General features: G+C 37.6%; 28 protein-coding genes, 1 long non-coding RNA gene and 1 pseudogene across 43 annotated transcripts in view; 17 read left to right on the top strand and 13 right to left on the bottom strand.

The window, feature by feature from the left end:
• Positions 1-46,909, bottom strand: part of efl1 (elongation factor like GTPase 1) — an 82,991-nt gene extending 36,082 nt beyond the window's left edge. The window contains 15 exon segments of the mRNA XM_056735320.1: positions 22,917-23,052; positions 25,015-25,181; positions 25,508-25,662; positions 35,287-35,386; positions 37,398-37,520; positions 39,034-39,170; positions 40,961-41,040; positions 43,534-43,657; positions 44,060-44,277; positions 44,861-44,998; positions 45,182-45,315; positions 45,397-45,481; positions 46,006-46,073; positions 46,159-46,258; positions 46,876-46,909. Coding sequence (XP_056591298.1) covers positions 22,917-23,052; positions 25,015-25,181; positions 25,508-25,662; positions 35,287-35,386; positions 37,398-37,520; positions 39,034-39,170; positions 40,961-41,040; positions 43,534-43,657; positions 44,060-44,277; positions 44,861-44,998; positions 45,182-45,315; positions 45,397-45,481; positions 46,006-46,073; positions 46,159-46,249 — 1,756 coding nt within the window. The 5' untranslated portion in view covers positions 46,250-46,258; positions 46,876-46,909.
• A 40-nt stretch (positions 46,910-46,949) lies between these two features.
• saxo2 (stabilizer of axonemal microtubules 2) lies at positions 46,950-50,807 on the top strand. Of its 2 annotated transcripts, none has more exons than XM_056735120.1 (4): positions 46,950-47,103; positions 47,907-48,086; positions 48,368-48,570; positions 49,792-50,807. In XM_056735120.1, the coding sequence occupies exons 1-4, from the start codon at positions 47,066-47,068 to the stop codon at positions 50,760-50,762; spliced, it is 1,392 nt and encodes a 463-aa protein (XP_056591098.1). In that variant the 5' UTR covers positions 46,950-47,065; the 3' UTR covers positions 50,763-50,807. The 2 variants fall into 2 exon arrangements, with proteins under 2 accessions (XP_056591098.1, XP_056591176.1); XM_056735198.1 differs by having other exon boundaries at positions 46,969-47,099.
• A 482-nt stretch (positions 50,808-51,289) lies between these two features.
• Positions 51,290-181,445, bottom strand: adamtsl3 (ADAMTS-like 3). Of its 5 annotated transcripts, XM_056735000.1 has the most exons (32): positions 181,149-181,445; positions 180,541-180,660; positions 159,431-159,550; positions 112,007-112,134; positions 105,327-105,372; positions 103,961-104,197; positions 97,238-97,364; positions 94,833-94,907; positions 92,251-92,408; positions 90,403-90,514; positions 89,877-90,015; positions 89,677-89,727; positions 87,263-87,467; positions 85,997-86,144; positions 82,646-82,730; positions 79,535-79,824; positions 79,155-79,284; positions 77,649-77,853; positions 74,889-75,071; positions 74,375-74,528; positions 72,573-73,551; positions 64,936-65,063; positions 64,727-64,855; positions 60,892-61,077; positions 60,156-60,275; positions 58,861-59,073; positions 56,322-56,505; positions 53,933-54,137; positions 53,419-53,522; positions 53,114-53,328; positions 52,684-52,765; positions 51,290-52,240 (listed from the first exon to the last, which is right to left on the bottom strand). In XM_056735000.1, exons 2-31 carry the CDS (start codon positions 180,607-180,609, stop codon positions 52,725-52,727), a joined length of 5,166 nt encoding a protein of 1,721 aa, XP_056590978.1. In that variant the 5' UTR covers positions 180,610-180,660; positions 181,149-181,445; the 3' UTR covers positions 51,290-52,240; positions 52,684-52,724. The 5 variants fall into 5 exon arrangements, with proteins under 5 accessions (XP_056590978.1, XP_056590820.1, XP_056590654.1 ...); XM_056734842.1 differs by lacking the exon at positions 52,684-52,765 and having other exon boundaries at positions 60,156-60,272; positions 181,149-181,444; XM_056734676.1 differs by lacking the exon at positions 52,684-52,765 and having other exon boundaries at positions 181,149-181,443.
• Positions 181,446-186,273: 4,828 nt separating this feature from the next.
• On the bottom strand, positions 186,274-191,372 carry zgc:158785 (uncharacterized protein LOC791214 homolog). The gene is made up of 4 exons (XM_056743252.1): positions 191,218-191,372; positions 189,597-189,801; positions 186,571-186,777; positions 186,274-186,432 (listed from the first exon to the last, which is right to left on the bottom strand). The coding sequence occupies exons 1-4, from the start codon at positions 191,370-191,372 to the stop codon at positions 186,274-186,276; spliced, it is 726 nt and encodes a 241-aa protein (XP_056599230.1).
• A 5,874-nt stretch (positions 191,373-197,246) lies between these two features.
• Positions 197,247-198,419, top strand: gjd6 (gap junction protein delta 6). Its single transcript, XM_056743241.1, has one exon. The coding sequence runs from the start codon at positions 197,247-197,249 to the stop codon at positions 198,417-198,419; it is 1,173 nt and encodes a 390-aa protein (XP_056599219.1).
• A 169-nt stretch (positions 198,420-198,588) lies between these two features.
• On the bottom strand, positions 198,589-224,947 carry sh3gl3a (SH3-domain GRB2-like 3a). 2 transcript variants are annotated; one of them, XM_056749402.1, is made up of 11 exons: positions 224,735-224,947; positions 207,857-207,925; positions 207,704-207,776; positions 206,948-207,091; positions 203,919-204,052; positions 203,413-203,571; positions 202,932-203,035; positions 202,608-202,732; positions 202,398-202,430; positions 202,190-202,258; positions 198,589-202,031 (listed from the first exon to the last, which is right to left on the bottom strand). In XM_056749402.1, the coding sequence occupies exons 1-11, from the start codon at positions 224,777-224,779 to the stop codon at positions 201,826-201,828; spliced, it is 1,161 nt and encodes a 386-aa protein (XP_056605380.1). In that variant the 5' UTR covers positions 224,780-224,947; the 3' UTR covers positions 198,589-201,825. The 2 variants fall into 2 exon arrangements, with proteins under 2 accessions (XP_056605380.1, XP_056605389.1); XM_056749411.1 differs by lacking the exons at positions 202,190-202,258; positions 202,398-202,430.
• Positions 224,948-227,602: 2,655 nt separating this feature from the next.
• Positions 227,603-229,940, top strand: fth1a (ferritin, heavy polypeptide 1a). Its single transcript, XM_056750545.1, has 5 exons — positions 227,603-227,833; positions 228,551-228,656; positions 228,761-228,907; positions 229,282-229,407; positions 229,493-229,940. Exons 2-5 carry the CDS (start codon positions 228,555-228,557, stop codon positions 229,649-229,651), a joined length of 534 nt encoding a protein of 177 aa, XP_056606523.1. The 5' UTR covers positions 227,603-227,833; positions 228,551-228,554; the 3' UTR covers positions 229,652-229,940.
• A 5,782-nt stretch (positions 229,941-235,722) lies between these two features.
• Positions 235,723-237,287, top strand: saa (serum amyloid A). Of its 2 annotated transcripts, none has more exons than XM_056757684.1 (4): positions 235,723-235,815; positions 235,972-236,080; positions 236,184-236,322; positions 236,478-237,287. In XM_056757684.1, exons 1-4 carry the CDS (start codon positions 235,738-235,740, stop codon positions 236,611-236,613), a joined length of 462 nt encoding a protein of 153 aa, XP_056613662.1. In that variant the 5' UTR covers positions 235,723-235,737; the 3' UTR covers positions 236,614-237,287. The 2 variants fall into 2 exon arrangements, with proteins under 2 accessions (XP_056613662.1, XP_056613732.1); XM_056757754.1 differs by having other exon boundaries at positions 235,802-235,897.
• A 630-nt stretch (positions 237,288-237,917) lies between these two features.
• On the top strand, positions 237,918-242,699 carry LOC130429472 (E3 ubiquitin-protein ligase TRIM39-like; annotated as a pseudogene).
• A 5,132-nt stretch (positions 242,700-247,831) lies between these two features.
• LOC130429090 (meprin A subunit beta-like) lies at positions 247,832-254,764 on the bottom strand. 2 transcript variants are annotated; one of them, XM_056757495.1, is made up of 15 exons: positions 254,723-254,764; positions 254,538-254,599; positions 254,390-254,408; positions 253,661-253,711; positions 252,643-252,674; positions 252,480-252,558; positions 252,283-252,400; positions 251,974-252,152; positions 251,672-251,890; positions 250,657-250,812; positions 250,333-250,557; positions 249,505-249,948; positions 249,205-249,390; positions 248,997-249,105; positions 247,832-248,361 (listed from the first exon to the last, which is right to left on the bottom strand). In XM_056757495.1, the coding sequence occupies exons 2-15, from the start codon at positions 254,592-254,594 to the stop codon at positions 248,295-248,297; spliced, it is 1,941 nt and encodes a 646-aa protein (XP_056613473.1). In that variant the 5' UTR covers positions 254,595-254,599; positions 254,723-254,764; the 3' UTR covers positions 247,832-248,294. The 2 variants fall into 2 exon arrangements, with proteins under 2 accessions (XP_056613473.1, XP_056613548.1); XM_056757570.1 differs by having other exon boundaries at positions 253,661-253,702; positions 254,723-254,740.
• Positions 254,765-270,737: 15,973 nt separating this feature from the next.
• LOC130429336 (amyloid protein A-like) lies at positions 270,738-272,124 on the top strand. The gene is made up of 4 exons (XM_056757870.1): positions 270,738-270,798; positions 270,892-270,989; positions 271,076-271,214; positions 271,647-272,124. The coding sequence occupies exons 2-4, from the start codon at positions 270,902-270,904 to the stop codon at positions 271,783-271,785; spliced, it is 366 nt and encodes a 121-aa protein (XP_056613848.1). The 5' UTR covers positions 270,738-270,798; positions 270,892-270,901; the 3' UTR covers positions 271,786-272,124.
• Positions 272,125-272,608: 484 nt separating this feature from the next.
• Positions 272,609-276,700, bottom strand: rplp2l (ribosomal protein, large P2, like). The gene is made up of 5 exons (XM_056757970.1): positions 276,582-276,700; positions 275,814-275,937; positions 275,690-275,738; positions 273,551-273,643; positions 272,609-272,723 (listed from the first exon to the last, which is right to left on the bottom strand). Exons 2-5 carry the CDS (start codon positions 275,934-275,936, stop codon positions 272,647-272,649), a joined length of 342 nt encoding a protein of 113 aa, XP_056613948.1. The 5' UTR covers position 275,937; positions 276,582-276,700; the 3' UTR covers positions 272,609-272,646.
• A 259-nt stretch (positions 276,701-276,959) lies between these two features.
• On the top strand, positions 276,960-284,925 carry slc25a22b (solute carrier family 25 member 22b). 3 transcript variants are annotated; one of them, XM_056751019.1, is made up of 11 exons: positions 276,960-277,025; positions 279,712-279,789; positions 279,930-280,055; positions 280,150-280,205; positions 280,319-280,409; positions 280,954-281,011; positions 281,869-281,929; positions 282,208-282,367; positions 282,464-282,618; positions 283,642-283,717; positions 284,123-284,925. In XM_056751019.1, exons 2-11 carry the CDS (start codon positions 279,770-279,772, stop codon positions 284,274-284,276), a joined length of 957 nt encoding a protein of 318 aa, XP_056606997.1. In that variant the 5' UTR covers positions 276,960-277,025; positions 279,712-279,769; the 3' UTR covers positions 284,277-284,925. The 3 variants fall into 3 exon arrangements, with proteins under 3 accessions (XP_056606997.1, XP_056607004.1, XP_056607012.1); XM_056751026.1 differs by having other exon boundaries at positions 276,984-277,025; positions 279,529-279,789; XM_056751034.1 differs by having other exon boundaries at positions 276,984-277,025; positions 279,529-279,789; positions 279,902-280,055.
• Positions 284,926-289,769: 4,844 nt separating this feature from the next.
• syt7b (synaptotagmin VIIb) lies at positions 289,770-407,042 on the top strand. Its single transcript, XM_056752449.1, has 14 exons — positions 289,770-289,979; positions 332,883-332,986; positions 340,996-341,087; positions 348,317-348,457; positions 353,854-354,000; positions 360,633-360,989; positions 370,273-370,392; positions 389,385-389,508; positions 390,795-391,062; positions 391,794-391,963; positions 401,319-401,433; positions 402,650-402,849; positions 403,411-403,533; positions 403,653-407,042. Exons 1-13 carry the CDS (start codon positions 289,946-289,948, stop codon positions 403,513-403,515), a joined length of 1,977 nt encoding a protein of 658 aa, XP_056608427.1. The 5' UTR covers positions 289,770-289,945; the 3' UTR covers positions 403,516-403,533; positions 403,653-407,042.
• A 5,107-nt stretch (positions 407,043-412,149) lies between these two features.
• sdhaf2 (succinate dehydrogenase complex assembly factor 2) lies at positions 412,150-414,742 on the bottom strand. The gene is made up of 4 exons (XM_056750592.1): positions 414,607-414,742; positions 413,371-413,582; positions 413,129-413,238; positions 412,150-412,914 (listed from the first exon to the last, which is right to left on the bottom strand). Exons 1-4 carry the CDS (start codon positions 414,631-414,633, stop codon positions 412,787-412,789), a joined length of 477 nt encoding a protein of 158 aa, XP_056606570.1. The 5' UTR covers positions 414,634-414,742; the 3' UTR covers positions 412,150-412,786.
• A 1,438-nt stretch (positions 414,743-416,180) lies between these two features.
• polr2l (RNA polymerase II, I and III subunit L) lies at positions 416,181-417,097 on the bottom strand. Its single transcript, XM_056751690.1, has 3 exons — positions 416,990-417,097; positions 416,608-416,724; positions 416,181-416,490 (listed from the first exon to the last, which is right to left on the bottom strand). The coding sequence occupies exons 2-3, from the start codon at positions 416,700-416,702 to the stop codon at positions 416,382-416,384; spliced, it is 204 nt and encodes a 67-aa protein (XP_056607668.1). The 5' UTR covers positions 416,703-416,724; positions 416,990-417,097; the 3' UTR covers positions 416,181-416,381.
• Positions 417,098-417,872: 775 nt separating this feature from the next.
• LOC130418918 (uncharacterized) lies at positions 417,873-420,481 on the bottom strand. The gene is made up of 2 exons (XR_008906442.1): positions 420,343-420,481; positions 417,873-419,476 (listed from the first exon to the last, which is right to left on the bottom strand). It is a non-coding gene; the product is annotated as an uncharacterized LOC130418918 (long non-coding RNA).
• dagla (diacylglycerol lipase, alpha) lies at positions 420,452-457,531 on the top strand. The gene is given in 24 exon segments (XM_056745122.1): positions 420,452-420,531; positions 420,954-421,740; positions 436,470-436,571; positions 437,345-437,556; positions 438,209-438,310; positions 439,331-439,469; positions 439,545-439,632; positions 439,741-439,875; positions 440,629-440,706; positions 440,796-440,920; positions 442,763-442,878; positions 442,881-442,915; positions 443,109-443,192; positions 445,437-445,514; positions 445,613-445,693; positions 446,011-446,153; positions 447,908-447,976; positions 448,059-448,131; positions 448,632-448,840; positions 448,939-449,065; positions 453,837-454,000; positions 454,746-454,888; positions 454,891-455,199; positions 455,202-457,531. Coding segments are annotated over 22 exon segments (3,273 nt in total). The 5' UTR covers positions 420,452-420,531; positions 420,954-421,740; positions 436,470-436,476; the 3' UTR covers positions 455,870-457,531.
• A 635-nt stretch (positions 457,532-458,166) lies between these two features.
• On the top strand, positions 458,167-468,326 carry arih1l (ariadne homolog, ubiquitin-conjugating enzyme E2 binding protein, 1 like). Its single transcript, XM_056751670.1, has 14 exons — positions 458,167-458,594; positions 462,102-462,169; positions 462,314-462,458; positions 462,532-462,624; positions 462,698-462,753; positions 462,834-462,900; positions 463,159-463,265; positions 463,403-463,445; positions 463,524-463,595; positions 463,935-464,065; positions 464,159-464,216; positions 464,404-464,664; positions 466,018-466,130; positions 466,514-468,326. The coding sequence occupies exons 1-14, from the start codon at positions 458,292-458,294 to the stop codon at positions 466,596-466,598; spliced, it is 1,602 nt and encodes a 533-aa protein (XP_056607648.1). The 5' UTR covers positions 458,167-458,291; the 3' UTR covers positions 466,599-468,326.
• An 11,277-nt stretch (positions 468,327-479,603) lies between these two features.
• plekho2 (pleckstrin homology domain containing, family O member 2) lies at positions 479,604-500,565 on the top strand. The gene is made up of 6 exons (XM_056754078.1): positions 479,604-479,872; positions 488,821-488,970; positions 490,351-490,473; positions 492,971-493,075; positions 496,143-496,241; positions 496,347-500,565. Exons 1-6 carry the CDS (start codon positions 479,864-479,866, stop codon positions 497,892-497,894), a joined length of 2,034 nt encoding a protein of 677 aa, XP_056610056.1. The 5' UTR covers positions 479,604-479,863; the 3' UTR covers positions 497,895-500,565.
• Positions 500,566-503,050: 2,485 nt separating this feature from the next.
• ankdd1a (ankyrin repeat and death domain containing 1A) lies at positions 503,051-512,306 on the top strand. Its single transcript, XM_056752888.1, has 15 exons — positions 503,051-503,189; positions 503,654-503,757; positions 504,135-504,233; positions 505,547-505,645; positions 505,876-505,980; positions 506,918-507,016; positions 507,414-507,512; positions 508,160-508,258; positions 508,501-508,599; positions 509,523-509,621; positions 509,789-509,887; positions 509,971-510,066; positions 510,169-510,370; positions 511,077-511,208; positions 511,539-512,306. The coding sequence occupies exons 1-15, from the start codon at positions 503,156-503,158 to the stop codon at positions 511,598-511,600; spliced, it is 1,527 nt and encodes a 508-aa protein (XP_056608866.1). The 5' UTR covers positions 503,051-503,155; the 3' UTR covers positions 511,601-512,306.
• Positions 512,307-512,520: 214 nt separating this feature from the next.
• spg21 (SPG21 abhydrolase domain containing, maspardin) lies at positions 512,521-518,386 on the bottom strand. The gene is made up of 9 exons (XM_056752902.1): positions 518,293-518,386; positions 517,676-517,740; positions 517,334-517,495; positions 516,223-516,303; positions 516,005-516,150; positions 515,821-515,929; positions 513,626-513,733; positions 513,291-513,431; positions 512,521-513,160 (listed from the first exon to the last, which is right to left on the bottom strand). Exons 2-9 carry the CDS (start codon positions 517,736-517,738, stop codon positions 513,032-513,034), a joined length of 939 nt encoding a protein of 312 aa, XP_056608880.1. The 5' UTR covers positions 517,739-517,740; positions 518,293-518,386; the 3' UTR covers positions 512,521-513,031.
• An 811-nt stretch (positions 518,387-519,197) lies between these two features.
• clpxa (caseinolytic mitochondrial matrix peptidase chaperone subunit Xa) lies at positions 519,198-527,609 on the top strand. 2 transcript variants are annotated; one of them, XM_056754056.1, is made up of 14 exons: positions 519,198-519,541; positions 520,097-520,248; positions 520,387-520,504; positions 521,079-521,233; positions 521,320-521,482; positions 522,394-522,435; positions 523,140-523,316; positions 523,552-523,716; positions 523,848-523,936; positions 524,222-524,386; positions 525,540-525,842; positions 526,078-526,170; positions 526,257-526,363; positions 526,505-527,609. In XM_056754056.1, the coding sequence occupies exons 1-14, from the start codon at positions 519,487-519,489 to the stop codon at positions 526,590-526,592; spliced, it is 1,872 nt and encodes a 623-aa protein (XP_056610034.1). In that variant the 5' UTR covers positions 519,198-519,486; the 3' UTR covers positions 526,593-527,609. The 2 variants fall into 2 exon arrangements, with proteins under 2 accessions (XP_056610034.1, XP_056610044.1); XM_056754066.1 differs by lacking the exon at positions 522,394-522,435.
• Positions 527,610-528,584: 975 nt separating this feature from the next.
• Positions 528,585-532,928, top strand: pdcd7 (programmed cell death 7). The gene is made up of 5 exons (XM_056757141.1): positions 528,585-529,681; positions 529,776-529,914; positions 530,019-530,249; positions 532,378-532,465; positions 532,554-532,928. The coding sequence occupies exons 1-5, from the start codon at positions 528,740-528,742 to the stop codon at positions 532,672-532,674; spliced, it is 1,521 nt and encodes a 506-aa protein (XP_056613119.1). The 5' UTR covers positions 528,585-528,739; the 3' UTR covers positions 532,675-532,928.
• A 129-nt stretch (positions 532,929-533,057) lies between these two features.
• Positions 533,058-545,508, top strand: ubap1lb (ubiquitin associated protein 1-like b). 2 transcript variants are annotated; one of them, XM_056757151.1, is made up of 6 exons: positions 533,058-533,162; positions 534,425-534,555; positions 536,021-536,593; positions 538,099-538,302; positions 542,114-542,215; positions 544,219-545,508. In XM_056757151.1, exons 2-6 carry the CDS (start codon positions 534,436-534,438, stop codon positions 544,351-544,353), a joined length of 1,134 nt encoding a protein of 377 aa, XP_056613129.1. In that variant the 5' UTR covers positions 533,058-533,162; positions 534,425-534,435; the 3' UTR covers positions 544,354-545,508. The 2 variants fall into 2 exon arrangements, with proteins under 2 accessions (XP_056613129.1, XP_056613137.1); XM_056757159.1 differs by lacking the exon at positions 538,099-538,302.
• Positions 545,509-546,627: 1,119 nt separating this feature from the next.
• kbtbd13a (kelch repeat and BTB domain containing 13a) lies at positions 546,628-548,034 on the bottom strand. The gene has a single exon (XM_056743227.1). The coding sequence runs from the start codon at positions 548,032-548,034 to the stop codon at positions 546,628-546,630; it is 1,407 nt and encodes a 468-aa protein (XP_056599205.1).
• Positions 548,035-549,174: 1,140 nt separating this feature from the next.
• On the top strand, positions 549,175-553,582 carry rasl12 (RAS-like, family 12). Of its 2 annotated transcripts, none has more exons than XM_056758014.1 (6): positions 549,175-549,363; positions 549,457-549,569; positions 549,736-549,792; positions 550,832-550,902; positions 551,148-551,338; positions 552,707-553,582. In XM_056758014.1, exons 2-6 carry the CDS (start codon positions 549,458-549,460, stop codon positions 553,023-553,025), a joined length of 750 nt encoding a protein of 249 aa, XP_056613992.1. In that variant the 5' UTR covers positions 549,175-549,363; position 549,457; the 3' UTR covers positions 553,026-553,582. The 2 variants fall into 2 exon arrangements, with proteins under 2 accessions (XP_056613992.1, XP_056613982.1); XM_056758004.1 differs by having other exon boundaries at positions 550,829-550,902.
• Positions 553,583-553,720: 138 nt separating this feature from the next.
• Positions 553,721-558,017, bottom strand: si:cabz01068815.1 (solute carrier family 51 subunit beta). The gene is made up of 6 exons (XM_056757991.1): positions 557,915-558,017; positions 557,263-557,330; positions 556,026-556,382; positions 555,408-555,518; positions 554,963-555,053; positions 553,721-554,626 (listed from the first exon to the last, which is right to left on the bottom strand). Exons 2-6 carry the CDS (start codon positions 557,300-557,302, stop codon positions 554,296-554,298), a joined length of 930 nt encoding a protein of 309 aa, XP_056613969.1. The 5' UTR covers positions 557,303-557,330; positions 557,915-558,017; the 3' UTR covers positions 553,721-554,295.
• Positions 558,018-561,139: 3,122 nt separating this feature from the next.
• Positions 561,140-574,380, top strand: abhd2a (abhydrolase domain containing 2, acylglycerol lipase a). 2 transcript variants are annotated; one of them, XM_056753800.1, is made up of 12 exons: positions 561,140-561,232; positions 562,627-562,693; positions 563,034-563,116; positions 563,620-563,835; positions 566,465-566,640; positions 567,463-567,630; positions 567,742-567,925; positions 569,167-569,259; positions 569,508-569,609; positions 570,718-570,787; positions 570,872-570,956; positions 571,103-574,380. In XM_056753800.1, the coding sequence occupies exons 4-12, from the start codon at positions 563,627-563,629 to the stop codon at positions 571,315-571,317; spliced, it is 1,302 nt and encodes a 433-aa protein (XP_056609778.1). In that variant the 5' UTR covers positions 561,140-561,232; positions 562,627-562,693; positions 563,034-563,116; positions 563,620-563,626; the 3' UTR covers positions 571,318-574,380. The 2 variants fall into 2 exon arrangements, with proteins under 2 accessions (XP_056609778.1, XP_056609769.1); XM_056753791.1 differs by having other exon boundaries at positions 561,155-561,319.
• Positions 574,381-574,670: 290 nt separating this feature from the next.
• Positions 574,671-576,716, bottom strand: part of rlbp1a (retinaldehyde binding protein 1a) — a 5,842-nt gene continuing 3,796 nt past the window's right edge. The window contains exons 6-7 of the mRNA XM_056755025.1: positions 576,329-576,439; positions 574,671-574,817 (exon numbers count right to left, since the gene is read on the bottom strand). Coding sequence (XP_056611003.1) covers positions 574,671-574,817; positions 576,329-576,439 — 258 coding nt within the window. The remainder of the gene's footprint in view (positions 574,818-576,328; positions 576,440-576,716) is intronic.

Genomic DNA, 576,716 nt, shown 5'->3' with positions numbered 1-576,716 from the left:
TAACAAAATGCAAGACAGACAGTGGATGAATTCTGATCTTTCTTGCTTTGACATTCTTCCTTTAAGGGTTTGCATGTGTTTGGATCCGGCACAGATGATGAGAAGTGTGGGAAACAAAGACGACTTAAACTCTCAAAGTGTAGAGTAAACTATAAAAATGTAATTCCTAAATTGATTCTCCAGAAAAGTGTGGTGCATTCAAGACAGAATGTTTCAGCATCCTAACCTACATGTCAAAGTTTCATTGGATTAAAGGAATAGTTCAAACATGTTTGACTTTCTTCATTCAGAAGAACACAAAACCAAATATTTATTTATATACATATATTCAAATGTTTGTAACCGAACAATGGCGGCACTTATTGACTTGCATTGGTTTTGTGTCCATACAATAGAAGTGAATTGGTACCTGTTCGGTTACCAACATTCCTTAAAATATCTTCTTTTGTGTTCAGCAGAAAAAGATAGTCATACAGGTATGAAATGACACGAAGGTGAATAAATGATGACAGAATTTTCATTTTTAGGTGAACAAGCCCTTTAACCAAGGGTTTGAGTTCGGGGCGGGACATTTTATGACTGACCAATAATAAACCAGGTGTGCTGAATATTGCTACAAACTATAACCAACAATGTAATGGTGGATCGATGCATAGATGTAAATGTAATTGATATATCAGACGATATTTGGGATTTTTTTTATTTATCCATTTATGGATTTCTCTGGTGCAGAAATGACAAACTTAAAGGAGTTCATTCAAACCTAAAATTCCTTAAAACATCCTTGAAATTGAAATTACCATTTTTCAGTTGAACACAGACAAATATATTTTTTTATCAAAATGTGTTGTGATTTCCTTTGTCTTATGACAAAACAAGCATGTGACAACTAGTCACAAGAACCAATGAGATTAGACGTTGCCATTACAATGCAACATATAGATTGCTAAACATATTCATTTATTTTCTCACAAATGTATCGTTTTTACAACGTTATTAAGCAATAAATGTCATTACTACGATGATGGATAATTGTACTTTTTAAAACTTTAACATTTTAGGATCCGTGTATTAACATAAATTATCATTATTCAAATTATAATAAATTTGTGTTCGACTAAAGAAAGGAATAATAGTCCAGTTGTTTCTTTTTTGAACCTGTATGACAAGCATAACCCAAATCTAGGATTGCATTGAGTTTTTATACAAGTTTTAAACAGTATTTGTTTTCTTTAATCTTTAAATAATACAGGATGAAAAAAGAAATGACTGGACTATTATTGACTATTGTTACAAATTGCAATTGCTTAGATGGAAATGATGGAAGTGTTTATACGCTGTAGTTTGGCACATGGCTCATATCACCAGACCTAGTCGATTCAGTCGCCCCCCCGCAGACACTCTTTTAACCTTCGAGTCACTCGTTCATCACTGAAAGTCGAGCCAGATGCGGCGGTCAGTCCAGACACAGGAACCCTTTGTGCGTGTGACTCTAATACGTCCAGCCGGGCCCGAGGCACACTGCCATATTTATCCACAGCGCTGATGATTTCCTGTTCATGTCGACCCCTCTCACCCCCTCCTTCAAAAACGCTGGTTCAGGGCCAGCTCTCTCCCCCCGTCTAACCCGTTACACAAATAACGGCAGAACTGATCTCAGACCAGAGGCCGGTGATTAATTCAGACCCTTTAGAAAATAAGCAAATCGAGCACTCATCTCACTCGCATGGTGTTTTAATGTTGGCTACATAAATCCGGCCTCCTCTAAACTCTTCACCTCACACGTGCTTCTGGTTTCGGAGCAAAAACCCTTGGAGCCCATTGACTTCCACTGTATGGACACAAAGCCACTGACACGTTTCTCAAAATATCTTCTTTTGTGTTCTACTGAAAAAGTCACATACAGTACAGGTTTAGAAAGACACGAGAGTGATGAATGACGATTAAACTGCAGAGAAAAAGCAGATTTCAGTTCTGTGGTGGCCTTGCACCGCACCGGTGAATGGGTGTAAATACAGAGAGAGAGAAAGAGCAAAAGGTTAAATCTACATAAAGTGAGAAATCCAAAAGAGACGTCCCCCGATACGAGCAGATCTCAGAGAACGTGCTCGCTCTCTTCTTTTAAATGGTAAAACAGAGACGCTCTTTCGACATGAAACATGAGAAGGTAATTGCTCAAAGGTGACTGCGTCTCGGAGGCATTTCTCAACAAAAGCACAGAGAAAAAAAAACACGCCGGCTGCAGGAATAACCCGAGGAGAGGAGCGTTCAGCTTACATACAGTGAGTTACATTAGGAGGCTTTGAGAACGGGCCCGCTGGAGAAATCTGGGCCACACATGGAAGGTATAAAAGCACTTGAAAAAACGAAAGCCGAATCGAAGCTGAAGGGTTGCGAAAATGAAGAACAATTTCACGTTGGCAGAAATAATGGAGGGGTTTGTGGCAAAGCACTTCGGCTTAACGCTGGACTATTTTTAATCTTCTGTCAACCTTCTGATAAATCATGCTGACATGGGCTTACAAGTGTTATTAGGCTCAAAATGAGTTTTAAAGCCACTCAAGGTAGAGTCACATTACATTTGATTTACTCTGGACCCCACAAACATGAAGGAAGGACATGTCAAAGCCATGAATGATAATAGACTACATTTACATTCTAAACAACAATTAAGTTGACAAAGATTGTGTTTTTTTTCCTATCAATATATTCGGTCTGTTGTGCAGGGAAAGAGAAATGAGAGAAGAACAAATTATATTTAAAGCTGCAATCTGTAACTTTCTACAAAAATTGTTACATAAACAATGAGTGTTAAACATTAGAAAATGTCAGATGTTTTTTCAGAAGATGTAAATATAAATATAAAAATGAATTCTTATTAATGAACGGTCAGCTAGTTAAAAAACGAGTTGGAGTACTTGACACACTCTGCCCAGCACTCCAACTTGTTTCGGAAAGTTTTTTATAAGTCTTTATCTCTGTTTCGTAACAGCGATCCTTTTAAGGGGCAATTCTCCAGGAAAAGCAGGCCCACAGTATGGCAAAAGAAAGAGCCCACCCACGCACCAACCAACGAGCGATAGGAATGGATGTTATATAAACGTTGGATATAACGCTGGATTTGGAGATTGTTTGAAATGGATAGATTGCGCTGTCACAGTGCTAAAAGGTGCCGGACATTAACCGCACACGGTAAGTCAAACAAAGTCATATGTTTGTTCCTTGTCGGCCATCAGTGAGTGCGTGCATAATGTAAAAAAAACACAAAGAGATTAATGCGATGATGTGTTGTGTGCTCGTGCTGTAGTTCCGTCCCCCTGCACAACTCCAGCAGCTCGTCTTTTTCCACAAATAATCGTACAGCTGTATCTCTCTTTAAAACATTTTATCAAACTAAATACTCTTCGAAGATACGACGTATGCAATTCTACTGTATATGAACTCAAGATTATTATGCGATTGGCAGAAAAGGCGTGTGTTACCCCTTCTTTAAATTATTTAAGCTGCAAGCCACAACCTTTAACTCTCTATAGCCATCTCTGTTGCCATCTCTACCTGAAAGAGGTTGTCTAGTATGGTTGTGCTTGAACTATGTAGTCAAACAGAACATAAAGTCTATGAAGGTTTTAGGGTTTCAGGAGTCACAGAAACAACACAAGCTGTCGAGTGCAGATGACAACCACTTCTGAGTCACATCTGTCATATGCACTGACTCTCAAGCACATAATACATCAACCAGCAGCCCAATTGTGTTTGTGTTTGCTTGGACTTGTCTGGTCTAGATGCCAATTTTTTTGAGAGCGTGGAGTTGTAAGTGTAAGGATGGAAAGTGTGATCAAAAAATGGATAACTGAATGTACTATTATAAAGCAAACTTCGAAATTCAATGGAGATGTTTTCATAACCATGCAAGAAAATTGATGAATAATGTTCACATTTAACATTTCTCATCTCATTCCTCAGCTTCCACACCCATTAAAACACGTAAAAAAAAATGAGATTTATAAATAGTTTAAATAAATTATAAAACTATAGACTATTTATCATTATTTTTAATAAATGAATGAAATTTTAATAATTTATATTTATATTTTAAGGGATTTTTGGCCAAAAATGTTTGCCAAATGCAAAAATATAAAAGTTAAAAAGTTAAAATAAAAAAATTAAAAGTCAGTGTTTCTATTACACAAATGCATTGCTGAACACCATCTTTCCCAAAAAAATGTTTAGTCAATTTAAACAAACTACTGAATTACAAAACAGATATAATATATTGTTCATTTATAGTATATTTTCTCATCATGGTTTATAGCGGTGATGTACAATGAGAGATAATGATTCCGTCAAACAGCTTTAAGCAAAAGCCAAACCTTCTGTTCCACAAACAGACAAAAGAGTAAAGTATCCAGCGCTGCTTCTCTTGGCAAGCACAGAAGGCAAGGTCCAAACCAACATTCACAGGCCCTTAAAGTCCTCTGAGGACAGCCAGAGGTCAAATGTGAAACGTTATCGCCCGGCCTGACTGTTTCCGCTTGCGCACAGCTTCGGTTGGGCAATGAGGCCCGTGGAGGCCATGTTTGGATTTTTTGCCTGATTGCGGTGCTCGTGCGGGTCAGAAAAGAGAACTTTACATCTGTCTGAGTGGTTTGAGGCAATGTAGGAGCGGAAAGAAGGATACAAAGGGCACAAGGGCAAACAACCTAGAGCGAGTGATCTCCATGACTCAAATGAGGAGAAATCTTCACCAACCACAAATAAAGTTGGCCCGGGTGTGAGTTATATAAAGAACTTGTTTTTTTTCTCCTCGCTGTGCCTTTGGCAGCCGTCTCTGCTCTCAGCTGTGGTTCTCTGGGTCTCTTTAAAGCTGAGAAAGCCTGAACAATAATAACAATGGCTAATGTTCTCTACAGATTTTGGTCTTGCACATAACGTTGTGCTTAATAGCTACAGCTGGTGCGATTTAGCCCGCAGTAAAGTAAAATTATTTAAAAAAATAAATTGAAAGATATTTTGAACAATTACAATCATGATCTTAGCTAGAAGCGGTGAGAGATTGTACGATACGTGGTTGAGATATTGCGTGAATTTTTAAGGTTTTGAACTTACTTATGCACAGTTTTTATTTAAGAGAAAGAGAAGATTAGAATTGGTTCATGACCATTCAGAGATCAGTTTGATTCATCAGAATATACGTTAAATAATTTGAAAAACAGGCGTGGAACTTTAATGTTCCAGTTTAAAGTGGCAGTCGGCAACTTGGCTCTCTTTTGCCATCTGTGTTTGAAACATAAAACTGCAGGTTACTTTAAATACAAACGAACATTTCCCCCAAACATTTTAAGAGACAGCACATATCATAAGTCTTTATTATAATCTTAACATTGTTGGACTGGTTTTTATTTACTTTCTTAATAACTGATTTTGTATTTTTTAACAACAACTATTTAAAGATTGCATCTTAAAGGTGTTTGGCAGGAATACTGTTTTAATTTGTGTTAGAACAGACCAATCACAACCCACTTCACCATCTCCCGCTCTCTCGGCCCTTATCTTTGGCTGCTCATCCTAGATTCCGTCTTGTTAAAGCTCAACGCTGCTGGACTCCGACAGCTGCGTCTGAATCACGGGTCTTTCCCTCAAATCCTTCCCTTTTTTTTCCTTCTTACGAGACTGCTTTCAATCTCGACGTGCAGATCAGTTGCAATAGCACAAGTTTGTGATTAACGCCTCACTGTAAACGTATTGTATGTTTGTTTGCCTCGCAGACACAGGAGCTTTGTGTTTTCTGTCCAGTGCAAAACCTGTTTAGTTGTTTTACTCAAAGAATGGACAAATTTTGGTCACAAATCTTGAGCAGGTTTTAGTTTGTAACTCACACGAAGCTACATACAGCCCACGACTCATTCTCTTTCATTATATGTTTAAGAGCAGTCTGGATATTTTTCAAAAATGGATATTTTGCGCTGAGTAAATCATGGCAGAATTTCATGTTTGGTGAAATATTCCTTCAGTGGTTATGAAAGCCAATTTTTGGTAGCCAGATGCTCAAAGACGTACAACATTTATCACAAATGTCAATCTTGTGAGAGAATGAAAGTAGCTGTTGACAAAGATTAATGATCTTTAGCCTCAGTAGAAGAGCAATTACAACATCCTGTAACGTCATTTGGAAGCCATTAAATTGTGTTGAAACAGCCAAACCAGCAGAAAAAGCCTCTGTCGTATTTCACATCCCAATGTGTTAACATTATAACAGAATTAAGGAAAACATCAGCTTCTGACTATCAGTATGAGATATTTGCAACATTTTATTATTGAGATTTATTCAGATGTGTATAAACATGTATTTGTCTCAACAGCTAAAAAAATCTGAGTAAAAACTGTCAAATAACAGAGAAAAACACGTTAAAACAGTAATTTTACTGGTGCCCCAGCAGCTGGATTTATATTTCTTAGGTTTTGTTTTTGAAAGACAACTATCACTGCTTTCCTTCCGAAACCTTTTATATCCATATTTTGTGATTTATACTTTTTGTCTGTGACTGGGTTTTGCAAATATCTTACCAATAAAAAAGGTTAAAAACTGCTTGTCAACTTCGACTTAACATTTTTTAATCATTTAAAACGTGCAGTGTTATTTCATTTGCTGAAAGACACGGTTATGGACATCCAAGGTTAAGGAAGGACAGCAGCAATATGTTGCTTTGTCAAGGAGAATAAACGCTACTGAACAGATTTCTTGATATTGCTCAAGAAAAATAAAAAATGTATTTGTGATCCACAACAGTTTTGAAATAGGTATTTTAAAACCAGATAACACTGCCAGAGAAAAGAAGATTCAACATAACTGGAACTTTGACTTAACACCTTAAATTAACACAGAAACTGCTTTTTTACATGTGACAACCTGCCCCGGTCACTTTGTACCATTGTACTGAATTACATATACTTCAAGACACTAAATAAAATCATGTCAAAAAACTATCATACCATAATGATGATATTTTAAATCCTAATTTTTTGGGGAAAATGAACATTGTTATAGCAATATGATTTCTGTAAAAGTCCATAAACATCACAAACATTAAAAAGTGAGTAACTTTTATCTGTTATACAAAAGCGGCATTCATCAAAGCTAGTGATATTCCCATAGACTTGAGTCTTACTGCTCCACAGAGACTTCAGTTAGTTGATTAAGAGCGAGATGAAGACTCAGTTCTTGTGGTTTCAGTGCTGCCAGTAGGATGTGATGCCAGCGCTCCTCTCATAAACTAATAGTGTGGTTTAGTTGGCCACAGAAGGATGAGGATTTTTTCCTCTTCGAGTGCCTTAACAGATTTTGTTGAAGAAACAGTAAGGAGATACAAAATCTCCAGTTAAATCTCATTAAGCGTACTAACGTTTTCACAACATAACACTAAACACGTTCTCATCCCCTGCGTGATTTTATTCTGTGGAAACAGTAGTTTGTGTTTCTGGCTGTTACCCGACTACACACATTTCAACTTGACTTTCTTTCTTCTGCAGAAGACAAAAGTAGATTTTTTAAAGAACGGTGATACCAAACTAGACTGAACCCTATTGACTTACAATGGACACAAAACCACTGAGAGATTTCTCAAAACATCTTCTTTCATATCTTCGTTCATTTTAATCAATCATTTTCAAACTCGATTCAGCAAAAACAATTCACACCAAAGCATCTCTAAATGAAAAAGTGTACGGGCATCAATAGAGACCATCGTGTCAACAGCAGCATCCATCTGCGAACGATGCTCCACGGGGAATCTCACGGAGCCATTGAAAAAAAATCTGGCTTTGTTCGGAGCAGCGCGGAAAGTCCCTTCGGTGGAAAGTCCCTCTCTTAAAACTTGACAGATTGTGGATGTGTAGGATCATGAGGGGCCGAGACAGACTTGCCCTTTGGCCAAGAAACACATAGAGAATATTACATTACATTAGTCTCCTGCTCCATGTCTCTTACACACACACTTTCCTCATCTCCCTACAGATCATAACTAATTGCACCACAAAACATGTGTATCCCCAAAAAAGATATAGCATGCAACAAAAAGGGGATAAAGTCACGTCGCTTTGTACAAAGTGAAGCTTTTTCCTAAAGTTCATCTTGCATCATGACGATGGCAGGCAGCATGTGGCGGCGTCAATGCAGGAAGCGGCTACGACAGGAAGTAAGAGCTTCTGTAGAGCATTGTGTAAGACGAGGTGGAAGTGAGGTGAAGAGGTTGGCCTCTCAAAACACCTGGACATACTGCAGCATTTTGGCTGAAATGTTTTGCAATGCTGTTTACACTACCGATGGAATATGAAGTAACACAAATGTAACTTTCCATAAATTTGAAAAATCACAGATGAGATGCTCCTCCTATGTATCGATGAGATTAAATGGAAACTTTGAAGTCTCAACTGCGTCTCAGATATTTCTCCTGAGAAAAAGAGTCCTACATCTCACAAATGTCTCTATCATTAGAGTTTCAGAAGAGATGTCGACAATGTCAAGATCAGATTCATCAAGCCTGCAAACAAAACTCAATATTATTGAAGATCTCAATATGAACTCAAACATTTCTCATCAAATTTTACGCAAATTTTTACTACATTCATGTCACACCTCCATCTTCAGTGCTTTACCCTTTGTGTAGAATTTGCATCGTTTCTTCTATCAAGTGGTATCTTGAGATCTCCCTCTGAGATGCTTTTCATTATTTAAGGAGTTCACATCTATTCTAACCTCATATTGGCTGCCTTTTGTTCATTATTGGATTCAGGTCATGCATTTTAACATTGCAAACAACTTTTTAGTTTTGAATTGAAAGAAATTGATACATGAGCAATTTGTATCTATAAAAATAAAAACCTTAAAAAAACAAAACAAATTGTAAGATGCAAAACCAATTAAAATCATAACATGTACCTGTCCAGAAGTTACAATGCTATCATCTTTGAAACCCTTGACTCCCGTAGTTGCTCCCAGCGTGGAAAAGCAAAAACCTCTGTGCGGATTAGACGTTTTTAGTCGTGGCAGTTTTTAAGATGGTCTTTTTTTTGTTCGTCCGCCTCGAGGAGAATGATTGGGCAAATTTTTTTGGTCATGGGCATTTAAGGGCATTTAAAGCAAAAATAATATTCGAAGATCGATGAGAACTATTCGAAGATTATTAGAAATTCGCACCCCTTCCCCCCATTTAAACTTTAAATCCATGACGACACACTGCTTTATTTATTATGGAATAGGCAATCGTACATAAAGCCATGCATTAAGATAACTTGATGAAACATTAATATATTAACAACCGAATGACGGCACTTATTAACAGTACGTCATACCTCATAATGCCAGAACATTTCCTTGTAAAATATGAGAGCATTTATACCAACTAAAAAACAGCAATGTGGTTGATTAAGGAAAATATAATAAAGCCATAAAGATTTTAGACCAGACTTAAAACGTGTTAAAATATATTAGCGGAATAACGGCATTTATTAACTGTCCGGAACGATTTCATGAATTAACAGATCTAAAGGCTTCAGTTTCTATTGTCATGAAAAAGTTTCTCCAGTCTGGCAGTGATCGTTTTTCTAGACGAACAGTAAACTCGGGCTTTACAAACTCCATAAGATTTTTAAAGCCCTCTCCTTCGACAAAGCCGATCGGAAGCATATCCTTTGCGATCATCTTAGTAATTGAAGCCGTTATTTGCTCCGCCCGTTTGGCATCCAAATTGGTTGGTAACAGCGCCACCCTTTGGTTACTTGAACAAGTTACGCGTGAAAACACGGCAAATTTTTTAAGATCTACACACTTTTCGAAATTCTATAATTAAAAAATCAAATCGAATATTCGAAATTCGTGCCTCGTCCCTAATCGCTATCAGGATGTTAAGCAACTTCCAACCAGCCTGACGAAAAATTTCTACAGTAAAGGCCATAAAAAGGGAAACGTGGATATGATGCCAATGACAGGCGACTAACAGCCCCGGTCCACTGTTTAGAATGGAGATTTTCTCAGGAATTAAAAGCAGTTGGAAACATTTGAGATATTGTAAGTACTCAGCTGAAAAAATATATTACATTGGCTGGGTGGTTTTTGGTCTTACTGCAAAATTCGTACAAACTCTACCTTTAATGCAAACTTAAAAAATTTGCCGAAATTAACTTTCAACATATGATCGTAAACTCAGTCTTTGTCTTCTGGGAAAATGAACCTCAAGTGTTGATGATTCATCTTGTACTCACTGGCATATCCACATCATGTTTGTTCAATAAAATGCTTTGTAAAATGTCCATAAACTAACTCTACCGCCACCTAAAAAAAGCAAATCGTGATTCATACCTGTGGCTTAAACAAAAGGCTACTGGTGATTTAACATCACTGTCTCAACTCAACATCCAGTTATGTCAAATTACACAACTCTGTTTTACAAGCCATTTCACTTGTTTTTTAAAGAAAGATCCAAACAAACTGAAGACGGCGTGCATCCATTAGATTGGAGAGCAGTTATCTTTCTGAAAAGCTCTGCTGAAGTGTTCTGCTCTCCTTCAACAACTCACATGAAAGGTTTTATAAACACATCCAGAGAGCTTGAGGACTAAAGCAATATGAACCAGAGATAAACCTACGGGCTCTCCGTGACACCACCCCTGTCCAGAGGGCACATAGACGGTTCTGCTGAGCGAGCATGTGTCACACATACCACACACACCTACACATGGCAATAAAAACATACATTCATCTGAATTAACATACAAGTACAGTCCAGGTGCTGTGAGAGACATCATTTGTTTTTTGAGTCATTTCCATCATGTTGGTCTTAAAGGTGCTTGAAAGTGGTTTTCATAAGTGGGAGTCAGGACACGCAATGATTTTGATATCCATAAGGTGCTTGTGTATTGCAATTAAACTTAATATTTAATTCATACAATGAGAAGGAAAACAGAATGAAAGAAAAATTAAATGAAAAATATTACTACAATATTTTTTGGTGGATCTTGGGATAGTTTAAGTGTGTCGTGGAATGAAAGGGTTCATTTTTAACCACTATGTTCAGTACACGTCGACAAAATGCTTGTGTGTCATTTTTGTTCTTTTGACAGCGAGGTGATGTCATATGGTATTGGCCAATGAGAAGCGAGGTTAGTCACAGAGAGATCCGTAGGGTAAGAGATGGCAACTGGTGGGCACTAAACAAACAGTATTCACCTTGGCACTTCCAACCTCGACACACAAAACTCCTTCTGCTGTTTGCTTTTTCCAATCGGTTCCAACATCTGCTTCCTCACAATAACCCAATTTTATTCTCATAGACCCAGATAAAAAAATCACACCTCTTTGACTTGGGTCAGAAAAACAACGACACAAAAAGATACCGTCACACACATACCCGGGCAAATTTTTTGACACAAATCCCATTACAAATGTCTAGGGGTGCCCTTTCACAAACAGGGCTGAAACTGCACGCCGCTAATAAAATCATGTTTCATATCTTAATCTGACTGTGCATTGCTTTAAACACGCCATCTGTGAGACCCAAAGCCTTCCGCGGAAACATGAACCTGGCGAGCCGTTCTGATTTCACGAGGCCAGACGGTTTTGAAACGACACCAGGAGATTAAGAGGGGGTACGATTTACGGATAATCGCAGAAAGAAAGGCTTATCCTAGACGCGGCGGAGGGGGGGAGCGACCGTGACAGCGCGCCTCTGCATCTTTGCTGAGCTGGTCGTCACGGTAGCCCGCCTTTGAAGACTCTGATTTCAGCTAACAGTCATTTTTTTACTGAAAGATGGATGGAATGACACTGACAGGAAAATATAAAGGAAGAGGGGGGGAGTTTGGGGTAACTGTAGGATTAATTATAAATTATTAGTTGTTTATTGTTGAAAAGATTCAAGTAAACCGATAAAGGTCTGTTCAAAAAAGAATGCTAACTAAACTAGCGTCAACACCAATAGATGACAACGTTGCGTTTACGCTAAACTCACGCACCATAATTTCACATTTTAAATGTGAGGGCTCTTTAAATTTAAAATGAATTTAATTGGCTATCAAATCAAAGCTATCATAGATACATGTTAGATTTTGCGAATCTAACGTGATGTGCCTTAATAAAATCTCAATCAAACCAGATAATCATGCTATGTTAAATTAAATGCATATATGGGCAATGCAAACAAGTGAGAATGGGTTGGTGTAATGATACAGCTTCGAGTAAAAAGTGTAGGAGGGACTGAAGATGGAAAGAGAAAGAATGATACCATTGATTCCTACATATTTGTCTGACCTCTGGCTGGAGAAAAACAGCTTCTTCGGTTTCGTGTAACTGTGTGTGTAAAAAAGAAAACAGTTTCCTCGTGTTGGCACTGGCATCTGATTGACTGGGGTCCACGCTGCCCCCTGCAAGCTGGCACGGCTCCTAGAAAAGCATTCTGGCTTGGGTAAACAGAGCAGTCTGCTCGCAGCTGCACTTTTGCCTATTAAAACCACCAGCTATTATGGGAAACCCAGAGAGTTCGCGTCACTTATTAGCCGCCCCGCCATGTTTCTGAGCTATGGTCCCATCTCGCCCAATGTCGACCTGTAACGAAGGGCTAAATTTACCTTCCTTCAGACTCATACAACAAAGCCACAGTTTCAGAAAGTCTAAACGCTAAGTCGCAGTAAATTACTGTAACTTTACCAGCATGCGAAGTTATTTTCTTCATAACGTAAAAAAATCTTATCGTTAGAGGAAACTGGCTCCCTGACGTCAACAACAGGCCATTATGAGGGTTATAAGTGAATTTGCCGTCTGATTTTGAATGACAACTTAGCACATTAGCGCCTCGCTAATGAGCCAATTAACAGCTATCGAAGAGTTCATTACTGATGTCGCCAGACAGAGACAGAAAAATAACCTGCTATTAGTCTTGCACTGTTCATTCAGTTGGACAATGGGAAGTCAGCAGAGCTCCAGGCAACTGTAGACAACCGCACGGGCATGAACATTCTGCAAGGACCACAAGGTCAAACTCGGCATAGAGCTGGAGTAGTTATCATAAAAACGTGAAATTAGCTTTATATGGTGTGCACACTGTTTGAGTGATTCAAAATGAATACTCAGAGGAAATAGTCTGAGCCTTAGAAATCGTGGTGAAATTTTGATAGTAGATGGAAAATGTTAAAAGATGAAATAAAAAATCTATTACAAAATCGTATGAAGTGGAAAAATATCTAAAACATGTTTAAACCCTTAAAACAACAAAGGCAGAACTTTACAATACTCCTGTATGGGAAGAGTTTGTTTCCAAAATGAGATAACTGCATTTTTAAAACTTAATTCATATTAATTTCATCATTTATTAAAACATTTGTACAATAAATGAGAAAAGTGCTATCATTCTTCTATCATGACAACCAAATGTACCAACCAAAAGTAGTTACAAGCTCCTTAGGCGTGTAATGAATACGTGATCCAACATGATGTTTTTTATGATCTAATATGATCAAATCAATTCATGACAAAATGCAATTAATAAAACAGTCAAAAAATCATTGTATCAACCAATACAATTATTCAGTTTGGTTGGTTTTAGGTTTTTTATATGATCTGAAAAAATCAGTTATAAAGTAACTACAAGAAATGCATAAAATTGTCTCCTTACATCTATTTCCATTGGTAAGCTCATAATAATGATTTGTTAAGTTGATTTGCTGTTAACGACTGTATAGATGTCAGATTGACACCTTTTGACTTAAAAACACTTAAAGATAAGTGTTAAGTAACTATAATTGTATCCCTTTAACAGAGATGTCGATATAGTGGCAAACGTCAGGGAGTTCAGCTTTAAAGCCACAATATGGAATAATTTTGTTATGAAATATCCAATAATCACTTGCACAGTGTGATATATTTCATGGAGTTAAGTACTTATATTATCCCAAATGCTTCCAAAAACGCACATTACTTGCAGTAGCAATTACATTTACATTACATTACATTTAGTCATTTAGCAGACGCTTTTATCTAAAGGGACTTACAGGTGGGGTAACCAAGGGAAGCAATTGGGACAGCATTAGTGCATTAAAAAAGAAGACTAGTCTGATATAACTTAAAACAGTATACAGAGCTAGGTTAGAATTTTTTTAGAAGTCAGAACTGATCAGTCAGATGTTGATGGAAGAGATGTGTTTTCAGCCGATTCTTAACGATGGCAACAGATCTGCAGATCTTGTACCAGCGGGCAGATGATTCCACAAGTGTGGAACAGATCCAGAGAAGGTACATGACAGTGATATTTTCCCTTTATGAGACTATTTCCTATAAGCTTACATGAACTGTATAACATGGTTAGTCAGTGGCCATTCATAAATAGCTGTGAATTCTGCATTTTTTTTGTAAGTGTATTTTGTCCCTCGACAGCTGACATGGCAACTATCTCTATGGTCACCAAATTCAGTTTTTATACCATTTTTGCTTTTCACTGCACAAGTGTCATTCGCAACAGACATTTAAAGGCAAATAAGCCTCTCAAGCGCCTGAGAGGTACTTATACACAACACAGGCTATAAAGACTCTGAGGGTGACTGGGTAATTAACAGCAACAACACGGATGAGCTGAGCATCTAATGACCTCTGAATTCCACAGACCACATGACCAGTAAATTAAAGTTGTTTTCCCTGGTGTTAGTGTGAAATAAAGGCAAAGACATGTGTCTTGAGGAGCGTTTTCAATGACTCCAAATTGTTTGGTTTTTAGTCAATAAATAGAAGGCCTGACATTCCCAGATATCTCTTGGCTGAAGAAGAACATCTTATAGTTGTGATGCGCTTGGAAAATGTTGCACTGTCAAGTACTTAAACATGTGAAGCCAGTCATGTTTATAAGAAATACAAAATGATCCCCATAAATGCTGAATAATGTAACCAATCGGATGCCGATTCGATTGTACAATATGACGTCAACTTACATCACAAAGACCGTGTGTCAGATTTGCACCAAATTTGGTATTTAACATGTAGAGACAGTGCGGGCAAAAAGTTTAAAATATTTTTGATTGGCCAACCAGTTCTCAAATGACGTGTCGACAAGTCTGACAAGGAGTGCGGCAAAGCTGTTTTAAGGCTGTATCCTCAACAAACTTTCATGTATCAATACAAAACTTGGTATATGTCCTCAAGATCTGGACCTGAGGTGACAAGCTTCAGCACACCCCCACTTACTGGTCATAAGATATAAATAATTGCTTTTTTGCTTATAACTTCTGAACTACTTTTATCTCAAATCATGAGAGTGGACTCGTTTGATTCCTCGGGTCGTGTCGAGTCAAACCATACTAAATGTTTGCCAGCCAGCCATTTGGGGCACCACATTTTTTAAATGTTGTCATAAAATGCCATATTTTACGAACGCAATGGTATATCACTACAAAACTTGGTATGGTTCGTAATGATAAAGCCAGATAAAACACAATAAGTTTAATTGCTTATAGCATATTAATAACTTACAATATTTACTAGTATATTTGTTGGCTCAAGCCGAATGCGTTGATTTCAAACTTGCCATATTCCACCATTCTCCTGTGCGCCATATCGAATTATATAAAAAGCATACTTTTCAAACATTTGCCAGATTTGCACAAGCGTTTGTACACAGCATTTAACGACACTCCTGACAAAAAACTATTAAAAGCTTTTTGATTGATCGAACAATTCTCGTATACTGTACCTCGTCAATGAATCTGAGGGTAAGCATGCCAAAGGGTCATTTGGCTGTATCTTTGCGATAGTTTGGAATATTGACACAAAACTTTTTGTTAAACATCAGTAGCACATCTTATTTGCCTCATATTCATTTTACGATGGCATCGCCTAGTGGTCAAAATTTATCAGCAATTTCCTTGTGCTTCTTGTGATTAAACATATGATTTTAAGTCTGCTTTTCAAAAACTCACGATAAGACACGACCACTAGATTTTCCCTTTGTGCCCTTGTATGGCTTGACCCTGTAATTGCTGCTTGCAGCTATATTCTTAGTTTATATTAGTTTCAGAATTTACAAATAAATTTACTGTTAACATTAGTTTATGCAAAATAAACAAACAGGAATAAGTATATTGACATTAACGAAAAATAACACATTCTGAAAAATTAAACTGCTAATTGTTAGTTCACATTAACTAATACATTTAGTAACGTTAACAAAATGAACCTTAATGTAAAGTGTGAGACTGTAGATGTGTGTGCACGTCTGAGCGATGTTGGTTCCTCTTTTTCCCCGTATGACTGATACAGATATTGAGTCATCTGTCTCCTCACTTTGGCAGAAAGAGAGTTTTTAGACGATAAAGCGGGGGAAAAGGCCAGAACTTTATTTACGGACGTTTAAGACTAATACTTCACTGCTCTGTCGGTTTTCAATTCTGCACAATTGTTTCTAAATGTAGGTAAGCACGTATTTCTCATGCGTTTCTTCGTAAGTCATTTGTTTCTATGAACAGTCTGATATTGTTTCCGTAAAGCCAGTGGAACGTATGAGGTGTGTGTGTGTGAACCGATTGCCCTGTGACTTTCTTTTAAGTGTTGTAAGACATGTGGTGAAGTGGAGTTTGAAATCACTGCACTCAGCAATCCAGCGCACTTAATAACATTCACATCTGTGACGCGTGTGCAGCTTCCAGAACCTTCTCCCTGTAGCTCTCCCTTTATCCTCAATGCGTCCTTAAAAACACCGGCAAACAAACTGAAGCTCAAAGTCGACGCTCACCCAATAAAACGTAACGGAGATGATTTGGTTACAAAAATTGAGTCTGTTTTTTAGAAACATAAGATTGTGTGCACTGTGAGATCGTTTTCAATTTTAATTTTTCCCAAAAATTGTGAGTCATATCAGACAAGTGTGTGTCTCCCGAATCACCCAAGCTGAACTCCATGAGCTCTTCTCGCATGAACGACCATGATTTGCCCTCTATCTGATGGGATATGGGGATGGGGGTGGACAGACTATCTTGTGTCCGGCACTTTGCCTCTTTAACGCCATCTATTGGGATGAGCTGGGAGAAAACAGAACCAGGAGAACAAAGGAAAGACCTCCAGGCTGAACTCAGTTGACCTCACCGTAGGACAATGGTTCTGAACTGGTTTTGGTTGAAGAGTCAGGCGTTACTTGACATTTGAAGGGAAACTTCATTGAAAAATAAAAAATCTGTCATGTTTTTTCCACCCTCATGTTGTTTAAGATCTGTATTGGGGCTTTCTGTGGAACACAAAGGAATTTTAAGAAATGTCTCGTGGTTTTGTGTTCATACATTGTAAGTCAATGGGAGTCGGTGTTGTTTAGTTATCAACATTCTTCAAAATATTTTCCTTCATGCTCTGCAGAAGAAATAAACTCCTATACATGTTTGAAACGACATGAAGGTGAATTAAATGGTTTTAGATTTTTCATTTTTGGGTGAACTAAGGACAACGTTCACCTGAATATGCACTACAGAGACTTGTAGATTGGGCATTAGGATGTTGTTTTGTTCCCGTTGGAGTGCAAACTGCCAAAGAAAAGACATTTGTGGAAAGCAAGGGTGATGGGGGCTTGAAAACAGACATTCCTTTCGTCAAATTCACGGGCAGCTGCAGAAAGGGATGCAAATCCAACTTTCTTCCCAACGAAAACTCATTTTCAAAAACACAAGTGTTGATGGTAACAACACAATCTGGAGAGATCTCTCCAAGTAAAAAATCTGGGTCACGCTGGAGGGGAAGACGGAAAAAGAGAGTGTGGGCGAGGACATGAGCAGCAGTGAAAAATCGTCAATAAATCCGAGCAGTGTGACGGGTGGGTGATTTTGTGAGTGTATGTGGTGTTCCTGTAGCTCTATTTGTATTTAGTAGACTTAAGGTTATAGGCTTGATCCACATGGAACAGACTGCGAATATAAATTAATACTTTGTAATGCGAGTCTCTTTGAATGAAAGCATCTGCCTAATGCATAAATGTACATTTTTATGTATGACAACATAGAAGCCACAAAACACTTATTTATAAAAGTTCAAAGAACTGTGTGATACTTGAAAGGGTCTTTAAACGATGACGCTAGATGCGACACAGTGCCCAAAAACATTTGTTTTTTTCGTTTGCACTTCAGCTCCTGATTCAACAGATTAAAAAGAAAATCAACATTCGCATGTGCCAATTCATCTAAACCCTCGTAGATGCCACATCTGAGACGCCTTTGATTGCAGTTTGTATATAACCAGCGAAGATCACGCAGTTCTGCCGTCCAGATGCGAGTAAACACGCAGGTGCGACGCAAAACAAACGTTTTCCTTATACTCACCACCGTGAATCAGCATTATGCTTCCCGGACGGTCTTCAGCTCAAACAGAACAGCCTTTAAACCAGAGAGTGATGCAGTTGGTTCCCACCCGCAATCTTAAAACTAGCCATCTCTCACTGTACACACATCAAACCGTTTGCCGGACCACGCGGACAATCATTGCCCCACCACAGGCCTGTAATTCACATCTGCCCGTTCTTCAGATCTCACATATGTATCAGTTCTTCAGCTGAAAGAGACATCCCTGCGGTGGGTGAATGTCAGCGTGCAGTGGACCGTTGGTGTTTTTTCCTTTGGAAGCCAATTTTTGCAGAAGTACTGCTATAGATTGAACGGTGTCTGACTGTGTTTCTCCATTACTTTTGTATTTCCATTACTTTATCTCGGCCACTGCTTTGACACATATTAAAGCAATAAAACCCTTCATGTTACAGTGATTTGACCATTGTTACAGGGTTAAAAATATCACAATGGTTTAAAAACAGCACTCATCAGTAATTATCTTAAGTTTGATAACTAAACAACCTACTTAGAAACAGCTGCGAATGCGGCATCTATGTATATATATCTAGGCTTACAACTGCAGAGCAACCAAATGAAATAGAACTGGCAGCAGACTGACAGTTGAAGGGGAGGAGTTAACAGGTGCTCCGCCCAATCCGTCTAACATATGTCATTTGAGATGGATAGTCATTGCAGGAAGGAAGTGCGTTTTCAGATTTTAATTGAAGATAATGAGGGCACATGATTTTTAAGAAGAGAATGCACCACGTTGGTAAGCTATTAAAAATAAACGCAGCAATATTTCATGGAAGAAAAAGGAATTGCTATTTTTTTATTTCACTGGGACTTTAAGTGTGATTTGTTGGCCAAAAAAAATATGAATTGAATTAACAAAAAAATCCTAAGGAGATATTGTGATAGTACAATTACAGTGAATGGTTTTGGCTACGATAATGGTTACAAGCCATGGCAATCAGACACGGCACCCTAAAATTTTGGTGACTCACACATGGATAAAATAATCCGATTTTGCAGATGAACCGATCCGTTACAGAGGTTACAAATAAGCATAACTTGGAAGGCCAGTGCCGGTGTGAGACATAGAATCAGATAAGAACAGAAAACATTTTTTTGATGGTAAATCATTTTGTGGGAGGACATGTTCGGCATCAGTGGGCTTTGAGACTCGGGTCAGAAGATTTGACCTGGGTTCAGGGTCCTACTAGTGACATTTACTGAATAGATGCTTGATTATTGAAAGTATCTGCTCACAATCCCATCAGACCGCTCTGTGAGTTTGAGACTTAGAGCGGCTTAGAGGGAGAAAAAGAAACACACTCATTCAACAGGGTGACCTGCGGATACTGGGCACCGGGAAGGTTTGGAGATCATTGAATTGAAAAGAAAATGACTTTGACGTGAACATTTTGAAATCGGCAACGTTGTGGGACTTTCCTTTTCCAATGGATCTTTAAAATGTCATCATTATGTGAAATTTTAGACTGATCCAAAGAGAAAAGACATCTCAAACCCGTGAGAAACAGATGTATGAAATATAAGCGAAATAATATGGCCAAAGACTTTTCGGAAAAGTTTGTAGCTCGGTCAACATTCTCCAAACAAACTCAACTATAATGTGTAGATAGTGACCAGGAAACCTGAAACCACAGAAAATGTATGTCTTAAAAATATATATATATCTGCGCACCAGATCAAACGGGGCGAAATGATAAATGATAACGTTACCACAGGCATCCGTAAAATCCCATTGAAATATCAAATATCACAAGGAGCTTGGTGAGAAAGTGAAAATAAATGTGGGAGTTAGAGCCATCGCTTTATAATTAATGACCTAATCTCCATTACAGAAATCCAATTCTTCTCGTTAGGTTGCTCTTACGTTATTAATAACCTTAATGTCATTTTAGGCAGGTTTGAATGTGTGGGACACTAGCCCATATTTTACGAGTAATTTATGAGAGGATTTTCGAGTTCAGAAGGGAACAAAGGGCGACCGGTGGCTTTCAAGTCGGAAAATGACGGTTGACCAGACAAGCCCAACTGCATGTGTACAGTGTTATGATTTAGAGAAAAGGGAATAACACAAAAAATGTATCACATTGAGAGAGAAAGAGAGAGAGAGAGGGTTTGCAGGCATGTAGCTTCTACTTAGAGGCTGTCTGAATCAAGCGATTTAATGTCTTCTGTTTCTTACAGCTAAACTACTGTATGTAAACTGCACATGAGAAATTAACCATAGTTTTAAAATGACAAAAATGTTACACATATAAAAATAGAGAACAATTTTCAAGGAAAAAAATATTTGCAGATGCTGACCCGCGGATATTTACTCTTACAAGCTGTTAAACAAACAACAAGTATATACTATATAACACAAATAAATAAGATTAACTATTAAAAAATCCCTAACAAAAGAGCAGAAATCGATCATTTTGCTTTCATTATTTAACTTTTTTTTTTACAAACAATTGCACTATTTTTCACAATTTTACTGTGTTTTTAATTATTTGTATTGCGCTATCAACGCCATATCAATGAAGTCTGAAAATTTACTTAACCAAGGCTAAATTTCGCGATTTGTCTGTTAAATGTATACCGTGAAATATAAATATGCAGCGCTAGCTGAGGTGTGTGAAGAAACATGGAGAAAGATAAATACAAGAACAGAATGTACTTATACAAATATTAGTTGCGATTTAACAATTTGTTGCGATGTAATATTAGTTAATATTATGATCTATTAATCGTAATATCTATTATTATAATTATTAGTTAGCTATTAGTCAAACTTTTTAGTCAAAAATATTGTCTAAATTCTCATACCGTAAAACAGAACTACTGGTGTGTATGTGAAATGGACCTAAACAGCACATCAACAGATCAGAAGAGTATTTTGTTGTGGGCCGTACGATCTTAAGTGATTTAGTTCTTCAATTTCTGTTTCTGTGCAGATAAAGAGAAGCTTCTGTATATCAGAGCACAAACAGAGAGGGAGATTGTTTGTTCCTGCCCACACTCTTCATTTCTTTTCATCTGTGCTGTATTTCATCCCCTCCTCAGTTTGGCTTTGGTTGTGTGACACGGCTGAAGTCGTGTTATGCCATGTTTTCAGACCGTGTCTGGTTTGAGTTTTGTCTTTGGGGGGGGTCTGGTTAGCCAAGCGGCGGGCCAAGTGCGGCTTTTAACCTGTCATGCGGTAAAAATACACATTTTTCATCCACATCTAAAGAGCTTCTCTTTCTGCTTTCGCATGTGAAATCCTCCACACTTTGTTTTACAACAAGAGGGCAATAGAGCAGAAATGTGGGGTAGCGTACAATCGACGTACCCTCGCTGACCGTGACTAAAAACAGTAAAACAACAATTTCCGTCCTGGCTCTTTGTTCCCTAACCCGACCCATCTCCAGGACTTCTGCTCATGCATTGACTCTTCACCTCTGACATATGAGTGCTCGCTAAGGACACATAAATCTGGTTCAGGCCGCATGGAAGCCTGACGCTCAAATTGAATTATGACATAATGCTCGCTAATGTCCACTCAGTGCTGTTATATTTATTGACATGTGCCTGTCAGGCTTGCATTAGATGAAAATGGTGATACATTAATGCACAGGTCCTTTAATAATTTAGCAAACCCTCATGAAATAAACAACAACTGCGTGGTCGGTCAATCTACAGTATTCATGATTTGTGATCCGAGCACTGTTATCTCCAGTCGATATTGAGAAAAACTGAAAATGTGAGCTGACATTTTAATATAATTATAAGATGCTTCTGTGTCAATAAAATCTGACACCGAACGTGAATAATTTGCGGCTGCTAATGAAAAGAACCGTCCTTTTTACAACTACAATATGTTCTAGCAAATCTGCTTGTAAAGTTAATTCTTGTAAAACGAGTCCTCTATTACCATAACAAAACATGAACTATCATATAAAAAAACACTTTAGCACCATTGGCACCGTCAGTCGACAAAACACATCTGCCATCTGCATGACCACTGTACTGCCTATACAGACTGCTGACACCAGATGTGGTTCTTATGTGCAAAGCAGCATTACTCTAAAACAATTTTGTAGAAATATATACAAACTTTTGCATATACGTATTCTACTTTATGCATACCAAAGTATATCAATACACTGATTAAGAATTAGGAGTCAAGATTCAAGAGTGATGCAATACATACGGGTGTATTATGCATTGAAGAGCTTCTGGACACCGGAAACAGAGAGAGAGACACACAGATCTCTGACGTTCAGAACGCTGGGAATTGTAAATGAAATGTAATTGGTGTTTCATCTACCCGAACACTGACTCAGATCTCAGGAAGCATGGTATTAATTGTTCACTGTTGGGAGTGAAGAAGACGATGAACACAATTGATATAACGCTGCTGTCTGACACTGCTGTTGAGGAATGTAACATGGACCGAGAAATATTCTGTGTCGCACAATGATTAGCGGGTAATCTATCATATATCATAATACCACATTCCCTTCATCTTTGACACTGGATCAGTAAAGGGTTGAAAAAGAATCAAAGGAAACAACAAGACGTACCGAGAACATTTCCTGAAGGAACTTCATCCAGTTCTTCCAGCTCACGACCCATCATTAGGTAAAGTTTGTCCACCGTACAGCAGGCCATGTGAGGAACAGCGGACAAAACATCTGATGCGGAACAATCTTCCGGCAGCTAAAGCAAAAAAGTGATTTACACTATAAGTATTATTAACCCAGCAAACACAGAATGTTCCCCTAAAGTCAGTTTCTGGTTCCCTTTTGGTTATTTTGGGGGGAAAATGTTTAAAGAACGATAGGGGAACGTTAGTTCAGAAGGATTTTTTAAGGTTTGTTTTCGTTTATATTTACGGAAATAAAACAATGGTTTTCTAATGTTAGGAGAACGTTCCGGGAACCAGAAACAAACCTTAAAGGGAACATCCGCCCAAAAGTGATAAAAGTATCCATAAAAATAATTTCCCCATAACACAAATTAAGTTAGTTTTGGAAGCTTTCTGACTCCTACATAGATTGCAACGGAACCGAATTTCAAAGTGCGGAAAGACATTGTAAAATAGTCCACACGAGTTCAGTATTAATTAAAGAGCACGTTCCCCCGATCCCATTTTTCAACCATAAGTAAGTGTGTAATGTTGCTGTTAGAGCATAAATAATACCTGCAAAATGATAAAGCTCAAAGTTCAGTGCCAAGTGAGATATTGTCTTTAACAGAATATGCTTTCAAGGACTAGAGAACGCGCTAAACTACTTTCACTTTCATCACAGTCCTACAGCTGGTAATAATAATTCAGCTACACACATTCTAAGATAACCAACAGTCAAATAACAACTTCCATGACTTTAACATCGGCTATTAAAACTGTTCTGTGTAATACACTGATATTGTGTGTTCATGCGCAGTCCTCTTAAACACTATGAAACGTCCTTTGAAGTCCTGCTTGCAAATGACTTTATCATCCAACTCGGCTCCAATTTAAAAAAGCAAAACTAACCCTCCTGTAATTAGTGTTAATTAATATAACTGGTCTGACGTCATTTCCCCTCGACATAGTAGGAAAAACATTTGCGATTCCGAACAAAGATTGACGTTTGCTCAAGCGCTAATAGACCTCCGTTACACTCGATCGATCTGCATGTTTTTAACTGATACAGTGAAGTTGACGCTATTGTTACTGTTTATTGCTAAAAGCAGAAGTTCATGAATACACGTGAGAGGGGCACCGACCAATCACAACAGCCTGAGAAGCGGAAGCCAATCAGCTTTACCAATCAGAGCGTTTCGAAAGGAAGGACTTTATATAGACCGGAAGGGAATTTAGTCGTTTTGTTAGAAGTGGGAGAGCGATGAAATAAATATGTGAAATATAAAGCGTATTTTGAAATTAAAAACATGAACATCCATTGTTAAACACCCCAAAAACATAATAAAAGTCTCACAAACAACAAAAGACAGGGTCCTTTAATATAATGCGATGAGGATACTTTTTGTGTGCAAACAAACAAAAATAATGACTATATTAAAAAACTTCCTGATTTGAGTGTTTCCAGCGGGCGTTTTCAACAGCCACACGGCACATGCGTGTTCCAATGACAGTGTGTCCGGTTTCAGCATAGCTCGATGCATGTGGTACCGACCCCGGATTCTGAGTTCTGACTTAGAGCCTGAAGCGTAGCTCTGTGATTACAAACCAGAGGAAGACGCTTTCAGTTTTTCTAAATGCCGTGACATCCGATTAAATAAAAAATATCATGTCATCTTCCTGTGATTCGCTGACTCTCCTGCTAAATTGAAATGTTCTTCAAGAGCGATGAAGGCTGAGCGTTATGCGGATGAGCCTCTGAGTCTTCATTGAGTCTTTTAATAGTTTGGAGGTAATGATGTAATAATTAGCTCCAGACAGCTTCAAACACGAGGAAATTAATTGGAAATGAACCCGAACACAGCAGTTCATTTTCCGGAGCTCGAGTTCATCGAGGTTAAGGATTATTAATTGTGCGATTATTTCGTTATGAATTGCATTAATTCTTGGATAATGATTTGTGAGCTTGTGTCACCGCTGTGATGGTGTATTAAGCCACAAAGCGTGAGATGATGAAAACGTCTGCAGTTGTGAAGACAGAGGCATCCGCTCACCGTTCTGAGAGCCAGCGACGGGTCGTATTTGGGTCCGAGCACGAACACCTTTTGACCTTTTCTGATGACTCCGCTGTAAACCCGCGCGAAGGCCACGAAATGTTCTCTGCTCTCATCTTCGACTGCGGCTTTAACAGAAAGAGTCTCCGTCTGTGCACACAAAGAATCTGCAGATAAAAGCATGAGTATTAATAGATAAATCATATATTTGCTTTCCTGTAGCTCAGTGATAAGAGCATGGTGTTAACAACGCAAGGTCGTGGGTTCGATCCCAGGGGATTGCACATACTTGGAAACAAATGTATAGGATAATGCAATGTAAGTCGCTTTGGATAAAACCGTCTGCCAAATGACACATCACATATCTTTTATTAATGCTATTATGATTATGGGATATTTGTATATGTTTGGCAGAAGCACACATTCACCTCAAACACATTCCATCTGCTCATTCACACATACAAACACACAAGTTAGCTGACTGCATGCTTGCCTGTGACACTGCTGTTGGCAGGGGCTGATGGGATTGAAGCCCTTCCCTTATCAGTTGACTTGGGGGCTTCTGCGTTCTGATTGGCCACTTGTCTCTCGGCGTGCCGCTGCCTGGCTAGTTCCCTTCTCTGGCCGATCTCTTCATGAGTCAAAGGCCTGCGGGTACAAACAAATGCAACATTATAACCGCACAATTACACCAAACCAGGTGCACATTAACAACTTGCCATAAGAAATAATATTGGGGCAAAAATGTATTGTGCGGACTGCAGTACAATCTCATGTGATATTTTGATAACTGTCAGCCTTTACATTTTCACATTTTACAGCTTTTGGAGACGCTTGTATCCAAAGCAAGTTACAGTGCATTAAAAGTGATAGTTCACCCAAAAATGAAAATTCTGTCATCAGTTATTCACCCTTGTGTCATTTCAAACCTGTATGACTTTGTTTCTTCTGCAGAACACAAAAGAAGATATTTTGAAGGATGTTTTTGTACTGGACCCCGTAAGGGTTGTACTAGAATATTCAAATATTCGTTCGGTGGGTTGGAATCCGATTTAAAATTTTGAGATTCTATAATCATTTTTTTTCTCCGAACACGTGGCATCCCCGCGAAACCGTTCTCATTTGCGCTTTCATATGAATCGCCCATGAGTGAACGTCATAAATGTCATAAACGTCCCCTATACTATATTGTAATAGTTGCCTTATTACTAATTAAAACATTTCTGATTTGGGAGTGATTTGTTTGTTAGAAAAAATGAAGGCTACTTTTATTAAAAGTTTAAAAAGTATTCTTCTTAACAGACCTGTGTGTTTTGTATCACTAGTGCAGTGTCCGTTCTTAGAGCATACAAACCCCTTCGTGCTGGCGCTATTCTGTAGATTATTAAAAGTTTAAATAATTGTCAACGTGTCGCTACTTGTGTGTCCATATGGCAACAAGATGCGACACTTCACTCTCTTGGGTCCGCAGCTACACACACGCGGCCATGTGTGAAGTCGATTGGATGGTCGGTTCTCGACATAATAATAATGCAAACAGACACACATTCCTCCCTTGATAACTGAGAAGAATATGTTCAGCGCCCTCCTTTGGATGCTTCGAATATTTGGTGTTGATTACTACCGAAGCTTCGAAGCTCAAATAAACGGTATTCGATTCAGCCCTTGACCCCATTCACTTGCATTGGTTTTGTGTAAATTGGTGTCAGCACTGTTCGGTTATCAACTTTCTTCACAACATCTTATTTTGTGTTTTGCAGAAGAAAGAACGTTGTGCAGTTTTGAAATAATAAAAGTGTATGTAAATGATGACAGCATTTTCATTTTCGGGTTAACTATCACTTTAAGTGGCCTTACACTTGTTGAACCCATAATCTACCCATCAATGTACAGAGAACCTACATAAAATGCTCAAAAAATTAAAGGACCGAGTTTAAAGAAAATAAGATGCCCTCTCCGAAAGAAGAATAAAACAAAAAGCGTGCCAAAGCTTTTCTTCCAGTGCTTCCACTGCGCAAATAAACTCAAACAAAATGGCAAAAATGTACTTTAACACTCCTACACACACCAGGAGATACAACACAAGACTTGCACCAAATTTTCCTCCAAAGGGCTGTCACATAAATTTAAGACTCATTCCTAAGCGAAGTGAAGGCTCATTCAGAGGAGACGACAGAAGAACGCTGGTTATAGACTATAAACAAATCATAAAGAGGGTTGGGACAGCCTCCAACTTCGACTTCAAATGCTTTATAGCTAAACAAAGCTCCACAGCTGCAGTCGACCTGCACGGACGCTCTGATTGGCCCGTTAGCAGCAAAACGACTATAGAGATCATCATGGCCATCAACGTTGATTTTCTTACATCATACATAAACATTTGCCAAACAAGCTGTAACTACTAACCAACACTTTTGACTCAATATTGTCAGAAGCAACTGTAGCAGAATTCTCACAGTCCATTCACACCCGAGCATCATTTGAGGGGTCCCACCACCAAAAGCTCCAGTAATGAAGAAAAACAAGTCTATTTTTGACTGACCTCAGGCCAGGGCTAGTCTGAATTAGAAGTACATTTTCCTGAATCATACGGAGGCTGGAAGAGCCTTAACTAAACAGATTCTAAATATATCCACAACTTCAGAGCTGCTTCAAAACGCAGATCAAGTCCTGTTGAAAACACACTTCTGGGAGGCATAAAAACAGGATACAGTACAGAGACAAACCCTAAGTCCTCTTTCTATTTTAGTAATAACCAATAAATTAATTCATTTAATGTACTTTTCTCTTTCCCTCCATTTGGGCTTTAAACATGTCACAGGCCTTAAGTGTTTCATTTCAGACCAGCTCAGAATCGCTATGTTTCTCCTTTCACAAGTCTGAATGTGTCGCTTATTGACGACAATGGAAACAGCGTGAAGCTCTTTGGCAAGCTTGACCACTGTTACAATGAAGAAAAAGGTTTTGAAACTTTTGCCAAACCACAAGAGGGGTTGTTTTCAATACTCCGAATAGGAAACCTGTATGCAAATCTCTTTGTAAATTATATTTTGTCCGGTTTTCAACACGCAAGGTGGCAAACTGCAGATGCCATAACATCATTTTATTGTTACAATTTGTTGCATTATAAACATTTAAAGAGTAACTATTATAATGTCCTTTAAATTAAATTTCTCACGCAGTGTGTAATGTTGTTGTGTGTGAATTTTTAGCAGTCTGCCAAGTTGTAAAGTTGAAAGTGAATGAATGGAAAAGAAGAATCATGAGTCATCTGTTGTTCGAATTTCAGTAACGTTTCAGATTTGCGTCACTCCATGTATTACCTGCGTACATTCCATTTCCAATCACAGCAGACTAGAGATCATTGTAGGCTGACAGAAAGGAAGGGATTGGTCAGATGTACATACGTACATAAACGGGTTGTTGGACACTCCATAAACCAAAGTAGGACCTTAAAAATGAAAAAATATATACTCTTTAAAATGAGTATAGAAATGAAATGTTAATGTAAATAAAATCTTTTCGTTAACAGTGAACAAAAATCTGTATTGCAGTAATTTTTCTTAGTCCCTTATTGGACAATTCTCCAGGAAAAGCCTGCAGGACGCTCACACGTCAGTATAGAGAGCAGGAGAAGGAGCATTCACAGACGTCACTTTCACTTGTAAGTAGGAGAGAGAGAGCATTCCTGAAGTTCAGATGTTTGTTTGTTTAACGGTGCATATAACGATGAATTTTGAGATCGTTTGAAACTGATATATGGAGCCGTCCCACCGATAGAAGATGAAGGACATGAACCGAATGCGGAAACTGATGACTATAGTTTGTTGACAATGTGCTTTAGTTCACCCTCCCCCTCCACCCCACACATGCCATATGATTTCGGAAGTAATCGTAAAGCACTATCTATCTTTTATAAATGTGATCAAACTAAATTCTCTTCAAAGATACGATGTATGTAATACTATTCAATAGGTGCTCAAGATTAATATGGGATTGTCAGAAACCCTGTCTGTTTGGGCCGCATTAAACAAAGTACGTAAAGTAACCTGCAATTTTACATTTTAAACAGAGATGGCGATAGAGAGGGAAATGTTATGTATTGAATCTTTAAAGGTAGAGTATGTAAGAATTTTGCAGTAAAATATCCAATAACCACTAGGCCAATGTTATATATATTTTTCAGCTGAGTACTTACAATATCTCATATGTTTCCAACTGCTTTAAAATCACAAGAAAATCTCCTTTCTAAAGAGTGGACCTGGGCCGTTTAGTCGCCTGTCCATGGCATCATATCCTCGTTACCCTTTGTTACCACCTTTAGTGATGAAGCAACCGGGTGACACCGTCGTAGACAGATGCGGAAGTAGTTTGTACTGTCGGTCCTTCTAGCATTATTGCAAAATGATGTGTGTACAGTCAAGATAACCTTTACTGTAACATCTATGACTAAAAATTTAGTTTTAAACCTTACATTACTCGGGTCCGATTCTATTCGGGTCTAATGATTTCTCGTTCCCGTCTAATTGATGTATCACAGGTACCATCAGCGGTGGAGTTGAAGACAACATATCCCATCATTCCACGCTTCTACAGTGTCATCAAGCTACGCGATTGTTGTTGTTTTGATCGTGCGTCCTCTAGCAGCGATATCTACAAACTGTATCTTTAATAAAAATGTTTAAAAAAAAAATCATTTTGTATGTTGCTTGAGATAAATCGTAAATTTATTTAAATAATAAATAATTTATTACAATTATTTATTTTCAGCTTAATTCGAAGAATGAGTAACAAAATTATAGTATTTTTATATATTATATTATACTCCACAAAACATAACTTCTTTAAAGTCAGCATGAAATTGAAAAAATGAAGTTGTGGTGGCGTTTTGTTTTTCCGAATTGCTTTGTATATCTGGAAATGAAAAAAACGTAGGTATTGGATCATTGAAAGTTGGAAGCCTGGCCATTGGACAATCAGTATAGTCCCAATTCTCGAGACATATGTCAAGTACTGATGTTGCTACTTTAAAATGTGAGGGTGTTTATTGATTGACGCTTATGAAGGCACATTCATTTTGATTTTAAATCAATATAATCAACACCAAAATATCCCATAAAAAAACAAAAGCCTGTTTTAAGTCATGGTGACTCTAAATTGTGTAGTCTTGACCCTCTTCTAACAATTACACTCCAGAAATAAACTATACATAATAAATAGAAAAGAATAGTGCCACGTTTTGGGCACTGAACAGCCAAACCAATTTTCTGCCTACCAACTGCCTTATGCCATTAATGAAAGGCCCCGGCACCAGCAGCCAATCAGGAGAGAAGTCATGTTAGCGCTGCATGCAGGGCATGTGTAAGAGCGGCTGACAACACTCCCACACGTCAAATCACATACATGCACACACAAACGCTGACCCAAATTGATCATCGTTATGGCAACCCCAATGGTGGAGGAATGTGGTTGTGTTCACAGGTTCCTTCAAGCTGTTCGTGTAATTGGTAAAAAACATATGAGTGCAAAATATCAGACTTAATCCTCTTATGTGGAATACATAATTGGAATTCTGTTCAATAAACCATTTTCAGACATTTAAATCTGTCCAACAGGTTTACCGGCCGAGGTTTTAACGTTCAATAGATGCTTCATGACTACAAAACTCTCATTAATTAAAAGCACATCTTGTTCCTCCATCCAAACTGTACACACTGACAGGCTTTTAGAAAACAGACTCCTCCTGGCTCACAATATGCGGCCTCGCTTAAGAACGAGTAACAAAACTCACAAAATGATGCTCAGCACTAGAACAAACGAATGAATAATGATGAAACTGTTTTTTTTTCTCAAGATCTCCGTCAAGCAGAGGTTACCAAGGTTTGTTTTAGTATTTCGGTTGTGATATGTAAAGGTTGGAAATGTTGGTCGAAGGTGGGCAGTCATCACAACAGTACACTCATCCCTGGTCTAAACCTTTTTCCTCAAGTATCCTGATCCTTACAAGGGTCAAAGGTCATCTGATGTGGGATTGTCTGCATGCATCTTGCACACATCACTACGCGCGTATCGGCGATCAGATATGAAATGTAAGGCAGCTTTCTTTCACGTTTTCTTTCAAGAAGCTGAAAGCATTGCTCGCATGATGTCATCATTCAGACCCCGCCCCCAACTTCGATTAAAGTGTCTCAGGAGATAAAACTCTCTGTGGACTTGAATAAATTGAACCTCCTCATTATAAAAACTAATGAGTTGAATGTGTCTACTACCAGTCTTTAATAATAAACATGCATGTAGATCCAACACACTGCAAATCTTTCTTTTTCCTCCGTAAACCAAACAAATCTTCCCGTCTACGCACAACTTGATAATGCATTCATGCTTCGTGCATAATTTGACACAATAACAGCTTGTAATTGGAAACGACGCACAACAAATCTTCTGTTCGCAAGTGACATTTGCTGCTAGCGAAGGACATCATTCGGGAATGAAAAATCTTGACTGTAAATATAAACAGTAAAGTACTTGAACAGATCAGACAGCGTATGCAATAATTCAAGTTCATGCTGGGATAAAGGTTAAACATCAAATTATATAAACGAAAAGGTAAAAAAATACAATAAGAAAATAGTTCAACGTCTATGTTTAATGTAACTCAATCCAGTGACATGTGAGGAAACACCCGCACCCGCGTGTGTGGGGGACTCAGGAGTCGAGACAGAAAGGGATCATCTCAGGTCATGAAGAACTTCATGCCTGGATACCCTGATGGTTACTGCTTAAAAACACAAGAGCGAGAGGAAATAGTTCAACAGAGAAAATGAACCTCAAACAGTCAAAACACCCACTGGGGCAATAAAATCCCAATTCGCACATCATCTCTTCAGCTTGCAGAACCTTCCTCACACCCTTGCCAGGGTGGATTAGCGGGAAGCTGGCGGTCAGGGCCCAAGCACGATGCCATTTTAACCACAACATTCTTGATTGAGTTAGACTGAAGTAAATTACTCTTTTTCCATTCCTAATCGAGTCGCAATCGTCTCTCGATGACTCTTACATCTGTACCTTACATCCCTCAGCTAACACTAAACTGAAGCCCGTGAGGCCAACGAAACACGTCTGTGAGCATTTACACGAGTTCCACATCCCCCAATCAAAACAATCATTAAAGCCAAAAGTGCCGCCAAGCATCAGCCTGCTTCGCCCTGCCATCTGCTTTTAATGATCCGGCCGTCTCTTCATACGATAAGGTTCAGACAGTTCGTGTTGACATCAGCGTCCTGTCCAGTGTCACGACTACCTGTCGACATCAGTGAGCGTGAGGTCAGAGAACAAAGAGAGTGCTTGTGTGATGAAAGGATCTGTTCTGGACAAACGCCCTAAAAAATCACTCCGGGAGACAGGGAGGACAGTATATACTACTCAGAGTTATAGTCTTCTTTTATTAATATTTTAAATGAGCTTTTAATTTGATATTATTAGTTTTCATGATAAAATGTGTCTATTTATGTGTGACTACTATGTTTTTGTCATATATGTTTTTACTTATTTATTTTTTATTGCTATGTGGGTTTGTTTCATTTTTTTTCATTTACATGTTATTTATTACATTTATTTGAGTTTATTGCTTAGCCGGCATTTCTTATTTTTGTCTTGTGTTATTTGATTTCAATTTGAACTTATATGTATTCATAGTTTTAGTTTTAAGTGTGACAGAACAAACGTGAAAAATCTGATCCGATCTCACCATAAGATCATTTCATTTAGTATTACCTTTTGCATAGCAAGAAACATTTATTTTTGATGATGATGATCATGGTTTGGTTAGTTTTGGTGAAATGTGCAAATTATTTAATGTAGTGACTCTAAACATAAGATTTTTTTTCCAATTTAAAGCACATATTTCTAGCAAAAGCATTATATTGTGATTGTATATTGATACCACAATGTGAGATTTTGGTGCCACCGCCCACCCCTGCTACAGACTGTCACCTCAAAGGTGAGAACAAAGGCAATAAAACACAACACAAGCACGAGAACAAAAGAGCTGAAGAGCGGACAGACATGGCATGTAAGTGTAAAACTGCATGGGTGGGAGGAAATTTTGAGAAGAGACAGACGAAAACAAAGATCCACTCGAGTGAATTATTCACAACGCTGCTTAATTTCATTCTGTAGCTCCATTGAACCAATCCAATGAACGGAAAATTTCTGATCCGGGGTCAGTCTTGAATGGGCCGCCCGCCACGGCTGCCGTCTGTAAGCTCGCCTGACACACTGACTTCGGAACAAAGAGTCTGGACGACTCGTGTCCTCAAATACAAGGTCAGGCGATGCGTCTTCCGAGGCTTCGGCTTACTGAGAGCACCATCTAGTGTCGGCTCTCAGTCCTGCGACAAGCACAGATCTATGGGCACAAGATCACCTGGCTGATGATAAAAACTGAAAAACATTTAGTTTTGTTGAGCTCAGGCACACGGGACACCGACAGGAACATGATCTAAGTGAGGAACATTACCATAGGGGGGTCAATTTTCACAGTCCGGAAACCAAGAAACACACAGGGGCACGCACAAAGCAGGCGGTGTGCCGCATCGATCAAGCACTACATCACTGTTTGGACAAGGTCCATTAAGTTTGTAAAACCCAGGGGCTATTGCAAACCTACTCACAAACAAGCACATATACACACACAGATCTATTATTCAGGGTCCTAGAGCTCTCGCGCTAGAAACATGAAAGGAATGTGTACAGTTTTCCTACAATTCTGTAGAATCAATTCAATAAGAATCAAAGAAGATTATACTGTGTAGAGCAGGGTTATTGTGTAACTAAAACTCAATCTGTTTAAACATTTCTGCTCATAGAAATCAAATCAAGGCGTAAATTTGATCTGAAAAATGTAAACGAAATTACATAAGAAATCTTGCCTTAGCAACACACGGAAATCAATTGAGGCTGTAAAAATATTAACTGGAAATAAATAAAAAGTCAAATGAAACTAAAATTGAAAAACATACATTGATCAGGCATATGATCAGCCAAGGACAAGAAAGAAGGAAGACCACGCAACAAGCAACACGAGCTTGGACACTGACACCTAGTGGTCATTGCCAGACGACGCGGACAACAACATAGAAGTATAAATGAAAACCGACACGTAGGCGTAGAGGTTATTTAAATGTATGCATTCAGTAGAGACGCGTTTATTTTACACAATGACTAGTTCGGCCATTTGAATTCAAGCTTTAAATTGCGGAATGGCCTATTTTAGTCTCTGTATACAGATAATGTATACTATAATGTACAGACGACTCAACTTCCAGATTCGGGATATTCTGTATAAATTACAAAACATTGTTCAGGTCCCCACTTTATTAAAAATGACAGAAACAAGAAGATAACAACCAAAATTATGTTCTGAATGTGCATTTCTAACAAGCATGTGCATGACATGGAGAGCGTAGAAAGGATCCTGTTTGTCGGCTGTATGATGACTACTCGCGCATCCCCAAACCCCCAATCCCGTAACGAAGGAAAATAAATTGAATCTATGCATCTATGAATCTATTTATGCGGGTGATCCCAGCGAGGTTAAAAAATACGGAAATTCGTATTTATACGGAAAAATCACATCCCTGATTAGTTATTTAAATTATTATTATTTTTTATAAAAAATTAAGAAACAGTTAAATGACAAAAGCACACTAAACAACACAACTGCTTTAAAGTGATTTTAAAATGATTTTTTATTCCAACAATTTTTTTTATTGTTCTACTGCGGTAGTTTTTATTTTGATTACATTCCGATTCATTTTATAGGAATTTTTATATATTATAAATAATTTAAAACGACAAATATAGGGAACTGATATCCTGATAGATTTTCTGAAAATTCCCTTTTATTTGCCACCCGGGAGTTTTGTCTCGTAAATTTCAAAGGATCAAGAGCATTATTATAGAAAGAGGTACGTCTCAAGTGCACTTCTATGTGCTATATGTCCTGTGTGTATTGTGGAAAATTGTAAGATGTGTGCACTTTTGTAAAAGTTGACAAATGTACTTGTGCAAAGTGTTAATGACAGAATCTGTTTATGTTCCCCATTGATTCCAAACTGAATTTAACTTCAATATGGCTTGTTATAATGCAGCACCACATTTAAAAGTGACACTATCAGACTTATTTAAGTCTGAAAACTCTCCAGATGTCATCATGGCAAACCGACCGAGGCTTAAATACATACAGTGAGAAACACTCATACGGTTCAATACCTCTGTTTGTTCTGTGGAAGAGCTTTGGGGTCCACAGCAAACATCTTCGACACAAAGACGATTACCGGCGCCATCCCATCAGCCGAACAATCCAGAAATGCTAGCGGGAACAAACACAAATACAGATTAAACTCTCATTAAATTACTGTAACACAGATTTTATACTTTCATTGCAGAGTTCTGCCTTTAAACACATAACAGACGGGACACGGTGTGCAGGTTCCTATGAATATAAAACTAAACTAAAGTTCAAACATTTGAAATGTCTATTAGAAAATGTAGGGCTGAGCAGCGCTTTTCTGTTAAAGGCAGGAGTTCAACCACAGCCCGAGGGCCCGTTGTATTAAAAGCTTCCCGTTTTGACACAAACTCTTATCAGAAATGTGTACCAAGACTTCTGAAAGCTGGAGAAACAAAACAGCCTCAAGCAAGTCTCAGCAGATACGACAAACAAAAGTTGTTGGCGGATCGTGTTTATAAAAAAACCATTATGGGTGTGTAGGGTGTTTGAGTTGACTACATGACCAGTGAGGGATATCAAATGTTCTTGACCTGGAAAAACATTCAAAGCGTTCATAAATAAAGCGGTGACATTTCGTTTTTTATTTAAACTATCCCTTAAAATTTTTCATTTAATCAGCATTTCTAAATGTATTGTGGTCATTCCAGTCCAGTGTCTGCTGAATTTCAACAAAATCAAACCTCAGGAGTGACATGAAGTCATCCAACAGTAATGTGAAAGACTATTTTGAATTATAGAATTTTGACTTTTGTATTGCTTAATATGTGAATATGAACTCGCTTTCTTCACAGTATTTGAGGTCTGAAAAAATAATGAGCATCATTTCTGTCATTTTCACCTGTTTCTCACGTTTTACTGTTCTGCAATAAACAATATTTTTATTGTAAATTTGGGAGAACTATTGTTAGTACTTCACAGAATGAAACAAAAATAATAATTTTACCTAAACACATACCTACTGATAAAATAAATGATATATTATAAAGTTATCCCATATGGAAATCAACATTTTAGGTTTCAAAAAGTACATCCATCTATAATATATGTAATCACAGTAAACCCAGTTGGTTTAAAAAATGTGTTCTGAAACAGACATACTGTCACAAATACTGTCACAAGACACATCATTTGAAGATTTTAGATGTCATATTTAACCACACTGTATTCAACAATATTCAAAGGCCGCCCTCCAGCTTTCAAAAACTCGAAATTTCTACACAATAAAATATTTCAGAGCTTGATATTAACTGGTCAAGTGTTTATTCATTATAAAAATGGACAAATAATAAGAAATATCCATAAAAGTTTGCAATAAGGTGCTATTTGTTAACTATTAGTTAATGCATTAGCTAAAATGAACTAACAATGAACAATACTTAATGGCTTTATACAGCATTTATTAATAGGAATTCATGTTAATTTCAGCATGTACTAATACATTATTAAAAACAAACATTGTCAATGTTAAAATTTGTTAATTTATCATGAACTAACATGAACAACTGTGTTGACTGGAACTAACATTGACAAGGATGAATAAATGCTGAAAAACGAAACTGTTAATTGTTCATCTAATGTTTGCAGATGTATTTGATAATGTTTACTAAAAGCACCTTATTGTGAAGTGTTACCGAAATATCTTGTTTTTTAGTTGCTTTAAAATATAATTGATTTGCTAATTTTGCCTGTTTTAGCCACTGCTTTAGAGGACAAAAACTCATTCACTTCAATTAAAAATTTTCCTAAATTTTTCCACAGAAGAAGAGAAGTCATCATGAGTTGGAACTTTAAAGGAACTTTTACTTTCTTCAGAACTGTTCAAATGTAATATCCTACAGTAGCAGGTGGCATAAAGATGTCTTGGGAAATTATAAACAATAAAAGGACTCTGCCATACAAGTAATAAAGTACAGACAGTGAACACACACACGCACGTGATTCCTGGGAGCAGAAGATGAGAAGAAGATCTGCAGGTAAGTAAAGAGCACATACGAGTGACAATGAAGTCACAGATGGAGTCTGGAGTCGGTGGGAAACATGTGAATGACTTCATCTGCTAACAGGTTCCCTTGTGTTTACATGCGCTCACCTTTTTTTAGCTCCTGCGTTTTCTCATGCAGAGAATCGAAGCTGCGCACTCCTACGCACATCAGCTTCTCCGCTCTCTCAGACGACATCTCGGCCGGGCTGGGCAGCTTTTCACACACCATCGCTGAGTCACACGGTTAAAGAAAACACAGCTGGCAATTTCCATGAATCGAAAGTCCTAGTCCTTCTTATTTCTTTACAAGCGGTCAGTGAACGAAAGTGCTTAAAGGAGTAGTTCACCTTCAAAATGAAAATTCTGTAACGATTTACACACACGCATGTCATTTCAAACCTGTATGAATGTGTTTCTTCTGCAGAACACAAAAGAGATATTTTGAAAAATGTTTACGTGTAAATGTAACAGCCCAGTCCCCCATTCACTTCTATTGTAACCAATGCAAATGAACGGGGGGCTGTAAACAACAAAACTTCAAAATATCGGCAAACCCAGAATACCAGATTATATAGACTCATTTTCATTATATATTATAAAGAAATTTATATTACATCGTAAATATGCTGTTTTAATTCATATTCATTTTATGTGAGGTCTTCAATTTTTGTGAAAATCAGTACAAGGGTTTCAAACGTAACCTCGGAAGCAATAAACCGTTTTTGGCAATAACCATGATTTAAAATGTTCAACGAAAAATCACGATTAATCGTATCCAGATAAAAAGTTTGTGTTTAAAATAATATCTCTGTGCACTGTGAATATATTTTTTTTACTTATAAACATACAAACATGTCGATATATAAAGAAAATCTAAAATACAAAAATGAATACGTGTTAATATCAATTTTTTATTATATATAAATATATACATGTATGAGAACGTGTTAATAAATAAAAAATGAATATGCAGCGTGCACAGACATATATTATATAAACATAACACTTTTATTCTGGATGTGATTAATCGCGATTCATTGTTGAACAGCCCTAAACATGATATTAATAGCTTGATAAATATTGATTTGTGTCAATACTTAACATGATAATACTGGAAATAATCCAAAGTCTAAATAAACTAAATCAAATATGAATTTGACATGTTACGTAAATGTTCAATTATCTCATTTCAATATATATCTATTCATGTCAAGCACATTCAATTCACAAACAAGCGACACCTGCATGGCAGGCCACAACTGCACATTTGTGAAGTATTTCGAGAACCGTTCGATTACATGTTAAAGGGAGTGAGTGACATTTTACCAAAACGGTTAATTGTAAAGAGGCGTCACCGCGAGCACCTGCCGTCTCAGTAATTGTGCTGCACGTCAATCATATTGCCGAGGAAGGAGCTTCTAATAGCCATGGGCTCTGTGTTTCCTCCCTATACAGCTGGTGAGATCACGGCGGGACGGGTGACGGCTGAGGAGGTGGACAACGCCACTCAACCCATCTCAATAACACTGTCACTGGAGCTCTTGTGTAATTAACATTCACAACACTACACAGAGGCCGGGAAAGACAGCCGACATACTGAAGATGGCATTGTTCCTGCCTTGGTTTCCCAATCTAGTTACATGTGACCTCTTCAAGCTTTAGAGGCCAAGCGCGTTTGACGCATATGACACAAGTATATGAAGTGATATGAATGAGGTCTTGATGTTTGTGTGGTGAAGGATACAGAGAACCGCCTGAGACACCGGCAGCCACTGGCTACAAATGGCACACAGCAGCACTTTGGGGTCCGAGTGTCTTAGGTCACGAGGCATGACCTTTAACCCCAGAGAGGTCACCATCTTCTCCACTTTTTCTTTGTCCCTAGAGGTGTCAGAGAACAGGCATTACTCGTTCAAAGGTGAAGTGGGTCATTTATGGACCGTTAACAGCATTGCCATCTATTATAAGCGACCTTGCGGGTCAGATAAAAGTTTGACTGTTTGTTTGACTGACAGCCGGGATGTTTTCAGTGTCTGTAATGGTACAGAAACAACACACTTCACCAACCAACTTTTGACCTGTTTTTGTTTTGATCATATTTATGTTTTACAAATGACAAAATTAGACCATTTGGAAAGACGATGTTCAATTTTAAGTAGATCTTTTAAAAGAAGTCTCTTTAAAATATATTACATCAACAATTTGTGACTTTTTTTAAATCAAGCAACAACATAGATCTCCTGCTACTGTTTACATGGGTGACACTCACGAAATCTTGGTTTCAAGATGTCAAATGTGATTTACTTAAAAACAGTCGCTTTAACACATTTCCTTTTGTTTTGATTTTTACAAAAAAGGCCTTAAAAATTCTCAGTACCTTAACCAAAACTGTCAATCCCAAAAGTGTAGCCATGATTTTTGAAGTTTTGAAGGTTTTATTAATCATAGATAATAAGAGATACACATATTTTAATAGAAAATTAAACATGTTTAACTAGAGAAATATGAATTAATCTGTTAATCTGTTGGCCATTTGAAAGGTACTGGTAGATGTGTTTATAATATATAACATAAAATCAAACTTAAATATATTTGCGTTTCTAAACAGTCTTTTCAAAATGATAAGGAGCATATGAATATGAGTCATTGACATTCTTCATTTACAGTATTTCTATATTTCTATTATACATGAATATTCTTTTTTGCCATTCGACAACATCTAGAAGAACATCAAATTGTTTTTTGAGAATGTTTTTGTAAATTACAATATATAAAGGATATTTATACTACCGAAATATGTTTTCTGATTAAAATCTTTACTGCCATGATGTTTCACTCGTTTTGTGAGAATGACCCACATACAGTATAAATACACAGACGCTGCATTGAATATTTTGGCATTGATGCGATGGGTCAAGCGTGCTGCCATATTGGGTAGTGCAGGACTGCCCTAAATACCATTTTGTCGTAAACACTGATTCAGAAGCAGTTTTAAATACGGGAGATACCCATAAATAAGTCTTAAAGATTTATGTTTAACATTTCAATTAAGTTCTAAATGTTTTATTTTGTTCCATCGTTTCTGTAGTGTTAACAGGCAGAACTAGGAAACGCTATAGACCGGCGTTGTGTATGTCTTGCCAAATGGTCAAATAAACAGTTTAAGTGAAATAAAGAGCTGTTGTTTTTTCGGATAAACATCACAACACCGTCTATATTTTTCCAAAGGTTTACGATATACAGCTTACGGTAAAGTACATCAACGTTTTCCCTCCAGTTACTTAGAGTGTCACTGTTGTAAGTACTCAAGTATATTTCAGTCAATATATTTTCAGTCATATTTCAGTATTTCAGTTTTATCAATTTATCGTGCATAATTAATTATCCAGGTCAGGTGATGTTGGCCCAAGATTCAGACGTCCAATGCTGCATCTATTTACACTAAGACTGTACTGAACATAAAAGACCATGTAGATCCTGATGTTTAGAATATTTGGTAACCAAACATATTCCTGTCAAATCAATATATCACTTCATCTGTCATTGTTAAGGCAAAACATGTCAATATTTTGTATTTAATTATTTATAAATCGTATGGTGTTGACACAATCTGAGTAACACATGCGGTCAAACAGAAAACACGTGTACAAACAGCTCATAATGTAAGTTACCTTCTAGTGACCACAGCATCATAAAGACTCCAGATATTATCCAGTACGAGCTGGACAAACAGGGGCTTCTTTCCTTTAGACTGAAAAAGAAAGACAGTGAGCTTGTAAGTTTCCTAAATCATTTTCCTAAATCACAACTAATAAGCTCTCCCTATTTTCATTAAAAACTACTCAGTAACTTTAAATCAAAGTCACTGAGTGCAGCTGTGACAAGTCAGAGGGGATCTGGCCCTCCCGACTGAGACCGAGGTTTTTTTCTCCCTCTATCTATCATAGGAGTTTGGGTTCCTTGCTACAGGGATGTGTTGGCTTGCTCACCGTGAGACTGCATTTATTAGATATTATTTATTATAATTAATCGGATCCATAATAAAAGTTTGGGTTTACATAATGTACTGTATGTCTGTTTACTGTGCATATATATTTTTTTAACATACACATTTATTTAAAAAAAAAATTAAATATTAATATGAATGAACATTCACTTATAATTTAAATTATTGATAAATAAATAAAACATTTCTAAATATATACATGTTTGAATACATTTATGTGTTTATAAACACAAAATGAATATGCACAGAACACAGGCATTCTTTTATTAAGCAAAGACTTTTATTCTGGATGCGATTACTCGAGATAAATTGTTTGACAGCCCTATTTAATATTTATAAGAATCATCTTCTTGCTTGTTTCTTGTTCTAACAACAAAGCACACTGTCAAAAGCGCTATATAAATAAACTTGAATATGTTACAACAGAGACCGTGAACAAACGCAAACTAAGCCATGTCATGTACTCTTCATATTCGATAGGTCCCTTTTAAAACTCATCATCTACCGTATCTCTGTTTATCTGAAAACACAATGAAAAAAACACTAATGTGACTGAACGGGGTCAAACTTGCTCAAGTCGAGTAACTCACTGAAATTAGTTTTAAGGCTTAAACTCGAATGCGACTGTTGTCTGAAAATCAATGAAGCCGTCTGGAGGTCACGTCGCCCGCGAGTCGTACTTCTGTGAATGAGATCTGTCTGCTGGAGCGGAATGATGGGTGTGATGGGTGTGATGGATTGCTCTGGGATGATAATACCATGTCCTCTGAACGCCATACGGCCGACGGGACGATTTATCTGGTAGATGCAGATCAAGGGAGATATCTTTAAATTACTTATTATTCAGTTTCGTCTTTCTGCGTATTGTAAACATCTGATGGCTTTTATCATGGAGTGACTGGTTTTGGTCACATGGTTAGGCCTGCGGTAGATAAAATGTCAAACTGTTTAGGTTTATGAGAATAAAGACAAATTGTGCGAATTTATGTCAACTTAACAAAAGACTTCAATTCTGTATTTCTTGTTAACAGTGTTTTTAAATATGATTTTAGTATATTATTTTACAGCAACAGCGCTTCAGTTTTTTTTCAGAAAATAATTAAGTATTACGTATTTTTTACAAACCAAATAATCTATACTTATTACCAGATAATTAGAGATAAATTTTTAATTACAAATTAAAAGCATACTTATATATCAGTATTCCAGTCACTCTCTGTATGAATTTCATTTTAATTTAATCAACAATCCCAGACAAACAAATAAGCACTAACCCCTAAAAACACTGAATTCGGATCTGTTGTGTTTGTTCATATGGTCATGGGAAGGTGTGTATTAAAGTGTGTGTGTACTCTCTAGTCTTTAGCGTGAGGTTTCAGATGAGAAAGTGATGTCCATTAGCACGACTGAAGCTGCATGTCAAGGTCTAAAATGGCACTTAAAAACCCAGAGAATATAATGAAGGCTGTCTGCTGTCACAATACCCTCAGTAACACTGTCCGCTCACTTTCTGTCTGTCACCCACTGCAGAACGGAGCAGACGGATGTAAATAATACTGCAAACAATCCATATGCATTTAAAGAAATTTCTCATCTAAGCATTCTGTCAAGATTTACTTACTTAAAGGATTCACTAGACATATAAGGAATGTGAATGAGGATTTCTGTCAAATCATACATTTATAATGAATCATTGATCTAGGAACAGGTGTGTATGAATGCTTTACAAACCGAACCGAAAGAACCAGCTCGCTGATCATGATTGTCATTAAAAAACTAAAAAAAATTACATGATTTTACTTGTTTTTAGCTTACTAAGCATAATGGGAGTAAAACAGTGCATGTAAACACACTCAATGTATTGCTATGTGCACAACCTACTATACCCAACCAACCTACTATAAGAATGTAAAATAGTATTTTCATAATTTAATAAGGGTTGCAATTTATTAATTACACGGTTGCCATAGATGATATGTATTTTTCCTACAGTTTTTTTATGTACCTGTAAATGGTTTGTTCCCCTTCCACCCTGTTGTCATGAAATGTGAAATGTCATTGTACCTAGTACACACGGCAACAAAGATCTTGAATCTTGAATGGCCCTATTGTGTTAACAACACTAATCTCGTGATATTCATGTGGCGTCTCATTATAATATCATATTCATCTATAATGACATTTTATGTTTACCATTGTCTTTTTTGATGCATTTTTGAAAAGTTTAGTGTGCACTACCTGCGCTCCCTTCATGATTCTTTTGGATTTAGTGTTGAGGTAGAAATCTCCCCACAGGGTCTTGAGCAGAACCCAGGAGCGGATGCCCATCTTCTGACTGTACATCTCTGCAAACTGATGGATCCTGTCTCAAAAAACATTGATTTTCAATTCAGTATTTGTTATATAATTTAATTTCCAATTACACTATGGATGAGCAAATAATGCATGGAAAAATGTTTTATGTTGGGGTGTACTGTGATTTAAATCCACTATGTGGATTTAACACAACATCCATATTTCCTTCCGAAACCACTGTACTGTTTTATAACAGGTCAGACTGTTCAGAAATCCACCTACAATCATATCAGCACTCTCCAGCACTTATTTCAAGTATCTGAAACAGCCATTATTTAACATGACAAACATGTCAATGACGATTCAATCTTGCATAGCATGGATTGAACCACCATCTTGTGGTTAAACATAGGTACTACAACCACCTACAGGACCAAGTGTGCCGTTTGAGAGAGAATTCAAAATATACCTGAAACCCCATCCATCCATAGCGCTGGCAAACACCACATTACCCCGGTCAGGGCTGAAGTAGAGATCAGAGTCATCGGTTTCTTCCAGACCAGCGCTCCAGTCGTACACCTGATCTCCGGCGCTGTTCTCCGTTGTGATGCTCTGAGCTCCTGCGTCTTTCTCTGCACGCTCCTCCAGAACTTTAGATGTGAATAATGAACCCGTTACCGCATTCACCTAGAGAACACACATCATTTAAAGGGACAGCTCACTCAAAAATGAAAATTCTGTCATCATGTACTCACGCTCAAGTTGTTACAAACCTTTGTGAATTTTGTGTATAATAACAATATTTGAAAGAATTTGTCACCAGCAGATCTGGGGCACTATAGACTCCCACATCAGGGAAATAATTACTATGCTAGTTAATGGTGCCCCAGAATTGTTTGGTTCCACATATGTTTCGAAATATATCATTTGTGTTCAACAGAACAAAGATTTTTTTTATAAAGTTTTGAAACAACTTGAGGGTGAGTAAACGATGATACTTTTTTATTTTGGGGTGAAATGTCCCTTTAAGTGTAATTGGGAGCTATATTGAAATAAATTATTATTAATTTTTCATTGATCCTTTGGGATGAAAAGCTGAAATAAAAACTGAACTTATGTTTTAAATGGAGGGTAAAAAATTGTGTCGTAAATATGCTTTGAGCACACAAAATCCTTCAATGACATAAATTGCACCACAGAAAATAATTATAATCGTCAAAGCACGTGACAGCCTTTTAACACGAAATAACATTCAAAACGAAAGCGTCACCTGCTCCAGTATCTTCTGCAGGTGTATGAACGCCTCTTGTGGTGTGAGTTTCAGCTCCACGATCAGACGGTCGATTTTGTTGATGACGAGCACAGGACGGATGTTCTCCAGCCAAGCCTGACGTAAAACGACTTGCGTCTAAAGCAGAAATAAAATTATAGTCATGTATGATGATAACAGACATTCTGACATGACGTAAGAAGATAATAAAGTATACCTAAGTATGTAGGTATATGCAAAAGTTTAATTTAACAAGACATACAGGAAATTTCTAGAGGAACACAATCGTAGAAACTTTTCAAGCTTGAATCATAGACATACCTGCGGACAAACCCCCTCGACGGCGTCGACAATGACGATAGCTCCATCACACAGTCTGACAGCAGTGGACACTTCAGAAGAGAAGTCCACATGACCGGGAGAGTCGATGAGATTTATGAGGTATTCGTTCTCTCCTGCAATGACAAAGGCACTGTTTTGAGCACAACAGTGCGTTGTGATAAAACAGTAGAGCTACATAGGGTGGACACCATCACCTGTTGTGTAATGTAATGTTATGGCGCTGGACTTCATAGTGATTCCTCTGATCTGCTCATCTTCCCTGCTGTCCAGGTATCTCAACTGCATAAAGAATATTAAGTATATTGATAAGAGTATGGGATTTTTTATTTTAATATGAACACATTTTTTTGTCTTATTTGTAATACAAAATAGTTTTTATAGCAAATTAGCATAAATTCTGGATAAAATATTAAACCATTATGGACTAATACTTTATGTTCATAAATGTTTTTTGTATAAAAGTAAAAAAATAATGTCAAAATGTATTTATATAAAAGTCTTAATTCCAGTCTTAAAACACGTGTTTTAAGGAGTGACAGGAAAGCAAAAAAAGCAAACTGTCAATAATGTATTAATTTATTCTATTGCTATATATATATATATATATAGCATACGAGAGATTTATCTTCATTGTTAGTTTTTTCAGATTTTTTCTGTCACACCACAGGACACATTTAGCGCTTTTTTGTGAACTACCCTTGAGTTCTTGAATAATTTCTTAAAATGACATTCTAATCTGCCAAATGCTTTTATTTAATATAACAATACCGTAAGTACAAGATTTGTGACTGATGGCTGCTTACCTTTCCTGCTAAGCGGCTGGATATAATGCCATTCGTGGCAACCAAGCAATCTGCTAATGTTGTCTTTCCTATGAGGAACACACATTTATAAAGATGTTTGGTAAACATGAATGCTCTTCAGATGAAATCAAAGACACTTCTCTATAAACATACCGTGATCCACATGAGCAAGAATACACATATTCCTAATGCTTGATGTTTTCTTCTGTAGGGCAATGATCTTCTCCAAACTTGTGTGTCCCATTTTAAATATCTACACCAAGAAGACAAATAACAAAATAATCTTTATATCAAAACAGTGCATATACATTGATCCTAAAAAATGAACTTCATGGAATTATATGGGAGTTTCAAGAAGAAAGTTGAACCAACACGTGTCAAGTAACCATTGATAATTCATCACATTGACAGCCAAAAAATGTCCAAAATGCATTTGTTGATTTTCTAAACATACACAGTGCATAAATTATTTTATCATTCCAAAGTTCATAAATTGAAGTTTGTTTATAAAATGTTAAAATGTCTCTTTATTTATTTAAACAAATAACAGATGGTTTATTTTGCAACGTAATGCAGTGACGTATAAAAACAGCAAATCATATCGTTCATCCTTCTTGACAAAATCGTGTTATAAGAGAACACACAACATTCACATTAATTTACTCACAAACGTGCAACTTCAATACAACGCACATTTAGATCACTAAAGGCTAACAAGCTAACTAAAAACATCACGTATTTATCACAAACAACCGAATGTTGTTTACGTATAACGTACGTAATATCACGTTAAACACAACTGCTCACAACAACCCGTTTATTAATGAAACGTTGAATTCATTACTATTAGAAATGACAACAGACACTCACATGTTCCTCCCGGTCCCGGAAGTGTGCTCGTACAGCGTCGTCGTACGTATCGCGTCACGCGGCGGCGTCGTCGTCAAGACGCTGTGATCGTTGCCGGGGAAACAGGACGCTCATTGAAAAGTAGAGCAGACCGTTTGAAGTGCAGACAGAACGGAAGAAATACGGTTTTTCACGGCGGTAAACCGAGGAAATGACACGACTGTGTGTCTGTGAGATGTGCAGCTGTGGGTGAGATGATATTTAGGTGTTTTAATATCGTTACGAACGAGAATTTTGAATCATTTCTATTGACATGGTTGAATTTAAGGTAACACATCCTGAAACCTAATCCTGAGAACGTGCAAAATCTTTAATTAAATAATTAAATACTTTAAATAATCTTTATTTATTGTAAAACATTTAATAATCTAAAATATATGATACAACAAGTAAATAATTGAAAGCATTTTTATTTATTTTTAAACTTTTAATCATTTAATAATTTCTGGGGACTGAAAGTGCACTTTATATTGAAACTTATTTCCTTCGTTTTTATTTTTAACACATCTTAAATTGTTTTGCATTACACAATTAGAAATGCAAAAAATCTGCGTGTTAGGATCTACTTTTGGGACAAATGTGCGCCTAATTTTGGGGGCTTTTACATTTGTAAACTCAAAATCTAGTTAATAATCTTGTATTGTAAATAAATGAATAAATATATAATGGAAATATTAAAAGGACTCATTTAGTTTCACTTTAAATCTAATGATGGCCAGAAGCTCATGGGTTTAAGAATAGAAAATGTCATAAAAAAATAGAAGTCTAAGACCTCCTCCATATAGGCCTTGCTTAACAAATGTACTGCATAGGCTTTAGAAACAAAGTTGTGTAGTTGTTGCCCTGGACAACACAAACATGTGTGGGAGTTGCAGGTACTGATAAGTGTTTGTTGAAGGATCTGAATGAGAGTAATGGCTTATCTGTGGCCTTCTTGAGCACATCCATTGTTTCCAAATAAGTGGCCCTTAAACGTGTCTTTATTTTTTTAGCCGTCATCGCTGCACGCATCCGACCACGGCACTGTACAGTAAAGGAGGTCACAATAATGTGGTAACGGAGTATTCTGAGAAATATCCTGCTTATAAAGGTCACATCCGTCCCAAAAGCCTCAAACCCCAACAGGAGTACAAAGCTCACCAGAATGGCATGGATGGAACCACCACCTTCAGGTACAGTCTGTTACTGACATACAGGATTCATTCAACACCTGATGGAGATTGTTCAAACGATTCATTAAAAAAAAACATATCCTTGAGTGAGCTTTTGATCATCATAAACTGTATGCAACTTTGTAAAACGTGCCAATTAAAAGTCCCACTTTTATTTCAAAAACAGTCGTTTTTTGATAAACTGTTGCAATGTTGATTGAAGAAAGATTTCATAATGACTAAAGTTTTGTGCAATTGTGTAGGATGAAATGTAAAGCTTTTCTCTATCTCTCTATCTTCAGATCAGACTATGTCCCATATAAGGTCATGCGACGTCCCGAGAAACCGCAGGCCGAGTATAAGCCTAAACCTGGACAGATTGATTTAGGGACCACCTATAAACAAGACTTCAATCAGTATGAAGTGCAGCCATTCGTTTCCTCGCGCCCTAAAGAGAGAGCACATACTATAAATGCAAAGCTGGACACTGTACCCACCTACAAAGGTAATGACATTATGTCAGTTAGGTCATGTGGTATTTACTGAGCATCTAGTTTCACAAAACTACAGGAGCATGAAATGTACAACAACTTGAAAATTTGTTTTTTCAAGTGTGCATACTTTCAGTTTGCTTTTTATGTCAGTTAAATTTTCTCGAAAGACACTACTTGACTTATTGACAGAAAAGCATATTTTATTGACCAAAGCAAAACATTTTTTTAAATAAAACCTAAACCCACACCAAACCCCAACCCTAACCATAACACGCCCCTAAAATCAGAGAGACGAGTGAAAACCAATGGTCTAGAAGCATCTAATCCTGGGTGATAAGATTAAACAGTAAACTGTAAATTTCGTCCTGAAATCTGATTGGATGATTTAAATGTTGTCCCAGGGTCAACAACAGGACAAAAACTGTTGGTGGTGGCATAAACAGGAGAGCCGGACACTTGACTTGTTGTTTGCATTTTTTTACAAACTTAACGTTCACATGTTCAAGTTAATTCAGTAACACTATTATATAAATAATATATATTTAGTATGCTTAAGTATGTGAAGTTCACTTAGCTTAAAGAACTTGCATATACTTGCAGTATGAAAACTACTAAACTAATGCTTTACCGAAAGTCTACTTCAAGCTCTCTTTCATAAATAAGAACGCTACAAATACTGTAAGTTCAGTATATTTATACGTTTGAAGCACGGTTGCAGTAATAAAAAATGAAATGGTAATGAAACTTTACTGTTGTTACACTTAAAGCATACTTTTACAACCCAAAAAGGGAGCCAGTTCCCAACTACTAATGTAGCTACGTAAAGTATACTTAAAAATATAGGTTACTTGAACTTTACTTAAGTATACTGTATTTGTACAACAATGAACTTGAAATATACTTATCCTTGTAAGGGCAGTTACACACCAGCGAACAGTAAATGTTCACAGAACTTTCTCTAAACGTTTTCAAGAACATTCTTGCAGTAGCGTCTTTGCTAAATGTTCTAAAAACGTTGGTACAAAAATATTCTAACATTGTTAGTGGAGATTTTTATTAAACTCCATAGCTTAACGGCAAAACGTCATTATTATTTTGTTAACTAGGATTCTGTTAGTTTGTTAAAGTTGTTATAATTATAAAATATTGATCATGAACCAGGTATTTCACTTCTACGTTGTACAACAAATGACTTCTTTTAACAATATACACGTTTGTATCGTGTTTCTCAGAGGATTTTCGTCAGTGGGAAATCAGCCGCCGGGAAATAACCAAGCCTGATGAGACGTATCATCCTCCCACTACAAAATTTGGAAATTCCACAACATTCCAGGATGATTTCATCGTCAAGGCTCTCAAGCCACGTAAGAGCTACAAGCCTCCAAACGCCGCCAAGCTCTCCGACGCTCCCTTTGAAAATGTGACCAGTAGCCAGCTTTCATACGTACCACACCCTGTGGAGGCCCGTTACGTAAAACAGGTGGAAGAATACAAACCTAGTAACCAACCGTTCCAAGATCTCACCACACACCGCAAAGACTACCAAGGCCTGCCGGGTCAACATCCCAAAAGCTGCAAACCAGAGGCGCTCAAGGTGGCCTCCGACATGCCCTTCCAGAGCAACACGGAATTCCGGGACCGTTTCCAGCATTGGCCTGTCTTCCTCCCCGAAGTCCACAAGTCCGTGGAGTACACGAGCCCCACAGCCCACATGGACCTGAGCACCACTTCGCACTCCGATTATATCAAGCACCAAGTCCAACCCTTCGTGTCCGCCAAACCCTTCTTGCTCCCGAAGAAGTCTTCCGTGCCCTTTCAGGGCAACACCACGATGAGGGACGACTTCCAGCCGTGGGATTCGCATCGTCGAACCCCGTTCCGGAAGCAAGAGGAAATGCACCGATCTAGCGGGAAAATGGAAGATCTTACCACCTTCAAGGCCCATTACATCCCTCACCAAACCAAGCCCAGTCAGAGCTTCAAGCCCCATAATGCACCTCTGCGGTCCGACGCTCCCCTAGACCATGACACCATGTATCGCACCGAGTTCACACCCAAGAAAATCAGCATGTGCCCGGCCAGTTTCGAGTCTCCGCCGGGGTTTGTTTTCGATAACTACGACGATCAAGGCCACCGGTTCTTCCGCAAGTTGACGTCAGTTGACGTGAAGGATACTCCTAAGGAAATGGCATTGATAGCTTGAGAAAGTCATCGTGTTGTGCTTATATAAAGATGACAGCATACAGTATGATCTCTCAGATTTGTTCTTATCCTGCTGGATATCCTAATGAATTAAGACAAGGGAGCGGGTGAATCAAACAACGCATCTGTCTTTCATAAATTATTAATTACGTTTTAGCTTGCGTAGGTTTACTATTTAATACTTATACAATATTTAAGAGATATTATGTGAGGTACAGAACTGAGTTACTGAAATCTGAATCTGACACATGTGCTAATAAAAACAAACATATTCCAAACTGCAATTCGTAACGTTCGCCTCTATATCGCCATCTGTGTTTGAAACATAAAATTGCAGGTTACTTTGGGTACTTTTATTAACACAGGTTCTTCTAAACTTCTTTAAATTATAAATCATTATAATTTTTGCAAGATTTTTGTTTATTGTTAACAAACAAAGAATTGCATCTTTAATTAATGAAAACATTACAGAATGTTGTGTGCATTATTATTCACTGTATCAAATGAAATTATAAAAACAAATGAATATTATGAAAATGATTGGTAAACCGTATTTATTGTATTTGTCCACATAAAATGTTTCTGATATATTGACATGAATAGAAGCAAACTGGTGATGCAACGTAGCAATGCTTCCTCTACTCCCAAACAAAAATGCAATCGACTAATTCACAAATAAATTCAGTGAGTGGTTTATGTACCTATTACAACTTTTCTTTATGTAATTCAAATCCATGCATTAAAAAGCCAGTAGGAAACATAATATTGGATACAATATGCAGTTTTCGCTCATAAATATGGATTATAAAGATAAACTAAACCGAGAGGTATGAAAATAAAATCAACATTTTCCTCACTCAATGTACAATATTGCACTCGAAAACACATTATATACATGACGTATTTACAATGCAGCACATATAACACAAAAAGTACATCTAAAGACTTCTGCAGAACATCAACAGGTCTTCCGTCATACATTCTTCTGGTAGAAACATAATAAAACATCACTGATATTAAAGTAGGGCCTTCTGATAAAATAACAGATCATGGTGAAATGTCAATCAAGTTCATTTTAAACCTCCGTCCTGGTCCAACAGGATTCGTCTTCTAAAATCCACAACAAAACTTCATGTCTCTTCAATTAACATACATGGAATATCAGGTTTGGGCCAGATAAATCAAAGGTGAGTCTTTGGACATCCAGTGAGCATCCAGTGGTCTAGAATACACTCATCTGCCACTGGTAGACTTCTTTTATTTCTAAGCACTTCAAGTGTCTGAGGGTCTCGATGACGGATTTCTGTATGAATGAAGACAATCAGTATGTCTGGGCCTGGTGCAGTTCTTCTGATGGTCGCTAGGTGGTGCTGGTATCCTGTGAGCAAGTCTGACAGCAGCGTTGTCGATACAGATCCACCTGGCAAAGCCGGAGACGTTTCACCACTGGACAGTAATGTGTTCTGTCCTGACACTCACCTAGAAAGATAAAGTAAAATATGAAAAACATTAATGTATACAGACAACAACAACTTAACAATAATCAAATCAATAAAATCATCATTTATTCACCCTCATGTTATTAAAAGCTGTATATAACTCTTTCTTCTGTGAATCACATAAGAAGATATATTGAGAAATGTCATAGTGGTTTTTTATACATACAATGGAAGTCAATATAAATGTAAAACGTGTGAGGACTGTGCGTGACAAAATCCACCGTACAGCTCAGCTTCACAAACCTTATTACATTATTTCATGAGGGAAATATCACAGCTACATCTTTAATAAATCCAAAACACCATCTCACTCTAAAAATAATAACTCATTTATTGGCATCATTTTATTAAATATTTCTGCACCCAGAAACAATCGTGATGACTCAAAATGACATTTCAATTAAATTACAAAGAGCAACGTACAATACACGAGGTAGACGTTTGGACGTTAATGTTCGGCGATATTAATGCAGCTGCCAGATGGGATTCCTGAAATGAACCGTAGCTGAAAAAGTGGAAAAAGCATGAGAACATGAGAATATTCTCTCAGGAGTTTGTGATAACTTGTAAAAAGCGGACAAACAGCAGGTATTAAGAGTGACGAAATGGGCCAATTCATTGTGTCCTCCGGGTCGGTAATATTTTCCCTAATAAAACACGAGTACTGAAAGAGGCTGCCGTGGCCCAAAAAAGATTCTTTTCACACTTAATTCACGCCTTATAATGTTGAAATGTCAATGCATTAGATATCAATAACTATCACAGCGAGTCTTCTGCAAACAAGCTGATAACAGATCATTAGTCAGAACTTTTTATTATTTGAAAAAAGATGATATGAAGGCGAAAGACTCACTGCCGCAATAAGTGATGTTGCAGTGTTGCCAGGTAACGGGTCGCGGTTGCCAGGCGCATTGCTGGTCGGGGAGAGTCTTCTTTTTCTGCCGATGGACGCATTCCACTCGACGCGACTGGAAGCCGCTGCCGCACGCTGCCGTACACGTTCTCCACGGCAGGACCTTCCAGTGCACGTCACACAGCTCGGACGAACAGTTCCTTGTGGTCGGAGGCCTGAGAGGGGTTTCAAAATAAGGTTAACATGGTTACTATTAAAAATGAAGTAAATTCAGCTGTGAATGTTAACAATTATCAAGTCTGCACCTTTCTTTTGCGTCACATGTTTTGGATGTAGAGTTGGTGAAATGGTGACACGATACAGTCCTGCTCTGTGTTGCCAGTGCCGGTCCCAAACAACGACCTGTGCACTGTTAAACACATTTATGTAACACTGGATGGAGATTCTTTAAGGGATGATCAGGTATAAAAATACATTTTCGATTGGAATAGTACTACAGAAATTTAAAGTATTAAGAATTTATAAATGTCTGTCATCATTAACATGTTGTTCCTAACCTGAGCTCAACAAAAAAACAATTTCTGGATTAACGCAATTGAACGGTCCTGGACCACTATTGACTAACATAGTAGTTTGTTCAGCTTTTATGATAGTCAATAGTGCCCCAGAACTGTTTTGTTACAGACATTCTTCCATACATATTTCTTTTTGTTCAACAGAACAACACATTTTATACAGGTCATGGTGAGTAAATGCTGACAGAAATTTCATTTTTGGGTGAACTATCCCTTCAAGTTCAAATGCATATAAATAACAAACCTTGCCCCAGGAGCCGGTGATCCACTCCACGCAGGCTTGCGAGCTGCACGCATCCCGGTCTTTAGGCCGAGGGGTCCCGTCACACGCTGCGCTGGGCAGGACCCTCACGCTACCGGAGGCCTCCACCTGCTGACAGGAGACCCGCCTCTCTTTGAAGCCCCGCCCACATGCACTGGAGCATCTGGACCACACCGTGGACACCCAGCTGACAAACAAAAGAGTTCAGATTGTTACAGTGCTTTGTAACTGTGATTGTATTCTTTTGAACTAAAAAAATTTATTGGTTGAGATGGGCCGAACAGTAAAGGTTTAGCATCATATAGAGGTGAGGGGTTTCTTCTGCAGTTCTTGAAGAGTGCGAGCTGAGTGTGCGACACTGTGATCCACAAACACACACACACAGAGTCGGTTTAATTGGTGATCCAAACAGCTGGATATATTTGGGCTTTGAAAAGCACAGCTTGTCTCCGTGTCACCGGGGACGGCGGAGCCTCGGCAGGGCGTTCGGGGTTGTGTTCGAGCGAAAGTGCAGTAACAAAGACGAGCTTTGTGCAGGGATCTCCTGTTGATGGCTCCGATCTGACGCTAAGCGCTTTCACAGAGCCGTATGATTCATGGGCTAAGCCCGGCCGCATGGCAATAGTCAGATGATGTTTTTGGCATAACCGTACATATAGAAATCATCTGTCCGGTGTGAAAGCCTCATTCAATGGGTTTATGCTATAAAACATGGACTGTGATAATGAGGCGGGCTGAAATGGTTTTCAAAACAGCGTCTACACAAAATTTCACGTTGTATGTATAATATTTAGTTAATTTTTAGTTTTTTTATCTTCTTAAATGCAAATGAATCTCACGGAAATTCGTAGCTATGTAACGATGTGGCTTTTTTGTGTGAATTTGCTAATTTGTGCAATTTGTGAAATAGTACGATTTGCTTTTGCAGCAGGTTTTGGAGTGGGGCTTCGGTATTATTTTAGTTCTACACTGTAAAAAAAATGATTTTGGCAGACTTTTACACTTTTTCAGATATAATGTCATAATTATATACTGTTTACTGTTTTATTAATTTATACAAAACTACAGAAAAGACTGCAAATCTACAAGAAAAACTGAGAAAAACATGTAATTATTATAATTATTTTATGGAATATTTCTGGCGCCCCACCTCATTTTTTACAGGATTTTTTACAGTGTACTAATTGTACGTTTTACGAATTAGCCAACTCGTCAAATATTTTTTCTTGAGAGATTAGATTGTAAATCTGCAAAATTTTTCAATAGGCAATAGAAATAATTGATAAACTAAGATTTAGACATTTTTAATAATGATTGTTTCTTCTATAATGCAAGTAGGCCTATATGTGATTTGCGCAAAAAATCACTCAGAAATAATGCAAAAGCAATAATCGGTATTAATATTAAAATATTCACCCTTCATAAAATGACTAGTCATGCTAATATAAGGACTGTTCAACATTTAATCGCAATGAATTGCATCCAGAATGAAAGTTTATGTTTACATAACATAATAATACATAATAATGTCTGTGCACGATGCATATTTGCTTTTTGTTTATCAACACATACAGGTACAAATACATATAACCTGTATTTTTAGGAAATATCTGGATTTAGTTATGAATAATGATATATAATTTAAATTTTAGACATTTATTGATTTGATATTGTTCTTAAATATATACATGTATGTACAGTTCGTGTTTACGAAACAAAATACAAAATGAATATGCACAGTGAACAGACATATAGTATTTGAACACAAACATTTATTCTGGATGTGATTAATCGTTGAACTGACCTGGTTAATATATACTATTAAACCCTGTTGGATAGAAAAAAAATCTTTCTTTCCAGCAGAATATTCTGTGTTCCAGTAAAAAACATCACATTACAAAAGTTGTACTACTAACGCCCTTCTAAATATCTGATTTAACCTATGTTGATATGGTAGAAAACCCCATGGATTTGTGTAGACCTGCCAATTCATTGACAGAGAGAAGATGTGAATATCCGATAGCTGTTCCTCGCAGGCCCCATTGGGCTCATCGAGTCAGATTCATGCGCTTCGCTGATGGTCTTTTCGGTTTTGGAGAAGACTGATGTGAAAAAGGGAATGATAAATGAGCTGTTTGATGGGAAGAGACACTTTGGCTGTGAATCAGAAGTCCGGAGTGCTGCTCGCAGTCAAACGGATCACAGCTCAGAAAATTCTTAAGGGGTTCTGCTCACTATTTACTGAAGCCTATAGAGAGTTCCTTCATCACATGCTCATTTATCAAAGAGAGAGAGACTGTCGCTAACTTCTGAACCAGTTAGTACGCCAGTTTTCCGTGAGACTGGTAGAGGGCGATGATGTGAAGCTCACCTGGGAGGGCAGTCCAGCAGGTTGCACGGCTGTGGTTGGCTGATCGGTTTGGGAAGGCGATGGCAGTCTGAAGGGGGCATCTCCTTGCCGTCTGTTGTCACACATCGTACCTTCCTCACCTGAGCCCCTCGGTTACCACAGGACGCACTGCATGTGCTCCAGCTGCCTAGACGCCAATCAAAATCTACAGCCAGAAAAAATCACTATCCTTATCATTTGTAATGTGTGGAACACATGAATGAAACATCTGCGTGGCCGGCAAAAATGAAACAATACATTCTCTCTATTTACATAGTAACCAGTCATTCAATGTAGACAAGGAAATAAACCTGTAGCTGTCAGATATGTGCATTTCTTGTGCAGATAGTATAAAGATAATAGAGATAATCTGCAGATAATGAAAATATACACAGAATGGCCCTGTTGATTTTTATGAACAACGAATATACGTATAAGATTTTATTTTAATTGAACGATTTTCTACTGTTTACTGTACATGAATGACATGGCGTGTGGCTCCGGTCATAAGTTATGAGAACATGACTTCATAAAGATACCAAATCGATCCTTAAAACAATTCCAAGCATTAATTGCCAATTAATTTAATGAAAAAGTTCATTTCCAACCAGCGTTGCCAAGTCTGTGGTTTTCCCATTGAATTGGATACTTTTGTACTGTGGGGGAAGGTTGTTTTCATTCGGCAGGTTGACGATTTTAAAGTTATTTTTAAAGTTATTATGTGTCGTTATGATTACGGTAAAATGACTTTCGATATTTTGGGGTGGATTTGATTGGCAATTCGGCTAGTTTTGTTATGCAAATCTGGCAACTCTGTTTCCGACTCTGATTCCGATTCGATGTTATTGACAGGGATGTGTGCAGGAAGAGAACCCAAATTCTGGCAGCGGTGAAGGGGTAAATAAAGATTTATTAACACAAAACAAAGACCCACGATGGGTTAACAAGGACAGGACTAAATAATAAAATTGAACAAAACACTACCCACGTCTGGGCAAAAACAGAAGAACGATAGACTGAACAAACTTTTCACGACTAGGAATAGACTAAATAAATACAGGAACAGGACAGGGTATTATTCCAACAAGACAGGGTATAGTTCCAACAGGTAACGCAAGAGGCAAAACAACAAGGCATGAAGCAAAATGAACGAACAATAGACACAAGGGCATTTTAAAGGGGACCAAATCAAGAGGGAACAGGTGCGGGGCATGAAATAATTAACAATTACTAATGAGGAAACGAGAGGGCGGGAACAGAGACGAGACCGGTGAGAGATTATGCAAGGCCAAAAGGGCCAAAATGCCTCTCTCCACATAATACAAAAGGCACTGCCGTGATTCTGCCACAAGAACAAGAAAGACATGACACGATGAGGCAGAATCAAGACAGTTGTGTTTTCACTATACAACACATAAAAATTGATGTCAAATTCTTCAATGAAACTAGAATGTTCTAAATCAATGTCCTCATATAAGGGACATTTTCGGAGGTAAGTGGCTGATTCAAAATGAGAGTTTGAAGAGACTATTTATAAGTCCACAAAGGTTTCAAAAATCAGTCACTCTCTGGCTTTTAAAATTCCTGGCTTTGTGTAGGAGCTGAAAGGAATACAGAGCTTTAACAAGACATGGTGGAGGTCTCGAAAGCAATTGCTTTTCCCTAAGTCAAATTCATGTATTGCCTTGATGTAGATGTCTTTGTCTTTCATTATTGGAGTGTGTGGGCTTCATTTTGTAAATGTGTAAATGTAGGTAGTTGTGTGCTAGCAGATATGACTAGCATGTTGCTAAGCAAACAACGCAAATCATTTTCTGTTCAAGTATAAAAATATACAGCAAACACAAATATTTCTGAATTGACTGCACTTTAATTTACAATTTTACAGCACTTATAAACACAGTGCTGTGTGTTATTTTAACCTTTGTAGGATCTATTGACAGAAATGCAATATAATACAAATATCAATGTCTTTAAAGGTGTATAAAGACCTCACATAAATGAAGCGTTAAGTTTCTATTATCTTAGAATGAGCTATTTCTATCTACATACACTGAGGATCCCCTTACATGGAATTCCCCATGTTGTTTCAACAGTAGCTCTAAACGGACAAACGGCTCTATAGAGCACGTTTCGTAAACAAGTTATCTCCTTCGATAAAGAAGCAAAAACATGACGACATCTTAATCCTGTGTCAGCCACTGTAGTGTTTTGAAAGGCAGGAAGAGGGTTGGAGTGAGCCGTTGGTTGCCATTCTCAATCTCACCGCTAGGTGCCGCTTAATTTCATACATTGTATCTCATAAAAGCATTAAAATCTTCTTTAATCAAGCCTGTTGCAATACATTATGGATTTTTTTTCACAGTGTAAAAGACTGAACATTATTAAACTTAGCCTCTCTTTTATATTTTGATGACTTTCTCTGTACTCCTCTCTTTTTTTTACTTTCATTGTCAAATGATCAAAATATTAAATATGACATATACCAGAAGTTTTCTCTCGTTCAGAAAATCACGCCTACCTTGCGACAGCACGTGAACCCAAGCTGTGAGCTGTTGGTTGCCGGTTTGCGTCTGGCACTCGTAGCGGCCGTCAAATTTTCCTCCAAGCGTGTTCATTTCTAGAACACGACCTCCCACAAGAATGCGGTAGCTCCTGCCTGGACTCTGCTTCAGGGTCTTGTTCTGATAGGACCATGTGATGGGCTTTCTGTGGCTTGGGACCACTGGACAACCTGAGGGGGTTAAAGATGAGATTGGGAGAAAATGGTGTTGAGGTTTCCCAGTTTTGAGGCGCATGTATTCACTAAAGTGTGGAGAAACTCAACATAATAAAGTAGCAAGTTTCTTTTCAAATGTATTGTTAGCTGACGCAAGTGTTTGTGACTTTTATAATGAAATCTAGGGGCGTGGATGCAGAATCACTTAAAAGTGTCAGAAGGTACATAAAAGTCATTCAAAGGCATATTTGTATCACTCACAATTAATTAGCAAAAGTGTTTTTTTAATGCAAAACCCAGAAGCGAGTTAACATTTTAGGACTTCCGTTTCCATTGCTCCAAAGTTTTTTTTATGGATGCATAGGCTTTTGGTCGAGGGAACTAGCATGCAATTTACTTCCAGTTTAGCGTACAAAGAAATCTGTCATCTCTGAGGTACTGGATTAAGGGCAACCAATAAAGGTCATCTGACCTCAACATGGCAACCATCCTTGGGGGAGAAAACCTTATGATGGATGTTGTCAGATTTAATTTCAGTAATCTTTTAAACATAATATATAACAAGAATTAATGTTATATTGAACTTGATTTTATCAATCAAGATTTTTAACGCCGTAAAAAATGGAACAAGATGGTTGGTGGGGAGGGGCTAAAAAGTACCTTTGATGTCAACCAAAAACAAGATGTTTCTAGGGCTGTCAAACGATTAATCGCCATGAATTGCATGCATAATAAAAGTTTATTTTTAGATAATCTATGACTGTGTACTGTGCATATTAATTTTGTATTTGTATTTATAAACACATACATATGCATATATTTTAGAAAAATGTCAAATATATAAAAATCATTTATATATGGTTCAAATGATTGCTAAATGTAAATATTTATACATGTATGTGTATGTGATTACAAAAACATAATTCATGTGCACAGTTATGTAAACACAAACGTTTTTTACAGATGCGATTAATCGCGATTAATCGTTTGACAGCCCTTGTTGTTTCTGATGAAAGCAGTCCCTCACATGGATTTTCACGAAAGACAGTAATACTTTCCTTCGGAATAATGAACAAATAAGAGAAAAGGTGCCAAACCTATCCTTAAAATATCTCCAGGTTTGACGGTGATGCTGGTGCCGATGGGTGAGGCCATTAGAACTCTCTTTCTGTTCATCTCATTTAAACTTTGATGCTCGGATTCACCCGCAGATCCTTCTGCCATTAAGAGGAATACAAGATATATCATCACATATTTGACAATTTAACACAATCAGCCTAATCACGATAAACTTCAAATATCTCTCTTGGTAAATTATTCATTGATGGTTGAGTGATCACTAATATTTATCTAATTGTTCCATCATTTGAACGATTTTTGCTGGATTTAACTGTGGCAAAGACAAAAAATGACCTCAATGATTGAAATAATCGAGGAAACCTGAGAAGCTCTGTCATGTTTAGATATAGCAAAGAAAACGAAACGCGTCCAACTTCTGTTTCTGTTCTATCACACTTCAGTTCAGCCTACATACGATCTCCAGGGACAGACGCTCTGAATGATTATTTTGTTTTTTATTATTTTTGAGTTTATTTTGTTACACAGATGGACTTTACCACCCGTAGGCCCTAAAAAGTCAGTCTTTAACAGTTATTTAACAGAACGCGCCAAATGATGCCAATATCAATACCCAGATCTCCCGCAGAGTTCGAAAACCAAGCCAACCCACAACGTGCGGTTCAGTTGGCACTAAAGTGCTGTCACGAGAAGATTTCCCTGTCACCGGGCAAACTGTGGACTGACATAAGGGCGCCCCGGAGAAACGCTACTCACCCGCCACACGTAGTAGGCTTAACGCCACCGATTTTCCAATATCGTTGGCAGCCACACAAGAGTAGATTCCAGAGTCTTGAAGCGTGACGTTCCTCAGGAGTAAAGAGCCATTCAGGAGAGTACTAGCGCTGGTGGTCAGCGGACCCTCCTTACGTTGCCAGCTCACTGTTGGCTGAGGGACACCTGCTTGAAGAGAGAAGTAACACTTTATCCATCAATTCACGCTCAATTTTAAGGGAGACGCTAATCGATGGAAGCGTTATGGTTTTATTATTTTAGAACGAGCTATTTCTATCTACGTGCGCTCCGGGTCTCTCCTTACATAGAATTCACCATGTTGTTTCTACAGCAGCCCCAAACCAAAAAAACTGCGTTTCGTAAATACGTTATCTCTTAGTAAAGACATCTTAGTACTGTGTCAGCAACCATACTGCTTTGAAAGGGAGGTTACAAAATTAATTTTGTTTTAATTTACAAATTAATATGAATTATATTTTTTTAACACTACCCATTTCTAATCATTTGTCCATTTGTTAGAAAGGGGTAATATAAAAATATATACACTAAATATATGACAATAATCTGTATTTCAGAGCGTAATTTATACAGCACCCTGAAGCTTTTACAGTAAGTGTCACTTGTGCTGATTCAGGGTTATCTTTTCCAAAACCAATACCAATTTCAACACTCCCAGCTTTTGACAAATCGCCAAACAATGTTCAGTATTTTGTGGCGACTTCTAACGTACCCCTCAAACACTCAAATGTCAACATCAAAGCTCACACAGGACCGTTCAAAACCGCAGAAAACGTTGATTCAAAGAGCAGTTCAGTGAAGCCTGTAGATTGCCACAAATGACTTGTACAAATGGCCATAATGAATGCAAATTGTCTCCTTCCAGCCGCTTCCCCCGGGACGCCCCGGCCCAAATAATGAGCAGCACATGGATTGGAGTCTGAATTTTATGATTCTGCCGAGTGGAGAAATTAGTTCAGAGGCACGGCCGGTAGGCGGAGAGCTGATGAATGGACATGCTCTTAGGAATGGAAAATAACATAGCAAGCCTCGAGAGACGTGTGTATTTTATATTATACATATTTTGGTACACGTAAAGCATCGAGCACGCCTACGAAGTAGGCAGGAATGGATGTTTATACGATGTAGGATTAATATATTACTTCATACAAACAAACATGGTGTTTTCACGAGGCGAATAACAAATATATACATATGTGAGATAAACTGAATTACACTTGCTATCAGATGACTCTGAGTTTTTGGATCAGATGCTTGTGTGCATTCATTTAAGTCTCCCAACAGGAGGTCTATCCACACCGTCAGTTTAACAACTAAATTACAGTATCTCCTTACATCGCTTCCCATATGTCATTGCAGCATGCCTGCCTATTTTATCGGTACAGCGCAGCCGACCGGACAAGTTCCTCAGATTCCACATTTCTCTCTTACTCATCTCAGGGAAACAGATGGCGATGAGAGAAAGAGAGAACAGCTGATATTTACAGGACGGGTCTTTGGTTAACAGCGGGTGTCCTTTACATCGACTGAATCACTGAGCAAACATATTTGTATAAACTGCGGTGGGAGTGAAGAGAAACACAATGGGATTTGTGGTTACATGCCTCTGAGAGGCTTTTGTTTATTTAAAAATGCTAATATAAAGGAAGTCAAAGGGAGACGAATTTTCAGGTTTGGATATAAAGTTCGAGGGACGTAAAACACGAAAATGGGCGGTCTCTCAGAGGTGAAGGATGAAGTTAGGGTTGATGCTGCCAGGACTAGTTATTAGATATTTTCATATAATTGTTGTTTTAATAATATTTTAAATTGCTAAGATTTGACTTATTATTTTAATTTAAGCTGATTGTTTATCAATTTTGTTATGTGATTTTTTGTAATCTAATATTGCTAAATTTATTTATTTTACTATTATTTATTTCAGTTAGATTGTTTTTTACGTTTTTTATTTATTGCAAACTAATAATTTTAAAGCACAGCGTTTGTCAACATTTTCTATCTTTCGTAATCTTTCAGATAATATTTGATGAGTTTAATTCCCATAACAAATCATGTTTTTTACAATATTTCTATTGCGTTTTATTGTGTCAGGTAGCTGGATTTTCTTAGTTACTATATCTTTATCACTCTAAAAGGTTTAACTGTGATTAACTATTTTGTTTGGTTAAACAATTTACACTAAAAACAAACTGTTAAAAATGTAAATGAAACAATCTGAAATATACTGTTCAAATTAAGTAAATGTGAGTAAAAAATTAAGTAACTCAATTATTTATTTTAGAATTCACCACAAATATTAAGTGTATATTAAAAATATAATTTGTATAATATAATAGTACGTTTTAGAGGAATTAATTATGGAATTTTATATACTTTTTAATATGTCAAACTGAAATAATTTATATTTTTGACACTGGATAATTTGTTCTGGTGAAGCCAACTTGATATTACTTGGAATCATGCTTTTTAAATATTTCTTAAAAGCAGAGTGTGTTTCTGTTTTTGCAAATAAACTCTTTATTCTTATCTTTATTCTAATATATATTTTTTCATTTCGACCAAAATGAACAAACGTCAAATCTTGATTTTACACAGAACAGCATTTCAAATGTGTCATAATGTGATTCAAGTTCACATTGAATTCTCATCATTATTCCTATTAGGATTCATACATCTTTGAATTTCCAGTTACTTCTCCAAGATTTTTCCACTGTTTGTTATAACTGCCTACTTTTTAATAACTGTAAAGAGAGAGCAATCTCTAAACTCATAAAAATTTTGAGCTGAACGTAAACAGAATAAAAAAACTTTTCCAAACTAGGATTTTATAGATTCCCATGACTTCTCCATATCTAAAAAACACAATTTAAAAATGTAACTTTATGATTTCAGTTTTTCTGTGATTGTTCACTTCTGCACTCAGGTTTCCTGCTTTTCTGTAGCTCAGTAAGGGCATTGCGTTAACAACACAAGGTTGTGGGTTCGATCCCAGGGGATTATATAAGCCTAAGTATAAATGTATAGGATAATGTAATGTAAGTCGCTTTGTATAAAAGCGTCTGCCAAATGCATAAATGTAAATGTAATATAAAATGTTTCTAGGACATGTCTACTACAAAAAAACTAACAAAATTATAGATACAGTTCACATTAAAATCTTTCATGATTTACTCACATGCATGTCTTACAAAACCAATATGACTTATCTGCAGAACACAAAAGAAAAATGTTGGTAACCAAAAACTGTAAGAGCCCAGTGACTTTAAATGGGGTCCAGCGGTTTCCTGTTCTCCACATTTTTCAAAATATCTTCTTTTGTGTTCACACAGGTTTGAAATAACAAGAGGGCGTGTAAAAATGACAGAATTATAACTTTCATGGTGAATTATTCCTTTAAGACAAACCACAAACCTCAAATGGTCCAAGATATCATTGAATAAAACGTCCGTTAAGATCCATAACTAGAAGTTAACGACTCTGATTGACACGCTTGTGTTAAATTTCACTTTCACAAGACACGGTAGAAATCTATAGACAGCTGTAAAAAACTCAATTGTACAGTAGGCGGTCAGGAGCCGTATTTTGCTACAGTAGATTAGTGTTTGTAAATGATGCAGCACAACCTGGGATCCTGACAAACCTGTTGACTTTACACAACATTTCTCCCCAATGAGTCAAATCATTCATCAAACCACATGGACAAGAGCTATTAAGCATGGGACATGCATCATACGTGTTAACTTATTCACAGAGTTTAACCAGGGCCAAAACACAACATTCAAAACCAATCCTCCCAGACCTTTGACAGGGCATTCCAGTGTGACGTTGGCACCGACTCGGACATGGACAGAACCCCCAACCACCACTTTCACGCTCCTGCTGTTAAGATCCGATGTGTTTCTCCGTGAGACAGCGATCTTGGGAGATTCTGTTTGAAAAGTAAAAAATAAACATGTTTATGACTAAAACAAACAACCGTCACATGTTAAAAAAATGTGTGTGTCTCACCAGCCATTAGAACATGTGACCTCTCTGAATCGGCACCAAAGTCATTGGAGGCTGTGCATCCGTAGACTCCCACGTCTCTAAGATCAGGACTTGAGAGGTGAAGTTCTCCACTGCCGTCCCATGAGATCCTGAGGTGGGCAAGATAGACACGACCAGTCAGTTCATTTAAATCTGGGCACGGCTGCACATCAGGGTTGGTCTGAATTATATCATTGGTTGGATTAAATGGAGAACGAACTGGCTAAGAGGGGGAAATTCCGACGAGTAATGTTTGAGTTCATATTGAGATATTTTATAATATTGACTATTGATTGCAGCCCTGACAAATCTGAGCTCAGTTTAAGACATTGTTGACATCTCTTCTGAAACTCGAATGAAGCTGCCTAGACAGTAATGCAACTGACTACGGTTCTGAAGAGGCACGAGTGATTCAGACAAAAGTTAAGAAAATAAAACCTCTAGGGTTTAGCGAGTTCATAGCACACTCCCACCCAAACCCACAAAGCGACAGCGGCACAAAATGTACATTGTATCCAGTCCAGCATATGCGTCATGAAAGCCCACTCATTTAGACCCGCTGATACAAAAACTCCAGCTGAGTCATTTCCAAAGTATCAAACTCATCGAAAAGATATCATCTGAAGCCTGATGGCACATCGGGTGGACTCGGAGGTAGACGTGTGTGATGAAAATCAACTTTCTTAAGACAACGGCGGCTTTGTTTCCACAATCACAAACATTATCCTACACGGCACATCTGTCTGAAAAAAACAGACTAAATGATGTCTTTGAAAAATGTTAGTAGAATCATATAATTCATTAGGGATAATAGTTCATAAGTGCATTCACAATACAAACAAACGGACATTTTAATAGGCTGTGGTGTGGCTTAGTGGTTATAAATGTAGTTATTCAAAGGTTGAAGGTTTAAACCCCAGATGTTACGATACATGAGTCCACCACTGTGTCCTTGAGCAAAACGCCTAAAGACCCAATGAAAATATTTTATGTAACTATAAAGTATTAAAAATGGCAGTAAATTTAAGTGAGCAGCAGCGTCCACGCCACAACTTTACTAATAATAATAACGACACTGAGATCAAGGAGAGATGGGGTCATTATAAGAATTTGTTTTCCAGCAGATGAATTCAACTTGACAGATCAAATTGAATTCAAAGGGGTCACGTATTCAAAATGTAAAACCATAACAGTCTGGTCGGTTGTTGTGGACGTTAATATAGTTATATAAGCTAACTATTGTGAATCTTTTTGAGGTAAGGAGATCATTTTGTGTACTTGCTTAATGATTTTAGTTTATTATTGATAAAAAAATATGGATTGCAGGTTTACGTGACTTCACATAAATATATGTCCATTAAATTGTTACCTACAAATATGCAAATATTAATTTGAACAGCAAATATATAAATAGCTTTAGACTGACAGACAAACCTTATGATTTATAATATAACACTATTTGGTATAAATGCACAGTACCACATCTTCAATAATAATAATACAGAGACTGGCGATGAAACATTGATAGTAGGGATGCACCGATATGTACATTCGGATAATTCTTTAAGATTGGACGCTGCTAACCGATAAATTGGGCAATATATACTATCTCAATATTATTATAAAATTCCCTACGAATTTCTACAGTACTGTACTGTATTCTAACTGCGAGCAGCGTGCAGCTGAAGAAGTTTAACCAAAGGGAATGATTTAAGGTTAATCGGCTTAAATATATCGGCGTGTATTTGATTATCGGCCGATACCGATAACATTAATAATGACCATTTATCAGCCGATACCGATATGGCTGATGATTTATGTGCATCCCTAATTGATAGCCAATCAAAATCCATTCTAATTTAAAGAGCTCACAAAGGCCTACTGAAGTGAAAGTTACAGACCAAAGTTTATTTCTCAAAGTTACGAGTTTCTTCAGATCCCTAACTCTAAATGCGAGCAAACGCTTTCAAAAACCCACCGTACATTCTTCATTTAAATGAGAGCTGTGATGTAAACCTCATCAGCTCATAACATCAATCACACCGTTAGCAACTTCAGCCAGAACTGTGTGTGTGTGTGTGTCATATTTAACTCACAACCGCAGGAGTAAAGCAACATCACCTTGTTAGTGCCTGATTTAGTGAATCGCTGTTGTGCCAAGACACATTCGAATGGAAGGGCTTTAAAAGGTGAGGCTTCACGCAGCTTCAGAGTCTGTGAACGTCAATCACCTCGCCTGTGTTTTGCTTCACATCTGGCCAAAAATAAGAAGCGCTATGTAAGCGCCACAGCAGAGGCGGACCCTGGGGCTGTAAGCGTTATGGGAGATGCTTCGGCTGCATTTGTTTGTTTCTTTATGGAGATTGATGTCGTATAATAAGTTTGATGTGATAAAGACTACTGTGAGAGGAAAAGAGTTAATGTGTTAGTTTATTTAAAGCTGCAAACAATTGCCTCTCTAGCGCCAACTCTGTTTGAAACATGTAACTGCAGGTTATTTAACATGCTCGTTTTTGTCAAATGACATCAAACTTTCCTTTAAATAAATACATTTCAAATTGTTACTTAATAAAATACACATTGCATTAGAAAGACAGACAGATCCTCCATTGTTTGTTCAAATAATATTTGGAATGACTAGCGAATAATTTAAAGAATTTAGGGCAATTTTCATGCAGCAAGGCAATTTTTAAGTATTCCCAATCCTTGCAGCAGAGAAGAATAACATGACCTAATTGTAAATATTAGTCTGTAGGAATGGAATGCATTTATTCTGGGTTGGCACTGGGCTGGCATACAGTAGACTGGTAGTGATGTTATATTTGGTTTTGGAGTAGAGAAGAGTTCTATAATGGGAATAAGCAGCATCGCTCTGATGGTAACACAGCTGAGACTGCGGCTGAAACAGCCCTGACAACAGAGAGTGGGAGGCAAATGATTTGGCAGCTCGGTGTAATACTGTGGTTGAAATAACTTGAGAATAATAAATAAATAAAGGATTATAAAAAGAACTGCATAGGATCCCGAAAAAACACAGAAATGAAAGACGATAAATGTAATAGCCAAAAATGAGATCCCCAGTTGACCTAAGTTGAACTTTTTAGATTTTATTGGCTGTTGAGTGTTCTGATTTTGATGTATTGAGTTCTGATTGGCTGTTGTGAATTTTGATTGTTTTTTGTGAGTTCTGATTGCCTGTTGTGAGCTCGGATTGGCTCCATTGTGTCTAATTGGCTCCCGTTAGTTCTGGCTGGCTGGTGTGAGTTCTGATTGGCTTTTGTGAGTTCTGGTTGCCTGTTGTGAGCTCGGATTGGCTCCTTTGTGTCTAAATGGCTCCCGTTAGTTCTGGCTGGCTGGTGTGAGTTCTGATTGGCTTTTGTGAGTTCTGGTTGCCTGTTGCGAGCTCGGATTGGCTCCTTTGTGTCTAATTGGCTCCCGTTAGTTCTGGCAGGCTGGTGTGAGTTCCGATTGGCTTTTGTGAGTTCTGGTTGCCTGTTGTGAGCTCGGATTGGCTCCTTTGTGTCTAATTGGCTCCCGTTAGTTCTGGCTGGCTGGTGTGAGTTCTGATTGGCTTTTGTGAGTTCTGGTTGCCTGTTGTGAGCTCGGATTGGCTCCTTTGTGTCTGAATGGCTCCCGTTAGTTCTGGCTGGCTGCTGCGAGTTCTGATTGGCTTTTGTGAGTTCTGGTTGCCTGTTGTGAGCTCGGATTGGCTCCTTTGTGTCTGAATGGCTCCCGTTAGTTCTTGCTGGCTGGTGTGAGTTCCGATTGGCTTTTGTGAGTTCTGGTTGCCTGTTGTGAGCTCGGATTGGCTCCTTTGTGTCTGAATGGCTCCCGTTAGTTCTGGCTGGCTGGTGTGAGTTCTGATTGGCTTTTGTGAGTTCTGGTTGCCTGTTGTGAGCTCGGATTGGCTCCTTTGTGTCTAATTGGCTCCCGTTAGTTCTGGCTGGCTGGTGTGAGTTCTGATTGGCTTTTGTGAGTTCTGGTTGCCTGTTGTGAGCTCGGATTGGCTCCTTTGTGTCTGAATGGCTCCCGTTAGTTCTGGCTGGCTGGTGTGAGTTCTGATTGGCTTTTGTGAGTTCTGGTTGCCTGTTGCGAGCTTGGATTGGCTCCTTTGTGTGTAATTGGCTCGCGTAGTTCTGGCTGGATTGTTTTTTGTGAGTTCTGGAACTCTTAAGGGATGTTCTGATTGCTTGTCGTCAGTTCTTAGGGGCTGTTGCTAGATTTGATTGGCTTTTTGTCATGATTAGTCTCCTGTGTTCTGACAGGTTGTTGTCAGTCAAAAGGCGCGTCCCAAATCACACGCTATTCTACACCATTTTGTAGTATAAATAGTGTTATCACATTGAAATTCCTCCAAAAAGAAGTTTGCTTTGAGTACACGGATGATGCACTCTTTCAACCGAAAATATGAAGCCTGGAACTGTGGACACTTCAAGCAGTCAACGGTCACAGTTTTGCTTATGAAGCGGAAGGGAGGCGGGGCAATCGTATGCTGCTTGAGCAAAACACTCCTGCAGTGATAACGCTTCAATCTCATGATGGCTAATGTAATGCAACCCAGTCTCATGGGAATTCGTGAAATTGTCACGAATTGTAACCTATTGATACGTGTTCATCAACATGAATTTCCCCTTTTTTCTTGTCACTTAGCTCAACTTTTCTGACCGTCACCAGCAGGAAATTTTAATAAAATGATCGCCTGTGTATGTACATTTATATATTTCTAACCTGATATCAGAAGAAGTCTCAAATCCTCTAGGAGTTGGCAAACCAACACCTTACCAAAACCCTGAAATCACAGCCGCAAAGGTTAATTTAGCTAAAAATGCTAGTTTCACGAGGTGGCAAAGCAATGACAAATGGCTACCCTAACCCCGCCCCTAAACCTAAAGTCACAGGGGAAAAAACATATCATAACAAAACATACAAATAAGATCGTAGGAAATAGGAATTCACACGACTGAGCCACCTTGTGAAATAGGTGTGAATTCCCATCAGTTTGCGTTGATATATTTATACTTATGAAATATAGCTTATTCAAATACTTTTGATGGAAAAATCGTGTTGACTGACACGAAAAAAGGGGGAAATTCGTGTTGATGAACACAAATTAATAGATTACGGGTTCCCATAAAACTGTGTTGAGTAATGCTGGGCAAAGCAGATGAAACTACATTAAAATTATAATGTATAAATAGATTTATATTTACACGCATTGTGCTGTGTGAGAGTAATTTGCCCTCGTCTGGAAAACAGATATACTTCCGGTTAGTATAAATCGTTTAGTATTCCATTTGGGACGATACTACCCTTCTAAAAAGTGCATAGTATGTAATTTGGGACACGGCTAAAGCCACTAGATGGAAAGCATACAACCTTTAGCCAAAAAAGCGTTATGGCTAATGCTAACACCCTGGCTTCAGGCTGCTAGTGTTTTTTAATGGATGTCAAGAAAATGGGTTTTGTTAGCCGTTACATTCTCTCCAACTGGAAGCATTGCAGACCTTGCGTTCTCCCTTTAATAAGAAAATCTCTGTGTCAGTTCCGAGTTCTAATTGGCTGCCTGTTTTCTGATAAGCTACCGTGTGTTCTTATTGGCTGCTGTGTGTTGTGATTGGCTGTTGTGAGTTCTGATGCTTGTTGTAAGTTTTGATTGGCTTTGTGTATTGTTATAATTTTTTTTTTGTGATTGGATGCTATGCTCTGACTGGCTATTATGTGTTCTGATTGGCTGTTTTTAAAACAATGTAGTATACTCTAATTTGGTGTATCAAGTATTCTTATATGTGGATTTCATATGCACTTATATGCACAGCATAAAATCACTGGCTGTCAAGACAACCAACATCACAGCATGCCTAAATTGACAACTGAAAGTTTAAGCACTTCAGTATTTCACATTTCACACCAAAGTTACAGGGTTTCCAAACACAACTTGCAAGAGGAGGTCCGGACAATGTTTGTACAGCCATGGCTGTCTCAGGTCACCCAGCGTTTGGCAGGAATGGGGGCAGACAATGTTTGGCGACTGTCTGTGTGGAGACCACATTAGGCTCTGAGCTGGACAAATCTGAAATACTAAATCAATGTTTTCAATGATTGTATTTAATAACCAACATTGTAGACCAGACTATTAGACCACAATGCGACCCTGGAGAGACTAAAACAAGCACAGCCAGAGTTTCTGACGCTAACGAACAGTATAACGGGAGAGTTGGGGTGTTCTTGATGTGAATATTTGAGTGGGTTGGTGATTAACAAGCCTTTGGAATATGTGGCGGCTCAATCGAGATCACGCTGGACTCAGAGGTACAAAGGGAGTCTTGTTTTCATAAAGAGAAAAAATAGCTTGTTGTGTTAAAGCTGAACTCCACACATTTTTAAAACCATGTTCATCCTTGGATAAGAATCAAGGTGTGCTATGGACTGTGGTTGAAAATGTATTTTAGTCAACAGAACACATGTGTCATTTTATTGCCCTTACTGAAAGTTCAGCTAAAAAAAAAAAACTCTGCCATTATTTACTCAAGGCCTCATGTTCTTCCACACCTGTACGCTGTTTTTTTATGAAACATAAAGGAGAGAAATAGTGGCCATGGCTGTTATACAGAATAATGTGAGGAATAGATAAGGGAAGAATAAAAAAACCTGAGAATAAGCATATGTGTTTGATACAGTATCAGCGTGATTAAAACATTTTGGGCCGTTCAGTATCAGTGACTGACGTCACAAACCAAAAATCGTGATTTTGATAATTTTTCTGGAGAAATAAATCAAATGACATGCCATGGATTAATATTTGGTGTGTTGGAGAATCAGAATACTTATTGAAGTGACAACACTGGCATATAATGTAACAAGGATTGCTAAAGTCAACGGAATTTATCGACATATCATTATCTACTGTACCAATATTTGTGTAAAATAAAATAATAATGATGTCATTAGTTTAAAGTCCTTTTCCATCGCCTTAAATTTGCGTCCAAACCTCGCAAAGTAAAAAGCTGTTATTTTTTGATGAATCCCAAAAGTGGTTTACTTTATTAATATTCATCCATGGCATTTAATGTTTTGGTCTTCAATGCTATTACAGTTTGTCTTTCTACCAAAATGTTTTTTTTAATAGCTACTAATTATTAATACATTTATTAATAACTATTAATGACTACCTCAATCAAAAGTAAATGTTATATATTTATATCATATATAATACATACTAAATTGTGTAATCAATTAATTTATTATAAACAATTATAAATGACTAAAAACCATTATATATGACTAAAACCTATTTAGATTAGAACTAAATTATTTATAGGCATAAATTAGTTATAAACAAAAAAGGGTTTCCAAAATGTGGTTGAAGTGACAAAGAATAAATAATTAAATGTATTTTACATTATATATAATAAATACAATTATAAATATACAAACAAAATTACGTAACAATACACTATAAGTACGTATATATAAATAAATCCCAAATATGGTGACGTTTTCACAGAATATTACATATATTACAAACAAAAAATCATAAATTATTATCAAACAAATACATCAAGCATCACCATCAATGACGCCATATTTGACCCATTAAACTACATATAATTGTGCTTTACCTTTCGCTGTTCTGTAGCGGAGCTCCATCTTTGCTCCAGGACAGGGTTGGGTGAGGTGATCCCCGTGTGGGACACATCAGCGTGAGGCTGTGTGTAGCATTGGTTAGATAAGCAGTCCTTCCCACATGAATCCTGAGATCCCTCTGGAAGCTCATTGCATTCCCATGAAGCTTTTGACGAACGATTTTGGCTCGGCTGCCTTTCTTAATCCCCTTCCCCAAAGAAGGTGTCGAAGAGTTTGGGGTTTTATTTGAATAATTATCCACCGTAGTGCTCAATTCTTTATTAGCTGTCCCGTGCTCAGTGATGGCCAAATCCTCCATGATCTTGCTGATTAGAAGCGACGCCATTTCATCCGTCACATCTCCACTTTCGGCAAGTTGAGTGATGTTCCTCACAAGCTCCTCAAACTGTGCCGGTTCAAGGACAAAAGCCGCCGAGTGTTTTCCCAAAGCAAGAGTGTCCTTTGGCTGACCGTTGTCATCTCGGTAAAACTCGTTCTTTTGCATCCAGCCCAGGTCAGATTTTGAAGTTTTCTTTGCAGATCCCTTCTGTTCATGGCACTTGACACCCTCTTTGTTTAGGTACGAATGAAATCCATCATCCTTCTCCAAACCGTCAGGATGCTCCAGGAGTCTATTATTGTGACCAATGAGCTTCAGGACGAATTTCTCTGAATCTTGGTTGGCCCAGCAACGGTACACTCCGATGTCCCCAGCATCCAGGTTATAGATCCTCAACGCTCCAGACTTGGTGATGCTCAGACGTTTTGAGCTTTTTAGCTCGTTCCCATTATTCTCCCAACGGATCTGTGCTTTGGGGAAATGACGCACAGGACACTTGACGGTGATGGAGGTTTTGGGTAGAAGGTAGGCGCGTCCTCCAACGGTAAAAGTGAGACGTTTTTCCTGTCTGGTCTGGATGTAGATGCGATTCAGGCCCATGACTTGAGGGCAACGTTTTTTGGAGTATCTGTGCCCTGCGGAGAGAGGAACAAGACGTTTTAATTGTCCTAGTTTTGAGTTCGCCAAACTAAAAAACAGTCTGCCGGTTATTTTCTTGAGCCTTAAGAAATCAAATCATACAAAACAAACTTTAAAAAGTAGAAGGAAAGCATGAATATATTTGACACTTAAGAAAATGAAAATACGCTGCATGACTGTTCCACCATAGAACAGATTTACAAAATGATAAACCCAGAAATTTGGTTGGAACCCAAACTAAGTTCTTAATTTGTTCTCACAGAGCTCTTATATGTGGCCATGGAGAGTTCACGGGTTTCGCAATGACAACATATGAAATGTTACCTACAAAAGCCTGCTTTTTATAGGACAGAAATCCAAACCTGAAACTCAAGTAGGATATTGCTCTTGCCACAAGCTGCTACAAAAACTTTTAAAGGAGTTTCCCGAACAAAGTCCACTTGTTGGTGTCAAAATACCTGGAGACTGCGGTGAGCACAAGGTCAAACACAGGTCAGCTCACGGTAATAGTTTATATAATCTGATTTGATCTCATTACAGATAAATGTAAAGTCTGTCCATGATTCAAATGTTAAAATCTGTTCTAAGCCATTTTAAAAACACAGACAACTAAAAGCAGGCTATAGACCGAGTTCAGAAGTATTAATACTGCGGCACTGTTTCTTTAAGGTTCGAAAGGGTCTGGGTGAGATGGGGGTCGGGAAAACTTGTCTATTCATTTTTGTTTCTGAAACATCAATATTTTTGCAATTCTGTTTGGTCAAAGTCAAAGCTTCAGTTTCGCGCAGATGAGAAACTTTAAATGGATGAAGATCTTACGGCTGCAGGGGCTCATGCGACAGCTCCGGACTAAAGGAGGGAGAGAAAGGCCACCACAGGCCGACCGGTCCAGGGTGACCAGTTGACCAGATGCAGTCTGTCTCCGGCACACGGGTTCCCGACGCTGAATGCCTTTACCGCAAGTCACAGAGCACTGCAGACACACATACACCAATTAAAATTAACACATTTTTTCCAACATGAGAGCATACAACTTGGCATCTTTAACTATGTCACTTTTTATCTATTTCTATATTATATTACATGATTTTCATACAATTATTTAGATTTTCCATGGCACACACAATTTTAAATTTTCAGTTTTTTCCTTATTTTTTTTCTTCCTTGCAAACTTATCACCGAACCACACCATCGGACTATTATGAAATAACAGTATTTACTGTATAAATTACTACACTAAATCTAACCTAAACAGTTAGTAATTTATTTTCATATTTTTTATATCAATGCATACGGTATTTATATATATATATATATATTAAGTAATTCACACCTTGGACCACTCTCCTCCTTCCAGACGTGGCAGGAGACAGTCGGAGTTGAAGCACGTTCTGTGTGCCGCAGGTTTGTTTCCGGGACACTCCTCGTCTCTCAATCTTCGGTAGCTTCCTGTAGCCAACCTCTGTTTACAGTAAACTTTACGCCACTGTGATCCTCTGCCGCATGAATGAGAGCACTGACACGCAAAACAAACAAATACCAAACAAACACAAATAAACCATTGTCAGCATCAGCCAAACACACCACAAACACTCAAAGTGCAGCACACGAGTGAATATAAACATCAACCCTTAATGTGAAGATGTTTCTTAACTGTAGTACAGCAGAAATGCCAAATAGTGATGGTCGGTTCGTGAACGAATTGTTCTTTTGAGCCGGTTATTTTCAATGAACCGGTCGATCCGGTTGTAAATGGTTCGCGTCTCCACTAAGCACTTAATCACAAATTACTTGAATAAGTCACTCTGACTCGAAATAAACCATTTTATTATTCAGCCAGTGTCACAATACTGAACTGATGTGGGTGAAGAGGGAACTTCGCAGGGGTGATTCGCAGGAAATACGTGTTTTTCTTTGTCTTTGGTGCCCATGCATGTATTAGACACGTGAAATTGCAAAAATGTAAGTGTCGAAACAAAATATTTATTTTATCTAGAAGCGAATGCTCACCCAGGCCTGCCTGAAATGCCTCGTGTCACCACACCCCCACAAATCTATGTCAGTTCGTACACGATTTGACTAAGACCGCCCAAATCTAAACGCAAGTAAGGTGGGCAGTTTGTGAATCTCATTTGTACATTCGCTGGTGCAGCCTGATGTTTTCAATATGGTAAGAGACGTTACATTTCCGTGCAGTATTCGACCAATCACTACGCACTTGTGACCTGGCCAATCATAGCACACATCGCTTTCAGAGCGATGAGCTTTGTAAAATATCAGTGCGTTTTAGAGAGGCGGAGCAAAGAGGAGATACATGTACTGTATGTGGAAAATACACCGTTGTTTAACCTTAAATCGTGCATACACATTATATTACATCTAAAGCAAACAATAATATTTGTTTTGCTTTGAGAGCAAAAGCACCAGACCCTCCAGACAGCTGGACTTCCCATCACTATTGCCAAATACTGATTTGTTTTATTTTTTACAAACAATTGAACTTTAGCCACGGGAAGAAGGGGTGTGGGGGGGCTGCAGCACCTGTCGTCAAGCAAAAAATATTAAACTGTCAAAAATAAATTAATAATAAATAAAAAACATTTTAATTTGTCTATTCACTACTATTCATTAAAGATATGAAAGAGAAAGGCCACGTTTGGAGTTTTGCATGCAGGCCAGCAGTAAGAGAATTTTATATTTCTTTATTTGAGATACGCCTGTTTTCACAATATGGCGACAGAGACCGGAAGTAGGGGGAAACTTTTCCCGGCTGCAATGGTACCATAACTGACCACACTGAACGTGAGAAGCACGGAGATGCTCAACAGGGCTCAGCGAAAGATTCAAATGAATCTACTTATTTTGTAGACATGGTCAGATGGGGCCGGTGTAGGGCTGACTGTGGAATTAAATTCTAGAAAAAGACATACTGTTTTGTGTTTTGATTTCATTTTGTTTGCGTCAGTGGGTTCATTTCATTATTTGATAATGCAAAGACAAACGATGTGGAAATGTCCTGCATTTTAAAGCTAGATTTATGGGGATTAAATAAATTATGCGCAAAACCGCGCTAGCATTCATACTTTGCTTCAGCCTAGGCTAAAAAAACATACTGAACGCCTTACATAAAATACGTTCCCGCAGCAATGAATTTAACTATAAAAGAATAAGATTCTGCATTATGTTTTGTTGCCAAATATTATCAGGAACATGTGTTCAATAATAAAAATAAAATATTTACTGTGTGTGGATCTGTGAATGTTTATAAGACTCCAGGTTATCGGCCTGGTTTTCTTTCATTTATTTTTCATCTTCCCCTTCTCTGCCAACTAAAAATATTAGCCTTTAATATGGGAACTAATTATTACAACCTGGTCTCAGATATTCCTCTCACAAATTCTCAGAAAAAAATAAATAGATACTGTACAAATAACAGTATATGGTTAAATAATAATAATAATAATAATAATGTGCATTCATATAAATATATTTTGGTATGCCAGCAAAAATATATATATTTAAGTAAACTGTGGTCATTTAAACTTTTCTTACCCTATTTCCAAATAGTATTTTACATGGTTTTCATTTACAGCATAATCTTAAAAGTGATAGTTCACCCCAAAATGAAAACTCTGTCAACATTAACACACTCTCAAATTGTTCCAAATCTGTATACATTTTGTTGTTCTGTTGAACACAAAAGAAGATATTTTGAAGAATGTAGGAAAGCAAACCGTTCTGGGGCACTTTTGACCACCATTGTAATTTTTCCTAATATGGCAGTCAATGGTGCAAGAACTGTTTGGTTATAAGCATTCTTCCAAATATCTTTATCTGTGTTCATCAGAACAAAACATTTATACAGATTTGGTAAATCATGACAGGATTAAGATTTTTGGGTGAACTATCCCTTTAACATTTCAACATTCTGCATAAAAACAGAAAATTGATTTATTATGGAATGGAATCGCATTTTGCTTTAGTGTTATTCTGTGTGGTTCCATCCATTTTGAGTGAACTTTTCCTTTAATCAACTACTATTATTGCATTTATTTACAGTGTGAAGTTATATTTCATGAAGCGGGTCACTAACCTGCTGCCAGCTCTCAGTCACCCAGGCGGGTGGGCACGCCACCTGATTGCAGGCCTGTATTTCAGGAGGTCTGCTTTCCACGCAGTCTATACTGGATGCTGGTTCTGTGCGGTTTCCAGCCACAGGCCTCACACACGACACACTGCGTGTTTGCAGTCCCACACCACATGACCCGGAACACGGGTTCCACACGCTCACCTCCCATCTAAACACAACACATATCAGGAGATTTGTAGTATAACTGTTCCAGACAATCACAACGCATTTATCTTTCCTATAATGTGACATATAAGTATAATAATCTTTTTTTAAAGTAATTTTAAATTCTATCAAATTCAAGATGAAACAAAGACACTGTTGATGTTTATAATCTAGCTAAATATTCCTAGGGAATATTGAAAAAAACATGAAGTTACGTTCCCCTGGTCTTTAAGTTTTACGAACCCTGGCATTTCATGACATACAATACTGTAGGTTGAAATGACTGGAGATCATATAGCCAAAATTCTTCGCATTTCGAATTACAACTAGCACTTCTGAGATAACAATCTCGCTTCATTTCCAGAAAATTCTGAACTACTGTAATGTTCTGTGCGGCTAAAAAGCGGCACATCAAACGTCTAAGAAAAGAAAATCGTTTCGCTCCAAGAAATTTATCCCATAATGCATCGCTTTAAAAAGCCAGCTGCCCTGCTTTTCTTGGCCAACGGTCAGTTAACAGAAAAACACATTATTTTCATGACATGTTTTTATTGTAAGCAGTCTGACAAGCTATTTAGATTCATTCTGAAATTGGTACTTTAATGTGATTTAGCCCAGCGAGTTCAATTTTAGACCCTTGTAAAAGAGCCGGATGATTCCTGTTGTATTTATTTTTCATTTCTTTTGCACGCAACATGTTTCAATGTAAAATATGTTTGTTGTTAAATAAATCAGTTAGTGGTGTCAATTTTGCCAGGTAAAACTGACATCTAAGGACAGACCCAGGAACATTTAAAATGTGAAAGTGAAGCACTCAAAATATTACCTGAAAATAAAATCTCATAAAATATTTATATTTTATTATTATTATTTATATATTTATTTTTGTTCATTATAGATTTGCTTAATTTGGACATGTTTTCATTTATTTTTTTTGTGTTTTATTTGATATATTTAAAAAATATATAACTGAAATTAAATAAATAAAACGTATATAATAAAATATATATATATACATAAATTACAAATATATAGAAAAAATTAAATTACCAAATTAAACAAATTTAAACAAAAATATAATACAACAAAACTTTAATAAACTCTGGTATAGCATCAGTGGAAAAATCATAGTTTATATGCCATAATACGGAAATTCAAGTACCACGGTATTAACAGAAGATATGGGTCGTCAATCTTCCAAGAATCCCACAGTAGCACCTTGGCACTTAATTTGGTAGATTTCAGTTAAATTTTAAGATTGAAATGTTTTTTCCCATTTCCTACTAAGTGGTGTGTGTATGGTACCTTGCAGGACATGGCTGAGGGTTACAGATGCGAAACGAGGAGAGCGGTGCTCTGGAGCTGCTACAGAGAGCATCATCAACAATTTCCCTTCCTGAGGTGCTCACGCACCTGACGAAAGCCATCTGCTTGCCTTCAAACAAAACACAGTGAGGAAAAACAATTCTGGCATACGAGGTTCTTAAATATCTACAGCCTATATCTATACATCTTCTCTCCCAGCAAATTTAGATTTCATGCCAATTTCATTTAATTTGGAAAGCTGGACATAATACACAATAACAGACCTTAATCTGTACACAATAATGACGTGTTTGAAATCTGTGTGATCACTGAATACATTACAGAGTTTGTTTTGTGTGATGGGTTTTTTGGAGACTCACCAGCAGCACAAGAAGCGGAGCAGGCTGTAAAGCCCATGTATTCCCAATCGTAGCCATGCTGCTCCGGGATCTCCTGGGACCCCAGGGGCCACGTCAGTGAGTCTGGAGACTCTGAACACGGGCCCGAATCACAGGCCCTTTGTGAGGGAGGCTTCTCCTCATCACATTCTTCAATAGGGAGTTCGACTTCAGTTTGAGTAAAAGACAGTAGCACTTTACACTTCACCAGACGTCTCTGAATTCCCAGACCACAGGACACGCTGCAGGCCGTCCACGGACCCGGAATGAACCTACATGCACAACACACACATTTACCATCAATCATTTTTGTAGTAGCTCTCTGTACATAAACACATTGCTGATTTATTGCATTTTGTAAAAAAATGCATAATTTTTTATAATGTATCGCCCCACAAATAACAACAACTGTAATACTGTATCGTAATATTATTTTATTAGTAACAAAAACTAAACAACAACAAAAAATATTATAACATTAATATTACCAACAACCATATTAATTTAGTAATTTTGTTATTGTTTTTATTAATATTAATAAATTATTTGGTGCATGAACATTCTGTGAAAGCTGTAAACTTCTTGGGGCTATGTAGTAAAATTATTTTACAGTTTAAAGGGTTTTACATCATTCAAGGTTTATAGCTTTAAATAAAAGTTTATCGTGTCTTTACTATACGTTTTACCACCTTTAGTGTACATATTTACATTTAATCATTTGCCAGACACTTTTATCTAGTGCTATAAATATATTTAATATATCCAATACAATACATTTGATCAGCATACTGTATGTGCCTGGGATTGAAATCCATTGACAGATTCTTTACTGATCCATTGCTATTACGCCAGATGAACTAAAGGAACATTACAATGAAGAATTCATTAGAAGGTCTTAAAACTACATCACCCTACCTATTTTTCTAAATTCCTATGAGATTACCCACAATGCCGTGTGGAAAGGGTAGGGTTCAGCCAGCTGAGCTTTAACCACTGGCTCTGATTATGTCTATGACAATAAAACCAGAAACTATTATAACATCAAAACAAAAAACGTCTTAAAATAATACCGAGTTACAGTGATAAACATAGCATTAACATGGACCAGAAGACTTTGATATTTAGGAGGCGACCGCACTCGGGATAAACGTGATAATAAAAATAAATGTGGTGAGGTCTCCTAATGAACCACAGAATGGTTTTACCATATTTCGGGCGAGTGGAAAATGACTTTTCGAAATTCTTAGCTCGCGTGATCCGTGCGTAATTAGATTTAGCACAGCAAGAGAGACAGGAGAAGAGAGAGAGAAACTGAAAGTAAGACATAATCCTTAAAACAAATGTAATAAAGCAGAGAACACATAGGAGCGGGAGCTTTGCTGAATCATGGTCGTCTGTTTTTTGCGTACATTTCATCTTGTGGTGTTGTCATTAAACTCGGCTAAAACACATATGGCGCACCACTGTAGGGCAGATCTGTAAAACTATTTAAGTATTGTGGAAATGCGCTGGCCTAGAGAGGGTGTCAATGCACACCTCACATCGCCCGCTGTCTAAACGCTTTCCAGGCTTATGGGATTAAAGTTTATGAGATCTGTAATTCCCAATAAGCCCCAAACATGTCATGTTTGGACTAATGTAGGGTTGTCATTCAGGGAATATTATGATGTCAGAACTCCTCATGTGATTGAGAAAACAGGTTCAGTTCAGAGAGTCGGTAAGCGTGTGAGTGCATACGTTTGTTAGCCTTCCGGTGAGGTTGCGTCTTTTTCCTCAATGACATGAAGAATAGTCTACAAATGCTTGGCTAAAGCATAGCTAAGTGTGTGGTCCCGTTGAGTTACTAAAGCAGTACGAAACCACAGTCCACAAGGGGGAAATAGAGTTACCTTTCATTCGGGAAGGTAGCTCCAAACATGTTTACCCAACTTTTTCAACAATCTCTTCAAAGTGTTGCTTCGCTATTATGGAGACTTGAGTAAGCGTGGGTGTGCATATCAGTAACCAGCACTCAAGACAGGGAGGTTCTAATCTCAGGATTAGAGTTCAGGAAGAAGACGGTTTTGAGTAGAAAGTCCTTCCATAGTGAGTCTCCTCCACTTTTATCACAGGGATAAGACCTGGCATGAGACTCGGCAGCTACATCCATCCCACAAAATCCCCCCACCCGCCTGAATCGTGGAGGCATCCAGCCGTAAATTCCACAGCGAAGTGGATTGGGGTCACTCTGTGATAGGGCCGAGTACACGGGCCTGATGCACACCACCTCACACGGCCCCAAATTTAGTTACTTGAGCAGCGAAGCAGAACACAAAGGAAGTTCTCCTATCGTGGAGTGATATGAGCCGCTCAAGGGTGTAATTCAAAAACAGTTTCCAGGCAAATGGTAGATCTTGAATCACCCCCCCCCCCATCAAACGCAAATATATGAAGCAAGAGGTTCTCGCATGCCTCTTCTGTAAACTCTTAAACACTTTCACCCCTCATTCTTTTCGTTTTACGATTCTCTGTGATAGATGCTTTTGGTAGACCACAGGGACTGGCGGCTGTCTAGGTGCTGGCAGGCCAGAGTTTGCGGCTTTCAGTGGGGACGGCGGGGGTTCCTGGAGCTCCTCTGCCAGCTATTAACAGGGGTATCATTTCAGAGATGGGGGGGATAACTCTAATAATACCACAACACAGGGGGTGAGAGTGGGCCGCCGGGCCTTGTTGAAATAATGAAAGGAAATTTGACACATGCAGGTCAGAATGCATGCACACTCAACTCTCTGTCCATTTTATTTGGGTGAGAAACCAGCTAATGAAGCTTCTTATAAAGTTCTGGTTGAACAGAGATGGGAGTACAAAGGATTTCCCTGGTGTTGGGTCACCAACTATCTTGAGGAACAGTTGAACGGTCTACAGTATTATGGAACATCTGAATATTCATGGTTCAGTGGATTATTGGTTATAGAAGCACATATTTTCAGTCACATTTAACACTGTGAACCAAGAAAACAGTAAATTACGAGGATAATTTTCTTCATGTTCTCATTGAAAAAGACATAATAATGCAGCAATAGATCTAAAGTGAAACATTAAAAATGGGCTCACGTTGGATCTTCCAAGGCTACTTTGGTTTCTTCCAGCCCTTGAGCTTGTTTTAACCAGGGCAGCTTGGCCTCAACAGGTTGGTTCTCTAAGAAAACAACAAAAACAAACAAAACACTTTATTAATCTAAATGCAACTCCAATCTTTTAAGCATGGAACCGGTCTTGATACTGAATTTTAAATCGCATTCCAACAAACATTTCTGAGGTTTATACAATTGCAAAGAGATCTTGGCAATCCCAGTCTTTGGGTTGAGTGTGGCTGGGTCGTACGTCCAGAGAATGCAAGTGGCAATTCATGTACTACAACCATTGTATTCTGGGGTAAGAGACTTAACCTCAGGTGACTCCAAAGTGTCTTGTTAATTACTTTGAATAAAAGTGTCAAATAAAAACGACAAGCAAACAAAACTAGCCAACTGGCTAGATCCTCGCTGAGGGACACTTGGAATTCACCAGAACATCTGTAATACCATCGCTGCGTCATGTCTTACTGAAGGTTAAAGAGCCATTTTGAGCCCCCTCCAAACCAAACACAGCTAATAAAGCTGAGCATAAATCTTCATGTGACAACCAAATATTTATATAAGCGACCATTTATTGATCTGGAAGGGGATTATCGCAGCAGTCTGTGGTTGGCTGTAGAACGGCAGTAAACTCTGTTCGTCATGACTCGCAGCAGAACATGCAGAGAGCTCGAGGTTTGGCTCTTCGCTCAGGGTTTTGGGGGTTTCTGGGTTTCTCTGATGGCAGGCATCCTTACGGTTGGCAAGTCTAGATGATACAGCAGGGGAGGGAGCCACTATCATTGAAGATGTTGAGTTTTCAGTTGACTCAAGCTTTTTTGAATATTCATATTTTCCTTATAATGTAATCCCATAAGAACTGAAAAACAGTGATATTTCTGTTATTTTTCCTAGACATCAATGAGATTAAATGGAGAGCAAACAGACACTTTCCTTTCATCTTTGTTTCAGATGTTTCTCTTGAGTTAAAGAGTCAGAAATCTCACAAATATCTCTGTCATTAGAGTATCAGATGAGACGACGTCTTAAACTGAGTTCAGACCTGTCAAATCTGCAATCAAAAAAGTCGATATTAGTGAAGATCTCAATATGAACTCCATTACCCAATTCCAGATTATTTTATCTCAACCATCTACATTCATTTCACACCTCCAGACACTTCATCCATTATTTTGTTTCTGTTTTTATTGTTCCTAAGCAATAAGGAGAAACATCTGAGGCAAACTGATACTTTAATAAAACACAACTGAGAACAACTGAGGATTTTTATCTGTAATAATGGTTGAAATTGATCACGGCTGTCAATTTTTTAAAGGACATCATGATTTAATTCCTTTGTGTTCTATTAAAAAAATATGACATGACACCCACATGAGATGAGGGTTAGAAAGAATGAGTATAATTTTTGGGGGGTGAATTATTATTTTAATGTCAAATGCAGAGGATTTAAGAAAAGCGTCACGTGTAAAACATCTGTGAGAAGGATCTAGTTTTAAACTGAAGGGTCAGGTTTGTTAAATGAGGAAAACCTCCTAATAAGTGACATAAATAAATAAAGCACGATTAACTCACTTCTTCTGTCTCTCAAACACACATGACTATATTTTACATGACTTGGCCTTAAAAAGTCGATTAATATAAACACAGTTAAATCCCTTTTCTCCTTTCAATTACAGCCTCTTCTGCAAAGTAAACATTACGTTATGACAGGATCAGTAATCGACAGTCTGGATTAAAATATGCACAAAGTGCTGACGACCAAAATAAACTTCAGCCGCCCTATGAAAAATCTGGATATTTATGAAGACCCGCAGGAACAGAATTAATAGTGTATGTATCATCTGTGTATTGCTTCACCTCCCCAGATGTCGGATCTCTGAAATAACGCTATTGACGTGAATGTGTGTTCAAATGTAGTGCTTTCATCTGTTTTGATGTTTTGGAAGTTCGTTTTCACAGTATTGTTCAAATAAATGCTTGTTTTGACCTGGTTTTGGTTTGTAAATGTATTTTATCAGACTGTCTCAAAAGATTCAGGAAACCAGGCTACTTTCTCAGACATGCTTCACTTAATAGCAAATTTATCTTGGATGTTTCATTAAAACTTCTTGAAAGAACTAGAGGTTTAAAATGGACAGTTGTTGTCGTACATTAAAAAAATAGTAAATGTTTGCGTTCGATCTATAAGAAAGAAAAATCTCGATTATTTTTCCAACTCTGTTGAGGTATGTTTTGATGCTGGTTTGACCATCTTAAACCAGCTAAGGACCAGCACACGACCAGCTAAGGACCAATTAAAATCAGCAGAGGATCACTTTAAACCAGAAATTGACTAGCACACAAACAAGCATATGAACAGCTGAGGACCAGCACATGACCATCTAAAACCAGCACAAACCAGCATCAAAACATACCAAACCATCACATGACCAGCTAAGCACCACCACATGAGTTAAAAACAACACATGACCATCTTAAACCGGCACAAACCAGCAAAGCAGCATCATAACATACCAAACCAGCATATGAAAACATCTCAGATATTTCTCCTGAAAAAAGTCAGAAATCTCATGTCATTACAGTTTGAGAAGAGATTTCAACAACGTCTTTAACTGAGCTCAGATATGCAAGTCTGCAATCGAAAGTCAATATTATTAAAAATCTCAAAATTAACTCAAACATTTCTCCGACTCAAATCCAGATTATTTTTTATATCCAGATTATCTCCAGCAACATGTGACCATTTTAATGGCTAAATTTAAAAAAACAAAAGTGATTTGTGATAGGTTTCTTCTTTATTATGGCAAAGACAAAGAAAGAGAGAAAATAATACTGAAAGAGAATCAAAATGACAAAGGCAGCAGAAATCTGACAGGAATATAAAGAATGAGGGAGAGCGAGGCAGGGAGATCTCAGGTGTATAAGGTAGAGAGAAACGCTTTTAAAACCCCATGACTGACTCTCAATGAGCTCAGAGGGGACTTCTTCACTTCTGCATCATTTCACATTCAGAACACACTTCACTTTCCTCTCTGACAGCTGCAGACTCTTTAGCTCTGTTCAACATTCACTCTTTACTACCCTCCCTGGCCGCTAAGCAGCATACAGCCATCTAATGCGTGTGCCATACAAACACTGAACTAATACATTTGGACAAATATAACCTTGAAAAGGACAATACCACAATGCTTTGCAGTAAACTGAAAAATCAATGCAAGAGAAGTGTCAGTCATCTACATATTTCGTCTAAAAAGTAGTGATATGAAAGACAAAAGTCATATAAAACTGATATTAGAATGAAGCTCTGCAAGTGATACGTTGTGTGTACCTTGTGGTTTGTGACAGGCGACAGGTACTAGGCAGTCCTCTTTGATATGGGGTTTGTGGTGAGGGTCACAGCCGCCTGTATGTTGCCCCCTGTGATCCACACACAACACGACTCTGTACCTCAAACCCGGGCCGCAGGTAACTGTGCACTGCAGGAAACACACAGAAATGATAAAACCTTCTTTTCAAGTCCCAGGCCTATAATTTTCTCATTTAAAATCCTGGAATATGACAAGTTAGATGTAAACAAGTAAAGGCACTGCATCTTTTGCGTAAAGAAAATATTTTTTCGCTATATATTATTGAAAATTATATTTATTTATTATTTTCAATATGCTAAATAATACAGAAGGTATTGCCACTCTTCATGTTCAGACGAATATAAGCACTTTTAATATAACATCGCTGTGCTTACAAAATTGTGCATGTCCAAATTCACTGTTTTATTAGGAAATAAAAATTAAATAAATAAACTTTTTTAATAATTAAATACTGTCAAAGCTGACACAGATTTGTAATACTTTTTATTGGTTAGATTTTTACAAAACCCATTGACAAACATAAAAACAAAATCATGAAATACAGCTTTGAGGTTTTCGACGGACAGCAGTGTTATGGAAATGTATATTTAATAAACTGCAACATATTTTCTAGTATATTTCCATATGTTTTAAAGAACATAAAGAAAAAATATATAAATATAAATACTCCTAAATGGTAAATATATATTGACACACATATATTTATTTATTTGCACACACACACACACACACACACACATATATATATATATATTAATTTAAGTTTAGTATTTGCCTAATAGAGGGCTAAACTACAGTATTTTTTCTCTTTCTGAAAAAAAAGAAATGACGACTCCTAAACAACTCTAATTTACAATCCACTATAAATCCCTCCAAAACAAATCATTTCACAAACTCCGATATAAATCCCCCAAAATGTAACATTCAGAAAAATGCTTTTATCAGGCACTGAACTACTCAAATTGAAAAGCCCAAGAAATGACATAATCTAACCTGAAATTAAAGCACAATGTAAACTAAGTCAAAAATAAAAAGCAATATATTCTGAATTAAATCGTAAATATTTATTAACAAGAAAACTGCAGTTTGAGAGAACATAGACTCCACGTCTTTCTTTCTGTTGCTATGGCAACTGTAATGCTACTGTTGCACTTTATCAGAATGAGGACAGACTGTCAAGTAATGGGCAGAAAAGAGTGAGAAGAAGGCAATAAAATGTCCTTCACCTGAGACCACTCCATGGCCATCCACTTCGGACACACGAATGTGTTGCAGTCCTGTTTGCTGATTGGTTGTGGAGAATGCGTGCACTTCCATTCCTCAACATGCGAGACCTGACCGTGCACGTCCTCCTCCACGCACATTACACTTCTCTCCTGAGTGCCCCCTCCGCATGATACAGAACATGACGTCCACGGGTTCTGCTCCCACCTGGATCATACCAATAAAATACCCACATATATAATTACAAATACAACTTTCTTTGTGTTCAACAGAACAAAGAAAGTATACAAAAATATTCTATTTATGGTAGTCAATGGTGCCCCAGAAACGTTGGTTGCACACATTCTTCCAAATATCTTTTCAACACAGATTTACCATACAGATTTGGAACAACTAGAAGGCGAGTAATTTTAAAACAGAATCTTTTATTTTGGGTGAACTATCCCTTTAAAATAGTAAAAACAACTTAATTTTTAGTGAATGAGCACAAAATTCGTAAAATATGTTCCTCCCATCCCATAGGTAGAAAACAATATACTTTTTGGGAGACTGTAAACTTAAAAAAACCGAATATATTATATTATATTATTATATATTTATATATATTTTATATTTATACCACCATGTCCTTTCAGAAGTTTCATGAAATTTCTTTATGCTCTTCAAAGTTATCAGTACATGTTACTGTATATGGAAAATATGTATCTATGTAGTAAATCACATAAACATACAGTAAGAGCTTTCCTTATGTCAAGTTTTCCTATAGCTCAGGTGTTTAAGCATGACAAAACGACGCCAAGGTCATGGGTTTGAATCTCAAAGGACACACCTACTGATAAAATGTAAGGCTTGCCTGCACTGTCTAGCCGTTTGTATAAAAGTTTCTGCCAAACATAGTTTAACGTTGAATGTGTATGTTGAATTGAGAACCCATTCAGATCTCGACTGCCAGAGCTGCAGTGCTTGTGTTGTCATAAACGTTATATAAAACAGTCACGTCGCACTCACTTAACGTTTCTGTCAGCCTCCGGTCGGCACAAGATTAGTTTCAGGGCGGTTTGCACGAAGTTTGGCTTGTATGCAGTGCACAACGCATGCAGATCGTTGACTCGTATAAACATAAAACGGTGCGGTGTAGGTTAACTTTCATTTCAGTATAAATACCCATACAAAAAAAGTAATAATTGTATTAAGTCTACTTAAAGTGGGCCACTTTTAAGTTTGTAAAAGTATCCTTTTTAACAGTAGCTTAGTATGAGCACACCCAACTTGCATTTGTTCCACAGCCATAAAACAAATTAACTTGCAAGTATACTAATTTTAGTTGATGAATGTACACTTTGAAGTATACTCTAAACTACTAGTTTAGTAGTTTTTATACCACAAGTATACTTAAAAGTTTTCTTTAAGTGTACTTAAAGGGATAGTTCAGCCAAAAACTCCAATTTGCTGTTTATTTACTCACCCTCAGGCCATCCGAGATGTAGGTGACGTTGAACAATAGACGTTTGTTTGGTAAATCCGCACTCTCTGCTTCATATAATGGGAGTATATAGGGTCCGCCGTTCTAAGAGTTCCTAAAGCACATAATTCCAAAAAGCAGCTCCTGGCGACGTGTTGACATTTCGTGAAGTGACTCGCTCGATATTTTCATAAATTTGAACGTCTTTTTTAATAATATTAGCCATACTGTACAGCCTCAACACTCCCTTTCTGCAGGTGGCGCTAAACGTACCAGACGCTGGTATTGCATCCGCCACCAAATACTACAAGATGAAGATTGTGTGCAGAGGTTCAGTTTTATGAAAATATCAAACGATTCGCTTCACAAAATGTCAACAGGTTGCCAGGAGCAGCTTTTTGGAAATATGTGCTTCAGAAACTCTTAGACAGGTGGACCCCATATACTCACATTATATGAAGCAGAGAGGGCTGCAGATTTACCAAACAAACGTCTTTATGGTTCTACTCAAGAAAAAATGGCCTGAGGGTGAGTAAATAAACGGCAAATTTGAGTTTTAGGCTGAACTATCCCTTTAACATCTTTATTTTAGTTTACTATTTCAAAATTATTTTTGCACCTTCCGTACACCACTATGTTATTATTTAGGTAATATATTTCTATACCGGTATCTGTATAAGGAGACTGTAACCAGATTAGTATACGTAGTGATTTAAGAGTCAAATATATTTCATAAAGAAAGAAAAAAAAGAGACTAAAGTATAATTTCGTATTTTACGAATTTAAGCACGCTTCAATACATTTCTTTCTGAAAATGGTATAGTTTTCCCTTACAGGTCAATATACAAAACTAATGTTCTTTACAGATGCAGTTCAACTTGTTGTCTTAAGAATCCTTAAAGGAATCAAAACCCAAATGGTGGAAGTTTACAGTAGAAGTAAATGAGCGCACACCGTGGAAGAGGCTGGAAATGGTCATACGGCATCACCTCCTTGAATCCGTCACTGCAGAAAAATCAACATTATTAGTCCTTCAAGCGATTACGAAAGCATGTAAATAATGACACCATGAGGTCATGGAATGAAAATCATCTACTCTCTGCTTCACTTTATAAATCTCATTGTGTTATATCACGCTATGTTGCAGGAACAACCTCTCGAGGCAGGGATCCATGTTGCATTCCTTGAGTTTGGGTTTGGGTTTGTTGTTCTCTGGATAGCTGTGGCAGTACTGTTCCCCGACTGTTTTGTTGGACCGGATGTCTATGCAGTCGGCTGAATTGAGCTGATAACCTTCAGGGGATGAGACAAAAGACATCAACAGTATCAGCAATATTGTCAAATATTAAACACTTTTATTTGATGACCTACAATACAGTATACAGAAAAACTCAAAGACTAGCGTGGCCTGTGGGGGCAACATTTTAAGGATGTCAAATTGAAATGCCAATTATTGCTAAATATTGCGTTGCTGCAGATTGACGTTGCATGGTAACCATAGCAACAGAAGACAATTGAAGTGCATTTTGTTGACATCAATACACTGAGAAAAACATAAGGACTGTGATTATTTTCCTTCTATTACACTTTTACAAATCACAATTGCCGTAAATGCTTGGCAACCTGTGCTGAAGACACCAATACACTATTTTCGATACATCAAAATAGACAAAGTCTCACCTCCTCCACACGTAACAGAGCAGGGAAAGAAGTCTGTCTCTCTCCACTGATAGCGAATGGGCTGGTAGAACATAAACTGCATTACCGTGTCTTTCGGGCCAGCGTACTTCACCTGAGGAGAGATGTAATTCAGTCATTATCTGTCTGACATTCAGGTTTCATTTGAATGGAAGCATTCACAAAATAAAGAGAACCATAATCAAATAAAAGCCATTCGTTTTAAATGTTGAATACCTTTGACATTTATAATAAGCACCAAAGGGGGCGACATTCCAAATCAAAAACACCGTGACATTGTGGCTTTCATCATTGGCCACTGAATATCTTCTGGAGGATCTCTGGAGCTGTGATGATTAGTTAAACAGCGTTTACATGCTGCTTCAATTACCTACAGTAATGAGTCATGATGAATTACTGTAAGACTGTAGTGTCAATGCAAATCGTGAGACTTCATGTTGTGAGCTCACAAGAGAAACGTTGAACGCGATAACAATCAAATTCTGCTCTGTTTACATTTCCACTCCAACCGTAAACACCTTCTATGGCTTCAACTGGTTCCTCGCCAATGACGAGTTATCTTGTGAATTAAGACACAACGCTTCCCTGCCCAAGACGCCATTTTACACCAATCTGTGTTTCCGCTGTTATGAGGTAGGTGGCGCTGTTACCCACCTTCTTAAACCGCTGGCTGGGAATGAGTTAGCATGAAGAGTTTTCTTTTAGAAATATACTCTATTTACAAGGGGTCAGCAAGTAAGTTTGGCATCAAGCCAAAGACTAATTCGCCCGCTAGTTGGTGGGCCACAACATAGTTAAAGGATAATTTAAGAAATGAATTGATAAAAATGCAACTAGAATAGCCTGCTTCAAAAAACATAGTTATTATAAGATTATATATATTAACATAATAGTCATATAATTATTTATCGTAGCCTATGTAACGTAACGTATTTGACGTAACTGCTCTGGGGGGACGCTATTAGGCCTATGTCGTGTGATGTTAACATTTAAACTAGCTAGATGGTGAGAGAAAATGCCACTATCCTGACTTAAACTGAGACATTTATTCAAGATGTTTATTATAAACTGAAAACAATTAGGCCTACTAGACACATTTGATGACACATTGAGTTCTGAGGGGGTTTGGTTTACCGCTGAGCCTAATGTGAGCGGAGAGTTTGCTTGTTCCGTGAGCGACTGAGATAAGCACACAGTCATTGAACGAATTATTAAGAGTAGGCTGAAAAAGAGCAGCTATGTTTCAGTCCGACATTCTGTGACATAACAGCCAATATTTTTTGTGCCTAAAGAGTAACTGTATAATATCTGATCAAGTATATTTGAATTCCGTTACTTTATTTCCATGAACATATAGCTGCCATAGTACAACATTCAAAATAAACGCACAAAAATGAAATGCACTATGAACACGTTTATTATTTTGGGGTTAGTAAAAGAACCAGGCTCTAAAGTAAAATAGACCAAAACAAGGGGAAATGCGGTCTTGAAATGTCAAACCTCAATCTTTACAGCATTTTAGAAACTTAGCCAAAGTAGCTGCGTCTTCGAAGACTGCATGCGTCCTCCGGAGATCACATTTGATCACAATTCATCCCAACATGTTGGACAAAGTGAGTTTATATTTGTGCTACATATTTTCACACATTGCAGGTTCAGCACAGAAATATTTTTGATATAGTTTTATTACAAATTTTCAAATTTGTATTATTATAAACACAAATATTTATATGAAACAAAATGACTCAAGCAAGCAAGCAAAACATCCCACTAGGTTTTGGAATGAAATCTTTTTATTGCTTTTTAGTAATGTCATAAGTAGTAACTCACTTTAATGGAGAAGTTGGCATAAAGCGGCCCAGGGCATCGAAAGGTCTGTCGCTCTGCTCCTCTCTGATACTCCACCGTGTTGTTAGCCACACTGTGAGAACCAGGAGAACTGAAAACAATCTCTTCTCTCCTGTTGTTTGGTGCGTGGGCTTCAATGACTGAAAGGTGACATTTAATCATTACAATTTCTACTTATGTGAATACTTGAATGATGATATAAACTTACAGTTGCAGGTTGTAAAAATATATGTACTGCCTCCATAACTTTTATTTATTTAATTTTTTTACATTTGCAGATTTTAGCTTTAAATGTACTGTACATAAAGCAAAAAACAACAATTTTTAATGCACACTCCTGGTCTTATTGCTCACAGAAACATGCTATTATAAAGAAAAAGTTGAACATGTAAAAACCTGAACATGTAACATGACACGTTTATACTTATTTTATTTATTTTCTTTTGTACTATTTCAATGCAAGAAAAAAGCATTTAAGCAAAATCATTTTCAAAGTCAATTTTGCTCAATATAAATTGAATTACCTCAAAACTGATTCATTTAGAAACGTGTCAGATTGCATAGTTATCAAGGTTGCAAAATGGTCTTTCTCGCTGACTTTAATTAATAAAAAGAAATGATTTCGAGGGAAGGGAAACTAAGGTCTCTCAATGCAACATGAAGATCTAAAGTTTTTCAATCTGTATCTTCCCACATCACAGATGAATCAGCATGTGAACGGTTTATTTGAGTAAATTGATGTTAACTGTAATTGACTGCCAAATTTTATTAGAAGTCGCCCGCGAGAAGAGAAGAACGAGTGGAAAATAAACCTCTCGGCGAACTGTTTAGAGAAGAAGATGTAATTATATTCATCTGGCGCTTGATGTTCTTTTATTTTGACCAGTTGTTTGATTTCTCAACACCGCTAACACATGTGGCGTGTCCGCGCTGTAAATCTACGGTATTTAAACAAAGAATCCACGATTAATCCGTCTATCAGTTTGAAACCAATGGAAGAGATTAGTTTTAATCTAAATTTAATCTAAATTTTAATCACAAATTTCCAACATTGAATGCGATTTGATATTTCATGACTTAAAACGATTAACATCGCAATTATCGCTATATAACAAAAGACCAGTTCATTACCTAAATATCTCAACGCATGAATTCTTTCTGAGACTCTGTTTAGAGAGGAAACTGAACTATACAGATATAAATAATAACTTTTCCTCGTTTAACTTTTCTCTACGCCGGACATTTTTTCTGATTCATTGTACGAGCTTTGGGATAGTTGATGGATTACAGGTCAAAGTAATCTTCAGGTCACTCAAACCCCATTTCTGAGACATCCGACAGGAGAAAGATCTCTTAAATGCCCTGCAGTTTTTGACGGGAATGTACGGTACGGTAAGAGCTATGAAAACAGAGCAGGGAAGGTTACGAGGATTAGATATCGCCGTGCGTTGAGAGAGCGAATCAAAGGATTTCTGAGGTATGGAAACATGTATATGTGTGGAAGTGTGCGTCTGTCGGATGTGGATTGGCTCGCTGGGATTTGGTGGATTTCTGGCTCCGTCTCTTTAGTGCTGGGCTCCGAGCCACAGCAAATTAGGCTGCATGAACACTCCATTCTTCTGCTGTATCCCAGTGTGACCTCAAACCTCTTAGCATCTGCCAGTCCCACTCAGGTAATAGGAAATCTCTTTTTTTGGTCTTTCAAGTAAGATAAAGATATGAAATCCATATGCATTCTCATACTGTGCATAGTAGGCCACTTTGTTTTATACGGTTCATAGTGTATTTCAAACATCTTTGACCTTTTCGAAAACCTGCTCACTCATGACCATCACACTATACTGTACTAAAATCACAGACAATTGATTCCTATTTTCACTTTCTGTATTTTCTTTTTTTGTGATAACATAGTTTTTATGCAACAATGTAAATTGTAAAAAGCAATATATATTTAAAAAAAATCTTAAAATAAAAGGATGCAAAAAATGACCTTTAGGTGTGGGGACGGAACGTTACAGTTGCTTGAATCGTCCAGAGATTGCAATGATGGAGGAGAAACTTGGTAAGAGCAAGCGCCATCTGCTCGTACCTTTTTCAAGTTTATGGTACATTTCTGATAATGTGACAGTTAACAGCAACTAGAGAGATCGCGCTATAATCGTTGACTGACAACAACACATGACTGTGGACAAATTATGGACAAATTGTGTTTTGAAGTATTTGCTTGTTTTTAGTTCTAACTCTTTTAGAAATTGCATAACAGCGCCCCCTACCTTATAACAAAATGGCGGAAAAGCGCTGTGTTACAAATGACTTAAAATCTTGTCAATGTCAAATCCTCAAGAAAATACCCCATTGCAAACTGCCTTTGCAAAATTATCATGACAAGGATCCATGCTTTTTTGAGAGATCACCCTGATTAATGTTAAAATGGAAATCTCCAAATAAATTTTTGATCTGCCAGATTAAACCAACACATTTACTGTGTGATTGTTTTATGAAAGTCGAGGATTAGATTTCAACCCATAATGATGTTAATATAGGATTAATATGCATAAACTCACCAATCACATCTGGTCCTTTGGCTGTAATTCGGAGTCCTCTGCTTCCCATCGGCACTTCAAACACGGTTTTCACGGCTGCAGAAAAACAGACACAAAACGGGATGTTTTAGTGATTACATCACTTGATTTTGGGATCATTCGTGTTTTTCCTGTAGCTCAGTGTTAGCAACGCCAAGGTCATGGGTTCGATCCCAGGGATTGCACAAACTCAGATACAAATGTATAGTAGTCTGTAAACAGACACAAGCGCATGTAAATACTTCGGACAGTCATTACACTTGAGAATAAGTGAATTACAAACACACACACCGCAAATCTAACACTATTAATATGTTCGTTAGTCCTATATAATAAACATCTGTGGTTTCCCAGTGTACGGGTGAAATAAGAAAGCTGCAAATTTCCAGTTCAGTAAACAGAAAACCACAATAGAGAAAAGAGTGCTTTTAGTCACGGTCAGATCTCATTCATAGTGTTCCTGTTGCTGTTTAGCAGACATTGAATGTGAATGTTAGTGGAGTTTCGTTCACTGGCAGCAAGAAAAAACTTTTTTTACACTTTGTTGAGCAATGCATTCAGCAATTAAAGACATTGGGACTGTGCCAACCGCTCGGGAGCCCCAAAATATTTACTTTTGGAAACATATTCAGAAAGTCCTGGAATTTATGACTAAATGAAATAAAGTTTCAGAGACCGGTCAATTATAAACAGGCTGCAAAAAACAATGCCGCATTTCAAAATTACCAATAAAAACTATCCAAGACGTAATTGCCTGGGTATAAAAGTAAACCAACCATGCAAGTGTGACTTAAAAGTTGTTTATAGCCACAGAGTAAAAGGCAGTGTGGTGAAACGTCCCGCAAAAAATATGTACTGACCCTCAAGTGAAATTAAAATCGCACATATAAAACAATACAATGCATCTGTGTTCCTCACACTTCTCTCAAAAGTCAGCCACAGAAGAGAGAAATAATTTCGTACATTTTAAAGACAACAGATTGAAAATCTGTTTCAAAAGCTCCCCACATAGACGTTCGGATTATCAGTAAAGATTCGTTAATTGATATTAACAATTTTTTGAGAGTAATCTGGGCGGAATCTTTGACAGAAAACGTTAATTATCTCAGATGTTTAATCAAAGTGATGCATTTTTGAAGGTCACTCAAACCCCATTTCTGAGACATCCGACAGGAGAAAGATCTCTTAAATGCCCTGCAGTTTTTGACGGGAATGTACGGTACGGTAAGAGCTATGAAAACAGAGCAGGGAAGGTTACGGGGATTAGATATCGCGGATTGATAAAAAACGAACAAAAGAAGATAGAAGAATACGGTTTCTTTTGTTAAAGCTGAGACTCTGTTCTTTCATTTGACATATTGTTTGTCCATATATTCTTTACAGAAAATTTATTGTTAGCCATTAAATTTCGGTGAAATTGTTAAAAAACGCTGGCGTAGGCTGGCAACTTTTTTTTTAAAAGGCTAGTTAATGGTCACCCTTTATGTTTGTCACTGGGTTTAGCAAATATCTTACCAATTAAAAGTATTAAAAGTGCTTGTTTTATCAATCATGTAAAAGTGCTGTGCTCTTTAAATTTTCTGAAAAACAGCTAAATTTGGACCTACGAGATCTCAGACGGAAATATCAAGAAAGAATGCCAGAAATAAAGCATTCAAGTCGTAGGCAGTGTGAAAAAGTAAACATTGTAATTGGTTGTTTTAATTCAATCGGGGTGTAGCCCTGATATAAATCCTCTTTTATTTGATATTTGAATGATTTCAGATGTGGCTGTATGCCTTAATGCTCAATGCCTCATACACATAACCAGAACCTGAACGCATAATATCAAGTATATGACAACTAGATATTTACAAGCAAGAAACACAGCACGAAACGTGTCATTTCTCACAGAAAGATTCCCTCACTGGATAGAAACACGAACAGTATACTGGCAATCATATAAATAATTCTGCCAATACTTTCACCATCCAAAGACTGCACTAAAAACACAGCGGTTTATGACTTCAGTGTGTCTGAACCGTGTGGATTATTCCATTTGATGCAGAAATAAACATAAAACTTCTGACTCACACTGACAGTGATAGAATTAAGATGTAAGTATAAAACACTTTTGAAATGATGTAACATCACCAACGCTCAATTCTAACCGTGAAATTCTAAACAGGCTTTACATTCATTGTCAAGTTAAATTCTCTCTGTCCCTCACCGTCACGTCATTCCATCTCTGATCATCTCTGATGCCCCCAAACCAAAAATATTCCTTTTCCACTTAAATTAAAAAATGTCAAACACATGTTCAAAAAAATCAGGACGTTGGGTGTCACCGATGTTGATGTCAATACCCACCACTGTTCCACAATGTTCTTATGCATGTGTGCACTTACGTTCTTCAGGTGACAGGTGAGGCAGCCCCTGACCTCGGACCAGTCGGCACGTGGAGCTGTCTCCGGCGCACATCCCACAGTTGTCTTCTTTGGCTTTGCTTCCCAGTTGTCTGTCGCAGCCCACCTCCTGTAAAAAAAATGAGAAAGATGTGACTTGGAGAAGAGTGGAAGGGATTGAAACGGCGCGTTTGAGACCAAGAAGGTTTCCAGATGACAGAGAGGAAGACCGAAAAATGGGAATTCAGCTTTCATGTGCAACGTTGAGTTTCCAGCACAATCTCATGGCAATGAATAAAGACATCACAAGGGGGCTCTTTTGTATGAATTTGTATGTTGTAGTACGAAGAGTGATGTTAGGTTAAGAGGAGTGTCTTTATTACGTTTCTTTTCCTTATAATTTGTAAGGTTCTCTTTTTACCAATTTGTATAATCTTGTTGTATTCTCTGAGATTAGGCTGGAGTTTCCGACACATCTCATGGCAATTCATTCGATGACTTTATATATATTTTTAAGTGGGATCTCCTTTCCTGTCAGTGACATCATTTAAAGGGATTCATTTTTGTTTATTTTGAAAGATTTGCAATGTACATATATTAAAAAAATTAGGTTACTGACGTGCTGCATTAACGTGAGACTCTTATCGCGCGATAAGAAAAATGTCGCCATTAATTTATTCTCAAAGCTCGGTTGGGAGCTGGGTCTATACTACACAAGCTAAAATGACTTTCACCTTGATATTTCAGCGCGGATGTATACCTAGATGAATTGCACTGTACCGGGCGAGAACGAGATTCGCAATTCGCGTCATTCGCGCCGCCTCATCATCTCATGACCAGGGCTTCATTCGCGCGATTCACGCCGCAAGTAGGTCTATCGCGTCTTTGCATTAACTAAACATGTAAATAGCTTGCGCTTGACGCGCCATTCGCGTTTGGTCTGAACACAACATAACGTTACTGTGAAATGACCACATCAAACGTGACGTGCTAACATGGATGCAGCTTTGAAGCCGCCGGGTTGCTTCAGGGAATATTAATTTTTAAGAAGCTTCCCAATAGAAACATCGACAAGACTAAGGTTGTTTGCACCTTGTGCAATGCGGAATTGGTTTAAAAAAAACACTTTCTCTCAACAGGTAGTGTTCTAGCTTTAGTTGAAACCAGTAACTTTGCATTGAGATCTAATGTATTATGGCTCCTGTATGACATATCGCTTGTTGCTCCCTAACTCTTTGTAAATTGCTTTGGATAAAAGCGTCTGCTAAATGACTAAATGTAAATGTACTCTAGGAGCTCTTCCAGTCTCAAGTACCACCTAAACGCAAATCATCCCTTAGTTAATGCGGAAGTAAACACCAGTACATCTTTCCATTCCATTCCATTTTCTACCGCTTATCTGAACTACCTCGGGTCACAGGGAGCCTGTGCCTATCTCAGGAGTCATCGGGCTTCAAGGCAGGATACACCCTGGATGGAGTGCCAACCCATCGCAGGGCCCAGTACATTTTATTGAACATAATTTAATTTTCATCACCAATTATCATAGTAGAACAGCTTTCTCAAGCAGTTTGTGATGCATTTTGGAAACAGGAGATGAGCCCCTGGTCTAATGCGCCACCTGGCTTGAGAAACCCGTTCTCAAAGACTTACTTTTAGTCATTATTTGGGTAGCACACATATTCTGAATGCCTTCGGCAGAATTCAAATGAGCCATTTTAATCTAGATTAATCTAGATTAATTCCAGATTAAAAAAAAAAATCTATACCCACCACTAAAAAAAATATATATATCAAAGTGGAGTTTTCTAGCATGCTTGCTTGCCTAACTGTGCGTTCACACCGTCAACAACTCTGTCACTAGTCTCTTGGTACGAGGTAGTTAGAAGGCGTTCGTAGCTTTGGATGCTCTAGTGATATAAACAAACTCTGCCTTAACTGACGGATGTCATGAGCTCAACAGCTCTACTCCTATTGGTAGTTACTCCCGAAAGTCACTCATCATTTGCATAAAGTTGAGCAAATCTCAACTTTGCCGTGTCGGTAGACATGCCCACCTCCTATCGCCGGCGGTCACTGTCGCTTGTGTCGGCGGAAGTTGCTCCATTGAAATGAATGACGTTGCCTCGCTTTGTCACTGGTAATGGAACCAAGTGCCCGCTTAACATTTATACAGACGGGGTGCAGACGCGGGTTGAGGGTTGTTGCGCAGCTAGACCCAAAAATTTTGGGGGGAAACGCCATCGATGTCCAACCATCCTCGGGGCTCCACCGGGGTGCTTGAAAGCAGCAGCCAGTCACGGTAAATTGACGGTGGGCTGGTCAGACTGCTGCCCCCAATTAAAATCACACAAATGTCCCCCGCATGACAACCACATCCTCCCTGCCCATGAACCCAATATTCTTCCCCTACTCACTATTTTTCTATACTGCGTGCAGTAGCCCATAGAAATCACCCCACCCCCCCAGCACCCACTATTCTTGTTTTTAACTCACTATTTTGTCAGACTCCGCCCAGGGAACAGCCCACTTACCTACTATTTTGCTCCGTACCCAGTACTTTTACCAGACATCATGAAATAGGCTCAATATAATTCCAGGTGGCTGCTCTCTGAACTCAAAATGACATCACCCACTAAGACACTACATTATATTTTTCATGGATTTTACAGTACTAAAATCTACAGCTTTCTTAGAAATAGCAACTCTTTAACCTATTTTATTCTTGAGGTATTATATCCACAGCACAAATGGTCACACGATTATGTGGTGAACTATTTCGGTATTTAGGGTAAAACGTGTGTTTAAACAGCAAATCAAAGTAACCCTTGCCTTAGCAAGCACCACTTATTTGACCAAAATTTTCTTGGTTCACCCCAAGACCTGAAAATTATTTTGAGACCAGGCAACCAATTTCACAAATGTTTCCTCTGAAAGAGAATAGAAACTGACAGAAAAATGACTTTTAGAAACTAGCTTAAGAAAATGGCTGATGCACGATGCCTAACAGGCACATTAAGCTCTAGCCTGATAAAAATACACTGACAACCAATGTCTCAAACACAAGACCAAAAAAGATCACTCATATCCAAACGTATTTCATCAAACCAAGTTTCTTTTAGCATTCACCCAGAGAACTGCTTAAAAATATTCCATCTGGACCAGAAAAGTTGCCCAGTTTCAATTCAACATTCTGTTTGCAGGAACAACAGGAACGGCAGCCGGAGACGTTGAACCCTGCGACATCATCCAGCTCCTCTGGAAAACAAGCACAAGTAAACAGACAAGCTTCATTTACAGCAATTCTCCTAATCCTCACGGGGGCTGAGGTCAAATTAGGTGCACTGCCACGCAAGAGAAGTCTGATCAATTCAGTTCACCACGAAGCATCGCACTGAATTTAAATTGGACTGGATTTCATTGGATTTGAGTGCCGTGTTTCTCTCCTGTGGGCCAAATGGAAAGCCACCTGAATAACTGAGTCTACTGACAACACTGTGAGAATGTAGAATAGTTTACCCACAAATAACACATCTCATAATTTACTCATCCAGATGTATTCGACTTTCATTCTTTAATCTAACACAAAGAACGTTTTTATAAAAAATACGACATGATTTTCTCTCTGTATATAGGACCAAACTTGTTAAAGTGCTTGAATTATATATAAATATAATAAATATATTATATATAACTTCTACATGTATTTAGGGAAAGTTTGAAAGTTTCATTGAGGTACCACTAAGCGGTGCACTTTAGAAAATGTTAAAATATAAAATTGAAGTTTCCCTGAGTGCTTCCATGCCTAAAGGAACCACGTGCTCACTGAGCATTTATACGTACGGTGCGTGTTGCGGGACGAAAATTTGGGGAAAGGGGACGTCGATGTCCAAGCATCCTCGGGGCTCCACCGGGATGCCATAAAGAAGTGTTGAGCGGCTCGGGAGGGGACGCTTTCTTAATTACCGCCCACGTCAGGTTTATCTGAATGGCATGGCAGACGGCTGCCCCCAATTTACATCACACAAATGGCCCTGCATTACAACCACATCCAACACCCCAGGCCAACGGACCCACTATTCTTCCCCAAACTCGCTATTTTGATTGACTCCACCCAGGGACCCGCCCACTATTTATATATATATATATATATATATATATATATATATATATATATATATATATATATATATATACATATATATGTATATATATATATATATATATGTATGTAAGTCCTGCTTTGTACCTTTCAAACTTCCTAAACTGGAGCCACGGTCAAATAGAAATTAAATTCCTTTCTTGGAGTTGATTCGTCTCTCTCTCTCTCTCTCTCTCTCTCTCTTTCACTCTCTTTCACCGAAGTGAATCTGGCAGAAATATGACCTTAATGCATCCCAAATCCTTACATATGTAACATTTAACAAAAGAGACAGCTTTCCTATGTTTATGATCATTATTTCATTATCTTTCCATTTTAGTAGCAATTTTTTGTTACAATTTACAGAAACTTGAGCCGCTCCGGTTGGAATATCCAGAATGGAAAACCCGTCGGCGTCAACACTGCCAAACAATAACACAAAGCAATAAAAAACGGATGCTATTGCAGAAGCAGCTGGTTTGTTAACTTCGGTGGACGGAGACTCTGTCGCTCTGTATATATTCTGCGAGAGAATTGGATAAAACCGTAAAGCTTATTCTGGTCGTGCTAATGTTAAAGTAATGGACGTCAGAGCTGGACTGAGGAGGTCAAGAATTCTCCCTCGTAAATGTTGAATGACTTTGGCTTCACAAGAGAGTTTTTCACCTCATCAGCAGAAGCGAGGTATTAACTTAAACGCCATAAATGCTAACTTAACTAGGCTTTTGAACAGACTTTTTTTCTGGGGGTTTGCCATCTCATGCTGCTCTCAAGTGATGCTGGTAATCTTCTATTTCCGAATTATGACATTTAAAGAGATGGTTCACCCAAAAACAATTATCGTGTCAGTATTTATTCACCCTAATGTGATTCGAAGCAAGTCTGACTCTTATTCTGTGGAACACAAAAGAAGATATTTTGAGAAATTGGTTTTGTATTAATACAATGGAAGTCAATGGGGTTTAGTTTTGTTTTGGTTACCCGCATTCTTCAAAATATCTTCTTTTGTGTTCTTCAGAAGAAATAAACTCGTACTGGTTTGAAATGAAATGAGAGTGAGTAAATTGTAAGAAAATCATTTTTGGATGACTGGACACCCATGACTTGTGGAGTTCCACAGGGCTCAATTCTTGCTCCTCTTCAATTTGTATATGCTCCCACTTGGCCAAATAATGAAAAAGTACCAAATTGCCTACCACAGCTATGCAGATGACCCTCAAATCTACCTATCCCTCTCACCCAATGACTACAGGCCTATTGACTCTCTTTGCCAATGCATTGATGAAATTAACAGCTGGATCTCTCAAAACTTCCTTCAGTTAAATAAAAACAAAACTGAAGTCATTGTTTTTGGTAACAAGGATGAAACTAACAAGGTAAACACATACCTTGACTTAAGAGGTCTAAAGACACAAAGCAAGGTAAAAAATCTGGGTCAGATTTTGACCTTAGTTTCAGCAGTCATGTCAAAGCAATAAGCAGAGTACTACCATCTCAGAAACATAGCCAGAATCAGATGTTTTGTCTCAAGCCAAGATTTAGTGAAACTAGTCCATGCTTTCATCACCAGCAGGTTGGATTACTGTAATGGACTCCTTACAGGTCTTCCCAAAAAGACCATCAGACAGCTGCAGCTCATACAGAACGCTGCTGCCAGGATTCTGACCAGAACCAAAAATCTGAGCATATCACTCCAATCCTCAGGTCCTTACACTGGTTACCAGTTACTTTTAGAATCAACTTCAAAGTATTATTAGTTGTCTATAAATCACTCAATGGTCTAGGACCTAAATACATCTCAGATATGCTCATTGAATATAAACCAAACAGACTTCTCAGATCATCAGGATCAAGTCAGTTAGAGATAACAAGGGTTCACTCAAAACAGGGCGAGTCAGCGTTTAGTCATTACGCCACCCGTAGCTAGAATCTGCTTCCAGAAGACATCAGACGTTCACCAACAGCAGCTACTTTAAATCCAGATTAAAAACACACTTGTTTAGCTGTGCATTCACAACCTGAGCACTGTGCTGGTTTACATCAACAGCACTTCTATTTATAATTTATTTTTATTTTGCTCTTATTCTTTTTATATATACATTCACATTTTAATCAAGTTTATTGCTGTTTTATTGTTTCTTAAAATCTAAAGTATTTGTGATCTTAAATCATTTGCATTTTAAAGATACGTTTTATTTCTTTCTGTTAATCATTTTATGTAAAGCACTTTAAATTGCCCTTGTGTATGAAATGTGCTATATAAAAAACTTGCCTTGCCTTGCCTAAAGACGGGTTTTAAACCTGTGACACCCGGAATGAGCAGCAGAGCTCAGTTTATTATGGCTGCATAACTATTAATCACAACTAATAATTTGCAGAATAAAAGTTTTTGTTTACGTAATATATGTTGCTGTACTGTGTATAACAATTATGTTAATATGAAAACACACACGTGCATGTATAATTTTAAGAAAATATATAAATTTATACATATACATACGTATATATATATGTAAAAACTTTTATTCTGAAAACGATTAGTCTGTTTATCATGACATTTTAATGAAGCGTTCAATGGAGCTCACCTGACAGACGCCGTTGATGCACATGTCCAGAGAGTCGGCTTTACATCGAGTGCCGTCCAGCACTTTGGGCGCCAGTTCCACCACCAGACTTCTGGCCTGAGCTTGACATCTTAGAGCGCAGGGGGAAACTGGGTCGGACGTCACGGGTATCCACTCGTAGGTTTGACCATGGTACTTGATGTCATTGTGGGCGGAGCATTGCTGAGCCCTGAAGTCACCTGACTCTGGAGGACAGTCCTGAATGGATGCAAAAAGAGCGGGTGACAAATCTGGCAACCAGAAAAGATGTTTCACCTCTGTGACAGTAATGCCTAGATTTATACTAAAGTAATACAGTTCTCAAATACATTTTTTTTTTATGGTGACAAAGTCAAATTAGTTTGATTGTTTGTAAAATATTACAGAAAGATTACTGAATGACATACAGATGCATTTCATCAACAATTTTTCTTTTCTATATAATGGTAGTGAATTGGGACCAAGGCTGACATTTTATTTTTGGAGGATCTTATATCTAAAGAGACTGTGTCATTGAATGGCAAACCTCCAATTTAAAAAAACAGCAATATTTCCTATGTCATCCCCACATGCATAAAAGAAACCTTTTAAGAAAGTTTTTCCTTTCCAGCTCAGGAATCATTCGATCGTCTCAGAAACCCTACGTGTGTAAAGATCATCAATGCTTATATGCAAGCGAATGAGGCGCTTCCATCAGATAAAGATTTCAAATAACACATCTTCAATGACAGGATCTGAAGTATGAACTATAAAAATAACTATTAACCTAAACCGCATCGACCATCATAATGTCTTCGAGGAGAGACCAGACATCAGTTCTCACCGTCCTGACGGAAATGGAATAAATATTATACTGAGATTCGTTCCCAGCTGGCACTGATTAAAATCATGGTTGAAGGGGCCTGTGATTCCAGATAAAACCACTTCAATGGGAGAAAAACATGAGATTTTGATTAAAACGTTCCTTCAGACACGGACATCTAATAGCTCTAAAAATGAGTTTGTCCAGTAGTTCGGGGACTATTGACTACGGAATTGAAAAATATTGAACTACCATCTCCTGAAGGTACATAAAGACAAATCAAATTACATCTATAAAGTATAATTTCTACACCGCGCTCTCAGTGTGGGTTTAGGGATTTGAAGTGTCATAAATATTAAAAAAGTGCCTAATTTTGTGTAAAAATAAAAAGTCCTAGTTTTTTGTATCTTACACTTGTTTCATTATCCAGGGCCAATGTAAACATACTTGAATGACAATGATTTGAAATGAGCAGTAAAAATGTAAAGCAATAAAGTAATAAAAAAAATCAACATTATCAACACATCACACATGAGTTTGACTTACTGTGTTGCTGCACGTTCTGTAGCGGATATTTCTGCCTTCACAGTTACTGTAGAGAAAACACAAAACACCAAGAATCATGAAGTGTCATAGCTTCTGTTCTTCTACTGCAAAAGCACATCCTGACGGACATGTGAACATAAATCTGTCTGCTTCTGCGATTATGAAAATTCTAACTTTAAGCAACTTTAAGTTTTTTGGGCCAACAGCTTAATTTTATTAAAAGCTTATTTTTTTAATTGGAAAATATACATATTGCAGATTATTCTGCACCATTGCAGGAGAACTGCGTGTTTATATGAAACGATTTGTAAATAAATGAATTATCTCAGTTGTGCCTGTCTAACAAAAATAATTGTGAAAAAAAACATGAATCCCCTGTCAGCCGTACACGCAATGATGTGTTGCAGAGTTGATTTTGAAGGACAGTAACAAGAAAATTAGACATGAGAACACTGTTTTTTTAATAAATAAATAAAAACATGAGTCTTGTTATATTTCACAGTAATATAAAACAACACTTTCATAATGCTGTGTTCACACCAAACGCGAAGCATCGCACTCCTCTTAATTTCTTGTGAGAATAGTTCGTTATTTTCATGCCAGTGAACTGAAAAACATTGCAGGACGTGGTGTGTCTTTCTGCAAACAGTAGGTGTCAATGAGCTCTTTGCAAAAACGTCACAATTGACACAAGTTCACAGCACTCGCGCCGCCCAATTCGCATCACTGTGCGAGTATATGTCTATTTGCGTCTTTGCATTGACTATGTACAGTTTGTAATCTTCTTGCGTGAATAGCTTAATTCATGTTTGGTGTGAACGCACCATAACACCGCATCCTAAACAAGCGCAATGTGATGAACGCGGAAAAGGTGCGGGACGCAACAATCAATCACAAAACACAGCCTATCAGAACAGCTTTTCTCTGTCCATGCCCCACTCTTACGCTGCAGCTGAAGACTGCCAATATAAAGATGCGTTATCCGCACCATACGCTATGCTAAAATGCCAGAATCTAAACGTATTTAATCAAATGTATATAGTCTGTCCTCATCCATGTTTGCCGAATAATATTCATGAGGTCAAGAACTAATATCGAATGAGATCGTTGTGTGGGTGGAGCTGTCAGCCGCGAAGTTGCATAAATAGCGCAATGCACACGGTGTAATGCAATCGCAATAAATGAATGCTGAGTATTCTTCCAAACAATGACCGTGTTCATAGCAGAGTCTGTTTGTGACACACACTGCGGTACATTTACATTTATGATTTAGCGGATGCTTTAGCAGCACATTTATCCCCCCAAACAATGTTTTTAATCATAAAGGGATTACAATGTAAAAACAAACATTTTAAACTAATGACTTGTCACATGCTGTACATAGGTGTGCAGACAGCATTTGCGTGCTTGAGTGTAGGGAACAACATACAGTACTAGCAAGCAACCAAACAAGTCTTTTATCTATTTGGCAAAAGCATAGATGCCTCATATTTCCACATCAGTGCTCTAACAGGTGCCCTGCCCCGCGTGCAAGCGAAACCGCTTGGATGCTCCGATTCATAATGAGCGTCTTTGTTCTCTGACCGTATAATCAACTGTGGAATCACTTCCAGGTCTTCCCGTAATCAGCAGAACGCCATCACAACACAACCTGGCATCAACCGTTGCATCAAGCACTCTTCTGAAGCTCCTCACACACTAAACAAATGAATAAAACTCATCACCGTCTGATGTCATGTGCTGCTGCACACATTTTTCAACACAACAACCATAGAAATGGATGTTATTAATTAAACCAAAAGTCCTTTGATTGAGGAACACCAGATTTTTATTTGTATAAACACGCAAAACCATGTGTCAAACAAACTCAAGCTCACTATTCACAGAAGAGCTACTACGGTTATGCTATACTTAAAAAAAGGCAAGGATGGAAATCTGTTTCACATTTATTCATTTGGTAGATGCTTTCATCCAAAAGCAACAGCATCCCGTTAGAAATGTTGAATGTTCTCTAAAAGAACGACGGCTTATGCAGGCAGCATTTAATTGTAAATCAATGAGACTTATTTTACGTTGAGGGTCAGCAGAAGCGTTCGCAATGAGACCTAAAGCTCAATGTAATCGCCCTTTCTCTCATTCTCATTTGGAACTGAACGCTCAATTAGCTCTAAATGACTATTAAACAGTGCACGACTCCCATTTTCTACATATATTGCTTTAACTTTTGGCATCTGGCCTCAAGCAATGAAGTAAAGTGCAGTGAACTACACAAACACAATTGGGCCAATAATATTCATCCTGAGGCCTGTGGCACAAAGGGTTTTAAAGTATGTTTTGGATTGAAAAGAAGATCATTTTGAATAATATGAAGATTTTAAACAGTGTTGACATGGCCTTGTATTTAGTATTTATAAGAAAGTATGTTTGGATATCAGCTTTTTTGTTTGCCATAAGCACACAAGCGTTCACATTTCTAAGCCAATTTCAATGCTTGACAATTCTTTTAATGCTTGAGTTTTCACACTTCTCGAATATAAAGCTTTCCTGTAGCTAAGTGGTTAGAGCATGGTTATAGCAATACAAAGGTCATGGGTTCGATCCCAGGGGATTGCGATGTAAGTCACTTTGGATAAAATCATCTGCCAAATGCATTAATGTAAATAATTTTCTGACAAAGTAAACAGATACAGGTACTCAACATAGACAAACCATTAAGAAGAGTTGAGAGGTTACTGTGCTTTTTATAGACAAAATTTGCAGCTTCCCCATTAACTTGTATGTGTTTATGGCCGCACTGTTGTTTTACGAGTCAGGGCTCAATGTGACATGTATGGTAGAACTCACACACCACACCAATCATTTTAAATACAGTTTGAGAGCAAAAAACACGGAAGTGAAATTCTGAATGTGTCTAAGAGTTGACCAATGATAATAAACTGACCATTAGGGATGTTGCGGTGATGGAATTTTCCCACCTGTTAATCAACATGTTATAACACCGGTTGTACCTGTGACACGGGGGGGGGGGCATGGTGGGGGATTGGGTCAAAGATGTGGCCCTCCGCATGACGTATTCTACTTTCAGCGGCAATTTGGGAACAGCAATTGCTTGAACTAATGGTGGGTTTAATACCTTTCTTAATAAAAACACACAAATCTATAAAAAAGTACAGTACTTTTCAAGCAAAATATAAATAAGAAACGAAAATAAAAAACATTTACGTTAGATAAGTTGCAAATACAAAATGAGTTATCAGGGCACACATTGTGCCAAAAAAAATTGAGTTATTAAAGAATAAATTGCAAAGCACTGGCTTTTGAAAATTAGAACAAAATAAAAATAAACTTTAACCAGGTCTTGACAAAAGTGCTTACATATTTTCTACTATGTTCTTTGTTAGAAAAGCCTCCGCCATCGTCTTGTCAGTCAGCACTTCACTCTCCTCAGATGATGAATAAAATCTGACTCTTGCTAATGATCTTTGCTGAATGCAGCAGCCGCGCAACTGTAGTTTGGTCTTTGACTAAACTAAGTGATTTATTACTATAAAAAAAATTACAGTGGAGGTCGGTGCCGTGGTAGACAAGTGATGACACCGTGTATGACTGGTGACACCAACTATCGCAACAAGCCTACCGACAATACACATAAATCTAAAATGTCTGAATCATTAATTTCCCTTATAATTTGTACTATATTCAAATTAAGGGCATGGTATTTTTACGCATCATACAGCAGTGAAATGATTATGAGTTTATGATAAAGAAAGATGCATAAGGAACTAAAATTCAAATCACATTATTAAAATACCCTCAAAAATGTTAACACAATATATAGTTTTCTAAATACTAATTTCTGTTCTTATTCTGGTCAGACAGGAGCTCTTGACTGAAGACACTAAAAGCAGTGCACAAGCTGTGACATCAAAGGCTTGGACAATATCTATTTTCAAAGACTATTTCACGCTTTTAAGAGGCCCCCGAAAATAGTCCACAGCATGGTGCAGCTACAGCATCAAGCAGCATGGGCTTACTGGACCACTTAAATCAACATCTGACCAAGGTTGCCAGATCTGCAAAACAAAACCAGCCCAGTGACAAATTAAAACTACAAAACTAGTCCATCAACCCCAGCTCAAATAACAAACATCTTAATCTCCACTCCTATACTTAAACACATATTTAACAGTCACTGTTATGCATTTCACACAATTTCTTCTTGAAAATCACTGTATGGTAGTAATCATGAACACAATCCGTTTTCAATAAGACCCTTTTTATGCTGGGTTCACACCAAACGCGAATTAAGCGTTTTGCGCAAGTAAATTATATATAAATGAAATGCAAAGAGATGCGAACTTGCAGCAAGCGATGCTAATGATGCTAACTGGGCAGCGCGATTCCCACGAACGTTTGTCAGTCTAGTCTTCCGTGAAGGTTGAAAATATTTGTCAGATCGCGTCTGTAGTAGAGTAGGCGGGGCCAGACCGTGGTTCGAGTCCGGTGAGTAATTGTGAATGAGCGCCAGCTGTGCGCACACCAGGCTCGAATCACGTAGGAGATTGGGAGCATATAAGAGAACGAGAGACCGGAGCGTCGAAGAGAGAGGACCGGGCCCGAACATGTTTTACGTTTGTATTTATATTTATATTTGTATTTATGTTATTTCGCCGGCAGTCGTCCGTGAGGGGCCACCGTCTGTTATTATTTATATTAAAGCTTTGTGTTAAATGTCTTCCGGTTCCCGACTCCTTCCTTCCTTTTAATGAATCTTTGTTACATTGGTGCCGAAACCCGGGAGGAAGGAGAGACATGCTGTAGGAGAGTCCTCGCCGCCGAGTGGCCTCCCGGTGCCGGAGAGTTCGGGCAGCGCGGACGAAGGACGTGCACTTTCTGGGGAAACCGATCCCCTGGATCGAGGTGGGGTGGCTTTCGTCCAAGCGGGAGCAGGGGAGTTGCCGCCGTCCGCCAGAGGCCGGAGCCTGCGTCCATCCCCCGAGGGGGAGGAGCAGGGGGCGGAAGTGGCGGGTGTGGCCACCGCCTGCCAGAGGCCGGAGCCTTCGTCCGTCCGTCCAAGGGGGAGGAGCAGGGGACGGGGAACCCACCCCGACTCCCAGATAAAGGAGGAGCCACCGCAGGCCGCCAGGGGGCAGACGGTCGAGCCATCCACCGAAGACCAAGGGCCACCGCAAGGCACCGCGAAGGAGAGTACCCCGGCTGGTTGAGGACCGAGCGGCAGCATGTCAGGGAACCGGACTATCATTTTTTTTTCTCCTCTCTCCCCTCTCTCTTTCGGGTGGCTCCGAGGGCTCCCGTCTCCGTTGTCTCGTGGGAGGGGGAGGGAGCTTGCACAGTCGTGGGGGTACCACCCGGCCTGTGAGGGGTGATGGGGGTATGTAGTAGAGTAGGCGGGGCGAGACACAACACAGCGTTATACCAGGAAGTTTTAGACACTTAATGCATCCTGCTGCTGACCATACCTTATCCCCATAGAAAATCTATTGTGTATTGTGAAGAGGAAGATGCGATATGCCAGACCCAACAATGCAGAAGAGCTGAAGGCCACTATCAGAGCAACCTGGGCTCTCATAACACCTGAGCAGTGCCACAGACTGATCGGCTCCATGCCACGCCGCATTGCTGCAGTAATTCAGGCAAAAGGAGCCCCAACTTAGTATTGAGTGCTGTACATCCTCATACTTTTCAGTTGGCCAAGATTTCTAAAAATCCTTTCTTTGTATTGGTCTTAAGTAATATTCTAATTTTCTGAGATATTGAATTTGGGCTTTTCATTAGTTGTCAGTTATAATCATCAAAATTAAATAAATAAACAATAGAAATATATCAGTCTGTGTGGAATGAATGTATACATTATACATTTCACTTTTTGAATGGAATTAGTGAAATAAATCAACTTTTTGATGATATTCTAATTATATGACCAGCACCTGTATATTTTAAATGTGTGCAAGCGTTTGGGATTTGACCACAGGCCTCAATATACATACAATTTGTGAGCTATCTCATGACAGAATTGGAGAGCAACGTGAATTGCTGTGTTGAATTGTGTCACTCCTGTACCACTAGCGTTACCGTTGGCTGTGCTGGGCTTGTGGGGAATCTCAAATAAACAGTGCAATGTTTTTATCACCACAAAGCCACAGAACAAAAGTTTCTTAACACACAAAACACCTAAGGTTATGTTTTAGAAAGTTCAAAGAGGATAAAATTATGTTAGAAAAGTTAAACAAACTTTTGCAATTAACATTTCAAGAGAACATTATACCCAGAAAGCACATTTGCTTACTTTGTCCATGAATCATAAAATTCTCTTTGATTCATTTTTAAGAGACCTCTGTAATATATTCAAAATCATGTAAATTATGCACATGCATAATGTATCAAAATATGTACTAACGTTATTAAAACTCAAATGTTCGATTAACTGCACATAAAAGACAAATAAACCTTTTTTCTCTACGGAAAGAGACAGAAACAGAAAACTTGTCTTTTTCAACGTATTGCTTCAAAACTTGCGTGTGCTATTTCTCTCTGAAATACCACATGATTTGATTTTTGTTCAATGCCTTGAGATGTTTTTTGGAGCCACTGTACATTTAATAAAGAAGATTAGGGATTAATGCATGCGAGTACTTATGCGTGTGTATGTACTCGCTCACCCTCCATTGAGACACCTGCGTAGAGAATAAGAGGCTCCGCCACCACAGGTACGAGAGCAGTCGCTCCACGCGCCCCAGGCATCCCAGCCTGTGTCCCTGTCCTCATCGGAGCGTGTCGTTCTTGAGGACTGTAGGACAAACACACAAAAAACAACATATAAAATAATGTATGTAAGTGATAATGTACAGGCAGCCGGTTATCGCAGAAATAAGCCCTGACGGTGTGATCAGGACCCTATGCAAAGCAGCCCCCTCCTAGTTCATTTTCCAGATTATTACACGGCTACTTGCCACAAAAAAATAGTCATGAAATGTGAATTTGAAATATTTTATTAGCTCATTTTTACCGAATGCAGGCCTTCCGTGAGGAAAAGCCGTTCACTTTCGGTTTTGAGGTAAGAAAGGACGTTCAAATGTCACAAACAGGCAATTTAGATAATGTCATATTTATAGACATATTTATATTTAATTTGTCCAAAAAACATGTCAAAATGGTTTGCAGCCTCCGGGATACCATGTGTTATTCGTTTTGAGAGGCTGTTATCTGGGAATAACGAACCTGCAAATGTCGTGACTGATCAATCAGAATAAAGCATCGTTGCAATAAAGCAACGAGCCGTGTAATAATTTTAAACAAATATCATGCAAATCTGAACAACCAAATCACCTGCCATGAAATATACAGATTGTTAATTTCCTTCTTCTAGAGTTGCTAGAAAGAAAACTAGTGCAGAAAGCTGCATGAATTACCTCATGAATACACAATGAATACAGAATAAATCAATAAGCTTTTAAACATCGCCCTTTAGCCTGAGGTCCTAGTTTCTGTCAGGTATTAGGTATTTATTGTAAATCGTAATGCTGAATTTACATTTTATTCAAGGAAAAAACTCATTAATTTTCTTGTATTATTTATGTTTGGTCCACCCACCCGTCCCATTGAGGCTTACACCCTTCCAGACCAGTAAATCCCTCTTTGACGCCACAGTAGCTGTGACCTTGAACATTAGCCGGCCACCCAGATTTACCCAAAATATTGTACCCACTCAAACTCCAGTCAGTTGAAACCATTTCTAGAGGACAGCAAGGCCTTTTTATTTAGTGTCAGCTACTGTTTCTCAATGTAGCCAAGACTTTCATTTAGTATTAAATTCATAATTTACTTCTCAATATATTACATAATGCTTCCTAGTTTCTTGTCTATACATCCACAAGCTCAAAATCAGGAAGTCATTTGAGGTTCCGTCTGAAGTTTCCAGAACTGAAACAGAAAAGGGACAGTTCAACTAAAAATGTTAATTCTGTCATCACTTATTCAGCCTCATGCCATTTAACACCTGTATACGACTCTTTCCTCTGTGGAACACAAAAAAAGATATTTTGAGAAATGTCACTGTGGTTTTGTGTTCACCCAACGGAAGTCTATGGGATACAGTGTTCTTTGGATATCAAAGTTCTTCTTAATATCTTTTTTGTGTCCTACAAAATAAAGAAAGACATAATGGCCTGGAATGACACGAGGGTGAGTGAATGATAAATTCATTTTCATTTTTGGATGAACTGTGCCTTTAACATATCACGATGTAACACATTTTGTTTGCCCGATCTTTTTATAGTTCTTGTACAATTTTGTGGTGTTAATTATTGTGATAATATTTATTTTCATACAGCAGCACTAATTAATTATTAAGCATTATTTATGATATATCGTATGTTGCAAAAAAAATGCACAAATTTTATCATTTTAAAAATCATTTTCCAATCGTCAGTGTCAGAAAATTCTAGAAATGTTTGTAGCACAAGGAAGGTGAAGCAATGAGGGACGACTATCTCTGGAACTTGGTTTGTGTGGACAGTATTAGTCATAAAAGACCAAAACCATCAAATCCGCACTTCTGAAGTTTAGGACGACAATTGTTTTGTAACTGTTACGTTAAACTGTTGTTTTGAGCTCAGTGTTATGCCAGTACCTTCTCATTTCTGCGTACGAGAAATAAGCTGTATAAAATAATGATTTGTATTAAAAGACATCTTAGTATCATTTTAATTGAATTAATTCATTTTAATTAGGAATATGTAACATCTCCTCAGCCTGTGCAGTGCTATTTCCATGAATGTGTGTAGGTGCTTTCTTAATTTGAAATGTTTTACGGCGGTCCTGGTTAAGCAGCCCACCAATCGCTGCCAATGAAAACACACCAGCAGCGGTGGGCTCCCAAAAAGCTGGGACGTCAGATTTAATAGTGATTCGCTTCCTAAAGAATAAACCTTACATCGCACGATACGCCTTAAATGGGTCTCAAATCTGTATTGTTCTTCCTGTCTACGGCATCCTCAATGCCGGTAAACCTCATTATTGTTTTGGGAGCCAGCCAGGCAGATCGCCACACAGCTAATGCCCATCCCTGTTCACCAAACCTCACAGCGATGGAGAAAAGGAGATTGGCTCATGCAGGAGGTAAGCGTACGTTCACGGTTCATTAGCTATGGTTGTCAAAATCCCGCTTATAAACATTATAGACATTACTCAGGGTGGGAAAATTAATTTTTTGCAGCAATTTATGACAAAATATTTTTTTTATAGCAATGAATATGAGCAGTATGTCAATATTCCCTTCAACACAGATGTCCAAACAAAATGTTTTAATTAAATGAGAAATCCACAGTGAAAACATGAGCGGAACGAGGGGAAATATAATCTCACACTATGATTATAGCACCCCACAGCCCAGCGTGAGAAAACAACACTCGCTCCTAACCAGATGCAATGAGACACATTTATCTGTTCACACTCCAAAATAAAACAGAAACACAATCACGGCTGTTCAGAAAAGATTTGGTGTTATTTCAAGGGAAATTTTACACCTATGAGGTTTCAATGTGGGCGGGGCTGCGCAGTGTAAATAATCGAAAAAAAAACAAACGTCCTGGGTTTTGATGTATAAACGTTGCATAGTCACAGAAATATGCGCACCGTACGCAGTTCTTCATGAACATATCAGGATTTATAAAAAATAAAAGTAATATGTAAATATTTATTATGCGCACATCTTACGGATACTGTTGACTGCGTATGCACCTGGGAAAGTCTATCTTCGTTTTGCAAAGATTTAAAACTATTTATTACTATTTATATATATATATATATATATATATATATATATATTTTAGGTTCAAGCTGTTGCAAAATCAGAGGTGGAATGTAATGAATTACATTTGCTCGCATTACTGTATTGAGTAGGTTTCTTGTATACTTGTACTTTTAGAAATAGCTTTTAAAATCTGTAATTTTACTTGTACTTAAGTGTGATTTGTGTGATGTACTGCACTTCGTTATATTTAAAATTAAAAGAAATTAAAATGTTTCAGGGAAAAAAACATTCCTGCAAATTACTCCAGTGAATGATGGGCGCGAGAGTTTTTACATCAATAAGCGAGATGGAGCAGTAATACATCTGTATTGCACCTGTCCTAAAGGTGAAACCCCTTTAAACTCTGACTGCTGAAGAAAAAGAAGTAATCCCTATTTAAGAAACCATTTCAGCTTCTAGGCAGGATTAAGGATTCTGTGCAAAAATCCGTATGTGCAAGAATGTAGAGGTAAAGAAAAACAATATTTGTTTAAATAATGCTCGTACCCTTGTTGTATTGGTAACTATTAAGAAGTTTGGACAGTTAAGTAAAAGTCAAAACAACATTGGTGCACAATGCTTAATTTTAGGTGTTTAATCTGGTTTTGTAGACACACGGTTCATTAATGTCTCTGCACCACATTTGCGCAGCGTTAATGGAACCGAACTGAACAATTAATGTTTAAATGACATATTTAAAAGTGCATCAAATGTCTCTCTTCAGTAATCGTGAGGCAAGAAAGTCATATGAATATGCTTTCTATTTCATGCATTTTGAAAAGCCTCACCAGGCAGATGGTGTTGCCAGATCATATTGGGGAAAAGAACAGCAAACAATAACAAGCCCAAAATAAACCTTCACATCGACATATTTAATAAGGCAAAAACACTACGGGCAACTGTTCACTTTATTGCTATATAATGTATCTGCAGCTTCATAAGAAAAGACAACAAATGCAAAGCTCTTAAAATATGTTTACATGGCAACACCGAGAGAGCACGCTGTGAAGCTATGAACATGAACAAAACATAGCGTCTCTGTTAAATTTGCCTCACTTCACCATTCTTTTGCCGAAAACTGCAAATACGTATCAAATTCAAGATTCATGTTTCTTGCTCACTGCGATCAACGGCAAAAATGTTGCCATGGTAACGACTGGGTCACAACTGTCAATCATCACATGGAAGCCTGCGTGGAACCATTTATACAAGGTTTCACTACTGAAACTTAGTAGTGTGTGTACCACTGATAATTTGTTTAGAGGCTAAGGCTTCAAGCGACAATATGTGATAATTTTGTCATGAAATATCCAAAAATCACTTACACAGTGTGATATATTTCATGCAGTTGTGTACTTTCATTTTCCCAAATGTTCCAAAGAATGTGCAAATCAGTGACTTAATATGCACCCTCAGTTTCTGGTTGTGGAGTGATGTGTGAGGCCAATTTTATAGGTGCAATATGTGATCTGCATTAAGCCCATCCAAGTGCACACACAGCAGTGATTAACACACACACCCAGAGCAGTGAGCAGCCATTGCTGCGGGACCCGGGGAGCAGTTGGGGGCTGCGGGGCCTTCGTCAAGGGTCTCACCTCAGCCATGGTAATAAAGGTGGAGGAGAGAGCTGATAAATACACTCTCCCCACCTACAATCCCTGCTCGTACTGAGGCTCGAACCGGCAACATTTGGGTTATAAGTCCAAGTCTCTAACCATTAGGCCACGGCAACATGCAGAAGTTGTTATACAGCATCTGGGAGGCAGCATCTGTTATTCTGTTATTATGGATCACGATTACTCTTTGGCGAGTAAAGGAAACCCCAAAAAGCGTAAAGGTAGCCCAAATGAGGTAAGCAGGCTTATGGACAAACAAAGAAATAAAACAAGGATTAATAGTTTTAATTGACAGGTAAGCGAAACATTTTTTATTGTACACGAAATACTCATCCACAGATTATTTGATTAGTTATGAATGCAGCTACCCTATGAAATACAGTATATGGCACACATAAATAGCCATTGACCTTTCGTTCAAATTAACTTTTTTTAAAAACACTGTTTGACTGTTTGAAACGGGTAAAACTGTGTAACATTATGCTACCAAATCAATTGACAAAGTCAAATATTAGTAGCGGGCTAATGTAGCATTTCATTCCACGTTTCTTGCTAAATAAATAATTAGGATGACATAAAATTCCATACGTCTCTGGATGGTGAAAACGACGTGTCCCATAATTCCACTCTACATAACGTCATTTAACTTCGCCTTTGGTTCCATATTCCATATTGTGGCTTTAAATGTTTTTTACGGCCTTATTGTGGTTCTGAAGAAAATGTATATTGATTTGATAATTGTTTAGTTAAAATTTCTGCTATATGATTTCTGCAAAACAAGACAAACAATTCTTAATTTGTCGCACTGCACTTGTAACCCGTTTTAATATATAAAATTATGATGACTATTGTTGGTGTTGCACAAAACAGGAGAAGTCTCCCCCGCTTTTAAACTTTAAGTACATTTTAAACAAGCTACTTTTACTTAGATTTCTTGTCTGGGAATTTTACTTGTGCTCAAGCACAATTTCAACAAAGTGATAGTACTTGATATTGATTATAATATTTTATTACTTTTTCCACCTCTGTGCAAAATACACATAAAAAAACATATAGCCAATAAGTGACTGTCTTCAGGTAGTCAATAAACTCTTCGTAAATCTATCAGTTTGTTTCCTTAACACAACGAATTGTTACACCAGGGACAGCGATCGTGATCCGAGCTGGGACTTCGACTTCAGGTCTGTGTGATTTCCTAGCAACGGTGAAAGCAATGTTTGTATATTAAATTTTACGGTTGTCTCTGAGATAAATAATATTGACTTTCCTAAGAGACAGGGCTCTCGGTCCACTAGAAATGATATTTCCAATATTCTGGCCACTGTACTGCTACCTCCTGCCAAAATGTTTTGATTTTACTTCATTTCCTTGCAGGACACAGGAATGTACTTTCTTTAAGACCACATCTCAAGCATTTCTCTGCTTCCGATCATAACTGTATAGGTTTTATGGCTTGTAATTCGCTTAATAAACAATTTAGATAGTGAGCCTGATTATACTCTTGACTGTGAAACATTGGCTATATTCATAAAATTCAATGAGCGACCTATGATATTTTATTAGGAGTGAAGTGAGGAGTCGGTGTGAGGAATAGTTCACCTAAAAAAAATCTGGCATAATTCATTCAAAGTCATGTCATCCCGACCTGAATGACTGTCTTACTTCTGCAGAGAAAAAAGTTGATAATTTGCATTGCATTGAGCCCAATTGACTTCCATTGTATGAACACAAAACCACTGACACATTTCTCAAAATATCTTCTCTTGTGTGCAATATTAGACCAACATTCCCATGTCAGTCTTGCTTTATCAAGTTTCAACATTGCGACAACAAGTAGATATTGGACAAGAGTCATGAGTGGGTGTCCTTAAACTAATGTCATTTAAGGTGAGTCCTGTGACTTCCAAGTCTTTCGAGAAAGCTAAACCGTATTTGTTTGTTACTTGTGGTCAACCAACACTCTCAAAAAGGAGGCAACATATTAAAGTTTGCATACTTAAAGTAAATTATAAGTGTAATAGCAGTTTATTGAATTTGTGAAACATGATTACAGAATACATTTTTTTTACGGATTGAAATTTCAAACATGAAATGTCAGGACGGTGTTTTATGCTTTCCATTGATGGTTCAATGACAAACAAACTCTACAACTGTAAGCTTCTCTAATTTTTAATAATATAAATTTATCCAACATTATTGTTACAAAGTTTAGGTTGTGGTTTATTTCATTTGTCAGACAAACATATAGTTCTGTTCCAAATGAATGTCAATGGTCAAGCCAATGTTGCTGCCTGGAGGCTCAAATAAACCAATTACAATCCCGTCTGATGTTGCTAGCGTGTCAAAAAAAGACACACTTGACCTTTGAAAAGAGTCTAGCCTGTCCCAGAGGATTTAAGCATCCAGAACCTTTAACTATGACCGTCTCAGAATCATGACAGATTGGTCAGTTTGGTCTGTACATAAACATTTTTGGAGTCATATGATCACTCTGTTACCCGACTTCAGGAAGGACATAATCCAAAAATATTAGCACTGAAGCGTGTTTTTTTTTCCGTGAACGTCTCATTACAGTAATGCAAAAGGAATCCAGTGGATTTAAGATGCTAAAAACTTCAGTCAGCTCCGATTTCTCTCGAAACGGAGTTGAATGTCACAATTAAACTGCGTTATTAACTACATTTATGCATAACGTTTTTTGTCCTCTTTAGTGTACATTGCAAATAGTAATAGAAAAGATTGATTAAAAACAGAACGTGATGGTAGTTCCAGGAAGCTTTTCATTTGTCTCTCTTTTTTCTTTTCAATTGACCGGCCTGTTAAAACGAGCAGCATATCTGATCACAAGCACATGTTGTGTTTTGGATGCTGTTGTGCTGGCATCCCACCAGGCTAATAATTCCCCTCTGTGTAAGCTTTCACATATCATTTGTGTTTTTTCGAACTTTCTGTGTGGAGATTCGAGACGCAACAATTTGATTTTGCTCCGGAACAGTACGACCAGCATAGAAATTGATGCTGTAGCCTGACTGGGTCAATATGTCCTATTGACAATGTATGTTTGTGGGGATTAATCTCACATTATTCTTTGTAAATTTCTGTTCTGGTTGTCACTATTCTCTTACATTTTCTTTAATTATATGGTATATAATTTATAATATCTCTCGATATGGTTAGCATCCTTGGTGTAAACAGGATTTAAGTCATACATTTATAAAAACTATTGACCAATCGCAATTATTCTTAAGAATTATAAATAATTCTTTAATTGTCACCCCCCCAAATTGGAACGCTATGGGCTGAGTTTCTCATTCACAATTGCAGCATGTGCTGACATTTATATGCTCTCATCTCATAAACACGAGCATTGCCACATGACTGAAGGCAGTATAACTTGTCTATCTTCATCAAGATTCTTCCAACATAAACATCTTCAATGTAAACATAACAAATAAGGCTGATTTGAAAAATGGAACCACATTTGTCTAAATGATATTGTTGTCTCAGATTAAAACAAATTGCTTAAAAAAATCTAACTTCAGTTTGTTTCAATTTGTCCTGCCAAAACAGTTCACAGGAATACGACCAAACACATGCTAACAGACAGTAGCTTTTCTCAAATGTCTATTATCATCAATTATGTTTATTTAAAATGAGAAAGTTGTTTGTGGTAGACTGCTGTCATGTCGTTGACGGGTCCCTGTCATGACGCCCGGGAATCTTAATTATTATTAATTATAGTTTTGATTTGAATCTTTGATTTCGTTTTTATTAATATTTTAAATTAGTTTTAATTTTTAGACTTATGTTAATTTTAGTTAAATATTTAGCAACTTACAGTATGCTTTTGTCATTTATTATTTATTTGTATTTTTTTGTTGCTACGGTATATAAGTATAACTATATTTTAGTTTTGTTTATTATTATCATTTTAGCGCTTTAAACTAATTTCAATATTATTTCAACATTTACATTTTTTGTTAGTTTCTTTTTTCAAAGAATATTTAGGACAATATTTTAGTTGATTTTAATAAACAAAATGCTTTCTAAGTTTTAATTTGAGTAAACTAAAATAACCTTGACCTCAACATAGTACATGTAGATGGAATTTGAAAAGTGTGAAATTGAAAGTCAATATTTAATATGTATGTTATTATTATCTAAATATCTTTCTTCGTACTTTATATATAACTTCGTACTTTTAGTGTATTTGTTATTTGTAGGGTTCTTGTAGTTTTTTAATTATAGTTTATCTTTATTTATTTATTCATTTTTTAATTATTTAACCTAATCTAATATATTTATATCATTTTTAATGATAGTTTATTTAATAGTTTAAGTTATATTTTAAATTGGCTTTTAGTTTTAGTTTTCGTGTTTATTCAAGTTTAGTATATAGTAATAAAGTATATTTTTATATTGTTGTTTAATTATGCTTCATTTTTATTTCCTTTTTATTCATTTACACTGTATAGTTATTTGAGTGCCTACAAATCAAATACACTTTTATTTCTTGCAGTTTCTCCTTATCAATTTTGGGAAAAGTGTCACGGCATCTTTAAAGTGATTCCAGCTAAACGTGAAATACATAAAATATGACACATCCGGTTTAATGGCAATGAAGTCTCAAAGTAACTTAATGCCCTCTTGAGGTTACTCCTGAGGTTTGTTGCCACCACAATAACTCAAGAGCCTAAGCAAGTATGTTCCATGGGACCACGCGTTTGCAAAGCAACTATGACCGAGCGTTCGTGTCTGCGTTCTTACAGCCACAGTCGCACAAACACACACAATCAAACACACAGTGGCTGGACCGGTCGGACAGTGAGTGGGTGTGAGAAGGTGATAAGCATCCCATCAGCTACACATTCTCCGGCGGGATGTGGCCTCCTCCAAGTCTCCCACAGACCACCAGCGGAACTGCCATCAATCATATCTCTCCCGGCTCCAGATGTGGGTGGGTGGTGGAGAGATCAACAGGTCCATGAGATTCTCGTCAAACTCTGGACGGAAAACGGTGGCGTCCAGGGACTCGGCTAAAAAACACTAACATCTGCGTGACCTGGCTGCTGTACACAAACTACGTGAGTGCAGAAATAAGAGGAATGGGAAATTGAATGAATTATAATTCTGTCATTATTTGTACATCGTCATGTCATTCAAAACACAAAAGATTCCTTCTTTTTAGGGCACCTAAATGTGATTGTCACTCGGTCGACCTCTAATGACTCTCCTGAGGCTTAAGTTATACAGCGCTTTGTTTTTCTACCAGTTCTTGACTGTTATGGTATTACGTTTTGCTAGCGAAAGAAGATCTGAAAGTGGTTTTGTGTCTTTGTGGTTTTCAAATAAACAAGGAAAATATGTTTTGGAGAATGCTCAAGCCGTCTTTCATGTATGAAATCGGCTGACAAGCTCCAAACAAGCGTAATGACATCCCAGAGATCAGGTGAAGAGAAAACCTGTTAATTCAGTTGGTTTTATTGTTGTAATGATGTTGATCCTTTAGCCAAAATACATTTTCCATGAATCACAGAGAAAAAGTGAAAATGTGGTCACTGTCTTCACTAACTGAATGAAAAAACAAAGCATCGCCTTTTGTGTTGATAAAAGAGTACATACAGATGACTTGTGTCAGGGGGAGTAAGTCACAAAATGTTCATTTTTGGTTGAACTAAATGTAAAGGTACAAAAGTGAGACATGTTTTCAAGAAAACTAACTTAATGACCCAGTGTCATTCATTTCTTCATCTGTGGGAGTGATCACTCTGACAAGGCACTGTAATTTTTTTTCTGAAAACAGACGTTTCTTTGCCATTTCATCCAGAGCGCTGGTCACTCTAACAAGATGTGACAGACACAATTGCATTCTGTTAGTGATGTGGAGATGAAAGTTGTCATACTGTAGAAGTGAGCCATATGGCCAACACGCATCTGACTCCAGAACTTGAACATAACCAGCCGACTGTCTGACCTGACGGAATTAAAGCCAAATGTTTAGAGGTGTTCAGGGTAAAATAATCCTAATTCACCTTTGCATGTGTGTGTTATAGTGATTCCAGGAAATGCTCAGAGAATGTCTTACAACAAAATTCTACTTGTTGTGCTGTATACAATCTTTGGGTTCAGATATGTATTTTGTGAGACGAGAGAGAGGATACATTTTGAGTCGTCTGCAGGATTGCTGAAATCTGAAATATCAGACACACAGAAAAAAATGCAGATGGAGAGGAGATAACAACTCTGTACAACACCGTAGAACGCAAAAGATTCACTTTCCGTTTTTTTAATTATCAAAACATTAGTAAAACAACAAACATTGATTTGAAAAAAAATATACTAAAGACTAAATGTTGACATGTTTTAGGGGGGTAACAGAGTGTGGCACTAAATTTAATGATAAAAAAACATTCAATATGTAATTCTGTTTATGCTATTGGTTGAGCTTTTTGTACTGTTTTTTAGCCTCCTAAATTTTGAATTTTTAAATTTGAAATAGTTTTCTTTATTTTAATTTAGTTAAAATTTTCAGTGACAGATTTATTCAGCTTTTATTACTTTACATAGAGAAGGTTCCATTAAACCTTGAATGTTGTCAATTATATAATGCGTAATAAAACAATTATTGAAAGTTGTTAGAAATATTTTTTATATTTTTGTTAACAATATTGTCATATAATTAAATCGTATACCCAGTATGTAGATAAGTGTTTTGATACAGTTTACTTATCAAAGGTTACGTTTCCTTTTTTGAGCTTTGTGTGTGCTCAAAAAACTAAATTTGCAATAAAAATGTAAATATTCTACATGTTTTCACATGTTTGTATAAGCTACTCCACAAGATGTAAACACTGGTCCAGAAGCACTTCCGCAGATGTGTAGACAACCTAACACTGACAATGATCTCTTAACACATAATAAAGAATAACATAGGTGCTATTTATTGACACTTCATGCAAGTGAGAAGAACCATCTTTGTCTATCTGCAGCCGATATCTACAGACCAGACGGCGCAATAGAGACATAGTCTGCGTACTGTGAAGGGCGTCTCATATTTTTAGAGCAAAACCAAAGAACTCTTCGTGTGAGAACTGGCACATTTATTTATTGCTGTGTCATCACCCAGCTACCACCAGCGCCTGTACTGAAAAGTGATTTAACATCATCTTGCTCTTAATATGAACTGGCTGATTAATACTACACTAGGCCTGCATTAAGTTTCACTACATATTGCATCAAAACCATACCATACTTAATGTGTGACATTATTGGAGAGAGTATTATTGGAAATACATTTAAAAGTAGCCCGAAGCACACAGCAAATTCTGCTATCTTGAGCCAAACACAACAGACACAACAGAAATAGACTAGGCATGACTATGTTGATACAGCAGTACTCTGGGTGGTTGCCAAGGTGTTGCTATGTAACTGGTAATGTAATATGATTGTTTGCATGCTACCATGGAGTTGCTAGGCTCTTCTAAATGGTTACTATTGTGTCATGGGTGGTTGCCAGGGCATGGCTATGTGGTTGCGATGGCGGTCTGGGTGGTTGCCAAGGTGTTGCTATGTAACTGCAAAGGTTTTCTGATTGTTAGTTTGCTGATATTTACATTTAGTCATTTAGCAGACGCTTTTTCCAAAGCGACTTACAAAGAGTTTAAGGAGCAATAAGTGATATGTCATACAGGAGCAATAGTGCCATAGGTGCAAATACAAAGTTACTTGATTCAACAAAAGCTACACCACTACCTGTTGACAGAAAGAGAGAGGGTTCGTTTTTTTTTCATTTGACTGTCAAGTATTCACAGAAGAGATGGGTTTGAAGTAGTTTTTTGAATGTTGGGAGAGATGTGGTTGCCCGGACCGAGTTAGGAAGAATGTTCCACACCCTACTAATAATAACTGTGCAGATGCTACATTGTTCTAAATGGTTACTAGGCTGTTATGGTTGGTTGCATGACTGTGTGGTCACAACGGTGTTCTAATTGGTGCTCTGGGTGGTTGTCAACGTGTCTAATTGTAAAAGGCATTTCGATTGTTGGCATGCAGCGATGCAGTTGCTAAGTTGTTCTAAAATATTAGTCGGGTGTTGTGGATGGTTGCCATGGTATGGATTGTACACTATCTGGCTGGTTTTCAATCTGTTGCTTTGTAACTGCAAACATGTTTTGATTCTTTGCATATTACCAAGCAGTTGCAAGGTTGTTCTAAATGGTTACTTTGAGGTCCTGGGGGTTGCCAGGACTATGCGGTTCGATAGTTCTCTGGGCGGTTGTTAAGGTGCTCAGGGTGGTTGTCAAGGTGTTTCTATGTAATGTTAAAGGTGTTCTGATTGTTAGACTGGTGCTATGCTGTCACTAGGTTGATCTAAATGGTTACTAGGGTTTTCTGTCTGGTTGCTAAGGCACGGCTTTGAGGGTACGGTGCTCTTGGTGGTTTCCAAAGTGTTGCTATGTAATTACAAAGGTTTGTTCAAATTGTTAGAAAGTAGCTTTTGCAGTTGCTAGAAGTTGTTCTAAATGATTCAAAATAAAAAAATCTGCACATCTGTGATAGAAAAAAACTATTGCTTTGAGGCACCGAACATTCCCTAAAGTTTTAATGTCTATTGTGTTTAATGTAAACAGCTTTAGACTTTGATTTGGCACTAAACCATGTGTGTTGCGTATGTTTTCATTAATAATAAAAAAAATGCTTTAAAATTGTATCTGCCTGGAGTCTACCGATGGGCAACAACTGAATAAAAAAATGACAGAAAACGCAGAATGTAAATCTAAATGTTTTGGGATGTTCTTTCATTCCACGCTTTCATGAATCCCCTGACAAAAGCAGGAATTCTCATTAAGATCTGTATATAGTAAGACCTCCTAATGGTGGAATTTACGTCTTCTCCAAAATGACTGGGTTTTACCATCAAGCTAATAAGCGTGATCCATGACAGCTCTGGGATTTGAGGTCTGTTAAAAACGAGATTTACAGATTAGATGAATTCTTCTGACCTATTTGGCTCCGAACGCTGCGATTCGAGACAGCTGTGACGTACACTGCGAAGGAAAGAATTCCAATACGATGTGAATTTCCTGGAGCGTTAGTATCCATTAGCAGGTGCTAACTGTCCTATAAACCTCGAGGCGGCCGAAAAACCGCAGAGATCTGCGTTTATCAAAATGTGAGAACAGACATAAACCAATCGCAGCGTCGGGTGAAACCGGATCCACAAGAAAGCTTGACTCCCGCCGTAATGAAATGCTAAAAATGAGAAAACCTCCCCACCTCTTGGTCTGTCGGAATATGAGGACCGCTCCAAGAACGCTCATCGAACAATTCAGACTGGGAGGTCTGTTTTGATTTAAAGATCTCTTCCTATCCTACGCAAGGTTAAATAAAGCTAGAGCCGTTTCCAAACTAATAACTCTTTATCATGGACAAGATCAGTATGATGGGGAGAAAACGAAACATAAAGGAACTCATTTATTTTTCTATTCGACATTCACTCCGGGATTTCAGTTACAGCCACATACTCGCGTTTAGGAAAAAGAAGACATGCTTTAAGGGACAGCGTGTAATAAGTCTGTTATATGAAAATACTGCACCAGAGTGTCTTGTGCCGCCCTGCTGGTGCCAACACAAAAGGACATTTTGTGTGAAAGCTGTAGCAAAACACAAGTAAAACAGCTTTTAAACCGATATTTTTCCTCCCAAATGCATCTCCACAGGTCCCAAGGTACAGTAACATTACAAGGTAACAACATTCAGAACACACACAAAGGGTCATAGAATGACCCTGAACATTTTCTGCTGGTGTAAATCTGTCAGGAGGAAATGTTCAGGGTCAACATCATTTGATGATTATGGAACATCATTCCTAGCAATGAATAACTTAGATTTAAGGTTGAGTGCTGTATGGATGTAGTCCCACGGACCACCTACAGTTCAGTTCATTCATTGACTGAAAAGGCTAGAAAAAATCTAGTATGCGCAGTAAAATAATCTGGATTTGGGTAAATGGATGAGAAATGTTTGAGTTCATGTTGAGATCTTTAATAATATTGACTTTTGATTGCAGACTTGACAAATCTGAGATTTCTTCTGAAACTCTAATGGAGACATTTGTGAGATCTATGACTCTTTCTCGGGAGAAAATATCTGAGACTCAAATGAGACTTAAGCAAAAGTTTCACAAAATAAGAGATTTCGAAGAATGTTGGTAACCAAACATTAACCAAATGTTTGAAGAATGTTGGTAACCAAACTTGGTTGGTTAACCAAGAAAGTCATGCCTGGTTGAAATCGCCAACAGAACTTTTCAACAGGACAGTCGTAGGATTATTAAATAGTATTGAGAATTTTCAACTGCACCAACACCTGGAGTTTCACTGTCTCCATCTGTTTATGGAAATTCTTCACAAATGTATTTTCTTAGTCAATGATCCATTGATTCTTGAACGTGATGATACAGGTTAAGTAAGAGGGACAGCCCAGAACCAGCTGTTATTGTCATCGGATTACCTCGCATTGCTTTGAATAGAGCGAGTGACCCGTGCGCAGTGTCGATATCAATTTCACCCAGAGCGAAGTTCATTTGGCTCCAAGTGGACTTTCCTGCTGGAAGAGGGTCATGCGAGGAAAAGGAGGCCGTTAAACATCAGCGAAAGGCAAAAATGTAACAATATTTGTCGCTAAATGCCTTCGCATACACGAATACAAGTCATTTAGCGGCCAGTTTTTTCAAACAAATCCCTGTCTGTGAGGAAAGCTGCACTCACACAACCATAGAGCCTAATTTTCCTAAATCAAGCGGAAACACATCAACGATCATTAATCCCGCAGATCCAAACGTTTGCTCAGCTCTTGGCTCTTCCTCCGCCCGTTGTGAAAGACTTCAGCGATACTAATTCCCATGTGCCTAATTAATCCTCTTGTAATTTTGGAAGGGAGAGAAAAAATGTAAACGAGGGGAGATGAATGTCTCTCTTGCCGAGAAAAATGAACCTAAAACTCGATGCTTGGAAAATTCATTAAGAACGATATTTTTCAAAGCCTGAAGAACAGTCGCAAAAATGTCGATTTGGCAAAGATGGATGTGGCCATTTTATCTTTTTTGTTTCATATTATATCCATTTTATATATATTTCATTTTTATTTTATATATTTCCTTTATTTATGTATGTATATATATATGTCTATGTACAGTTTATACAAAATTCTTTATTATTTTATGGTATAGCAATAACGTTTGTTTTGATGGAATTAACCTGTTTATTAGAAGGGGGCGTCCAAATACTTTTGTCCATATAGACGGCTTCATCTTAACAACATAAACACACGTTACTTTTTTGACCCAAAGTGAATTTTCGGAATATATATTCACAAACAATAGAGTGCCTTGAGATTATTTCTGATAACAATCAAAAGAAATTGAGAAGAACCGTTACTTGGCTAAACTTGTCTCTTCAATATTTTAAATGTAGAATATACATACATCAAAATTCAACAAATCACTTATATAATACAAAAAAACTAACAATAAAGATAAATCTCTCTTATGCTTTATAATATTATAAATACTAATACTATAAAAAATATTTTATTAATTTTCAAAATTATTGCAAGGTAATCCGATATATATATATATATAATCATTAGAAAATAATATATTTTGTTTTTTGTCATTTTCTGTGCCACACCATAGGACACAAGGCACATTTTTTTGTCTGCATTTGAAAATATATACAATAATCCATTGTTAAAATAACAATATTAAAGTATGTTGAAAAATACTTTAGTACTTGCAGCTTTTCATATACTGGAAGCACTTAGCTGCAATATATCATAATTTTTTACTTCATATATTGCATTATATTATTGTTCCGTATGAGTTGTTTGTATGCATGCCTTTTCGTGTGGATGTTTCCTTCGTCAGGATTTTTTGTTAGTTTATGTTCATATTACACGTTTGAAATCAAATTGAAAGGTACATTTCATGTCCATAGCACAAATTGTGCATGACTACTAGTGTATTAAACCTAATATTGCTAAGAATCTAGATTATTTGATGTAAAGCGCTTTTGGAAGTAACATTGAAAGGCGCCATATAAAATAAAGTTAATTGTTATAAGTTCTCGTAAACTCATTAATATTCATTTTTGGACTGCCTGTAATGATTCTATATTTGAACACAATCCATCATTGACTCATTACTGAATCTAAATGGAACTGGCAGCGGCTATTAATGTAAAATAATTTTCTACGCCTCACAGTTGCTAAATAAGGTGGATGGGATCAGTCAGAGATTGTCAGAGAAACGCGAGCACACCGTGTTGAAAATCTTCTCAGTTATAACAACGAATAGTCAACACATGCGGTTATTCATTGTGTCTGAACCTCAACGCTGAGCTGATGACAGAGGTGAGAGGATAATCAGCCGTAATTAATGCAAGCCTATCTTAATTGTTAACACAGATGGTAACAACCATCGAGAAAAGATTTATGCTTAATATAATCTCGGCACTGAACCATCACCTGATAAATTGAGCTATAGCTCATGATTTTCAATAGTTGTTTTAGAAATGATTAATTTGACTTACTGTGCCAAATTTGAGGATGTACGCAAATCTTTTGGTGCTCTGCTTGGGCATTTCTTGAGGCTTTAGGTGGCACCAAAATATTCCGGTCCCTAGACATATTCCAGGTCCCACCTTCGATGTGGTTTCTCACCCGTTTTAAACATTCATCTGGGCCTGACCATCTAAACCAGAACTCTAATTCAAAGCGATGGTCTGACCGAAGCTCACTCTTGAACTTCCCTTGTAGTCACTTCTCTAAAACAACGCAATGAGAAACAAATGTTGCGCTCTGGTTATTTTCTGTCAGAGCGTGCTCGCAGCTGTTTGTTACTTTGTCAGGTTGGCCACTGCGACTCTTTTACAAAGCGAACATAATATCTCCAATTATCACATGTCACCCAGAATCACATTCAGCAGGGTTGGGAGGGTCACCTTTAGTACCCTGCTGGCCTCATCCTATGGGCCAAATCCATTAGCTTCTCACCCATTGTATTTTACATTTCTGTGTGCCAAAAGCTCAATCCCATGCAAACTCCAGCCAAGAACAGCTTAACGGCAGCAGCGAGCTATGATATGACCTCAACTGGCGCATGTCCGCGGCTTTGTTGCCATTTATTGAATATAACAGAAAATTGGGCTACATTTCCCAAGTGATGTGATATCCTGATGTCATTTAGAGTTACTCTTCAAGGACATTGGGCCTGTTATTTTTCCTCTAAAATGAGCGAAGCAGGAGATTTTTGGGTAAAAAGGGTCTTTTGCAGCTGGTTTGTAAAGTGACAATTGCAACAGTCTTAAATTCATAGACAACATAGAGACAGGTGACTACAGTTTATACGTTGTATCATCAAAAGGTCTCTCCAGATAAGAGCAGATACATCACATCCTTGGAAGATTTTGAATTATTAGCATTATTTTAAACGAGAAATAATTATAGTTTTTCAATTATACAATTTTTTATTACCCTAAAAGAGTACACAGTCGTATCCTTAATGTGCATAAATAACACATAGGTCTAAATAGTAAGCTGAAATATGATGTGTAGCCTACTTCAAAGTGTAATTTCATGGCGTGAACTATTGGACTTACTATCAGTGTACATGTATGTTCACTAAGAGTAAAGTTGCAGTACAAACGAAAAATGTCATTGTAAACTGTGCTAAGATTCTACTACTGATACACTTAAAGTATACCTTTTTAAAGTACGCTTTTATAAACTAAAAATTTGCTAATTTATTCCCAGTAGTATACTATTAGTAAATTAATATCAGTATAGTTACAAGATAAGATATACTTAAAACTAAAACATAACTTAAGTATGCTTGATAAAATGAACTCACTTACTTTTGTACATTTAAAGAAAATAGTATACTTTAAAAACTTGGTAAAGTGTGTAATTCCAAGTCTTTAGCTAGTATAGTACTAGTACATTGATATTAGTCTAGGCATACTTTCTACATGATGTATACTTAAAACTATGCCTGAAAACTACATAAGTAAAATAAACATACTTGTTGTACACTTAAAAACACTTCATTCTTAAAAGTATACTTTAATAAACAACATATTTTTTTTTAATTCCATCCACATTGAACTGGTATGCTACTAGTCCATTGATATTATAATACATGCTTAAAAATATAAAAAATATTACTTAAGTATACTAACTAAAACGAACTTCAAGTATGCATGTTTTTGCATACCTGTATATGTGATCATATTTGAACAAACCCCAAGTCTTAAACTTCAGTGTGTAATTCATCCTCCCACATTTGTGTTATGGAGCATAAACAAAACTCACAAATCTAGTATCTAGAGATCAGAATATCATAGAGACTTTAAGGTGTGCTGTTTTATCACCCACCTATCAACACCCTAGCAACCACACAGAACACCCTAGCAACACCAAAAATCAAGATCACGTGCTCACATTTGCTCCAGAAAAGAAAAATGTAGTAGACTGCCATCCCAGAGTTCCATAGTCCTTTGACAACTTTGGCTCAAGCCCCAAGAACAACAGTGGAGCGGGGCTACAATTGTTTTTCTGGACACAGGCTGTTTAAAAGACTTCAGGCTTTGCCTCAGTTATGAGGCCTTCACTTGTTTCTGCACCTTAGCGACGGTCAATGGCAACCGCAGCCGAGCTTTGATGGGGATAATAAGGTGTAGACAGTCGTTGGTGGATGGTCTTTGGCTACGGCTCAAGGGCTGATATAAGGGCCAGTAAGTCCTCTTTTGTTAGTAATGCTGTTGGCTTTGGAACTCAAACTGCATCTGGTCAAGGGGGAAGTTACTGCCTGACAACATCTGCCTGCTCTCAAAGACACTCTCTGTGCACACGGTTTCATTCTCACTCACTCTCCTTCCCACACAGGGAAGCGCAAGTTAATTATTTCAAAGGTTATTCACAGCAAATTAAGTTCAGTCTTCTAATTAAGAGCCATTGTATCCTTTTTTCCCGGTACATGAGTTTGATGAGCTTGAACTCATGCTTGATGTTATATTAAAGTTTTATTGTTTCAGATTTGTGCATTGGGTTTAGGTATTATCAACTAACAGCAGAAAAGTGAGGCCTTCCTGGGTGATGTGTAAGGACATAGTTTGCCTTCTAAAGAACCACAGAATTTAAAAAATATCATATAATAGGAAACAAGCAAACAAACAATCTCCTACAATGTTATTAGATTTTAAAAGGTTTTTCTATTGAATATTATAGGAAATGGGTTTTTACATAAGGTTTGAATATGGCAAAATCGGTCAAGTTCAAAGAAACTAAACAAATGTCACTCTAAGTCATCATACACAAAAAATGCTGGTTTATTTTAAAAGAAGGCATGAATTAAAATCACAATTTTATCCCAAGCTTTTGTTTTATAAGAGGGAATCGTATTTACACGAACATCATGTAAGTGTCAGAACTGAAAACGCAGTTGTACATCTGTTATTGACACCAGGCCCAGCAAACGCCAGGATCTGGAATGCACCTATCTATGACAACATTGATAGGTTTCCACAGAAAACTACTTCTCTACTTCCCCCGCCCACTGGTTCAAGGATGACAATTCTGAAGTAACACAGGTGGTTAAACCACATAGAGCAAGCAAGCAATGAACAAACATGCTGTTAAAGATATTGTGGTCTTCCACAACCGCCCCTGGTTGTAGAAGAACACAGTCGCTGCATAACCTTCCTTCAGATTCCAAAATTATAAATGCGGGGTTAAAGTTTATATTTAAAGACGGACCAGCTCATGTGGGGAAAAACATGAAGCGTTTGTTCGTTTAATTTCTCTGAGGATACCTTTGTGAACAAGGTAGAGATCGACACTGGATTTGTGGAATGACTAAAATTTAAAAGCTGTGCTGTGTTGTGAATATTGGATCCGATTGGAATGGCGCAGCAATCTTATGTGAGTGAAACATTTTTGTACTATGCGTCACTATGCTTTGTTAGAGATCGCTTGATGTGCCCTGAGCACTATTCACACGAGATTATTATAACCTGATTAGTAGGATCTCTAGTCATTTGTATTAATTGCAGAGGTTGTCTGTGATCTTAAGCTCGTGCGAATCACCATCTCTGTGATATGGTGGGCTCATATATAATTTTTCAAGGTTTTATCCACCGTTTGCGAATAATGGAGGCTGTTTAGAAGTGTTTTGGTATTATTTTGGGTGCTGGGTGATATTAATAAGTTAGCGGGAGTCTCCCGTTTTGTTTATTTGTCATGGAAACTCTGGAAATCGCGGAGATCTTTTGTCCGGTTCGCGATCATGGGTCTCAAATGCTGACAGGTACGGTCATAAATCATTACACAACATACAACTATAGGCTATACAAACTATACGCAAAGCCTTGACATCACATCCGGGAAATAAGTCAGTAAATTTGAGTAAAATCATCTGTTGCGAATGCGTCACATGAAATACTGATGTGGGGAGGTCATTTATAAATCACAGGAGGTCTCCAGATAATACTGATGCTGTGCGAAAACTGTGAATGGTGCTTATTTGTAACCTAGCATTATGTCTCGAACCAAATTCACAGTAGGCTCCAACTACGCAAACTGCTATCCAATCAAAGCAGTGGGCGTTTACTTATAAAGTCTTCAATGCAGCATGCCCATTAATCACCAATTGTTTTCATATCGGATTCAGAATGAGTATTTCAGAGCATGCGTAAGAGTGCCCCCTAGCAGATAACAGGGAAAACATGGAAAACCATTCAAAGTTGTTAATGACAGGTGGTGTTGTGTCATTTAAAATGGAAAATCTTTTCGAAAGTGAGGAAAGAGAAAATAAATACCAACAGTAGTTTTTTACAACAAAAAAGCACAAAACTCTGGCCCTAAATGTAAAGAGAAGACATGATTAATTTTCCATGAAAGTCTGGACTACAGATAAAGCAAAAAATACCACAGAGAACAAACGCTGAACGGAAGATAACACTGACACAAGAAGATAGTCGATGCGGCTGAAATTTCTGACAAGTTCTGCTCGTGGGTTTTGAGGGGAAAATTACCAGTTGCTGGCACAACCCAATACATGTGTCAAAAATTTAGAAAGACGGCTCTGTTTAAAGAGGAGGCGGTTTTGAGAATACACAGAATCTGATGAAAGCTGGCTCACTGTTACAGCGGTCGAACGAGAAGCTTATAGAACTGTTTACATGGACCTGAACATGTTTCCTGCATTACAGCTTTTCCAGCACGTATCATTACGAGGAACTGATATCATAAATAAAATATGGTAACGTGCTGTCAGAGCACACGCAAGTTCTGTTTGATACGTGATTAAATACTTTTCTCTCAATGTTTTAAACATTAAACTGTCGTTTTCTATTTACGCACACTTCATGATTTACATACACTTCAGAGCAAGACATCTGCTTTTTGATTTCCTACCAACGAGTTGTTTTTTATAGTGAAAACATACATCAGGCTACACGCTACTGCCGATCATAAAGGCTCTACACACAAACAGATAACGTTACTCGCAATAAATCCAATGACTTCTTCAACAGAAGCGAGAAATAAGAGAGCTAAGATGGTTTATGTACAACCGTATGTTAGAAACATATTTATGGGGTAGGAGCACACTTTATAATTATACTGTATGAGAAGATAATATATACTGCAGAAAATATCATTAATCGATATGTATATGAAGCATGGAAAGCACTCTACTTGCAGGACCGTATGCAATTACATTTCAATTCTAAGGTCGTGTTCAATCTTGACTTCTTTTTTTGACAAGAAGTTGACGATGGTGCTTTTCTTGTTAAAAAAATAGCAGCCGGAAATGCTCAAAGATAGCATTTGTGCACAAAGGCAGCTTAGGGAGACAGGCTTCATTGACAGCGTAACAGAAGTCTACTTGAATTATAAACAGAGAGCCTCTTTGCAATAACCAATCACATACTTAAAAACTACAATACTAATTTCTCGCTAGAAATCAATCAAAGTTATTGAAAGTGAAAATTAAACTTACATTTATACAAAACTATGCTCCAAAGAAAGTTTCGCCGGCATTTTTTATTTTTTCAAGCTTGAGGCTTCTCGACCAATCACATTCCTGCCACGTTGTCATGTAAACAACAGGTCTTGACGTAGGTGTTGACGTAGGGTGGAATTTTTTTCAGAAAAGTTGCACTTTTTTCAACCTCAAAAGACACTGAGCTGCAGACAAAGACGCTGGGGTTTAAAAAAACATGGTTAATTCTTTAGGATTATAATGTAAAACAGACGCTAGCAGCTTCAAAAATGTAAAGTAAAGTGTGAACATGGCCTAAAATGATATAAAAGTCTTAAGGTACATTCATTTGCGCATAAATATGTGTGTTTCACTGAAAGAATGACTAGATTATATAAGTGAAACAGGAAGACACGGATGCACAGCCAAATGTCTCCAGCCATATTTCGTACTAATACAGATGTGCAAGGCTCTGCCTGTAAATCTTTCTGAATCTAGAAATACAAAACAACTGGAAATCTTAGCAGAATGTATTATCTGTTTGCACAGTAATGGCTGAGACGTCTCAACGGTCCGGTCTGGGAACAGATAAACAAGTCCTAGTATACCCCCAAGGATAGAAGGCCATCTTTCAGTTTTTGGTTCAGATGTGAACAGTATGTAGTGCTGAAACCGACAATCATATTTGGGAAAACTTTGCAATAAGGTTGTATGTGTTATTGCATTAACAATAACATTGGTAACATAAACTAACAATGAACAGTACATCTACAGCACTTATTTTGCTTCGTTCATGTTCATTTTAGCCTTTGGGCAATTCCATTCAAATGTTAAGATGAAGTAATCTTGAACTCTTAACCAAATAGTTTTTTTCTATCATTCTGATAGGTCGGATGTCAATATTTGGTGGTTTAAAAACACATGTGAAGTCTCTCTTAAAGTTCAAGTTCAAGTTGTTTTATTATAAGCAAGATTTTTCATAGTCGGGTAAATTAATTGTCACATCCATAACAATCTATATTCCTCATAAATGGACACATGAATAAAATGAATATTTTATGGCTTATGAGCCGTCCTTCCCCATTTTCTTGAATATCTGATTCATACATTTTAATTCACAAAAATCCTACAAAGTATGTTGTCTCTCAAAATCAAGCGTCGTTACTTGTCACATCCATAAACATTACTTTTTTTTCTATTTTAAAATAGAAAACTCGTACGCAGACTGACATTTTTCTGATGTCTGGACTATCAGGGGATAATCAGGGGTTTAGTCAAATATAAACATGGTTCAATAAAGTGGAAATAAAATATATATTATGTTTTGACTGAAAATATCACATCCATAACGATGATTGTGTTGGAATTACACAATAGCACTTGAAACCTGAAACATTTTTATAAGAAACAAATACTGTCTGAGAAGGCAGCGATCTGTGTGGGGTATAGACAGCAAGTCAGCGCAGCGGATTTAAGAACACAACCCGTCCTGTATATTCCTCAGCTCACTGAATGGCTTTCGTTAACAGACCATTATTTGTACATCCACTTAAGGTCACAGTTTCCCACTACTTCACAACAGGCCTGTGCTGATTTATTGGCACCCCTCTTTGCCAAATAAAAGGAGGACTGTAAGTGCAGATGGGACATGTCTCAGGCTGGATTATTTGTACACTAGCCCTATTTAACAGGGAAAACATTGCAGCCTTTAGAAAGAGTCTTAGAAACTAATCACAGCGCATGCCAAGAGGCACGTCACAGAGCGGGCCAATGCACCACAGATCAAGATAAAACAGACAGGAAGAAATGAGCTCTCTCGCTCTCAGACCAAACACACGTTAACCTGTCTGGAGCAACGTGTCCAATTGGAGGAAGATGTTATTGCTCAGATGTGGCTCTTTTAGAGCTCAGGAGATCCGATGGAGTTCGGCTGTGTCTCATTTAAGTGATATCTTAGACGTTTCTGAGCTAAAATTGCTTAGAAGAAATAAATGGGACGATTGTTGAAATCCATGAAATGTGCGGAGGTGTAAATGAATGTAGACTGTAGATGTAAAATAATTTAGATTTGGGAAGTTTTGTAGGAAATGTTTGACTTCATATTGAGATCTTCAATAATATTGAAGGATAATATAATTTTCAACAATCCGGAGTTGAAAACCTGAGGTCAGTTTAAGACATTGTTGACATCGTAGGGCTGGGCGGTTTGACCAAAAAAGAATATAACAATGTTTTAGAGAGGAACTAGTGCTGTTGATTGACTTAAAATGGCCTTTTATACTTTCATGGTGACAGTATCCCCTATAATAACTGCAAAGTTTAGACTTCTTTAACAACTGAATAGCATGCGAAGGTAACTTGCATACATTATATTAAAGCAAATAAATAGAGAACAGGGCTCGAAATTAACTTTTATTTATTAAATTTTTCTTGGAAGCACTGGTACCCCAACTTCAAGAGTCAGGAGCATCCACCCAGAAATGAATAGTTGAGAAGAGCTTTATTTCAGAAGAGCAGAATAGTAACAATTGTACCATTAAAACATACATGTGATGTCTGTTGTGTTTTACATACTCACAATGGCTTCATGATTTCCTGAAATCATATTTTTAATCATAAAACAAAGGCTTAAATTAGATATTTGGGAGGAAAGTGATCGCATCACGCTGTCAATCCTCCTCACTGACCCTTATTTCTCATCATAGCATATAGGAAAACTAAAAACAATATTTATCAAAAAAATAAATAAAAAATGATTTTTTGTGAGTATATTTAATATAACAATGCGAACTTGCAATTGCTACACTTGTGCTGCTGTTCAGCCGCGAGGTGCTTGCTCCCATTGCGACGGGAAAGAAATATTTAATGTTACCACTCATGCGCGAGATGCACACAATCATCCAAACGCTTCAGTTAAGGGCGTTTATATATATAAAATGATGATAAAGTAGAGCCGCGGCATGCAAAGACACATTCTGTGTGAATGGCCGGTCACAGTGCAACAGTGAAAATGGACCCCACTGAAACAGTGTCACGCTGCGCCGCATTCCACAAGTTGTTTAAGCGACATTAACTGGTAATGCAGTATATCATAACAAAAATACACACCGGTATTCTGTATGAACCGGTATATTGCACAGCCCTATGATTACGCTTCTGAAATTTATGGAGACATGGTTTAATGTAATCTCTAAGCATGTTTCTCTTATTTTAATTTCCTTGAACGGCGTAAACATTGCTTTGTTTATTTGAGTTTGCCGACCGGCGGAACACAGAAAGACTGATGTGAGTTTGGGAAACGTCATTATTTTTGCAAAAGCGCTACTGCTAATGTTGCAGAAATGACATTCATCATTTAATGTCATGAAGTTGTTATAGGTAGTTGATGGATCACCTGCCGGTGGGCCGAAGGTCAACATGGTCAAACTAGCAAACAACGTACCACCACTTACTTTCTAAGTTGATGGGGACTCAGTTAAGAAGAGCCGATGAGTTCCAAAACCCAGCAACCTTGGACTGCCGTGACCTGCTTTTGCTGGCAGGGACGGGGGAAATAATTATGTGCTTTGAAGTTTGCTTTGATCATGTGAGCTGTTAGCTGAAAAAAATGCAAAAGAGTCGCTCAGTAAAAATAAACGCGAGGAAAAGACGGTCGCTTTTTCTGATTAAAGAGCTTTCCACTCAGAACGGGAGAAGAGGAAGCCTGAGCGAGAGGGAAGGAGTGTTTGCTGAAGGTAGAGTAAAAGATCAAGAGAGACGAAAACGAGACCGAATAAACAAATGCATGAATAAACTTTCCAGCTACATTTGGCTTGTGATAAATATCCCAGACATCTCAGATTATACCAGCATACATACCAGGATACAAATCCATCTTACTTTGTTTTGTTAAACTCCTGAGGTTTGGTTGGAGTTATTATCAGGCCAAAAAAAATTAAAAATAAAAAAAAAACTGTATCTTTAACCATTGCTTTAAAGGAACACAATAATGTACCAAGAAATACATTTATTATGTTTTTTATACCTGTCCAGTAGAGGTACAAAATAGGAACCCTTAAGGGTACCAAAACTCAAAGGGAATAAAAGCCGTTTTTGTTCCAGTTTTCACCGTGTGGGGTTTTCAATGTCTTTGATACCACATACACCCAAGTATTTTCATCTTCACAAAAATGGATATTATACTCTTAAATTTAGTTTTTTTTCTGCTCACTAATATAAGATTAAGATTACAGTTACATGTACTAATATTTATGCACAGAAATTTCATTAAATTAATACTTAAATAATAAAGTTTTAGAATTCAATTTAATCTATTTAATGTATTAATAACCTGTTATTTAAATCCACTTAATTTGATTATTTATCTTTAATTTAATCGATCTTTAATCTTATTTTTCAAATGCTTAACATTTTTCATTCTTTCACTTTCTACCACTGGGATGTTACCCAATGTCAGACACCTGACAGTTTGATCATCCCTGAATTGAAAAGAATCATATTGTTGTTATTTTTTTGTAAACTTTTGCTTGTTTTTAATCGCACATGAATATGTTACCAATTACCTAGCAATATAAATGCCAATACTACATTAATACATACATAATATGAGTAAAGATAAAGTGAAAACTAAACTGAAACATATGGTATAAAGACCTGTAAAGCTTTCTTTCATTCATTCATTCTTTTTATTTAACCAGGTAAAAACTCAGTTCGAACCCGAGGTAAGATTTAAAAAATTGTGTGAACCAAACCGTAGCTTGAATTTCTATCTGAAAGACAAAGAAACAAGTAAAATGGTGTTAAGTCAAAGAATTTAATGGTGTTAAGTCAAAGATTTAAAAATAAAACAATACCAATGAAAACTTCTACGAATATACAAAGGTGTTAAATCTGCCTTATCATATAAGAAACAGTGATGTGTCGTAGTACTACAACTAGTAATAAAACGTAAAGCACTATGAAATACAATGTCAAGTTTGTTAAAATAATGCGCAGGAGCATTCATATAAAGCAAATCTCCATAATCCAACACTGATAGAAAACGTAGCAGATACCAAATATTTCCTTTCACTTAAAGAAAATAAAGACCTATTTCTGTAATAAAAAACAAATTGAAGCCTTTAAGATTCAAAAGTAATTTGTCAGTATATAACTTTTCAAATAAAATGCCCAAATATTTGTAACTCTCAATACATTAAACTTTGGTTCCTTGGGAGGACATCATTTCCGGGAGATTCTTTGGCACGGCTTTAGAGTTTGAAAAAAGCATTAATTTATTTTTTTCAATACATAACCCCAACTGTAATCCACACAAACGCAGCTGTACAATATCAAATGCTGCCTGTAGATTTTGGAGAGTTTGTAAAACTGATGCTGCACAACAGTATATAATTGTGTCGTCCACATAAAGATTGTACTTAGAATTTGGGACATTATCACAAATATTATTCATGTACAAATAAAATTAGCCTCAAAATAGATCCTTGGGGGACTCCTTTAGAGACTGGTAAAAATGATGACGCAACATTTTCATAAGTATACACTATGTTCTCCCTAAAAGATCATTTGCAACCCATTTTATGGCATTATTTGAAAGACCAGTTGCAAGTCTTTTTAAAGGAATGCTTTGATCAAATGTGTCAAAAGCTTTTGAAAGATCAAGGAAAACGGCAATCAGGAATAAACCTGATGATATAAAATGTTCATTTAAATGGTCCAAAATAGCTCTGAGATCAAATGACCATTTTTAGTCATAAGACTGGTAAACTCCGAACTTTCAACTCGATACAATGACTTAATAGTTTTCCAAAATTTGGCCGGGTTATTTTATGGTTCAGAAGTTTCGATTAGATAAAAATCAGATTTGGGCCTTTTTTCATATGGGTAACACAGAGGTTTCTCAGTTTCCTTAAGCGTAGCCAGTCTGCTTCAGCCTTTGTTTAAGGCTAAGTTTAAGCATGCTAAACTATAGTGTAATAAAATAAAGTGTAATAAAGATTAAAATATCTAATTTTCATAATTCTGAAATTTCCATGTTATACCATCTCAGGGATAGCATTTCAACCCTTGCCTGACATGGAGGTCTCTTAAAAACTTTCTTGAGGATTTAAAGGCGATCACTGATATATTTGAGCCTCTAAAACTAAACCAGTCTTAAGGGTCAATTTTTCTAAATTTAGATTTTTAAAATCATCTGAAAGCTGAAAAAAAGGTTTTTCTACTGATGTATGGTTTGTATGGTGATGTATCAAACAGTACAGTATTTGGCAGAGATACAACCATTGAAAACACTGGAATCTGAGGGTACAAAAATCTAAATATTGGGAAAATGGCCTTTAAAGTTATCGTTCAGAGGCGCTGTACCAGGTTGTTGCTAAGAAGGAACAGGTGTGTCTCTCAAACGCTCTCAATTTGCTTATCACTGTTATGAGGTTTTAGAGAGTAGATTAACCCGAAAGTTTAACATATTACAAAATATCTTCATGGAACATGATCGTTACCCAATATCTGAATGACTTTTGCATAAAAGAAAAATTGATAATTTTGACCCATACAATGTTTTATTGGCTATTTATACAAACATTCTCGTGCTTCTCAAGACAGGGTCACATATTTGTAAGGATGATGTATAATATTATAAACATTATTTGAGTAAACAGCCTTGGTTTAAATCATACAACATAAAAACTGATTATGCAAATGACCCAAGTGTAATTGAAACTTGAATTGTTGCACTTTGCTATGCTTAGTCTGTGAAATATTTATATATATATATATATATATATATATATATATAAATATATGTCTTTATTTATTGGACCTGTAAGAGAAAAATCAGCCGAAAGCACCAGGTTCTTTGTCTTCCACCCAATCTACTCAAAGTTTAATTTACGTCTACTGCTTTATAATATTACTTCTATAATCTCTGGTGTTGAGAAATCTGAAAATGAATTCATTTATGTTTATACATTTGGCAAATGCTTCTAGTCAAAGTGATTCACAATACATTCAAGCAATACATTTGATAAATTGTTATTGCAGCGCAATCCTAAAGTAAAATATTTTAAAATGATCTTTTAATGTCTATGGAATTTTATACTTATCCCTGGGGGGGGACACAGGGGGATCCGCCCAATCAAAATCAAATGTATTTTGGCAGAAACCGGGTCCTAAAGAAAACACTATTTGCTACTCCCACTCCTTTGGACCTGTTTGGAGACTTCTGTTAAAATCTTCACAGGTTACACTGACACCAGCCTCCGCTTTTCACTTTGCTAAAACACATCGTTGCTATGGAAACCTTGCATCAGAGCAGTGCACTGATGCATCGGGCTGCTTTACCACGAGCGCCGACTTATGGGAAACTAATCAAGGTGTAATTCCTAGAGGAATAATGATCTCAGGTCCATGTCGGTAATGAAGTGCTCTGGACAAGCGCCACGCCTTTTATGTGGAGAGCTCGGTCAAACGAATGCCTGGCCGGTGCTAAAACACACTGGCCCTTTTATTTCTGAAGAGCAGAGAGAGCAGGAGGGAACTTTGTAGTCCTAGTAGTGTAAGAACTGTCTTCAACTAGCAAACCAGGTTAGACTTCGAGACTCCTAAAAAACCTCCTTCGTTTGTTGTGACATCCTTTGTCTAGGTTACATGGTGTAATGACGCTCTTATTTGTGTACAGGCTTTTAAACCACTTATGCACGTTTAGAAACAGTTGCTTTGTTCAGTGAAGATAGGCAGCTTCTAGCAGTGAGACGCAGCAAAACGCAAAGCAAGGTCCAGTCTGGTGTGTACAGTCACGAGCTAAAGGCTGCGTCAGTGAATCTCTGTCAGTTCTCTTTCGTGCTTAAATGTATAAAACCAAACAAGACTATGCCAGAAAGCCCGGTTTGTCTAGCATTTCGTAAGCACAGATTTCAAAGTGTTAAATAAAATCTTAAATGAATGTATGGAGTTGTGAGGATAGGAGTGGTGTCAAATCTGTGTAGAGCAGCACCTCTAAAGGGAGCAACGTTCTTAAACCTGCCGCTATGACTCCTGTAACTAATATTAATAAAAGAACAAAGGAAAAGAGGAATTCAATGTGTTTTGTAGCTTTAGTGAGAATTCTAATTTATTTAATTTACAATTTAGCATTGAAGACTGTTTTTGTGTTGGAGAACTTCTATTCAATTTGTGTATATTTCCTACCTGTTAGACATTATGGCTCTCAATTATACTTTTGAATGGCTATAATTAATATTCTTAATCAATTTAGTAGAGACATCAGTAACAGTATTAATATCAGAATGTTGGCTTTCATTCATAAAATGATGCTGTTGAAGAAATCTGTTGTTTTTTTACACTAATTTGTAGATTAAAATAAATTATTAGATTGTAAAATATATTTGTGATTAATCAGATTCATTTTTTAATCGATTGGCAGCACTAGTATATATATACATTTCCTTCGCTGAACAAGTATCATTTTGTTTTAGTAATTGACTGGGTTGCCTAAGGCGAAACAAGCTTGGATGCTGCAAAGCATCATTGGAGAATTCATGCTTGCTTTGTTTTGTCAAGTTAGGCTGATATATATCCCAGATTTCTCCATCACCAATACCACAGAGACATCGAAGACTGTCTGTCCATTATCAAGTAACACATCAGTGGAAACAGATGCAGGCATCATGAAAGAATCCCCAAAAGCGTGTGGAGGAGAGACTCTGTCAAGCAAACAAGGCCATTCTGCTTCCCGGCCCCCTCACTGATGTGTGTGTCTATCCCCACTCGACCGTCTCACGTCATCCATCAGTTACCGCCCAACGGCAGGTCGGTTCTCTTACACACACCTCAACTCCAGATGAAAACCATCAGTCTCAATAACAGGTTGCTAACGGTGGAAGCAACATCATTAGCTGAGTTATGATCTCAAAAAGCTCACAGCACACATCATGTGAGCTGTCAAAGCCGAAGCATTAAAATAACTATATTATTTTAAGTACATAATGTTATGCAATATATTTTTCTAAGATTTTTTTTTGTAACTCATAGACATGATATCTTACGATATCTTAAGAAAAGGCTTCTGTTATATGAGGCGATAAAAACAACTTTGTGAATTAAACCCACTCCTTCTGTTAACAGGGGACAGTTCAATGTAAAGTTTTGTATGAGCAATCATTTTGTGAGCCACAAAATAAACCTAATTACGTAAAATTTGTATAATAATCTACGAAAAAAGCATTTGAACGTCTGTTCTATTTCGTACAATTACAGTTTTTATATTATATGTGAAAAAAAAGACTTCATTGTAGTCCACTCCTTATGTACTCTATGACGTCCGTCAGTTGGTTAAGAACTAAAAGCATTAAAATTACAATGGCTATGAAATAATCTGTTTTCAAGATCATTTCAAGATCAGCGCAGTACACAGACTTTTATTCTGGATTCGATTATTCGCGATTTATCGTTTGACAGCCCTACTTGGCACCTTCAAGGCTCCCTAAAACGTATCAGGGATACCTTTATTATACTTTATACGTAACGTGTCACAAGATTACAATGAAAACTAACTATAGAAGATTATGCAACTCAATATGGGTGACCTTAACAACAAATTCCACAACTAATGCATGTAGAGCTACTGTCGTGAAAGATCCACATTAAAATAAAAAAGTCTTTGAGCGTTCACCTCTGGCTCACCTCTCCCCTGGTTGAAAGAGCTCAACATCCAAGCCGATCTTTCCTTTAATATCATCAGGTCGTGGAGGTCGTCCCGCAAATCCATCAGAGGGCTTCTGTCATTTAGCAGGCCGGATGGAATGCCAGGTGGCCTTTTTAGCAGTTTTATATCAGGCAGAAGTTAAATAAGGAAAGGCGCTTGGAAGCGCAGAGGCTCTGTGTCGTGTGTACCTGCGGGGCTCCGGCAGCTGTGAAGCGGCCTTTTCATCTAAAAATGTCCCCTAATTAAGTTAAGTCCAACCAAACCTTCCGTGACATTCGGTTATTCTTAACCTCCCGAGGGCCGACTGACCTATTCAACAAGCGGCACGCTGTGGATGTGAGCTGGCAGGATGCCGAGACCTACCCGGGTAATGCTGGGGGGATTTTCACTCTTAGACTTCACACGGTGTCCACAAACTGTACGACACATGGATATTGTACTGTTTCTGAACACCACAGAAGATCTTTTGAGTCTCAATGGTGTTGTTTCCATACTATGAAATTCAATAGGGTCCAATGATGCTTGGTTCTCAATATCTTTTAAATATACTCCAAGTAAATCAAGGTACCAGCAAATGTGGCACACATTTTATTCAGAGATCCAACAAATCTAGTTATTTGGTAAATCTGATCAGTGTTAAAGGTTTATCTAAACAACAGTTTGTGAATAAGTGTCAGTGTTTGTAGATCTCCTGGAATGTTCTCCTAGTTTGCCAAATAACACACAAATCCACCCACCCCGACGAACACAAACGTCCCGAGTGTGGGTTTCCCAGGTAACATTACAGCTACATAGTTATCAGATTTACGATATCGCAAACCAGTCCAAAGACACGAGTACACACACAGGATGAGAAAGAGAGGTAGAAGGGTTAGGAGAGAGAATGAAAGAGAGACAGAACCCCTGTGGAGCATCTGGGCTTGATGCCCAAATCTGAACACAGGAAAAAAGTCCAATTGAGCTCTGTAATGATCATCTATAAGCTGCTGCTGTGCTCTATTCAACAGCTCTGAGAATCGCGTACACTGGAACACCAATCGTCTGTGTAGAACACCTGGAGAAATCTACCCATGGCCACTGAACCACAATGTCATGTAACTAACCACACTGTATATGTATATGTATACGCAGATGCCACAGTCGAATGCTCAAAACACATCACCGTTTCAGTTGAATTTATCATATACTGCATGTTGGTGCTACCGCAACAGTTTGCAGTAACAAAATGGTTTTATTACTTCAACATTAGGTTTATTCAAATGGGGTGTATTGGATATATCATTTTCAGTTTTAAAGGGGTCATATTGCGCGAAAATGTGTTTTCTGTGTCTTTGGTGTGTTAAAAGTTGCCCATGCATGTATTAGACGCGTAAAATAGCAAAAATTTAAGTGTCGCAACAAAAGATGAATTTTATCTAAAAGCGAATGCTCACCCAGACCTGCCTGAAACCCCTCGAGTAACCACAACCCCTCAAATCTACGTCAGTTCATTATATGATTGGACTAAGATCGCCCAAATGTATATGCAAGTAACCCGGGCGTACCTTTCAGTACAATTGCTTGGAATCTAATGTTCCACATATGGTAAGAGGCGTAACATTTCCGTCACAGGTTTATAGTATTCGACCAATCACTACGCACCGGTTAACTGGACAATCATAGCACACCACGCTTTTCAGAGCGATAAGCTTTGTAAAGATCTGCACATTTCAGAGAGGCGGGATACAAACATGCACGGTATGTGGAAAATACAGCGTTTTTGAACCTTAAATCATGTATACACGATGCATCTAAAACAAAAGATAATATTCATTTTTTTGATATTCTATCCCAAATCATATACAGAATACCTCAGAGATATCGTATTTTTGTACTTTTGGAGGATGGGAAAAAAACAAGCTCTGTGATTAACAAATGCTCATGATGTTTACACCTTTTTTACATTTAAGCCTAATGACTTTCTTGTAGCTCAGTGGTAAGAGCATTGCGTTAACAACACAAGGGTGTGGGTTCGATTCCAGCGGATTGCAGATATCTATGTATAAATGTATAGGATAAAGCAATGTTAGTCGCTTTGGATAAAAGCATCTGCCAAATGCATAAATATAAATGTTAATACAATTGGCAGGTGTAAAAAGCTAACACAAGACTACTCTATTGTTGCTCAATATGAACGTCGCCAAGCCTTCGACAACTTTTCAAACTTTATTAAAAACGTGTTCCCTGGTAAGTATTTACTCTGTGAACGAATCCCCAACAATGATTTTAGAGATTTGTGCCCATTTTGCATTATTTGTGAGATTTATATGCCAGATGATGTCTAACGTCCCCGCCAAAGGAAGTATTCGCTTTTAACAACTTGTTGGCAAACGCCGTTTTAAAGACACAATAAAGGTTTAAAAAATCTTGAGCTGCTTATAACTGGTGTGTTGTATGTCATAGATTAAAACAAAGATTTGTTAACCACAGATCATATTTAGGCGATTTACCAAAAAAACGTAAAAAAAAAAACGTAAGACTTTAGGGCGCTAACCTACCTAGAAGTGCTACCTCGCTTCCGGGGTTTGCATACAAAAATACGTCATCTCTTAGGTACTTTATTGCATTATTTATAGCATAACATGATTTATTTGCATTGCAGTAGGTCACCTGGGTGTTTAATGCATACTTTACTGCAGAGGCAGTAAGATGAAAATGCCGGTGTGTTTACCTAAACACAGCCCAAGCGAGCTGAAAAGAATCGGTTTGCTGTCTTGTATTTATCAGAGACTCTAGGGAGGTCGTTTGTGAACTTCTTTTTAAAAATGAAGCGAAAAATCGAGAGGTCCCCCACTGTCACCCAGTACATTGCACTAACAACTATTATTATGCAAAGTTGAAAGGAAAAAGAAAATAAGCATCTGAAGAAAAGCACTTCAAATGTAGCTTTAATTGGTACTGAATAACAAAAACAAGAGATAGGCAGACTACTTATTTAAAGCCTTTTGATCAGTGCGACATCAGAACAAACGAAAAAAACTCCCGTCAACAGAAAGAATCAAAATTGTAATCAAAATATTATTTGTACGATTCTTTTTTCAGTTGAACACAAAAGAAGATATTTTGAGAAAAGCTTCGGTGGCTTTGTGTCCATACAATTGAAGTCAATGGGGACCAGACATTCTTCAAAATTTCTTCTTTTGTGACTTCTAAAGAAAGTCATACGGGTTTGGAATGACATGATGGTGAGTACAGTAGAAGATTTTTCATCCCATTAAATACACTTCCAGAAAATGACCTTAATATTATTTTACATATTTTGTTCTTGTTAAACATCTTTTGGAGGTAAATGATATACCATAAGTAACATGTATTGTGAATGGTATAAAGTTTTATGTGCTTTTGTTCTTATTCTGTAAAAACAAATTTCACTCAGAGAAGGTGTATACACGCCACGGCTCTTAAACAAAGCCAGCGCCGGGCAGTTCCAGGGAAAGTGCTAATGTGGCGTAAAATCTATGCACAGTTTTTCTTTGTTGAGATTCAGGCCTAATTCATCTGAGCTCTCTGTAATAAAAGTTAGCAACTGATGTTTGGAACTGGGACCGGGCGAGCGTCCCGCGGATAAGCTTGGACACTAAATGCAGCCGCTATGGTTACCAAATACTGTCCATGTCCCCGCTCATTGAGCAGTGTGCAAACGGAGAAGTGGAGGAATATTGGAGTATTTATCAAATTTAGTCCGTTCCAAGACTTAAGATAACAGTCAAATTTGTTTAATTTATATACAGACCTCTATATTTCATTGCATGCGTAGATCACAACTATCAGGAATATGTTATTTATTTTTTATAAATCCCAATCTGTGTTGACAATTGCTTACACACATTTCAATGCCAATTTTGTGCACATGCACCATTTACACATCATGGTTATTGCGCACAAGAATGAAATGTTGTTATAGGATCTCGGATGATTTACCATCTACAGTAATTGCTTTCGACTTGCACGTTTTTTCGGTTTAATACGTTAATTTACTCAAGCGTTTCAAGTAAAGTCCTAATTTGAGGCCTATAAAGCACCAAGGGAGGACATGATCTGATCCTCGCAGCATGTTAAGAATGTCATACAAAGCCTCTGTTCAAATCAAACCCAACCTAAGCACCCCGACCCGAGAGACCACTCCGCTGGCATCATCCACCCTTTTGTTATCTGTTCTTGTTTCTCAAACACTCTCGTTCTATTGGAATTCCTCGCAGAGCAATAAATTCTTCCAGGTCCAACCTTCTCCTAAGGCAAAGTAAACCTAACCTCTGCCCAAATTCAATATGTAACCTTCAATATTTTAGAGATGTTTTTCAACCCGTCATTGATACCGTGAAAGCAAACGTTCTCCTAAGCTCGGCTCTGGCCTTCGGTGTAATTCTGTAGCCACGGTCCTGTTATAGACGGTTTCATCTTAACAACATAAATAAACGTTACTGCGCATGCGCGCATTTGTGACCGCAGCTTAACTTCTGGTACACTTTCACAAACAATAGTGTGCCTGTAGATTATTTCTTATAACAATCAAAAGAAACCGAGAAGAACCGTTACTAGGCCAAACTTGTCTCTTCAATATTTAAAAAATTAGACTGCAATAACAAGCACAACCACTAGTTGTCAATGTACCATACGGTTTCTTTAAATGCGTCAAAACTCCAGGACCCATTCAACAAATTGTTATTTAATAAAATGATCATACAACAAAATTCAACAAATCGTTTCTTTAATATGTTAATTATACAATAAAATAATAATATTAAGCATAAATTAAATTAAATTAAATAGATATGTTATAAGCAATAGCCAATGACAAACCGCTATTTAATTGGGGATCCGAAATTGCTTACTTCGATACGATATAGTTGGCGATGAGGATGAGTAGATGAATAGTATGTCCGAAACCGCAGTATGCTCAAAACAGTAGGCGAGGAATATCCGGCTTGTCTACTACTTAAGCCAAGATTTGTATTTTGAGTGTGGTTCGCATGGACACTTCTCCATGTCGTGATGCCATGTGAGCTTAACAACGGTCAAATTTACAAAGTAAATCAAACAAATAAATACAAATTGTTAAGATGGACGTCCGTTTTTAATGTAAGTGCCAAGAAATGAATTTCACGAGACAAATTATGTTAATGTTTTTTTGGGGTTGTTGTTAATGCGTCAAAGGTCAAAGACCATATGTATGTCCCAAATGTATTCATAATACTCCCACGCATACTATATAGAACATACTGTTTAAAGCCCAATAACCAGGTACTTTTTAAATTCAGTATGTACTGTAACAGTATGGGACGGTCTATGAGGCGACTCTGTTGTAATGTGACACACGTTCGGCTGCGACTAAAGTAGGAGTATGTGAAATACGGCCATTGCTAAATCTACATTTTTCGAAAGACAAGGCAAACGAGGTCCAGATGGCTTGGCTGTTCCAGGAGCCACACCTGTTGTCCAGGGGGGTTTGAGATGGGAGATGTGCACACACACACACGCAACAGAGTACACATATGTGTTGAAACGAGGCCACTGTGTTGAAAATATGACCCTGGGTGAACCTGAGCGCAGGGAATTGACACAACAGGTGTGTGGCCGTGGCCGGGTCTTCTAAGAAACCAAAACAACCTGATCTGAGAACAGCTACAGGACACTATGTCGAAAGTAAAGAAAAACTCACATATTGAAGAATTTGTGAGACAAAAAAAGCTTTTTTCCAAGATAAATCTTGACAGCATTCCAAGACGGCATTTTAAGGCAATGTAGGTTTGTTAAATGATATCCTAGCTAGCTCCGTGTTTCCATTTTAGCTAGAAATAATCTAGTATGCATTGACATATTGATATAATCGGGGGTCATCTGTATACGTTTGTGTGACACAATCTAACTTCCCGAGCAAATGCGTGACCCCTGCAATCGCATCCAGCCATTCAGGTTACATTTCAGAAATTTTGAAAGGAAAGGTTGATAGGACACACACAGTTCTTGGATATCACACACAGCAGGTGTTATGCAATGCTTTTATACATAATGGGTGTCGGACATGAATGAGGGTGAAGATTTGATTGCCATACCATGAAATGCCTTGTTCAAGTTCACCCCAAAATAAAATGTATTTATTCATTCATGTGTTTCAAACCACTCATCTGGTTCAAAACGTTTATATGACTCATACAATGGAAGTCAATGGGAGCCAATTTTGTTTGGTTCTCAACGTAATGGCCGGCTCCAGGCATGGGCAGGCTGAGCCCACCTAAACGTCTGTCTTGCCCACCCAATGAAAAAAAAATTGGCTGGAAGTAACGTCACTCTTCACTCACATAGCGGGTTTAGCTTACATTTACATTGAGGCATTCGGCAGGCGCTTTTATCCAAAGCGACTTACATTGCATTTTCCTATAAATTTGTTGATCAAACCCACGACCTTGCGTTATTGACGCAATGTTCTTACCACTGAGCTACAGGAAAGCTGTTACAGTCTAGTTAAGTGTAACAGAGAAGCATGCTACATGCTATGGTGGAAGCAAAATACCGTGCAAAGGGATTTTAGGCGCACTTTACGCTTGCTTTGAGTTAAACAGCATGTCAAAATAACTGTGCAGTAAAGTCTGATTCATTTATTATAACGGGAGTTTTTGCAGTCTTATTTTGTGCTGTTCACAAACAACTATTATTTGCTTGAACAAGGCTTGATTTTTACCTGTTGACTCTAATGACTGAAAGCTCCATCTTCCGATGCTACCGCTTCAGAAATAAATCTGTCTCCCTCCATCTCAAACACCCCAATTCATGCTATGGGTGGTAGCGAAACACTGTGCAAATAGTGTAGTTTAGGCGTGCTGCGCGCTCACGGAACACATAAACAAACAGCAAAAATGATGTTAAGTTCCCTGTGCAATGTAATTAGATTCATTCATTAAAATGGGAGTTTTTTGAGAAATTAAACAGAAGTGATTGTTCAGCCACGGGGATTGTTCTTAGCTCGCTTAATAGGCTTTTATGTCCAGTTTACATTTAATGCCTTTTATTAATGCGTAAAACATCAGTAAAATCAAACGCACATTTTAACTATATAAAAGGCAATATAAAAGGCAATAATTTAATCTCTCTCTCTCTTCTGTAATGAATGCTTGTTTTTTATATTTATAACATCATAAATCATTTAAATCCTGCATGTATTGCAGTAATATATTGCAGTGTTTGATTAATTTCACTTAAGAGTTACAGTCAGCAATAAAAAAATTAGGCTATTTCATAACACTTTTTTACTTTTTCAAACTTAGTTTTGTGCTGCTTAAAACTAATTATGAACTTGTTTAGTTTTTGTTTTAAAAACGCAGATCGTTCCTGTTGTTTTGACCAGTTTTTTCTCAAGTAAATTTTTTTATAGGGGAGAAATGTTCTCAGATATCCACAGAAACAGCCTGTACAAAAATAATAATAAATATTATTTATTAATTATAATAAAAACGTTAAAAAATGGTCGGCTATATTAAAAAATGTGTGCGGCTATATACTTTGTGTGGTAAATGCCCAACAGGATATCTGCTAGACCACCCTTTTGCAGGAGTTGGTCCTGCTCAACGTTCTTATAAATATCTTCTTTAGTGTTGGTAGACTAGGTCTGTGCAAAAGCGGAAACATACAAGTTGCCTTTTACATCTGAAACAATATAAAAAAGATAAAAGAAAGAAAGAAACTTACTTTTTAAGTGATCAGGACAAGACATATTTTAAAAACAGAGTTCTTGGCATGTTTCTTCCACCAAAATCAGCACGTTTAAATTCCTCTCTGTCTTGATTCTAGTCTTATCAACAACATGATAAGTTGAGGTTTGAGAATAATTTATCGTCAAGTGACCATGAAGGTGGCTTGGCAACACTGAATGCAATGAGTCATTTTATTTCAATTCAGAGATTTTTTTTCAAAAGCCCATGTTAGGCTTTATGAAGTTTGTTGATCTTTTCATGTTCATTTATTTGATATTTCAAAGAACACATGCGAGAATTGCATTTTGTTGCACATCACACGTTACTTGCTGTGTGCATAAAAATGGCGATTTTGAACATGCATGTGACTGTAAAAAAGCCAAGTCAAACCCTGATGTAATATTCAGGGTTTCTTAAAGGTCCTCACCTTTGGGTTGTTCCAAATCTGCATACCTGTCTTTGTTCTGATGAACATAGAGAAAGATATTTATAAAAAATGCTTGTAACCAAATAGTTCTTGGCCACCATTGACTCCCATAGTAGGAATAATGACAATGGCAGTCAAAAGTGCCCCAGAACTCTTTGCTGTCCTTCATTTTTCAAAATATCTTCTTTTTAATAACTGTAATAACAGTTACCATTTTTCCTACCATGATAGTCAACAGTGACCAGAAACTATTTTCCAAATATCCTGTTAATCAGAACAAAGAAGTTTATACAGATTTGATACTCAAGCGTGAGTCAATTATGACAGACTTTTCAATTTGGGGTGAACTCTCCCTTTATGCCAAAATAAGTGAAATCTTGGTACAAAAGTTTCCATTTCAAGTAGAAGGGTCATATTGATTAGCATCTTTGTAACTTTGGTTTTAACAGCATCTAGTCTGGCAGTATGTTGTGAGAGAGTTATTCAGAGATGTGAATTTATAAAAAAATAGCGCATTAAAAATAGATCAAGCCTGTCATTGAGTAAAAAAAGGTGTTATGAGCATTCAGCATTCGGAAGGTAGCAGTGTGATGAAATGTGTTTCGAGCATTCAGAAAGAATTCAGCCTTAAAGTAGAGACAATTAACAGGCGCACACACACGCGCACACACACACACAAACACGCAAGCACTCTATTCAATAGTGCTGTGCAATCATTTACATTTTAATAACATTAAAAAATATAATACAAAAATAATTATTAATTTCAAATGTACAAAAAGCAAGTCAAACGGGTCACTGACAATTATAACTTGTGATCTGGAACAACACACAAAACAGGACAAGTATACATCCTCATTGTAAGTAAGCTAGTGTCCCAGAGCAGGTCTATTGTACATGCAACAGAAAATCTCAAGTCCGTAATAAATTGGTCAAAACAGAGATCCAGCACACCTAAAATATCACCCACTCTTAAAATTAAGGTGCTAAAAAGGTTCTTCACACCGATGCCATAGAGGAACCATTTTCTGTTCCACAAAGAACCATTCAGTCAAAGGTTCTTTAAAGAAACATCTCTATCTTACTTTTAATAACAATATAATATAACCTGAAGAATCTTTTTTCACCACAAAGAACCTTCAGTGAAACAGAAAGGTTCTTCAGAGAGTAAAGGTTCTTTATGGAACCAAAAGGTTCTTCTTTGGCATCAAAGAATCTTTTGAAGCACCTTTTTTAAAAGTGTAGTCCAACATTGTTTTTAGATGGGGGCGTCCCAATACGCTTGTCAATATACAGTAGTCCATGTAGTGATGCGGTGTAGTGAAACCTTCACGTTACAACATATAATGACATTCTAGAGAGTTGTGTGATTGCACTTTTATAGCAACAGGTTGGACATGACTCTTTCAACATAGCAATACCCCTATGCACAAAGCAAGATTCAAAAACAAATGACTAATTCAGAAGAGAAAAAGGGCCCTTCAAAACTAATCCATGAAAGATGGAAACCAAATTCTGATATATTTCTTTGTTTGAAAAAGCATTCGTATTTGTTTTGATTGAATTACTGAATTAGATAAAAATGTTTCTTAAAAGGGGGTCCCAATACTTTTGTCCACATAGTGTACAGTATATCTGTTATGAAGATAGGGGTGTCCCTGACTAAGGGTTTACATAGTCCAATTAGAATTGTCACGTCTTGCCTATAGTCGACTGATAGTCGAATCAGACGTGTGTGTGTGTATGTAAAAAACGAAATAAACCAGAATAACGTCACAATGTGCAAAATAAATGTGTTTAGGCAAAATGTCTGAAATGCAGGCGAACATCATTTTCAAAACACAAGTCACAAAGAGAAAAATTAATGGACATTTTCCTTAAATATTACATAACAATGCTGTGCCATACAATACTAGACTAGATCTCAACTCAATTTTTTTTTATAACAAATCAATAATAATGAATAACTTTTTACAAACGGCAGCACCTTCAATGAACTACCAATAAACGTACTTTATTTACCACATGTGATGGAGGAATGCAATAAAGCATCTCACCATTTAAACAGTCAAAAAGTACCTTTCCCCTTTTTTCCCTGTAAGCTCTTTCGACTACTGACAAGCACACATGCTTTCAATGCAGAGAATGAAAAGTTCCTAAAGTCTGCGCCGTGCTTGCTATATGTGGGGATTTTTGTTATTTTACTTAATCTTTTGTATCATGTTCAGTTTAAGTAAAGGATTAAGTGCATTTAAAGAGAAGGTGTCAATTCATATATATATTAAGTAGGTGACAAGTCGAATCAGGCTCCTCCTATCGAAGCATCCGATCGATTCTGGGTCAACCCTATAGTTGAAGATTAGTGTGCCATCTTCTAAATAGCCAAATAAATACCCAAACTAAAGCACACACCTCATATTTGGCTTTTCCAAGGTGCACACTGTTTTCTCACAACCAGAAGGTTGAATCTCTTGACCCGAATTAATCAGCACCTTCCAAACCCATCCATTACAAATGAGTCTGCAAAGGATCACGTATTTCCAACTGAGCACTTCTTTAAGAAAGCGCTGGACTCGCTCTAAGTGGAAACGCTGGCATTCGCGGGCTGCCCCGAGCCAAAGAGCTCCAGATGGCTAAACTCAAAATCTCAAGCAGGTAGCAAAATGCAAAAAAAAAAACTTTACGGGTTCTAATATTATGAGGCGTTGTCCGTCAGGCATTACAGCAGGCCGGGGAGATGCCCAGAGGGAACATGTGCTTTATCTATTAGTTTAAGCCCCGTGTCTGTAGGGGAAAGCCGCCCGTCTGTGGCTAACCTCACCAGGCAGATCCCTGGACGGTATCCACCTTCCTTTTGGCATGGGAGCCGAGAAATAGCACGCAGACAGCGAGGCCCTTGGCATTTTCTTTTAAAAGACGAGGCCTCCACCTTTCCGACATCCTTTGACGCTAAATATGAAACGTCAGTCGGCGTAAAGGTTAGAAAGACATGAAAAGATTCTCTGTTGAAATCATCGGCAACCGCACGCATACATAGTCAAGGGTGCGTCAGGGATGTTTTGGCAACCGTGCACGTTTATCGGAGCTGATATACAACAGCGGTGCATTAGTATGAGCGGAGATGCTTGGACGTCTGTCATAACAACAGGAAGCAGCGCGTGTTTGCACGGTTGCTGAGCCACCGCAACGTTCCCGTATTAAATCACCATAATAAAAGCGATCTCGGTCACGAATGCCAACACGTCACAAACATAATAACGGGCCTGGAAACAGCCAGCAGTGCTAGACCGGACAGGTTTCCATAACAGGCCCCAAAACTGTTTGGTGACACACAGTGTCTTGGTTAATGGCTCCAATGGCAGGCATTCAGAAACAAACAGTCAGAGCTTTACAATAAACTTTGGGTGTACCTGGACTTTCTGTTAGAGAGGCTCTGCTGTGACAGCCTGGTCTAAATTCCACCCTGATCGTACTGTGTGGAAACAATCCAAAAGCCCCAGAACCACTCTTAACAGTCTGTCATTCATATTACTTGAGCGAATTATTAACATCCAAGACGTGACAATCGATATTCCTAAACTACCAGCAGGTATTCTGCTTTAATATTTAATAACATTTCGGATTCCGGATAGATTGGTTAATGGGTGTTCCCTATTGGCCTGTAACCTTACTCTACATTTCAGACATAATAACTTATTGTACATAAAAAATCTGATTACCATAATGTTTTAATAAGGAATTGCATCTTTAAGCAGCAATTTATGGTTAGAAATAAACAAAATAATTCCATTATTAAGCAAGTACGTCAAAAATCTGTGTTTGAAACTGTGTCTTTACTTTACATGATTTAATGATTTAAAAGCTGTCTGGTTAAATTTATACATGTCAGTACGATCACACTTAACCTACGAAAAGGAAAAATAACCTGCAATTTCATGTTTCAAACATAGATGGCGACATAGAAAATACGGATTGCGGCTTCAATAAATTAATTATTTAGTAATTATTTAGCAAAAGCAATGAAGCACTTGAAGCCATGTTGTTTTTGAAACACTTGGCTACGCCTGACAATGGTTTTTACCGTATTTTTACGTCAAAAAAACTTGGACTTTGATTCACCTCTGAATGTCATATCGACTATTGCTTTCTTTGCAATAAAACTGTAAAATGAAATAACAAAAACGTATAGAGACACACAGTCAAGCCTAATTAATTACTCATAACTGACTACTGCCAAACCAGTCTGCTTGGACGACTTATTATCGAGGTCACTTTTTGTTGTAGAAAACTAATGCTCTAAAAATGACAAATAGCTATTTACGTTCCAAAACCTAGTGAGCTGCCTACAGAATTTTAAGACATCATAGGAATAGGCTGTTCTAAACAGTAAGGCTATAAATAATGCTGCCTTTTTAGCCAAATCCTGCCTTTTGCATTCGTTCCAGATAATGCAATCCCAAAATTACTGCAGCACTGCAACTCGGTGAAATTCATCCAATATATAAAGTGGTGAATGTTGTTTTGAGCATATTACTTGTCAAAAGGTTCTGGCTAAGTAGTGTTCTGGGGTCTCATTTATAAAACTTTGAATAGATTTCACCCTTAAAGAAGACAGTCTTTGCTGTTTTTGAGGCTTTGATTATGTTTTTCGGGTGTTTATCAATGGATGTTCATGTTTCTAATAAAAATAAAACGCTTTATGTTTTACATATTTCAAGTCTAATTTTCACCGCTGTCTCCACTTCTCACTAAACGACTGGATTTCTTCAGGTCTATATAAAGTCCCTCCTTCCGAAACGCTCTGCTTGGTAAAGCTGACCTGTTCTGTCATGATAGGTTCCCCACCTAGTGTGTGTGTGAAGATGTCCCACCCATACCATATCAGCCTCTCAGTGAACGAGTATTCATAAACTTTGGCTTTGAGCAATAAACAGTAACAATGGCGTCAAAGAGATCGCAATTTTTTTGCGTACTATGGCGAGGGGAAATGACACCGGACCGAATGGCGTCAGACAGGTTATATTAATTAACACTAATACCAGAAGCGTTAGTTTTGCCTTTATATATTGGATCCGAGTTGGATAATAAAACAAGCAGATTGACCAGGAGACATTTGCAAGCATGACTAAGTGTTTAAGAGGTAAGCGCACACACACACACAATATCAGTGTATTACACAAAACAGCTTTCACAGCCGATGTTAAAGTCATGGAAGCTGTTATTTGACCGTTGGTTTTCCTAGAATGTGTGTAGCTGAATTATTATTACCAGCTGTAGGACTGTGATGAAAGTGAAAGTAGTTTAGCTTGTAGGTCAGTCAAATGTTTAAGATCTCTGATAACTGACCACTACTCCAGTGGCTCTCCCTCTTCTCTAGGAAGACCTCGCCCATTTTTTGGGCTTAATCCTGTGGGCGGAGGTTATTAAAAACACTCGGAATAGTGACATCATGTACCCGGGAAGTACAGGGCTGCAGTCCGATCCAGCCGTTCCCTGTAGTCCTTGAAAAGCAAATTCTGTTAAAGACAATATCTCGCTTGGCACTGAACTTTGAGCTTTACCATTTTGCAGGAATTATTTATGCTCTAACAGCAACATTACACACTAACTTAAGGTTGAAAAATGGGATCGCGGGGAACTTGCTCTTTAAAGTGTACGCACGCACAAAAGGACCTGCACAAAATTCCCATTATAGATCCAAGTCAGGGGAAGACTGTGCGTATGTGAATCTCCACCCAATCTCCTACCCGATTCAACCATATATGGAGCTTACAACGCCAAGTTCAACGATGCATAACGTTATTTCCATATTATTTACATATGCATATTTCCAGTCACATTACAGTACGAGACATGTGGAAAATAAGAGCCAATGGACAATATAATCCAAAATAATCATATAAATTAATATTCACATAAATTAAATTAAATATAAATAGTTTTATTATTAGACTATAGCCAAACACCAACCGGAAGTTAACTCGGGGTCAGGCGCGCGCGTCCAATGAAACGGTCTATACATTAAATATGTTTTAGAACACAAGTTCTGCAATTTAGTTAAAAAAATATATCTGTACTTTTTGTTTAACTTAAAGACGTCACTTGAGTGCTTAACTCCATTAATAAGAGTGAAACATTTAATCAAATGTGTGTAAAACAGTTAAGGAGTTCAATTATTCTGCCTGTATCACTCACACCAGTAAAAGAATGTGTACGCATGGTCCTGTCGTGAACAATGTGATGATGAGACAGCCCTGATTAAATATTTAGAAATACATTTTGATTTAAGATGAGTTGGATTTTAAAAGAAGGTGTTTTGTGAAACAATTACAACGCAGTACAAGCGCAAATAACCCTGCTGGATTTAATCTTTGTGATAAAGAGTGAAATGAAATGTGTGTGAGGCATTAATACTTATATTCATCTCACATTTGAATTCACCAACATGCCATCTATGTCTCCAGAATCTGCGCAAGGGTCACAGTTTGCTTACCGGTGCGCACATTCTCCGTCAAGTTTGTTTTTAATAGATCACAACCTTTGTGTGGAAAGTGCCGTACGCATGTTTATAGCCATATACGCAACGTTTATAAATGAGAACCCTGGTAATTTATGAATGTCACTTCGGTTTTAAATTCAATCTTACAAGGCAACATACAATGTAGCCAGTATTAGAATTAAACTTCTTTCTTTTAGAAGCTGTACCTCATAACCACCATTTCTCAGAACAGCACGTTTATAATGTGCTATTAAATCCCCACATGATTTTGCATCTCTGACCTGGTCGTCGTAGCGATACGTGAGGTATTGCTCTTCGGTCGTGTCTTCCAGAAAGCTGCCTTGTGGCGAAAGTGCAAATTCAGGCAGGAAATAAGCGCTCTGCGTTCGGTCTGCTACCCCCTGTAAAACAAGACCACAGAAGCCATGTTAAACCTATTAAAGTACCATGGACATTAGCGGCCCAACAATGCAGACATGTCAACAAACTAGAAATCAAACACAAATGTTTATAATCAAACTATGGATTGATCCAGATACAAGAATTGTGTGCGAATTTGGCCTTTTAGGTTCCAGTGCATAAACTCCATCTTCCAACAGCCTGACACACGCTTTCAGTTTCCAAACATTTTAAGAGATCTCAGTGAATTTCGTGCAGATGTTAAGTAAATATATCTAAATTTCTGACATTACATTGTGGAAAATCATGAATATCAATACACACATAAGAAATATATTAAAATAGCAGCCACAATGTTACCCTACATTTGCGAAATAGACCAATGTAATATGTTAATGTAAATATGTTACAAGGTGGCTATTCGCATGAATTTGTATAGAAAAATCTATGAATTTATTTAAAAAAAGCAAAAACGAAGCCACGCCCCAAACCTAACCATCACTGGTAAAAAAGCAAACGAATGAGATCAAACACATTCATATGAAATAGCCATCTCATTAACTGGACACAAAATATTTGATCAATTAATTTGTTACTTATTCAAACTTGGCATGCAAAGAGACAGCGTAGTAAAACAATAAACATGTAAGTAGTACCAGCTAAGATGACAGTTTCAATGGTTATTATGGGGGAAAACAAACATTGTAATGACACGACTGACCATGGGCGCCGTAAAGGGGTGGAAGGTTAGGACGATTCTAAGGGCCCAGCCTGATTTAGGGCCCAGAAGAGCAGACCCCCTTTTTATTTTCCTATTTCTTTTCTCTTTTTTTAATACATACATTAAATATGCTAGGGCCCCTCGTGCACTTAATGTGTATTTTGTCCGTTTTGACCATAGATTTAATATTTAAAAAACAAATAATGTATTTACTGTTTCGGTCCCAACCCTCCCTGCTCCCTCTCACAATGGTTCATTCCACCTGCGCTCGCTAGTGTAGCGTCTCTTGCTTATTGGACTTGCCGCAGACAGTGACACACGCAGACACGTCACATCAATAGTCAGGGAAACAAAAACGGAAGGAAAAGAAGTCAAGAGAAGACAGAGAACGCCAAAGTCGACAGTATGTCACACAGTTTTTCAAAAAGAAAGGTAGCTTGCCATATTCCTGTATTCCAAAACTTATTTTTGTTGCTACATGACCTGCTTTTATCTAGCTAGCTTAGTAAAATAATTACTGAATTATGATTTACATCCAACAATAATAACATCTCTGCTGTCTCCGGGACGGGTTATCATGTCTCGTAGACACAGATTCAGCGGCTGCTGCACACCCACGTCCCCCACCCCCCGTCCCCGTCTCAGCCGAACAAGGTGAGCCTGAGCGCGAAACTTCGCGAAGATTGAAGCCTCTAAACACGTCTTATCTACTGTGTTCGCCACATGATGATAACTTCGCAAAACAAAAAGTAATCTACACGCTTCAAAAATTACAAAATTAGTTTGCCGTGTCGTGTGTTCTGTGAAGTGACAGTGCGGCTGCTAAGATCGATACTGTCAAACTTGACGTTCTTAATATGAATAAAATGCCCCAGAAAAATATAATATAAAATTGAATAAAACGTGTCTCTACTGTAGCTGATGTTTCCTGAATGAGCAGTTTGACCCAGCTAAAGCTTGTTCATGTTAAGTATATGTCAATACATAATGTTCTCTTGTGCTTGCAATTGCAATTGAGATAATAAATGTTCTCCCTTTTATGTAAACAAGTACATATTTCTAAAAAAAATTCTTGTTTTTGTAGGCTTTGTACTCATCTTTAGACATTTTAACTATGCAATGTGCTAAGTATCTTTTTTTAAGTATACAGGGCATGTTTATTGGGTTAAATTTTATCTGTAAAAAATGTAGGGGGCCCAGAAATTTTGGTTTCCATAGGGCCCAGAATTTCTGGCGGCACCCCTGCGACTGACCAATCAGAATAGAGGACTCCAAAGAGCTGGGTAAAAATGTTGTAAAGCATGGACCACCAGAAACTCACATAGTTAGAGAGCGGTTCAGCTGTTGGCATGTCAACACTGCATTGTACGGTTGTGATAAACCCACAGCAGAGAAAATATCTCCAGGTCTGTAGTTGAGATTCTCTGTAGCTTGGAGGAATTATCAAGGAAAATTTGTCATAGCAAGTTAACCAAATCCTGAACCAATGCAAGAAATTTAGAAGTAAAATGTGTTAGCTGCACTAATGCACATGTTTATAAAAAACTACATGGAAGCCACAGTAAACTTCAGAAATAATGTGGAATGAGTTTTTTCTTCCTTCTTTCATTAAATTGGGGGTTTTAAAAAGGCTTGTTAAACTTCATAACACATGAAAATGTAACCTGCACACTAGGAGTGTCTGCTCAAGTGTGTATGGAAAAACGTCAATGTTTGCCGTCGTTAGTGATGGGTACCGTAAAGTTTGTATCGATACCGCTTATCGTTACCGGTACTTATCAATACTGTTATCGATACCATGCTCTATAATTTCATGCAAAAACACATGAAGTGAAAAGATGTTAATCCTTATAAAAATGAACCATGTTTTTTTGTGGTACAATTGTAGTAACCGTGGTTTTTTGGTGCATTGATTACTTAAAACCATAGTTTTACTACAGCAATCATCTATTTACTATGGTTTTTAACATATTTTGTGATAACCATTGTTTTACTACAGTAACCATGTTTTCTTTGTTTTAACTGTAGTAAAACCGTGGCTTTTCAATTTTACCTGAGTACATTTTCGTAAGGGTAACATTTTTTTAATTTCTTTATCACAGCTGAGCTTTAGAACTGCAGTTTACAAATGCTTCTGAGCAAACAAAAAATTCCACATGTGTGTGTGTGTTCCTTAGCATACCATGTAACTCACTTAGCATGTGGATAAGCATATGTGCAACATATTTACTTTACATCACTATGGTTATTTATCTGTTAAATATAGTTATCTAAATTTAACTATTTTCTAAGCAAGTAATATTTTTTTTCATTATATGTACAATTTTTTTATAGTTTTACTGCACATTAACTAAAGTAAATATACTCTGTGGCCGAATTATTAAAAACGATGTTATAACTTGTTCTCAAATAAAGGACTTTTATTTTGATGGGTTGCCGCAAACAGTTGTTTGACGGAAGCTTCCTCGTTGTGAAACGCGGACGCTGAAATCTCAACAAGCCACTCTTTCACTCATAAACACGCAACACAAGCAGATTACATATTTACTTTTCACAATGCATAGAGAATCTCAACACAGTCTACATGCAGAATAAAAACTATTACATTAGTAGTGTTGAGATGATAGGACCTTGTTTCACTGGGGGCCCATCAGAACCTGCGAGTGTATGTCCGTGTCCCCTTAAGACGTATGTGGTGTGTGTTTCCCTTGTAAAAAAAGACGTAAGCGGATCATTCAGTGAAGCGGTACTATTGCTGCAGCGCTTCACAGTTCTGTACGTGTATCAACATGGCGCAGCTTTAGACAAAATCTGGATATCAGAAGAGACATAAGAGAGAGAAGAGAGGTTGAGACGAGAAAGAAAGAAACCAGTTTTTAAAAAAACATGGTGATTTACGTTCCCTGTTTTGTGTTATGGTTTTAATTAACATAATCTATACATTCTATCAGTTACACACCCCAATGTTTTGTAACACAATAGGCCAAGAAAGTATTTTTATGCATTCGAGAATCGAGGTGATTAAGATGAGCTTTAGAAAAGAGAGAAACGCAATACAGGCTTAACTAGTCCATTTATGTATATTAAAGCTTCTCACCTTGCAACAGCTTTAAGAATCAATCAAAATGTATACTGTAATCTGCTATAGTTATCCTCTTCGTTTCATTTAAGTCATTGTAGAATCCTGTTGATGAAAACAGGAATAACTTAAGAGTATAGCTGCTTTCTAGAGTTTAATGATCTGTCGCTATTTTTGCTTTACTGAAGCTACTGGTGTGTGAAACCTGTTATGAATATGATGATAATAATAAAACAAGCTTTGGTCAAGCATTTCTTGATCGAGTAAAGTAAACTTCTAGCAAAGATGTAGCCTATTGTTGTTGTTGGCCATCTTTAAATGTAACAATTTTATTGGTGTGTGTAACAGCTCAAGTTTGTGAGCAAAAGTATTTGTAATTCATATTTTTTTATTTTTTATTTATAGACTAAGATTTAGAGACTCATTTAATTAATATAACCGTTAAAATGTATTTATTTTTGTCTCTTATTGAAAGCGATATGCGATTACTCTTTTGGGACCTGGAGTACAAATTAGCCAGATGGCCCAGAAACCCTAGCGGCACCCCTGCCTAGAAGTATACATTTATAAATGAAAAAAGGTGCCAGCTTAGTCCCAAGTAGTATTGAAATAGCACATTTCTAATTATACCACTAGTGCTTTGATATTAGTATACTTACTACACTAATTATACTTACAATATACTTTTTATTGTTAGTTACTGTAAGTAAACTCCATCTATTTAACTAAACTATACTAATCTAAGGAATGGTTATTACAAATGTAACCTAGACAGCAGCTGTTCATATTATTAACCTTCCAATTAAAATTCTGCATCCTGTTTTTATCCTAGTTTACATGTCCTTTTCATTGGAACCCAAAAGAAAATATTTTGAAAAATGTTTTAGTGGTTTTATGTCCATACAATGGAAATAAATGTACATTTCTAAGTCTGTATTGAATCACACAAAATTCTCTGTACATTTAAGCTTCAACTCAGACTGCTTCCAGACGAAACAAGTCTCATCTGCCACCTGTCCTGTCCCTCCGGACCACGTAAACACCCCACCATCTGTGTCCCCCTCAAACACACACAGACATCCTTGAGCTACTGACTAAGTTAGCAGGGGACATCTCCTATAAATTCCCTGTGAGGCCCCGAAGCACCTCCAGGGGCCCACACAGATTTCCTATAAAAAACTCTGATCTGCTCGACTTCATTCGTTTCTCACACATCAAAGATTGAAGCTTGGCCATCTCTCACCAACAGCCACAGTAGAAACAAGGGCAACTCTGCACTCAACTCCACGTGAAACCACCCTGACAGACCAACAATAATATCATTTATATGGGTAACAGGGATGACATTTATTTTGTAACCAAGAATAGAAACAGTGGGAGGTTCTCAGAGCTGTAAAGCTCTGTGATGATGTTCATTGTCTGACATTTGACCCCCCTAAGTGCCCAAACCAAGAGAGAAATGTTGGAATGGCAGCGGGTCTCAAATGTCCGTTTGAAGAAACATTACAAGCACCACCTCTGCTTCGATAAACAAATCTTAAAGCGATAGATAGTTCACCAAAAATCATCCGGTCATCATTTATCCACCCTAATATCATTTAAACTTGTATGACTTCTTTCTTCTGTGGAACACAAACCAAGATATTTTGAGACAATCGAAGTCAAAGGGGCTCAGTGTTGTTTGGTTGCTGACGTTCTTCAAAATATATTTTTGTGCTCTGCAGAAGAAAGAAAGTCATACAGGTTTGGAACGACATGAGGATTAATCATTTTTGGGCAAACTATACCTTTTACACACTATTTCTGCATAGGTCGCATCTCTGTTTTCGACGGAAGGTACGTCACCGAATTTCATCTTATCGCCATGTATGAATTCATTACGAGCTCATTCGCACTGGCACTTTCAAGAGCCGGCACAGGTGTGCTTTATATGTGCCAAGGGATGTTTCATCAGACGCTCTTTTAGGGAACTGTAGATACATTGTCTCAGCCGGGCAAGCCGGCCAAATAAATAAAGGACTAAGTCCACATCCACGAAATGAATTCTAGCTCTGAAGATTAAAAGCGCAAGGCTCTGCTTTGGCTGGAGGAATGCTTCGATTCTGTCAGAATGAGTCTACTCAACAGTCTGCGGAAACCAGATTATTATGGAACCAGACCTCAGACCAAACCAACCTTAGATAAGCATTTATGCCAAAGATCAGTATAGTCAAGAGAAGATCTAAATCTACATTGAAACATCCAGTGAGCGTTCTTTGTAAAAGCAAAGTCAGGTTAACATCTGGTCGGTCGAACATTCCATGACTCTGAAGTCAGTGGGACAATAAAGATTCATCATTTACTTTAAGGGTACACGTCTTGTCTGTATGGGTGGTACAAGCTATCGCTTCATCTGTATCATTGTGAAATCGCAACAACTCCCGGAACACGTTTGCCATTATCTTATTAACAGTCGCAGGCTCCAAACATAGCTCAATCCAGAATGAATATGTCATGGCGAGCGTGTTAGTAGTGTTAATTCGTAGCAGTCAATTAGCTATTAGTCTATTTCCGCCTCCAAAAGCAATTTAATCGGTAAGGCGAGGCATCACCTCCATTGACTTCCATTTAAACACAAGAATCTCTGGTCTCTCTGTTGAGGCTTTAGTAAAGCCCCTGTCTGGAGGACCGGGTGTTTTCCTTCTCAGATCTCAGTGTAATTCTGACCGCACTGAAGAGTAAAGTTTACTGCCGTTCTGCTCAATAGAGATTAAGTAATAGAAAACAAACTAAAAATAGTTTAAACATTAAACGGAGGCGGTTGGCTTTGCATGTCAAAGTAAACTAGTAAAACAAAGTTTTGGTGAGGTGTAAATAGAAACAGTACAGTACAGTTTGGTACGGCAAACCCTGATTTGTTAAAGACAGCTGGAAGATGTTTCCACTAATAATCGCACTCTTAATTGATAGACGAAAAGTATACGACGTCGTTAAAAAAAAAAACTGACGAATCTCTGTCAAACAACCACGTTCTGCATTGAGTCTAGCTCCACCCTTTTGGTTCTGATCCAAGAGGGTCTCCAAAAGGTGGTAAGGTACGATTCGCTATTTTGGTACCAGTCACAACTTCTATGAAAAGGCAAATAACTGCGTTTCATACTGTACTGTACTGCCCTGAAACGTACTTAGACATACAGTAGATGGTACTTCATATGACACTTTATGATAATCTTAATGATATGACAAGCTATGTAGATCTATATGACACTCTACTGTATTTGACAATCTATATGACACTTTATGATCCTTAATTAAACAATTTACATGACGCTCTTTGTGATTCAATTGGTAAAGCATTGCGTTGACCACAGAGGTCATGGATTTGATTTTATAGGGAACACATACTGCAAAATGCATAAATATATAAACACTTTAACTTTATATGATACTCTATTTAACACTATGAAACACTATATGACACTATGTGATACTGTATTTGACGCTCAGATACTTAATATCACTTTTTGTGACACTCTTTTATACTCTATATGACCCTTTGATACACAGAATGATACTCTTTACTACACTTAGAAGACTTATAATAAATACTAACACACTATATTACGATATATGACACATTATACATTACATGATACGCTTTACATTATATGACACTATATGATACTGTATATCACACTGTATATGAGGCTATGAGGCTTATACTAAATACTTAATCACTACATGATACTCTATATTACATTATACGTTATATGGCACTATATGACATACTATACGATAATCTACATGACACTATATTCTATTCTATACAACGCTCTGATACGTAATGTCACTTTTTATGATACTCTATATGACACTTTGTACGATACTTTATATGATGCTACATGACACCATATGTTTCTCTCTGACACAACCGCAGGTACAAAATATTATGTATGTTTCGCACAAGTTTTTCAGAACACCCACCACACACCAGCTTATTGGTGGAGAGGAGACAGAGTTATGAAGCCAGTTAGTACATATGGGGATGATTTGGAGGCCAAGAGGCGAATGGGTGAATTTTGGATTTTTAATGACCACATAGAATCAGGACCTCAGTATAACGTCTCATCCGCGGGACGGTGCTTTTTCTCCAGTATAGTGTCCCCATCACTATTCTGGGGCATCAGGACCCATAGATACCACAGGGTGAGCACCCCCTGCTGTCCTCACGAACACCTCTTCCAGCAGTAACCTTGTTTTTCCAAGGAGGTATCCCATCCAGGTACTGCCCAGGCTCAACCCTGCTAAGCTCCAGTGTGCAGCCTGTCTTGGGCTACAGGGGATATGGCTGCCTGAGAGCCTGATATAATTCATAGTACCTGTGTAACTCAGCATGCCGCAGCCTCTTTGAAAACGTTCCTATCAGCATGATCAAAACAGCCCTGCAGTGTTGAGCTTGCTGCCTCCGGCCATACTTCCTCAAAACAGAAGAGGCTTGCATGCCACGTAAGGATTAATACTTCTCTTAGGAGTTCTTGTCATCAAACCGACAACCTTTGCATGACTAACCCGCATCTTACATTAATGTGATGACACTTTCTATGATCCCTAAGAATCTAAGTTGCAAAGCTGTTGATGATACATACTAAATACACAAGTTACTGCCCAACAGAGAAAAACCTCAAAGCTAAAATACCCAAACCTAAAACATACCGGAACTTGACGTATTCTTCATCAAATGGATTTAAAGTATACTTATTTTTGAAAGTGTAGTAGAACCTTCGCTGTCATAAGTCTTTTTGTCATAAGTTATGATGTTATATTCTCTAGTGCACTTTTATAAGCAGGAGCTCAAGAAGTGGGAGGTGTGTGTCATGGTAACAATGTTAACACCTGTGACGAATGGGCCTGCTGCATGCCAGCATGTGTTTCTGAGCAACTGAGGAAAAACTCAGCAGCTGCGAAACAAACAGTGGCATTCATGACTCTAAACCTAACATACTTAAAAATCAATGAAACTTTCAATAAAACGTTACTAAATTACACATGGTTGTCAATAACAGCCCAGATTACCAAAATGCAATAACAAATGTGTACATCACTTGGGGGCGGGACTAAACTTGTTGGGCACCAATCAGAGTGAAACATAGTGAGTCTATAACAAAACAATGAGGCTTGTATATTATTGAGGTTCTGAATAGAAAACTATAAAAGGAGGTTAGATAACATATATCCTTAGTCGTGATTTCCTAAAGACACCGATGACCACTGATGAGAGGTCAGGTGATGCGTTTAGAGAAAATCCTGTTGAGGAATTTTGTTAGGCGTCTAGCTGACCTTGAGGATGGGATCTGCTTACAGCTGTCCCTGTCCTATTTAGGTACCTGGCCATAGCGTACAATAATAACAACCATAATACAGAATGATTTCTGTATCAATTTTTTGCAAGTTTTAAGAATTTTACCCATCACAGCCACACTAGTATCAAAAAAGCTGTTCCAGAAAGTAAAAAAACATGTGTATCTTTTTGAAAAATGCAATCCCATTATGCATTGTGACAAAATCAGGTAAACAACTCTTGAAGCAAGAGATGAATGAAATAAGCATAATTAAATCAACACCAAAAAACACTGATAACAACATTTTTTCTAATGAACTATTTTTAAAAAAATGTTGCTCGGAAACAAAATATTTAAGCCAATCACCTATACAAGACAGTCCAATGATGTCAAGCCACTGGCAACTATTTTTATAGAGAAAGGCATTTTAAGGTCCACAATCATTTGTGGCATCTAACAACACAAGCTAACTTGGCTAATAAACTAAGTGTTGACTCTGAAAATGAGTCATATTCTAGAAAATTCACCTTTATAAGCCGTTTGAACACCAATATATGTGACCATAGTGTTATAAAAACCAGCCTATGATTGTAAACATCCACTCGCTCCTTTTTTTTAAATCCACATAAACCATAACTCGTTTCTTCCAACAAGCGTTTTCTGATTCTCCCTGCGATGACGTCATCGTAGGGAAAACTACATGCAACGACCTGCCCAGAGTTAGAGAAGAACACTTCTATGTCCATTCTACTGCTTGCAAATGTCTCCTGGTCCATCTGCTTGTTTTATTATTAGTGGTGGGCCGTTAACGGCGTTGCGAGACTCTTATCGTGCGCTAAAAAAAATGTCGCCGTTAATCTATTCTCAAAGTTGGGTTGGGAGCTGGGTCTATACTACGCAAGCTATGATGACTTTCACCTTGATATTTTAGCGCGGATGTATACCAGCTTAACTGCACTGTACGGGGCGAGAACGAGATTTTTCAACTCGCGTGATTCGCGTCATTCGCGGAAGCAGAAGCCGCCTCATCATCTCATAACCAGGGCTTCATTCGCGCGATTCGCGCAGCAAGTAGGTCTATTGGCTCTTTGTATTAACACATAAATCACTCGCGCTTGACACGCCATTCGCGTTTGGTCTGAACACAACATAACGTTACTGTGAAATTACCGCATCAAACGTGACGTGCTAACATGGATGCAGCAATGAAGCCGCCGGGTTTGCTTCAGGGAATATTAATTTTAAAGAAGCTTCCCAATAGAAACATCGACAAGACTAAGGTTGTTTGCACCTTGTGCAATGAGGAATTGGTTTGAAAAAAAAACTTTCTCTCAACAGGTACTGGTCTAGCTTTAGTTGAAACCAGTAACTTTGTATTGAGATCTAATGTATTATGGCTCCTGTATGACATATCGCTTGTTGCTCCCTCACTCTTTGTAAGTCGCTTTGGATAAAAGCGTCTGCTAAATGACTAAATGTAAATGTACTGTAGGAGCTCTTCCAGTCTCAAGTACCACCTAAACGCAAAGCATCCCTTAGCTAATGCGGAAGTAAACACAAGTTCATTTTATTGAACATAATTTAATTTTCATCACCAATTATCATAGTAGAACAGCTTTCTCAAGCAGTTTGTGATGCATTTTGGAAACAGGAGATGAGCCCCTGGTCTAATGCGCCACCTGGCTTGAGACACCCGTTCTCAAAGACTTACTTTTAGTCATTATTTGGGTAGCACACATATTCTGAATGCCTTCGGCAGAATTCAAATGAGCCATTTTAATCTAGATTAATCTAGATTAATCTTGGAATTAATCTAGATTAAAAAAATTAATCTATGCCCACCACTATTTATTATCCATTTCAGTTCTGAACTGATAAAGCATAACTAACGCGACTGTTATTGCTATTTGTGGAAACGGTCTGACGCGCAAGTGGATCCGCTCAGTGTTGCGTTCCTCGCCATAGCAGATGGTGCAAAGCAACCTCATCGTAGGATCAAAATCACGATCGCAATCTCTAACATGGATTGATGTTTACACATTCACAAAGATCTCGAAATATCGTAAAATATGTCACCTTTAAAACCCCATTGAAATGCCTTGAAATCTGCAGTTTTTATAAATGGGTTAAATGATACTATCATAAATTAACATTTCGTTATAAAATTCAAATTAAGAGTTTGGTTTCATAACGGAAAATGAGTTTCCGCCAAAATCTGAATTGTATCAGGTCTGTATTGTAATGGCACTTTTTAATTTTACGCAAAATGCGATATCCGCCGTGTTATTCAGTCATGTTTTCTCCCTTTCATTCCAAACCGCAATATAAGCCAGTCTGACTTTTCTGCAGAATGTGATATATCCGCCTAACAAATCACAGCACACCATTCCACGCATCCTAAACAGTAATGGCGGTGCTCTGAATACGGTCGGCTTTCGGGCACTCACTAAATCCTTGGTGTTTCGAGTCAGATTAGTGGGCGTGGCTTGTTGGCTTTGACTTAAAACGTGTTTCAAGTCTTAACGAAACCTTAAGCCTAACCCTAACCTTACTCTAGCCAACTAAACTACCTATGATTGTTAGAAATGCCAAAAAACACTGTACAATGTACAGCATCTGCTAAATTGAACTATTTTCTCATTTCACTCTGGTTTAAGTCTCTCAAAAATGCAGAGAGCCCACTATTTTTACCGCACTTCTACTGAAACAAGAAATTAGGGCAGTCGTAATGTATTAAATTGCACCTCCTATTTTTTTAATAGCCAGTAGTGTTTAGTTTACCTTAGATATTAGATTCTGATGAGAAGCAGAAGTGCAAGTTGATGTCATGGAAATTGTTGATAGTATATAGAGACTATACATTTTTCATGCTAATATTGTTCAAAATGTAAATTTTGTCAATGTTTTGTAGCAAACAAGTTTATAGATATCTTTTGTAGATAATTTTTTCAATGTGAATTCTGTCTGTCTAGGCAGTAGAGAGCAAGTGCAGCTCACTAGGTTTTGGAATCGAGCAATAGTATTTAACAGATAATAATCTTGTTGCTGAAAACCTCGGTGAAGGTTTCTACAACTGACATGGTTTTTATTTAGCACCACTATACTGTTGCAATGCAGCTAATCACATATGAACTTTTCCATCTGAAAGAGTCTGGAACAAGCCAAGATAACCACACATATACCCCATGACCCAACAGCCTCCTCTTAACCTCCTTAACAGTTAATGCTTCTTAACAGTTCTTATCACCCTGGCCTAAAAGCACACAGCACCCCACATCTGACTCGAACCCTCGGCCAAACCTCTTCTGTCTCTAATCATCGTCCTTAACACGTCACCTTAACGCCACTCCACGTTCACTAACCTTTAACCCGGCCTCCTCCACCTCTAATAACAACAAAACGCTGCTGTCCTCCCTAAAGGACCCAAATCCTGTTTCCAGGGATAGTGGGAAAAGTCCAGCCTTGGCTCAGCAGGAAGTTATGGATTTACCACTAAGCGTTTAATGGTCCTTACATCCATAATTCACAGTTGTCCTTACCACCCAGATGAAAGGGGAGGGGTCAAAGGCTCGAGACATAGTTTCTCTAAAGTCCGCAAGCAATAGCAACACCGTTCTCAGGTTCTGGCAACAGATACACATGTGCGCTTTATTTCAAAGTGATACCAGACTAAAATCCCAGTTTGGAAAGTGAAAAATCTTGTGTGCTAGCTGTTTGACACAAGTCCCTGAGGATCTGGACGTGTAATATATTATAACACAAATGATTTCCCATAAATCCCAACAGTCACAATCTCCCACTCCACGATGTAATTGCATTTTGATTGCATCATTTCATTTTGGCTGTAAAGCGCTGTTTGTTGAGAGCAGGAGATAACAGACGGCGTGAGGTCGACAAACGCTGAGCTGAACTGTTTCGGGATGTCATCCATATGTAAATTCAGAAGGTTTCACTGCTGTGGAGACTGGAATACTTATTAACCGAGAATAACAAATAGCAAAGGTGATAGCATACGGTTTACACTATTTACAAAGCTTGTAAATAAAGTTGTATCCGTTAGCACTTTTATTAACACAGACCACTTTCTTATTGTTTGTTCATGTTTGATAATGTATTAACTCATGACAGTGAATAGAGCCTTATTGTAAAGCTTAACAAAAGACATACATATTCTGCCACTACAATGAATGGGGATGGAATGCAACGCTCAATATTGAAAAGATTATGATTCTCTGGGTCGGGGTTCTCGCATGTGGACCCTTATGGAACAAAAACATATGGGAATGCACTATAAAATATAATGCGATATATTACATAATACATTTCCATATATTGGAAGCTGGTGTTATTTAAAAAATTGTAAATGTAGGCGTTATTTCCTGTCTTTTTGTTGAATATTAATAAAGAGGAGATCTATATAGGGGGAGATTTGTAAGTGTTTAATGTTGTATTACTTTGAATAAGAAGGGTTTCTAGTATGTGTAACTTTGTGGGGTTACCATGGTGTTGAAGAGTAGAGCCTGTGGTTAGGATAACAATTGGCCAAACAGCATTAAGATTATATATTACTTTATTTAAGAAGTCATGGCTGTGCGCTTTTCAGTGCAGTAAATGTGCTTTATTATGAGCAGGTGTACTTATGGTATTGTAAACTAGCTATGTTGTAAAATATGAAACATATATTGTAAATGATTGTTAGACGTAAGAAATATACATTTTGTGTATATATGGCATGAGTAAATATATTATGGTCAATGTATTTTTAAACATCCAGCAACATATCTTATCACATGTATATCAGTGTATTATAAAGTATATTTCTGAATATAAAATGACATATATTGTGATATACTTTTCAATATATGAAAAGAGGCAATTCCTTCTGTATTATTCAATATATTATTCTGTATATTTTCTCATATGTCAATGTATTTTGAATTCATATAATAGGAAATATATTTTCTTTCCGTAAGGGCAGTAACTGAAGCGGCAGCTGGCTATACCCCTTTTCATAATCCAATTGATTTTTGGAAGTCCCATCCTACATGTTTTCTCATTAAACACGTGGAAATCCGTCACGTTAAAAAAGTAAATTGCGAGTCGCCCACAGCATTACGTGTTGACTTATGTCAGACATCAGTTTATTCAGCAGCTGAAATGTGTCAAATATCTTTAACGTCCAAGATACTTTAAAATGTCAACGTTTTAGCTGTAAAACCTTGTTATACAGATGCCACTGTCTCCATCGAAAGCTGCAAGAATCGTGACTGACTAGACTCATGAATGGCCTCGTAAAATAAGTGCCAGGCCTTGGTGTCAAGAGTCTTATTGCCATGTCTCGGGGGCCGCGCGCGGTGGGGGTGGTCCATCCAAATGATTCAGTGATTCAGTGGGTGCAGAAAAGTCAGCGTGTCTGTTTACCGCTACTTAGTGTGAATGGCCACACAGTAACTGTCAATGAAAGAGCCTTTCAGCTCAACTCACCGGAGACTCTGAGGGAAAGAGCTAGAGAGAGGGAAGTACAAACAGAGAGAGAGAGAATTCATCAAGAGTAATATATGTCAAAAGATAAAGAACTATTCACCATACGTAATGAGGCACCGTTTAAAACAACATACAACAACAAGACCGTTTTGCACTTCATTTGTGCATAAGAAGCCAGCACCTGGTGTTCACAGAAAATTCCACAGACATTTTTTGTTTCGCACATTTTTTCATTAAGTGTATATGTTTATTGTCTTACTAACAATGTGGTTATCAAGCTTGACAAGGCACATTGTAAAAGCGAACTGCAGAAATGACAAATTAGCATTTTAGTACTTCGCCTTAAAGTCTATGGGTTTTTGGTAAATGGCCTGAAACAAGGTCTTTGGTTAGGAAAACCTCTGAATATTTTCACTTTTTAATCTACAACATAAAACAAACCAGTTGTAACCCGCTCTTGATTCTTTTTAATCACTTTGTGTCGGTGGTTGCTAACAAGTTGCTAAAAGTGACCACTTCCTTTGGCTCGGACGTTAGACGTCATCGTCTCACAAATAATGCAACATGGACACAAATCTGACACAAATCACAAACACGTTTTTAATGAAGTTTGAAGATGTTGTCAGAGGCTCGTTGGTGGTGACGTTGATATTGAGCGACCTTAAGTGTAGTCTGTTTATAACCTTGTGTTAGCTTTTTACTTCCGGTGATTGTATTCCGGCTTCAAAAGTAACAAAATTTGTCATCTCTGCACCACTCCATTCTGTTCATTAGATGTTGTTTTGGTGGCTTAATGACAGGAGTACACATATATCCCCCAAAAAATCTGCATTGAAAAACGATTTGTACATTTATTTTACAATGCCATGCTACTAGGAGGATTAAAGATGGAGTAAGGAAAGGAGAGAATGGACAACAAGATCTCTCTCTCTCTATATATATATATATTAAAAAAAGACGGACAGTTATTGCTTAGTCAAATAAATGCGAAGCAGATGTTTCATTTGCATTTGCTTTGTTTCTAGGTCGGCCTTCATTGACGGTCGGTACCAATTAATCGTATTTAGTGACTAGTAAACATCTATTTTGGCTCAAAAACGTTACTTCAAGTACCACTTTAAAACAATGTTTGAAGTTCAAAAAGGTTACCGTTTACTTTTTTTGAAAAATATCCAAAATAAATAATAAAAGAAGATGCATTATGGTAGATGTCTTTACAATTACAGGTTCAACATAATAACTGTAAAGCAAGGAGACTTTGCCTCTCTCTCTCTCTCTCTCTCTCTCTCAATGCCACTTGGGCGCATCTATATTTATATCTTCTATTAAATTCACATGTTTTTAAAGGGATAATTCAAGGTTATTTTGGGGTGTCCAAATGCTTTGGGGCCACTGTAGGCTTCTGTTGATCCTCAATGACCGAATATACAGATGTAAGAGGCCACTAAAAGGCACACACAACCGTTCCTGGGGTTTCCAGCGGTAAGGAAGCCTGGAGTCGTTTTCTTTGTCCCCGTTTTAAGTGTCAGCTGTTCAAACAGACTGAAGCTCAGCCGCGCAAGGCAGTCACAGTACAGCGACACAGATGGAGAAAACCTTTCAAGGCCCTTTCAGACATCTCCACGGAAAACACAGAGCGTCCACTTACACAATAACACATGATCCGCTGAGCTCAATCTGAATAAAGTTTCAATATCATAATAAAAAGATCAGCTGAAGAGAAAAACGAACGCCAAGTGAAACTTTCAATCTGGCTACATTTGCCATCAGATTAAAATATCGGCTGTGTGACTCCGCTGAGTGATTTTTGCTGTGGACTCTCTCTCATCCAGGCACGGCGAGCTGTTGCTGCAATACATTCACGCGAGGTAGAATTTCACGACACTGCTTCTAATTCTCGTTTCATGTTTTGTTAAGTTAGCAGTGTGAGATGAAAGCTTTCTTGGCATATTTTTAGATCCGTTAGAAAGGCAAACAGGCCGGTTACGGGGCGAGCTGACGTGCTGAGAGGCCCGCTGCGTCTGTGCTGGAAGCGACCCGTGTTAGCACAGCTACGACAGCGTGAATGGATGGAAACAAAAGAAACGGAATGAAAAGTCCTGTCATCATTTACTCGACCTCATGCGGGAAAACTTCACGTATTTTTCTTTCTTTGCAAAAATGGTGCTGGTCAGTTTCATATCTGACACTTTTAAGAGGACACACAAAGTCCAATTTAAATCAAGAATAATAATGAAAATGATAATGATAAATATATTAGCGTCCACACTGTTATTTTGTTTCTTTCCTTGCAGTTTCACATTTTAAAATGCATAGGCCCTTTAAATTCATGAGGATTTTTGTTAGCTTTTTAAAGTAATCCAAACTCTTTCATTCCTCTGTATTGTTATGGCTAGAGGGGACTCTAGGGTTCTCTTAAAATGTGGACATTTTTAAAACGTTTATATGGCGTAGTTGTCAAAATCCAGTCTCTTTTAACTGCTATTGCACCAGAATGCAACAGTTTTCTTTCTCCCCCTTATGGTTTACTCTACACCCCAAAAAATTACTGAAACTCTTCACAAAGTTATATAAATACTATATTGTTATGTCTTTTCTGTCTGTTAGGAGAAAGCCAGAACAATAGGCTCATTTACAAGTCCGCCTACAGCGTGATCCTTAACCGCATTGTTTCTGAATCTATAAATTGGAAAAAGCGTAAAAAAATGGAAAGGGAACGCAGCTTTAAGTGAGAAGAGGGTGACATTGAAAGAAAGGGCACAAATGGCTTCAATTGAGCACTTGAGATTATCGATACTGCTGAAAACACAATACAATAAAAAGCAATCAGGCATGAGGTTAATATAACATCTGCTTGTCATAATCTATGGTATAAGCCAAGCAAGAATTACAGTTTCAAAATCCACTCCGGCCTGTGATGGTTGACTATGCACTCAGTTAACCTCTGCGCTTCTCTTCAAATGTTGCTTTTGGGACAAAAAACAACCCTGGATTTCAGAAAAGAGGGACTGTGTGCTTTCCCACCATGCAGAATTAGAGTGCTTGCATAAATATTGCTACAAAGAAATCTACTTATCGGGACCAACAGTTTTCTGTAACCAACATTTTTCAAAATATCTTCTTTTGTATTTTGCAGAAGAAGAAAAAAAAATCACACAGGTTTAAAATGAAAACAATGTGAGAAAATGATGACAGAATTTTATTTTTAAAGGCGAAATTTTCCTTTAAGAGATTGATATTAACAACATAGGGATGAAAGGTTGAAATAATTACATACTCTACATTCACAACCACACGTTTCTGCAACCTCAATTTCAAACTTCGAAGAATTCGATTCATAGCACTATTCTTTTATGTCAATAGATAGCAACATATTTTAATTAACGTGATTTTTTTGGAAGCGATCATCCTAAGAAATAAACTAATACTGTGACGACAGTATGAACACGATTCAAAATCCAACAGAAATGTGCAAGCGTGCATTCTTAGTTTGGCCACAGGGGGCGTCACAGTAGAAATTCACGCAAACTGCATTTCAGTAAAATTTTACTTTTAGGTAAAATCTTGTCATAATGAAACAGCAATTTGAAGAAAATCTTACTGATCAAATAAGCTGCAGTGTGTTAATCTGTTAAAGTGTTTATTGCTAGCTACGTAAATAATTACACATGCCGTTAAATGGTGAGGATGTTTGACAGTCAACCTCCTCTTTCTAATTAATCAGATAACTCTGGTTTATTCTATGTGATAAAACATGATACACATTTAAACCATCTCCAAATAAACGCTTTTCACACATCTCTACTTTGTAGGTGTCCGTCACTCTTTGAAACCTATCCTAACATCTGAGGTCATGTACAAGTGTGCCATTCTCTAAACCACACACAACGAACACAACAATCACCTTTTATACATATTTCAACTGCATTTTAACACGGAACCAGATGGAAATGTAACACACATTTTGTTAACTTACAGCGTTGTAGATATTCAATTTCTAATGGTTATATAAACAAAATTTGGCTTAGCATGTTTTAAACATGCACTCTGCGAATAATGTATTATAACTATATATATAACGAAGTGCAACTTAATGATGAATCACTATTTCTGTGTGAAAACGTTCCTATTTTCAGGCATGCACACAAATGAGCACAGATTCGATGAGATTCACACTCAGGCTCCTTCAGCCATTTATGCAAGCAAATAATAATTTCATCACAATGAACAAAGTGAAGTTTTAAGGACAAAACCCACATTACAACAACCGGGGGAAATTATTTAATGTAAAAGCAATTGCGTCAAGAAGACTGTTTGTGTGTGTCCGTGCACGTGTGTGTGTATGCGTGGAGTCCAGAGGAGCGTTCTGCCAGCGAGAGGTTAAAGAGCAGAACCGCTCTCTAATAGAAAAAGCAGAAAACAGGAGATGTGGGAAAAGCGTAGTGAAAACACCTGTTTGACTTGACTTTCTGAGCTGAAACTCACGGCTTCTTAAGGAGTCCCAGCGGCAGCTCCCACACGCGCATAAATCAAGCCAAAGTGTTTAGCCCGTAGAACAAATATTATTCTGAGAGATTACTGCAAAGAGCTTTAATGGGGACTCGGGATAAATGCACATCAAATTTCAATTTAGACTAAATGATGGATGTCTGGAATCACCTGTCTGCATGAATATGTTAAATTGTGAAGCGTATCGCGAGTGTGTCACTTTGAATTTAAACTACTTTTTGTGGGGGGAGATTTTCATCTTTTAAAAACTTTAATCTAAAATGTACTTCTTTTCTGTATTTATTTGTCATTTTATCAATATTTCAGTGTATATTTTTAGTTCATTCCAAGTTACCCAAAGGAGTTTTGCACGTTAAAAGAGCTTTTCTTATTTATACAGCATTGCTAAATATTCTATAAATGCTATAAAAACACTGGCATGAAAACATTATTCTTACATTATTTCTGAATGTGTTAATGTACACTAATGTTTTCATAACTTAAAGGGATTGTTAGTGAAACCTTCTGCAAGCATGTTTTTGCATAGTTTGCTTTCTCGCAGACTTTGTTTGGTGGTTTGTTTATATTTGCCACAATGTATTTATGTAAAAATTGCAACTAAAAATATTGATTCTTGGTGTAAGAAAGTCAATACAGTAGTTTTTAATACATTTAATACACTATTATACCACCATTAGCTTGCACAGACTACAGGAGTGACAAATGGCATATGAATGGAAAAGGCGCTCGGCGTGGCCATTTGTAACCCTATCCCAGAGTGCACTGCTGCTATGCTCTCTCCTCCGTACTTTAATCTCTATTTCATTCGGCCTCGGCAGAATCCCACAAAGAAAGGACTTGGGTTTCGCCTGTCGTTATTCATGTACTGGCACACGGGACAAAGAGATTTGGCCACTTCAGGTGAAAATTGCTGTTATCGAGTGGCTCTATTGTAATGGATTAGGCTGGCATCCATGCCCATGCCAGCTCTTCCATTAAGATCCACGCAGCCCTCTATATATAACTATCCTGCTGTCTTCAGTTTCTAACTAAGAAGGAACATTCAACGGCTCTGGGTGGACCTATGATGGAGCGTGTGACTATGAACAGAATTGAGAGGATGGATGATAATACAAACTAGAAAGATGCCAACTCGTCTGTTCTGAATACTTCTTGATCTGAAAAAAGTTCACCCAAAAATACAAATTCTTTCATCATTTATTCACCCTCATGTCATTCCAAACATGTATGACTTTCTTCTGCAGAACACAAAAGATGATATTTTAAAGAACGTTGGCAAACAAACAACATTGGACGCAATTAACTTCTATAGAAAATAGTAAGACAAAACCACCAAGACGTTTCTCAAAATATCTTCTTTTGCGTTCCACCACAGAAAGAGTCTTACACTACACGAGGGTGAATAAACAATGAAAGAATTTAAATTTTCGGGTGAACAGAACCCAAACTGGACCGTCTGACTCTATATTGCAACAACGTCTAGCAACAAATCTAGTCAATACGAACAGCCGTAGCCAGGCAGGGTTCAACTGAAACAAATTCAGTTACACTATATTGGATTTGAGAACAAGTCAAACAAAGAGCCATTCTCTTTCACATTTACATTTCGACGCTGTAAAATATGGCCAGGATTGGAAACACAAATGAAATGAAGCATTCATAAACAATGATGTACCAATGAATATTTACAAATTAAACTAAAAACGTTCAGTCTGAGATTGACATGAACATACATAGTCCACTGTAAAAACATCCCAAAGCATAGCATATCAGAGAGTGAAATAAACTACAGCATACATTTTTTAAGTGCAGACATACTGTGATTGATTGTATTGATGCGAGCGATAACTTGCGCCACAAAAAACAACGCTTGACATTTACCTGAACAGTGGATGATATAAGCATCACCATCACGGTGATCCGGCACGCGGGCAAAATCCAAAACTCCATCTTTAAGATCCTGTTCCAGACCTGTCTAAATGATGTTAGTCAGATGCCAGCCTGGAGACAGACAGGAATGCACTTTAAACGTGAAATATCATGTAAGAAGTCTGATTATTACAGGTAGACTCTCAGTTTTCAATTTTCAATTTTAAGCACATGTTAATCTTCTAATTTATTTAATAACAGTGCTCAAACACTGAGAGAAAGGTGCTAGTGTCCTGACTGTGAATGGCATGAAAACACTGCCTCTTTCTCAGGTATTCTGCATGCATAATGCATCAGCTGTAAGAATGCAGAGTAATCGCTGGTATGGATCATTTCTGGGCAGCAGTGCGTGTCATAAATGCCCATATTGACTTAAGGATTCAACCGAGCAACCTGGATACTGAGATGCTGTATGGATCACAGATGCACACGCGCTGTCAGAGCAGACAAATCAAAGTTGCGATATAAAGAGCCTTAAAAATAATAAAACTAAACATTAGTGTGCTGATGTTATTCTTAACAAACTCAGATTTATAAACAGTCAATGCAGACGGCCTTACCTTGCTGCGAAGTAAACTCATAGATTCACATTGTAATCCGTGAAACGCGCGCGTCGCATCAGTGGTCCTTAATAATGTATCGCGTCGTTACGCGGCGCTCGCACGAATGTCACAGGCGGTGAATCCGGTATAAACGTCCGTGAAATAACTATGAGTTTTATTCTTCGTCCTCAGCGCGGGGCTGCGCGTCCTCAGGCTGCGCGTCCTCGGGCTGCGTACCTCGCACTGAAGTTCATGTGATGAGCGCTCGCGCTCCACCAGGCGTCCCTGCACGAGACGTGTCTTCAGCTGGACCGTCTCATCAAAGCCAGACTGGGATGTTCAGATGAAGGCGTTTTTACGGCTAACACGTGCATGGCAGAAATAATGCACTGTAAAAATAAATAAGCAATAAACAATAAAAGCGTGTCTTTGACACGAAATGATCAAAATTGAATGGCACTTGTAGTTCTTTTTTCAGTCGGTTAAATCTAATTAAAATTCAAGATTTTAATTCAAGTATTTTGATGAAATAATACAGAAAATGTTTATTATTAATAGAATTATGCACACATTGTTGACAGTTTGGTTATTCCAAAAAATATTTCACACGATTCTGCTTTGACATAGGCCTACAAAATGTGTCAGACCTCGATTTGTCTATGAAAGAAGATGATGAGAGACGTTTCATTGTATGTTATAAGTATACTATTTTGAGCTCTTCTCTTAATTTTTTCATTTAATTCTATAAATTGAAGTGTTACAGTGTATTTGCTCGCAGCAAACCTTTAGTTCCACCATTAAGTCACAGTTTACTGAATATCATGAGTCTTTGGATTATTTCCAGATAGCAGCATAGTAACTCATGTCAGTTTTTATCATTCATATGCTCTTGTAAGTGATCAAAGCGATTCCTGTGACAGAGTTTATCTGTTTATTATAAAGTGTGGAGTAGTGTTTGGCAGCGAGAGGCTTTGATATGTTTTCACCTGCTATAGTCAAAGAGTAAAGGGATGGGTGCGCTTTTCATTATTTTAAAGCAAATGTTAAAATGTAAATGTAATAATGAACTGTTGGAAATCTAATAGGAATAATAAGAAAATTCTTGTGCTGATTCTTTTTTAAATACACAATTAGCAAACCATAATTGATCTATATGGGTAATTTATTCAAATGGATTATCTCTCTTTCATTTGTAACCCGTTTTTATTAACATGAAATCAAATCTAATCAAATTAAATTCTTAAAATTATTCAATTTAAAATAAGACATCCAAATTTAGACTTTATCTATTTCATATTTTTTTCCAATGCATGTCTGGCTATGTGATTTATTCGTGTTATCACTACAGACAATAAGTAATGACAAACAGCAACACTAAGCAAATTCATGGACTTTTATCCCCATCTGCTGTTAAAGAAATTCATGCAATAGTTTTCATTTTTACAAATAGTTTTTTAAATATCACGAGATATTTCTCTTACCTAGCAGACATTTAAAAGACAGATTTTCTAGAGATTATTTCGACAAATGATCTCATGAGTATTTGACAGTAGATGTCTATCATTCTCCTGGTGTCATTCTCCAAAGCTTTCCTGTAGCTCAGTGGTAAGAGCAAGGTTGTGGGTTCGATCCCAGGGGACTGAAAATACCTATGTAAAATGTATAGGATAATGCAATGTAAGTCGCTTTGGATAAAAGCGTCTGCCAAATGCCTAAATGTTAATGTAATGGTGTGATTTAAACAGTTTATAAGAGGTTGCAATTACTTTACAATCCACCGGGGGGCGTTGTGCGACACTGAGCAAAAATGCACATTAATTACTTGTTTATTTACAAATGAAAACATTTAAAGTCCATTGTTTTTGTGTTGTGTTTCTAACTAACAATATATTCACTGTTTTGTGGTGGCGTTGTGAGGCATTACTATCTAAAGCCTCGCTAAAATGATTTGATTTTAAGAGCAATATCTGAGATTGTTGATAAAAACAAATGTTCCTAAAGCTAAATCCTAAATTGTGTGGTTTCATAAAGGACCACAGAACCTTTCTGTAGCACAATATAACTTTGTCAAGTCTCCTCATTTATAAAAGAGTGTGGCCTTTACGGAAGAAAAAACTAAAAATTCTCATGGGTCATTTATAAAGTTGTTTAAAACGTCAAACAATCTGTCATTTTTTACTCACCATCATATCGTTATAAAGCTGTTCGCAGTTAGTTGTCTTGTAAATACAAAAAATGACATTTTAATAATATCTCAGGATTCTGCAGACGCTTTTATTTTCAAATCTTTTATTCTGAAGGTTTCGTCATTTCCTGTTGTGATCATGTCTATGGTCTTTGTAGTTCCTTTTGATTGTGTCCAGCAAAAAAAGCATTTCCAACGACGAATTACTTTTTTTATTGAACAGAATAGGGTAGAACTTTATTGTGTATTAGAAAACATGTTGTGCAGCTCTACGGAAAGTGTAATATATAGACAACAACACAAAACAAGCAGTATATGAAAAACCCAAACATTATGAAGGCAAGACATGTACGTTCAAGGACATAGACAATAAATACATGAGGTTTAAAATAAGTTAGAATTTAAAATTATTTGATTCAATAGTATGTATTTTATTATAGATTTATGTAAAATATGAACTACTTTTTTTACTAAATTATTTATTGTCAGGAAAATTTGCACAACAAATTACTTAGCCCTACCTATGAGTACAAATATGGGATGATGACGTCACTAATAATTATGTTTAACCTTTTTAGCGACATTTATCAACTTCTCAAGCAGGCTTCTTGAGCTATATTATTATTGGTAATAGCTGGCAACGCTGCATATGGCCACTTTGTGATCAGAATGTTAGACAGTAGGAGTATTAGATTCGATTGATAGCATTCAGTGAGGAAATTGTATTCTTGTTACATTAATATCTGAAATGAGGTGAGGATTAGCCTGATAAAAAAACATTGAGTCAACTGAAATATGTGATACAAAAAATATTTGGGGATCATTCAGATCACAAAATAAGAGTCATCTGATTTCTGATAGTTGTGTCTGCTATGAATAGACCTATTTCACAGCGTGACGTCTACAAACCGGAAGTAGGGTAAACGCTTGTCCGGCTAATGCACAGAACAGAAGCGGAGGCCAGAAGTTAGGCGTGTAGCGCTCCCTTTATGCTGATTTGTCTAATTTAGACCTTGATAATAAATAAAAAGTTTTTGTAATGTTTGTTTTCCATATACTCCCAGTAAACCATGAATTAATCGGACAAAATATGCTAATTGTTTTTGGTAAATAAAATGAAAACCTGTGAGAAAACAAGCTGAATAAATGAATGACTGGCTAGCAGCAGTGCGGCCGGAAAAAGTTTTCCCCTCATTCTGTTCTCTGTCGCCACTTAGGCGTATTGACGTAGAAAATCTGTGTTAAGATTTTTGTGAAAATATTCTTTTGTAGTGTATGGAAATTGAAATAGAGTTAGTAAATCATGACACAAGTTTAACTGTTGGCTGAAGTGCTTTTGCCAACACTTTGTTGAACAACTTTTTCTTCATGTTAAAGTTTTGCAGAGTTGACACTTGGAGAGAACTCCGTGTATGAAACACTTTGTTTCTCAAATAATTAAGCTATTGATACATCTGTAAAAAATCACGACAGGGACGGATTAGTCATAAGCTTGCAAAGTACTTCGATAATACGGGCATAGGCTATATGAACTTGTTTTTTGCTAAAAGGCCTCTGTGTTGAAACTTCTTGATGCAGAATTGGTGCTTTCTCAAACATGTGGGTGACTCAACCACATTCACAGCTGTGCCACCGATTCCAGGAAGAGATGGAGAGGCGGTGCTTTGGGGAAATCATCTGCAGATCAATTAAAGATTTTCTGGATGTTGTGGTAGATCACATCTGGATCGTTTGTATGAATCATGACACTAATAACAGTGGTGTCATCTGTCTATTTTATCAGGTTGGTGATGATTGTGTTGTGCCAGTTTTTGATTGTTACTGTGGAAAAGTCGTTTCAATGATTCATTTCATATTAAGTTTTATGTATAAGTGAAGGAGCTATTCAGTTTTTATAACAGAAATAAACAGGAATAAATTTGAGTTTAAGTCACTTGTTTATATCAGGTTGTTGTGATCATATCGTGCACAGATTTGTGGAAGAATTACACTTGATATAATTTTATTCTTGATAACTGGTCTAAAGAGTATTGATCTAACCTGCACTCGCTACCACATTAATCCAATCCATACGCTTAAATACATGTCAGACCTGAATTACAAGTGATGTATTATGGTGACTTTTAATATAAAACACCAAAGAAAGCCTTCACAGTTCACATTTTTGCTTTTAATGGTTTTGAATTGTAATCCAAGTGTTTCTGGTGGTTTGCATAATTCGTGATTGTCTATTAATGGCATCCATACTGTTCAGTTGAGGGATTAGCAGTGAGACAACTTAAAGTGGATGCAATGCATTAAAATATGAGTTTTTAAGTTGTAGGTAAATTTCAAATGGTTTAAGCAAGTGTAAATGTCATAACGCTCATCCTGCTCCCAAGCATCCCTTAAAATATCCTTAAAAATATGCAAGGATAATTCATCTCTATTCACTTTGTATTTTTGCTGTCAGTTCCATTATGAACAATGACCTTTCTTTCAAAGTCAATGCTTTTCTAACTAATTTCTTCTCTAAATCTTCCATTACTTCAAAAGGATACATTTACAAAAATAGAGCAAGTGTAAGACTGACATGACCAACTATCTACTTGGGTACACTGAATGCATTTGGTACAAATATACAAATACTAATATGCACTCTTTAGGTTCAAAAGTGTACTTTTTGAAGGGGTACTGACCCAGTGACATATTTTTTTTCCTGCTTTCTAAGAGTTAGGGATTTAGGGCTCAAGCACATCACCATAATTCAACATCTTATTTTTATAAAAATCAGCACGATGCTTCAAATTAGGGTGTCAATCCAAATCTGAGTGTCATTCACATTCATGTTGCTTCAAATCCGGGCTTTGGTCAAAATCAGGTTGTTGCTACAAATCAGGATATCGCTGTGAATCGAGGTTTCAGCACCCATTTAGGGTCTGAAAGGATAACCATCAAGTCACCGTCTTGTTACAGGCACTACACCACCGTCTCTTTTTTCTTGTTTTTGCACAAAATGTGCATTGCGAAATGTGTTTGTCTCTGAGGAGTCTTTCCGGGACAGGGAATCTGGAGTCGGACGCTTGGATTCGTTGCGTTCCATGTCCTGAAAAGATGAATGTGGTAACGCAAGGACACCTGTGGTAAGGATAATATAAGTGTATAAGTTAGATTAGCCAACAAAAGATATTTGATCGTGCTTACGTTGACTTCTACGAAACGACAAGTAAAGCTAGTCCAAAAGTCTGATAGGGAACACTATCCAGCAACACTCACAATGGTCCAGAAGAGGTAGATGGTGAACAGGGTCATTGTGAGGACGATAAGTCCTATAGCCTCCATGCCGTTGCTGTAGTAGAGATCCATGGCCCCCTGCACACACAGCCAGCCGGATAAACTGGCTAATGGTGTGATTAACAGAAAACAAATCATGTCTCCACACAGCGCTCGTCGCTGGTGTCGCATGGCAGGTGCCGTGAACCACTGCAGACATGAAAAAAAAGATAACAGGGTTATTCAATTTAAGAATGGTAATTTTGAGCATAAAATGTGAGAAGAGCTTAAGTACAGAAAGTATTTGGGGAGTATCTACTTTTCTTGAGTCTTTATATCTATGTAGACTTGTCCTTTTACGCCACTACATTTCCTGAACAAAATGTATATTTTTACTCCATAACATTTTCCAGTAGCATGTTCATTGCTTCAAAATAAATCATAGAAACATAACTGACAATCCTCAACCAATCATTGGTTTAAATGTGCAAGTACAAAAAGGTCTTCTAGCTCTGCGGTTAATTTTATAATAAAGTTTTAATATGCTGCTTCTTTTAAAGATAAACAGCACATTTGATTGGGTGATTACTGTAAGGGAAGTGCAAGGAAAGGAAGTAAGGGCCAGACAGAAATACAGTTTGATATGACTGGTTTTGGTCTCAGAACTATTCTTTTATAAAGTTATAAAGACAAGGTTTCTGAACTTGTATTTTGATAGTTTGCAATTTGGCAGCAAAACTACTGAGCTTGAGACGGAGATCAAAGTTGTAAGTACCTTTTTTAAATGTAGCCAAAATTAACTTTTTAATTTACGTTTGCTGCAACTTTACTTTTAATACTTAAGGAGATCTAATACAAAACGTATATTTGATACTTACAATACAAGTATCAAGTACAATATTTATCTGTTACTTTAAGTCATATTCTAAAAGGTTACTTTCATTTACAGCTAAGTAATTTTCTGGCAAGCTATTTGTACTTTGTACTTTTATTGCTTTTAGGTATAAATTACTGATTATACTTATTTAAAAAGAGTATTTTTTAATGAACAGTCTTATTTTTTTTTAATTAAGTATTTAAAAAATGTAAAAGTCATACAATATCTTTCATAACTACTCTTCAAAACAAATTTTCTAAATTTAATCAATTCGCTATTGAAAACACAGTCCACAGCCTCTACTTTTTATTTTCCTTTTCCCTCTGAATTGCATCAGAACACAGATGTAAATACGACCACAACTTCCGTTTCACAGCGACTTTAATAAGTAAACATATGTTTTAAAGTATCATTTGTCACCCTGGACAACAAAACCAGTAAATTTTTCGAAATTGAGCTGAATAAGCTTTCCATGTGTGATTTTGTTGCATCCACTCACCAATATAAAGTTTTGATATGTTTACAGTTGGAAATGTACAAAATCTTCATGGAACATGATCTTTACTTAATATAAGGATTTTTGCAGAAAAGAAAATCTGATCATTTTGACCCATACAATGTATTTTTGGCTATTGTAACAACCGTTCTCATGCTACATAAGACTGGTTTTGTGATCCAGAGTCACATTTATTTAATTATGTGTAAATCTCTTATAATGAGGATAAAATGCACATTAAGGACAGATTCTGTCATTTTGCACTCTTAACATGATATTTGCTGTGAGTCATTGGGTCGTGTCTTGCTGTTGTGCAGGCCGAACATGAGATAAGAACGTTAATGAAGAGGAATGCCATTGCAGGAAAGCGTTTCCCATCTAATCTTATTTTCCTGCTGAGAGGATTATAGTGTTTAAAAGAAGCTGAGGTAAAACAGAGCAATGTCAATAGTGTGCTTTAAAATGACCCAAGACTCAAGAGTAAGTGATTTCACATGAGGCCGCAGTTCCTGAGGAATAGTGACATGTGTTAAACAGCTGGATATGTACGAGGTCTTAAAACCTCAGTATGAGATTTGGCAAACAGCTCGAATCCCATCAAAAATTCACACGTCAAGGTCAGTTCAAATATGCAGTTCCGCGTAAACATAATAAATGAGTCCCAATTGTAAAGTATTACCAAACTCAAGCATATTAATGTTGCATTGGATTTGAACTTGGTGAACTTTGACACATGAATTAGCATCTTTGCTAGGTTTGATCTTTGAGGAGACAGTGTTGCAGCTAATAATTACTCAAAGCGGACAAGTTATTGATAGCTATTCATCCAAGTCGACTTTTAGCTGTGCGAAATGTGGCGAAGTATTTCACACAACCTCTGAAATCACCCTGACAGATTCACAGTGCAGTGCACGTCAGTTACCATTTGATGATATCCTTGTTTCCATAGCAACATGCTAGCACGTATGAGAATTACAGAAAGTGCAAATCTTCTAAATGAAAGCATCCTCTCAAAAAAAATCATATGGCAAATGGAACAAAATAATGTGCTAAAGAAAGGGTTACTCTAGTAGTGTGATGTCATCTTCCTCGAAAAACAAAGCTTTGGGAGGTACATACTGAACATATATGGCTTAAGGTCTTCACACACTGCGTCTGAAAATTTTGTCAGAAATGTTTGCAGGTTAAAAAATAAATACAACATCACATTATGTCAATGGCATTTTTGTACGTCATTCCAAATAATTCAAAAAAGATTTTCTGTGTTTTCACGCATCCGTAGCAAGCATTTTGAGTCCGGCGTACAAGCTAACATCAAAATCAAGGATCGCGCTCCGGGGCTGTTCTTGAAAACAGACTACATTAAACACAGGTGCACTTGATAAAAGAATAAACATGGTTTGTGCTAACGTTAATTTACATGTAAAGGGTGTTTTTGTTGACTTTGTGCAGTGAGCTATGTTTAGAGTTGTAATGAGTCTGAATAATAATGATAATGTATTTTATTTATAATGCACTTTTCTTGCTCCCAAAGTGCTGAAACCCATCTGGGAACCATCAGTTTACTTTCAACTACACAACTTATATGGGGGTTGGCTATTTTGAAAATCAGTAAATCTGTTGCTGTTAAGAAAATATTTTAAATCATTTTCATACCTCAGTTATTGGTTTAGGACGTTTCTCCAGAGCGTACTGATAGTGGCACAGCTCACAGTGGCTGGTGCCAGAGGACATGAGCCAGTGCTCCAGACAGATGCGGTGCACCATCGCCAGCGACCCAGCACACTCACAGGGAGATAACAGATCCCCCGCACAGCTGCCCTCATGACAGATACGACAGAAAAGCTCATCCCCCTGAAGGCTGAAGACAGAGTGACAAAGGCTTAACATTATCATGATATTTACTAATTGGTTGGTTAGTTTGATGGTAACACCACTTACAGACACTGATAGTATATCGTAATACCAGCTAAAATTGAATTGGGCTGGTGTAAATTTAATGGTTTAAATGGTTGAAAGCTGTAGTAATGTTACTTTCATGCAATTGAACGGCACCTTAGGGGCACATGATGATGATAAGGGTAAGGGTCAACTTTATTTGTCCCCGAAGGGAAAGAAGGGCACGTCAAGAAAGTTGTTTTGTCCCCTACAGCCTTCAACACTTTGAAGCTCACTCTGGAGGGTAAACTCTGCAAAGGGGTCAGGACATAGGGATAAGCCCTATAGAAGGCAACGCAGGATCTGAGAGATGAACATCCAGGTAGGAAACTCCAACAGGATAATGTGTCTTAACCTTAAACCACGGGCCTGGCAGGACCTAGATCTTCTGATCCGAAGTCAGACATCTTATCATCAGGCCACGAAGTGTTCAGTAAACCCGTTCCTCATTGAACAGTGAGTGTGTGGCCATTTAAATGACCCAAACAGCTGTTTTTTAGTTCTATTTCTGTTATCATTAAAAAACAATGCACATCATGGAAACGTCATGTAGTGTCAACATCCAGGACGGTACCTTCAGTTGAGTTTAATACAACTGCTATAACCACTTGCCCAGACCATCGGTGTGATATGACTGGTTTTGATAAAGCCCTTAAAACCACAACCCTGACAGTACTCAAACCTGGAATCTCTGATCCAATATCATACATCTTATCCATTAGGCCACAAGGACGAGACTAGCAAATTGTAAAAAAATGAGAAAACTTTGAAGCTTATTGTTCCAAAGACAGTCCCCAAGAAGCCCACACATTTCTATGACCTCGTTCCTTTACAATGGCCAAACAACATGCATTTAAATACAGGTTATGGGACTTTAAAGATGTTAATTAGTGTACCTTACCGTACCGATCAACATCTGTTTGGTTGCTCTTGGTTGTGGAATACATTAACAAAGAACTACTCTTGTTTGTTTTTAAGAGTTAGAACTTGCAACCTTCTGATCCAAAGTCCATAATAGCTGTGTGAGGACAAATCCGCCTATGGAGATGAAATAAATTTTGATGCTTGGCACTTGGGCTAATGGAGGGGATCTGACTTTGGATCAGAAGATTGCAGGTGCAAGTCATGCCGGGGTCGTGGTCTTAAAAGTTTCTTGAGTGTGGTTTACAGGTCAACCAGCTTGTGTTCACAGCCTATGCAGTCTGTCTACTCTGTCTACTATGGTTTCTTAAATTGTACATCCACATTTAAAAACAGCATGGTTTCTTTGTCTGAATGCACCAAATTTGTTTTTTTTAATTTTCCCAAATTTTATTAGAGGCAAATGGGTTTGACTTACCTGTTGACCCCTTGTGGAGAAACCACAGAGCAGCTGTACGAATTGCTCTGAACAACCTCCTGTGCTGGATCTATGGAGGTGTCAGCATCCGGTTTTACCAGAACCACAGGAGCCTGATCCCCATCGATCCCAACAGCTGACTCCTCACATCGCATGACTGCTGCACATCGGGCTCACTCATACCTGGAGCTCAAATGCAACCTGAAAGAGAGCGAGGGCATGAAATGAAGAGAGAGTGATGGAAGCCTGGGTTTGAGACAGCTCTTCCAAAACTGACGTATTTTATCATTTATTCAGCCTCATGTTTCTTTATTTAATACAAATACAATTCAATGTGACCAAAACACCAAAATAGCAACATGAAAAAGCACATAATGTAATGTAAAAGATCTCTTTCAAAGTCAATTGACCATCCTACAATGTAGACCTCGTGGCCTAATGGATAAGGCATCTGACTTTGGATCAAAAGGTTGCAAATTCGAAGTCTGCCAGAGTTGTAATTTTAAGAGGTTACTTCATGACTTTAAATCTAATATTTTTGGGTTCCATATAGAGCGTCCATTTTTACAAACCCTCTGAAGCATCTTTCTATTGAATTCCCAACACTATCATAAACTGTAGGGCCCAATAACAACAGTCAGCATCCACGCACCCACCGACAACATTTTATCAAAACATCTCATGTCATGCTGTGAAGACACCATTAAATGAAAGAAAAAATTGTTTTTAGTTAAGTTGGCAACTTACCGTCGAACAGACACTGTACATCCAACACTCCCCATAACATAGACAGTCTGAGAAGTGGATGTAGTCTCTCTCTTCTCTCTCTCTCTCTCTCTAGTCAGATTAGCACTGAGCTGAAGGTCGTCGGTGAGAATAGCCGGGGATTAGCTGTAAGGAAAGGAAAGCACAGAGCAGATAATGGGAAATCCCTCTCACAACACCGTTGGTTACACACCAGCCACCACCTTATTCAAGCTTTTTTAATCCAGTTAGGTGCCGCTTTTCATTCTCCTGAGGTTATGCTAATCGAATGCTGTCTGAGCTTTGACTGTAAACTGTTGCAAACATAACAACAACAGCAACAAAAGTGTTGCCAGGTGTACCTTCTACACCACATCAAACTTTAGTCCAAATGGCTACTAGATCTTCTGCAAAAGACGGTTTCACCTTGTTTGCAGGTTGACATTAAAAATGAAGCATGTTTAATATTTCTCTTTCTTGATCCATTCGTTCCCCTCAGTTGTTGTCAATTGTTTATTCATGCAAAGATGGTTTCATACATTTGGGGTGTGCATTTGAACCCTTTACCCATAAATGGGACAGATCATAATTCTCATAAAAGTTTGGAAAGATCTTGGCCCGTATTCTTAAAGCTTCTAATAATCCTCTAAGAAAGCTGATTCAGAATCAACCTGAGAGCAACTCTGAGCATGGAAAAGACAAAAAGTTTTGTCTTAGTAAGGAGGCGGGGCTGACCCCGTTGCTATGTCTTTTGAAGACTGTGATTGGTTGGTTGGCCAAGATGGATAAAAGAGCGCTTTTAAGCAAGGGTCATTTGTTTGAAATTGCACAGGTCATTTTTTCTGTTTACCATACTCACACACGCACACATATCTATTCTTGATTTACCATGCATGTCAACGTATTTGATAGAAAATGAACAGTGAACCTGATTCTTTATGACCTCTCTTATGATCTGATCTCTCTTCATACATCAACTTTAGCTTAGACGAAAGTCCAGCACTATAGACTTGGGGTCTATATGAGAGACTTGAATCTCTCTCTCTTTCTATCCTCTGTCTGGCTGTTCTCTTTTCATTCTGTGTTATGGGCTCTAATCCTGTCTACTATTCATGGCTCAGCAGCTGTTTACAATGGCCGTCGGGGCCGGGCATCAATGTGGATTCCTACATGAATCTCGTGAAGGGGTGAATAACTCCTTTGACACTTTTCAGACGTTCAGACAAGAGAGACCCAGACGGCAGGCCAGGGATTATCACAGGAATAAAACGAGCGGCTTCTGTTTTAATGTTTTGCAATGTGAAGCGAGTATAAGGACGGATTCATTAAAGAGTTGCATCGCATTTGTGAGAGTATTCAATTTAATTGAATTACAAAGTTGAATTACAGTCCAAATTAAATTATTTTTTCCAGATTCAATGCATTAATTAGATTGACTTAATTATTTTGGTTTAAATGTCTGCAATAATTGATTCTAATGGTTTTAATGGTTATAAGGCAATTGTATTGATCTTAACGACAACTAATGGTCTCTGATGGCTTCTGCTGGTACAGTATGTGTTGGGTTTTATTGGTGGAATGTTATCTGGGGGATTGGAACCAATAGAATACTATTACATCCTCCTGGAATAAGATTAAAGACCAAAAACACACTACACAGAGGAATTTTGGAATGGTTCATAATGGTTTTATTATGGTTTCATTTGTATTAAATCCATTAGAATTTCTGTCATGTTTCTACCATTTTTTTTTTCTGGACTGGCCTACAAAGAACATCACCCCCGTGGCACTATATTTACAGCTGGAAGAGGACTTTCGGACAACACATGAGTTTGATTAAACCTCCTGCGCAAGAGCTTTAAAAATGTCACATGAGGATTTAAAACAAGCTTGCGAGCTGTCAGAGACCAACCTAGAGACAAATTGCACATCTGACATGTGAGCAAACCAGTTGCTTTTCTATGCTCCAAAATCACTGTTCTCTTTATAAGACACAATATATTTATCTACAAAAACTCTCTCATCTTTTACTCACCATCACGCCATCCCAGATGTATGACTTTCTTTAGCTTAATACAAGCAGTTTTTCAGCTCTAAAAAAGGCCCATATGCCATAATACAAAAATAAAATCCACTTGGTCATAAGCAAACTGGATTAACTGCATTTATAGTTACTGTACATTAAAGTGAATAACTGTACTTTAAGCATAAATGTGTTTTTAGATTTAGACTTTTCTGTCTTCTGTATAGTCTTGTATACTTAACTGTCAGGGCAAAATTTAATTTCATAAAAAGTGACTGAAAGTATACTCTGCTATTTTAGTTTTAAAAAAGTGCATTAGGAATGGCACAATAAAATAAAAAATATATCGATTTTTTCGCAAGCTGCTTGGAATTTCTAATTGAAATATTAATTTGTATTCTTGAATTCTGCCTGTAATCATTCAAAAATCTTATACCAAATTTCAGAAAGTGTCCTGTGACAGAAATTGGCACAGACACCCATGAAAGCTCATCAAGTTCAAAGAGGAAACACTCGCTGCAAGCAAGCCTTCCTGGAACAAACACACATGCACGCACACACAGATCTGCTCCTCTTAGTCTGGGTGTTCTTTTTGAGAGCTCAGACCTGGATATCTGTTTGATAGCTAGGGGCAAATTCTCTGATAAAACCATTAGTCATGGTGGGTTTCGTCATTACCAAATGTATGAGCCAGACCATCAGTGTAGAATAAAATGTTTTTTTTAAACTGGATTATCTCAGTTAAAATATTTATATTAAAAAAAGCAGTTCAGTCAGCAAGGTTTGGATCCCTCTTTTCTAGATTGATTTTCTCCTGGTCAGCATGTTTGGCAATTTAAATTACGACTACAGAGAACAAGAATCTAGTCCTTGGTAAAGACATTTTGGTAAAACTTTCCTTGAAGCAAGTATGTATAATGCATTAAAAGAGTTATTAAAGTGTAAAAATGCATTATAATTATTCATAATGTGTGTTGTGATGCATTGTATGTAGTATAACCAGTTTAAAATGTATAGTGTAACAATGAATTGCTAAGTGTTATAATGTATTAACTGTTATAACAATTATTTGTAAGACATTGCAATGCATGAAAAGGTGCATTATAACAATGCTTTAAAACTACTTTTATAATGCATGATATATACATGCTTCAAGGAAAGTGTTTTTTTCCAAGGCACCTTATAGTGCATTGAAGCTATACATTTAATCAGCACATCTTCTCCGTGAAGCTTTGAACCTGCATTGTCTTGCCCCGCATTAAGGAAACAAAACCCCTTTGACACTGACTATGATTTGTGAATGAGAAACACAAAAAATTAAATCAGATTTTTTTCTGAGATTCACCTTGAATCTTCCTGAAAATTAAATCGTCCACCAGGAGTACTTAAATTCAGACTAGGAAGCATGGATGGATGTAGAGACAAGTCATTGGGGTCAAGACATTGAGAGACTTCACAACTTTTGTCATCTCTGTTTCAAACATAAAATTGCTTATGTGTTAAAGTCAAATGATTTCAAATTGACGTCAAATGACATTTCCCGCAAAATAGCACCGGACAGCTCAATTTATAAATCAATATTATAGACTTACGGTTGCTGTGACTTATGTACTTTCATTAATAACTAATTTGAGTTTTTTCTTACCAAAAAAGTTACATATGGCTTACACTTTCATCTTTAATGAATTTTTTTATTTATTTTTTATTACATTCATTCCACACTAGTGAGGAAGGCTTGATCTACCAAGATGCCTTTGCAACAAAAGCCGTACGGGAATGGACACAGGAAGTGGGGTTAAGAGGACGGTCCAGTGGAGGATAATCAAGAACTGGTCAGTGGTGCAGAAAGAAGAAGCCAATGGCTGTAGTTGAGGCAGATGGACACAGCATGGGCTGCCAAATGACCATATAACAATACGACACATACCCAGGTCTGATCAACCTGAGGTGGGCCTCCCTTGGCTGAGGGTCTCTTGTGATAATGGGGCGAAACAACCAATAGGGCTGAGGTGCACAACTGACGATGTATACATAAGCATTATCAGCAGCACCTCACCAAAAGGCATCTTTCACCCAGGATAATGGATGTCATGAAAGTGGGATCAGACACACAACTGATGAGATGTCTCTCTGATAATAGGAAGGAAAGGTAAGTATGCTTTGTATTGCTATAATCATTGATACCCCAAACACAGAGGATGCTTCCCCGACGAACCCAGTGAAACCTCAGACCTCCTTTCATCTATTCATTCTGTCTGGACTGCTCCCCCTGTCATGCATAAAGTGTGGTACATGACCAATTGGGCAACTCAACTGTACTGAAATAGTGGGATTATTACACCTGGTCCTATTAAGCGAATATACACATAACTCATTATATTCATGTTCCATCAATACTTTGCCTTGATGTGGTTGTAAAAATGTATTTAAACCCCCCAAAACATATTTTTGTTAAATATTTATCTGACTTTGTACGTTGCCTTAAAAGAAACACTTATTTCTGAGTATTTTTGTCAAGCACGTATCACTTCATAAACTATGTTTATCATGACTTTATCCTTGAAGGCCCAATGGTCATTTAGCTCTTTCTTAAGCATCCACGGTGTCAGACCTTTTAAGGGAACAAATTAATCACCTGTCCTGTTAGTAGATAACGTGTAGATAACAGCTATCATGCCTATTTTTGTTTAAGATTTAAAATTACAAGCCTTGACAAATGACAGAACGTTTGTTACAAGTTATTTTCTTATAGTCTAAGATGAGTTATTATTAAATGTGCAAAATTAAATAGATCTGAATTCGACAGTCAGTCATTTTATTTGCTTGTTTTTGCCGTTTTTATACAATTTCTCGAAATAGTATTTTAAATATATTAGTACTACTACCAATGTTTACGTAGTTCCATTGGAAACGTAGCTGGCGCAATCCAGCCTGCACGTGAATGCTGCTACTGCAAAAAATCTCTTTCAAAATTACAGATATGAGCGACAACAGGGAGTTTACAAGTACATCCGTGTCGTATTTTTAAAAGCGTGGCCTTCCGAAGGAACCAGCCCTATCACTTTGGCGGTAATCTGAAAAGTATGTAATCTGCCGGCACTATCAGAAGCTCTCTTGAGTAAGAAGAGTGCCTTCTCTCCAGCGGTTTGTAAATGGACTCTAAAGACAAGCGGCAGCACCATGTGACCGCTGTGAAGTGGCCGGCAGCGCTCCCGAGCGGAGGCCTTATCTCTGAAGGAGAAAGCGATGGCTGGGAGCAGTGATGGCACCTTCGCTCTCTGGCCAGAGCTGTAACATGAAAACGTCTGTCCTGGCTGGCAACAGAGCTAAAGTGGATCTATTTCAGGTGCTGCACTTCGGAAGGCTGGTGCGCAGAGACATGACAGAATGGACGTTGCTCAAGAGGCTGCTGGACGCCGTGCACCAGCACTCCACCATGATCGGACGCCTGTGGCTCACAGTCATGGTCATCTTCCGTCTGCTCATTGTGGCCGTGGCGACCGAGGATGTCTACACGGACGAGCAGGAGATGTTCGTCTGCAATACTTTGCAACCGGGGTGTCCCAACGTCTGCTACGACGCTTTCGCCCCCATCTCGCAACCTCGATTCTGGGTCTTCCAGATCATCACCGTTTCTACGCCTTCGCTTTGCTTCATCATCTACACTTGGCACAATCTGTCCAAGCAGCCGGATGGCGAGCAGCCCAGGGAGGCGTACGACCGCAGCTGCGACTCGGACAGTTGTTCCATCAAGTCACACAGACACCTAGGTCACAGTCTCGCTGACGTCCTTGAGGGAATCACCAACCAGAGCGCCCAGAAGAGCTCAGCGGTCTTACGGGAGACCAGTGCTCCAACCAGAATCTCCTTGGGGGTTCTATCCAAGTACTACATCTTCCACGTATGCTTCCGTGCTGTCTTGGAGGTCACCTTCGTTGTAGCTCAGTGGCTCCTCTTTGGTTTCTATGTCCCGGCTCACTTCGTGTGCACAGCATCTCCTTGCATGCAAAGGGTGGACTGTTATGTCTCCCGCCCCACTGAGAAAACCATCTTCTTGATCTTCATGTTCTGCGTCGGGGTCTTCTGCATCTTCCTCAACTTCTTGGAGCTTAATCATCTGGGCTGGAAGATGATCAAGAAGTCCATGCTCATCAAAGAAGGCTCTTGGAAAGGTGGATATGGGGCTATCAACCAAGACTCCCAATCCATTGCCTCGTTGACCTACAGAGACGTGACCAGCACTGCGTCTCTCCCTACCTTGGATCTAGTAGTGGAGCATCAGCCGGATTGGACCTGCGCTGGGAACTGTTCAACGAACAAAGAAAAGGATTCCAGGCAAGCGAACATCCACCGTGGAACACTGCCGTCGAAGAGTAAATCGCAGACAAACAAAGGAAGAGGGACAAAGCAAAGGAGCGCTGAAGTTTGGATATAAACTGAAGTAAATGTTATATGGGACTTGCGGACAAAGTCTTAAATTCTTCATAGATTTCTAATTTGATGGATTAATTGTTTATTGATGATCGCTGCTTTCCATTGGTTCAAATGTATTTCTACATGATTGTTTAAAAGAATAAATTGAAAATGTACAGCCACACTGTGTCTTCAATATTTAGACATTATTTATTCATGAGATAATATATTCATTTACAACATTTATAAACAACTTTCTGTATAAATTACGCCAGAGAGCAAAAAGAAAAAATTGCTGGCTTTCTTTACAGTCAGTGATGTACAGCAGTTTTGTGTCAATTTGTATGAACGCTGTTTGTTTCTTTGTTAGTCAAATATCCTACATCTAAGTCATCGAACAAACAACGAAAATACATTTCGTTTCTTTGTCATAATTGGAAATGCTACAAAATTGTATCAAGTAAACACCCAATTTTTGTGCAATGTCAAATGTAAAGTGTAACAAAAACTGGAAGTGGCTTGCTTTAAAGCGGCTTTGTGTAATTTATCTCATGTTTTCTGAAAACTTTCTTCCACACCAGTTTAATGCAGTCAACTATTGTTAAGTAATTTGTAAGATGGTAAGTTTCCCAAAAGTGTAAACACAGTGTCCTGTTAGTTTGAGAAGCCAAACATCTTAAATTCTGTCTCGAAGCATTGTGCAAAGTTGAGGTACTTTAGGACTATCGTGACAGATGCGGGAGTATGTAGAAAAACTATTTCAAAACATGCCCTTACAAAAAAAGAAGTATACAGTATTGCAGTTCATTTGATCACTTAGGTTAAGTTTAAGTATATTTTTATATTTGTGAGTAAGTATACTAATATCAATGGACTAGTAGTATACTTTTAAGTGTACTGTTTCAATAGTACTTGGAACTAAATTCTCACTTTTCCGATTATAAAAGCATACTTATACTTTAAACCTACCAGTATTAAACTTTACACTTTACCACCACCTTTTAACTACGGTTTTCATGCAATGTTACTACAAGTGAACTTACAGGTATACTACTGGTGTGCTAGTTCAATACTTGTAAAACATTTAGGTTTATTAAAGTACATTAATTAGGCAGTACTTAAACCTATGTGAAAACGTAACTCTATCAAAAGAGCAAAGCATACTTTTTATAACAAGAAGACTCGTAATTATAATAATAGTTTTAAAGTATATATCCATCAAACAGGTACAAGTATAGAACAAATAAGACATCTTAACTATAGTCAAATAAATACTTAAAATATACTTAAATATAGTGCGTGAAATACACTTTCACACTATTAGTTATTATAAAATAAAGGAAACTTTAACTTCTTTTTGTAAGGGCAATTTTTGTTTTTTTTCTGGAAAATCATACTCCTTTCTTGATAGATAGTAGGTGTATAGTATGCACATTTTCTGTAATGCATAATGACATACTACAGTGTACATGTGAGCGGAACACTGTATCCCACAATGCAAAGAACCCAACATGACTTTTCCAATGAAATAAAGTCAAACCAAGAACATATGATACTATTGTTTTTTGATGCTTTGTCTAAATACAGTATCTATAATGAAAGTTAAATAAAGGTAGTTAACAATTATACCATCCATGTGTCCTGTATTGTGACAGCAGAAAAATGAAAAATTTGAAAACAAATGATTTATAATATAATATTTTATATAATTACAAACTTATATCACAAAATAGCAAGACAAATTATCTAAATAAATTAAAAAATATCTTTTTTTCTGTCACACCATAGGACACAGGTGCGGTTGTGTCCTGTATATTTATAAACAGTATACAGTGTTGAATGAACAGTAATCATCAGGTTCAGTCCACTACTTCAGTACATAGCCGACAATTTGCAGTTCCATTAGCGATAGAAATCATACTCTACGGCTTTACTGGAATCAAAATAACAATTTTCTCTTTGCTCTCCGACAGCTTTGTTTGGCCTGAAGAATACGAGGAAAATAAAAGACAGAGAAACCGAACAGGGAATGATTTACAATGGTTTTTAGATTAGTAATGGTCAACGGCAGCCAATACAAACAAAAAAGTCATTCAAAGTTCCATGTCATGCATGAGAAACATACTTCGGTGAGTAACAAAAATAATATTTGACATTGTTGAAATACACTGGTGTATTTCTGGTGGACAGACACATGGAAACGATAATAATTTTGTCAGTTTAAACATAATTGGTCCAGATATTAAGATTCCAAAGCCGTCTTATGCAATCGCTAAGCACATGATGGTTCGACTGAGGACAGAATTAACATCTGAAATATTCAAAATGTCATTCTTTATACTGTAGGGCAAACCATTACAAGGCAAGCAAAAAGGTTCCCCAACATACAGTACAAGTTCATATCAATATATATATATATATATATTTATAATGTATATATATTTATACAAGCATAAAGTCCAGCCCATACGATAAGACGGATCAAATTTGTATTCCCCAAAATGGCAGAAAAAACACAATAGAAAGTGCAATGTTCCAAAACAAAAAGAGTCTTAAATGCAAAAGTAAAATGTGCACATCAATGGGTACAATTCTTCTAAAGCTTTAGTGCAATACAGCCACCGTTCAAAAAAAGCACTTGAAGGCCCATTAAAACTCTCGCGACACTTATGATTCCTAAGATCCCAATAAGTAAAATGTAAACAAAGACGGAGAGAGAGAAAGGACATTCATACGAGTAGCAGTCAAGATAGTCACAGTCTATAGAAAAAGTGTGTTTCAAAAAACACGTAAGACCACAGCAGGCAGGTAAACCCAATATTACAGCGAGACGACGTACGGAAACAGCAGGAAAATACAGACACCCCATTGGATGCATCACATTTCAATAAACAAATAAATTGAAAACATTTAAACAAATAAATTGAAGGCTGTGTTGAAACTAAATTCAAAAAGGTGTAAAACATATGTTGACATTACGCCTAAAAAAAAACCACATCCTTTTTTTCAGTTAAAACGTAAAAACATCCTTAAAATGTATTTATATTTAGTGTTATCATAGTGTTGTTTACATCTGTTTATCTATTTTTTACATTACCTTTTTAGTATTTATTCTCATCACTTTCCCATTTTTTCTTGTTTAAATATAAAAAGTATATAAATCTAACAATAAGAAAACAACCTTAATTCAAGACTTCCCAGTCACTTAACTGAATCTTATTTTAAGGATGTTTTGTCATTTGTTTTAACTGGAAAACAACAATTTACGATGATGTTGCACCATGAGGACTGTAAAACGGCACAAAATAAATACTGAAGGTTTTAAAAAAGTCTGTGGCGAAACACAAGGCTTTCATTGGTGAGAATGCAGCAGGGGATGTTGGGTGATACAGGGGATGCTCCGGTTTGGCGTCCTGGTTCTGATTGGCTCATTGAGGGAGCGGCACCAGGACGTCTACGTAGTTTATGGGGAAGAAGCCTGATTCGCCGTTAATCATGCCTTCGTACCAGTTCTCATCAATCCGATTGGTGAGGATGATGATGTCACCTTCTTTGAAGCCCAGCTCGCCCTCGTTCTCCGGCTCGAAGTCGTACAGAGATCGACAGCAGGGCTGGTCCATGTGTGTCTCTATTTCTGCAATGAGTAAATACGGTGAGTTGAAAAGCGTACAGGTTCGTAGATAACGAAACGTGCTGAATTGCAAAAAAAGTTACACAATAGAGTTAAAAATCTCAGCACTTTCCATATAATAGATTCAATATGGGTTATGGTGACGTATGCAGGATACTCACCTGTGCTACAGGTATTACCATTGGGGCTTTCAGGCCATGTTTGATTTATGGTGTGGGTGAAATAATCAGCTGACAGCAAAAAAATAAAACATGAGATGAAACATGAGAGAAAGACACACACAAACTGATGGTAATGAATGCAACGTGATTCAATATTAGTCACAGAAATCAGAAAAAAGTCCTACTTAAAATCTACTTGAACACCTACTTTTTCCATTTACAGTGTGGTTCACTTGAATATCTGCAAAGAATATTGAGGAATTATGTATGACAACATGATGAGGGCGGAACGTGTGGAAGTAACACACAATGGAAATCATTTCAGAAACTCACTCAAACGATAGAAACAAAAAAGTAGACACAACTAAATGAAAACACTCATTTTTTATAGGGCATTATACAGTGTCAGCACTGATACCTGTGTTTTTGACAGATGAGGTGAGGGACAGTCCATTGTTTTGATTGTTCTCGAGCGTCTCAAGACTGGACATGATCGACTTTGCCTTGAATTCTTTCTTGGGCCGACAGCTTGTCGTAGCTATACTGTGAGACGAGATATGTGTGTTCAAATACATATCAGCTAGGATCACTTTATTTTGGTAAAAAAAAATCAGATTTCAGATCCCCCACAATTTCACTCACTTGATGAAACATTTAACAGTTGAATAAATGTGGGGAAATCGATTTTTATTTAATATTCGTGTTTATCAACTGTTCTGTAGTCAGAAGTCTATAAATGTACCTGTTTTGTAATTTGCCGTTAAGTTCTTCCAGGATCTCTAAGGACTGTCGATGGTAATCTAGTGCTGCCTCGATGAGAGCTGATAACTGACTCACTTGCTCCACCTATAGGTGGGTGAAAGACATGACATGTTAAAACTATCCAGCAGCATTTGTTTGCAAATACCATGTTTTGCAATAAAATTCATACATGTTAAGTGTCACACACATAAGTGTCCACACACTGTATATTTGACTGATCTGAATTGTAAATGTATAGAATAAAGTGTTTCTAGGGACATTTGAGCAAGGTTTGTTAAGCAACCCCACTGCTTTTTATGTATTCCAAAACTAATTTTGTGTCATTTTAAAATAGTAGTCATCTTGTGGCCCCCTCGGAAGTCAGTTGGGGCTCCGTGTTGGCCACGGCCCCCCAGGTAAGAATCGCAGATTTTAGACAAATCATTAAAACATTTGTTCTTATCAGCAGTTTCGGTTCTCACATCGTTCTCCAAAAAGTTGAACATGCTCCTCTCTGCGAGTTCTTTGGACTCCTCAAACTTCTCCACAGCCTGTTTGATCTCCTCATCTGGAATCTTGCCCTGACGCTTCTTCTTATAGTCGAAATCTAACCGTCGACCCTCCAGCTTCTTCAGGTGATGCTAAAAAAACACACATTGTGGTAACTGTTATATTCTGATATATCACAACATATATTCTTTGTAATAATGTAAAAACATACAACAATGATAAATTATTCAAAGAAAAGAATTGAAACGGGCATAAATGTAAAACCGTTCAAGACAGCTGACAGGAAAGGGCTTGGGACCATGTGTGTGTCTGAGATGTCATCAGCTTATCAGCTTTAACATGACATCACTGTCTAAAGAACAAGTGAAAAACACTGATACAGATTCTGAGTGCCCGTCAATCTTATTGCACCTTTAATAATCATTCTTTAAGGTGACAGTACATTCGTGCAATGTTGAAACGATCTTGAGTTACATACCACAATCTCTTTAAGATCTTTGTCCTGAAGGGTTTGTAGTGGATCAATGAAGTTCTGTTTCACGTTGATATCAAGGGCGTCTTTAATCTCGGCCATCTGCTTCATGGCTTCACCGATTTCCACCAGTGCACAGCCTGTGAAGATCGTGCATACACAACAGCAACATGTAAGAGAAGCTCACAGTAAAAGGGCTTTCAGACGGTATGCGGTGGAATTGCTGCGCGGCAGCCACCTTTCTCTCTAGTTGAAGCGCTTTGTGCAGTCTAGGCCAATTGTTCCCAAAGTGGGGGCCTTGACAACTGGCTACCCAGATAGCACAATCCATCTGGCATACGTCTATTTGACGTCTGCATTTACATCTGCAAGACACCAGCAAAACAAGTTTGCTCATGTGCAATACGTCTTGGAGATGTCTAAAAGTCTGTAATATGTCTGCTAAAGATCTGGAGATCTGCTGTGTAGAAACTCTCCTATGAAGCGCCTGTCATTGCAAAGTTTTAATGGTTGGAATGGGCCCACTTTTTAACCAAAGCTTTCGTGCATTGGCGGTCTTGATATCTTCCAGGTTCGTGAAGCAATCTGCGCTGAAATGCGCCGCACAAACTTGAATATTCGGATTGTACTTTTCTGGTTCCTACACATTTTCCATTTCGACATTTGTCAAATGAAATAACTGTAAACCTTCAACCCAGAGCAACAGATTGGTGAAATATAAATCATTCTGTGTAATGTGACCAATTCCGATTTTTTGCTCTTATGTGACACAGATTAGATGTGTTCTATGACCGTGTACACAGGAAAAAAACGCATGCATTCAGATATTTCGAGATCGGTTTCAGGCCTCATTAATATGTGGAAATAAATCAGATAAAAATCAGATATGTGCCAATGTGACTGTCATGTAAACATGCAGATCAGATATACACCGTCAATGCGAGTCGTACATCATTAATGCCTTTCACACAGAGACGATCCAGAAATATTGCCATATTGTTGCCAGTAAACAGTTAAGCCAGTTAGCCAGTTATTCTAAACTAAGAAATATTTGTATTATGCATGCATGCAAGATACGTCCTAATCACCAAACAGAAACTCGAGAAACTGCTAAAAAGCAGTTTTAAAGTTTGACTTGATTAATCAAAATCTAAATTCATCACAATATAAAAATCATCAACATAAAAATACAAATCACCTCAATAAACATTATCACTCAGCCACCTAAAACACTTTGCTGTTCCATGTAGCAGAGAAGCTTGAGTTTCTCAGCAGATACCTGATTAAAGGAGAAGTTCCCTTTCAAATTAAATTTTCATGATAATTTACACACCCCCATGCCATCCAAGATGGTTATGGATTTGTATCTCTAGTCGAAAAGAAATGAAGGTTTTTGATGAAAACATTCCAGGATTTTTCTCCATACAGTGGACTTCGATGGACTCCAAATGGTTGAAGGTCAAATTACAGTTTCAGTGCAGCTTCGAGGGCTTTAAATAATACCAGACGATGAATAAGGGTCTTACGTAATGAAATGATCCGGTACTCTCTTGTGCACGTTGACATATGCAAACTATTACATTGCTGGTACAACATATTTATTAACTAAAGGAACCATTTGCCAAAGAACTGATTTTATAATGTTTAAAACAAAATCAGTCATTTCATTACCCGTGATAGTTCTGCAGTCTATTTAAAAAATAGGTGAAGGTGGTAAATGAAGTTTCTTCTTTTTCTGTTCAGTAAATGCAGATATTGGATACGTATCACTTTTAAAGCGGCCCTGCAACGTTGTGTCATATATTCTGACTTCTTTACAATGTTAAACGTCTATTCATGTTTAACATGGTCAACATGTCAAAAAACGTTGGGCAAAGTTGGGCGTATGACATATTATTTCTGTGCTCGATACACTCCCCCTGCGATCGTACAGGTCTGAAAGGCCGTTTAGTCAGGTTCGTTATTTAAATGTTGACGGTCGTCAAGCACACTCAAATTGGGAGCGCAAACTCCTGAGCAATCTGGAAAGCAACACAGCCAGTGTTATGCACGTGTCTTTGGACGTGACATGTGAATGACCCCCTAACATTTCTATGGTAAAACATTAAACGTTTAGCTACGCGCTCTTTCACAATAAGCTGTCCTTGAGCTTCTGGCCTCTTTCATTTGATTGGTCAGTTATCTCAGGCTTCCTTCATTTGATTGGTCAGTTATCTCAGGCTTCCTTCATTTGATTGAAGAACTTAATCAGAGAGCGCTGTTAGACAGCTGAGGTACACCAGATCTGAGATCAATTATCTAGGCGTTTTGTACTATATTGGCGGCACTAATTACAGTTTTGTCCTATTTTTTCCATGACTTGTATTGCATACCAAGGAAAAATACCCAGACCTAAATGGTGGGCACGGCCATGTCTAGTCAAACAGTAGGGGGAGCCCTAACTGCGTAACATCTAATTGCAGCAAACTGTCCACCAGCAGATTTAGTCTAGCGCCAATCTTTTGGCAACATGCTCCAAACTTCATAAAAATACTTTTGTTATCAGAAATTCGTAATTTTATATTTTAGAAAACCGAATAGGGCAATAGTCTAAAAACTTTCTCCATACTCCATTTTCGTTTTTTCCATACTAATCCAGACCTGGAGAACAATAAAAGGGAAATCCATACTTTTCCAAAACACGTAGGAACCCTGGAATACAGTAATGCATCCACATTATAAGAGGTACTGAAAAATGTTGCGTCAAACTACAGGTCGTACATGATGTCATATTAAAAAAACGAGAAACATCTCTTGTCGAAATATCCGAAGTCTCATCGACTGCGCTTACAAAAACACCACAAGGTGTCAGAGTTGTGTTCTTCTGTGAGAAGGGGCCGACACATTACAGGAAACACATTTCACAAAGCTCAGTGTGTGAGGTTGAGCGACTCGATGAGTGAGAGAGGTTAAGAGACAGTGACAGCATTCCTCTGCATTGCTGCAGTATTTCCGTTACTGTGGTTCGTGTCTGTGCATGTGTGCACGATGTTTACCGAAAGACGACTCCTCCCCCAGCTCTCGGCCGTATCGCAGCATGCAGTCTCCTAAGAGCCCTTCGGTCTGAGGATAGCCCGTCGACTTCACCTGCCCTCTGATTTTAGACACCGTGTTCAGCATTCCCAGTTTGGCTCTCGATGCTGTGTAGAAATACACGCTCGCTCATGTACGAATCATAAATCACAACACTTCACTCTGATTCACTGGCTGTGAAACCACAAAAACTTAGAAGAGACAAACATGTGATTCTTATCATTAGAGACATATTTAATTCTCATGAATTCAAAGCTAAAAATGAATTCATAAGTATGAAGTATATACATAAGTATTATTCATTTAAAGGGATAGTTCCCCAAAAATAAATATTCTGTCATCATTTACTCAACCTCAGGTTGTTTTAGAAACACAAAGAAAGATATTTGTAAGAATGTTAGCAATTTTCAGTTCTGTGATATCATCTACTACCGTAGTAGGGAGCAGTAGTAGTGGTTCTGTTGAACACAAAGTTAAATATTTTGAAGAATTTAGGAACACAAAAAGCTCTGCGGCACCTTTGACTACCATTTAATTTTTCCTACCACAGCAGTCAATGATGTCACAGACTTGAAAATTGTTAACATTCTTTCAAATATCTTTCTCTGGGTTCATCAGAACAAAGTCATTTATACAGGTATGAAGTGACATGAGGGGGAGCAAATTAATTTCATTTTTGGGTGAACTATCCCTTTAAGCTTTTGGGGACGTCTACATACCTGGGTTTGGTTGGAGGTATTCTGTGGTTTTGGTTATAAGCTCAAAAACGGACTTGTTGGTGACATCTATTTTCTGTGAAGGTGGGAAAACCAGGTTAGATCAAGAAAGTAAATGTGTCTGTCACATAAATCAAGTTACACAAAGGTTCGTACCCGCTCCATTTCCATAAAGTCTTCATCGAGCTTGGTCCCCTCAGCGCCGCTTATCTTCTCGCTCAGCAACTGCATGAGAAAAAAGAGAAATTAGATCAGAGAGAGGAAACGGTACCATTAGGCGTTTTGAAAATGGTTCTCTGAGCAGACAGTAGGGTGGGCGGCGGAAATAATCAATTAAGATGCCTCTGTCATAGTTGTCTGTCATAGGAATGTTGCCTGACATTACAGGCCTTGATCTATTGTGTGTTTCCTTACTTTAGTTACAATACGCTGGAATTTAATGAAGTTATTTATATTAGAGATACACCGATATATCGGCCAATAAAAGCTAATTTTTCCCCGTAAAGATAAGTGCCATGTAATTTTATGTTTCAAACAGACAAAAGTTACAGACTGAAGCTTCAAACTGGTCCTGCAGTGTGACAAATACATTTTTCAAGCACCACTATTGCATGCAGCATTTCAATTCATTTGAAAATTTTGTGAAAAAATCTAAAATAACAGGCAAAATGATAGGTCCCAAAAATAAATGCAGATAGCACGGTGAAGTGAATGCCCATAGCTAACATTATGTAACAGCGAAGAGTGGGAAATGCAGTTATGTCAGTTTATGTATAAGCCTCAGGCTACAGTGTCGCAGGCAAACTGTACAAGGATGAAGAGTTAAATACAAACCACCACTTATAATCACTAAGGGGATTAACATATCTCACATAGCAGGACACAAATGAGGTTCAAGTTATTGTAGGTCAGTGTGAATAGACTGGTGGAGGTTCACAAAATCAAGACGTTTCAAATCACACAAAAGTTGAGATGCACTGATACTAAATTTGTCCACTGATACCCATAGCTGATTATTCAGATTGATATCGGCCTGCACCAGTTCTGATGATTAAATTAATATATCTTTAGATTATTTATTCATGTCATGACTATTAATAATAAACATCAAACTGATGATGCTTCTTGACATCTTCTATATACAGAGCACACATTTATAACATTTTCCTGTCCTCTTATGATTGACAGGATATATCGGTCCTGATCATCAGCTGTTTTTAAACAATTGGCCGATAGTGTGAAAAATAGCTTTTACCGAACGATACCGATTATTAGCCGATATATCGGTGCATCTCAACACAAGACAAAAACAGATTTATTAAGATTATTAAGCAAACTGCTTAATAATTTCCTTAGATATGAAGATGAAAGCTAGAATTTTCAGCATCTGGTTTGATATCAGTTGATTAGTTACCTAATTTTTGCCAATTTTTTGAGATACATCTAAAGATGCTGAAAGGTAGTGTACTTCTCTTTAGCGTATTTACAGCCAAACACAATCTCGCGGCAAAAACGCAACTATTTTACGATGTGACATCAATTTGTATGAATTCGTACGATCTCAATCATATATTTTTGTCCGACTTGGTTTTGCGCCAGTGATGTTAGGGTTAGGGGCGGGTCCTCAGTAACCTTAACTGGGATTTTCTCCAACACATAACGTTACGACTCCATAGTTAGAAAGTGTTACTATTTTGGAACAAATCCACCACGTTCAATTTCATATCAATTTTAGGCATCCAACTGGTTTGTTGGCTACATTAGCTACTCATCTAAAGGAAATAAATGATCATCCGTTTATCAGTATAATAAGACAAACCATTCAATGTGGATCTAAAAAATATGTAGTTTAGCACATAACCAAGCTCACAAGTTCATCTATTTCCTAAAAAGTAATAACACGGCTGCTTTATGAAGTGCCCTACATATATACTAACACACTTGTAAAAGTACTCTGGGTATTGACCTAATTCTGTCTCTTGTTCACCAACACCATCACCAGCCCTTCCTGATGTTATAGTTAGTTTCTTCATCACACTGCTACACTGCTACGATCAGAAGGTACCAAACCGTCATCTAACCACCGTCTAAATTACAAAAAAATCATATTCAATTAAAAGTACTTCTACTCGGATGTAGGGGTGTGCGATATGACGATATTTGATCGCGAATGATTAAAATGACTGCACGATCAGGTACAACCAAATATTCAGAAACTACAAGGCTTAAACAAACAACTTTAATGACAGAACGAGCAAGCGCTGGAAAGAAATAACTGACACAGTGACATTTTACCTGGCCAAAGACATGATTCCCGTAAAGACTGTGGAAAATATGGGCTTTAAAAGACAGCTCAAAGTCGAAGATCCACGTTACGAAATACCCAGCCGCAAATATTTTTCCTCCACGGCCATTCCACAGCTTTACTCCGAGTGCCACAACAAGATGCAAAACAAAATTCAAAATGTAAAGTTTTTTGCTACAACAGCTGTTTTATGTAATTGTACTTGCATTAAATATTACCTTGATTAAAATATTCTAGAGTATATTTTTATATGGGGACATTAGTTTGGCTGTATTTTAGCACTGTAATTTGCAAAATAGTCTTAAAACCAACTTGAAAAAAAAGAACCGGGATAAAATCGTGAATCGTGATCTATCTAGAAAAAAATTGTTATTCGATTTTTTTTCTAGATCGGCCGCACCTACTCTGATGACATTGTACTTGAGTACAAGTAAAATTCCCAGTCAAAAAAAATTCTCAAGTAAAAGTAAAATGTAGCTTGATTAAAATGTCCTCAAGTTAAAGTTACTTAGTTACTTTTTAAAAGGAACATGAGGATCATCATCAGACCGGAGAAAGAGTATAGCAAGCCGATAGGATCACTATCTATCCCTCCACGCATAGCCTAAGGCTATGCCATGACTCCGCCCCAAGACCAAGAATAGACATGACATGATGTGAGAAACATGACAATTTAGGGTCATTCAGTGTTGTCTGACCCAGCATGTAGCCCTGTCCGTTTCGCTTTTACTTCACTACAAAAATTGAGTGTGTGTGTGTGAAGCTGCTTTGCAAAAAGGCAAAATTGTGAGAAGCACAACAGAAGTGAAACTTTCTCAAGCCAACATAATAAATAGTAGATTGACTCTCCTAAAAAATAAAACACTTCAAATAATACAACCCTTCAAATGTAAATTCTGTACGCCACCTTCCTTTTTCTCATTAGCAAACACCGACAGAGCCATAGTGCCTAATTTTATATATTAAAATGAGTTACAAGTGTTACAAGTTATAATTTTTTGTCTTGTTTTGCAGAAATATCACACAATCATGTAGCAGAAAAACAATAACTAATGTAACTCAGACAATTTCTGTATATCTCATGTTAATCTTGAGTAGTTACAGAATAGTATCTGACCCTTCAATCTCTAGTTTGATCACATTTATAAAAGACAGATACAGCTGTACGATTATATCCGAAAACATGTGACGCGTTTGGGGGGAGGAACTAAAGCAGGTACGCACACAAACACAGACATCAGTTTCACTTACTGCGTGCGTTTCATGTCAGGCGTCTTTTAACGCTGGGACGGCTCCATATATCAGTATCAAACGATCTCCAAATCCAGCGTTATATCCACAGTTTATATAACATTCATCACCCAAATGCAGCTAACAAACAACACAGCTGAACTTCTCGATAATAGTGCTCTCTCTCTCTCCTGCACAAAGACAGTGACTTGTGCGCATGCTCCTTCTCCCGCTTTCCATGGTTGATGCGTCGGAGTGCTGCATGCTTTTTCAGGAGAATTGTCTAATAAGGGACTAAAAAAAAGTTGTTGCGTAACGATATTTCATGTTCGAAAAAACTTTCTGAAACATGTATGAACACTGTGGGAGTGTATCAGCAAAGAAATAATACGAAATACGTCCAACTCCTTTTTTGATAAGTTGACCATGTTAAGCATGAGAAGACAGCTCGTTTAACACTGCAAAGAAGTCAGAATGCATGAGACACCATTGCACCACCCCTTTAACTAAACCCTTTTTAAATCAATATACATTTTCTTCAGAAGCCCTGAAAAAGATATTAAACCTTATTTTCTTGATAAATTGTCAACGGTACACACTCCTAAGTTTCAGTAGTGAAACCTTGTATAAATGGTTCCACGCAGGGTTCCACGTTTGTATGGAATGTAAATGAGTAAATGTGATGATTGACAGTAGTAATCCTGTCGCTACCATGGCAAAAAATTGCCGTTGATCGCAGTGAGCAAGAAACATGAATCCCAAGAGCTTAAACCGTTTGATACCTATCTGCTGTTTTCGGCCAAAACTTTTGAGAGCTTCGCATTTGTTTTTTAGTCTTTTCTTATGAAGCTGCAGATACATTATATAGTTAATAGAGTGAACAGTAGCCCATAGTGTTTTTGCCTTATTCAAATGAGTCGATTTGTAGGTTTATTTTAGGCTTGTCATCATTTCTGTTCTTTTCAACAGATCTGGCAACACAGTCCTTTTTACGGCAGGGCTGGTGAGGCTTTTAAAAATGCATGAAATAGCAAGCACATTTTCATATATATTTCTTGCCTCGCGCTTACAGAAGAGACATATGATGCACGTTTAAATATGTCATTTAAACAAAAGTTGTTCAGTTCGGTCCCATTCAAACTGCATAAATGCAGTTAAGACACATTGATGAACCGTGCGTCTACAAAACAGGATTAAACACTTAAAATATAACATTGTGCATCAATGTTGTTTCGACTTTTGTCTAAACTGTTCAAACTTCTTATTAGTTACCAATACAACAAGGACATTATTTAAACAAATAGTCTTTATCTTATTTTTAGAGTTCGATGGGGTTTCATCTTCAGGACAGGTGCACTACCGAAGTCTAACTTCTCCATCTCCATAGCTCTTATGGTATAGGCTCAAATATTTCTCACACCCATCATTCACTGGAATCATTTTCGGTCACGTTTTTTTCCTTCCAATGTTTTCATTCTTGATTTTAAATAAAACAAAGTAAAAAACTTCACGCAAATCATACTTGAGTAAAGGTAAAATTACAGATTTCAAAAGCTGTGAAGCGAGTAAATATATATATATTTTTTTTAAAGCAGACAGGGCCGAGACTCACAAAACGTCTCCTGGCAACATTCAGCTGAAAGAGACTCATTTCTCGTTTCCTCTTCATGGACAAAAGTGTTATTTACAGAGGAAGGAGCAAAACTGAAATAAGGAAGGAAATTGTAATGTTAAGTCCAGACAAGGATTACACCCACACCGACTTCACTTTCTCTCACATACAAACATTGCGCTGTTCGACAAAGAGCCAACTAAATCTAGGTTGAATATGCTATAGAATCGACAAGCAGAACAAAAACTACAAAAGTTTCCTTCTACGAAGTTAAATGCCATATAAAGTCAAAATAAACTGATAGTTTCAGGGAAAAAAACCCTGCAGGGCATGAACCAATTAACACTAACAGATCTATGTGTCATCTTGTCAAAGTTTATAAATAGAGTGACAACATCTTTTAAAGCAGCGTATACTTTAATGAATGTGTTCTCAGCTGTACATATCGACTGTCGGCGAGGTGACGTCACCCTGATGCAGTCACTCAAACATAAATAAACGTAAAAACATATAGCTTTTAAATGTATTCATTTGGCAGCCGCTTTTATGCAAGGCGACTTACAAGTAGGAGAGCATATAACATTTTGTCAACATGCTAAACTGTACCGCACCGATAGTTTACAACTCAAGGCCATTTTAGAAGGAGGATTAAAGCTTTCTCCAAAATTAAAATAGTGTACTTATATTATTATCAGCAATTTGATTTAATAAGAATATAAAATAATGTAAAACAGAGCATGTGGATTAGCAGTCAATGCTAATAGTCATCTGTTAAACAGCCATGTGATGTAATGAGATGATATAAGAAGGGACATTGAGGCTGATGCATTAAACAGACCAATAAAATGATTGTAAACATGCAATTAGTAATATTAAACCGATCAAGTAATAACATGAAACATAACATAATTCTCCTGTGTGCCGCGCGCAACAATTCTCAAGCCCTCCTGCACACGAACATGGTATAACGCATAAAAAACCTAGTAGTAGTTGCAACAAGGGCTGCAACCAACGATTATTTTGATAGTCGATTAATCTAACGATTATTAGACCGATTAATCGACTAATATCTGCTATTATTTCACTGACGAATCGGTAAGTTTTTAATGATTGTTCAGCTTTTGCATCTATTTGAAACATTGAGTTATATATAATTTACATAATGGATAAAATTAATTCAGCTTTAGAAATTTGTTTTAATGAACTTGAACCAACTGGTTACTCTGATTCTGTCCAACTCGAATCACACAAATACTCTCTACAAACTTTTAAATACAAATACAAATAAATAAATCCGGTACATTAAAGACCAATTTTTGTATGTTATTTTTTAAAGAAATGTTAACAAATCTCTTGACAGAAGCATTAAGCAGCATGTCTACGACACCAGTTCAGTTTAACTCATTCCCCATCAGCGTTTTTTTTTCAAAGTTGCAAACCTACGCCAGCGTTTTTTAAATTTTCACCAAACTTTAATGGCTCACAGTACATTTCTGTAAAGAATATATGGAGAAACAATATGTCCAATGAAAGAACGGAGTCTCTGCTTTTAAACAGAGGAAACCGTATTCTTCAATCTGGATTTGTGCTTTTTTTATCACTCCTTAGATGTGGTTAGGTTTCTTCAAAAATGCACGTTGATTAAAAGATAATTTTGAGATAATTAACGTTTTTTGTCAAAGATTCCACCCAGATTACACGCAGAACAATCATTAAAAAAAACGATAAGAAATATAGGTTCTAAATCCTTGGATTCTGTACTTTTTCCCAAAGGCGTGTAACCGCGACACGTGCTGTACAACAGATTGCCGTAATAACTCGTTTGGATGGGAACCTTTTCTATTTAAATGACGAGATAAATCATCATTGTCGGTGAAGAGTTAATGAAAAAGAGCAAGTAAAAGAAGAAAATATTTAAAAAATAAAGTCAAGATATAAGACTCCTATCACTTAACATCGCTCTCTTATAATCATTTTCCTCTCAAGTAATACCTAATAGTGTTATAATAATCAAAACTGGCTTGACTATTAAGATCGATCAAAGCTTTTTACTTTTCAAAACAAATAATAACATTAATGTAATCATATGATTATTGTTATTATTGTCATTGCTATTATTATTGCATTCTCTCATAAAAAAAATTACTGCTAAGTTAGTTAGTTAGCTCTAGATTGAGAACAGTCACCTCTCTCCCGCTCCGGGATGTTTCCTTTTTAAATGCTCCAGCATGCAGGTTGTGCTGCCGTGAAAGGCAAGTTCCGACCTTGCATGGATTGCACACAACCGCATTTTTATGTTTTCAATTTGGTAAAGCTTTCCCACTCTTTACTTGTTCGTATTCGTTTGTACTCTGCCATAATTCTCGCTGTGTGTCCTTCTACTGCGATAGCATTCGGGAAGGCTGCATTACACTCTAGTGCTACAGTGCCGTAGCGGTCAAATTGTGATATTGCAGGCCCTTAAATTAAGTCACGTAATCAAACGACTACTCGACAACAAGAATATTTGTCGACTAATCGTTTCAGCCCTACGTACAACCTATGTCAAGCTGGACATTTAACATGATGATCCAGATAATATGACCAAAAATAAATAATCAGCAATAAAGTACGTTAAAAAACATAAAATGTCATATAATGCTTGTTTAACACAAAACAGAAACACAAAAGACAGATATTTATATATATATATATACATTAAATCATTTAGTTCATTTTATGCAAAAAGCTACTTACAGAGAGTTATGGGAGCAATGCAGCGAAATGTCATACAGGAGCAATAATAAAAAATATATAAATATTAATATACGATATATACTGTATATATTTTTTTGCAAATAAATAGCTTTTTTTATTTTATCGGGAAAAAACTCAAAATACCAAAAAAGATGCAACGTTGACAAAGTATATTCAAGTATTTGGATTAGTTCAAAAATGAATATATGAATGAATTAGTCTGCTTTTTTTAACAACTTTTATGCATCTTTGTGTTCTCTCACATTGCTATTGGGTGCCTTTATGTAGTTCGTTCATGAGCTTTGTTTCTGTTGAAATTCCTCAGACATTAAAACTGAATTGCTACCATACATGCAGAAATGTTTATTAAAGTAAGTAAACCGACATCACACCAACAATACAAACAGCACTAGTCTAATGACACAGGGGTCTCGAGGAAATATAATTGCCAAATAAAAAACACATTTAAATAATAACAAATGCAATGTGATATCGATGTGCTCTATCCATCCATCCCTCTGCGCTGCAAAATACATTAGGCGGCAAATGTCAGCACTAAAATGTCATTGTGGAATTTAGTGTGCAGTTACTGACATTAGCTCAGTCAAATATTCATGATCCGGTCATTATATGATAATTGCAATAGCCCCACTTGAGACTCATCAAAGAAAATGTTGTTCTTAAACTATCTTCTGGTCACAGATATCAAATATGAGATGCTGAACTTTAGAAAATGCTAAACAAAGCTTAATTTCCGATCCAGGCTGTCTGGTTTACTGATTTACCTCGATTTTGGTGACCCGAGAGAGCAGAAAGCAAACAGATAAAACTGATGATGTTTGTTTTAGACATACCGCTGTGTAAGGTCATTACACACAAAGAGCAAAAGATTAAAGAGAAACAGACATCTATGAAAGGCAGTGAAAAAACACAGCACATTTTAGGCTCTATTTTCAGACCTGCGCTACATCTTCTTCAAATTTGGACGATTTTTGTGTCTGTGCAACACACATCTGTACCGGGAGCGTTTATGTTTACTTTGGATATCAGAACTCACCTCTGAACCATTATTGGATTATAGCTCACCTGTTAAGACCCAATGTTCCATGTTTTTTGTAGTTAAAGGGTGGTCTCACATTTGGTTCGATTGCTCCCTTTTCCCCCTGCTGGACTGCGTTCATATTATTTTATTTAACCGCGGTTCGTTTGCATCATCAAGCCTGCAGCTGTTTACCCTGTCGCTTGTAACGGCGTCGCAGGAGGATGCGGAAAAATGCATAACATTGCTCACTTAACTTTTCTACATTTATGTTTTTGAATCCAAAAACCATTTTGTTTCCAAATCTTCAGTACGTAAAGCGTCATCGTCTGTTGGCCCAATCCTAGTTCACATCATCCAAACAAACTGAACTATGATGTTAATCGAACCGGGTGCGCACCAAAACTTGTAATGTGAAATCACCCAAAGTCTTCATTAAAAAAAGTGAAAGAAACCACAGCTGAGCTGATGACTTACTAAAAGAAGGTTCTTACTAAAGATTCCAACTCTCTTTGTGGCTTCCTTGAATTCACTTGCTAACTAACTAGGTCAGAACAAATTTAGCCATAACAGGAAACAATTGGCCTGATATGGCAGTATGTCTTTTGACCTGCTCAATGACAACATTTTAAGAACCTTGAAGAAGTAAGACTCTGTATTATGCTTCAGATCTAAAGAGACATAAATGCAAGGTTACGGTCACAAATCACAACTGACCCTTTTTTATTAAACACATCACTGGTCTTTCTGTCCACGATTCATCCTCAGACCCACACAGAATCTTTGCCCGCAGTAATCTAAATCTGAATCTCCATGGATTCCTACAGACTCTTAACACCAATCATTCTTATGTAAAGCATAATGCAGACCCAGCTGGCTGTTATCGCAAAATAAACCCAGACGACAACCCAGATGAGCATTGTGTAATCAGCTGTAGTGGTTGTTATCAGGGCATAACAAATCTCAGAAAAGACACGACTGACCAATCAGAATCAAGTTATCCACCCTTGTAATGATAAAGTTCTACAATCCCCACTTATTACGTGTTGTGTTATAATTAGGGCTGCACGATAAATCGCAATTCCCATTCAAATCGTGATCAAACCGATCTGGATGCGCATCTTCTTCATGAAGCACGGCTCTGTGAACTATGGGAAATGCTGTTCCATCTGAAAGCACTGCGTGTTTGAGTCGCTTAAAACGTGCGTTTAAAAAAAGCAACACCCGTCACACATCATCATTAAATACTTTCTACAGTAATACCCTTTTATCAGACATTTTATGACAGTGACAGTATCCCCTATAATAACTGCAAAGTTTAGACTTCTTTAACAACTGAATAGCATGCGAAGTTAACTTGCATGCATTATATTTATGCATATAAATAGAGAACAGGGCTCGAAATTAACTTTTTTTTGTGGACGCACTGGTGCCCCCAACTTCAAGAGTTAGGAGCATGCACCCAGAAATTAATAGTAGAAGGTCTTTATTTCAGAAGAGCAGAATAGTAACAATTAAAACATGCATGTAATGTCTGTTGTGTTTTACATAGTCACAATGGCTTCATGATTTCCTGAAATCATATTTTTAATCATAAAACAAAGGCTTAAATTAGATTTTTGTGAGGAAAGTGATCGCATCACGTTTTCAGTTCTCCTCACTGACCCTTATTTCTCATCATTGCACATAGAGAAAATGTTTAAACTAAAAACACATACTATTATATGCTTAAATTGAGCAGATATGAGGGGAACACGATGAAAATGTTTGTTTGTGAGTATATTTAATATGATGTAAAGCCGCAAGGTGCGCGCTTTCATTGAGAGGGGAAAGAAATATGTAACGTTACCGCTCATGCGCGAGACGCTCCAAACGCCACAGAAATAGTATGATAAAGTAGTGCCGCGGCATGCAAAGACACATTCTGTGTGAATGGCCGGTCACAGTGCAACAGTGAAAATGGACCCCAGTGAAACAGTGTCGCGCTGCGCCGCGTTCCGTACGTTGTTTAAGCGACATACACCGGTATTCTGTATAATCCGGTATATCGCAAGCCCTAGAGAGCGCCCTCTGGCTTTCGGGTTCTGCTGCATTTAAAAGTATTTCACTGAAAAACTCGCATGCGGTTTCTTTTCGCTTAATCGTGCCGCTCTAGTTATTATGTATTTTTTTAAGAACTATGGTCAAGAAAGTTATAGACTAGTTGTTAGCTCCATCAGTTTAAATGTTGATCCTGGTCAATTTAGTGAACGCGACTTGGGGACAATGTTGCTAGTTTACTTCCATGACAACAGAACATCACTGAAGAAAAAGTAATTTGGATGATGTAATGACGACAGAACTATATCTTCCTGTGAACATTTGCTTGACCAACAAACATTTCTATACTGCTTGTTTCCCTACACGTTGCATGCCAACCAAGTTGTAATTTCTCTTTGTAGATACCTACATTCAGGGCTGAACAGAAACAACAGCCTTCTGAGAGTCAAGCGTTGATAATGACTACTGAACACAGCTGTGTCTGTGTTAATAACAGTCGGGAAATCACGACTCCATTAAAAACACCACTACTTTATTATCGCTAAACATAAAGTGACGGCTTTATGGGCCTTAAATTGACTTGGCTCAACTATTCACCCATTTTACTTACATAAAGAAGGACAAAAAGGATTCCAGAAAGATGAGAAATATTCAACCAATTCTTTAGATAATAATATATTATTCAAAAAAAGACAAGGCCTATTTATTACGAAAACAAATCAAAAGGAGAGGCCGAATGAAGGAAATGAGCATCCATCACAGTACGGATTTCACAGTCTGAGAAAAACAGATACAGGCTCAAAGTTCTTTCAGAAGCGTCATTTCCTGCAGGGCACTGGAGTATAAATCCAAAGGATTGTAAAAGAGTTTCACAGCACGAGCGTTCTGACCTTTTACCTCCCCAGAGAACAAAGACAATACCACGGCAAGATCAATGGAGCTACCGTGACCGATAAGCATTGTTCTTTTACAGCTAAAAGCCAACAAAACAATACGATATCAACAATTGTGTTATTTCTTCATGGGTGTGTGCGATTTCCTCGTCTAAATTTTCAAGAACCGATTCATCAATGGAATTTTAATAAAAGGTCATGGAAACGCTAAATGTCTAAACTGCTAAATGTCAAAGTATGTCCAAAGTAACAAAGTATAGTAGACACGGTCACAAGTACTGAATTAAAGTGACAGCATATTAAGATACCAAAGACCACATGCCAATATGGCCTAATCATTTTTGGTATTACTGAATGTTTCAAAAACAATTAGATGTAAAGCACTGAATCGGAACACAGATGTCATGAGATCTGTTTTCAAAGCTAAACTATTTATAATCATTTTAGTATCACAAATAAGTTGGTTGCTCTTTATTTTACAGAACGTGTTCCTAAAGTGTACTTACAGTATAATTCCCTATGAAAGTTCTGGGTAGTATATATTTACTGTAATTTCTCCAGCAAAACACAGATTTAGTACCAATATGCAATGCAACAGCAAACCATTTGGAAAATCGACAATTAAATATTATTTTCATTTTACTCCTGGAATCGTTGGTTACAACTTGCATACCAAAATTACATATCTGGCCATTATTTTTTTTTACAGAATTGTATATATTATTGGAAAATCTGCTTTTTCCTCACCTTAGTTAACGATATCAGCAATCTCAGCAAAATTGAAATTTAAAAAAAGTTATAAAACTACATTTTCAAACATACATTAGCTGAAAATAATGTTATCTTGATTCTGGTTGGCCCAAGGACCAAAAAAAGGTGATGCTGTTATCTTGATTCTGGTTGGCCCAAGGACCAAAAAAAGGTGATGCTGTTATCTTGATTCTGGTTGGCCCAAGGACCAAAAATAAGATGATGCTGTGTCTTGTTGGCCCAAGGACCAAAGACGACCCTCTTAGCTGTTAACTTGATTCTGGTTGGCCCAAGGACCAAAAAAAAAGACAATGCTGAGTATGGTTGGCCTGAGGACAAAAAAAAGACGAGCTATTATCTTGATTCTTGTTGGCCAAAAGAATCAAGGTGCTGGACCAAAGATGTCTTAAACGGTCGAGAGTAGACGCTTAAGACCACCCCCACGAAAAAAAACCCTCTTCGGATTAACACGATTCACATAAATTACCTATTTTTGATGCAAAACAGTGAATTTCTCAGAAACGCTACTAGTTTGCAGGTATGAATAAAGATGTTGACATTTATTTTTTTCAATCTAATGCCATAACATTTTATTCTTCTAGGCTTGTGAGACAGAAACACCTATAATAAGACCATCCATCAAGTGCGTCCCCTAGGGAAAGGAGGATCATTTATAAACATCTCATTTAAGAGTCACTTAAGAGTCTGGCAGAGCGAAATGTTGACAGAGCCACGTTCTGCCACAAGCTATGGGTGGTTAATAAGAAATGTTTATCAAATAGTGCTTTACTAAGCTGTCTGTTTCAACGAATCCATTCATAAATACACTCACTTGCATATTCACACAAATCTTTGCATGACATTATATATTTTCAAAAATTCAAATGTTTATATACTGTAATTTGAACAAAAATGACCAATGGTGCTACTGTCAGTGGATGGCACTGTATCCTTTTAATAGGTTTTTTGCTGTTGTAGTGTTTAATTAGCAATATTTAATCATAAACAGTAAGGCCTGGTCTCAAATCCACAATGCTGCAGTATTCATCAAGAGCTTAAAGATTTACTGTATGCTCTTGAGAAAAACAGAACAATGCTGCAGACCCTATAGATGGTTTACATTCCATTGTGTGCTAGAATAACTCCAGCAGCTCCTGGTGACGACCATCTGTCGCCAAACAATTACTTTGCCAAAAAACTGTGGGAGCACATTGCTAATATGAGACAGATCAGTGGGGTTAGAGTGATGTTTCTCAACAGGAGTGAGTTCTCTGATCAATAAACCATAATCAATAATGAGTTGTGTTAACACGTCTACAGGTTTGTCTGAGAGTGATTTCACGTGAATCACACGTTCTGTGGCAGCCAGAGGACTCTGTGTTCTCTGCATAGCATGAAGCCCACATTTCACAGTTGGTTCCTGATATTCATTTGTGCTGAATGAAACACATTGCATTAACACTTCTTGTTGTAATTTGCAGTACAAATCCCTGCTGTTGCATATGGAGGAAGGATAACAGAACTGAAACTCTAAAATGGACGCCCTTCGTGCTCTTATGGTGAGAATATTGTTTATTTATCTTTGGGGTTATGAGGGGTTTATGCCTGACAACAGATTTAACAACAGATATGTAGTGATATTCTTCTACTACAGTATATAGTGTGTAATTTAAATGAATACAAATATGAATTTAAAACCATTTGTGGAAATTAGAATAAACTGGACTGCGGTTGCCTATAAATCATGTACAGTGTACACAGAAAAATAAATGTCCTTTAAACAGAGAGAAACCTCCAAGTTATAAGTCATAATAATGGTATTTAAATAATTACTAATTTTGTTGGGTAAACTGGTTTATTCATTTAACAGCGACAAACATTTGTTGAATATGATGAGAATGCAGCCGACAGCTTGAGCTAACATTAAAACAATTATAAACAAAATCTTTGCTACCCAGAAATTAACTAAAGTACAAGAAACTATCAACAATAATGAAATACAGCCAACCAATGCGGTAAGAGACACAAAACAGTATACTCCAGAGAAATATGGAGACGTGGGTGCGCTTCAGACCCATAGTCTGTTCCAAAGGGCAGGTCCATGACTACAGAATCTCACGCAACATGTCCTTTGTGGGGAAGATAATCCCATAATGTATTGTGGAATGGAGTCCAAGATGGTGGAAGAAGCAAGTATTCAGTGAAACATATTAAATGCATAAAAATGTAAATAAAATATACTTTAAAATATAAGTGTTTGTAACATAAAAACATGCAAACAAAATAATATAATTGAATATATATTTTTTATACTTGAAAATGACTCTCCAGTGCACTTCACATGAGGAACACTTTTAGCATGACGTATGACAGATTGTCTACCTACTGTATGTGAGTGTGCTATTTAATCATTTGTCATTTTAATAGGATGTAATGTTGAGAAAATAATTAAGTTACAATCTGAATTCAATAAATATTTATGTGCAAAAGTTGTGTTCTGTAATTTCAGTATACCTTTCATTAGTCTACAGTCCCAAAAGCACCAGCAGAAACTGTCGCTCGCTCAAACACCTAAAAAATAGCCATTAAAAGCCCTTATTTTTTTAAACAATGAACAACATAGCTGCTGGTGGCCACAGTGTGGGGTTCAAAAACACACACACCAATGAAAACAGGTTACACCCTGCAATAATATTCATTAACTGTTTTTGTGAGATCCAATTTGTAGATTACCATGAAATAATGAACTAGCTTGTGGCTTACCATAGATAGTTAATCAACATTATTAACATTCAGGATCTTCATCACAATACTTAAATTGAGCAGAATGTTGGAAAAGCTTAAAAGTGATCCTGATATTCTTTACTGAGAATATCAAACTACCCAAATGGTATAATTTAGAACTTCTAAAATTGCAGATGTGCACAAAGGAATTCACACTATTCCACACTACAAATGCAAAGCTAACAAAATGTCGTGTTTATGTATGCATAATGCATGCGAAAACATGGAAGGTGGGAAGAAAGTCATATCTGGGCTGGGAATGAGATTATTGTACAGAATTGGGCTATTTTGTTTTGTGACTACCCACAGTAGATAAGAAACAACATACCAACATGTCAAAACCACTCAGAACACTTTATCAAGCACATTGCAATACGCCAGCGACCACAACACCTCAGCATCATAGCAGCCAGGATTACATGGACTTCCTTAAAAATTCAAGTAACTATTCATCACATGTTTGAGCTTCACAAGGTACAATTTTTAAAACACATATTATCAGGTCCACGAAACAAGTAATTATAATGTTATGCATTCAAGCTTATGTTGCAGTATTTTGTAGATGGTTATTATAAATCACAGTACGGAAAGACTTTTTATCCAGGATTAGAGTGATTTGACGTGTCTCCCATACCTAGACATTAACAGTATCCTCCATTTACAGTAAACATCTCAAAATTCAGCATGGCCACACAGAATGGCCAACATTTATAAAAGTGCTGCTGTTAAATTCAGACGTGTTTGACATATCAGTTGAACATCTTTAATTGACAATTGACCATCTAGAACTCTCTAGAAATCACGTGACTTACTGTGGGTTCCCACGCTGCTGGACAAATCATTTTTCATGTTTTTACTTAATGTCGTGGTAAATAAATCCAAGACCAAAGGAATATAGTAGAAAAGACTTTGCAATCATTTCTGTGTATATGAAAACGTTTAAAAAAAAAGTACAATTCACAGACGTCTCCAGAAAAAATACCGTGGGAACCTCAAGCCTGACGTCATGATAACAATCCGTTATTTTGACCAACATCCTCATCACGCAACAGGAATCTTGATAAAGATCAACATAGTTTATTCTTCCGATTACTAGACAGTAACTGACAGTTATAATGATATAATAATGAGCACAAATAACTAAATTGATAACATGATTTAAACTGAAGCGTTTCACTTCTGCAGGCCTGGCAACATCCGTGCTGATGTTTGTCTTCATGCTGCTACGCAGACCGATCGGTGTATGACATCAAGTACCGCGAGATAAAACTCGAAAGCACTAGTTTCCACTCGCTCTCGCGATACATATCTGTCATATGACGATTAGTCTGCGCAGCGCCTCATAAAGTCGAACACACCTATTGTTACACCAACGGACTTAGGAGCGGTACAAAAAGCGGCGCAAATTTAAAAACACATACACAGTAACAATAGCACTGTATCGAAGTGAAGAAATACACCTCAGTGAATAACATTTCTGCCATGAGGGGCCTGTCGCAACCACTGATGTACACGCGGCTGCAATACAGGAAATCAGTCAGAACCACATCAACGATAAAGGTGTTTTTATCAACATCTCTCAATTTATACTCGCATAGATTGAGGGGCTTATCACAAAAACATGGTATTCCAGGCGAATTCTTACCTGACTGGCTTTGTGCAGCTGTTTCTTAAACCCCGCCACAGACATCCTCAAAACAAGATGAAAATCACTGAGGAGGCGGAGAATGAAATCTTAAGCGAGGTGACGGTTAATCTTTAACGGAGCATAAAGATATAATTCACAGTTAGACGCTTTTACAATATTCAACCGCCGCCTGAAGATGGATCTGCATTTCGCGGTGGGTTTCTACCCTCAACTGACACGACCGGTGGGCGGATTTGTCCCATCTGGAGATCGTGATTGGTGTAGAGCCGCATACGTCACGGCAGCATCTCGGAGAAACCCCTTTTTATAAAAAAATCTACAATAAATCAATTCTTGTATTTTAAATTAAATCTGGACGGGATACTTTAATCTATAAAGTAGAGCAGCAGTCTAAACAACTGTGATGGCAACCCTCATAATTACAAGGTTCTTGTTTATTTGTTTGTTTTGCAGTGGTAGTTTTAAGGTCCAGCTACCTTTATGAAAATATACAATTTCTTTGGAACAGAGAAAAATCAGCAGTGTAGGTGTAAGATGCTGTTACGTTGTGATTTTCTTACTTCAGGAACCTTCATGCCATGAACAGCTATATGCGGCCCCCTGGTGGCAATTCATGAACAGTATCAATCTGTCCATTTCTGCATAACAGTGTGTCGTAATGAACTTTTTCACATGTAACACACCAGTATCAGTATCCATGTAACATGGCGTATTAGCTCCCTATACGCTGTCTGCCAACAGCTACCAGACACTAATGTATTTAAAAAAAATGGCCTTATGTGGAACCAGTGCCACAATGCCCCCTGCCTTCAACCCATTGTGGTTCCACATGGTAGAGTGTACTGTAACTTTAGACTATCAAGCTCACTCATTTCTCTACAAATGATCAGAATGTCCAATTTATCAAACTTTTATATATATATAAAACACCAAACACATTCTAAAGGTCTTAAGACCTTTTTTTATTAATGACACAATATGTATTTGACCCATATACTGCAATACGTATTGACTTAATTCATCATTCTACCTTGAATAAAGGCTGTATCGCCCATGTTGGTATTAGTACATTTGTCATTGTTGAGAACTGTCATTCTCAACACTTATAGGCTAAACTATTCAAAAGTATCTTATACATATATTTGATAATATAAACAAAATAATAAATTAAGTGTGCTTAAAATGACTCGAAATCATCTGGAAAGAATATCGGTTACTTTTATGGACTCCAATATGCAGTTCAGCTACATGTCATCACAATTCACCACTGGAATAAGAAATCATGTCTTAAAGGATCATGAGACTGCATAACGCTCAATGTTAATCCTTGTTTATGGTATAACAATGAAACTTTATTTTTTATAAATTCACAATGAACAGAACTATTATATTAAGACGAGTTAATACGGCCAAATAAGAGAATAAGAAAATGTTTTCCACTGTTCCAGCTATTACATAACAAAACAGAGCCTTCCTTCTAATTTTGTAACGATTTAATCACTTAACCTCAATTTTGTAATTTCGAAAGCCATTTGTTTTGACATCATGGTTTTTGTCTTCATCCTGTTTAAATGGAAAAGTTTCAGAATTCATTTCACAACCATTAGTTGCATTATTTAGATATAAATCTGTGTTTAATAAATACTATGATTTTCGGAACACCTATCATTTCTTGGGTTATTGAAAAGGCAATTGTTTTAAAAAAAAGGGGGTTTATAAATCAATATAAGACCAATTTTGCTTGCTCAGAGATAACACCTTAACAGTAATTATTGTAGAATCGACAAAGAATACAATATTCAGATATACAAATACACAGTTTAGATTAGCACAACCTGACCAATTTGTTTCGCTAATGAGTTTTTCCAGGTAGGCCTATTTTGGATAAATCTCAAATAGTTTGTCAATTTATTTTTCATATTATGTAGCTTCTTTGTATTTTGCATGTATGAACAAGATTGAGTATGTATTCAGTGGTATTTGTCTTTAGTAGACATCATAGATTAGATTTTTTTGGATTGGAAACGATGAATAAATGAACTGACCAAAATATAATGAATATGCTATAAATGTAATATGATTTGAGATTGAAGTTTGTATTATATTCATGTTTTTTCTAAGTTCGGAAACAGTGCTACTACTGGTTACTGCACATCTCTGACTCAGACACTGTTACTCAACAACAGAATGTTCCAAAACATTTACAAATTCTGGTAAATGTTAAAAGTATTCATCATTCGCTACAGTGTTTATTGTACAGACAAATGGATTGCCCAATATAAAACTTGAAAAATTTAGATGACAGTGTAACTTTGGTCATATGATACATAGTCCACATGATAGACCTGAATGAGAATTAGCATTTTTTGGTTAAAAGGATATTACAAACATGTAATGACGTAAGAAAAACCTAATGCTTAACAATTAAAATTCAAGGAAAATGTGAATTACATAAAGAGAAAAAAAACAATAAACACATTCAATAAACAAAATAACATCTTATACAAAATACTATAATTTAATAAACACGAGTGATGTGTCAGCATGATGTTGACATTCTGGGAGTATCACTCAACAGAATTTAACCCGCTTATTACAGAAACACATTCGTCTAGACGTTCATTCTTTCTCTCTGCGATATATTTTTAATAAAGACTACAATTTTAAGTCATTCTAAGCCCGAAACAACTCAAGTATATCATTAATACTCCTCAACTATGGGCTGCGCCTACGCATGTCTCTCGTAAACCTCTTATTTTTGTGTAGAAACTGTAGTAGGGGATCGACGTAAAGGGGTGCGGCCTGTGATCGTGCGAGTTACGTCACGCGTACAAGCGTCAGTCAAATATACAGCTACGGTGCGTGCAAGGTTTCATAATCGATTCAGCCATCAACGAGGACGGAGTGAAGGTTACCTGCTTCAACAGTGCTTGAACGGCAACCGATCTTCTGTCTTTATCATCCACCCTGTTTGATTCCAATCAGTAGCGTAAGTTAGATTTAGACGCTTGCTTTAACAAAAGATATCAACGCGGACCAGCGTCGACGACTATCTGTACCAAAAACAACGGACGATCAGTAAAAATCTAACTGAAGGTAGGTTTCCCATCACATAACACTAGAGATGTAATTCGTTACGCATTTAAATACGTTCCTCGCGCAGGGGACGTGCTAGCTGTCTCCAGTGCGTGATTACAACGGCGCCATCTTTCTGTTGTTTTATAATCTATAAATTCGTTACATAACGGAAAAAAATCGTCGATGCTGCCTTAACATTATTTCAATAGAACGGTATATTGCATTCAAAAACGACCGAAATATATGTTTTTATATCTGTAGATCTTGGGCTCATCCATTATTTATTAAGCACGTAAGGGAATTACGACGTATCACATTTCACATCCGTTGTCTGTGCGTCAGCGTGCCGTAATCCTCATGTGATGTAGATTCGCACTTTGGCCTGATCTTTGAAATAAAGACTCGTTTTAGTGTGCAATGCGACTTCTCTTCTATTAAACACATGTTTATGCGGAAGTGACGTTTAATATCAGCGCTCAGGTTTACGACCTGTCCGGAGATATCGTCTTAGAAATGGTTGTCTAGTGTAAACAAACATATGCTTAAATGTCTGGGTCTGTGTCAGACACTATGATTAGTGGGATTGAAGGCTACACACACAATGTTTCCATTAATAACAGATAAGGGGCGAAACCTCAGAGAATGTCCATACTTTGTGTCCTTTTTCTGAACTTAATTTCAAATAAGTTCATGGTAGGTGGTTGTTACATATCTAAATTTACACATCTGTTACAGAAACATGACCTCTCAGGTGAGACAGAACTACGAAGAGGCCTGTGAGGCGGCCATCAACCGCCAGGTCAACATGGAGCTGTACGCGTCCTACGTCTACCTATCCATGGTAGGAGTCTTGAGACCCTCAATGTGTTTTACACAGACTTGTTTGTTTAGCCTTCAAATGATCTTTGCTTTCTTATAAAATGTCTCTGTTTATTTTTTATACAGTCTTACTACTTCGACAGAGATGACCAGGCCCTGGCCAACTTCGCAAAGTTTTTCCGCCACCAGTCCCAGGAAGAGCGAGAACACGCAGAGAAACTGATGAAATTCCAGAACCAGAGGGGAGGGAGGATCTTTCTGCAGGACGTGAAGGCACGTGTGCATGATTGTGTAATCGACACGCGCGCTGTTGTGTGAAGGCTGGTGATAGCGTTTCAGTTTAGTTTAGCGACAAAAGGCCTCGGAGATAAAGTTCAGGGTTGGGGTGGGGTTCTTATCATTTACGTCCACTAACGATAATTTCAACGGACACCGAGTGTGTTTAGGAGACTCCTTTTTGTCTTGCTTCAAAATGAAAACCGCATAGCTAGAAACTTGCGCATTTTAATTTTTGTAAAGCAATTCTCTATTTAAATGTATCTACTACCGACATTGTTTTAAATGCAATCTACATTTTTCTTATTTGTGCAATTCCAGTACTGTTATATTTGCTTTTAAAGCTTTTAACAAGCATGTTCGATTGACAGAAACCAGAGAAGGATGAGTGGGGAAGCGCCGTGGAAGCCCTTGAATGCGCCCTGCAGCTGGAGAAAAGCGTCAATCACTCTCTCTTGGAGTTGCATAAGGTCGCCTCTCAACACACCGACCCTCACGTGAGTGCATATATCTGCTTATGCGACTAAAGAGCTCATTTACACACGACACAAGCTCTAAATGCTCTCATGACGTTTCTTACAGATGTGCGATTTCATTGAGACACACTACTTGGACGAGCAGGTGAAGTCCATCAAGGAACTGGGAGACTGGGTGACCAACCTGCGCCGCATGGGCGCCCCCCAGAACGGCATGGCCGAGTACTTGTTCGATAAGCTCACGCTTGGCAAGGAGAGCGACTAAAGCATGAGTCAGTCATTTCCAATGCGACTAGAGTTCTTTAGGTGTTTATTAGGCTTCAAGCCATCATACACTATTTCCTCTTGTTTAATTGACAGGTAAACTCTTGTGTCCAGTTTTTTTGTTAGCAAAAACATCTGTTAGCTTTCTCGCTTTGCTATTTAAAATGGCACTTTTTTAACAGCCATTACACTCTCTCCAACTCCTTCTTGAATGACATAACCTGCATGTGCTTGTGTGACGTCAATGCTTGTACTCCAAATCAATTAAACCGAGGCCTCTGGGATCTGAACATGACTCTGCATTTATTTTGTTGTTCAACACTGTGCGTATAAAATAACTTTCTTTATGGGAGTTTTTTAATAAAAAGATTGCTAGTAAAAGTAACAGGGTTCACATGGTTTTAAGACATTGAAAATAAGCAGAACTGAATGATCCTGAAAGTGTCTGCAATCACGGTTATGTTCTGCTTTAAAAATATCTTCTACAAATTTAAATAATCTCTTATGAAATGTATTTAAAGATGTTATGCTGTTTTTATTTGGGGATAACAGTTGAAATGTTTTATTTATGCATAGTGTACAATAACATCTAGAATGTTTAGTTTCAAACCATGGTTGAATCAAATATGGACCAAATACCATAACATTTTTCTAGGTTATTATGATTCATCGGTCGTGTCATATTTGACCCAACTGAGTTGAAATTATAGGGATGCACTGATGTATCGGCCACCGAAATTAATCTGCAGATATTGGATTAATTTAACACCATCTGCAATAGCATGAAAAGGCAGATAAGTAGGAACTGTAGGCAGTTTTTTACACTGCATGGAGGCAATGAGTTGCATGTCTGAATAATCTAAGGTTTTTCTGTGAGCAAAATAATTAAAAGCAACAGCACAGACTTAGTTTTTTTAAGAAATTTTCAAGGTTAAGTCAAAGTTAATGTTGTTAATAAAGGAAATATTGGATGGCAAATATCGCCTTTGATGATTGTAATGTTGTTTTATGATATTTTAATCTTTACTTGTGCCTCTCTTAAAATGTTATATGGATCCAACTCATAAATTTTAAGCAGAAAAAAACAAGGTAGTTTTGTGAAGTACTATGCGATTTACCAATATCGGAAACGGACGATAGTCTTTTGTTAAAACGTTTGGTATTGGCGAACAAAATCCTATCGGTGCATCCCTAGTTAAAACCATTTTTTTTGTGCAGGTCTGCTCTGCATATAGTCTGATAAGTCATAACTGAACATTCAGGCAAAGAAAAAGACACCTGAGGGGAGAAAGTGTTATTTTAAGTATAAGAACTAATAATGAAGAGGAAGAGAGCAATTCACATTTCCTCATTTCATAAGAAACAGCTGCTCATAACCTGAGATTATGTCTACTTGCTCTTTTCCCAAACATCTCTGTGTCATTTACAATAGTGTCCAAATGTGTTGTACCAAATTTCCTTTTAATGTCACCTCAGGACGAAATAATGAACTTAGTGGTGAAAAGTTTATCAGACATTAATTGGCAAATTGTGCACTAGGGAATATTGTAATTTATTGTAATACAGGAAAGTATAAAAAAGCTCACAGGATATAAAGCAAACACTGACTACAATTCTATCCGATATTTAATATTTTGTTGATCCTCTCGTTTTGGACTCTAGTCTTGGACTCAAACTTTACTTATGTGTTGCAAATACCAAATATTAATTTGTGGAGCATAAAGATTATTTTCAAATCTTCAATTTACACACACATGAAATTCAACTACACATCATAAATACAAAATCTTTAAAAATATATTTGACTAACGGGCAAAAACATCAATTTCCAAAGTGTGTCTAAATATCTATTTACCACATACAGTATACACTGAATAACTTGTATGCATCAGGTTTGCCAGTAACTTACTGTAGATTTAATTCCTACTCAATGTTTTCCTATAAGGTTTATACAGTTTTCAATTTTAGTTAAACTTTACTTTAATCAAAATTACAACACATTGACTTTTGACATTCAAAATAAGCAAGAAAAGAACAGTTCTCATTACTGGCATTAGCACAGCAACACTGCAAAAAATGACTTCTTCCTAACCATTTTTGTTTAGTTTTCTATGAACTTCTTAAATGGCGATACATCTACTTAACAATAATGTTACATAATGAATCTTGGTATATGAAAGACAATATAATAACTAGGTAAGTTTATGTTCAAAACAAAATTGTAAATTGAATCTACAGTAAATTACAGGCAAACCTGATGCAAAACTAGTTTTACAGTGTATGTGTGTGTACATTGAAATATCTGCTGTATTATTTAGGGTACAAGTACAACAACCAAAAAACACAAGCAGTTAAAGTGATGACACAAATTCTGTTTTCTGTTCCGTTCACACACACCTGTGAGATTAACCACAAACACACCTGCTGCTCTGTCTTTAGTGCCATATATAAAACATGTAAAATGGTTTTAGTTCTCATTTAGTACATTAACTTTGTAGGCAACATTGTAGAGAGACAGACAGCATGTTCAGTTCTGATGTTTGTAAAACAATTCTGCGGATCACTCCAAATTTCTAGATTGTTACTCAATGAAATTGTTCTGAATCAGAAATCAGAGGCTCATCACACGATGAATCACATTCAGTCCTGAGAACATGATGAGCACAGCAAAATGCATAGTGACTTAAAAACTATTGCAACAGTTGTTATAGCAACAAAACATATATGAGGATGTGGTGAAACAGAAAGACATCACATATTATGTGCACAAAGAGACATTGTTTGTGTGTTACAATATGAGAGAGATGTCTGTGTATCTCGGATGTGTGGAAGTGGATCATTGAAGAGTTCTGATTTATTTTCATTCTGACAAAAATCTATCTCTACAAAGTTTCATCTCTCTACCTTTGATAGTCTTTGATGGTTCATGTTTTTTTTTTATTGATTTACAGTCTGATCTAGTCTTATTAGGTCATAAACCACTTCACCGACTTGACCCAGTTATCAAATGGTTCAGTAATGTTTAAGTTACCATTTGTTTTAGTTTATGAAAATTAAGGTTTGTTCGATGCCATAGAAAATACAGTTTTGGTTCCACAAAGAACCATTCAGTCAAAGGTTCTTTACAGATCCATCTCTTGCTTACCTTTTTATTATGAAGCTCCTCTTATTACACAAATAACCTTTTGTGATACCAAATGGTTCTTCAACCAGAGGTGACATTAAAAGGAAATTTTGAATCTGCTAAAAGATCAGTAGATTCTTGGCCATCTTTAAGAATCCGTCAGCACCTGACCGATCAGATCTGACTTCTCTCTCTTCTACTCTTTCTATCAAAAAATATATATTTATAAAAACTTTAGCTACTGTGGTAGGCTATATGAGATTATTGCACTTATGCTTTTTGTTGTCCTTGTTGTCCTTGTTGTCTTATTTCTTCCATAGTTTACCTCATTTGTAAGTCCTGTTGAATAAAACCTCTTCTGATTGACTAAATGTAAATGTGATACACACTCAGAAAAGATTATTAGTTTCATTCTGCAAGCACACTTTAAGTTTTCTTGAAGTGACTTTTCATACGTGTTGTTTATAATTTATATGGTATTTTGGCTTTTTAAGCATGCTACTGCATTCCTATTTAGGTATTATTTTTTATTTTTTTAAAAAGGGGTGATTTCATATACAGATCTTAAAGGAATAGCTCATCCAAAGATTCTGTCATCATTTACTTACGCTCATGTTATTTCATACCTAATTACTTTGTTCCGGTGAACACAAAGAAAGATTTTTTGAAGAATGTTAATCCTTTTCAGTTCCGGGACACCATAGACTGTCAGGGAAAGAGTACACTGACAACAAGGGAGAAAGCTGGCCACAGCGCTGGGAACAATGGCCGATAGCCGCGAGATGAGAAGTCAAGGCAAGGATGAACTGACGGTCAAGAAGGTCTGGATCGTTTGAGACGGCAGTGCTGGCTGAGGTGAAGACAGGGATAGACTGGAAATCAGAGTTCGCCGGGTCCATCGAGACGGCAGTGCTGGCCGAGGTGAAGACTCGGCAGACGGCAGCTAAGGTCGCGAGTGGTGCTGGGCAGAGGGGACAATAATCCAGGGAAAAAACAAACAGAAAAAAAACAAGGAAAAATTCAGGTCAGAACCCTGGCAAAAATAAACAAAAAGAGATAAATAATCCAACAAAGGCTAATGGATTCCAACTGAGAAGAAGATAAACAGCAATAATCCAAAAAAAAATCCACATAGAGAAGATTTGTGCGACAAGACAAGAAAAACTAGATTCTGGACAAAAGCACGATAAGGTAGGCTGAAGCGCCTGGTACGGATGCAAACAGTAGTTAACGATCGCACAAAGATTGTGAGAAGTGGCAGTGAATAAGTAGGTAAAACTAACGAGCACCAGGTGAGAACACTAAGGCTAACAAGGGACTGATCGGTGTCAGGTGAGAAGAGTGAAACAAAAACGAGAGACAAAGACACACTAAACAGGAACCCTGACAGAAGGCCCCCCCAGGACCGCCACAAGGCGTTCCATAGGGAGAGGAACACCCACCCAAACACACAGACAATAACCTCTAAAACCAAAAGACAAGATCAAGAAGGGGGGGACAAGACAAGTTTGCCAGGGTAGGGAACACAGAACATAAGGACATGGGGGACGGAAGGGGGGCACTGACCAGCAGGGCATAACAGGGAGGGGGAAACAAAGGGCACTGGGGAAAGCCTGGTGAACCAGGACTGGGGTGGCGAGAAGGGTGAGGTAGGTAAAGGGGCAAGACTGGGACTGGGTACCCAGGGCTGGGATGAAGGGTAGGAAGGGTCACCAGCCTGCGGTGAGGCAGAAGGGGCAAGGTTGGGGCTAGGTGACCAGGGCTGGGAAGGCAGGTAGGGGGACCAGCCTGTGGTGATGTAAGGGGGGGAAACTGAAATTGGGTGGCCAGGACTGGGCAAAGTACGAGTGGGTAGGGAAGGTCGTGACTGATTCTGACATGGACATGGGAGAGGCTGCAGCTGACTCGGAGGCTGGCATGGGGGAGGCTGCAGCTGACTAAGGCCGTGAGTGGCGCTGGGCAGAGGGGACAATAATCCAGGGGAAACTGCAACAGATTTGGAGAAGGGATTGGGGAAGCTGCAGCATACTCCGTTGGAATAGTAGTCAAAGGTGCTTTTCTTTAAATAAATTTTAGAGCTGTGTAAACAGAAAACAGCTTGAAATACATCAGTGCCCTTATTTTGTCTCGAAATGCATGTACATATGTTTATTATTCATAAGGCATGTTTGTAAAACTTAAAGCAGCAATGTGAAGATTTCAGATGCATCTAGCGGTGAGGTTGCAAATTGCAACCAACGGTTCACTAGCACTAGCACCTATTCATTCGTGTTCATGGACACACACATCCCCATTTTTTCGTGTCAGTGAGCATGACCTTTTTTAATGTCACTCAGCATGACTTTCTTATCGTGTCACTTAGCACGACTTTCATAACACAGACTTATGTGTATTATATTGCATTTCTGTCAAAAGATCCTCCAAAATATTACACACTGGACCTTTAATTGTCCTAATTAAACTGAGGTCTTTCCTGGCTTAATCGAATCCCTGTCTGCATACTTAAAGCAAATTTAAAGTACATTTTTATAATCATTGGCACAAATAAGATCAGCTTCATTTTTCACTAAACATGAACGTTTATAAGACATTATGTAAAAACTGTGTGGAAAAATAGGATATTGAAACATCTTGACATCATTAGCTGGTCTGTCAAAGTTTCCTACACTTTGAAGTGAAACACACAGACAGGCTTATGAGCTGTCAGTGGAAAAAGAAATCAACATCCCATCCTGATTGCAACATTTTAATAACAGTTTTGGAATCCTTTTGAGTGTGTTTTGTTTAATTACTATAATTTTATTGAGCTTGAATGTAAACAATCGTTCATCAAATGGTGACACAAATACGTGTTGACCTTTACAGTCTTCCCAGAAAGTGTTGCGCAAAACAGGACTATCCAATCTTTGACCAAAAAATTTTTTCCTGGTTCAATCTCACACAACGCAGTGGGCAAAAATTCCATGTCCCGCCTTATCCGAGGTTTATATAATGTCTCTAGTTTTGTGAATACCTCACTAAATTTGGACAACAGGAGGGAGGTGAGATCTACAACCCAGCCGTTGGTCTTTGAAGCTTTATGTCTGATCTCATATATTAGATTGTGAACTGTTGTTATTTAAGGTGCTACTAATATATAAATATTTATCTTTAAAGCGGTGTGATACTTTAATCGGGATTGTCTTTATTTGTAAAAGATCAGATTTACAAACATGAAGCTTATTCTTGCCACGCTGGTGTTGGTGTTGGTGATGGTGGTCGGGGTCCAGGCGCAGTGGTACCGTTTCCCCGGACAAGCCGCCGGAGGTCAGTTCCAGTCATCTTTGTTTTCCATTTAACTCGTTTTCACAAAAATAGGACTGAGGTCAATTCATGGCAAATATTAACTGGATTTACGGTCCTTTTGTAGGTGCAAAGGACATGTGGCGTGCTTACAGTGATATGAAGAAGGCCAATTGGAAGAATTCAGACAAGTATTTTCATGCACGTGGGAACTACGAGGCAGCCAAACGAGGCCCTGGAGGAAGATGGGCGGCCACGGTTATCAGGTGCATGAACATGAGTATTAAAGCAATGATTTTATAAAAATAGATTACATGCCACATGCCTAATTTGCCAGAATATGTGTGAAAATTTACATTTTTGAAGTGCTGATATTACTGGAAAACTGAAGAGAGATGTTCTCTTGTTGTGATGTTTGTAGTAATGGAAGAGAAACAATCCAGCGTGGCATTGGCCGAGGTCAAGACTCTGCTGCTGACCAGGCGGCCAATCGCTGGGGGAGAAACGGCGGGGACCCGAATCGCTACAGACCAAAAGGTCTTCCAAGACGATACTGAGTCAAAATGACAATCATCAGCACGAGAGGAGATGGTCGAAAAGTTTTTATAGCAAAAAAATGTCAAAAACGTATTAAATCTTTTTAATTAATTTGTGTCCATGCTCTTTAAGAATCATTTAACGTTTTATAACAAAACCATTTGATAGTGTCTTTTAAGTTGTAACTTTTTCCAACATGTTTTCCCTATTCATGCTGATTACATTTTCACTTAAAATCTAGTCGATATCTGCTTTTTATACATATTTTAACTTCTTTAACACTTGTGTTGCAATTCTGTCAATTAAACAAAATTTTAAATAAATTAGACGTGTTACTATCGATCTGACAACCAAACTTTAAAGTCAGCCATATATCTGTTACAGGATCTCATATATTCAATTGAGATGAATGATCTTAGAACTATCATGAATCATTATTACTCTTGAGCATGTGTATTTGACAGTAAAGGTCGATTCTTGTATTCATTGCGATTTTTGTGCCTCTTGCGCCATCTTCAGGCAATACTACAGACTGTCCTGTGATGCTTTTTCAAGAATGAGACATGAACTTAAAAAATAAAAGTCTTGTCATCATTTATCTTTCAAAACCTGTAAAAAAACTCACTGGTTTTGCCCTTCAGGATTAGCTATGACGTTTTTATTCCCTTCTAATAAACTTTATTTGAAGCATTTATTCAACAATTACGAGCCTTCATTATTACGCAATAGACACTTCAACTGGAAATATTGATATCTAATGCTCAAGAAATACTGTGAAGATCACAAAGATCAATATTTGTATCACAGTTTGATACACGATTATTTGTATTCTGTCACTCTTTAGTAAACTGCTTTTAGTAAACTGAAAAGTAATGTATTTAATGTCATACTTATTTAAAGTTTTACATGGGTTTAACAGTAAGTCCATGCTTCTGTTTATGATCTGTTTTCATCAGTTTGACTATTAGTATAGGCGAGTGTATCTCGCCTTCAACAAAAATTAAAAGAAACAATTGAGTTTAATTAGTAATTCTCACTTTGCCTATAACTTGAGTAACATTCTCTTGGCTTTTATTGAGTTATTAGTTTATTTGATGAAGTTAGGTAGTTATTGACTTTTAACTATTTGTCATATATCTCTGTGGTTTTTACAACCAGAAGCTGTGCAATGCCGTGCCATCATGGACATTTTATATAAGATTAACAACACAAAATAAACACACCTCATACAGATTCACTCTTACATTTACAGCTCCATACAAGTGAAATGTGGGAGGAGCTATGACATCACCACAGGTGAGCGAGACCTTTCAGTTTAAATGAAACTAAACTGATAACAATCTGCAAACACTTTATTTCTTCAAAAAACTAAATATCTGAGACTTTCAAGGACGTACGTGATCACAGCTGATACTCATTCACAGGTAACATGAGGAAATATAAGAAATTCCAATGTTGGTGTTTTGTTCAGTGGGGTGTGTGTCTAACTAGAGCACATTAGACTAAACCAGATTAATACACAAGTTAAATTAGTTAAACTAATTTAATCCACACTGAAATGTTAACAGAATTTTAGTAAGAATACTGTGGACTGTTTAATTGTAACTTGTTAGCTTCTATGAAGTTTAGTGTTTGTTGTTATTGTGTCACATGACTAAAACACATGAAAGAAACAAAAGTGTGTGAACTACATACAGAATGAAAAACAGCACATTAAACAAGAAGAGCAAGAAAAGTGTTTCAGATAACATGTGTTTATATATTTATTTATTTTTGCAAACACTTTTTTAATGTGTTTTATACTGTAGGTTAACCTGTTGTGGAAGGGACAGATGTGATGGTATGAAATGTGATTTGTGTTGTTACTGTTATCTGAAAAGATTTAAAGAGAAGACGTGCAATGGCAGAACCAACCTCACCAAAACGAAAACACTTAAAAGGAATAAATATGTCAATTGTTTAATGTTTAAAGTCCTATGTAAAATCCCAAAATGTATAATGTGTGTCTCAGATCAGTCCTCGTCTAGTGTTTTCACTGAGAAACTCTTTCCTTATTTTTGCCCATGTCTTAATGATAAAGGAAAAAATTCATCTTGACAGATCATCTCACCGGTTCATAACAACAAATGAATTCACACACAGGATATAGACCTACTGTAAAATACTACATAAAATCAAAGTTTTGTAGAATAATAAATAATTGTGGAAAATACCCACCAATATTATCCCTCCAAATCTGAAATAATTACAAATTTCTTACATAATATGATTAATATTTTGTGTTAAAAACGGAAAAATATATATTTTATATGTCTAAGTCTGTCATATCTTAGTGTACATTTTAACATATTTGTTACATTGTATTAAATGTAATGTCACCACCTAGAATTTGGAGAAATATTATCTTCGATTTTATTTAGTTATTTTATTGTTTTTTTGATTTAGTTAGGACGTTCTTTTGACCATTTGTCATATTTCTCACAATTCTCTGTGTTGTTTACAACCAGAAGCTGTGCTATGTTGCGGTATCATGGAAGCTGTATGTAAGATTAACACAAAATAAACACACACCTCTACAGATCTAATTTACATCTGCAGCAGCGCCATAGAAGTGAGAATATGGGAGGAGCTATGACATCACAGGTCAGCGAGACCTCAGAAAATGAAACTAAACTGACGAACAACAATCTGCAAGTGATCAAATACTTTATTTCTTCAAAAAAGAAAATATCTGAGGATTTCAGGGACGTAAGTGATCACAGTTGATACTCATTGACAGGTATGAAATATAAGAGAAATTCTTCTGAACAAGTTTCTAATGTTGGTGTTTTGTTCAGTGGAGTGTGTGTCTAACTACAGCACATTAGACTAGACCAGATTAATACACAAGTTAAATTAGTTAAACTAGTTTAATACACACTGAAATGTTAACAGAATTTCATCAAGCACACTGTAGACTGTTTAATTGTGACTCGTAAGCTCTTGTAAGTTGTGCCTGTTATTATTGTTTCACGAGATTTTAAAGGGATACTTCACCCAAAGACGAAAATTCTTTCATCATTTACTTAATTTGTTGTTACAAATCTGTATACATATCATTGGTCTGATGAAAACAGAGGAATATATTTTCAAGAATGCTTATATCCAGACAGATTTTGCCCTCTATTGACTTCCATAGTTAGAAAAATGCAGATGTGATGCTGTGAAATGTGATGTGTGTTGTTTCTGTTATCTGAAAGATTTAAAGAGAAGACGTGCAGTTGCAGAACCAACATCACCAAACCCAAGAAGGTCAAGGTGAAGCAGTATGAATGAACCTCCATGTAAGACAAAATAAAAAATCAATAAACATGTAAATTATTTATTGTTAAACAACAGTCTTACTGTAACGTTTACCCCCCCCCCCTTCGTCAGCCACGCCTCCTGTACAAAAGCCACTTCCCCATCACGCATGATCACTATCACTTGACTTTTCACCCCAGGACTACATTTCCCATCATGGACTGCACTCCTCTGACCTCATTGATTATCCCGCACTTGACGCACATCAATCCACTCCACCTGAACACTCTTTGTTCCTATACTTTGTCGATTATATCTATATATCTATATAGCAGATGTTTTCACCTACCAGTTTGAGTGAGTTTGTCTTGTAGAGTCTCCTACAGTCGATATATTTATATTTAGCATGGTTTCTTGCCTGTTTTGTCTCTGGATATTATATTGTTCGTATTCCTCTGATGTTCCCCATTTCTACCTGAGCACTTGTTTGTTTTCCTGGACTCACATATACTTCACATATATTCACATATATAACTTCACACTCAATAAACTTCACATATTCATGAGTATTCATGAGTTTCCTGTGTGGCATCGTTCCTCATCTGTGATAAGTGTTACACTTAGTGCAGAAGCAGAACTGTATAATCTGTCTGTGATAAATGTTCATGATTTTTGTCTGTTTCTCAGATCAGTCCTCGTCCAGTGTTTGCCTGACTGAGGAGCTTCAGTGTTCTGTGTGTCTGGATGTGTTCATTGATCCAGTCAGCACTCCATGTGGACACAACTTCTGCAAGAACTGTCTGGAACAATGCTGGGACTACAGTCACATCTACACATGTCCAATGTGTAAAGAAACATTCAGTAAAAGACCAGACCTCAAGATTAACACAACACTTAGACAGGTTGTACTGCACTTTAAGGAAAAGATGAGTCTGAGAAGATCTGAAGTTCTCTGTGACATCTGTGATGAGAGAAAGCTGAAAGCCCTGAAGTCCTGTCTGGTGTGTCAGGCATCTTACTGTGAAACTCACCTGGAGCTTCATCAGAAAATGAGTTTAAAGAAACACAAACTGATTGATCCTGTGGAGAATATAAAGACTCACAACACTGTTCCTCTAGTGGAGATGAGTAAAGAGGAGAAGGTTTGAGTCAACAACAACAACATTGATTTAATAACCTGTCTACCTGTGATAAATTGTGTCTGTGTATTTGCTGTCTGTCTATAGACTCAACTGAAGAAGACACAGACAGACGTTCAGCAGATGATTCAGGAGAGAATCAAGAAGATTCAAGACATCAAACACTCGGCACAACTCAGAAAAGTGAGTTGAAAGTGATGTGTCTGTCTTATAAATATTGGTGATGAATGATAATGTAACCCGTATTGTTTCAGAGGAAGCACAGATGAGGAGAAAGCAGCGAGTGTTGAGGTCTTCAGCGCTCTGATCAGATCCATTGAGAGATGTCAGACTGAGCTGCTGGAGATGATGGACGAGCAGCAGAAAGCAGCAGAGAAACAGGATGAAGATCTCATGAAAGATCTGGAGCAGGAGATCACTGAGCTGAAGTGGAGAGACAGTGAGCTGGAGCAGCTCTCACACACTGACCATCATCTCCACCTCATACAGGTCAGTCTCTCTCTCTCTCTCTCTCTCTCTCTCTCTCTCTCTTTCTGTCTCTCTCTCCTCATGCTGAGGGATTTCCCCTCTCTCCTACTGTAGATTGACCCATCCCTGTACAGACCTCCACGCACCAAGAGCTTGTCTGAGATCAGTATGAAGACTGTTGTGAGTGTGGAGACTCTGAGGAGAGCTCTGACTCAACTGCAGGAGACTCTAGACGACAAACTCACTCAAACCGGTAGGTGAAAACATATGCGATAGAAAAACAGTTATAATTAATTAATATAGTTATAATAGTTTTATTTTCATTGTTGACAGTGTTGAGGCGGATGCAGCAGTATGCAAGTATGTGTGATCTTCACTGTTCTCTCACATTCACTAACAATAATACTTTACATACACATATTCACCTCTACAATTATAAACACATCGACATCTTTAGATTGATTCATATTCTCTGATCTCTCTCTCAGTGGATGTGACTCTGGATCCTGATACAGCTCATGCAAAACTCATCCTGTCTGAAGATGGAAAACAAGTGAAACATGGAGACATTAGACATAAACTCCCAGATAATCCAGAAAGATTTGATATGTTTGTCTGTGTCCTGGGAAAAGAGGGATTCTCCTCAGGGAGATTTTATTTTGAGGTTCAGGTGAAGGGAAAAACTGACTGGGATTTAGGAATGGCCAGAGAATCTATTAGCAGGAAGGGAGATTTCACGCTGTCTCCTCAGAATGGATTCTGGACTGTGCGTCTGAGGGATGAGAATGATTATAGAGCTCGTGCTGATCCTGATGTCCCTCTGTGTCTGAGAGTGAGTCCACAGCTAGTGGGGGTGTTTGTGGATTATGAGGAGGGTCTGGTCTGTTTTTATGATGTGGAGAACAGATCTCATATCTACTCTTTCACTGGTCAAACTTTCACTGAGAAACTCTTTCCTTATTTTTGCCCAGGCCTTAATAATAAAGGTAAAAATTCAGCTCGACTGATCATCTCACCGGTTCATAACAACAAATACATTTACAGACATGATATTCTGTAAAATACTACATACAATCAAAAGCATTGTGAAATGATAAATATTTGTTGAAAATACCCCTTTAATATTGTATTGACATACAATATTGTATTAACACATAATGATGAATATTTTTCAGTTCAGTAGTCATCAAAATAAACTACAACTGATTATTGATTTATTTATTATAGTACATTTTATTTACTTTATGTATAGCACTGAAGTCACAAAGCTGTAACTTCACATTTTTTTATTGAAGTGTAACAATTTTATTCTGCCAATAGAAAATGTTGCAAATAACCAGCAAACACTTGAATATGTTCAGTTTGTTCAGGTGGCGCGACCGCAGTCCACCCTGGTGATTTGTGTATGAGGGTTGACCCCCCGCACTAGGACATGGTAGCCTCGTAACTGCCGGAGGAAGTATTTCAGGGCCCAACATACAGCCATACTTTCGATGCAATTGTTGTGCCAATCGAGCAGATGACCTCTCCAGATCCCTTGGGCTGGACAGTCATCTAAGATCGCACCCCAGCTCATGAGGAATGCGTCTGTCGTACGCATCCTGTGATCACAACATGGACCGAGAGTGGGACCTTAAGTCAGAAACCAGGGTCTGTACAACATAGTAAGGGTGAGAAGCCCCTGGCGCGTCACCCTTGTCTGCCTCTGAAACCCCCTGGCTTTGAGCCAAAACTGAAATGGTCTCTTGTGCAGGCAGCCCAGAGGTATCACTGTGGAAGCCATTCCTAAATACATTGTATTTTACGTAGGGGAGAGAACGCTCTTTGTGGCGTTGAGTCTTAACCCGAGTGCTTTTAGATGAGATAGGATGACATCCCGTTGTCGAAGCGCTAACTCCAGAGACTGAGCTGAAACCAGCCAGTCGTCTATGTAATTCAAATGCGGATGACCTGGAGTCGCAGGGGAGCCATCCATGCATTTCGTGTATGTGCGAGGTGACAAGGCAAGGCCGAATGGAAGAACCCGATACTGGTAAGCTTCAGCCCCAAATGCGAACCACAGGAATTCCCTGTGTAGATGGCAGGATCTCTACATGAAAGTATGCATCTTTCAGATCGATTGTCATGCACCAGTCGTGGGACTGAATGTTAGACATAATCATCTTGATTGTCAACATTCTGAACTTGTGCGTCTTCTGACGCTATCCCCCATCCCTTTTGAGAACTAAAAAGTACCGGCTGTAGTTGCCTGATTCTCTGTCTGGTAGGGGAACATGTTATATGGCCCCTCAGCAGAGCTTGTAATTCTTGTGCCAACAGATGTGCTCGCTCTGGTTGCTCGGATGTGAAGACCATGCAAAAATCAAACCGCGATCCCCAGTACGAGGGAGAGGCGGGTCGGTCCTTTTTTAAAGAAAGAAAGGCGAGCACGGAGAACCTGGATGCCGAGCGCATCACAGAGTTAGCACCCTCCCTCTAGCCTAAGGTTAGCATGTTCAGACCCCAAACACTAGAAGCAGAATTCATGTCGATCCAGATCAGAGAGGAACCTCTCACAAGGAGGAACTCATCTCCTCTCTGAATCAGACATGACTAATATTAGTAACCTTTTTAAATATAAGATAAGGCTAGGTCACAGGGCTTAGACACTTTAACTCTTTACGATGTGGTTCAAACTCGAACCACTTCAATATTTCTCAAGTAATGGCCGCACGCAACCACACGCACACACACACTCACAAAGCGGTGCTTGAAGACAAAGAAACCTGATGACATGTCCGCATTCACGTGTATTTATAACCTAATTACATATTGTGTAATTAGCCACATCCCCTGCCAAGGTTATTTAAAGCCAAAATAATTTTGGGCGTGTTCGACACATGGGCTTCAGAACCGGTCGAACAAAGACTGTTCTCCTATAGCGTTTGAAACACGCAGCATAGCTTTTGATAGGGAGAAACAGATAATCCAATAACAGAGAGTGGCGAACATAAACTCAGAAACGTATAGGCAAACATAGGCCATGTTTACACTGTCAGTTTTTAATATTGACAATCGTATTTCTTAAAGATGTTAGCATGGAAATGTCCGGATCACATGTCTTTTAACAAAATCAAACAAATTCATGCAAACTAGCCAATCAATAAAGATATATCTGCACGTAACGCCTGTCAGCAAATCATAAATATAAAAAGAAAGTATATGTAGAAAGTATTATTTTTGCGATTGGTCTTTGCGAAAATCACAACAGGTGTGATTTTGTCTTTAAGGACTCAAATTGTATTTAAGACTCAAATATGAAACTAGGCAATGAAACTTAAAAAATACTCTGTTACAGGCAATTTGACTAGTTTTTCTTCAATTATTTGCTTTCGTTCAAGAAAATTTGTGTTGAGTTTCTCTGAAAAGAAATAAAACTTTGAACAAACTTTAGTCAAGTTTATAGTTTTTTCTTAAATGATTTTGTTTACATTTACATTTATGCATTTGGCAGACGCTTTTATCCAAAGTGACTTACATTGCTTTATCTTATACATTTATAAATAGGTATTTTCAACCCACAAAGCTTGTTTCAGACTTTACTTTTTTTACTCAATGGTAATTGAAAACCTACACTTTATTAAATCCATGTGCGTTTTACTGTTGAATAAATTACTAAAACCTGTCATTTTATTACAGGCAATATTCATTTATAAGGTTCTAATTGACAAAAAAAATAATAGTATTTAATTGAAGCAAGTTTTAACACAAATAATTTTGTTCAAGATAGGCTAAATCAGTTTAGTTGTGTCAACATAAGTTAGTTTGCCTTATTAAGTAGTTTATTTATCTTGATTTCATTTAACATTTTTTGGTAGAAAACACCAGTCTTTGAGGGCAAGCAAGTTGATGAAAAGTAGTTGATATGTTGATGTTATATACATTGAATCAATATAATTGTGCATCCTCAAAGATAACATTGATTCAAAGATTGATTCAAAACATTGATTTATCTGCTCTCTTACTATTTGGGAAGTGCCGTCCTATTCTCATCCTTATCAAAATGAATTAAAAAAACTTTATGTTGACATTTTTTTCTCTCATTATCTAGTCCCATGCAAAGCATGCTGGGAACTGAAAACTTCAGCAATGTTACAACTTTACACAACACATGATTAATCAATATACAACAACATTCAAGGTGTTTTCTTTTCATTTTGTCCAAGGGGAGTTTAATTTGATCCTGCCTTGATGCCCAAAGACTCCTGAGATAGGCGCAGGCTCCCCGTGACCCGAGGTAGTTCGGATAAGCGGTAGAAAATGGATGGATGGATGGATGGAGTTTAATTTGCTATTCGCCATACTAAACTAGACAAACAGAATCAATGAATTTCAATTTGACCAATGTAACAATGCACTTTAAATAAATGGCACAGTCATTTCACTTTATTCAGTGCAGGTAGAGTTGACTCCAGGACCTCAGGAACTGCTGGAACGGGACCTCCGGGACCACCAGATATGGGACCACTAGCATGGCGCCCATGACAGCTGAGGGTTATGGTGCTGTGAAGTGGAAATTGCCACAAAAACCAGGCTTGGGACCATCAACCTGGCGCATGCAGGTCAGTGTAGGGGGATTGGTCTTGCTGCAGTGGCGTAGCAAGTTTTGATTTAGATGTGACAGTCAGATTTCCATACCATGCTGTTACACCATATCTTATCAAACTTAAAATAAAATCGTCTGATTTACCCCAAATACCTTTAACCTTCGCAAAAAGCATAACCTCTGCTGCAGTCTAGAACAAAGATTGTTGACATGAAAAGACCAACTCAACAAATTGTCCATGTAGACACCCAAGTGTTTATGTGATGTAACCTGTTCATTAGGTTAATCAGGACCGTAATCCCCCACAGCAGTATGCAGTAAACTCAGTATTGCTGTATCATCAGAAAATGTAATAAAAAAATTATTATCCTGAACTGAGACACACTCATTGTTATATATCGTAAACAGAATGGGTGAGCTAACACACCTGCGGTGTCCCCTTATTGGTGATTTTCACCTCAGAGGGACAATCATTTACCCTTACTGTACGATTAGTTAAAGGTGAATAAAAGCATTTAATAGAGAAGGGGTTCACTTTCAGTTCTATCAGTTTATTGGTTTATATCCTAGTGTGGAGTGTATTAAATGCTGAACTAAAATCTATAAAAAGTAAACGCACGTATGCTTGGGTATCCTCTAGGTGTCTATTTACCAAATGAGAAATGCACTTAATGGCATCCTCAGTCCCTCCTCTGGCCTTATAAGCAAACTGAAATGGGTCAAGTGATAATTTATCCTCCTCTTTCAAAACATTTACTACTAGTCTTTCAGACATTTCATAATGTTTGAGCTATAGGTCTAAAATCACAGTTATCAACTTGGCACTTTTTCTTGGGAACCGGCATGATTATGGATTTTTTCCACAATGAAGGAATAGTATGCATGTCTTAAGATCTCTGAAAAATTGGACAGAATGCTGGTGTAAGTTCATCAGCACAAGTTTATAACAAAAAGCAGAGATTCCACCAGGACCCGTAGATTTTTGCCACATATGCATTTAAATAACGAAAGACCTCCACATGGCCATGCTCACCCTCATCAAACAACAAAGACAATTGTTATTTAGAGGTAAAGAATAACTATTTTTTACATATGCATGGGATATATTTCAACCTTTGCATGCTTGTAAGTAAAATATGAACTAAAGCAGATGTTTTGTCTGACTTACCAAAAGTTTACTGTGTCTATTTTGTCTTCCGACTGTAAAACACATAAAAATTATACAGTTCAACTGTTAATGAAAGCCATAGATGCTTAAGCACCTTTTAGTGTTGATTTAGTACATTGTTTTGTAGTAAAAATAAAATTGTTTCTACTGCTCAATTGATTTATCTTTGTCTTGGCAAACATGGATCCTTTTCAAATATTGATCTTTGTAAAACTTAAAATTGGATGTCAAAACGTAGTTTTCCTTCCCACATCCAGTGGAAGTTTAGCTAAAGTGTACAGCATACACAATAAGGACATTCCACGACTTTATTTATAGCTATTAAGACACCGCAATGTCCATTTCTTGAATCTTTTCAATTGATTGGTTCTATAGAATTGCAATGAACAATCGGAAAGCAGCCCTTGTATGTTGAGCTCTTGACCAATTCATTTATTATTGGATCAATTACAATTTGTATTGCAATAGCTTTTAAACAAAAAACATGGATAAACTATGGTAACTGCGAAGAGGACATGGTAAATTTGTGGTTATTATGGTTTTAGACTGCGGTTATAGAAGTAAGAGCTCAAATAATAGACGGTGTCGTACTTCTCTGCCAGGACATCATTAACTATTAAAAACAAATAAGTAAAATAACTTTTTATCAATTCAGTATGTCCAGTCCTATTCACAGATGTACTTACAGTGTAGCTGTCATTCCTAAACTCAACATAAAGCTCATGAGTGTGTACACTTTAAGACAATATTTATGTTTGTAAAAAGTTTAATAATATACACGAATACATTTTAACACTGTTATTTGGAGCTTTTTTTCAACGTTTCCCCTAATGGCATCCAGTAATATTGAGGCAATGTTAAGATAAAACATTTATTTAACTAAACACCAATATATTAAGAAGCAAGGTGCTATAAAGCAATCATACAACAAAAGGAGCCCCAAGCTGACCCCACGACCCCACATGTAGGTATAAGCAATATAGAGAATGAATAGAAAAGACTGCACCAAGCTTTGTTTATGATTTCTTGCAAAGTCAAGGCTGGTAACAACAGTTTATCTCACAAAAAGCTCAGCAGCAAAAGGCACAAACCCGGCATGGAGATCATAGAGGACAGAAGATTGGAACTATAAACAGATGTGAGGAAAATGGTTAATAATACAAAACACTGTCTAAAGAGTGGGTTTTCTAGAAAACCATTTAATTGTACATATTTTTATATATATTTTTGAATGCAGTTTTGGTTGCATGTTTTGTGTATGTAATTAAAAATATATATAATAGCAGTACTGACGTTAAAGTTCTAGGGAAAAATTAAGTTAATGAAAACTTAATTTCATTCAGTTTTAAATGTTGCATTTTAATCATCAATTTTATTTCATTCATTGTTGTAAAGGCAGCTTACATTAAGCAGTATATGACGTGGTGTTATTGGTATTATAATACAAAGTATTGTTGTCGATGTACACTGGTGTAACCAAACTAAATTTGTAGTCGTACACTGTAAAAAAATACTGTTTTTGAAATACGTCAAATTTACAGTAAAAACAGGAGAATTTTTTGTTTTTTACAGACAAAAAACTGTTAATTTAGAAAATATTTCTGCCGCCCCAGCTGCAAGAATATTTCAGTTTTTTTTACTACTCTATTGTGTATCAATATTATGTTATTCTATATAAGTAGTACTAACTGTCAAAATAGATGTCTAAAGGTTTACTGTTTACATTGCTGTTTATTAAAAGATGCATAAATGGATGTTTACCTGGAAAAACATGGTCCCTGTTTGTCACTTTCACTACGAGTAGCTTTGATATTTTTCACGTTCACTGTTGGGCATGCTACAGAATTTGTCTGAAGAAGCCCTGAGATATCTAAGACAAAGTGATTGTAGTAGAGCTCAGTTTCCTTTTAATCCATTAAGGTGCCTTTAAATCCAACCTTTATTCTGAGACATACATATCAAAACTTACCTTGCATGCTAATGAGAACGATGACATCACCACCTTTGATGAACTCAAAGTTTTTTCTTAAGAGGAATTCATTGTTGATATCCTGATCATTGTTGATGTTCACGCGAGGACCCGCAAATACACTCTCATTGCCAATAATGGTTTGATTTCCACTCAATCGAGGATTGTCCCAGACATACCTGCCACCTGTATTAAAAAACATGTTTTTTATATTTAGCTAGTTTCCCACCATCTATAAACCTGGTTTACTTGTTTTTCAGTAGTTGGCCAATATTCGCTTAAATAAAAGTAAGGTCTCACCTGAAGTCAAAGTCGGGTCAGTGGTGATGCTTTCCTCATAAGACATGCGCTTTTGCATGTTTGGATTCTGATCGAAAATCTGAAAGGTCACTTGCCTCCACGGACAGGGCCACTGCAGCTGCCCATCGAACGCACCGGATACCAGACGAAAAGACATAGTGTAGTAATTGGCCATATTTCTCAATAAAACCTGATAGCGATAACCTTCGCTAGAGTAGTACAGCGGACTGTATACGTAAGAACCAATCCGTGCGTCGATCATGAGCTTCTCAAAATTCCTTATCTGCCATATTTGGGGGCACTCGGCCTGTGAAACATTGATATCGTCCAACGAAAATCCTCCGCTGGACTTCCCAGCATTTTTACGAGCCTCAAACTCGAGCTTGAAGTCGTTCTTGGCATTTAGCGGCACATGGTGCAGCCGCCAGTGGTTATCAGGGGGTCCTGCAGAAAATTGGAAGAAGGAATTTTTGAGGATATAACAACTTGGTCAAAGGATCTTTTTAACAGAAAAGAAGGTGTTTAATGACTGTCTATTTTGGTTGAGACTACATTCATAATGTATCACCGCCTCTCTATGCCACATTGTTCAATAATGTGAGCAGTGCATAAAACGGTGCAGTCGTGGCCTAATGGTTAGTGAGTCGGACTCTTGACCAGAAGGTTGCCTGTTCGATTCTCAAGGGCAAGGCACCTTTGCCCCGCTCTCTGGGTGCTGCAGTGATAGCTGCCCATGGGTGTATGTGTGTTCACTACTCACTGGATGGGTTAAATGAAGACATTTTGGTTATGGGTCACCATATCTGACAAATAGGTCACTTTACTAACCTGTGATCTGATCCATAATTTTCGAAGTTCCTCTGTTGTCTGATTTGTCCTGATATTCCCTGATCCAGATGTTGAGCTGGTCAAACTCACTGCCGCTGTGATAGTAATAGAACTGCAGGCATTGAATTTTGCAATCTCTGGTCGGGGTCATTTTAGTGCTCTCCAGTCGAGCCGAGTCGCTCTCATTTCTGCCCTCGGCACTGAAGTGCATGAAAAGAGACTTTCCTGCACGTGACAGAAGAAAAAATGCCATGGGTGGGGAGGAACAAGAAAACGATAACATCATTTTCCAGTAATACATATTTCAAAAAACTCAAATCTCACCCTTCGACTCTTTGCCCAAGTAGGTGTGGTCGGTCACGTTGACTCCGTCGACTGAACTCACTGTCCGCCATCCATGTTTAACTGTGGAACAGACCTGCATCTGACAAAGGGATGCGTCATCAAAACTGCAGCGGCTCAGGAATGAGGTGGATGAGTCTGTAGCACAAACAAAATTTATAACGCGTAAACACATTTCTTGATTTTATTCGGAATTTCACAAAACATTTTTTTTGTAACTACTTTTTAAATGATGCATCGAAAAACGTAACACTTTTGGGACAAATAAGCTTAAATAAAGCATCACACCAAAAGGAGAGAAGTATTATAAGTCTATGAAAATGTATCATTATAGAATACGTTTACGGTTATGCCTACATTATCACAAAAATATTAACAGTATTTTTGTGTCTACATTTTTTTACATTTTATAAGAAAATATTATAATATACAATTGTATCTTTTTATAACTATTTTAATAGTTCTTCAATTAAATTTAATATATTAATAACTGTCTTTTGTGTTGTTAAACCTTTTTTTTATAATTCTGTGGACCCTCTGTAACTCCTTTAAAGCCCCTGGGGATCTCAGACCCAAGTTTAAAAACTCTACTTTCCCATTTTTTGCTTTAAATTTAATAATAAATAGTTGTCAGCTCTATCGGCCACATTTTGACAGGTAAACTTTTGGACACATGGTAAAGCAATGATCACATTTTCTGGGAATGATTTATTTAGTTTATATTGGACATAAAAGATCCAAAAATATTTTTTTACCGAACCGTGTGGTTTCATAAAAAACCTTTAACATTCCAAGACACATTCAGTTGCACAAAATGTTCTTTGCAGTTCTACAGTCCATTAATGGTTAGAAAATAAATGGTTATTTTAGGAACTTTTGACTGAAATGTTCAGTTGTGAATAACTTTTTTAGCTCCTATATTTTTAATAGTGCACTCCAAAAGCCCTGATGGTATTTATTTTACATAAATACAATATAATACAGGAAAAATACTTACTGCATTTATAGAGCCCATTGAGCTCAAAAGCATCGTATTCACTCATTTCTATACGCTGACCAATCAAATCTTGAAACTCAGGCTGTTTGGTGATGATTGTGGACCCCTTACCGTTGCTGAAATATTGTTTACCGTAATGCATCACAGACAAGTAGTCATACGGGGTGCTTTGAACACTACTCATACTCTCAGTGACTTTATTGAAATTGCTCGCAAAACCTGAAAAGAAAGACCACGATGTTAGAAGGCTGGTTATCAATACATGAGTGACATTCATAAAATGTGAAAAGTTACAGAGCAACCTTTTATGATGTTTTCATATTTTATTGTCACATAATTATCTCTGTCATATCTTGATTGCTCGTGGAAAAATCCCAGCGCATGAAGAAACTCGTGCTCAACGATCGATAGAAATCCACAGCCGTTTCCAATAGATAGAGCCTGACCCCGGGAATTTAATCGGCCAACATATGACCAGCACCTGAAAAATCATTGAGAATATCTAGATATATATAGCTGCGTATTGTGTATGTTTATGTACTCAGATGTTCTGTATTCTAAATAAACTTATGATGAATATATGGATTAGTAAATGCAAATACAGTATATACCCCTCATCCTTCTCCACAGAAATGTAAAAATCTTCTGTTGTCCTGGGCTTAAAGTCAATACACGATTTGAGTCTGAACTGCTCAAATGCCCTCAGTATAACTCCTCTATAGTTCATACCTATAACCTCAATGAAAATACATCATGTTGGAAGATGAAAATCACATATATTCAAAAATATTTCCAATTCATTTCATACTCAGATTTGAATTCAGCACGTAGGGCACAGGGATTTTCCACAGGGATTGATTTCCAAGAATTGAACTCTTTTCCCTTGACTTTGAAGCGGAGAGATTTAATAGGACTATTATAATTTTTTAATGTTTACATTTATTTTATAACTTTCTTATACTGAAACTCACCACCATGATGTCTCCCTCCAGAAGATTTAAACCTAATTTCATAAACAGGTGTTAATTTTAAACATCCTTATGCATTGTGTAACATGATTTTAAAAACAAGAGATGCATAAGACACACTGGTTTGAGCTGAAATCAGAAATTTTGAGGAGATCGGAAGCATAAAAGGACGAGTGACCGTAGTGTACGACGAGAGAGAACCAGGCCTAGATTTTTTTTCATGCCAGTTCCCGCCTCCTTCTTACCATTCCTTGAATTTGTTACAGCGTTCATCATGTGTTGCAATTGGAATGCCTACCATCATTACAGTTTACAGGTTATATATTATATAAGTGTATAGATAGAGATGGCAGGGATTTTACCTTACCAGTTTGAGCCCGAGTCTGACGAAGAAACATCCAAAGACGATAGTAGATTGACAATAATACATTTAACACTTAAATTAGCCGAGTTCATAGCTAGATTAACAAACTATAATACCCCAGAAATACCGGTACATGTCAACATTAGCGTTAAAAGCATTAGCTTTTATTGAATTATTGAAGCAATCTTTGGTGAAATGACGCGCGCACAGCAAAACGCTGGGGTTATACTCCTTTGGTGTCATTTGAAAATGAATTGGTAGCCATTGTTGCCTCAGAAGTTCTTCCTTTGGTAGTTTAAGTGAGACGCACTTAGTTTCACAAAGTAGAACACAGGTTTCAGACGGCACACACATCACAAACGAGTGACAGTGTTTTGGGGAGGAGAGTGTGAAGTTTTCACGGCAGTCCCAGCAAAACGTAGTCGGGGACTATATCTAGTGACGTAGATACGCAGTGGTAAGAGACACGTCTCGTTTGCGTGATTCAGAGTCCACTCCCTTTTTTTTACAAGCCAATAACTTTATTCACCTTAGGACTTGCATCTTGGCAGGCTGCTTTCAAACACGGCAACATAACACACTGCATGAAATGTCATTTTCATGATCTAATGCTACTTGCCCTTTAATTAACTTCTTGATGTAATACAGTGGCGTTACCTTTGTTTATCTCAGAAATGTCCTTCAGTTCCTCAATCCTGACTTCAGTTCCTCATTAACAGAAAAGATAAAGAATAATGTACATTATGTCGTATTCAGAAAATACCACAGAAGAAAAAGTAAAACATCACTGCTCCAACCCAGCCTACTGGGAACGGTCTCAAAACTATGGTCAGCATTCTTGATAAGTTCTCTCAATGTTTAAAAAAAATGCTCTTGTTGCATTTAAAGAGCGTTTTAATGTTCTAAAAACACTACAAAAACATTGGTGTAAAATGTTATTCTTACATTGTTAGTGAAATGTTTAAAAAACATTTAGAAGAAACATTTTCATAACATGATGCAAATAATTAATATAATCTCGTAACCATTTCATATGAATCTGTACAATCTTTTTCATACGTTTTAATACGATTGGCTTTCAAGTCCGTGACGGTTGAGTTTAAGAGATGGGCTTCATTATTTATTTTTCGGAAAATCATATGTTTTTGTACAAATCACAACATTCGAGTTCTTGCAGATTAGCATATACCAAGTAAATAGTTACGAATTCCTGTGAGATCAGGCTGAGATGTTCTTAGAACATATTTTGCTCAGATGCATCATAGCATTTTCTCATGCTAAATAATATGTCGTCAAAACATGATAATTCATTGTACATTGTACTGTTTACTCAGTTGAAACGTAACTCAACAATACATCTCAGTGACTTATTGGAGCTGTACTCACCAATTACATCTGGTGAAGGCTGAGTAAACAAATGATAAATATTTTAATCATCATTATGTACACACGCACACACGGACCACTTCTGAATTTTTCTAAATATCACATAGGTTTGTATTGTATTATTGTTATTAAATTAGTATTAACTCACCATCAATGATGCAGGGCAAAAAGCCAAGCTCAGCAGAACACAAGCCCTCAAAATCATTTTGACTGTAAATCATATTCATTCAGTTTCATGTTTACTCATGTTAACATCATCATTATTTTACTTCTTATTTTAAACTCAGACATTTAAAATAAAGGATCTACTCAATTTCTATGAAACATAATTACCTGCAAAAACCTGATCTGCAATCACCCACTTTGACAAGTAAAGTGCAAACTAAAATCTCTTCCTGTATTGGAGTTCTTTTGTAGTTGTCACTCTCTTTTTTTTAATCTGACTCAGTCTCTTAGGCCACTCCTTGTCTAAGAGAGAAATGTGGGCTAATTTGTATTGAATTATGATACACTAGAATACATATGATAATGCCATCCAATTTATTATTAAAACTTCTACATGAGCCGCCAGAAAAAAAACTTTCACCGCCAGTAAATAGTCATGTTTTACTTTGCGCTAGACAACGGAGTATAAACCACACAGGGTTTAATGTCTCCACAGGAACACAGTCACACACCAACAAAACAATAGCAGACACGGAACTGAGGAACACACAGGGCTTAAATACATTGGGAAACGCAATCAAGTGAATCTGAATCAGGTGAGGGACTAATTTACTAAGGACATCAGAAACAGAAGGCAAAAACAAAACAAAACGGAGTACAACTGTGACATCATGTGTGTTAATCTCAGTTTTCCATGTTTTCCCTGTTTCATTAAAAGACTTCAAATTTTGGATTATTGCATGATGCGTGTTTTGATTGTCGTTCACTCATTTCTGACAAATAATAGTATAATTATTATAATAATAATCGTGGCATTACGCCTCTCTGTTTTGACAAGGAACCGGTGGAATGCAAATAGCCTAAGAGAAAAGACGACCAGATGAGACAAAAACACTACAATATTACACCTCTTGTTAAAGCTTTTTTTATAGAAATACAGAATGATCATAGAGATTGCAAATAAATTGTATGTATATAAGCAGTAGTGTATAGTAACAATAAATTAGTTTCTCATGACTATCAACGCCTACGTACGGGTTGCTGATAATACGTCATATGTCACAGAGCATATGAGTCATATGACAATAATATGGCGAATGCAGTATGTCTGAAATGTATTCATACTACTCCCACTCATACTACATAGGACTTACAGTTTTAATGGTTGATAGGTAGGTTACAGTATGGGATTTTGACCCAAACAGACTGACGGACACCACAAACAGTCACAGGAACCCCGAAACTCGAGGTATGGTTTTCTTGCGCTTGGAACCGTGGCTAGAAAATCAGTTCATATTATCTTGTTATTTAGCTGTTCTGCAATCACTTGCGACACTCTCTTATCTATATACAGTATATTCTGTTTTTGTAATCCACACTTTGTTTCTCATACAGTACATTGTGCTGCGAGACGAAGTGGATTCTGACAGCAATCTGGATTTTGACGCTCGCTTGTATGGTGGCTCTGAATCAAAACACCTCTCAAAATGCTCGCTACTGATGCGTAAAATGCAGAAAATCAAACCTGGTCGGAATTGATTCATGACAGACAGAAATATCGGAGGCAGTGTATAAATGTGATTGACATAACATTAGTTTTTTTTTAGGTGTTACCAGACCTTCAAAATCACAAGAAAGCAAAGACATACAGTGGGGAGGACACCTTACAAACAAACTAAGTCTTTTGTTTCTTTTAGTTGTTAAACCAGAAAAACTCATTCACATGATTAAAGTTTGTTACAAGTATGTACAGAAGCGGTCAAGAGAGAGATTAAATACTTGTTTGTGATGTTCTGTTGAAGTCATTACTCTTCTTTAACCCGTCATTAAAACAACCAGTTTGACATGCTGAATACTATTTCCATTTTAATGATTGAGATTCTTCATTTTTAGACTTATTACCAGCTAATAAAGATTATGGACAATAAATATAAATCAAAATTGACAAGAAATTAAAATAATGTTTTGGTCAAACCTGACCTTCCTCAATTACACATTACTTAATACAGAAGACATATTTATGTGAGGTCGTGATTACATTAATCACATGATAAAATCTACATATTTAATGAATATTACTCAAAACAAAATCTACACCAAAAACATGAGACCGTTACGTGTACCTCCTGTGTTTGAAGCCTAAATAAATCCCATCACCGTGACGAGAGATGGAGGTTCTTGAGTGGTGGACCAGTCACACAGCGAGCCAGGATTGGCTTACATTCGAATTTTGAATGTGTTAACATTAAAGTGGCGGTCGGTAGGATTGGCCCGTTTGTCGCCATTTTGGTTTGTAATTGCTACTGCAGGTGATGTGTGGAGGTATTTCTTTACGTGAGTTGTGATTCGGCACTGCTCAGCTGCGCGGATGTTTCTGATGTTTGAGTCGTGGCGTGTGACAGTGCAGCGGTGACAATTTTCACTGTACATCAGTAGCGCATAATAAACACAGATAACATGGCAGATTGTATAACACGAAACAAATACTGTACATAAACAGACACAAATAGCGCAAATGGAGGCTGTGTTGAAGTGTTTGGATATTATTTCGGGTCATTTTGTTATTTCTCATGGAAACTCCCGAACACGGGTCTCAAATGCTGACAGGCACGGTCATAAATCATTATACAACATACAACTATATATACTACATGCAAAGCCTTGTCATCATATCCGGGATATTAGTCCGTAAATTTTATTTAGATCACAGGCTTCACTTGACCGTGCTAATTCGCGCCACATGAAATACAGATGTGTGAAGGTCAAAAATCACATGAGGTCTTCAGATAATACAAATCCCGTTCGAATAACGTAAGTTCTTAAATTACATTTATCATAATGAACATAACAAAAAGAGAAAGAACAACCGATGAAACTGTAATGTTAACGTTGCCTGTGTTAACAAAACAAGTACGCAACGGTTTTCTGTTATCTATTGAATATTGATATGTCATAATAACGTTATCTGTTCAGAAGAAATAAAGCGATGTCTGCATCCCTTTACAATCCTTTCAGATCACAGAGTTCCCGCCACCTGAAATTCCATTCCATTCCATTTTCTACCGCTTATCCGAACTACCTCGGGTCACGGGGAGCCTGCATCTATCTCAGGAGTCATCGGGCATCAAGGCAGGATACACCCTGATGGAGTGCCAACCCATCGCAGGGCACACACACTCACTCATTCACTCACGCACTCACACCCTACGGACAATTTTTCCAGAGATGCCAATCAACCTACCATGCATTTGGACCAGGGGAGGAAACCGGACTGCCACCTGAAATTGGCTTGCCAAAATTAATTCTTGTTTTCGCACATTCCCTGTTTCTTAACTGTCGTTCTTTCTTGTTTTTCACCACTGATGAATCCCCAGATGTCAACACTGCTTGGCGTTTATAAGTTAAAGTACTTATCGCCGCCATAAATAATACTAAACGTTGTGTGAAATCCTATCCAGCAGTTGTGAGTACACGTTAAATGTACACGTAAAAATGTGACGAAAGACACCATATAAGGATTTCCGGGATAGTCGACCCGACATAGCAAATTACAAACCGTTATTACAAGCTATAGGTGGTGAATCAAGCAAGAGTAATGACACAGTTTTAAACCCCGTTCTTTCGTGTACTTGCTCAATAATTGGTTTTAACAAACTTTTACTCAAAAGAACTTGCGGACTGCCACTTTAATGCGCTAGCTAACACAATTACAATAACCAATACTTCTTAATTAGTTTTTCCGCATCGGATGCTCAGCAATTATTCCGATAAGATCAAGTTCTCAAAGCAATACATCTTAAAGTAGGCATTTTAATTCTCACTTTTATTTATTTTACATGCCTGTCTATAATAAGGTACTATTATTGCAAAAAAAAAACATGCTGTGTCCTTTCTGTTCTTTACGTTTAAAGCGTTGAAAAGTTAGTTTTCATCGTCTGCATGGTCCGGTAGTCCTGAGGCAAAGCCAGTGCCTGTATGCGCTATATAGTGGATGGAAAGGTTCAGTACAACATGGTAACAACAAATTAATGAAGATTTTGCTACAAAAAACATAAGATATCTAACAAATGTACTAATAATCTTTGCAAGGGACTCGCCTAACCGGCTTGGCAACATTCAGCAGATTACGTCAGAGATTGTTTAGGTTTGTCAGATAATTATACCACACTGCTCAGACAATCCAAGACCCAACAAACCCGATTGAGCATGTTCAGTCGGGTGAAAACGGCAACAGACAGGGTATCACACTGATCCATCAAACAACGACAGTCTGTGTTTGTTGGTAGGTATCTGTGCGGTGTGCATTGGTCTTAATCCCTTTCAGTGTTTGTTTCATATTCTTTACATCAATATGTCAAAAGTATAAGGCAAAACAAATATAATGCAAACAATCCACTAAAATATGTTGGATACAGTTGGGTTGATCTTTAGTTTAGTATTTGTGGTCGAGTCCTTTAGGTCTGTAGATGTTAGGGTCACCACCTTTACGCCCGAGGAGATTTGTCTTCTGGTCGGCTTCAGAATCTTCATGTCCATGACCGGTCAATTGTTGAACCAACTCTCATCCATCACTGCACACATCACAATTACACTTCATCTCTCATCTGAACATTAAATACACTCGAGTTTGTATCTTTGTGCTTTTTTTCGGATGCCATTCAACAAAAAGATTCAGCTACTACTGGATTTTGAATTAATTCGTTTTTTATAAATTACTCACGAACTACATCCCCCATAATGCCTTGCACTCACCCGAATGCTAATGACTTTCACCTGCACCTCATCAAACGGACACTGTTAGTGTTCTGTCTTTCCCCAGTGTTTTGTGTCTGATCCAGATGTACATTTCTCATTCTAGTGGCGTACCACTTGTTCTGTGATGGTATTAACCTGTTGGAGTATTGTATTTTGTTCCTGTGGATGTTTGTTGGTTGTTATTTTTTTTCCCTTGGATGTTTCCCTATTTTGTTCCTGAGTTCACCTTTTTGGATTATTAAACCTTTCACTTTACCCCTGTGGCATCGTCAATCATCTGAGAACGGTTACAATATTTTTAGATCTTTTATTTTTATATAAAAATATTGTGCTTGTTGGACTATGCAATTAAAGTTAATACACAATAAAAACATTAGAAAATCACTTTTTTACTTAAAAATATCCCTTACATTAATGCAGAATAAACTCAAATTTGTTTTGTTCGTTATCTCAAGAATCAGTGATGTTTTAGTAAGTTGTTTTAGGCCAATAAGCACTCTACCATCGATCATGGTGATAGAGAGCAGCATCAGCATCGAATATGAACCACCATAAAGTTGTTTAAAACAGTGATGTACCTGATGATTTGAGCGGCCCATTTTCCTCCAGGTCCTCTCTATGCATCATATCATATCTGTATTTATCTCAACACATAAACATATTATACACAAATAATCACATGTCAGTACATAACATTTATATGTTTCGCATAGACAATGGAATTGGTTTTAGGATTCACAGAACCCATGATATTAAACAGAGCTGAAGTTCATGCATTGTCTCACATTTCCTAATTCTGAGGTTAGAAAACTGTTGTTTCTGTGAGACCATACATAACGCCTCGGATTCAAAAAGTGCACATGATGTTAATTTTGTTAAATGGTTTACGTTTATGAATAGGTTTGTTGTAAAGGTAGACAATAAAAGGATTTAACTTTACTTCTCTGATAGAAACTTTTTAGGGGATTTAATATTAGATGATAACTTTACATGGATATCGGCGCCTTCACTGTAAAACTGTGTGGTGTAATTTTGCAGCAGTTTTGCCAGTAACTTACTATAGATTTTATTACTACTGTTTTTAATTTAAAAATAAAACTTTGACTTTTCAGATTCAACATTTGCAAGAAGAGACTGCTCTTATCACTCATCACAAACAATATACATTTTATATTTATATAAATGAAATATGAAAATTAAATCAAATACAACTATTCATTACATTCGACAACAACAACGCCATAACACATAAACATCCCCTTAATGGCTCAAAGGGGAGATGGCGTGGCCTCACCTTGAATGCGTCAATTATGTCATCTGGGTCCAGTGTTTCTGTGAGCTCTCGTTCAAACATCAGCAATGAGAGGCTATTTAGTCTTGTGTGAGCATAGTTGCTCTGTTGCTGGTTTTGATTAGATTTACTGATTAAAATAAACACTCCACGGAACAGCTTGTAACAGGCAGTGTGATGAAAACGCCTAATAAACTGTTCACGTTGGGGAAAACGTCTTTATCAGACGAGTCTAAGACTTCTATTAAGGATGGGTACAGGTGACCCGCATTCAACTTTCGTTTGAGCAGTTGCACAAACACAGTAAGTTCGGGACGTTATCACTTTAATATTTCCATGGCGATGCGGAAATGCTTATCATGTGTCAGAAATACCGCAGAACAACAGCAGCTGTATGACTGATGTATTGCTTTTACGTATTTTTCATTTTAGTTGTGATATGTGAGAGGATTGAGTAAGTCTGTCTCTGGCAGCCAGAGCACCAAATGTTCTAATCACATCGTTTGATTTTATATACGCGCCAAAGGGTTAACTTAAGACTTCTGCATTTATTTTTAGGTGTGCCAGCTGCCACTTATGGGTGGCACCGTCACACCCTGGCCAGGGACAGATTACTGACTGTGCTAATGGGGCCAGTGCCCAGGGGCCCTTCATACCATAAGCCCGAGGGGGCCCAGGTCTTCAAGGTTGCGCCATAAAGTTTGGTACAGTAATCCAACAACAATGAAAACAAATGTTTTTTGTTTAATATATGGGTCCGATAGCCTTTACAAGGCCCCTGTGGATACCCTGTACAATGAAATAGTAACAACATTTGTTTTTATTTTACTTTATTTTATTCAATTAAATGTAACTTATTAAATAAACTACAGCACATCTTCTGCTTGATGATTTGATGTTTACATGTGTCACAGGTGCATTTTATGGCGAGAAATCTTTTTTTATTTATGAGCCTATGTTTGACAGTTAATTAAAGACGTGTTTTTCATATATTTTAATTTGGTCCATGGTTGATTTTCGCTGTGTAGCAAATATTAGACTTCTATAAACACTGTACAGATTCTTTAAGTGTAGCACAGGCATTTGACGCAGATCGAGAACGCTTTTAATATTTACTATCATCTTAATTTTCACTTTCTATGACTGTGAATGCGCAGATAAGGGAAAGAATGGAAAAATTGTGGGAGGGGGGCCCTTGAAGGTAACCGGCCCCGGGGCCTTTGAAGTCATAATCCGTTCCTGACCCTGGCACACCCGTGGATACGCTACTGGATGTAGTTTTCTATGGCACTCGGATAGTTTCTTTTGCGAATGAGACTGACAAGCACGACATATAATAAACGTGTTAGCGTGCGTGTACGTTTACATTTGGATATATCACGTCATGTAGACACGTTAGTAAAGTGTAGCTGTTGATCTTTACAGACGTCACGGTGAAGTCACGTAAGAGATCAACGTGTAGATTATGTCTGTTAGTAGGAACGTCTGGAGAACGTGCGTCTGCCATGCGTCTGGAGAACGTGCGTGTGGAGCTGTCTATCTTTCTTATTTGAATTATGTACCATGCATTTGGTTTCCCAGTAATAGATATACCTTTGTAATTAAAGTGTATTGTCATGTATGCGAATTATACAATCTCCCGAGAGGCAAATCAAATAAAATATTTGTTTACAAAGACTGCAGAGGACCACTTATTTTACTATTTGCACTCACTAAACAGTTTTTGAGATAAGCAATATTCAACAGTATACATTAGCTTTTGAAATGAAGGCTTACGTGTTTAAAAGCCTGTCAGATTTCCTTATGATATTGTGTATTATATTCAAGGTTCTGCATCTTTGGAATAGTTATATTCATAAGTCAAATGAAAGTATGACTGAATTAAAAAAGTATTTTTTTTAAAGGCAAAACAAAAAATTGGACTAGGCGAGCTGGGACTGTTGGCCTCCGATATCCCGGTGGTACATGAAAGATCATCAGGCTTGGTTGGACCTGGTCTGTGGGCCTCATTGTGTCATGATCCTGCTACCTTGGTCATGGTTTTCTAGTCTAGTGGCAGGATCATGGCAGATCCCATGTGTTTAGTGTAGAGAGAGACATGACATTGTTATGAACTGCCATGCATTCTCTCTGATCTCGTCTATGCCCCCCCCTTGTTATCTGGTTTAGCCCTCCTGCAGTGTTTCATGACCCACACCTTTTATTATTAATGATCCTGTGTTAGTCCCCTTTAAAGAGTCCTCATGTCTATTGTCCTGTGCCAGTTAGTTTTGTAGTCTTACTGTGTCATGTGCTGTACCGCTTGTTTATACCGGAGCCTGAGGATCGTTTCTGGTCTGTTTGTAAGACGTTGTGTCAACGTTTGTAAGACGTTGTGTTTAAACTGGAGCCTGAGGATAATCGTTTCTTGTCTGTTTGTAAGACGTTGTGTCGATTTGTTTTCTAGTTTCGTTTTTTGCCCCCACGTGGGAAGTCTTTGTTTTCTCGTTTTGGTACATTATTATTTAGTCCTATCCTTGCTACCCCATTGTGGGCTTTTGTTTTGTTCCTGTTTTGTTTAATACATCCATCTTTTGTTAACCCATTCTGTGCTTCCTGCATCTGGGTTCTCCCCCCTCGCAATTCATGACACATAGACAAAAGACTGGTATGAGTGTAGAAGACATTCACACTTAAAAAGAGGATGTACAGTGTTATGTAATTGATGTAGGACAGTACTTTAGTTTATATGCCATTTGTGTTTTGGGCTTTAGATAGATAGATGTCTATTAATGTCTGTAGAATACCATGTTAATAACAAGGCTTTTTTACTCATAATGTCTGCAGGTTATCATATTAATCTATTCTCAAGTCTATTGTACTGACGAACTTCCTATGTTATGATGTCAGTTCATTTTGTAGCTTACTGTATTGTTGATCACCTGCTATAAATAAGAGCGGGTCTGTTTTTACATTTCTCTTGATTGAAGACCTGATGACTGAATACACCAGAGCTCGGTTTCATTTTGATTATATTTTCCGGCTGAACAACTGAACAACGGAGCAGAAACTACCTCAGATGCACAACCACATTTAATAAATTATTATGCTATTATTATATTATGCTACAGTTTTGTGTGCGGATTGTGATCATTTAAAGCCAAGAAATTGTTGTTGTCACTTAAATATTAAAATGTAGCGGGAACCAACTACAGCACATATATTTACCTATATTTCTATTTATAACACTGCCACTGCTTGGGTGACCAAGTTTGTAAAAAATAATTTTATTAAATATCATGAAAGCAACTGCCAGTGGAGACAAATAAATTGAGGAAAATACAGAGGGGAAAAAAATATTTTTAAATAGTTGTTTTTATGTAGCCTACCTGCAATAAGTACCATAGCAATTTGTTTTAATTAGAGAAGTTGTGTGGATATTAAATATATTTTTGTGGCTTTGAAACAATAGGTAGAACATCAGCCCATCATGTAATCTCAACAGAACCGTGCTTTAGCGCCACCTATTGGTGTTTTTTTTTGTTGAGTGGTTTCAAATACAGTATATACAGTATATGGCCTCCTTTCATTTCGCTATTGACCACTTGGTTTATATGAGCTGGCTTGCTGGGTTGCATATAATTATTTTTCATGACTGAATACTAGACATTCCCTAGACTAGACATAATAGACATTCAGAACACAAGTAATGCATCCATTCTATTCTGGACCTCACTTTTTATGTTATTGTATATTTCCTATCATGCTTGCACATATTTAATATTGTACAATACATTAAAAGCTTTTTCTATTGTAAAAGTAGTTTTACACAGCCCTTAATGGTATTTTCTTGATATTCTTCAATGATGTTACAGATACAGGCCTATGTAATAGTTCTATCTACTGTTAATAGTTCTCTATCTAGAAGATGTCTGTAAGATGTTTATGAATAGATGCTGCTCTTTCTAAGATGTTTAGCAGATGTTTTTACACAGCAGATCTCCAGATCTTTAGCAGACGTATTACAGACGTTCAGACATCTCTGATACGTATTGCAGGTGTCTTGCAGATGTAAATGCAGACGTCAGATAGACCTAAGCCAGATGGATTGTGCTATCAGGGCTGATGTTCACATCATGCCAGGTCGCCACAAATAAAACAATGCATGGGAAACGGTTTTGGCGTGTTAGTTGCAGTGTGTGACGTCCTAACAAGCTTACGTTAACTTGCTAATGTTAACTAGCTGAGTAACGTTTTAATTGCTAACATAGCAGAATCATCGAACAATACATCGGTAATCAGCATTTTTTTTATTACTGAATAAGCATCAACTACATTAAAGAGAATCACTTCATTTAAAGTGAATAAAATAGCCTTCTTCCTGGAGTTCAACAACCACTGATGAAGTGAGCCGCATACCTGACTTGAATGTGTTATGCAATGCGCAGGTGAGATGAACGGGGACAGCAGGCAGTGGCCCAAACCACTGTGAGGCAGGGGAGGGGGAACTCAACTGCTTCTAAACATAAAATGCCTTTTTTGCTTTTGTATTTTTTTCTAATAACACAATTAGTTTAAGTAAACGTAAATATATTTATAACAATAGAGAGTGCAAGTTAGATTGATTTGGGGGGAACCCTCGGATGAAGAAGTAAACAAACACAAAAAAGATAATAGGAGAAACACAGGTATATACAATGCAGACAACGACCAGGGTGAACAGAGTGAATTCTCAGCAGGAGAGGATCGGTGCGGAATAAAATTGGGTGAGGGACAAGAAAGCAGTCCATCGCAGACCTACCGGGCACTGGCCAGTCCGTGCTCAAAAACAGGAGCTTCATCATCAAACAACAACACCATCAAATAACAAATAAGTGCATACATGCATTAACAATAAACAAAGTGACTTTACAGAAAGTATTTTGAACATGTTACAAATATTTTCTTTGTGTATGGTCACTCTGGCAAAGCGCAAGCTATTTACGCAATCTATATATTTACTGCGGTCATGTAGCCTACATAGCTGTCCATTTCAGAAATATGTTCTTAAGTTCTTAAATATGGTTATTACAGTTTTTCTTGATTGCTTAAAAACGTTCCTTGAAATTATACAAAAAGTTTTGCAAATACAGTATATAAATCACATCTGTAGTCTTTATTTACGCCTTCTGTCATACACATGTGAAATGAGGGATGGAACAGATGAACCTTTGGTGAGGGACTCCTTCCTAAAATACATATCAATCTATCATTTTATATGTGCAATGAAATTGTATAAGATAAACAGTGAATGTGACATAACAGTATAAAGACAACATATTGTTTCCATACTAAAAAATATTTTAGAATGTATATAACCCTGAAGAGTCATTTCATTATGTAGTTATACTTATGTTTTTTTCCAACTGCTTACAGACATTTTCAAAACTATGTCACCTTTTTTCTAAACTCTACACACAATTCCCAAAACTGCACACACAAAATGCAAAATGCCTCACATCTCCTTCAAAATGTAATGCTGCATTCAAAATGCCATAAACACATGTCAGCATGAAGCATTTGCATTAAATGGCAAACACTTATTAAAAGTGAATGTTTGGATATACCATGTAAACACTGTTGTTCTGAATCTAAAGCTCTTTGGTCTTTCATTGGCTTATATCTACATTTTAATACAATGTTCGACACTGAAAGTAATCTGTTGAGAGCGGTAACAAGTACTCTGTAAACACCAATGCAATGTAAAAACAGAAAATATTTATTAGGCCAAACATTACTGTTGTATACAGTAGCATACAACAAAACCATAAAAATATGTAAACCAAAAGCATATTCTTCCTAATACAGTAAAGAACACAAACTTTTGTGTGGGGTCCTCGGGGGGCAGACCAGGAATTGGTGGGAGGCAGTCACCAGTGCTTGGCTACGTTTCATTTCTTCTCCAGGCTGGGTCTGGCCAAAATACTTCGTCCATATCACAAGATTTGTTTTCTCTTGCCAAACATCGAGGGAAGTATCTCCTAGCATGGTGTTTCCAACCTTGGACAGAGGCAACATCTTTGTTCCCACGTGCGTCCTCCATTGCATGGGAAAGCGCCATGCGGGCATAGGGTTGGCGATCATACACTTTCCAGCGCCAGGCTGAGAAGAATTCCTCTATGGGATTTAAAAAGGTGAATATGGGGGAATATGCTCTCTTATCTCTCAAATCCTAATTGCATTGTTGGCCATAACCATATTTATAATCGCAGTCTCCTGTACAGTACATCTTTAAACAAGCGTCTACGTCCTCTAGGATGTCTTTGGCTTTCCACTCTGTATAGAATTGAAACTTGCCGTTGAACACACTGTTGTGATGACGCAAGAGTTAAACTATGGCAGCAGAGATGGCCATTCTTTATGAAAAATATTTGGAGCCTGATGAAATTGGTATAAATACGTGTTGAATACTGCAAAATAAATCTCTTCTAATATCTTCAATTGTTGCGTATACCGAGCTGGAGAAGACACATTTGAACGACTTTACTTGGACCCATTGTGCCAGCTATCTCTTTAATTCCGCGTGGGTTATATAGATGTTGCTGCTGATTGGGCTGACGTTCTTGACACTCCCACCAAACAAGAGAAAACGCATCTCCAGGAAACATGTCGTTCTGCCGGAAACTGTAGCAAAACGTAGCGCACCGGTTTGAGCTTGAACATGCCCCTGGTGAATAAGTGTAGAATTTTGATTGGTTATGTTGGGAAAAGGAAAGCAATTGCTGATAGATTTTTGTGTTATAGGTAGAGAATCGTGTGTAGTGTTTTGAAAAAAGTATTTTATGCAATTGAAAACTGACTCAAAGTCTGAGAAATAGCTTATGGTTTTGGAGATTTGGGGTGTAGTTTTGCACTTTTGAGTTAAAGGTTTCGAAAATCGTGTGACATAAAAAGATTTTGTGTGTAAGCAGTTGGATAAAACTGTAATATGTAACTTTCACTTTGAGTGGGGAAAAGAAAGGAAATATTTACTGGATAGTAGTGCAGTTTCTGTTATTCCATCTGATGTTAGTGTTTTTTATGAAAAAATTGCCATAGCAGTTGTAAAAAACTGGAGTAGCTTTTTTACCTCTGTTTTGCAGACAAAAAGTATACATTTATGAAATTGGGCCAAAGATGAAGAGGATGACATATTTTTTTACATTGCCTCCTATTGACTATTGACTGACTTTGTTGTTTCCTTTAACTTCTCTGTAAATAGCTTTGGACAAAAGCATCTGCTAAATGCCTAAATGTAAATATTATTTGTGTAGTTTACTGTATTGTGTTGCATAACCAGTTCATAGTTCTTTGGTTTTTGAACTGTTCTTGTCTTGTAAGATCATCTTCACCTACTTTACAGTAGTCTAATGTTTTATTTTTCCTAAAGCTCATTCTTGCACTTTTTTTCTATGTGCACTGTTTTATGTTTTATATTCTAATAAACACTAAGCTGTTAAAATATTCTTGAATCCCAATAAGAGGTATTATAGTTTTTTTCAACTGCTTAAACACATTTTCAAAAGTTGGCTCCAATTTCACACACAAATCCAAGAATTGCACACACAAAATGCAAAATACCTCACATCTCTTGCAAAATTAAGCACTGAATTAAAAATAACACAAACACATTTCAAAGGCAAACAGTTGTCTTCTGTTGCAAACACCTTTATCGTAATGTTATATTTTTGGATATATCATATACACACAGTTAGTCAAAACCTAAAGCTCTTCTTTCATGAGCTCCTCGGTACATTTCTGTACAAGATTGAAAGAAATTTCCACTGTAAAACAAAAGCAAGATTGAAACCAAACGTTTTAGTTACTGTTTTGCTTTGTTTTGTTGCTGTAGGCATTTGTGGTTGTGAATACAGTGAATACTGTACACTGTACAAATTATATATATTTTTATCTATGAGGGACTCACCGCATTTATGTACGCAAAAATCGTTGGGTATTTCTCAAATTCTAATAGCATTATTGGCAAAAAACAAATTCACGATAGCTTCTCTTGCTCTTCTGTGAACATGTGACCTCGCCCTCCATGAAACCTTTCCACTCTTTAGAAGATTCAGGAACGGTGTGAGTGTGTGTCATAAACTGTAGCATAATATAATACTTTATATAATATATGGTCAGAATGTCTTCTGTTGTACAGTTTAATACCTCACCAGACTGTAACCAATGCAGTGCAGTGTAGTAAATGAATGCAAGGGCACTACTGTAAAATATATGTATTATAGTCTACGGTTTTGTTATGCTGAAATAGCTATTACAGTATGTTAACATTAGAACATGTGTACATAACAGTAGATTGTTACATACCTGTTCTAATTTCTAAAGGTTCAAATTATACCCGTCACTGTAAATTGACTCAAATCAGTCTAGACTCTCTGTACAGCCTCTCTCGTTGTCGTCTTATTGTGTCACATGATTAATGACTGTGGCCCTAATCTCATTCTAGACCAATCTTCTTGTTCCTCGTCCTCTTCATCTCTTTACAGTAATCCCTTTCCAACTCCTCCTCCTTAACTTCTTATTCTGCATCATCCTCTGGCTCTCCTTCCAACAGCCCTTACTCTGTCTGCATTGTTTGCATCCATTGTTCAAAGCCTATAACTTGACCTTTGGCCTATTTATAGGCCTCTTCTAAAGTCATGATTGATGGTGTTACAGGTTTTTACAATTATTTTATATGTATCATGTCTGCCCTTATAAAATATCCTACCTGTTGGTTTCTCGAAAAACCTGGACAATAAATGCCACCGTGTCCCAGCTGAGATTTGTCTTTATTCATTCACCTGTATGATAGCCTGTGGTTTATGAAAGGGAATTTCCCAGTGACCTCCAAAAGCTTACGTGTCTGCTTTTTTTGCTAACTGAAAAATGTTCAGAATTGTTTATATTTGGATATTTCTAGTAAATATTTCCTTTTTTTCCCGCATTCAAAGTTACATATTACAGTACAACTACATATTGAATGGACTCAAGAGTTATATACCTCCTATAGTATTCGTAAGTTTGGAAACAATATGTTGTCTTTATACTGTAATGTCACATTCGCTGTTGTTCGCTAATAAAATTTTAATGTTTCATTGCACATATAAAATGATAGATTGATATGTAATTTAGGAAGGAGTCCCTCACCAAAGGTTCATCTGTTCCATCCCTCACTTCACACGTGTATGACAGAAGGTGTAAATATAGACTACGGCTGTGATTTAAATTATTTGCATAACTTCCATTTGCTTTTTTTGTATTGGTGTCGTAGTTCACAATATGAAGAGCTGTTCACTTTGACGTAGCATATAAGTTATGCTTTTTAAAGCATTTCTGAATTTCTTCCAAAATGTGTCAGGGACATGTCCCAACACACACTGACCTTTGCTATTTGCTTGTCCTGGGATGATTCACCATCAGTGAAAACAGTTTCAACCTTTAAAGCAAACAGCAGAAAAAAAAGAAAACACACACAAACAGTTCATTTTAGTTATAATATTTAAAATCTGATTTGAATTTGGGCAGTAACTACACTTCATTAAACTTGTTAAAAAGCTAAAGGATTTTGTAGTGATGCCATATAGACAAACCATGCCAGAACCATTCAGTCAAATGTTTTCAAAAGACCAATTTTATTAGTTGTTTTACCTTTTTATTGTCTGTAGAATCTTCATCCACTACACAGAACGTGTTTTGCAAAATAAAGGTTTAGTTGATCTTAAAAGTTCCTCATGAAACCAAACAGCCTGACAAAGAATTTTTAATGTTTAATAGTGTGCTACAATGAACAAATAATGAGTATGGCAATGATTGAGAAACCTTCAGGGGAAGAAACTCACATTCTGCATGGGAAAATATAAAATCTTCTCAAGGCACTCAGGCCTAGCCTACTTAAAAAAGTCAGAAATTTATTATAAATGAATAAAACATTAATTGCACCATATAATATTGCATATGATATTTTATTTCTTTATGAAAGAAATCAGTTGGCATGATTCGACTTGGAAATCACTGCCCTGTCTTCCCAGAAGTAGTTGCACAACACAGGAATAACCCAGTCTTTGTACCAAACTATGTTCCAAATACAAACAGAGCTGGGAAAATCCATGACGTGTCCAATCGAAGGTGAATAAAACGTCTTGCAGAAACAGCAAGACCTGCATCCAACCTGCATTTGTGACTTGACTTCTCATAAAAAGAGGCAAGACACATGCATTTACTCTATCTACATGTGTTTAATATTTTAAATTTGATGTTGAAGTAAATTTTTTGGTGTTTACTTGTATTTGTTCAGATTTGCAGACATGAAGTTCATTCTTGCTGTGCTGGTGTTGGTTATGGTGGTGGGAGCTCAGGCGCAGTGGTACAACTTCCCGGGAGAAGCCATTGGAGGTCTTTTTGCAATTGCAGTTGCATCAGAGATAGCCTATAACCTAATCGATGGGATATGAACCGCCGTTTGTCACTCTTTGTTGTAGGTGCGAGCGACATGTGGCGAGCTTACAGTGATATGAGGGAGGCCAATTTTAAAAACTCAGACAAGTATTTTCATGCACGTGGGAACTATGATGCTGCAAAGAGAGGACCAGGAGGAAAATGGGCTGCCAAAGTCATCAGGTAGGCTGTGGGTTCTGTGGTTATTGGATGCTGATGTTGATGCCACTAACATACTGACATTTAATACTGTGGTAAACATTTGCTTTATGTAAAATGTATTAAGTGTACCTTACTTTGCAGTAAGTTAACTACACTAGCATATTTTGTCATGTGGGTGAGGTCACTTTTATTGCAATTATCAACAAAGGGTGACAAGAACAAAACTGTTTAAATCACAAAACATATAAAACACCCCTTCGTGTAGCGCTGGAAAGAATGATACAGGTTTGACATCAGAGTATCGAAAGAGCGCATCGTTTCACAAAATGTAGATGTCATACGCCGATTGGTGAGCGCAGCGCATACATAAAGCTTCTGCATACTTTAGCTAAAGAAAGCTAGTGCAGCCTTTTTAATGCTTAGACATGAAGTGTATTTTTGGTGTGTATGCAGTGATGGAAGAGAGTGGGTTCAAGGTTCGAGTGGTCGTGGGCATGAAGATTCTGAAGCTGACCAGAGAGCAAATCTCCACGGGCGTAACGGCGGAGATCCCAACGACTTCAGACCTGATGGACTCGACCGCAAATATTGAAGTGAAGACGACCGTCATCCCAAACGAGTCTCATTTTTATCCAACATATTTCAGTAGATTGCTGGCACTGCATTTAATAAAAGACAAATCAGAAATTGTATAATTCAGTTGTATTCTATCATTCAGTTGGAAGAGGGAAAAACTGAAAGGCTTACTTCATAGCAGCTCATGTGCCAAAGTTATGACCAACTCAGAAAAACTTGTTTCCAGAACATTTTACACTGAGATTCATAATTCCAATACAGGTTTTGTTTTGTTCTTTGGTTAACGCTGGAATTTTAAGTTTGGTATTTAGGACAATTTTTATGCCATTCAATAAACAGTTATCGCTAAATAATATTTGTTGAGTTGCATAATTCTTCATTATGAACTTGTGTCACGATTATTTTGCTTACCCATCACAAAATCTTAGTTCATATTTATAGACTGTGCTAGTAGAATTCAGTAATGGATGCCATTTATCTTTAATTTGTGGTACACATTTGTGACAGTATTCTGATCTGTTCTGACTATTTTCTTCTCTACTCTATATATATATATGAATGAATGATTCTGTATACCGTGTTAGGCTATATGAGACCAGTCTTTTTTTTGATTGCACTTATGCTTTAGTTGTACTTGTGCTGTCCCAATTGCTTCCATTACCTACCCCACTTGTAAGTCGCTTTGGTTAAAAGCGTCTGCTAAATGTAAATGTACTGAACACCATATGCGCAAATCTTTTAGTCAAACTCATTCAGCAAGACCTCCAGCCAAGACTACATCCAAAGGCCTCGACAACACACTTGAAAACAAACTGACAATAAAACATTACACAGCAAAATTTTTGTTATAAATTTATTTTGGTCCCAAGGAGACAGATTAATCAAAGAGTCCGAATCCCATGTCATCTTCGGATTCCTCAGACTCTTCTTTCTTCTCTTCTTTCTTCTCCACTGCTGTAAAGGGAAAGGACAAAGATGATCAATAATTAAGACGTTTAACCATTTCAGGAAAGTGTTATGAACAAGCAACATCTCAAATATTGGTTCTCAAACTGGGGGACTTGAGTTGGATCCAGGGGGCGCCACAGTATTGTGGCATTTTATGAAAATACAGAAATTTGTGATCATTTTAGTGCAACCAAACTTCGGAAAAATAAGACTATAAACCAAAGGAATTGATGTTCCAGCATAGTTTAATTATGTTTGGGTTTAAATAATTGCTGTTTAAGATCATAAGTCTTTATTTGGGGGGCACCAGAGCAATACACCCTACACAAAGGGGGCTTACAAATATGTTTCAGAACCACTGATTTAAAAAAACAATTTTTGGTTTTAAAAGCGTGTAAAATATATGTTTTTGAAATAAAAAAATATTTTGCTTCAGATTTTACACTTTAAGGGGTGGTTTCCTGGACAGGGATTTGATAAACACAAGACTAGGCCTTAGTGAAATTTGAACATTAAGGTAGATTTAACAAACAAATCTTACAAAAAAAAAACATTCCTATTGTGCCTTCCGATACAAAACAATGCCTCTCAAGTCAGTGCAAGCTGTTTTCAGTTCAGACAGCTCTTAATATTTATTTTAGTCTGGGACTAGTTTTAGCCGTGTACGGGAAACCACCCCTAGGTGACTAGGAGAGCCCAGACTATAGTATTGTGTAAAACACATAAGAGAAAGTTGAGAATCTCCAGACACTGGAGATCAGGAGGATCAGAATAAACAAATGCATATCAGCAAAAGAGAGACAGAAACAAGACATGAGAGAGAGAAAACTCACCTGCAGGGGCGGCAGCAGCTACTCCAGCTGGTGCAGCAGTGCTGGAAACTGCAACAGCGCCACCTGATGGCACACTGGCCAGTTTACTGAAGCCTGTTATACAGGGACAACAACACAGAGACAGATTCAGCATGAAATTCTGATTTAATTTGTACATAAGATATTTGCCACACTATTAAGAGGAAATGGAACACAAAATATTGCCATGTTGTGGCCAGGAAAACTCACATTTCTATCTGTGAGCTCAAGTAAAAATTCTGATGCAAGATTTTTAACTATTTAAATTGAGCTAACATTAGCTAGCTTGTCGAAAAAACATTACCCAAACTGGACATTTGACAAAGTTTCAATCTAAAACCAAAAACTATTGATTTATCGTTTGTTTGCTCCCATATTTTACGATTGGGTTCATTGGGCCAAAACGAATGACCCATGACAGGTTTTCTGTGTCCATAACACATCTTTTCCTGTTCTTTCTAAAGTTCATGACCAGTTTATCTATCAGTACACAATGTACATTAAACCTGTATGTATATTATTGGTGATTTGGAAGAAATATCATGCTACTCGATGTTAAACTGTGATTGCTATGGGAGAGATTTGAACAAAAAAAATAGGCGGTAGTCAACTGCGAGAGGTGCAGCATCCGGTCCAGTTAGGGAACACACACCTCACGTGGAGATACAGGGGAGCATACACGAGCAGTAGAGGAAACCATTCAGCCATGTTGTACTAAACTTCAATATAACGAAATAAATGTCAGTATGGTTTTTCCCTGCATCTACTATGTGCAGTATGCGGCAGGAAGAAATGGCAGGTTCAATTCACCATACCGCAGCTGAATTGTCAACGAGTGCAATATAGCATTTCTCAAAACCTGTTACTTAACACGATCGTACCTCTTTAAATATGCACAGAATATTAGCCAGCTCACACACGCTGCACGAGACAAATACAGTAATATTGCCCAAAAGCCCTCTCTTATGTGTATGCTGATTTTGTCAGAGGATGTCAATTCATGAAAGTGACTGCCGTTTAACATGTGGCACTAATGAATCACGTTTATTTACTAGTAAACATTTGCTTTCATGTCTGACAACAGAAAATTTCAATGAGAATGGCTTTATTGTGCGCTTTTAAAATACAATACGTGACAGTCCAAAGACTAGAAGCGAAAGTGCCAACAATAGTTTGACTGCACAAATGTGACGTAATAACGTTTTCTGTATGCTAATTAGTATGTCAAGTACTGTACAATCGCTGCATGATTCTGGATAAATTGAGGATCCCGATTCTTTAGTTTCAAATAGAGATTGCGATTCTTTTACGATTCTGAATGATGACAAAGTAAAACATAATTTACTAGAGGGTCTGACAAAAAATAGTTTATTTAGGTATGTAATATGTAGGACTTTGCTTCAAAATTATGACATATTTCATGGTTAACCTAAAGTCACTATGGTTAGAAATGTTCAACCACAAATTCCATAAGTAAACTTAAGTGTTTTTTCCATATTTTTTACTTTAGATCCAAAAGTTTAACTTCCCAAAGAACAGTTTTGTTGTCAGGCTGTATGTACTTTATATGTTGGTCTGTTATTTGGTGTTAGATTCATTTGGGCAGAGTAGGAGCTTGTAAACGCGTCTCATGCGTGCGAGTTGGCATCTCTCTGCGTTAATCCCAGTACTTCTGTGATCATTTGACACAGAAATAATGACAGTGTGTGTTTTGAAAAGACTGTGACGTCGTTACATACCTTATAATAATTTTAACTTCTACGGCAGCAACAGCAAATATTGAAGTGTTATGATTTTAGTTTGAGGTGTAAGTTAAGACACACTAGAATCGTTGATTTTCCTTAATGAGATCGTCTGGTGTTCGAATCGAGATCTTTTAACAATTAATCGTTCAGCTCTAATGTCAAGAATCGATAGTGAGGGACCAAACGATTCCCACCGCTAGAAAATCCACCAATAATGACATATAGATCCATCACCCTGTTATAAAGCTTCATAAATCAAGCAGAGCGTTTCTTATCCACATAAACAGCAGGTATTCGTTTACCAGGTAGTTTTGGTCTCTGAAATGCGGATATCAAACAAAATGAACACTGGACAGCGACTTCGAGATCATCTTACCCTGGGCAATCACTTCCTCCACATTTTTGCCACTGAGCTCCGAGACAACCTACAGACAAACAGGCAAACATTAAAGACAAATGAAACAAACAGTACTCTTACATATCACACTCTTCAGACATACCTTTCCCATGCGAGTGTCATCGGACTCGATGCCGACGCTTTCCAGAATCTTCTTGATGTCACCTGTGCTGGGGCTCTCTTTGCCTCCGAGGGCAGCGAGAAGGTAAGCGGCTACGTAACGCATCCTGCCACAAAGTGAGACATGGTCTACATTAACATTACATTTAGGCATTTGGCAGACGCTTTTATCCATAGCGACTTACATTGCTTTATCCTATACATTTTACATAGGTATCTGCAATCCCCTGGGATCGAACCCACAACCTTGCGTGGTTAACGCAAAAGTTATACTTGCATAAAAAGTGATCAGAAATTGAAACAAAACGAATGTTCATGCATACTTATTACATATACTAGCCGTCTTCAAGACATTAGACAGGACAAAATATATAAACAAACTTTAAAAAAGTAAAAAATTCTAAACCCTAGCAGACAATTGGGCTGATTTTGTGTCGAGACAATGACGGGGATCATCTGATAACGTCACTAAACTTTAACACATGCGAGTTACTTGTAAACGTTTGGATATCGTGCTGAAGCGTTGGATCACTTTATACTATTTATCCCAAACACACACACGTCGTACGAGCGTCAGTAACGTAAATTCACGTATACGGCACATGGCACTAGTGCTGCTAGCTCACAATAATCAAACTGAGCACTTGTTGGTGGGTAATGTGTGAAAGATGAGCCTCCGTGAGTCTTTATAAATATATTTTTCTGCGTCTGAAACGGCTACATGTTTGTTAAACGATGTTTTTTCACTCACTTTGCAGAGAGGTAGAGTCTCGCGTGTTCAGTAGCGGGCTCGTGCGGGCAGAAAGGAAGCGGAAACGCGGCGAGAAACGGAAAACAGAGACGAACGACAACGTCACACTGGAGGAGCAAACCGATTGGTCGAGGAGCACGTCAATCACGAGGACGAGGGACGGAGCATGGGCACGCTTGAAAATAAATATGATTATAAATACGGTTAAATTAACATGATATGGTTATTGTTTTGTCTTGATTTTAAGCACCATATTTCTTTTTTATATTTAAAGCCAACGTTTTTGCATAATGAAAATGTTACTTAACCAGCGTTTACTAAACTTGGCCAGCAGAGGTCGCTGTTTATCATAAGTGTATATAAACAACAGCACTCTGTAAAATCGCTGCTCTTTGACTCAAACACCATCGTTTTCACTTCACAGCTTATTAACGGAGTTTTAAGGTAATTATATTTGCAATATCCTATCAGATTAATACTAAACTGTACTGATCTATTTTTGTCTCACATTATGGAATTTACATTTGCATTTTTTCATCTCAATCAGATAAAGTTTATTAAAGGTTGATTCTACTATTTGTGTATCAAGAGCTATAGACCTGTGCAAATATCTTTCAGCCATTTGGACATGCTTTAGATATAAGTAGTTTAGAGTACTTAAATAACCGAGTGATAATACAAGATCAATAAAGGGGGCTGACATTAGGATCATTTCAGTAAAGTGTGTCCTTCCTGATGCCTTAAAACTTTAGTGTTTTTTATTATAAATTATTTAAAATTGTACTGATGTTAAAAAAGTACACCCTAAGAAATTCTGTTTTCTTTCTTCATCACATTTTAATGATATCTGGTTATCGTACAAGACACAATGTAGAAACTGGCTTGAATGTACATCTGGAATGTATGAGAATGAACGTTTCTATCTTTTTCTCACACAAAGCTATCAATTGACATTGAAAGACTATTTTTTAAATAAAGAAATTATAAATCAGCTATTATAAGGAGAGAGGAAATATTTCTTTGTGTCTATCGTCTCATTCATGAAAACAGTTTGGCTTGTGAATTAATCTGCCAATTTTATCAACTAACACACACACAAACTGACCAGACCGCACAGCCAATCATAAATCTAGACTTTGAACACACAGACTTCCTTTTCTGGAAAAATTTGAGGAAAGGCATGTGAGGACTGTGAGTTCCTTTTTGGTTTCTGCTCTCATATTCTCATCTTCCCTCACAAGTCCCATTTCCTCTGTGTCCTTTTTGAACAGCCTTATTTACTTTCACTCTTTCTTCTCTCATACACTAGCAGCCGTGTTCCTGTAAACCTCATCAATGGATGGGATTGGGTTTCTGAACATAATCTCTCAATGGGATGCATTGTGGGGGACTGGCTGTGGATTCGGGAAAAATTTGAGTCCGCTGGATTTGGCTGCGTTTTATTTGTCCTGTCATTCAGCAGGCTTGTTATAGCTGCGGTGCACAGAACGGAGAAAAAAAAAACATCAAAGCCAAGGCCTCATTGTTATCAGCAATTTATGACTATAAATACTGTAAATTGAAATCAGGTTGAATATTGTGGTAAGAAATGTCAGATTGATAAGGTTGAAAAAAGCATAAAAGATAAGGTTGGGCAGCTGAATTTTGAAGCATGAGGTAGACTATCGTGTCCTTCACCTAACACACATTCACAATCTGATTTTACTGGGTCAAAGTGGTGACCCCAGAGGGATACAGAACAAAAAGGTTTCCATTGTCTGTATGGTTTTTCAGGATGTCTTTCTTTCAGAAATCAGTGTTATATTTTCACTAATGGACCGAGAGACTGAATGTGACTGATTCCAGCTCCATCATTAATCCTGCGTGCTGTCTCTCTGAAGTGATGATCTCGCTGCAGGTTTTGAAGTCCGGAAAACATTGTGGTGTTTGTAGTCAGCAGTTGCCATGGTTACAGAGATGTACATTTATGAAACCATGCTTCAAGCGATATAACTTGTGTTGCATTAATTAAGTTTCTTTTTTGTGTGATTCCCACATTTATTTGAATGGCGTTGTTTTACATCCTACCTCCAATTTCTGGTTTGCGAGGGGCGTAAACAAATTTAAATCAAGCTCATGAATATGATGTTTTTCGTGTTTAAACAACTGACCAGGGCTAGGTTTGTGAGTTTTAAATCCTGTGCACGACCAACCATTTGTCAAGATATTATTATCTATGCAATTGATAATATGTGACCCTGGATCACAAAACCAGTCTTAAGTTGCAAGGGACCATTTTTAGTAAAAGCCAAAAATGCATTGTAAGGGTCAAAATTATAATTTTTTCTTTTATGCCCAAAATCATGAAGATATCAAGTAAAGATCATGTTCCGTGAAGATATTTTGTAAATTTCCTTTTGTAAATATATCAAAACTTTGTTTTTGTGAGTGGGTGACCAGTAACAGCGCCTCTTATTAGCAACTTCAAAGGCAATTTTCTCAATATTTTGCACCCTCAGATTCCAGATATTTAAACAGTTATATCTCCACCAGATATTATCATAACCTAATAACCCATACATCAATAGAAAGCTTAATTATTCAGCTTTCAAATGATGTAAAATATCGATTTCGAAAAATTTACCCATAAGACTGGTTTGTTGTCCAGGGTCACATATATACATTTATATTAAAACATTTTTCATTGGATAAATATCTGCAAAAATAAAAAACTGATAAACATGAAGGGCGACCAATATTTAAGATTGAAATATTTTTTTTAGAAATCTATAGATGCAAAGTTTCTGCCTGAAAGTGATGGTGCTAAATAATAAATTAGTAGTGAAGTAAGAAGTAAACCTCTGTGACGCATGACATCCCAATATTTGCTATTACCATTCATATGCAGTGATAAAAGCCCATAATACAATCCCATAAGCAGTGATAAGATTTTATTATTACTTTACAGGTATCACACCTTAAATTCAGACAGAGGCAATCAGTTTTGTTCCTGTATCTTCTCTCTGGCTGTGATGGACTCCAATGATGATTAAATACTGAAACAGTTGAAGAAATTTCAATATCATTAACAGCAAACTCAATTTTCATCATCTTTTAAGAGTGAAATTCTCATTGTCATTGTAACTAACAGGTAGCTGTGTGACAGCTGTAACAGCTGTGACATTAATAACATCATTATCAATTTTTCAATGGCTGACAAGCAGATTAGGTGAGTTTCATCCAAATTCCTTTAAAGGCAAGTCTTACTATAATAACTTACAATTTCACACAATAGAGCAGATCTGCATATCCAGTGACGGTAATGGTTTTCTTTCACGCAGTAGACTAATGTGTGCTGCGTTGTTTCAGTCTGTCGGCTAAACTCATCAACGGAGGTATAGCCGGATTGATCGGCGTCACTTGCGTGTTTCCGATTGACCTGGCGAAAACACGCCTCCAAAACCAGCGAAACGGATCTCGCATCTACACTTGCATGTACGTCTCTGTCTCATTCAGGAGCTGTGAGTTGACAAATCATCAGATTAATGATTGTGTGCTTGTTTATGTGTGGGAATGTGTTTCATTACAGGTCTGACTGCCTCTTAAAAACCATCCGATCAGAAGGTTTATTTGGAATATATAGAGGTACGTTGCTGTGTGTTATAGTGTGTTTGTCTCTAGGAAGGTTTGAGATCATTTGAGATTTTTTTGTGCTTGGACAAAACTCCACCTTCGGTTTGTGTATGACAAATTTTCAGGCGCTGCAGTTAATCTGACGCTGGTTACCCCAGAAAAGGCCATCAAGCTTGCCGCCAATGACTTTTTTAGACATCAGCTCTCCAAAGATGGGTAAGAGAAGAAATGACACTTCAATGATAGTTCTCCCAAATGTAAATAATCTTTCATTTGACATATTTAGAGATTTTTCACATGGTCAAATAAAGAAATATAAATAGTTTGTGTAAAATGACATGAAGAATATGTCCTTTTCATTATACCTAAGTGTTATTTTATGTTTTTTTTTAAATTGAAAATCCTTTTTTGCTTTGGACAAAATGTAGGTCAGACAAAGTCACTGAAGCTATATCTTATTTTTAAACTGATCAACTGCAGTGCACTCTTATATTTGCACTTGGGTTTTTTAACATGATGTTGTTCATTCATAGCTAAAACCCCTTAGCTGTGCTGAGCATCTAGATGTTGACAGAAAGCTAGAATGCTAAATTATTGATTAATACAGTCCAGAAGATGGGGATGAATTATTGAATTGTGTGCATAACTGTGTGCTGATGATGTCATCACACATTCGGTAACACACCCTAAAGCTTCTTGTTTACTGAAGAAACAGAGTGATCATCATCAAAAAATGATAAATTCTCACTCTCTCTCACAGGCAGACGTTGACGCTGGTTAGAGAAATGTTAGCTGGATGCGGGGCGGGTACCTGCCAGGTTAGTCGTTCTCTGTCCTGTACCCATATGATATGCATTGCCTCTCAGACACACACATAAAACATTAGTTTTGCCTGTGTTTAATGTATTTGTAAAAAAAAGCCTTCATTAAAAAAATGTATAGCATTGTTTCAGAAATACAGTTTTGTACATTCACATTAGATGAAGATTCCTAATAATGTTTTATTGATTATATTTAGGTATTTCATAGGACGCCTATGTGGGCCATCATGTTAAGATCACATGAACAGTTGTGTATTTAAATGATTTACAAATAGCAATATAAAACAACAACGTATACAGCAAACACACACAACAAACAAGAAAACTAAAATACCTATTGACGAAACAAGAACTGGAGAATGATTTTGGCTGACAGCACATAAATTTGTTGGGAATGACTGCGAGAATGTTTATTTTATTGATGAGTTGAGTCTGAGACTGAGAACAACAAAAGACAAACAACCTGCTCTAGCGTGAAGCGCGAGGATAAATTGCAGCCAACAAAATATAAAGGATTAATGAGTGCACCTTAGTAATGAGTTTCCTCATTACTTTTACATTATACATGTTCTCAAATACAATTTAATCATAAAGGGATAGTTGATACATAAAATACAAATTCTGTCCTTGTCATGACATTTAAAACCTGTATGTGAATCTTTTTTCTGGAGATATTTTGACAAATGCCTCAAAATGTGTGGTTTTGTGTCAAAAGTAAATGGACGTTAATGGGGTTCAATGTTGTTTGGTCAGCAATATTCTTCAAAATATCTTCTTTTCAGTTCTGCAAAAAAAAAAGAAACATGGGTGTGAAATGACATGGGAATGAGTTTGCGTAATTTGCGTTTTGGCAGGTGATCATAACGACTCCTATGGAGATGCTTAAGATCCAGATGCAAGATGCCGGCAGGATAGGTGAATTAAACACCCCCTATGTCTTCATGTGTAATTAACATGTATTATCAATGACGTCTCATTTATCATATCTGACAGAAATATGTATATTTAGCATTTTTAATGAAACGTCTCTTGGGTGCCCAGTCAGAGAGAATGACTCAATACAAATATTTCAGTTCTGGCTAATTTTGGCAAATGATATGGGCCTTCTAAACATATGGACAATTTACATACTATACACATTAAACATAATTAAAAGTCCATAAATAGCATGAGTAGTATTGTGCCTTTGACAGAGGCCCGGAGGAAGCTGAGTGGCCAGCGGTGCGGAGGAGGAGAGGTCAAAGTCAGCCTCGTTCAGGTGAAATCTCCCACTGCCCTCCAGCTCTCTAGAGATCTGCTGAAGGACAAAGGCATCGCTGGTCTATATAAGGGACTGGGGGCTACTCTGTTAAGGTAGTTCAGTCATTCAATCTGTGCGACATAATGTGTCCCGCTCGTCCTTTATCTCTCTGTGGTGTGTGTGTGTTTGTGTCTCTCTCTCTCCCTCAGGGATGTGCCCTTTTCCATCATTTACTTCCCACTGTTTGCTAACCTGAACAGCCTGGGCAGCAGGAACGCTGATGGTTCGGCTCCGTTCTACATCTCATTCCTGTCCGGCTGTCTCGCAGGCTGCACTGCAGCTGTTGCTGTCAACCCTGTGGACGGTAAGATGGTCTGCGCTGAATGATATAACCAGCAGCAGTACAATTTTAAGCACCACTGACCGAAAGCAAATGGACGAATTTTAAAGAAACCAAAAAAGGAGGTGGTATCTGGCAAGAATACGAGGACTTAGTATTATTTAGTTGCCTTAGCAATAAAGAAAAGTAAGCTAAAATAAATGACAACTAAACTCAAACTAAAGCTAAAATAGAAATATATCAAATTTATATAGCAATACATAAATAAACAAATTAATTAAAAATTATTTAATAAACATATGAAGCTATTAATCACAAGTTATATTTTTAAATAATTCATGAAAAAGAAATAACCGAAAAACAACTTTCTAAATAATTAACTAAATAAATACAGAAAATAACAAAAGGTCATTACAAAGTGCTGGAAATGTATGTGAACTAACATGAAACCTTAAAATCTAATTCAAAGTATTGTTCAAACTACAAAAGAAAAACTAAGCACAAACATCAACTTCGGGGGTTAATAAATGTTTTTGTGAAGAAAAACAATACATTTGTGAGGGAAAATGGTTCGTACTTTCACCTATTTAGATAAATTTCAATGTAAACAAAGTGACAAATTAAAATAAGATACAAGGGGTAAATCATTGCGTCAATATCTACATATCTCATTTGTAAATGATGTAAAATGTAATTTATGGGTGACTTTAATGGTACAATTCAAATGTTTGGCTAAAATATTATAAATTACGTAGAAAATAAAGTTTTAAACCTAAATTTTTGCTATTTTACGTGTCTAATACATGCATGGGCAACTTTTAACACACCAAAGACACAGAAAACATATTAGCGCCATATGACCCCTTTTATAGACATTTCACATGAAAGAAATGAAAACTGTGATACTGCGTTAGACTAATCTTTCTTTATTATTACAATATTTTCACGATATCATGCAGTGTCTGAGAGACGAAACAATCATGTACTGTGAATGAAACTGATTTGGGTGTATTGTACTGTATGTGTCTGTATGTGTATGGGCTCTAGTGATAAAGACCAGACTTCAATCTATGACCTGTGGATCTCAAGAAGACATGTACAGTGGAGTAAAAGACTGTATCAGGTGATTTTAATTTATTCATATGGTTCATCTAGACAGTCGCTAAAGAATCGGATTAAAGGGCAGATCACACTAGGCACACTAGACTTTGTGCTCTACTGACTTTCATTCATGTTTCTGCAAATATAAAAGACCAACAAAGGCAAGAGGTTGAGTATTTTTACATTGTTATTTTTCGTTGTTATATTTTTTGTTATATATTTAAACAGAGCAGGAATAGGCAAAATTTTGTTTTTACTTTTTACTTTCACTATCCAACATATTCCTTAGGCTCTGCATCAAAGCAACTGAAAACACCAGTCGTTCATTATAGTGGGATTTTTCTTTTTAAAAATTCTGCAGCTGTATACATTCAGAGAGAGAATTTACTTTGCCTATTTTATTATGTTTGTCTTTCTCTTTAAACAGTAAGATTCTTTGTAAGGAGGGTCCTGCTGCATTCCTGAAGGGGGCGTACTGTCGCGCACTGGTCATCGCCCCACTTTTCGGGATTGCTCAGGTGATTTACTTCCTCGGAGCTGGTGAATTTGTTCTCAGTCTTCTGTCGGTACAGAAACAATGAACCCCCACTGTGTTTGGAAGTGCTGATCTCTGCATTCAAACTATCATCATAGATGTTAAGTTATCTCATTTTACACTTAGTTGTAGCTCTAAAAGTAAAAACATTTTAGCTTTTAAATTGATTCAAAGGGATGTGGATTTTCTCTTTAGTAAATTTCATCACCAGTTTTTTTAATTACCTGTTTAATCAGTGTTCTCAGTCATAAGGATACGTCCTAAATCTTGTTTTATATGTAATGATCGGTATATTCACTTTAATCGCCTGAATGAAGATTTCTAAGTTCAAATGTACTCTTTAAAAGTTCTTCATTGTACTTTTTTGGCTGACCTTTAACATCTGAAGGACATTTCAGTTTCACAAAAGGTTTTGGTTAAAATAACCTCTTAAGACATTAAAAAGTAAAAATGAAAAGGTTTTATGAAGAACCTTTTGTCGCTCCTTTTTTGTACTGCATAAAAATGCATGAGCAAAGTACAATTTCTCAATATCCTTGTTTTATTACTATATTTAAGTAAGTCCACCATTTTTGTCTGGTACGAGATAACAGTTTATATTTATCATTAGAGCTGGACTGTTGTAATACTCTAGATATATGTCTGTGATCATGAAACAAGTGCTACAAACCAGAAGACAATCGTCCATAAAAAACTGTTGTTCCAGGTGTGCCTTCATGTTATTTCATTGATGATCCTCCTAGGGTCCTGTGACTATGTGGGTCCCGAAACTCCTGTACATTTATCAATAAATATTCTGAGTTGTATACACAATATGTTTCAAGAGAAATAATCAAATATATGATGTCCATCAAAATACAGTAAATGTAGTCTATGTCATATCCTATAATGAAACACGTTTGTTTGATCTATATGTAATATAACTGTTTTCACAAGATTTATATCATTAATTGTAATTGGAAAAGGAGATTTTCTTCATATCTTTTGCCTGTTTTTCCATTCAGTGTATTGTCCTAAAAGCAGCGATACCACTCGCTAGGTTTTAGCAGAAAAAAATAACTTGCTGGGTTTTATGAAAAATAAAGAGATTGTGGGATCTGTGGCCCAGCACACATGCTGCTAAGCACTCAAGCAGATGGAGAGAAGCAGTAGAAAAGCATTGATTGCAGGGCAGGTGATTGTATCGCCAGGGGCTTTGATCATGTTTAGTATTCGGACCACAGAGCCACCTTCCATAGCAGACTTTAATAGCCTTCACATCGTACTGTCCAAAGAGACATCTTTGGTAACTATTTTCATCCTCTCTCTCTCGTGTCATATCTCGGATGTAATCAAACCCTCATCTCTGAGAAATGTTCTGTTTCCCTGTTGCCCACCGTCATTGATCTCTGCGTGATTTGCTGTGCCGAGACTATCACTGCATTGGACAGAATTGTTGGTGTCGCAAACGTATTCTGTAAGATCCGTTTCATCTCGATATTATAGCCCCAAAATGGCCGTGCTTGTCGGTGCTCTGATTGCAAACTCGCAGAAATAACACAGAGCCAGCGGACAAGACACTAGGCGCACAGCGGCTGTAATAACTCTGCCAGTGTTTTTTGGTGCCTTCGGGAATATGTGTCCACCATCTAGATTCTCTTCAGATTTGACTATTCTGCGTTGTGGTCGTAACGAAGGGAGGCTGAGATTTTTACGTCTGGCCCAAAAGCTGCTTTGTAACCCAGATCCAAAATTGATGTGTGGAACTCTGGCGTTACATTGACACTAGGGCTGCGTATGTGCGGCTTTGTTGTGAAAGACACGTACGATGGTTACGATTGTGTGTGCAATCCTATAGCTTTTCTGTAGCTCAGTGGTAAGAGCATTGCGTTAACAACGTAAGGTTGTGGGTTCGATCCCAGGGGATTGCACATACCTATGTAAAAATGTAAAGGATAATGAAATGTAAGTCGCTTTGGATAAAAGCATCTGCCAAATGCATAAATGTAAAATGTATGAATACATGAATGTGCTGTTGGGTTGGAATTTGTTTAAGTATACAACTTGGCCATGTCCTGTAACTCAGATCAGATGAATGATCGAGCTGTCTCATAAGCTTCAGAGCTCTTCCATCTAATGTTAAGTTTCATGCGAACCCTACGGGCAAATAGTTGCACAGTTTTTTAACTCGGGGGTTCCCAAACATTTCAGCCTGCGACCCCCAAAATAACTGTGCGAGTGAATCGAGACCCCCACCATCCTTGGAGGTGGTTTAAGTTAGATATGCAAACGTTGCGCGCAAATGTACACATGCACCTATTCTACCCAAACGCGCATAATGACAACACAAAAGAGCACAGCCTAAGACAATATTATTTTATTGTTATTTACTCATTACTTGACAAGTTTTTATACATAAACTTTGAACTATTACTACAGATGGACGAATTTGTGGATGTGCCTCTTTTCGTTCCTTAGTTCTCCGCCCTCCTCCGCTGGCCTCCCTGCATTGTCTTTGGTCGATATTAATCAACGTTTCATTTACAAATATGAATATCCTAAATTTAAAGCATGAAAAATAATCTGCGTGCACATGGGACTGTTTAACGTAGTGCTTGAAAATGACACCTAATGCGGTTTCTAATGTCGTTAATGTGACGTAATCACCTCAGGGGTCATGATTGAGGGGGAGGGAATTCCTAAGGCTGATGGCTTTTTATTTACCTGGTCTTATTTTGAACTTAACTAATATATTTATATGTTGTTATACTTATTGATTACATACATTGTGTCTAATTAAAAAAAAAGATTTCTTGAAATCATCTTGCGACACTGCCCTCATGGCCTAGCGACCCCCCCTGAGGGAACACCTGGTTTAAATATGTGATGTGCACCGTGAGGAAGGTGAAGCTGTAGATCAAGGCTGAAAAATTACCCAGACCCTCATGCTTGATTACTCATGAAAACAGTGCAAGATGAAAGGCACGCTTGTTGACTTGAGTTCAGAAGAGACCAGCGAGGCAGCTTAATGAATATTTACCTCAGAGAGAGAGAGAGAGAGAGAGAGAGAGAGAGAGAAAGAGAGAGAGAGAGAGAGAGAAAGAGAGAGAGAGAGAGAGAGAGAGAGAGAGAGAGAGACGAGGATGCAAAGTGTAGCAAGCTATGTCTACACAGGCAGCAGCCTTCTAAGACATCATCCTAAAGACACGATTCACAATTGAATCACACTTTTATCATGGGAATTAATTATTTCTGTAATTTATTACTTTTCCTGCTAAAATTCCCTGTAATGCGTTTGATTTGTCTGAGTGCATTATATGTTGTAATTGTGGAGTAAAATTTAAATGGTGTGAAAAATAATTGGTTGTTCTACTAGATGTTCTCAAGTTACAAAAGAAGTGTCCATGACTGATATTTTCATCCTCCGTAACATTTTTAAAGGACTGTTGACACACATACACAAGATATTTACATTAAAGGAGCAGTTCACTTTAAAATTAGCCCCCATTGATTTTCCATAGTAGGAATAAATTACCACGGAGAGTAAATGAGGGTTTATTTAGAAGTGAACTACTGCTAACAGTTTGATTTTATGTGAAGAAACGCATCTACCAGAACCTTTAAAATGGCTACCAGGTTAACAGATTACTTTCTCTAGTTTTGCTGTGTACACAATTTTTTTCATTCTCATTACCGATACAGGTAGTTTTCTGCATTACATTTTTTTTACATGTAATTTTCTTTTTAAATATAATGAATTTATGTCTTACTATGCATGATTAATAAAAACTTGCTTAGGCATCATGGCTTCTCTTTTTTTTTACCAGAACATGCAATGGGATTGGTCTTTTAAATGATTAAAGTAATGATCATTTAAAATAAAAATAAAATGTATTTGATGCTAAATGAATAAAAAGGAAATTTGTTGATGGAAGTGTTTTTAAGAAATTCATGTTTGACATCTTGAAACCAAGATTTTGTGAGAATCCCCCAAATACAGTGACCACTGTGTTTTAATTGTTCATATATTTACAAAACCCAGAGACAATCATAAAGGGCGATGAATAATAATGACATATAAAAATCACATGTTCTGGAGCAGTGATGTAGCTTGCCTTTTTGCCAAATAATTTTGTCCCATAAATACCCAGTTTATTCCCCCCCCCCCCATTTTGTGGCATATTTTGATGATTTAATTGAACCTGAGGAGCGTTCAAAGCAAATATTGTATATACTCTCCGGACATTTAACTACATTTGACTATTTAATACATTTGACATTGTGGTGAGATACTGAAAGAGTCATACATTTAAATGTCAATGTTGTATTTGTGTTATTTATACAGAGATGCAGACAGACTGATATTCGAGTGATAGTGTGATCAGTGTGCCAGCAGTGATGTGATGCCAGCCTATCAGATCCTGGCTATCTCAGTCAGGTGTCTGGCTGCTATAACTTATAAGGTTAAGCCCTCAGCAGATCCATACAACACAAGTCCAGCTTCATGGCCGAAGCCCCCACTGTAAAAACAGCACTACTTTGACCTATATCCTACATAATCCGCTAGGGGGCGTCAGGTTCACTGCGTTTCATTGAGAACCTGCAGATTCAATTGATTTGTTGTGCTTATACTATTCTATCAGCTGGGAAAACAAATTGTCCCAGGAGACACACGATGTAGAGTACTTTCCAAAATTATTTTGATTTCGCGAGTGGAGGCACCTCTGTGTGAATAGAGGGCACATTGCGTGCCTGTGAAGGGATGCAGGTAATGTCATCAACACTTTAGGGTATAATTAGCATCCTATGATGATTCTTGCTGTTAGCCGTCAATCATCCCCAACTTCAAACCGAGATGCCAAATAGCTTGTGAATATCAGCAGGGATGGCAAAACACTGGCTAATTATAAACAGCTGAGACCAAATTTCATAAGCTGGTTTCAAATTCAGCTGCAATAGGTGCAGTTTTCATGCATTTCATTTTTCATTATTGACAAGTGCTTTGTTATCATTGGCACAAAGCAAGAATATATTTCCCACAATAGAGTAATTTTCTCTATAAAGTCTTGGAATAAAACAACATGAAGTATACAAAATGGAGAACCTATAGCAGTTATTTGCTCTCATTTTTTAAGCCAATACATTTCGTTATTTATCTCTGAATTGAGTCAATTCCACCTACAACTTCCAATTTAATTTCAAATTCTGGGCGGCGTCACTCAGGTCACTGCCCATTCTTAAAATCTGAATTTTGCGCAATATTGAAATATGCGAGTAGTACATGTTTGTATGTTTTATTAAATGTAAATGTTTTGTTGTTATTGATGTTGTATACAACACAAAATAATACAATGAATAAACAATGTTCTGGTGCAATATAAGATGATGTTATGGTACAAGTGGTTGTGACTGAACTGCAGAAGCGCTCAACTGTGCATAAACTGAGATGCCATCAGCTGGCGGTGACACGGACGCGCACCTCGCCATCCTCGCCCTCATCTCACCTTCAAGCACATTTACAACCATCAATCGAATGAGGGGGTTAAGAAAAAGAGGGAAAGAAAAATCTAATGAGTGAAAGAAAGAAATAAGGAGGGAAGGGGAGAGAAAGCGCGCGCGCGTCTGCTCCATGGTCACTCGTCTGTTGGAAGAGCGAGATACATTTTGGATTCGACTTTTCTTGGAGAGCACTTGTCCAAAAAACAGCGTTTGTTGGCGTGACAGAGGCGAACAGTCATGCACCTGAACCGAGAGGACGAGGAGGGGAAAGGTGAGATGCACGTCCAATCCAAATGTGATTTTCGCACTTTGCTGGTTTACTCTCGCTTGTTTTAGGGAGAACGCACGCCCTTGAATATCAGACGAGCTGGCGACAACCGGTACCGCTCGTTGCGCGGGTCAGTACCGTGAGACACCTTTTATTAAGCACGACCCAGAGTACATTTGTTGCTTTTTCTTCAATTGTGTGAGTTGCCAAACATGCAAACAGGTTCAAACGGCTCTTTATTTATGACACCAAAATGCATTCCCTTAGATTCATCAAATCTCTATTTCTTCCAAACGGCACTTGTTGTGTTTTAAATTGAAGGTACATTTATTTACCCTGGTGCCTTTGACGAAGCTGTCATCTATGCACGCGCAAGGTCATCATCCCTCATCACATGGTCATGATGGGTGTCTGCGCGAGCGTTTCTTACAGACAGAAGGACGCAGCTCGCGTTCGTACCCGTGACTGTGTTCGCGTCTGCCGGCTTGACTTACAGACCGCATCGCTCCAAAAGAGGGCGATCAGACAGTCTGATCACTTTTTGATGAACAATAGTGTGATATGATGGCGGTTCGGGACGAGGGGAGACGTTCTTACGTTGGCCTCTGCCCCCTCCTGTTGCGCGCAACCTGGTTTGTCAGGTGGTCAAATTTAGATAGTAAAATGTTTTCAGAGATGTGTGAACTAAAGTCATAAATTGATGTGAACCACCGTTTAATATGTTGCCAGACGTCAATAAATGAATATAATCGGGAGAAATATTCTGATTGGTGGATGTGTAGCTCCAGGGGCGCGTTTGGCGCGTCTGTTTTCCCGCGCATGCCGACGCTTCCTGCTCCGCTTGCCCTGTTGCTCCTTGAGAATTCCTCGCGCGTCTCAAGGTTGAGTCTGTCCGCTTCTGCGGGGGATTCAGCATCTGGTTTATCGATACACCAAACGCTTTACTCAACACGTGGTCTGTGACAGGTTTGTGATGGAATTTGTGTCACGATTGTGTACTTAGATTTTCATGAAGGGAAGTTGTCAGATGGTCTTTCACTCAGTAACTAATACAGGTTGTGAAGTCAAATTACAATGTGTGTTTTCTGCAGAAGTGTTTTTTGTGAAGGTTTCAGCCAGTAGTTTCAAGCCATTATACTTATATTTTGGTTAAGCAAACACAATAAAACACTGGAAAATGAAGTGTATAAAGACCTCACATAAATGAAGCGTTTTTATGACATTAGAATGAGCTTTTTCTGTCTACATACACCACGGATCCAATTGCATGGAATTCACCATGTTGTTTCTACAGTAGCTCTAAACGAACAAACTATACAGAGCATGTTTCTTAAATACGTTATCTACGGTGGCCGAGAAGTGCAAAACAAAACAACAAATCGCAAAACTAATAACAAATCAAGAGTAATTAAAAACAACATAGTTTTTCCCTTAACACAACAGTTCACGTGGTGTAGAACCCTTCCTGTTACTTTCAAGGGGACGAACGCCACCTATCGCATGCACAAGTTGACTTTCTGTGGCTGTGGATTGCCGATAATAATGTTGTAATAACATTAAGTTTTTTGGACAGACCAATCAAATTGCTTTATTAGTAGTGGTGGGCATAGATTAATTTTTTTAATCTAGATTAATCTAGATTAATTCCAAAATTAATCTAGATTAATCTAGATTAAAATGGCTCATTTGAATTCTGCCGAAGGCATTCAGAATATGTGTGCTACCCAAATAATGACTAAAAGTAAGTCTTTGAGAACGGGTTTCTCAAGCCAGGTGGCGCATTAGACCAGGGGCTCATGTCCTGTTTCCAAAATGCATCACAAACTGCTTGAGAAAGCTGTTCTACTATGATAATTGGTGATGAAAATTAAATTATGTTCAATAAGATGAACTTGTGTTTACTTCCGCATTAGCTAAGGGATGATTTCCGTTTAGGTGGTACTTGAGACTGGAAGAGCTCCTACAGTACATTTACATTTAGTCATTTAGCAGACGCTTTTATCCAAAGCGACTTACAAAGAGTGAGGGAGCAACAAGCGATATGTCATAAAGGAGCCATAATACATTAGATCTCAATACAAAGTTACTGGTTTCAACTAAAGCTAGACCAGTACCTGTTGAGAGAAAGTGTTTTTTTAAACCAATTCCGCATTGCACAAGGTGCAAACAACCTTAGTCTTGTCGATGTTTCTATTGGGAAGCTTCTTAAAAATGTATATTCCCTGAAGCAAACCCGGCGGCTTCATAGCTGCATCCATGTTAGCACGTCACGTTTGATGCGGTAATTTCACAGTAACGTTATGTTGTGTTCAGACCAAACGCGAATGGCGTGTCAAGCGCGAGTGATTTATATGTTAATGCAAAGAGGCGATAGACCTACTTGCTGCGCGAATCTCGCGAATGAAGCCCTGGTTATGAGATGATGAGCCGGCTTCTGCTGAGCCGACGCGAGTTGAAAAATATCGTTCTCGCCGCGTACAGTACAGTTAAGCTTGTATACATCCACGCTAAAATATCAAGGTGAAAGTCATCATAGCTTGCGTAGTATAGTCCCAGCTGCCAACCCAACTTTGTGAATAGATTAACGGCGACATTTTTTTTAACGCGCGATAATAGTCTCACTGCGTTAACGCCGTTAACGCCGTTAACGGCCCACCACTATTTATTAGACATCAATTGTTATGAGTCGCAGGAATTACTTTCGTATTAAATGTAGCAGCGTTTTGGAATTTCATGTGTTCATGCGGGCCAAATATTCAGTTCGTTCACCAAAATGATTTGTTCAGACTCTATATACTGTTTGTATAATTGTAATGTATATTATGCTACAATACATCATATTTTGTTGTTGTTCCGAACAAGAATGACTCACGTGCTGTATTGAGCGATGCTGACATGCTTTCTCTAATTTATTCGGTCAGCATGTCATTGCTCATGAACGAGATGTGTGATTCTTATGTCAGATGACTGTCTAGTTCAGAGGCGTATTCGTTTCATTAGCTCAGACCAATGATAGTGTTTAAACATCCCGCACTCAGGGACTATTGGCTCATGCTCAAGCACTTTCATAGCAGGACAGGGACCCCAGAATCGGGTGCAGATTAAATGTGCCTGACCTGACTGATTTTTCATATTTAAATGTGTTGTATGATACAGCTAAAACGAATATTATCGTTTGTTTTAGATGTAATGCAATGTGTATACATGATTTAAGGTAAAAAAAATGGTGTATTTTCCACATAGCGTGCATGTTTGTATCTCCTCTTCGCCCAACCTCTCTGAAACGCGCTGATTTTTGTTCGTGTGTGCTGTGAGTTAACCAGTGCGTTGTGATTGGTCAAATAATGCAAACGTGTGATGAAAGTGTAACGCCTCTTACCATATTTGGGACATCAGGTTCCAAAGCAATTGTACTGTAAGGTACGCCCATCTTACTTAAGTATACATTTGGCCGGTCTTAGTCAAATCATGCAACCAGCGGATGTAGATTTGTGGGGGTGTGGTTACACAAAGCGTTTCAGGCAGGTCTGGGTGAGCATTCGCTTTAAGATAGAATGCATCTTTTGTTCAAACACTTTAATTTCTGCAATTTAACGTGTCTTAATACACGCATGGGCAACTTATAACACAGTAAAGACATAGAAAAACACGTGTTCGCGCCATATAACCCCTTTAATAAAAGCAACACGTAAACAACAGCAGTATTAGCAACAACAAACTATTAGCATGCATTAGCATGTTTAAGTGTCTCGAATTATTGTAAATATGATTATATAAATACATGTTTATAACAAACTATGCTGTACTTTCATTTGTAAAAATAAATGAAAAATTTAATCATCATGTTTGTTAAATAGTACATTTAGGTTTTTAAAATGTAACTACTGTTTAAGCATTATATTTACAGTACAGCCATTTGTATTGGCATTGTAAGAAGACAAAGTATACCAAAAAGATGGTAACCACCTTTACTGTATTAAAACAGTGATTCATTTCGCTGAATCACTGTTCGGTGGTAAGACACTAACGATTCATTTCGTTAGTGTCTTACCATTGTGTCCATCTCTGTACTACCTCCTCTTTGATGTCGTTCACGAATTGAAGCAGCAGCTAATTCAGTCCGTTTACGAACGAGATGACGGATCGTTCATGGACGAGAAGAAGCAGGTCCTTCGTTCGTGCACGAACGAGATGAACGAGATGACTGGTAGTTCAATTCGTTTACAAAAGTGAATCAGTCCTTTCATGAAGGGCGTATTTGTTCAGTTCATTCAACCAATCATATGCTCTGTCAAAGCTCACACTCAAACTCCATTGAGTCGTGCTTTAGACACTCTTTTAGAAGACGCTCTCTACAGTATGCTCTAGGGAATGATTTCAATGAATGAGAAATATGAGTTATGAGTTCTTGAACGAGAACGATTCGTTCACTTAAAAGATTTGTTCAAAGAGAATGATTCGTTCACGAACGTGACATAACTTATTGGCGGGCCACCAGTTGACTAGCACTGATATAGTACATAGAAAGTAATTAGTAATAAGTAATTACATTCTTTTTGGAGCATTATTTACAACTTTCCTGTAGCTCAGTGGTAAGAACATGGTGCTAACAATGCCAATGTCGTGGTTTCGATCCCAGGAGATTGCACATACATAGATTCAAATGTATAGTATAATGCAATGTAAGTGTAATCCCAATATTGCCAAAATCTACTTTAATCGCATTATGAGGGAGGGTGCATGTAAATATATTTACTGACAGAAGATTCAACGAAATAGTGGAAATGAAAATGACTGATGCTCTCTGTAACATTTTAAAGGACTGTTTGCGAACACACAAAAATATTTACATTAAGTTTGATTTGATGTGAAGGAACATCTACCAGAACCTCTCGAATGGTTAACAGATTACTTCATACTTCATCATGACACGTTTTTTTAGCAAAACATGTTATTGGATTGACAGTTTGAATGACTTCGGTAATGTGAATGTTTAAGGCCTTTTTTATAATAAATGTTCAAAATTGTGTTAAATTGTCAGTTAAGGTTTTAAATGAATGCTTTTAAGCATACCTTGTTGCATTAAAAGTAAAACTTGTTGATGCAAGACTGAGAATCACGCACACAGCCTGTATGATAAATATTTGTCATATGCTTACGTAAAATAAAAATATGTGAATTAATCGTTTTTTCTATCTATGGTTTATAAAAGCACTTGAATTACGGTGTAAGGTCTTTCTGCATCGTGCATACCACTACCTCTATACCAAATTGCTTATTAAAAAGTAATCACTTTTAGATGTTCAAAGAAGGACCTGTGCCATACAACCCCATAGAAACCACACTAGCAATTGCATACCAATGTGCTAAATAGTGTTCTGAATACCTTAGCAATTGCATAGCAATGCCCTGACAACCACGCATTGTGTTATGAGGAGCCTTCAGAAAAGGTTATTTGACCTTGCTCATGTCCACCTCCCTTTACCATAATGCATTAATCCATTGTGGTGGGTTTTGCTTTTCATCATAAAAATGTGACATACTTAATGTCAACCCGAGTAAGGCAACAGTCATGGCTGCCTAGATGATAAAGAGCTCAACAAAGGAGGGAAGAGACAAAACGGAGAGAAACTGGGAGGTGCCGACGCAACTGAACGTAAACGTATCCCACACTCCCAGTGTGACCGAGCTGATCCAGAGGTGGTTACGTAATGTGACACACACACACGTTCAGATGTATGCTAGCATCTTTCTCATCCTCAGACCCAGAAGCCCAGCTCTTGGATAATGAATAAGTGAAATGTACTGAAGTGTATCGGGTAGATGTGTCCTTTGGAGAACATTGTATTAATTTGCATGGAAAGAAGGATACTGAGTTTACTCTACAAATTATATCACCCCAGACACGTCCATTCGCCAATATAAATGTAAAGCTATTTTTGGAGCAGGATTTTAGAATAGGAGCCAAATGTGTCATCTGACAGCGTGATTAGTAGCCTTACCTTTTACCTAGGGTACAGTTGAATGTACAGTACGCTGGCCAAGAACCAGGGGCTGAAATTATTTCTGATTCAATCACTTCTAATTCAAGGGATTTCCACATTTAGATACAGGAACAAGTTAATGGCAGAAATCTGAACGTTTTCTTTTGTTTGAACATCATTTTTTTCTAAATATAATAATCTAAATCTATTCTGAATTCTTAGATTTACCATTTCTCACCTACCCATAATGGCAAAAAAAAGACACAGATAAGATCTCTTTTAATATCTATAATATATCTCCTAGACTTCAGTGTGAAAAAACTGAGAGCAAATTAAGAGTTAGGTTTCAAAATGAGATAACTCCGTTTTTAGAAGTTTTCAAAAATCATGTGTTGATATATTATCATGTTTTTATTGTGCTTTATTGTGTTAGCTTAAGTTTATTTAGTTATTATGGCTTAAATCAAAACAAACCAACTACAGTTTGATTAATTGGAATCCACAATAAAAAACACGATTTCTGTTTCTTTTTAAAGCAGAGTAACGTCATTTTGGAACAAACTCTTCAAATTAAACTAAATGCTTAAATCTCATGTGGCCCAGATATTTCTTCAGAGAAAAAGAGTCAGAAATCTCACAAATGTCTTTGTCGTTAGAGTTTCAGAAGAGATGTCAATAATGTCTTAAACTGAGCTCAGATCTGTCAAGTCTGCATTTTATTTTACAGCCCTTTTTCTTCCACTTCCAAATGGAAATTCTCTCTTCTAACTAACATGCCATTCAACATTTGTATGACTTTCCTATGATTTCCTCCCAATTTAAGCGCCGCGCACAAATGCGTCCTCACAGCTGAGCATACTCCATCACGAAGCGCGGATATACGAGTTCGAGACATGTTTAGTATGTCACAGAGTGGACTCGCGCATGCGCTGTGGTTGGCGTTCCAGGTTGTTCCATGTTGTAAACTGGACCCGATGTTGTTAACTGGACCACATTCACTTGCATTGGTTTCAGGTCCATACAATAGAAGTGAATGGGGTCTAGTGCAGTTCGGTAACCAACTTTCTTTAAAATGTCTTCTTTTGTGTTCTGCGGAAGAAAGAAAATCATACAGGTTTGAAATGACAAGAGGGTGAGTAAATGATGACAGAATTTTCAATTTTGGGTGGACTATCACTTTGATTCCTGCTATTCAGATGAAGCTGAGACTGGTATGAAAGGTGCACACAAAGCATAATTCACTGGAATTTAACATATCGATTCACATAAATCACTCAACAAAAGTGCCAATTATTATTGTGCACATATTGTACAATAATACATATTGTCCTGTAGATATTCTTGAATGCATTTTGGCAACAGGTTCATCCTGTTTAGAAGTTTGAAGCTGAGACTCTCCCTGCATCCAAAATCGCTTACTTCCATAATGTATAGTTGGCGAAAATGAGTATGAGTCATAAATGTGAATGCAACGGGAGCTGAGCAACAGTCAAATTCCAAAATTTCATCAAATAAAATAGCGGAAAACTTCAAAGCGGGTGTCCGTTTTTTAAATGTATGTACAGATTAATGAATTTCTCGTGATTAGATTATGTTTCTACCTACACCTAGATACAGGTTTTTCTTAATGCATCATAAGTCAAAGATCATACGGTTCGCGTGACAATAATATATGGTGGATGCAGTACGTCCGAAATCTATTCATACTACCCCCACACATACTATATAGAACATACTATTTTAACGGTCGATAGGTAGGTACTTCGTTTAATTCAGTACGTACTGTCATAGCATTGCGTTTTTGAAGACAGCTTCTGTGTTGAGACAGATTCTACTTTTAGCCCGAAATGCAAATGGAATGAATATTGCACTTTTTCTCATTCCTGCCACCTTTGCTGCCATTTAAAAATATATTGCAGTCATTATGCACAGCACCTGACTAATCGTTTCTTTTATCTCTATCACTACCCCCCTCTGTCTGTGGGTGCCATGACTAAAATCCTAATATATATACACACTCAAACCCTGAATTAAGAGATGAGTCATGTATAAATATAGACAGGTGAGTTGGGGCCGTATTTATAGCAGTTGCACATTATTCCAACATGATATATTTGTGTGGCAAGTTGCAATGTTGACAGACAATCGTAAACAGTTAAAATGCTTCAGGAGAACGTCCACACAGTTGACACGATACACTGAATGCCAGCCCGCCGCCCGGCCTTCGACACTCGCTCTGTCTTTCTCTTGTTATACATCAGAAGACTCCTGGAGCCGTTCACTTCTCATTGCCTCCGTCTGTGAATGAAATATTAACAAGACCTTTGACAATACAACTGGAAACAGCCATTAGTGCGCAATTACCCCGAGACGTGATGTATACAAACTGCAAGGTCAAGCTGCCTCTCTTTTTCTTCCAGTCTGTCGCTCTTTCTTTTAGCGTCTCACCTGACTGGCAGGTTTATCTCGACAGCCACACGTGTTCTATGATCGTCATAACAACTGCACCTTAAATCACGAAGACGTCTGGAGATTTATAGCAGTGAAGAACGGTGAAGGCTGAAGGTTCAACGATAAGATCTGTACGATATGTTACCAAGGAGGTCTGTCAGTTACCTGAAAGTACACAACGCTGAGAAAGGACAGGCTCAAGCTGGTCTCATTCATTTTAAAACAGTTAAGCTATTTGCATTGGTTCAAAATTCTTGCGTTTTCAGAAAAGCTATTTGACCAAATAAAAAAAAGCTCCAAAAGCCTCCTCTTATCCTTCTCTGTCCATCAGCGATCACCGATAGTAACTAAACGCATTACAAAAACACAACGTCACTCCAATCTTAAGGAAAGGATAGGCGAGCCTCAGGGGCGTTTCCAGCATTGAAGGACATCCGGGGCTTAGCCCAGAACATTTAATGCAAATACAGGGATCACTCGAAGAGGTTTTTTTTTTATTACAGTCAGTAACACTTTACTTTCAGTCAAAATACATCTTTAACATTATCTTCAAGGCAGGCTAACATCCTCTCAGTGCTCAACTGAGCACAACCTTTTTTTTGGATATGAAGAGCATAACCATTGCTCAACTGAGCATGATAACATTATACATCTTTAACATTATGCTCAATACATATACACAGAGTCAACATACAACATACACTATTCACCTCTTGCTGTCTATCTGGTATGTCCTTCTATATTAGTTATATTTCTCTCTCATCACCTGCTGTAGTCTTTCTCATACAGCGCGTTCTCTTGTGTCTTGTCACGCTTGGAAGTATTTACATGAATAAGCGTGATGATCATGTAACGCTAAGCAAAATGGATATAAAAACGGACGCTGCGTTATTTGCGTTAAATATTTTTAATGCGTTAAGCTGAAAAAATGAATCGCCCGCGTTAACGCGTTAATTTGCCCAGCCCTAATTAATTTATTAAATCGATTATTGGACATTTCAGATCGATTCTGAATCGTTGCAAATGAGAATCTAGATTCTTCTGTGAATCGATTTTTTGGCACACACCCCTACTAACTTCTATCAGATGCTAGTAACATACAAGTGATGCTAGTACCCTAATAGCTAGTTAAACAAATAGACATACAGTGAAAGAAGACATCCAGATGATGATCTTTAGATTTAAAGGATTAAAAAAAATGAATTCTTACCCACTGACTTCTTTCCAAAAAATCCCCAAAGTCTCGTTTGCTTCATTTTTCCTGCCCGCTGTCTGTCGTTATTAACAACACTCTCTCAGACACTTGACTTTGCTGCTAGCTCCTCCCCTACCTGCTGCATATTCAACAGGAAGAAACGACAGCAAAGAAATGTAGCCTATACTCTAGGCTAGATTATTTTTAAGGTCTATTTTTACAGGCTGTATGCACTATGCAGTACGTGCAAAGCCAAAGCGCAAATAGGACAACTTATGATTTCGCGGGTTTACATAGGCTCAAAAAAAAAAAAAAAAGGGATTTTTTTTTTTTTTCTCGTTCGGGAATCGGGGCTACACTCAAAACATCCGGGGCTGAAGCCCCGGCAAAATCGACTGGCTCCGCCCCTGGCGAGCCTCCAGAAGCACCTGTACCACCGTTACGTTTCTCTCAGCTCAATCCAGAGGTGTCCTCTGACAACCCCTCTACCATCCGCTGTGCGGGCGTCACTTGACCTTCTCGCTGTGTTTGTCTTATTACGCAACTGCTACAACATCAGGACACGGCAGGAATGCCAATGACATTAAAGGGATAGTTCATCAATAAATGAAAATTCTGTCATCAGTTACTCACGCTTGTGTAATTTCTCACCCATAAAAATTACTATGTTCAGATGAACACAGAGAAAGATATTTGGAAGAATGTTTGTCATTTTCAGTTCCAGAACAGCGTTGACTACCATAGTAGGAAGAATTGCCCATGAACTCTTTTTTTTCCTAAATTCTTTAAAATATCTCATTATGTGTTCAACAGAACCAAAAAATCCCTTTTCCTTCTATGGTAGTGGATGATGTCCCCGAACGGAAAATTGCTAACATTCGTCCAAATATCTTTCTCTACGTTCATTGGAACAAAGAAATTTATACAGGTTTGAAAAAAACCTCAGGGTGAATAATTGATGACAGATTTTTCATTTTTGGATGAACAATCCCTTTAAGATCACTGTCCTGGAGACGGCCCTGCATCCAATCTGCAATTTGTCAAAGCTCATCTGCTAACAGCGGTAACTGTTATTATCTTGCTCGAACCTCATATGATGTGCATTTGGGTTGAGAGTACTTTCAAATTAGAAACTGACCAATATCATAAATTTAACAGTGAATTATTGCTGGGTGATATCACATGTGTGAGGTAGTCTAGAGGCATAGACAGACTTTAACAGGTGAAATTATCTGATGTGATTGAAATCTTGCCTCTGTCAAAGTTTACCTTTGTCAGTGTCTCATATATGTTCTTATCGCTGATGGCACACCAGCACTGAAAGACTATCGCTGGGCAAGTCACTGAGATAGTGAGTGGAGACCATGTGAGTATCCTTGAGCTGTCAGTTTGTTCGTCCTTAAAATTGTCGTCATGGTCTCAAAACTACTAATCCAGTTTGATCGAATTCCATTTGATCGTCAAATTGTAAGTTATTTATGATTTACAAGGCCGTCCTTGCCTCAATTCATTCAGCTTGCTGTTGTGAGCTTAATTTGAGACATATCGTGACGTGCATATTTGCTGTTATTCTGCATAACAGTGACATTTTATCAGATAAATGCATGTGCAGAGGGCCAAGGCTCAAACGTCACGGTTAGCTACTGGGTCTGTGTGGGTCGTAATATCCCAGTATAGTGACGGGGACACTATACGGTCAATGAGCACCATCCTTCAAATGAGACGTTAATCTGAGGTCCTGACTCTCTGTGGTCACTAAAAATCCCAGGATGTCCTTTGAATAAGAGAAGGGGTTTAACGCCGGCATCTAGGCCAAATCGCCTCTATACATCATGGCATCCAAATCATCCCTGTATGTACTATTTGGCTTTGTAACTCTGTCACCTGTCCACCAATAAGCTGGTGTGTTGGTAGTTCTGGAGCAATATGGTTGCAGTCACATCATCCAGGTGGATGCTGCACATTGGTGGTGCTTGAGGAGGTTCCCCTCTTCCATGTAAAGCACTTTTAGTACCCAGAAAAGCGCTATATAAATGTAAAGAACTATTAATTATTACATTACATTACATTTAGTCATTTAGCAGACGCTTTTATCAATTTTTTTTGATAATGTAGAAAGATATAGAAATCAGAATGATCGGTAAGGTGTTAATGGAAGAGATGTGTTTTCAGCCGATTCTTAAAGATGGCGACAGAATCTGCTGATCTTGTAGCAGCAGGCAGATCATTCCACAAATGTGGAACTGATCCAGAGAAGGTTCGTGAGAGCAGTTTTTAACCTTTATTATAATCATAAATACATCAAATTAACTAAAGGTCCAGTGTATAAAATTTGGTGCCATCTAGCTGTGAGGTTGCGAAGCACTACGGTGGCCTGACATGAGACTGAGATGTCGTCACGTTTTCGCTTCTATGTCGAAGAAGATAAATACAGTGTCCGTGAAGTGCGAAACAAAACAACAAATCTAAAAGCAAAAAAATCCATAATTACAATTACAAATCTGACGATAAACACCAGTAAAGGTAAGTCTTTTGTCGGTATGGGATTGCTACTGCTGATTGGATGAAATTTCTGATTTTTGTTTTCTGACTTGTTATTTCGTTTATCAAATTGTTGTTGTGTTTTATGGTTTGCTATTTTGTTTTAAGTTACGAAATTGCTTTTTTATATTTGTAATTGTGATTTTGTAATTTTTATTTTGCTTTTAGATTTGTTATTAGTTTTGTTATTTGGTGTTTTATTTGCACTTCATGGCCACCGTATATATTAAACATTTATATTTACGAAAAACAGCAGTCCGTCTCCCTCCAGAACTTGCACTTCTAAGGTTCTCCCCTTCTTAGTGCGTGTGGTACATGAATCTAATTGGAACCTGAAGATGTGATAATAGCGTTCAGTTTCTTGCCCAGACCAATTGTTTCGCTTTATAAGATGCCAGTTAAACGTCATGGGGCAGGGATTACTTTTATGCTGAATTGATTAGCATTTTTGATTTAGCGTCTTTCATTAATTCAGCCAAATGTCATTATAAATATCTTATTGAAAAAAACAATGCCACCCGCATCTTGGGAGTGGGCTACTAGAGGAGTGGGGATGAGTAAATTATCTGCAATTTATTTTTGGGGTAAACTAAGTTATTAAGGAATATAAAATACAATTAAAATAACAATATCCCTTTCAATTCGAGGATAGACATGAAACGACTCTTAATTCATTCAAATAAATAATATAAAATTACATAAAGTTCTCTGATTAAACTTACTCACGTATTACAAATGTGTGAAAGATACATTAAAGTATGCATTTTAAACTTAGACTTTGAATTTTAATGTCAATTGCACTTTTGTATGCATTATGAATGAATGAGGCATATACAAACCCTATACACTTTTAAGGGAAAAGTAATTAAATTACAGTAACTAATTACTTATAACTAGTTGAACCCAACACTGAATATGACAATCTGTAGTTTTACCGTGAGCACAACTTGCTGCCAGCAGTCTCTGGTACGTAATATCTTCACACAGAAACAACACGAACGTGATGACAGCGCCGAAACACACACCTACTGTATCTGATATGGTTTGTGGTTTGTGCTGTGTATTATTCGGATTAATAAAACTTCCATGTAAACGGGAGCAGGTGTTTTTTAATTTTAATTTAACTTTTTTATTGTTTAATTATAACATATAGTGCACATCAATGTGTGAAAAAAGAAAAATAGTATGGAAATACAAAAAGAGAAAGGGATACAAGAGCAAGGTCACAGTAAGGCAGATTTCAGACGGGAATATTGGAGAAGAGCAAAATAGTGATGAATGGATTTGAAAAGGGGAAAATGATTGTTGAAAGCTTCAAGCCGTGGGAGCGGTGCTTTGTCTTGATGTCGAGAGAGAAAGGATTTTGGAGCGAATGGGGAAACAGAGAAAGTGAAAGAAGCGAGACTAAAAAGGGGGATTGATGTTGCAAGGGAGATGGAAAGAAAGGCGGATAGAAAGAGATGGGGGTGAGATGGAGGGCTGCTGGATTGTCAAGCATTCTCTTTGGACGGAAATATTTTCTTCCAACGAATACCCCATACTGTCCATTTTGATATAACGTCTGTAATATCTGTAATATCTGGTTGCATTTATCATCTCAGGAAGCTGTTTAAATATTTGAAGAGCTCTGGCCTGAAAAAATGTGTGGGTCGGAATGAAAGGTCTTGTTTTTTATGATAACAGACAATCCAGCTGGGATATGTGTGTAATCTGTCAACATTTTAAAGGAAAAGTTCACCCAAAAATGTGAATTCGCTTATACGTTACTCATCCTGTTTCTCCAAATCCGTATGGCTTACTTTCTCTCTAGGTACACAAGAGGAGATGTTTTGCAGAATCTCTGACCTACTTTTTCTCCAAGAAAAATAAGTGACTTTCTGAAAAGCTACAAAAGCTACAAAAAGACTTACAAAAAGAGCATCAAGAAATATATACAACATATTCCCCTGGGCATTGAGCTGTGTGCTATTATATAGAAAGATAATGTGCATTTTTTGTTAAACATAAATGAAGATGACAGAGTTTTGGGTAAATTGCATAAATTATGGTTTGCTCACCTAGAAAATAGCAGGATTTGTCATTGTGTCAATGATGACACAAGTGTAATTTTGGGGGTATTGTACCTTTAAGCATTCCGTCCATTCTGATGTCTGTGTGAACTTGTGTTAAGTTTCCAGCAATAGGCTTCAAAGTATGTGTAAAATCCTCAGAATGGAAATGAGCTCCGTTTAGCAGACGCTTATCTAAAAACCCAGGCAAAAGGACAGAGAAAGACAGAGAAAAAGAGAGAGAGGTCAGTAGCAGAGTCTGGGCATCTTGAATTTATGGGTCCTTTGTAAATTTTACATGGTTGGCAGTAAGTGACACAAGCGGGAGTCAGACAGCAGTTAATAACAAATGAAACATCCTGTTTTAAAATATTGCAGTGAGACACAAGAGGCTAAATGTTTTTAACACGGTTAAGATTTTTGATAGCCCCCAAAATTAAAAGTTATACTCTTCTTGATAATGTCATGTTTTAAGTAAATTAAATTTTACTTCTATTAGTTAACAGGATGTTTGTGTTTATGTTCTGGTAGATCAGAAGTAAGTTTCATCCTAGCGATTTTTTTTATTAAAACTATTCTTCCTGACACTCTAACATCCATTTGTAAGGCGGACGCTTCGGACATGACATCAGCACTGTAAGCACCACGTTTTACAGATTGAGCTGAATTTTTACATCGTGAATATCACAGTAGAAATTGTTTGGTAGAGAGTGCAGACAAATCAAAGACTGTGATGAAGAGGGTGAGGAGATAATAGACTTGTATTTATTCATGTCAGATGCTTTCATCTACAGCAAAGGAATTTTAAATTAAACTAAAATAATTTAGTTTGTAAAGTACATTGCCATTGCCAAAGCTTAGTCTGTTAAACAGTGTTTTTTTCTGAGGAGATACATTTTTGTGATTTCTCTTTTTTTTCGCAATTAAGTTTACAAAAAACTAGTGTAGAAAGGCAGAGTTTATAACCATTGGGGCATTTAATGCAAAAGTTTAAATGAGTGCTGAATTATTTGCGATATTATTTTGTGCAAAATAAACAAGGTATCGATGATGATGTTTTATTCAAGGTACATCAAGTATCACGAGTATTGTCAATACCGGTATATTGTAAAACTCAGAATTACCTCAGAACTGAAAACACACTGATATGTGTACCATGACGAGCAGGTACAATAGACAAATCATCTCAGCACAAACAAGACAGAGAGAGACACACACTTACAAACAAACAGAAATGATAGATAGACACACACAAATACACACTAAGAAATGAAGGAGAGAGACAGTACACACAAACACGCACACACATTGAGAGGCACATGCACACACACACAAATAAAAGAGAGAGAGAGACAAACAAAGAGAATGATAGAAAGACACACACTGACACGTGCAGACACACATCTCTGTCAAGGAACAGATGCTTAGACACATCTATTCTCAGACAGACAGATATGCCAACACACAACACATGGTGAAAGACACAAATGTTTAGTCACACACCCCAAATAACATTATTCATATCCCAATAATGAATAATGATGTTGACCTGAATTCATTGCTGCTTGTTTGTGTGTGCATTTGTGCAAACTTCCCAGCATGTATGGTTAAACCTGAGATCACATTGTGAGGTATTGTTAATGTTAAATACTAATTAATGTCTTAATGAAACTGGTTATTGGGTTCGATTAGGGGATTAGCTCAATACAGTCAATCAAAACTCATGAGTTACTTAAACCTTTAGCATTTACCTTACGGTTCAAGTTTTTAAATTGTTATGATAGTACAGAGGAAAACAGCACCGCCAGATGCTGTTTAATACTGAATGAAAATGTTGTTGTTGTCCTTCTGAAACTTCGTACCTCAAAATTCATGTTTTTTCAGGATATGGAAACGGTTTCTACTGTTTTGTCACATTGACTAGCACTTTTTAATCAATTTTATTGGTTAGCTATTTGCAGAACCCAGTGACAAACAAAGGGTAACTAATAAGTGTCACGATCCAGTCTATGTTTGTCCTGTGTATTATGGACTTCTATATTGCTTCCTGTGCCATGTTTTGTAGTCCTTTGTAGTTTTTCGTGTTTATTGGTGTTTCCCAGGTGTTTCTTGTCATCTGGTTAGGCTTGTTCTTCCCTGTATTTACATATATAGCCCTTGTGTTTCAGTTGAGTTTTGTCAGTCGTTGACTGGTTTGTTTCTTTGGTATTTCTTTTTGTCTTGTTTAATAAATGTTAAACTGCATGTGGATCCGATGCCCTGCCTGGTTCGTGCTCTGATACAGAACGACTGACCAAAAGATGAATCCAGCAGTGGCTCTAGTCCGTCTACGCCAGGATAACCATTCCCTGGAGGGCCACATCCAAGTATTTTTTGGACATTGCAAATTCCATCAACCTCCCGGATGTTATGCTCATTGACTTTTTCTGGTATGGACTCAACCAACCGCTACAAACAAATCAGGTCACAAGAATAACAAAGAACACAAAACATCAATGACTGACGAAACACAACTGAAACACATGGGCTGCATATACACATGGAAGAACAAGCTTAACAAGATTACAAGAAACACCTGGGAAAGACCAATTTACACGAAAAACTACAAGTACTACAAAACATGGCACAGGACAGGAATATGAAAGTTCATACTACACAGGACAAACAGACTGGATTGTGTCCATAATAAAGATCTATGGCAAAAAGCTAAAATCACGAAAAATGGAGATACAAGGTTACAGAAGGACAGCAGCAATATAGTTAATAAGTTAAATGATAAAGAAATCAAAAGACATTTGTTGTTATACAGTAAGTGTGTAAGGCTATTTAATGAATGTACTGTAAATAGCATAGCTCAGATATGATCTGAATCATATATGACAGAATAAAACTGAGCACAGGTGATAAATCAAAGTTTTATCTTGCTTTAAAACAGGCATGCCTTCAATGCACTCGTGAGTGAGACTAAACATAGCGAAACGTGGAATTAGCGTCTCCAAGGTCATGTTTTTGATTCTAGAAAGCATACAGAATGCGTCTTGGGCGGCTTAATGTATGCTCAATGATAACAGAAACCCAATATATATTCTGAGTGCGCACAAATGTACTTAACTGTCTTCCAGTTAACATTTTCGTCTACGTTAAATGCTATTTGCAATGCAGTCCATTGCTATTAATGCCCACCACCTAAATGCAATATCGTCTTTATTCAAGAAACAGTTTTAAAAGCTAAATCTCATGCACACCTTTTACATTTAGTAAAATCTGTGATGTAATAATCCAAAATCTTGGCATCAAGCTTCATTTTGAATGCATTAAAAAGCATCGATACTTGAATTACTTAAAGCCTGAGAACAGAGTGCTTTCATATCAGATGCTTCACTGGATGTTCCCCACCTGTAGCCGCTGTCTGTCAGTCTGGGCAAAGTGGCAGATGACAGTCGCAGACTTGAATACTAAAAGAAAGAGGAGAAAGCAGCAGAGACCTAATGTAGTAATTTAGTTTCAGTGATTGTGTATCTCATGACTCAGGGGTCAGTCTGTGAAATGATTGCATGACATCATTGACCGTTTTGCACACGGTTATGTCTGTCTGTTTGGGGTAACAAGCATTTGAATCAGATTGGCATGTGCCGGGACCTGAATGAGAAATGACGGGAAGTATTGATGATGTAATGGTGGTGCATTTGATGCACGGGTGTGTCACATTTTATTGCTTATAATCTCGCGCCTAAAACTAACTTCACCGATGCGAAAGCGGATTGTACCAATGTACGAATGTATAAATTCATACGAATGAGCCACCTTGTAAAACAGTTACGAGTTCTGTGAGATATATTTGTATATCTACGTTTAGCACTTTATTGTAAAACAGTTGTCAGATATTAAAGTTTGTCAATTAAAGTAAATTTTGACACCGCTATTAGATACAGAACACCGAACATGGTTTGGCGATGTTTTGGCTGGTCGCTAGGCAGTTGCTAGGGTGTTCATGGTAGCTGCTACATTGATTCTTGCTGGGGCATTTTCTAGGGCATGTTATGTTGTCGGTGTGACATGAATGTATGCATGGAAGTAGAGTTTTCAGTCCCAGACAGATGCAAAAACAGCAAACGAGTCTTATTCCCCAACTGTGTAGCACACACACACACGAACATCATCCCCCCCATTCTTCTGGCTAGTGTGGACCCTGTCAGTACCCCGAGCTTCATCTGTAGTCTGCTCACTGCTGGTGCACAACGCTGTGCTCCTGCTGTTTGCTTTGTCTCTACTGTACAGGGTGGTCTACACAGAGACCTCAGCAAAGAGCCTTATGATTTATTTGTGGAAACCAGAATTCACTCTGGGAGTGGAAGTGAAAAGCACATTCTCATTAGTGTCTACAGAATCGTAATGCAATGATAACACTTTCTGTTTGATACTGATAGCTTTTGTGATGTGCTGGAAATTCACAGAAACAGGAGTACGTAATTAATTCCGTTTTTTTATTCGCAGTCTGTCCCTCTCCAGCAGAATGTCTCCCACCGGCCCTGTGGTTCAGGGTCAACCCAAACATTACGGTCCAGAGAGAGCCTGATGTTTCAAAGCATCTGCTGGACTAGAATAACAAAGAAAATATGAAGCCTCTATCCATGCTAAAAATAAATGCTGGATGTTAGTTCATGTCTTAAAGTATTTATTTATATGTGATGTATTAATTTATTAGATTTTTTATATAATTCTTTTTTACATGCGTTTTCGTGTAATATAATATTCTAAATCATGACTCACTTCCATGTTCAAAAGATTCAGATTGAACGTCTAGGGTTACTTGGCTGTAACCCTGTTCCCTGGAAAAGCAGGAATGAGATCCTGCGTTTCAAAACGCTACGGGAGAAAGAAAATTGCACGTGAAGCAAACGCGCCCAAAATTGGCTCAAATAACCTCGGTTGGTGACATAGTTAATTACACACACCTGAGGTCTATAAATACGCGTGAAACGGACATAACCTCAGGTTCAAACATTGTCTGAATGGACGTCTGGGCACGCCCACAGTGCGGGATTGAGGTGCAGCATCTCGTTCCCGCTTTTTCAGGGAACAGGGTTACAAGGTTTGCTGCATGGGGACCCCTCTTGCTCCCCAGTTGCAGTCCCCATAGCATAAGAAAAGCTGCCCGACCTGCGCCCCTGGCTATTGCGGTGAAAGTAATTTCGAAGAGCACAGACTGGACACAGTAAGTGGACTTTCCTGCCCGGTGTTGTGAACGGCGGAGGGCAGAAGGCCTCAAGAACAACCGGATGCACGGTGGAGAATGGAACTTTAGGGAGATAATTTTGGTGAGGGTGCAGAAAAGCTTTGACCAACCCAGGGGCAAAAGTCAAACAGGATGGCGAGATTAAGAGCCCCTGCAAATTCCCAATTCTCTTGAGAATTCGATTTCCGGGGCCACCTGAAAGAAAAGGAGACATGATAGCTAAAAAGTAGTTATGCTACTAATGGAGAGGGGCGGGGCCATAGACGTGACCGAAGAGAGCATATGGAAAGCCAACAGGTTCAAAATGTCTCTCTCCACATAAAACCTAAGGCTTTGCCATGACTCTGCCACAACATCAAGAAAGACAAGACACGAAGAGGCAGCTTCATGACACCTGCAGCCAGTCCTTATTGATTCAATCGACTCCCCGAGTCACCACATCGAGCAAGTCTTCTAGTGCCTTGACATCGCAAGAGGAACGCTCCGAAGCGGCGCTCTCCAAAAGCGCAGAAGCAAGTGATGCCTTGTCCTCCGACCGTTCTGAAGAAGTGCCTGGACTTTTGATAGGGAACATTGCAGTGAGTACGCAGCTACTTAAAGTCAATTGGAGTAGCATCACAAATGTCTACCTGCCTACGAACTGTGGCATGCTGTCCATTATCACACAAATAATCTCGTCTCTCAGTTTGTCAGAAAATATGTTCACTGTTATGCACTTAAAATTCTCAGTTCAATTTATAACTGGCACACAATGATGGATAATGCCTACCCACACTCCAACACACTCGCTGAGATTTGTGATTGGTGTATTTGTTAGTGCATGCTGGGCTACAAGTGTACAGTGAGGAGGATGTAGTTGATGTCTGAAGAGGCCTGAGGATGCTGGTGCTCATTTAACATCAGTGGATTATTCAAGGCCTCTGAGAGTCTATACAGATACAGATGAAGATGACAGATTTTTTTTTTTTCTGAAATCAGTAGCTACAATTTTTTGTCCACATAAAAATATTATTTAATCACATTTTTTCAAGATTTGCGTGAACTTATTAAAGTTTGGCAGATATGGGAAATAACCTTCTTATTGGACAGAACGCAGTCCAGTGGTCTTGTGCCTGTCAATGTGTTTTGGTACGTTTACCGTTGGTGTGCGAGTTTACGTGTATGCGCTTTCGGTGGCGTGTTGGCCAAGGGCAAAGGTAAAAATAGAAAATGGTGAAGATTATGCACATGTTTTTTTAATTAATGATTTTTTTATGGGTGTGAAAACGAGAGAGAAATGCGAACATATTTTTGGCTAAAAATGGCCCTTATAACTGAGTAATTACCCCACAGGCATGCTGTGACAGATATGACACATCACATGACATAACAGCAAGTGCATTGGTCATATTGTGTATGACCACAAATATGTAACTGTACACAGCGATCTTGTAGTCAGCGAAATTGCATTTTTTCATGGATTTTTACAATAAATTATTGCACAATTTTGTTTGAATGTCATAAAAATTTTAGTTGTGTTTCATTCATTTCTGTTGAAGCAAGATGACATTGTACCTTATCCTGATAGAATATATGTAAACAAAACTCCAATCGTCACAAAATTATAATCTGTATACATTTAAAGGTCCAGTGTATGAAATTTAACGACATCTAGTGGTGAGTTTGCAAATTGCAACCAACGGCTCACCTTACCCCTACCTTTTGAAGTACTACAGTGGGCTGAAGGAGTTAACATATTTACGAAACGCGCTCTGCAGAGCAGTTTGTCCGTTTAGGGCTTCTGTAGAAACAAAAAGGCAAATACCATGCAAGGGGACCATGCAAATTCAGTTGGTAAAGATACACAATTGCCAATGGGTTTGTTTTTTGAAAATAGAAGCTTAGGGGTATCATAATATACCGTTATGCTAATAATGGTTATATCAAAACTATGATAGCGTGTTAATTCAATATGGATATCGAGAACATGTTCATTTTATATTTATGTAAACTGTTTAAAATTGTAACCCTTTAAAAAATGTTGCCTTTAAATGAGTTACTCTCTGCCTCCATACATTAGTGGGATCCATTGACCAAATAAAAGACAAAATAAACCAAATTAAAGACGAACTAGACTAATAGCATCATTTATTTCTTAAAAATAGATATTTGTGATAGATACCGCAATTATTTCGCTGCCGCAAGTCTTTTGATGATAACCATGTAGGGAAAATGTTGATATTGCGACCTGTCTGAGGAAAGGCGACCTCAAAGTCACGACCCAAGTCAGAGTCATTTGAATGTAATTCTGTTTTCATCAATAACGAAGCAAGGATCTGAGGTTAGCAGCCATCACATCTGTGCTAAAGCTAATGACAGATACTGACACTCCAATGCCTCACAATGCTGATGGACAGTCATCCTATGGCTGTTGTTCAGGGATATTTCTTCAATTTGTGTTAACTGTGCTGTGATTCACAGTCTGAATTAAAATGCAAGTGCAGTCCCGGGAACTCAAATTGGCTTTGCAGTGGCCTCAGGAACTGATGTCCCAGCCCGGGGCTCTGATTAGGATGCTGCCAAAAATACAAGCCAGGCTCTTATTATTGAAAAGAGCTACGAGGTAAAAATGCAACTTCAAAAAAAGGACAAGATTTGCCTTCTAACCTTGTTCTGTGCAGACCCGTGGGCTCCTTTACTAGCATGTGACATCAATCAGTATTGTGTATTTCCGCTCTCAACTTCTCACACACGTTCCGTACTGAAAATCAATGGACATGTGGATGGACTCAAGCTGTAATTGTTTTTAGCTATAAATCTTTTGCTTTTGAGCCCTTCTTCTGCTTGGATTTTCACGGTCTACATGCACATCTTAATGGGAATGTTACCCCTTAAAAATCACCCCATAGTCTCAGGCAATGAAGTTAGATAAATGACAAGAAATGTTGTTTAGCTCCAGGTGAGACTTTAATTTGCTCACGATTGGACTAATTTTGTAACACGGGACCGTATTCTGATCCTTGGGCGGCTTATAACATATGAAACACGGTTGAAGGAATGCCAGCTAAATGAGGTCTCATGAAACACAACTGTCCTTAACTGCTCCTAATTTGAAATAATTTTCAAGTAACTTGTGTGGGTAGCAGGTGTTCTGCGTCTCTGTTAAACAGGGTATCAGTTGTGGTTTTCGAAACACTCACAATCACTTTACTGTAAACAAGCGAACTGTACAAAAGTTTTTGACATGAAGCTGTTTATTTGCAGACTGTTTCACTTCATAACTTTCAAAGTGGACCAGGCAGGGGTGCGTATCCCTAAAGCATCGTTAGCCAACTATGCTCGCAAGTTCCGTCGTTCCAGCATAGTTCAATGATTTGTAAGTGTTTCCCAAAACCATCGTTCCAACGATCGATATTAAGTAGCATCGCAACGTTAAGTGGTTGAAACTACCCGCCTAGAATAGCGCATTTGTGTGTCTATGTGTGTTAGTACGTGTGCATATTGTGTGTGCGGAGTGTGTGTTTTGTATGTGGGTGTGTCTGTTTTTCTTGTTTTTACAGGAATCACTTTAATAGTTTTCCTTATAGTCAATACGTCTCATGTACAGCTGCTTTGTAACAATGAAAATTGTAAAAAGCGCTATATAAATAAAGTTGAGTAGAACTGTGCTTAGAAGCATCGTTCCATATTATTATGACATGTAGACTTACATGCATCAAGCTTTTGATCATAGTAATCAATTAACATGCAGTGCATTCTATAAACATCATTCTAAATATAAACAAATTCAATTTTACATCTATTCAAATATATATTAAAAATAGAATAACAAAATTAGTCCTTAAAAGCAGTGTTTATTTTTTACAGCAAGAATTTGACATTAATTCTATCTTGATGTATTTATTAGTAGACTTCATTACTCCACCACGTGTTTGCCGTCATCAACTAGACTGCTGAACCAACTTGGTTCAAACAATTGATCTCCCGACAGAATTACTACAGTTTTGGGAAGCAGTCGTATTTACATCGTTAATTTCCCCAACGATGCATCGTACTATGGTGTTTAAAGGGATACTTCACCCCAAAAAAAAATTTGTTTCCTTTTCTCACCCCCAGGCCATCTGTGGCCTAGGTGACATTTTTCAAGTTTGACAAGTTATAATTTAAAAAGTTAAACAAAAAAATGATAAGATTAATAAAGTGTCTGGACCGGAGTGTATATCTGGTGTATCTATTTATAGAAGCACTTTAATTACAATCGCACATTTTTTGTTTCCCAAAAAATCAGTTTCACAGTTCAAAAGGTACTGCATAACAGAAATGACCCATAAATCAGCACTAATTCATTTCTCCATATCCCGTTCCATCCAAGAATAGAACAAAATCAATGCAAAATGAAATCATTGTGGCCTGGCAGACGCATGTGCTGTGAAACGTGGCGTGGGCTTCCTGATTTTGTATCTTCGTTTCACGTCTCTTCCTCTCCAACTTATCATTTAAATGCCAAAAGCAGGCCGTGGAATAGAAAAGGATGTTAATGCATTACCCGTGTGGAGCGTTTCTGCATTTTTCATGTGCTGCAGGTTAATCTTGTAAAATGCAATTTAGAAACACAACTAAAAGACAAAATATAATTTGTTCCAGTTTTGATTTAGCGAGCTACCTGCATTGTGTTTAGGCAAAAGTTTGTTTCCAAATGAAGAGCAATGCAGTTATAATTGCTTCCTTGAGGCAAATTTAAAGGTGGAATGGCATGTGTAATCCCATAATCCACTGCGACATCCAAACTGCATTTAAATATGTTAGAGACGTATCGATAAAAAAGTTTTGACCTGATTATAACAAACTTTATTTGTGTGTTTCATTGCTTATGTCATTACATTTGCTTCACAAGCTTCCTAACCCTTAAGAAAATTAACTTTATGAAAATAATATTGATTTCCTTTAATTATATTAACCATTAGGACTGTCACAGTTATTAAATAACCGTCTCATCGCAATTATTTGACATAATCTCAATTATTTCAGAGAACCTCAATTATTGTAAATCTATAGAAAATAAGGGTGATCTGCAGTATCTGCTGTATATTACATCAACTGTCCTTGATCTGCATTTACTGTTAGGTTCGAATGTCATTTCTCCATCATTTAAGTTGTATCAGATTTGTATTTTTTTGTTTTATTAAATTGATTCCAGATTCGATGCATCTACACAGCATGACGATATCATCCTCATATCTCATTTTTACTGTTAAGGTCACTCTATAGGGATGTTACTATATGTTATATGTTACAAGTTATTTACAGATTTCTCATATTTCCTAATGTATGTATACTATTCTATTCATTAAATAAATAAATTGTAAATAATCGTTATAATTATCAAAGCCTTTAAACAGACAATTACTTGCCATATTCAAAATTATTCAACAGAAAATTAATCGTCAGCTAAATTTCATAATTGTGACAGCACTATTAACCATACTAATCAAATATGTAATATTATAATACTGTATAGCCTACTATTATTTACTGTAACCATAGTTTATCCATGGTATTTGTAGTAAAACTATGGTAAAAAAAGATTTGCCAAATGACGTACTACAAATATAAAGGCAGCTCCCTATGTAGCAAGGGAACTCACTTGCATTTTGAACAGAGCCATGTGTATAAGATGTAACGGCTTCATGGTGTGTTGAAATCGGTAGCATTTTCCATGCAAGGTTACCGTCTTATTATAATGTAACGTTATTTCAAATAAGGCTAATATACCACTCCAGGTTTCTGCTTTGAATCCCACTTTGGTTTGTGATCTAAACGCGGACGTACCGCTTACTGTTTGCTATGATGGCGGCACGCCGTTAGTCATGCTAAGCTAACTCTCCTGTCTGTTGTCTTGCGTACTGTATCTGGGTCCAATTCAGAAGCAATTTCTCATCCAGAGAGTTTCTTACATCACAGCGAGACGTGTTTATCCCTGGCACACGGTTTATTATTATCATTTCACGCCGTGTGTTTTGTCGAACGGTTATGATAATTGATGCGTCCTACGGCGAGTAAGGAACGGCGTTGATTTGAGAGTTTATTACATGAATTCCTTTCACAGACCAGAGAAATGCGCTCTTTGAAAAGCAGAGGTATGATGTTAGGCATTTTATCATGATAATAATATATAATTTGCAGTGGGCCGAACGCTCAATGATCTCACTGTCATGATGGCTCGCTGTAATGGAAGCTTTTGCTTCAGATACGAGCAGAAAGGCGTGACCGGGCATCCCGGTCGAGAACAATCAAGATCTGCATGCCAAATGTCAATTTTTTTATGTGAAATGTAGTAGGTTGACAATAACAATATGGTAATAGAGACATGCTCAATGTTGAGTTTATGGTTATTCAACACTGTGCTATATCTCAATCTTTGGCCGACTAGAGTGAGTGTGCTTTGACTGTGTTCTAGTTACAGAGTCCCGATAGAATGGAGAAACTAAAAATATATTTTTAGTGGATGAATATTGTACTAGCATTGAGAAAATATTGAAAAACGTTAAAATATTTAAACCCTCGAGTATGCTGTAATAGTCAGTCAGTGCTTTTAACGGTGAATTGCTGCCAACCTCACAGGGGAAACATTACTGTAGCTGGGAGTGGGAAGTACAGTATGACCAAAGTCTCACATCATAGTACAAGTAATTTTATACTGCGGTAACTGTAAATCAGGTTATAGTGTTTTTGATACAAATATTACATAACCGTGTGGTGACACCTATTTATGGATAATGCTGTAAATTAAATCCATAAGGCATATCATCTCGTTTGATTGTAATGTTTTATGTTTGGAAATTGACGGATGGAAATCAAAATTGTAAGATTATTCATAACAATGAATCATTAGTCTGGCATTAGTGCAGAAACAGCTGCTTCACATAATGTGACACATACGGTAACAACAAGTTAAAATCACATTATAAAAATTGATTGCTCAACACACTGTGACTGCCCATTATTTCAATTCTGTATTAATGCTGCAAGACGCGGTTTTGTTTTGACACTTTGAGAATCTCTCCTGGAAGAATCTTAAAAATTCATGGAGGTGTTCATAGAGATGTTGGCAGAGAGAGCTGGCCCAATGTTGATAGGTTTGTTTTACTTTTTAGCCACTATAGGGCCTCATGGGAACCCATGTGAGAAGCACAGAGAAAGACAACTAGTTACACAAAGAGATAAACAGAAAGACTGTTAGACTCAAGCACGACAGACATAAATAGAAAAACTGCCGGACAGACCGTGGGTCAAACAGATGGATAGACTGCGAGAAAGACAGACAGCTAGATCATCAGGTAGAAGAGAGAGACTGCTGGACAGAGGGGCACACAGATAGAGGAGAGAGAGACAGCAAGCTTGAAAGAGCTCTGCTTGACAGAGGGGCAGACAGTTAGAAAAAAACAGATGAAAGAGAGAGAAACAGCTGGTCAGAGAGACAACTAGACAGAGACAGACAGTTATAAAAACAGTTTGAAAAGAGTGACAGATGGGCAGAGAGACAGAGATTTACCGCTGGAAGAGAGAGAAAGCTAGATAAACCGAGAGAAGAGAGACAGACTGTTGAGCAGAGAGACAGACAACTAGAAAATCATGGGAAAGAGACAGCTGGAGAGAGAGACAGACAGCTAGATAAACAGCTAAAAGAGCTAAAAGAGAACGGCAGATAGTCAGAGACAGACATTTAAATAAACAGCAAGACAGACAGACAAACAGCTACAGTAGATAAAAAGCTTAAAGAGAAAGACAGCTAAGCGGAGAGACAGACATGTTGGCAAAGAGACAGACATTTTTATGTATAGCAACAGAAAGACAGAGAACTAGATAAACGACTAAGAGAGACAGACAGGTGGGCAGAGAGACAGCCTTTTAAATAAGGCAGCGGCTATTTGCAATAAGCGTAAGTAGGAATATATGCGACAGATTATAGAAGTTTAATTAGTAATAGGTTCTGTTTAAACAAAGTGAAAATAGCAGCGTTTCTTAGCGATATGCTATTACACTAACCGAAAGTAGCTGTATTTTCTTTGGATTAAGTAGAAATAGTCGTTAGATGCTATTTACTTATAAATAGTGACCGATAACGTTACTATTTGCACCTCATTGTTGCTCAGTGTTGGCTAGGTTACTTTAAAAATGTAATTAGTTATAGTTACTAGTTACTTCTCAAAAATAGTAACTGATTAAGTAACTGAGTTACATCATTATAAAAAGTAACTTATTACCAGGGAACATTGTGCACTAATCTACACTATTTTAAATGAGCCAGTCTTTGCTGTTTCTGAGGCTTTGATTGTGTTTTTGGTTGTTTAATAATGGATGTTCATGTTTCTAATTTCAAAAACACGCTTCAGGTCTATTGTTGACCGCTGTCCCTCTTCTCACTAAACGACTGGATTTCTTCCGGTCCACATAAAGTCCCTCCTTCCGAAACGCTCTGATTGGTAAAGCTGACCTGTTCTGTCGTGCTTAGTGTGTGTGTGAAGATGTCCCACCCATACCATATCAGCCTCTTGGTGCACGTGTATTCATAAACTTTGGCTTTGAACAATAAACAGCAACGATGGCGTCAACTTGACTTTATAACGGATGTCTGCTAGTGCATGTGCAAACGTCAATCTTTGTTAGAGATTAAAAAATTTTGCCCTATGATGGCGAGGGGAAATTACACCGGACCAAATGGCGTTAGACCGGTTATATTAATTAACACTAATAACAGAAGCGTTAGTTTTGCCTTTATATATTGGATCCGAGTTGGATAATAAAACAAGCAGATTGACCAGGAGACATTTGCAAGCATGACTAAGTGTTTAAGAGGTAAGCGCACACACACATACACACACAATATCAGTGTATTACACAGAACAGCTTTCACAGCTGATGTTAAAGTCATGGAAGCTGTTATTTGACCGTTGGTTATCCTAGAATGAATATCTCTTTCATTCTTATAGAATGAATAAGCATTTTGTTGCGTATTACTTTGGGCGGAGGTTATTAAAAGCCCTAGGAATAGTGACATCATGTACCCGGGAAGTAGAGGACTCCGATCCAGTCGTTCTGTGTAGTCCTTGAATAGTGAATTCTGTTAAAGACAATATCTCGCTTGGCACTGAACTTTGAGCTTTATCATTTTGCAGGTATTATTTATGCTCTAACAGCAACGTTACACACTAATTAGGTTGAAAAATGGCGTAGCGGGGAACGTGCTCTTTAATGTTGCAGTGGGTCAATGTGAGATAAACCTATTCATTTCAATATTTTGTATCAATATATTATTATTGTAAATATTATTTTTTATATTATTATTATAAAAGCGTCGCCAAATGAATAAATGTAAAAAGTCTCTGTGCTTTGCTTCACATTGCCGTGACATAAAGGCAGAAAGTAAACAAACGCATTTGGAAAACACTTAAAAACGCTAGTGTGGGCAAAAAACGTTTCAAAACGAAAACTTAGTTTTCAAAGGGAAACGTACGGACAAGGTCTTAGCTACTAATTTTGTGGCAGCATGTCACGATGTGAGGTGCTTCATTTTTTGCCACCGACGTGGAACCTCTGTCTAACTGCGCATAGGTTGCACGTTACATACACATTCCTTGTGATTCCCAAAGGAAAAGTAGCGCTTGTATTTTCATTCTGCGAAAGCTACATTTTATCTTGTTGCTCTTCCCATCGCTCTACTAGGCAATGGTGTGTGACTGTGTGTGAACACCCCCCCCTCTCAGTCCCTGGCTGGCAAAGGTGAAAATTGTTATGCGGTTATCTCTCAACACACTCGCAAACCAATCAAAATCAGTTGTGTGTCCTACCCCCAACACACACCAAAGAGAAAAAATGATGAAAACTGCTTCAGATAGCAAAATTTTCTTGTAAGTAATGGAAACAGCATTGTAACGGGAAAAAACAGTAATTTGTTTGATTACTTGTTACTTAAAAAATGAATGCCGTTTATTTATAACGCCCTTATTCTCTTCACTGGTTGTTCATTAAACATTACGCAATAATAACAGTGTAAATCATTGTATTTATAAAAACTATAAAAATGATGTCAACTTATAGAGATATTAACCCCTACGGCTCTCCTGTTTTCGCCAAGTGGTTGATATCCTTAGGACAACATCATGTTGGCCCTGGGACAACATTTAAATCAACCAATCAGATTTCAGAAATAAGTTTACAGTTTATTTTAAATGTAATCTTCCAACCAGGATTAGGTGGTTCTGGACCATTGTTTTTCACTTATCATTTACCTCGGATTTGAGGGGTAAGTTATGGTTAGGGTTGGGGTTTGTAAGGTAATGGAAAAAGGATAAAGAGGGTTTTCAGCAAGAGGTTAAAGCTGAACAGACTTTACACCTTACGCCTCTGGAGTCACTATTTGAAATGGCGTTGTTCTTACACTTTCTCTATTCCAATCACATATCGGTGGGCGGAGTTAGTTCAAGTAGTCTCTGCCAACAAGGCGGGCTATTTGTACTCCGTGTAAACACGAACTTCATTTAAATAAACAGCTAGAAAAAAATGAGACAGCTATGCAGAAAGACAGATACAGTAGGAAGATAAACAGCTAGACAGACAGCTAGATAAACAGCCAGAAGAGAAACAGCTGGACATAGACAAACAGCTACAGCTAGATAAACAGCTCGAAGAGAGACAGCTCGAAAAAGAAAACTCGAGGGCACAGGGGAAGCAGACAGACACACAGACAGACAGACAGACATGGTCACTTCAGTCTGTTCTTGAGAGATGTATTTGTGTTTCATCTTCATTGCGATAGACAGCCGTCACAATCACTCAATCAGCACACACACAACTACACACATCTGTGTGCTTATTTTTCTATCTTGGTGGGGACTTTCCACTGACTAATTGTTTATAAACTTAGTGCTTGATATTATCTATTAAACAAAGGCTAATAATCGTGATTATTACCTGTAATAATAATTTTGAGCAGAACAATTGGGATTATTATTTAACCAGTCGTAGTGCAGCCTTAGGCTGAACCTTTTTGCTTTGTTCGATGAATATATTAAGTTATTTCGATGGTCCTTACGATGTAAATAATGTCTGTTTTTACTACCTTTTCAGGAGCATTCAGTCCACCTGACCCACACAAAAACACTTTTTGTGTGGGCAGGTGAACATGCACAGATGCAAAAACAAACACACGCACGCTCTCACACACAGCGCCTCGTTGTCTGGTGAGCTGACGGCTCGACCATTGGTTAGTTAGCAGTGAATTGAAAAATGCTCATACAGCCGACAGAAAACAGCCAAATGTGTGTGTGTATCTGTGTATCTGTGTGACAGAATTGAAATCAAGTGGCAAGATATGAAAATGCAAACTGGATAAAATTTAAATAGAAAGGTGGGTAAAGAAGTAGTAAAAATGTTTAGGTTTAAGCTGCAAGTAATATAAACAGAATAAAACAAATACAGAATTTGATTGCAGTCAGAGAGCAGCAGAAAAAACATGCTCTCCATTCACATCCATCAAGATCGACCCTACTCATTTTCCTAATGCACGTAGTGTTGTTGCATATTTATTTTTTCACATTAACTTGAATAGGAAAAACAACCAGAGTGTCATGGAGATTGGAGGCGTGTGTTTGTATGTGTGTCCACGCATGTGATTGTTTCGACAGATGCCTCCATTATATCTCTTCTTGTGTGTAGTCATACCTCATTAGCCAGACATGCTTGTTAAGTCAATATCATTGGTGTTTATACTTGAATAATTTTGATAATTCCCCATCTAAACTAAGTATGCTGTTAAAAGTGTCATTGGATTATATTGAATATTACCGACTTGGAGCTAGCATGCAACTGCCTAGGAGGAACCACCTTGCAATGCCTTAGCAACCCTTTGGAACAACTTAGCATTGTGACGCTATCTATCTCTGATGACGTAAATAAGATGGCTTGGGTGGAGCATGCGTTAGCTCCTCCCGTCCAGCTGTCAGCCATTTTAAATGCAATGCCGGTTTTTATACATCATATCAAATCGCATTGGAGAACACAAGCAACGCCACATAATATTTTTCACATTCAATGTTTCTTTTCACTAAGAAATGCGACAGGATAAGGAACTAAGCGATCGCAACTTCTGGTTTACAGGACTTTAAGAAACAAAATTTGTCTTGTACAGTATAAAACTGTAAATTTACAGAGTTTTAATGTTTTATTTTACAGAAGTTTCATGTATTTTTGAAATACGGCAAACTTTTAATTTTAAGAGGTAGATTACAAATGTACAAGTTGGGTGTAATAAAACAGGAAAAACATGTAATTTAGTTTGACAGAAATATTGTACAGTTTTTCCAGCAACCTAGCTTGCCAAAATATTTTTTACAGAGTATAACTGAAATAGCTATAAAAGGACCTGCAAGTGGGTAGACTTTAGTGTAAATCTAGTTACTGTTTTTGTGTGTCTAAGAGCAATTTGACCATATGTGTTATAGGAAACACTGCCTTTAAACACACAAAATGGGTTTGCCAGTACTCTTAAATCCATATTTACTGAACAGATTTTTTTTAAAACCACTATGATCGAGTGATAGATTCGTTGAGCTGTGATCAACATCTAACCTTCATAACGTCACCATACGTGTTGTCTAAACGGGCTTTCAATGCCGTCGCTGATAAACGAGGGGCATCTTCCCTCGACCATCCGCACGGTTCGACTGTGAAATGCCATTTGTAAACATTTCAGTCTGTCTCGTTCAATTCGGATCGGTTCAAAGGATGTGTCCTCAAATTCAACATGCAATGCATCATCGCGACATCTCTTAAACGGTCCGTGACAGGCTCAGATTCTCCAAATACAGCGTTGCTGGGTGTTATTTGCTCAATTTGCTAGAACATCCCGCTCTCTTTGTTATTCCTCAGCGGCCAGACATTATATTTACACTGTAGATGGCAAAGCTTATTGCCTTTTCGTAACACTATTGCATGTTACAGAGAGCTATGGTGTATTTTATCATATTGTCAAGTGTATATTCTATTAAGATTATATAACTTGTAAATGTCTTTTGAATTAAATTGGCATATATAAAATCTTTTAATAGACTTTCTGCCTCAAAGGTGTTAGAGACACACTTGACGAAAGATCACAACACTTGGCTTCATCGGAGTTCTTATACCGTACTGTGCTCAATACTTTGCAACTATATAGTAACAGTTCAATACTGATGTAAAATTATGTATACTGTATGTTGTCATGATATAAAATTGTACTTGAAGATTTTGGTCATATTGGCCACTTCGGTTGTTCTGACAGCAGACTGAAGGCCTCAGAATTTCCTATCCCACTAATTTATTTCATCCACCATCCTTCATTTCTCCTTCATACTCATCCTGCATGCTGTCACTCAAGCAGCACTCAGTGTCTCGTCTGTCAAACTCCTTCATGAGCTTTATCTCTCCACTCTTCATTCAGAGTCTCTCTCTTTCATCCTATCATCTTCATCCACCATTCCCAGATGCCACCGAACAGCACTTATGGTCTTCACTCGAGGCCTTTTATCTTTCTTCCGTCTCCCCCTGAAGATGTGATGTTTACCACCTCCTTTTAAACTTATCCAGCCCTTCCACCCTGCTGGAAAGTCTCAGATGAATTTCTGTGCTGTTGCTGGTTGGTTTGGTGCTGTTCTACCAGCTGCTTTTGGGAAAACATCAGACTGCCCACGGATCATTTATAGTCTGTTAACTGAGTTTCTAATTGTAGCACGGACTGAAAATCTTAGTTCTGATCTGATACTTTTACACAATTTCCAAGAAACAAGAGGAGGTTTAGGAATTCTGATTTATCCCAGAGATTAATTTTGACTACATTTTTTTACTAAAAATACTTTTCAATATTACATCAACTTGAACTAATAGTTCACTGGAAATGTGATTTCCTTTCTTCAGCCATACACAGTCAAATATCAAATAATATCCTGGCTCTTCATAGCTTTGTAGTGACATTGAATGAGTGGCCAAGATATTAAAAAGCTCCAAAACAGGTCAGGTCATCCATCATTAAAGTAATTCACATAGTTACAGTGGGCTAATACATTTCTTCTGTGAGTAAAACGACACGTTTTTGAGAGAATACTTTTTAAGGGATCATTGTGTTGACTTTAAATCTGACCAGACTGTAAAAGACATCACATTACTGCGAGAGATTGTTGAGAGCCAACTAGACATGGGCCTAATACCGGTTCCAAGGTTTACCGAGGTTGAAAAGAGTCAAGGTATGTGCTGTATTTAAAATAATAATAATTAAATCATGCAATTAAATGTTTGTTGTTTACATCTAATATATATCACGTTAATTGTAATTACATGTTCTATATGTTGGTTAAAATAAAATGTATTGTGTCCGGTTAAAAAGCTGTTATTTGTATTAGCAGACATTTGAAAATAACATATATTTTAACATATAACGTGGTACTTTTGCTTAAGTTTATCTCACTATCGAAATCTCACCCCAGCCCTAGAGCCAACTGCTCAATACGCTTTTGAATCATTCTCGCTGTAATGTGATGTCATCCGCCTGCTGTTTCTTGTGGCACCACGAGAAGTCAAAAAAGACTAAAAGTCACGTAACATCCGAGAACCACCGATGCTTCATGTGCGGAAATATTGGATCTTCGCTTCCCGGGTACTTAGTTAACTAAATAATAAAGCAAAGATGACATAACTAGAAAGCAGACTGTTAACAGACCTTTCTGAGATGCGCTGTTTCTTGAAATGATTGTTAAACAATATTTAGTGTTGATGCATCTCATTGTTGTGATTATCCTATTATGTTGACTTAAAAGCATATAACCGACAACTTTCTCAAAAAATATTGATCATCATTTGTGTGGTGCACAAAACCCACCATAAGAAAAACATAAGATGCTGTTTTTTGGAATGTGCACACTTGAAAGAATGTGCATTGTTAAAGTACTTTCAATATAAACTGACTTGACTATAGGGGTTCCTGTATATGTGAGAATGCAACAGAGAAAAAAGTTCTTAGATATCATTATTATTATTACTGGAATGACATGTCGGGAAGTTTCTTTAGAGGATGAAACAGTCCGTTGAATTTATGTTTGTCAGGTCAGTGGCATCAAAATGTTTGTTTTGTTTTCTGAGTTATGTTTATGAAGGGATCTTTTTAATTGTGAATGATCATAAGTCCTGATCTCAAAGTCTAAATAGATTTTCTGCAATTTATAGCTTAGAGTTTATAGCTTAGAGTTTATAGCTTAGAGTTTATAGCTTAGAGTCTTTCTTCTCCCCAACGCAGTTGAGTTTGGAACTGTATGACTTAAAATGTTTGCCAGGGCACATTACCAAAATGGCCGCTGAGTGAACTGACTTGCTTTAAAGGGACTTTGGCACAGTGTTTTTGTTCTGACAGCCTGTTGACGGTTAGGAAAAATAACAAATAATTTTTTCCTATGACAGTTATGACATCTAGACACTGAGGACATTTTTTACTCACCGGCCAAACCTTAACCTCCTGGATAAACTAGTTTAGAGATCTTTTATAACTGCAATCTATATCAATATACATTTTTTTTTTATTCTTATCAAGTAATAACAAACAACTAGTGTCTTGTTCTTCATTCATCAAAAAGGTGTGGAACCCCTGATGCTATCAGTTACCGGCCTCACACATGTAGACGATGGAGTCCTCCAGCATTTTGCTGGTGAACCACGCCGGTAAATCCAGCTGTCAATCACGCACGAACGACCAGGTTGTGTCTGATCAGCTCGCTTTGTCTGAATAAACAGCAGCTGTGAAGCACAGACAGTCACGGTCGCATGAATGAGGCAGTCAAGCGAATCACCCACCACACAAGCAAGATTTGTAACATGCCATTTGGAGACATTGATATGATTTAATGCCAGAAGTAAAACAAAAATTCCTAAATTATCTATTCTGAAGTATGAAAATAGGGTGGTGCAAGCGACGCCAAGGTCATGGGTTCAAATATTGTTGTAGTACTCGAGACCGGTCTTAATAAAAAATGTTATGGTCTCTGTCTCGGCTTTGGTCTTGGTTTTGTCTTGGTCTCAGACTTAGTGGTCTTGGGATTTTTTTATTTTTCAAGACCACATCTGTGGGAATAACACTAATTTCCTGGGGCATTGTCTGATTTCCATATGTGTTAACATCATTCATGTGATTGGATGTAAAACTTCTGGCTTTAAAAGCATTCTTGTTGTGTTTTCTCTTTTTTGGCAAATAATTCACTCTTAATATTAGATTGTATGGAGGCAGTTTGAGAAAAATTGTGACTCTTTGGACAAAATGACATTTATCATTATATTTAACATCAGCTGCAGTGTCACACGGTATATCGTGACACCCATGTTAGAATAACAGATTTTAAGTTTTTTACTTTTAGCTGTGTTTGACTGTACAGTACTTGTCATGTCAACATGGGGCTAAGCACAAATCTGGCCTCATTGATGGTCTTGTATTTGGTCGATGGTCTGCTGGCAGCTAACCTCTACTTTAGCTAAAGTCACGGCAATAGAACTTTGTCTTTGGAGGGCTGAATTACGATACATTTCAAGACCTGCATATTGAACGATTTTATTCTTTAAACTGTTAAGAATCCTTCATCCTCTCAGATATGTGGTCAAGACCTCTCTGACAGAGATCTGCACCAGCATTATATAAACCCGGCCAAAAAATATAATAATATTGATATCTGATGCTATGGTAACAGGTGTTACTCAAGGCTATTGCAAGTGAGAGAAGCTACCAGTTAGTCTTAAGATAGCCCTGTATAAATAGATCGATACATTTCCTCCACACCTTAATCAGACGCATTTGGCAATTTTTACTTTCTCATATGAGCAGCAAAATCCTCTATGCAAAACATCTTTCATTTGTCCCCTTAGAAAAATGTGAAAGCTAATACAAAAATCATGTAGGTCATGGTTGACTAGCAGACCATTCCGATCCATATCTGTTCATAAAAAAACATTACGCCAACCACTCATATCAGCAGCCAAGTGCGTTTGTCAATCTCAAATATGGAATGAACGTACACTACGGCAGCTCAATGAGATGAGCGAAGAATGGACTATTGTATTCCCAGCTGGACATTTGGCTTTTAAAATAGATTATGTTCTTTAGTGTAATACGATCATCTTTCGATGGAAAGGCGTACCGTCCGGCCGTTGTCCGGCATCATAACTCGATATTACATAATCTCTGATTGGCTCATCCTGATTGCATTTATTGGCTCTGACGTTTCTCACCGAGCGGGGCCTGGAGAAGCATGTGGCAAATTACATCCATTTCATCACCGCCGAGTGCGTTTCAGATTGCTAGCCAGGTTGTTATTATAAAGGTAACGTGTTCCCAATGACCTGTCAGGACAAATAACGGTTGAATAAATAAAATCGTAAAAATAGCAGGCTGCTGTACACTTTGTCTCCGTCAAGTATGAAGGGAAAAACATTCGGTCACAAAGGAAAAATGCCGTTCCTCATATAGATCCCGGCAACAGACAGCTGGATCTTTGGGGACGGAACCGGGGCCCGGGTGAACTTAAATAAGCCTCTCGACGTGCTGTGCAGACACATGAAAGGTTGTGAAATGGCTCCAAACGTTGTCGGCCTGTCTGGAAAGTAGGTTGCTGGGGATCCAGATTGTCTCCTGCTGCTTGGGCGGAACCACCGGCCGGTGTCAGACATCACGTTCTGAACCTGCTTGTTTTCTCCGGTGCTGATTCTGAGATATTTCTCTTAATCTTCAGCAGACACTTAAAGAGCTGTTCCCTCTGGCTTTATCCCATTTCATCCTCTCTTGTTCTAAAGATCACAGAGATTCTCTCTCTTTACCTGGTGTTAGGGACATTCACTTCAGTTGTTGTACATGAATTATTCATGGCTTTGAAACTGGTGCACCACACACTGTTTAAAATACTTCAATAATTTTGTCTTGTTTTCAAGGACAAACTTCTTAAAATTCTTACATTAATTCACGTTTACTTGAGAAGCAAAATGGCATAATGAAGTCAAAATTAAATATACAATTTTAAATACTAAATAAAATGAATGAGTTTTATGAGTTTATAAGTTTATGATATGAGTTTATTTATTTTTTTAAATTACGTTAAACTAAAATGCAGTTTTTATTAAGTTAAATGTGATTGTGTGTGATTTTAAATGTGAGTTTAACTGGACTTTTGTTTCAATTTAATTGCAATTATTGTCCTCCAAGTATTCACAACCATTGTAGACAAATGATGATTATAACGAAAATATATAACAGTTTTGATTTGTGTTTTTAACTAAAGCATAATTCCCAAAGTAACATTTGTGTAATTTTGTTTTGTAGATTTGATATGTTTACTATTATTTTAAAGTATGGGTATATATCTAACAAGGTACCCTAAACATGATTCCGCTTTATATGAAGGCTGGGTGGATCATAATATTTTATTTTTAATAAACAAAGTTATTTTTGATATGATATAATACTAAGTGCTATGATGAAGTTTGATAGGATTCAATTCAAAATGAAGCAAAGCAGAAGAAAACAATATAATGATAAATAATGTGACATCAAGGCCAAAGCTATTTGCATCAGTAATAGATCTGTCCAATCTGTACATCTTTAGGAGGCAACATAGCTGTCTGCGAAATAGAGGAAAACATCATTCAAAATAGCTCACAATCTTTATCTTCATACCGACTGTTTGTGTAACAATACAAAGAAGCGTCTTGTTTAATGACCTGAACTGTCTGCGGCAGTGATCAGAGATATTCAATGGGAGGTCTCGCACACAAGCATCTATGTGATTGTTTTTTTAATGAGGGGACATCAATAAGACTATTTGCGCTATTCGGTAAAGCTTCTGTTGTATGCTTGGGGTTATTCCAAATATGCTGATGCTTATTAGCAACTGCCGTTCATTTCTGGGATATGAGGATAATCCGTTTTTGTTATTTATCCGTATTATTTTAATGGTTTTTGTAGCTTTGAGGAATGAATTGCATCATGCATTTCTTAATTTGGTGTCAAAAGAAACAGCAATTTTCTATATTAAACAAAGACAATATGTTAAATCGTTAAGTGACCAAACAGGAATTTGTAACAATTTCATGAGGGGGTAAATACGTATAATAATTTGGTATAAATTCCTACAATGTAAATTGTACAAAAAGGAATGATTATTAGCAAAAAAAGCGATAATAATTTTATGTCACTGGTGCGAAAGCAGATCACACAAAAATGCAAGAATTCTTACAATACTTTATGAACATTTCAGAATGATTTGCTTTCATGCCAGTGATGTGCTTCAGTAGTACTTTTTTATAGTAAGATTATGTTTTTGTACAATTCACAATGTACAAATTAATTTGATTTCTACTAAAAGAATTACCAATTCCCATGAGATCAGGTTGTTCAGGTTTTAGATTTGCGCAAGGCATTTTCCCTTGTGTTTGAATCTAAAGTAGGCGTAACCCTAAAAATCGCTGTGTTTTCACTGTACTTAAATAGATATGTTCTTTATAGACTGTTTAAAAGTGACAACCTAGACAGCGCTACTTTGCATGCGGCGTTCGTGGATTGTCCTTAACTTCCGTTAAACTTTCACAAACAATAGAGTGCCTGTAGATAATTTCTGATAACAAGTGTAAGAATCCAAGAAGAACCGATACTTGGCTAAATTTGTCAATCCAATATTTTGAATTAAGACTGTGATACCAAGCTCAACCAATAGATTTCAACGTACCATATGGTTTATTGAGAAAATCGTTTTTTACTGTTACACGCATTTACTGTATACAGTTTAGTTGGTTTCCAGAACTCTCTTAAGGCTTCGCTTCCGAACTGACCCACAAATAATCTTGTAAGTTATTTGGCACGACCCTGTCAGAATCTTTCTCTGTGCCGGTTGAGAAATGTCTGGTGAGACGTGGCACGGCCCCATTTGTCACTCAGTGCAGTGACATAAAACGCGCTGGACCGCAAGAGTATTTTGTGAATGTTATGTGCAGGTGATAGTATGCGTTTTCCATTGGCTCGGTGCGTCTCTGCGTTTGTTTGCTGTTCTGTGACATTCGCTACTGTAAGTGCTCCATCAAATACATGGCGCCCAGTCCCAGACGAATGAGTAAAGTGATTGAGTTACAGCCAAATGTAAGTTGCTGGTGAGGAGTCAAAGCCACTTTTTCAGACAAAGGTTATGGATTTATATCTTTGCAGTTATCAATAACACAGACACTGAGTCAGAGAGCTGACTGTGATGGGTTTATCTCTGGACTTTGTGACGTTCTCTAATTTCTAAATAGGATGAGAACATCATATATGATGATGAGTGTCTATAATGATATTAGAGATGGACCAATACAAAACTGTGATATCTACCGATACTGGTTTATATAATGACTATTAATATGTTGATGTGTTACATTAGCACATAGTTGTGTAACATCTTGTTTGTTTTATGGAACTTGATGGACGTCTAAAGATTATCAGTACAAAATTATCTGCTTAAATTGATAGTTCACATAATATTGAAAACTATTCTGTAAACCGATATGTTAAAAATAATCAAACAAATTAAGTAATGCAAACTTAATTTGATACATTTTTATAAAACTTTTGAATTAAGTATAATGATTATTTTTGATTAACTTGAAGTTTTTACTAAAACTAAAAACAATTGATTTACTCCTTGTTCTATTTACATAATTTAAACAATTTAATTCAACACAATCGGTCAAGAAGGATTTCCAATTCCCAGCATGCTTTGTGTCAGACTGCATTAGAAGAGTAAATAAATAAAAAGATGATTTATTTACATGTTTTTAGTAAAGTTAAAGACTTGTTAGTGTTTAATGTTCACTTCTCTTAGATATTTTGAAGAGTTTGACATAATTTTCAGTTTTGTGCTTAACAAAACCATTGTTTAGAAGAGTGGTGCATGTGCTTCTGCTCTGCGAAGCTATATTTGACCTGTAACATGTGTTATGTTACCAGTGAGCAGGAACTGTGGTAATGCCAGTTCTGGGATCAGTCTATTCCTGCTCATGTTGGATTGTATAAGTCAAAGTGTTTGATTTATTTTTATCAAGACTAAGACATTTTTTGTTTAGTTAACTTAAAAATGCTATTTTGGTGCATTTATTTAAGTTCTGTCTACTTCATTTCATAAAAATGATTAAATAAATATTGTTTTAGTCTCACTTGCTAAGATTTGGTAAGAACTTTAACTTAACAGTAATCAAAATTTGAAAGTTCTGCTTACTTAAACCAAAGACCTCTAAAACTCAAAAAAAAAAAAATTATTGTTTGAGTATTGCCAACTTAACCGGATTTATAGTGTATTCATTTACTCAGTCTCGTGTCATTTCAAACCTGGATGACTTTCTTTCTTCTACAGAACGTAAAATAATAAAAATGTCTTCTTTTGTGTTCGACAGAGCACAGACTCATATACAGATTATGAACCAAATGAGGTTGAATAAATGACTTTTATTATTGGGTGAATCTCTTTAACATTAAGTTATCCGAGGTAAAAATAAAAGACTCACATTAATATTTCATTATGGATTAAATTACATAGTCATGTTTGAAGTAATTGTAGAATAGCTAATTTTCACAACTGCCTTATATATTCCGAACAGAATGACATGGCTCACGATGACATGTCAAAGCTAAACCACTACCATTAAAGTCGATCCTGAAGACACTCGAGCAGAGATTGAATTACAGTCAGACGTAAATTACTTGTGATGGTTGAAGCTATTTACCTAGATGTTCTGACACGTTGGGAGATGGTGCTTATGCAGACGACCTGAGTTTGAGTCTGTCCCATGTCAGATCCCGGTCCTATTTCCCAATAGCTCCACATTGTTTATGGATTTTCTCTCACAATAAAGGCCAGACAAAATGAATAGAGTTGCTAACAGTGCATTCAATAGGAAGCAATTGGAAATATCCCCCCACCGAGACACTTTAGACCAAAAGGGGCTTATTATCTGTTACGGTACAATAAGCATCGCAAACAGTCAAGTGAATTCAAGCGAATGCAAACGTTTACAGACTTTCATTGTGGTTCCGCTTTAGTAAAAGTGTGTGTTTATAATGCTTATTTTTCAAGACAGCTTCTTTCTGAGTTTTATTTTTCAGATATTTGTATTCCTGTAGCTAGGTAACGGCTCTTGAGGAGAAGGGACTGTGTTGAATATTTTACTCCTTTTAAACCTTAAAGCCTTAAACATTCTTGACACAAGCATGCGAGCACAGATGTTAACTCTCGGCTGATGCACTGCAAGCATGCATATTATTGAACATAGACGTGTGCAGATATCACGCTGCTGTGTCGGTAACCTACTGCAGTCCTCAAGGGGGGCTCAGAGTTATCATGCATTTCGGTACACTGTCGCTGACTTAATGCAAAGGATGCATGATGCTCACCAAAATATACAAAAACGTTTTTACATAGAAATGAATCAAATAGCACAAATTTTATTTTATAAACTTAAAGCATTGCATCACATACTTACATTTAGAGATGCACTCATAGTCGATTCCTCCACCGATACCGATAGCCAATTATTCAGAGTGAAATCTACCGATACCAATTCTAATGAGCAAATGAATATTTCTCAACTTTCTAGCTATGAATTCATATAAAGACAACTGGTATGGTTCTTAATATGTTTTATAGATAGAGGACACATTCACTGCAGTTTCTTGACCTCTTTAATTGACAGAATAAATTGGACCTGATAAAATTGCTTTTAAGGGTGGATACCGATTATTGGCTGAAATATCGGTGCATTTCTAAATCACATGGCAGAATGCAATGTGAATCGTGTTGGCATTGAAATTGACAAAGCACAGTTTCTATTAGCTACGTGCATTAAATAAAAATAGAACAACTCACATAACCTTATCTCACACATGCGCACACATATCATTTCTCTTCTCTCTTTTCTAATTTCCCTCATTTGAAATATTTCTAAGAGACATTGTTATAAATTCATTTATTCTCTTCCCTTCCGCCCCACTACTGACTTTTTTCCACCATATATATAATTTCCTCTCTTCTCTGTTCTCAGATAACTGTCAAATTTTCTCTCCCAGTTTTTTGGTGTAATATATGAAACCTCCCAACTTTTCAGCCGTGCTCCTTTAAACCGCAACTTTAAAACACCTCAGATCTCTTCTGAGGTCTTTCATTGTCCTGGTCTTCAAAACCATGTGCTTTTACCACCCGTCTTGATCTCCTCACCTCAGCATGACATTATAAATACAATTTAGATGAACTAAATAAAAGACTACAAAAGTGTTGAATATTGGCCCTTTATTACTCAGACTCAGATAAGATCATTATCGTGGATTCGCACGGTCTGTTTCATTTCTATTTACTGTGGTGCAGTTAAAATGCGTTTTAAGCACTTCTCTCTCCGCAGGTTCTTTGTCTCTGAGCGTGTTCCTGGTGTCGGTGGGTTTAACCGTGTGTGTCGTATGGCTGGTGGCGCTGTGCGGTGTCTGCGGATGGTGCCAACGCAAACTGGTGAGTGATGTCACTTCCTGACAAACTACAGGGATGCAATGTTTAAGCTACAGTTTGTTATGTTTGCACTCTCTTAAACAGATGTGATGATGGATTTTCACATCTGTTAGTTTAAGAGAATAAAGAAATATACTTTGTGTTTTTTTGTTGTTGATTCACTATTTGTCTATTATGCATAAACACAGTTGCACTCAATTCCCAGACCTAGTGAGCTCCCTATGTAGACAGCAATATAGACAGCCTGCTGTCGATGTGGAGGCTGTTCTGAAAGATAAAAACAATGCTGCCTCCTGAGATACCACATTTTGCCAAATTCAAAGGAAGCGTTGTATTTTCTCCGCCAAGACGGCAATCTGAGAAATACAGACAATAAATGGTGGTAAACAAGGCAAGACGATTATTTCATTACCTATTGAAAACTATTAGCACAGTTCAGAAAGTGACAGTTTTAGCCAGTGTTTGTGCAATGGATTGCAACAAAACCAGATTTGCCATTGCCGTGCAAAGCAATTCAGTAAAAGGTGTTCAAATGAGTCTGAACCTCGAGTAGAAGGAAGTACATGAAAAACATGCAAATGTGATTACAGAGCAACTCTTTGATTAATAACAAGCTAATAAAAAAACTGAATGAATCACCTCTGCTTACATTAATTGAATTAGCCTCTTACCAAAATAAACCGATCGGCCATTATTCACAATAATTAGCTTAAACGCAGTTAATGTGTCACCCGCTATTTACCGAGCAAAAAACGATTTGACTGATTCATTGCGACAGAACGGTTCGGTAACGTGAATCCAACCTTTCCATTATCAGCCGAGGAGGAGTGATGAGGTTTGGAGATGGTCAGCACAGGCCAGAAGGCGGAAATAAGACGCAGGAAATGAGAGAAGTGCGAGGCAGACGGCCAGACTGCAGGGTGGCTAAAAAGAGATTTCAGACTTTAATTACACTCAGTAATGGCTTCCCACCACGTGCACACCCTACAGGCACATACTGACTAACTCTTATTACAATGAGGGATTACAAACTTGCATCAAATTTTTTGACGTTTATTTGATAGTTTCCATAGGTTTTTGCATGGGTTCTTTTCATACATTGGGTTGAAATAGGTCAGACTTCGTCTTCATCTGCCTACATACTGTAAGAAGTGTAGAGGTATTCTGTGGTTGGATCGGAATGATCTCGTATTTGCTTTTCTTTGTTAAATTTGTGATTATGTTTGCGCCCTTACATTGCTGCAACTTCAACTGTACAATGACCATTCACTTGTAGTTGCCATTCCAGATTGAATAGAAGTTTAACCAACTACACTTCTTGTAAACTAAAAATAAGAAAGTATACTTTTTATGCAATGGTCAGTGATATACGTCTTATTCTAATAAAAGTATAATATTAAAGATATTTTAATATGATGTGGTTTGTAGTTGAGTTTACTACTTTGGTTGAGTAGCATAAATAATACTTTTTTCACATACTGTCTTATGAAGTTACAAGTTTATATGGTATAAATATAATATCAATAAAACATATAGAGTGAACTATGAAGTATACTTGAAGTATTAAACTATTAAAGTAGTTTACTGAGAGAGAGCATACTTCAACTTGTTAACTGTCAGTATACCTCTGTGTCCACTTGTAGTGTAGTTGCTGTTCAAATGAAAAATGTAGTTGTTAATTAGTCGTGTACTGAATGTTTATACTGTCACACTTATAATTAAAAGTATTTTTCTATAAACTAAAACAGTGGGCCAGTTTACTGGAAATAGTACACTTTACAATACAAGTAAACTATACTACTGGTGCAATGATATTAGTACTTACTACATAAAGTATACTTAAAAAAACTCGTCTTTTTTCACTTTTCTTTGTGGTTCCAGAGTGAGAAATATTTCGAGCAGGAACATTGTATATGATACAAATTTTAAGGGTTGTCAAAAATGTACAAACCATATAAAGTTTTCCATGTGAATAAAGTGTAAACATTAATCCTGTAGAGGACCAGAGTCTGTTTGACGTTAAATTTTGTTTGTTTGGTGTGTTTCTTTTGAGTTAGAACTAAAAGGACAAATTTTTGAAGTCAAGGTAGCAATACTTTCCATTTTTACCATCTTTGGCCACCTTGCTATGTGTTAAACAGCCGCCACTAGGACTCGCTGCGGTGGCCACGATGATGACGCAAATGTTCCACATTTCTATGCCAAACACTGCAGTGCTATAAAACATCTACCTGAATGGGGGGTGATGGGGATTAAACTTAGCTTTGGATAAAGCAAGCAAACCAATTGTGAAAACAGCTGTAAAAGTACCAGGATCCACAACAGTTCACTTCCAGAATAATCTCACATTGACTATACTGAAGTTCACATGAAGAAAATATTAAAATAACAAACTAAAATTGACGTTAGTGACACAATGAGGTAATGTGATTTCACCTATATGACAAAAATGAGATATGGGAGCTTCAGTTGGTACACCTTAAATTTTGTTATGTTGCTCAATCGTATAGTTTAGGAATACTTTAAATGTAGCCCACAAATATATCTCTTTCATTTTGAAACCCAGCAACTCCAGTCACTGTTTAAAACCAAAATGTTTCACTGAAGAAAGAAAGCCAGTCATTTTGGGAGAGCTGTCCTGGTACTCTTTAGACTGAAAGCTAAAGTTATGGTCTGTGTTTTGATGGACAAAGAACAACAGATTCCTAAATGAGTGAATATTCTGGCATATGTTATGTAAGGCTGCACAGCGAGAGCCTCCCTGGCCTTTGTGTTTCTCATACCTCATACTGCTAAGCCGCAGGGCTCACTAATGATTCATATGTTTTTACCCACAACACCCAACTCTCCTCGACCGACTGACTGCATGCATTCTCCTTCTCCTCCCAAATATATCTAACAGTTTTCTGGGTGACTTCAGGTCAAGATCAGAGAAGTTCAGACTCTCTTAACAGGAGCTGTTCTATAAAAGAACTCTGTATTGAAAGCTGTCTGTCTACCTGTCTATCTACTGTATCTCTCTGTCCATTCATCTGTCTGTCTACCTTTTGTCTGTCTGTATTGAGAGCTGTCAGTCTATATGTCTATCTACCTACTGTGTCTGTCAGTCTATCTATCTGTCTACCTTTCTGTCTTTCTGTTTTAATCTATCTAATCTATATGCCTGCCAACCTTTCTGTCTGTCTGTCAGTCTGTCTGTCTTTCTTATCTGTCTGTCTTTCTGCCTGCCTGTCTGTCTGTCTGTCTGTCTATCTATCTACTGTGTCTGTCTGTCTATTTGTCTAATCTATCTGTTTGCCTGTATACCTGTTGTGTCTATCTATCTATCCATCCATCCATCCGTCTATCCATCCCTCCCTCCCTCCCTGTCTCTCTCTCTCTCTCTCTCTCTCTCTCTCTCTATCTATCTATCTATCTATCTATCTATCTATCTATATATATACTGTGTATGCCTGTCTGTCTGTCTTTCAGTCCTCTTTGTCTGTCTGTCTGTCTATCTACTGGGTCAGTCTATTGGTGTCTATCTGTCTAAGTATCTGCCTGTATTTCTGTCTATCTCTCTACTGTGTCTGTCTGTCTGTCTGTCTATCTATCTACTGTGTCTGTCTGTCTATTTGTCTAATCTATCTGTATGCCTGTATACCTGTTGTGTCTATCTATCCATCCATTCATCCATCCATCCGTGTGTGTGTGTGCGTGTGCATGTGTAAACAAACTAAATAAATAAATGTCTGTCTGTCTATGTGCATATTTTTCCTCCTCTTGTTCCTTATCAAAGTAAGCATACCTCCTTGTTTCCTTCCATCTGTCCATTTCGTGTATTCCGCTCATATTTCTATCTAAAGATTTTGAAGTCAATCTTCTGTGCTGATCGATTCAAGGGGATTCATTTTTTTTTGAAGATGGAGCAAAGTACTGTGGAAGAGATGAACAATATAAGAGAGAAAGAGTGCTCAGTATGTTCTTACAGTTTTTCTTAGTCGCTTTGGTGCATTTCTCACACCACTATTTACAACAATTAGTACTAACTGCAAAACCTAGTTGATAACCTGCAAAAGCGTGTCACTTGCTCAAAATGGATAGCTCATTCCTCAAAAGCAAGTATTCATTTCAATGAAAGTGTCAGTGTCATCAAGATGAAAACTCCTGACACCACTGTTTATGAACAAGATAGTCAAATGGCTTAGTCATGTTTTCATTATGACAGTTTACTCTGTAAAGGTTTTCCAATGCAAAAAAAGTCCGATTTTGGTGACACTTCCTGAAAATGCTCAAGACAGCACTATATACTATTTGCACAGCCATTTGAAAACTACACTAAAGTTAGACATCACTGTATTTAGTGAGGTATTTGAATACAAGACACTGAATCTGTATGTTTCACATTTGTACTGCATATGCTCTTTGCATTTCTAATTTGTTCACAGCATTGTGCAAAAGAATAAATGCAATAAAAACAGCCTTATTTATAACAAACATTAACTCCCTTTGGGTAGAGCTGTGCACAACTGTAAACAATATTGCAGTACATATTGGAACTGAACATACATCATACATAGTACTGTAAATCATTCATGCACATCCAGACGTTCCTCTCTGTCTGCCCACATAGTTTCATCTACATCACAGCGAATATCGTCTCTTGCAATGCAGCGAGGAAAGTATCTCCTCGAGTGGCGAATCCATACTCTGCCATCACATGCTGCATCCATGGCCACTAGCATGGTCATTTGGCTATGTGGATGCCGGTCATATACCTTCCACCTCCAGGAAGAGAAAAATTCCTCTATTGGATTTAGGAATGGTGAGTAGGGAGGGAGATATTCCACCAGCATCCTATCATGTGCTGCAAACCACTGTCTGACAACATCAGAGTGGTGAAAACGCACATTATCACAAACAACAACATGCTTATTTAGATGGTCTCCAGTTAGACCCCTCTCATTCTCAGGGATTATGTTCCTGTAAAGAGTGTCTAAAAAAGTCAGCAGATGTTGTGTGTTTTGTGGACCAAGACGGGGTATATGGGTGTGGACGCCATTTTCTCTGTGCACACAGTTATATTCCCTCCTCGTTGGCCTGGGACATCAATGGTTGCTCTCTGTCCAATGCGATTCCTTCCACGTCTTCTACCTTTTGCCAGATTGAAACCCGCCTCATCAAGGTATATGAATGTGTGGAGCGGTTCCCTGGCCTCCAGCTCCAGTACACGCTTTATTACAGAAGAGGTAGCGAGAAGAACTATAATAACTTTTCCTGTGTAACATAATGCATTTTGGACAACATATTGTACAGTATACACTGTGAATACACATACACAGAACTGGTATGTAAGTGTATTGCATGACACTACACAAAGTAATGCTTCACACATCCCTTCTCATCGGTGAAAGCTGAGGGTCACTTGAGAGAAATTGTTCAATTTAGGAGACATTTACAAGAAAAAAAAGATTCAATTTTTTTTATAGAATTTGCTTGACAGATAATGTTGTGCAAATGTTAATAGTGATGTGAGAAATGCACCAAAGTGACAGATAAAATTGTAACATGATAGACAGTGTGAGGACAGAGCAGAATCCGATGTGAAACTACCACCAAAAAACCACCACTCACACTCTGATGTAATAATTCCCCTGAATCGACTCACTATTTCATCTTTTCGTTATTGTTCATTCTGTTTGAAGGCCCAACTCCATCCTTCCTCTTTCTCTCCTCTGCTGTTCTGTATATCTCTACCTGCACTTCTCATCCCTTTGCTCTCTTTCTGTGTCACTTTCTCTTTGATTGTTGCATCCATGCTCTCTCTTTCCCTTGCTGTCTTCCCATGTTCTCCTCCTGCATGTCTCTCTACTGAAGAATTTATGATAGTCTTTAATCATAGATAAGACGCACTCAATAGCGTACTGCAAGCCCACACAGATCTACTCTAGTGTGGCTCAGGACAGAATCACTGTTAATCTGTGTGTAATCAATGTGCAGCGTCTTCTGTTTTTGTTTATTTTTTTCATCAAAACAGAAACTGGGCAAATTTTTAGATATTAATAGTTTTTGCAGATAGTAAAAATCCAAATTGACCCAAATGTTTTTTTTTTCCCTAATGCATGGTCATAATTGGTATTGTAAATACTTATATACGTGGTGTATGTTATTCTCAATAAAAAAATGGCGATTAAAACATGTAAACGTGTCTTTACAAAACATTTCTGAATAACAATACCTGAGGACCACCTGCCTTGATTTTGATATGCAAAATTCCCATTTTTTTCATTTATTTAATTTGTAATTGATAATAACTTAATTAAATAATAATAAATAATACATTAATTAAAGTAATTTAACCTCTAGTCTTCAGAGTCAGATAATAATTAAAAGTGAAGTCTAGACTATTCTTTGTCTAAACTAAACATTCGTTTAGATTTATTCTTCTCTCAAAGTTTCTTCCTGTTTCCTCTGCAAATGCACCATTGCAGTTCACATGATGTTTTGACCGGTGTACAAACACGCCCGTTCCACTTTCTCCTTTGTTTCCATTCATTACGTCGACAGAAAGATCATGGCAGCAGAGCCATCGCATGTTGGCAGGCGGCGTAATTTAAATGCTGGAAACTGGCAGGCTGCTGCTGTGCCGGGGCCAAGACGCTACTCTTTCTTCCTCTCTTCCCAATCATTTATCATCTCTTACACAACTGCTGGCGGCTGATGGCTTTCAGAGGACTTTGTAATGAATCCTCCACCTGCAGAATCACTTCGAGATGGATCGGCCAATCAAGAGATGGTGGGGAGGAGTGCTGCTTTTGACAGACAGGAAATGATGTAATTAGCCTTTATGTAATTTGTTGCATCGATCAATTGAGTTGTCCAAGTTGTTTGCCAACACCGCCACGTGCATATGGTATATTATGTAAGTATATAAATGTTTTCTCTTTCAGACCACATTCTTTTGACCGAACGTCTGTGGAGGCAACGGTCTTCCGTTTGAGAGACAACTGCATCATTATTGGGGCATAAAGCATCTTTTTTGTTAACGACAATTTAGAAGTAGAGTAATTGTGTGATTTGACCAAAATAAACATCATTTGTAAGCAAAAACGAAATTGAAGGGGCTCATGCAGTGGCTTAGAACAGCAAGGGCTCTGCGACCACATGGCTTCTTGCAGTGCCATCACCCAATTTCCGCCTGCTCCAGAGTGTCTGGTCACATGACATTTACAGATCGGCTGATTGGTTAGAAAAACAACATCTTTCTAAAGGGAAGGTTCTAGCCATCTTGCCATCAACTGAGCAGGTGCCATTGAGAAGAATAGGTTTGCAGAAAGCTCTCCCAGGTGTCCACACTTTGGACATATTTGTGTGGTGCATCTTGTTTCTCCCATTTGCAGTTTCTTTTTTGTTTTTCAGTACTTAATCAGATTCTTGCCCAGACGTCTCCAGCATGTTTAAACGTGTCTCAGAAATACAGTTTAGGTTTGCAACCCACTAAAGTTTTTGCCTCCGCTCAATAAGAAAGTTCTGGTGCATCACAGTTTTTCAGAAAAGGCGCCTACACACTAAAGTTTACTCTGAATCAGAAAACGTTGCATGCATTTGGAATGGATGGTGCATTGAGTACATAGAGGAAGAATTCAAGTTTTTGTGAAAGTGATCTCCATCACATGGACATTCAGGCACAATAAAGTTCCTATCAGACACGTGAACACCTTCCTCCAATGTTTGCTGCAAGATCACCATGCATTGACCAATGACAACTAGGTTCAATTGAGTTCAGCCGTACCTATCCGGCGTTTCAGACCTGAAATGGTTATGAACTCCCAAGAAATCCTCCTCTTACACATTTCCGTCAAACCCTCCATACTACCATTAAACTGTCGATGACTGCTTTGTTAACATAAATGTGTCTTTGACTTGCAAAAATTCCACCTGCAAAAATGTGGCACCTTATCAAATCACATTTCTCTCTCTCTATCTCTCTTCTCGCTCTCTCTTTCTCTATTTCTCTCTATCTCTCTCTGAAGGGAAAGAGGAAAAAGCCGGGGGTGGAGACAGCGGGAACCCCAGACTCCGTGTCGGTGTCGGGAAGAGGCCGAGGAGAAAATAAAGCCATCAAGTATGTGCCTCCTGCAGGGCTTAACTATTACAGTTAATGTCTCGCTAATGAGAGCAAAACATTAATCCTAATGCCATTCAGTGTTATTGAACAGTCGCATGATGCATTTGGAATGGAAGCTATGCGAGCTATTCAGAGAAACAGATGGATGAATTGAAAGCACATTTTTACTTAAAGTTATCTGAAAATGATCCTTTCGTACATAAATGTGTTAAGGTTCTTTCTGTGTTTCACATTGTGTTTCATTTACAACATCCTACGTTTTTTGTCTAAAGCCACAGACCTTCACCTGGTTTTAAAGCAGTTAGTACAGGTGAGATGATGGCTCACACTGACTGGATGTTGTTGAAAAGGTCATCAGGCTGAAGCTTTATTATTGGTCCACTTGGAGCACTTGCACTGTTAACCGCTGCAGGGATATTAAACAGCTGAGGCTCTAATTAGACACGAATGCATCTCACACCAGATGGAGAGTGTTTTTATATTGGGACCAGAGGCCGGACGGCTAATCACCTGTGACTGCACAAGGGCATCGAGAGCTGTTCTTCAGACTCTGTGTTAGATTTGATTTCCTTTCTGAGGACGGAAAACCACAACAGCATACATGGATCTACAGTATTAGTGAAATGCTGTACGTGTTTACGGGGTACTAGCCTACGGAAATGGAAAAAAGAACAGGGTGCGTATTCACAAAACATCTTTAAGCAAAAAGTATCTTCTACCAACAATTCTAAAATGACTGTAACACCAGCAGTCTACCTTGAGACGTACACATTTTAGAAAGATTTCATGACAATGAGCTTACCCAAAAAGACTACTAATATCTGCTAACTGTTAAACGAGACAGGCAAAATGCTTACAATTAGCTGAACATATACTTTATATACTCTATATGCAGTGTTGGGTGTAACTAGTTACTAAGTAATAAGTTACTTTCATTTAGTTACTGTTACTTCTGACGTAATTAAACTAAATATTTTGTTCAATATATGTGCTGTGCAATAGTGGAATTGACATCAAAATTCAGTCTAACTTTAAAATTCAGGCTTTAATTTATGATTCTCTCATTTGTAATACTGTGGTCAGTTAATAATACCACTACATGTAGTTTTGTATTATTTATTTGCATGAATAAAACAAGTCGTTTCAAGTCTATCTTTGAGGTTGATATGGGATATATAAAGTTATTAGTAATGACTAAATAAATACCTTCTTGGTGAGAGTAATTTGTACAGTAATCTAATTACACTATTGAATATGTAATTAGTAACTAGTAATTTATTACTTTTTTTAAGAGTAACTTGCCCAACACTGTCTATATGAACATATAGTTTATTTGCAAAATATAACTCCTTTTTTCATGTGTTTATTGTGTTTTATTGTATTTGTACAATATTTGTTACTTAATAAAAAACTATAAAAAACAAATTTTGAAACAAAAAATCTGTTTTTGTAAATGAACTCTTCACTTGTTGAATTAGTAACTTAGTGTATATTTAATCATCTTAATTTGAATACGGCAATAATTATATGTTGAAATATTTGATTTGAATATGACCCCATTTTTATGTCAAATATGTCAGTATGAGACCTCATTCTATAATATTTCTATGATTAAAAGACTTACAAAGACCCAACCTCTGAGCCAATCACTGTGGTCAAAGTCAGTAAGCATGCTGACATCATCCATGGCAACGAGGTCAACCCCGTCCTTTTTTCACTTAAGATTTCTTTCTGTTTTATTGTATTATTGCTAATGTATGACATATCGCTCATTGCTCCCTGAACTCTCTGTAAGTCGCTTTGGATACAAGCGTCTGCTAAATGACTAAATGTAGATGTAGTAAAAGTTGCTTGCAGAAGCGTTGTGAATACGTTGTGGACACTCTTAACTAAAAACTTTTACTGCTGTTTAGGAGAGCTCTAAGGGTTAAGATAAAATGTTTTGTGAAAATGGGGCCTGGTTATTATTTTGCTCGCAGTATCGTAATAGAGATACAATAAATACTATTAATCTTCTATAATATATAGTTTTGGCTTTGTTTTGGTTGGCCGAATTATGGTACATATGTTATTTGGCCAGGGCTGCGTTTCCCGAAAACGTTGTCTCTTAGCACGCTAAGAAGACTCTAAGCGTACACCTTAACTCAAGTTATACCTTTTCTAAGCGTGTTACCTGAACTATACCTTTTGAGGTTACTTAAGGTAAACCTTCTTAAGTGCGAAGTTAGGAGGTGCTGTCCATGGCATTGGTGCTGAATAGCCTTGAGAATCGATTGTTCACTCTACCTTGCGTTATAGAGTGGGTAAAGTATTGAAAAAACAATGTTTTTTATAAAGAAACGCTTTAGAAATTGTAGAAATTGCATTTGTCAGGACTCATTGAAATAGTACGGATAAAGAAAGAAATATGTGTGTGTATGAATGTCTTTATAATTTCGCAAGTGTCCGATCCCACACCCTCAAGGTCATACGTTTTCTACGTTAACCGGCTACATTAACTGGCTTTATGGCTTTGCTTGCTTTTGAAAGGGTCATTTATATTCTCATAGTTTGCCATTGTGTGTTAAAGTTCTCCACGATCGGTGTTGATTCACATAATTGGCGTAAATCACTCATTTGTCTATAGGGATAAGTGTCCCTTCCAGAATCCCAATCGCGGACGGTACACCCGCAATGGCATGGAAGCCTTAATGTGCCTCCATCACGTCGTGCCAGGCGAAAGGTATACGTATGTGATCAGTGGCATGACGGAGCTGGATTTTTGTCACTGAGTGAGCGCACCACCACACCCACGGCGTAAAAAGGAAGAGCTGCCATGCAGCAGCTGAATTTCGGGGCTGAGGGGGTAGCTCCGTCGAGTTTGTCTCGACAAAGTTGGGCCAACAAGATGCAAGAGCAGCAGAATTTGCTCCCGTGGCAGGCTAAATTTGTGTAGAATTTTCTCTTCTGACATGGTAGCCAGGGAACTAAAATGTTCTCTGAGGAAATTGTGCAAATAAAAAGAGTCCGCGGAAGATGACGTCTTTGATTTAAAACAACTATGCGTTGTCGCGCTGCCATAGTTTGACCAAACTCCCCATAACATTCATTCCCTTAATATAGACTACGCCTTTCTTTTCAAATGGTTTGCCAGCTGATGTGCCTTGGGATAATAGGCTGTAATTAAAAAGCTAAAAAAATCCTTGTATGACAATTTTATTAATGAAAACACTTCAACAGCCTACACTGAGTGTATTAATCTTGAGTATTTCATTTATAAAATTTAAAATAAGTTAAAGTTAAAGTGTATGTAGTAGAGTAGGCGGGGCGAGACCGTGGTTCGAGTCCGGTGAGTAATTGTGAATTAGCGCCAGCTGTGCGCACACCGGGCTCGAATCACGTAGGAAATACAAACATAACATAAGTTCGGGCCCGGTCCTCTCTCTTCGACGGTCCGGTCGCTCGTTCCTTTTATGCTCCCATCTCCTACGTGATTCGAGCCCGGTGTGCGCACAGCTGGCGCTAATTCACAATTACTCACCGGACTCGAACCACGGTCTCGCCCCGCCTACTCTACTACAGTGTACATTTGAAACCTAATAGAATTTTATATTCAATAATTATATTCAATTTTATATGTGAAATTAAACTGTGATGTAGAAAAGCTTTTTGCATAGCGGTATGAACCATCAAAGGCGATAAGGTATAGCTAAGAGCAGTCCAGATCAACTTTACGAAAGTATAATTTACAGAAGGTATACTTAACTAAGAAGGTTTCAGGAAACACGTATTAACGATAAGGTACAGCTTAAGGTATAACTTAAGAGCGACATAGCCCAGCATAAAATATCTAAATCTATCTAGGTATTATTATTAAAAATAATATATGATAATATTAAATATGAAGTAATATTATTATTATTTTATATTTCAGCATTAAAAAATTATTAATTTAAGACCTGTTTTTAAAATATAAAATGTTGTGTGTTCGTGTGTGTGCGTGCGCTGTAAATGAATTAATACCTGGACCGCCTCCAATGTGTTCAAAGTTTTATTATCATATTAAATGCCCGCATCAACCCGAATTAAACATTAAATAGGAGATTCATTTTTAAAGCTGGAGGTTTTGAGAGAGACAGTCGGTCTGAGCACATCTAATTTGTCAGGTCTAATGTTATTAGTCAGGGCGGATGAAACTGCTAAACATTAAGCTCAACGACAGGTCAGATCCTCTTTTGAAAACATACTTCATTTCTGACTGATGATGTCGATGTTGTGATGGAGGGATGGGTCAGGAAATGTTATGCATTAGGCCTCAAATCTGAAATTGCTCAAGATGGTTGATTTAGTGCGGGATTTTTTATCGTTGAGGTGATTTTTTTTCAGGTTTTTTATGACACATGAATCAGACAAAAAATGTGAAAAACACAGTTAGAGATTGATAGATTTGCACAAGGCTGCGTGAAACTAAAGTCACGACAGTGTTTGTTTCTCACAGAGTCATATTTAACAATGATAAAACAGACATTCATAAGTTTATATCATAAGCAGAGGGAAAGGTATCTGTTGCCTACAGAAATCAGCCAGATAAATGGATCTCAGTAGGATGGGGTGTAAATTCACATGTGTGGAGTTCCCACAATGCAACTCAACTTGACCTAGTGTTACTAGCAAGGTAACATGCAAGGTAATAAGGTAATGGGTGTGTTCGTCTTTACACTGCTACTGTTTATGAAAAACCGATTGGCATCTGACTTGTAGCAGTGCATGCCAGTTACAAATGTGTGACTCTACATGAGAAACCCAGTTAAAATCTTTTTTTAATTTTTATGTTTTCTATAATGTTAAGAACATTCTATGTGCACATGTGTGACGTCGTCATTGCAAAACCAATCGCGTTCCATGGATAGATGGAGTTCCGTATGTTTCTTAAGAAATGATTATACGAGAAATATTAGTAACACAAAAATGTATTTCAGCCGTAGAGTAATACTGTTTCTGCTGTCTACGCAAGAGAGAAGTGTTTCCAAAACACTGCTGATTGAGTTCATTCGCAAGTTAAACGACTATGTAGGACACACATTTATTGTAGTATATAGTAAGGTCTATATTACAGAAACATAACATGATGTATGTGTATAATGTGTGTGTGTTCCTCCAACAGTGAATGAAAATATCCTACCTTATGTTAGTTATCATTTAGTTTACCTTTATTAATGAGAATGAAGGACATGATGAAGAGAAACTATCTGTGGGCACTGACAGAGTTAAAGAGGGCGATTTACAGTAGGCTTCTTTTCAATATGGCACACGTGGTAATGTGAGGATTATATTTTACGTTACTGGTGTTTCTGTTATTGTAGGACATTTCACAAGTTTCTACCTCCACAGGTTACAGAAGAAATGTGAACAACATACACTAGAGAAGCTGATTCTAAATAAAACATGACAGTATGTAAAGTCAACTCAGTTGAAGTGTACATTTAAAAATCTGATGGTCATCTTAATCCTGACTCTGGTTTGACTGAGGGCCATGTTGAAGTGGTCAGGATAGCAAAAACCTCTGGCATACATAGGAACCCCTGTCTCCCACCAACAGTCCTGTCATAGAACAAAGAAGAGAAGATTGTATTGAAGTTTGAAATTGAGTTAGGTCACATTTCATTCATTTAAAGGGTTTTGAACTGTTCCCCATTTACTTTACCTTCCTTAAAGCACTGACACAACACAGATGCATTAGGGCATGCTGTAGGCATTAATGTATTAAAAACTTCTTACGCATTTTAAAATGTAGGCCTATGATATATTATTTAGGTGAATTGTAAGTGTAACTGGATAATAAAAAAAAGATTAAAATAGCAGTGTAAAAAGATATGTGATGTCACCTGTCAATGTATGGTTTTGTCTGTATCTAAAATAAGCCACCAAATGTTATCTCTAACATCAGATCTGACCTATTTACAGTAGTAACCATTATTTGATTTTATATTTGTGTAGTAGAGTAGGCGGGGCGAGACCGTGGTTCGAGTCCGGTGAGTAATTGTGAATTAGTGCCAGCTGTGCGCACACCGGCCTCGAATCACGTTGGAGATGGGAGCATATAAAAGGAACGAGCGACCGGACCGTCGAGGAGAGAGGACCTGGCCCGAACTTATGTTATGTTTGTATTTGTAGTTATATTATGTTTTGGTCGCCGGCGGTCGTCCGTGAGGGGCCGCCGGCTCTTATATTACTTTATTAAATGTTTGCCGGTTCCCGCCTCCTTCCTTCCTTTTAATGGAGATGTATTACATTCCAAAACATAATATAAATACAAACATAACATAAGTTCGTACCTTAATCCCAGGCTTGGCGCAAACTAATCCTAAACTAACCTGGTTTGCCACCTAACATTTTAACTTAACACTAAGAGCTCTCCTAAACAGCAGTAAACGTTATTAGTTAAGGGTTTCCACCTAAAACCTGTTCATAACGCTACTGAGAGAGCAAGACATCTTAACCTTAGAAAAAGGGCAGGGTTGAACTCGTTGCCATGGATGACGTCAGCAAGCTTACTGACTTGGCTCATAGAGGTTGAGTCTCTGTCAGTCATTTAATCATAGAAATATTATAGAATGAGGTCTCATGCTGACATGTTTAAATTAAGATCTTAAAATAAAAATGTAGTCATAAGCTCATTGTCTTTCTAAAATGTTTATGTCTGAAGGTAGACTGCTGGTGTTACAGCCATTTTAGGATTGTTGTGATTTGGTCCTTGGATTTAGTCCTCTTCACTACCCGTAACATCTCACAGGTTCAGGAGCTAGTTTTAGTGCTAAACGCTTTGTGAAATACTCTTAGCACAACAATTTTGAGTCCTAAAATTAGAACAGACACGCCCTTATTTTTTACAAGTTTCTCCTAAATCAGCAAGTTAGGAGCTACTTTAGCCTTAAGATGTTTTGTGAATACAGGCCTTGAAACTGCAAGCTTATGAGAGTGTGAGTGTACTGACAGCATTGAGTAAATATGGCTTTAATGTTTTCTGTGCTGGATCTCAAAACGCCTTTAATCTTGTCCTCAGAGATATTTTTTCTTTTTTTTTCTTTCCTCATACAGAAAAAATGTTTTACTCTTTATGCCACATAAAATGTTTCTGTGGAATAATGTTATTTACACAGAGAACGGCTTTACAAGGTCTCCATTATTCCATTCTGCCAGTCTAAACTCCCCAAAAAATTGCCCTCTCTCTCTTTCTGTCTCTTTAGTCACAGTGATCTAGACAGGGATTTTTGGAATAATAATGACAGCAGCAACGTGCAGCAGCGCTGGAGCTCTTACCCACCCAAGGAGTTCCTCCTGAACATGTCCCCCTACGCTCCCTACGGAGACCCTCGCCTCACGCCAAAGTGAGTCTCGGTTCAGGCTGGTAAGGGACCCTTCTCTCTGCGCAGGGCTGTATCGAAAGGGAAAGGCTGTTCATTCCGATCTACCCATGACCTTCTGTTCTAATTATCCCTATTGGCTTGCTAATGCACTGTACAAAAAATCTTATAAAAGAACAGAAAGTTTCTGCCGGCTGGGGTGCCAGAAATATTCAGTAAAATGACATGGTTTCATCTGTTTTTTTTTGGTAAATGTGCTGTTTTCTGTAATTTGACAGATTTTCGTATTTCAAGAATATAGTGTAAAAATACAGCAAAAAGAAAAACAGCAGCTGGGGCGCCGAAATATTTTGTTAAAAAACTGTACAATTATATGTTTTTCTAGATGGTTTCCAAGCGAGTTTCAGAAATATGTGAAAATCTGTATAAAAACAATAATATCTATTAGGTTGCATCTCACAGAAGTGTCTGAATCAATTTCACCCAAAAATAGAAAAGAAAGAAACTAGGCAACAAGACAAAAAAGTATAGCATTTGGAAAATGAAACCTAAATTAGGACCAGTTATGAAAAATTAAAATCTTAAAATATATATATATATTATGTTCTGTTGTACTTTTATTTTATTATTTAAGTTATATTCTTAAATTATACATATTACATTTAAGTAGGTTCATTATAGATAAGTTTAAATACAGTGAAAAATGGAACATTTAAATAAATATATATTATATATACATCTTTCCGCAAGTTCTCTCAAACCGTTCCATCAATCCTCAAGTTACGCAAGTTGTAAAATTCCCATTGACCCCATTTGTAAGACCATATATCAGGGGCAATCCATATCACTTTGCAGTCTTATAGTTGGCTCTTTAACATTCTGAATACGTCTCAGTTTAGATTAAAGCGAGATCTCAGGGTCAACCCCTCGCCGTCTCACCTTCAGGGAGATTCAGATGCTTCTGACTGTTAGCTTCAGTCTTGTGTTTCCTTGTGTTTTAATTGCTTAATTGAAGTCATTATCTTCAAAGGAGACGCTGCCTTGCTGGCTTATCTGCCAGGATGAATCTCAATCGAATTGATTGGATACAGTACTGGATACGGAAGGCTGAAGTCCCACTTTTTATCCACATGGTGTGAATTTTGATCGAGAATCCCTCCCACCAACACAGATTATAACAACAGGTTGTATTCATTTTAATGAGTGGAAGAGTTGTTTATGTATGTCTTCTGTTTGATACTACGGCCCTGGCCTTAGTAAGCCAATTTTTTGTTTTTTCGCACAAACCTTATCAAACAGTGTTGCTGGTAAATTGCGATAGTAGTATCAAAAGCTTTTCCAGTAAGTAAAACATGTGCTGTTCACACGAGCAACGATGGTCTGTCTCTTTACGTATAAAAACATGATGGCCATTGTTGCATTTTAAATGGAATGTGCATGAAAAAAAACTGTACATAAATAAATCAAACAAAACCCTCTCATTTGTTGTGGAGAGGTGGAGCTTAAACTTTTGTCTTTGCTATTTAGAGAGGCGGAGCTTAGTGTTTTTGTGATGGGAGAGGCGTGACTAACCCTCGCTGTCATAATGTGACAAATCAGGCACTATCGACAAACATACGTTTATAGACTTAAAAGATGTAGTGCAAAATTATACAAGGGCATCCGACTAAGACAGAATATACTGACATTTTTACACTGTTCTCATAACTGACTTTTGGGGGGAAGCCGGCAAAATTATGTAATATGCCTTTGAAATGTGTTGAACGTTTATAAAACGTGGTGCTGAGAGCATTACACTATTATTCATAGAATCCAATTATAAATCTGAAATAAAGAAGCGGGAATCTAAATGATATGCATTGCAATGTTTCCCATTTCTGAACTGTTTCTGTGATGGTCAGGGAGTTTGGATCTTATACTACCAGACAACAAATATATAATTAATATAGGCAAATTATTTTCTCTTGCCTTACGTTATAAAGCCTTGTGTTCCATACAGCCCTGCCAGTACCACTAATAACTCCAACTGCTAACATTTCACCCTCAGCTCATGCATGGTATCCATGGAGACGGACAACCCTTAATACCTCTGACCTCTGACCAGAAGAGGTTTAGGTACATTCAAGAGGATCTGTATTGATTTATTACGCCTTTCTGAGTGTTGAGGGTTGTTAACTCTACTACTGTGTTGTTGTGTTTTGGCTGTGTTTTGTGTAATGTGTTGTTGGAGTTCTGGTGTATTGTCTATGTGTGTGTCACTTCCCCTGTGTAGTCTGGTGCCTAGTATGTACATCGTTACACGGTTTCAAACGCCTACAAATAATTTACATATATACAAATATTTTAGACAAATAGTCTAGATTTTTCTAGATAGGCGTAATCAAACCAAAAAAAAACATTGTTATCATCAGGTTTTTTTCGCTGATACATGGGTCATCCACCCATAATAAATGATACAATTTATGGTATAGATAAATTGACAAATTGTTAGTGAATGATAAACGAAAAACACGCATTGCATTTGCAGAACAATTTAATTAAATGAATGAAGAGCACCCTTCCATCTAACATCTCTTATTTACTGGATGTGTAGAAGAAGCCTGACTGGTTAGAGAGATCTCAGATAATATAAATTATAACTGATTATTCATGCGGAATAAAGGAAATTGAATATTTTTCCTCCTTTTGGCTTTTTCACTTGCATGTTCAACAAAAAATGAATTATAGTTATAATTAGTTCTGTATCTAACGTTAATTAGTGTGTTGTGCAAGATTCAGTCGCTTTGTGAAATCCCCAAAGTGATTCTTATAGATACTCTGTTTAGTGCCTAATTGGAAATTACTATGATATATGTCATCTTTAAAGCTACGGAATGCAATATCGTCTTCTGTTTAGTTCACATGACTATAGAATGTTCGTCCAATCATTGTGTCGCATGACTGCCAAATTACTGTATATTTTTTGATAACCTAACACGAAAACATTTTTACATCTATTATTATTGTAATCCCATAATTTTATAAGATTTATACTATAACGTTCTCTAATGAGGTCATTTGAAATGTAGCCCTATGTGTGTACGTTCTTTCATTTTTCCCCTTATAGAAATTCAAAGCTATAGATTGATAATGGTAACAGCTTCGAAACTGATTAGCTTTAACTACCTAAATATGTCATTTACTATTTGTTAAATTTACATCACCAAAATTCAGCTAATGCCGGGGCCTCACCACAAGATAACCGGGCGGAATTCTCCCCTTCGGACAATCCTAGGTAAAGTCCGGATGATTTTAAACGGCTCTAAAGATTATCTTATCAGATTTCCCTGTGGTGTGGTGTGTGTGATAAGAGTGAATGAATCATTGGACATTGGAGCTGCCCCAATCGCGAATTGTAAATATTCAACATCACAAATCCTGATGTGTGGGGGAAACCCCGAGGATAAATGCACAAGAGCTCTGTTGATTGTCATGTGGAACAAAATAATACCCAATCAAAAAGCCAGCTGACGGAAGCATAAAAACCGCAGTCATGACTTCAACCAAACCCTTTCCTTTTATCTGTCAATTTTTTGTCAAAAGCATTACAAACACTATCGAATAAAAAAAAAACAGGCAAGTGACAGTAGTGGTTGAAGTCCGAATGTGCGGATGCTTTAAGGTAGAACAGAATAGGTCCAGTGGAGCTAGTGGAGCCAGTCGACTCTTTCGGGGAGATGATGTCAGAAACTATTTTTTACAAAACAGCATTTACAGTCAGGAAAATCTGTTCAAAACGATTAAATCTACAATTTACACTCCTCCTGTAACTCGTATGAGATTTAAAAAAAATTGATGTTAGCTTAGCAAGATAGCCTTAAACCAGAAATAACCAGAAATTCTAATCACAAGTATAACCTGCGTTTGTTCTGACATTACGAAAAGTTACCTTACAGGGGCCTTGAATCTTTGTTTAGTCCCAAAATGCACATAAACTTTGATGTTAGCTTTACTATTGCTAGTTGCGGTATCCTGGTGTCACGTGTTTGTATATTGTGGAACTCTGCTCCACTTATTTGCGCTGACAGTGGTCACTGTCATTTGCGTTGGCTCGAACCATCAGCTAACATTGACAACAAATGACATCCGGTCGAGACCTCTATACGCTGCCAATCGCTATCAGTGTGGTTCAAAGAATCGCTCTTGACCAGACAGTCAAAAGTAAAAGGCCATGTTTCTTCAGTTTAAGACAGTGTGACAGCAGTCAGCAACCTGTCCGTCTGATGTCAAGTCTCCCGTGTTTCTGTTCGCCGCCTGAGGTTGATGTGCAAATGTTACATCACGGGTCATCTCTGTCTTCAGTGACCGTCGTAGATCTCGACACCTGTGTGTTGTAGCCAGTTCTGTCTCACGTCTCTGTGCTGTACTGTCCGGATCAAGTGAACATCAGTCTCTGTCTCACATGAAGAGAAATTAAGATGAATCAATGAATGATGGGAAACAGAATAGGAACAGACGGCCTGTGTCTCTTAATAAAAATTATCGAAATTCAAATAAATTCTAAATAAAATTAAACTTGACAGTATATTCCTGTAGTGAGTCTTCTTAAATTATTATTATTATATTATTTAAAATATACATAAGTACTATTTAAAATTGATATTATGATTGTTTGTATTTTTGTTGTTATAATATTTTTTTTTAATTTACATGTACTATTACTATTATTAATACTATCAACATTTGCATTGTTTTTATTGTTAGTCATGTTTTTTTACATTAATACTATTATGGGTATTACTTTGAGCATTACTGTGCAATTTAGCTTTGCAAGGCCATCCAACGTAAACCCTTGAACTTTTATATAACTCCTCTGACCACAATTGTTTTGCATATAAATTGCAGCCTTTTGTGATTATAGGCGTAATTTTCTTGTGCTTAAAGATTTGATGAGTAATCCAACCCAATAGAGATGAAATAGCAGATACACTGTTTCCTATAAGGATAATGCATCTGTTATTATGATTTCTTATCAAGCCATCCATTTTTAATCGAGTGCTTGTTGGCCCATTTGTTTAGATTATTTCAAGTGACAGAGGAATACATCAGCGTTACTTGTAGGTATCCCATATAGCTGAAAAAATGCTGCACAGTATATACCAGCGCCATCTGCCTTCCTATTACTGTGAACCCGTGTTCCCAAAAAACCCACCCGCTTGCTCTCCCACCACCACAATGTCTTCCCTCTCCAGACCTGCATGGTCTACGTGCCCGCCACTCCTGCTTGGTCTACAGGTAGGGCATGACTGGGATTGTTTTTTACCTTTGTGCCTTATTGCTTTATCCTGAGATGCTGAAGAAAGTAACGACTGTGAAACTCCTTTTCTGTATGAACATCTCGTTCTTCTTTAAATGCTCCTGCTTTCTCTTTCTTCTTTTAGTGGATCGCTGGAGAAAAGGGAGGTGGGTGGGGGGGCAGTGGGGGGTCCGAGTCGCAGTGACAGCTGCATAGGTGCGGGCACCAGCAGGTCCCGAAGGTGGCAAACTGTCCAGAGCCACCTGCACTCCGGAAGCCTGAGACCAAGCAAGTGAGTGACAGAGGGCCAGATTCTATCTTTTAGAGAAGTTTTACTGCGGTTGTGCATTACGTGATGATTTTGATGTTGAAAATCCAATATTTTGGTATAACATTTTATATCCGAAATCAATACTACTAAACTGCTAATAATTGGAGCTGACTATTAATGAATTTACAGACTTATGAGCAGTTTAATATTTTCCCTTAGTTAATATTACAATAATATCAATAAAAACTAATTATGTGATCTAAGATAGTATGTAGCATCTTAATACCATTTATACGTTTGGGGTCACTTACTTAATAATATTTGTATTATTATTTAAATTTGTATTATATTAGAATAATAGTTAACTCAACATTGGAATAACACAAATTCAATTGTTTTAATAAAAGTATGTTACAGAATTTTTTGAATAAACGACAACAATATTAAATGTCTTAAGTGTTGTCACCCCTAGAATTTGCAGAAATGTTCTTTTGTCCAGCATCCTCTTGAGGTCTCACCTGAAGTGCTTTATTCTAATCTGAACTCTTATTGGCTGCTTTTTTTCAGTGAAAGTCATCCATTTCAAAAAAGTTTTTAAAGTACATCAAATGTTTGAACATTTATATTCAGGGACCCCGCTAGCTGTTCTGGGCCCTTGACTATATTGTAAGCCAGGCCCGATCGTCTTTGGGGGGATCCTTAGCCGGGGTCCCCATTATTCCGTTAGTGGAGTGCCCCCAAAGGTGCACCGGTCCTTAGAATCGTCTTCACCTTTTTGCCTTCTCCTATTTATATTTGTGTCAAACTAATCAAAATATGATTCAGTTAATTAATACACCTTCAGATTAAAAGATCCAAAAAGTCAGGTGAAACATTTCACTGAACTTTTGAATGTGAAGATTTTCAGTGTAATTCTGCAAAAATCCATGATATTACAATTTCTGTGCGAATTTTCTTCCCCATATTTTCATTTTGGGCACAGAATATGAGGAATGCTCCACTCTATACATTATACAGTATCTCGAGACAGAAAACACGTTTGACATCCAAGAAAAAATATGTGGTTTGTATGGATTTCATTTAAATTGCCTGTACCGCAAACATCAGTGATGGTGTGAGTCGCATTCTTACAATTCAATTAAAAGCATTTTTTACACTGTAGTTCCAAATAAAGTAACGGGCCAACTGGTTTTGTCTCATTTGTTGGCAAGGCCAAATTGTACTGATATTTGGCACCGTAGGGACTGTTCGTTTTGGACCCTGTATATACACGGAAGTCACTAGAGCTTAAATCGGCACGTGGGCTAAATATACTGTCTGTTCTGCCAGGTTTTGTAATGAGCTTGCCATAATGGTCTGCATTTGTACTACTTAAATCAACGTTGTTTGCATGCTTTGGTGCTTTACCACTTTAGACAACGTTCATGTATTGATAAAGTATCTAGAACTTAACTCTCTAACATTGATTCTGCGCCTGAATTTTGATAAATCAGACTGACAGTCATTACAGATGAATTAGGGATTGGGAGTGTTTATAAGCCTTGTATTAACTGCAAGCTTAGAAATGATCACTTAAAAAATGTTAGCCTTATGATCTTCAATATATTGTATATTGAACTTAAGACACCTGAAATATAAAAGGTTTTCACCATTCCATCAAGAGACATCTAAAACTTTTTCCGTCTTTAGTTGCATCTCCTCCATTCCTCCAAAGCTCTTTACATTCAGTCTATTAACGTTTGCATCCACTTCCATCTTTGCCTATAGTTGTTTTCTATTTTGATTTATGTTACACTTGTAACCCTGCCTCTCATATCTACTTCTCCCTTCTTTCTACATCGGCCCCTCATACAAACAAACTCCATCAGGATTTCCATCACATGGCGTCTTGAGTCTCTGTAATAACAAGCTGCTACAGCTCTGCGCTGAAGCTGAAGGATTTGCTGGAGGACTCTGAGAATTGCTATCACCTCCACTTGAGGAAGTGGAAGATGAAAATATCCTGTCAGTGTTTGTCCAGATGGCTTTAAGAGTCTTCCAGGGAATGATTTTGTCACAACAAGAACAATATAGATCGATCCTATTTCCTCAATCATCAAATATTAGAGAGGAGGAGAATGGTTAAAATGTCGTTTCATCATATTCTCAATGTTACTTTGAACCTGTATGACATTTTATTCTGTAGATTACAAAAGGTGAATCTTTGAAGGAAACTTTTTTGGAGAATAAAGTGAATGGGGAGTGGTGCTGGCACCCATAAAGTGTCATAAGATGGGCCATCTGACGCTGTCAACTCTTCTGAAGGAAGTGGCATCACATAAAACATGCAAGTGCCATTTGGCATTGTATGGCACCAAAACAATGTCAAAATGTTTGTAATGACAGTTATATAGTCCATCAAAGCCTTTACCAAAAAGAAGCTTATTAAAATGTGCTATTAGTCTACTGTTAATATTTAAACAAAAAGATAGAATGTTATATTTCAGTTTACTGTTATGTACTTGACTAAATGTGCTTCACTTATTATTATCAAGAATTTTTAGCGTATACTTGCACTCAATCTTTTGATATTGATATACTTAGAAGTTTTCCAAGTATACTTGACTTGCAGTTGTTTTAAAAATACAGACTTTCTTTGTTAAATATTATTACATTTTATGAACATTTTTTCCTATATTAATTTGAACTTGTGAGCGTGCTGTTAAGTTTGTATAAAAAACGTACAATTATGCATGTATAAAAACTACTAATCTAGTAGTTTACTGAGAGTATACTTCATAGTGTACTTGCGTAAACTAAAATGTGCTAATGCTAATATACTACAAGTATTGAACTAGTATACTATGAGTAAACCTATAAATTCACTTATATTTAGGCATTTGACAGACGCTTTTATCCAAAGCGACTTAAATTGCTTTATCCTATACATTTTACATAGGTATTTGCAATCCCCTGGGATCGAACCCACAACCCTACGTTGTTACCACAATGCTCTTACCACTGAGCTACAGGAAAGCTAAGCAGTTCCCTTGCAGTATAGTTGCGGGACAAATGAAAAACTTAGTTGTAAACTAGTTTGTCATGAATTGCAAGGACAGAACCCAGTTGAAGACAGCTCTTTAAACGAAAACCTTTACTAACAAAACTTGAACAGAAAAATCCCTCAAGGGGTAAAATCGAGACCAAAACTCAACTTTTAACTAAAGCACCTACAGGGCAGATGAGACGGGAAGGTAACGAGGGGAACAGGTGGAGGGCTAACTAAACTAACTCAATAATGAATAAGTAAACGAGGGGGCGGGGCTAAGGCAGAGGACGAGAGAGCACATGGCAAGATCAAAGGCCAAAAACAAGCACAAGAAATGGGGCTCTCATTATCCCGCGGCCAGAACAAGAGAAAATCATGACACTAGTTGTGTACTCAACGTTTACCGTTACACTAAATAAGTACACTTAACAGCACTGTTTTATTAAAAAGCTGACTAGTTTAGTCCCAAATTGTATTGAAATGGTACATTTCAAAGTTTACTACTTCATACTTTACTACATAAAGTGTAACTTAAAGTATACTTGAACTTTTCATAAGTGTACTTTATAGGCTAAACTTGAAGTTTACTTCATTTTATAAGCAAGAGCTTTAGCAGGACACAAGCTTTACATAAAAGCTTGGAATATTGCATATGAATCATACTACTACTGCATATAACTACTTTCAAGGTGCTTTAATTGTGCTTTTTTTGTCATTTTAGAGCTTGGCATCTCTGTTTCTATTCCCTTGCATTATATGATACAAGAAATCCTTGTTCAAATATCACCTTTTGTGTTCCCCAGAAAGGAGAGAAAGTCATACAGTTTTGGCACACATTTTTGGGTAAACTGTCTCTTTTAGGTGAGTCTCCGCCCCTGGGCGGACAAAATCCATTAAAAGTTTCTAATATGAAATTACTGCTGTATTTCAGACGAAAATGAAAAAAGCCTCAGTAATTTTATATGCCTACAATCTCATTTCGCCACTGAATATTTAAAGTCCATCCGAGGAGAGTAAAGTCTGAAATTGCCTAAAATCATTTCTTCTTGCCCTGTCTCTAACAAAGTGGTCGAGCTTTAATGTGGAATTTCACAGTGTTTGTGTCTGTCGGGGCATATGTGCTTGCTGAATCCAACCAGAAAAACCTTTCATTTCTCCTCTAAAGTAAGCGAATCGGAACGGCTACATTTGGAGAGGCATGTTTTCACTGTCTTTCATTCTTTGATTATGCTTTTCTTTTCCCTCTGTGTTCTTTTGCTTTGATCAGTGTTCTATAACCCCAACACACTTCTTTTTGTTCACCGCTTCTCAAACCCTATTTATAACACAAACTAAAATACTAAAATAGAGAGAGAAAAGAGTAGATAATGAATGCATGTAATGTTTTGACACCTCAAACTGTGAGTGAAGGGTATTTGAATACAAAAATGCATGCACATATACATATATAAAAATTTATAGGAATTGGTATTTTATAAAAATCTTGAATGTAATTGGTGCTGTTAAAACGTGATTTATGTGAAAGACGTTTTTTATTGATCTTGGAATAACATTCCTATCAACCGGATTCAGATTTTTATTCCTATCAACCGGATTCAGATTTTTATATCCCTAGATAATGTAACAAAGGGGTCCTTATGTATTTCTTCAATGTAATATTTAAAATATGATAACTATTCTCTATTATTCTCCACCAGATGAACTGATTATCATTTGCGGCACTATGTTGAAATAAGGCAGCGCTATTTTGATAATTTGCTCTAAAAGTTCAATGCATGCAGAATGCTTGAATCATGTGCAAAGGTCTGGGAATCCAACCTTGACTTACATCCCTATGACCAATCACATCTCTGATTTCAAGGGTTGGGATAAAACATGGACGAACCCAACCACTTGGTTAAAATTAACCTAGTTTCAACCCAAAATGCTCTGTTGGATATTTTCTACGTTACTTTAAAGGAGCGATGTGGCGATTTTATCAGTGAGGTTGCGAATTACAACCAGCGGCTCACACCACCCCTACCTTTTAAAGCACCAGGATTGCTGACACAGGACTAAGACGTTGTTACGTTTTTGCCTTTATGCCAAAGGAGATAACGTATTTACGAAGCGTGCTTTGAAGAGCAGTTTGCCCCATGTAAGGGGACCCGCAGTGTATGTACATAGAAATAGCTCATTCTAAGGTTATAAAAACACAACGCTTCATTATGTAAGGTCTTTATACACCTCTGATATAGTTATGTATATTATATGGCATTTCTGTCAATAGATCCTCCAAAAAACTACACACTGGACCTTTAAACCACCGGTTGGGTTTGTTCATATTTTACCCAACAATTTTAAGAACGTTTACTTAGTGTTATTGCTGTAATGGTTTCATATGAATGTTGATCCAGGAACACGTCCTACTCGGCTAAATTAATGAATGTAATGCCTCCTCACTGAGTTTAACAATCATACCAGCATTCCATTGTAACATGAAAAAATAATCACAGTGGCTGGTACCTCATTACTTTAACTCATCTACATGAATCTCCACGTCCACTTATATGCCGCCGACTGCAACCTTGACTGGTGTATAAAGGGGCTGATTTCCATTGAGTTCACAAATCTTCTCTCTATAAACGCTTCCCTTGAGTACCACTGCGGTATTGGGGTCTGGATAGAGGTGTGTGCCGCTTAACCCCTCTGCTGTAACTCTCAAACAGAGCATTGGGATCTGTAGCACAGTTCAAGAGGACTTTAAAGTAATCAGACATGACACATGGCTACAGAAGCTGTTGGGAGGGGCGAAAAGGATAAAAATGGCCATTAGAGTGTTAATAGAGTCTGATCGGTGCATGGATGGTGAACGTTAAACATTCTTTAGCAGGGGAAGTTGGATGTACAAGACATACGCCTTTGTAGGGTCATGCCACGGGAGACAGAAGAGATAACCCTTTACCATTAAAGTGGTGCTGGTGCTTGATGTCAGAATCGACTAGTGTTTCTGCTGACCTGAGAGGCTATGATGACGTAACTAACAGTATTACTTTTACTGCATAAAGCTGAAGCCACTGCCTGAAGTCTCAAAAAATGAGTTAATTAACCAAGGCAAGTTACAGATTGCAGCTTTTATATACTTTGTAAAAAAAGAAACATCTGACTGAACAGTCATTGCGATGTCCTAGTTCTGCATCTAGTTTGGTTCTGCCAGATTGAGTTGTTTTTCTGAAAATATATCCTACCGTCCTACCTTTGACTTTAGCAGAATGCTTCTCGATTGGCCACTTACTCTCGCACCAGCACTGCTTCGGTGAAAAAGGGGCTTGCTTTAATTGAACATTGTACATTTTGTTTACACTGCCTTCTAACTTTGCCTTTATTGTCTTCCCTCATTTCCTCATTGTGCTTCTGTGTCGCCTGAATGTCTGGAAATGTCTGTTACTTTCTTTACCCTTACCCTTGTTGTCCTCTTCTATCTCCCAACACCCTTCCTCATGGTTGTCTTTACATCTCTGGCTTCCTCTTCCCGTTACCCTCTTCCTCTGTTACATTAATCCTGTTCTCTTTATCTTGTGAATTCCTCTTGTGAATTCTCGTCCTTGTCTTGCCCCCCCCAACTCGGCCCCCTCATACGATGCAGTGCCAGTTTTGGGGACCCCTCTCTTTCCACCACCTCCACCCTGGAGCATATCCCATCCTCAGCAGCCCGCCCCAGGCCCCTGGTCAGACAGCAAAGCCTCCAGCAGCCCCTTACCCACCAGCCCCCGCCAGGCCCCAACGACCCCCCAGTCACCTCCCAGAGTCTGGGCCAACTGCACACTGGTCCTGGGGGTGGGGGCCAACGGGGGGGTCCGCGGGGTGTGCGTGGTAGCCCGGCTGGGGCAGGGGCGTCCCGCTACAGGTCGGGCGGAGGTGCCAGGTCGCGTTCCAATCCCGGGAGCTGGGACCACATGATGGGACAGATCCGAACCAGAGGCATGGACGTCAAGTCGTTCCTGTGAGTCTGAATTGCAAATTTACACTGATTATTTTCTTTTTGGATTTTGAACATGATGGTTGAACATGAAGGTGCATTGTGTTATATTAGTGGCACAAACACAGAATTTCCACTGGCTGTCGATTAAGCCAGAAGTTGACATTTGTTATATGCCGCTACCTTGATACACTTACCCTTAATTCTGTTCTGCTTCCTGCTAACTTTACGATATTGTTAGGGATTCATCTGTGTGTTTCTGTTTTACACAACCATTTCCAGCAGATACCATGTAATCTGTAATAGTTTACAACATCATCTTTACTGTTATTTGTTCTGTAGTCTTCATGTCCATCTCATGAATTGTGGGTTGCTATATAGAACAAGTTGCTTTGACGGTGCTTCCATAGTAACCTCTTCATTTCTAATTTTACTTTGCGAATCCTTGAAATGTCAGTGTCTAAGAGACCCTTATATTACCAAATCCAGCTACACATTCACCTGCTGAATAAAAACGAGTACTAAGCATGAATTTCCATGTTTATGCTGAATAATGCTGGTCTAGCTGGTGCTGAAGGTTGCCATTTGGCTGGATATCTAGCTTGCTGGATTGTTATCTAATAAAATCATTTCTAGGAGTGTTACGATATATTATTATATCAATTAAGCTGTCAACATGTGACATGCATTAAAGGTTTGTTTGTTCATTTTGTGCTGTGTGAACTTCTCTCTTAGGGTTTTGCTTCCTTAGTTTTTTTCTTTATTTCAATTAAGTGTCAGCATTTTTAGTGACAGCAGCATTTAATTTAGATTAATTTACATACAAAATGCCCACATTTTAGGAATCCCCCAAAACACATGTTAATGTAGCACATTTAATGTTTTGGAAATAAACCAGTTATTTGGTCATAATACCATGATATAACCCAGTACGGTGAAATTTTATCCTGAGCTGAGTGTATGGTTATACTCGGGGCCAAATCACACTCCCCAATTTTTCGACACAGAACACCAGAACACCTGAGCCACAATTTAGCAAGTATTCAAACCACAACCTTTTCCAATTTTCACTCAAGGTTTCATGGAGCCAACATTCAAAGTCTGTCATGACAGACTTTCCTTTCTGGTCGCTAGCTTGGTCTTGCTTGTGTTTTCACCCTCTACCTCGTACGTTGGCGTGTCTTACGCTCTGTCACTCGGTCATGCTCGATTCAGGACTTCCCCTACATGCTGCTCGCTCATGTCTGTCCGAGCTCTTTGTTTCTCATTACGGTGTGTCATTTACTCACACCTGAACGCCTCTCACGTCTCTTCACAACCTTCTGCGCCTCTCTGCTCGCCCATCTGTTTGGTAAGCACGTCTTCATGGCTCTGCACCTGTCACCTGGACGCCTTAGGGAGTGGATTATTCAAGTGTGTGTCTTTAGCTGTTCAACATAGATTAAGTGAACTGGATTTCCATCGGGTGTCATGTAGGAGGGAGTTACTTTACATAATCGATGGGTTTTATACGTGTCTTAGGTTAGCTATTCTCAAACACACAGACCTGATCTAGTTTAACTGTTCAAATAAGTGTTTCTTAATTTAGTTTTATTTTATTTTAATTGAAGTGCTATTAATGTTTTGAATTATCCTATATTTTTTAATCTCATGTTAATTTTAGTTTAATTCGACTTATATTTTAATGTGCCTTCACTTTATCATTTATTTTCTTTTTATTACTGCTGTCAATCGATAAAAAAAATTATCTGATTATTTTCATTGATTAATCATGATTTTTTTGAAACATACTTTAACTTTCTAATAATTTCACATTTGATCTCCAAATTAATGTAGAAACAACAGATTTCTTAAACAACATCATTTTATGAATGAAAGCCAACATTCTTAATGCAACTGGTGTATAATTGAGAGCTATCTTGTCTAACAGCTAGGAAATATACAGAAATTGAATTAAGTTCTGAAACACTTAACAGTCTTTAATGATAAATTCTAAATTAAATACAGAATTAAAGCTACACAACACATTGGTTTCCTCTTTCCTTTTGTTCTTTGATTAACATTAATGACAGGAGTGACTCACAGGATGTGGCCCCTTTAAGAGCTGCGCTATACACAGATCTGACTCCCTTTCCCATTTGCATTCATTTAGGATTTTATTTAACAAATTGAAATCTGTGTTTACGAAAAACAGCTTTCTGGCATAATCTTAAGAGCCTACTGGTGCGCTGTCTGACAGAGATTCACTGACGCAGCCTCCAGCCTGTGACTGTATACACCAGACGGAACCGCTGTCAAGGTTGTGTTGTGCCGCATTACACAGCTAGAAACTGTCTATCTAATTATTAATTATTAGTTTCAAATCGCACTTAAATGGTTTAAAGGCCTTAACATGAATAAGAGCGTGATTATATAACGTAACACTAGACAAAGGATAACCAAATAAAAGAATCCTGAGTTAATTGCGTTAAATATTTTAATACGTTAATCTGAAAACAAATTAATTTTGTGCGTTAACACGTTAATGTTGACAGCCCTACTTTTTATAGTGCCAAATTTAATGTCTGGGTTGAGTTTTTATTTAGTTTTAGCAAAACATGTAGTGCTTCAACTCACAGGTAACGTATTTCCTTTTTCATGCTAAGGCAACATTTCTATTATTTGTTTAGTTTTTCAAATAATATTTAAGCCAATATTTTATTATTTCAATTAATAGATTTGAGTACATTTATTCATACTATATTTTACCATTTGTTTGTACTTTATTCCTTTTTGCACACACTTATTTTTGTCTAATTCTTTTTTCATAATCAAGACTAGCTTGACAAAGCAACATCAGTACAACCGAATGCATGAGTTTGGGTTGTGACTGTTCATCGACCAATGGCAGACGACGTTTGGAAAACCTGTTTGGAGCCAATAGGCTACATTAGTGCTGATGTAATAACATACTTTTCCTTTAACTATGTTAAACATGTGAAGTAAATATCCATCCAGCAAGTGATTCAGATGTTTGTCAACTACTTTGTTACACTGAGTTCTATATTAGTTTGTGAGTTTATTTATTACCTCATTGAAATGACAATAATTTGTATGTTTGTATTGGATTGACTTTTCTGACTATACGCAACAACAACGAATTCGCTCTATTTACCAATTTTTTTTCTTACCCAATCTCATTATATTTTCTTGCAATTTCTGTTGATGTGCAATGGTGCACATTTCATTATCAGAAGTTATATAACATATCCTTTGCATAAAAAATCCAATCTTTTAAATTAGTGGTTTGACCTCAATTTAGGCCAAAGGAAATTCCCAAAATCTTTCATAAAATCTGAATGATGTCAATACCCTCTCCTTTAGAAAAAAGTGGAAGCAATTAACATTTTATTTGTATTAATTTGCACAGTTTACGTTTGAATTCTGGGCCGGTTTATGCTAACGCTGGTACCCCAGTGGGCTTACACACGCCTGTTTAAGTGTGTGTTTTTGTGCCAAGGTCATTTAAAACTATACAATCTCTATAGGTGACAGTGATCAGTATGTATGCCTGTATGTGTGTGTGGTCAATGGTTTAATGTCAGTTTATGTTCACAGCTGGCAGATCAACTCCACACGGCATTGATCTCCTGTCCTCAGGATCATTACAACCATGATGAACAGTCATGAAGTAGAGAGAGAGAGAGCCGCTGATGGTCTAGCATTTAAAGAAGAGTGTTGTCAGAGAAACGTGCAATTTTTATGTTAGTTTGGGGGATTCACATTAAGAGGATAGTGGAGAAGTGGAAGGAAATGATAGGTAGAAGAGGCGTGGGAAGGGGAACCATTACAAAATTGCCTTGATTATTTGTGAATTATAAAAAATTAATATTGAAACAACTTGCATCATGCGTTAGTAAGCCATAATCGAAATATTTCGATATACAGTAACAGAAAAAGATAAATGACCATTTAAAAACTACACTCAAAAAATGTGTTGTTGGATTAACTTCTGTTTATTATGACATCCATTTCCACACAATTAAATTGATTTGTTTGAATTTAGGATTTACTTGTCCACATAATTCCCCCAATTTAAATTCATCAACTTATTTTATTTCATTTCAGCTGAATGTAATTAATTTGTGTTGAGCCAATTAAATTTGAATGCTTCAGTCATGTAAGCAAGATGTAATGTAAGGTGCTAACACAAAGCACCAGACAGTTTATTTCAAGACCATTTGCAGAGTATTTACTCACTGAGTAAGGCTGCATAAATGCATGAATGCCTTAATGGCATAAATGTGCTCGTCCCCAACCAAAGTAATACCTTACATTAGAGAACAGTAAACACTAACAATTCCCCATATCTTTCATCCTGCACAAAAACACACATAAAATAACATTTCAGTTTGAAATTTACTATCTTAATCCAGTCATAAGGGCAATGCATGCTGGGAACTCAGTCAACTGTGTAGTTTCAGTGAGTCATTGAAAATGATTCAGGTTGTCCCAACACAACTGTAATACTTTATGTCAAAGAGTCACAAATTTATGTCAGTATTACACATTTAAATTGTGTTTGAACAAGAAACACAAATATGTTAGATCAAACTATATTGATTAAGTTAAACAAACAACCCAATAAATCTTTTTTTTTTCGTTCTGTGAACTACTGACAACATTTCTGCCAAATCTCAAATAAAAATGTTTTTTCTATTTGTACTTAATTGCAGAAAATCAAAACTAGAGAAACAGGTGGAAATAGCAGAAAGGATGCTCTGTTTATTTAGACCTCAAATACTACAAATAAATCAAGTTCATATTCACTTTTCAACAATACAACATCATACTTCTACATGTATATACGAAAAGTTCAAAAATGATATATACATGACCTGGATTTTTATGACATTGCTGTTAAATAACTTTGTCACTCCTGAGCTTTGATTTTGTTTAAATTCAACAGACACTAGACTGGCTTGGCCACAATACATCTAGAAATGATGATTAAATGAACATTGGGAATGCTCTCTTCATTTTTCCGCAGCTGTATATTTATCTATTGCTGTGGGTTTGCAATCCTTACAGATTTGTTGTGTTGGACAGGATAGTGAAGAACTACTATAAGGAGTCATAACTACAGGCAGTTCAGTTGTTGCAGCGAAATTGTGTGAGGCGTTAAGATTTCATTTTTCATTAAGTAGATATTTGTCTGCGACCAGTTAAAACTTTAATCTCTATTTTCCTGCACAGTTAATGTAGCAATAATCGTTGGCTCTACAGGATCGTATAAACTGTAAGTGGCTCCAGGTTTAATTCTCTGATACTATGATTACCTGACAGGCAATTAAGATCTTGCCTGCACGAGGGATTACAGTGATTTGTGTTATTGTGCTGGAGTTTTGCTCTGCTGCTCTGCTGGACTACAGTATATCACTGCTGTGAATTCACACTAAACACATTATTGATAATCAGATTAAGCTAATATTCAAGCTGACGCGGTGTTAAATGTGAGCAAGAACAACTGTGTTATAATACTGTGTTTGAAAGCATACTAATTATATTCAGTAAAGTAAATCAAAAACATTAAAGGTAGTGTATGGAATTTAGTGACATCTAGTGGTGACGTTGTGAATTGCAACCAACGTCTCCTCAACCGCTCACCCCTCCCTTTCGTAGCACTACGGCCGCAGACACAGAACCAAGGTGTCGTCGCATTTTCACTTTGTTGAAGCAGATAACGTATTTACGAAACGCAGTTTGTCCGTTTAGGGCTACTATAAAACAACATGGAGACTTGAAGGGAAGTGGAACCATTATGTGTATATATATATAGAAATATCTCATTCTAAGGTGATAAAAACATAAGTCATCTTTATGTTAGGTCTTTATACACCCCTGAAGACATTATGTGTATTTTATTGCATTTCTGTCAATAGATCCTCCAACAAATTACATACTGGACCTTTAAATAGTTGAGAAGAACTAAAATAAACCTTAACCTCAATAAATATTTTATTTTTATTTAAAATTGAAAATAATTACGAAAGCGACAATCCTTAACTTTTGCCTCCCTATCGCCATCTCTATTTAAAGCATAACATTGCAGGTTATTTGACGCCCTTATGTTATGTTAGTCAAACTGACATTTATTGCAAAACTGCTTAAGCTTTGAATAAAAGATTACCTTCTTGAATCAGGGTAAGGTAAGGAGACTTTTCATGTATTTTCTCATTAACTGATTTTGGTTTATTTACTGTAGAATAGATGGAGTTTTGTCTTTAACATATCTTAAAGCTCATCTCAGCTCTGTTTCTCTTAAAACAGGGGTCTTCAACTACTATTCTTTGAGGGAAAGATACCAAAAGTATAGTCCAGTTTTTCTTTTACCATATCCTGATTTCTTCTGCGTTTGGAACGCATCCTATCACGTACGCAAACAGCCAGTGGCTGTGGATTTGTGATTATAACTTTATAAATAACATTTAGTTTCTTGAACAGACCGATCAAATCGCTTTATTAGACATCAATATATCATTATGAGTGGCGGGAATTACTTTTGTGTTGACTGTAGCAGCGTTTTAGACTTTTGAAGATGTGGGATCTCAGGACGTTCATTTAAAGCGCAGGTTAAGGTGGGCAGGGTAAAGGGCACGCGGGCCGCCAGTTGACTAGCCCTATCCTAAAATAACAGTATTTTACTTTCTGCCCTTAATAACAAATCTGTCCAGACAAAGCACATCCTGCGGATCAAGCACAAATCAGAAAGAAGGCCTAAGTCTCGTCTGTACTATTAATATGTCTTCCTTTAGGGTCCCTGGTGTGAATTCAGAAGGTCATTCACAGACCTTGTAAAGGTGATACTGTAGACTCACCAATATTAATGCAGCAAGTGTGTGTCCCACAGCGAATGATGTTTTTCATGCCAATCTGCGAATGTGTCTTTTACAAGCATAAAACTATATCAAATGTGTTTATTTATGAAGTGAAATGGATGGATGGTTTATATTTATCGAGAGGAAGACATAATGAGTTTATTGATATTTAATTACTAAAAATTTTTTTTCTAAGAAATAAAGCACAATGACAATTGCTGACAAACGGTAAGAATCGCATTGGTGTCTAGGAGAAACAACAGAAATGATAAAGAGATCTCAGTCATGATTCTTCATTGCTGGCATGCATCAATTAGAAGAGAAAAGGGCGTATTGTAAAATGAACTGATATAGAAGCAAGCAAAAAAAGGAAATTGAAATTCTGGAGAGCAGAAAAAGTCTTGGGAAGGAATGAGTCACTTCCCAGAGGCATAAGGAACACAGAGGCCTGAAGACTTTTAACACGAGTGCGTGTGTGTGTGTGTGCACATTTGCGTGTGTGTGTGTGGTAAAAGAGTGTGAAGTTCAGTCTCCAGCAGTCCATCCAGCATATGCTGTTTTCTCAGTCTCTTTTAACTTTTGTCAGCTTTTTCACAGTATTTATTTTAGCTCGACAAGGCCAAAATGTTATAAAAATCCCCAAGACCATCCATCCATTGATTCTCTATTCTGCTTATCCTATGTGAGGTCGCTGGGAGTGATGGAGCATATCAATCCAGGAGAAAAGTTTCTCTGTATGACTAATGTTAAAGGACCGAGTCTTTGGCTTTTTTGAGTCTTTGGTTATGTTTTTTGGGTGTTTAATAATGGATGTTCATGTTTCTAATTAAAAAAAAAACCTTTATATTGCACAGTTTTCAAGTCTTTTGTTCATCGCTGTTCCACTTTTAACAAAACGACTGGATTTCTTCTGGTCTATGTAAAGTCCCTCCTTCTGAAACGCTCTGATTGGTACTGACCAGGTCTTTCGTGATTGGCTTCCGCTTCTCAGGCTATTATGATTGGTTGGTGCCCCTCTAACGCGTATAAATGAACTTTGGCTTTTAGCAATAAACAGTAACAATGGCATCAACATCACTTTATCAGTTAAAAACATGCGGATCGATCGAAGTGTAACGGAGGTCTATGAGTGCATGTGCAAACGTCAATCTATGCTAGAGGTCGCAAATTTTTTTCCTTCTATGTCGAGGGAAATGACACCGGAATGAATGGCGTCAGACCGGTTATATTAAAAAACACTAATAACAGAAGCATTAGTTTTGCCTTTTTGTTGTTGGACCCGAGTCGGATAATAAAACAAGCGTGTTTAAGCTAACCCTTCATTCTGTTCTGTTTCACAATATCAGGTTTTTTATTACAGTTCTAACAATTCTTGTACTGATGATCAAATATCAAAAATATCCAATAGACCTCCATTAAACAATTTGCCTGTGATTCGTCCTGATTTATCTCTGTCTGTGTTTATAGAGTCTCCTTTTAAACGTTTCGTAAACATCCAGACAAGGCTAAATATTCAAACTTTCCTATACTGTATATACAGGGATTTTCCTGCATAGAGAAATTGGAGGTGGCCACCTCCGTCAAATGTCATGCCGCCTCCGACTCTCGCCCAAAAATATGAGGGGTGTCTTCACAAGAAATGCTACGTGCATTTAACAGACTGTCATTTGTAAGTGCAGTTGCGACATTACGCCACAGTTGAGGTGCTGTGTAGTTATCAGAACACTGAGGCATTAAAAGTTGCGGAACTATGTTGCGGAACAAGAGCTAGCTGTGTTTCACGGCTGTATGTTTTGCATCCTAGTACATTTAATTTCTTAAAACTTCTTAAATTAACATGACGTACATCATTGGAATGTCTTTAGCTGTGCAGTTGGATCGTTGAATCAGCTTATATACTGTACACAGCGTGTTCGCCAGTATGAACGCACATTGCGCACACGAATGACTCATTTAAACAATTAATTTAAACTAAACTTTTCAGTCATTAGCGAATATAAGAGTTTATTGAATAATAAGTGAACCAAAGAGAATGCAAGATGTGAATGAGCTTTGATCATTTAGTAAGACTGGTTAATTCAGTTGGCTAGTGTAAGCTGAAAAGTAAGTTGAAAATGATGAGAAAGCTTTATTTGATTAAAAAATAGGTTTCTGTTTGTTTGATATTGTGTTGATGTTTATATAGCTTAATAATTGTCATTTTCATCTTATTTTATTGGAGCTTTTAATAGGTCAAAGTCACTTGGATACGCCTCTTAAAGGTACAGTAGGCCAACGTGTGTTTGTACAAGATCAGGATGGCACCACCTCCGCCTAATTTTGAGCAAGGAAAAACCCTGTATATATATATATATAATTACATATTCCGTACAATTTATCATTAATCTTTATAATTTTTTTATGTTTGCTTTGTTTTGGATGTTTGATAAAGTATACTTGTTTTGTGACAGAGAGGGCAAGATGGTTGTTCTGTCTCTGGCAATCGGTTTGGCCGAGCAAGATGACTTCGCCAACCTTCCAGACCTACAGGAGGCGCCAGCCGGCAAAGAAACACCTTCAACTGACAAAAGGTAAGCGCTTCCTCTAAACAGTCTTAAACTCCAATTTGCATACTAATAGTGAGTATTGTTTTTATGTTGGAATTGTAGGTACTTTTGAGTGCATAGGAAAAGAGTATTCACTCACTGTGACTGAAATGACGTTTTTTGCCTGTGATCCTTAACAAACCCAAACATCAGGATACAACTCCTTTTTGCATTTAAACATTTCTTCTTGGATGATTTGTCATGTAATGTTTACTTTATAGTTTCATTTATTGATTCGATTTCACATCAGTTTTTTACATTCTGTGTAGTGCAACTAAACTCCGCCCTCTCGCAGTGGGTTGTGGATGGTATCATCCGTTTGCGTGTGCATTGATCTACTCTTCGAATTTTTGGCAAAAACAGTAGACTGTCTGGGAATGAATGAGTATCCATTTCAACATACTGTGATTGGGACATACTAATAAGATTTTCGAATAATATTGAGGACATATAGTATGCAAATTTCAAGATCTGTTTTTAAGAATTTGAAATAGCCTGATGAAGATTATTGGTCGATTTCCATAGCCAGAAAAAAATCATCTCGTAACCATTATGCTGTCCAATCCAGTTCCTCCTTAAAAATAAAGTGAAACGTTTGTGAGAGAAACTATTATTATTTTGAACTTATTTATCAACATTGAAACAAAAAATACTAAATTCAAAAACAGCAACAATAGTTTTGCATCTAGTTGTCATATGATTTTTATGTCACAAGACTAAAGATCAAATGAGCTTGTAATGTTTTGATATGTTGCCATATTAAAATCAAATGTGCTAACTTTTTTGGTTGCAATATCACTAAATAATTCAAAATGTGCTTTTTGAATCTTCAACATGTTGAGTCCTTTATATGAAGATGAATAACACTTTGTGTTAGGGTTTATTTAAAAAAAATATAATCATATAGCCTTCATCTAAAGGCTGAAGTATGATTCCTTTTTACGCGAGGGACAGTGTTGGTGTTGTTCTGCTGTTTCATTTGCCACCCTCGAAACAGCATGAATGCTCCTTACGGACCCCTGTAGGCCAGGAGAGGTATTGCAATGTGTCACAACACGCATGGGTCAAAACCCGTCTGGACAGAACGGAAGTGTAATGTCCAAGGCTGTGCGTTCGGTTGTATGAGTATGCTCGCGTACACGTAAAAAAAAGCAAGCATATGCCACCCGCTTAAGATGGCATGAGGGTGAGCAAAATATGTGATTAAATGTAACATTTCCTTAAAGGAAAGGGTAATGATTGTTGATGTGTCTGCTTTGTATTGGGAAGTAAGACAGACTGACATACACTTAAAATATGTTTTTGACAACTTTTAGCCCGACGGTTTGCTCATAGTAGTGTCAAGTACTTGTACGCACAGTCATAATTATTGTTGATTTAACGTCAATGCCACCATCAGTCCATGAGAAGAGAGAATGACCAATCAACAGTTACTTATTCACAAGTGCACAAATATGATGACAGTTGTGTGCTAATCAAGTTCTCATCACAGAATTGATAGTTGTTGTCTAGGTCTGGATCAGTTGGTGTGCTTTGACATTTGATTTTTAACATTCAACATGTTCAGTGTTACAAGCTTACAATTAAAAGATCCACAATATTGAATGCAAATGTATTCATGTGAATGATCTTGTTTGTACTTGTTTCTTTGTTTGCCTTATTTGGTCTGTTTTATTTATCTTTTTAAACATTACATCACATACTCCACTTGTTAATCTCTCACTTTCTCTGTCTCGCTGTGATCTGTATATGAGGGAGGTGATAGGGATCGCAGTGGGGGTGTGCTCATTATAAGAGAGTGTAGTTCTTACTAAAAATACACTCCTCTCCATCTGGCTGACACACACACAGTGTTCTGACTTGTGCTCTGAGAATACGTCTTGACTCTTTAAACACACATCAGCCCACACAAACACTCTCAGCACTTTATAATCAGACACACACACGGGTTCAGCAGAGACTCTTACGCTGGGATCACACCAAATGCTAATTAAGCGATTTGCGCAAGTAAATTACATAAAAAGTCAATGCAAATACGCGAATGACGCATATCGCGCATCAATCTCCTCTACTGCGCAAGTTGAAAATATTTGTGAACTCGCGTCACTCACGCGTAAATAACTTTTCCGTCAGTAATAAAAATCGCGGAACGGGATTGTTCGCGTTTCGTGTGAACTCAGCATTAGGTCTTGGCAAAACTAATACATTTTAATTTGAAAACGCATTTCTTTTTCACAGTTTTGGGCTTCCGTCCACACCAACATGGTGAAGCTTTTTGAAAACGCTTACAAAAGTTGATGCATGTGAAAAGATGATTTTTTTTTATCGACGTGAACTAAAATGTATAAATGTTGTAAAAGTGTTGTTCAGAGTTGTTTTTAATACGGTTTATCAGATGAACCTTATTATATCACCAAACTGTATTATTGACTCTTTCCCCGACAGCCTATTTTAAAAGAAAGTTGCCAGCCTACGCCGGCGTTTTTTCACCAAACTTTAATGGCTCACAGTACATTTTCTGTATTCTTCTATCTTCATTTGTTCTTTTTTTATCACTCCTTAGATGTGGGTAGGTTTCTTCAAAAATGCATCATTTTGATTAAACAGCTGAGATAATTGTCAAAGATTCCGCCCACATTACACTCTAAAAACCGACAAGAAATATAGGTTCTAGGTTCTGGGATTCTGTACTTTTTCCCAATGGTGTGTAACAGCACCACCTGCTGTACAACAGTACAAACACTGATTGCCGTAATAACACGTCTTAGGCGGGGACCGTTTTTTTATAGATAACTTGTCAATATCGGTGAAAGAGTTAAACTGTGTTATTATTTTGACATACTTCATGATGATATTTCACCGAAAAAAGCATGTCCACCGAGAAAGATTTTTAACCCTAGCCATCTGTGCCACGGCCGCAAAACAACATTTGTCTTCCACAAAGAGAGCGGACACAATCTGATTTTTGAAAACGCACAAAAGAATCAATTCTCATGTTTCTGACTTCCCTACACCTCGGGGAACTGAGAATTGTGTTCCACATATGAATTATTAAAAATATAACAACTGCTCTCAGACTGCCCCTTCCACCAATACCACTCATTACTGTCCACAAATAATGCATTTCATCCTGCACCGCAACAAACCCTAATCTGGTCCCATGAGAACATCCCAGTGTTTGTAAGTCATAACTGGCTCTGACCAGTGGCAGTGCTTCCTCGTGGAAGTGTGTAATTCAACCCACACTGCCTTCAGCAATTGTTTTCCACAAACCTATTAACAACTGGGATAATTTATCCTGGGAGGAAGTTTCCCCTCAATGGCCTGTCGCTCTGCCTTATGTTGACATATTAAACTCTTTAAAGGAAATACAATAACACAAATGTAACATCCAGCAGCCTGAGGCGCTGTGCCCGTCACTTCCTATGTGAGATATGGGCCAGGGCTAATATGTATGTGTCACTGGGACACGCCCACAGAGAACTGTCGAATCACAGGATTCCAGTGCTTGGAAATGTCTTCTCTGAGGGTTTAATCTTGACGAAGAATACACAAGCATTGCATCAAATCATAGTCAGCTGTCTTTCAAGGGAGCATCCTATTTTAACTGGACCTAGTTCACCCAAAAGTGAAGATGATTTCTTTGTTTACTTATGCTAATGTCGTCTCTGTATGTCTTTCTTTCTACTGCAGAACACAAAAGAAGATATTTTTAAAGAATGTTAGCAACCAAACAACATAGAACTCCATCGAGAACCCAAAATCACAGAAACATTTCTCAAAATATCTTCTTTGATGTTCCACAGAAGACAAAATCAAAAACAGGTTTATAACTTAATTATAGTGATAGAATCTTTACTTTTTTCCGTTCATTAACCCTCCTCTCAGTTGGCAATCTTAACATTTTACTGAGCTTGTCTGGGTTCTGGGTTTGCCTCGTGCAAGGAGGATCAATGCGATGCTGCCCCAGATTTTGGACCCAAATGTATCATATATGACAACATATATTGCCTCCCTGCTGTTTTGGTACATCCCTTCATGTCAAAATTGTGCCAGCGATGGCTAAAAAAATTCCACCTAGGCGTGATTATCCCGATCATCTCAGTACTGACCTTGTGTTTTCTACACCTCTTAGATTTCCCCTTGTTTATCTCTCTCTCTCTTTCTCTCATTCTCTCTCTCGCTTTCTATCGCTCTCTCTCTCCATATTTGTTTCTCTGTCTCTTATCCTCTTGGCCGTCTTGCTTTCTGATTGAAAAGGGTGTCTGTCAAAGCATCAGACTGTGATCAAAGCTCACCCCGGCCCTCTGGGGTCTGTCTGGAATGGTCGTCATGGAGAATGTCCTTGCTCTGCTAATAACCGCCTTCAATCATTCCACTCAGCTGTCAGGCTGTTGTCACTGGGTAGGGTCACACCCACCCGGCCCGTGGCCTTCCAACTGAACAGAAAGAGGATTTCATTCATTGCAGCTGATTACAAAGCAGAAACATGTCAGGAAAAAAAATTACTGAAATAATCGTGCCAATGAATTGGGATAATAATAAGCATTATATTGTATTCCATAAGCTGCTGGAAAGAGTGCCACACAATCTTGAGAGGTGGACTCACGATAAGCTTATGAAATTGATTTATAAATGGAAATAAGTTATACTCAACTTCAACTCGCAAGAATAAGTGTGTAAATTGACCTGTTCCAAGCAGAAATGGCATAAAGGAGGTGAAATTACATATTGCAGCTTTTAAAACTTTTTAAAAACTTTAAAAACGTAATCATTACAAATGTGTGTGGCGAATTGACAAACTCGGCTCAATATATTGACATCTTTAAGCACTTATGGTCATTTCTGATCAATTTTACAGCCATAATAATGAAATGTTTAAAAGCCAGCCTTCTTTCTTCAAGAATAAGCCTGGAAATCAAATATATAGAATCTTATTTTAAAAGAGATAAATATTTACATTTAAATTTACATTTAGTCATTTGGCAGACGCTTTTATCCAAAGCGACGTACAGTGCACTTATAACAGGGACATGGAGTAAAGTGTCTTGCTCAAGGACACACTGGTGGTGGCTGCTGGGAATTAAAGAACTAAAAAAATAATTTAGAGCAGTGCTTCTCAAACTAGCCGTAGCGGTTTTGTATCCAGGCCTTGGGTTATATAATGTTTGATTATTCCAACTAATAATATAGTTTTAAACTTTACCATATATTTATGATACATTATATATTATAGACTTAATATAGACTGAGAACCATGGCCTCAGATTTGTGCTGATTCTCATCCCAGCCGCCAAAATATTGGAGAGACAAGTTTAGCCAAGTTACGGTTCTCCTCAGTTTCTTTTGACTCTGATCAGAAATAATCTACAGGCACTCTATTGATTGTGATATGTACCGGAAGATAAGATGGGGTCACAAAAGTGTGTATAGACAGCAACGTTTATTGTTTGTGTTGTAAAGATCAGAGGTGGGTAGTAACGCGCTACATTTACTTCGTTACATTTAGTTGATTAACATCTTGGAAAATATGTACTTTTAAAGTAAACTTTAAAGTGTGTACTTTTACTCTTACTTGTGTACATTTCTAAGAGAAAATCTGTACTTTTACTTCGTTACATTGCGTGACGTTCCTATGTTCCTTCATTAAAATATGCATTTTAAAACGAGATGTTTATTTCAAGGGCATTCACGAGTGATTGATTCTTTTGAGTCAATACTTTTGAAAGCATTAATTGAACAATGTGCACAACCATTTGAATAGGCTAATGAATCAGTTCAAATGATTTGTTCAGTTGTTGGATGAAGTGGATATTAATCTATATCCATACAATCAAAACAGAAATGTGTCATATTGCCAGCAATGATAAATGCCCGTCATATCCGCGCAACCTGGTCATCAGACACATCAACATGCGTGTTACCTGTCAGACACAGAGACGTGGGCTTGCAGGAATATAAATTTAAAGAACAGAAGGAAGAAAACTTGTTGTTGGGTGTGTGGTTCATTGTTTACTGTTTGTTTACAGGTAAGAGCGTTTCACAACGTACACACGTGACACGTATTTCATTTAAGAGAGCACTGCAAATGTTCTAGATCATTTTATTAAATCCATTTTAAACGCAAAACTCTGCTGGTTCACTTTAGTTTGACATGGACAATTTTGCCAATTAAATTTCATTAAGTTGAAGACTAGATGAAATTTATAGACATGCTTGTCTCTTCTGTGTTTATCTGTTCTTTAATCTCTGTGTGTATATTGCAAAGATATCTGCTTATGATGATTAAAAATATTGATTTAAATTGAATATTAAAATATTGGCATTAATATTAATTTAATGAATAATAGGCCTATATAATCAGATACAAAGTAACTAAGTAATTAGCTACTTGAGTAGGTTTTTCATTGCATACTTTTTTACTTTTACTCAAGAAATTTTTTAAATAGTGACTTTTACTTTTACTTGAGTAACAATTTCTCTAGTTACTTGTACTTTTACTTGAGGAAAGATTTTGGTTACGGACAAAACCGTTTATACTAAAATACTTTAGTATTCTACTGTATTTTTGCTTATAGTTCATAGAAAACATTTACAAACAGATAATAGATGTTGATTATTAAAAAGACTTTATATACATAATATATATCATTTTATTTACATTTTTCTATATGTCTTAGGGTAACCTTACCATGTCTACACCGGATGCGGCATATGATGCGACATGACAAAAGACAATAGAACGCACTAGAACCCATTATAATTTTACATTTTGTCAACACTGGATGTGGCAAGCTGTGTGTCATGACGCGTCCGGTGTAGACAGTGTTTTACCCTTCTAAACTTTGGGAAGCCTTGATTTAGAGAGCCTGAAATACTGTAAACGTGACAGGTAATTTTTGCACAAATAAAATAAAATATTTGACAAAACAACCAAGCTGTTGCCGCAGTAAAATCATCAACAACTTTCATTTTGCATGAACTTAAACAGCATAGGCTATAGAATGCAAACTTCATTCATTAGCATCTTTCATTACAATAGTTTCCTATATAAAGTTCAGCGCATCATAGACTAGGTGACCAAAAACACCTACAGAGTGATTAACTCGACTCCTGAGAGGAAGAGAAAGTGACATCCTCATTCAGACCAGACGGTGTCTCAACCTGCACCCTTGACACCCAAAGCTCTTCATCAAAGCTCTTTTACATTCTGTGTTAAAATAATCGTGCTTCTTTACTCTCTCAGTCCCGTGTTCTGTTGTCTCCGCCCTTCCGTGGCCCAGTTTGAAATAAATCACAGTTTAAAAGCGGCCTGAAGCTCCTCCATCGACCGGCTCCACTCCCCCGGTGCCCCGCCGAATCAATCTGCTTCAAAATCATTCATCAGCGTATAGCCGTGACGCGCACGATATGAGAAATGCATCTGTATCAATATCCACCGGCCACAGCTCAATTATATCTTGCTATTATATTCTCCCATGTGAGGCTCTTATGAGCGTGATTATGATACAGGAGAGCATGTTGGACAAAGTGTGATGATGAGAGGATAAACCTGTTTTATGATTATGGATTGGCATTTGGTTGCATTAGCGATTTTGCGAGGCAGCTATGAAATGAGTGTAACATCAAATTCAACATCTGTACCGCCAGCGCTCCAGCCCAGTTTATATATTTGCCCCTCGTGGAGTTTATTAGAGGAGTTATTTGAGCATTGTGTAGCGCTCACAGTTATATGATGTACTGTACATGATCGACTCGACACTCATACAGACTTATGAGAAATGATTGATGAGGATTAGCTGCATTTTTCAACACTGTGGTCCAACCAGGGTTGGAACCTATTCACACCAAGAATGATATATTAGCAACCACATTAATGAATGATAACATTACGTTTTTAGCATGTACAATGCCTTTAAATAAGAATGATTTCTGAAACTTAGCTTTACAGTTACCTTAGTGTAAATGGACCCTTAGTTTCAACAACAGGGAAGTTTCTATCAAGTCTGTCCACTTAAAATGATGCGATAAAGTCAAAGCCGAAATGAAGCTGGTACTAGGCTGGCTCAACTGGGGAGGCAATCACATATTCTGGCGTTGCATATATATAATCACAATTCATTGCATGCATAATTTTTACATTTTTATGTTATTAAATAAATAATTATTGAAAAGATTATACAATCAAGTATTTTGAACGTATTTAATAATAATTATTTATTTTGTATTTTAATTGTCAGATGGATATTTCTGGATAAAAATCTGGGACCCAGCCCTGACATATTTGGTGTTTCATTTACATCTGTAGAGGGATTTTGGACCCATAAATATTCAGATTAGGCGCAGCTACACGCTACGCTAGTTGCAGTTTTACCCTACTGCTGATTTGGCCAAAATGTTTGTCTAAATAGTAGATTTTATCCTATGGCACGTTATCGCATTGTTCCTGGTTACAAAATACTGTATTTGCCATTCGCCCTGCCACTATAACAACTGTTTATTCTGTACATATTTTATGTGTGCCTGTCTAGTATGAAGTGTCGCTTCTTTATGTGATTATATTCAGAGGATTCGTGCTATTTTTTTCTTTTCTTATGATGCACTTATGAGGTTGAGGAAAGGAGTTATCATAGCCAGCAGCCTGTTATTGGGCTCGGACCTATAAACCCACTGTCTGTTGACACCTGAGTGTTAATAAGTTTGTTAAAAAAGTTGTTAATACAGTGATGTTTAGTTAAGCTGATTTTAGATTTGAAATAGCTTGACTAAAAAGGCAGCAGTGTTATTTCAAATTTCCGTTGTCGTTGTGGTTCCTCTATAAAGCTGAAAAGGGGGTAACTGTCAAATCTAAGTTGTGTGCATTTTTCGTTTTTATCTGGCTATAGGGAGTACAATTGAAAATAAGTCAATTTGGCTATGGCATATTTTATGTTGATTTCTTTGTATTAACTGTATTGGCCCTGACTGAAGCAATTATATTATGTAGATGTGTGAATTGTGATGCAGGCTGATGGGACCCGTCAATGTTGTCAATCATGAGCAGAGTTTTAGCTGAGACCCCCAATAGACATATGTAGATGCTTCTTGGCCAGAATCGTAAGAATCATGTACAAGATTATGCTTATCAAAAGTCTTCTTGTGGGACTAGGGCTTCCCAGTTTAGCCTTAAAATGTGTCTAAAAGTTTGAGAGAGAAATTATAAGTTTGTTCTTTCCAGATCTGGGACACCGGGACCTTGAATGTGTTGCACAGTGTGAAAAAACCTGGATGGTTTCAACCCATATTTCACCCCACGTAGGTTTTTTTTTAGTTAAGAAACTCCAAACTATACACACATTTTTTAATACATCTTACCGTTAAAAACTAAAGCTGTCAGTAAAATAAACAACTGTAAGCATTTCCAGTAACCAATTATTATTTTTAATTAATGTTAATACTATTAAATTTTTTAATACATCTTACCGTTAAAAACTAAAGCTGTCAGTAAAATAAACAACTGTAAGCATTTCAAGTAACCAATTATTATTTTTAATTAATGTTAATAGTATTTAATAATATTATTAATTCATACTTGGTGTGAATAAATAACTATATTATTACATATAATAATTAATATATTAACACGTTAACTTTGATAGCCGCAAAACTGCATAATTTGCACCACGTTGTGGACCCTTAGGGGTCTCGGACCCCATCTTTAGTTGTTCTCCAGTTCGGAGTTGATGTAATGAGCAATTTGTTTGCTGTCCATGGTGCTGAACTTAGTGCCGTGGACACACAGGAGCTTTTCGACAAGTGATGATCCCTGGACATCCTGCCATTATTGAAATGCAGGCGAGATATATCCATAAAATAATATAAAGGATGCCGACACGCCTTTTGACCGTGTTTTTCTCTCATTCATTTTGTCTGAGCAATGATGGTGATGATTTTGGGTTCTCACAATAAAGCTCAGGTAATATTAAATGTCAAAGTTTTTTCTCGGCTTCAACAATACAGTCATTCCGAAGGTTAATGATGGTGAAATGTCAGGCTTACAGTGGATCTGACATGGATTTCCAGAAACCTGCTCCCACATATCCAGTCTGCTAATCATCTGTGATCTTCCTCACCTCGATGTTACAGGATTCTCCACTGTGTGTCATTTCAGTGCAGAAGCATCATGTCGAGACGGACAGTTTAAGTCACTGTCGGACACATACACACATGCACAGACAGCTATGGAAGCGCTCAGCTGGCCAGGGTTGGTTCAGGATCATCCTCCTAGTGATATGGAAATAAAGACCGGCCAGGCGTGACCGTATTGGGCTTAGCCTGCTTGTGTCCTCGGAGACGCGGGCGCAGAGGACATAAATACTGTTCGACACTGTCTGTACCCCAACATGCTGGAGTTCACAGAGGAAGATGAGCTAATATGGGCTAGGCTACACGGTTCAGCGGCCGCGATGTGCGCTGCATATGTGTCCGACAGGCCATTGGCACTTCTTTTATATGAGCTGACTTTATCTGTCCGGGATATATTGCTTTCTCGGTTACGTGATTCACAGCTCTGGTGCTTTAGGTTATGTTGTGGATGTAAAATTTCTGTGTGATCTGCGCTTCTTATCTATAGTGCCGTTGTTTTGCTCTTTTTTACTGGATTGAGTGAATGATTATGTCCTTTTTTGATGGCTCCTGTACATAAAACAGTGGCTCAAGGCTGGTTATCGTATGGCTTGCGATCCCTACAGGCTCCAGTCACACATTGTGTGTTTTATTTATATTAAAGGGATAGTTTACTCAAAAAATTAAATTCTCTCATTATTTTCACCCTAAAGTTGTTTTAAAACCTTGAGATTTAATTTTGCAACCAAACAGTTCTGGGGCCCTGTACCTACCATTATACGAAAACTACAATGGTAGTCAATGGTGTCCCAGAACTGTTTAGTTTCCCGCATTCTTCAAACTGTCTTTTGTGTTCAACAGAATAAATGTATACAGTTATGGAACAACTTGAGGGTGAGTAAATGATGTCAGATTTTTCATTTTTGGGTGGACCATCCTATACTGTCCATATCATTTAATTTATATTGAAAAATATATTATATAATACATTGTTCATTATATACATGTGACAATAAGTAAAAATATTATATAATGCAATAGGAGGAATTTCCAGCCCTCACATCTCCCATTTGCTTCCAATGTATGAAACTGTGTTATCTAATATATTACACTGTATTTTCCAGTATATTCCCACACATTTTTGTAGGCAATTATTGATGATTTGAACATAAACATGAGCTGGACATATCTTCATACAGTACTCTATACAATACAATATATATGGATCTCTTACTAAAATTGTTTATGACAAAGAATATCAAAATCAGAAGATGTGAGGATTTATTAAACCAAAAAATGACTTATTGTGATTTATAAATTGTGAAGACATATAATCCTGTTCCTTTAAAATTCCCTCATGCGCATACATGTCAGAGTCCTTTTAATTGCGGGGAAGTAAAGAAATTTAATTTAAAATGAGATGTGGGGCAGCAGCTGTCCAGCTAACTAACAGAGACGTGCGATCAAATAAGAACCGCAGACGGGGAGATGTCAGCGTCCCCTTGACCACGTCTCGAGATCTGTTCTCTTCTCCTTATGCATCACATGATGAACTTCACTCTCAATGCAGTACACAAATCAACAGATTGATGTTTTCAAGACTCTTATTTTATTGTATATTTAAATACATGGTTTAATAATATTAAATTGGCAGTCTTGTTGATAATAATGGAATTCTGCAAGGAGATGCTGTGCTAAACAAACCAGGACTAAAATGATTCATTTTCTTTTCTGGACTGGACTAAAAGTACCAAGAGAAGCAAACTACAAGTGAGCAACCAGATGGGAAACGTGAGTGATGCTTGCTCACTCTCAAAACATAGTGATTGATGGGTGGTTGCTAGGGTGTTATGGGTTGTTGCTAGGGTGGACGCACATGCAATCATTAATGTAAATCAAGCCAAATTTAAATTACGGGTTTAAGGTTAGAGTTTAAATTCCCATTCTGAAGTATGTGAATTATAATCATTATGTGTGCTTTGGAAAGCATCTCTAATTAAGAGAGAGAGAGAGAGAGAGAGAGAGAGAGAGAGAGAGAGAGAGAGAGAGAGAAAATGGGTTCAAGCTGCCAAGCACACAGAAGTCTTTGAGTAGGTCACACATTAGATCTTGAGAATTCATCTGAGAAATACCCTCAGGTAAGATTAGCAGAAAATCTCTGTTTGGAGGTTTGCCCCTCAGAGACTCGATCTGATTTAATACTTTCTAAGAAAAAGTAACAAGTTGTTTTGAATTAAACACATCCGCTTCACATTTATATTAAAAACGGGTTTCACGAAATGCATCTACAAATCTTGCTGTAAAAATATTGGTCAGTCTGATTGGTCTATTATTAGAGATCATGCTAAAGAACATGTGGTTCAAAACAATGACAACATTCCAGCAGTTCACTCATGCGTGTGGGATTCTGCTCTGCACAGGCTATTAGGTATTCATGAGAACATCATCCATCATGCAGTGGCCATCTTTAGCATCTCATCCTCAGTCTCTCCACATGTTGATAGTCAAGATTCTGCCTCACGTATGTGTGTATCAACACGTCTTCACTGTGTCACGCTCATCTCGCATGATCTTTTTATCTCGGTCATCTTTCAATAGTGTTCCGTCACTATTTCTGTCTTTAAATCTGGAACTGTTGTTTTTAACAGTATGTCAAATCACACTCTTATAGGGTTGTGAATCACTGTATCGTGAATTCACATCGGGTGAACTGTCCCTTTAATCTCATATTTCTTGCTTACTATTTATATATTCTTGTTCTACACTACTGTTCCTATTTCAGTTTCAATTGCAATTATTTGGGTCTGAATTGATTTTACTTTAAATATACAATTCGGTGAACTTTAAGTAAATTTGACATAAATTCCTAATATCATCACAAAACAGTGACAGTAAAGAGGAAACTTTTACTTATTGGTTCACAATACTTTGCATGGCCAAATCACATCAGCAGTGGGTGATGATGAAAATCTGCACATTTTTATTGGAAATGAATGACAGCTGGTCATTTGTCATGGATGTTGAACCAGCAGGTACATTACTAATCCCAAGCGGCTTAATGCGAGTGGAAACATTTTATTAAAGACTGAACCAAGAACAAGAGAATCCCTCTTAGCTTTCAAGTCTCCGGTGAAGAAAAGCGCACTAAAAGATCAACCTCAGCGGAAAAAAATTCGCCTCCGGGGAGCAATAGTTTGAAAAGACAATGTCTAGTATCCGTTTAAATCTGATTCACCCAGATTCATATAACCACTGGAGAGCAAAAGGGGCGTTTCAATCAGAACTGTGGCTTTGATATTGTGCTGTGAAGATACGATCTAATCTAATATTCCGAATCCTGAATGTCTCTAGTGTTCATACCAGAACCTTGATTATTCCCAACAACAGCTTTCTCCCACGCACATCCTCCCCTCGACTTCAACGTCCTCACAATTTGTAACACGATTTGGCCGACACAGAGAGCATTGGGTTCTAACGATGCTCCACGCAGGCTTTGTTTCACCCACTCTTTCTGGCAGTTGTTTCAGAAGAAATGATATGGGCTCAGGATTGTGTGGTCCAATTTCCTGTAATGATGATGATAATTGTAGACTCACAATTCAAGACTCACATTACTCCCTTGCAGAAATAATTGGTGGGCACTTGGAAGTATTGCCTGTAAGCAAAAGTCAGGAAACAACGTCCAATGAATTCCCAGGCATGTGCTAGGACGGAATGACCTAATTTTTAGAGTTTGATTTTGAAATATTTTCGGCAGGGTATAAAACAGCCAAAACTGGGTGAGTGGAGGAAACCAAATAAAGAACAGGAAGTCGGCCATTTTGGTCTTGATTTTGCAGGGGATTCAATCACAACTTTCGCACACTTGACTGAATTCAGATTTCTTATTTTGAAGCTTTTATGGCTTTCATACACAAATATTCATTTTACTAACACATACATTTCATACACCACAATCATTTAAATTCTTGAAATACTTGAAAATACCAGATAGTGAAGGAAAAGTATAGGATGTGTCTAGAATAAATGGGAACTCCTTAAATCTGTTCAATCCCATAATGCACCAATGCCATTGGTTGAGAGAATGCACAGAGCTGTAGTCTGTGGTGACGGTAATTTCTTAAAAGCATCTTAAATGTGAGAGTTTTGTGTTCATTTACATGTTTTGCTCAATGCTGAAGTACTGCATTCCCTTTATGTCATTTTATAGTTTTGATTGCTTAACAGTTATTTCAAAGTCCCCGCAAAACTGTAAGTTCGGAAGCGATTGTTTTTACTTCCATATTCTGTCACATTTCCAAGTGAAAATGAATTTCAAAGGAAAAAAATAGTGGGCGTGGCTTGCGTTTTTCACTGCGAATTGATTGGATGTGTTAAACCGCTGTTGCATTCATTTTGAAATGCAACTGGCAAAAGAATGACATATACATTTAGTCATTTAGCAGATGCTTTTATCCAAAGGAACTTACAGTTAACAGATGCTCCAGCCAAGCCATCTAATTTACGTCATTTGAGAGGGATAGTCTTTTCAGGGCGGAATTTTAAGATTTTAACTGAAGATGAATTTGAAAAAGAAATTGACCCACATTGATAAGCTTGATTTACTATAAATGCTGCAATATTTCATGAAAAAATAAGAATGGTCATTTTTAATTTCAATGGGAATTTAAAGTGTGAAAAATAAATCTAATGAAATGTCCATAAATTTGTCTGGCAGTGTGTCACCACATAAAGTTCTGTAAAAAAATATTTTTCTATCCAAAAATTATTATTGAGAAGCCAGTACTCGAAAACATTGTATGTGGCCGTTCCAATTAAAGTTACAAACAAGCTGTCAAAAACTCACATTTAGTGCTTGGCAAGTCTTAACTGCGGAGCTTTGTGAGTTTATGTAAGTGTGCTTGCAGAACTTTTCAAATAAAAAAAAATATTTTGGCAGTAAAATACAAGTGCACATTTTCATACGCTTCATGATTAACATTTTACATTTATTCATTTGGCAGACGCTTTTATCCAAAGTGACAAGAAGGAGAGCATATAAACATACATTTCATTTGACACAAATGATAAATCATATGACACAGCATTTGTGACATGCTGTATCACAGAAAACAATATGTCAACAAAACAAAACTGTTATGAACTTACCCTGATGGCACACATACATCTGGGAGACATCTATATGATGTCTGCATTTACATCTGCACTACGTCTTGGAGACGTCTGCTGTTAGATGTCATACAGACATCTAATAGACATCTGTACGATGTTTATGATTTAGAATGGATGTAAAGCTGCTCTTTCCAAGATTTTTAGCAGATGTTTTTACATAGCAGATGTTTTCCAGATCTCCAGATCTTTAGCAGACGTCTTACAAACGTATGTGTGCTAGCTGGGAAAGGTGTCAATTATGGTTAAAAACTTCATGCTGTGCCCCAAAATATAGCTTATAACAATGATTTATAAATTGTCTTAGGTGGATTTTGCTGAAAATGTCAGCTTTACATCATTTGACATACGTTAACTAACCTGCAACCTCATGTTTCGAACACCGAGGTGCTTCTACGCAGCTGAAAACGACAGGCGCTGGCACAAAATGCCAGAAAAGAACGCTAGCTGCTGGTGTTTTCAAAAAATGCTGCGCTCATGTAGGAAACAATTAGAAATACATGCTGTATGCCAGCAGAAATGTCTCAGTAGACACGGCTGTGACAAAGAAAATGTCAATGAATTAATATACAGTTTAAAAATATACTCTATAAAATCGCTGTCAAACAGCACCTGTGCCAAAGTCTAATGATTATTTTCTAAAGATTTTAATAATGTTTGCCAGTCTGAAACAGAACATATGTTATTCGATCAGTTAGACCAAATTGGATGTTTAACAAATGTGTTCTTACCGAATCATGTTGCTGATTCAGACATTTAGTTTGTTAATTCCAAGCTGTCTTTGCCCCTAAATCTTATTTGCTTTTGAATTGTGTCCAACCCCGGTTAAATACTCCCCAGGTGGCTGGCTACTGTCACCAAGAGCGGCACAGATCAGTACCGGCTGTTGTGATGTGAGGTTAATGTCAAAAACAATAAATTCCTCTCCTGTCACTTTAGTGAGTAGCTCATAAAAATAATACAGTATGAATGATATCAAAAGCTTTGCTACAAAGTGTACAATAGAACCTTTGGGTTTGGTAGCTTTAAACAAACCAACAAGGCCGAGTCTGCCGATTAATAACAATGTGCTTATGCAACTGCGGTTGAACCCTGCAGGAAATGTTAATGTGGTAGAAGCTCTGAAGACCTGCTGACCTTCCAATGGATGCATTTTAGAAAGAGAAAGCTTTATGCATGGGTGCTTACAAAGGGCACATCTCTTCCAGGTCACCCTAAGGTTACTTGTTCATGCTGAAATAAGAAATCCAAGGGACTTAGATATCGCATAATTGATGTAGTAGGGGGAAACATGGAGTAGCTTGGGACGTCACTACAGTATGGCTAAATAAACATGTCTTGCAAAAAGTAAACTATAATAGAGCCATTACTGATGGTCTGTAAGCGATGTTATCTAATATTTTTGATTTACAGACAATATAAAAATCCAATATTCCCAAATGAATGCTTGTGTTATTCTGCTCGATTCATCACTGCACTTTATTCAGGGACGTAGACAGCATTATGAAAGTGGGGGGGACAGGGACACCGTCAGTTGACTTGACCCTTTTATATATTAATATACGTATTGCATATACTGTATGTATATTTACCTTAGGAAATCAAGATTATGCTGATTTTGTTGCTTCAGCAGGACATTGAGACTTAAATTCACCGAAGCAACATTCACCAGATTACAATATAGAGCCAGGGTATTTATGAGAAATTAAGTTTTGATTATGAGATGTTAACAGCTAGAGAGACACACTTAACAGACGGGGTTCAATTGAAAATACAGCTATTCAAACGTTCTTTTTAAGCACAGTATGTGCGTCTTTACTTGTTATAGATGTCCAAACTGCGCTTACAGTTTACGCCCAAGCGTATGAATCAATCGCTGCCGTGAGTGACACCGTTCTTCTCCATGCTTCAACCGCAAAGTTCAGCTCTGAACTTTTATCCTGTTAAACACGGGTTTGCACCCTAAATAGTGCCCTTACTTCCACATACAGTACTCTTATCATACACTATTGATGTACCAGCTTGTTTGTAATGCATGTATATAGGCCATACCTTTATAAATCAGTGCCAAGGGACCCGTTTTCAGTTGCTGCTACAACAGTACGCTGTTCCCCCTTCCATAGAGCTAGATACGCGTCCACGAAAAACGATTGTAACACTCACTTGTGATTGGCTGAATGTTAGTTCACTCAAATCTATGTAAGAAACTGGACGAGAATCATCTTTTTCTGAAAGTGAGGGGGATATGTGTCATGATTCTGTCCTTCTTGTCATGAGTTGTCCAGTTCTGTGGACAGAGTCTTGACAGTACCACATCTTCTGTGGTATTTCTCTATTTTTAGCCCCAGTTCTCTCTGTCCCGTGCCGGTTCGTTTTGTGCCTTCAGTGTCTTTGAGTATTTCCCAGCATCTAGTTTCCATGGTCAAGTCTTGCCTGCAGTGTTTTGTCGACTATTTATTCTTGTCATTTAGGACTTTCTTAGTTTTGCCCCTTGTGGGAAGTGTTTTGTTTTAGTTAGTTTTTTGACCCATGGGTTTTGTTTTGTGTTTTATATAATAAAAGTATAATAAAAGTTTTTGTTAACCCTTTAACTGCTGACTGCGTCTAGGTTCAGTCTGCAAATCCCTGACAACATGTCCCCCGCCTATTCTATGCCCATGATTTTATTCCAACGACAAAAATCTTTCACATTTAATGGACAAGTTTATCTCTTTCTGCAAATCTTCAACGGATGTCACCTGCAACCAGGAAAAGAACATCGGTTCTCTAAAAAAGTTACAAAGGTGTTGGTAAAATGTTAAAAGAGCAGTTTGTCAACAATATGGACGTTCTTAATGTTATATTAACATTTTTAAAAGTTTGTAGAGAAATGTTAGTCATTGTTGGCAGAAATACATTGTTGGCAGAAATAATGTCATAACTTCACTGGAATGTTAGCTAAACTTTTTTTGAAAGCTGGGCTTTGCAGCTGCCCTTTTATTTAGTCCCATCGAGACAACACAGAAATTCTTATAAAAAATACAGAAAGAATTCCTGCACTACATTTTTTATTATTGACTACCCTATTTTGCTTGAATACATTGGAGATTTCACATGGACTTCAACGTACAATATACTAGACCAACATTCTTAATATTGACTTTTCAAACAGCTTTGTGTCATGATTTTCTTGTTCGTCCGTACATTTAATAAATGGTTTTGGAAGAACTCACTGTGGTGTTGTTAATAGAACGTCTTTACTGCACAAATGACTCAAGAATGTTCAGACTGAGACTATTTCAGACGGGGTGTAAAAAGCATGACGACTCTTCCTGTCATTTCCCACAAGACGCCATGTCCTTTCATCATGAGTTTATTTCGCCAGTGATGAATCGCACCTCGTAGCATTCCACACACCAGGTGCGCTTGCATCTCTATGGGCGTTGCCGTGCCAACAGCACTTGTTTCTTCTCGGTTTCTTTCCCCGGGGATAAAAAGTCAAAGGCGGGTGTTCATCTCCCCACTCTGGCAGAAACATAGTAGAAATAAATGGCTATTTTTGCTGGACTCAACAAAAGTGTCAGGCATTTACTTACAGTTTTATATGTATATTGCACCGTGTCCATTTTAAAACTATAAAATAAGGTTAGCCGAAATTTCCAATTTGCACAAACGTATGACTGCTAGCAGTTTGGTGACACTTTCCTCTTGTTGTTCTGTCTCAGATCTGCCGGTAACAAAACGGGCGGCAGCCCCAAAGGCCAGACACCCGACGACAGCAACCGCCGGACAGACGCCAACTCTTCCGTCTCGGACCTGGCCAACTCTGTCACAAGCGACATGCTGATGGTAAGAACATTTGCCCTGTATATTGTCTCTTGAAGTTTTCCCTTCTCAACTTTTAGTTTTTTAGTTTTTTGAGTCTTGTGGTTGGGTGCGAAACCTTTAAACACAGGCCTACGTCTCGTGTAATTGGTGTTCTTCTTCAACGCAGTCGGTCGCACGAAGAGCTGTGTCAGGAAGATCTTGCCTCAACCCGAGGCTGATAATTAGGTTTGGTACATTGTGTTGTGGGTACCGTCAGGGCTGGTGTCATAACGTGGGTGATAAGGTATCTTTTAAAAGAGATGGTGAGGACTAATGATGGTGTTTCCTCTTTAAAAGAGTGCCAGATGCTCTTGTACTTTTGAGTACCCCTCGGGAGGAATCGGGCACTGGGCATGTCACGTCAAATTAAGCCCAACATTCAGTTGAGGTCCTGACACGGATGAGAGTTCATTAATATATGCCTTCGGTTGACAGAGCCCTGTTAAGTGATGGATCACAAAGGTGGTTGTAAAGACCACCAACCAACTTTTTTGCCCTTTGTAGGATGTTATTTCCAAGGTAATAGTGCGAACATTTTTGGTAGATGCAATGTTTGTTTGTGAATATCATCTATTATTTATTTTGTGACTGCAAAGTAACGCAAAATATTGTGTCACATTTAAGTCGTACTACAAACATTGTGGCTTAAACTTTCAAGAATTTAGCACAGGCATGTTAAAGCTGCTATCTGTTACGTTTGCCTCTCTACCGCCACCTCTGTTTGAAACAAAAAATGTAATCTCTCTTTACGTGCTAACCTTTAGGCTGTAAACTTTAAGTTAAACTTAAGTTAAAAAGTTGCCTTAAACTTAAAAGTTAAATCATATTGGCTTTACAACACACTTAAAATTAAATTGTATTAAACTGACTCAGTTTAGAAGATCATTTTTTTGTTTGTTAAACTAGATTTTTAATTTATTTGAATATCATTTAAATTCGGGTGACTATGTTAAGCCGATTAGATTAATTTAAAGGTTTAAGGCAGCTTCTGAGCTTAAGTTACGTTGAAATTGGTGAAAAGTTTTACTGTGTACTAGGTTCAAGTTAAATCACGTTAATCTGACATTTCCAATGAAATCCACTTTTTATATTCTAACCATTGTGTATAGATATAAGGTAAGGAGACAGGTTTTAAGACTGATAGTAGTTCAATTACTGATGTTTGTTCATTTAAACCTAAAAAAGTTATGCATTGAAGCTTTAATGAATGATGAAATGTAAAGTGTTTGAGCGGTTTAACAATAAAACTCTACCCATCTGTTTGTAAGTTGTCCCCAGGCTCTGAGGAAGAGGAACACGAAGGGCACGTGTGTGAGAAGCTGGGTCGCATTCAGTTCAGCGTTGGCTACAATTTTCAGGATTCCACCTTAACAGTGAAAATTCTAAAGGGTCAGGATCTACCTGCCAAAGACTTCTCGGGAACTTCAGACCCGTTTGTAAAAATCTACCTTTTGCCCGACAAGAAGCACAAACTGGAGACCAAGGTCAAAAGGAAGAACCTCAACCCTCACTGGAATGAGACCTTTTTATTTGAAGGTCAGGCCCTTACACTATTCAACAGCTCACACACCCTGAATTCTTTGGTCTTTCTGACCTTTGTTGAGGTTTTCCTTTTTGCAGACTAGCCTATAGATTTATTAGGTATGTTCTATTACAGTAGTCCCACTTGGATTTGAAATAATTCATCGGTTCATTAACAATTATGCAGAGAAGATATAATTGGAACTGTGTGTTCAGATCATTCCGAAGTAATAAGTTAACTGATTATTTAACGAATTTAAAGCACAATAAGTGGTTACTTGAGAAACTTTTGCAAGTAAAGGGTTAAAAGGAAAGTTTACAAAACAATTCAACATTATCACATTCAAAACTATGACTTTTTTTCTTCTGCAGAACACAAAAGAAAAACAAGAACGTTGAAAACCAAACAACATTAAACCCTTTTGACTTCCATTGTACAGACAAAATCCCTGAGACATTTTTCAAAATATCTTTTGTGTTTCACAGAACAAAGAGTCACATTTAAGAATGAAATGAGGTTAAATAAATGATGACAGAATTTTTGTTTTTGGGTGAGCTGCTTGTTAAGTGAAGCAATCTAAATGCACCTCATTCTGTCTTTATATTTATTTTGTTTTATTTATGTGCAACATGTTAGATAGGCAGTGAACTGACTGAGAACTAAAGCTGCGGCTGTTTTGTACATCAGCAGACCTCATATTGATCAGTAAACTCATTTACGTGCGATACTTTCATCTGTCTCTCAGGATTCCCCTACGAGAAGGTGGTGCAGCGTACGTTGTACCTGCAGGTGCTGGATTATGACCGTTTTAGCAGAAATGACCCTATAGGAGAGGTGTCCCTCCCTCTGAACAAGATTGATCTGACCCACATGCAGACCTTCTGGAAAGAGCTGAAACCCTGCAGCGATGGAAGTGTGAGTATGTGTTTGTGCATGCATGTGTCTTAGCAGTGTCGATCCTAGACGTCTGGGGGCCCTAAGCAAACTTGTGAGGGGCCCTTTTACAAATAATTAAAATTTAATATAAACATTCAACTGTAAACAATAAAAATATAACACGCATGTCTTTACCTGGCTGCCGCCCACCGCGTGATAAACAATACAAATATGTAACAGTAATTAAATAAATTACATATTAAAAAAAAAATCTAAATGATTCCTCTAAAGTTGAATCCACAAGTTTTAAAAATAGTTTCTTGTTTAGGGTTTTAATTCGGTACTCAAGGGGGCCCCATTGGTGATGCAGGGGCCCTACACAAACTGTGTTCTCTGCATTTAGGAAGGATCGGCTCTGTCAGTGAGTAGACTATAGACACATTTTATTTTGTTGGGTGAAATGTTTCTTTAAGTAAACATTAAAAAATATTATTATTGTATTATTTTAGTTTGTTGAGAAACATTTAAGCATCACATGTACACTTAAAGCGGCCCTAACACACGGGGTTTCTGCCATCTCATATTAATCTACCTATAGAGTAGTATTGCATACATCGTATCTTCAATGAGAATTTAGTTTCAGACATTTATAAAAGATAGATACAGCTGTATGATTACTTCCGAAATCATATGGCGCATCCGGGGGAGGGGGTATAGGGGCAGGCTGAACTAAAGCACATTGCCAACAAAACACAGACATCAGTTTCACTCACAGCATGCAGTTCATGTCCAGCATCTTTTAGCGCTGGGAGGGCTCCATATATCAGTTTCAAACGATCTCCAGATAATTTATATAATATTCATCAACCAAATGCAGTGAACAAACAAACACAAGAACTTCGCGAACATATGCTCCTTCTCTCCTTCTCCTGCTCTGGGCTTGCCACATGCTTTTCCGGAAGAACATGTCCAATACGGGACTAAGAGAAGTTGTTACATAACAGTTTTATATGTTCGAAAAAACTTTCTGAAACCTGTATGATCGCTGGGGGCGTGTATCGAGCACAGAAATACTACTTAATATGCCCAGCTCGTTTTTTGACAAGTTAAGCATGAGAAGACAGCACGTTTAACATTGTAAAGAAGTCAGAATGCATGACACATTGTTGCAGCACACCTTTAAGTTGAAAGAAAAGTGAATGAAGAATGTCAGAATGAAGTATTCCAGAGGGCTGTAAAACAGCATTAAATATGTAGCAGAAAACCACCTCTTCAAATCTAAAGCATCACAGAAAGGATGGAAATAGCCATGATTGTTTTTTTGCATAGAAATTAGCTAAACAAAGAGTGCGTGTGTGTCATGGGAAGGTGTGTTCAAATTTTGCAGAAATCTGCAGGGAACTCAGAGGAAATCTGCACAGTACACAAACAACAGATGCCTATAATAATCTCATAATAGAGTCCAAATAGCAGAAGTGACTGAAAGGACCTGAATGGGGACAGGGAAAATAATAAGTTAATTGTACGGTGTGTATAGTGGGCGGTGCAGAGCCTGTCATGCCTCAGTAATGACCCTTTAGGGTGCTGACAAATCTTTTTGAGCCCTTTGTAGAGAAACAAGAGATGTTGAAGTGTGGTGTTGAACTCTGAAGTAAAGGGTTCATGGCATTGGCCTTTAGAAAGTCTTCAGCTAGTACATTTACTCCATTGACTGAACTGTGGCTTATAATAAATACAAATCCCTTAAAAGATAAAGTGATCAATTCAGAGATAAAGTAACAGCCTAAGTGAAAATCCAATTGGAATAACAAGATATAATGTTTAAAGTGCCTCAAATCCAGGTGTTTTCTGCAATGTAAAAATAGTCAGTGGTATCCCCAGAATGTCTCTAAAGTTTCTGCTCAAAATACACCACATATCTTTCATTAAAATATGTTGAACATTACCATTTGTGGCTGCAATGGAAAACGCCCTGTTTTTATGTGTGTCTCTTTAAATGCAAATGAGCTTCTGCTCCCCTTCCCGTATGCAATATCACTCACACACGTAAGCTATCAAGACAAGCAATATAGCGGAAGGCCCAATAACGTCTGTTAACCCTTCCCCAGCCAACACCAAACACTTACTGCAATTAAAATCACCTTAATTCCTTGTTCATAAATACGAACTAAATGGAGAAGACAAAAACATAGATAGAATAACATATGCTGACCATTTGCTGTATGAAGTGTTGGCCATTGATGATTAATCATGTGCATGCATAGTACTAAGAGACACAAACATGGATTTAGGCATAAACATGGATTCAGAGTACTCTTTAATGAATAAGCTTTACAGAAATTATGTCGGTCACAAGTCTTCTGAAACGCGATGCATTTTACAACTAACATTTGAACATAACAACTGTATTTGGACCATGTCTCAAGTTTAGCAGCAACTATGTAACGTTAAACAACAGACGCTAACATGTTAAAAACATTACTTAAGAAAGTCGATTTAAAATTGATGTGTAAAACTTCTTCCAGAGATGTAACTTGATCGCGAACAGCTTATACTGATCCACTCTAGAGATTCAATTGATTGGGCAAAACGTCTTGGTTACGTATGTAACCTCAGTTCCCTGATGGAGGGAACGAGACGTTGTGTCGAGAACGACAGATGGGGTTCGCCCTTGAGAACCAATCAACTCTGACTACTATAGAAAAGGCCAATGAAATTTGGCGAATGAAATTTGCATGCCGGGCTCCGCCCCCGGATATCCGGTATAAAAGGAAGCCGGCGTGCAGCATTCATTTACCTCTTGTTCTGAAGAGCCTGAGATCCTCTCACGACTGCAGCAGAATACGATACGTGTTTGTGGCATAAGGGACACAACGTCTCGTTCCCTCCATCAGGGAACTGAGGTTACATACGTAACCAAGACGTTCCCTTTCTGTCGGTCTCTCGACGTTGTGTCGAGAACGACAGATGGGGTTATCTATGGAAAACGCCACAAACGCTGTATCGCGTCACAATCTCAGCGAAGCGACGGTAACAAGCCTGGGCGTGTCAGCTCGACGCTTTCGTGAAACTTGTAACCTACCAGTGTGGTGGTCGGGGGGTTCCAGAGCTTTCTGGGAGAAAGATGGGTACAGCCCTGACCGGTAACCTTTCACGGACGGGGCCTTAGCTCTCTACAGGCGAGAGGCCGTCCGGCTCGGGTTTACACCGGGAAAAGCGCAACTCTTAATCAGAGAAGCGCTGCAGAGGCCACCTCCTACCTGTGGGGAGGAATATGGTGGAGATATGATATGGTCTCGTCCTTGGAGGAGAACGCATGGAACGGGCGGACTGGGTAGTGCCGCGAGGTGGAGGTCCACCTGGGGAAGCTCATGGGTTACCATGTGTGGGAACCATTGTCATGAGGGTATAACAGACGGAACAGCCCACGGAGGGGGTGTTACTGCGTCCGATAGCACAGGTCCGGTTAGAACTATCTGTGATAGGTCATAAGGTTTCCCGGCCTAAGGGGGAAGGCTGCTCTGCCCAGCCAACCCCCAGGAGGTGCTTGCTTAGTGATGGATGGAGTGCCTGTTCTTAACCAGTGTCTGGGTAAGAAGGAAGGTTGGTGAGGTACCAATTTTCTTAGCCATGTGTTTGGGTAAGAAGAAAAGGGTAAATAGCACACTGACCCAACCTCTTGGAGGGTGGGAAGGTGCTTTCGCAGGCATACGCCCCCCCGGATGCCAGTCCTACATGTCGCCACGCAGGACGTGGGCTGACACCGGGTTTACGCGAAGGTTGTTAACCCTTGCGAAGGTGTTTGGGCGTAGCCCAACCCGTAGCTCTACAGATGTCTGCTAGAGAGGTGCTTCTGCCAGTGCCCAGGAGGTGGCTAAACTCCGGTGGAGTGAGCCCTCACTGCCAATGGGCATGGGAGATTCTGAGATCGAAATGCCGTCGTAACGGCATTCACGACCCAGTGCGCCAGACTCTGCTTGGAGACAGCCTTCCCCTTCTGCTGTCCTCCAACACAAACAAGGAGCTGGTCAGAGCTACTGAAGCTCTGCGTGCGGTCCAGGACACAACACGGATGGGGTTGGGTCTTCCTCCCCAGTGGGGAGCGCCTGCAAGTCCACCACTTGGTCCCCAAAGGGAGAAGTGGGAACTTTGGGCACGTATCCGGGCCTGGGTCTCAAGATAACGTGAGAGTTACCAGGGCCGAATTTAAGGCAATCCGGGGACACAGAGAATGCTTGGAGGTCCCCTACCCTCTTGACGGAAGCGAGCACCAACAGGAGGGCCGTCTTACTCAGGTGAGGAAGATCGGAACCTCTGAGGGGCTCTCAAGAGGGTATGGAGCGGAGATGAGGCGGATTCCGCCCTCTCGCGCCCATTAGGAACCTGGTGACCAGGTCGAGTTGCCCTAGAAACTTTCCATCAACTGAGTCGTGATGAGTAGCGATAGCGACTACATACACTTTCAGTTTGGAGGGGAGATCTTAGTCTCCAGTCTCGTGAGAAGGGGAACACAATCCTGATCAAGCACCTCAGTGGGTCTTTTCTCGTGAGAGAGAGAGACACCAGGACGAGAAGAGGCGCCGTCTAGAGGCGTGTGACCGCCTAGTAGATGGGGCCCTAGCCTGGGTGATGGTCTCAGCCATAGAGGGGGAGTAGCCATCTCAGGATTTTCTCGTCCCGTCTAGAGACCAGACATGGGTGTTCCAGAGGTCTGATCTGGGATGCCAGAACGTGTCCTTCCCCTGAGAGAGCAGGTCCTCTGTCAGGGGAATGGTTCAGGGGGAGTCGCTGTTCAGAGCATCAACTCTGAAGCCAAGTGCGGTTAGACCAGTGTGGTGTAACCAATACACTTGGTGCTCCTCTTCCCTGACCTTGCACAGTGTTTGTGCAAGGAGGCTCCTGGGGGGGGAAGGTGTGCTTCCGCCCGTCCCGTGGTCAGCTGTGCGCCAGGGCATCCGTGCCGAGGGGGTCTCGGTCAGGGAGTACCAAAGCAGACAATGGGTGGTGTCATGGGAGGCAAAGAGGTCTATCTGTGCCTGTCCGAACAACACCCAAAATGAGCTGGACCGGGGGTGGAGTCGCCACTCTCCGCAAGGCGTATACTGACGAGAGAGCGTGTCGGCTGTCTGGTTCAGTCTGCCTGGGATGTGTGTGGCCCGCAGGGAGCGGATCACCTGCTAACTCCACAGGAGGAGGCGTCGGGCAAGTTGTGTTAGTTACCGTGAGCGTACACCACTCTAGGCAATTGCACAGCGCAGACGGGGGCCCGTCCAGCGCCCCGCGTCTGCGTACCCGTTGCACACTGCACCCCACCCCTGCAGCGAGGCGTCCGTCGTCACCACGACGTGCCTCGTAACCTGCCCGAGGGGAATCCCCGCCCAGAGGAAGGTCATGGAAGACCAAGGGGTTAGGGTGCGTCGGCAGCAGGGCGTCATCACCGTGCGCCTGCTGCCGGTGTGCCACGCTGTCCTCGGAACTTGACTCTGTGGCCAGTGTTGAAGCGGTCTCATGTGCATCAGCCCGAGGGGTCTTACCCCCGCGGAGGATGCCATGTGTCCCAGGAGCCTCCAGTTCCAACACTGACTGGGCACGTGCTGCGGACAGCTGTGCCGTCATGGTGACAGAGTTTGGTTCCATACCGAGAAAGAGGATGCTCTGCACTGGGGAGAGTTTGCTCTTTTCTCGGTTGACCTGAAATCCCAATCGATCTAGATGCCGGAGCACCAGGTCCCTCTGTGTACAGAACAGATCTCACGAGTGTTTGCCAGTCGTCGAGATAGTTCAGGGACAGACCGAAAGGGAGGACTCTGTACTGATATGCCCACCCCTCGAACTCGAACCATGGGAACGGGGCAGTGTCGAGGGGATCGAGACATTAGAGTAAGCGTCCTTCAGGTCGATTGCCACAAACCAATCCTGACACCTGATAGATGTCAGGATGCGCCTCTGCGTGAGCATCTGAACGGCAACTCGTGAAGGTGCTTGTTCAGGGTACGCAGACCTATGGCAACCCGCCGTCTTTCTAGGAAATGATGAAGTGCAGGTTGTGACCCACTGAACGTCTTGATTTTGGACGAACTCGATGCCTGTTTTGCCAGAAGTCTCTGGGAAACTGGATCGAGTAACCAAGACGGACCACCCGCATTAGCCAGCGAGACAGTGTGGGCAGCTCTTGAGCTCCCAGGGACTGTACAGGGTGACCAAGGGGGCAGTCTGCTTCATCATTTCCACGGGGGGTGGTTCGTCGGCTGGCGGAGCTAACCATCTGTCGCGGGGGGTCCCCGGAGGGAAGGATGGCTCCGCCTTTTTACCTGCCTGGCGGGACAATGGCACGCACTGTCGGTTTGAGAGTGGTGACAACTGTCGTATGTGTACGACCTCACGCCTCGCCAGGGCGTGAGGTCGGTTCGCCGAGCACAGTCCAGTGGAGTGTGGGATCGGCTGCAAGTACACCCGGGGAGACCGAAAAACTCTGTGAGTAAGTGGGCGCCAGGCCCTGAAAAGGGCCCGGCTTTGGTGACGAGGCAGGAGTCGTCACGTGCTGACCGATCAGAGCCGTGGCTGTGATGGTTCGGGCCCGATGTTGTTCTCCCTGGAGTCTTCCCGTCAGTGTCCCTTCTCGTGAGAAGTTTGCTGACGGGGTGGAGGTTTCCCCCTCGACCTCTACTTCCGGGGTGCCGCCTGTGGGGGCACAAGAACCGGAATCGATGTCGAAGGGGTCCTGGGTTGCAGGGAAGCAGACGTCACGCGGGATCTCGGAGGCCTTCCGGCGGCCGAGTCGCGGTGAGAAAAATGTCTGCTTCACATTGTCAAAAACTGCTGAGCGCAGTCCTCGACGGTCTTTACCAACAACCCACCCTGCGAGATGAGTGTATCAAGAAAGCGGACTTCCTTGGTATCACAGTTCTGCACAAGGTATAGCCGGGGGTGTCTCTCCTGGACCACTACCGTGGACATCGTCCGACCCAGGGCCCGTGCCGCCGCCTTAGTCACCCGTAGAGCGCTGTCAGCGGCGGCACGGAGATCCTGCATTATACCCAGGTCGGTCTTACCCTCGTGGGGCTCTCTCAACGCCTTGGCCTGGCGGACCTGCAGGATGGCCATGGCGAAGAGAGAGGAGGCAGCCTTGTCCGCGGCATCGCAAGCCCTCGACACCAGTGATGCCGAAGTCTTACGTGCTTTGGACCGTAGGCGTGGCCGATTCCCCCCAGGTGGTAGCCGTCCGCGGCACAGGTGCACCGCGGGCGGACGTTCCACTCGGGGGATCTCGATGCAGTCCTTGGCTGCCCCACCATCGAGGGAAGTAAGGGAGGTGGAGCTGGTTTTCACTGGAGCGGTCCGAGAGTGGAGCGCTCCAAGTTTTACACAGCTCCTCATGCACCTCCGGAACCCCGGGTTAGCATGAATGACATTTCTGCTTCCTCCTAACTCGACCGCTGGGGGTGGAGCTCGGATTCGTCAGAGTCGGATGTCAGTCTCCCTCCGATGCTGCGAGCGACATCTCATCTACGTCACACATCGTTCCCGATGTGTGTGCGTGAGAATCCGGACGGTATGCCACCGCCGTTTGGGGAACGTTCAGAAGAGCGTATCGGGGTGCGATCGGCCCGTGAGCACTTAGCTGGCGGGTTTACGTTCGCAGAGTTCCCCATATCACTAACGCTGCTAACGTGGGTGGTCATCGGGGCCGTAGCCACAGATGTCACCGCTCGGGTAGCAGACGAAATGGTGGCTGGTTCCCGTAGGAAGACAGCCACCCGTGACCGCAACTTCTGAATGACAATCTGCCCGCAGTGCGCGCAGATGTGTCAACGAACGCTGCTTCAGTGTGCTGGACGCCCACACACCTAATGCAGCGATCGTGTCAGTCCCCTGCCGCACCCAAGAGAACAGCGGGACATGTCGTTCTCGATGTGTGTGCGTGAGAATCCGGACGGTATGCCACCGCCGGTTGGGGAACGTTCAGAAAAGCGAATCGGGGTGCGATCGGCCCGTGAGCACTTAGCTGGCGGGTTTACGTTCGCAGAGTTCCCCATATCACTAACGCTGCTAACATGGGTGGTCATCAGGGCCGTAGCCACAGATGTCACAGCCCTGGTAGCAAACGAAATGGTGGCTGGTTCCCGTAGGAAGACAGCCACCCGTGACCGCAACTTCTGAATGACAATCTACCCGCAGTGAGGGCAGATGTGTCAACGAACGCTGCTTCAGTGTGCTGGACGCCCACACACCTAATGCAGCGATCGTATCCATTCCTTTCCGCACCAAAGAGAACAGCCGCGCTGGAGAATGCTCAGTCAGTCCTGAAAAGGACTTTTAGATAAATCTCACACCCTCGGAACTGCCGAGACGCCCAGGGGAAGGTCGCTGCAGGTAGGGACGATCCGCTGCTACACGTCGTAGATCCGGCAGTAGAAGAAGACGAAGAATTCATTGAATTCGTTCAGTTCGTAGTCATGAGCGAAGGCTCTGAAGAACAAAAGGTAAATGAATGCTGCACGCCGGCTTCCTTTTATACCGGATATCCGGGGGCGGAGCCCGGCATGCAAATTTCATTCGCCAAATTTCATTGGCCTTTTCTATAGTAGTCAGAGTTGATTGGTTCTCAAGGGCGAACCCCATCTGTCGTTCTCGACACAACGTCGAGAGACCGACAGAAAGGGAACCCATGCTATACATTCCGGGTCCGGGAGCTTAGATTTTTCAACCTTTCCGGCTACCGGTAGCTCTTGCTCCCTACATAGGGGTTGCATCGACTCATGGTCACAATGTTCGAATGCACCGGTGGAGACCTTTCCAACGAGTCTTTTTGGACTGGAGATACGGACCGGTGAATGTTGTTTCGTATCCGGAAAAAGTAAATTCTTTCCGAACACAAAGTCATCTTCGTCCCACCCGGGACTTTCGATAGTTTATAACTCCAGCACGCAAGGTCACAGCGGGACGAACCCTCGCTCGTCAGAAAGGTCTCCTCTCGGCCTCCTTTTATGTTCCATGTTACATCCAACAACAGCACACATTTGTTGTTCCTTAGACATGTTTGTCGCTGGCTAGTGGCTACATCTGATCTTGCCTGAAAATAGCTGACAGCGTGTCTCTGGTGGAAGGAGGACCGAAGCGCTCATAAGGCGGAGTCTGTGAGCGTTCATGGGCGGGGGTAAATCAATGTGACATCAGTTTATTAGGGGATCGCCAACAGCCTGTTTTGTGTCACTGTTGTGGATTAAAGGAGATTCCAAAAAGAAGAATAGAAGGATTTGTATAATTACAGGGTGTTTCTGCACACATGCTGGCGACTCAATTTCTACTAGATAAACATTTAAAAGTGCATTTTCTGGGATTGCGGCATGAAATGATCATGCTATGCTCTTTCTGTTTGTGTTGTCTTTATCAGGGGAGTCGAGGTGACCTGCTTCTGTCTCTGTGTTACAATCCCACGGCCAACACCATCACTGTGACCATCATCAAGGCACGCAATCTCAAAGCCATGGACATCGGGGGAACATCTGGTACAAAACTCTGCTTTCTTCCCAAATATCTGGTGGACTTTTGAAGCTTATGTGGATTGTTTGAGTAGAGAAGACACCTTGTTGTTCGGTGTCTCAAAACCTAGTGTCACCATACGTTTGAGTATAAAGTTATGCATGTTGCTTAGCATGTTGCTAAGTAAACGATTCAATTCCCTTACGGGAACATGGTTTATTCAAAATGTTTATTGGAGTGTGCCTTAAGTATACTTATTTTAAACTAAAAGTATGAAAGTATACTTTCAGTCTACATTTGATTTCCTTGACAAAGCTCCAGTGTGTATTTTTTGGAGGATCTATTGACAGATATACAATATAATACACATAACTATATCTTCAGAGGTGTATAAAGACCTTACATAATGAAGCGTTGTGTTTTTATAACCTTAGAATGAGCTATTTCTATCTACATACTGTGCTGGACCCCTTTCATGGAATTTGCCATGTTGTTTCTACAGTAGCCCTAAATGGACAAACTGCTCTACAGAGCGTGCTTCGTAAATATGTTATCTCCTTTGGCAAAGAAGTGAAAACTTGACAAGGGGTGAAGTGAGCTGTAGGTTGCAATTTACATCCTCACCACCGGATGTCGCAAAATGTCATACACTGGACCTTTAAGTATACTTTACTTATACTGACACAAAAGTGTAGTATATTTGGTCTATACTTGTACTCTTTCTTAATATTGTATTTGGAAGTATTCTAAGTATACTTGCCTTGTAGTTGTGTTTAATCTATGAAATACTTTTTATATCCTTTTTTATAAATACTTGGAAAAGTATAGTTAAAGTATAAAATTAAAACATAAATAAGAACAAAATATTATAATTAAAATAGTTAACTGTATGTGTGGTGTTAAGTTCCCTAAAACAAACATACTACTTGCAGTGTTTTGCAGCAAATGATTACAATAGAAAGACTAGAAACAAGTTGTTTACTCAGAGTATACTTTAAGTGTATTTTCATCAAGTAAATCCATAAGCTGTTACACGCTCTCCAAAGCGTCAGCTTAATAAATATAAACGTAATCTGGTAGTTATATTTCCTACACAAGATGTACCGAATGCCGTTTCCTTGTCAAGGTGCAGAATAATCATTACACCACTAATAATTCTTCAGTGTGCTTTGGGATTCCATCATAGGAACTGTAATTAATTCTCATTAACTGGATTCAACTCAAAGCGTTTGTGTGTTTCAGACCCTTATGTCAAAGTGTGGCTGATGAACAAAGATAAACGAGTGGAGAAAAAGAAGACTGTGGTGATGAAGAGATGTTTGAACCCCGTGTTTAATGAGTCGTTCCCCTTCGACGTCCCCACTCACGTGCTTAGAGAGACCACCATCGTCATCACAGTCATGGATAAGGACAGACTGAGTCGCAATGATGTCATAGGCAAGGTGTGATGTCATGGGGCTATGAAAAAGAATGACAGAAATTATATATTTGTATTTTTAAGACAGTGATGCATACAGAATTGATACTTGGGAGATGGTGGTCTAGTGGGTTAAACCACTGAACTGGTAAATCAAAAGGTTGCTAGTTCGATCCCAGCAGCCACCACTAGTGTGTCCTTGAGCAAGACACTTTACTCCATGTTGCTCCAGGGGGATTGTCTCTGTAATAAGTGCACTGTAAGTCGCTTTGGATAAAAGCATCTGCCAAATGACTAAATGTAAATGTAAATGTACTTCTTCTGAGATGGCTTAAATTAATATACAATAAAAAACAAAATAATAAACTGTTAATTCATTATGAAAAAGTACAATTTTTTTCAAATTATTTTAACACATAAACCACTTTAACAATACGTGAGACTAGACAGTAACATTTATATTATACTTTTTAATATTTTAAATTAAATTAATATATGAAAAAATACCACACAGAGATCATTTATAAGTAATTATGTAAAATGTTTTTGTTTTTCTTCGCTCTTTTTCCGCACAACATATTTTTAGATCTATCTCTCATGGAAGAGCGGCCCAGCCGAAGTCAAGCACTGGAAAGACATGATGAGCCATCCACGCACTGCCGTTGCCCAATGGCACGCTCTCAAAGCTTGACGGCCCGGCCCACCCAAAGTAAACAACACCTTATAAACCCTGTTGATATGCACAAGTTTAAACAAGGGTTCCAAAAGCCATCTAAATTTCTTTCCCTCTTTTTCTCTGTCTTTCTTCCTTCTCAATTTTTCCTACAGGTAGGTTTTGGAGACCTAGCCTTTTTCACAACTTTATTTTTTTTCTGCCACCAAAAAAGAGGCTAAGCACTGCCAAGAAGACCGGGAGAGTCTCGTAAAGGAGCGCTAAACAGACTCGGCCTCCTCCACAATTCCGCAACCAGGGTGACTTCTATCATCGATCTTCAACCGCTGAATTTAAAGCGGATGACATGATCCCAAAAACCAATCCTTTTAGCCACACGTTTTTTCATCTTGGCAGTCCCTTCACGCGGACACTTCCGCCTGGATCGCAACCACAGTGCAATACCTTGCTGAGGGAGGGGCGACTATGTTGTTTGTTGGACTTTGTCACCACTTTAAGCTTTTTCAGAAATGTGTAGATATTGCTCTTTTGCTGGATCTCTTTGTTGTCTGTTTGTAATGTGGGTGCTATTGTGTGACAGAAAAAAATTGGTATTGTTTAAAACGAAAAAAAAAAAAACCGTAAACATTCAAACTAACATCGACTGGATCAGTTCAGGTGTTTATGAGCGATGTGTTTGAACAATTTTAGAACATTTCAATATTAGCCTGAACTAAATTGTGGCACGGCGACAAAACAGAGAATTGGAATTGGAAGAAGTCTGTGCAAATAAGTGAGCACTTTAACAAATGCTGGTTTTTACATTTTGTTACGTCTATAATGTTACCGAAAGGAAGTTATCAATAAACGCAAGTAGAGCTGTCAACCGATTAATTGCATCCAGAATGAAAGTTTGTGTTTACATAATATATGTCTCTGCACCGTGAATATTAATTTTGTCTTTATAAACATACAGTACATGTTTATATTTAAGAAAAATATAAAAATGTATACATTTAATGTATTGGTTATTTTAAATAAATACATCTAAATATTTCCTTAATACATGTATGTGTGTATGTATACAAAATTGATATGCACTGTACATGGACATATATTATGTAAAGACCAATTTCTGGATGCGATTAATTGCGATTAATCGTAAACGCGAGTAAGTAATCTTCTGGCTGCGGGTGCACAGCAGTGCGCATTAGCATCTATAACGGTAATGTTATAGCAGAGTAAAGGTTTAAAGACAATCTGTGAGCAAGTTATTTGAAGTGATGTTTATAACCAGCTACCTGAAAAACAACAATAATGTATATTTTAACTTTGCCGCCCCAAGGATGGTAGCGTTTAACAAAGCCGTCATTTGTATACATGCGTTCGGTTTGTTTCAGTCCTGCAGTCAAACCAAGATCCCCAGTTAAAAATATCTTCGTGAGTAAAGAGCGATAGACTGGATAAAAATGAATGTTTGAAGTGTGAGCTTGTTGGAAGCAATGTGTGAACGCTGAGTAGAAGCCGAACCGTACTTTAATCTCAAGCATTCCTTGTGTAAAGTACCCATCTTGCACAGGATTGCATCAACCAGTATGCAATGACACTGCCAGTGTGAGTTCAACCGTTGCCAAAATCTTTCTCATTTGTTTTCCAACATTTCCAAAAGGGCTGAATGAGTTCTTAATGTCCCTTGAAAATAAGAAATAATTGAACAAATCTTGAGGAAAAAAAGAGTAAAGCGGAAGCAGAAACCGATGTCATGTCATGTAATCGTACGAATTGTTTGTGGGTTAGTGTGTTCTGTCTATGTCTGTTTTTGTGTAAGCGTTGTTGTTTGGATTATACAATGATTGAAAAATTTAGTTTCAAGTTACACTTAAATTTTATTTATTTTATGCTGCCTTCAAGTTTATTTAGAAAGTTCTTATTTGAAAGGATAGTTCACCCCAAAATATTTTTAACATATATAACTTTCATTCCTCTCTCAACATGAGATTTTAATTTTTTTGGAAGTGGAATTTGGTATTATTTCCTGACACGATTCCCAAATCAGCTCCTCTTAGGTATTACAAAAAAATATAAAAATAAACGATTGTTCTATCAACTTGAAGGCAGCGTTAGCCAAATTAAAAGAATTAGTCCGTTAAAGATTCACGTATGAATTACTCGCCCTCCTCTTGTTTCAAAAGCACATGGCTTTCTTCAAAAAAAGATAAAGCTGATGTTAACACTGCCCTTTTTCATAACTTGATAGTGAATGGGGACTCGCCATTTTTGCCGCAGAAGAAAGTCATTCTGCTTTGGAACAACAAAACAGTTCACCTTTTTTAGTGAATTTTCCCTTTAAGACTGATGTAACACGAGTTATGAACAGGCGTCTTGTAGATGATCTACAGGTTGACAGTATATAATAGCAATACTATCATATTTTGTTTTGTAAGTTGAACTACTGTGTCTGCTTGCAATTTCTGTCCTCTCTTAATGTGTCAATTACGCAACGGAGCAAAGGTAGATACAGAATGGGAAGAATTCTAATTGTTACCATGTCAACAGTAAAATTAAACCTGAGGTTCACCGTCATAAGAAATATCTATAGCTATTATAAAAAATGGAAGATGAAACGTTTTCGAAGAAGCTAACAGCTTTGTCTATACTTGAAATAATAAGGCAATGTACTGTAGATAAGCAATATTTCTGTACAACGGTTCCAACATTTGTCAAGGAAACGTGGGGGGGTCATTTCAGGGTTTGAGTCGTCCTTTCAGAAGATGAAACGATACATCACAGATCCGCTCTCGTACGCCTGTGCACTTAAGTGTCAGACCAGACATCAAATATGAAGATCACTGCCAGACGTCTCATGCAACATGTCCTCTCCCGGTGACTAACAGAAGACAATGAAAGAAAACTGTTTAAAGCCACTACGGCAAACTTAGAGCGAGACAGAAAAAATAAAGACTTTTTTAAAATAAGTGTAATGTGTTTCTCAGTTATCTCAGATGGTTTAAAAGAAATAACAATGAGAAAGAGAAGATGAGGGTTGCTACTTGACCTGGGACAAAATTTGACTAGATAGGTCAATTTTTTGCGACCTCATCAAGTGAAAATTCAGATCAATGTCCAGGTGATCCGGCATGCTTTTTTTGTCAAGTTTCTCTGTGATTTACTGTGGTGGGGCAGCTAACGTGAGCTTGTCTGTTTTACTGTCGTATCCACAAGTTTTCATTTCAATTCGTTTTCCAGCTGTTGAATTGCAGATGTGAAACAAAACACCAAACCAGGTTTGAAATAACCAGCAACTGATCTGTCATCACAAAGGCTTCGGACATCCCAACGTGTACGGATGGAATCAAAACTCTGATACCTGATGACAGCCCATCTAATGACGTTGTGTGAACTTGTGTGTGTGCTTGTTAAATTAATGTTACCCGGGGAATTTTGACCAAGACCCCTGATATTTCTCAGCATCTCTGTGGTGTGCACAATATGATTTAACATGATGACTATTTATTTTGTCACAAATGTACAGTGTAAATAGATGTAAACCTGTATATAAAAAAAGAAACCGACACAAGTCTCTTGAGTCAAAGTTCTGTTTTTATTCTTTTAAGAATCTGTTTTTAGTAGATTATTTGGTGGACCGCATCCTTGCACAAATTCAATGCTCAACAGGTTTTTTTAGGAAAAGCATTGATGGCTGTAGGAGCACACGCACATCTGTAATACATCTGCTAAAGATCTGACGATCTGGAAAACATCTGCTGTGTAAAACTTCTGCTTGACATCTTAGAAAGAGCAGTTTTACATCCATTCTAAATTATAAGCTTCTTAGAGACGTCTTATAGATGTCAATATGACATCTGACAGCAGACGTCTCCGAGACGTATTGCAGATGACCAGACTTTGTATTGCAGATTTCTTCAAGATGTAAACGCAGACGTCAGATAAACATCTGCCAGATGTAGCGTGTCATCAAGTGCGTGTCGTCCGACTCAACAAAACAAGAAAATCTTTCCAAAGCTTTTTGCTGTAATTTAAGTTTAAAGGATTCGTTTACAGCTACCTATACATTGTACCCCCTCAGTAATGCCGGCAGCATCCGATAAGATTTTTTCAAAAGAGTTCCATTGATACTAATAAATGGCAATTGGTTCAAAACACTTTTTGCTGGTAAAATTCATCTCATTCAACACATTGTTTAAATAATCTTGCAAACGCACACACTAGATGATTCGGCCAGACCTACCGTGACATGAATAGCACAGAGATAGCACATATTACGTAATATGTCTGCTAAAGAGACTGAAAACATCTGCTGTGTAAAAACATCTGATAAACGTCTTAGAAAGAGTATAAATTCTAAGTTATAAACATCTTACAGACATCTTCTAGATGACTTTATGACACCTGACAGGGAACATATATGAGACGTATTGCAGATGAGCAAAAAAAATACATCTTCCAGCTGTGAATGCATAAAAAACATAAAAAAGACGTCTCCCAGATGTATGAGTGCTATCAGGCAAGACACTAGATCTTACAGAAAAACAGAAAAAGTAACTACATTTACTATAAGTAAAACTACAGTAACTTTGAAGAAATCCGCAGTGGCAAGAATAAGTTCGGACACGACACACAGAGATGCGATTGACACCGCTCCGTGTGTGCCCCATGATTCCGCCAGTTGCTGGTTTATTTGGAATACAATTTACAGCCATTTACAGCAGTGAAAGAGCTTATTTCTGGAAAGAAGAGGAGGCACACGCTAAAATACACGGCTGTCACGACTCAAACACACCACGCACATGTTCTCTGCGGTGGAGGATGACAGGAGCATCTCGGAGATGAAAACAAACGAGAAGAGAATGAGAGAGTGGGCGAATGGCGAATCTACACATGAAACAAGCTGTAGGCAAAGCATAAACCTGCAGCATTCTTTCAACACTACTAATACATCCACATGTGTGTGTGTGCACCGCAGTGCAACCTGGGTAGAAAAAAGACAACTGCAGCATGCATTCCCAATCTCTTGTCCATGAAGTGACAGGTTAAGAGAACAGATCAAGGGAAACTGCACGAATGAAAAAGAGCAGACGTAGTTATGGAGAACCACTTCAGTAAGAAACAAGATTGCAAAATAATTTGTCCATCGATACAAAATACTGTATATAGTACATTTGAACATAAATTCTTCGTAAGCTGAAACTTTTTACATATATCTTAAGATGATGTCCATCCAAAATGAAGAGAGTTCCCTTACATGAGATGCTTTTAAAACCTTAAATTGTCTTGTTTGTGTTCTTGGAAGTAAATGTAAAGTTTTTCTAATGTGATGTGCTTACGAGTGTAACAACATATTCAATAACAAGTAGGTGTTACGAACGTCTGATCCGCCCCTAGAATTGAGTTTACTTTGCCCCCCAGTTGTAGTTTAAGTGTATAGTAAGCAGTGTTGGGTTTAACTAGTTAATAAGTAATTAGTAACTGTAATTTAATAATAACTTTTCCTTTGAAAAGTAAGGGATTACTCAATTTTTTCTGTAATTTAATTACTTCTGATGTCATTAAACTAAATACTGTGTGTAATACTGTATATGTGTGCGCAATAGTGGAATTGACATAAACATTTTAAATCTAATTTGCTTTAATATATAATTCTCACATTTTTTATACTTTGGTCAGTTAATTAAACTACTTTATGTATTTTTTATAATTTATTTGAATGAATTAAAAGAGCCGTTTATGTCCATCCTTGAATCACTTAACTAATCAAGGTTGATGTAGGATATAGAAAGTAATCAGTAACTAAATACTTTTTGGAGAGAGTCATTTGCACAGTAATCTAATTACACGATTGAATATGTAATTAGTAACTAGTAATTAATACATTTTTCAGAGTAACTTGCCCAACATTGATGGTTAGTGACGTGTGCAGGATTTAAGCTACGAAGCAAATCAGTTTTGTTAGTTATAGCATTAAAAATGACATCATTAATGATTTTTCATTAAAGATCTTGAAAACATCTGCTGTGAAAAAAAAAAACATCTAGTAAATGTCTTAGAAAGTGCATTCTTAATCATAAACATCTCACAGGCATCTTGACATCTGACACGAAACGTCTCAGAGACATTTTGCAGATGAACAATCAAATAATATGTCTTGCAGATGTAAATGTAGACTTTAAAAAGACGTCTTTGAGAAGTGCTATGAGGGTCTGTAGGATTTCTACTTAAGCATTAAACGCGAGTACTCAATAAAAGCTCTTTTACCCAATGAAATCATTTTGGGGTCCTACCTGGGCACAATTTAAGTAAAAAAACATAAGGGACTTCCTTTTATGTATCATACATTTATCACATTATAGAATGTGCTTATCAGAATTGGCTGAATGTCCTCAGATTAATATCATATGCTTGTTAGCAAAGTCATGCAATTGCATCTTTTTGCATTGTCTAGTGTCAAGCAATTTAAATCTTTTTTGCTTCTCTTATCATTTCTATGCTCACATAAAGTATTTCAAAACATCCAAATACCCAAAATGCCCCATTTGAGATGAATTTGGTGTTGGAAATATCAAAGTTGAGATGACCTACTTACAACTTTTATTACAAATAAACGTCATTCCACATTAAATAACTCATAACATAATAAATAAAAAGTCATTTTTTGTGATGTTTTCTACACAAAACCATCATACAGGGGCCTATTAAAAATACTGACATTTAGTAAAATTATAACTTTAGAATTATTTAATATTGACAATTGTCAAAGATTGAAATCATATTGAAATTCATGATTAAAATCAAACTTTGATCCCGAGATATTAGCCTGACTTTCACGGACTGGGTTAGAAGTTGTCTCAATGTTTACAAGAATGTTTATAATGTTGCGTTTCAAATACGGTGAAAACTATGCTATTACCTTTCTTCTATCAAACACATTTCAAGAAAGTACTTTAGATAAGAGCTAAGGTTCTTGAAAGACCCTCATTAGATGGTCAGATGCAGGTATAGGTGGCCGCATTGAGAATATGGCAGTGATCTAGTTTTGTTGCAGTCTAGACGTGTTATGCAGCAGAGCCGGTCAGCACGGTTCCTCCTCATCTCCATAGAGACAGATGGCAGAGAGGTCAGCGAGATCACACAGCAGGCTCTTTCAATGCTATAAAAAGGCAGCGCTCACCTGTGAGCCAGGTATCACACAGATTCTTTGTCTTAAAATGTGTGTTCTTACTGTTTGAAATGTTCCCCATGGGAAGCTGACTATGAAACATAGCTACTAAACGAAGTTCATTTAAATGTTAAAATGCAAAAAAGGCTTTTGTAAGTGTTAGGAGTTTGGTTAGATATAGGAAATAGAAAGTATATCTGTTCAGGTCTTTTTTTACATTTACGCATTTGGCAGATTCTTTTATCCAAAGCGATTTACATTGCATTCTCCTATACATTTATACATAGGTATTTGCAATCCCCTGGGATCGAACGCACAACCTTGCGTTGTTAACACAATGCTCTTACCGCTGAGCTAGAGGAAACCCATTTCTTTATTTATGTGCCCTCATAATCTAATAGAATTAATCAACACTAACCTCCCTCACCCCAAAAACGCCCACTCTTATTCGCATGACATACGTCTCAGTCGAGGGCAGGGCTTTACTGACTGTCCAATGACCAGGCTCCCAACTTCTAAAGATCTCAATCAATGAAGCCTCATTTAAGTAAGAAGGAAAAAGTGTCGACCCAGCCCAATTACTTTAAGTTTCTGAAGTAAGTAGAAAGATATTAATAATCGTCTATTTCTGCTCTTTCTGCTAAAACCCTTTCCAAAACCGCAGACAAGTTCACAGATCACAGACACGTGTCTGGAACAACATTTGCTTAAAGGCAGAAACAGTCATGACTAAAAGCTCACTGCCATCAAAGCGCATGTCCTATGAGATGTTTGAAAGCACAGCGTCTGGCCTGTAATTTTTTTTAATAAAGTGCATTCCGACCCACGGCCAACAACAGCTCGATGAGCGTAATGTCAAAGGACTCGATTGTCAAAACACATAGATCAGATAAAACCAGAGGGAAACGGTATTACAGTCTATTTTATGATCCTAAAAGCTGGAATCTCATTTCATTCACTTTTTGAGCTGGGTAGACTTTGCCATCTACTGGTAGACACGTCTTTAAATGCACAGGTTATTGCTTACTAGTCAAAATTACATGGTTAAAGAAATCCAAACAACATTTGATTTACAACTACAAAGCTTGGCTACACCTTAGACATACAGTATTTACTGAGGTAATCACTTAAAGTTGTGTTTGTTAACACAAGTAAATGCATTATATAACATGAACTAATAGTATGAACATGAACTACAGTTTTTCAGCATTCATTAAATCATCATATTCTCTAAAAAAAAAATGGAAATTTTTCAACTCAAGAAAAAATGTTGCCTACATCTTGGATGGCCTGAGGGTGATTAAATAAACGGCAAATTTGAGTTTTTGGCTGAACTATCCCTTTAAGATGCAAACCGGTTATGTATTTATCTAAGGCATTTTAATAAAAGTGACTTAATTATCCTAAATGAACTATCATTTAATTGTGGCTCAACAGTAGCATCTCATAAAAAGACATAATTATGAGAATTTTATGATAATAAAAATATCAGCTTCATGTTACTTTATTAAAGTTTATTTATGTGAGAATAAAACCTGTTTATTTCTAAATGAAATACTGCATGTGCAAATACATCATTACATTTCTCCTCCTCTCTGCTCCTGGAGACATCCTATTATCCTTCTGTCTATTTTGCGGACATCACTGCTGAGTGAACATGACATGTTTTTACCTGGTAGCTCACGATATTTTCTATTGCGTGTATGTGCTTCTTTTCTTCATTTTGAGTGAGTGGCAGCTAATCTCCAGGCCAATTTTGGATTATATATTTTTCTAGATAATACAACAAATCATGTAACAAAAGAGTGATCTTTAGAAAAAAATAATGCTTTCTGAAAACTTCTGACTGGTTTTATACATCATGTATCGTTGCTCTAATGTAGACTTGATAGTGGGAGTTCTCCATATGCAGTTTGTGGTATTTATGATTAATTGTTCACACATTTCAATGATAACCGATTTTTTTGTATTGCCCTGTTCAACAGTTTATCTTAATGTAAATAAAACACATAAATATACATTCACATTATTTTATAGCCACATCAAACCTGTCCGTCTAATGGCAGACACGTGTTTAAAGTGGTTTATACAAGACATGAGATGAGCTCATGAGAGTCTCTGATGGACAAGTGAAGATTAACTGCTCTTGTCCAGGTATTCCAGATTTGGTGCATCCAGACGCTGTTCCATGTTCCTGTTCTTGGTGAACTCTTTGAGCATGTTCATCACTTCGCCCTCATAAACATCAGGTGTCGGCACAGCCTCTGACAAGAGAAAAATGTGTAAAAACGCAAATCAAAATACAGCTTTGTTTCATACCACATTTCATTCGCAATATGACCTTGAGATCTGTTTGTGCATTTCGTTGGCATTCAGTTTGTTTTTAAAGTCTGTCATGCTGCCCTGTTTAACAAGTCTTCTACTCAATTGTAGCAAACGCAGATTTGTGTAATTTTGTATTTTTAGCCTTTGCTTTACCTGTGGCCCAGTAGTAGATGTCCCAGTCATTGCTCGGTTCATTGATGAGTCTGTCGTACTGTCTCAGCTGAACTTCACTCATTGTGTTCAGGTACTGCTTTGCAAAAAGACTAAAATAAAAGTATTCATATTTTAGTTTTGAATTGTACTTTTCATACTGCGCAGCTTATACATTTAGGGCTTTCAGAATGCATGCCTCACTACATTTACAACAATTCACTAAATCTTAATGCCATAGTAACCTCAGAAGGATGCAGTTCTCCAGCATGCCTCTCTTGCGGCTCTCGTACACAAGTCTTTTTCTTTTGATCGCCATGGACTCTCCTGTCCTCTCCTCCCACGGAGGGATGGGGATCTCGATCATGTTTGGCTCTGGGGCATCACCACGGTAACCACGAGATATCACTGTGCCAACAGCTGGTCTCAGTGATGCCCGGTAAATGCTACAAAGAACCTGAGAACAGATACAAATGTTAATGAATCTAATATTAAACCGGTTTCATGTTTCAAGAAGTGCTGTGCGATGTTGCTATTGCGTTTTGCAATAGCGTGCTAAATCATGCAGTTTTCATTATGATACCTGAATCAATATGAAACTAAAAGACTATAGACCACTTCACAAGATTAACACTGTTCTATTTATTTTTGTTTAAATTTCAAATATGTAATTGAAACTTGAAGATATTCGTTTAAGCAAAAAAAAATCTGTTAGTTACGTTCTGTTCAACCATTGTGTACTGTTAAAAAACTGAAACACAAAGTTCTTTTGGACCAGCCTCAGATCAGTGTTGTTAACGTCATCCAAAGTGGTCTATACGTAACTTTTTTATTTTTTTAAACATTTCAGTTATTGCAAAATATTGCGATATGTACATATGCGATGTTTCGATCATTCTATCTATTGCGCATCCAAAGTTTCTAGGCTTCATTTGATCAAATCTGTCTGAGTTTTTACATTTTACTTGAGTGGGCATATGATGACCAGAACCTATACACATATGATTTGTATTATAGGACACATAATGTGTAAGGTTTATGTCTACAGTAAACATAATGGTACAGAGAACATACAACAGAAAAAATATATAAACCTTCTAATGGTTTTCAATTCAAACATTATGAACCATTAAACAAGTACAAATATAGTGTGCATTAAAATTTGCATTAAAACCAATAGGAATACTATTTTGACCATCACAACACTAAAAATTGTTGTTCTTTTTTTCAGAAGGGCAGTTTCATAACACACGTGATATCGTGTGTATATCCTTACATCAAACCCTGTCTCTTTAAACTCAAACATACTAAACATGTATTTCGAAAACCTATCCTTAATAACATCATTTACTGGTTAAACAGTTTTGATTTACAAAGGTTTATGAACCGCTCAGAGATGCCGCAGTTTTATAAGGTCAAATGAATCTCTCAATAATGTCGCTTAAACAAACAAAACGTGACTGTGAAGCAAATAAACGCACCTTTTTCGCGACAGCTGCTGAAATCATGTTGTTACGAGTGCATTCAGCGTGTGTTTATGGCTGAAAGATGAAATAGTTTGAAGGAGACGGTTTATGCAACAGTATCTGAAGGTGTTTGACTTCTTCTGCGGCTGCGCAGACCGCTTTGGCGCATGCCAGACGCTCGAACACAGGAAGCGCGTGGAGTGTGTAGGGCGCCATGTTAGTACGGTCGATTAATTCCTTTTTTTAAATGTGTCAACAAATTACAGTGAAGTTTCTTTGTAAAAATACAAAAAAGGGATAAACCCAGTGCAGTTTCGCGTTCATTTGTGTAAGTTAAAGGGATAGGTCACGCAAAGAACAAAAATTCTGTCATCTGTTACTCACCCTTATGTAATTTCATACCTGTAGAAATTACTTTGATCCAATGAACGCAGAGAAATATATTTGGAAGAATGGTTAGTAACTTTCAGTTCTGGGACATCATTGACTACCATAGTAGGAAATATTAAATGGTAGTCAAAGGTGCCCATCAGCCCGAGAACTCTTTCTTGTGTTTTCTTCAAAATATCTCATTATGAGACTCATTATGGCAGTAGATGATGTCCCAGAAATAAAAATTGCTAACATTCTTCTAAATATCTTTCTCTGTGTTCATTGGAACAAAGACATTTAAACAGGTTTGAAACAACCTGAGGGTGAGTAAATGATGACTGAATTTTAATTTTGTATGAACTATCCCTTTAAGTAAGATTCACTTCAGAGCAATTCGTTAATTTAGGACATGTTTACACAATTAAAGTCTATGGAAAACATGCTTGACAGATTATGACAACTGGAATAACCGTTTTTAATGTGTGATAAATTTGTACTATACTCCTTACAAATGCCAAAGTTTGCAGGATAAGCCCTATTCAATGTTGCATGATGCTGTGTAAAATATGAATTATGCAAAATGCACTTTATTTCTCTGGTCAGGTATCCATAATGCACTCTTTTTCACAATTTACTTCATAGTTTTAAATGTCCACATCTTAACTGAAACAGCACTTTATATCACTCCAACAGTAGAAAAATAAACGTTATTGTTTTCAAAATATATGTGTACTATGCAGAATAATTATCTATTTATAAAAACACAAATGTGTGCATTTAAGAAATATTTACATATGTTTATACATTATTATATATTTATTAGTTTATTTGATAAACATTTCATATAAATTATAAATGCACGCATGTGTATTTATACACATAATTATTATTAACAGTATACACACATATATTGTGTAAAAAAAACTTTTATTTTGCAAACTATTAGGTAGGATTAATCATTTGACAGTCCTTTCGAAGCCATACAGTAGCATTGTGTGTGAAGAGATCTGACCAAAAGTCATCTGGTTACAACACACATGCCGTTACATTTTTGTGATCAATGGGATCAAGCCTGACATATTTTAGTATGCTATTTTTGTCACTCGAAATCAGTGACAAACTGAAATTTTAGTCTTATAAACAAAGCTTATGTAATGCTTCAGTAGACTCATGATCCAAATGAAGGACTTAAATGAAGAATTTAACATTGACTTCACTACAGTTAACACGTTTACACTTTATTCAACAAATTTCAGTAAACAATCATTTGAAATGACAAGTTTGCGTCAACTGTAGCCCCAAAAAACAGCCATGTACAGGTCTCAGTGCCTATATATCTTCCACTGGAATTATTAAAGTCTATAAAATAGGAGAGGGAAATTGGATGGAGGTTCATCTTCAAACAGGCTGAATGCTTGTTACTTCTCCAGGGGTGCATAATTCAACAATTTCTCGATAAGATCCACGTGTGACAGGAGCATCCTGCGACAGCAGTACCTCTTCAAACCCAGAGCGTCAAGAGCATCACTGTAAAAGTGAGAAAATGGAGTCAGTTCTACACTGCAAAATTCTGTAGTCACGTATTCACCCTCATGTCGTTTTAAATTTGAATGAGGGTCAGACAGAATGATAAAACAAACTCACCCTTCTGTGTACTCCGCTTGAAGAAGACCTAAATACGCCTCCCATTTGTTCCCAACAATTTTCCCACAAGTGAAGCAGCGAACAGGGATGATCATGGTGAAGGTTCACGTAAGTTACCTGAAGCATAACGTTACAACAAGACTCTGATTAAAATAATTATTTTATCACGATGCCTTTAAAAATCTTTACAGCATATTACACAAAAATACTACGGGATAAGAAACTTCTAATTTACCATGTACTGCTATGTTATTTAGAGAGAGTGTTCTTAGTTTGGGTTGTTTAATATCCACATGTCTATAGTTACAGTATGCTGTAAACGACACTATGTAATTTAGATTATAGATTAACAGATAAATGAAAAGTTAAAAGAAACACGTACCAAAATAATCCCGCACGCTCGACGTTTCTCTCGCGCTGTTGTTCAACGCGTCATTTCCACGTTTTACGTCAAATCGGCACGTGTAGAAACACGGTTGAAAAAAACGTTCCGGTTCTACAACAGAAGTCAAACATGAAGTCTTCAAGACTATATTATGTTCATTTCATCCAATAACAAAACAATAATTCTTCTAAACTTTAAAAAAAACAGTTTTTATTGTTCATTTCGACCTTTTGGATTAGATTATGAAATGAAGTCAGTTGAATGTTTGCACATTTTTACATCTTTATTTTTACTATTTTGCACATTTTTGGAATAATATAAAAAATAATTCAAGCGAAGAAATAACAAACGTAGATCTAAGGGAATTATGAAGTGACCAAAAAAGTGGATTTAACTTTCCCTAAATTGAAATTTAGCAAAATATGTGGGAATTCTCTTATCATCGAGCCATAGGCCTACAATGAAATAGTAGATTAACTGCCTGTATGGACGTACATTGCTCTATAGCCCTACTATCAATTCAACAAATTAAAAAAAAAATCTTATTTAGCTTTCTTAAAATTATATTTGTCCAAAAATCTACACACTAATCTAATGTGTTTATACAATTATTTTGTAAAATATACATAAAGACAAGATCACAATAATTAATATATTTTCATCCTTTCATGATCATTTGACCCAATTACCTTATTTGCATTTGTTAACGTTTCCTTTTAAGTTATTCAAAAGAAAGAAATCATTAGATTTTTTTTAACAATGCTTAAAAGCCACTATGCTAACTTTGGTACTGTACTGTACTGTACATACATGAAAGGGAAAAATCTGAATAGATAGGAGAAAATCCCTCCAAAAAGCATACACACTTAGCCTGGAAATGTACGGTTCAATAGACTTTAATAGGTCAACAAGTCACAAGGGAGCAATTTTATTTTATTTTACATGAAGAGCAGCGGAAAGGCAGCAGGCGAAATAAATACACATGACAGCAGGAAAGGGGCCATATCTGAAGTATAAGTAAACCTCATTTTAACTACCAAACAAAACCATAAGCATTCATCACCATCATCACCCTGACAACCATCTTTTCTTTTCATCAACATCACAACTACTGTTGCCAACATGACCTTCTTCTTTTTAACTTTTAATAACAAAGTCCTATTTGATTTATTGCATTATATACGCATTTTAAAGAAACTCTTTTTTTGTAAGAGTTTGTCATGTGACGTGTGGGTGTATATTGCTCGTGTCTGCATGCATTTGTATTTTCTCGTTGTATGCTGTTCATCGTGGTGTAACTGTGAAATTGAAGCTATTGGCCGAGAGCCGTCATAATCTATGTTGCACACGCTAATCTATTTCTATCGGTCCACTTTGTAATAATCATCCAGTAAATCGTCAACATCTTTCAAACAAGAAACGAAGAATTTGATCATGATGTAACATACAGGATGTCCATATATTGATGATTATTGAATGGCTTGTTTCTGATTTGGAATGATGTCACATACAGACTGTTTGCTAGAACCGACTGTAATATTAAACAACAAAATAGGAAATTCTGTTCACATATACATCATTTGTATAACAATGTAAATTACACTTGATCTTTACATTTCTACACTTTCATTTAATATACAAGCTGCAATAGATGGTACTATCATGTACAATACACGCACTCATATGGATTTGGGTTGATATTGGCGTGTGTTATAAATTGGTTCTGCAGGTACCAATATATATTTTCCATAAACTTCAGAAAAAATGCTTTATTTTTAACTGGAATCATGCATTGTAATATTGTCTTATCTTACAACTGGCAGTTATGGACTAAAGGCTGTTGAAACTTGGTTGAAATTGAGTGATAACTGTATTTGTATTATTATTCATCATGGTATAATTTAAACAATGAACTATTGTTGTGCTGTAAATATGTGGGATGTAGTTTGCTAACATAGGATTGGTTGTGATTGACTATGGCAATTTTTCTTATAAAGCTGACGGCACAACACCACAAGAACTGAAATGAAAGTGCAGAGTAAAAATTAAGAAGCCTAGTGACTTCCCGACCCCTTCTATAATAAATTTACGCCCCTTTATAGTCTGTGAACTAATCAACCGAGCATTTAATAACCAATGGCAAGCCCGAGGTCAGTTTTTTCTTGCTACCAAGATCGCGCCCACCAATACAGCTCCAAGGGCAACTACTGCTCCTCCAATCAGGAAAGGCTTCAAGTTTTCTAACATTTCGCAGCCGCACCCTCCTGACTCTGTCGCCCCCTGTTGGTCGCTATCTCCATCTGCTGGCTTCTCGGGTTCGGTGGCTGCAAGTGGGGCCGGTTCGGAGATGGGGTCGGGTTTTGGTGGGGGGGCTGCCTCCTTCTTCTCTGCTTTGGAGGCAGACTTCGGTGACCCTTTAGCTTTTGCTTCCATGTGGGAGTGCGATCAAGCGGTCAAGAAATCCGGCAGGTGCTGGCCTTTCTTCTGGGATTATAAAGAAGAGAGAGTCCGAGATTTAAAGGGACACTCATCATTTTTTCACTCATGTTTGTCAAAACCTGCATGTGACCCTTTCTTTAGTGGAACGCAAAAGAAGCTATTTTGAGAAATGTTTTAGTGGTTTTGTGTCCACACAATGGATATGGCTCAATGTGGTAGGTCATCGACATTCTTCAAAATATCTTCTTTAGTGTTCTGCAGAGGAGGAAACTTAATTTTAAAATCTTGTTGAGAAAACAAAATAACACTAGTAAATGACTAGGATTTCCTTTTTCTATTTGTTTAATTTCTGCTATCCAAGCAGTGTGACATCACAGGAACACTTCAGGATACCTTTGACCTTGATCTAGCAATGACATGCAATGGCCTACTGACTGTCTCATCCTGTGTTTGCTTGTATTGGACACCCAAAGGGAAGCGGTTGCTTCTGTAAAAAGCGTGTGTCTGTGTCTTTTTAAGTATGTGCATGCATGTGTGAGTCTTGTGTAAGAGTTAAACTGTAAAAGCATGTGAAATAGAAATGTAAAGTAACTCATGTAGGCACAAACTCTACAGCATGCAGAAATATCCTTGTGCTACTGCATGAGTCATATGAAGGACTGCTGGAGGGGAAGGTAAAACTTTGCATTAGACATCATTTTAAGACACAATATAGATCTGTGTTTGAACAGCAAGAAAAGACATTCAAAATATCTGTGACATGATAATACAGCTCATAAAATGCAAAAGATGTGATGGCTGTGTTGATGCAGTCATGATGTGCAGGATGAACAGGCCACAGCAGCGCATCACATTTTCTCTTAGACACAGATTCATGTCTATGCCAAACAATTGTGAAAGATGGAACTTACCTTGTGATTCCTCGCCTCTTTCTTTATACAAAGATGGGTGGAGAGACTGAAGATAATAACAAAGCGATGCACCAGGGCCTGAATCCGTCCTCAAGGAGAAACCGAACGAGAGGAAATGGAGTGATGGAGGACACAGCAGCAAGAGAGAGGAGGAGGAGGAGAGCCACCGGGAAGAACCACTTCATCTGTGTAAGCGGGGGAGAAGTGCAGCATGTCATCTCATGTGCCTCTTATTCGTTCTATGTTTTATGTTTTTCCATATTGTAGCTCATGGTCATATGGTAGAATCAGAGAGTTATGGTCTTTGGAGAGTCAATTCTTTAATAGAGCCTGTTTCATGAAAGAACTGGAGCATGTTTTAATAGCATACGTCATACATTACTTATGTCAAATGACAACATACCTCAGGGAATGGACCTAGTATGTATCATAAGAATATGAAGAAACCTATTAATGTACTTGAATGTACATCAGAAAAATGAATTTCATATAATATTACAGATTTAATATTATAAAAAAATTCGTATAAAATGTATTTATATAAAGAAACACGTTCAAATATATTTTTAATAAATATATTTGATATACTTTAATATATTATTTATTCACAGGACAAATTCTTTTCAGTGGCCACTCCCTGATTACAAGCTTGCGAAATGCAGGAAATGACGTCGTTCCACGCGCAGCACAGGAGTCTACTCTGTATTCACTAAGCCCCGCCCATCAATGTGCCACTGGTTGCCAAGCAGCGGAACATTGCAGCGTCGTACGCCAGTAGCGCAGGCCCCAATAAATGACGTGAGACACGCCAGCACCGCAGCCCTTAATAGATGACGTGAGATACGCCAGCAGCGCAGAGGGATAGCGGGATCCGGGGAAAACCTGCGCAACTGTCCTCAAGAATCCCAACGACGTTGCTCGTATGGAAAAAAGATCGCAGCGAATCTCTACACAGTCAATTTCACTGGGACCTGCTGCTGCGGGCGGTGCTGGAGCGGGACACACACGGCACGATTTTACTACGGAAACGTCGCGGCCAAGCCTGGGATATAAACGCCAGTGTGCGCGTGACTGAACGTTTATGCGGTTTTATGGGAATATGGAGCGGCTGCCGACGCGGCTCGCGCTTGGAGAGGCGTGAAACGTATCGATGACGGAGTGTCAATAGAAGGGCGGCGATCGATATCAAATGAAAGATCCGTTTCTGGACCGGCCGCGTTGAACAAGTACGCACACGGTTTTGCAGCGAGCGGACGGGACGCCGCATTAACAGGTGTTCTGAGACCTGTAGCCGGTTTGGACCCGGGATCCGGCTCGGTTCTGCGGTTCTGCGGAGGATGGGTGATATCAGAGAGTCCGTGCACAAGAAGGTCTCGGGAAGACGCGGTAACACTACAGGTGAGAGATGACCCCGTGGACATTTATCGCGGTAACCATGGTTTCTCTCATAAACGCTAACGGACAGCACGGGTGCTTTGAACCGTCGTACCATGGTATTACCGTAATATTGGTTGTGTATACGGGGAGATTGTTTAAGCAATGTAAAATGATGTAGCGGTATCGAGGAATTTGTATGTCCGTTCAATACCGAAATATGCGTTTTATTGTAAAAATAAGAATTGTTGCTGTTACACAGTTATGCTAGATGTGAACAATGAAATATAAACTATGGTATTGACTAAGTACCGTGATAATATATCATGGTATTTAAACGAGTAATACTGTTATGGAAAACATGGTATTACCCAGGCAAAAACATCTACCTTGGGACAAGCAAGGTGAATGGAGTTTTTGCATAACCTGGTAAAATTTTGATCACATTGGTTTATAGTCACCACCTGTACGAGTGACAACAAGTTTATGAAAGATTTTTCTATCGCTTCTGGCATACAAGCACACACCCATAATTTCTGGCCCGTGCCCATGTGCTTACCGCATAGTGAGGTAAAACTGCTCAATTACCCTCGGATATGTCATGTAATTGTTGGTGTGGATGTGCATTATGACTAAGGGTCTCTTCTTGGTAAGGGATGATGTGATTCAGGGCCTTCCACTCTTAATGGAGAGCTTGTGGTTTGGTCTTCAATGTTGAATGGAGCTCATGCAGTAAAAGCAAAGAGAAATGGATGTTAATTGCTGTAGCTTTTTGCATCTGGGATGAAAAGCATGTTTTGGCAAGTTGTTGATGTATCTGATGTTACCTGCACAAAGCAATGTTTGAAAAGATTGTAAATGTTCTTCTTCAACTGAAAACGCAGTACATTACATGAGTGAAACTTGTTGCGATAAAGACATCAGGAATGATGAAATGACTAGTAGGGAAGTTTTAAAATTTCAGAAAACAGTTTCAAAATGGGTTTCAAAGTTCAAGCAAGTTATAGAAAACAAAGCCCTTATTGTGTTCTTAGGTAAACTATAAAAACACAAATTTGTGAAAACTCATGTCAAAAGCACACATATTCGCTAGTTTCACAGGAAGTCGCCGGTGAGCTTTTGGGACGCCAGAGTTGGTAGTGTAATTGTGTAAGTGTGCATTCTGACTTTACAATGTTAAACGTGCTGACTTCTCGTGCTAACATGCTCAACTTCTCAAAAAACGAGTTGGACGTATTATGTAGTATTTCTGTGCTCGATACTCTCCCCCAGTGATCGTACAGGTTTCTGATTTTTTTTTTTCGAACATGTTAAACTGTTTTGTAACAACTTTTCTTAGTCCCTTATTGGACAATTCTCCCAGAAAGCATGCGGCACATCCACATGGCAGCAAGGAGAGCAGGAGAAGGAGCATTGGCAGATGTCACTTTCACTTGTAAGCAGGAGAGAGAGAGCATACGTTCGTGAAGCTCAGATGTTAGTTTGTTCACTGCATTTGGGTGAAGAATGTTATATAAACGGTGGATATAATGCTGGATTTGGAGATCGTTTGAAACTGATATATGGAGCCGTTCCAGCGCTAAAAGATGCCGGACATGCGGTGAGTGAAACTAATGTCTGTGTTTTGTTGCCAATGGGTGCGCACGTGCTTTGGTTCAGCCTGCCCCTCCCCCTGCACGCGCCATATATTTTCGGAAACCATCGTAAAGCTCTATCTATCTTTTGTAAATGTTATCAAACTAAATACTCTTCAAAGATACGAATGCAATACTACACTATAGGTACTCAAGATTAATATGAGATTAGGCAGAAACCCTGTGAGTAACGCCCGCATTAACTGTCTACTTTGCTAGACTGAACTTTTTGCTCTCTAGTTAGATGCTTAAAGGTGACATCATATAAAAACTAGTGGTGGGCATAGATTAATTTTTTTAATCTAGATTAATCTTGGAATTAATCTAGATTAATCTAGATTAAAATGGCTCATTTGAATTCTGCCGAAGGCATTCAGAATATGTGTGCTACCCAAATAATGACTAAAAGTAAGTCTTTGAGAACGGGTTTCTCAAACCAGGTGGCGCATTAGACCAGGGGCTCATCTCCTGTTTCCAAAATGCATCACAAACTGCTTGAGAAAGCTGTTCTACTATGATAATTGGTGATGAAAATTAAATTATGTTCAATAAGATGCACTTGTGTTTACTTTAGCATTAGCTAAGGGATGATTTGCGTTTAGGTGGTACTTGAGACTGGAAGAGCTCCTACAGTACATTTACATTTAGTCATTTAGCAGACGCTTTTATCCAAAGCGACTTACAAAGAGTGAGGGAGCAACAAGCGATATGTCATACAGGAGCCATAATACATTAGATCTCAATACAAAGTTACTGGTTTCAACTAAAGCTAGACCACTACCTGTTGAGAGAAAGTTTTTTTTTTAAACCAATTCCGCATTGCACAAGGTGCAAACAACCTTAGTCTTGTCGATGTTTCTATTGGGAAGCTTCTTAAAAATGTATATTCCCTGAAGCAAACCCGGCGGCTTCATAGCTGCATCCATGTTATCACGTCACGTTTGATGCGGTAATTTCACAGTAACGTTATGTTGTGTTCAGACCAAACGCGAATGGCGCGTCAAGCGCGAGTGATTTATATGTTAATGCAAGGAGGCGATAGACCTACTTGCTGCGCGAATCGCGCGAATGAAGTCCTTGTTATGAGATGATGACCCGGCTTCTGCTTCCGCGAATGACGGTTAAGCTGTTAAGCTGGTATACATCCGCGCTAAATATCAAGGTGAAAGTCATCATAGCTTGCGTAGTATAGACCCAGCTCCCAACCCAACTTTGAGAATAGATTAACGGCAACATTTTTTTTATCGCGCGATAAGAGTCTCACCACTAATAAAAACCCAACTTTTTCTGTGTTTAAGTGCTATAATCGGGTCCTCGGCGCATCTAGCAACCCAGAAAACGTGAAATATAAGAACCCATTAAGTTTGTATGGTGTCCCTTTCCTGCAAGCATATGATGAAAAAGAGTTGTTCAGATTTTGCTCGAGTTGTGATGTTCAAAGCGGATTTTTTTATAATGTTACACCCCTTAATCTACACAGTTCCACCCACCGCGCTTCGCCATTGTTGTTTTCACAAGCGACAGGGGTGTACGTGACGCCATGGCTGAAGTTCGTAGACAACATGCAGTGAAGTCCAATCCTAGGAAGAGACAGGGGTGGATTTATTTAATTTTTAGTGGAAATCCATTAGAAACCATAAGTAAAAACCTACTTGTTTGTGTGAATCACCTCAAGCCGGAGTGCTTTTTCAACCTGGGATAGCACAAGCAGGATTAGCTTCAAAGTTGTTCCTCAAGAGTGATCGAGACCGACTGAACCAGACAAAACTGTGAGTAATATTTATAAACAGTCTGAATTGACATAAATGTACCAAATATATAGGAGGATAACGTTAGCATATGATAGTCAAGGGAGCCATGGGCTAAATAGAACATTCAAAGCCAGTGTTAAACTTACTGTAAATAAGTGCAGATGGACAATTGGAGTTTAGCTGTATGAATATTAATATATATATTAATATATAGCTACACCATTGCCACGACATAACTAAGCGTGTGTTGACATCCCTGACGGAAGGGGGTTGGTTTGCGCTGCGCTGTTACTCAATATCATTTAAAGAGACATGCACCAAAACGGGTTGCTTTGAGCAGAGCTGTTTTTGACAAGGCAAGAAGGGTTTTGTTTACACAGCCATTTAGTGTTTTTAAACAAAATATGTTCCAGACATTTCATGAAGCCCCTTATAAATCATACCAACTAGTTGAAAGTGCTCATCGGAGGAAACCTTTTACATACCTTGTTTTGTGGCTGTGTAGTTTAGGGTCTTGGAAACACTTGTCGACCCAACCTGCCCTGTTACACATAAAGTAGCTCAGTCAAAGGGTGCTCATATTTATCACGGTTCAAATCGGGCTTGTTCTTTTGCCCTGAGTCTTTTTTGACAGTACAGGGTCTGCAGAGCTCTGCAGTGATTGCTGAAGAATTCAAATCACACTTTGTTACACCTTAGGCCCGATTCACATTTTGCGTATACCACTCGGAAAATGCAGCCTAGCCACTTTCTCTCTTCAAATGACCTGCAGTTCGCACGCACTCTGAAAAGTTGAATTACTTCCATTTCGATGTTGCGCAGACACACCTACAATGGTGCGTCTACATTTAAAATAACGAATATGAGCGTGGAAAGACGCAAAATGTGAGGCCTAAGAGATGAATTGCACTTGTTAACATATCTGAGATCTAAGATTTGTAATGTTTATGTTCATTGTATATATTTCTGGCTAGAAAGTGTTGTACTATTTTGTCTTTAGAATATATGACTCAAGTCAGATAAATTATGTTTCCTGTTCATTAAAAAGAGTCCCTGTGAAGAGGAAGTTGCAATCTTTTTTACTTCCATATTCTGTCCCGAGTGAAAAGGAATTTTAAAGGAGAACATGCGTGGGCGTGGCTTGTGTATTTTTGCTGCAAATTGTAAAACAGCTGTTGCATTGATTTTGAAATGAAACTGGCAGCAGCCTGGCAGTTGAAGGGGAGGAGTTAACGGATGCTCTGGCCAATCCATCTCATTTACATCATTTGAGATGTATAGTCATTTCAGGACGGAAGTGAATTTCAGATTTTAACTGAAGATAATTGTAGGAACATAAAGATTCACCATTAGCCAGTTGAAAATCGATTATAATATGTGAGGCTTCAAGTCGGTTGAGACAATATAAAAATCGAAATAAATAGTTTGAACAACAGGGGCCGCTGTTTTTCTGCAAACTTGGTAAACGTGGATATGCTGATATTTTTAGGGGTCATATGGCGCGAATACGTGTTTTTCTGTGTCTTTGGTGAATTATAGTTTGCCCATGCATGTATTAGACACGTAAGATTGCAAAAATGTAAGTGTCGGAATAAAAGATGCATTCTATCTAAAAGCAAATGCTCACCCAGACCTGCCTGAATCGCCTCGTGTAACTACAGCCCGGCAAATATACGCCACTTCGAAACATTATTTGATTAAGACCGCCCAAATCTAAGTAAAAGTAAAGTGGGCATACTTTTATATCTCATTGTATTGTAACCGCCGCAGCCATGTCGTGGAGACGCTGTGTGTTTGTTGCGAAAAGAAAGACTCTTTTTTTGACCTGCCTAGAGATGAGACAACTAAAAACGAATGGTTACATTTTATTTACAACACTGTTCCAGAAAAGAACAATCCGAATGTTCAAGTTTGTGAAGCGCATTTCACCAAAGATTGCTTCACGAACCTGGGAGAGATCAAGACAATGGCAATGCATAGAAGCTTTGGTTAAAAAGTGGGGCCATTCCAATCATTACAACTTTGCATGACTGGCGCTTCAAATTCGCAGTCTGTAACTATATTGTCATTGTTAACTCTTTCACCGCCATTGACGAGTTATCACGTCATTTAAAAAAAAAGCTTCCCCGCCAAAGACAAATTATTACGGCGATCAGTGTTTGTACTGTTGTACAGCAGGTGGCGCAATTACACACCACTGGGAAAAAGCACAGAATCCCAGAACCTAGAACGTATATGTCTTAGTGGTTTTTAATGATTGTTTCTTTGACAAAAAACGTTAATGATCTCAGCTGTTTAATCAAAATGATGCATTTTTGAAGAAATCTACCCACATCTATGGAGTGATAAAAAACGAACAAAGAAGATAGAAGAATACGGTTTCTTTTGTTTAATTGCGGAGACTCTGTTCTTTCATTTGACATATTGTTTGTCCATATATTCTTTACAGAAAAATAACTGTGAGCCATTAAAATTGGGTGAAAATGTCTAACAACGCTGCCATAGGCTGGCAACTTCTTTTTAAAGAGGCTGGCGGCGAATGAGTTAAAGACTTTTCTACAGACTAACGTGGGTTGAGTTTGTCTTGTGTTTGAGATCTACAAATGCAGACATGCGCGCAACGTGTAAAAAGACTACATAAGTCCTAATAATCACTAATAATGTTCCAACGAGATGCAACAAATGTCGTGTTTATAATGGGCTTTGTTGAGTCGCGACGAGATGTGGCGTAACACTGGTTGGTCAAGAAGGGCCAACGCGCTCGCATTATTTATTCTGTTACCAAGGATTTGGCACGCTCATATACAATTTTTCAAGATTTTTTTGGTTTGTAAATAATGGAGGCTGTTTTGGTATTATTTCGGATGCTGAAATATCTGAAATATATTTCATCTAAATCTTGAGTTTTTGTATAGATTTGAATTATGAACATGCCACAGGAACGTGACACTGATTGGTATCGAGATACTAAAGCTGGAATAGTCAATAATTAAATAAAATAATTAATTAATTAAATGCAAAATTAGAATAGTTTTAGCAGTTTACACAGAAATGTACTCCTTGATTTTTCAGTTTTTGCTATGAATTTTTAATCGTGCACTTTGCAGCGGGACAGGTTTGCTGCATTCTTGTGCCTTTGATGAAACATTGAAGGCTGAGCTTTAGAGATTCTCTCTTAAAACGGGGCTCTGCATGAACAAGAGGGACGTTGTCCCCTCAGCATCCTGGCATCTGTCATGAAAGGAAACTACATCAAGAGATTGTATGTGGCCTACAGTTATATAGAGACTGTATTGTACGAAATGGTTTTAGCTTCTGCAATACATTTTAAGCCATGTGTGCATCGTGTCATGAAGATTCATTAAAATAAACATTTTGGCTAAAAACCAAAAAGGTAGAATTTTTGGTTTTGCGTTTGGCGCTTTGAAAACAGTAGCACTAAAGAGTTGCTAAAAAAAGTAATTCTGAAATATGCTACACAATATCAACCCGATTTTTGATTCATCGGTTTGAAGCAGGGTGTTGTGTTGATTCGTAAACAACAAGAGGCATCGGAATGCAAGAATCATATGTTTTTATCTATGTTTGTCATAAACATCTTCACAATATCCTGATAGAAATACTAGCATGTTTATTACATTTCTGTCTTCTGTGACGGGTTCTGAAGGTGGTGTGAAGATCTGTGGACAAGGTGACATGGTAAAGAACAATTTAGGAGTTGCATAATCTGACAAAGTAACTACTATCTTAACAGACAAAAATGTGGTGTAGAGTAAACCAGAATAAGGAGGATTTGGGGCAAGTGTTTATGAAAGATTACATTTATATTTATCCCACAAAAATTGCTGTGCATTAAGTCAGCAAATAGGAAAAGTTAGATTTTATGATGTTGACTTTAAACAGATCTTTGCTTTATATAATCATCTCTTCACAGTTCAAGCTGTATAAACCATATTTTAGCACGCAGCATGAACGTGTCCAGAGAGATTTGCATGTTTTTTTAAATAATGCAAAGTGCAAGGTAATCATCACTTAATACTGGGTTCACACCAGATGCTAATTAACGATTTGTAAATTACATAGAAAGACAACGCAAAGACCCCTATAGAGGTGTGAAGACACTCGCAATCAAGTGATGTTTCGCGTCATCGGTCATTCACGCAAAAATAACAAACTTTTCCCACGAGTAATAAAGATCGTGGAACGCGATTGTTCGCATTTGGTATGAACACACCAAAACATTCATTATGAAGGCTCGGAATGTTCAGATTCCTATTGGTGAATCTCTTCCATCCCTGATTGGTCTTTTCATCAGTCTCTCGAGTTAGAAGTGATTCATATGTGAATCAGTCCATTGATTGACATTTTCTTGGACGTGACCGTCATGCATGTGTCATCCGGAATAAAAGTTCTTGATTGATAAAGCTTCCAAAAATAGAATAAGGGCAGAACGATTTTCATCTGCTCCATCATTGTGTATATACACGTACACATTATTTTTGGCTGCTATGACGGCAATGGGTGCATTTTGTAAGGCCAGCACTGATAAAGCGGATTACCCAGCATTCTTTGCAAACTGTCACCAAAGTTTGTGTTTTGAGGAGAGCTTTGTTTTATTTTTTACTTGTATTTCATTAATATTTTGAATTAGATTTTATAAAATATTTTCAGTGTTTTGCAATTTTATTATGTAATTGTGTGTCATTTAAGTGTTTATTTTGATATTACTTTATACGTTTAATTTAGTTTACTTCAGTTTTTATTTATGTTCTGTAATTTTATTTTAGTGCCTCAATTTAAGCTTGTTTCAGATTACGGCTTTCTAATTTTCATTTATTTTAGTTTATGAAATTAAATTCAAGACAATATTTGAAATGTTTAATGGTTTTAACTGTAATATCGATGAAGAATAGCTCATCTGGTCCTGTCCACTATAAAGGTGTTCAATGGCCCTTTATTTGTTTAGGCAATTTTGAACAAAATAGAAACAGACCCAGAACCATTTTCTTTTGAAATGGTCCCTGAAATCTCATGTGAGTTCAGATGCGCTATATTTGGAACGTGTTCACGGCATATAAACTGGGGTTAGGCACAGCACAGCAGCGTGACTTGATATTAAACAGAGCCATCCTCCCATGAACCGCCACTGTTCTGCTTCATAGTCATCAGAGATGAGAAAAAAATCAACAATTAAAGAAACTATTTGCTCCTCAATTACGACTGCTTTCATTTATGACTCGCACTGACAGTGTTATAGATGAACGTTCTCAATACAAGCATTTGCATGTCATTTATTTGAATATGACCACAGAGCGATCTGGGGTTATATTTACTAGTCCATAATAGCGATGATTAGACTTCAAACGCAATGTTGTTCCTTTTCAAGTATGTATGAGATGTTTAAATGCCTTTGGGGGCCACTGATTTGTGTTTGGTAACCAAAAGGACAGGAGCTTTAAAAACGTATTACCGACCTGTGGCCTGTACAAGAGCATATCAGCTGATCTTGAAAGGTTTATACTATTTGTAACGTTACACAATATCAGAACAATACAAGACATCCAAATATAATCTTGTAGTACCTGTACAGCGTTCCTTAAAGAGTACATAACTAGGTATTTTTAAGGTCCCACTTTGGTTTATGGAGTGTCCCACAACAAGTTTATATACATGGGTGTATAAAAACTTCTTTCGTAATAATAGGCAGTTATTCATACCTTATTTCTTGACTGACTCTTGAATGATTCGTTCTGCGATTCATCTGTCTAATCCCCTCCTTTCCTCTAGCCTAGTGTCATGTGATTGGTCAGATGGTCTAGTCTGCTGTGATTCGTCTACCGCGAATGAGGCTCACAAGCTACAGTATTTGGGGGAGAAGAGTGAAGTTTTTGTGGGCAGTCCTAAACAAAACGTGGGCCGGGACTATATTTAGCGACGTAAATCCGCAGCGGTTCGCGAATCGGACTGGGGACGACTTGTTTGCGTGATTTGGAGTCGACTCCCTTTTTCCAAGCTAAAAACTTAATTAATTCACCTTCGGATTTACAACTTGACATTCTACTTACATTCAAACACGGCACATTATACACTGCATGAAATGTAATTTTCCTGATCTCATGTAAGTATACTCTTTAAGCAACAACTGAAAAATCGTGTTTTCTGTGTGAACAGTCCCTCAGTGTGTTCGCAAGGACAAAATTGTGAGTCCTGCGGCGAGTTTTGATGCAGAAACCAGGTCTTCTGTCTCTCTTTTTCTGCCTGCCACACGCTCAATACTTTTTTTCTCCCTGTCATGCCCTATTTATTTCTCCACATGCTGTTCTTTTGTCGTCCCACCCCCAGCTCATACCTCAGCATGCCAATACATAATCCCTCTTTTCCATTATGAAGTCAACACTTTATTTAATGCACTGCAGGGCTAAACATATTATGTGTTTCTATGTGTTACACATCTTTCCTTCCTGTTACCTTTAAACCATTCATCTTTGTCTTTTTAACTAGTGTAACAATAATCATCCTCTACTGCATGTGTTTCTTTAGTTTGAATGAAACTTGCATTATTTGTGTTTGTCGGATGCTTTTGCAGATGACTTTATAGATCCAGTGTGTAATTTTTTAGAGGATCTATTGACAGAAATGCAATATAATATGCATAACTATGTCTTCACAGGTGTATGAAGACCTTACATAATGAAGCGTTATGTTTTTATAACCTTAGAATGACCTGTTTCTGTCTACATACACCGCGGGTCCGCTTACATGGAATACGCCATGTTGTTTCTACAGAAGCCCTAAATGGGCAAACTTCTCTAGAGAGCGTGTTTTGTAAGTATGTTATATCCTTCTGCAAACTGCAAAGAAGCAAAAATGTGACAACATCTTAGTTCTGTGTCAGCCGCCGTAGTGCTTTGAACGGGAGGGATGGAGTGGTGGAGGGAGCCATTGGTTGCAATACGCAACCTCACCACTAAATGCCGCTTAATATCATACACTGTACATTTAAAATCAAAATTAAATGTGTAGTTGAGTTTGTGCCGTACAACAGAAATGAAGTATTTCAGAAACACCTTTTTCAGCAGTGGATTTTCTTTTTACCTGTTCAATGATAGAAAGTCGGATATGTTTGGAATGAAGTGACAGTAAATGCTGACAGCATTTTCTAGGTGAACTGTTATCTGTGTTCTCAGCATCACTTCCCTCATACATCTCATTTCTTCGTCATCTAACCATCCACACTCAGAGTTTGGCTTCAACCGCGCTCGTCCTTTTTTTAGATTGAGGAGCATGTGCTACACACACCCACTCTCCACTGCTTCTCCAATATCTCCCGCTCCCAATTTTTTCCTTCCTCCTTTCTTTCTGTTTCTTTTTCCCTTCTCTTCTTTCCACCTTTCCTCCTCCTCTCCAACTCTCTCTTCCTTTACCCCTTTCCTCTTGTTTTAATTTTTCCATCTCAATTCTCTTTCTTTCTCTCTCTCTTCCCTCTTGCTCCCTCTCTTCTCTTTTTTTCACTCTTAATTTTCATGCTAGTCCTCTTCTCCCAGCATCCTCATCATGTTTCACTTTCACAGCCGCCCACTTAGTCCTTTCAACATCTTCCAGCTCCACCTGCAGTGTTTGTGGGTTTACGTCAGAGTTTGAATGAGTGTGTGTGTGTCTGTGTTTATTGTCAGATGTAGAATAAATTCAACGGCACGCATCACAGGCACCATGACAGAGTAGATGATGAAAGACGTAATATGCTTGTTTTCACTGTTATAGTTGTAGTGAAGGGGGTCGATCAGACAGAACATGCCATTCATGTTCGAAAACGCAAGGCTCTTTTGGTTGACTCTTTGAAAAGAGCTCAGCCAACTCAAATTTCGCCTCCATTGCAGTCTTTGGACGTTTCAAGCAACTGTAAAGTTCCGTCACCATAAAGGAATATCCGCCTCTCCATTAATTCGATTGGACAACAGGAATAAAAATCCATGACATCTTCTCTGCTCATAGACCCGATTCACATTTCACTTTTTTTCTGCGCGCATATTCCTTATTTTAAATGTAGATGCGTGGCAGGTCATCGCATATGGGGGGGGGCGACACAGGCAAATTGTTCTAGTCGCGTAGGCGCCGCATCAAGATAGAAATAGTTAAACTTTTCTAAGTGCGGCATCGCGGGTTATTTGAAGAGAAAAAAAGGCGCTGCTTGCATCTTCCGCACGGCTTTAGACGCAAATTTTTTTTTCAATTTAAGACGCTCATGTGAGACACAGCAGATGGCAAAAACGTGAGGCGCCCAGGCGCACATGAGCAGCGTGCAAAACACTCCCTGCAAACTGTAAATTATTCAAAAGAAGCAAATAGCAGCAATACAATTTCTATGTGATCGGCCTCTTAGACTGTCAAATGAATAAAAAATTATAGATATTTTTTTAATTTATGTAATAATACTGTTATTATCTGTGTGTCTTTAACAGGAGACCTCCGTTTGTACAAATTTACTTCATAGATTACACAAAATGGTTCATTTTATAGCAGAATTCTGCCTTTATGGAGTCTTAAAATGTCCCTGTGGAGTCACGTGAATGTTTTGTGGTACTGTTAATCTCCTCATTGTTTGAATGTGTATTTTATCGATCTAGGGTTTAGGGTTGTGTTGCAAATTGCGTCATAATCAACTGTGTGTATTTAAATGTGTTTTTAAAGATTTTTGCACGGTGTATTTTCTTTCACAAAGCTGCAGAGAACCTCAATAAACTTTCATTCTTCAATTTAAATACAAATAGCACACAACAAGCAAAACAAACCTGGCAGCTGATGGTATTTGTTCGTCTACCGGCAAACAGTTCTCTGATAGCACACATACATTTGGGAGATGTCTATTTGATGGCTGCATTTACATCTGCAAGACGTATTTATTCAGTGTTATTGTTTGCTCATCAGCAATACATTTCCTGTTAGAAGTCATATATACATCTAGAAGATGTCTGTAAGATGCTCATGACTTAGAATGTATGTTAAACTCTCTTTTCTAAGACGTTTATCAGATGTTTATACACAGCAGATGTGTTGCAGATCTTTAGCAGTAATTTAACGACATACTGTCGTTTGTGTGAAAGTAATGTGTGTGTTGGTCCCTGTCATGGCGCTTATCTGTGACACGTCTGTTTGGACTTCATGTTGACTTTAACCTCCACTCCCAAAAACCTAAAGCAAAGATACACATGTTTGGGGAAGTGCATTGCCAGGGTGTGTCCCTTCACCCCAGTCTATAAAAAGAACAATAAAACCATAAAATCCTTTATTATCCTTTACCTATCACCTCAAAAACAGACAAACAACACTTTATATGATCTAAAGTATTTTGCTGTGTCCTAGTTCTTCTGCTTTTAGGACACTATTTCTCTCACAATGAGCTGCGGGTAATATTATCATGGATTGTTTTTACCAGAGGTTGTCACCAACTTCACTTCCTCATCGTGACAGACAAATTGTTGACCTCAAAACTAGTAAATAGTGTCAATAGTGTTTACATGTTTTGTGCAATTAAGGTCAAAAAATATTTAGGATGAATAGTGTGCGAATTGGGACGCAGGGTACATCTATCGACCTCATCACATGTTTAAATATAAATACCACACGCAATGGAAGTTTGGTTTGAAACATTACACATCAGACCGTAAGTGGTTGTCATGGAAACCATCATTGGCCCTCGTTCACTGACAACCACAAGAATCTCTCTCTCTCTTTGTCTCTCTCTGTCTCATTTTCTCTGTCTTGATCATCTTGTTGCTAGTGGGGTTTGCATGAGCCAGTTTCAGTACTGCCATTGCTACTACTTCAATCTTTCTCGGAGCACTAAACTTTGACACGTAACTCATAAAATTGCTGGTAAGAGGAATCACTTGTGTGCTGGTGGGAATGTACTTTGGGAGTACATTTTTAATTCTGTGTTTTAAAGGAAAAGGTCATCTCAAAATCAAAATTGTGTAATTTTTTTACTCACCTACATGGATTAGCGTCGTTATTTTGGTTTGTTTCGCTGAGATAAAGTACTGTCGTCACTTCAAAAAAATTCAATTGAGCCACTTTGAGCGGATGGACCAATTTGATGATGACTTCTGTACTTTTTTGGACATTGACAACAAATATTACCATGATGTCTATAAGGAGGCCTGGAAATCTCTTGGATGTCACCTAAAATATTTTTATTTGTGGTCCGAAGACTTTGGGAGGTCTTAAAACATGTTGAATGTCATGTGGGTGATTAAAAAATCACACCGTTTTGATTTTGAGATGAACTTTTCCTTTAAGGAAAAACTAATTGTAAAAAGGCTAAGCAGCTGTTTCAGGAGGCATGGCTATGATTGAGTATGCAAATATTCAGTGTGTTCAAATGCGTTCATGCTTCTTGTATATTGTTGCTGTTGTTTGCTTGGATGATGTTCCTGTTTGACCTCAGTGGAAAGAAATTAACTGGAAAAGATTCACTCAAAACAAGTGGTGCTCCAGAAAACACCCACATTTATTGTCATGGTCACGGACCAGTGGTGGTTGACAAGCAACGGCAAACTTTTCCTGAAAGTTCTGTTTGGTTTGCTGAAGAGATTTAGTGAAACAAATAATGTTTGAGCTAAATTTTGTTTGAAATTACATCATGGCAGATTCAACCTATACTGTCATATTAAAGGGATAGTTCACCCAAAAATAAAATTATGTCATCATTCATTCAGCCATAAGTTGTTTCAAATATGTTCCCTTCTCAAATAAGTTTATTTGTTCTGTTGAACACAAAATAAAATATTTTGAAGAGTGGGACAATTCTGGGGCATCATTGCTATTATCATAGTATTTATGTCTCTGCTATTCTAGTCAATAGTGCCCCAGAACGGTTTGGTTACAAATATTCTTCCAAATATCTTTCTTTGTGTTTTGGGGATAGATTTGGGTATGGGGTCTTTTCCCTTGGGTCTGTAAGCAACCACCCTGTACACCCTTTGTTTTGAATATGTAAAACTTTAGTTTAAATGCAAAAGTGTGTTCTTTCAGTCCTATTGCGCAACATTGATTTTACTTTAGTATTCTTACTTCCTCTTCTCTTTTAATTTCAAGTTCCTTCAATGCTCTCTTGTTGAACTATCTTCCCTTATATTGTATTGTGATTAATTTCTTCTACAATGTTGTTTTCAGGCAGTTTCAGTATGAGTCCGTTTATCAAAGAGTGGCTGCTGTTATAAATGAATGCCAAGATGAATTGAGGAGTTTCTTATTGGAACAGCAGTTCGATGTTTTCATTGTGTCCATGCAAGACCAGATAAATGTAAATTGTACTGTATGTAAACGCTGCGTGTGAGACAGTCTGTAACTGTTTGTATCTGTGTTTCAGGGCAGTGATGCCGGGCATGGTACTGTTTCGGCGACGCTGGTCAGTTGGCAGTGATGACCTGGTGTTGCCGGCTTTCTTTCTGTTTATAGTCCACTGCATATGGTGAGTCTGTGCGTGTGTTTAGTGGGTTTTGCATGTGACTTTTATGAATAATAAAATATTCAAACCTGTAAGAAAATGAGCTGTCTCAACAAGTTCACAGCTTCATCATGTCTTTGAATTTCTTTTATAGGTGAATTTAGGCATGTAAAACCGCAACTGAACAGAAGATTATTGACTTTGAAGTTTTTCCTAAAGTGTAAAAATGTCATGTCTTTGCATTTATACTTTTTGAATATTTTTTTATTATCTAGCAACGTTCATGTTCAACTTTTTACGTAAATAATAGTTTTTTTATTCTCCTGGAATAAGAAGAAGTATAAGAACGAAAAATGACACGTAAGGGATAGTTCACCCAAAAATGATCACAAAGGAAGATATTTGGATGAATGTCAGTAACCAAACAGATCTCATCCCCCATTTACTGCAATAGCAGGGGAAATAAAAACTATGGGAGTCAAAGTGGGTTGGGATCTGTTTGGTTACTGACATTCTTCCGAATATCTTCCTTTGTGTTTAGCAGAACAATGACATTTATGCAGGTTTAAAACAATCTGAGGGTGAGTAGATGATGACAGAATTTTCATTTTTGGGTGAACTATCAGTTTAACCTTTGAGCACCATGACAATATAATTTGCTCTTCATGTTTTGCGCTTATGTTTGTTGGATGTAAACATAAGAGATCTATTTTAGTCCGACCCGAAACACTAAATCCCATATCACATTATCTTTTTTTGTACATTTATGTGACATTCTGGTTGCGTTCTTTTTGCAGGCTGGTGGTTCTGTCCGTGGTTCTCTTCGGTTTGCCGTACAGTACGGATCAGTCATGCTCAGTCACTCTTGTGGACCACGGTCGCGGTTACCTCGGCATCCTGCTCAGCTGTCTGATCTGCGAGAGCGCTATAATGTGGCTGAGCATGAGGGGCAGCATCTTGTACACACAACCCAGAGAAGCAGTGCAGTATGTGCTCTACATACGGCTGGGTAAGAATGCATGCATGGGTACGGCAGAGATAGGCAGAATAAACGTACGTTAGAACCTTGGTAAATTATTTAACAATAATTCAGTCTTTTTAGAAATAATGTTTGCCATTGTTTTAACTTAGCAACATGCTAACGCTAAAGTTTATCTTAATCTTTATTGAATCATGTTTTCGGGCAACTTCCTGTGAGGAATGTCATCTATATGGTCATAATGTCAATGAGATGCTGCTGTAGAAGGCACATTTGTGATGTTGGGAAAGACACATTAACATCATTACAATTTAAAGGGATAGTTCACTCAGAAATTAAGATTCTTTCATAACTTACTTTTTTTCATTACAAATCTGTGTGACTTTGAAGATAATTTGAAGAATGTTGCTAACCAAACATTGGCTCCCATAGACTTCTATAGTATAAAATCAAAGCCACAGAATATTTATTTTGGGGGCGAAGTATCCCTTTAAATATAATGATTATGGAACCATTGGAAAAAATAAAATCTGAAATGTGAAAAATACACATAAAACAAAGACTAATGATACACTAAACAAAAATTATCATTGAGTCATTGTAATATCATGTTGTACAAATTTGCGTGGAATATTCATACTCCGTGTGAATGGACTCTTTTGATGAATGATTCTATCTGCAGCCATCCTGTTGGTGGAGCTGGTTTACGCCGTGGTTGGGATCGCCTGGTTGGTACAGTATTACCAGCCATGTACTGACATCACCGCCAAGAACCTTGCTCTGGGTAAGAAACAAATGACAGTGATTATTGATGTGGAGGTGATATGACCGAAATTAACCATACGAATAACATGCAGTTATATTTTCAAATTTTAATTACTATATAGTTATGTCTTTCTTTGGATACTCAAGTGACTTAAATGAATTAAATGAAAAGTCCTCCATCTCAAATAAAATACGAAATTATTAAAGAAATAGTTCACCTTCAAAATAAAAAATCGTTCATCATTTACTCGCCACAGCGAGTTTAAATTGCAGCTTACTACTCTACACACTTTTCAAATGACGTTAAAATGACGTTTCCCATAATTTTTTTTTGGCAGACGTTTTTATCCAAAACGACTTGGATTGCATTATCAAATACATTTTATTCAAAGTATGTGCAATCCCTGACATCGAACCCACGACCTTGGTGTTGTTAGCGCAATCCTCTTCCCCCTGAGCTACAGGAAAGCTACATCAGTGTAATCTATATCATTGAGACAAAACGAGACGTTGGTTGACAGCAGAATTTAACTAAAGTAAGCTTTGCGTTGCAACCCTTAATAACATGTTTGAGACACATTCCTCTCATCTAACACGAGCGTGGCGCATGGGACAACCTTACGCTGTCCAGACATGTTTTTATGCCGTATTATAATCCAATGAAACCTCCTGTCCTGTGAATTTGGAGAAAGTCATTTTAAGACATTTGTGTCCTGGAAACACACTTTCAGCGTTGACAACAACACCCCTGGTATAGCTTTCTCATGTCTGTGATGAACATGAATCAGTGTCTGTCATTGTCCACCCCCATCCCATAATAACACTCTTCCTCCACTGTCTGTTGACACTGTGACGGAGAGACGTTTGGTTTGTATATTTATCGAATCTATAGGCATCTGCTCGAGGAAATCTTGTGTTGATGTAGCTTATTTAGGACGTACTGAGATAAATGCGTCTGTCAAATGCATAAGTGATGTCAAGTGAGGGCGTATGAGGTGAATTAAACATTTTCATGTTTGAAAATGTTTTTCTATCCCAGGAATCGTGGCGTGTAATTGGTTAGTCATCTTCAGCCTGTGTTTCACCATGATGTGCACTTTTGACCCTACTGGACGGACCTTTGTGAAGCTGAAAGCGACACGCCGCCGTCAGCGCAACCTCACAACATACACCCTCAGGTAAAGCATCTCGTGATTTACAATATTTTTTAGTGTTCACCACTCTAGGTACGAGCTTCTTGTTAATTCTTTCAGACACAGACTGGAAGAGGGTCAAGCCAGCAGCTGGAGCCGGAGACTCAAATTCTTCATGTGCTGCACAAGAGCACAAGATACACAATCTGTAAGACACATGCACAAATACAACAAACCCAAACATGTCACAACCAAATGTCTCTCTGTCAGTGTCAAAAGAATGTTTGTATGTGAAGTGTGAGCTATTCTTTCTCAGGACGCTTATTCGGAGGTGGCCAGCCTGTTCGCGGAGTTCTTCCGGGATCTGGACATTGTGCCGAGTGACATCATCGCTGGTCTGGTACTCCTGCGACAGAGACAGAGAGCCAAAAGATCAGCCATCCTGGATCAGGTACAAACCAAGACGTAAAACGTGACATATATTCATTTTGTCTATAAGGGGTAGAGCTGTCAAATGATTATTCGCGATTAATCTCATCCGGAATAAATGTTTTGTCTTTACATAATGTATGAACTTTTGTCTTAAGAATATATGTCTGTGTACTGTGCATGGTTATTTTGTATCAATATGAATATACACTAACATGTATATATTAAGAAAAATATAAAAATGAATAAACATTTATATATAATTAAAATTCTTGCTAAATATGAATACATGCATATATTTCCTAAATATATGAAGACTTTGTTTCCAAAATGAGATAACTGAGATAAGTCTTAAAAAAATCATGTTTTTTATTATGTTAGCGCGTTTTATTGTGTTTTATTATGTTAGTAAATTGAATTTGTTTGTTATTATGGCTAAAATCAAAACAAACCAACTGCAGTGTGATTGCAATTAATTGGAATTCACAATAATTTTTATTTATTTTTTAACATTTTAAATACGGAGTTTTCTCATTTTGGAAATAAACTCCCATACATGTATGTGTTTGTAAACACAAAATAAATATGCACAGTCCTTATATTTTATATATATATATATTTATATGACATATATTATGTCATCACAAACATTTATTTTAGATGCGATTAATCATGATTAATTGTTTGAAATTCCGTATTCAGAGTGCATGTTAGCCTGAGAGATGCTGAAACGTTTCGTTTTGAAATCACAATTCTTGTCTTCTTTTTCTTTTAGGCAAACAATGATGTTTTAGCCTTTCTCTCCGGAATACCAGTAACCCGCAACACTAAGTATTTGGACCTCAAGAACTCGGTATATGTAGATTACATTATATGTGTCTTTGTGTTATGTATCGTTTAACATTATTTTTGCTCATGAGATTGCTCATCATTTGTTTTTAGACTGAGATGGCCATGTATAAAGAAGTTTGTTACTACATGCTGTTTGCCATGTCGGCGTACGGCTGGCCCGTCTATCTGTTTAGAAAACCAGCGTGTGGACTCTGCCGACTTATCAGCACCTGCTCGTAAGTAAATGTCACCATGAAACGGAAGTTGGGATTAACTTGTCTTCCTTATCGTGTATCAAGGTGAAACGGCTTCTGAAATGAGAAAAAAATGTATTTTGCCTGGTTGTAAATTGAGCCTGCAGCCGAGGGCTAAAAATCCCTGGCATCCTACTTCTTTTTGTTGCTGACGTCATGTGGTGAAGAGTTGTTGTTGAGAGGGGGAGAGGAAGTGCAAATGAATTTAAAACAAATAATGGAATGCACGGATAAATCATTTATAATAATCACTGCAACATTGTGTAAAACACTTAGAATTTTCTGTTTCATTGCATGGTGACTTTAAAACTAAAATGGATGTCAACGTTTTGAAATTAATGTTAGGTTGGAAAAGGCTAAGGGCTGGTTCTTGTGATATTTGTGGGGCAGGCTTACTTTTCACTAATCTTAAATGTTGAAGCAAAATTTCTGCTGTTGCTGAAAGCCAAATCGCATCCAGTCAGAACACATTTGATGTGCGAAATACAGCTATGTGTGGAACAGTTCTTTAGGCCAACAGGATCATGTTGTGGGCGGAGCTATTTGGCAAATTCCAAAACACATGTTGATTGATGAAACGGTAGAAAAAAATCATATACCGTTTCTTATAATTTTTTGTAAGAAAATTGTATAATCCTTATTATTAAATTTGATTGTTCACATAAAAAAAATCTCATTATTTACTGTTGTTTCAAACCTGTATCAATTTTATTGTTCCACTGAACACAAAATAATATATTTGGAAGAAAGTTTGTAACCGAACATGTTTTGGGGCACCATTGACTTCTATACGAAATGCAACTACTATGGTAGTCAATCGTGCCCAAGAACGGTTTCTTACATTACTCTAAATATATTTTTCTGTATTCAACAGAACGAAGACATTTATACATTTACATTTATTCATTTGGCACACGGCACATTTGGGATCCAAAGCGACTTACAAGTAGGAGAGCATATAAACATTTTATCAACACGCTTCACAGTACAGTCAGTTTACCAACTAAAAGGTTAGGAACAACTTGAGTAAATAATGACAGAATTTTCAGTGTTGGGTGAATGTCCCTTTATTTGAGCTGCCAATATTTTTTTGTTCTTTGAACACTTTACAATAAGGTGCTATTCATTAAATATGTAAATACATTAGCAAATATTAGTTAACAATGAAAAATTTAGTTTTTCAGCATTTTTTTAATCGTTGTTAATGTTAGTTCATGTCAATTCAGTTAATTCTTTTAGTTCATTGTCCAATAACTAATGTTAACAGTGACAATGTTTGATTTTAATAATGTATTAGTAAATGATGAAATTAACATGAATTAATATTAATAAATGCTGTTGAAGTATTGTTCATTGGTAGTTCATGTTAGCTAATGCATGAACAAATTGTTGACAAATAGCACCTTAAGTTCTCTTTTAGGGTTAAGCTTTTTTTATTTAACATTTGAATTAGTTAAAGTTTTTTGCTGTTCACATTTTAGTAATTTTACACACAAAATGTTCAATTGCACTATGAATAAATGCTACCGGAAATTGTTCATATTTTGGAAATAAATCTAATTAGAATTCTAGTTTGACATTTTCGATTTTGTTTAAAATATCATGTAGTAATAGTGAGATGAGTGTATTATTACTCTGGAATTGATCCACAGAAATCTTTACACTTGAATACATGTGTTTGGTTTGATAAACGTGTTTGGTTTGTGAAGTCAATTGTCTTACTACCAAAATGTAAGAACAAGATGTCACGCTACTCAAATAGCCAATGTTAGTGACATCGGATGGCTTTTAAATTAGAATTTCTTTTCTTCTCTTTCTTGTCAGCTGTAATACGTCAGTTTCGGGTTCTCGTCTGTCTCAGTCGGTAACTGTGGAAGAGGACAACTGCTGCGGCTGCAACGTTCTCGCAATCCGACGGCAATTTCTGGATCGAGACCTTAAGACGTTCAAATCGTCTACACGTCGTGGCACGATGCGGTATGACAGATTTAATAACGTCTGTAACCTCTTAACCCTTGATCTTTGAAAGACCCCTGAGGTGTTTTCACACAACATTTCATTGCTGTCGTGTTTGATTATCGTTTATTGATGTAAATGAGTCATCTTCTTTTAAAATCTAGAGAATTTATAGCGTTGAAAATGTTTCAAACAAATGATTGGGGTTTTATAGGTTTATGAGACACCCTTCTTTGTAGCAGTGGATCATGGAAAGAAAAAAGTTGTGATCAGCATCAGAGGGACGTTGTCGCCCAAGGTGAGATTCACTACGCTTATATGTTAATTCCTAGTTTGAGACACAATCACACAAAGGCCCGGATGAAGAATTCTGAGGCCCCTGACACGAATGTCTTGGACCCTCCTACACACACGTGTGCACAATACAGTTTTAAAAAGGTCTATAGGGTACTGCTATCTTATACAGGTTTGCATTGACAAGTTACAAACTATGATCACAACATGAAGAACAATATCACCACCTGCACACATTCTCCATCATACAGGATTTACACAACATGAATGCAACAAAACTTTCCTGGACCAACAACGGCAATATTAAGACATTTCTCTGCATACTGTAACTCACTGGCATATTCATCTGCACACACACTTCCACACCTTTACATATTAATTCAGTTCTATCAGATTCTTTCAAACTCGCACGATTCACAAAACTCTTCTGAAGAGAAAATATAAGAACTTTCTTAAGTACCTTCTGTAATTTATAATGAGTGCAATTCTCAAATATTTTCATCTTCATTTTTTCTAAGAATAAACGGGCAGTATTTGTCCATGATTAGACTATGGATTATCTAATAATGAAGGCTAAATATTGCTTAAGTAAGGCAGTTACTGATCAACATTATATCAAAATAAAATCATTCATAATTGGCAAAGAAACATCACCAAATAAATGTAAAAGAACTCGTACCTTTCAAGATTTTAGACTGCCGCGGGGGTATATCAACTCCTTATTTTTACAACAATAAAGTCGTTCTCATTGTCAGTTCATGCCGCGACATCATATAACAACTCACATTAAAAAGCGGTGATCGACAATATGTTCTTTCACACAGCCTCATGGTAACCATGTGCATATTACCGACAAACTTTGTTGATATTTTTATATCCAAACAGTCGATAACAGTGACAGGTTGTTGGAAATGCTGTTTTGTACTCATTTTATTCCCGAGTCTCCTGTCGTACTTTGCTGCTTCTTCCTGTCACTACAGAGTGATGCCAAGAGAAGGCGATCCCTCGCACTGCGGGGCATCACTGGCGTCATTTTCCACTCAATGAAAGCTAAGGTTTATCCAGGATGTCGCTAGATTTGTTGCTATGTGCTTCTTCTGTACAAAAGCCGGCTTGTAAAAATGACTAAATCAAAAGACAGACTACCTCATTTAGAAACAGTGTTTTTTGTGTGTGCGCGCACCTCCAAGTGTGGGGGCCAGAGTAGCCCACGGCAGAATGAATATAGCGGAAATGCTGTTATGTGAAATTTTCATCTCATTTCCTGGGCCCCTTGCGCTCGTTGACCCCTGTGCCCATAATGCCCGTTGGATAATCCGGCCCTGAGCACACCGAGGTTATTTCCATGGAATCTCACTGATTGAACGTTAAAGTCATCTTATTTTATGATGCTTCCACGTTATGTTGGAATTATTAATTTTCCATGTTGTAAAAATCGGTGACGTCTTTGTTGAACTTTACAACTCGGAAACTCTGGAAAGATGTTCGGTCTCTTCACAGTTGGGGTGTCTGTTAAAAGAACAGAACTGCTGACGACCTTGACAGTTACAAGAAGTTAGATCACTAGTTAGTTCCACCTTTCTCAATGACTGTCACACACATCGTAAAAGGTTCATCGGAAACCACTGTACATTCTGGCATTGCAGTGACATCGTAACAGACAAAAAAAGGTAGTCTGGAGGGGCCATTAGTTAGCATTTATACTGCACTCTGATTGGTCAGATACAGCATTCAGCAGCCAAATGTTATTTTTTTGCATGACATGATTATTGGTCAACAGATGTGATATTACAGTTGCAAAATGATTTGAAAGGATGACCATACTGTCAGAGGTGAATTGAGTGTTGAATTATTTAAATTATATGCTAACTAGAGTTGAAAGCAGCATTAGTAGTTTTCAATAATTTAATGGTCAGTTAGTACTTGATATTGATATTTGAACTGTATAATATATTGTTGCCTCCGGCAACAGGTTTTCAACATGGCTGTGCTGCTTTAATACTTCTCAGAAGTCTCCACACTCTTTCTTCTCACACAATAAAATGCTTTCGACTCCAATCAATATTTCATGTCCATTTATATATTTCTTTGGTAGTAGTAGTGAAGTAAGAAGTACGGTAATGCACAGCAGGTCATTACCACAACATAAACCGGAGAGTGTTGTGGTAATGGCCTGCTCTATGTACATTACCGCTTACATGCACGTCTGGTTCACTTTCCATTTAATATCCTTGTTCCTCTCTCTCAGGACGCATTGACGGATCTCACAGGCGATTCAGAGCGTTTGCCTGTGGAGGAGCAGCACGGCACGTGGCTCGGACATAAGGTTCGAAACACATGCTTACTCAAACAACGCTGGTGAAATGTTAACAAACCTGCATGTTATAAACCGCAACGGTTTTTATGTTTGCGGATCTTTTTTAGGGAATGGTTTATTCAGCGGAGTACATAAAGAAGAAACTAGAACAAGAGATGATTCTCTCGCAGGCTTTTGGGAGAGATTTGGTAAGTATTTTTGATAAGTTTAATTCCTGTCTCGGGTTCCTTCCTAGTTCTAGCCCTTATCAAAACTATAATCAACCCCTGACACTAAAATAATAAGATGTACATGTCCTAAAACCAACCTTAGCCATACCATTAGTCTTAAATTGAACTCCAGAGTCTGATTGGTTGTCAGGGATGCCGTCCAGAAAGATCCAAATGTATCAAATCACTTACTTGACTACAGATATGCCTTCCAGTGACCCTTATACAGTACACCTGATATCATGTGTCGTTGTGAAGTCCTCACATCTTGACGGATGACTTTTTTTGTTTTTCAGAGTAAAGGGACAATGCACTACGGGCTAGTGATCGTGGGTCACTCGCTGGGCGCCGGTACGGCTGCCATACTCTCCTTCCTCCTCCGGCCGCAGTATCCTTCACTGCAGTGTTACTCGTATTCTCCTCCTGGCGGCCTCCTCAGGTCAGTGTTACCTTGACAAACCTTCACAGCTGTTTTAAGAGGGTTTTTAGAGAAGCAGCATTAGGGTAACAGAACAAAAAAGGTCAATGTTAAATGAGAACATAGATATATGTAGATGATATCAGGACTGGTTAAGTGTAACAACCAACAATGCTCTTCTGTATTCATGTTGCTTGCATTCACATTTATAATACGTTTGTCTGAGTGGCCCAAGCGTCTGTTCAAGGCCCCATACGTTAGCGGCCGACCGGGAAAACTCCCGGAATGCGAGATGGCCAGTCCGCCCCATAACTTTTCATCAATAAAATTATTTACAAATAATAATAGTATTCATCAGTCATCAATACAGTGTCTAAATTGAAACCTAGGAGATCCTTGAAATAAAATTTGAATGCAAGGAAAAATTGTTCAATGCTGGAAAACTAAACTTGAAAATAGTTTGAACATATGAATAGTTTGGTTTCACAATTAGATCAAATTTCAAAAAGCATGTTTTCTATTGTGCATTCCGATTAATATCAGTCAAACGGCAGTTGGTTTGTTTTGATTTACACCATAATAATAAAAATAAAACGGCTAACTTTCACAACAAAACACAACAAAAACACAACAACATAATAAAAAACAAGATTTTTGTATTAAAAGAAACGGAGTTCTGTCATTTTGGGACCAAAGTCTCCATATATTGAAAAATGAAAAACTTAGCTTAAATATTATAGTCCTTCTTTTGTGTCATCTCAATGGAAGCCGTCACGTTTGTCTCGTACACAAAACATTTGCAATGTAAATCAGACCACAGCTCAAACCTTTAGTATTCACTGTCTTTGGAAGATTGAATCACAATTTGAAATACTTCACAACGCAATCATACGTCAGTGATTGTAAAGCGCATACTTGTAAGTATGCAGTTTGAGAGTAGACACATGTAAGCTCCTACATTATGAAATTGTGTATTGATAAATTCATTTTCCTAAAATGCATGATTAAAATACTGATATTAAAAAGCTGTTGTGTCAACATCGGCCTTTCATTCTTCATCACTTTTTCAACAATTCTAATGTAATGATGCGCAAATCCACTGGAGTGTGATTTGCGATGGACTAATCCTAATCTTGCATATGGTTTTGAACAGATGACGTGCAAAGTAGTTTTAGCTAGGTGGTTTCTGATCTTTTTAATGCATCTTGATTGATCTGATTTGTGTGTCCACATTCAATTTACACTCAACTGTATATAATGGGGAAAAACTATATATATTCACGTTTTAAAAAACATAAAATTAATACAAATAAAATACATTTTAATAAAATATTTTTTTATTTGATTATTATTACGTAAATGTTATATTTGTTATACATTTTTTGTTGCATATTTAAACAGCATTTTTGCTTAATAATGTTAAAAGCAAATGTTATCAATATATCTTGTAAAGATCTACAGTGAACACACTGTTTAAGGGATTAGAAAAAGTAAAATTCCATCATCATTTATTCACCCTCATGTTATTCAAAACATTTCTTTGACTCTTTTGTCAGTGGAACACAAAAGAAGATATTTTGAGAAATGTCTTTTGTGTCTATACAATGGAAGTTGATGGGCTGGATGTTGTTCGGTTACCATTTTTAAAATATCTTCTGTTGTGTTCTGAAGAAGAAGAAAAAGTCATACATAACATGAGGGTGAGAAAATTATGACTGTGTTTTCGTTTTTGGATGAACTACCCCTTTAAAACACAAGTCTGTCTGAATTCACAGTGAGGATGCGATGGAGTACTCCAAAGACTTTATCACCTCGGTGGTTTTAGGAAAGGACCTGGTGCCGAGGTAAATGAGCCGTATTTGTATGTACAGTAAGTATGCTGAGAGCCGGTGGCCGTTGATCATTTGTTTTGTAATGTTTATTCAGGATTGGCCTGTCTCAGCTCGAGGGATTCCGCCGGCACCTTCTTGGAGTCTTACAGAAGAGTGAGAAACCAAAGGTGAGAGGATTTAACTGACTAGTGTTAGTTCTCATGCTAAAATCTGAGTCAGAAATTAGAGCCAGTCCATCATTATTGTAAAATAAACCCTGATGGGCGGTCATGACCTTGACACGGGTTGAAAGGCTTGGTTTGCCATAATGCCCAGCTGATGCATTATGCTTAGACTAAAGATTTATTACGTGACTACTTAACAAATCAATAAATAAAACCGTGTCTACACCAGATGCGACACGACAAGAGACAATAGGACGCATTAGAACCCATTTTAATTGTAAATTTTGTCCACATCGGACGTGGTGCGATGTATCACGATAATCCCATTAGAACAAGCCGTGTCGCATGGCGCCGCGTCTGGTGACACGTGTTGGTGAGCATTATATATTGAATGTTACTGAGCATTGCATTTTGGAGTTGACTTCTTGATGACACCTATATGATGCCTTAAAATGATGTCAAATTAGATTTTAAATCCCTTTCTCATTGGTGGTTTCCATCAGTGGCGGATCATTGTTGGCGGTACGAAATGTATCCCAAAATCAGAGCTGCCATCTGATGACGAAGACCCTGTCTCTCAGGGCGTGACCCCCTCTATCTCCCGTCAGTGGCTGCACCCCAGCGATCTGAGCATCGCCCTGTCTGCCTCTACTCCTTTGTACCTTCCGGGACGGGTCATCCACGTGGTGCACAACCATCCGCCCGAGACGTGGTGAGTAGAGAGAAAGGTGACGTGCTCTTTGGCATGCGTCACATCTCAAATAAACTTTATATGAGTGGAACCGTGTCTGTTAATGTCTCTGTCTGTAGCTGTGGTCAGGAAGAGCCCACTTACTCTGCTCTGTGGGGGGACAACAAGACTTTTGATGAGGTCATCATTTCTCCTGCCATGCTGAATGAACACATGCCTCATGTGGTGATGGACGGCCTCAACAAGGTGTGTGTGAAGTTTTTGTCTGTGTGCAGTGTGCGCTTTGCAGTCCAGTTTCTGCTAAATGAAACGTCAGTGTTTGGGTTGAAATGTCACACTGGACAAATCCGGGTAACATGAGATCCAACGTCTATAAATTAATCGGTAATGTAGAGCTTCCTGTCAGTGTCATGCGATATAAGGGATGTTCACAACATGGAATGTTCATGTTTGTTATTTTGCTTGCGTGACAGTGTAGGCATCATTACTTCTACGTTTTAAATGTATTTTAGTTGAAATGTTTTCATTTTCAATATATTTAGTTGAATCGGATATTATATTTTTTATTACATTAATCTATACTAACACAAGTACTGAGCGTTTCTGTTGTAGCCTGGTTTTATATTGGAGGTTATTGGAGTGGCTTGGAGTTCGTGACTTCTTGGTCAGGAATGAGTTGGCTGTAAATCTTTAGGGCCGTTGTGGGATGTCGATCTGTACTATCGGTGTCTGGCAGCATTGGTTATGATCATTTATTATATACATTATCTAAATGATCAGCCACAATGCTTCTTAACAGTCTTTCCCTCCTGAATCTGTTGTGTTCGGAAAATGATCAAAAGCATTTTCTTGCATTACTCATTCTTTTCCATTGGTGGTGTTTGTTAAAGTGGTAGTTCACGCTAAAAGGAAAATTCTGATATCATTTACTCGCCGTTTACTCATTTCAAACCTGTATGGCTTTTTACTGCAGAACATAAAAGAAGATATTTTGAAGAATGTTGGTATCTGATCAATGGATACCGCCGTTGTTTGGTTACCAACATTCTTCAAAATATCTGCTTTTGTGTTCGGCGGAGAAATGTAATTTTGGAGTGGAGTATCTCTTTAAGCTAAAACTTTACAACTTGGTGTAAACGTTTTTTACATGAATCACTTGGCTTTTTAAATAACAGTGGATGTTAATTTTCTAGTGATGGGACTTGCTTTTTATCCTCAAGTTATGAAATTCTGACAAAACTCTATTGATTTGGAGCAACTAGGAACTTTTACTTTAAGTGTACTTTATTCAGTTTATTCATGAGACAGAATGTAGCTAGTGCATCTAAAGTACAAATTAATCATAAATAGTATAATTGACACTTTATGTTAATATTACTCAAAAACTGAAGAAGGATCAATAAATAATGACAAAAACAGAATAGTGATCTTTCTTTATGGATTTAATTTGGTGTTAAAGAGTTCTCTTGCTTAAAATATAAGCGCGTGTAAATGTCATTGTGCATTAGTGAAGGATTGAAGTCTGTCGAGTAAAACACAAGCTTACTGGTCAATACTAACTATTAGTTCTCCTGATAAAAAAATTATATAATGCATAGCCGTGAATTATCCAGTTTAAACCATGTTCATTTATACCATGGTCATAAAACTGTTATTAATTTTTGCAGTGTAATTTTTTATCAAACAAGTGAAAATTAAAATGTTATTTTCATCAGTTCATTTCAAACATTGATCAAACTGACTGGAACTACCTGTACATTAAACCGTTTTAATGCACTCCTACTCAGAATCGAGTATTCAAACAGACTTTGGTATAAATAAAGTTACGCGGCAACTAAAGTGGGATGTAAAAATATTTAGTAGTGCGTAAGTTGTAACTCAAAATTTGTCACGACTGGTGCAGCTGACCCAAAAAGAGAACAAAACTATGCTGGTGTTTTGTTGCTTATTGCTGTTGAATTCCACTTCTGCAGTGTTGTTATAGTTCCTTTAGGTTTGTTCATTTTGTCATTTGTCCATTGTATGGTAATTTGTTGGTTTGTTTTTACAGGTGCTGGAAACTCCATTTTTCATTTCAGAGCTGATCGCTGCTCAGATCGGAAGCCCGAGAAATAGCTCCCAAGTGCATGTTTCTGTCTCTAACGACCCTTCAGACTCCCCTCTCACAAATCTAGTTTCAGATGAATGTCTTGTGGTTCCAAAAACACACTCTCTAACCCCTAGCAGAACATCTTCTTTCCATGCACAGTCTTCGGATCCTCAAATAAACGGCTTGAATAACAACGTCAGTCTGTTAATGCCAACTTCTCAAAGTGTTCCAGAGATGACACACACTTCCACAATCCCATCACCTGCAGCATCTGTAACTGTAGATTCTTCTCCCGTCGGGTCAGATACAGAGCTCTCTGAGTGGCCGGGAGACTTTTTCCTTGACTTTCAAGAGTTAAATACCATTTCTGTGTATCCGTCGTCCGTCCCAGAGACATCAGCAGGTCCTGATTCCCCAACTCACGGAAGTGATACCTCGGAACCCCAAAACGTTACCCACTCAGTGTTAGAAACCCAGACCGGCCAGCTAGACTCCACCCCCTTTAACGGCACTTCCACATCTTCCAAAATGTCAGAAAGCTCTTACGATGTGTCTATCCCACGGACCCCCCCTTTAACTCAGATGTTTGATTCCTCGACTCCCTCCCGTCCCATTCCCAAAACATATGATTCTCCCTCAGGGGCCCCAGAGTTCCTGTTAAACACCAGTCAAATTCTGCGGCCCATCACCCCTTCAGTAAGCCCCTCACCTGGACTAATTGTCAAAGGCGCATCGACCCAATCCTCGACGGAGAACCTTTCTCCTGAATACCTTGAAAACGCAGATTTATCTCCTCCACTAACAGATCAGACCAGACCGAGTTCCTCTCTTTCTGAAGAGACCGGATCTGTTTTAACCCGAAACAATTCATTTAGGTCTTCAAGTGCCTCATGTTTCATCTCAAGCTTGTGAAAGCACTCTGGGGGATACGTGTACAGCCGAATGCATGTGCTTTGGTCCTTCGCAGCTAACAATCTGTTTTCTTCACTGCCAGATTCTCTCTTCAGCTTGAGTTTGGGGCGTCTGAGGTGTCACTTTATTTTCTTTCTGCAGGTTCTTTGGCTCTACCTAGTGTTTACGTGTTTTCTTAACTTTCAGTTTTGGCCTCTGGTTTTAGCCGCTCGCAGCAGGATTCAGCCTTTCTCCATGTGCCTTGAGTTTGTTACCTCTGTGGTTCTGGAAACAGAAACTCTTATGTTTTGTGTTTTGTCCGTGCTTGCGGAGGTAGATTAATCTCTTGTGATGGGCAGCAATGTTTCTTTACCCTGCTTGGTGTTTTTTGTCATTGGTGTCGGTGGTGGGGTAAACGGGGGTGCTTCAAAGCTTTGAAATGTTGTGGAGATCATAATGTGGAAAAGTAATTTACTTGCACTCATGTCATTTTAATTCCATTCTTCTGTGAAGCAAAAAAAAGAGAAATGACTGACATACACTGACACAAAGACTAGGGATGTCAAACGTTTAATCACGATCAATAATATAAAATAATGAAAGTTTGTGTTTACAAAATATATGTCTGTGTACTGTGCATGTTCATTTTGTATTTATAAACACACCTACATCCATATGTCGAAGAAAAATATTAAAATGAATAAATGTTTAGATATTATTTCATTTATTAGTAAATGTAAATAAATACATCAAAGTATTTCCTAAATATACATGTATGCGTTTTATAAATAGTAATGAAATATGCCTAGTACACAGTATATTATGTAAACATGAACTTTTATTCTGTATGCGATTAATGACGATTAATCCTTTGACATAACTAATAAATACCCAGTAAAGTAGTTGATAAGATCTCAACTGCAGCTCTCATTTATATGTCTACATATTAAAATTTGTTGCAATTGGTCGCATTACATCACATGATGTCATTGACATTAAAACCTGCGTATTCCAAGGCAAGTTTGAATATGCAGAAGTGCAACTGAGATGGAGATTAAGATAACTTGAAACACTCTTGTCACGTGGTCATTTTTAATCACTCAGCATTCAACATGCAATTTACTATTTATTCAACATACTTCTTTCTTTTTAATAAATGACTCTATTAAATGAAAATATTAAACGGTTACTCAGCATCTCTTTCATAGGAGACTCTATAATGTGTCTAGCAGTATGTTGTTGGTTTTATAGACTCGTACTGATCTAACTGTAAGCATCATGATCATATGACATCATCAATAACATCGCTAACTCTTATTTTAAGTTAACATACATGTATGTCTGTGTTTTTTGTACTTTGTGTAATCATTTTATTGTTTACTTAGTACTTTGCATGGTACAAGAACATCATTATGTAATGTTCTTCAGTTTACACCTTTGCATGTATCTACTGATATCTTTGTGAAAAATGTCTCTAACTCCATCCGTATTCATGTTCATGCACATTATAATAAAAATGGCATTTTTTGTGTAAGTTTACTTGGTGTGTGTTTGGTTGCCACTGGTTCAAGTTTGTTTTTTCAAATGTACATCATACTGCTGACATTTTCTGTTAATTGAGTTAAGAAATGAAAAGTAATCATCTTTCATCTTTTTATGAAAAGTAAAATGAAAAACATTTAGAAAGGTTTTTAATTATTGGTAAATATGATTAAAAACATCTTAATATTTCCTAAATATACATGTATGTGTATGTGAATATAAAAACAAAATTAATATGCAGAGTACACAGACATATGTATAATGTAAACACAAACTTTTATTCTGGATGCGATTAATCGAGTTGAATCACTTGACAGAACTATTTTTCATGAAATTCAGTGTAAAATGTTTTCAGGTAAACTGGTTTTGCTTCGCTCAAAACATTTATCTTTTCTAAACTGTTCACCTTTGAAATACATTGTAAGTCTTGATTCTTTCTTTCAATTTATTTATATTCGTCTATATTTGTTATTTTCATCATATGTTCTCTTTCAGGTGTTGGAAAACTATAATAAAGGGAAAACGGCTTTATTGTCTGCTGCTAAGATCATGGTCAGTCCTACAGAAGTGGACCTGAATCCAGAAACAATTTTCCTCGATGCTTCTAATTCACCGCAGCCCACCCCCGCCACACACCACCGCAGAAACAGTAGTGTCCGGTGAGTTCGGCTGACCAATCAGAGTATGCAAAGTTAAATTTAACCTTTGAGTTCCAAAATCCCTATATAAATCCCATTCATTTTTCGACAGATAACATATTATGTTTTCATAACAACCTATAAAAATAGCTCATTTTTTAACGCTATTGCCTGTCCTTCTCACTCATGCCGACTGCAGAGGTACTGTGTATGGTAGTATACAGTTTCCCCCCCGTCCTCTTTGGTTCAGTAGAACGGCGCAGAATAGATGTTAGTCACGTTAATGTTGTCTAACCTTAAACATCCCTTTTTTATTCCCTCTTTCTGCTCAACCCTTTTCTTTCCACATGTGATCTGTTTTTTTCCCAAAATCGTTTTTTTTTATGTTCTTGATTATCTTTTTTATTTTTCATAAATTTTTTCATTTATAAATATGTGGAATTGTTCATTTTCTATGACTGCATTATTAATGGTTTCTTTGTCGATCTTTTGTCTTCTATTTAACCTTTTGACTCCCCCCCCCCCCCATTTCATGACTTTTTTTATATGTGAAATTTTTCAATTCATTTCTTACAAAAACACTATTATTCATTGATTGCGGCCTTCTTTTTCGGTCACCTTTTGCCCTCTCTCATTTTATTTGTAATTTGTTCATCTGTTCCAACCTCGCCCATATTCTTTTCATTGCCCACTTCCGTTTTGTTTCTCTTCATTCCCCTCCACTCAACCCTCCTCCTGTGGTCCCTCCTCTCCTGTCCTACTGTAGTTCTTGTGCCCGCTCCGAGATCTCGCTGGATGGCTTCTCGGAGTGTCCGCCACCTCCCATACCCGTGGTGCTCACTGGAGCGCGTGACCAATTAGCCGTAGAACTTCGGGAGCGGAAAGCCCCCCTGGCCCTCATGGAGAGTCTGTCGATGCTGAGTCCGTCTATAGCTTAGAGTCCAGACGGTCCTCTGCTGCCCTGAGAGGCTCCCCCTGTCTAGGAAGTCTACCTTTCCCGTTGGACGCAACGATCCCAGAAGAGAACCCTTCGCTTAGCTCCCGCACAGAGCTGCTGGCCGCAGACGGCTTGAGCCAGGACGTGGCAGACCATGAGCTGGGGGAGGAAGGTCCTTATTGCCCTACCCCTCCAGAACTGACTGTAGAATCCAACGATACCCATCATGTCAATATGCGCAACAGCGGCCACTTCTCTTCCCTTTTGTTTGGACACACTCCCGAGATCAACCGGCCAGCCAGGGCGTGAACTTCCGCCCATCTTCAGAAACGTCTGCAGCTTGTCAGCCATCAACAATCATTCACATTCAAGAATCCCACCCTGTAGCATCCCGGACTGTTTCGTCGCAAGAAAGACTTAGCGAAATGACTGAGGAAAAAGAGGCAGATAGAGGGAAAGAGGTCAAAGTTGAACTTGAAAGTGGCCTGTCCCAAACTCATCCACCAGTTCTGCCATTGTCCAATGGAACCCCCAGTCAGGCGGTCCTGGAGTTCGCACAGTACCTAGACTCACTATTTAAACTCGACGGCAGCAGCTCTCCGCCTCTTGAGTTGTCCGACGCGGAATCTGAGTCTGGACGGGGATCTTATAGCCAGGCTGAGGGAAACCATGAGGATCAGCGTGTAAAAATCACCTCGGACAAGGATAGGCAGCTACTGTCCAGAGCGACTATAGAGCCCAATTTGGTTCCCAAGCCCCCTCGCACCTTTGCGGGCTCGGCTGACCCCTCTTCTGGCATCTCGCTTTCTCCATCCTTCCCACTGTCCTCCTCTGGAGAACTCAATGATCTCTCTCCTCCCGATGGGTCGCTACCCGTCAACCATACGTCTGCTCTAAGAACTTCTGCTGCTAGCCCCAATTCCAAGGAAACAGTGTTGGCTTCGATGGTTTAGTGTCCCAAGGGCAAACCTCAACGAACCGCTACTTACGGTTTCTTTTCTGCAAATTTACAGTGGCTCCACTTTCTGGATTGTAGAAACATGCATGCGTAGTAACGCATTCAACCCAAGACTTCCAGACTTGCGCAAAGTGTTCATAAAGAACAGAAGACCTCATTTTGTACTATTATTACACATATCTCTTTTGAGTCCGTTGTGTTTTGTGCATCACCATTACAAAGTGTCCTACATGAGGTGCTGTGCGGCTCCTTCCAACAATAAGGATGCTGCTAGCATGTAAAGAGGCTTGCACAAATGTAATTTCGATTCAATGTTTTGGTTAGGGTTATGTTTACATTGACGCCACAGAACACCCAAGCTATCACAAAGGTTGGGAGTTCTAATAAGGGAAGGCTGGTTTGAGTAAAAAAGGGACCAACTTAAGAGTTGCGGGGAGGGCACACACAACAAGCCGTGGACTTGATTTCCTCAGGACTTTGAAGAATGAAGAATGGGACGAAGACGTCTCGGATGAAATAAATTTTGTTGGATTGTACTTTTTAATTTTTTAAATGGAAGATTGTGTGGAATGTCCTGCTGAGTATGTGTAAATCGTTGGAACAGATGGTTGGTGAACATCTACGAGTTAAGATTGTCTCTTGATGTGCATGAGAAAATAGTGTACTGTGGTGTAAAATGTTTCATTTTGCTAACTTTTCTCATGTCTGATTTACAAAAATGTATTATTTAGCATGCAAGTTTTCTATCGTTTTTATTCACCCTATTGCCAAAAACTATATTGAGTTAAATGTTAGAACTCTGTGAAATTAATATATGGTAATAATTCTTATTTATTTTTACAAACCACTGCCCAGAAATGCAAATGACTTTAAAAGATGTACCAGGCTTGCACCAATCACATAACGCACCCTTTAATTGGCTCGCCTGAACACAGTTCAGGCAAGCTCTCATGTCATTCAGTAGGTATGGGTATGACGTATACAAACGGTAGCAAAATACAGTAAGCATAGAGAGATTTTTAGGAGATCTCATCTGCATTTTTAAAAAAGTCATTTCTACTGTTTTTTGCTATATTATAATAAATAGTGGTTTATCTCAACAGCAAAATATTTTAATAACTTGGACATGCTTTTTATATATTGTCTCAGGTTGGAGTGTTTGAGCCTTGAGTGGTTGTGTGAAAAAGTACAGTAGTGTGTCACCACACAGCTATCGGAGCAAGTCACAAATATGTTGAGTATTTTAATTTGTGTTTTTGTTCCAAATAAGAGCGTTCCTTATAGCACCGATTTTCATTGCATGTAATAATTTTAACTAAGTTTTGCATGCGACATACAGTAAAACCACACACGTTACTTTTTCGGGTTTGCTCTCTTCCCTGACGTATAAAGGTAAGTTACATGGAATGCAAAGCAAAGCTATTCTTCTAAATGAATTGTTGTATCTAAATAAGCTGTGACTGCTGTACTTTTTCACAGGGTCGTGTATAGCACTGCCTTTTAACGTGAGTGTAAATACTGTCTTGTTTTCAGTTGTTGTGTTTAAAAAATATATAAATCATTGGAACTATGAAAGATCTACCATGTATCATAGTGACTTTATCTCAAATGTATAGCTATATTGATATATATATATATATATACACATATATATATATACACAAATAGAAAAAGTATGACTATTCAGGAAAAATGAAAATCTGATACTGTGGCCATATATCTACTTGAGAAAATATATAATGGGGAAAAAACTTCATGGATGTCATGACCCTGCCAGTCTTTACTCTGAAGAATAAGAATGTGTTTAAATGCACACTCTTACACTGCCCTGCCTGTTACAGAATAAATCATACAGATCTCAAACTGAATTCTGTTTCTTTTGACTTTATTTATTAAGCGTAACACTGTCAAAACCGATGTAAACAAAAACAGTTGTTATATTAGAGGCTCTATTAGTTAATACAAATAAAGATGTTTATTGTTTGCTTATATTAGGTCAATAATTGTAATTAAATGACTTTCAAATGAAAAGTGATACCTGTTTTCTTTTTTTATCTTATTTATATTATCAAAGCACATTTAAAAGCAACAAATGCTACACCAAAGTGCTGTACAATCATAAAATGCAATGAATAAAAGTAATCACAGTTATAGGTAATATTACACCCAACGCTGCAATTCTTAATATAAAAATCCTCCAAAGATAAGACCGAGATTTGAAGATACACATTTATTGATGATGCATCGGATCGGATGGGTTTGATGACGCGGTGTGACGTGTCTCTGATAAGGTTCGGCCGTGAGTCGGTGAAGCACATATCTTTGTATGTGTGCGCGCGCGCAGGAACACGCCACACATCAGTTGCAGATCACCGTTACACCGCCATACGTTTACCCAGCACTCAGAGTATTGAGACATGGACTCAGACGAGGGCTATAACTACGAGTTTGATGATGAAGAGGAGGAGGAAGAAGAAGAGGAGGAGTGCAGCGAGGACAGCGGCGAAGAGGAGGCCGAGGATGACACGCTCGACCTGGGCGAGGTGGAGCTGCTGGACCCCGCGGTGGCCGGAGGAGAGCGCGACGAGTGTGGCGACACCGGCGGCGGGGGCCTGGGGCCCGGTCAGGAGGACGAGGACTACCGCTTCGAGGTGCTGACCACCGAGCAGATCCTCCACCACATGGTCGAGTGCATCAGGGAGGTGAACGAGGTCATACAGGTATATAATAAATGTGTTTTTACGCCCTTTTCTAAGTTTATGGGAGTTTGTTATTGTGGATGACTGAGTTAGCGGCTAGCTAACGTTAACCCAGGAGGCCGAATATTGTGAAATTAAAGCGTTTATTTATACATTAAAGTGTTTGATTTCAGAGGGGTCTGTGTGCATTTGGCTTGTTGTTTTGGTGCAATTGTTGACAGATTTTTTGTGGCCTAGCTGAAATGTGTTAATTTAGTCCTGCTAGCGCGACCCGGTTTGCATAGGCTGAAGTTTGCTTGACAGCTCTCGCAGATTAAATCAAAACAATCCGCATTTATTGAATCTTTTTAATGTATTTGAATGAATTAGTTTTTATTTGTAACGTCTTGTTGTTTTGAAGCAGGTTGAAATTTAGCGCTGTCACTGGTTGACACTTGGCTAATGCTAATTTACTAGCAGGGTTGTTTACGTTACACAATTATTTAAACTTTGATTCTTTCAGTGAAAACACCCAACAAAGAGACCCTTTGAATGGATTTCAATATATTTTTGACAAAGCATATAACATTTGTACAGTACTACATGTATTTATCAAACTAGCATCTCATAGAAAACTTTGGGGTAAAATGACAGATCGGTGTTATTAACGTACTGAGATAAATGACTGACATGTGTCTTACCAGTTGTGTGTTTTGTGTTTTTAGATAGCTTACAAAACAATGAAGGTTCATGTTAGTCCAAGTAGCTTTCCCAATTAAAAAAAGAGAGTCTATATCCACTGACTTTGATGTCTTGAATAAAAGAAAGAGAGAATATAAGCTTATTTTTATCGTACAATAAATACAAATTGGACAATAATGTTATGTTATTGCACAATATGTTAAGTTGAAGAATGTTCAATAAACGACACATTGCTCTATTGACTTACATGTAAGAGTATGAACACAACACTGACACATTTTCTTTAATTATCCTCTATTGTGTTGCACAAAAGAAGTCAAATACAGATTTTGAATGTCGTGGGTGTAAATAAATCATGACTGAACCTTTGTCACATAAATGCAAAGAATCAAATAATAGCCCCCAGCTGATCTGTTACAGCTGCAGAGATATATAGTTGAAGGAAAATCTGGCCTTCCTTTATATGAGCACCAGTGTGGGGTTAGCATTTGAATGATCTGTCATGCAGTTGACCTTCGCTTAAGCCTTGGTTACGTTTTACGCAGTCCTACCTTAGTTACTTGCTGTCCTCAATTGTCGGACAGACCTTTGCTCTAGAGCTGATTACAAATTTGCATATTGCATTACGTAATACCTAATGTCACAATTATTTGCAAAAACTGAATGATTTTAATAATTTAGAAAGTTGTGCAGGACTGCTAGTGTTTGCTTTGATGTGTGGAAGATGATCAATGATCAGTAGCATTTAAAACATGTATAATTATATAGATATTTAAATATCTTGACAATAATATCGCAATAACTATCACAAAATATTATACATGATATTTTGCACACTTCATGTGGTATAGTAAAACACACGTCTGATATTATACATTTCTATGTGGACTTAAACATCCCAGGTATCAGTGTTGTATTTCAAATCCTTTTATTGTCATCATTAGGGACACGTCCCGGCATTTCCAATGCCCCGCCCCCAATTAATGGAGTACTCGTTTTTAAACCTGTCCAGAACTCAAAATTAAATATGATCAAAAATGCCCATCCCTACCAGGTCAGAAAATATTGGTTGAAAATGTTCAGATTCTTTATTGCACTTTATACTATTAAATAAAATAATCGCTAGTTATCCGCATATTGCTCTTTTACAATATGTCTACACAGGCCCAGATTAAGAATTCAGAGGCCCCTGGCACGAGTTTCTTTGGACCCCCATGCACACACGTGTGCACAATAAAGTTTTAAATTAGCCTATAGGGTACTATGTGTATGAGAAGCCTCTATCTTATACAGGATTACATTGACAAGTTGCAAACTATGATCTCAACCTGAAGGACAATATCAAAACCTGTACACATCCTCCATTATACAGGATTAACACCACATGATTGCAACAATGCTTTCCTGGACCACCTACAACAATATTAAAAAAGGCCCTGCAACAATGTGTCATGCATTCTGACTTCTTTACAGTGTTAAACATACTGTTTTCTCATGCTTAACATGGTCAACTTCTCCAGTTAGGCCTAGTATCTCTGTGCTCGATACACTCCCCCAGCGATCGTACAGGTTTTGGAAAGTTTTTTTCGAACATATAAAACTGTTTCGCAACAACTTTTCTTAGTCCCTTGTTGGACAATTCGCGCGGATAAGCACGGGGAACGGCCACAGGAGACCAGGAGCATGCGCAGACGTCACTTTCACTTGTAAGCAGGAGAGAGAGAGCATATGTTCGCGAAGTTCAGGTGTTGTTTGTTCAATGCATTTGGGTGATGAATGTTATATAAACGGTGGATATTACGCTGGATTTGGAGATCGTTTGATACTGATATATGGAGCCGTCCCAGCGCTAGAAGATGCCGGACATGAACCGCATGCAATGAGTGAAACTGATGTCTGTGTTTTGTTGACAATGGGTGCGCACGTGCTTTGGTTCAGACTACCCCTCCCCCCCCACACACGCCGTATGTTTTTGGAAACAATCGTAAAGCTCTATCTATCTTTTATAATGTGATCAAACTAAATACTCTTTTAAGATACGAAGTATACAATACTACTCTATAGGTACTCAAGAATGATATGAGATTGGCAGAAACCCTGTGTGTAGCACCTGCTTTAAGACATTTCCCTGCATACTGTAACTCACTGGCATATTCATGCGCACACACACTTCCACATCTCTACATATTAATTCAGTTCCACAATTCACACACAAACTCGCCGGATTCACAAAACTCTTCTGAAGAGAAAATATAAGAACTTTCTGTAATTTATCTTAAGTGCAATTCTCAAATATTTTCATCTTCCTTTTTTCTAAGAATAAACAGGCAGAATTTGTCAATGACTAGACTAAGAGTAATTTGCCTCAAAACACTGTGGATTATCTTATAATGAAGGCTAAATATTTGTTAAGTAAGGCAGTTACTGATCAACATTATATCAAAATAAGAAAAAACACCAAATAAATGTAAAAAAAACTTGTACCTTTTAAGAAGACAGTTATGAAAATAACCTGCCTCGATTTTAAAGCATTATAAAGTGACTAATCATCCTTATTTATTAACAATCAGTTGAAAGAAAGTGGCAGATAAAGATGCTTCGCGATGTCACACTTCATGTCATACACAAGTTATAGAAGCATATGTGAAGATTGTGCTATTCTCAGAAATCTCAAATTCATTCCTGTGGGATTTTCAGTACAGCTTGTCTAGGCAAACAACAGTAAACAAGGGTACTTTAGGGCTTAGTAAAGTGTCACTAGTTGCAAGTTAGTAGAATTTGAGCTTCTTGATTTGTGATGAGTAAAACCAGACGTCCACCTGTCACTCATTATTGTGTCTGTTTCAGAACCCAGCGACAATAACTAGAATACTCCTCAGTCACTTCAACTGGGACAAAGAGAAGCTTATGGAAAGGCGAGTGACTTTCACAGATACGTCAACACAGGATTTGCATTGCCAGCCCGTTGGTGTCGTTGTTTAAACTATTTCTTCCCCGTAATGATAATAAATATGAATTTAGCTCATAATTAGTTTTACTAACACCGTCTTGTGTTACAGGTACTTTGATGGAAATCTGGATAAGTTGTTTTCAGAGTGCCATGTGGTAAACCCCAGTAAAAAGACCAAGACACGACAAATGAGCACACGCTCTTCCAGTCTAGATTTGCCCTGTCAGATCTGCTATCTCAACTACCCAAACTCTGTAAGTTTATAACCATTCTTAAAGCTGTGGAATTTCATAGAAAAGAGACAAATCTCTTATGTTTTTTTAACAGTATTTCACAGGTCTAGAATGTGGACACAAGTTCTGCACGCAATGCTGGGGCGATTATTTAACCACCAAAATTATCGAGGAAGGGATGGGACAGGTGGGTTCTTATCAACCTCATAAATCTGACCTAAGGGTTCTTTTTCTAAAAAATTGTGCCTTTGTTTTTCCAGACCATCTCGTGTCCTGCTCATAGCTGTGATATTCTGGTTGACGATAACACCGTCATGTAAGTGCTGCCATACGTTTGGCTTGACCATGCTTATGAGGATGATTTGGTAAATTGTAACCTGTGGGTTTTATTTGCAGGCGACTGATCACAGATTCTAAAGTGAAGTTGAAGTATCAACATTTAATCACAAATAGTTTTGTAGAGGTACGTTTTTCATTTTTGTTGTGCTAATTGCTTTTGGGCAAAAAAGGTTTTGGGAATGCTTCAATTGAAATGAAAACAGAAATGGCAACAGTGGGTTTTTATGCCAAGTAAAACTGAGATCAAGCACTCCTCAAATTCATCTAAACAATGTTCATTTTTAACGAAATTTCCTCAGTGAATACCGTGAAGATGAAATATGGGTCAGTTTTCAGTATAGATGCGTTATGTGTCATGGCTTGTCTATCTGCTCTCATACAGTGTAATCGACTGTTGAGATGGTGTCCGGCTCCTGACTGCCATCATGTGGTCAAAGTTCAATATCCTGATGCCAAACCAGTACGCTGCAAATGCGGGAGACAGTTTTGGTAAGAGAGGTTCATTCATACATCAAACCCCACCTATTTTTTTTCCTTAAGAATAAGTATTGATTCAGAAACACCAGTGTCATAGTAAACCCAGGTTATAATGTCATATTTATTTGTTTCTCAATCTCTATAACCAGCTTCAATTGTGGAGAAAACTGGCATGACCCTGTGAAATGCAAGGTTTGTTTTTTTATACTGTATCAGTATTTCAGCACATCAGACGTTTCCCTCTGTAATGTATGTTTCTCACTTTTATAGTGGCTGCGGAAGTGGATTAAGAAATGCGATGATGACAGTGAAACATCAAACTGGATTGCAGCAAATACCAAGGTACAAGTTTCTTACAGAGACATTGAAAACAAGAGACAGTTTTACTTGCATATATACGGAAGTTCTGTAAAACCATCAGTAGAATGTGGCACTTTACATTATCTTCGAGTTAAACCAACAGGTCATTTGTTTAACAAACGTGACTTATTTGACTGCCAAAAGAGTTCAATTGAGTAATCCCTGTGTTCCAAAGCCAATGTCAGCTTTGCTACAAAAGAAGCTTAAAAGAAAGGCATTTCTGTGTTTTATAAACTAAGGGGTGAGATGATATTTTCTATGCAGTGCTGTTGTATTGAGCTTGATCGTAACGCAGAATATCCCTTTTTTTCCTTTTCTTAGGAATGTCCCAAATGTCATGTGACCATCGAGAAGGATGGAGGCTGTAATCATATGGTGTGTCGAAACCAGAATTGTAAAGCAGAATTCTGCTGGGTTTGTCTCGGCCCTTGGGAGCCCCATGGCTCTGCATGGTGAGTCCCACTGACCTCGCGTGACCTAACACATACTGAGCACAAATAGTTTTATTATGAAACATAACCCCAAAACAATGTGATTTGTTACAGGTATAACTGCAATCGCTACAATGAAGATGACGCAAAGGCAGCCAGAGATGCTCAAGAGGTAATGCCGTTTTGATCTGACCTCTGTCTTTTTGGATTACAATGAGCTCCATTTAAAAAGCTTGACATACGGTTGGGGATGTGGCATAGTGGTTGTAGTTCAGAGCAACTTGGATGCTGCCCCGTCCTGTTCACACCAGGAAGAAGATTCCAATATAACTGTTGTATGTCTTGTGTACTTGTTACAGCGTTCCCGCGCGGCCCTGCAGCGCTACCTCTTCTACTGCAACCGCTACATGAACCACATGCAGAGCCTGCGCTTCGAGCACAAGCTGTACGCGCAGGTCAAGCAGAAGATGGAGGAGATGCAGCAGCACAACATGTCGTGGATCGAAGTGCAGTTCCTGAAGAAGGCCGTGGACGTACTGTGTCAGTGCCGCTCCACGCTTATGTTCACCTACGTCTTTGCCTTCTACCTCAAAAAGAACAACCAGTCCATCATCTTTGAGGTGAGCGGGCGGTGTCATACACTTGTCTTCTTTGTGTATTGATTACAAATCTTGATGTTATTCAGCGAACTTGAAGCAATAGTTGCTGACAGATATGACGATATTGAGCCAGCATAATGTGATTCCAACAAATGTTTCACTTAATATAAGCTCGCACTATGGTTGCACGGTAAACCGGTTCTTGAAATTTACCGGTACATGTTAGTTTTCAAACGGTTCAATACCAGAATTTTGCTAATTTCGGTACTTGAAACGGTCCTGTTACAATGTTCACCACGATGCGGTAGTATGCCACAGAACTGATGCAAAAAGAACAAGATGAATCACTCTAAAAGCATTTTTCCAAATCTGCTCTTTTTACTTTTGCAGAGAGATCTTTAGATGTTTTACAGTCTAACGCATATTCTAACGTTTCAATGCGTCTGTACGTCCCCCTTCAACGGCATACTGTATATAGCATATATAACTTTATTTCTCATCCAGACATCTCAGTTACCCCACTAATCATCATGAAGTTCTATTTCAGTTCCTTGTCTTGTATGTGTTCTTATACTGTCAATCGCTGTTATGTCAAAAACACAAAAGGTTCACATAAGCACAGTTCTTTGTGTTTTAAATGTAATCACATCAAAAATAATTTGCCATAGAGTGACCGTAATCTAATAGATCTCATATTAAAGAGAAAATAAGACTTTTGTAGCTTTATTTAGAGTCGTTGCATATTTATTTAATATGGTGAAGACTGTGCATTTTTTTATTCATCTTAAATTGTACTGTTAAATCGACCAATTTAAAACATTTCATTGTAATTGTTCATATTTGTGGGATTGTGATGATAAATCTATATAATCTAAGCATTTTTCAGTACTTTACAGTGTAGACGTGTAAAAATAAAATTATGCACTTAAGTATTAATATTTTTTCAAATAATTTATTTTGGGGCTGGTTATTATCACCTTTGGTACATATGTGGTACCGATATTACCTGTATTAGATTCTGGTACCATACCGAGGCCAAAATTTTGGTGTCGAGCCAACCCTTCTGTACAAATCAGACTGCACGACTACGCCATAACTTTGTTATTATATATAACATCAGAATAACAATACAATCAAGGCTCACTTTATAAATGTGGAGCTCGCGCTGTGTGAAGATGTGTCTCTGGACAGCTCGTGCCTTTATAACACCGTGGGTCGATGTCATCGTCTTTCACTGGAGACATCGCCTGATGCCGATTTGGTAAACCTCGCCCAACCCTAGTTGTCACTACACATTCAGTTGGGATGTAAGAAAGTATGTTAACACAAAAAATGACTAACATGAGTTTATTTAAAACTCTTTTTGTTTTCCAGAACAATCAGGCTGACTTGGAGAACGCTACAGAAGTGCTCTCAGGATATCTAGAGCGAGATATCTCCCAGGATTCTTTGCAAGATATCAAACAGAAGGTTCAGGATAAGTACAGGTGAGGGAGTCAAAATGCACACGGTTCTTCGTTTTTGTGCTTTAGATGCAAAAATGTATCAAATAAAAGTATATGTTTAGTTTGGAGGCTTGTTGCTTATTATTTCTACTGTGTGTTAATGACTTTTACACTTTTTTAAATGTTGCTGATCGTTTTGAATGGCAGCAAAATCAATTTAGTGTTTTAAGTGCAGCGGGTAATATAAACAGATAACAAGATGATTTATAGATGGGTTCATGTTTAGCTAAGTTAGCTCTACACACCAGACCACCCGCCCATCTATTATAGACCTCTTGTCACAGACAACTGTTGAGAATTCCACTAAAGATCCAAATATTTAAACAATAGCAGTGAGCATCATCTGCGTTTGTCTCCCTGTGCAGATACTGCGAGAGTCGACGGAGGGTTCTCCTGCAGCACGTTCATGAGGGCTATGAGAAAGACTTGTGGGAGTATATAGAAGACTGAACAGGACTGATCATTATAACAGTGAACGTGCGTCAGTGAACGGCGTCGGCCATCGCCACAGACCCTCCACACTTCGCTTTTACGTTACATCTGGATTTTTGTCATTATTTAGAGTTTAAGTTAATTTTACTGAAATAAAAAGGTAGAATATTCAAATAAAACTCCTACGTCAGTATTGAAGTCTGTAAGAGTCGATTGTGGATGCGGCACGTGTTCCATCCTCAATAATCCGTTTTCTTTTTTTAAAGTGCTTTTTGTCATTTGTATGTTGTTTTTATAGTTTGGCTTGTCTTCAGCATAGCTTTACAGATCCGAGCCATGCAGTGTGTGTTTGGGGAATGTACGGTTGGGTGGCTTTTCTTTATGCAGCGGAATCGTGTGTTTCAAGCTGTAACGGCACACATGCATGGAACACATCTCGTTTTGCTTTTTGAGAAATATTTATTCTTTACAGTTATTCAAGAATGTGTTTAAACAACGCGAGAGGCCGTGTGACAGTTTTGCCTCTTTTGCTGGAGGTCGGACAATTTTGTGAGACTTTGCACACCCAAATCAGAGGCACAGGAACAGTAGCCTTAATAGCATACAAATATAACGCATTGGAACGTGACATGGGGTCATATTTCATCCCAGAATCCATTTTTTTTTTTTATTGATGTTAAACATGTTAAACCTTGATGCACAACATCTGTCACTACTGAAGTACACATTAATAGTTTTTAAACGTAAATCCAGTAAAAAATTTTTACTAAAGTTAGTGGTTCAGGAATGAATGTTGTTATTTTAAATATATACATTTTGGTGGGGATGAAATATGACCTGGATGTTTTTTGAAAGTTTTGGTGAGAAATCACCATATTGCTCTAGTTGACAAAGGCTAACCCTAAAGCTTTCGAGGATGTTTTTGTTGAGTTGAGATTGACTGGAGCATGAATGTTGTTACGAACCATCTCATCTCAGTTAATGTTCACCTCTCTCTTCTGTTGTATTCATCACACTACCAGATGTTTCATGAGAGCAAACTTGAGTGACATTCACTCACAAACACCTTACGTCTCAAATGTGTTTTTCCCTCTTCTCATTTTTATCAAACCTATCTTTTATAGTGCGAGATGAGGCTGATGGTGAAGCACTGTTGTATTTTTTTACATCACTGGCGGGTTACGAAGCTTATTGGTACTATTAAGCACTATGTGGAGCAGATAGAACTGAAACCCTGCGTAGTCGAGCCAGGCTGTTAAAAATTAAGGCTTTGCTGTAAACCAATGAGGCAAGCGATGTTTTTACACTAAAATGACGACAGACTTCAGGCTCTGTGCAATGTTGCTGGTTATGACACCCTTCCTTCAGAGTATTAAATCTTTTGTTTTGCAACTTACGAGGCACTGTTTATTTTTCTTGCAAGATCATTCTTCACCTGTTGGAATTGTGCATGATCATAATTCTCAGTGCATCAGTAGGGTTACATTGATCTACACAGTTTTACGGCCCTCAAAATTGGCGCCAAGAGTTTGTGCCCATGTCGGTTTTGTGTATTCCTCATTGATTAAATCTGAGGAGCAACAGTGTTGCCTGTGCTAAAGGATGAGAGTTATTCACCAAAGTGTGAATCTTTACGTTAAAGGTGATCAGTCTCTTATTTAGAGTCATGTTCGTCTATGGTGGCTTTCCTGTGTTATAACCATTCTTATAAAAATGTCCTATTTAAATAAATCCCATTCAGAAGTATTTGAGTGTCTGGATGGTGCTTTCATTTAATAATGCATGACATTCTATGTAGATGATGCACTAAAAAAGAACAGAATTGAATGCAATTTCGTTGCACAGCACAACATGGAAGTAAACCGTCATTAACAGATAGTTTTACTGTATATGTTTATATTTCAAAATAAATATTTGCTCTCTTTAGTTTTTATGTTAGTTTTAGTTTAATTCTTAGCCATTTTGTTACATACGTTATATATATTATACAGCGCTTTGATGGTTGGTTGACTTGCAATTTATGGGAAAGTTCCCGGACCTCCACCAAACTATCTTAATTCGTGTTTTGAAGATGAACTGAGGTCCTAGGGTTATCCAATAACAATTCATGACAGAATTTTAATTTTAAGGTGGAGTAACCCTACCACTCTATTATCTATTGAAACCCACAGTGATACTTATAATATCAGTAAGCGTAATTTATTTAAAATCCTAATTTATTGGGTATTTTCAATAGGGTGATGGGTTTACTGAACCCAAACCCTTAAAGAGCACGCGCCCCGCGATCCCATTTTTCAACCTTTATTTAGTGTGTAATGTTACTGTTAGAGCATAAATAATTCCTGCAAAATGATAAAGCTCAAAGTTCAGTGCCAAGTGCGATATTGTCTTTAACAGAATTTGCTTTTCAAGGACTACAGAGAATGACTGGATCGGCTACAGCCCTCTACTTCCCAGGTACATGATGTCACTATTCCGAGTGCTTTTAATAACCTCCGCCCACAGGACTACGCCAAAAAATGAGCGAGCCGCTGGAGTAGTGTTTGTAAACGTTTGACTGAGCTTAGCGCCAAACTACTTTCACTTTTATCACAGTCCTGAAGCTGGTAATAATAATTCAGCTACACACATTCTAGGATACCAAACGGTCAAATAACAGCTTCCATGACTTTAACATCGGCTATGAAAGCTGTTTTGTGTAATACACTGATATTGTGTGTGTGCGCATACCTCTAAAACACTTCTATGAAACGTCCTCTGAAGTCCTGCTTGCAGTCTCCTATTGAATCTGCTTGTTTTATTATCCAATATAAAAAAGCAAAACTAACACTTCTGTTATTAGTGTTAATTAATTTAACCTGTCCGACGCCATTCAGTCTGGTGCCATTTCCCCTCGCCATAGTAGGAGAAAAATGTTTGTTCTCTAACAAAGATTAAAGTTTGCGTATACACTAGCAGACCTCTGTTACACTTCGATAGATCCGCATGTTTTTAAACTGATAAAGAGAAGTTGACTCCATTGTTACTGTTTATTGCTAAAAGCCAAAGTTTATGAATACACGTTCACTGAGAGGGGCACCGACCAATCACAACAGCCTGAGAAGTGGAAGCCAATGAGGAAAGACCTGGTCAGCTCTACCAATCAGAGCATTTAGGCATCGTTTTGGTGGAAGTGAGACAGCGATTAACAATAGACTTGAAATTTGTGAAATATAAAGCGTTTTTTGAAATTAGAAACATGAAAATCCATTGTTAAACAAAACGTGAAAATGATGTAACTGTCTTTGCATTTTTTCCATTGTTGTTTTAAAAAATATATATTTTTGATGTTTGTAAGAAATTGAAGTTAAAAAACTAAGTAATGTCACTACCAAACATTTTTTCTGCAATTAAGCAAACATTTTTGTGAGTTATGCCATTAAATTTTGTCTGTACATCTGTTCAGAACTGTGCTTGCTTACCACATGCGGATTAGCATCTTTGAGCTAGGCTCGAAAGTATTCAAAAATTGGCACTTCCAAAACAGTCACGACCGAAACGGATCACTGGAAAAAAAAATTGTAAACCAAGTGTTCAGTCAAAATTGCGCTTGTTACACATTAAATATAAGAATAAACACGTCATAATCCCGAAAGTGGGCTAAAATTATGTACGTAAATTGAACAATATTATCGCGTAATAATCTTACAAATAAGAACCAGCCCATCAAATAAAATGAATTAAATATAACTAAACACCACTAAAAGAGCTTCTTCCTGCTCTTCTTCAAAGAGAATTCCTCAATTAAATCCTTAAAATCAATCTGACACACAATGTCATTCTCACTTGACATTACTGTCAAACAGTTCAGTCTTTTTTCATGCATTGATGTCCTCTGTTTATTTTCTAAAGTCCCAATTTTTAAAATGACCTCTCTCATGAGGCATTTGACATATGGGAGGGTGAGAACGATCCTAAACGCAATTTCAACATTGGGAAAAGCTCACTGGACTCTGGAGTACCTGCTTTTCTTTGAGGATAAGCATAACATTTCTATGCGAGAGGTCATTGGTCATGGAGCTACAAACACAATAAACTGAGCAAGTTCATCATTGAAATGTTCATGTAGATCTTCACAATATTTTTTTAACGAGACTCTGTCAGGTCGCGCGTATGGGGGGCTTAAAAAAGCCCCATTAGCATCAGGTTTCTTCGTATGCTGTCATATTTTCTTACATTTTCATTTGACATATTGAGGTGACGAAGATGTCCTTTAACTGCATGTCAGTTTTGACTCTTGATTTGGGTGTGTGATGATGCTCTCTCTACGTAACGAATGCATGATTGCCTCGATCAAAGCATGTTTACAAACTGAAAAGAGAATTGTCTCGTGGGCCCCCTAGTGTTCAGGGCCCTGGGCTGCAGCCCATGTTTGCCATTAAGATAAGGCCGCCCTGGACATTACCTTATCACTTAAGTTGGGAAAAACTCTGAGTGTGTTTGGTCCAGACTGGAATGTTTGGGCTTGTCGTTAAATGTGTTCCCAGCTTTACCTGTTCACTTGAAGATCTTGGTAAAGACCTCAGCAAGTTGGTCTGCGCAGTCCTTCACAACACATCCAGTGATGCCATCCCATCCAGCATCTTACCTCGGATTCACAGCCCTCAGTGTGAGCCTCACCTCAAACTCCCCCACTTGTCGGAAGTGTCTCCGATTCCAAAGACGTATTATATTTGCGCCTGCTTTACATACATTCTGACATCACTGGGCCGTACGGTCTTGGACAACTATTCAACGGGATTCCGCAGATTTGTCCACACATTTTTCACGGAATTACATTCTGGCCCTAGTCACTACCGATCAATCAGTCATTACTCGTAAAGTGAATTTCATTAACAATGCTTTCAACCTTTAACACCAAAGAGATTAAATCCAACACTGCCTCTGTGTCCGTTCATTCACCTCATGCATGCATCAGCATTGGTTATTTAGGTTATTGATTAATTAGCGGTTGACTTACTGTCTAGACTACCATCCAGATTGTAAACAACGGAAAAACGGCTTCCACCAAAGCCATTATCCTTTAGCTCCAAGTTGTCTCTGTTAACCACGATTTGTATTGGAGAGAGGGCATCTTGTTGATTCTGTGGTGTGTGACGAATTCAAAAGTCTGCAGCAACTGGCCAACGCTGTTCAACTTCACCACGTATCCATCAGGAAACTCAAACGAGTCGAGCATACGTTCCACATGATGGCACGGCGAGATGCAACTTGTATTTAGTTTAGGATCATCTGCAGTCTGAGTGTTAAGATCAAAACTCTTGATATTGATTTGCGAGAGGACAAGTGGTCAAGTAAAGTGTCACCTGTTGGCCATCAATTCTGCGAATCGCAGCGAAAACCCTTGCCTGTCGTCCGTGTTCAAGCACCTTTTTCTGTAAACACTTCATACCGGGAGGCGACAATTTCTGAAAGAAAAAAAACCACACACAATAATAACATGTAAACATACACGCAAACGTGGAAATAATATTGAAAGTAGACTTACCATCAAGATGTCTGTCTGGAAAGGGAATCTCTTCCATTACATCAGCAGGACGAGCTGCTGGATTTAGTTCCTCCCCTGGGAGCTATTCTTGGGCAGCTTCACCATTTGCTTCTTCTTTACAGTCCAGAAAGAAACTCCATTATGCATAATGAAATACTTCACTGACATGAATCATTACTTGTTAATAGTTACACACATGAATAAACAATTGTATTAACTATACACATATTCCTTAAATGATGGCGCCAAAACTAATGTAAATTAGAATTTAATACTCATATGGCAATAAGTCCTGATGGGTTAATGAAAGTAGTATTAGCAGGAGATCTACCGTCAAGAGATGGTGAGACAGGTCTTGGCACTGAATAAACAGGACGAGGTGCTGGATTAATTTCTGATGGTCCTGGGTCCTCTTTCACAATCCAAAGAGAAAATCCATAATAAACATTCACTTACATGAATCATTCATAGTTACACACAATAAAGAATACTTTTGGTAAAGTTTTGCTAAAGTGTGTAAGTTTTATTTACAGTTATCAAATTTGGTACACATAGGGCTGTCACGATAATGAAATTTGGCTGGCGATTAATTGTCTATTAAATAATACCCTTTCTATGGTTCCCAACAATGCGACACATACTGTATTGTTCACACAACAAGAAACCATTTTTGCGATACATGATTGTAATTGTAACATGAGAGTTATCCCGGCAGAAAGCGGATCCACGTGCAGCATAGGAATTTATTGAACAAAAGACAAAGCACTAAAAAACAGAAGAACAAAGGACAAAGGAACTAAAATAATCCAAAGTACACTGCACATAAACACTGAGAGCAAGATCAATCATTCAACGGCTGGGAAGTACTGGGGTTTAAATACACTAATAAGTGTGATACAAGATAACTAGACACACCTTGGGAAAGCAGTTAACAAGAACCAATGAATAAAAGATCTAGACAGGAAACATGAAAGCAAACAACAAAAACTACAAACTAAAAGTCCAAAAGACAGGGGAACACTGACTGTATCGTGACAAATACAAAGGAGAAAGTCATTAAATAACATCTGGTCTGGTCTTCCCATTAAAGATTGTTGTGTTTGTAAAGAGTAACAGTAGATCTACCTGCAGGAGTTATCACTGTGGGTTCTGGGTGTTGAATCTGAAATATTTAGGGTTGGTGGTGCCGACTCGAAATCAGTCATAAGCCTCATTAATTTTCGGGTCAGCTCATCCTCGTTTTCATCTTCATCAGCTTTATTTTACCGCATCCTTTTGTCAAAATTAGTATGTTAGTAAGTATGTTATTTGAATGTTGTGTCAGAATTATAAAAAATGTTTTGTCAGCCTAGAATTTGAAATGACTGCTGGCACAATGTGACCATGAGGTAAAAGTTTCTTTAAGTAAATCAGACATTCATATAAAGGCAACACAAATCAGCAAATCATCTGTTTGACTGTGTCGTTAGTAATCAGGTGTGATTTTAGGACATTTCCCACATGAGCTGGAACGTCTTTAAAAGTAAACTTTAACCCTGCATTCCTAATATCGGAATCTGAAGGAAGGTTATGCAGCGACTGTATTCTTCCACAACCAGGGGTGGCACAATATTTAGCTAACGGCATGTTTGTTTATTGCTTGCTCGCAGTATCTGGTCTCGCACCACATGTGTTACTTCAGAATTGTCATGCGCGAACCAGTGGGCGGGGACTAGAGAAGTAGTCATTGATATTTTTCTGTGGAGGCGGTGTTCAAACTATCAATGCCGTCATAGATATGTGCATTACAGAAGCTGGTGTTCACCAGGCCTGGTGTCAATAACAGATGTAATCTCAGGAACAAGCGCGTTTTCAGTTTCAACACTTACATGATGATCGCATGAATACGGTTCCCTCTCATGTAACAAAAGTTCGGGTTAAAATTATGATTTTAATTCATGCCTCCTTTAATGGAGAAAGAAAATAAATATTGCTCTCTCTTAACAAATGTCAAGTAAACGTGTGTCATGTATATATTATTTTTTAATAAAGTTTTTATGAATACTGTTTAACAAAGTCCACTTATCACAGATGGTATCATATTTCTATGCATAAACTGCATATAAGGCATTAATGTAACATGTCTTTGTATTTTAGATAATTTTTTGATATTTTAGATAAAGCAAAGCAAGTAAATTGCAAATAACTTGCTGTGTTGTAGCAGTCTCATCTCCCCTCAGATGCTGTGCTGCAATGGCGGTCACGCACACTATTCTCAAAACGACTTAAGGATGGCGACGTTTACCTGTGAATCCGATATTAGAAAACAGATACCCAATTATAGAAAAATGCTTAAATATCTGGAAAAATATCTGTAAAACGCTACGTCGATCTATATCAAATAATGATGATTGGATAGTTATTCAATAATCGTGACAGAACTAAAGCTGATATACTATTTTACAAGTCAAAAATAGGCAGTCGTTGAAGACTTCTTCTTGTCAGCCATCTCAGATATTTAAACACCAAAAGTTTATACGTTTAAACGACCTCTGTGTGTTGAAAAGAGTTTCTGTCTCTGGTTTCCACCGATGCGTCTTCGCAACTGAACTGCTGTCACCATGCACCATGAAGTAACAATCATCCTTGAAGAGGTAATGACAGACTTCTCTTCCCTCTGCTTTGAAAATACGTTTTTATTGAATGAATCTCGCCGTTTTCCATCACTTGTTACCACTCAACCCAAGTAAGTTACAAGATAAAATATAGCTGCAAGCAGCAATTACAGGGTCAAGCCATTAATTGCCTAAAGGGAAATATTTTGGACTTGTCAGATGTTTAGATTTTTAAAACCAAGATAGAAAACAGGGAAATGCAATTAGAAGACAATAAGATAGCTTATAACTTTGGATCATTAGGTGATCACCAAATTTTTATGAGGTAGACAAGATGTGCCAGTACACAAGTGTCGCGAAGATACAGATACATGACCCTTTAGTGCACATGCCTTAAAATTAATTGATGCTGTATACAAAAATTGGTTTGACCAATCAAAAAGCGTTTAATAACTTTTATTTAGGAATGTCCAGAAGATATATAACAAATTCAGTGTAAACCAGGCAGCTTTTGTAGGAGTTCGAAAAAGCTCAATATGACGAATAGGGGGGAATATGACAACTTTCGTGTAAGTTAAATCAGCTTTAGCCAACAAATATACAAATGTGAATCGAATAACATTATGTTGATTTCCTCATATGTCATAAGGACTATAACTTTACAAGTCCTCTCAGAACTTGACCTTGATGAACCATAACACGTTTAGTATACAGCAGTGGTTCTCTACTCTGGCCCAGGAGATCTACTTCCCTGCCGAGTTAACCCCCAACTATGATATAAAACACCTGAACAAGCTAATCAGCGGTATTTAGGAATAGTTGTGTTGAACTCAATGCGCCGCGGAGTAAATCTATCAGTTTAGGAGATTTAAGTACCGCGAAAGCGATTCAAGTGCAGATTTCTCGGTACGTATTCAAATCACTCTTGCGGTGCTTTAATGCGATATTTCAAACAATATGCAAAGCCCAACATTAAATTGAACGCGTCTGTTCCTGAAGTCACCGTTTAGCCTCTTCAGGTGTTTTATCAGAGTTGGGGCTAAACTCGACAGGAAAGTGGATCTCGCGGGCCAGAGTTGAGAACCACTGGTACACAGCATTGTATGGCAAATTTCATAATGGACGAATGAGGAACAATGGGTATGGCTCGACTCGTCATGTGTCGATACATAAAAGTTTGGCGAAGATACAGCATTAAATCCATACCAAAACGTATATCAAAAATATTCGAATAACTTTTGTCTGCAGTGTCTCTAGACGAAACCGTCTAGGTAAGTGGTTCTCAAACTGTGGTACTTGAAGAGACCCCGGTGGTACATGACACAAGAGGAAAATAAAAAAAAAACTCTATATATTAATTTATGTTTCGTATTTTAAAGTCACCATGAAACGTAGGTTCCGATTGATTTTTCCATATCGTTACGTATATCTGAAATGGGGAGGGAAATGTGCCCTTACCTTTTTGAGTGGTTTCTTATATGTTGGGCCTCAAGGGGAGGGCTAAAAAGGTCTGTGTCAGGACACTCGAGGTGAGCATGGACAGAGGACCCAAGTGTAGACTGCGGATAAGGGGGTTAACAAGACATTTAATCAAATATAAATACAAAACAAACACCCACGAGGAGGTAACATAACAAAACATGGAAACAGGAACAAGGACTAACTAGACTATGACTAATACTAACACTTGAGATACAACTACAATAACTAGACTAACAGTACAACAACATGGAACAAGAACTCAACAACATGGAACAAGAACTCAACAACATGGAACAAGAACTCAACAACATGGAACAAGAACTCAACAACATGGAACAAGAACTCAACAACATGGAACAAGAACTCAACAACATGGAACAAGAACTCAACAACATGGAACAAGAACTCAACAACATGGAACAAGAACTCAACAACATGGAACAAGAACTCAACAACATGGAACAAGAACTCAACAACATGGAACAAGAACTCAACAACATGGAACAAGAACTCAACAACATGGAACAAGAACTCAACAACATGGAACAAGAACTCAACAACATGGAACAAGAACTCACTCACATGACACAAACAGAGGCAATGAACCAGCACAAGACAAGTGACACAAGGTCAATATATTGGATCAAGAGGGGACAGGTGTGGGTCATGAACAAATTAACAAGCAATAACGAAAAGAAAGGGCGGGAAACACAGACGAGACTCAGAGAGAGAGTATAGCATTCCACAAGGGCCAAAACCTCTCTCCCTACATGAAACATGGGATCCCGTCCTGGTTCTGCCACAAGACCAAGAACATACGACAAGATAAGGCAGAACCATGACAGCCTGGCCCTTGGACAATGAGTAGTCCTACCTCTTTTTGTTGCTCATGTGTTGAAGAGTTGTTGTTGAGAGGGGGAGAGGAGCTTAATGTTTTTGATTAAAGATTACAAGTGCAAATTAATTTTGAAAAAATAATGGTGTGCACGGATCAAATAATCACTGCAACACTGTGTAAAAAACTTTCCTGTTTGATTTCATGGTTACTTTCAATACAATTTCACATTTTAATAGATGATTATGAAATACATCTCAGCATATGTGCAATTTCTAAAATTGTTGTATAGATTATTGTTTATTTATCATTGGTCGATCTAACTAATTGATGAGCTGCTGCAGCAAAGTGTAACGTCTCTTTTTGTTATACACAGCTTTTCTCTTGATGTTTAATCAAGTAGTAAGTTATACATTTACTTAAATATTTTTTTCACATTGTTTGACTTTAATACGTGTTTATAGTCTTCTGCAAGTCCGCACAAAGTTAATAAATCCCCCATAAAAGTCATTTAGAGAGCCCTGTTTACAGTGCTCTACAGAAAAGTGTTTTGTGCCAACTATTACTGCTGACTAATTTGAAAAACATGGACAAAAACTTGTTCTTTAGTTTAAAAACAGCTGGTAAATAAAAATGCTTGTATGATTAATAATACATATGAATTGGAGGACAATGTGTAGATTCACAGCTCTACTAATAATTTGAGTGTTTATTCATGTGATTTTCTATGGCGGTCATAAGGTGGTGCCTGAAACAAATTTTATTAAAGTGGTATAGGAGGAGTTCAAAAAAGCAGGTTTTTCGTAAAATATCATGATGGAAAAGGACATGTAGTGCTATTGTAATCATATAGACTTCATGACTTCATGCAGCCAAGTAACATATCTCATATTACAAAGATAAATAATACTGATTGCAGTTACAATATATAAAATGATCACTAGATGGCTCCCAAACCTAACAAGAATTTTCTTAAACATTTAGCAGTGTCAAACATTCACGTGACGGTGGTTCAATGGGTAAAGCATTCTTTTAGCAGGGTAAAGGGTTGTAGGTTTGAGTCCTGATTGTATTCAGTCACTTCTGTTAAAGCATCTCAAGCATATTTTGAAAGTATTGGATAATGTGATTATGAGTTACATTAAAATCTGTCTGATATACAATTCTGCCACTAACAACTAAATGAATATTCAGAACCAAATTACATTTAATTTAAATATCATTAAAGTGTTTTAATTTTGTGTTTTCTACAAAAAATATGCTATTTTACATGTGATCAAAGGACACACTTGAGAAATGTTGTAGTAAATTGGTTCCATATCTCCAAAAACACACCAGAATCGTATAAAAAGAAAAGTATTTTTGCAAAGGCTTTTGATAAGAAACATTAAAACTGTTGAAAATCTGTTAAAATGTTTACCTGTATACAGGAACAGCTAGTTTGTTTAAATAATTGTCTCTTGGGGAACAACACAAGACACACAATAATTGTTTCTCCATTTCCATTTTATTTTGAGTATGACAAGATCATACATAAACATATACATTTCATTGGAACTCTATTTGACAAAAATACATTTAATTGTATCATTCTATAGGTTTAATCTAAACCTTATTATTCAAATTGAGTTGGACCGACTTAATTGAATGTCATTGAATGAAGATGAGTGGTAGTGCGAGCTACACATATTTATTGGATGGAAATCCTGCCCTCAGTTAAATTGAGTTCAACCAATGATTATATATAAATGTACAGTACAATGTTTTGTCTCCAAAAACTATTCTTTATTTTTCCATAAAGTTAGAAACTTTAGCATTCTCTAAAACATTCTGCAGTGCCATTATAAAGAAATAAATCAAGTATAATCTAACAGAAATGGAAGTCATTGATCTGTCGTTCTGTGTTTGTTGTGTATCATTTAGGAAGCTGGTTGCATCCTCCCTGTCAGAATGATGACGCACGATTTGCGCCACGCCCCCAGGAAATGCAACATTTTTGCAAAAAACGTAGTTATGCAATCGCATTGAAATTACAATGAATGCTTTTGTTCCTTCCTTTAATTCATTTTATTTTCAAAACTCTTAAAGTTTTAAATCCAATCATAAAGTTTCGTTCACAATATGTCACCTCTATATTAAAGCATGCATAGTTTTGTATATAATATACATGTGCTTACGTGAAATGTCTGCGTCATGCAAACCTAAAAGAGGTTCTAATAATATCTACCAATCAATTCTACACATCCCTAATTTGACAAGACTACAAACAGTCTACCTGAAGTTGCCTTAAACAAACGCAAATATGTTTTTAAATACTGCATTCGTCAAAGTTTGAGCCCAAACTCAGGAGTGCATGCACTGAAATGTCTTTGCGTATTAAACAAGACTGTGAGAAGTGTTCGGTTATGTCTCGAAACGCAACATTGTTGTCATCCAAATCGTTTTCGCGACTTTTTTTAACTTTTTACGACATGTGAAATCTTGAAAGGCTACGCAAGAGCATCTGACTCGTTTTGATGAAGCCTGCAGTTGACTAAGTAGGCAACTGACTATGATGTGAGACACAGCCCTGCCCTTTCAGAGGTTTTTCGGGGGACTTACCGGAAACCAAACTTTTTTCAAGCATGAGACTTGTTACATTGCTGAAGTGGAAAGAGGAAAAAGAGCCGTATGAACAGAGTACCGTTACATTTCAGACTCCGAGTTCCTTGTTTTTCAGCGTCATGTTGGATGTGAGAAAGTCGAGGACAGGAGAATTCTTCACTTTTAACCCGAGATAAAGTCCGGCGTCGAGCGGCTTCTGTTGTGCATTACGGGATATCTGTATATAAAGAATATATATATAATGGAAGATGTGAGTATTTGATCAATCTTTCTATTTTGCTTTGTAAATGATGTTGTATATGCGAAACATTTGAGTCATGCATTTAACAAAGAACATTTACATTTATGCATTTGGCAGACGCCTTTATCCAAAGCGACTTACATTGCTTTATCCTATACATTTTACATAGGTATTTGCATAGGTATATCCCCTGGGTTCGAACCCACCACCTTGCGTTGTTACCACTGAGCCACAGGAAAGAACGTTGTTTAAAACTAACCAATAATACATTTATGTCGTGCGTGATGCGGGGTTTGTGCAAAGTTTTCATTACTCGTTGGCCTAGAGATTTTTTTAGTCAAGTGTCGATGCAGACTGATAGTCGATCTTCTGCATGATAGCAAAAAGGTGTTTGAGCATCACTTGTTTACTTCAAGCGTCTGAGGCAAACTCATAGTGAAGCCAATACGTCGGTTATATAAACGAACTTCTTTGCATCAGCGCAACTGATCGAGATGATGGAGCTTTTGATTGACACCAGGAAGTGAATGACACCCTTTTGCAGACGCGTTTCCTTCATCTGCATCTAACACCACTTGTTTTGTGACATGTTTTTAGTCAACGGATGAATGGATGGATCTATCTTTTTACCATCCATCTATCAATTCATCCATCCAGGAGTGTAGAAACTTGTTTGTTTCACATCGTTGTTTGTCTCTTAACGTTTGTGAGACGTCTGCTAAGAGGGATAATTCACCCAAAACGATTTATTCACCCTCATGTCTTTCCATTCCTGTATGACTTTCTCTCTTCTGCAGAACACAAAACAAGACATTTTGAAGACACTTGATAACCCAACAACACTGACACCCAATACGTTGTATGGACTCAAAACCACTGAGACATTTCTCAAAATATCTTCTTTTGTGCTCCAATGAAAAAAGAGTCATACACAGGTGTCAAATGAAATGAGGGTGAAAGATGATGCCATACTTTTATTTTGGAGTGAACTGTCAATTTAACTCTATGTGTAGGCCCATATAGGTAAACTGTATGGGAAAAGAAGCATCATTTATGTGCATCGCATCCATGAGCGAACCAAAAAAAATATTCTTTTACCGTGTAAAGATGTTGTTTCAGGAAATAGTGAAATGAGGAAGTAACGCAGACCCGTGGCAATAGATGGCAGAGCTGAAACTAGTATAGTTAATATTTGGTAGACAGAATCTCTATTTAGCTTCGATAAGATAAATTCAACGTGCCTTTCAGTTTGCTTTGCCTTGGTCAGAGGTTAAGAAGTCTTAACATGAAATGTGATTGGAGGAATGTTTGTGTCGGACGTCCATCCATGCTTGGAAAACATTTATGTACAACACGGCCAATTTGCCATCACGTTTATCCAAACATGATGACAGCATGGAAGAAACACATCCAGGTTGACATGACATTAAGAGAGAGAGCAGCTGTCGTGGTCACAGTCAAATTTGGTGTTTGTGGGGCTGCATCTGTGGTTTATATACTTCAGAGAGCAGAGAGAGTGAGTTTTTATGAACATCTCCCAGCGTTCGCCTCTTAATGAAGTTGTTAGCGAGGTTTCAGAGGTTGTCCTAGTTTATTAAGTAGTCATTAATTCTGGCTAGTTTGTGTTTGACTCTTTGTTCTGTGGAACACAAAAAAAGATCTTTTAAATGTCAATGTAGGTCGGTGCTTTTTGTTGACCAAAATATCTTTTGTGTTCTACTGTAGAAAGAAATTCACATTAAACTCTTTGGTTAAACTATAGTGGTTACAGTTTCTTGATTCCTGTTATATCTCAAACATAGGTCATTGGTTCCTCTTTATACTTCTCTGGTCTCATTCCTGTTTTGTATTCTCTGTATGAGCTTTCGGACAAGTTTTTGATACTACAACTTGTGAACACACTTGTTTACAGGTTGCACTCAGAAGAGAACACGGGCTGTCAATGCATTTGAAAAAGAATAACATGAAATGCACAAATGTGTAAGAGAGATCACGACCTGAGTCTGATATGACATGTGATGGAGGAATTGATACCTGTTGTAGTGTTGTTTAATGGTTGCTACGGCGAAGTGATACAAACAGTAGTCCCTTGGCGGTTTTGTGTCATCATTCTTGAAACGTCTCTCGTCAGATTTAAGCAATTACACAGTTGTATAATTAAGAACATATCCTCCAACCCATATGACGGAATATGTCATTTGTCACTTCCTTTAAATACAATTCAATAAGTATTTGTTATTTTCTTTTTCATGCATGTTAATAAAATGTATACCTTGAATGCACTTGAAGTTGCTTAAAGCTTTTTCCACATGCATGAATCTAAAAGCAAAATCTGCAAATTGAATTAGGGAAAAGTTCACACATAACCTGTAAACGAACCACAACAGTTAAAGGCCATGTCTTTCACCAGTCACCACACACACAAAATGACACTGATGTTCTTTTTTAGGGTGACTAGAGGGAACGTAAATATAAAACCTAACTAGGGTTTTTCCTGGCGCAAAAGGAGGCGGAAGTGGTGGCATCCTGATCTTCTACACACACGTACGCCTACAGTACCTTTTAGGGGCTTAACCAAAGTGACTTTGACATGTTAAAAGTTCTATTAAAAATGAGATGAAAATGACAATTATTACGTTATATAAAACATTACTTTTATTCAACCTAACACACTTTCTTTAACTCTTTCACCGCCATTGACGAGTTATCTCGTCAATAAAAAAAAAAAAACGCTTCCCCGCCAAAGACGAGTTATTACGGCAATCAGTGTTTGTTCTGTTGTAAAGCAGGTGGCGCTATTACAAACCTTTGGGAAAAAGTACAGAATCCCAGAACCTAGAACGTATATGTTTTAGCATTTTTTAATGATTGTTCTTCGTGGAATCTGGGCCGAATCTTTGACAAAAAACTTTAATTATCTCAAAATAATCAAAATGATGCATTTTTGAAGAAACCTACCCACATCTACGGAGTGATAAAAGACGAACATATGAAGATAGAAGAATACGGTTTCTTTTGTTTAAAAGCTGAGACTCTGTTCTTTCATTTGACATATTGTTTGTCCATATATTCTTTACAGAAAATTTACTAAGAGCCATTAAATTTGGGTGAAAATGTTAAAAAACGGTGGCGTAGGCTGGCAACTTTTTTTTAAATGCTTGCGGCGAATGAGTTAATCAAATAAAGCTTTTTTTATTTTTCTACTAATTTTTCAGCCCACAATGGCCAACTGAATTATCCAGTCTAACTAAATGAGCAAAGCTCATTCACATCGTGCAATCTCTGTGGTTCACTTTAAATTATTTAATGATCTCTTGTATTCGCTGGTGACTGAAAAGTTCAATAGTTTAAATTAATCGGTTCAAATGAGTCCTCAGTGTGCTGATAATGAAACATCCCAAATGTTACGAGAGTGTCCATGATAAATAAACAAATGGGAGACTCTCGGTAACTTATGGATATCACCCAGCACCCGAAAGAATACCAAAACACTTCAAAGCAGCCTCCATTATTTGCAAACAGTGGATTAAACCTTGAAAAATTATGTATGATACCACCAAATCACACAATATTATCACAGGACCTCGGTGTTCATCAAAATATTGACGGTATGATAACCTTCCACAAACGTGCCGTGGTTTCACGGTATTGCAAATACAACACTTAACCAACATTCATAGAACAAACATGTCAAGTAAAAACTCTTTAAAAGAAATATTGCATTACATGACTTAATTATGTATTTTTGTGTAAACACAGCTCATACCTAAGAAACAGTATCACAGAAAAATTTTGTGGTTTAGAAACCTTGACTTTTTCGAACCTCAATAAACGTTGCAACCGGGATTTCGGCCCATGCCTAGTTTTGATATCTATCACACATTCACAGTAAGGCTGTCACACCCCTCTTAATAAAAAGATCATCCCACTGCTCTGGATTTGGATTTGGGTTGTCTTGATCTGTGTGATTATCTTTCTCTCTGTTTCTCCTTCATACCCAGCCTCACATGCTTGCTCCTCTCTCGGTCTAACGTATGTTAATTCCTAATACTCACCTATAAAATATATAGATCTATATATGAATATAGATTCACAGCAGATTGAATGCATAAACATCATTTGACACAAAACTTTAGTTCATTTGTTTAGGTTTCGGCCATAATGTGTCTTGAGAAACAGATGATTCAAATTTAGATGTGCAGTGGCTTGACACCAAGCTTGTCAGCATGTTCACAGCATTCTATTTTTAACTCACATGAAAGTGTGTACATGTGTATGAAACAGTCCACAGCAGAACATAATCCATTTTACATGGTGAATCACTTTCTTTTACAATGAAAGAGTTTAGCGACTAACATTCTGGCCTCAATCTTCATTGGGAAAGAGATATGGGTCTATGGAAGAGTTTTCTTTTATTAGGTGAGCTACTACTTATTAACAATTTGGAGGAAAAATGTTTAGTATCTTTAAAGAAAAGTAACTATAAATGTAATGCATTATGCTGCTTTCAAGTTTAAGTGAGTTTTATTGTCATTTGACTATATGTGATGACATTCATAGCAAGAAAATGCTTTACAGGACCTTGGTGCCAAATTACACAAATTTACAAATAATACATACACTGTAAAATCTAATTAGTTGATCTTACTTTAAAAAGCATGCAAAACGATTGCCTTAAAAAACTAAGTAAAGTGAAATGGTATTGTTGAGTTCAAGTAACTAAAAAAATTAGTTCAGATGTACTCTTGAGAATTAACTATTATTACCAATTGAAGATTTTCAATTGGATTTATTGCACTGTAAACCCGGACAAGTTTGCAATACTAAATTTGGATTACTGTATAGCTAAATTAAATTTTACTACAGTTTAAATTAGTGGTGGGTATAAATTTTTTTTTTAATCTAGATTAATTCCAAGATTAATCTAGATTAATCTAGATTAAAATGCCTCATTTGAATTCTGCTGAAGGCATTCAGAATATGTGTGCTACCCAAATAATGACTAAAAGTAAGTCTTTGAGAACGGGTTTCTCAAGCCAGGTGGCGCATTAGACCAGGGGCTCATCTCCTGTTTCCAAAATGCATCACAAACTGCTTGAGAAAGCTGTTCTACTATGATAATTGGTGATGAAAATTAAATTATGTTCAATAAGATGAACTTGTGTTTACTTCCGCATTAGCTAAGGGATGATTTGCGTTTAGGTGGTACTTGAGACTGGAAGAGCTCTTACAGTACATTTACATTTAGTCATTTAGCAGACGCTTTTATCCAAAGCGACTTACAAAGAGTGAGGGAGCAACAAGCGATATGTCATACAGGAGCCATAATACATTAGATCTCAATACAAAGTTACTGGTTTCAACTAAAGCTAGACCAGTACCTTTTGAGAGAAAGTGTTTGTTTTAACCCAATTCCGCATTGCACAAGGTGCAAACAACCTTAGTCTTGTCGATGTTTCTATTGGGAAGCTTCTTAAAAATTAATATTCCCTGAAGCAAACCCGGCGGCTTCATAGCTGCATCCATGTTAGCACGTCACGTTTGATGCGGTAATTTCACAGTAACGTTATCTTGTGTTCAGACCAAACGCGAATGGCGTGTCAAGCGCGAGTGATTTATATGTTAATGCAAAGAGCCAATAGACCTACTTGCTGCGCGAATCGCGCGAATGAAGCCCTGGTTATGAGATGATGAGGCGGCTTCTGCTTCCGCGAATGACGCTCGCTTGTGTAGTAAAGTAATTGCTTCGCTTGCCGCTACTTGCTTGATTTAAGTAAAATATACTAAAGGCGGAAAGTAAGTTGTTTTATTTCCCTTGCAAGTAATCGTAACTTAATAAAAACTATTAAAATGTATACATTTTGACAAATGAGTAAAGTTAACAAATAGTTTGTAAGTAAGGACAACAATTAGATTTTACAGTGTAGCTGCACATAAGTGACTACAGGGTTTAGCCATATCATTATTGCACCTACAAGCGTAAATGCATTGGGCCACTTGTAAATATATGAGTAAATTCTGAATAATTTGCGCGTAAAACGGATCTTCCAGAAAGCTTTCACAAGATTCACAAATACTTTGTAAACATCAGAATTGATAGTAAAATGTGTGTTTGTTAATAAATACCAAACACTCGGAAACATGGTGCGCATTCACGCTCATTCATAATTAGCATAAACCCCATCTATGAATTTCTGCAACGCAAATTACGTACCATAGCTATGAGTGCTGTAGAATCCGCTGTACTCCATCCTCTGGTTTGGCTACGTTATATTAGATAAATGCATAAGAGACTTGCTATATGCCAACCTAAGCGTTTTTAGCCGTGATCTTCTGAAAATGACCAGCTGGTGGTTCTTGAGAACGCTTTGGAGGCACGGCGTGTAATTCCATAGATGCATTTGTTGCTGTGATTTGGAATATCCGTGACAGTTACATTATACTTTTATTATTATTTTTTTGAAGAATATTAGTGAATATTAAAATGCAACAATCAATAATATTAAGTTCTCCATTGTTGTGTTGTACAATTATGAACGCTTTCCTGTAGCTCAGCGGTAGGAGCATTCGGTGAACAACGCAAGGTTGTGGGTTCAATCCCATGGGATTGCACATACCTATGTAAAAATGTATAGGATAATGAAATGTAAGTCGCTTTGGATAAAAATGTAATGTAAATGTAATGATGGTTGGTCAATGAAGTGTTTGTCCCGCCTCTCCTCCACTGTGATTGGACGGCCGTGTAGAAAGGGACAGTGATGAGCTCTGGATTTTACACAAAGTTAAATAGGTAAAAATGAAACAAGAAAGGGTAAAGAAACTCGGGAAATATCATTATGATACACAGTGCATCAAAATGCAGTGTCATCAGTTTGTCTAAAAGAATAAAGAACGCTTGAATGTTTTACGCACCATTTACATGTGACAGGGAGGAGGTGTACAAAATTTATTACCAGTGATCAATGAACATTTTGAAAATACAAACATTTTCATGAATCCAATCATTTATGCCAGAGCCAAAGCTCCATTTTTTATTTTCAGTAAATATGTCCAGTAATGCTGCCATGAATATGTGCTAGACAAAACATTGACAGTAAAGATATATAATAATATACATTTAAAAATGTTGATATTATAGTGGCATTATTTCTGGTAAGCAATGACAATGATCATTATTCATCTCAGGTAAATAGACTGTCAATGGCATGGGAAGAAAAGTATAGAGTTATACTTTCAGATAGACTACAGTATGTTTGGAATAGAGAGAGGGTGTAGTATGTTGTAAAAGAAAGATGTGTGTCCGTGTGAGGAGAACACATTTGAAGAATGTTATAAATTGCGCAAAAGATTATAATTTAGGAAGGTACAATTAACATTAATATTAATATTAAGCATATAGATAGTTTCATTGGACATACGTATCTGCCTCGAAGTGAACTTCTGATCTGTATTTGGTTACAACAATTTTTTTTATTTTTTATTATTAATATGAATATTGTATTTTAATTGTAATAAATTAAAACTGCAGTTACCTTAACTGTTTAACAGTTCTTAAGAGTTATTCTTTGCAGAGGTCTATCCGAAGTTAAGTTCAGTTATGTTGTTACTGCTGAATTTACGGCGTAGCTTGTCTATAAATTGCCCATAAACATAGTCAAAGTTCATTTATCATGGGGAATCGGTTATCTTCATGGAGAAACTTCTCAAGCTCAGCAGGCATGCAATATTTGCACACCTTCTGAATCCACAATGGTAAGGCTTCACATGCGGTTGCTAAGGTGTTCAGAGTGGGTTTTAGGGCAGTTACAAGTTGTTGTTTTCTGGCTCATGTCAAAAGATGCCAAAGCACTATATAATCATTAGAATTAAGGGTTTCTGTTAATACCAACCGTATGTTTGAGAAACAGACAAAGTTTTGCCTTCTGTAAATTATAATTAGTTGACATCTACTCTACTGTAGCACTATGAGGTTTGGTTTTCTTTAAAATACCTTCCTGTTAGATTAAAGCTAAAGTTAAGCATTAATTTCCTGTTTGATTCTACATTTGAAACTCTCTGCTTTCTCTCTCTGCTTGCTCTCGTGAAAGCGTATAGTCGTTCTCGGCAGCACAGATCCGAATTGACTGCAATCTGTTTTTTTACAATATAGATTTTTCCGTCCCACCCAAAGTCCCTCTCAGCCAGCGTGTTGTGATGTGCTGTCCGCTGTGCTCTAAGTTAACACAAAAACAGAACAAGGAAAACAAAGAGCTGCCCTCATGCGCCAAAACACCAACCACCCCCCGCGTCCTCATCGCCCCCATCCCGGCACAAACACTGCGAGGGCATGCAGTGACCTGTCGCCATGTTGGTATCTTGGACAGGGCAATTTGAGACTGTCCCAGATTCAGAACTCCGGCATAGTGCAGATCCCATTATTCTCCGTATTTTCTTTCCTCACACGGCAGTACCTTTTTTACCACTAGCTGCTTTTTCCAAAGGCCCAGCAAAAGTGGAAAAACAGCCCGATGACCCTCTAAAGACACACATCCTGAGGAATTTCCTCACATAGACTCCTGTCGAAGTCTGGGAATTCCAAATAAAGTTGCGTTCGGGTGTATTATAATTTATATTCGAAAAGTCGACATTTCTACTCGGATGGGCATTTTGTGCCTTGTAAAAGTAAAATCAAAAGTAATGCGTCGAATTAGGAATCAAGACGTAAGTTATAAGACGGTTCAAAAAATGAAAAAGAACAGATGTGGAAAGAAGGCGTCAGCTGTTTTTTCTGTTAAGGATATAAAAGGTGTTGAAGGTCGTATGACGCCGGCCAAAAATGATGATCTGGCCTGCTGCATGCTTCACCCTCCCATCTGTGGAATGCTCTCTCCCGAGCTCATATGTGAAATTCATGCCAAGTCAAACTGAAACTTTGGTTCTCAAAAAAATGCTGATTTTGGTTTTCCTGCGCATAACAGGGCGTGAAAGAGGAGCCGGCCAAGCCCAAAGAGGTGAAATGTGCTGGGAAGGCTGGATGGTTGAAGAAGTCTTCAGGGAAGTTCTTGAGCAGCTATAAAGACCGTTACATTCAACTGGACAGAACTGAGATCGCCATCTATGAAGATGAGGTACAACTAAAAGTCTGTAATGTAAAAAACTTGTTGTGAGATTCCATTTTTAATGTTGTAGCGTGACGCTTCAGAGTAACTGAATGTTCATCTTTGAACCATCAGAAATTTCTTACATCGTAATAAAGGGATTGATCCAAACATGAGGTCCTAAGGCCGGTTCTAGGATGCAAATTATTACATTTTAGTGAAGAACATGCATTGGATAGGATCAGGAATATTTATATGTTTTAGCAACTAAGAAGGGTTTTATTGATGACATTTTTATTTCATGTTGACATCAATATTGATTTTCAATGAGAATATTATGTCTTCTTAAAACACAGCTGGGATGAAGTTGCAATGCAGGGTAGAGTTTAGAATTATCATGAGCAATTTATGCTCTTTAATTAAATACATTTTTGACTGGGTAATTTTTGCCATAAATAAATTCATGTGAAGCCGGCTCTCTCACAGGGCAAATAAAAATTATATCTAATATATTAATATTTTATATTTTATGTTTTATAGACACACAAGACTTGTGAGATGTTTTATTTGGACTTTTAAGAAAACAACAGAAAACATACATGAAAACACTAAAGCTGCAGTCTTTAACTTTATCCTCTCTACTGCTATCGCTTTTTGCAATGTAAAATTACAGGTTATTCCTTGTATTTATATTTTAGTTAAAGGACGTCAAACTGACATTTCACATAAAACCGTGTCTGCTCTACTTCTTAATGATTATCTTAAGCTTATAAATAATGGTGAGGTAAAGATACAGATTTTCATGTGGTCAAAGACATTTCCATCAAAGAAATTTACAAAAGTGATTTTATTTCCATAGATACCACAATAAACATAAGTAAAATGTCAAATTTTGGTTAAAATCATGTTACATTGTAATTCAGTGTTACCCATATTATGTACAAATTCAAACAACATGCTTATTCTCACTTGTATTAAAATATATAAAAGAATAAGGGAGCATATTACATTTTATTGTGCTTTAAATAAGTAAAATATTATTATTGACAAATCGGCAAAACCTAGGATAGTGGCAATAAAAGTAAATTAAAATTACAATTAAAAGTAACTTGTCATAAATAGATTTTTGTTGTAAATATGCTTCACAAGATTGATACACTGAATAACATTTTATCTTCTTTAAATCAGAGAAAACTGAATGATATTTATTTTTTGGCTCAGAAAAACAAAAATGCAATTAAACATAAACCTTTTAATTTTTTTTGAACAACAACAATTTAAAGATGTACTACACTTAATGTTTTTATGCTTAAACCCTTTTTCATCTTTCACCCATGTACTTGCTCAATAACCCCAAAAAGTGTCCCATTGTCTGCGTAACACAGTTTGTATACATTTACTCTTGTGCAGGAATTAAAAACATGCCTGGAGAAGTTGGACCTGGAAAACTATGAGAAATGTCACGAGTTAAAAAGTGCATTCAAGAAGAAACACAGACTGGTACTGATACGAAACCCCAAGAGCACCAACAAGGTAATAAAGACCATTGCAGCCCAGCACCACGTCAGTCATATCAGACTCCCGTTTCCTTTGTATGTGATATAAAGAGTGACTGTCATTGGTATGACAATGCAATACACAGTGGCTGATGGCTGGGCCTCGGCTGTGACATCAGCGGCTCAATATGGCACGCACTGGAGGCACACTGGCTCATTGTGCTGAATGTAATGAATCAGAGACATATCTGAACAGACACATGACACATGACTTCACTGGTTTCAACGTTTGATGGCAGAAAATGTATGTGAAAGGGCGGCTGTTGCATGCGCTGAATGATACTGCTTTTCGCAGTGTCATAAGAAATATTGTGCACTTGTCAAATTTGAGATAAGAAACGATAACCATCCTGTTTTAGATCACAGCGTAGAACTACATCAAGACAACCTTTTGCAAGGGTTAGCATGATTTCCTGTATGACTATGTTAATACTTCTGGTTGTGAAAACACCCACAAGCCAGCATTTTTATTTGTACAAAGTTTGACATTTTTTGCACTGTGCATCAAAATTTAGATAAAACATGGCCAATTCTGATAAATGAACAAAGAATAATTTTATTACAGTGGATAATAAATCTAATGGTTGATATACTTTACTTCATCTAAAATATTATTTCTATTGATTAAAAAACGTAACATCTTATTATATGATAGAAAAGATTAATTAATGATTCGTTTTTTTCACCCAGATATACTAAAAACTAAAATATGATTTTTTTTAACATACAGTTTACCAATGTAGTAACCAATGGATTGTCAATTCCTAGCAGATTTTTCAAAGACATCGTGTCTAATACTTAAAAATACTATTTACAATCCTATAGATTGTTTCATCAGACACACGCGCCTGGCATAAAGTTAACTCCCGTCTGTGTTTGCTTATCGGTCTGGCTTGTAATATAGCTACTTATTTTGTATAACATGTATGTTTATAAAAATAAACTGAAATTAAAATAAAATAATAATTAATTAATAATAAAAAAATTGACAAATGCACATAACAAAATTGCTGAAAATGATACTAAAATGAAAATGAAAACAGCAAATATAAAATAAAAGCACATTCTAAATATTAATACAACTGAAAACAAAACTATAACAACTGTGGTTGTTACTTAAATTTATTGTAAATGTATGAAAAAAAAAAAACATAGACCACAAAAACACATTACTTGCATAGTCAATATTGAAATAATATTTCACTATTATTGCATGATATTTCAAGTTTTAGGGTCTTATGAACATGAACAAAGAACCATATTCAGAATAGAATATATTCACTGAAATCATCAGCATTACAGATCATTAAAAACAAATTCATGAGTGTTTGCACATATTGTCAATTTGGTTAAATGTTTTTTATGTCTCGTCTACTGTAATGCAAACTCAAGAAATGACCCTGTAAACATGTGCAATCCGTTAAAATGCTCTCTAGTGTATTCTGTATGTACTGTCCAAAGTCCAAGCTGAAATCAAGGAGTCTTGGATGTTGGAAAGGTCTGAAGAAATGCGCAAGATACCTAACAGGCGAAATATGCATTATTACTAACAGATGACAAGACTGCGTTGGAGCGCAGAAGAGAGCGCAGCAGATGTCAAGAGAAAATGTGTGTGTGTAAAGAGCGTCCAGGGCATCGTGTCACTTTTTCCTCTCCTGAGCAATGTGACCAGCAGCCAGCTGTATGAGTCACACTCCACAGTCCAGTGCTTCTTATTTTATTACCCAACTGCACGTATACTGTAGTTCTTGAAAAGAGTTTAAAGGCTAAACACAGGCCAGATGTTTACCTCCTGCTTCAGACTCAGTGTAGCCACGCCCTCCTTGAAGAACTTAAGATTTTATGGGGCATAAATAATATTTATGGTTAAAGGTTGAGCAATAGTAATTCTATACACACCCATAACGTTAAATATATGAAACAAAGTCCCACATCATTTGTGATGTGTATATGAATTAGATGACAGATTGTGTTGGACGATGTGCTATTGCTTTTATTACGTGCAAACAGTATGAGAGAAAAAAATGACATAAAAGGAGGAACCCAAGTGACATTGAGAGATGAAAACATCTCAGAGACAGTTCCTGGGGGTGGGTTTTTGAACCTTTGACTAGTATTTCCTGATGGTGAGTAACCTAGGAATGTGGCATCAGGTTTTGCACAGACAAGAAGATACTTTAGAAAAGTACCTGTTGTTTTTATGCACTTGAACGGTTCATGCTGGGTCTGTCTGTATACAGGATGCTACTTATGAATACAACACGGTTGAACAATGGGTTGTACAAATAAACATCCCATAAACGATAACAAAGAGAACTTACTCTCTATTTCAGGTCATTTTGATTATTTCTGTCACGAAAATTAGGGATACGTATTTTTTGCTTAATAGAAAGGGAACTTTGAACATTTTTTAGATAAAATTGATATTTGATATGTTTAATTTATATAAAAGCTGTCGCATTGTATGTTTCCAGGTCCAAGATGTCAAATTTCAGGCACAAACACCTGATGAGAAAGAGGCATGGATCAAGGCGCTCAATGAAGGAATAAACAAGGCTAAAAATAAAATTTTTGATGAGGTATTTGATGTTATTCAGCTTTTATTTCTCTTGGTTTTTGGATAGGTGTGTCACACAACTTATTTTTAGCAATGAAGAATAATAATAAGTTGTTTACAGGCAAACCTTTTAGAACTACCACAAAAAAACGTTCAGTTTATCTTCAAGTGCTAACACTACAGTATAATCTATATACTATTGACTCAATTTACTGAATAAAACTTATTTCACAGTCAACTTACTGAATAAATAGGGTGTTGCCTGATTTGGACATATGGTGCGTTCAAGTCATGTGGAACAGATATGTAAACGGTAAATGCACGCCTAACTGTACGTTCAGACCAGCGCCGTCGAAAGCGTCAAAAATCGCTCTGGCCGCCCTGCCAACAACGCTGCAGATAGAATCTTAGGCGCGCTGACGCTCTGACGTTGATCAAAATCTTATCTTGTATTTAAAGGGGCCACAAAGCAAGTAAGCTTGTTGATCTTGTGCAGACTGACCACAAGAAATTGATCGGTGGAAAGGACTTTATTGTAGTTACACGTTTACTAACGAAATAATATTCAGCAGCAGTAACACTGTTGCGCATGCGCTGGCACTAAAGTTAGCATGAAATTCCCGCTTATATACAGAAAATGTATAACGTTAATGCACATCATCAGCAACTCACCAGGAACACAAACAATCTCAGACACCTTTGTCCACGCACCATTTTTAATTTATTTATGTCTCTCTACGCAAACAGGGATGCGTCGTATATGATTGGGAAACCCGCCACAGCAATAATCAACCTCTCCTCCATTTTTCTTGGGAACAAATGTGGTCGGAACCACAGTTTTACAGGGCTGCATTCTGACAATGCAACGCCGAACCGTGTCATAGCTCATTACCATAAAGTTAACCTAATTTCAACTCTCCTTTTACCCTCAATGGCCAAGACGCGCTGCGCTGCTCCTCGCCGCTGCTCGCCACTGGCTCACATTAAAAATGAAGGACTTCCGGCCACTTTGGTGCTCTCGACGGCGGCGGTCTGTAGGAAAGTTGGTAAATCAGAGGAAGAAAGGAGACGGGGACCGGCAAACATTTAATCAAACATAATCAAAAGTAAAAAGACAGCCGGCCGCCCCTCACGGTCGGCGGCCGGCGAATAGAACATAAATACAAACATAAACATGTTCAGGCCCTGTCCTCTCTCTTCGACGGTCCGGTCGCTCGTTCTCTTAAATGCTCCCGATCTCCTACGTGATTCGAGACCGGTGCGCGCACAGCTGGCGCTCATTAACAATTTCTCACCGGTCTCGAACCACGGTCTCGCCCCGCCTACTCCACTACACGGATAAATAAAATTATCGTGAAACACGGGAGGCAGAAACGAAGGACCCAACTACAGACAGCGGGTAAGGTTAACAAGGACTTTAATAAACAGTAAACCAAAGACAAAACAAAAACCCACGAGGGAGTAAACAACAGAACGGTTAGGGTACAAAAGAACTCACTACACTGACTAGTCTAGATACAACATAGACATGATTACAAATAACTAAACTAGACTTACATGACAATCATCGGCAGAATCATGACATAAAATAACTAAATAGAAAAACAAAATGATTTAATAAACACTGATAGCCTACTGGTTCTTTTTCCTCTGATGCTGCTTATAACTGATAGCAAATATATTTTGATAGACCTACTCTTTTAAAAGTTTGTGTAATTGTTTTTTTACTGCTGGTGAAACAAACAATAAGAGGAATAAATTATATTATTTTAACTGGCTTTTCTGTCACAAGACTGCAAACACGCAGGTGTATTTCTTTGAAAGGTCTCTTATTTTGCAAATCCGTTTTTAAAATCATAGATCGTGTATAATGTTGCTGTCTGGGTATAAAGAAACGTCTACAAATTGACAAAACTCAAAGATCACTTCAAATGGAGATATTCTCTTGAAAGGAAATCGCTTTTTAAGGACTACAGCTAAGGGCTGAAACGAACTACAACTATCTTTTTCCGGTAATCCATACGTACGATACACAAGAATTAGAATAACCTCTACCCAAAGGAACACCCAAAAAAGGGGGCGAGGCCATGTTGTGCTGCTTTAGAGAAGACGAAGATCCACTACTACCATAGTAGGAAAAAATACAATTGTAGTCAAAAGTACCCCAGAACTGTTTGCTGTTCTATATTCTTTAAAATGTCCTATTTTCTGTTCAACAGAAAAAACAAGTAATGTTTCCTACTATGGTAGTCAATGGGGGGCAAAATCTGTCTGCTTACAAGCATTCTGTCAAATATCTTTCTCTGTGTTCATCAAAACAAAGAAATTTATACAGATTTGAAACAATTCGAAGGTGAGGAAATGATGACAGAATGAACTCTAAAACTTGTCCTTTGGAGTCCTGCTTGCAAATGTCTCCATGTCCATCTGCTTGTTTTATTAAAAAAATTCAATTAAAAAAAAAAGGAAAAAAAACTACCCATAATGGTAAGGGCGGGATTTCCGGAAAATGCGTGCTGGGCGGTTAACCAATCACAACACACTGGGTTAGCTAACCAATCTGAGTCCATTATGTATTTGCGGAGGGAGAGGCTTCATTAAACATGGAACAAACGGAGCGTTTCTAGGAGGCATAGCACAGCAGTAAACAATGAAGGTAAAATATTTGCCAAATACTGCGTTAAAAAAAAATTGATACATGTTATATTCCACCCCCAAAAACATATCTGGATCACAAATACAGAAAAAATAGGAGCCGTTTAAAAGAAGGTGTGCCGTAAACCCTGTGGTTAACGCGGAAATATACAGCCCCAAAGCACTTACGGTGACCCGAGTTCGATTCCCGTTTCTAATCCTTTGCTGAACCCGCTCCCCTATCTCTGCCCAACACTTTCTTGTTAGCTCTAAATTTTCTTGACCCAATAAAAAGGTGTAAAACCCCTAGAAAAATTAGCGAAGGGGTACACCGATGTCCCGATGAAAGTGACTTGAGCGCACCAGACGTTGACATACCAGCTTGTAAACACAACCCTGGAGAAGTTCATTGCACAAAATATACTTACTTTCCTTTCTTTCACCCTTTTTTAAAGGTGAAAGTGGATGAAGGCTGCTCTTTAGAACATGTAACACGCTTTCGGCCGAAGGGGAACCGTAGCAGAAGACCGCCGACCAGAATACACATGAAGGAGGTATGTGGCTAATTTCACACATGCACAAATGCATTTTTCTGCCATGTTGAAGAAAAATAAACCATATGACAGTCATCTAAATGTATTTTTATACTTTTTAAATAGGTTGCAAGTGTAACAAGTGATGGAATTACAAGGTTGGACCTGGATGGAGATGTTACCCAGCTGAATGGAACTCATTGCTTGAATACAGAAGATGAAACGGAAACTCTCAAGCTGCCTGTGACCCTAAACGACATTGCAGAGGAGGACGTCAATGAAGATTCCACATCCCAGAAGAAGGTTATTAAACCGCCCATGCCTCCATCGAAAGACAGAAAACCCAGTGAGAATCGTAAGGAGGATGAGACTGAAAGTGAGGAACCTACAGAGCCTATACCTCCAAAGAAGATTCTTACACCACCCATGCCTCCATCGAAGGGGAGTAAACCCTGTGTCTCCACCATGGACGTTTCCTCCCTCAGTAAAGTGGACAGCGAAAGCTCAGACATCTCTGAACCAACACCATCCAGCAAGACGATCCAACCCCCAGCTCCTCCATCCAAACATAAGAAACCCAATCAACAAGTTACAACGGAGAGACAGGAGACTCAAGAAGAACTTGAAGAGGTGGACGGTGAAGATATGCTAGATATATCTCCAGACTCTCAGAATCAAAATAAGAATGAAGACCAGCCACTTACTCTTACTAATAAGATTATAAAGCCTCAAGTCGTGATGTGGGATTCGCCCACTTCTGCATCAAAGGAACCACATGTTGAACAAGAAGGGAAAGAGTCCCAGAAGACATCAGACAGCCCTGGAGAAGTTACAACTGAACCACTCCAGCTCAATGTGACACCGCTTGCAACCCCTGAAGCAGTAAAAAAGAGCTCTCGACCTCCAGCTCTGCCCAAGAAGCCATTAAAGCAAACCGCCCAAACGGAAGACTCCGCCCCACAAAATTACACCACGGCCCTAACCATCATCACCACTCCATCTTCAGAAAAAGTCTCGGAGCAGTCGTTAGATAAAGGTGACAGCACAACTCCAGAACCCAAACTTGAGCCAACAGAAGACTTGGAGGATAAGTCTTTAGACAGTGGCCAGCACTCGGGGGAGGAGTCAGAGATTGGTGACCAATTTACGCCATCCACCACCAAGCTGAAAGGTAGCTCCCAGGGTCTTGATGGTGAGACGAGCGAGGATGATCTAGACCCATCCGACAGAAAAGCAGAGAGTTCGGAAGAACCGTCCTTAGATATACCTACCGTCACCCCCAAGAGCTCGGCTCCAAACCAATGTGCCCATGATCCCAATAACGTTACCGTACCCCTCAAGCAGTCCTCCAAGGCCCGATCCGCATCTCTGGGAGAACTGCTGTCACAAAACACAGAGACCACGGAGGACGATGAAAAAGAGAGAGCGGTTAATAATGTGCACCGAAGTGATGTGAAGGCCTTGCAAAGAAAAGTGTCATTTGAGATCGCAGAGACTGAAGAGATGCTGAGTGTAATCGCAACCGGACAGAGTAGTCAAATAGAGGAGAGCGAGAGTCCTGAGATCTTGCTTAATGCGGCAATGGAGAAGCTGAAAAAAGCAGATCAGTTTTTAAGGGAAGCCAGAGGTTTTAAAGATCATAATAAAAGCAACAGGTTAAGTTTGGAATGGTAAGTGTTCGTGAATGGAAGCCGTTAAGGTACACTTTTTATGCTGATAGATGTGATATATGTGATAAATGCAAATGATCAAACAGAAGTCGATTTGATAAAGGGATGGGATAAAATGCTTTGCTTATGCGTACACTTTTACAAAAATATCAAAAAACATGTTTTTTAATATGTTATCATGTTTTTGTTTTGTTTTATTGTGTAAGTTAGCTGAGTTATTATGGCTTCAATCAAAACCAAGCGTTTTTTAGTTTGATTGATATTAATTGGACAATAAGAAAGTTTTAAAAACGTAGTTAACTCATTTTGGAACTAAATTGTTCATATACATGATTAAAGTCAGGCTTCTTGATGGTCGAATATGGTCATGATGGATAAAAAGCTTCCCATATTAACCTCATTCACAATGTTTAGAGAAGATGAGCGAAATTAAATAGCTAGTCTGCACACATGCTCAATTTATGTCATGCAGTGTGGTTTTTCCCTTTGGTCTTTCTGTATTTCTTATTCCTCAATGTGCTTTATGATTGCGGATTAAGTTAATTGTATTTGGCACTTTTAGTCAGATTTGAAGAACAAACAACCTGATGAATGGTTCCATATGACTTTGTACTATGTGACTCGTACAAGAACGTACAGTTTTTAGAATGGAATTAGTTGCAATTACCATGAGATTGTTTTAGAATAAAACCAATTAAAGAAACGTATTGAGTAAAACATAACCAGATTATTCATCGTCACACAAATGTTTTTAGGATTTGTATGGAGTTTGTTAAATCTCGCCCTCTATCTTCTGTATAAAAACAGGAAGTTTAATAAGCTGCATGAAGCAATACGAGTCATCAATTCTTTCGCAAGACTACCAAATTAGTAAGTGAAAATGAAAACTCAAGATGCTGTCAGGGACTTTCATATTCGATTTAGAAGCCTTCAATTTCTTTTATTTAGTCTTAAAAGAAGAGCAGAATTTCAGCACATGACAAGTCATAGACAACATACAACAGCAGAAAATTAAGAGAACATTTCAGCAACATTAGCAGTTTTTCTGAATTTACTATTTATAGATATCTCATTTTTGTTTTATTCTGTAAAACTACTGACAATATTTCTCCCAAATATCAAATAAAAATATTGTTCTATTTTCATTTATTTGCAGTAAATGAAAACTGGAGAAACAGGTTAAAATAATAGAAAAGATGCTCAGTATTTTTTCAGAATTCAAATACTGCAAAGAGAAACAAGTTCAAATTCACTTTTAAAAATACAACAGTAATAATTCTACATGTATAAAGGAAAAGTAAAACAAAATGTTTTTGTATTTTTCTCACAGTCTTTATGTCACTCCTGAAGTTAGATTTTGATGAAATTTAACAGACACTGGACTAGGAGGACACATCTAAAAATGCTGATTAAATTAACATTTGGAATGCTCTCTTCATTTTTTCTACATCTGTGTGATGCATTAACGGATTTCTCTTGTGGAGTATCCAAGTTTCAAAGTTACACAGAATTTAAAGATATAGTCCTACATTTTCTGTGAGAATACTATTAGAGAATACTAAAACAATTATTCAGAAAGTGAAGACATAAAAAGTGTTATGATTAGGTTGTCATGATAAAACGTGAATGACAATTCTATTAAGTTTTAAAGAAGAAATAAAACGATTCACATAACTGCCTTATCTAAAATAACATGTCCACTTTACTATTTTTTCTTCTTTGCTATTAAAAATTTTGTACAGTTGTATCTTGACCCACCGTGATGCACTTCCTCTTCTTTAACACCCCTCCCCAAGTTGAGAGCATTTGCACATGATAGCACAGCGAAAAGCCACATAAAACAGTGTGAATTAATATTCTGTCTCATGTTTTTTTTTAGTGATGTCAGAGCGGTTGCTCTGCTCACAACGTTTTTTAAATAATACATAGAATAGCTGCCTCCTACCTGGCACATATGTCACTTTTAGTTCCTTTACGTATAGCGGTTCCTATAGGTAAGATATGAATGTGTTATAGACGGTTTGAAACCGGTGCTGTGTGTTAGGTATGAGTTTCAGTTCAGCTTTGTTTCCATAAGAATGGGGAAGATGAACAGGCACAGTTACTACAGACATAACACAATTTAGAATGATAGTTTTTGTACCAATCCCACAACAACAAATGTTTTATGGTACCATTTTGTGATATTGTAAATAATGCTTGAAATAAAGCACTCATGAGATTCAATTTTAAATGGATTTTATGCCTTTACAGTCTTAACGCAATATATTAAGCATCTTTATTTACTTCTGAAGTTGCAATGTGTACTATCTTGCTAATAGTTTTTATTGAGATCAGTAGCTCAGTGAATTTTCACATTTATTGTAAATAACATGCTGCCGGTCAAATGCTTAATATTTAAGTTATTAATGTTCTGACATATTCATGTTTACTGTCTTGTCTTAAAAAAAAAACGTAAACGATCAAATTTTGTATACCTGTTTTTATTATTGATGTTTACTGTTGAAGTTGATTAAATGCTTGTGGTTTTCACCAGACAGTATTTGTTAATGTGGTATTGACTAACTGGACTAATATATTTTTTTAAATCTAAATGCATAGTAAATGTGCAAATATGGGAAATAAATGCTTTGCGAAACCGTGTCTTAATAAAAGCAAAATGTGTCTTTAACGTGCATTGACTTAACAGACCCTTTGTGACTGTGGCTCGCCTTTTTTTCAATAGAATAGAGTAGCTGTACAATTACATGTATAAGCTCTCTCTTCTGTATGAATGCATATAAAATCTAATTATTAAAAGTGATATACTTCTTATATTCCATATAAAAAAATGATGTTTGAAGAAATATTTTCATGACCAAACCACCTGCATTAATTAAATGCAAACGTTTCTATTGTAAATAAATGCTGCAATGTTACATTTCTCTGTTCCCTAAACAATTATCCACTCGTAGCAATAAAAGAATAAACTCCACTTACACATAATTACACAAACTTCCACACTTTAACTCAACTCAAGTTACTTTTATTGTCACATCATTACGTGTGGAGAGTGAAAGTCTTGGGTGCGTACTCTATACAAAGTAGAAAGTAGTTGGACAGACAACTGTATGACAATCATCTGTTTACAAACTAAAGTGACATGTAGTGCAGGCGAACAGTGCAAAGTATAAATAGACAGACTGTACAAAAAAGACAGTATACATTATACACATATGGATAGTAAATGTACAAAATATACACATTAGACGTTGAATATACACATTAAATATGCAGATGTGCACATGAACGTGTATGTATTATGGATCAACCATATAGTGCACATACTGTATGTAAATTTGGTAGTTATTGCATTAGGTGCGATGCATGATCCATTATAGTCCATGAAACTGTAGTGCATAGTAAACAGAAGTTTGTTGTCTGTATGCGGGAACAGATGCTCCGGGATTTTTGGCTCATCCCAAACTTCCTGAGGCGCATGAGAAAAAAGAGGCTCTGGTGTGCCAGTGTGAACAGTCCATATGAGGTTGTCATTTATGTTAACCCCAAGGAACTTGAGACTGTTTATCCGCTGCACAGGTGTCCCGTCGATGGTGATGGGGCTGTGTTCCTTGTCCTGCCTACTGAAACCCACCACCAGCTTCTTGGTTTTGTTGATCAAGAGATGGTTCTCCTTACACCACTGTGTCAGACTGCACACCTTCTCTCTGTAGGCCGACTCTTCGTCGTTAGTGATCAGGCCTATCATTGTCATGTCATCGGCGAATTTCGCAATGATGTAAGAGCTGTGTGGTGAAAGCAGTCATGTGTATATAGGGAGTAGATGAGTGGGCTTAGGACTCACCCCTGGGGAGCACCGGTCAGTGGGGACGAACTTTTGTTTCCTATTCTGACAACTTGACGTCTGCCTGAAAGGAAGTGCAGAATCCCGTCACACAGTGATCTGTTTAAACCCAGAGCCTAGAGCTTCAAACCAAGTTTGGTCGACATTATGGTATTGAATGCTGAGCTGTAGTCTACAAACAGCATTCTCACATATGCGTTCTTTGAGAGACATGTTTTAAGTTCATGATATCCTACAAAACACTGCACTGCCTAGATTTTTCTTCTAGGAGATTCACTTCACTCCCTCTGCTGGTGTGATCTGGGAGCTTTTTTTGAAACCAAGTTTGTTGTTTTTGCTTAGTAGTGTGAGTGGTGTACAACAGAGTACACTTCTCAGGCAACGTCCAAAATAGTATACTAATATACTAAAATTATTATCCAGAGGTATACTGTATGCCACAATATGCAAATTGATCTATGCATATAATATGCAAATTTCCTATGCCACTGTATCCCAGAATGCAATGCACTTGACTTGACCGGTGTGATAAATGAACAGGTATTTTTCTTGACATAATGTATTTATTTATTCTAGGAAGATGCGTAGCCAAATCACGTCACAATAATGTGGATAAAAATGTTTATTTAGCATTGTGCATGTTGTTAAACATAGGCTATCATTTTCGATTTCTAGCTATGACACGAAATGTCATATACAGTATGAGACCGCAGCTCTCTCTAGTGGATGTTACACCCCATAACGTCACTTAATCTCGTGCCGAAATAAGTCAACAATTGTCAATCATTCGTGTTAGTTTACACAAAGTCAATAGACAGACCCAACCCAACCAAGATTAAATCTGATAACAACATTGATGTTCCAGGTGTCTGAATAAAGTCTGATGACACAGAGTAATGAATTCAATTATTCTGAAAAGATTGAAAATGAAAAGATGATATAGCTCATAAATAGAAGCGAAAAACAGGAACAAATACAAGGCTATAAAATAAACATGTATAACAAACAATAAAATGTCAGAAAAAATTAACAGAAATACACTATCAGTGCATGATATCAGCCAGACTTACTTAAATTTGAGATTCGTAACATTTTTACACGTATAAAACCGGTTTAGACAGAGGGGGCGTGTCCACAAAGAACACGAAGGCTTCGAATCACCTAATTTTTTAATATTCACGTCTAACCTTTCGCCATTGGAGGACTACCAAGCAACATCCAATGGCAGCTGATCTCATTAATATTTATATTCAAAGTCTTCACCATAGGATGGTAACCAAGTGACGTCAAAGCGTTCATTAATATTCATGAGGCAAGCCTTCTCTCGCTTCTCCCGGTTTCATTCGTGATTTCCCAAAGCGGCAGACTTGAGATCACAGCCTCACATCACAACATCAAATGTAGAAATATATGAGACAGCGATGGAGGACGGGCTGGTGTCCGAAGACGATATATGTGAGTTGAAACACAGAAATGTGAAATCATTTGTATTGTTTTATTTCGGCTTGGACGTTGCGCAATAGATGCTTTTATCGTCTCATTGCATTATGTGATGTGGCTTCTGTATGTGGTTGCTGTAGAATGACTATATAGACTGTATTGGTCTATATACCAACTAAGTATTTATATTCTTGTGTTTGTTTGTGTACAATTTTGTGTTGTTTGTCAGAATAAAGCCACCCCCTTTAAATGTACTGTATATAACTAAAACCTCAGAGTTAACCAAAAAAACAAAAGCCTGTTTACAAGAATCCTTAAAAGAATATAAATATGTATGACCAAATATTGATAACAGTCATTAAAAGAAAGTAATGTATAGATTTTATTGTCTAAGACATGAACATTTCAGTATAAAGTTGCAGGTGGGCATCATTATTCTGTCTAGTGTTTGTTATTCTGTGTGTTTTGTTTTTTTGTAGTGCTGCGCTCAGAGAAGGAGTTTCATGATGCTGCAAAAAGAAATGACACTGACAAAATGCAGGAGCTTATCGAAAGAGGGATGGACATCAAAGTCAAAAATAAGGTGAGATACAGCAAATGCAACACCAATGGACATAAACAACACCGTCAGATCACCGGACTGACGCTTCTTACGGAACGCTAGCACAAAGATAAAAGTCTACAAGAATTATAAGAAATACAACATGTCTGTAAATGCAGCGGTGTGTTTAAAATGAGCACAGATGATACAGTTTCAAGCATTTGATTTGTGACAAACTAAGAAAAGCAAACGCTGAACTTTCCATTAAGTGTGTCACAGGAAGTTCTGTTGCCGTCCAGTTTCTCTGTCTGGAATGCCTTGTTTTTCCAGTCGAGTAACGGAAACACACATGACGGGATATGAACCTTATTTGACCCAATGTAACATTTTTCCATTATTTTCTTTCATAACTGTTTTAGATGGACCGTAAGGCCCTGCACTGGGCAGCTGGAGCCGGCAGTGAGCAGGCATTGCGACTCCTGCTGGACCACGACACGGAGGTTGATGATATGGACAGCGTACGTGTTGTATGCTTTGAATCTGGCCTCTGCTGACCTTTGTCCTTAAAGGGACAGTTCACCCAAATTTGAATATTCTGTCATTGTGTACTCACCCTTAAATTGGATAACTTTGTTTAAAATTTTGTTGTTTTGATGAACACAAAGAAAGACTTTTGGAAGAATGCTTAGTAAGAAAATGGTTCTCAATGGTGCCCCAGAACTGTTTGGTTACAAACATTCATCAAAATATTTTCTTTTGTGTTCAACAAAACAAAGAGATTTACACAATGTTTGGAACAACTTGAGGGTGAGTGACCGATAACAAAATTTGGTTTGTTGGATAAACAATCCCTTTAAAGATTAAGCGTGTGATTTCTACTCACCCTCGAGTCCCATTTTTAAACGAATTGGTTGCAAATATTTGTCATTTTTTAAAGAACAAGTTCGAGACAGGAAGGTGTTTAAACGATGACAGATTGTTTTACTTTTAGGTAAACTGTTCCTATAAGAGAAACGTACTAGAGAGCAACATTTGCAGAGTTTGGTTCCAAATTGAGATTTTTTTTTAAATCATGTTTTTTATTTTGCATTCCAATTAATATCAATCAAACTTTAATTGGTTTATTTTGATTTAAGCCATAATAGCTGTGTAATAATGTGCTCTTAAAGAAGTAGTTCGCCATCAAAGTGAAAATCTGTCAACATTTACTCACCCTCTTGTCATTTCAATCAATGTTCTTTTTTTCTTCTTCAGAACACAAAAGTAGATATTTTGAAAAATGTTGGTAACAGAACAGCACGGGCCCCAATTCACTTCTATTTTAACCAATGCAAGTGAATGGGGGGCTGTCAACAACATTCTTCAAAATATCTTTTGTGTTCTGCAGAAGAAAGTCATACAGGTTTGAAATGACAAGAGGGCGAGTAAATGATGACAGAATTATCATTTTGAAAAGAGCTACTCCTTTAAAACTGCTCGAGGCTTCAAAGCTATGCATTCATTTATATGAATATGAACAGCTGCTTTGTAACAATGCAAATTGTCAAATGCGCTATATAAATAAAGTTGAGTTAAGTTGAATATACAGTTTAAGAGAATCCAAAATGTAATAATAAAAAATAATAAAACAATAATATAGTCAGTCGTTTACATTTGCCGTCAATTAAAATACTTCTTTGTGCTCGTAACATACAAAGCTGCTCAATATTGTGTGTTAACTTTACCTCAATGTAAGTGTTGTCTAAGAACTGCGAAAAGTCACTTAGGCCAATACCTGTACAGGGCTTGTATGACTGTGTACACATGAGATGTGGTCGTGTCTGTTTTGCAGTTCGGTATGAATGCTCTGCTGCTGGCCGTGTGGTTTGGTCACCTGTCAATCCTGAAAATCCTTGTTTCAACTGGGGCGAAGCTCACCTGTGAAAACAAAGTAAGAGTGCACGGATAACAATCCTTAACAAGAGTTACATACAGTATCTCACAAAACGAAAGATATACTCGTGGGTGATCTTACAGTCATTTAAGGTTGAGTGTGCACTTAAAGAAAATCCTTTAATGCATAACCACTAATCCATACGAATGATAGATGTGAGTATATATTGCCTTGGATGTTCAAGGCTTGAGCGGGGTGAACATTTCTCTGTTTGGTTGTGTCCTCAGGACGGCTTGAATCTGCTGCATTGTGCTTCTCAGAGGGGTCACATCAGCATCATGGAGTACATCATGGAAGATCTGGAAGACGTTCAGCTTAATAAAGTGGACAAGGTGAGAATCGCACTTTTGGGAAATGGAAAAAGTTCAAAGTTAGCAGATTTCAAATCACAATTCGAGCTGCCTGTTTGAAATCCTCAAGAGTTTGTTGAAGGGAAAAAAATGATTATTATTAATATCACCATTGACACTGCTGACCTTGTCCTTAATATTATTATAATTTTTTTATACATATCTCAGTAATTTGATCAATATTTATATTTCACTCCTTTGCCTATTTTCACTGCATAACCCAAAATACTGAAAACACATCGCCTGGGCGGTTCTTGAGTCTTGAATGACAACTTGATACACTAAGTGTGATAAATTCATAATATAAAAGAATATAATATATAATAGCCCTGCGATGGGTTGGCACTCCATCCAGGGTGTATCCTGCCTTGATGCCCGATGACTCCTGAGATAGGCACAGGCTCCCCGTGACCCGAGGTAGTTCGGATAAGCGGTAGAAAATGGAATGGAATAATATATAATAGGATGTAAGAGTCTCCCTGAGAGCGCAAGTGTTTGTATATCAATTCACTACAGCATTAGTTGGTAGAAGGTTATTATCTTTTCACGCAAGGCCGACAACGTCTCCTTGCGTTTACACAATGCCTGTACAAATACTGTACCCGGTTAAACATTCTCTCCTCTGAAGGAAGACTTTTATTGACTTAACAGACAAAATGGTTTCTTGTTGCAAAAAGTTCAGGAATTATTTCTGATGGTTGTTGATAACAAGATTTTTACACACGTTAGAAGAAAACGTAAACTTACAACATACTGTCATCATTTTCCGTACAATTAATGCATAGGCTATCACGCACCGAACATGACAAAAAAGCCATAAAATAAGTCTTATATGTATTTGAGAATGAGTATAAAGTTAAGTTTTGAGCTGTAAGGTGTGTGTTGTTCTAAATCGTGTTTATCTGACCTTGTGTATCAGTCAGGCAAGACTGCGTTTCATTTGGCCGCAGAACACGGGCACCTGGAAGTGGTGGAGTTTCTCATTGGTATGGGCTGTGCACACGACCTCAAGGACAAGGTAAGACGGCAAGATGCACAGACACACACAGATGCCCCCCAACGTGTGCTAATTACACCCTCATGCTGCTTAACAGCTAGAAACAAAACACGCCGACACTGAAGCTAAAGTCAATCTCAGGGTTTGTTATTGTCCTTATATAACCCGAATGAAAACTTGTCGTTGTGAGTGGTCTGCCAATCATTATTGGAATAAAGATCTGATCGCAAACATTCAGAGCCAAAACCAGATTCCCTAAGACTCAGACCACGACTACACCATTTAAAGTTGAGATCCAGACTAATACCAGATCCCCCAAGACCGAGAGCCAGATCAATGCAGGGCTCAGATCAAGACTGTAAGATTCTCACCAAAAAGATCTTTAGATCGACTCATAGTTTATGTTTATGAACTTCAGGAGGAGAACACGGCTTTGCATCTGGCAGCTAAGCATGGTCACAGCGAGGTCCTCCAGAAGATTGTGGAGACAGGGGAGAAGATCGATGAAAAGAACATTGTAAGTCAGGCAATCCTTCTTTATCTTGAATCGATCCACCTATGAGGTATCAGCAGTGGAAGACAGTAGTGAAGTATTTTTTAAAGACCCCCTGTGGTGAAAATCTAATTTGTAATGTTGTTTATATGTTTATGTGGGGTTTTTAATATGTTTCAGACAAACCATGTGCCAATTTATAATTTTAAACCATTGCTGAGTATTTTCCCCCAAAATCTGGAGTTTACCATAGACAGTTAAAGAAAATGAAACCGCTCCGGTTAATGACGTCATAAACTTGTAATAAATCACATCAACTCATTTGACCCCTTTGGATCAGCGGTTTGAGGCATAAATATGCAAAGATGACACATAGATTCATGCTAAAAGGATCGCTGCACTTCTGTGTCAGCTCTCAGTTTCACTTTCAGAACTGCTGAGTGCCATTTAGGGGGCGGGGCTAATTTGCATATTTGTGTTTCTGCGAATACTTAATGAAGCTGTGGTTAGGAGTTACATTCAAGCAATTTTTAGAGAAGAAAAAAAGAATTTAAAGGAAAAAGTTATTATTAAAAGTTATTTATTATATATATTTAGCTGTACTTTTTTGTTTTTACTTCACTAGATTATAATGCATGGAAGCGTATTGTAAGGTATTGATGTTTTCTCAGGATGGTTCGACAGCTTTGCATTTGGCAGCTGAAGGAGGACATTATGAGTGTCTTAGATTACTGCTGGAGTCTGGCTGCAATATCAATGAACTCACCAACGTTAGTACACATTCAGCTGCTCTTTATTGAGAATATTTACACATAACACTAGCAACTTCTGTAAGAACTGACACAACAGAAAAGAAACATTACAATGCAACCAACACTTACATCCGAAAATGAATTCCATGCTGTAAAATCTTTGATTTATTGTGTAGTGCTATATTAATAGTGTCAACTATAGTGCGACTTGTTTTTTATTTATCAGTGAATCATTGAAGTAAATATGTTTGTTTTTCTAGAAGAACGGGACAGCCCTTCATCTGGTGGCCCAGAACAGTTCAGACAGAGAGATCAGACTGCTGGTTCAGGCTGGGATAAACCTGGATTTAGTCGACACTGTGAGTACTAAACCTTTATTAGAAAGTCATGGCAATGAAGCTTGGTCAGGTTTGATACTATGTTTTATTGAACAGAAATGTAAATGTGAAAAATTAAACACCACTCATTAATGTGGTGACAAATTTGTATATATTGCCGCTGTTCTTCTAAATCCTTAGATGTCCAAATTCACTGTTTTTCATGAAATGAACAAAAGAGCCTGCTTGTGAAATGATTAATTACTCAAAGCTGACAAGCTCTTTGTAATACTTTTTGTTGGGCAAATATTTGCAGAACCCAGTGACAAACATAAAGGGTGACTAATAATTATGTTTATGGTAAAATTTTACAAAATATGGAGATACAAGGTTTCAGAAGGACAGATGTTATAATAAGTTGAAATACTCTACTTACTGTTTATCATTCTACATCTCTTTCAATACAGATCTATGTTGGGTGCTGTATTGCAGTGGTTCTTAAACATTTTCGTTGAAAGGCCCCCCCCTTTGTGTAGTTTGCATTAGTTTGTGGTCCCCCCAAAAAATACATAAAATCTTAAATTTAGAATTTTAATCAAACCAAAAACACATTCAAATATACAGTACTGTAATATCAGTTCTGATGTATGATTGAACAAAATGTACGATTAATTTCTATATTTTATTAAAAGCTACAAAACTGTGGCCCCCCTGGATCCCTCTTGGGGGGACCCTAACCACTACTGTAGTGTCTTTGTGAGGAGAGCTTCTGTTGAATCTACTAAAATGCAACTAAGAAAAACTTCATTTTCATGACAGAGCGATTTGAAGTGAGCTCTAGTAAAACACGATTAAACCTGATCCAAGACTTGGAGCTTTAGGAAATAAGATCTTTGGACCAGTCATGGTCATTGATCTTTTAATTCACCGTAATGCTCATAAACTGATACATAATTCCTCACTAGCAACACACATCAGCTCTACATCTGGCTGTTCTCAATAACTCTACAGAAATAGTCAAGGTTCTTATTGATGCGGGGTGCGACCTGGACATCTCTGACAACGTGAGTATGGACCTTCTTACAGAGTTATGTTCCTGCAATATTCATGATCAGCACCTAATGCATTCTCACATGTGATGTTCTTGTGTCTGGAATTGTTTTCCTTATTTAGACCGTAATAATAAAAGTAAAAATGAAATTCCCATTTCAAATCATAATTTTGCCCACAGCGGCTGCAGACTGCTCTGCACATAGCGGCTGAACACGGACGGCACATCATCGCTGAAATGATCCTCATTTCTGGAATCAACCTCAATCTGACCGACAAAGTTTGCTGTTACCTTACGCTGTTTTTTTTCCGTTTTTGAATCCATGTCTGCCTAACACAAGACATTTGCTGTGTATTTTACAGCAGGGAAAGACTTCACTAGACGTTGCTTCACGAGGCACCTATGTGAACATCGTTGACATGATTATCAAAGCTGACCGATTTTACCAATGGGAAAAGGTAGAATGTGTTCAAAAAGATAAATTCTCAAATATAAATACTTGTCTTCTGTCACTATAATGAGCGATCATCCACTTTGTGATATTTTTTCGCTACGTGCAGGAGAATGTGAACAGTGACTGTGAGTGTCTGGTGGGAACAAGTCTCAGCTTTAAGCAGGACCATCAGCAGGAAACACATCACATCCGCTCTGTCTTGTGGAAACTGGCCACAAAGTATTTAAGACCAGGAGAGTGGAAAACTCTGGCCAAACACTGGAAGTTCTCAGAAGCACATATACGAGCAATAGAACATCAGTGGACAGGTGCGAGTTACATTACAACTCATTTGCCCCCCAAAATGTTTAGGACGGATAGTATGCGAATAGGGACCCACCGCTTTTTTTGGTTTATATAAAACTCAGATTAAGTTAAGTATTATAATATATAATATAAATGAAGTGTTAATGACAGATATTTAATAAAGATTACGGTAAAAAGCACATGACAATGTTACCAAAGAGTGCTGCTTTATAAAATTAAAAACATAGTCAATGCATTTTTATATAGTGTACTTTTAGGAATACATTAAGAGTAGTAAACTTTGAGTACACAGCTAGTTTACCCCAATGTCTTTCTGAGAAGAATAAAAAGTATGTTCTGAGTAGTATGTATAGAAAAAAGTCAAAAGACTTCACAAAAATATACTTTCTTATTTGTATACTAATGAGCTATTTGCGAAAGATGAGGCTGTTAAACGTTTGCAATGCCAGGGTCGGCAGACTAATTTACGGTCGTATCACACTATGAAAAACCTTGAACTGTACTTGAAGTAAAAAAAATCAAGATTTGCTTGTTTACAATGCAATGCAAACCCACCGGGTCCCAAAATACATTGTAGTATTAAAGCAGATCATTTATTTCACCTGTGTTTTATTGTTTTTGTGAGTGCAGCCCTTCAGTATGTTCAGTGCATTGTACAGCAGGTTATAGATCTGTGCTGTAGTAATAATGAAATCTGAACTTTGAAAGGTACGAAAAGCTACAAGGATCATGGGCACAGAATGCTGTTGATCTGGCTGCACGGTGTGCTCACCGCTGGAGAAAACCCCATTAAAGGATTGTATGAAGGTCTGATCGGGATCGGAAGGACCGATCTGGCAGGTGATGTCATGATTTGAATTCATTTCATATATAATTCTTACATTATCATTATGTATTTGATATCATTCTTGTATGTCTATGAGCAGACATTATAATGTACATTATGTTTTATAAAACATGAGGCTGTAAAATAAAGCATGGCACATAGTGCAGGGTTACATGTGATGTTCAGGAATAAAGAAATCCCAGAATGCATGGCACCAAATTTTCAAAAGTTGAGTTTTGAAAATACAGAGTGAGTATTCATATGAACACTTTCACTGTCTAAACACACAATGTCTTATTGTCCTGTTTTATTTATTTTCTGTTCCCGTCTTCATATTCGAACAGAGAATGTACGACAGCAGGCTAATTCAGATCCAGCTTCTGCTAAAAAGTGCTGCACAATGTGAAGGGCAAATGCAATGTGAAATGTCTGTATTTGCCCAAAGGAACAATCAGGAGTTTGAAAACAAAGCCCGCGTAATGAAAAACAATGATGATGACGATGATGTGAAGAGGATTTTACTGGTTAAAACCTTGAAGGGTCACTGCAGCACCATTACTACTGTATTCACTCTAACATTTGCAGAGCTGAATTTCAATTATTCTCTTATAAACTCTTATAGAAACATCTCACATAAATCTACCATTTTGAATGAATAAAAAACAGTTGTTAATGAATGATGAATGAATACGGTAGTGAATGGATGGATGAACGAACGGTTGTTAATTTTGTATAGTACACTACAAAGAGTAAATGAATGAAAGAATGAATGAAATAATAATATATTTCTCTGACTGTTGTTTTTTTTAGAAAGATATTTCCCACCTGTAAAAGCAAGAAACTGTTGCTTAACAGGAAGTTCAATGGTGAACTAAAACGGGTATTATAAAAAGTTAATATTGGTGTATGAAAATACAAGAAAAATGTACTGTATCCTTTAAGTAAATATGATCAGTGTTGGGTGTAACTAGTTACTCAGTCAAGTACAATGTACTGTGTGTAATATATTTGTGAGCAATAGAGGAATTGACGGTCTAAAATCTGTGCTTTAATGTGTAATTCTCACATTTGTTATACTTTGTAATCAGTTAATAATACTGAATATGACAAGACACATATGACTTCTTTTTTTAAAAGATTAGATTTAAATGAAGGTCTGCTCTCTTTTTTGGTGTATTAAACCCAGCACATGAATGTACACCAAACTGACTAAGCTCAACTTTCTAAAGGTTTACGTAAAGCAACATATTTGTGTATATCATTGCAGCCTACGTAGTCTAAGTCCATGTGAAGAAAAAAAACTTTTGTAGTGTAAATCTGTACCAATGATTACAATGCTTCATTTATTTGTGGTTAAACAGCTTTACTTCAGCAAACTAATGACACGTTTTATAAAGAATTCCTTCCAAACCAGGAACTCCAGTTATATCATTTAGGAAAGTTGAAAGATTTTCTTTATGTTTATATCAGTGCATGACACAGAAAATGACACATTGGCAACATGTAAACAGACCGTCTCAACAAAAATACAGAAAAGTCCAGAAGGCAGAAAAGCAAGAACGTTCCGAGAGTAAAAAGTGCTTTGTTAAACAAAGCTGCGTGTTTTGTGTTGTGTAAGGCAACCAGGTCAAAATATGGCATTCTATAACAACTTGCTGTTCTTTGACTTATTTACACCCATAATACGTATATCAAAATATTTATTTTCCATAAAGTAAAAATAGTCTCTTCAAAGTCAATTCACATTGAATCAAGTACAAGGTTGTAGAAAAGGAAAGCACATGATGTCTGAACGTGAATCAGGTCAAAAGAGGACAGCAGGAGTTTGTGGGTCGGTTTAAGAGTCATCATCACTTCCTGTGCTGTTGTTGCTCAGGTTTGTCCTCTGGACCTCCAGCTCTTCTGTACTCACCATCTCTGGACTGATCGCCGCATAACGTGTCCCGTGAAACTGACGCATATGTATCTACAGAGTTATAACAAAGATTGATTATTCATTATTTTATATAAATGTTTTTATTATATATATGTAACCCCTGACAACCAGAAAGTGTACACAATTGTTTCGTCCTGTTATTTTATAGTTTTAGACTCACTTGTATGTACAAGTTAACCTCTGCGCTTCTGCACAGATAGGGAAAGTTTCCTCCTGTTTTGAGGTGAGCTCTTCTGGCATTGGGGTACAGTTTATACATTTCTTCCTTTGCCTCGTGCGACAGGGCGCTCTGATCAAAAACCTGCGACGAGTAGGGGAAGTAGGTACAAGGGGTTAAAGGCATAGTTCACACTTCTCAGTGGTCAAATATATTATTTTTAATTTTTGTATTGTTAATTGCATTGTTATAAAGTAAATTAACATTGTAAAATGAAAATGATGAAGAGCATGCATAATATAAAAACATTGCAAAGCCTGAAAAGGCGAGAAACGTACATCTATTATGGTGATAGCAACATCCTTTATCTTGTGTGGCTCCACGTACGAGTTCTGGCAGTTGAGCGTGAGCCGAGAAGCGAGGTCACTCTGGTTCAGACTCTCCAGCTGAAGCACAAATCAACAGACTTCACTCATTGAACTGGGCGGTTAAATATCAAAATAAAAAAAACAACCAGAAGAAAAAAATATATATATATTTATATATTATGGGAAGCCGTTAAGGAAATTTAAGTATTTATAATTCTGTATGATTGGTTGAATATATGGAATGAAACTAGAATATATTAAATTATGAATATGTGGATTTAAACATGAATATATGAAACTAAAATAGAATGCAATTAAATTTAATGAAATGTGTGTGAATATATTGAATGAAAGTGTGAATATATGGAATGAAACTGCCGTCATCAAAGTGCCATCTTGTGTTTTAATTTGTGGTTGTTTAGATGTATCATTCAATATATTCAACAAATCCTTTTATAAAAACTTTATCTTCCTGAACGGCATGCCATATTATGTATATTATATATACAGTGGTGTGAAAAAGTATTTACCCCAATCCTGATTTTTTTGCATATTTGTTCTGCCTAAATGATCCAGATCTTCAAACAAATTTTAATATTACACAAAGAAAACCAGAGGAAATAGAAAATACAGTTTTTAAACGATGGTTTTATTTATTAAGGTAAATAACAATCCAGACATTTCTGACCCTATGTGAAAAAGTAATTGCCCCCTAAACCTTATAACTACTTGTGCCACCCTTGGTGGCAAAAACTTAAATCAAGCGTTTGCGAAAGTCTTTCACATAGCTGTGGAGGAATTTTGGCCCACTCTTCTTTACAGAATTGTTTTAATTCAGCCACATTGGAGGGTCTTCCAGCATGAACACCCTTTAAGGTCATGCCACAGCATTTCAATTGGATTTAAGTCCAAACTTTGACTAGACCACTCAAAAACCTTTATTTAGATTTTTTAAGCCATTCAAAGGTTGAATTGCTGTTGTGTTTTAGATCATTGTCCTGCTGTATAACCCAAATGCGTTTAAGCTTAAGATCAAACATTCTCTTTTTGGAATTTCTGGTTGGGCGCAGAATTCTTGGTTCCATCAATTATGGCCAGTCGACGAGGTCCTGAAGCTGCAAAGCAGCCCCACACCATCACACTACCTCCACCATGTTTGACTGTTGGTATGATGTTCTTTTTATGAATACTGTGATAGTTTTAGGCCAGATGTAAAGGGACACACACCTTCCAAAAAGTTCAACCTTCAGTTCTGTCTCATTAGTCCACAGAATATACGCCAAAAGTTTTGGGATCATCAAGATGTTTTTTTAGCAAATGTGAGACGAGCCTTTGTGTTCTATTTGGTCAGCAGTGGTTATAGCCTCGGAACTCTCCCATGGATGCCATTTTTGTAGAGTCTCTTTCTTATTCTAGATTTATGAACACTGACCTTAACTGAAGCAAGACAGGCCTGAATTTCTTTAGATGTTGTTCTGAGATCTTTTATGTCCTTCTGGACGGGTCGTCATTGAGCTCTTGGAGTAATTTTGGAAGGCCGGCCACTCCTGGGACGGTTAACCACTGTTCCATGCTTTCTCCATTTGTGGATAATGGCTCAAACTGTGGTTCGAAAGACTCCCAGAGCCTTTGAAATGGCTTTGTAATCATTTCTAGACTGATACATTTCAATTTCTTTGTTTCTCATCTGTTCTCGAATTTCTGTAGATCGTGTTATGATGTGTTGCTATTTGAGATCGTTTAGACTACTTCAGTTTGTCAGACAGATTCTACTTAAGTGATTTCTTGATTCAACAGGTCTGGCAGTAGTTAGGCTTGAATTTGGCTGGTGAAATTTAACTCAGTTATTCAATTCATCACAGTTAGATCATGAATTATCAAGGGGGGCAATTACTCTTTCACATAGGGTCAGAAATGTTTGGATTGATTTTTACCTCAATAAATAAAGCCATCATTTAAAAACTGCATTTTGCATAACTCTATGTACTATTGTTTTCTTTGAGTAACATACACATTTTCTTTGATGATCAGTATCATTTAAGGATGACAAATAAGCAAAAAAACATAAAATCCGGAAGGGGGCAAATACTTTTCACACCACTGTATATATTTAGAATATATTATGCTGCATATACTATATTTTCAAAAAAAGCAGAAGTACCCACTCTGTCAACCATGAAGTCGATTGCATCTGCCATTTTTGGGTCCACAGGTCCATTGGCAAAATTACCGAGAAGGATCTTCTTCAGCATGAACGCAGGCATCAGCCAAAAGCTAAGAAAGATATTTCTCAAGAATGAAACGTTTACAAGGATGGACACTTGACACTGACAAGCAAATTGTCTTCACCTGTTCGCCGTCCATGTTTGGTTAAAGATCGATGTGTCACTGAATGAATTACACAGGATCAGAGAGTGCACTCTTGGAGATTTATGTGTGACCTCTGCGAACTTCTGAGCGAGAAAACCTCCGAGAGACGCGCCAAACAAATGCACCTGCACAGACCAAGAGAAAAGCATTTAAAGAGAGTTATTCCACACTAGTCTAATTAAATGATCAATACGTACCTTGTCTAGTTGTAAGTGGTCTAAAAGCTTCCTAAATCCATCACAAAATTCCAGCAGATCCCAGTAGACAGGATACTGGAGCTGGAAAACAGAAAAGAATAAAGAGCTAAAGTTAAAGAGCTAGTAAGTTAATATAATCAAACAACAATGTGCTTTTGGAGCTTTTTTAGACATGAAACCCAATGTTATTCATATTCACAGATGGCAGAGAGTGATGGACTTATTTCCAATATGGTCCTGTTTTTAAAAGGATACTTCACCTACATCATTCTGTAATAATTTACTCAACTCGAGTTGTTCCAAATCTGTTTAAATTTCTTTGACAATTTGAAGAATGTAATAAAGCAAACAGTTCTGGGGCACTTTTGACTAACATTGTATTTTTTCTTACTACGATAGACCATAGGGGGTAAAATCTGTCTTGTTCTAAGCATTCTTCCAAATACCTTTTTTTGTGTTCATCAGAACAAAGAATTGTATGCAGATTTGGAACAACTTGAAGGTGAGTAAATGATGACAGAATTTTCATTGTCGGGTGAACTTTAAGCTTTAAAATGTTATTTATATACATTTTATTGCATTCTATTTAGTTTTTATACTTATAACTTTTTACTTGATGTTTTAGACTTCGATCAGAGCAGTTTCACTTAATCCAACATGTACTCTTCTTTCAAAATGTGTTCATCCTTATTAAGATCATTTATATGTTATATGTCTAGTCTGTTATACTATGTAAATATACGTTCACTGTGTATATGAACATTTGTCATTATGTGTTCAAAGAGATCTTAAATTACATTATACAGCTGTACAATAATAATAAAACTATTCTATTCTAAAATAATAATTATTAAATAATTACAGAATAAAACAAAAAAAATATTAATAAAGTGAAAAATATGTTAATATTCAAATTCTCCAGTCAACACTTCAATTGTATTTCAAGCCTTATAATGCCTTACCACAAACTCTTAGATTTAAACCTGCAACAAGCGTCTTTATATTCAGAAGAGCTTTTCATAATGATGATAAACTTGGAAAATGTATGCAGGTAGTAAATTACTATATGTAAAATAATAATAACCGACAGAGTAAAGCTGTCAGAACATACCGAGATGACGCGGTAGCCCCATCCAGAGAGAGCCAACACCTGCTGAAAGAAAACCTCTGCTGTCCCGCTCACCGGCGGGAGGAAGATGATGGGACACCTGATACTTTTGGGCCCAGCGTCATACAACGACCAGACTTTACTGTCATCATCATCCACTATTATCTAAGACAAACAGACAATAACCGAACACATCAGTGTCATATAAAAATGACTTAAGAGTCGAGTGTTTCCATATTAAAGGACTGCTGTGTGTAAATCAAGGAGGTTCATTTATGTCATTATTAATACAATTTTATATTGAAATAATTGTATAAGGATGGTTTACGTTAGAGACTGACTTACTCTTTTGAGAGGTACGGTGCTTCTGAACCAGTTATAATCAGGAGATACTCTTATCTCCTCCATTTCTGAAATACAAATGTTACAGTAGTAAATAAATACAATTGATCACAAAATAACTGACCTTATCAAATCAATACGTAGGGTCTAAGAAACAAGGGGAAAGAGTAGATTGATTTGGACTCTCTTCATGCATTTCACAACACACAAACATGTGACTGGAACACAAAATGATTGTGTGAATGACTGCATAAATAAAACAAAACAGAATAATATGCTTATTCGATCAAATTTCAGATATTAATGTGTCCATGTTGTTTATGTTATTCTGTAATATTAACACTCATATCACAACGAGAAGAATGATCATAAAAATTCAATCAGTACACAAAGACATTGTAATGATAATTCCCGCGATTTAAACACAACATAAAACTGTGATATGTCAGAAACTATTAAACTATTACTTAGAAAGATCAAAATATGTTTAAAAACAAAGCATTAGCCTGTGCTAAACTGAAAGTAAACGTTTACTAACGCTAAACAGCGATGTAAATGAGGATGTCATTTTCTAAACGACAGATTGAATATCGCTAGGTTTATTGTTTAAATAAAATCACCTTTTATCTTTTTTCATCCAAGGAGAAACATTGTTGCATGAGCGTGAGGCTGAATCACATGACAGCAACTTCCGCAGCCAACGTACTGCTCCACAAGGTCATGTGATCACTCATCACCAATAAGCGTAGGCTGACATGCGCATGCGCGGTGAATTGAATCCTGTACAAAACACTTTCAATAATACGTTTTCCAATAACGTTATAATATTTAAACAATACTTTAGACTCTTCAGATAATTATATGTTCTGTGATGTGTTTTATTTGCTCGTGATGATTTGTGATCGCAAGGTTTTTGTTGAAAGAAAATGTGTACATTTATTAATGTATGCGACCTATAGGGTTTGATGGATTTATTTATTTATTGCATATTGTGCATTTAAATTAACATAATTTGGTTGCTGTTTAATTAGGACGATGGTATTTTTATTATTTATATATTTCTTGCATCATTTGCGTTTGATTTAACATAATTGTGACTTTTTAAGGTTTAGCTTTTATTTTTCTGCGTATTGTGTAAATTATTTATATAAACACGCATACAGTTATGTCCCTTAATACCAACATGCACTTTTAGGGAAATAACCTGTGCGTTATAAAACAGTTTTGGGACGCGGTTAAAAAGCCCCATATCCGACGGCTTTAAGACCACTCAAACACCTCTGCTGACCGGTTGATTCAGCAGTGAACTGAATCAACTCAGAATTGGTGTACGTGAATTTATGTTTAGAGCTTGTTCACCCGCCTGTCAGCAAAGACTACTGGGCTAATTTACATAACCTAATAATCCATAAACTGATAGGATAGAACTGATAAAAAATCCGACCCCTCTGCCTAAACGCACTGACTCAAATGATTCTTCGAATCAGATGATTCACTGTTTGATTCTACGACTCAAAGGATTCACTAAATGACTCGAGAGTGTTATCAGTTGTTTACTTCATTATCACAGTATCTCGTTTAGACAGCGTCGTGTCTATCGATCAGCTGCATATAGCGGCTCACAGAACAATATATTTACATATGATTGTGTTTGATTGATTGTTGTTGAGTTCACACGTCCAGTTTGTAAGACATTTAAAATTTGGGCCTGTATTGAATGGCATTCAGTTGTTTAGCTAGCAGCTAGCGCTAACCTTTCAGCGCTCCTCAGATTCACCCGTTTTAAACGGTTAAAACACAAACAACACGGAAACATGTCGTGTACATGTGTTTCGGCAGCGAGAAATCTGCTAAATTCAGCCCATAAAGGTAAGAGAAGTGTCATATTTTTCTTAGTTAGAGTAAACGATATTTGTGACTTACGTTAGGCTAGTTAGTTAGACTGCCTATCACTACTGCTAAGTGGCTAACATGTAGCGTTATACTGATATAATTATAATAAGGGAAATAAAAAGAACACCACTTTTTCTAGACTACCTTTAAAATAAGAGCTATATATGTGCTTTAGAAATCAGCAAATATCATAACGAAACAAAGAATTTATAATTGTTGTGTAACGTTACGTATGTGAAGCAATAATGCATGTTTATGGCATGACTATATATTTATAAAATTGGTTACGAAGGGGTCATTGGTGCAATTGTTATGGTTTGTTGTAAATTTAGGTAGTCATTTGACTTCGTTTGGCCTGCTAGTTGTTTTTCTTCTTTTCTGTCAAAATTGAAACTGTGAAATGAAAAATTGATTTCCTAGTATAACTTAATAGATAAGTATTAGCATTAGTATGTTGGTATAGTATCTCTCAAAATCAACACTGTATATATTGTGTAAAATTGTATAAATACATTATTTTTTTCATTTTAGGAATATCAGGCTCCAGAGTCCAATTACTGTCACTGACCCGGCCGGGAGCTCATGAGGTCCGTGTGGCATGCCGGGTCCCCATGAGGCCCTTCTCAGAGACAGCTGTGTATTACGCTTCAAAAGACGGGATCAAAGATGGAGATGGTGGCAAGGTATTAAGTTATGATAAACTGTACTGTACTCTTGTGTTTTCAGACAACAGGGATAATAGGAGGAAGAAATATACCTGCCAAAGTATGTCATGCTATACAGGAAATCAATATGGATTTTTTCCCTTCTCACTTTCTAAGAAATCTGTTGGTGAAGGAAGTGGAAAAAAAAGCAGTTCTGGAAACTCGGGCAAAGGAGGAAGTCATCTGCGATGCCCTAAATGTGGAGATCCGTGCACACACGTTGAAACGTTTGTCTGTGAGTACTGCATTGACATTTTATCTGTTATGTGCGGCTGGGGATTACTCAAGGTGATTGCAGTTTTCACTAGCCTTTCCAAATAGTTCTGGTTTCATCTGGCCTTGAGCGTGTTTAAGTAGGCCAGAGGGTTCACTGGACTAACTGTTCAGCGCTAAATATAAATCACACAAGTTGTGCTTCTGCTGGTGCATGACTTAGTAACATGGTTTAAAGTTTGTTTGGTTTGTGTTTATGTGAGATTTTTTTGGAACACGTTTTTAGGCATGAGGCTTTTTTAGGTTAGAAAATAAAATTGTTATTTACATTTACTAACTTGCTTTTTTTGTGCAAGATAACTCTGCAATAGAAGTAATAATTTTAATGGCATTAATTTAAACTTCCTGTAATTTAGGAGTAATACAAATTGGTTTATTTCTACTTTACATGTTTTTGTGCTTGAAATACATGAGACATTCTAAACACACTCATTTGGAGGCCGGATCTTGCCACATGCACTTGAATACAGGATCAGGCAGGATTTTATATCATGAAAACCTTTGGCAGTGTTCAAGGTGTTATTTGTCTTCGGCAGCATCGACTCGCTTTGTGAAATGTGAAAAGTGTCACCACTTTTTTGTGGTGCTATCGGAAACCGACTCCAAGAAGAATTTGAGTAAAGACCCAGAGTCTGCTGCAGAGGCCGTCAAGTTCGCTTTCCAACAGAAACCCCCTCCACCACCAAAGAAGGTATAACTTCAGTAAGACTTTACATCCTGGTGGCCCTGGTCATGGTTAGCGTGTTACCTTCATTTTGTTTTGTTTTTATCCCGCAGATCTATGCTTATCTTGATAAGTATGTTGTGGGTCAGGATCACGCTAAGAAGGTTCTGTCGGTGGCAGTGTACAATCATTATAAACGCATCTACAACAATATGCCGGCGGGCTCCAGACAGAAGCAGATGGAGGAGGAGAAACAGGCCTCTCTCACACCTCGAGGTTGGTACTGCTGAATAAAAAGACGTTGGCTGGGTGTTTGTTTCATGTAAGGTTTCATTATATTCAAGGGCAAAGACGTGTGGCCCTTTAGACAACGTGATATCAAAACCCTATTGACTTCGTTATCGTAAATGAAATGTTGAAATAAAATATATTTTAGTGACATTTTCCCATACATAGAACTGTATAGCTTTGGTGGTTTCCAGGGTGTTTTTATGTAGTTGGTAAGGTTTTTTAATTGTTTTTTTTTTACTTCCCTGTGGTTTTTCTTGTGTTGTGAATGGTTGCTTAGCAAGTTCCTTTTTCAGAAGTCAATTGGACTTGATAGGTTGTGCTACGATAAATTGTGACTAATCGTGATTCCTGAATAAAAGTTTGTGTTGTTGACATAATATATGTCTGTGCATTGTAATGTATGCACATACACAAAATATTTGCAGGTATGTAGGAATATTTGTATATAAATCAATAAATATAAATATATATTGTATGTATATATAAACAATTATATATAAACGTTAAAAACATTCCACCACAATAATTTACATCATTTAGTTATTACAGAAAAAGGTTGCTAATGACATTTCTTGTTTTATTTTATTTACACTAGTTATGCCATTGTGAGCAAATGATTGCTGCTCTTTAGAAATGTCCCATTTATTTTCTTCCAAGGCCAATATAACTAATTTGTGTGCCATTTCCATCTTCCTGATATAGATGAATTATTAACCTTTGGCTTTAATAAAATATCTGTTTGTATGGACTTCATTTTTGGGGTTTTGGCATTTGTACAATAAACAAGTATAAAAAAAATATTGCAACTGGGGTAATGTAATTGGTCGTGGCTTGTTTATTTTTGTCCTATGATATTTGGTAGTGATATCACCACGATTGTCCTCCTTTCTCTATAGAGCTTGAGCTCAGACGACGAGAGGACGAATACAGGTTTACAAGTAAGTCTATGTCCATATCCATGATCTGTATTTTTTGTATTATGTTCTTAAAATAACTGTGTAATGTAAACTTTTTTTCAGGTTATTTTATGTTTGGTGTACAAATGCCAAAACTCTTAATCGCTGTGTTGTGTTGCTTAAATTCCTGTTCTGTTATTTTGCACTGTGTATGTGTTCAAGTTTGCATATGTAAAAATGTGTGTAATACTACGAAATCCAGCATGTATTCTTCGTGTCCTAGTAACCCATTTTGACTTTTCATCCCTTTTATTTTATGCAGTCGTCATATTTATTTTTTCATACAAGATCCTTTAAACAGAGCAGCTGTGTGCTTTAAAATAGTTTGACCTCAGCAGTTACAGTGCCACAATGTAACTAGTCAGTTAGTAAACATATTTTCGTTGTCATTTATACGTCTGGTTGTTGCATAAATGAAGTATAAAATTCTTTATGATGTAAGACTTACTGTATGTTGCAACACATGTTTCAGGTTCAATTGAAGTCGACCTCCGTCCAGAGTGTCTGTAAAATACTGTTGATTACCATAGGGAATACTTAAACTTCCTTGAGTTTGTTGAAAAAGCTAAAATAACTCTAAATCAATAATGCTGTACTTGCTGTTAATTTTGAAAATGCTAAATCAATGTCAAACTTTACTTGAAGAAGTTGTTGTTGTAGTTTAATTTTGCTTAAATTTTGTGTAGAACTTCTGCAGATTGCTGGGATCAGCCCTCATGGAAACGCTTTGGGTGCCTCAATGCAGCAGCAGTTGAACCAACAGGCACCTTCAGAGAAGAGAGGAGGAGAACTGCTGGACTCCACACACGCTGACATCAAACTAGAGAAGAGTAACATTGTGCTGCTGGGCCCCACCGGCTCTGGTGAGAGACAATTTTCATGTTGTGTAAGATCTCATCCATGTCTGGTTTATAAATAGTGTTTAGGGCTAGGCCTGCACTAAATATGCGCAATTGTCTATGCTGGATGTGGGGGAAATTCTGTGTAATGAAAAAGCATTATCAACCAGAATTTTATAAAATATTATGTAATGTGTAATGGGCAGAGGATTGTGAATAGCTGGCAGAACAAGACAAACGTACCTGAGTTGTGTTACAGGGAAAACACTTCTGGCCCAAACGCTGGCCAAATGCCTGGACGTCCCCTTCGCCATCTGTGACTGTACCACTCTAACCCAGGCGGGATACGTGGGAGAAGACATCGAGTCAGTCATCGCCAAGCTTCTTCAGGACGCTAACTACGTAATTGAGAAAGCTCAGCAAGGTAACAGTGTTGTTATGTGACATGTACAATACACTCCAGAGGAGTTTGTCCAGAAATTTTCTCAGGCTCTATGATGTTTAATAGTTTATTTTTATGGGCGGCCTGTTGTAAATGGATTGGAATTCTTTCAGGGATTGTCTTCTTGGATGAAGTGGACAAAATTGGTAGTGTTCCTGGGATCCATCAGTTGAGAGACGTGGGAGGAGAAGGAGTTCAGCAGGTCTGTGTTTTCAGTGTCCGGGAAACTTGACTTGAAGCTATGTAGCAGATTCTCAAATTTGGTCTTTTTTTGAGAGGCCATCTGGGTACGATGAGAATTATTTCTACATAAATCTGATTTTTTTTATATACTTCCAGCCCTATACTAATGCATTATTTGTAAAAACCTGGGTTATGCAGACATACGTCAGATTTGACTAAATATGTGAATAAAGCCAACGAGTATATAGGCAAGGTTTAAAAAATGTCTCAGTGTGGTGAAGTTTTTTTCTTGTACCTTGAATAGGGTTTACTTAAACTCCTGGAAGGAACCATTGTTAATGTTCCTGAGAAGAACACAAGGAAGCTGAGGGGAGAAACTGTGCAGGTTGACACCACCAACATTCTGTTTGTAGCATCTGGAGCGTTTAATGGTCTCGATCGAATCATCAGCAGAAGAAAGAATGAGAAGGTGTGTTACAGAAGCAGAGGCTGCATTCACACAACAAGCCAGCTTGGGCAAAACCAATAAAATATTTATTAGTGTGCTTGGTCAACTTTATGGCCCAGTTTCACAGACAAGGCTTAGCTTAAAGGTCGTGGCATAGTCTAGGCGAATTGCGTTTTCAGTCTGCGTTTTGGGGTAAAATGAAGCTCGAATACGTTGAGAGATGGTATAGTGTTTCGAACAATCCAACACCCCTTTGTTTCTGGAGGCGGGGTTTACATGACGTATGCAAATAGCCTCTGCGGATGTGGCAAGGGAGATCACAGAGGTGTGGGTACATCTGTACCATCTCTGCAACACAACATTTAAAAGCATCCATGCTGCTCAAATGTTATCGTTTTTTTTTTTTATGAAGACCTCATCTGACATCAGCTAAATAAAATGACGCGTTATTTGCCACAGACCGGGTGGCGCTACATAACACACCCAACTATAATGTAATGGCCATGGATCAATGGTGGCTCGAGGGTGTTTACCAGCCAACACAAACTTTTCTGGAGAGTTCTGGTTGGTTCGCTGCGGCAAACTAGTCGTTTGTTTGAAATCAGGTCACAGACGGTCGTTTTTCGATTTCGAGCCCTTAAGCCAGGACTAGGCCTTTGTGGAATTAGGATAGTTAAGTCGCTTTTATAAAAATGCCTCTGTAAAACAATTTTCTGGTGTGCTTTAGACAAAGCAATGGCAATGGTGTATTTTAAGATGTCAATGCACGTTATTTTCATTTGTATTCTGGGTCTAGTCTTAAGCCATCTCTGTGAAACCGGGCATGAATGAAAGAACATTATTTTAGGCCGGTTTTAAAAAAGTATAGACATTAATGTACAGGCATCATCTTATCAGTTAGTTCACTTTTTGAATGTGCTGAATGAGCTGTTCACTTAATGCAGGTTACGAGTATTGATCCACAAGTCTCAGTCTTGGGCTCTTTGTTGTTTTGCCTGTACATTCTCCTTTTAGGTGATGCAATAAAGAAACATAACATTAGTGTTCACTATTTGGCAAAACAGTTGAATTGCATGATGGACATTGAAGAATGGAGGGATGTCTCAAATCCATTGCATCTAATGCTATTTTAAATGCAAAGGAAGATGTTTGACCCGGCATTTTCTGTGTCCAGTATCTTGGATTCGGAACGCCTTCTAACATGGGACAAGGCCGAAGGGCGGCGGCAGCTGCCGACCTTGCCAACAGCACAGGCGGAGAGATGGATGCTGTGGCTGAGATCGAGGAGAAGGACAGGCTCTTGAAACTCGTGGAGGCCAGAGACCTGATTGAGTTTGGCATGATCCCAGAGTTTGTAGGTCGTCTTCCTGTCGTGGTTCCACTGCACAGTCTGGATGAGGAGACACTGGTTCGAATCCTTACGGAGCCCCGCAATGCTGTTGTGCCACAGTATCAGGCTCTCTTTAGCATGGACAAGGTTGGTATCGTATACATCAACATGCTTTCCTAGCTGTCTACATTATTGACTAATATTGTTCTTAAATTAAACTTCTTTTATGCTTGGTACAGAGCCCTAAAATCCCTCTTAGCAAATAAAGTTTTAACAACATGGTTCATTTCGTTTTCCATTCTGAAGTATTTAGTAACAGAAACAGATAAAATACATTAAAATATGGCATAATATTGAATCATTAAGTGTTTCTTTACATTAGTGTGATCTTAATGTGACACCCGATGCCCTGAAAGCCATCGCCAGATTTGCTTTGGAACGTAAAACTGGTGCCCGTGGACTAAGATCCATAATGGTAAGATGAATTATGTTTGCATTATCTTTCTCAGAGATATAAAAACATGATCTTTTGTAATATAGCTTGTCATAATTTCTCAACAGGAAAAACTGCTGCTAGATCCAATGTTTGAGGTGCCACATTCTGATATCATTGCCGTGGAGGTGAGCCACGATGTGGTTAAGGGAAAAGCACAACCTCGATACATCAGGTCAGAGCACACACGATATATCACAATATATGTTTTTTCCAGTCTTCATCCGATGGTTTGATAATCCTGGGAATTCTATGTAGACGTTATAGATTAATGGCATTTTGCAATCCGACTTTTTTTGCTTTTTCTTCCCTTCAGAGCTGCCGCTAAAGACACTGAAGAAGAGTATGATTCTGGAATTGAGGAGGAAAACTGGACTAGACAGGCCGACGCAGCTAAAAACTGAAAAAACACGGTTTAAAATCCCAGATTCTTTGGCCACCTTATCCTCTAAGGGTCCATTTCCAAGTTGAGTTACTCACTGTACACCTGTGATGATTTGTTAGTCACTTTGAGAATTGTATTCCTTAACTGAACCCACCTTTACATTCATAGTAAAGAATTATGGCTTAGAGAATTGTGTTTGAAATCAAGCCGATGCCCCTGACACCATGCCTCTTAGAGAGACTGTTAATCAACGTGAAATGTAAAGAACATTCTATTTTATTCTTATTAACTTGTAAGTGATTTTTATGAACTGTTTGATTGTGTTGCCTATAAAGACAGATAGCGAGGGGGTTCATAAACGTAATATATTTTGACTTCAGATGCTTTGTTACACTTTGCCCGGCTTGATGTAAAATGACACGTGTATCGTACACTGGTTGTATTCAGCAGACAGTGCTATAAATAGATGTAAGGAATAAGGTTCATCTCTCTTCACAATTACTCAATGACTCTACTGAATGTTTGCTAATATTTCCATGAATAATATTTGAACCACATTTACAATTAAAGTGTCTCAATCTCCAGTATTGTTGCATATTACATTAAATTAGGGTTACTGAGTAAGCTAATTTATTTCATTTGGCACATGACATTGTTGTTTCCTTTACCGATGATGTTAAGTAGCAGGATTTTTTAAATTTACAGTTTGCTATGACACTTAAGCTGCTTTTTGTTTTAGGGTCTAGAAAAATCTGTAAATGGGTTTAAGGGGCATGCCTGTTATAATCTAAATGATCTCTGTATAAAAAATTCTGTTATCCACAAGATGGCCCGGTTATAGATTTATCTGTTTAGGCCCATCAGTTTAAACCAGCCGATTCCCTTTCAAAAGTTCAGTATCAGTGCAGAAGCTCTCTTTTTATAGTGAGCTCCTCTCTGAATTTTCTGGTTAACTCAGTCAATATCTCATGGTGGAAATTTGAATGATGTTCTGTTTTCTCCACATAAATTGTAATAAAAGGGTGTATTTTTTGCATTTGTCTTGTTTGTTAAAGGATGTATTAAACTTACAATAGGTGTACAGCGGGATAAGTTTGCTTTTTGTTTAGAGGGGATGGAAGATTGTGTTATTTTGATCCTCAACTAGACAGTGGATAGATAAACAAGATTAGATTACATTATCTTAAAGGGACAGTCCACACAAACATGAAAAGTTTGTCATCATTTACCCTTATGTTGTTCCAAACCTGTATACATTTCCTTGTTCTGTTAAACACAAAGAAAGATTTTTGGCAGAATGTTAGCAAGTCTTAGTACTGAGACATCATTCATTACCATAGTAGAATAAGTATTGTGTATATATATATAAAAATATAAATATTTATATTTTCTTTTGTTAAACAGAAAATGAGATAATTAAGGAAAGCAAACAGTTCTGGGGCACCTTTGTATACCATTTTAATTGTTTTCTACTATGGTAGTCAAGGATTATCCCAAAACATTCTTCCAAATATCTTCATTTGTGTTCAGCAGAACAAAGTAATTACAAAATACAGGTTTAATAAAACGTGAGGGTGAGTGAATGATGATAGACTTTTCGATTCTTAGGTGAACAATCCCTTTAAAATAAGAGTTTACATTTTATAATGCAAACACAACGATAAATGCATAAAGAATGAAAAGGAAGTTACTACAGTTGTCGATATTTATGAAAAATAAAGTGATAAAAATAGAAAGCATAAAAATATATAAACCAGAACTTTGTGAATAATATCTTATTTGTAAATATTCACCCTTTATGAACCATACAGTAAAATGTAGGTTATAAAGTCATTCATGACTTCTTCGCATGATTTATTGTATTTTAAGTTTTAATTTGTTTACATTTATACATGATATGGAAATCGTTTTTACGTTGTTTTTTCAAATGTATTTCCATTGCATTGCTGCAAAGAAGCTGTACGAAAATATATGTGCAACAGATTCTCAAATTTCTTATAAAAATTAGGGAGTTAAAGAAATACAGGATACAGGACACAACTGTTCGAAGACTTTTACGTTTTTGGTGCTTTTATTTTGAAGCCGCGCCGGAAATCCTTCTATCGCGTCTTCTTCCGGATTCAGGAGGAGCTGTGAAAGAGCAACAGCGGCAGATTTCAGCATGAGATGATGGATAATTCGCACCAGTACATTTCTAAAAGCTTTCCACCGCCTCCCTTCAAGGACCCTGCGGGTTCAGACAGCGGAGTTTACACAGGAGCACCACCGATACCTCCACCACCCGGTCCGGCGCACACATGGAACATGTACCCGCACCAATGGCCCCCTTTTCCACCCGGGGGACCTTACCTACCCTTCGACCCCAGCAGACCACCGCCAGGAACCTTCGAAACACCCCAGTACAATGACATACCTCCTCCAACCTGGACTCACAACGAGTGGAACCCATCAGACCCCCATTTCGGAGGACACTTCCCACCAAATCCGCCTCAAAATGTACATTCTGCACAAGCACCATATCAGTCCAACTTCAGACAAGACAGCACCAACAGACAGAACTACCCCTTTACTGACAGACCCTGGCCGGATGACTACCAAAGCAACCAGGATCAAACCAGAAGCACCTCAACCACAGCATCTGATGAAGAATCGCTGCAGAGATCGAAAGATGAGCAGTGGGTTCAGGGTTTCCTGCTTCAAATATCAACCGAAGATCAACCACCAGAGCCTCCAAAGTCCAAACCTTCGATTGCGGAGTTCAGACAGAAGCTCTATGGGACTCTTCAGATAGTGGCGGAGTTAAATAAAGTGCGTCAGATGTTAGAAGATAACTTGGAAAATGAAAGTGTTTGGACTGAGACGCTCTCAAAAGCTGCCGAGTTAAAGAACATCGTACGGGAGAGACTGACCTCTCTGAAGGACCCTGACGGTCTCAGCAGCATCCAGAGGAAACTGATGCTGATAAAGAAGAAAAGAGCAAGGGGGCGGAGGAGAAAGATTGAGGAGAGGGAGGAGATGCAGGAACAAGAGGTCAGAAGAGCCCAGCGAGAGGCGGAGGTGGATAAGTGGCAGATGAAACGCATTCAAGAAGTGGAGGAGAAGAACAGGGTGAGAACAATGTTTGTTTTCTGTAGTGGTTACAGTTTAGTTTATGTATACTGTATCTGATGAAACATCATCACAATGTTTGTCTGCTGTTCAGGAGAAAGAGTTGAAGTTGGCTGCAGATGCTGTGCTTTCTGAGGTCAGAAAGAAACAAGCCGATACCAAGAGAATCCAGGACATACTGAAGTCACTGGAAAAACTGAGAAAACTTCGGAAAGAGGCTGCCGCCAGAAGAGGTGAAGCAATAAAAAAAGCATCTTGGCAGCCTTACTAACCTTACTATATAGTTTCATATTTAATTTGTCGCATTGTTTGAGTGATCGTTTTCATTTTTGCACAGGCATGTTTCCAGAAACGCAGAGTGACGAGACCTTCGAGGGTCACTTGGAACGTCTGAGGTGTCTGATAAGTAAACGCACGGCCATCTATGCTGCGGAGGAGAAAGCTCTGAGGGTCATGCTGGAGGGGGAGCAGGAGGAGGAACGGAAGCGAGATCGGGAGATACGTCAGAAAAAAGAAAAGGAGAAGCTGTTGCAGAAGAAGCGAGAAGTTGATTTCATGCTGTTTGGAGGTAATTCCGGGTTTATGGAGTTATTGAACAGACAAGATAGGCCAGAGATGCAAAATATTGATTATATATTAATTTAATACACAGAGCATTTATCTCCTGTAAGAAAAGATGCAAAGTGGTTATTAATGTCAGACCACTAGATGGTGCAACTGAATTGAGTGTTCCGGAGAAGTTATGCTGCCTGCAGGTGCTCTCGAATGTATGATAATTCCCACTTAAACATAGAAATAATTTATGGAAGGGTGCTCTTTGAATGTTAGCAGATACTTTTAATGTTTTAATGCAACTAAATCATTAGTAACATTAATGTTTTAATTAATTGTTTTACTAAATACTTTTAATGTAACTAAACCCAGACGTTGCTTCCCGGTTAATAGGGAAATTATCAAATGTCCGAGAGAGGGTGAAGGCAGCATTAAGGCCGAAGTATGGTCCGTCCGTCCACGTTCACGCGGCGTCTGTATGATGTAATTTTCGTCATCAGAATGGTCCGTGGTCGTCCACACAGCCATCTGCGTGCAGCCCATTTTTTGAGAAAGCGGGACGTGACACGTACAACAGCGCATTAAAGTACACAGCGAAAAAGTGCACTAGTCCACTAGCCGTCAATACACACACAGAAAGTGTGCCGTTGTCGAAGAAGAATTATATAAAACCAACACGCTGAAACCAAGAACAGTAAGCTTATTCTTCTCCATACGTTTTGGTTGTTGTTCTTGTTGTCTTGCTGTATACTCGGATTGATGCAATGGCGAACGACGTCCTCAATCATTTATGAATGATATGATTCAGCGCTGCCCTCTGAAGGTCTGGTAGAGCACACATACTCATTTGTATTGAGCATTTATTGAACTTGGACGCCCACGCTTAATCCGTGATGAGTATGCTCAGGAAGCTGTGTGGACGCGTTTGTGCAAAAGACGGACACGGACGCAAGAAGTATACCGGCGGCTTTAGTCTCGTGCTTATCACTGCTTTCTTTGGCCAAGGTCCACCCAAGAGGCCATATTACTGACAGGTAAAGCCAACAATCACATTTCGTTTTGTGGCTTGTCATGTCTAGAGGCGTGGAAATGTCCCCGCAGAAGCAGACCGGTGTTAATTCACGATTGTGTCACAACGGTTATAAGTTTATGCTGTGAATGTTGCATACTTTTAAGACTTTAGCCAATAGGCGATCGAGATGAATTCTTATGGCAACCGTGGTAAACACGACAGCTTACTTAGATCAGACGCCTTTGTGTTGTTTCCAGGCGGACCGTTAAAGAACACAACACGCACTTCTCCCAGAAATCCTGTTATATTCAATCAGATGACGACTTCAAACATGCTGAAGTGTTTCCAGAAAAGTGATGCCTATGCATCAGACGTTTGGCCAACGGTCTGTGGACGCCTCTCTCCATCTAAAAACACGAGACGCAGTGCTCAGACATGTTTTTTTTAGAGCGCAGCCTAGAAAGCGAGTGTCTCGAGACGTGGGTTTCCGGACAGAGCCACTTTGAGCGCCTCCTCTGGCATGTTGCTGTCAAATAAAACAGTTGTCATGCTGACCTGCTACTGTAAACCGAAGCTTGCAGAGACGGTCAAGCACATCTGTCAAAAGCATGTTTACATAGTAAAACTATGGGAAAGTAGTGTATTGGAATGGAAAAACGATTTCTGTCTTTATGGCCCCTTAGGCAGACTAAGCTCTCATGTTCTGTTTATCTTTTAAATCCTAAAATAGATGTTTAGATGTTTTTCATTATATTTTTTTTATTTTTAAATATGGCTGTCAGAAAGGAGGGATGAGATATGTTTACCTGGTTTGAATAAAACCTATTAGAGTTCTGACAGTCCAAACAAGTAAACTGTGAAACTTTTGTAAACCTAACACAAGGGTTTATGATGGTTATAGAATATCATTTCTGGTAGGGAACATGAATGTCATTCCAGTTCCAAATCAAGTTTCTTTTGGAAATTCATCGGAAATGTTTTCCTGAAGGCACCAGTAGATGGCAGCATTTAATAGATGCTTAACTGTACACAAACACTGAAATAAAGAAGTACTACAGAACAAACAGAAAACAAGTTCTGATACCCAAAAAAGTGTCTCCGTTACATTTTTCTAAACTGTGTGTTTTCACAGCTGAATTTCCACCCCATCACCCTCTTCAGCCTTTCCAAGATTACTACACGCAGGCCGAGTGCTCCCTTCCTTCCCTGATACAAATAAGGTCTGTTTTCCTACCAATATTAACTTCGCACACAATAAGAAATAACTTGTGGAGTAATTGTAGGATTTTTTCTGATGGCTTTTGACAGGAGAGAATGGGATCAGTTTCTGGTTCCGGTTGAACATCCCGATGGCACCCCGGTTCCTCAGGGCTGGGTTCTCCCCGACCAGCCATCTGATGACATCTGGGCCACGGCGCTGGAGAAATGACACATTCTTTTTTTAACCAATGACTATTTCTAAAAAAATAACCAGACGACTGACTCAACTGGGAAAATGTCCTCACCAGCCTCAGGATTTCATCAGTTTGAATGTATTTAACAATGTTAAGTCTATAATTAGGCTCTGAATCAAGTCACATCTTGAGAATGATTACATCACATCGCCGTCTTGTGATCTGCTTAGGACACCTAAGCAGGATGTGTTGCTTCCAAATAAAAGATGCATATCGTTTGTTTATAGTATTTCAGATCAATGTTATCTTTTCTTGACAGAAAAAATTAAGGTGTTGCCATTGGCAGTTTGAAAATGTATCAGGATTACTTCCTGTGGGTGGGTCGTGTTCAGGTAAACAGCCAATGATAATGCGTTATATGGGCGGATCAGTGAAGCAAAGTCTTCCCTAATCTTTGTGAAGACTATAGTTACAGAATCACAATAACACTACACATATCATCACTAAAACTAACAGGACACAGGTGAGTACACAATACAAATGTGTTTTCTTTGTATTTATAAGCAGGGGTTGGTGTTCATTTAAAACTTGCTCATTGTTTTTTTATCTGTGCATATGTTTACTGGAAATGAACCTTAAACTTTTTATGCAACGCTCTGTTGCGATAAAGGAACAGTATTCCATTTCTGAGTCACCTTCATGTTTGTTTAAAGGATAACGAAAATAATCTTAAGGTGTAATGTAAATATGTATATTACTTTAAGCATTTAGCTTTGTTTGCTAGCTGTTAATATATTAATATATTACCTGCATTTTATGAAAAAAACATGACTACCTTCTATTGCTGTCTGAAACATGCACTCCGGCATCTCATTTGAAAATATTACGTTAAAATTAAAGTTGAAAGAAATCAATAACTTTCTGGTTGGTATCTTGTAGTTGGAACGTCTATCCTATAATGTTCGAGAAGCAAATCTGTTGGATCATTCAAGATACCTCTTGAGATGTTCTGCTTTGTGTTAAGACATAATACTGTAGCGTCTTGTACTTTCCATTGTTGTGTGCTTCACAAAAACAACTTAAGAGCTTATCAAGGGTATGGCTGTAGATGTCAAACCATCTGTTGAATAAGATGAAGAGCAGAATGTTAAAATCAGATCCGAGTAGCTGTTGACAACAGACAACGTCAGCAGGCCGTCTGGTGCACTAAATCAAGATCTTTAGGTTATAATCCTAATGTTGTACACAATCCATATTAACGTGACCCATCATGGAACTTTGTATTAAAGTTGTAATAAAGTAGCTTAGTAATAAAAAGGTGTTGATGGATGTTTACATATGAGAGCACGTGTCACAACACATCAGGTGGTGAGACGGTCACACGCTCGCTGTAATCTTAATCTCTAATCCTCTATAGTCTCCTTACTAATGCATAACAAGTAAACAAATAAAAAAAGGAAGTTTTGATCTGAGGACATGTACGTGATTTCTTTAGTCAACTGAAGAAAGCACCGCAGCAAACAATGACCTGGCGGTCCACCAGCGGTTTTTGGGTGTCACAGATTCGGCGGCTTGACACAGTCGGACCACCGTCGGCACACTGTCGACAATAACAAAAAATTCTCAGTGGTTTTGTCAGTGCAATGGAAGTCAATGTCGTTTGGTTACGAGCATTCTTCAAAATATCTTCTTCGTGTTCTGTAAATGACAGCAAGTCACACAAGTTTGCAACAAGGTTAAGTGAGATGGACTTTTTTGTCAATTTTTTTTTTTTTGCTGTTTTAGGTGGGGTCACAATGTCCTGTCTGGATGAGGTGCCCTTAAAGATCCCTCTTGGCTTCCTTGAGGAGGTTAAGGTCATCACAGCTCCAGAACTCACTGTACCAGACTACCTGAAGATACTACAAGATACTGAGGTCCGGCACTCCTGAATAACCCTAAAATAATGTGTTATTAAATAAAATATAAAAAATATGCTTGCCTGAGTAAAAAAAACACTTTAGTGGACACATGGCCTAACAATGACCATGATATGATTTATTTACAAAAATTTTGATAAATGCCAAGGTAATTCATGTCTGTAATATTTGAGAATGGATACAGAATTATCGATGTGGGCGTGGCTAATTGTTGTGAAAGCAGATAGATTATTAAATTAGATTAAAACCAAAAATGGCCACTACTATGTATGCGAAATAGTAAATTATGGATTTACAGGGACAGTTCACTCAGAAAATTAAAATATCATAATTTACTCGACCTCAATTTGTACCAAACCTGTTTATTTTTGTTCTGTTGAACACAAAACATGATATTTATAAGAATGTATAAAAGAAGACAGTTCTGGGGCACCATTGATAATCATAGAAGTTTTCTTTTCTTACTATGGAAGTCAATGATGCCCCAAAACTGTTGGTTACAAGCATTCTTCCAAATATCTTTCTTTTTGTTCAGCAGAACAATGGAATCCATACTGGTTCAAAATAACTTGAGGCTGAGTAAATGATGACAAAGATTTCATTTTTGGGAATACTGTCCCTTTAAGCTGCTCCCAAGATCTTAAAGAAGATCTATGACATCTTGGGCTCAATGTAATTTTCCAAAAGCATTCGCTGCCATCAACCTTAAGCCAATTTTACTGAGTGAAGGTCATGAGGAACCGTTGTAGCGTGCATCTAGATGTAAGCGTATCTCCTCCACCTCTAACCTATTCCCATGTGCCATCACTCTGTCAGCGTCAAATAATTGCACTGACTCATAACCTACAGAATGGTGTTTATTTAATCCTTGAGGTGTGCGGTCGAGTCTAGTTTATGTTTCAATGTTGAGAATGGAAAAGCTTCTTGGCCGTCAGTAATCTGTGGAATATTGTTGATACAATTGATACCGTCGATCCTTTTAGATAAAATTCCAACAGGTTTGTGTGCTTTTCGCAAAGCAAACACGTTGTTGTTGGAGGTTGTTATAATCTAATCAGAAATGAGCTCATGCGATCCTTTTATGGAGAACTTCAGTAAAGTCTTACTCATTCGGCCCACACGTGTCCAAAAACAACATTGAGTACCTGCCTTGGAGCGCTGCATGTATCATTTGACTTGAATGGGATAAAATTGTTGCGTAACATTTGGCCGGTGTACTGTTTGTACTTGTCATTTTCACATCTGGTTTGCGGTCGTCTGATTCGCAATGCTGATACCAGCAGATAAGACGAATGTAACTTGCATTAGATCATAATATGCATTCATATACTGTACGGCTAATCTAGAGAACCTTTTATTTGATGTTCATGTTAAATGTATGTCGTGAAGTTATGAGAAACATCATTTGGAAATGTTTCATGTAAACATAAAAAACTTGAGTGTCTGTGTTTTGTTGTTCCAGTATGTGTTCAGTCTGGAGAACCGGGTTCTGACGGGTCTCCAGAGCGGCTATCAAACCCTCGGCCTGCGCTGCGAGAAGATGGCGACCTGTCCTCCATACTGGATGATGTTCAGCAGTCCTCAGGAGAGCAGATTGGCCAGCCGCTGGAGCAGCGACTTCTGGGAGCCCGACCCTCGTCCCCGCAGCCGCAGTTTAAACGCGGCCCACTACCGTGCCATGAAGGACAGAGTCAAATTCACCATTTCAGACTCAGAAGATGAGGAATTCAATGAAGAAGATGGGATGGCCAAAAGCAAGCCTAGACAGGATGGTTCGTGCTCGCGAAGAGAAGCTTTGGAGTTGAAAGACTTGAACACTTGTGGATCATCGGATTTCTTGAACCTGCCTCCACCTTTCGGTCTCTACACACAGAGCAGGGGAACCATCCGACAGTCTTCTCTAAGCAACACCAGAAGAACCCTCCAGAGGAGCCAAAGAACCGCTGGGCATCCGAGAGTGTCATTCGCGTCTTCAAATGACCACGCGCAGTCTGAATGCATTTCTCCACTCAGGCACAATAAACAAACCACAAAGGTAAGACTTAGTACCTACAGTCAGAGGTGTTTGAAAGTTACGACACTCACATAGACCTCCACAGTAAGAATGGAATGTGGAAGTTACTGGCGTCATGGAGTGTCCGATTGTTCCAAACATCGCATTGAAGCCCATTCATTTCAGTGTCTCCCAAACAGATCTGCTGTGCAGTTGGTGAAATAACTTCATGTTTTAAGTAAAATTGCTTGGAACCTGATGTTCCAAATATGGTAAGAGGCGTCACATTTCTGCCACACGCTTGCAGTATTCTACCAATCACTACGCACTGGTTAACTGGCCAATGATAGCACACCTCGCTTGACAGGGGTTGGCAGTCGTGGCCTAATGATTAGAGAGTCGGACTCGTGACTAGAAGGTCGCCAGTTCGATTCTCAGGGCCGGCGGGTAACGACTGAGGTGCCCTTGAGCAAGGCATCTTACAATTACTTGCTCCCCGAGTGCTGCAATGATAGCTGCCCACTGCTCCGGGTGTACGTGTGTTCACTACTCTCTGGATGGGTTAAATGCAGAGGTCACATTTCGGGTATGGGTCACCATATCTGACCAATAGGTCACTGTACTCCACTGTGAAATAAAAAACCCAAATGTCTGGAAGCAGTTTTGACTGATCCAAAGTTGCCATCTGTGGTCTTTGGGGATCACAAATCTAAACAATCTATTCTGTACTGTTATTTTATCTGATCATGAAATATTTAGCAAGTTGTTAAAATAAAAGCTGTTCATAGTTGTCCATTCACTAAAGTTTGTGTTTCCCTTAGAAGACAACGGTTGTCTCAACTATGGATCTAACTGTCATTCCTTTGATAAAACCAGAAAGGTATTTTAATCACTTCAAAGAGGCAAGAGGCCAGTTGTCACCTTTTCCCATCCAGATTCATTGAAAAGACCATGGCTGAAAGGAATTTTGTTGATTCTTGTGATCCGACCGTCTGGACGGTTTAATTCATTCTGATATTTAACACGCATGACTTCTCCGAAGAAGACTTTCTCAGATTTCTGTCATGTCTCCGTAGCTGTGCTGGCTAATAATAGCCAGTGTTAAGTCTTTTCCGGGAATCTTCCCAAGCTGCAACAAATTTGTCCGGATTAGCAAGTGGAAGTGCCCGGTAAATGTCTTTCTCAGCAAAGTTACGATTCAAGGTTACGCTTGTGATGACAGCATGTTATTAAGGCCCATGACATAATTTCCTGTCAGGCCACACGTCCAGGGATTCACTAAACATGCAGGCACTTGTAGTATATTTTTGTAAACACAAATGCTAAATCATGCATGGAAATGTGTTTTTTACTCGTGTCATTTACTCGTTTCAAACAGAGATGGCGATAGAGAGGCAAATGACACTTGCTAAGCATTTTTAAACGTCCTCAAAATCATTTGCCAGCATCAGTGTGTATTGCATTCTGAATTTCCCAGTATTGAGTTTCCTGCCATCATCTCTCAAGGGTAGCTTGTGACCGTGAGCCGCTGTTGTTATTATTTCCAGGCCTGGGGTTCGTCTCGTCCCCCTGCGGTGGCCCCATCACGGCCACTCCATTCCCACACCACGTCCCTGGACTCTTCAGTCGAGCTGCTCTCCGCTCTCAGCCCAGAAGAGAGGGAACTGCTGGCGGCCGTGACCGAGCGGGGTTACCCTCTCCGTACAGCTATCATCGCCCTGCAGAAGACGGGCCAGCAGAGCCCTGAGCAGGTCAGTGAGGAGAGGGATTGTGACACCGGAGCTGGCCTTCAAACGGATCAAAACCTAATACTGGGATTCTCGCCACTGACTCGGTTACCCTGCGTCATGCATTAAACTTAACCCTACTCCAGTGATCTTTGCTTTTAGACCTGCGTTTGTATTCTACCATTGATGTGCCCACACATAAGCTCCTCTTATCTATGAATATTAAATAAAAAATAAAATGTTAATATTTAAATACTAACCAAAGTCTAATCAATAGTCATAATATTTGAAGAGTTTGGTTCCAAAATGAGATACAAATTTTAAAACATGTTTTTATTGTGTTAGTTAGCTGTATTTTTAGTTATTATGTCCTAAATCAAAACAAACCAACTGCAGTTTGATTGATATCAATTGGAATGCACAATAAAAAAACATGATCTTAGAAAAGATACTTAAGGGATTTATCCCATTTTGTAACCAAACTCTTTATTTACATAATGACATTGGTACATCCTGGTTATTTAAGGTCTGGTCGAATTTAAAAACATCTGTACTTTGCTTTTCATTTATAAAGAATAACTTTCTGTCAGACACTTTGTAGTGATCTGGAGAAATTTATGTAATGTCAGATTTGCCAGAGATTTCATATACCAGCAAGGCTACCAAAGCTTTATTTTCATTTCTTTCAGTAAGAGGAAAACATCTGCTTCCAGACTCTTTAATCTGATTCTGGTTGTGATGAAAAAAAATCATAAAAATAGACACTATCGCCCAAAGTTTCCACAACCTAGTATCTGGTTTTCAAAACCTCTCAGGAGAGCAGATGAAGCCATGGTAATGAACAAATACATCAGTAATGTTGCCAAGCACCGTGGGAAACTTATGTTCTTCATGAATTAGCAAAGTTTATGTTATGTTGTATTTTAAAGGGACACTAAAAAATTCTGACATCACAGGAAGAGGGCTGAACAATGACATCGGGCCTACATTAAGTCAGATTGATAGCTTTGAAGAATCTGCCCTTTAGATTTAATTAAATAAAATAATGATTTGCTGAGATGTTGCTCTTTCATAGCTCAGGAGATTTTTTGAAGTTCTCAGTGTTTCCAATCAAGTATCAACTTTTACATCTAAGTGTAAAATTAATGTAGAATGTATAAAACAATCTGGATCTGGAGAAATGTTGAAATTGAGATCTTCAATAAAATAAACTTTTGTTGCAGTCTTGACAAATCTTAGCTCAGTTTGAGACCTCTTATTGATTATTGAAAGAGTGTTGGCGAGGCTGTCTGGACGGTGTCCGGAGCGATTGAGAAATTTAGAATATCATGTAAGTTTGTTGTGGAAAACGAGCTCTTATTCCTGACTTTCTTTATATATTAACCACAAAATAAATGCTAAAATATAAATAAAAAATCCCTGTGACACAGATAAACATAACAAGACCAACAATGTAAAATCCTCAACTGGTCCAAGCGGGCCTCGAACCAGTCAAAGACTCAGCATTCGAGATGACCTCTAGACTAACAATGATTTATGTTGTATACCGCATACGCATAGTGAGAATTCTGTAATCACCCTCTTTACTTTTCCAATCTGTATGACTGTATAATGTGTAAACCGTATAAACACAAAAGAAGATATTTGAAAGAAAGTTAGTAACAGAAAACCGTTCGTCCACATTGACTTTTCTTCAAACAATAGAAGTCAATCGGGACCATTTGTAAATGATGACAGAAATTTCGTTTTGGGGGGGAACTACAAGTCATGACTTGACTTAATTTGACATATTACACATTTTATTACATTTACATAGAGTGCGCAATCCCAGAAGAGGAGGGGCTATGTATATTAGCTAATACGTTTGCATTTTGAGTGACGTGTGACGTTAATTTAATGTCGATCGGCAAACGCGTGGCGGCGTATGACGTTAATTTAGCATAATACGGCGCTTATTTAACGCCTGGCGGCGTAAAGAAATCGAGTTTAATATTAATACGGCGATCCAAAGCACGCGAATTGTGATACTGTTGGCTTTCGATAATATCAATGCATTCCTGTCAATCACGCAGCGTCGGGCATATTAAAGATAGCCAAAACGATTTGATTTTTATCTGTTAAAAAAGTTTACAAAAAACGGTTTGTAAAATGTTTACTTCTGGATTTGAGGTCGAGAATTCCCGAAATCCGAGTTGTCTTAAACAATTCGTTAATAGAGTAAGTGCGTTTTAGACAAGGCAAGTTCATTTATGTAGCACATTTCATACACAAGGGCAATTCAAAGTGCTTTGCATAAAATGATTGACAAAAAGAAATAAGACGTATCTTTAAAATGCAAATTATTTAAGATCACAAATTAGATTTAAAGAAAGAATAAAACCGCAATAAAATTGATTAAAAATGTGAGAAAAAGAGAAGAACAATGGAAAAAAAATGAGAAATAGAAGTGCAGTTGATTTGAACCAGCAGTACTCAGGTTGTAAATGCACAGCTCAACAATACTAATTATAGAATAATAGATAATTTCAAGCCTTAATTTGTTTAAGAGATCTTTTTAAACTTATTGAAAGAAACCATGACATTTCAAATGTTAACACGTATCACTAAATGTTATAACGTTTTGTAATGACATCATCTGTGACTATGAAAAAGACAGCACTGTTATAAAAATCCGTAAATGAAAAGACACATTTGTAAAGACACCATAAATATGCTCAATCACTTAGTGACATTGAAATCGAATCCATCCCCGTGTTGTTTGAACACGTTAGCGTATACAGAAGTATCCCGTTTAAAGGCATGCAGTATGTGAAGTTGCGCATGCGCACTTATAAATTTATGACGTCGAAATGCATGACGTCACAGCGCTACAGTCTGCAGCCGGGACTACTTGTACAGGTCGGCCAAATTCCTTGCGTTTAAGATAACTTTTCAAAAGCAATCTCGCTACATGTGAGTGACCTTACATGTTAAAATTGAATCAGATTTTTTCTAGTCATTCTAGTCACGTGCTAGCTAGCATTAGAAAGGTGTCTATATAATATAACAGTAAATGCTTAAATTAGAGGCATGTGCAATCCTTTATTCAAAAAGAATAATCAGTTGTAATGAAAACACGAGACAGCTGGCTGTGCTGGATGATCAGATTGGAATCAACAAAGCTTATCTGATTACTGGGATTTATCAGACAAGCCGTTTCTTCATCTCTAGATCCATATGCCTCTCATGTTTCACACCGCTCCGCGCTCAATCTGTTCTGTATTTCACATCATGATGGAAGCTGATAGCTAATAAACATTGTCACTACTGGTGGTAGATGTTTCGCCCCACTGCTGTGTCTGTGGTGTTTCTGATAACCAGATCACTTTATCTAATTACCTAGTTATTGGGATTAAACCAGTTTTCCTTAAAAATCCATGTGAACTTGACTTTGCCTTAGTTTTTGTATAGTTTAGAGGGCTAATCTTCAATCACGCTCTCAGAGTAAAAACTAAATCTGCTGTTCTTGAAAATGATATGTTGTCTCTCTATCGCCATCTCTGTTTAAAACATAATACTGTTAACTTTACCGTAGTTAGAACTTTTTTTGGTGTAAACAGTTGAAGTAATTTTTTTCAATTGATCCAACTTTTAATTTTTTGCAGTATATCATTACGTGTGTTTAATTCAATTTACATCTGACTCAGATTTCCCATGAAACACCCGACAGCTCAAATGATAAATTTAAGATTTTCTTAAACCAAAAGTGAAAATGACAATTGCAGCTTTGATATCTATTCTCTGTTGTGTATGATGTGTTCATATATAACAGATGTTTTTATTTTCTCTCCTGCAGATCTTGAGATATCTGGTGGCGTGTGATAGGCTTTGTGAACTTGGCTACGATGAAGCTCAAGTTGAAGAAGCGCTGGAGATGTTTCAGAACTGTGAGACCAAGGTAGGTCCCATTCCAATAAAACCCTTTGATTTCCTTTTGAAAATAAGGTTCTTTGACAAGAGCATGTCAACCTTGGCTCGATAAACAAACCTAACGCTGGGAAAAAACCTTGACCTGAGTAATGACTAGGAACCATAACTGGTAAACTGTTATATCGTCTGCACAGTAGATAGTAAGGATAGTTTTGCAGCACGCGAGGGTATATAAGCATTGTTTGTTGTCATGTGACAACAGACTTAACAAGTGAACAGCAACACTGTAAAAGTCATTAAAAACACAATATATACCACATAGCATAGCACTCAGCCAGCTATAAATCAACGTCAACCTCAACGTCTGAGCATTATGATAGCACAGGCAAGATGAATACTTAACATTTATTACCTAAATTGGTGGTCCTCAAACTGTGGTACTTGAACAGACCCCTGATGGTAGTTGCAATCGTTTTTTACTTCCGAATTTAGACGTGTTTCTGAGTCAAATGAAATTTTTGAATGAGAATAATAGTGGGCGTGGCTTTCGTCTTTCTCTGCGATTTGATTGGATGTATAACAACAGCAGACTCACAGTTGAAGGGGAGGAGTTAACAGATGCTCTGCCCAAGCCGTCTAACATACGCCATTTAAGATGTATAGTCATTACAGGATAGAAGTCCATTTTCAGATTTTAACTAAAGAATATAAGGGCACAGAAATTTCAAAAAGAGAAAGACCCACATTGATAAACTTTTTACAATAAACGCTGCAATATTTCATGATTTTTTTTATTTCACTGGGACTTTAAAAACTCTTTACATTCTGTGTTTAAAATACAATGTCAAATGTTTAATACATGATCGATAAATACGGAATACATATCAGCCTTTTTGCAAATGAATGTATGAATTATTGTTTATCTATCATTGGTTTATATAACTCAGGCACGCGACAGGCAGGTCAAACACTGAGCAGAAGCATACAGACACTTGTGAGTCTCTGGCTGCATCCAAAATCGACTACTTCCGCACAGATTCGGGATCGGATGGACACTTTTCTATCCCATGGTGCAATGGGAGGTTGTTGTTTATACATCATATGTCGAAGTGCATATGGGTCACATGACAATAAGACACTTCTACTATATAGAACGTACTGTTTTGACTTGCGATAGGTAGTTCGTACTGTCACAGTATGCGATTTCAGATGCAGCCTCTCACTCACTCTCTCTCTTCTGATGAGCTGCGTGCAACTTAAGCTTATTATGTATTCCTGCAGTGAAATAACTTGCTCAGGGCAGGTCTAAATTAAAAATAAACCTTAATTTTCAAAAATCCTCTTATTTTTCCAAATGTTTCAGCTTTTTTCAGATTCTGCAAGGGGTGTGTAAACTTTTGAGCACAACTGTGTATTACTGTGGACAACTGAAACGTGTTTTGTGTCCACTATTACAGCTGACTAACTTGAAAAACACGGAAGCACATATTCTTTACTTTAAAAACAGCAAAAAAAGTGTTTGAATTATTATTAATAGAGGGTATGCACGTGTCTTCACTTTCCCATGTGCACCGCCTGCTTGAGTGGTAAAACACTGGGCAAAATGAATGGTTACAATATCAGGAAATGCAATTCCACACAACATTTGAGTGTCTGAGAATACCTGATTCCTTTGTAAGTCATAAGGTAGTCGTAAGGATCACCGTTGAGTCCAGCTGCTTGTAGTTTCAGCAAATAATAGCAAGTTTTAGTCACGTTTTTTTGTTCCTCCTATTGAATGCAGCCATCTTGCTTTGTTTTTGTTCACGTGGGAAAGTGATGTCAATGCCTACCCTCTATAGGCTACATTAGAATTGGAGGACGAGGTGTAAAGATAAAGTTTCCCAGCTCTGCTATTAATTGATGTGTTTATTCATATGATGTTCTATGTCCTTAGGTGCTACTAATTTTATTAGTTTATAAGGTGTTACTTGATCTGAAAAGTTTGAGAACCACTGATGTAAATCTTCCTTCAACTTCTCCTTTCTTAAGGCCGAGGAGTTCCTTCACCTTCTCACGCAGTTTAACGAAATGGGCTTCCAGCAGAATGCCATTAAAGAGGTTCTGCTGGTGCATGAGAACCACAGAGAGCGAGCGCTGGAGGAGCTCATGACCCGCGTGGCCTGACAAATGGATGCTGACATGAGTCAACTGCTGTCATGCTCTTTATGCTATTCATAGCGCTCACATAGCTGTGGCTTGTTTATAAGATGCTAAAATACATGTATGTATATTTGTTGTGTAATGTAGATTTGTGTCGAGTTAGAATCATGATCTTGGAGAGAAGCAAAGTAAGGATGTTGGCTTACAGAAGGAAAACTTTGCATTTGCTAATGTACAGTATTTATGGAAATGTAAACATGGGAATGTGTTATGTTAATCCTTTCTTGGAATTCATGAAACTTTTTTATTTTACATACATTAGAATTGTTTATTATGTAAACACATCTAGGCAACTTTACTATAACATAAAATGAGAAGCACAATTGGTACACATCAAATGTTTTTAGTTTTCAAAACTGTAAAAAAAACTATAGGCTTTGCTTAATTTCTTGTGTAAATTGAAATTTAAGTAAAATTGTGTGCAAAGTTTGCACAAAGCTACACCAGAAAATTGTAAAAAAAAAAATTGTGGGTAAAAGCAATTAGTAGGATTGAGTCAATTTTTTTATATTTTTTTTTACACATTAAACAAAATACTGTGAGAAAAAACGTGACAGAATATTTTAAGTAAAACAAACACAAAAAAATAACTAAATTCTACCAGTTGTTTTTAACAGTGTATATGAACAGAAAACGCATTCAAAAGGTTTAGAATAGTTTGCACATTTTTTATTTATACTTCTCTGTATCTATATGTGATATAATGTACATACATATATTTGTTAAATGTGTAAAGCATGTAATGTATTAAAATGGTTTGCATATACGTGTGTCTATATGTCCTCAAAAACACATTATCATGAAGAATTAATAGCATTTTTGACAAATATGTTGAAAATGTTGCACACAACAAACAAAAAAGCTAATCACATGAGTGAATAAGACAGACATGACAAAATACTGTTGATAGACTACCAAACTTTTTTTTTTTGGTAAACTGTTTGGTTTTCAGAATTCTCGGGCACCCAGTGTTGTAATGAGTGAACCTACTGCAACCGTTACCAAAGCATTCAGGAATGTCAGGGTTTCATTTTCTGAAGGTTTCAAACAGTCAGTATCCAGTCTTACCAATTTAGGAGATCACAAAGCCTTATATGAATAAAGTATAATTTATGATAATCATCGTTCTCTTGCTTAATTTGAATGGCTCTGGCCTCCGCCGACCCCTGCTCTTCTGGTATGGGTACTCCGGGGATCAGCGTTTCACAGATGGCTTGTTTCATATAAAAACAGGAAATATCTTTATAGTTTGTCCTTGTGGTCTTTGTAGTCACAGTCACATACTGTATCATTTATTAACTATGAATGTTGTATAACATATTTGTGAACATTAATATGGAACATTCATTTATTATTAACCTTGTTTGCTTTATTTAAAACAAACAAATGTAAGGAGAATGTTTATGTTTAATAAATATATATTGTCTCTTACGCATTTTATTTTTGTGTTTATAAACAGATACATGTAAATATGTTTAGAAAATATTTAATGTATTTATTAATATTTACCAATATTTTAAATTATATATAAACTTGTATTTGTCTTTTTTTACATTTTGTTAAAATAATAATATTTAATAAAGTATTGTATTTATAATTGTTTTTAAATATCTGCATGTATGTGTATGTGTTTATAAACCGATTTTTTTTGGTACATTACATATATTGTGTAAACACAAACTTTTATTCTGGATGCGATTAATCTCCTGACAGCTCTAGAAAAAATCTTACTTAAAAATACTTATTATATTATTAACAGATAAAATTGTATTCAGTGTACATTAACCAAGTTGTATTTTCTCAAAGGTCGCCTTACATCTAAATGTTTAATCTATCCTGAGGGGACATTAAAGGCAAATATTGTATAGGAAAATGCCACTTTTGACCATTACTGTACATAGGTACTCCAATAGACTGTAGAAGGACCATGGCTAAAGAATGCTGGCAAACATGCTAGTTTTTATTGATTTATGAAATTATCATTTTGATTTGATACTTTTTTTAATTTTCTTGCAACTGTCTAGCAAATACAGCAACAGATATGAACAAAAGATGAATTTTTCAATAAAAGTTTGGTGGGTGTGTGTTTATTTAACCCCTTCAGACGCAGGACTTCCCATCTAAAAGCAGTAACTTACATCACCAACCTCCCTTTGCCTGTTAACTGAAACACTTGCAAAAATAAACATTTGACTCTAGATTCTAGGCAACTAAGGTTAAAAAAGGATGTATCACCACTCATTCAGGGCATTTTACAGAGTTTGAAGGGAGGCTGTAGATCTCTGGTCCGTTATGATTCTTTTTTAAAACCTGGCTGCTTTTCTTTGGCAGTCTCAGGAGAAAAGTCCACATGGAGCCAATTCTTGAAAATCCTGTCATTTCTTTTTTCGTCCTCCACTTGTTCTCCTCAATAGCGTATTCCACCGTTGCCCTGCTATTCAGAGTGAAAACAGAGTCCCCACGCACCACTGCGGTAAACAAGGCTCCTTTGCTGTTTTCGTACTGCCCGTGCATGGCCGTCCACTGACCCGTGGTGAGATTGTAACAGTCCATCCTGCATCTCAAAAAGTCATCAGATGGTCCATTCCTCATTACGTACAAGTTGTCCATGTGGGCCACCATACAATGGCCATAACTTTGATGCCTAACAAGTGTGGTGGTTAGCTCCCACTTATCTTCCTTTCGGATGTACTCGTAGATCTCTGTAGCGTCTTTGGGTTTCCAGAGGCAGATGAACAGTCTGCTCATTGTTTTGGTGCAAGCGACAGCGGCTGTAGGTCTCGGCAGATGGGCGGCAAAGTTCCAAGTGTCCGTCGAGACTTTGTACCTCTCCACAGAGGACAATACGGTCTTGTTGTGCTCTCCACCAATGATGTAAAGGTTGCCCTCGTGGCCAACCAAGGTGCAGTTGTAACGAAGTTTTTGCGGGCTGGAAAATGTGCTCCAAGTGTCTGTAGATACGTCGTAGCAGAACCCCGAGTCTACAACTCTGTTGGTAACGTCGTAGACCCCTCCAACAATGTAGAGCTTGTTGTCAAGGACTGCGACACCTGCCATGGTGGTACTAGCATCGATGGGTAAATGTGTGAGAATCTTCCAATCCTTCTCATCTTCATCCAGATAACAAACCGTTCTCATGAAGTCCTGCAGAAGCTTGATAGTTGGCGAGTGAGTGCCTACAGTCACATATGTATTAGGAATAAGGGACTTGACATATTCAATCAAATCCTCGGGTAGGCACTTCACATCTTCTTTGAGGTCTTCATACATGTCCCGAATAAACAAAGCAGTACTGTTGAAGAGCCTAAATAGCCCAAAAGTAGCAGCTGTGTGATACATAAGAAGACAGTTGTCTGAATTGACAATGTTCACGAGATGCTCGGTTAGAACCTCTACATGAAGGAAAGCAGCACATTGTATAGCTTCAACAATTTCGTCTCCGTTAAAAATGGGTCTCTCTCCATTTAACACCCGGAGGGTGACCAAGAAGCCTCGAGCACTCAGTGCCGGAAGATAAATCTCATCCTGGTGGCATTCCTTCATCCCAGAATGGAAAAGAGCACGGAAGTATTCGCAATTGAGCTCCAGGAGGCCTTTGTCCACCATGAAGACATTTTCAACAAAGCAAATTTTCACAATACCCATTGACTGGCAAACCGCTTTTCTTGTGTTGTCCTTTATGTCAGCACAGCTGCTCAACTCCATCAAGTTACTGCCGGTCATTCTGTTCTGAATCCCATTGAATTGTCCGCTTCTGCCTAATCAGACGATCCTTTAAAGAGATTCAAGCCACAAATGACTCGATGTCTCCCAAAGTGACAAGAGTCGTCCCATCTCCAAAGGCAGGTGCACTTGACTGTGTCCTTCATAATGTTTGTATTTCACCAAGAATAGAAGTGGCTATAGATAGACGTGAAAAGCGTGGCAGCATAACGCTGCAGTGGTATCGGGGAGTTCTATCACAGCCCGTGAGGAGAGCGATGGCAGATAGCCATCACCCCAGAGGGCAGCAGACCTTCTGGTTATTTATTACCCCTTTGTTCTTGGCAAGCATTGAATGCTGTTGGTGAACAGGTGAACCGTCCAGAACTGTAACAGAGGTATGCTTGTAGGGGTCACTTTTTGTCATGGGTCAACATTCCAGACTTTTCAAGGTGAACATGTGGCGGCTCAAAATACAACTCGAATTGAATGAAAAAGGCTTGATCGTTGCTTATCTTAATATCATCTATACATGTTGTTTGTAAATATCTTCGAGTAGCTTCTTTGAGCCCATGGGGATCTATTTAAAAGACAACAGAGTAGTTAGAAGATAATAAAGTCAATTGTTTCCTAAGGACTATCTCTTGTTTTAACTTTTACTGAGCCTAATGTATAGATCAAAAGGATGTATACTGTATGATCACCTTCTCCCTGAATCACAAGGAGAGTCTTGTCATCATTTATTCACCCTTATGTTGTTCAAAACCTGGAAAAGGAGATATATTGAGAAATGTTCAGTGGTTTTGTGTCCGTACAATGAAAGTCAATGGGCTTTAATGTTGTTTGGTTAAAAAAAAATCTTCGTTTGTGTTTAAACGATGAAAGATTTCCAAATTTTGGGTGAATTATCCCTTTCAATCAAGACTTGACAGGCTTACAGTAGTGGTTTATGGGATGAGGACTGTGGCTCACTGGTGGCTTACCAAACATACAGGGTTATTTTTGTTCATAGAAGGGGTGGTTCCACTACATAGATTTGGACAGTCCAGCCCACTGAATCCCATCGTTCTGTCAGCATTCAGCCTCCCTCACCCAACATCAGCTTCACGACTGGGAAAACGAGGAAAATAACTTTACGGACGGATTGACAACACTCTAGCCATCCCGGACACACGTTTTTGAGTTTGGAAAGGATGTTTATACTGCAACCTAACCAGATCCAGCTGTTTAACAGAGAGCACTGGTGAAAGATCACACGTCAGTATCATCCAGGTATGAGCCGAAGATCGAAGCGTGTGTAATTCAGAGCCTCTTCTTTAAAGATCTCAATGTTTTGATCTTTCACTCTTTTCCTCTTTCCTTCAGAATGTCTCTGATGTTTGGAAAAACAAGAACGTGCAATATCGTAACAGTTCCTGAGCATGAACCTTCAGAATGTAACATTGTGATTTTGGGGGCTTTGGGTTCTGGAAAGTCAGGTCTGGTTTGATCTATCAAAATTTACCTTTAAAGTCGCCATGAAAAGTGAACTATCATGCTTTTCTAAAATGAGACTATTTTTTAAGGAGCAGTGAAATGTGTCCTTAGATCCTGTTGGGAAATATTTCTAAAACGAGACTTACAGGAAGTTTGTTTGTCCCACAGCTCTTACTGTCAAGTTCCTCACAAAGAGATTCATCAGTGAATATGATCCCAATCTTGGTGAGTTTCTCAGCTTTTGCTGTTTTAACAGACGCATTCCACTGTGATTTTGTAACCACACTGAACTGATATTATTTTACCTTACTGCAGTTTCCAAAATAGACACGGGGGGCTATGTGTGTGGTCTAAAGGGCTTTTCTTAGTCCTCAGTGTTTATTCTCTCCTTTCAAGCTGTTTTTTATTCATTTCCCACAATGTCCCTGGAGATGAAAACTTGAGCCTTTTCATAGCTCAGGAGATTTGATGGAGTTCTTTATGTCAACCAATTCTCTGATGTTTCTTGTTTAGGACAAATAAAAACTGAAATGATGAGAAATGTTTGAGTTCATTTTGAGATCTTCATTAATATTGATTTTTGACTTGACAAATCTGAGCTCAGTTTGAGACATTGTTGAGATCTCTTCGGAAACTCTAATTTGGACTGTGAGATATCTGGCACTTTTCTCAGTGGAAATATGAGAGACGCTGATGTTTTTCATGTCTATGAGAAATAACTGAGATATGAAAGCGATCCGTGATTTTACCTTAATTTTTTGGTTAGTTAACAAATTTTACTTTATAACAAATGAGCAGACTTTGCCAATGGTCTTTATAAAAAAATAGTATCAACAGTGCACTCTTTAAAGAAAGGTTCTTCAAAAGGTAATTTGATGCCATAGAAGAACCTTTTGGTTCCATAAAGAATCATCAACATCAACCCAAAATTGTTCTTCTATTGCATCGCTGTGAGGAATCTTTTTAAGCACCTTTGTTTTTAAGAGGGTAAAATAGGCTATATTCTTCTTATAGTCAAAAATATTACTTTATTTAAAGTTACTTTTCGAAAAAAATCTTCAATGACAGGAACAGGACTTCAATGACAGCAAAGAACTGGATAAAAAAGAGAGATTTTTGGGGCGAAAAATTAAGCACCAACCATTGAGCAACTGGGGTGTAACTTAAACTGATGCACATCTTTCGTATTTTGAAGACGACAATTTTTGGGGGGTTTGTTTCTTCAAGAAACATACATTAGTTGTTTATGACCTATTTACAGAAGACACGTATTCCTCTGAAGAGGTGGTTGACCAACACCCGGTTCTGGTGAAAGTGATGGACACTGCTGATCAGGTAATAAACTCCACACACTTACCTTCTTACTGATTCGACATAGATCTCACAAATTTATGTAAGATAGTTAAGAATCCCCATGAGATCAGGCTGACATATCAGATGATGAGTACTTGCCAAATGTTCCTGATGCTCACTTGTTGTAGCAGGTCATGAGTTTTATTTTGGAGTCTGCCATATTCATAACTCATAAATGTAACTTTGCAGAAAAGCACTGAAAATATATCTCTATCTATCAATATCAGGATGGACCGGTGAACTGTGAGCGTTATTTAGGTTGGGCCAGTGCCTTCTTTATCGTCTACAGCATTGACAATCGGAGCAGTTTTGAGATCTGCCAGCAGTACATGGAGACTGTGACTCTGCACACAAAAGGCCTGCAGCCCGAGGCACAGGTGATTCTTCTGGGAAACAAACTGGACATGGATAGACACAGGTAAATGAAATCATTCCTAGATTTCAGCACATTGTGTAGTCGTAACCTGCCAAAATTCCTGTCTGAGTGAGTGTTTATGAAAAATCTGAAACCAAGCAACCAAACATAACAGGAAACGGTGCATTTACATGAAATGTATTTTTGTTAGTTCAGCGAGAATGTATGAACTGTGATTAGCTAAATGACAACAGTAAGGACCAACACCAGCCAAGGATTTGGATCTTTATCTTCACGACTGTAAAACAGTAATCGGAATGATGGTTTTGCACACCGTGTGCAGTATCGCATTTAAAAGGATAATATACCAGCTGTCTTCAATCATTCATCAGTTTACGTAACCACAGATTTACATGTGCTTCTTTGCCAACCAACGTTTTTAGCAAAACCTTTGACTGCTGGTACCCAGTCTTTACTGCTGTAACATTCCTTTAAACTTATAAAAGGTTTTCTAAGATCTTCCTTAACTATATTTGATCACTGTTTGTAGAAATCAAGCCTTTCCGCTTCCGTTCTACTTAAAGATAATTTCTGGGTTTAATTCCACCCAGTTTTTTTTTATTTTTGTTACAGTAACACACTTTGGATTCAAGGAAAAATACATTGTAGAGTTTATAAGTATAAAAGCACATTTTTGAATAAAACTACATGTCACCTGCAATTTTGACTCTCTATCACCCTCTCTGTTCAAAACATACAATTGCAGGTTACTTAACATAAGCTATCTAAACATGGGTTAAAAAAGCTAGTGACATTTTCCACAAAATCTCAGTCATGTGTATAGGCATAATTTCTGTAAGTTTGCTTATGAAAACGTTTATACGTTTCCATCTTTGAATGCACCGTGAGGAAAGTTTACTGGTGTATATTGCATGATACTGAGGTTTAATATAACTAGTTTTATTTTCAAAGACTGAAGACCAAAATACTGTACATGTTATATAAATCAGTACCATTTATTATGGTAAGTGGTTATGTATTATAGATTGAGATTGACACAAGGGAGATCTAATGCTACTGTCCACCCACTTTAATCTCTCACAAATACATAAATCTCTCCCCTGCTGAAAAAAAAACAATAGAATCCTGTCGAAAACACAATTGATTTAATGGTTGTAATGAGAATTGTATTGGTTGTAAAGGAAACTATAAAGATGTCTACTGGTATGTGATGGATTCTATTGGTGGGATGTTATATCGGACAGAAAGGAACCAGTAGAACACCCAAAACACAATATTGCATAATGTATTGTTTTTCTATTTGCACAGGTTAACGTATTTGTAACTTGTCAATATGTGATAAATGACTTTATGCCTCAAACAGTATTTGATGTTGAAAGGCCTTATGGACATTATTTGTCTCTTTCTCAGAAAGGTGAGCAGGTCAGATGGTGCGGCCCTGGCCTCGCGGTTCGGCTGTCTGTTCTTTGAAGTTTCCGCGTGCTCTGACTTTTTGTCGGTGCAGAGCATCTTTCACGAGGCCGTACGGGAGGTGAGACGGGAGGCGGAGAGGAGCATCCGTCCGCTCTTCATCAGCGAGGACAAGGCCGCCATCAGTCTGTCCTCCGCCTGTTATAAAGAGCTCCCCGCCCCAGCCACGGCCAAACTGGTAACGGTGAAGTCTTCAAGAGCTCAGAGCAAACGCAGAGCTCCCACGCTGACCCTTCTCAAGGGCTTCAAGATCTTCTGACGCTGCTGCCATCTTCTGATCTACATGAAGAAATACATGCTGGCATAAACGGGCGCAAAAAAGGGTCTGGAGTTATTTTGAGGAATAGTTCATAAAAAAAAGAAGAGGATTTAAACCGAATGAACTCGTTCTTTAACCACGCACAAATAAATGACGCTTGACCTGCGTCATTGGATTCACCCAAAAGTTGAATATTTTGACCCTATAGTGACCTTGGGCTTGACGTTACAAATGTATTTATAAGGAATGCAGATGTACAGTGATACTTTTATATACATTTGTGGTATTTCTGATTATACAGACTGTTGTGAAACATTCTGGATTATTGGACTTTGTTGTAATCATGCCAAAAACAGAGAAAAGTTCAGGTGACAATAAACCGTTAAAGTATTGTTTACAGTTATAGTTAAAAATATTTATTTTAATTTAGGGTTGTCAAACGATAAATCTGGATTCTTAACATCCAGAATCAAATTTTGTGTTTAATGTGTACTGTGCATATTTATTTTGTATTTATAAAATCATACACATACATGCACATATTTCAGAAAAAAATTGTAAACATTTATACATATTTAAAATAATTGCATACTAATAAACGTATAAATAAATACATGTAAATATTTCCTAAATATGAATACATGTATGTGTATGTGTTTATAAATACAAAATTAATATATGCACATGCACAGACATATAAACACAAACTTTTATTCTGGGCATGATTAATCGCGATTAATCATTTGACAGCCCTATTTTAATTCCCAAATGTATGATATCACATGGAGAAACACATAGGAAAAGAACTTACAATTGATTGGACGGAACAAAACAACATTTTAATCACATGACACAGTTCTGGTAATTCATTTTTTTAATAACATTTGATCTCTTTTACCAACTATAAACTTTCCATTCTAAGCAAAGCAAAGTTTTGAACTACACACAAAAAATGCTTTAAAAGGTTCTTCGATGACATAGAAAAATCTTTTGGTTTCATAAGGTTCTTTGTAGTGCAAAATGGTTCTTCAGATTATAAAAAAGTATGAAAGAGCTGGTTCTTTAAAGAACATTTGACTGGACCTTTGTGGAACTAAAAATGGTTCTTCTATGGCAACACTGTGAAGAACCTTTAAAGCACCTTTATTTTTCATTATAAAAATGAGAAATACAGAACCAAATATATGTGGCTATAAACCAAGATGTCATCTTCGCTTCTAATATATATATAAAAAATGACAAACAACGTGATGTTTTTGAAAGGTCTAACTTAAATAGATGAATTGTGGGTGTTTGGGCAGAGGGTTTCCATATCTTGACCCTCAATGTGGTCTTCTTCCACCTTGTCATCCGCTATGGGTTCAGGATATAACGTGGACACGTTGCCATCCTTCCAGGTCACCAGGATCTCTCCAGGCTTCAGTTCATCTGTGACTTTACTGTCGTTTAAAGAATCTTCTGTATGGCTGTTCTGCATGAGGGGAACGGATAAGTTTTTCTCTTCTGTGATCTTCTCCGTCATGACCTGCATTTCCTCCATTTCAGGTTTCACTGCCATCACTTTTGTGGATGCCCTGTACCTGGCTATTTGTTTTCTGCTCCTTGAATGGACAAATAATCAACGTTTATAAAATAAATACCCATATGAAAGAATGATCACAGATGAGATCTCCTCTCAATATCTCAATGATTTCTCGTAGACATCCCTGAGGTTAAGGATGTACTTTTAGAAGACATCTCAACAATGTCTCAAACTGAGCTCAGATTTGTCGAGTCTGTGATCAAAAGTCAACATTATTGAAGATCTCAGTATGAACTGAAGCATTTTTCTTCAAATTTACCAATATGGTTGTTTCACTTTACAATCTAAATTTGTGGTCTTGAAAACCGACCTTGTGTCTGTTTAATCTCAATGATGTCAGAAATATGTTACATACCTGTTGCCCATCATTCCCATGACCAACAGCATACAACCAATCAGAAGACCCAGAAAAGCGAATCCAAGCATGGCAAATGTCCATGATGTTACTTTAAAACACAAAATCAGCAAGAAATGTTTGTGTCAATTTCTAATATCCATGTTATGCATTGTTAATAGCGTTACTTGTGATGTAAAACCCTGTCACTTATCGTACAATTTAGGATGATGTGTTTCTTTCATGGCAAGAATTTTCATTTTTAGGGCCAGTTGTTTTTGTCATCATTACATAAGAAATCTTCATTTGTCTTTGTTTATAGACTAGTCATTTGAATTTGTATTTTTTTCAATGCTATTTAAAATTAAAATTAGCATGTATTTGTCATGACTAACATCTGTTTTGTGTTTCACTGAATTAAAAGTATCATGTACTGTCCCTTTAAAAGCAAATGGGTCAGACTTACTGTCCTCTGTGCGGTAAAACCACTGTAAAAACTTCACTTGTTCCTCTGTCATTCTGTGATCCGGCTCTTCAAACTCAGACTCAAAATCTGCATGGCTTTGTCTTTTGGATCCTGTGAGAAGTAATACAGGTGTCACGTGAGCTGGAACATTGTATGTGCGTGTGAGCTGACAACATTAAATCTTGCATCTTTTTGTAGCAAATAAACTAAAACGTTTCTCTCATATTCTCAAAATTCAAAAATATTGAATCATCATTATTGTGAAAATGCCCTGTAATGTCATTAAAAGCATAAATAGCATTCATTGAATGTGGTGCATCAAACACTCATTTTATTTTAAATAATGTATCATCTTAAAAATAGACCTGTGTAATTCCTTTTTCATTTTGATGCTTTTTCAATATTCCCACATTAAAGAAAAATCTGTAATATACTATAAATGTAGTATTAACTAGTTAACTGCAGTAAAATTCCAAGATACTATAGTTTTTTAACCTTACTATAATAAATATATACTATTTGTAAAGTGCACTACAGTATTTGCACTGCATTCATTTACAATTCAGTTAACTATAAACAATACTATACTAAAGAAATACGTAAAACATTTCGACTCACTTATTTTGTTTTGACAGATGTCACCCCCATCTAGAGTCGACCACCTGTGTTGATCTGCGACCAGACTGACTTTTCGCCTCTCTGCACTCAATCCCAGTGAATTTCTTACGCTGAGAATCTGTTGATTTTCACAACGCCACTGGATGTGGTCACCACCATAACAAGCAGTGGCTTGGACATTGTCGAGAGAGGAGAGACATCTGAAGGTGCCCGTGTTTACCAGGTACCACTTTTCTGTCCAGAACCACTGCTGGTGATCCGAGTCGGAGTCGCATTCCTTTAAGTGAACTATACTATGAAGACCGTCCTCTAGACACAAACCTTCTTTAACACTACGGATCATAAATCCCATTGTACCTTAAACAAAAACAATAACTACATTATTATTGTTATATAATTATAATATCAACAATTTTGCTTTCACATTGCTGAAACAAGACATTTTTGGTGTAATGCTGAGTTTTTGATATCAGTAGAAATGATAGAATATGAAAACTAAAAAAGTCTTAAAAAGAACACTGAAAAATTGACATTCTTTGTCTTGTTTTGTATCTAAACATTCTTAAATCAATATACAATTACTTGACAAGAAAAATGACCTAAGATATTTAGTCTTGTTTTATGAAAAACAATATAAGAAAAAAGTTAGTTTATGGTAAAAGCAAGCACAATTATTTAGCAATGGAGTTAGAAAAATAAACTTGAATGATGTATACTTCAGAATAAGGTCAAACTAAATTCAACTTTTTTTCTCACCCCATTGGCAGATTATTTTGCTTGTTTTTAACATAAATTTACCTAATTCTTAAATTAATTTTCATAAAACAAGACTAAATATCTTAGGTGTTTTTTTGTCATGTATATTGTCTTTTTACTAAAAACAAGACAAAAATGCTTGGTAAGAATATCATTATTTACGTGTAATTGCAAGTTGAAAAATACAATTTAAAAAGCATAATTATATGCACAAAAATACAATAAATACAAAAATTGGGACCTTATTTGTTTCCCCCAGAATTATCTTCCCATCATATTTTATCGTCTTTTTGATTTTTATTATTCTCTTTGGTGTAAATCATAATCTACATAAACACACAAAAAAAACCTCAAAGTACAAATGATCTAAATGGTCCCATTCTATCTATTAATAATGTTATAATTTCTTTATTCTTTTGGATATAGGGTTTAACAAAGATACATTCTCGACAGGTTTTGTGAGGTTAAGCTTGTACTATACCAGGCCATGCAAAGGACAATGTTATCCATAACAGCAGCATTATTCCGGTAATACTGTCTCAACAGAGCCTGTTTAAACAGAAAAAAAACTTTACTGTAATACACCCAAAACAATAAAACATATTGAGTTTCTTTATGTTTGCAATTTGATTCTTAAAAATTCTTCCCCCGCACAACATCCAAAGTTTTAACACGTCAGCTCGCCCAGAGATTCAATGGTGTGATAATGTGTAATGTGTGTTGAGGTAAAGCAGAATTCAACCCTATCCATCTCTTCCCACATGTGCAAAACTATTCTTTATTTTTTGTTTTATTACTACAAACTTCTCAAACTCCACTATGCTTTGCATTTAAAAATGTTTGGGATATTACTTTATCATATAGGTTATGATTAGGGTCCTGTTTCATAAATATCTTTACTTTGAGGTTTCAACTTTCTTTGCATTTAAAATGACTGAAAGACATAAAACTGAAATGATAAAACATATTACTTTTATTATACACTATTGTATCAAAGATGACACAATACTGTAGTGTATAGTACTTTGTATACTGTCTTAAGGCAACAACCCAAAGCTTAAGTGTATCATGTCATTCAAATGATCCCCACTGACGTTCATTTAAGTAGAAATGAATGAATGAATGGTACTCACCTGAAGAGCTTCAGAAGCAGGCGTGAGATGAAACAGAAGAAACACTCAGACAAGTTGTGAATACTTCAACACAGTCAAGACTTTCCAAAGTTCACGTGGGAGGAGCTTCAGTCATTCCCTTCATTTTATTGTGCTGTATGATTCATTAATATTCACTGACTGGAACACTTTTATAAGATCATGAAGGAATGTATTAATATTCTTTAACTAATTTAATAAATCTGTTCTTCAATATTCTATCATATTCTTCTTAATTAATCAGGACGCTGTTTATGACATCCAGGAAACACAACATACTAAACAACACTATTTTGAAAATAAAATGGCTATAAAATAAAAAGTCAAAGAATTAATACATATACGGTTTATTTTCGGCTTTAAACTTTAAGGTCGTGTTCAAGGATTTGTGTACATGGCAGTGTTTGGTTAGCCTTATCATGTTAGTCCAGCAGAGTACAAATGGGAGGAAAACAGTCTGTGACACCTCGGTCAAGTACCTGTGTGCCTGTTTACTCTTGCGAGCAGGGAGTTGCAATTAATTTTTTTATAGCTAGAGCTTGAAGTTGCTCGGGGTGAATGAACTAGATGTCAACATAAATATTCTAGAGGTGAAATACCATTTGTATCTTTTTAAGCAGTATCACTACATTATTGATCTCCTTTTGTAAAGTCACATGAGGATATCAAAAACTAAATATGATTCCCTTTCTTCAAAGATAATCAAAGATCTGAAAAAAACAAATACAAAAAAATACAATGACAAACACATGATACACAGTAAATAAAAACTTTCAAATGCACTTTCAATTTTTGGTGTGATAGGCATGTGATATATTTATTGCAAGACTTAACCAGACCCTAAGAAACCACATCTGGGTCTGTGATAATTTTACCGTAAAAGTATATTGGTCATTCGTAATCACCTTTGCTTTTATTTGCATTGTTTTCATCATTTTAATTGATACGCTTTTTTTATAAAATCAAATCTGCAATGCACTTCAAAAAGTATTTTTAATACACTATAGGGCCACTAGGTGGGATGATTTGCAACCAATAGCAGTCGAATCTGTACCATATAGTTTAGCTTTTCAACACAAAATGAATATACAGGGTGAAACTCGAATAAGTAGAATATCATGAAAATGTTCATTTATTTCACTAATGCAACTTGAAAGGTGAAACCAATATATGAGACTCATTACATGAAAAGCAAGATGGTTCAAGCCGTGATTTGTCATAGTTGTGATGATTATGGCTTACAGCTCATGAAAACCCCAAATCCACAATCTCAGAAAACAAGAATATTACATGTAATCAATAAAACAAGGATTGTACATCGAACAATATCGGACCTCTGAAAAGTATCAGCATGCATATGTATTCAGTACTTGGTTTGGGCCCCTTTTGCAACAATTACTGCCTCAATGCATTGTGGCATGGAAGCTATCAGCCTGTGGCACTGCTGAGGTGTTTTGGAAGACCAGGATGCTTGCAGAAGGTCTTCAGCTCTTCTGCATTGTTCAGTCTCATGTCTCTCATCTTTCTCTTGGCAATGCCCCATAGATTCTCTATGGGGTTTAGGTCAGGCGAGTTTGCTGGGCAATCAAGCACAGTAATCCCACGGTCATTGAACAAGGTTTTGGTGCTTTTGGCAGTGTGGAAAGGTGCCAATACCTGCTGGAAAATGAAGTCAGCATCCCCAGAGAGCTTGTCTGCGGAAGGAAGCATTAAGTGCCATGGGAAGGCCCCCGGGGAGGAGATCGGCTCTGCTGACTTACCTGCCTGGCCATGCAGCTCACACACTGTCGATTTGAGAGTGCTGAGGGCTGCTGAGTATGCCCGACGTTGCCTCTCGCCATGACGCAACATAGGGTTGGCGAACACCGTTGTGAAGAGGGTGAGAGATGCTGTGATATACACCCAGAGGGAGAGGAAAAACTCTTTGAAGTGGGCTGTTGAGACGGGGCATGACCCTGACCCTGATCAACCAACCAGCGACGGAATGGTTGGGGTGGGGCACAATGGTATTCTCAGTCTACCTGGGGTCTTCCCATGAGGGCCGCTTCTGCTTCTGCCACGGCTGCTGATGGGGTGGTGTTCTCCTCTTTGACGTCTTCTGGGGGGCCGTCTGAGTGGGAGGCACTGGAGCCGGAGGGCGTTGAAGAGGACCAGGGACGAGATGCGGTACGGTCCACGAGCCAGTGGCTTAGCGCTCACAGTAATCCTCACATCACCCTCGGTGCTCGCCGTAGCGGACGGCAGGGCCGTAGCCACTGCAGTCACGGAATGGGAAGCAGACAAGGTGGCTGCTGAGTCCTGTGGGAACACAGCCGCCCATGACGCAACGTCTGAATCGTGAACCGCCCGCAGTGCGGGCAGATCGATCCACAATGGCTGCCCTCCCTCCACGATGAGTGTATTGCATCCCATGAGAACAGCGGGACATGCCACGCTGGAGAAATTTGCTCTTTTAGAGAAAAGAACTCAAACACTTCTGTAACTGCCGAGACGCCCAGGGAAAGTTGCTGGAGGAAGGGACAGTCCGCTGCATGAGACCGACAGAAAGGGAACTCACTCTCTCAATGGCTCAGGTCTGGGTGAACATTTGCTTTTAGATATATGCATCTTTTGTTCCAACACTTACATTTTTGCAACTTTACGTGTATAATACATGAATGGGCAATTCATAACACACCAAAAACACAGAAAACACGTGTTTGGGCCATATGACCCCTTTAACATTTGATTAGGTCGTAATTGTTCTGTTGTATTCTATTCAAACGCTTGTTTTTTTGTTAAAAACTCAAACATGAGGTTCTTCTGGACCAGCATTGGTTTCTTACGCTTTTGAAGTGGTCTAAAGATGATCCCATTACAGTGAGCAATGTTGTTGTTGTTGCCTTCTGCTGACAGAGATTAAAGTAATTTAGCATACAAATGAAGATAAACATGTAAATAATCTGTTAGAATACATGCTATATTATTATTAAACCTGTCATTTTATGGTAATTTATTTCCGTTCATTCATCATTTAATCCGTTTAAATGACAGCAAGAAGCACACGTGACTTTCCCCCTGCTTCTACTAAACCATATGCATAACACGTGCTGCCTGCCTTCCGCTCTTCCCACTTCATGACCTAATATGGAAACAGAGGCGGTGCCTGTTGACGCGCTTCTCTTTTCATCCAATAGCCTCGAGATATGCTAATGAATGGGTCTAAAGCCGGAAGTGCGGCTACTCCTCTGTCTACTGACTGCGAGCGAATGACAAGAAGTGGTCGGAAAATGGTAGAAATTCACGGCCGAAAATGCGACGGTAAATAAACACACCTCGTCCTTACGCCAAACCACACATCTGATTCACACCAGGACGGGAAAAGGGAGCAGATTGTGTAGGAAGGAGGTACGATGCCTTTATGTGCATTTAAACTGATGCGTGTTTACTGCGTGTCTAGAATAGTTGTGTCGCCTCCTGTGTTTATCTTCTTACGTATGGACGTGAAATAAACATAGACTGTCTTTTTTCAAGACTTCTTAGTCATTTTTAGTAAACATGTCTACGGGTGTTGCTATATATTTATTATTTATCTGATGTTGCGCATGACATGATCACGTGATGGACAGATCGTCTCTCTTTGGTTTCACCATGTTTACATCTTTAATACGCGTTTTTTTTTATATGGCAACTGTAACCTAAGCTCTATATTTTCAAAAAGAAATAATAACTGTTGGATTTGTGGATGTTTGAGTATGATATGAGATACAGGCTGAGGTCTGGCCTTGTTCTGCAGGATTTACATCAACACATGTTGTGGTCTAAAATTTAACTTGTATATTTTAATGGCTCATTTAATGGTAAACTAGTAAAATTATAGTATTTTGACAGTGTACTATTGTTTTCAAAACAGTACGACACTTAAGTACTACAGAATAATACATGTAGTAATTCCTGTAATAATACAACATTATATTACAGTATAACGTTTACTGTATTAAATGCTAAAGTATACTACACCAATTTGTCATGTGGGATTTAAAATGTATTATTTATTGGCACTCTGCCACAACTTTACACACATACAGCTTGTATAGTGCATTAAAACAGACAGTAGATAATTTATTATAAGGCTGTTCATTAATGTGGCCTAATATGAACAGCCTATGAAAATGTATTTAAATATTTCATAATAATGCTTTATAATATTTTCCTCATTTAAATGTTCGTTAACTAACAATGTCTTAAGTGTTATGCAATGCATCATGGTGTTCGTGATGGACACACAACGTCTAATTGCTAAAATACATTACACTACATGACTTTTGCTCCGATTTTGCCCAGATATTCAGTCTGGACTTGTTGCAGAAAGTCTGTGCAGGTCTGCAGATTTGATCAATTAATGTGTTTCTATCTGAAACTTTCAAAAAGTCTGCAAGTGTATGATGTCTAGTTTTAAAAATATGTTTTTAGATTTAGATTTTAAAAGTCTTGTAGTGTATTCCACCCATAAGGCATTATGCAATGTGACAATATTTGCTCTTGGGGGGTAACTCTTGTTCTAGCAGGAGAAGGGAAGGGATTTCTTTGATAGACCGATGCATCATCATCATTCATAATTATATCCTTATGATTAATGGATGGATACTCACCCTCATATCATTCCAAACCTGTATGACATTTCTCAAAATATCTTCTTTTTTTATCTTCCACAGAAGGGTCATATACTTTTTGAACAACATGAGGCCAGAAGTTTTTGGTTGAACTGTCCCCTTAAGAGAGGTATGAACACGGAATCATATCGACACGTTAAAGTCTTAATCATTTGGCCGAGATCACCACTAAATAGTCACATCTAATAAAATGTAACACTTAATGGTCACAGGTCTAAATGGTTTTACTAATCCTTCTCTAACATGTTGAATTTGTGTCCCCATGGGAACTTTAATGCAGACCATTTAAGTTTAACATTCAGTGGAATGGCTTCTGTGAGTCACCTGTAATACAGCTGGTCATGTAGTTATTATTGTGGGCTGTGTCCAGGACGCTGTTCACATTTACAGCGCATGATCGACCTTATCTAATCTTCCGTTAATATGTTTCTTTGTTCTTATCCTTCCAGAACATTGAACAGATCACTGTGACTTAATATCCACACCTGTAATATCCTCAAACTTCATCAGAGAACCGGAGGTCATCTTCATAGTAAGTAGATCACTTGATCTTTTCGTCCTTTTTTGTGTACTGTATATTTTATATGAGGGATCTTTCACCGACAGTTTGCATTGGCGGTGTCATTTTGCCTTTAGTTTGTGAAGAATATGCTATAAAAGCAAATGTCAAGCAATTTTAACCCAGAGCAAAAGAAGTTTAGATAAATATGTTATTGTATTTCTCAAATTAAATGTACATTATTCTGTACATATTATTAAAGTACATTTTTACACTGTAAGAATGGTTTTGCCATTTATGTTATTTTTTTTGTTGACACAACATAATTGAACAAATTCAAATCTGTTGGGTCAACTCAACAGTGCATAAAAAAAACAATAACGTAATATATTTAAAAATAATTATTTAAGATTTTAGATCAAATAATTTAGGAAATTTGAAAAACATGTGAAATGAAAATGTAAAATATGTTGTATTATGTAATAAATGTACGAAGTACATAAGCAATACAGTTCTCTTTCGTTGCTTATTTTAAGATCAAAAATGAACTGTCACGATTCCGAGGTGTACACGGTGGCGCCGGAGATGCCGGCCATGTTTGACGGCATGAAGCTGGCGGCGGTGGCCACGGTGCTCTACGTCATCGTCCGGTGTCTGAACTTAAAAAGCCCGACAGCCCCTCCGGATCTGACCTTTCAGGACACGGCGCTCTGCCACTTCATACTGAAATCCTGTCCCATCCTGACCAAAGAGTGAGTGCTGCACACCTGATTCATATTTAATAAGAAACCGGTTTTGATAGCGTTTTGTTACAAACCTTTCTCACATGATATTTTTTGCTGATTTAAAACGGCAAACTGTCATAGTTTATGGAAACAGTGTTGACTTGTGTTGATTTGTGTTCATTGTTGACTGTAACAGCATATGTTTAGTATGTCGTTTATGTCTGTGGCCAAAACAAAGCGTGATTTTCCAACAACATCAGATGAGACGTTTATACACCTGCGATTCAATTGTGTAGTGTGTATTTGTGAATCCGATGAACGTTTTATAGTACGTGCGCTGAATTGAAATGAGAAAAAGTCTTTCGGGGGCTTCAGATATTGCAATATACATCACACGTGTGTGCTGCACAGCTCGAGTGGGTGTTTGGTTTGTAACTCAAAGTGATTGCCGGCTGGTTATGTAATCCTTGTTTTCCAGTACGGCTACTATACCAGCGGCTCAGGAATCATTCGACAAAACACAGCACATCAACCTGATCCGGTGTATGGTTATTCTCCCCGCCTTTATTCTGGAAGGGCTAAAAAGCCTTTAGGAAACAAGGGTTTGAAGATCAAGTGGTGTTTTGTCAAGTGTTTATAATGTGGGCCCGAGGTATTGCTGCTCTGGACTTTGAAGCTTTTCTAGGTGTGTCCGCCAGCTCAACCTGCTTCCTTGGTTTTTGAAGCTTTTATGGTCATGGTCGATCTCAGATCAGCGATCGCAGAGAAATTGCTGACGTACAGGCATTGACAAAAACAGCCCACGTTTCCAGTCAGTTCTGTTGTAAGTTACTCGCTAGTAGTTAACGTTTCTGAGAAGCACGGGTTATTTGAAGGGAGCACAGTTTTGTGTTTACAGTTGGTTCGCTATGTTTATTCATTCTAGAGATTTCTGAGCTTTTCATGTTAAGCTTCTCTTAACATTGTGGTGACCAGATAAGTGTTATTTTAAGGTTTACTGTGTAGACACTGGACACTGGTTCTGGAGGTATGTGTGCGAGGCTGTTTGATAAGAGCGTCTTATGAAATTCTTGAGTGGCGTGTAATAGATCACAATGATGGTGAAAAGAGGTGTGGGGGGCAGGGGGGAGATCGGCATGACTGTGTGTAATTGAAAGCAGGCCTGTCCTCTATAGACCTGCCATTGTGACGGCTTCCTCCTGAAGAGGGGTTTCCTGTTTAGGAGAAATGAACCTTATAGTTTAATATGTGAATCTCCAGTTTGGTTGTAGGTAGGGTTGGGAGATAAGAAGGTTTGAAACAGAATTTAATGTCAACCACAATACATTTTCCTATTGATTACCGCAAGTGATGACGTATTTTTGTATGCAAACCCCAGAAGCGAGTGAGCATATTAGGACTTCCGGTTCCATTGCTCCAATGTTTAAAAAAAAAAAAAAGTTTAAATCGACCCGAAATAAGGTTTGTGGTTAACAAAACCCATTTTCACGTTTTATTCTATGACATAAAACACGGCAATTATAACCCGCTCGTGATTTTTTTTAAAGCCTTATGATGTCTTAAAATCGGTGATTGCTATCAAGTTGCTAAATGCGACCACTTCCTTTGGCGGGGACGTTAGCAGTCATCACGCAAATAAAGCACACAAATAATGCTTCATGAGCACAGATCTCTTAAAAAGTACATGCAGATTCATTCAAGGAGTAATATCTTATCAGGGAACATGTTTTTGTTGAAGTTTGAAAGAGTTGTTGGAGGCTTGGTGGTGGTGATGTTGATATCGAGCGACCTTAAGTGTAGTCTGTTTATAGCGTCGTGTTTGCCTTTTACTTCTGCCGATTGTATTTCGGCTTCAAAGAAAACCCAAAGGTGGTGTTCATTTGTAAAGATTTTGTAAACATCATCATAAACTTTTGTTAATCACAGAGCTTATTTATGCGAAAAGTGCGTAAGCTTCGGTCGAGGGAACCAGCACTTACTTCCGCGTTACCCTACAAAAATACATAATTTCTGAGGTACTGTATTGCATTTATACTAAGTATGTAAAAAGGTGGGCGTGGTTAACTCACAAAGATAACGGTATCAAGATGGTGAAAACCAAAAAACAACCCAGATTTTCGTTTAACTTCATAGTCCTCGACAAATGCGCACTGTTGATGCACTGTTAAAAAAAAATATGTTTTGTTTTAATGAAACAAAATGCATCGACCTTGGTTTTGTCTCAAATTAACTCATTCAACCTCTTCTGTACGTCTGTATACTATGTAAAGGATGATGTACAGGCAGCCTGTTGTTTTCGCAGAAATAAACCCGACAGTGTGATCAGCGGAGGGTCCTGGATCACACTGAAAGGGCTTATTTCGTGAAAACAGCCAGCTGCTTTTACGTTATCCCGTTTATTACACGGCCGCTTTGCACCTGAGAAAAATAACTGGCATGAAATGTGAATTTGAAATATTTCATTAGCTCATTTTTACAGAATGCAGACCTTGCACGAGGAAAAGACGTATTCTGGCCAATCAGAATCAAGAATTCCAGCCGTGTACAAGCCGTGTTATAAGCGGAGTACAAACAACCTCATCAGTTTCAAATTTGTCGTTTTGGACTTTTGGTTGGTAACCACTGTATAAATATGAGATTTTGTGTCATTTTCTAGGTACATTCCGCCTCTGCTGTGGGGTAAAAGCGGTCATCTACAGACAGCCCTGTACGGAAAGTTGGGTCGGGTAAGCGCTCCACACCCATACGGCCTGCGTAAATATCTGCCCATGCAGGACGGGGCCACGTCGACGTTCGACCTCTTCGAACCCCTGGTGGATCATCAGACCGGAGGTCAGTGCAAAGAAACGCTGCACTCCGTGTGAAACCTGATCAATGAGTCTATTATTCAAGTGCAAGCCGGAAGTGTCATGTAAATGATATTTAAATGGTTTGCTTGCTTACGCTAGTGAAACAGAGATATTAGTTAAAGCAGCACCCTTGACAACATGTCAAAGTGAAACACCAGTTTACTTGCTTTACATAATGTGATGGAAAGGTTCAAAAGTCCATGCTAAAAATAAGACATTTACAGTATCATTTAAATCTGGGCAGGAGTCGAAAGCTTTAGAATTTTGAAATTCTGAAATGTTGTTAAATCAAATTATATGTGATTTATTATGTTAATAAAACAAACCTCAATTGAAGTATATGTGAAGATGATATTAAAATAATAATTAAATAATTCTAATTAATTATAAATAATTATTAAAATAATAATGTGAAATTGAATTAAGTGCAATAAGACCAGAAACTTCAATATGGTCAATTCTGACCTCAAAGTGATACTTCAGGCTTTAATGAAAATTTTCCATGTTTTACTCACCCGCGCGGCATCCTAAGTGAATGTGACTTTCTTCTTGAAGAATAATGCAATGCTGAAGGATCCCTTTAAGCAAAAATGGAGGAAAAAACGAAACATAATCGAAAACAAATTTAAGATCTTTAATAACAGCAAAATTTGTAAAACGGCAAAATTTGCATTTGTTTGCTTTTGATGTGAATCGCCATTGCGACACATTATTGTAACGTTTGACGTTTAACGTCTTAAAAACGTCTACATAACTTTGCCTCTATGCAGCAGTTGTTTTGAGTGTTTTTGTGTATATTTCACAGAGGACGTCACCATGGTGATTTGTCCTGGCATTGGGAATCACAGTGAGAAGCACTACATCCGCACTTTCGTGGATTATTCACAGAAACAGGGTTACCGCTGCGCTGTGCTCAATCACCTCGGGGCCTTGCCAAACATTGAGCTCACGTCTCCTCGCATGTTCACCTATGGTAAGACCTCTGGAGATATACCTCGTCCCTTTAGACCTGCGATGAGTGTATCTTTGTAACAGTTTTATTCTTCGAGATAAACACATGTCAACACAATGAATCTGTCAACAGGCTGCACATGGGAGTTTGCAGCGATGGTGGGCTTCATAAAGAAGGCGTTTCCCCAAACCAAACTTATCGTGGTGGGCTTCAGTCTCGGGGGAAACATTGTTTGCAAGTTTCTGGGAGAGAACCGCACCAATCAGGAGCGAGTCCTGTGCTGCGTCAGCGTGTGTCAGGGATACAGCGCACTGAGGTGAGCCTGTTTGATTGACATGCTTTGAGAAAAGTGTAAGGCAACCATATTTAGGACATTTATACGTTTACTCGACGTTTGGGCAGAGTGGTACACCTAACTCAGTTTCATGAGTAATGTCCACATTACAGGACAAAACAAGGTTGGGTGTGTCACACTTAACAGACATCCTTCAGGTGAAGGCATGTTTCCAGCTGGTCACCTGATGGTAACCATAGCAACAACAAACTGGTCCAGTGGCTTTTGTTGGGGTCTGAATCGAATGTTTTTTTTGTATAAATGCATTGTATTCACACACACTTTAGTCTAAAGTGTCTAAAATAAACACAGCACACTGTCACACATCAGTGTGGATTGATAAGCAACTCATGGTCGTGTGTCACAGCTCTGGCATGTTTGAACTTCATGAACGCTGAAGCCACACCTGTGGCTTTATGTGTGTCAGCAGTGTGTGCCATACAATCTCTCTCTCCTTTCACACTGGATTACGGCCTCTATAAACCCTTCATTAATCTGCTTTCGCTCTGATTATCTGTCGGATTATTATATTCAAGATCCTTTTTAATGCATTTTATGAATTGAGCTGGAATTGATATTAAAGGGGTCCTGTCATATCGTATTGTTCATTTTTGTAACATAGTTTGCAAAAGTTATTAAGAGTTTACAAAACCAATTGAAATGTCTGTTATTAAAATCCAATCAAATATCTGCACAAATATTATTGAAAAAAAACTTTGACACCCAAAGATTATTAACTTTAAATAAACAATTATATGCAACGTGCATATACCAAAAAAGGCAACAAAATAACATAAACACAAATTTTATAAAAATTAATGCAAATTTGAGAATGTAAAACTGGACACAAAACTATAATAATTCTAGTGTTTGTATCCGTCGTTGTTTTTTTACAATAAGAACTTTGCAATCTGTCCATATAGTCCAGGATAAATGTATACATGTAAATGTAAAGGAACAGTTTGCCTATAAAATGTATCATTCAAAATATTCATAATTTTCTAATGCTGCATAACAACCTTTGTGTAAAAGCAGAACCAAAAATAAAGCTGCAATACTTGACTCCTAATACGTCATCTCTATCTGGAACATTTATTTAATTTTGATTCATTTTATTTCACAATGATATCTCATTAGTTTGCAGTTGTGGACTTCATGGTTCATGTTGTCTGATCAGACCTTATATGTATAACAGCATTGGCACTCGTGGTTTAATGTTTTAGGGCCCAGGAGACGTTTCTACAGTGGGACCAGTGTCGACGTTTCTATAACTTCCTGATGGCGGACAACATGAAGAAGATCATTCTCTCCCACAGGTACCGTTGACCTCATCCATCATCTTAAATCTTACAGGCACTTTCTGTTGCTCAGATGCTTTGTTCCCACTACGTAATAGAGATGTTATGAAACGGCTCACATTTACTTTTGCAATCGAGTCATTATGATAACTTGATGACACAAAAAAGATAAATTAGCCTTCTCCTATGTGGTAAGAGAGCACAAATCTTGTACTTGAGCTGTTGTTTGACAAGAGTCAGCAGGTGTTTGTTTTTTGGTTTAACAGGAGTGTCTTGTTCGGGGTGAGCTCCACTAAAATGGTGGATGCAGATTTGAGTCGACTGTACACTGCCACATCTCTAATGCAGATCGATGACAACATCATGAGGTGAGAGGAGGATGTTGCTACATGTTGTTGTTTTGTAATTCTCACACAGAATTGTGAAACCAAGAAGGATAAACACAATCAAACACACTGTAAATTAGTAAAAATGACCAAGAAATCACACATTTATGGGCTAAAAATAAGAATTTCACACATCTACGGACATGGAATAAATTAAAAGACCATTCCAAATTTTCATTTAATCGTTAGTTTTTGATGTGGTGTCTATTGAATTTCAACCTCAGGAGTGACATAAAGTCATCCAACAGCAATGTGAAAGACTGACAGCATGACAAGACACACATTATTTTTAATAAAAAAATATAATTTTTGAACTTTTCCTTGATTCATAAAGAAATGTTGTATTGCTTAAAAGTGAATATGAACCTGTTTTCTTTGCAGTATTTGAGGTCTGAAAAAATTCAGAGCATCTTTTCTGTTATTTTCACCTGTTTCTCAAGTATTCATTTTCTGCAAAAAGAATGCAAACAGAAACAATCTTTTTAAATTTGGGAGAAATATTGTTTATAGTAGTTTATGGAATAAAACAAATTTGAACGCTTTACCTAAACACATACATATACATTTTCTAGATGTATATTTAGACAGCAGTTTTAGGAACGGCAAAGCTTTTCAAATATAAGTAAAGATAGACAATAAAAAACCTGAAAACTACAAAATATTTTGCACTGTTTAATTGACACAATTATGTAGCAAAAAAGGCAAATGACATCATATCTTAGAATATAGATTTTATTCTAATGTACAAGATAAGCAAAAATAGCTCAAAAACCCTTCCAAAGAACTGAATGGTTGACATAGTAAAATATAGCTGTTCTTATAGGCAAATAATTTGCCTTCTCTGTAAAATTTGCTTAAAAAATCTTGAATGCTGGATTTTATCATATGATTCCTTTTTAAGGAACAGTTATTTGTGTGCTATATTAAACATCGTCTAAATCATTATGAAAACGTTCGTTTAAATAGAAGAACAGAATTTATGTTGTTGCATAACTTAATAGTTTTGTGTGTTTTATCAGTTTTTGAATGTATTATTAGCCGGCACATTGTCTAAGTTTGTCAAGATCTTATTTTTTATTTTTATTTTTAGAAAATTCCACGGACATAACTCACTGAAGGAATATTACGAAAAGGAAAGCTGTGTTCATTACATTCATAATGTGAGTAGAGTCACAAACGGCTCTTGTATTCATCATACGCTGGTGTTCATTTCTGAAGATGATTTGTGAATCTTTCTTGTGTAGATCAATGTGCCTCTGCTGCTGGTGAACTCTGCCGATGATCCGCTCGTGCACGGCTCTTTGCTCACCATTCCCCGCACACTCGCAGGTACAGCACTGAACCATAGTTACAATAGGATTTCAATAAAAATTGGAGACACTAAATTTGTGCTTAATATTATACTACATGCATGCGATGTGTTGCTGCCAGCTGATGTTACAATTCTGAATTATATTCTGATTTGTCTTTTACAGAAAAGAAAGAAAATGTTATTTTCGCCCTGACGCTTCATGGCGGACACCTGGGTTTCTTCGAGGGCGCTGTGCTGTTCCCTCAGCCCCTCACCTGGATGGACAAGGTCATCGTGGCTTATGCAAACGCTATCTGCCAGTGGAAGAAACAGAAGCCAGCATGCCAGAGTCAAGACGCGGATGCCAGCGAAACCAAATGCCAAGACACTACATCCTAATCGCCCTCGTCTCCATTTCACCGCACAGAGAACGTTTTCACCACGCACACGATCCCACGACACCAACTTCAAACGTCAGTGGGGAAAACCCTTTTTTATTGAGCATCACCGTTTATCGACCACCTGAATCGCAATTACTTCAACATTTCTGAGGAAGAAACCGGAAAAAGGTGTTTGATGACCAAAACAAGATTGCTGGGTAGAGAAGGCACTGTTTTAGATTAACTTGAGTTACCTTTTACATAGATACAATCTGTTGCCCTCTAGTAGGAAACATTGAAAACCGGTTCGTTTTTGACTGCTGTAGAGCTAAAGCACAGCCAGAGGAGTCTCAATAAAACATGCTCGGTCACATTTTACCCCAAACTTAAGAAAACAAATATATATTAAAAAAATATTTATTTGCATTAACAAAATACAGCCATTTTAAGGACACCATTTTTCCACCATAATACTTTAAATATTATAATAATAATAATAATAATAGAAAATAATAATAATCTTGTTATTATTATTATTATATCTGCATTATTTTTATAATTTTGTTCATACTCCAGTTACCATAATATCCACAGGTCTACAGTATTTTCATTATTTTTAGTGGTTATTCTCAATAGATTACCATTGCAGTAAAACAGTATTTATTTATTCTTTTTTTAAATTCCATAAATTAAATGCCGCAAATTACTTTGCTATTAAAGTATTTTCTCCCATATTACTCTTTTTGTTATACGTATTTGTTTGCATCAAGTAATTCAAATGATTTAAAATGTGATATAGACTTTATTTAGTTTATGCAAAGAACTTTTTTCTATATCTTTCTTTTGAGTCTGGTGTGATTTACGACCGTGCATGCGTTTTTGAGATTCACCGCCAGCTTAATAAAGCAACACTGCTTACTTCACCACCGTACACAATAGCTGTCTTTATAGAAAGTGGCCGTTACGCAGGCACTGTGTGCTTATGGATATGACAGGCACGTCACATGACTGCACATTATTGTGTGACAATAACACTAACACAGACACTTCAGAAACTTTACTGATCGTGGATCTGTGTACCAGGCCTTGCGAGTTCAATCCAAAAACGTTCCTAGTCATTTTTGTTAGAGCACTTTTATATAACATTTGCCACACGATTCATTTTGAGTAAGAGCTGAGGGAGAGAGAAGACATCCATCGAGTGACTCAATGATCCCTTCTGATCACCGGATTGTGTTCGTTACTCACCAGGCGGTTTTAGTTTTGAGATCTCATTCCGTTAAATTCCTAGACCTATGGAAGTAGAACAGTTAAAAGAGAAACAGCAGTATTTGTTGAAAGCTGTAGAATTGTAATTCATGTCAAGTGTTGATTTGGGACCCAGTGGGAGACGACAGTGCATTTTGCATTTTAATGTCTGTGAAAGCTGGACACTTACAGGTATTTATGTTTTTCATTTTCTTCATGTTGCTTTTGAATTTCGTGCAGTTATTTGTCATTTTTTGTATGCGTGTTTCTTGGGTGATATGAACGGAAACAACATTATCTGGAACAGATTTGTAAGAGGCGTTGTCAAATGCGACCAGGCGGAAAAAACATCCATTTAAATTTGAAGGGGATGTTTAAAGAGATGTTTCCAAAGGGCCTGTGGAGATTATGAACACCTTTGCCGAAGCAGTTTAGAACAGATATTTGTTAAAGGGACATAAGGACAAATCCCATAAAATTATGTCTGGGTCACTTTTTTTCATCCCAAAATCCATCTCCAAAAACTAAGACATCAAACTGAAATATTCACAATTTAAATTCTTATTGTAATACATTTATTTCTCTATTCTCCTCAATTCTGTTTGAATTCTAAATGGTCCAATTTTTTTCAAACGCACTTTATTGTACATTTACAATTGGCAAAGTGATACATACATTTTATTATCGCAGAGTAAAGACGACCCCTAGAGGAAATGGTCTGTAAAAGCACAAAGTCATTTGACACTGAGAAAACACTTTTGGGAAATATAAATGAACATGCATAAATTCAGTATTACTTTTAGAAATATGCTGGAGAGTCAATCCTTGTTTCTTTCATTGTGTCATGGTCTCGACTTTGATTTATTGTAAAATTATGTTATTAATCCAAAAGCTGATGATTGGTTGTCATTTGCTGGACTTTTTCCTATTGGTCTGATCCGTTTGGCTTTTCACACCAGCAAAGCTTCAATCTCTGCTTTATGTCGATCCAGTTTGCCTTTCAGAATGTCTCCCACTTACTTTTTTTGCACAGATACTAATGGTTTATGATGTACATCCTCAAGATTTTCATACATTTTTTGTTTGTTCTTGTTATTGTATTTCACATTTATTTCACTGTCGTTGTTTTTATTTTGTTGTGTAAAGATGTATGTATGTATGTAAATGTGTGTAGGTCGAATTTTTGCTTCATATCACCACTTATGAACAGACGAAACAAAGAGCACACGAAGGTTAAATATGTTCAATTGATGTTTAGAAATGATTTATTTCCTGTTTACGGAAACCAGGGAACGTTCATTTGTCTGTTGATCAGCAATAAGGTTTTCGTCTCTTTTTCTCCAAGCCAAGATGAGTTGATGAACTCAAAACCATTGTGTCAAATGGAGTGTAGACAAAATATATTTACGCTGCAGTCACAAAAGGGATTTGGGAATATTTGAGAAAAAATGCCCCAAGGAATAGCATCAACGGTAATTCGTTTTTTTCTGGCTGTGTTAAAGCTATAGATTGTGTTTTTGAAGGATATAGAGTGGAATATTCACAACCTCAACTACACCGCCCACTTTATTTTCAGTTGTAATGGATTATTTCACAAAGATCACTAAATCCGTTCCTGCAATTCTGACACACTTTCTCATCAGTTTATTGTGTTTGATGGGTGGTTTTTGGATGTCGTCTTCCCCACAAAGAAAAGAACATTCAACATGAGATCTGAATCACTGGTGTGTTTTTGTTTTGGAAACGCAACGGTGTGTGATTGAATAATTTATAATTGAGAATGGTTACTGTGTCCAAAAAATAAATAAAATAAATTATTTTCTTGTTTAACAAATTGTGCAGAGGTTTTTTTTGCCGTTCATACAGTGGAAGTCAATGTGGTTCAATGTTGTTTGGTTATCAACATTCTTCAAAATATCTTCTTTTGTGTTAAGCAGAAGAAAGAAATTTGGAATCCCGTATGTGTAAATTATGACAGAATAGTTATTTCTGGATGAATATCCAATTTGTATGGTTTATTTTTATCCACAGTATAACAATACATCAATATTTTCTATTTAGTCTACATCTAACACATGCTTAAAAATAGAAAAACAAACAAGACTAATGTCTGTGGCTGATGACTTAAAGAGCCGTGTCTTCAGATCCAAAAAGTTTGATGGCTGTCTCCTTTCCATCACATATGGGACCCGTCCCATCAAAATCTGAGGGAAGAATTTCAGCACCAAAGTCTTTGAGGTAGCCGTCAAGCTCGTCTCCATGTACAAAAACCTAGAACAAGACATTTTAGTGTCTGACACAATAGTGTTTTTGCAACACACAAAAGCAAAATTGTTTAAAGCATTTGTAAAGGTACCTATTTACAAGCTATTTTTTGCAGTTAAATTTATTATAAATATACTTTTTGTTCATCTGAGAAAGTCTGCAATGACATGATGGTGAGTAAATGATGAGAGAACTTTCATTTTTCTGTGAACCACTGATTCAAGAATCAACTTGGTCTTAGATCTTTTTCCTGAAATTTCTATAAAAAAGTGATAATGTGCCCATCTGCCAGAATATAACAGTTGAATCCTGACTGGTGTAACTGTTCTTTTACAGGTTATGTGCGTTTCAAGATTATTCAACACTATTGAAGCTGATTATTGTCTGAAAATGACAAATGGCTGTAATACACTACATGGCTTTTAAAATCCTAACGTATTTTTTAAAAACTAGACATCATACACTTGCAGACATTTTTTTTAAAGTTTCAGATAAAAAAACACTGATCAAATCTGCAGAATGGCACAGACTTTCTGCAACAAGTCCAGATTGAAAATCTGGGCAAAAGTGTATTTTAGCCTTACAGTAAAGATTTTGTTTTTGTATAAAGTATTTGACTTGCTGTTAAAAAATCATTTAAAAAATGGAAAACGTAATTTTACAGAATTTTCCTTTTGTTTTTGACCGTTTATCCATGTATAATGTCAATAAAACTGAATGTTTCTTTTTGGTTGGTTTTAACAGATTTTTCATGTATTTTTGGCGCTTCAGCTGCGCCCCCAGATTTTTTTATAGTTTTTTTTAAAGACAATCTAATGCTGTAAAATACTTAAAATTGACAATAAAAACGGGAAATGTATATATTGTATATCCTGCCATTTTACAGGAAATATATTTTTCTGGGGGCATATTTCTGTCTCTGCAGCTGACATAAAAGTGTAAAAAAATATACACTGTAAAATGACATGTTTCCCACGGTTTTCTTTTGAATTTGCAATCTTTGAATCTGAATTTGAATTTGCAAATCAAAAAGATTAACTAAAATTATTTTTTTAATGTGCTAATCATGTGATCAACATGGGGGACCTGTAATGTAGGATACATAATAATATTAGTCGTTACATAAGTCGTTTATCACATTTCTCGACAGTTATGTTTCCTTGGGTATTAAACGCTGTGAAGGTAGAAACTAATATTACTGTTGAATCAATAGTAGCATTTTTTGTCCTTTTTTCTTTTTTAGATACATTACAGTAAAGGCCCATTTATGGCAACAACGGTAACAATAAACCATAAACCATATAACCATAAAGTTTTGAAATCGTTTTAACTGGTGGTACAAATAACAAATGCTCACAATATTAACCCTATTTAAATTGGAATATTGTAAATTATATCCCCCGTCTCCCCACATTAGATTGACTGTTATTGTTCTAGATATGAACAGACCATTAACCCAGATCAGATTTTCATGAAGCCCCACTTCAGGAGCTTTCTGTACCCAGCTGTACACTCACCCTCTCCAGCAGTTTGCCCTTCATGAAAGGCTTCACTACATTATATGTGGTTGTGAAGTACCAGGGCTGATGGATCACGTGCACTGCCTTAAATCGAGCTGGAAATGAGTCCTGCATTCACACACAGACCACAAGGTTTATGTGGGACAACATTGTTAACAGATATAGCACTTTTACCATATAGTGTAATGTACAGAACAGCAAAGAAAATATTCTATAAGAGTTCTTTTACCACAAAACTGTTCTTACAATAACATAAAAAGAGCACTTCATCAACATTGTATGTCATTCTAAATACGTTATTAGGGAACTTTTCATGACATTCATAAATAACGTTTTAATAATATATCGGAAATGTCAGCGAAGCGTTCATAGAACATTATTTTTG

Source organism: Triplophysa dalaica, chromosome 1 (genome assembly GCF_015846415.1).
Source record: "Triplophysa dalaica isolate WHDGS20190420 chromosome 1, ASM1584641v1, whole genome shotgun sequence".
Lineage (NCBI taxonomy): Eukaryota > Metazoa > Chordata > Actinopteri > Cypriniformes > Nemacheilidae > Triplophysa > Triplophysa dalaica.
This window is presented reverse-complemented; position numbering and strand designations above follow the sequence as displayed.

Coding starts and splice junctions, on each gene's coding strand:
- saxo2 (XM_056735120.1), top strand. CDS start 47,066: ATGACACGACTGTGTGTCTGTGAGATGTGCAGCTGTGG. Junction 47,104..47,906: donor TGTGAGATGTGCAGCTGTGG/GTGAGATGATAT, acceptor TTATTTTTTTAG/CCGTCATCGCTGCACGCATC. Junction 48,571..49,791: donor CACTGTACCCACCTACAAAG/GTAATGACATTA, acceptor CGTGTTTCTCAG/AGGATTTTCGTCAGTGGGAA.
- adamtsl3 (XM_056734676.1), bottom strand. CDS start 180,609: ATGGAGTTTTGGATTTTGCCCGCGTGCCGGATCACCGTGATGGTGATG. Junction 97,365..103,960: donor GCATCAACGGCGTCTGTCAG/GTGAGCTCCATT, acceptor TTTTTTTTACAG/GAGGTGGGCTGCGACAGACA. Junction 54,138..56,321: donor CTGCTGGACTGCCCTCCCAG/GTGAGCTTCACA, acceptor TTTGTTTGTCAG/CTGGGTGTCCACGGTGTGGT.
- zgc:158785 (XM_056743252.1), bottom strand. CDS start 191,372: ATGCGATGTGAGGAGTCAGCTGTTGGGATCGATGGGGATCAGGCTCCT. Junction 186,778..189,596: donor GTCCTAAACCAATAACTGAG/GTATGAAAATGA, acceptor TCATGTCTGCAG/TGGTTCACGGCACCTGCCAT. Junction 186,433..186,570: donor TCTACCTCTTCTGGACCATT/GTGAGTGTTGCT, acceptor TCCTTACCACAG/GTGTCCTTGCGTTACCACAT.
- gjd6 (XM_056743241.1), top strand. CDS start 197,247: ATGGCACCTTCGCTCTCTGGCCAGAGCTGTAACATGAAAACGTCTGTC.
- sh3gl3a (XM_056749402.1), bottom strand. CDS start 224,779: ATGTCTGTGGCGGGGTTTAAGAAACAGCTGCACAAAGCCAGTCAG. Junction 207,777..207,856: donor ACTTTATGGAAATGGAGCGG/GTACGAACCTTT, acceptor CCACCTTCACAG/AAAATAGATGTCACCAACAA. Junction 203,036..203,412: donor TCAACTTTTTGGAGAACGAT/GTGAGAACCGAA, acceptor ACCCACCTATAG/GTGGAGCAAGTGAGTCAGTT.
- fth1a (XM_056750545.1), top strand. CDS start 228,555: ATGACCTCTCAGGTGAGACAGAACTACGAAGAGGCCTGTGAGGCGGCC. Junction 228,657..228,760: donor CCTACGTCTACCTATCCATG/GTAGGAGTCTTG, acceptor TTTTTTATACAG/TCTTACTACTTCGACAGAGA. Junction 228,908..229,281: donor TCTTTCTGCAGGACGTGAAG/GCACGTGTGCAT, acceptor TTCGATTGACAG/AAACCAGAGAAGGATGAGTG.
- saa (XM_056757684.1), top strand. CDS start 235,738: ATGTCCCGCCTTATCCGAGGTTTATATAATGTCTCTAGTTTTGTGAAT. Junction 235,816..235,971: donor ATTTGGACAACAGGAGGGAG/GTGAGATCTACA, acceptor TATTTGTAAAAG/ATCAGATTTACAAACATGAA. Junction 236,081..236,183: donor CCCCGGACAAGCCGCCGGAG/GTCAGTTCCAGT, acceptor GTCCTTTTGTAG/GTGCAAAGGACATGTGGCGT.
- LOC130429090 (XM_056757495.1), bottom strand. CDS start 254,594: ATGATTTTGAGGGCTTGTGTTCTGCTGAGCTTGGCTTTTTGCCCTGCA. Junction 252,401..252,479: donor CGTGCTGAATTCAAATCTGA/GTATGAAATGAA, acceptor TTGAGGTTATAG/GTATGAACTATAGAGGAGTT. Junction 249,106..249,204: donor CGTTCTCATTAGCATGCAAG/GTAAGTTTTGAT, acceptor ACTTTGTCTTAG/ATATCTCAGGGCTTCTTCAG.
- LOC130429336 (XM_056757870.1), top strand. CDS start 270,902: ATGAAGTTCATTCTTGCTGTGCTGGTGTTGGTTATGGTGGTGGGAGCT. Junction 270,990..271,075: donor CCCGGGAGAAGCCATTGGAG/GTCTTTTTGCAA, acceptor TCTTTGTTGTAG/GTGCGAGCGACATGTGGCGA. Junction 271,215..271,646: donor TGGGCTGCCAAAGTCATCAG/GTAGGCTGTGGG, acceptor GTGTGTATGCAG/TGATGGAAGAGAGTGGGTTC.
- rplp2l (XM_056757970.1), bottom strand. CDS start 275,936: ATGCGTTACGTAGCCGCTTACCTTCTCGCTGCCCTCGGAGGCAAAGAG. Junction 275,739..275,813: donor ATGACACTCGCATGGGAAAG/GTATGTCTGAAG, acceptor GTTTGTCTGTAG/GTTGTCTCGGAGCTCAGTGG. Junction 273,644..275,689: donor GGAGGAAGTGATTGCCCAGG/GTAAGATGATCT, acceptor CCTGTATAACAG/GCTTCAGTAAACTGGCCAGT.
- slc25a22b (XM_056751019.1), top strand. CDS start 279,770: ATGGCTGACAAGCAGATTAG. Junction 279,790..279,929: donor ATGGCTGACAAGCAGATTAG/GTGAGTTTCATC, acceptor GCGTTGTTTCAG/TCTGTCGGCTAAACTCATCA. Junction 281,930..282,207: donor GCAAGATGCCGGCAGGATAG/GTGAATTAAACA, acceptor TGCCTTTGACAG/AGGCCCGGAGGAAGCTGAGT.
- syt7b (XM_056752449.1), top strand. CDS start 289,946: ATGCACCTGAACCGAGAGGACGAGGAGGGGAAAG. Junction 391,063..391,793: donor TGAGACCTTTTTATTTGAAG/GTCAGGCCCTTA, acceptor TCTGTCTCTCAG/GATTCCCCTACGAGAAGGTG. Junction 391,964..401,318: donor AACCCTGCAGCGATGGAAGT/GTGAGTATGTGT, acceptor TGTCTTTATCAG/GGGAGTCGAGGTGACCTGCT.
- sdhaf2 (XM_056750592.1), bottom strand. CDS start 414,633: ATGATTTCAGCAGCTGTCGCGAAAAAG. Junction 413,583..414,606: donor CAGCAGCTGTCGCGAAAAAG/GTGCGTTTATTT, acceptor ATCTGTTCTCAG/GTTCTTTGTAGCATTTACCG. Junction 412,915..413,128: donor CATCTACTACTGGGCCACAG/GTAAAGCAAAGG, acceptor TTCTCTTGTCAG/AGGCTGTGCCGACACCTGAT.
- polr2l (XM_056751690.1), bottom strand. CDS start 416,702: ATGATCATCCCTGTTCGCTGCTTCACTTGTGGGAAAATTGTTGGGAAC. Junction 416,491..416,607: donor CAAGCGGAGTACACAGAAGG/GTGAGTTTGTTT, acceptor TCACTTTTACAG/TGATGCTCTTGACGCTCTGG.
- arih1l (XM_056751670.1), top strand. CDS start 458,292: ATGGACTCAGACGAGGGCTATAACTACGAGTTTGATGATGAAGAGGAG. Junction 464,066..464,158: donor GAGCCCCATGGCTCTGCATG/GTGAGTCCCACT, acceptor GATTTGTTACAG/GTATAACTGCAATCGCTACA. Junction 464,217..464,403: donor CAGCCAGAGATGCTCAAGAG/GTAATGCCGTTT, acceptor TACTTGTTACAG/CGTTCCCGCGCGGCCCTGCA.
- plekho2 (XM_056754078.1), top strand. Junction 488,971..490,350: donor TCGCCATCTATGAAGATGAG/GTACAACTAAAA, acceptor ACTCTTGTGCAG/GAATTAAAAACATGCCTGGA. Junction 496,242..496,346: donor CCAGAATACACATGAAGGAG/GTATGTGGCTAA, acceptor CTTTTTAAATAG/GTTGCAAGTGTAACAAGTGA.
- ankdd1a (XM_056752888.1), top strand. CDS start 503,156: ATGGAGGACGGGCTGGTGTCCGAAGACGATATAT. Junction 507,513..508,159: donor AGATCGATGAAAAGAACATT/GTAAGTCAGGCA, acceptor ATGTTTTCTCAG/GATGGTTCGACAGCTTTGCA. Junction 510,067..510,168: donor GATTTTACCAATGGGAAAAG/GTAGAATGTGTT, acceptor CGCTACGTGCAG/GAGAATGTGAACAGTGACTG.
- spg21 (XM_056752902.1), bottom strand. CDS start 517,738: ATGGAGGAGATAAGAGTATCTCCTGATTATAACTGGTTCAGAAGCACC. Junction 516,151..516,222: donor ACCACTTACAACTAGACAAG/GTACGTATTGAT, acceptor TGGTCTGTGCAG/GTGCATTTGTTTGGCGCGTC. Junction 515,930..516,004: donor CAAACATGGACGGCGAACAG/GTGAAGACAATT, acceptor TATCTTTCTTAG/CTTTTGGCTGATGCCTGCGT.
- clpxa (XM_056754056.1), top strand. CDS start 519,487: ATGTCGTGTACATGTGTTTCGGCAGCGAGAAATCTGCTAAATTCAGCC. Junction 521,234..521,319: donor CCCCTCCACCACCAAAGAAG/GTATAACTTCAG, acceptor TTTATCCCGCAG/ATCTATGCTTATCTTGATAA. Junction 525,843..526,077: donor CTCTCTTTAGCATGGACAAG/GTTGGTATCGTA, acceptor TCTTTACATTAG/TGTGATCTTAATGTGACACC.
- pdcd7 (XM_056757141.1), top strand. CDS start 528,740: ATGATGGATAATTCGCACCAGTACATTTCTAAAAGCTTTCCACCGCCT. Junction 529,915..530,018: donor AGAGGCTGCCGCCAGAAGAG/GTGAAGCAATAA, acceptor ATTTTTGCACAG/GCATGTTTCCAGAAACGCAG. Junction 532,466..532,553: donor CCTTCCCTGATACAAATAAG/GTCTGTTTTCCT, acceptor GGCTTTTGACAG/GAGAGAATGGGATCAGTTTC.
- ubap1lb (XM_056757151.1), top strand. CDS start 534,436: ATGTCCTGTCTGGATGAGGTGCCCTTAAAGATCCCTCTTGGCTTCCTT. Junction 536,594..538,098: donor ACAATAAACAAACCACAAAG/GTAAGACTTAGT, acceptor TATTATTTCCAG/GCCTGGGGTTCGTCTCGTCC. Junction 542,216..544,218: donor TTCAGAACTGTGAGACCAAG/GTAGGTCCCATT, acceptor TCCTTTCTTAAG/GCCGAGGAGTTCCTTCACCT.
- kbtbd13a (XM_056743227.1), bottom strand. CDS start 548,034: ATGGGTATTGTGAAAATTTGCTTTGTTGAAAATGTCTTCATGGTGGAC.
- rasl12 (XM_056758004.1), top strand. CDS start 549,458: ATGTCTCTGATGTTTGGAAAAACAAGAACGTGCAATATCGTAACAGTT. Junction 549,793..550,828: donor TGAATATGATCCCAATCTTG/GTGAGTTTCTCA, acceptor ACCTATTTACAG/AAGACACGTATTCCTCTGAA. Junction 550,903..551,147: donor TGATGGACACTGCTGATCAG/GTAATAAACTCC, acceptor TATCAATATCAG/GATGGACCGGTGAACTGTGA.
- si:cabz01068815.1 (XM_056757991.1), bottom strand. CDS start 557,302: ATGCTGCTGTTATGGATAACATTGTCCTTTGCATGGCCTG. Junction 556,383..557,262: donor ATTGTCCTTTGCATGGCCTG/GTATAGTACAAG, acceptor TTTTTGTTTAAG/GTACAATGGGATTTATGATC. Junction 555,519..556,025: donor CATCTGTCAAAACAAAATAA/GTGAGTCGAAAT, acceptor TACTTCTCACAG/GATCCAAAAGACAAAGCCAT.
- abhd2a (XM_056753800.1), top strand. CDS start 563,627: ATGAACTGTCACGATTCCGAGGTGTACACGGTGGCGCCGGAGATGCCG. Junction 563,836..566,464: donor TGTCCCATCCTGACCAAAGA/GTGAGTGCTGCA, acceptor GTCATTTTCTAG/GTACATTCCGCCTCTGCTGT. Junction 567,631..567,741: donor TCCTCGCATGTTCACCTATG/GTAAGACCTCTG, acceptor ATCTGTCAACAG/GCTGCACATGGGAGTTTGCA.